At 48.5% G+C, this 456925-nt stretch overlaps 1 protein-coding gene and 1 long non-coding RNA gene across 3 annotated transcripts; one reads left to right on the top strand and one right to left on the bottom strand.

Annotated features, from left to right (window-relative positions):
* Positions 1-22574: 22574 nt before the first annotated feature.
* crim1 (cysteine rich transmembrane BMP regulator 1 (chordin-like)) lies at positions 22575-252381 on the bottom strand. 2 transcript variants are annotated; one of them, XM_038815001.1, is made up of 18 exons: positions 251313-252381; positions 246126-246299; positions 140049-140291; positions 131279-131399; positions 129047-129168; positions 108220-108402; positions 97611-97808; positions 75123-75251; positions 68929-69085; positions 65047-65168; positions 58966-59175; positions 56923-57138; positions 55366-55587; positions 49122-49316; positions 43786-43914; positions 37809-37990; positions 27250-27432; positions 22575-26504 (listed from the first exon to the last, which is right to left on the bottom strand). In XM_038815001.1, exons 1-18 carry the CDS (start codon positions 251620-251622, stop codon positions 26490-26492), a joined length of 3111 nt encoding a protein of 1036 aa, XP_038670929.1. In that variant the 5' UTR covers positions 251623-252381; the 3' UTR covers positions 22575-26489. The 2 variants fall into 2 exon arrangements, with proteins under 2 accessions (XP_038670929.1, XP_038670930.1); XM_038815002.1 differs by lacking the exon at positions 108220-108402.
* Positions 172575-175997, top strand: LOC119975345. The gene is made up of 3 exons (XR_005462754.1): positions 172575-172648; positions 173522-173853; positions 175654-175997. It is a non-coding gene; the product is annotated as an uncharacterized LOC119975345 (long non-coding RNA).
* Positions 252382-456925: the final 204544 nt, after the last annotated feature.

Genomic DNA, 456925 nt, shown 5'->3' with positions numbered 1-456925 from the left:
GGTTGGGGAGGTTGGGGATGGCGGCCATTGAAGGTGGACACGAGCCAGGGCCCCCCTCAGCCACCGTACATCGTCCTGATACCTGGGCCACCCCTCCCTCTCCCCTCTCCCTCCGGAGTGTGGGGGTGGGATGGGGCATGTAGGGCCTGTGATGGCACGGGTGCACCTGCGTACCAAGGTTTGCGAGATCCCAGACAGGTCCCCACTCGGAGCCTGGAAGGACCTTGTGGCATAAAAGTTCAGGGTGGTCTTCACCTTGATGGCCACCATGAGTGGGTGTCTTCCCCCATACTCTCGCGGTTCCAGGTGCACCACGATCCGGCAGATGTGCCGTGCCGTCTCCCTGCTCGGTCCTTCTGGTTCTTGAATGACAGGCGCTGCAGGTGTGAACGGGGCCTATTGCAGCGGCTCCTTCCCAACTCCTCCTCGGCCTGTTTGCCGACCTTCTCGCCATCCTCACCGGCTGGCCCCTGTTCCTCTGGGGTAAGCTCCGTTGCTGCAGGGCGCTCCCCACGCAGCTCCTACTCGCACAGCCTCAGTGAATCCCACAGGGCTTCTGCGGCTAGGATGATACCATCCATTCCTGGTCGGGTACTAAAATCCATTGTCTGCAGGGGCTGAAAGGCATGTTAGCATGGTGCGTATGCCCATGCCAACCAGGTCTAACGGGCTACTGGATGCCCTGGCCTGCATTGCAACCCCCTGCCCCCACATGACCTCCTCTCCCTCCCTCTCCATCCCCACACCCAGCCCCGGACATTCCCCTGGCCACTCTGCCCTCTGCATTGCACCTGTCGGTGCTCATGCCAGTTCTACGCTCTGTGGTCCGTGTCGGGGCACCATCTGTAGAATCTGCAGCGGGCGTCCCCCCCCCTTGATGCCCCAGCGGCATAGTGCCGTTGTGGGTGGGGGGATGGGATCTGTGCTTGGACACCCCCGGTCCCCAGGGGGGCACCCCCAACTCCACAGCCCATCCACTGGTCACCCCCGCTACTCCCTCCAGCCCTGGCAAATCCCCCCCCCAGCACAACCATGCCAGCAGCTGGACCGACAGTGCACAGTTGAGCCTCTGGGAACATGTCCGACCTCCTCTCTCACCCTCAGCAGCCATTGCGCCAAGTTTCCCAACTTTTAATGCCGCAAATGAGACCTCGCCATCGGCCCCGTTGCCGTGCGGCACTGGAGCATGGCGTTCCGCTGGGCACCCGGCAAGCACGATTCCCTGCCAATCGCTTTTCGTGATTCTGACCGTCGCTTGGGTGGAAAATCCCACCCCTGAAATTCTAATTCAACAACATAAATGGATGGTGATGAGTTTACTCTGGGCGAGTAGTCCAGAGGCCTGAGATGTTGATATCCCACCACAGCTGGTGGAGAAATTCGATTCATTAATAAATCTAGAATAAAATGCTCGTCTCATTCATAACAATCATGGAGCTACTGGAAGGTTGCGAAATCATCTAGTTTGCTCTTATCCTTTTGGGAAAGAAATCTGCCATCCTTACCCGGTCTGGCCTACATGTGACCCCAGACCCGCACCAATGTTGCTGACTCCGAACAGCCCTCTGAAAGGGCCCAGTGAGCCTGGCACCATAGGTGCCTCATCACAACATGCCCTGCCAACAATTGTTCACATACCAAGAATGAATTTAAAAAACAAGACTGGATTCAGATAGAGGATAAAATAAGGTAAAAAAATTTTTTAATATGTGGAATTTAGTATCATTAAGGAGAAAACTTTCCCATTCCGCAAAATTAAATCACCTCCTCCGGCCCAATGAAATACATTTATGAAGTTAGAATGCTGTTATAAACACAGTTAGTGACATCCTTATTCCACAAGGTGCAACTTTGTCATTGTTTTTACAATGAGGGTACACGTGTAAAACTGAAGAGTTTCCATCAATCACTGATTGTCAGGATTGCAATATTGGGGTGAGCTGCAAAGCCGCCTTCGAGAGAAAGCAGAGAATCACTGACAGCAACGTTGTGGATTCCTGTGCTATTCTGCGTGTGTGTGTGTGGATTCGGAAGGTTGCTGTCAGTTTCAGCGGGGTATGACAGCAAATGTTGATAGGTCTGTCTCTCACCACAACTGCACTAGACGCAGGGCAATGTGCTCAACGCTTGAAATATCCACAGAAAGTACTGGAAAGGACTCAGCAGGTCTGGCAGCATCGTGGAGACTGAGAAACCGAGCTGCCGTTTGAGTCCAACATGAGGCTTATTCAGAGAAGAATCATAACGGACGTGAAGCGATGACTCTTCTTTCTGTATCCATGGATGCGCTGGACACTGCTGAGGTTTTTCTTGGATCTCAACTTCCACAGTGTTTCTGCTTTTGTTTGTATCTCTACTGGGTAAGACACCAAATCCAAGCACTTCTTGCTGAAGTCGACACCTGATATACAATCGTTTCTATCTAAGTCAAGTTAGGTCCAGTCATAATGATCAGGATTCTCCCCAATCCCCGCGATGGCCCGACGCCAGCGTAAAAAAGCGGCACGAACCACTCCGGCGTCGGGCCGACGGAAGTTGCTGAATCCTCCGCACTTCCAGGGGCTAGGCTGGCGATGGAGGGGTTGGAAGCCGCGCCAACCAGTGCCGAAGGACCTGTGCGAGTTCGCGCATGCGCAGACCGGCCGGTGTATTCGAGCATATGTGCAGGGGGAGTGTCTTCTCCGCGCCGGCCATGGCGGAGCCCTACAGTGGCCGACGCAGAAGGAGGAGTGCACCCACGGCACAGGGCCGCCCGCAGATCAGTGGGCCCCGATCGCGGGCCAGTCCAGCTGTGGGGGCCCCCCCGGGGCCGAATCCCTCCGCACCACCCCCGAGGACCACACTAACTGGCTTACCAGCCAAATCCCGCCGTGTGGGACCATGTCTAACCCACCGCGGGGGGGGGGGGGGGGGAGCTGCCAACGGCCCCCAACGGCGTGGGGTGACCCCGCCCCGCCCAGAAATCAGCACCGGAGAATACGGCAGGGCGGGATTCTCGTTCCCCCCCCCCCCCCCCGGGTTCTACGGCCTGGTGGGGGGGGGTCGGAGAATCCCGCCCATTGTATACGTGGAATACATTTGATAGTTGGAGGCTTTTTCCCAGGGTAGAGGGGTCAATTACTAGGGGCATAGGTTTAAGGTGTGAGGGGAAAGATTTAGAGGCGATGTACGAGGCAAGTTTTTTTACACAGAGGGCAGTGGGTGCCTGAAACTCGCTGCCGGAGGAGGTGGTGGAAGCAGGGACGATAGTGACGTTTAAGGGGCATCTTGACAAATACATGAATAGGATGGGAATCGAGGGATATGAACCCAGGAAATGTAGAAGATTTTAGTTTAGACGGGCAGCATGGTCGGCACGGGCTTGGAGAGCCAAAGGGCCTGTTCCTGTACTTTTCTTTGTTCTTTGTACATTTCTGCTGGTTCTGTCTCACACGAAGTGTAGTGATGCCAGCAGAGAGTGTGAGCGGGCTTTGGGCAGATCACTGCTTTGACTGTATTGAGCAACACCCTTACTAAACCTCTCTTCGGTGTTTTACAACATTCCTGAGCCCATACCTTTCCTCTTGCACAACAAAGAAATATAACAGAATTTTCGGAAATGGAAGAATGATGAGAAGAAGGGGATTAAGAACACTGAAAGATTTGTTTTCTTAGGGGTCGGTGTACAGGATTGAAGGAGCTGGGAGAGAAGTATGGGCAGGGGGAAAGGGGGAAATGTTTATAGACATGCAGGTTCGAGACTTGCCAGGAAGGAGATACAAGATTCCCGGTGGAAACGGCCTCCACATTGCTGGAGGAGGTGCTGACGACAGGGGGAGACTGGAGAAGGGGGTAGTGTCAGCGGTTATGGAGCTATTTTGGATGAGGAGAATGCGCCGCTAAGAAGGGATCAAAGCAAAGTGGGAGGAAGAGTTGGGAGAGGGTATGGAGGGGTTCTGAGTGAGTGCTCCGGGAGTGAATGCCTCCACCTCGTGTGCGAGGGTTGGGGTGATACAGTTGAAGGTGGTGTACAGAGCGCAGCTCAAGAGTGCGAGATGAGCGGCTCTTGAGGGGAAATAAATGCGTGTGAACGATGCGGGGGGGGGGGGATCACGTTCATATGTTTTGGGTCCTGTCCAAAGCTGGAGGATTACTGGAAGGAGGTGTTTAGGGTAATTTCCAAGGTAGTGCACGTGAAACTGGACCCGGGCCCCCGGGAGGCCATATTTGGGGTGTCGACCAGCCAGGTTGGAAAACAGGTGTGGAGACAGATGTTGTAGACTTCGCCTTGTTGATTACCCACACAGGCGGATCCTGATGGAATGGAGAGCAACCCTCTCCACCCTTTATCCCGGTGTGGTGGGGGGACCTGCTGGAATTCCTGACTCTTGAGAAGGTTTAAGTTTGAACTGAGGGGAAGGACGGGGAGGTTCTACAATTCATGGGCATTATTCATTATGCACTTTCAAGAACTGAATAACATTGAACATTAGTTGGGGGGTGACTGTTTATGTTAATGGTGGTCTATGGGTGATTCCTGATTCCTTTTTGTCATTTGTTTATGTAAACATGTGGGCTAATGTTTGGGGTATAGTGGGAGGATGGGATTGCTATTGTTGATATGGGGATTGACGTTATATTCACTACTGCTTTTTGTTTATTGGTTGGTGTGGTGCAAATGTGGAAGAAAATATGAAAAAGGAGAATGCATTACACACCATACACTCACGCACACGCGTGCGTCGGGCCAAAGCACTGCCGTCAGTATGAAAGTTTAACAAAACTTTTCGACATCAACTGTAAGAAGTCAGCCAGTCGGAGACGAGTTGCTTGCAATGACGTGAGTGGGGTCTGGCCTGCAGGGACTGCGCCCATGGTAAATCTACGCCGGGTGCAGGGAACGGAAATTTCAAAGTCTGCGGACTTTGCCACAAGCCACTACTCAGGTGAAAAGTCGAAATACTCAGGCATAAAGTAGAAAGAATTCCTGGTTGCTTGTTCAGGGGATTGTTTGTGCCATACTTTCCAACACAGTCAGAAGGGAGTGTAGATCCTGGGAGCCGGGATCCAAAAATGGCGGGAAAAACGGACACCGTAAATGATGATTGATGAGGATTATGAAACATGGAATTTCATATGAGGAAAGATTCCAATTGTTTTTAATGGCAAATCAGCCACCGGAGGACCTAAATATTGCAACATTTCTCTGCTCCGTTGGCCGTAAAAACATTTACGTTGCTCCAGAAATCTTGTTCACCCAGGAAAAACCAGGAGGACAAATCCTTAGTGAATTAATGACAATCTTACAGGGATTTCTCTCCTAAACCAGGATTGCAGAAAGGTTCCGATTCCACTGCCGGAGTCAGGAAGAAGGTGAAAACCATTTTACAGTTTATGGGCATCTTAAAGAAGGTTATCTAGATACTGTAAATTTGGTACAACACTTGATGATCCTCTTCGAGACAGGCTGGTTTGTGGATTATGCTGTGAAATTATTTAGAGGAAGCTACTTACTATAGGTGATTTAACTCTAAAAGCGGCTGAGGAAGTTGCCACATCTATGGAGCTTGTGGAGTTGCTATGGCAGCATGTAGGTTGAAATGGCACGCTGGGCGGCTCCTGCTCGAGGCAACGGTTATTTGGGATTTATGCTCGGTCCCGGGGACGATTTTGGATGAACAGGAGAAGGAAGACATAAGGAATGAGGGAGTTGGCGAAGAACTAGAAAAAAGCCATCAGGGAAGAAGGGGGCAAATGAAGGTTTGCCAGCGAGCGAGAACGGGTCAGCCTTGGCCAGCAGGAAGGATGGCGGAGACTGGGTCATTGGTGGGGCCCCGACCTTCACAGTAGAGACTGACCGAGGTGATGGCCGGGGAGTTTGAAAGCAGCTGGCCAAGCATATGGAGGTGATGGAAAAAGAAACGATGGCAGCGATGAAGGTTATTGTTTGGAGAAGGCGATAGCCCCGGTGTGAAGGCATCGGCCGAGGTACGGGAGCAAGGAGAGAAGTTTGAAGGGGTGGAGTTGGCTTTGTCGCAGCATGGCGACCAGTTCACCTCGATGGGTGAAGAGCTGTGGAGGGTGGTGGAAGCCAACAAAGGTCTGAGAGCTAAGGTGCAGGACCTGGAGAACAGATCGAGATGGCAAAACTTAAAATTGTGGGCCTGCCTGAGGGGATGGAGGGCCCGAGAGCCGATTGAGAACTTCGCTAAGGTGTTGGCATATTTGCTGGGGAGGGGGAAAGACTCCTCTCGGTTTGAACTGGATGAGCTCATCGGTCGCTGAGGCCCATACCGAAGCCAAATGAAACCGCCGAGGGGACGGATAATAATCTGCTTCCACACGTAAGAGAAGGTCCTGTGTTGTGTGAAAAACGGCGGTGAGGTGCAGTGGACAGGGGTTGTATACGTAATACCAGGACTTAACGGTGGGGCTGGCGAGAAGGCGGGCGGCCTTTGGTTGGGTTAAAGGCGTCACTTACAGCAATGGTGTGAGGTTCGGCGAGGTTTATCCAGCAAAGTTGAGAGTGACCCCAACTCCGAGGACTTTTACTTGGAGACTGTGGAGGCTGAAGGACTGGGGCTAAAATGAGAAATGGGCCTGGGGTTGGATTGGACTGCGGGAAAGGGGGCGATATGTTGATATAGTTTTCATTCTTGTTAGCGGTTTAAGGACGTTAATTGCTGGTATGGGAATGGTTGGGAGTTGGAGGTTATTTTTTGGGGCGTTGTCGGTGGGGAAGGGTAGTGCACCCTGTGGTATGGGGCACACGGGGTAAGTGACTAGCAATACTTTGGGGGACGGTGGGTTTTCAGGGACGCGGTTTTTGCACTGGTTTGTTTTTTAGGGATTGGGCATGGGGGAGGGGATTGGGAGGAGGGGGGCCTGGGTAGGGGCTTCCCACGCTAGCAAGTTAGGGTGGCTAGTGAATGAGAGCGTGGTGCGTAAGTGCCCGCGGTCATTGGACCTGGTCGAACAGGCTTCCATGGGCCTGGGAGGTGTGAATGGTGGGGGGTGGGATCGATACTGGGAGAGGTGTTTTCAGGAGGAAGTGGATGGATGGACTCTTGTTGTGGGGGGGGGGTGGGGGTGATGTGACGGCAACAAAGGGACGGGACAGGCCCAGTGGGCAGGCCCGTAGGTATGATGATGGCGGATAGGAGGGCGGGGGGGCAGTGAGAGACCCCGGTCAGAAAAGTAATGTGGAACGTGAGGTGTTTGGGAGGACCGGTGAAGAGGGTCGAAGGTGTTTGCCCACCTAAAGAGCCTAAAGGCCGATGTGATGATGCTGCAGGAGACCCATCTGAGGGCAAAGGACCAGGTGAGGCCCAGTTTCTATCACTAAGCTAGTCCCACTTGCCCGCATTTGGCCCATATCCCTCTATATCCACCCTGCCCATGTAACTGCCCAACTGCTTTTTTAAAGGACAAAATTGTCCCCACCTCTACCACTGCCTCTGGCAGCCCGTTCCAGATGCTCACCACCCTCTGTGTGAAAAAAATTCCCCTCTGGTCTCTATTTTATCTCTCTCCTCTCACCTTAAACCTATGCCCTCTAGTTCTAGGCTCCTCTATCTTTGGGAAAAGTTGTCGACTATTTACCTTATCTATGCCCCTAACCCTAACCCTCATTATTTTATAGACCTCTATAGATCACCCCTCAGCCTCCTACACTCCAGGGAAAAAAGTCCCAGCCTATCCAGCCTCTCCTTATAACTCAGACCATCAGTCCTGGTAGCATCCTCATAAATCTCTTCTGCACTTTTTCTAGTCCAACAATATCCTTCCTATAATAGGGTGACCAGAACTGAACACAGTATTCATGTGTGGTCTTACCAATGTCTTGTACGACTTCAACAAGACATCCAATATTCTGACCAATACAACCTAGCATGCTGAATGCCTTCTTCACCACCCTGTCCACCTGCGACTCTACCTTCAAGGAGCTATGAACCTGAACTCCTCAATCTCTTTGTTCTGTAACTCTCCCCAACTCCCTACCATTAACTGATTTGATCAACCAAAATGCATCACCTCACATTTATCTAAATTAAACTCCATCTGCCATTCATTGGCCCAATTGGTCAAGATCCTGTTGCAATCTTATAAAACCTTCTTCGCTATCCACTATGCCACCAATCTTGGTGTCATCTGCAAACTTACTAACCAAGTGTCCTTGTTACCTCTTCATTCACCTGAGGAAGGAGCAGTGCTCCGAAAGCTGGTGTTTGAAACAAACATGTTGGACTTTAACCTGGTGTTGTAAGGCTTCTTATTGTTGAGTGAGTGTCAGGCATTCTGACTGGGGTGTAAGAGAGTAGTAGTACCTCTGACAGGCAGACTTGCAGCAATCTTTGGAATGGCTCACCCTGGATTGGCCCGGACCTTAACCCAGCTCTCACCTGTGGCTTCAAGTAGCTGTTAGCATGTGACAGTGGCCAAACCCCAATTATTGTGCGGCATTCAAGGAAAAGCCCTGTACTGCACAGCTCTGTTGAGATGTGAATCCCATCATTAATCTACTGCCATTGAGCAGGTAGACGCTATTGATTCAATGGCAGATCAGGGAACACATCATTTTGTAGAATTTATTTGCAGCGGAAAAAAGCAAGCCATTTGGGCCAACCTGCCTGTGCTTACGCTCCACATGAGCTTCCATTTGAATGCCAGTAAAGTGGCATCTAATTGCAACCAATTAACAGGTCCCACCTTGACATGTCTCTTCTTTTGATCAACATGGTTGGCGAAGCCACAGGAGAACCGTAGATTGTCACACATCATTACCTGAACAGCAAGAAAGCAAACATCTGGTAACAACTCAATCTTACAGCGCCTCCTGATCCAGCAAGATCCAGCCTAATGGCCCGTTATGGAGGAACTGGTCCCCCAAGCACTTATTTCTTGGCTCCCTGCTTCACTGCTGTCAGAATCGGCTCCGCTGGGGAGTTCGAACAGCAGCAGGTTCTCAGTCTGCTTGCTTTTTAATTTAATTTTTAATTCAGTGGATAGGCTAAGGTGAGAAAACTCCTACGTATGTTGTGCACAGAATTTGTGTGGTCCCCTCAGGTCTGTAATCAGGATGTTTGTGTGGTGTGTGTATACTTCCTTACCCTCAGACTGATTTATCTTAATTTAAAATGAATTCCAGCAGCAGGCATTTTGGTGATTTTAAAAATACGGAAGGTGGTTTATTATCACACACTTGCCCGGGATGTTTAAAATGCCAGGTCTCAATCACGCTTCTCACTCAGACTATCACACATGCAAAGGTTAGATACAGGTGAAGTTGAAGCCGTCATTATAAAAATGGAATTTCTAACTCAGTGTCTATGTGGATGCAGGCCTGGTGTCTTCTTGGTTGCATTGATACTTGAGGGCAGAATTTGCCAGCTGTTCACGCCGGCGGGATATTCTGGTCCCCCGACGGCACACGGGTCTCCCGGTGCAGTCACCGGGGAATTAGGCTAAATCTGGCACAAGACGAGGCTGAATTAACTCTCTTAGAACATAGAACATAGAACGATACAGCGCAGTACAGGCCCTTCGGCCCACGATGTTGCACCGACATGGGAAGTCAAAAACTAAAGGCCATCTAACCTACACTATGCCATTATCATCCATATGCTTATCCAATAAACTTTTAAATGCCCTCAATGTTGGCGAGTTCACTACTGTTGCAGGTAGGGCATTCCACGGCCTCACCACTCTTTGCGTAAAAAACCTACCTCTGACGTCTGTCCTATATCTATTACCCCTCAATTTAAGGCTATGTCCCCTCGTGCTAGCCACCTCCATCCGCGGGAGAAGGCTCTCACTGTCCACCCTATCTAACCCTCTGATCATTTTGTATGCCTCTATTAAGTCACCACTTAACCTTCTTCTCTCTAACGAAAACAACCTCAAGTCCATCAGCCTTTCCTCATAAGATTTTCCCTCCATACCAGGCAACATCCTGGTAAATCTCCTTTGCACCCGTTCCAAAGCTTCCACATCCTTCCTATAATGAAGCGACCAGAACTGTACGCAATACTCCAAATGCGGCCGTACCAGAGTTTTGTACAGCTGCAACATGACCTCATGGTTCCGGAACTCAATCCCTCTACCAATAAAGGCCAACACACCATAGGCCTTCTTCACAACCCTATCAACCTCGGTGGCAACTTTCAGGATCTATGTACATGGACACCGAGATCCCTCTGCTCATCCACACTGCTAAGAATTTTACCATTAGCCAAATACGGTAGTCCCCCGTTATACCGCGCTCCGCAATACCGCGGTTCGCGATATACCGCGGGGGGGCTTATGGACCCCAACTGTCAGTTGTGTCAATTTCAGCGGCCGGCTCACTTTGATCCGGAGAGGGAAGCTGCTCTCTCACTGAAACAATCAGCCGGCCGCTGAAATTGGACACTGCCCGCTGCTCTCTCCCTCCAATCCAACTTTTAAGTTTTAATGTTTCTGATTGGAGGGAGAGAGCAGCCGGCAGTGTCAATTTCAGCGGCCGGCTCACTTTGATCCGGAGAGGGAAGCTGCTCTCTCACTGAAGCAATCAGCCGGCCTTTGAAATTGACACTGCCCGCTGCTCTCTCCCTCCAATCAGTACCTCAGCAGCCACGGCCTGCACCCCAGCAGCCACAGTACCCCAGCAGCCACAGCCTGAACCCCAGCAGCCACGGCCTGTACCCCAGGAGCCACAGCCTGTACCCCAGCAGCCACAGCCTGTACCCCAGCAGCCACAGCCTGAACCCAGCTACAGAGGGGAGGGGCGATGTGAGACCATGCTGGTCTTGCAGAGGCCCGTATGACCTCCTCCTGTGTTCTCTGCTCTCTCCCTCCCAATCAGCCGGCAGTGTCAATTTCAGCGGCCGGCTCACTTTGATCCGGAGAGGGAAGCTGCTCTCTCACTGAAACAATCAGCCGGCCGCTGAAATTGACACTGCCGGCTGCTCTCTCCCTCCAATCAGAAACATTAAAACTTAAAAGTTGGATTGGAGGGAGAGAGCAGCGGGCAGTGTCAATTTCAGCGGCCGGCTGATTGTTTCAGTGAGAGAGCAGCTTCCCTCTCCGGATCAAAGTGAGCCGGCCGCTGAAATTGACACTGCTGGCTGATTGGAGGGAGAGAGCAGAGAACACAGGAGGAGGTCATACGGGCCTCTGCAAGACCAGCATGGTCTCACATCGCCCCTCCCCTCTGTAGCTGGGGTTCAGGCTGTGGCTGCTGGGGTATAGGCTGTGGCTCCTGGGGTACAGGCCGTGGCTGCTGGGGTACTGTGGCTGCTGGGGTTCAGGCTGTGGCTGCTGAGGTACAGGCTGTGGCTGCTGGGGTACTGATTGGAGGGAGAGAGCAGCGGGCAGTGTCAATTTCAGCGGCCGGCTGATTGCTTCAGTGAGAGAGCAGCTTCCCTCTCCGGATCAAAGTGAGCCGGCCGCTGAAATTGACACTGTTTTTAATTAGATCCACGATGGGGGTTTTAAATTTATTTAAAAATCTATGCTAGCGCTTCCCATTGTGAGTCTACGGGGGTCTGACCTCTCCCCCCGCCCCCCGTAGACTCTCAATGGGAAGCGCTAGCATAGATTTTTAAATAAATTTAAAACCCCCATCGTGGATATCCGCGGCTCGGATGCAACGCGGGTGGCTGTCTTGGACCCCAACACCCGCGTTATAAAGGGGGACTACTGTATTCCGCATTCCTGTTATTCTTTCCAAAGTGAATCACCTCACACTTCTCTACATTAAACTCCATTTGCCACCTCTCAGCCCAGCTCTGCAGCTTATCTATGTCCCTCTGTAACCTGCAACATCCTTCCACACTTTCTACAACTCCACCGACTTTAGTGTCGTCTGCAAATTTACTCACCCAACCTTCTGTGCCCTCCTCTAAGTCATTTATAAAAATGACAAACAGCAACGGCCCCAGAACAGAACCTTGTGGTACGCCACTCGTAACTGAACTCCATTCTGAACATTTGCCATCAACCACCGCCCTCTGTCTTCTTTCAGCTAGCCAATTTCTGATCCACATCTCTAAATCACCCTCAATCCCCAGCCTCCGTATTTTCTGCAATAGACGGCCGTGGGGAACCTTATCAAACGCTTTACTGAAATCCATATACACCACATCAACTGCTCTACCCTCGTCTACCTGTTCAGTCACCTTCTCAAAGAACTCGATAAGGTTTGTGAGGCATGACCTACCCTTCACAAAACCATGCTGACTATCCCTAATCATATTATTCCTATCTAGATGATTATAAATCGTATCTCTTATAATCCTCTCCAAGACTTTACCCACAACAGACGTGAGGCTCACCGGCCTATAGTTACCGGGGTTATCTCTACTCCCCTTCTTGAACACAGGGACCACATTTGCTATCCTCCAGTCCTCTGGCACTATTCCTGTAGCCAATGATGACATAAAAATCAAAGCCAAAGACTCAGCAATCTCTTCCCTGGCTTCCCAGAGAATCCTAGGATAAATCCCATCAGGCCCCGGGGACTTATCTATTTTCACCTTGTCCAGAATTGCCAACACTTCTTCCCTACGCACCTCAATGCCATCTATTCTAATAGCCTGGGTCTCAGCATTCTCCTCTACAACATTATCTTTTTCTTGAGTGAATACTGATGAAAAGTATTCATTTAGTATCTTGCTTATCTCCTCAGCCTCCACACACAACTTCCCACCACTGTCCTTGACTGGCCCTACTCTTACCCTAGTCATTCTTTTATTCCTGACATACCTATAGAAAGCTTTTGGGTTTTCCTTGATCCTACCTGCCAAAGACTTATCATGTCCCCATCTTGCTCGTCTTAGCTCTCTCTTTATTTCCTTCCTCGCTTCCTTGTAACTATCAAGCGCCCCAACTGAAACTTCACGCCTCATCTTCACATAGGCCTCCTTCTTCCTCTTAACAAGAGATTCCACTTCTTTGGTAAACCACGGTTCCCTCGCTTGACCCCTTCCTCCCTGCCTGACTGGTACGTACTTATCAAGAACATGCAATAGCTGTTCCTTGAACAAGCTCCACATATCCAGTGTGCCCAACCCTTGCAGCCTATTTCTCCAACCTACACATCCTAAGTCATGCCTAATGGCATCATAATTGCCCTTCCCCCAGCTATAACTCTTGCCCTGCGGGGTATACTTATCCCTTTCCATCACTAACGTAAAGGTCACCGAATTGTGGTCACTGTTTCCAAAGTGCTCACCTACCTCCAGATCTAACGCCTGGCCTGGTTCATTACCCAAAACCAAATCCAATGTGGCCTCGCCTCTTGTTGGCCTGTCAACATATTGTGTCAGGAAACCCTCCTGCACACATTGTACAAAGAACCCATCTAATGTACTCGAACTATATCTTTTCCAGTCAATATTTGGAAAGTTAAAGTCTCCCATAACAACTACCCTGTTACTTTCGCTCTTTTCCAGAATCATCTTCGCCATCCTTTCCTCTGCATCCCTGGAACTATTAGGTGGCCTATAGAAACTCCCAACAGGGTGACCTCTCCTTTCCTGTTTCTAACCTCAGCCCATACTACCTCGAAGAGTCCCCATCTAGCATCCTTTCCGCCACCGTAATACTGTCCTTGACTAGCAGCGCCACACCTCCCCCTCTTTTGCCCCCTTCTCTGAGCTTACTAAAACACCTAAACCACGGAACCTGCAACAACCATTCCTGTCCCTGCTCCATCCATGTCTCTGAAATGGCCACAACATCAAAGTCCCAGGTACCAACCCATGCTGCCAGTTCCCCTACCTTATTTCGTATACTCCTGGCATTGAAGTAGACACACTTCAAACCACCTACCTGAACACTGGCACCCTCCTGCAAAGTCAAATCTGTGCTCCTGACCTCTATACTCTCAATCTCCCGTACCCCAAAACTACAATCCAGGTTCCCATGCCCCTGCTGAATTAGTTTAAACCCCCCCCAAAGAGCACTAACAAATCTCCCCCCCAGGATATTGGTGCCCCTCAGGTTCAGATGTCGACCATCCTGTCTATAGAGGTCCCACCTTCCCCAGAAAGAGCCCCAGTTATCCAGAAATCTGAATCCCTCCCGCCTGCACCATCCCTGTAGCCACGTGTTTAATTGCTCTCTCTCCCTATTCCTCATCTCACTATCACGTGGCACGGGCAACAACCCAGAGATAACAACTCTGTTTGTTCTCGTTCTGAGCTTCCATCCTAGCTCCCTAAAGGCCTGCCTGACATCCTTGTCCCCTTTCCTACCTATGTCGTTAGTGCCAATGTGGACTACGACTTGGGGCAGCTCCCCCTCCCCCTTAAGGACCCGGAAAACACGATCTGAGACATCACGTACCCTTGCACCTGGGAGGCAACATACCAAACGTGAGTCTCTCTCGCTCCCACAAAATCTCCTATCTGTGCCCCTGACTATTGAGTCCCCAATTACGAATGTTCTACTCCTTTCCCCCCTTCCCTTCTGAGCAACAGGGACAGACTCCGTGCCAGAGGCCCGTACCCCATGGCTTACCCCTGGTAAGTCCCCCCCCCCACAAGTATCCAAAACGATATACTTGTTACTCAGGGGAACGACCGCAGAGGGTCCCTGCACTGACTGCTTCTTCCCAGTCCCTCTTACAGTTACCCATCTATCTCCAGTCTTTGGTGTAACTACTTCCCTGAAGCTCCTATCTATGACCCCTTCTGCCTCCCGAATGATCCGAAGTTCATCCAGCTCTTCAAAGTCTTTTCCCATCTTTCAATTTCCAGCTCCCCTCCCAACTCCTCCTCCCACTTTCTCTTCACCTCCCCGATAGGGACTCCTTCCCACTCCAGCAACTCCTCACATGTCTCCAAGACCTTCCCCTCCCCAACACCCGTTTTTGACATCATCTTATCCTCAGGGTGGCAGCCGTTCATCGACTTCTTCAAGGAAAATTGAACATCAGCAGTGAGGGGGGGGGGGGGGGGGGGGGAGGAAAAAGGAGGGGGGGGGGAGAGGAATATTGGAGGAATGGTAGTGTAAGACGGCTAGCACAGTAGCACAAGTGGATAGCACTGTGGCTTCACAGGATTGGCCATGATAAAATGTCCTTAGTGACCAAAAAGGGTTAGGTGGGGTTTTTCATTGTGGATGCTCCGCCCCTTCCAAAACGGCATCATCAGGGAGTATGCCGCACGCTGTAGGGACCGCCTCAGGGCATCATCTGAACGACCTCCCCCGATGCTCCACCCCTGATGGGCCGACTTCCCGATGGGTTTTCATCAACCCTGCATGGTGGCTGTGGACTGTGTCCAGCGACGTCACAGCTGAGGGGGCGGAGAGCCGTTCTGCTTGCCGGGGGGGGGGGGGGGGGGGGGGGGGGGGGGGGGGGGGTTTGGGTGGAGGTACAGGGGGTACTATCTGGCAGGTCGGGTCCATGCACGGCTTGCGCCGTGTTGTATGGCGCGACCGCTGCAGGTCATTACCATGCGCATGCTTGGCCACGGACTCGGTCGTTTTGCCGAGGGAGCCAGGTGGTTTACCTGGTGCCGTTGCTAACCCCTCACCAGTCCCGGAATCGGTGAGGGTTCGGCGATGATTTTGGCGTCGTAAAACGCCACTGTTCCCACACTGGCGTCGGCAATTAGCCGCAAAATCGGAGAATCCAGCCCTTTGTTCTCCTGCCAGAGATGAATTGCCTCTGATCTACGCTCATGCTGGGAGTGCTACTCAGGCGATTCACTATCCTTTGCTATGACAATTTATGCATGGCGAGGATCGTAAAGAGTTCCCTCGCGAATCCTGCTGTCGGGCCACCATTTTTAGTGGATGGTCCAATAACGAGGTCTGAAAGCTGGCCTCCCTCCCCTATGCAACGGAATTCCTGCTGAGAAAAAGAGGAAGTGAAAGCACTTAACTCCTTTTTATGTGGTCATGAGCTGTCAATCATAGCTAGATGTTTATAAATATTGTGGTTAGTTTCACAGCGTGAAGAGAAATTAATCAATCCAGATATCTGGCCGTCTGGAAGCTGTTAATCACACCCTAGTAAAAGCTATTTATTAAAGCCTTGCAGATCAAAGGATATGAGGGGGTTTAAACCCTGGTGGTGGTTTTTGCTTTCTAAGAAGTTACAGCTGCTGCTTTCTCTGTCAGGGGCAAACAGCTGTAAGGGACATGTGAATTTAAAAGCAGAGATTTTTCCACTGTTTCTGTCTGGACTGCTCGTTCGCTTCCAGGCAGGGGTCTTTGCTATGGGTAAGTCTCTTTTATGGAGGTGTGGATGGGTATCTGTTATGGGGATCTCTGATTGGGGGTGGGGGGGAGCAGGATTTTCATTGTGGGGGGGGGGGGGGGAAACGACCTGCTGATGGATTTTGGGGGCACATACTTTAAAGACCTACCTCCTTGGCCCACCGCTCCAGGGCCATACTGACAAATACCTGCACCAATCCACGCCTGCCTGAATCCTGGCCCCGAGACCCTATAATAATGGAGGCACGGAGAATCCGGTGCCCAGCTGTCAATAGGATGAATGTGGGTAATTTTGACTCATTTGTACCTACCCGCTGGTGTGAGGCGCTAATTTTAATACCGCTGCCAGTGGGGAACCGGATCAACATAATTAAAAACAGAAGATCTGGTCATGGTTACATTGCTGTTTGTGGGAGCTTTCTCTGCACAAATCAGACCCCATAATTTCCAACGTAATAGTGACTACACTTCTAAAGTAGCTCATTGGCTGTTAGGTGTCTTGGATTATCCTGAGGTGGTGAAAGGTACTTATATATAAATACTAGTCTTCCTCTCTATTGCCTCTGTTTGATGTGTTAAAGGATGTCACGTATTAAAGTAATTGACTATCATCAGCTCCTGTCTTTGGCTGATTCCTCACTCTGCACAATCATAAAGAGAATTGCAAGACAACGTAGAAATGGATTGCAGGTGGACACCACCTTATGCTGTTTACGAGCAATATTCAAGTTTATTTCCAATGGTGATTCCCCTTACTGCTTGTGTATGGTTTGAGATATCTAACCTCTGATATACATCTTCTAAATACCAGTTTCAGCAGAATTCCCCGATTTGTGTGCTTTCACAAAACTCTGAAAGCACCGTCTACTCTCGCCACAGTTTGCTCCCAAATACCGCGTGCTTTGGGGAGAGCATCTCATTGACCCTCAAAAAGATCTGCAGACATTCCAGTGCAGCCCTGACAGAGCACTATGGGTTGGAGATGCCACCTCTCTGATTAAACTGAGGTCCCATCGACCCTCTCAGATGGACGTGAGAGATCTCGTGGCACGATTTTGAAGACCAGGGAAGTTCCCTCAATGTTCCGACGAATATTAATCTGCCACACCGACATCACCAAAACAGATTCTGTCCATTATCACACTGGTATGTGGGACCTTCCTGTAGACATATAACCAGCCTGCTTCTTAATTTACGATAGCGGCTACACTTCAAAAGTACTTCACTGGCTATGCAAAGAAAACGCTACACAAATGCAAGTCTTTCTTTTTGGCTACAGGACAGTCCTCCTTTGCTCTCACTTCATGAGCAAGCACTTGGCTGTCCAAATGGGTTGCACACACCTGCCCCATCATTTTCTAGGCACTTCTCAGAATAAACATTAATTTCTTCTCCTTTGCCAAGATTTATGAGCTCAAGTGTATTATTAAACCAGTTAACTGCTCCGCCACTCTATAAATCAGCTTTGATCCTTCAGTATTTAGCCTGATATGTCAACCCTGCAGATAAAAAACAGCAATATTGGGGGCTGAAGGTCAGGGGAAAGCTTTAGTGGCACACTGGTAATGTCACCAGTATAGCGATCCAGAGACTTAGGCTATTGCTCCAAGTGCGAGGGTTCAAATCCCATGATGGTGATTGGTGAAATTTGAGTTCAATTCATAATTAGCTGGAATTGAAAGCTATTTTCTGCAATGATGCCCATCAACGATCATCAATTGTTGTAAAACCCCATCGGGTTCACAAATCCCCTTTAGGGAAGGAAATCCGCAGACCTTACCTGGTCTGGTCCATTACAATAGTAATGTTGAAAGATCCGGGATTTTCCGTCGGCGGGATCTCTGCCCCTCCGGCAGCACGCCCACCCATTTCCCGACGACGTGGGGTGGGCCACAATGGGAAACCCCATTGAATGGTTGCGGGAACGGAAAATCCCGCTGCCGGCATGGTAGTGCCGTGCCGGAAAATGGGGCCGGCGGGATGGAGAATCCCATCAAATTGTCAAACAGCAATCAACAAATACAATCCTAGAGTAAATAGAAATTTTCACCCTTCGGCCACTATAGCCAACTCTACAGCAACATAAGGAGAGACTTGAAAATTTAGGATTGCATCTCTCCATGGGACGTGGGCATCGCTGGCATAGTCAGCATTTGTTGCCCATCCCGAATTGTACTTGAATTGAATTGCTTCCTGGCCATTTCAGAGGGCAGTTAATAGTCAACCACATTGCTGTGGGTCTGGAGTCACATGTAGGGCTTCTCGGCAGCCAGTACGCCTCTATCCAGATCTTGTGAGGCGTCCCGATCAGGATCCCGCCCCACAATGGGCATGACCAAGCCTCCCATGCCTAAGTAGGATTAAACTCACTCAGGCGTGCTCACCTGGGATCGACAGGTCTCCTGGCATCCAATGGCCTCCCCAGGGAGTCCGTATCCGGGTGCTATTTACTACTGGTCCACACAAGGTCTCCTGGGCCATCGGGGGGCCCTGGGTGGTCAGGGAAAACACCTTGGCACTGCCACCCTGCCATGGTGCCTGGGTGGCACTGAAAAGCCAGGAGCACTGCCAGGGTGCTAGTGTCAGGGCGGCACTGCCAAGGGTCAGGGCATGAGGGGGGGGGGGGGATTCCCATGAAAGGAGGGTGGGCTAAGAAGGGTGGTGGAGGGTGCAGTGCAGGAATGAACGGGTCTCTGGAAGGTTAGGGGGCCCTTGAAGGGCCTGAAAGTTGGCATGGGAAGGCCTGAAAAGGGGTCCTCAAGCGACCCCATAGCGTGGTGTCATCACTTGGGGGGGGGGGGTGTGGGGTAACGCCCATGTGTATGGGGGTTGACATTGCCCATGGGTGGGGGGTGCAGCCATCTTAGAGATCGGGGCACCATTTCAAAACGGTGGCCCGATCTCGGAGGAGCTGGTCTGGCCAGCAGGTTCAGCTTCCCAGTGATGAAAATCATTCTAAGTGTGGGCTAGTCCAGTGAGAAACTCCCCAGGGATCGAGAAAGTGACTAAGCATAGTTAGATCGTGGTGGGGAACTCGCTGACAGAGCTGGCGGGATATTCCCAGCAAAACCCGCTCAAATGACACTTTAGAAACCTTTCCATTAGATCGCACCCAATGTTTCATTCTGTCAAAATATTTGAAAGTGTAAATCCATTGTTTTGTTGAAGTGCAATAACTATTAAATGAGATGAATGATCGGTTAATGGACTAGATACTTGATCGACCAGGAAACCAGGTGAACAGGGTGGAGTGGGAGCCCACTCAAGTGGTTATTGGGCCCATGTTGTGGGCAGCACGGTAGCATAGTGGTTAGCACAGTTGCTTCACAGCTCCGGGGTCCCAGGTTCGATTCCCAGCTGGGTCACTGTCTGTGCGGAGTCTGCACGTTCTCCCCGTGTCTGCGTGGGTTTCCTCCGGGTGCTCCGGTTTCCTCCCACAGTCCAAAGATGTGCGGGTTAGGTGGATTGGCCATGATAAATTGCCCTTAGTGTCCAAAAAGGTTAAGTGGGGGTTACTGGGATAGGGTAGATACGTGGGCTTGAGTAGGGTGCTCTTAGTAAGGGCCGGTGCAGAGTGGATGGGCCAAATGGCCTCCTTCTGCACTGTAAGTTCTATGATCTATGTTAAAATTGATGCTTCTAGCTCATTGTCATGCTTCTGGCCTGCATTGACTTGGGCGGTTGGTGGGATGCAAAATTGAGCTTAACAGACAGCACCTAAAGGCATCACTTATCGGGGAGTGCCCTCTGGTTGCAGACAGAAGAAGCATTTGCAATTATGGGTGCAACAACTGTCGAGCAAGCTCTCAGATTCCTCCACACCATATTGATGGACCTTTTCCAGGTGGTGGTAGATTTTGTTCCTGCCGGGAACATGTTGCAAAAGAGATTAAATGCCAGGAACACGGTTATTGGATAGGCAAATGGAGTGCACTAGAATGATTGGGAGTATCGTGCTGTACAGTTCTATGTTCTATAACTCCAACATCACGAGTACGATGTAGGAAAAAGTTCAACGACCTCATCGCAGTTGTCAGGATAAGAATTCTGCTCTCATTGATGCTCTGTGCATCGCTCCAGTTACTCAAAATATCCCTTCCACTTCACTTTCCTACATTCAATACGACACTTCTTCTCCTTATCATCTTAGTTGCATGCTCTGCAGTTCCTATTCTTTCTGCTATTGCAACCCTCCCTTCCCGACATCTGGCATTTAAAACTCTATATAGAAGTTTGTCTACTATGACAGGGAACATAATTTAAACACCACAGGAGGATGTCACTCACACATTCCCTTCTGTCTTACAAGAGCTGGTGCCCACCATGTGACTGGAGGATGAACCTAGTTGCTCACCCACTCCGCTGTGGAGTAAAACAGCCTGACCACCATGGTTAGGAGAAGCATGACTGGAGTGAATGGTAGTACTGCAGATGACACCACGGTGAGCACTCTTTCCATTTTTTACTTCCATCCCACTCCATGTACCCTGCATGGCAAACTGCATCTATCATCCCCAGTCCCTTCTCTCTCGGTTCTCCCTCCATGCTGAAGCCAACTCTTGCCATTCCCATTAATCTCATTTCAGATGCTGGAATCCTCGGGCGGGACGTGAACCCAGAGCTTCTGGCTCAGGTTCTGTTTAGCACAGGACTAAATCGCTGGCTTTGAAAGGAGACCAAGCGGGCCAGCAGCACGGTTCGATTCCCGTAACAGCCTCCCCGAACAGGCGCCGGAATGTGGCGACTAGGGGCTTTTCACAGTAACTTCATTTGAAGCCTACTTGTGACAATAAGCGATTTTCATTTCATTTCAACATGGGCGAAGCCTATTGCTTGCTTTCAGTCAAAGATGTTGCTCCTGGTACACAGAGCCTTCCTGACCTCCCAGAATCGATGGCGAACTGGGATGTCCCTGATGCCATCTGAAACAACATCATGCCATAATATGGGTCATGGTGGCCTTGACACAGCTGCAGGCATTGCTGTCCACTGCTCAAGGCTCACGGGATGACAGCAAAAGGTATCAGTGCTCAAATTAGCTTCCTTTCTGCTGGGGCCTCATGTACCCCTCCTCAGCACAGCCTCCTGGCCGGCTTTGGTCATGCACCCCCGCACAAGTCCCACTCCTCCTTCCCCTTCTTGGCTGCTCCTCTTCATCCTCCAGCTCCAAGGGTGGGTATACCAGACCATCCCTTACTGCAGCAAAGCTCTTTCGAAGGGGGACAAAATCAGTCCAGCACCAGCTTATCCCTTTTGAGCGCAAGTTAGAAATTCGATTGAGGAGCCAGAAAATTGTTTTAACAAATAGACGTCAGCGGTTCACTAGTAACCTAAAAGATCAAACCGACAATCAACCTGCATGTCTGGGTTAACCCTTCATGTTGTGCTGCTGAAGGGCCCGTACTGAGCACCAAAAGTTGCTGTGGAAGTTTATGATGTGATGAGTCACGCGCTGGAACAGCTTTCTAATTCTTCTGGCCACCCTGGCCACTTATGGCAGAGCCCTTGTTAGGGGTTCTTAGGCACCTGTCCTTTTAACAAATATATCCAAAACAAGTGTGATGCCATCGGATTTCTGGGACATTTAGTGTGTTTGTGGTTGATATGGGAACATTGTGCAGGGATGTGAGAAATCTCTTTTGATCTTCACTGCTTACCTGAACAGGGCGAACGAGGAAAGTAAAATACCGCAGATGTTGGAAATCTGAAATAAAAGCAGAAAATGTTGGGAAAACTCAGCAGGTCTGGCAGAATCTGTAGAGAGAGAAGCAGGGTTGACATTTTGAGGCCTGTAACCTTAATTCGCCGCCATTTTCCTTCTGGGAACGTCCACCTTGAAGGGGTTTTGCTCTGACACGATTCCCATTTGTCTCTTCTTACCCGTTTGCTTGCATCACTTTCTGTTTCCCTTCTCGAGTTTGATTGGGTATCGACCAAACCTCGCTCTCGGTGCCACGTCTCCTTCCAGCGCAAATGTATCCGGCTCCAACTTATCCCACGTGGATCCCAAATGGTCGACCATGATTATTTACTGAGAGTTCTGATGAACAGTCGTGCACCCGAACCGCTAACTCTGCTTCCCTCTCCACAGGTACGGCCAGAGTTGCTGAGTGTTTCCAGCATTTTTTGATTTCAGTTTAGGCGGAAGAGACGTTGGTTCATCTGGGGACAGAAGGAAGAAGACACTTCGGCTCCGTCCCTGGACCTCTCACTTTGGAAGGGCCTTCTCTGTCTGGTTCAAAGTCGGACGAGCCCAAGACGATTTGATAATTGACCAAATGCAAACCAATGCTCAGAGACCTCAGCGTGCCTTGGGGGAAGTAGGCATGGAACTGCCGCTTCAAATCCGGGCTGGCTGGGGATCACTACCATAGAGACAGGAGGAGTGGGTTTAAAGTTGTTTATTGTGCTGCCAAGAGCAAATTTACAAGAAAATGCCTTACATTTAAAAAAAAAAGTAAACAAGCAAACTGCGGAATTGCAGTGCACTCCAAGTGCCACATACGCATCTATTTTAGAAATAATCTGCATTATTTTACATTAGCACAACAGTAACCAAAGTACAAGAGTGTAATGGACACAGTACGTAGTGGACAGCAATCTTTTTCCCCCTCTAATATTTAAAAAAAAACATCTTACCCCATATGTCCTGCATCCTGTTAAGTTTTTTTTTTGTCTTCTCCAGAATTCAACCACAGTCACAAAAAAAAAACAAGCAGTGAATAATACCTGTTAAAAACATTTCTCAACGTAACTCTTTTTTTGGTTGGGAATGACTAAATTGGTCTTGACCAGACAGGAAGAATTCCATTCCGGTATGTAAGTGGGGAGGGTTGGGAATGGGGATGGGAGGGAAGGGGAGGGGGGGGAGACATCAGTGAAGATGAGGTTGAAGAGATAATCGTCGTTTGGTGGGAAAAATGACAAACGCAGACAGGAAAAAAAAAAATCTCGACCCTTAATTAAACCAGATCACCTTTCTTTTCCTCCCGTACAAATACCGCAAAAAAAAAAACCGCACATCTTGCAATGTTCTAACTTTTGATTAATCTTCAGATTAATAAATTAGGTCAAACAATAAATTAGATTCTTTTTTTTTTCAGCTTCAAGTTCAGCAAGCTCTGATCCCAAGTATCTACAACAATACTTGAGAACTTCACTACGAAACAAAAGTACAAATGTTTTCACATTAAAGCAAACTGGGTAATGGATTCTCTCGTGAAAGCACTTTAAAAAGGTATTACACACAAAAAAGGGGTAATTAGTACAAAAAGTGCCAAGACCTGTCTTTTTTTTTAATACATTTAGTAAGTTATAACCACTAATAGGCATACTACAAAAAAAAAGTCCAGCTTATCAATGCCAACATTCCAGTAGTCCTTTTGTTAGTAACTCTTCAGTAACAGGAAGCATGTCATTTAGTCTCTCTCCCTCAGTGCGTGTTTGCGGTGCCTTCAATGTCACCTGCAGCTCTTCACAATTACCCATAATACATCGTGCACTGGAGAGAAAAAAAAACCCATTTGTTCCCCCCAGGCGACAACAACCTGCATTTATATAGTGCCTTTAACTTGCTTACAGGCCTCCGCCTAAGGCGCTGCACATGGATGTGATCATAGAAAAGCTGACACCGAATCAAAGGAGAATCAACATGTTAGGATGGCTGACTAAAAGCTTGGTCAAAGAGGTAGGTTTTCAGGAGCATGTTAAAGGAGGAGAGAGAGTTTGGGATGGTTTGGGGAGCGAATGCCAGAGTTTTAGGCCCACATGACTGAAGGCACGGCTGCCAATTGAAGGGCTAAAGGTCAGGGGAGGGACGGGGGCGCAATGTGTAAAAGGTCAGCGTTGGAAGAACGCAAAATCTGATTGGAGAAGTTGCAACATGGAGCTGGAGGAAGCTGACTTCAGAAAGGAGGAAAGGGACGTCGGAGGTGGGGTGGTGGTTTGCAAGGACGGAGGGGTGACGGATGAGCTCTTGACGAAAGGAGTGCTGGTGCAACAAATGTGGATGGGAATTCCTGAGGCGAGGGAACGGTTTACAATCTTAGCTAGCCTGAGAGTCAGGAGGGGAGGTTGGGCAACCAGCTGCTTAGTGGCAATTGTATTGAGAGAGCAGGAGGTAGATCTTGTGGTCCAGATGAGCTCAGAGATGCCATGAAGAGTGTCAGGAGAAAAACTAGACTATAGGAGTTGAGGGTAAGGGCGGGGATGTGGGTGGTATCCTCAGATTGGTGGGCAGGGGAAAGAGCATGCACAACTAAATGAATGGACTCAATTTTAGTGACAAGTCCATGAGCTCCATGTACTTCTTAGAATGGAGGATGGAGTGGTTTAAGGAAACAAAAGCTGGTGGAGAAAATAATCTGAAGTTCCCTTTGGATTTGAGGGCAATCCTGGAATTATGATCAGTTTTGACAGCAAAAAAAAAACCAAGGGCCTGACTGTATTTTGTGTGGTTCAGTTAGATTTAGTGATTAATGGTTTACCCAATTTGAGTGTCAAGCATATCTGCGTCTGCACCCCTTGGACTTGAGGGAAGTGATGATAGAGTCCATATCAGGGGAAGGAGCAGGTTAGGAGAGAGGGAGGTTTTACTGGGGAGATTAGATCAAAAGTGGAGGTGAGGGAGTGATTTGCAGCAAGAAACAGAGGCCCAAAGGCTCAACAATTGGGTGCAGGGGTTTGAGATTTTACCAGGGGCAAATTAAAACGGGATTGGGAAGGGGAATGTGAGTGGTGAGAGTTACAACGATGGTGATTAAGGACGGCATTGTCTGTGACTCAGATGATGGAAGTAGAGCGTCCATGCGAGATGGCAGCTAACAGCGATGAGTATGAGTAAGAGAGTTAATAGGGAGCGAGAGATTTGGGGAGGGCAGTGAACTCAGACGAGAGAGCAAAAGGAGTAAAGATGGAGGTTGAAATCACGGAGGATGTGGAGTCATTCGGTGCAGATCTCATAACCGTGGGAAATCTGATCAATTCAATTATTGCAATTCTCTTTCATCCCGCCTTTCCTGAAGCTCTTCTTACAAGGCCATTGTACTATGGGTGGTGTTTGCATTGCTGAAGAGGGCATTCTTCACGTGTGCATAGTTAATGAGGGCCAGCCAACTAAGTGACTAAGCAACAACGCAGCAGAGCCTGATCCCGTCCTCGCCTCAACATCCACTTTCCAGTGATCAGAGGCGGGAAATACTGGCTGAATCATTCGCTCCCGAGTCTGGGCGGACCTTGCAGACAAGTGCGGTTTCCTTGCCACTGCCATCTCTGAGAGGGGCTACTTCAAGCGTGGCCTGGGCACTGAGTCTGGGGCCTCCCCAGTCCAGTGAGTCGAGCCCCACACCAGTCTGGGCATTTATTCACTCAGCCTTGGGGAAGGCCTTTTTTTTTGTGTGTGTGGTATGGAGAGCTTGGTGCATTCCAATGGGACCTGGAAGAGGAAAACTGCCTGTCAAACCTTCCGCAGGAAGGAAGAAAAAGACAAACAAATACAAAGCACGCAGTTTTATAACAGGGAACAAAAAAAAAAAGAAATGCTGCCCAGTGCATAATATCCTCATGGTTAAATTGCGACAGGAATCAAGCAACAGACTCACACAATAAGCTGTACAAGTTAATCAACGACATACTAGCTGGACAAAAGAAAGGCTGACTTTTATGGAAAAAAAAGTTCAAGATTGACGAACGTTGGTACTGTATTATGGATAACTGTGAGACCCATTTTGCGATCTTTAAAGCCCTTTGGAGGCTGAAATCAGAAATAGCGAGAGCAATGCTGAAGCCGTCAGCAAAAAGGCACAAAATCTTAGGTAAAATGAGATGCTCTTTCCGTTTGCAAGTCCTACGAGCCATCAAGCACTAAAATGGAATGCCTGTTAAGCTAATTTTTTTTTTAAACTGGATAAAATCTCTCTAGGATATAAATACATTAAACAGGAAAACATAGAAAATTATATATATGTACAAATACTTTTGTTTCAGCATAATATATATTAACATAAATATTCCTATAATGCTAATGTTTCACAAAGCATAATCTCCTTTTTCTGAGCTTCAAAAAAGGTGCTTGAGTAATATATAATTACGAAGCTTCCTACCACGGAAGCAGTCTCTAGTCTGCATACCAGTTAAGTACAAAACCCAGTCTTTTGTGTTTCTCTTTTCAGTATCGAGCAGGAACTTTGTCCAACAAAGTTTCTTCTATTTTCCACTTTCCGAAACTCTTAGGAACCCACCAGAGAGGCTGGTGGCTTTCGGGGGAAAGCCGGCTGTGGTTGTCCTCATCTCTGGTAGTATCTTTACATGATCCAGTGCTAATATCATACAAAACAAAAAAAAAGGAAGTTTAGGCCGCAGCCTTGTGCTGTCCTTGCCAAGCAACTGGCCATTAAAAGCAGCACAGAGTACACTTTTAAGATGGCCTCAAGTCAACCCACCCTTAACATCTGCCATGCTTTTATAAACAACAACAGCAACAAAAAAAAATCTGTATTATCTTAAGTTTCCATGTGTACAGAAAATGTTGTCTTTATGGTAGGCCTGGGAACAATGTTGACTCTCTTATAGTTTGTACTTGTGGCACGCTCTAGGACGTTCATGCCAAGGGCTCTTTCTCTCTAGTTTTCAGCGGGTTAGGCTTTGTCATTAATGGGTACAGAGAGTGAGAAAACCTAAAAAATAGTCTGCAAACTTGGAAAAGTTGCCGTTTGGTAGTCAACCTGAAAGGACTCTCCTTCCGCACAACGTCCTTCTCCTCTCTACAGCTTATTTATCACATGCAGAAAAACCATAGTAACTTTGGTGCGAAAGTGTTCTGGAAAACACTTGGGTCAAATATCACAAGGAAAAGTGGGAATGATATTTGTTTTCTCTCTGGCACAGGGTAGGAGTGAAACGGAGCCCATCCCGTTAGTCTCAGAGCTGTACATGAATTCACAAACCCAATACAGTCCATTAAGCAAGTGCACAATTGTAGCTGTTTTTTTTTTGTGATTTTTTTTGTGTTTTTTTTGTAGCGGGTAAAGAAAAGGTCTTTTTGCATAGAGAGGTGTTTCACACCGTCTGATAGAAGCTGTCCACTTGTAAGTTGTTTTGCTTCGTGTTTGGCATGCTGTAGAAACCGCTGTGTCTGGAGTCTGGATCTGGGTCCGCCATTCTCAGCATCCTCTGGGAACTGTCCACCTGAACCATGGTTCCTTTCTTACAGTCCACATACACCAGCTGGTTGTTCAGGCACGAGGGCTGTTAAAGCAAAGTAGGATAAATAAGGGTGAGTTGGAGTCTTTACTAGTCCCTCATAAATGTTATTGAGCACACCCATTTTCTTCAGTTTAGAATTTTCTCTTGGTCACCTTTTGCCCACAAATACTTCTTCCTTCCTGCTCCGATCTTCTCCTGAAGGTGCCGGGGTATGGTTCCGCAAACACCCAAAGGCCAGTCACTCACTTCCTTTCCCTGTGTGTGAGGATCATCGACACTCGCGGGGTATCGAGTGGGGGTGGTTAAAATCTTTAAAATCAGAATCCCGTCTCTACCTTGCCCACACCTCCACCTTTAATTGAGATGACAAAGGGGACTTGTGACCAATCTGTACCAAGGAGGTAGGTGGGCAACTTCAATATTATGTTGAGGCAACGGTCCCCATTGTTATTCAATTTTCTTTTAAATAGCGGAGGGCTGAGTACTCAGAGGCAAGGGGTGCAAGACCCAGGAGCCAAGAATGCCTGCTTGGGTGGCCCCACAATCAGCCGCCACACTTTGACCTTCCCTGTGAGTCTCTCCCCATCCGGGCCTCTGATATGTCCCTCCCCCACCAGGATCACTAGCCCTGGAATCGCCCACGCCCCCTGCCAGTGAAGTACCAACTATGCCCTGCTGCCTTCACCAACCTGTTCACCACCTGATGGGAAGGTGTAATGAACTCCAATTGGCTTTATTGGTTGGCCAATTGGAGTATGAGCTCCCTCAATGAGAGCTCATTGAGGGGGCCCATATAATCACCTGTGTAGGCTTTGTGAGCCAGTCTTAAGTTGACTGGACTACTAGCAGCACTGTTGGTAGCTGCTCCTGTAATATCGTTATTGTAAATAAATATTGGTGTGGTGACGGAACTCCTGCCTCCTGTGGATTACTACAGTGGCGACGAGGATGGGATCTGAACCCACGCGTGCATAGCACAGCATCGACAATTGAATAGCTCAGTGCCTTGTTTGCAACACATGGACTTCCGGAGGTATTGGTGCGGACAACGGAACGGCATTCACAAGTGGGGAATTTGGAAAATTCCTGAAGGAAAACGGAGTCCGTCACATCAAAACGGCCCCTTACCATCCAGCGACCAACGGCCTGGCAGAGAGAGCGGTCCAGAACTTAAAGCGGGACTCATGAAGCAGCTGGCAGCGTCAATGGACACAAAGCTCTCCCGCTGGCTGTTTGATTACAGGACCACACCGCATTCCACAACGGGCATACCGCCAGCTGAACTCTTAATGGGAAGGCGGCTGCGAACGAGGGTGAGTCTCCTTTTCCCAAATTTAACGGGGAAAGTGGAGAAATAACAGGAGGCCCAACGCAGGGGGCATGATAATAGTCGGCAGCAGAGACATTTCCAGGTGGGGGCACCGGTTTGGGTCAAGAATTATGGGAATGGACCAACGTGGGTCAAAGACACGGTAGAGTCCCAAACAGGGCCCATATCCTATGAGGTTTCAATAGGAGGTACGGTGCTGAAGAAACATCTAGACCAAATAAGGGCAGCGGAACCACACCTGGAGGCAGGCGAAGCAGGACCGCATCAAGCTGGGATAGCCCAGACGGAAAGGATGCCCACACCCCAGCCTCGAGCAATTTCTCCCGACCCCGTCATCCAGTCGTCAGAGTCGGAGATGGACACGCTCGACGAGGCCGCCGTGGCACCTCTCCCCGAGGAGGAGGAAGAACAACTTCTAAGGAGGTCATCAAGGAAAAGACGGGCACCTATAAGGTACACCCCGCCCACTTCAGTGAACGCCCCGGCGGACGACACAGAGGTGACAGACCCAGACATGAGGAGCAGGAAGAAGCTCAGAGGAATGCCAGCTGGCAGGTATTCCTCGGACCTTGGGGGGGAGGGGTGTAATGAACTCCAATTGGCTTTATTGGTTGGCCAATTGGAGTATGAGCTCCCTCAATGAGAGCTTATTGAGGGGGCCCATATAATCACCTGTGTAGGCTTTGTGAGCCAGTCTTAAGTTGACTGGACTGCTAGCAGCACTGTTGGTAGCTGCTCCTGTAATATCGTTATTGTAAATAAATATTGGTGTGGTGACGGAACTCCTGCCTCCTGTGGATTACTACAGAAGGCAAACCTTCAGGCTTGCATCTGGGCATTGGACCTGGTTGGCAATGTCACACGAACCTTGTGGAGTAGGGCATCTTGACCTCTGGGGACCGAATATGTTAAAATACTGGTCTCTGCGTCCACATGGCTATCCCACTATTGGGCATCACCGTCATTTTAAATCTGACCCCCGCCTGACCTCCACACACAGATGCAGATACTGTCCAGTAGGGCTGTGGGATTGTGACAGGAGCATGAACCCTGATTGGTGTTTTGGCCTCCCTACTCCAGGAACACAGCCACTGGCCCATTTTGAGATCCAATAACTGAGCTCATGCTACACATTGAATTTTAGATCTTCTTGACTCATTGGCGTACCTGGTACAGGGAGAGGCAGGAAGGAAACTTGATTTACAGGGTTTCGACTGGCAGGTTTCTTTAAAAAGGAATCGAGCCATCAGGGATGAACATAGAACATACAGTGCAGGAGGAGGCTATTCGGCCCATCAAGCCTGCACCAATCCACTTAAGCCCCATCCCCATAACCCAATAACCCCATCTAACCTTTTTTGGTCACTAAGGGCAATTTATCGTGGCCAATCCACCTAACCTGCACGTCTTTGGACTGTGGGAGGAAACCGGAGCACCCGGAGGAAACCAACGCAGACATGGGGAGAATGTACAGACAGTGACCCAGCGGGGAATCGAACCAGGGACCCTGGCGCTGTGAAGCCACAGTGCTAATCCCTTGTGCTACCGTGCTGCCCCTAAGCAGTAGATAATAATATAATAATATTCTTTATTGTCACATGTAGGCTTACATTAACACGGCAATGAAGTTACTGTGAAAATCTCCTAGTCGCCACACTCCGGCACCTGTTTGCGTACACAGAGGGAGAATTCAGAATGTCCAATTCACCGAACAGCACGTCTTTCAGGACTTATAGAACATAGAACAGTACAGCACAGAACAGGCCCTTCGGCCCTCAATGTTGTGCCGAGCCATGATCACCCTACTCAAACCCACGTATCCACCCTATACCCGTAACCCAACAACCCCCCCTTAGCCTTACTTTTATTAGGACACTACGGGCAATTTAGCCTGGCCAATCCACCTAACCCGCACATCTTTGGACTGTGGGAGGAAACCGGAGCACCCGGAGGAAACCCACGCACACACGGGGAGGACGTGCAGACTCCACACAGACAGTGACCCAGCCGGGAATCGAACCTGGGACCCTGGAGCTGTGAAGCATTTATGCTAACCACCATGCTACTGTGATTTGTATTCCAATACCACAATCACATTGTTTGACTCTGTGTATGAATGTATTTGCAAGTTTGAAGCTTAGTGTGGCTGCAGGCCTGGAGCCCTGAGCCAAGAGGCAAAACCAAAGTAAAACTGGAGCCAGAAATCTGTCTTGTGCAGAAAAGAGAGGGGATATTGTATCTGATCAGCTGTCTGCTATACCATAGTGGCTGATATTCAGTTTCCTTGCAGACAATTTCTACAGGCAGTTAATGACTGGCTGTGTTTGTCTTTTCTTATTGAGATTGCTCTGTAGCTGCAAAAAGCATGTCTGATATGATTGAAATAAGATGGCCCACATAATGAAACCAGACGCAGAACTTTTCACATATATTCCCATCACTTTTATTGTCCATGATGTGGAGATGCCGGCGTTGGACTGGGGTGAGCACAGTAAGAAGTCTTACAACACCAGGTTAAAGTCCAACAGGTTTGTTTCGAATCACTAGCTTTCGGAGCACAGCTCCTTCCTTCTTCATTCACCTGAGGAAGGAGCTGTGCTCCGAAAGCTAGTGATTCGAAACAAACCTGTTGGACTTTAACCTGCTGTTGTAAGACTTCATACTGTACTTTTATTATCCTTTAAGCAACAACTCAGTCACGGCAAAACCTGACACGACCACTCCCTTTAATACATAACCTTTTTTTCGGCATTTGATCGACATTTAAACTCACACATGGTACTACTACTACTAATAATAATAATCACCTATTGTCACAAGTAGGTTTCAATGAAGTTACTGTGAAAAGCCCCTAGTCGCCATATTCAGGCACCTGTTCGTGGAGGCCATACGGGAATTGAACCCACTCTGCTGGCCTTGTTCTGCATTACAAGCCAGCTGTTTAGTCCACTGTGTTAAACCAGCCCCCAGTCCAAGAAGGAAGCTGGGAACCACCACCTTAAGGCAATAAACGCAGGCCTTGAAAGTAACACCCACTTCCCATGAACGAATAAACAAAAAGCAAGCAAATGGAATTCATTTGCTTTTAATGCTGCAAATCTCCTATATTTGTCAAGCTTTCTGTTTGCTCAGCTTTCCTTCTTTTAAGCTGTGTTCCGTACTGTAAGTGTTTGTCAAATAACTCAAACCAATTGCGTGCAAGGTCTCGCAACCAACCTTTATCATCAACAATGTACATTTGTATGGGGCCCTTAATGTAGTAAAGAGAGAGGAACGCCGCCCATCATCTGCAGTGTAATAATGGAGGAGTTTAGAAAGTGAGTTCATGGGTACAGCAATAAAGCACTCAAAAGGTTCCCCATCCATTGTGTGTCGGGGGGGTGGGGAGAGAAGTCGAAGAGCGTTGGCTGGAACCTGAAGTCGAAGAATGTTGCTTTGGGCTTGGCTGTAGATGGGCCTGAAGGTAAGGCTGGTGGAGATGTGGAGGTTCTTCTTTGTGCACCGCCTTATTGTGAGGTAGAAGCAGATTCAATAGTGACTATCAAAAGAGAATTGGATATATAATTGGAAATAGAAAAAGGCAGGGCTACAGGAAAAAGCAGGTGGGGGAGCGGGTCTAATTTGTGTAACACAATGGACCCAAGGGCCTCCTTATGTGCTGCAAGATACTACAGCGTGCCAATGGGAAACAACCAGATAGAGGCGATGTGGACGAGAGATTTAGGGCAGGATTTTGTTGCCAATATCAGGAACAAAGATGGGGAGGCGCTTAATTGCCCGGCCGGTGTGTCAGTTCATCACTGTAGGCCAGGTTCCCAGCCATTTTTCTCAAACTGGATTAGTCTGGAACGGCTACCCACCGCAAGGGGCAGGCAGCTTGTTAACTCAATCGAAAGGCCAATGACTAGAGGCTGACAGAGCCTCCTACTGCCAGTCCAACAACAAGGGCCTGCCCGCCATCCAGCCACGGATTGGCTAACCCTGCAGAAGTCACTGTCGAGTGATTGTTCCTGTCGGTGTGGGGTCAGGACCTACATTTCACCCTGATATCTTGGCCACAAATGGCGAATCCTTCCCTTAGTGCGGAGAATTTGGTGTTCCTGTCAGGTAGGCCTCATGAAGTTTGCGAGGTGGGTGTCGGGGATGTTGTGTCCTGATGTAATGCAAGTGTGGATAAGGAATTTAGATGTGATGGAGGGTAGGTTAGCACCACAGACAGCCAACATTGCGGTAATGGGAATAAGCAATTTGGGTGCTAGGTGCAACACAGGGTTTAACGCTGAGCTCAGTAGTGAGCAGGATTCCGTGATTGTGCAGCAGTGCGTAGAACCTTATTGGGCAGTTGGGAAGGAAGAGGGATGCTTTGAGTACAGAATGCTGGTGGGAAAGAAAGAAGGGCCGGGATTCTCCGAAATCCCGGCCAAGTGTTGACGCCGGCGTAAACACCGGAATGGTGTACGCCGGCGTCAATGGGCCTCCTGGCGCAGCAATGCAGCGGTCTTCAGGGGGCCAGCACGGCACTGGAGTGCTCTGCGCTGTTCTGGCGCCGAAAGGCGGCCCTGCATGGCTGGCGTGGGATCACGCATGCGCGTGACGGCTGTCTCTGCGCCGGTGCATGTGCGTGGTTGCCTTCTCCGCACCGGCGCCGCGCAACATAGCGGAGACCTACAGCAGGCCCGTGCAGAAGGAGGTAGGCCCTCTCCAGATCGCGGGCGTCCGCCGATCAGAAGCCCCTGATCATTGGCCTGGATCCTGTGGAGGACCCCCCCTCCCGAGTCAGATCCCCCTCCCACCCAGCCCCCGGCCAGGATGTCGACCGCGGCCACGGGTCCGAGCTCCCACTGGGTGGTACCAGATTGGAACCATGCCGGCGGGTGTTCGCCAGGTCTACCACGGAGAGTCGCCGCAGGGGCGTCTTTCTGCGGAGAATCGCATTCCGGCGTTGGAGCGACGTGGCAAGAACTTCCAGCAACCCCGCCGATTCTCTGACCTGGCGCGCGCGGGCTTGGAGAATCCCGCCCAAGATGCTACCCACCCCCCCCCCCCCCCCCCCCCCCACCCGCGGGCTTGGAGAATCCCGCCCAAGATGCTACCACCCCCCCCCCCGCGGGCTTGGAGATCCCGCCCAAGATGCTACCACCCCCCCCCCCACCACCGCGGGCTGGAGAATCCCGCCCAAGATGCTACCCACACCCCCCCCCCCCCACCCGCGGGCTTGGAGAATCCCGCCCAAGATGCTACCCACCCCCCCCCCACCCGCGGGCTTGGAGAATCCCGCCCAAGATGCTACCCACATCCCCCCACCCGCGGGCTTGGAGAATCCCGCCCCAAGATGCTACCCACACCCCCCCCCCACCCGCGGGCTTGGAGAATCCCGCCCAAGATGCTACCCCGCAACCCCCGACTCAGTGAACTGTACAATTGCCCATCTGTTTACATTTCATTTCTAAAATTCTCAGAGGTACCATTCATTTTAGTTTTTGTTTGTTATTAGCTGCTAGCTCTTCCTTCACAAGTCTCAGATTCCTGTTGGGTACAATCCAACTTTCCAAAAGCCGGAGTGGCTTTCTGACTCACAGGTAACAGCGCTACTAAATCAAGCAAACTTGTGTGAAGCTAATGCATGGCCAAGCTGTCTGACATCAGGTAATACAACCTCAGATTTGAACCTGGGACCTTCTTGCTGGTCGGGTTCAGTGATGGACAGTACATTTACCAATGGCCAAGTCAGCAATTAGGACCATTAAAAGCTGGAAGTAGCATGGGGGGCGCGATTCTCCGCAAAAGGCGGAGAGTCGTGAAGGCTGCCACTAAACCGGCCGTGTTTCACGGCAGCCTCCGCGCCCCCTCCCGGGACCCGATTCTGCTCCCCGGTCGGGGCTAGCATCGCGGCCCCGTGAACTCCGGCATCGCGGGCTTAATGAATTTCACTAAGCCCGCGCGCCAAAGTTAGCGACGGCTGACGCATATGATGACGTCAGCCGCGCATGCGCGGATTGGACGTCATCCGCGCATATGCGTCAGACCCGCGCATGCGCTGTCCGTAATGCCCCTCAGCCGCCCCGCGGACTTATCCTGCGGGGCGGCGGAGGGAGAAAGAGTGCGCGGGAATCGGACCCGCTGCCTGCGATCGGTGCCCACCGATCGCGGGCCCATGCTACCCTTGGCACGGCCGTGGTGCGGACGTGCCAATCGGTGGCATGGTTGTGCAGAACGGCACTTTGCGGCCGTTTTCATGAACTGGTATAGCAGGTGTATTCAAAATCGTGAAAACGGCCGTAAAGGCCTTGGAAATCGCCCCTTCGGCCAGGGGAGAATCGCTGCTCGCCGTAAAAAAACGGCGAGCAGCGATTCGTGTCGGGGGCAGGCGTGGGGGGGGGGGGGGGGGGGGGGGGGGAGAGAATAGCGTGAGGGCGTCGGTCCAGCGTCGCCGTAAAAATTTGCGCCGCCCGCTATTCTCCGCCCCGTCGTGAGTGCGGAGAATCGCGCCCGGGGAGTCCGAGTCCGTCCTTGGCGGCTATGCTTACACAGGGCTGTTTTTAACTTTCGGCTGTGTCAGAGTGACAGCTTGTCATATGCCATTGGATTGAAGAAATAAAGGACTTGCATTGATTTAAAATTTTTTTTAGAGTACCCAATTATTTTTTCCAATTATAGGGCAATTTAGCGTGGCCAACCACCTACCCTGCACATCTTTGGGTTGTGGGGGTGAAACCCACGCAGACACGGGGAGAATGTGCAAACTCCTCATGGACAGTGACCCAGAGCCGGGATTCGAACCCGGGTCCTCGGCGCCGGAGGCAGCAATGCTAACCACTGTGCCACCGTGCTGCCCTCGGACCTGCATTGATATGGAGCCTTTCACAACCATTGGTCAACTCAAATCGCTTTGCAGCAAGTGAAGTATTTTGAAGTGTAGTCACCACCATAATGTAGGGAACACGGCAGCCAGTTTGCACACAGTAAGATCCATAAATAGCAATATGATAATGTCCCGATAATTTGTTTATAGTGCTGATGGTAGAGGGATAAGTATTGGCCAGGTCACTAGGGGTGACTCCCCTGTTTCTCTTTGAAATAGGGCCTGGGGATCTTTTACATCCAACCGAGCAGAGGATGGGGCCTCAGTTTAGTGTCTAATCTGAAAGGCAGATCCGACGGTGCGGCACTCTCTCAGTACTGCACTGAAGTGTCAGCCAGAATTTGCCTGCTAAACTATCTAAACTATAATTTCCGTACACTCCTCCTTTCCCCCCAGATAATTATTAGCTTTCCTTAAACAGCAAGTTCAGACTCGATGGGCCGAGTGGCCTAACTCTGCTCCTATATCTAAGTTGCCAAGCACATTCAGGTAATTTGCATGGAGGAGCTATGGAGCTGAATTAACAACAGGAAAGTCGCAGTAATTAACCTGGAGTGATTCAGCAACCACCTAATGTGTTAATTCGGCTCCCTCTCTCAGTAACACTTCCCAGTCAATTATTCTAAAATCCAATGTGTTTTCTGTTTAAGGTGTAAATATTTCATAAACGAAAATCAACAAGTGAGATGTTAAAGCGGAAATAAACAAATTGGGATGCAAGTTATTTTCAAATTAAATGTTGAGAAAAACATACAATTGCTTGAGATCGGACAGAGATCTTTTTAGTTTATTACAATTTTGAATGGTGACATTTACAATCCTCCTCAAGGTGTATGTTTTTGGAGGATGTTGGCGCCCGTGCATTTCTATTGGATTTGATTGGTCAGTCATTACGCTGGGCAGTGGTCTGCCATTGTCTTCTGCAGCACAGCTGACCAGGAAACTCTCCCGATCCTGACCACCTGCCATCAGATGTATTGGAAAGACCTGGCCATGCTACGAATGTACCTTCTGTGGCCATCGGGTCTTGATGTGGGACATGACCCTGGAGCCTCAGGCCCAGAGGTAGGGATGCTACCACTGCGCCAAAAGACCGGTTCCATTTCCGACAAGTTTTCAAATCACACCATAGCATATTACTGATTCGGATTTGGTCTGTTGCACCAATCTACACTGAATCAATGAAATGTTACGGCACAGGAGGCCATCTGGCCCATTGTGCTTGCAACGGCTTTCCAAATGAGCATTGGCTGAGCGCCACCGTTCCCGTGCCCATTCCCCTTACCCCTGCACGTTGTTTTGATTCAAATACTCATCTGATGCCCACTCGAATGCTTCGATTGAACCTGCCTCCACCACGCTTCCAGGCCGTGCCTTCCAGAACTGAACCACTCGCTGGGTGGAAACGTTTTTTTCCTCACATCACGTTTGCTACTTTCGCAAATCACTTTACTCAGGAATTGGCATTTTCAGATTTAATCTGCTGATGACCAACCCAGCTGGCTGAAGGCTCAACCTGGAACGTGGCAACACAGGCTGGTGTATTGGGATATTCTCACTGGCCAGAGATCTCCAGTGGCCTCTCCCTCATCTAAAGGTGCAGGCTTCCCTGGCTGGCTTACAGTTTCAAGGTGACAAGTCACCCTCCAAAATACCTGCCTGTTTTTTCAGCTTTGAGCTTTCACACCAAGTGTCAGCTTACCATTGACACCATAGCTGAGCCCAGATCCATGCTCACCTGATGTCAATGCATGCACTCATTCTTTTTCTTCCGTTCTTGGGGTGGAAGCCGGATTGGCAGGGCCAGCCTTTATTGCCCATCCTAAATTGCATGTAGCCATGTAATACGAACGGAGTGATTGGTTATCGGAGGGTAGTTCAGAATCAACCACATTGTTGTGGGTCTAGAATCGCCTACAGGCCAGACTGGGAAAGGATGGCAGATTCTATCCCCTAAAGGGCATGAGTGAACCAGATGGGTTTAATGACAATCTGGCAGCTTGATGATCAGCATTTCTGAGACGAGGATTTAACTCTATACTTGTTAATGAAGTGACTTGAACATTCTGAAACTTGACAACAAACTGTACAATGTGCTGGAAGAGTAGATGTTTACGAGATTCATTGCACAGATGTCACACTGTGGAAAAAATCACCCCTACCCACTTTAATCACTGCAGCTTTAAGAGCATGCTTGTATTGGTGAATTTGTCGAGGATACTGTACCTTTGTAGGAGTTCTGTAACAGGGCACCGGGATCCACTGCTTCTTCTGGTTGACCAGCAGCAGAGCTATGACTAGAATGAGAGCGATGACAATGGGCAATGCCACCCACGCCACAGAGTGCATAGCGGAGTCTTCATTGTACCGGGGATAATCTCCTCCTATCGCGTTAACACGGAGGTTCTCTGTAGGGGGGAGGGAAAGAATATATTGTCAGTAGGGGGGGGGGGGGAACACAAAGGACAGAACATTTAACAGCCCAGCCCAGGGCAGAAGTGATATATGCTCCATACTGACCATCTCCATCTTCAGGTTTCATGCCCTCTTTTTGGCAACCATGGATCTCCAGTGGATTGATCCATGATAATGCCTTTGCCTTCTGCGGTGTGTGTGACCAGAAAACTCCCACTCTTATTGGAAGGACTTACAGACTGATATTCAACCCGTTTGACCACACTATGAGCTCACCTTCCACGCCCATGAAGTCCCTGCAGCAGGATTAGAACCCAGACCTTCTGGTGCCCCTACCTCTGGGCCACAAGACCGCTGCTCAATACTGACAGAACCACGTTATACTTAAATGCTCGCTAATTTATTTTAAATTTACCGTTCTGCATCTCAACTGTTTTCCTGAGGACTATAGCATTCAAAAGCAGAGAGGTTATATTAAATTTGTACAGATCCCACCTATTCTGTTCCAATTTCTACATTACAATAAAAGGATATGGAGACACTGAGGTGCATGAAAAGATTTACGAGGCCAATGCTACAACAAGGAAGATTTAAAAGCCTTGGGCTCTTTATTCTGAAAAAGACAAGGCTTGTTAGAGGTCATTAGGATTCTGAAGCGGTTAGATAGGATAGATATGGAGAAAATGTTACCATTTGTGTGGGAGAGCACGGGATTCAGGGTACACCTGCCTGGAGAGAACGGGAGTGGGGCCGTTGCCAAGGCCTTTAAACATGACCCCACACAGGAGGCCTCCTCCACCCGAGCCCGCTCTGATTCCTCTTCCTCCCACCAACGCATCACCGTCACTATATTTGCTGCCCAGTGCTACTGTGATAGGGATTGGAAGTGACAACCCTCTTTGCAAAAAGATCATCCGGATCCTGGGAGTTTTATCTGCCCACAGAAACTCTGAAATTGACCTGACCAGCCAGCGAAAGAATGCTTTCGGGAGGAATATTGGAAGGGTTTTAAAGACGAATAAGAATCTCAGTAGTACAGCCCTCTTAACCCTCTGTATCCTTCCAGCCTGTGACAATGGCAGGACATTCCACCTCTTCAGATCCCCCTCCATTACCTCAGCCAAAATGGACAAGTTCCATTTGTGCATTGTGTCCCATTCATATGTTATTTGTATACCCAAGTATCTAAATCTGGCCAGTTTGAACGGCAAACCTCCCAGATTTGCACTCCTTCCCTGGGCATTAACCGGAAATACCTCACCTTCGACAAATTTAGTTTATATCCCAATAATCTCCCAAATTTCCTTAATAGATCCATTATCTTGTCCATGGACTCCAGCAAGTCTGATATGTAAAACAGTGGGTCGCAGCTCCCTGCCTCCCCTAACAATCCCCTTCCACACTCTGGACTCCGTCAATGCAATGGCAAGGGTTCAGTCGCCAGCACGGTTAACAATGGTAACAACGGACATCCCTGCCATGTTCCCCCATGCAACCTAAAATACCCAAGTCCATCCGATTTATTCTCACACTTGCTGTGGGTGCGGCATTTAACAACCATATCCATGCTATAAACAAAGGCCCAAACCTCCTGAGGGTCTCAAACAGGTACCTCCAATCTACCCGGTCGAGAGGCCTTCCCTGCAACCATCGATATAAGAACCTTGGGGTATCCCCCTTGATGGAGTCATTACAATATTTACCAACCGCCTATTATTACTGGCCAGCTGCCGCCCCTTAACAAACCCAGTCTTCTCCTCTGAAACCACCCCCGGCACACACCTCGCTAAAGGTCTTGCTAGTAGCTTGGCCACATCCGTATTTAGCAGGGAGATGGGTCTACAAGATCCACACTCTTGTCGGGTCTTTATCCTTTTTTTGGTATCAAAGAAATAGAGGCCTGTGCGAGCGTGACCAGCAATTCCGCCCAAGCCATTGATTCATTGTACATAGCCAGGAGTTGGGGCACTCGTTCCGGCAAAATCTGTTTACAGAAGTCTACCGTGAATTTATCTGGCCCCGGTGCTTTCCCCGATTGCATCAACCTTACCCCTTCATTATCTCCTGCAGCCGGAGTGGTTCCTCTAATCCTGGCCTCCTCCCCATTTCAACCTCTGGAAACACAAACCCATCCAAGAACCGTCCCATCTCTCCTTCCTTCCCCTCCCCCGGGCTCTAATCTGTAAAATACCCGGCAGAAATCTTTAAATGCCCCATTTTATTTGTTTCACTACTGTGATCGAGCCTCCCCCTGCCTCTTTCTCTGTACAATTTTGATTGTGGCAGTCTGCCGACTGAACTGTTGGGCGAGGAATCGACGAGCTTTCCCCCCATATTCATATTGGACCGCCCTCGCATGGCAAAGCTGTCCTACCACCTTCCCAATCGTCAAAAGATCAAAACCCTCCTGAAAGTCGAGACAGAAACCTCCCCATTTTGGTTAAGGTCCACATAGTCCTCAATCACCCAGGTCATTTTCGCACAGAACTCCTTCTCCGCCAGGATTCCCGAGTCCGACCTCCACTCTGGCCTTTGTGGCCGATCCTTACATTGACACAGTATGGTGCATGGTCCGAGATTACAATTCCTGCATACTCTACATCTCCAATAATCCCAACAACACGGACTTCCCCACTACAAAAAACTTAATGCGGGAGTATGCCTTACGTATATGACAAGAAGGAAAACTTCCTCTCTCCCAGGTGCCTGAACGTCCAGAGATCTACCCCCCTCCCCCCGGCTCCATAAATACCCAAAGTCTCTTGCCATCCTCGATCGAGCTATTGATTTGGGGTTGGGCCTATTCACCCTTGGGTCTACAGTTACAATCTCCTCCGATTATCAAGTTATGAGCGTGTAAATCCGGGATGGATGCGGCATCTTCTTCACAAAGTCCGCATTGTCCCAATTGGGCGCGTATACGTTAACTAAAACCACTGGTGCCCCGCCAACACTTCGCTTACCATCACAAACCTCCCCTCCCGGGTCTCGTACCTCCCTGGCCATTGCAAATGCTATTGTTTTACTAAGCAGGATCGCCACTCCTCTTGCCTTAGAATCAAAGCTCGAATTGAATGATTGTCCCACCATCCATTACTCAATCGCACCTGATGGATGCAATGTATGGTCGGTGGTACAGGGAAGGGGTAGAACGGTTGGGGGACCTGTATATTGAAGAAAGATTTGAGAAACTAGAGGAATTACATGGGAGATTTGAGTTCCCTAGGGGAAGTGAATTTAGATACATTCAAGTCTGGAACTTTGCACGCAAAGATCTACCCTCGATTCCTCGTCTGCCGGAATGGACGCTACTGGATAAGTTGTTGACTCGGGACGACCTGGGGGAGGGGAAGATGGGAGACATTCATGGGTGGCTGCTGAGAACTGATAAAGCGCCAATAGAAGACAAAAGGAAGAAGTGGCAGGAGGAGTTGGGATTTGAGTTTGGAGGTGGGGTCTGGAGTAAGATCATGCATTCAACTTCATCCTGTGCTGGGATGAGCTTCATCCACTTCAAAGTAGTGCACGGGACTGACGTGATGATGGCCCTGATGAGCCGGCTTTTCTCGGAGCTAGAAGACGAGGTGAAAGATGCAGGAGGGGATGGACAAACCATTTGCATACGTTCTGATAGTACTCAAAGCTGAGGGCTGCAGTGTTTGACACACTATCGGGGATAGTGGGGGGGGGGGGGCAAGCTGGCACCGTGCCCTTTTGTGGCTCTTTGTGGGGTTTCAGAGTTGACGGAGCTGTTGTTAATAATCTTTATTTGTGTCACATTAACACTGCAATGAAGTTACTGTGAAAATCCCCTAATCGTCACACTCTGGCGCCTGTTTGGGTACACTGAGGGAGAATTCAGAATGTCCAAGCACGTCTTTGGACTGTGGGAGGAAACCGGAGCACCCGGAGGAAACCCACGCATCCACGGGGAGAACGTGCAGATTACGCACAGACAGTGACCCAAGCTGGGAATCGAACCCGGGTCACTGGCGCTGTGAAGCAACAGTGCTAACCATTATGCTACTTTGCCGCCCTTGGAGGGAAGCTGATATGGTGGCCTGCACCTTGCCGATTGCAAGGCGACAAATCCTATAGAATTGGAGATCGGCTACGCCACCAGGGGTTTCGGCATGATTGGGATTTTTGTCGCCAAAGGGTAGGAGGGGAGGGGAGGGGAGAGGGGGGGGGGGGGGCATTTTTTTCAAACTGTTTGTAACCTGTTGCATGTTGATTAATGTTTGTCAATTTAACTGCGTGTTTGAAATAAAATATATTTAAAAATAAATTGTGTGGGAGACCAGAGTCAGGAGCCATCAGCAGAAGACAGTCACCAATAAACCCAATAGGGGGTTCAGGAGAAACTCCTTTCCCCAGAGATTGTAGAACTTGTTACCTCATGGAGTAGTTGAGGCATCAGGGGAAGCCAATTAAGTACATGAGGGAGAAATGAATATAACAATCTATCGATGGGATGAGATACGGTCAATTTGTACACCTTAACGTTAAGGGAAATCAGACAGAGTGTACAATCTGCTATCGCCAATTATACAGTCTCGCCCAAGTTGAACACTCTGGCAGATGTCTAGGGAATGACAGATTTATGAAATTAATAAGTCTTTTATCTGTTGAGCAACAGAAGCTGTAAAAGGTAGAGATGCCGAGTATCAAGAGGACGCCTGCTTTAATCTCAGAAATAGCTGCTGACTCACGATTTACAAAGTTCATCGTCGTACAATGGACTGTGTATTCCACAGCCCCATCTCCTGGGAACTGCTGACAAAGAGTCACTGAATGATAAAGGGCATTGCATTACTGGTTTATTGAGCAGGCCAGGATTCTGGAATCGTCTCAGATGTTACTGAATTCCACACGCTTTCTCGCAAGAAAAATAAACCCAACGGTGCTGCACGAATTATTACCCACATTAACATTACCACAGGGTGAACTCAGGCAGACGCTTTAGGAGGAACAATTTTCAAGACGTCATTGATCACAATGCCTCTTTAAACATTGTTAAAACGTCATCCTCATTTATTAACCCTCTCCTGCATCTGCTGGTTCCTTGCCTGAGTGTAGATTTCCCTCCTGCTTTCCCCTCCCCTTCCAGCGCCTGGTTTATTCAGGAAGAACATGCTTCGAGCAAGAGTCACTACTCCCCATGTGTGGCTACGTGAGCAGCCTTTAGGTTAGGTGAGCGAAAGCGGACTGGTGTTGCTGCTCCTGGTGGCTTATGAAGCCACCCTCTTGGGCAGTGGTGGTGTGCTGTCAGGATGGAAGCGTGGCTACGATGGCCTGTGTGGTCAAACGTCCCATGGACTTACATGGATGGATGGTTGGGGGGGGGGGGGTTTGGGGCTAGAATGTGACGGAGAAAGAGTTTGTGGCAGTTCCCTGGTACGTTACTGTCGGCTCCCGCTTTCCCCAACAGCAGCCTCACCGTGGTGACGACAAACCACCGTCGATGGCTCATCCGCGACCTTGCAGTGTAGGTGAGACCATGGAGCTGTGAAGCAATTGTGCTAACCACTATGCTACTGTGCTGCGTCACAGTGTGGCGTGTGCGATGGGATTGATTTGTCATACTATACACACCGTGGTTGGTGTGAAGCAATCCGAACTTGTGTATCCAAAATATTAGCAGTGACTTTATTGGCCGCCCAGTCCGCCTGATCCACCTCAGCTAAAGCTGCCAAATTTCTGGGCACCAAAAGGCAACCGAACAAAGAAAAGAATCATAGCAAACGGATGAGGTAATACATCGCAAACAACTGTGTGTTTCACTTACCATCGTCCCGAAGGTGAGCAGGAATTTCGTTTCCACTGGGTGTTGGCCAGAATGGTGCCTCCACTTCAATCTCTCCCCTCTGGTCAAACTTTTCGATGGGGATGTTGGTGGGCTCTGACATATACAGGTCTAGAAGGAGAGTGAGCAAAGCAGAATGAAAAGGTTCTGTAAATTACTTTTGATTGTCCTATAAGTGAACAGGCTTGGACATTCACTGTTGTATTAGCCGGGAGAGTACCCAGGCACAGCGTATGGAAGTAACCCACAGGCTGGATTTTACAGTCATCCGCTGGCTTGTTTGAAAGCAGGGATGTGCTCTTAAATTTGGCACATGGCCTGCCTGCCGTCTTCCCATCTGCCCCTGGCCTGTCACCCGTTGGCAGCGGAGGTTTCAGGTGGCTCGCCCACCTACTGGGCCTTGTGAGCCTCTTAAGTGCCCCATCCCGTCCCGGCCGCCATTTTCCTTGCGGCAGGAGGGAGACCCAGGCCAAGTGGATAACCTCGCGGCTTTTACTAGGCTAGCTGGTATTGGGTAAGAAGTGTGGGGCGATGGGGGGGGTTCCCTTGTGCTAATCGAAAGCATTACCCTTGTTCCCCCACTGCCTCGCAAACCTCTCTCCTGGCCTCTCAGGACACAGTCTCCCACCTCCCCGTCGCTGGGGCCTGCTGTCCAGGCCCTGCCCGATATCCTGGACTTGCCCACAGTCCAACTTCCCAGGTTCGATTCCCAGCTTGGGTCACTGTCTGTGCAGAGTTCTCCCTGTGTCTGTGTGGGTTTCCTCTGGGTGCTCCGGTTTCCTCCCACAAGTCCTGAAAGACGTGCTTGTTTGGTGAATTGGACATTCTGAATTCTCCCTCCATGTACCCAAACAGGCGGCGGAATGTGGCGACTAGGGGCTTTTCACAGTAACTTCATTGCAGTGTAAATGTAAGCCTACTCGTGACAACAAAGATTATTATTATTCTGTAGCCCTCTCTTGTTCGGGGACTAGCTGTAGTCCTAGCAGCGGCCACCGTTTGAACCTGGCGCTGCTGCGACTGCTAACCAATCAGATTGGACCAACAGCTCTCTTAAGCTGAGACCTACTCCCCAGGCGGGAATGGAGTCTTGCCCTTCGCCTATTAACTCGAGGTAAAATGGTTGTGAGGCAGCCAGCTTTTTGGTGAGTGGGTTCCCGATTGACCTTCTGGTTTGGGCTTTGGGGGGGGCAGGGAACAGGATAGGGAATACAATGTGCTGTAGAATCCAGCACTATGTTTATATTTCAACGCTTCGACACTCTAAGCCAGGGGTGGGCAAACTACGGCCCGCGGGCCACATGCGGCCCGCCAAAGGTCTTTATGCGGCCCACCAAGATCAAGTCATAAAAAATATATATTTCCTTTTTTTTTATAAGGTTAATGGGGGGGGGGGCTGTTGGGTTACTGGTATAGGGTGGATACGTTGACTTGAGTAGGGTGATCATTGCTCGGCACAACATCGAGGGCCGAAGGGCCTGTTCTTTGCTGTACTGTTCTATGTTCTATGTTCTATATGAGGCGCCCAGGATCATAACCGGGTGAAGCGCCATTTTTGAAAAGTAGAGAAAAAGAGGGCTAAAGGCAGGATGCCGCCGGGGGAAGCGCTGAGGTATATGCCGCACGCTAATTGGTTACAACCGGGACTATTAATTAATATACTATGCGGCCCTTTAAAATTGTGAATTTCTGAATGTGGCCCTTGCACGGAAAAGTTTGCCCACCCCTGCTCTAAGCAAACACTGGATGAATCTGGGACACATGTAGGTCAGACCAGGTAAGGATTGCAGATTTCCTTCCCTAAAGGATATTAGTGAACCGGATGGGTTTTTCCAACAATCCATGATAGTTTCACGGTCACCGACTAGCTTTCAATTCCAGATGTGTTATTAATTGAAATTCCACCAACCACCGTGGTGGGATTTGAACTCAAGCCCCAGAGCATCAGCTCGGGCCTTTGGATTACTCATCCAGTGACGTTACTATTGGCACTTAGATTGTCTCCTCACACTAACTCATCGTGGCCATACAGAAGAGGTGTCAAGTCCAGGGGACAACAAACAGTTCTTCAAAATTTGTCTGACACTGTCCCTAATTTTGTAGGTTCTTTCAGTAAAAGGCAGGCAGTTCAACACAGCGCCCCAGTCAGAGAGGCAGGTTTCGGAATCACACCTTTCCCAGGTCTTCCCCATCTTTAATTTTGAAGGGGCAGATGCACCCCAAGGCACCTCTGTGCCTGCCTGAAGGAGGCCAAATCATGAGTGATATCGCCAGGGTCCTGAGTAGGGCAGATGGACAAAGAAGGGAAGAAAGATTGATCAGGACTGCACGTCACAAGCAAATTGACCAGTGAGAATATTTTAGTTTTGCTTTCAAATTTTTAGCCTCCGACCTGGTTACTGAGGTCAACAAGGTTAAATCATGGGCAGCACGGTGGCGCAGTGGGTTAGCCCTGCTGCCTCATGGCGCCGAGGTCCCAGGTTCGATCCTGGCTCTGGGTCACTGTCCGTGTGGAGTTTGCACATTCTCCCCGTGTTTGCGTGGGTTTCGCCCCCACAACCCAGAGATGTGCAGGGTAGGTGGATTGGCCTCAATAAATTGCCCCTTAATTGGAAAAAATATGAATTGGGTACTCTAAATTTAAAATAAAAACAAGGTTAAATCATGCTGAACAGTATTAGTAACAAACAAGTGTCACATTCCTCAGCGAAAGAAGGAACCAGCCAGTTTAAAATAAACACCAGCACATCGGGTGAGGAAGCAGACAGAAATTTCACAAGAGTGTCTCACACATTTGCTACCTTTTATCAGGTAGCCAAAGCCAGTTTATCTGTAATTGTAGTTATTTGGACAGTGTGTGGGGTGGTGGGGCATTATTACGTAGGTGCACAGGAGTGAGGGGGCAGCTCTTGTTGAGAGGCCCTGATGGGCTGGGTGGGAACAGTTGCTTGAAAGAAGCAGGATGTATGTTGCTGAGATGGGGTAAAGCTGAGGTTTGGTATGGGTGTCACCAGGGGAGTGTTGCTAGGTGATGGGGTGCTGCTGCGAAGATGTGTTCCTAGCGAAAGGCAAGAGGTGGTTCCTGTGGCTGAAAATGTTACGGGGTGAGGGTTGGATGGTTCTTTGGGGGAGGTGGAGCCTGGAGCGTGTGTTATTGGGGGTGAGGGCTGATTGAGGGGTTGGGGTGTTTGTTATTGGGGGTGAGGGCTGATTGAGGGGTTGGGGTGTTTGTTATTGGGGGTGAGGTGTGATTGAGGGGTTGGGGTGTGTGTTATTGGGGGTGAGGGCTGATTGAGGGGATGGGGTGTGTGTTATTGAGGGTGAGGGCTGATTGAGGGGTTGGGGTGTGTGTTATTGGGGGTGAGGGCTGATTGAGGGGTCGAGTGATTGTTTTTGGGGGTGAGGGTTGATAGGAGGTAGAGTGTGTGTTATTGGAGTGAAGGTTGATGAGGGTAGGGGGCTTGTTGTCAAGGGTAACTTCATTGAAACCTACTTGTGACAATAAGCGATTATTATTATTAATGTGTCTTGTAGGGTGTGAGAGTTTATTGGGGGTAGGGTGTGTTGTAGGGTGTGAGGGTTATTGAGGGTGCAGTGTGTGCTGCTGGGGGTAAAGGTTGACTGGGGGTAGAGTTTGTGTTACTAGGGGGTAAGGGTTGATTGGGGGGGTAGAGTGTGTGTTGTAGGGTGTGAGGGTTTATTAGGAGGTAGTGTGCGCTGTTGTGGGGGATAGGTTGACTGGGGGTAGTGTGTGTGTTACTAGGAGCTAAGGGTTGATTGGTGGGGTAGCGTGTGTGATATTAGGAAAGAGGGTTGATGGCGGGTAGAGTGGGTGTTGTTGGGGGTGAGGGTTAATTGGGGGTAGGGTGTGTTATGGAGGGCAAGGGTTGATTGGGGGGTAGAGTGTCTGTTGTTGGGGTGAGCGTTGATTGGGGGGTAGAATGCGTGTTATTGAGGGTGAGGGTTGATTGGGGGGCAGAGTTGGTGTTATTGGGATTGAGGGTGGATTGTGGATAGAGTGTGTGTTATTGAGGGTGAGGGTTGATTGGGGGTTGGCTGTGTTATTGAGGGTGAGGGTTGATTGGGGGTTGGCTGTGTTATTGAGGGTGAGGGTTGATTGGGGGTTGGCTGTGTTATTGAGGGTGAGGGTTGATGCAGGGGGTAGAGTTTGTGTTATTGGGTTGAGGGTTGATTGTAGGTAGAGTGTGTGTTGTTGGGTGTGAAGATTGGGGTAAATTGTGTGTTATGGGGGGTGAGAGTTGATTGGGGGATAGTGTGTGTTATTGGTGGGGGGTAGTTTGTGTTGTTGGTGGTGAGGGTTTATTAGGAGTAGAGTGTGTGTTATTTGGCGTGAGCATTGACTACGGGTTGAGTATCTATCATTGGGGTGAGCGTTGATTTGGGGGGTAGAGTGTATGTTATTGGACTTGAGCATTGATTGGGGGGTAGTGTGTATTATTGGGGGTGAGGGTTAACGGGGTAGAGTGTGTGTTATGGGGTGAGGGTTGATTTGAGGTGTTAGTGTGAGTCATTGGGGTGAAGGTTGATTGGGGGGGTACAGTGTGTATTATTGGGGGTGAGGGTTAACGGGGTGGGGAGAGTGTGTGTTATTGGGGGGGAGGGTTAACGGGGGGGGGGGTAGAGTGTGTGTTATTTGAGTTGGGGGTTGATTGGGGGTTAGAGTGTGTGTTTTGGGGAGATGAGGGTTGATTTGAGGTGGTAGAGTGTGTGTTATTGGGGTGAGGGTTGATTTGGGGGGTACAGTGTGTGTTATTGGGGTGAGGGTTGATTTGAGGTGGTAGAGTGTGTGTTATTGGGGTGAGGGTTGATTTGGGGGGGTAGAGTGTGTGTTATTGGAGTTGGGGGTTGATTGCGGGTAGAATGTGTGTTCTTGGGGGTTGATTGGGGGTTAGAGTGTGTGTTTTGGGGAAGTGAGCGTTGGAGGGGTGAGGATTGATTGGAGGTAGAGTGTGTTTTGGGGAGGTGAGGATTGATTAGCGGGAGAGTGTGTTGGGGGGTGGGGGGGGAGGTTAGAGATGCTGAGGTGGGGAGACGGAATAATTTGCACAGTTATCTCTCATGGGAGGAGACGACGTGAGCTGCTTGCCGGAGTCAGAGATTCAAGGGCAATGCTTCTGACCATTTCATTCTGAAAGCCAAACAGGCTCCGTACAAAACAGATGCTCTTCATTAACTGTAGATTAGAATAAACAAGGCGACAAAACGCTTGAACTGTGTGCACTGGGAGGCGGTGAGGGGGGAGCTGCCAGCTCTCTCTTTCCCGGAATTTTACAACGTGCTAGCGGCGTTCCAATTACCTGGGCACACAGGGCAGCAGCTTCCGTCCACGTAGACAAGCTCCAGGCAGGAGAGAGGAGGACAGCTGACTGTCGAGCAGAGCGTCTGACCCTGCAGGCAGTAACAGTGGGTGCAGCTGTCGATGTCCCATCTCTCCTCGTCTGCGTAGGTCTTTTCATTGAAGTGACAAACCACTTTAGTCGGGATGCTATCCTCTGTTTGGATGGGGGTGGGGGAGAGAGAGAGAGAGAAAAAGAGGGAAACAGAGAGGAAAAATAAGAATGTAGTTTGACTGTAAGTCGGCAGTGGTTCAACCCCTAACTAAAGCAGCCTGATCCTCACCAGGCTCACAATCTGGGCATTATAACACCATATCTAGCTCTCAGTCAACAAAATACCACTTCAAACTGTTTTGTTCTTTCCCCCGATAACTGCTGTCCATTCCCTGTCTGCCTGTCCATCCTTTTAAAAAAAAATTTAGAGTACACAATTATTCTTTTCCAATTAAGGGGCAATTTTAGTGTGGCCAATCCACCTATCCTGCACATCTTTTGGGTTGTGGGGGCGAAACCCACGCAGACACGGGGAGAATGTGCAAACTCCACACAGACAGTGACCCAGGGCCGGGATTCGAACCCGGGTCCTCAGCGCCGTAGGCAGCAATGCTAACCACTGTGCCACCGTGCTGCCCTGCCTGCCCATCCTGAGCAAACAAACGGTAAGTGACCCGGGGAATTTTAATAGCCTAAAACTGCAGAACCCTCCACCTTCCGGGCCGCACTCAGAACTGGCAGGGCGGTCTCCCTGCAGATTTTCCTTCCCAATCCACAGCTCACCGACACTGATGGCTAGATGGAGCATCCTCACGAGCAGCCTTGAGGAATGAATTTGGGATGCACCAGGCCAGATTGGCTAAAAAAAAAAGCAACTGTCAAAAATGTCCTTCCCAGAGAGCATCGATGGCAGGTCTGGTGTTTACCGCCCATCCGCGGATGCTCTGAGATGGTGGGAATGGTGTTTGACCAACTGACGGCGGTTCCCTTACAACTGAGTGGCTTTCTTAGCCGTTTCCGAGGGCAGTCGAGAGTTAACCAGACTGCTGTGGGACTGCAGTCACTTCCTGGTCAGATGGCCAAGGATGACAGAACCATTGGGATTTTTACAATGACACGGCGGTTTTTACGGTCACTCGAATTGACACGGGGCGATTTGAGAGGCCATGACTCTCGTTTCTACACATAAAATATTGCGTGAAAGGAAGTCAAGACAATTCAGCTTGTTCCAAGGACCATGCGGGTTGATTACCTGGCACCTACATAGATAGACATAGAACATACAGTGCAGAGGAGGCCATTTGGCCCATTGAGTCTGCACCGACCCACTTAAGCCCTCACTTCCACCCTATCCCCGTTAACCCAGTAGCCCCTCCTAAACTTTTTTGGTCACTAGGGGACAATTTATCGTGGCCAATCCACCTAACCCGCACATCTTTGGACTGTGGGAGGAAACCGGAGCACCCGAAGGAAACCCACGCACACACGGGGAGAACGTGCAGACTCCGCACAGACAGTGAGCCAGCAGGGAATAGTCCTCCCACAGAATAACAGATCAGCAAAGCTCACAATCTCATTAGGAGTACTTCTGGCAGGCGACACCCAGGGACAAAGTGAAAAGGGTAAAATGAAAAGATTGTTGCTGAAAAGATTCAGGCCGCTGAAGATTTTCACCACGTGACCACAATTATTGAAATTTGGTATTCTTGCATTTGTCCTGTGCGTGTGTAAGGTGAAATGTTTCAGCAACCAGCCTGTCTTCCCAGCAATATTATTCACGTTCTGTACAACCAAACAACTGTTGTAGTTTTGCTCTTCATGCCAGTGGGCTGCAGCTTGTCACTAGAGGGAGCAAGAACTCCACAGTGTGATGGGAAATGGTACTGAGTGGAATGTGGGGCAAAAGGAGTGTGTGTGAAGGGGCAAAACGTGTGTGTGAGGGGGCAAAAGGAGTGTGTGAGGGGGCAAAAGGTGTGTGTGAAGGGGCAAAAGGTGTGTGTGAAGGGGCAAAAGGAGTGTGTGAGGGGGCAAAGGGAGAGTGTGAGGGGGCAAAGGGAGTGAGTGAGGGGGAAAAAGATGTGTGTGAGGGGGCAAAAAGTGTGTGTGAGGGGAAAAAGGGAGTGTGTGAGGGGGAAGAGGGGTGTGAGGGATAGAGGAAGGAGAGATAAAGTAGTGAGTGAAGGTTAGAGGAGTGAGGGTTAGAGAAGTGTGTGAGGGTTAGAGGAGTGAGTGAGGGATAGAGGAGTGTGTGAGGGATAGAGAAGTGTGTGAGGGTTAGAGGAGTGAGTGAGGGTTAGAGGAGTGAGTGTAGGTTAGAGTAGTGAGGGTTAGAGCAGTGAGTGAGGGATAGAGGAGTGTGTGAGGGATAGAGGAGTGAGTGAGGGTTAGAGGAGTGAGTGAGGGATAGAGGAGTGAGTGAGGGATAGAGGAGTGTGTGAGGGATAGAGGAGTGAGTGAGGGTTAGAGGAGTGAGTGAGGGTTAGAGTAGTGAGTGAGGGATAGAGGAGTGAGTGAGGGATAGAGGAGTGTGTGAGGGTTAGAGGAGTGCGTTTGGTTAGAGTAGTGAGTGAGATTTAGAGGAGTGTGTGAGGGATAGAGGAGTGAGTGAGGGTTAGAGGAGTGAGTGAGGGTTAGAGTAGTGAGTGAGGGATAGAGGAGTGAGTGAGGGATAGAGGAGTGTGTGAGGGATAGAGGAGTGAGTGAGGGTTAGAGGAGTGAGTGAGGGTTAGAGTAGTGAGTGAGGGAGAGAGGAGTGAGTGAGGGATAGAGGAGTGTGTGAGGGATAGAGGAGTGAGTGAGGGTTAGAGGAGTGAGTGAGGGTTAGAGTAGTGAGTGAGGGATAGAGGAGTGAGTGAGGGATAGAGGAGTGTGTGAGGGTTAGAGGAGTGCGTTTGGTTAGAGTAGTGAGTGAGATTTAGAGGAGTGTGTGAGGGATAGAGGAGTGAGTGAGGGTTAGAGGAGTGAGTGAGGGTTAGAGTAGTGAGTGAGGGATAGAGGAGTGAGTGAGGGATAGAGGAGTGTGTGAGGGATAGAGGAGTGAGTGAGGGTTAGAGGAGTGAGTGAGGGTTAGAGTAGTGAGTGAGGGAGAGAGGAGTGAGTGAGGGATAGAGGAGTGAATTTGGTTAGAGTAGTGAGTGAGATTTAGAGGAGTGTGTGAGGGTTAGAGGAGTGTGTGAGGGTTAGAGGAGTGAGTGAGGGTTAGAGGAGTGAGTGAGGGTAACAGTAGTGAGGGTTACAGCAATGAGTGAGGGATAGAGGAGTGTGTGAGGGATAGAGGAGTGAGTGAGGGTTAGAGGAGTGAGTGAGGGTTAGAGTAGTGAGTGAGGGATAGAGGAGTGAGTGAGGGATAGAGGAGTGCGTTTGGTTAGAGTAGTGAGTGAGGGTTAGAAGTGAGTGAGGGTTAGAGGAGTGTGTGAGGGTTAGAGTAGTGAGTGAGGGTTAGAGGAGTGAGTGAGGGATAGAGGAGCGAGTGTAGGTTAGAGTAGTGAGGGTTAGAGAAGAGTGAGTGAGGGTTAGAGGAGTGAGTGAGGATTAGAGGAGTGAGTGAGGGTTAGAAGTGAGTGAGGGTTAGAGGAGTGTGTGAGGGTTAGAGTAGTGAGTGAGGGTTAGAGGAGTGAGTGAGGGATAGAGGAGTGAGTGTAGGTTAGAGTAGTGAATTAGGGTTAGAGGAGTGAGTGAGGGATAGAGGAGTGTGAGGGATAGAGGAGTGTGAGGGTTAGAGGAGTGAGTGAGGGATAGAGGAGTGAGTGAGGGATAGAGGAATGAGTGAGGGATAGAGGAGTGAGCGTAGGTTAGAGTAGTGAGTGAGAGTTTGAGGAGTGTGTGAGGGTTAGAGGAGTGAGTGAGGGTTAGAGGAGTGAGTGAGGGTTAGAGGAGTGAGGGATAGAGGAGTGAGTGAGGGTTAGAGGAGTGAGTGAGTGATAGGGGAGTGGGTGAGGGTTAGAGGAGTGAGTGAGGGATAGAGGAGTTAGTGAGGGTTAGAGGAGTGTGAGGGTTAGAGGAGTGTGAGGGTTAGAGGAGTGTGTGAGGGATAGAGGAGTGAGTGAGGGTTACAGGAGTGAGTGAGGGATAGAGGAGTCAGTGAGGGTTAGAGGAGTGTGAGGGTTAGAGGAGTGTGTGAGGGATAGAGGAGTGAGTGAGGGATAGAGGAGTGAGTGAGGGTTAGAGGAGTCAGTGAGGGTTAGAGGAGTGTGAGGGTTAGAGGAGCGAGGGTTAGAGGAGTGTGAGGGTTAGAGGAGTGAGTGAGGATTAGAGGAGTTTGTGAGGGATAGAGGAGTAAATGAGGGTTAGAGGAGTGAGTGATGGAGGAGTGTGAGGGTTAGAGGAGTGTGAGGGTTAGAGGAGTGAGTGAGGGATAGAGGAGTCAGTGAGGGATAGAGGAGTCAGTGAGGGATAGAGGAATGAGTGAGGATTAGAGGAGTGAGTGATGGTTAGAGTAGTGAGTGAGGGTTAGAGGAGTGAGTGAGGGTTAGAGTTGAGTGAGGATTAGAGTAGTGAGTGAGAGTTAGAAGAGTGTGAGGGTTAGAGGAGCGTGAGGGTTAGAGGAGTGAGTGAGTGTTAGAGGAGTGAGCGAGGTTTAGAGGAGCGTGTGAGGGATAGAGGAGTGAGTGAGGGATAGAGGAGTGAGTGAAAGTTAGAGGAGTGAGTGAGGGTTAGAGGAGTGAGTGAGGGTTAGAGTTGTGAGTGAGGGATAGAGGAGTGAGTGAGGTTTAGAGGAGCGTGTGAGGGATAGAGGAGTGAGTGAGGGATAGAGGAATGTGTGAGGGATAGAGAAGTGAGTGAGAGTTAGAGGAGTGTGTGAGGGATAGAGGAGTGTGTGAGGGATAGAGGAGTGAGTAAGGGATAGAGGAGTGAGTGAGGGATAGAGGAGTGAGTGAGAGTTAGAGGAGTGTGTGAGGGATGGAGGAGTGAGTGAGGGATAGAGGAGTGAGTGAGGGATAGAGGAGTGAGTGAGGGATAGAGGAGTGAGTGAGGTTTAGAGTTGTGAGTGAGGGTTAGAGGAGTGAGTGAGAGTTAGAGGAGTGTGTGAGGGATGGAGGAGTGTGAGGGTTAGTGGAGTCAGTGAGGGTTAGAGGAGTGAGCGAGGGATAGAGGAGTGAATGAGTGTTAGAAGAGTGAGTGAGAGTTAGAGGAGTATGTGAGGGATAGAGGAGTGAGTGAGGGTTAGAAGAGTGAGTGAGGGTTAGAGGCGTGAGCGAGGGATAGCGGAGTGAGTGAGTGTTAGAAGAGTGAGTGAGGGTTAGAGGAGTCAGTGAGGGTTAGAGTAGTGAGTGAGGGTTAGAGGAGTGTATGAGGGATAGAGGAGTGAGTGAGGGTTTGGGGGAAGGCTGAATTACTCCTTGCAGCTTCGTGATAAGATGCTAATTTTCTGCTGCATTTTAGGTTATATTGCCGATAATTATCCTAATATCTATGAAACATGAGTGACTCTGTTGCTGCTGAAATGTTGATCACAGTTCATATTGACAGAAGCTGGTTTCAGTGACGAAGGCTCTGGTGGATCAGAGAGGTGAGGGTAATGCAATGTGAAAGGGTTGTGGTGATAATGAACCGAATGCAGATGTTCTCCTCAGCACCAAGCCGGCAATGCAGAGCCGCTTCAGGCTCCCGGCTTCCCGTGTCCAACTTGAGCTGGTCACAGCTGGAACATCTGTGCCTCGGGAGACAGAGACTGGGTCCTGAGCTCCGATGACCTAAGCCATGGGTTAAAACTGGGCTATAAGAGAGGTTAGAGCTGAGCAGTGTGGATTTCCTTCCACTCTTTGGATGCATTAAATAATAACGGATGAAAATATCCTTTTGAGTCCCAGGAACTCTCTAATGATGTTCACCTGCTCTCATTAGCTGTGTTAGCAGGGAGGTCTTGGGCGGTTCAGGAGAACAGAGCAGCAGTGTTGAAACTTTCCTTCATTTGTTTCGAGGTGGGTTTATCCCGTGCATTTCCTGGCTGCTCAGGAATCAGCCATGAGGGCAAGGGAGGGAGACCGCAAGAGAGAAGCCCCTGGGCTCAGGATGTCGGAGTTCCAATGATGAATATGACAAGAGTCATTGCGTCCTCGAGCTGAATCAATATGCCCGAGATAGCAGGCGGCTGAAACATGCACACAACTAAAACAGATGGTCTGCCTCCTGATGGAGAGTGGCATGCCTCATTCCTTTGCTCTGCCCCCCCCCCCCCCCACGCCCCCATTCCTTCAGCGCTGTTACTCACCAATGCAGTAAGGGCAGCACTGCCCCTTCCGCAGGACCGGCCGGGCACAGGTCACAGCTGGACACGACTCAGAGTAGCAGCTGATGACGCCCTCCATGCAAATGCAGCTGGTGCACACGTTTGGCTTCCAGGATTCAGCTGCCAGGAAGATATCGCCCTCCTCGTTCTTGCAGTAACCAGGCATGGTTCGGTTGCTTGGTGACAAAGGCTGAAGGGGTTCATCTGAAAAAGGGAGCAGAATAGATTGCAATTCAGCGAGAGGTTAAAGTGAAGTCGGCTTCCCCACCCCTCCAAACTGGATATTATAGACAAGTGGGTTTTTGTTGCATTAAATAAAATGCTGGCTGCGTTTAAACCAGTCTCATGTGTACACCGAGTTTTTTTAAAATTCTGTGACTGATGGAACCCGGGGTAGAGATGAGACAAATAACACAACACACAATGCAGTCCTGATGGACCGAACATTACATTTATAAAGCGCCTTCTGCAAAGTCAGCATGGCATAATATGCTTGAAACAAAACTCGGAAAACCAGCAATTTGCGCTGAGCAAGAACACACAAACCACAATGATGGCCAGATAATCTGCCTCTTTTTGAAAAAAAAATTGTGCTTTAAATGGTTTTAAATGGTAAAAAGATGCAGTTACGAGAGAGGCCCTTCAGCCCAGTAAATACTGTCCTTCTAAGTGTACAACCTGTTTGGGCTATATTCATTGGCCTTCTGCCCCAGCACTGAACCAGGAATTTCAGCTCACAGCTAGATCAATTCATGGTTCAGTGAAATCGGTATTTGATGTGCTAATTGTCAAAAAAAAAAATTCCGTAGTTAATAATTTGTAAATGTGAAATGAAGATTCATTAAGTTCTCTGGCGGGGTCACTTTAGTCCAATTCAGATGGATGAAAAAAAATAAACAGTTCACCCTTCTGTTCAGTACTGAGCTCCCAGCGGACATGCATCAAGTCACAAATTTCGGTGGCGCTTGCCCAGGTTCCCGAGTACGACTGAAACTCCTTTGGATAACCTTTCTGGGGAAGGTCCGCTTGCGCTGAGGAGCATGGGTAGGAAGAGCAGCTATTTTAACCACTGTCCCGCAGGTCGAAGGAAGGCGGGAGTCTATCAGAGAAACTGCAATGGTAAAGTGAAAGCCGGGGGGGGGGCTAAGGAGATGGCTGGAAACAGCAGGGTCAGGGATGAGGCTTCTGGGGTAACTGCTCAAAAAGGCCATAGTGCTTACCCATAACATCTTGGGGCATATTAAATCACAATCTAAAATTACATCGAATATACAGAGAAGGAGCAGGCCATTGTAATCTATATGAGCGTCCTCCCCACCTCTCTTCACCTCATCATATTTTTCTAGTCTGTGACACCCCCCCCCCCCCCCCCCCCCCACACACACACACCACTGCCCCCCCTCTCTTGTGCTCCTCTGTGATTGCTTCTATTTTATTTTATTTTGAAACAGGCCGTGCATCTCCATTTGATTACACTCCTGCGAAGTGTCTTGGAGGGCGCCGTGTAAATGATGTTGTTAAGCTTGTTGCGACACGTACCTGGGCACTGCGGACAGCACGAGTCCGGAGTCCTGATGGGGTTCTGGCAGAGGATGGGCGGGCAGACCTCGGTGTCACATAGCACACGGCCGCTGTGGCACGTGCACTGGGTGCAGGAATCGATGTTCCACGTCTCTCCTTCCACAAAGTACTCGCCGCCGGGAGCGTGGCAGATCGACGTATCGCTCAGCTCAGGCTTCCAAAGGCCGGAGTCCTCTGAGAACACAGTTAACAATTTGGTCACACACAAGCTTATCGGGACGTGGAATGCTTTACCACTCGTGGCTGTTGAGACGCCGACTACTGACATCAATTGAAAGGGAACTGTTCAAAAGGGAGGAATATTAAAAGGTACGAAGAAAGAGTGGAGGAATGCAATTTGAGTAGAAAGGTCAGACTGAAAATCCAGCACTTACACAGGCACGGGATGAATGGCTCCTCTTTGTGCTGCAATTTCTTTCAGTTTATGAATTAAAAAGTTGTAATATATCAGGGGGAAGAAATGAATTCCTTTACAACATGAAGTAGTTAGGCTGTCCTTTCACACCAAATGGTAACTCCTTTGATATACTTATCAATACTAGAACTAATTAGCTGTCATATCAGTGTAATGTAATGTAAAGGGACACAGTACCATTAACTAACTCGGAGTGTATTTTGGCTCAATGCTCGTGATTCTGAGACTATCCAAAGCTGGTCCGAAGGTGGCAGAAGCTGATGAATAATGGATGACCCACCGCAACGGTGCAATGCTCAATGCAATCCACAAAATAGTAGGTGGCCATTTGGCCCATTCATGCCTGTGCTGGTTCTTTGCTAGATCAATCCTAAGCATAAAACACATGCATCTGGAAAGTTCCAGGATCAAACCCTGTGCTTACTTTGCTGATTGCAGCCTATCCTATACAGGGCAACAGGTCTTCACACTCCTGGGCTAGGGGGAGGAATACAAAACAATCTTAACCCCTTACCCCATGTAAGCTGCTTTCACACTGTGGGAAATAGTCACCTGGCAATAATTTCCCTTCAAAAGCTAATTGGTGGTTAGAGGACCGCTCACTGCCCAATTAATGATGGCAGCTGGGCTCTCGAAGCTGGAGGAGCTTCAGGAAGTCCTCCAGGACGGAAGGAGCGACTGTCTTTTCAGATCAGAGAGAGAGCGAGAAAGGACTCCTCCATCTCCATCCTCCACCATCTGCTGTTCAGAGCTGTGGGGCTATCAACTGACCGGAATTGGCTACTCAGAAATGCAGATGAGTCGCCATTCTGCCCCTGATCGTGCTTCCGGGGCAGGAAGGTGCGGACAAACCGGCACCACGGTCGACGATGCAACATTACATGCCCGTCTGACTCTATTCACACCACACTGGGTGGGTAGGTGAAAATTCTGTTCATCATGGGGCTGTGTGCCTGCTGCTGGGATAAGGAAGTCAGTTTAACCGTGTAATTGATGAAGCTATATCGGCGAAGCTGGACGCCTGGAACACAATCTGAAACCGTGTTCGTATAAAAGCAGCTTTCGTTTCACATGGCAGGCTGCATTTTCCCACTCATTAATTAGCGCAGTGTTTTGCTATCAATTAATGGGAAAATACAGCTACTGTTTATCTGAACAAGCTTCGAAGCTGGACTTAATAAGTTAACTGGAGATACTTCAGTGATACCAACACAGCAAAGGATCCTCTAAAATTAATCTATGAGTTTGCCATGTTGGATTAACATTTATGCGCAGCTGGTGTTCAGTGACCCTGACGCTTTATATTTAGCACACACCTATAATGCTGAGGGGCTTATTAATAATAGTTATTACTCTGAATAAATTTCAACAAACATAGAAAATGTACCCATTAAATGTACCGCAGTTAAGTGCACTGCTCTTTCTGCGAGCCTCCTAATTGCGATAGACCAAATTACCTCCTTCTGTGCAGTCAAGTGAACTGGTCAGAGGCAGGCCCTTTAGAGCGCAAGGCCCATGTTAATAATAACGCCCCCCCCCCCACCCCTCTCTGTATACAAGGGGAGGGTTAGTTCGGTGCTCCTTACCTGGGCATGATGGGCAGCATTGTCCAGGGCGGATGGTCGGATTTCCGCAGTTGGGCACGGAACAGGTGATGAGCGCACACATCTCACGGCCACTGTAACAGTAACATTCGCGGCACCCGTCGTGCCAACTCTCGCCAGTCTCATGTCGCCGTCCGTCCATGGACAAGCACGAGCCAGTTTTGACTGGAGGCATGATGGTTGTGGGCACATCTAGATATTAAGAATTTCACAAACCAGAGTTAGCCATTGTGTAGGCTCGGCTCTCTCTATCTCTCTCTCTCCCCCCCCCCCCTGAACCTTGTGGCTTTTCCACACACCTGAGCAGGCCCTTTGTGATTCTGTTCGCAGGAACTGCAGCAGACCATTCAGCCCCCTCAAGCCAGCCCATCCATTCAATTAGACCATGGCTGTTCTCCCTGTGAAATCTTAGCAGCGCATAAAGCAGCAACTTAAATGATGAGTTTTATGACCTCACGACATTCTAAAGCCACTGAAACACCTTTGAAGTGCCATCGCTATAATGTGGGACGCATGGCCGCTAATCTGTGCACAGAAAGCTCCCACCAACACCCCAATGAGATACATGGCCAGATCATTTGTTTTTAGTGATGTTGATTGAGGGCAAATATTGACCAGGACACCAGCGGTAACTTCGAAATAGAGCGGTGGGATCTTTGTTCATCATCTTGTTTGAAAAAATGCACCTCTGACACTGTCAGCGCTCCCTCCTGTCACACGGGGGTGCCAGCCTTGATTAGATGCTCAAGTGGAGTGGCTTAAACTCATCTTTCAGTTGACAATGCTGACAACTGAGCCCAAAGGTTTCTTTTCTTCCTCCCGAGCCTCAGCTCTGAATGACATTTCTGAAGACAATATGACATGGCTTCCATTCCCCGCATCAGGGGTGTTTGTGTGAGATTGTCAATTAGGATCAAATGGAGGGAAGATGCAGGACCATGTCCACTTGGAGCTGGATTGAGACCACACAACCTCCTTTCACATGATTTAAGTAACAAGATGGCTGAACGGTCGACAGGTCAAAGGGCACAGATATAAGGTGGCTGGCAAAAAAACCTGAGGTGATGTGAGGGTAAAACCTTTGATACAATGAATGGTTAGGATTTGGAATGAGCTGCCTGACACGGGTTCAGATTGAATGAGAGCCTTCAAGAGGAGACTGGATGAATACCTGAAGATGGGGGAAAGAGCGGGGAAACCGGGATTACTCTTTGAAAGAGCTGGTACAGACTTAATGGGTTGAACTATTCGATGATTCTAGAAAATCCCTACAGCCAGAGAAGAATTTCAACCTGTCAATCTGGGATCAACTTGGCTCACAGATTAAAAGGCAGTGTTTAACCTACTGTGCCACCAAGATTTCCTTTCTGGGACACAGTTTCTGGAGTAAGGATTCATCAGCACCAGTTTCCCTCTGATACCTCATCAAATTGCAGTTAGTTGTGTTGCTCGCTGCATTACTAACCGACCATGGACAGTAGGGCCTGATCCTCTCCACTGACGTACACACGCTACGAGAAATGGTTGGTGGACAGCGAACAGGAGTGGATTCCCACATTTAAACCAGGAAACCGACACAAACTTGGGAGTTTCATCTATTGCTACGTTGGTTGGAATGAGCTAACTCAGGGCTGACCAGAGACTGAACCTTGGACCCATTACAGCTGCTCACTGGAGTTTGAGCATGCTTTTATTGCTGACTGTGAAGAAAGGCTTTTGTTTGACTTCTCCCCCATGGAGGCACAAGCTACAATATAAGGTTTGATCTACCGGCGGTCGGTAGATGCCGAGTGAAGCCTCCCGCAGGCTTCCCGGCAACCAGAACGACTCGTGAGATCTACCCAGATCTCGCGAGGTGTTGGGAACAGGAACCTGCCCAGAATGGGCAAGACAAAGCTGCACTCGCTAAAGTCGGGTTTAAACCGACTTCGGCGAGCTTGCCCAGGATCTACCGGCCTCCCCAGGGAGGCCCCAGCAGGGTGCCGTTCAGTACTGGTCCACACAAACGTGGTTAAGGTGGATCGGCACCGGGGAGGTGCATTGGAGGCCACCCGGGTGGTCACGTACAGAGCACGGTGGCTCCCCAGGCCCGTGGACAACGTGGCACTGCCACCCTGGGACTGCCAAGCTGCCAGGTGGCACTGTCAAGGGTCAGGGCCTGAGGCAGGTCATGCCCCTGAAAGGAGGGTGGAGGGGGATATGAAGGGTTGGGTGGGGGAGGGGGGGAGATGCGGGGCAGGTAAGAAGGAGCTTCTTGGAGGTTGGGAGTGAAGGGTGGGGATCCTAGAAGGGGGTGACCTGTAAGGGGGCATGAGGGGCCTGAAGAGAGCGGGGGGAGGGGTGTCCTCACTTGGGAAGGTGTTGGTAATGGCCCTGTGTGTGGGAAGTGACATTGCCCATGGGTGGGCGTGTGTGGGGACCCTCAAGCTCACTTTGAGATCAGGGCACCCTTTCAAAATGGCCGCCCGATCTCCGAGGAGCCGGTCTGGCCAGCGGGTTCAACTCCCCAGTGATAAAAATAACGGTACAGTAAACCGGTGAGAAACTCCCCAGGACCCCAAAAAATGACCAAGTGTCGTTAGATAGCAGTGGGGAACTCACCGACAGAGCTGGGGGGGGGAGGGGGGGAACACCCAGCAAAACCCGCCACAAATGATCATGCCCATCCATGAGCAGAAGCCCATCGACCCAGTACTAGACTGCAGTATTGACGTGTCTAATGGTACCGCGGAGTTAATCTAACTCAGTGACATCCAGGCCTATGAGGAAAAATGAACAATATGGGACTGATACTGAGGTGTGGTTTTGGAGTGGGGAACTTGGTGGGGGAGGATTTGCAACCTGGGAAGTGCAGGTTTGCCCCTTCGCCGTGGAGATTAGTGTTTGGATTATTTTATCCAGGTTTGCCACCTGACAACCTAACTCGACCTACGAGCTTGTGGATCTAAGGAGCAGATAGGTTTAGTGGATGGGGTGTGGAGGGAAGGGTGGGGTGAGGTGGGGGGGGGGGGGGGGGTAGGTCATGTGGGGGCCTGGGGGGAGGGTCAGGTGAAGGTGACAGATCACAGGGAGCAGATGGGGCAATTCTGGCGGGAAGGGATGAGGAGGTTGTGCAGATGATGGTGGGGGTGAGTTTTAAAGGTTTAACCTGTTGGGGGCAGGAGTGAACAGTTTTTTCTTCTCCTGGCTCACAATAGCACAATAAAGTTGTTTCACCACACACCCTTCCTGTCTCCCTTTTTTGACCTGACGGGGTTTCCTGCAGCCTCCTTTAAAAGGTTTCAGTGAACGACCTGTCTGCGGAGAGTGTGTGCATTGGTTGTCCGCCCCATCTATAAAAATTGTGTTCGAGGCATGTTGGAATCCTGTTTGAAACATTTAACATGTTCGCTTCTCACCTGGCACAGCCTCGCCCATTTATTGGGGATTAAACTTACTTGAGGCTTTTACGTGTAACTGTGCCGGATAATACCATAAAACGTTGGGACGCCCTTTCACGTGGTGACTTTTATTGGGGGGGGAACGAAACTCACCAACATAGGAACAGGCTGAATATTCAGCTAATTGGGCCAGGAGACTCCCAACTCCCAAGTCAGTCCCTCAATGATAATGGTGACAAATAACTTGCTCAAATCAATTGCTCGATTAAACAGCTCTCAAGTAGCCCAATGTTTATCCTGCAGAGAAGACACAGCTGGGCATCTGTCTGCTAAATATATTTCTGCACCGTCTCTTTCCCTTGATGATATTTGGAGGACATAAAACCACTATTTAGGCATTTAGGACATGCCTTCCCGTGAGGGCAAAGATGACAAGAAACTCTGTGACTTATTTACTCGTTAATATACCCCCCCCCCCCCACAAAATTCCACAAACACGTTTCCGCCCGAGGCCAATGTCTTGGAGACTCTGGAAATATAATTCATCGGATAAGGGGTCGGCAACTTAGAACAGAGAAATGCCTTCACTCCGGGGGTTGTGAATCTTTGCAATTCTCTAGCCCAGAGGGTTGTGGAAGCTCAGTGGTCAAATATACATCTTAAAACTGAGATTGCCAAAATCTCGTGAACTAAGGGAATCAAGGGATGGTGGGACAGGACGGGAAAATGGATGTGGATGATCAGCCATGATCTTACTAAATAGCCAGCAGGTGCAAAGGGGGTCTGAGGCCGACTCCTGCTTCTATTTCTTAGGTTCTCATGTTTCACAAGTGCTGGCTTCCCTCTGCTATCTGATCCACGTAGCGATTCTTCGCGTTAAGGTCAATAATTGGCAATATTCTTGAATCACCAGGGCATCACAACGGAGTTCAATCCTGCCTCCACCTGGAATTCATCTACAGGACTCACCTGGATAATAAGCAGCCCACTTGATTGGCACTCCATCCACAAACATTCACTCCCTCCAACACTGACGCACAGTGGCAGCCCTGTGTACCATCTACAAGATGCACTGCAGGAACTCACCAAGGCTGCTTAGACAGCACCTTTCAAATTCACTACTGCTCCAGCTAGAAGGACAAGGGCAGCCGACACATGGGAACAGCAGCACCTGGAAGATCCCCTTCAAGACACACATGACCCTGACTTGGAAAAAATATCGCTGCCCCTTCACTGTCGCTGGGTCAAAATCTGGGAACTCACTCTCTAACAGCACTGTGGGTGTACCTACACCACATGGACCAGCGGTTCAAGAAGTTGGCTCCCCACCACCTTCTCAAGGGAAATTAGGGATGGGCAATAAATGCTGGCCTAACCAGAAACATCCACATCCTGTAAAAAAAATGATTTCAAAATTGGGAACAGGGAGCCTTCTGGAGGTCAATAGGCCAACTCAACATAAGACAGTTTGAAATACATACCATTTAGGAAACTGAGGGGCACGTGCCCCAAACTGAATTTTTAAAGGAAAATATGGGTTGAATATTTGACTGTTTGTACAGTCACTGATCACACAAATGACCTCAATAAATTCCTGCCCATGCCAGCTCCAATGGTTTCAAATGGTTTGAGTTGAAGTGGCTAACGTAACTGTGCTACCAGGCTCCTTGGAGAGAATCAAATTAGGTCAGGAATACACGTTGGGCTGTGATGAGTTCCTATGTTTTATTTATCCTGCTTCATCTTCTCTTCCTCTCGCATTTCCTACCAGTGCCGGCTCTCACACGATGACTGTTTTTCTACAGGCATCAAAATGCCCTCCAGTACACCGTCCCTTTCAAACTGCGACAGAGGGCGAGACAGGTGAGTTCGATCCTGTCCTTGCCGGGGTCCTACATCCCTTGCACCTTTGCCAAAGGTCAGAGGCAACCTGGGGATCTTTGTTTTTCCACCATCAGCTTTTTACTTTTTTAATCTAAAAAATTGTCGCCTGATTACCAATCTTATCAGCGGAAACACCTCCCGATTTGCATAATAAAATCCTCATCCTTGGTCCCTATCTCTGTAACCTTCTGGTAACTGTTCTCCTTCAGGTCTCACCTCTTGAACACCCCCCCCATTTTAACGGCTTCACCATTGACAGCCGTGCCCGCAGCTGCTTGGGCCCTGAGCCCTCGGATTTCTCCCCTGCACCCCTCTTTGGGATGATTGGTAACAGGCACATGAAGGATGCCGCAGTCTGTGGACGGGCCTCTGACACTTCAGCGGGTGAATCAGGAGTCGACGGAAGAGGCCTGCTATTTACTCAGCAGATCTACAGACAGAAAATAAAACCTTGGAACCAGGATATAACCACTCATTGGAATTATCATTCCTTCCACTTACCCGCACACCAAAGCCAGCTTGAGAGGCAGTCTGCAATATATAAAGGATACCTTTCCTGTACAAGTGATTAGTTTATGCTCTCCTGCTTGCTCAAGGGACTTGAGTAGGATCAAAGCCCTTTCGGAAAGGTGCCTTTGCTGAAGATGACTATCTTAATTAACAGGAGAACCGGCACTACACTGTTCCTTGGCCCTCAGAGAAATAGGATTCACATTAGCGCCTGATAATTATTATCGCTGTCCTTAAGCCCAGTGTGACAACAGCTCAATGTGCCAGTAAAAGCAATTAGCTCCCCTACCCTTGCATTTGCAGATAAGACAGCCATAAACGTCTTGTTCGAATCCCATTGGACAATACTTGTCACACGGACGCTCTGGGCACTTCTTACAGCGACAGATATCACAGCTATGTTTGTTCTTCCTGTTTTAAAAAAAAAGAAAACAAAGTAATTTCCAAAACAAGCAAGGCTGCCCCACCGCAATTTAAGTGACACATATATTATACCTCTCAAACTAGTCTGGGCAACTTGCATTTAGAACTTAATTTCAAACTTCTACCCGTGGAAGCTCGCTGTTGTTGCCTGGATTCTGCCAAGCGAAAGGTGGGAGGTGGAAGAGGTGCTGGAGGGGAATGTGGTGGCTCCATCTGTTTGGAGTCCCGGGACACAAAGACGCAACACAGGGTTTCGTGGTCATGTGCAGGGCGTGTTCATTTTCAGCTGTAAAACTCAATGGCAAGGTGGCGAGTGAAGGCCAGCAACACGAAGAACACAGGGAAGGAGCAAACACAGAATATTAAAGCACAGAGGGAGGCCGTTCGGCCCCTCGTGTCTGTGGAGACTCTTTGAAAGAGCTCTCCGCTTAGTTCCACTCCCCTGCTCTTTCCTACAGACGTTTTCCTTTTCAAACAGCAGAGGGAATTAAGGGGCTTGGGGATAGGGCAGGAAAGTGGAGTTAAAGATTATCAGATCAGATAATGATCTCACAGAATGGCGGAGCAGGCTCGATGGGCCAAATGGCCTTCTTCTGCTACTACGTCTTATGGTCTTTTTGAGTATTACCCCCTTCAGAAGTCACTGCTGAATCTGCTTCCACCTTTCATGAAGTGGATTCCAGTGCAACAATCCTTTCCCAGTGAAAATGTCTTCAATTCTCTTCTGGCTCTTTGGAAAGGTATTTCGAACCCTTGTCCTCTGGTCACCAGCCTGTCTGCTGGTGAAAACGTTTAGAAACAGTGGAAGCCCTCCCTACGGTAGGAATGGTTGGAAATTCTCCCTCTCCGCCTCTCTTATCCTCCTTCACCATACTCCTTAAAGCTTACCACTTTAATCAAGCTCCTGGCCATCTGATCAACTATCCCTTCGCATGACTCAGTTTCATTACGCTCCCGTGAAGCGAGAACTTTTATTAAACAACGTAAGTTGTTGTTTTCTTCCAATCCACTCTTACATCAAAGCCCCAACCAAGTTTGTACACCCCTCTTAAATATCCCCTTAACAAACAATTAGGAAAGCAATATTAGTTAGCTCTGTGAGTTGCTGGTAATGCCATACCAGTGGCCAAGACCTGAAAAAGGTAAGTAGTGGAGGGAATTTAAATTTGTTTTGAACACGGAAATGAACAAAATATTAATTCACTTGGTGAAACAAAAGGATTCCTGACATCCCTTTTTAAATCTGGAAAACAGGATTCATTTCAGCAAGTTTTTCCGGATTAAATGGTGCATGTTCAATGAATGGGAGAAGAGCTAGGCTGGCGGAACTGCTGAATGCATTAGTACGAAGGAGCTGCATTAATAGAATTCCTACAGTGCAGAAGGAGGCCCTTTGGCCCATCAAGACTGCACCGACCCTCTGAAACAGCACCTTACCTAGGCCCGCTGCCCCACCCTATCCTCATAACCCCAACAAATTTGCACATCTTTGCACGCTAAGGGGCAATTTAGCATGGTCAATCTACCTAACACGCACATCTTTGGACTGTGGGAGGAAACCGGAGCACCCGGAGGAAACTCACGCTGACACAGGGAGAACGGGCAAACTCCACACAGTCACCCAAGGCCGGAATTGAACCCGGGTCCCCGGCGCTGCGAGGCAGCAGTGCTAACCACTGTGCTGCCGCCCCAATGTCAGTAGAAATGTACTCATTGCCTTGGTAACATAATTCAGTAATTGGGCCATTCCAATTGTGTGTGTTACCCCAGCTCTCTCACCTTAAGGCTCAGTAACTTTCTACAGCAGATCCCTTCACTTTGATCTAGACGAGGGATGGAAAGATTACCAAGGATTCCCACTCTTTGTTAATTATTATTCACCTTGCGATGCGAGGGCTGTATTTGTTGCCCATCCCTAATTTCCCTCAGGAAGCTGGCGGTGAGCCACCTTCTTGAAGCGCTGCTGCCCACGTGGTGCAGGTGCACCCACGGTGCTATTTCCATCGCGGATTGTTACAAGTAGGTGGTTTGCTCGGCCATTTCAGAGGGTGGTTAAGTGGGTCTGGAGTCCTGTGTTCACCAGACTAGTTAAGGATGGTAGATTAGTGAACCAGATGGTTTTTATTGACAACCTAGTGGCTTCAAGATCACTACTAATGAGGCTAGCAGTTTATTCCAGAACGGTAAGTTCCAGCCCCCACCAGCTACCTTTTGGTGGGATTTGAACGCATGCCTCAGGAGCATTGGTCCAGGCCTCTGGATTACTAATCCAGTGAGAGTTTCAGTCTGCTACGGTCCTCCCAATCATACTCCAGTGAACCTAGGCAAAAAGAAGTGTGCATGCTAACATTGGAGAAGGGCAGGATTGGGCTTGATTGCAATGGCATCTACAGATGAGCAGCTTGCCAACATACCATTCTTGAAAGCGGCAGGCTTGCTGTAAACAGCGTGTTTTTTTGTTTTGTTGGGAGAGGCTGTACAGCACCACTGTGCCCTGCCTCGGGCTTCTACCCGCCTATCTGCGAATCTTAACTTCTCCCCAAATCGTCGACATTCATTTCAATTGAGAATTATCAAAACATCGCTTAGGTATAGCTTGAGATCGGAGCACTGATAACAGTGGTGTCTGCGAAAATGTTTTGCTTTCTTTCGCAGATCTGATGGAATCCGCAATTTAAAAGAAAATCTTTCCGTCTCGTTGAAAATAGAGAACGCTCCTGTGATGGTTCAGTGAGTAAATGTACCACATGGTGTGGCGCTGATCATTCCAGACCAGGCAGGTCCGAGGTTTCATCCCCACTGTGTGCTCAGTTAACTGATTACATCTGGAGCACCAGTAACACACAGATATGAGACTATTACAGGGCAGTAATGAAAAACCAGGAGCTCACAGGTCGGTGCAGGGAGGGGGGGGGGGGGGGGGGGGGGGGGGGGGGGGGGGGGGGGGGGGCAGAATCAAGGGAGCTTGTGGACTTGGAACTGATTGCAGAAAGATGGGGAGGGGTGAGGACATGGAGGGGCTGTCAAGATGTTGCTTGACTGGGAATCAATGTGGGTCAATGGGCACATGGGTGATAGTGGAACAGGTCTTGGTGTGCGCTAAGACGCAGCAGCAGAATTCTGGATGACCTCAGGTTTACGGAGGGTGAAACGCGGGAGACCAGCCAGGGGTTTGTTGGAATAGTCCAGTTCAGAAGTAAGGAAGGGATGAATGAGGCTCTCAGCAGCAAGTGAGCTGAGAGAGGTGTGAAGGTGGGCGATGTTGTCAAAGTGGAAAACTGGACAGGTTCTAAGGTAGGCAACCCGAGTCAAGCCCGTCTACGATTCAGCATACGGTTCGAAACGAGCGAGTGTCACCCCTGATTTGTGACCCATTACAAATTGGGAACAAGTGTACTAAAACCTGACAGCTGCCGTGTATAATATGTGACCGATCTGATGCCACTGCCAGAGTTGAGAATTACCCCCCTCCCATTGAGGCACATGCCTTATCGGCAACTAAAGGTTTACATCAGTACGGTGGCACAGTGGTTAGCATTGCTGCCTACGGCGCTGAGGACCCGGGTTCGAATCCCGGCCCTGGGTCACCGTCCGTGGGGAGTTTGCACATTCTCCCAGTGTCTGCGTGGGTTTCGCCCCCACAACCCAAAAGATGTGCCGGATAGCCACGCTAAAATTGCCCCTTCATTGGAAAAAATAATTGGGTACTCTAAATTTATTTTAAAAAAGAAACCACTGACACACGTACATGTATCCGAAGGGGCAGTACTTGTCGCAAATCACTGGTTTGCACTTCTTTGGTCGTGCGCGGCACTGGCAGATCTCACAGCCGTGGACATCAGTCTGCAAGCCAAAGGGACAATCCAAACCACAGCCGGATATCAGGCCCGTACATAGCTCCTCTCCTGGAAAAGAAATTACATCAAACTTAGCATTATCAAGAAGAGAAAAAAACCCAGACAGATTTATATAGTGGCATTCATATACTTAACCTGGAGGTGGGCGAATGTGAAAATTCATGGAGCCGACTGGCGTATTCCCACTATCGCCCCTTTCACCCAGAGGCAGGATGAGGGGGCGGGGCATGAGGGCAGCGGGTATACTTGCCAGCAGACCGAGTGTAGCCAATTAAGGGCCCTGAACTGCCTATTGCCAGCCGCCCACTCCATCTTGCTGCTTGTTCAGTGCAGGAGAGTCTCCTATTGGGCCCCCAGCCTTGCGAGCCCACCCAGCACTCTTCACTGGATGGCCAGCCCACCTTCTGACCAATTCTGGGAAAAAAATATCACTGTGAATGATTGTTCCCCACGCAGTGCAGGGTTTGTGGCATCCGTTTGACTCCGACGCCGAGTGCACAATTCCGCCCCCTCCCACCACACCGCGTGGGCCAATTAAGTACCTTGTGAGGTGCGGTCACTGCTATAATGTTGGAATGTGCTCTGTCTTTTGCTATAATAACTGGATCTTGAGGGCAACTTAAATCGAAGACTGGTGTCCATCCTTATTGAGAAAAGATGTTGTCCTACCCATTGGTTTGGATGTCCCTCCGGTCATGCACCATTACCTGAGTGGGCAAGCAGCCGGCCTCTGTGGCACTGCTGTGCTTGAGCTCCCAAACTTAAAAAGGAAAGAATTCGCAATTCCAGGACACCCAAAAGCACCTGACAGCCCACTCATTACTTCCAAAAGAAGTTACTCCTGTTTCGTCAGCAATGCCAGCAGACTGCTTTGAATCACAAAGCCCCAAAACCAGTAATCAGGTAAAGTGCCCAGATTCCCTGCATCGGTGGTCTTGGGTGAGGGAAAATTGTCGGCTCAACACAGGGAGAACGGATTGCGCTTTATCAATTAGTAGCATGGGATCTTCTGAGCCCATTTGAGAAGGCTGGGGGAACTTCAGTTTAATTTATTGGTTGGACTGCAAAAGAGCAGCTGAGATGGCAGCTGAGCAGCCTCGACACAGTCTATTAACACCCTCCCCAAACAAACTACGGCAAAAACCCACCATCAGGGTCGCCACTCCTGTGTTACAACTCGTTGGGCCAGTGATGTTACTGTTCCATTCTGGAATATAAAACTGCGACTTCTACCGCCTGGAAGGGGAGGGGCGGCAGGTGCGTGGGAACACCACCGTCTCCAATTCACGTACTAGCCTAACTTGGAACTATAATGTCATTCCTTCATCAGCGATGGGTCAAAATACCGGGAGTGAGATTCTCCCAACGGGTGTTTAAGTGCCGACACCGGAGTAAAAACCGGAGTGTTTTACTCCGGCGTTGGCGCCCGTTCCCAGACCCCTATTCTCCCCCCCCCCCCCCCCCCCCCCCCCCCCCCCCCCCCCCCCCCCCCCCATCCGCTAGCAGGGGCTTCGCCCGATTTACGGAGACGGGGCCTCGGCACGGCCTCAGAGACCGTGGGAAGAATCCCGCCCTGGGACTCCCTCCCTAATGGTACTGAGGGTGCATTTACACCACACAGACCACAGTGATTCAAGAAGGCAGCTGAAGGGCAATTAAGAGTGGGCAATAAATGCTGGCCTAGCCAGCAACCCTCACAGCTCATGAATGAATAAAACAAAGATAAAAGAACACAGTGATTTATGCAACTGATTATAAAATGCTTCCTGTTCTGGCTGATTTTGTTTTTTGCTTTTGTAGAATAATGCCACTGGTGTCCTGTGGCTGCTTGATATACAGGATGCACTTCACCAGCAACTATACATCTTCTACCATGGGGAACATGATAAGGTCCCCCCCCCCCACCCCCCTACCATGGGGAACATGATAAGGTCCCCCCCCCCACCCCCCCACGATACACAAACTGGAAGTCCCTTACTAATATGGTCATGGGAAAAGTGGCCCGAGTTCTGCGGTTGCGAGGGGGGGTGGGGGGGGGGGGGGGTGACGACACCAGGGTAGAATAAAGTTTTAGAAATATAGAGCGCGATTCTCCGCTGCCCACGACGGGTCGGAGAATAGCGGGAGGGCCTTCCCAACATTTTTCCCGACCTCCCGCTATTCTCCCCCCCCCCCCCCCCCCCCCCCCCCCCCCCCCCCCACGGCCACCCCACGACACGAATCGCTCCTCGCCGTTTTTTATGGCGAACAGCGATTCTCCCCAGGCCGATGGGCCGAGTTCCCAGGCCTTTACGGCCATTTTCACGAACGCAAACACACCTGCTCTCACCGTTCGTGAAAACGGCCGGCAAGTGCCGTCCTGGACAACCATGGCACCGATTGGCACGGCCGCATCACGGCCGTGCCAAGGGTGGCATGGGCCTGCGATCGGTGGGCACCGATCGCGGGCAGCGGGTCCGATACCCGCACACTCTTTGTTCATCCGCCGCCCCGCAGGATCAGTCCGCAGGGCGGCTGAGGGGCATGACGGCCCGCGCATGCGCGGGTTTGACGCATATGCATGATGATGTCATCCGCGCATGCGCGGGTTGGAGCCGTCCAACCCGCGCATGCGCGGCTGACGTCATCGTGTGCGTCAGCCGCCGTGACGCTTGGCGCGCGGGCTTAGCGACGGTCGCTAAGCCCCGCGATGCCGTGCTTCACCGGGCCGCGCTGCTAGCCCCGACCGGGGGGGGGAGAATTGGGTCCCGGGAGGGGGCGCGGAGGCTGCCGTGAAACACGGCCAGTTTCACGGCAGCCTTTACGACTCTCCGCATTTGCGGAGAATCGCGCCCATTGAATTCCTACAGCACCGAAGGAGGCCATTCAGCCCACTGAGTCTGCACTGACCCTCTGAAAGAGCACTCTACCTCGGCCCACTCCCCCACCCTAACCCCGTAACCCCACCTAACCTACACGTCCATGGTCACGAATGGGGCAATTTAGCATGGCCAATCCATCGAATCTGCACATCTTTGGACTGTGGTTGGAATACGGAGCACCCGGAGGAAACCCAGGCAGACACACTGAAGGCGTGCAAACTCCACCCCGACAGTCACCCAAGGCTGCAATTGGACCCAGGTCCCTGGCGCTGTGAGGCAGCAGTGCTAACCTCTGTGCCACCGTCCCACCTCTGGGAGGTGCAGAGGTCTCAGGTCCTTGAAGGGAGGGCACCCCCACCCCATGCCAAAACTGCTTCCAGGTCCGGGATTGGGGTGGCGGGAAACCGGAGGGAAACCCGTCCATACAAATTCATGCCCCCCTCCCCAAAACCCGCTTTGCCGGGGGGGGGGGGTAAAATTCAGGCTGGTGCATCACAAGTCCTGCAGCGGGTCAAGGGGCAGTGTCACCTTCACAGGCCTTGGGGTGGTGTTATAACCTGCCTGCTTACCATTGGCTGGGGACTAATGACAATCCCACAATCCTGTGGGAGTATGAGCTTCCCCAATGAAGGGGGGGGGGGGGGGCGGAGAAATCATTAGCAGACTCCCTGCATAAATAAAGTTTGCCAGTTTGGAACCAGCAGAGAGAGGAGTGAGCTGCAAGGGAAGTTGCTGCTGTTGATTATATAAATGTATATATATATATATAATATATTATTGCAAATAAATGTTATTTCTTTGTATCCTGAAGACTCGTGCTTGATTCTTCGTGGCCCTCACAAAAGATGGGCAACACAGTCTGAGGACAGATTTACACAAAGCTCGTCCTTGCTTCGCCCAGTCCCTTTCACCGGAAGGTGACACTTTGATCTACTTTCCTTCTCCCTATGAACCTCTGTGATATCCTGAGACTGTGGGATGGGGGCCCCTTACCTTCAACAGTTTATAATCACTTAGAAAAAAAAACCTTTAACTAACTGTACATTACAGTCTCAACAGACAGACAATTATGTTAAACATGCAAAAGGGGGTTTTAAAAAAAAAGAAAACACAACACACCTTTGATCATTTAATTGTAGTCCCTGACCCAAACGTGTATAATGATGCAGTTTTTAATGACCTACCAGCAGGCGAATTAACAAAATGCTTGGTGAGAATGCGCTTTTTCCATAACAATGTGGCAAGTGGAATTTTTATTGGACCTTTGAAGCCTGCTTCTCGAACAAAAATATTCCAGCTTTGGGTTATATACAGCCTGAAAAATTGTTAGTGTGCCTCGGTTCGAGGAAGGAGAGGCAGGACTAAGCACGGCCAGTGAAAGAAAGCCTAAGGTGGGGGTTGGAGTTTTAGCAGAAGGACTCTTTCCTCTAAAATTAACAGAGGGAAAGATGGTTGCAGCTTCTCTTGTTCTGTTAGTGGTTGTAAGTCCATGAAATCCTTCCACGTGCTCCTGGAGCTACTCCAGGATTTGTTGCTGGGGTAGTTCTTGTGCATGTTTAAATTGTTTGGGGTGGGACAAAGGGATGAGGGGGTGGGGGGGGGGGGGGGGTAGAGTGTTTCCCACCATGCGTTTTTCCACCTCCCCCCACCCCCATTGTGGGATCTCTGTGGGGTTGTGGAGGTCCTGACTGTATCTGTCCCTATGGTCATCCTTCCCATGCCAACAAGCTATTCGACTGTGGGGTGCAGCACCCTAGTTGAACTCAATTGCCTCCTTGCTTTTCCCTGGCCCAATTTGTTCCACTCTATAGCACAGAGATGCTGAGACCAGCTGCAGAGATGCTACTGAGGTCAAGCAGGTTAATGTCAACCGGGGAACAGAGCTGGGAGCCTCATGGTTTCAAAGGACTCAGTTATTCACTGGAGAAATTAGGGAGTTATTTCAGATTCCTGAGTGGTTCTTTCTACTGAAACTGCTCCTTTTAAGGCTTTGCTTCCCTATTAATCATTAAAGGGACAAGTTGAACCCTGATATTAGAAGCATTACTTTATAAATTCAGTTTTCCTGCTGGCAGAGTAACCCTTAAATAAAGTCCTCCTCTTTGAATAGTATTCGGAGCTAGGCCTACCAGCAGAGTTCCTCAGAGAGGCTTCATGGCACAGTGGAAAGCCATGACACCCAATGACTCCTCCTCCTTAAGGTACAAGACCATAAGACGATGTTGGCAACCATGGACTCCAATTGGATTGGTCCAAGATTATACTTGGCAAAGTACAACAAGGCTGACCACGCAACTCTTACCGCCTGCCACCAGGCGTGCTGAAAATATTTATACAAAATTGTTGATAAGCAACGATGTTTGGTCACGCTTTGAACGCACCCTCCATGGCCATCAAATCCTGGAGTGGGGCTGGAACCCGGAGCTTCCGTCCCAGAACCCTATCACTGCATCACGAGATCTCACCAACAGCGACTACGTTTAAAAAAAATTAACCTAATTGGCTGCAAAGTACTTTGCAATGTTCTGAGATTGTGAAAGGAGTTTCATGAGCTCATTCTGACTTCAAAATCAGACTGAGAGTCTTGTCAAAGCCCTGGTATCAGAGGGCACACCAGAGGCCAGGAATGCAAACACAGCCATTCAGGGCTGCCCAGGAATGTCTCCCATGAGTGGCGTCATCGGTGAAGCAAGGCCAAGAGATTTGTTTCTTACTTTTCACCTTTAAAGCATAAATACAGGGAAAAAGCACCAAGTAGGTACAATATCGCTGTACTTTGCAGTTCCTCTCAATGCGATTACATGAAGGAACGCCAGCAGAAAATGGGAAGAAAAGAAGCATTTTCCTGGCACAGGATCACAGCAATAAAGTGCCACAATGGAGGAGCTTTGATGGTGTTACTTTTTCTAAAAAAGCATCTTTTCCCTCAGCCTGGAACCACGCTTTGAGAATGTAATAAATTGAATATGTCACTGACATGCTGCAATAAATATTTCCACTTGTGTGGCTGCCATAACCCACTTGTGGATCATGTGCATCAGCCTCACTTCTGGAGTATTTGTCCCATCACACAGCGGGGGAAGTGCTATTTATAAACCCTTTTAGTAGATTCAGGTGGCAATGAAGACTGATCCAATCCTTGTTGCTATCTGTGACACAGTTCCGATGTGGAGCCTCTCAAACAGCTGACAGATGTTGAGCAGAATGACGAAGACAGTACTCACTAGTTTTACATTGACATGTGCGGCATCCACTGTGGTCCAGCTTGAAGCCATAGATGCAGTCTCTCTCTGTCAGGGTGCAGTTGATTAGCAGCTCACATATCGGGGGCCCAATGGTGATGTATGTTGGCTCTGTAGCAGTGCAGAAAAGGGAGACATATATATGTGGAGAAAGAGAGATGTTAGAAAGATTTGTGTAGATTACCCTTCTTTTCTTTGATAGCCAGCTTGGCTTATTTGGCAGAGCTCACACTCAGAGATCAGGGAGTTAGAGGTTCAAGCGGATAATTTAGGATCTACAGCAGTAAAGTAATGCTAATTTGCCTGAGGTGATGACATGCTAAATGGTTGTTCCAGTGGATTTTAAAGATCCCCTGTGGTTGTTTTTGAAGAGTAGGGACAACTCTCAATATCCTGATGAACAATGCTGCCTAAACCAACACCATCCACGAAATAGGATGGATGGCTCACTCATCTCACTGCCTGTTTATGGGCTATATCCGGAGCAGAATACTCATGCATTTGCTGACAACAATCACTGCACTTCAAAACTAATTAATTGTACAAAGCACTCCAAGACATTTCAAAGTGATAAAGCTGCGTATCAGTGCAAGTTTAAAAAAGATTTTAATTGCACCTACTTGCACCTCAGCTGACAGGGCAACATTTCACAAAGGATGCATCATTTATTAGGAAGAACCTCCTTCCATAGTCTGTCCTAGTTATTGTATTACCATACAACCCCAATTTTTCAAATATTTCAATTCACAGGGGCCCTGCATATTGCTCATTTCTGCAGCTGATAACTGAGCGTACGTGGAGGGAAGCAGGGAATCACAGGGCGAGGGATCTTGTTGGATTGTGCCCGTCTTCCTATTTTGACTATCATTATGATCTCTTTCTTTTCTTTCTGCTGAACGAGGTACGTACTCACTTTGAGGCCTTGGAGAACGCACTCCAAGGGGCTCCATTATAAACGGAGGACCGGGCTGTGTGCGCTGAACCATATAGACCAAGGGAAGCCCCATGCCAATCCCTCATCTGTGATGGGATAATCGATCTCAACCAAGCAAAGTCGGTGTGCTACAGTTGGACTCAGGCTGAGGAGGAGCCATAATTATCGTCCCTCTGCCTGACTGTTATCGTGTCAGATCCAATGCAATTGTACCTGCATGCTTCACGCGTGTGCAGATTGCTTGGGTTAATCTGTAAAGTGGTTCTGGTTCAATAGCTTACAAGTACTCACTTTGTAAGCTCACAAATGAAGAAAGTTAATATAATCAATATAATCAAGAAAATACATTAATTCATCACTCATTCCATTGCTGTTTTGGGAATGTTGTCACACAGAACGGCTACAATATTTGCCTACATAACAACAGTTGTTGGACGCCATAAGGAATTCATTGTGTGAAGGGCTTTGAGCCATTTTCACATGTTACGGAACTTTCTAAATAAAGGTGGCACTTATAATAATCATATAACCAAGGGCGCAGATGTGTTGTCACATCTTCAAACAACTGGCTGAATTAAACTTAAGTGGATTGAAAGGAGCTACCAATACAAATGTAGTAAAGGAAACATGGGGCGCGATTCTCCCAACGGGAGACTGAGTGCCGACGCCGGAGTGAAACCCGGAGTGTTTCACTCCGGCGTCGGAGGCCGCACCTCGCCCCTCATTCTACCCCCTGGGGGGCTAGGAGCGGCGGCGCGTGAATCCCGAGCGCCCGGCCTTGATGCTTGCGTCAAAGTGGCGCTCCGGGAATGACGCAGCCTGTAGCGCCGAAGTGATGTCAGCCGCGCATGCGCAGGTTGGCCGGCTCCAACCCCTGCATGCGCGGTTGCCGTCTTCCCCTCCGCTGCCCCGCAAGACATGGCGGCTTGATCTTGTGGGGCGGCGGAGGGAAAAGAGTGCGTCGTTTACAGACGCCGGCCCGACGATCGGTGGGCACCGATCGCGGGCCAGACATCTGCTGAGCACGCCCGTGGTGCTTGATCCTCCCTCCGCCCCCCACAGGCCCCACACTCACCTGTCGCGCGCTGTTCACGCCGGCAGCTACCAGGTGTGGTTGGCGCCGGCGTGAACCGGTCGGGTTCGGCAGGCCGCTCGGTCCATCTGGGCCGGAGAATCGCCGGTCGCCGTGAGAAACGGTGAGCGGCGATTCTCCGAGCGGCCTGTCGAAAAACGCGACACGCCATTTTTAGGGGGGGGGGTGGGAGAATCGCGGGGGGTGCCAGGGCAGCGTGGCGTGATTCGCCCGACCCTCCCGCGATTCTCCCACCCGACGTGGGGTGCGGAGAATCGCGCCCATGGTTTGCTATATATCCAGTTGTGACATAAATACAAAAGAAATAGAGCAACAGAAGATATTTTTACACCTCAATGGTTAATTAGATAAGAGTTCAGATTGGCAGCACGGTGGCGCAGTGGTTAGCACTGCTGCCTCATGGCGCAGAGGATCCGGGTTCGATCCCGGCCCCGGGTCACTGTCCGTGTGGAGTTTGCACATCCTCCTCGTGTCTGCGTGGGTTTCACCCCCACAACCCAAAGATGTGCAGGATAGGTGGATTGGCTGCACTAAATTGGCCCTTAATTGGAAAAAAAAATGATTGGGTACTCTAAATAAAAAAAAGACAAGAGTTAAGATACAGATCAGCCTAATTGAATGGTGGAAAGGCTCAATCGGCTGCATGGCCTCCATTCATTCGCGTAAATGTACAGTGCCAGTGTTGCTTTTGCCTTATGAACCTTATTAAGGTGCTAGCCAAAGCTCAATTGGTAGCATCCTAGCTTCTAGTCCAGGACCTGATCAAAATATTTTCTAGCCTGACACTCCAGTGCAGTACTGAGGAAAAGTGGCACCGTTGGCGGTTATCTTTCAGTTGAGATGTTAAACCGAGACGTTGTCTGATTCATGCAAAAGACCACTTGGCAAAAACAACCAAACCATAAAGCCAGATTATCGGGTCATTATAACATGGCTGTTATGTGGCAGCTTGCTGTGCACAAACTAGCTGCAGCACTTCCTACACTACAGCAGCGTCTGCACTTCAGAGTACCTCATTGGCTGTAAAGTGCTTTGGGATGTACTGTGGTGGTGAAAGATAGGGCCCGATTTCAACGACCCCGCTGGAGAAATGCAATTTTTTTTCTGAACAGTGTCTTCACCTTCAGAAATGTCTGTATCTGTCTCGCTAAATTCCCAGCCTGAACCGGGCAGAGGATTAAAGTGTTCCCGCACTACCCCATGAGGAGGCCCTGTGGGTAGTCTCCCTGCCTCTGAAGCAGAAGCTCTCGGTTTGAGTGTCCATCCAGGAAAGTGCGTTCATGATGCGGCCAAATCCTTCCGACGCAGGCCAACGACAGGCAGTGAGAGCGGGAGAGATTCCAGGTCAGCTATGAGATGGAAAGAATGTTGGAGCCTCTGCCGTCACTATTCACAGCTCAGGCTGCAACGTGCTTGTAAAAAGTGCATGTTGGAAAATGCCTCTGGGACACCACATTGCCCCGTGTTAAAGGAGACACTACAGCAGTGTAAACGTTCACAACAATATACTTCAGAACATTTATACAGTACCGGGGCTGTTTCTGCATGAAAACATTTTTAAAAAGGTGGGGGTGAATACCACAAATAGCTGAGGCATTGTGAGCCTTTTGGAATCGTGTCAAGCCCTTTGAGAGTGATACGAATGCAAGTCAAATCTGATTTAAAAATTAACAGGACTTTATTCCACTTAGCCAAACAAATTGATTGAATTGTCCTGATCCTTTCTTTTTTATTACTGTACTGTAAGTAAACCTGCCAAAACCTCAGTGCAGGGAGCATATTTCACATTTCAAGCTGAACTCAATGGCTATTTACTGTGGAAGGAATGTCTCCTGGATTGAAGCTCATGGAGGCCAGAGTGTCAAAGATCACAGGCACAACCCATTTATCACTAGCCGGCTATGACTAGGCAGGAGCACGACAGTTTCAGCATTAAATTAACAAAGGATCTTGCAAAACAAAGTAACCGATGGCGCACCTGGTTGCAACTGAAAAATGCCATTTAATTCATCTCTGGTAGGCCAATAATGGAATTTTAAATGACATTTAAAAAATTCAGCGCTAAGGCTTTCATCGCGGCTTAAATTTACAGCGATTGGTTTCAGCCAACATCCGGCAGACTGACCGTTGGAAGGGAACAAAATTGGGTCAGATTAGGAATCCCAAATCTGAACTGACTTTAACCAGACCCGCCCAAGGGGTAAATTCCACAGCCATACAGAATCGGCCATTTGTCACTTTTATGTAGGTAAGGTCTAAGGTCGCACAAACCTCCGTCTGGGAATTTAGAACCTTCGGGATGGCAAGACATCCAGAGGTGCTTCCTTATCGATGGACTAGCATGGCGGGTGCGACCGAGGGAAAAGTAACAGCCAACTGTGCACAGCCAGGTCCCACAAACATCAATGGAATAACTGACCAGGTCATCTGCTTTAGCGACAACTGTTTCGAGAGATGAGATGTGGCCAGGGGTTTGGGAGAGCCCCTTCTTTGCTCATCATCAAAAAGCGCCATGGAATCTTTTCTGTCCACCCAAGAGGACAAATGAAGCCTCAGTTTAATATCCCATCCCGAAGGCTGGATCTGGCTCCACGGGGGAAAGAAATGGCCCCGACGCAAGTTCATCCACTTGAAACGTTGGCTCTTGTTTCTCTCTCCACGGATCCTGCCCGATCCACGGAGCATTTTCTGCTTTTATTTCAGATTTCCGACACCGGCGGTATTTTCCTTTTGTATTTGGGCTGGACAGGATTGTTGATGCAGCCAGTGGTGTTCGACATGTGGACGGAACAAATCTGAGTAGCGGGTCAATAATCAGGGGCATAGATTTACGGTAAGGAGCAGGAAGGAGATTAGAGGAAAAGCATTTTCACCCAGAGGGTGGTGGGAATCTGTAACACACTGCCTGAAAGGGTAGTAGAGGTGGGAACCCTCACAACATTTAAGAAGTATTTAGATTGGCACTTGAAACACCATGGGCTGGATTCTCCCCTAACTGGCGGGGTGGGGGGTCCCAGCGGGATGGAGTGGCGTGAACCACTCCGGCGTCGATCTGCCCCAAAGGCCCCCAAGGTGAGGAATTCTCACCTTTCTAGGAGGCTAGGTGGATGATGGAGGGGTTGGCAATGCTACAGCCAGTGCCGAAGGGCTGGCGCGAGTTTGCGCATAAACGGAACAGCCTGCGTGATCTCGTGCATGCGCGGAATGGCCGGTGTGCTTCTACGCATGCGCGGAAGGACTGGTGTGATTCCGTGCACGCGCAGACTGGTCAGGGTATTTTGGCGCATGTGCGGGGGGGGATTCTATTCTCCACGCTGGCCCCCCCGGGGCAATATGGCGGAGACCTACAGGGACCTGGCGCAGAAGGAACAAGCCCGCCCGCAGATCGGTGGGCCCCAATCGCGGGCCAGGCCACCGTGGGGGGCCCCCCCGGTGTCGGATCCCCCCGCGACCCTGCATATTCACCTGCGAGGTCTTGCCGTGCGTGAGGTGAATAATTCACGCCGGCGGGACTGGCCACAAATGGACGGCCGTTCGGCCCATCGTGGGCCCAGGTAATCGCCGGGGGGGGGGGGTTTGGCTGCTGTCAATGGCCCCCGACTGGCGTGGCGGGAATCCCGCCGCCGCCCAAAAAACGGCGCTGGAGAATACAGCAGCCGACGACGGGGCGGGATTCGCGCCTTCCCCCGGGGATTCTCTGACCCGGCGGGGGTCGGAGAATCCCGGCCAAAGTATCCCATTGCTACTGCGAGGCTGCAGATTGTGGTTCGCCAAGGGTCCTGGGGGATTGGGTGGATGAGGGCTGTAAGGGGTTGACCGCTGGACCATCCCCCGGGATGGGGGTCCTGTATCTGGTCCTCCCCTTCCACCATTGGACAACCTGAAGATCACCCTTGACATGTGATCTCATGCAGCCCTCTGCTCAACAGTGTCCTTGTGGTACGGAGGGAAGCCCTCCTCACCCTGAACTGTTCTGCCTGACAGCAAATGAGCAGTCCTGGCAGTCCAGTGAAGAATCAATGAAGTAACACTTTTCCTTTCCTAACATCTGCTCCCTCAGACATATGCCTCGACAATTGCAGCTTTTAGAAGTGTCAGAGGCTTCCTCAAAAGCCCATAACACTTGAAATGGCTTCACATCACCTGAGATCCTTTAAAATGCTAAGCATCCATTCAATTTCACAGAGCAACACCTTTTACTAGCCTGTGATTGACAGCTTAATGGTTCAGACAGCTGTTAGAGGGTTAATTCATATTTCCTTTCACGCGTGAATGTATCCTACTTTGATGCTAACCACAAAGTTTATAAACCCTCTTGCTATGGTTGTCAGCTCCTGACCACACCAAGGCCATCAAAGTGTCAAAGCACTTAGCTGCCATGATGTGGTCAGGAGCAGTATGATGTGGTCAGGAGCAGTATGATGTGGTCAGGAGCAGTATGATGTGGTCAGGAGCAGTATGATGTGGTCAGGAGCAGTCCAGACATGGGACCCCCATCCCAGGGGAGGTTCCAGGTGTCAACTCCTCACCGAAACCCTGACCCCACCCAACCCCCAGGACGCTTGGGGGACCAACCTCTTCTCTGCCAGTCTGGCAGAGGGGCACATTAGCTATGGAATGACCCCCCATCATGCCAGGGGTCTGCTTGGCTATACCTACACCAAAGCCCGGCAGGTGGATTTCCCGCTATGGGAGTCAGAGCAACATGTTAATTGCATGCAGATTAGCAATTTGCACTTTCCTGCTGGCGCGGAAGTGGAGTCAGAGAACTGGTCTGCCACCTGGCAGCGATCCTGTTTTTTCAGCGGACACTCCATTCTCCGCCTGATCGGGATTACCGATCGCAGCAGCCAGGAACGGAAAATCCCGGGCTGTGGGACTATTCTATGGACTTGGAAGAAGTTTCCAAATAGGTGCTGCCGTTTTATGCTTAACTTTAAGATCTCCAAACTCTGGCCCTGATTTTAACTCACTCAAAACCCATTCACTTACCCAGAGTTAAAATGAGGCCCATGTCTGGGTTGGCTAAATTGCCCCTTAATTGGAAATTTAAAAAAAAAGTATTCTAGACGCAGAAGGCACAAGATGCATCAATTAGGAATGGCCTTGAGAAGTCTATATTATCTAAAATAGACAATGCTGATAATGCATTAGCTTCGTTACAGGCTCTGCTCCATAAAAACAAAAACCATCAGCTGGACATATGGCCTATTTACGAGTTGACAATTAGTTTCCTCCAGGGATGATGGCTAAACTTTGGGTTCTGGCCAATAACCACGGTACTAACAATTGTATTTTCTGTGGGAGGAATTCTAGTGTGCCTGCAGCACACATCAATTAGGTGGCAAGTTAAGAAAAGACGACGCAAATTTACATGACAGCTTAGGAACAGCAGTGAAAGGGAAGCTGAGCATCTCGGCTGTAGTGTAGTGAGGAGCTTGTGGAGAGAAAGGGAGGGTTGTAAAATAGGAATAAAACGGCACGCAGGAGAGTGGGGGGGAAAAAAAACGTCATTTGAATCTCTCTTGCACAACTTTCCATTTCATCCCGAGAAAACATTCCATCAGTTTTTCTGCCTCTCATGTGCAACATTCTTTCCATTTCTTCAGATATCCGAGCATTTGACGCAGCACACTTCAAATCAGGCCGCAGTATCCCAGGTATCTGAAATTCCTTGGCACAGGAAATGAGAGAGCCTCTCACTGTGCAAAACCTCTCTTGGCCTCCATTGTTTTCAGTCAGCGGATGATATTCCAGTTCAAGGTCAAAGGCAGTCTGGGCTGTTCACAGTTGCCATGGAAACTAGAAGCAGGTGTTGAGTTTGAAGCTTAACTGAGGCGGGGGACGGGGGGACGGGGGGGGGGGGGGGGGGGGGGGGGGGGGGGTCGGCGTTGAAGAATGGAGACCACCCCCCCACCCCCCCTCCCCATACACAATCACACACCCAGCCTATCTGCAAAATGCATTGTTCCGAAATGTCAAAATAACCTTAGGCAGGTGCCTCAACTTCGCAGCGTTGGATAATCCTCTGCAGCTCTACAGTAGCGTTTCTGCACCAGCTGCTAGATGTGACGGGGACGCAGCAGAGTTCAGCTTATTCCAGCTATTAATCATCTGGCGCAGCCAATCTCTCGTAGCCGGAGGTGAAGTTAGGCATGTTTTTTATCACTTAGCTTTGAAAATGAGAAGCAACATGAGATACAGACCCTTGGGGGGGGGACCCGTGTGTTAAAGTGAGATTGAGTATCAACATGATGTGGTTAAAAAGAGCAAAAGTCAATATGTGTTGACGTCTAAATCTCCATTTGAGTTCGCCACTCTTGAAGGGTTACTTCCTCATGTGTTAATTTGGCTCCCACTCTTATTCGTAATATTAGTACTTTAAAAATGACCTACTTATCTATCTATCTAACATATGTGTCCAGATTATATACATCATAACAACACCCACTGCCTGCTGCTTTGTCTGCTGAACTGTGGAGAGGAAAACTGTGAGGGAGGATACGGAGAGGGGAGAAGGGAGATTGATGAAGGGCCTTTGAGCCATTCTGTCATATTTCACCCGAAGGTTAACAATGGACTCAGGTATGAGAGAAAGCCTGCCCTTTTTTTTCCCTGCTAAAGACACTGGGGGAATATGTTTAAATAAGCTGCAACCTCTGCGAATGGCTGGAACTTTTTTGATCGCAGCAACTCGCCCCAGTTTCTGTGTGTGATTTATATTGGGGGGTGGGGTGGTTTGCAAAAGAGAGTGAGCGAGCTTTCTATCTTCTGTGCTACCTGCACTCCTGTACCTATGATTTCAGCACCCGGAATGAGGAGGGCGCTGGGTGGATTTTGGGGAGGTGGTTGGGGGGATCTCTCTGAGAACGGGATCATTCTCTGCCAGGTTCTTTCAGTTAAGGACTGATAGAGTAATCAGGGTTACATCACCAGCCAACCAGGCACCAACCAGTCACTTAATAGGTTTGGTGAGATGAAACACTTGCCATTCATCATCTGCTTGTGTGTGTGTATTTCTTAGCTCCTTGTCTTATAGGATCCTTCACAGTTCCTTCTTGCAGCTGAATATTTTTTTCTCCTCCTCTCCTAAAGCTGCGGACCCTTTGCTGGGGTCCATTTGCACAGGTCAATCAGCACTTCCACATGCTGCTAGTCAATGCCCAAAGGCTATTAAATGGGAGGTGCGCCATAACTGGCCTGCTTTAAGGCTGACCTCGACACACGAGCAACACGTGTTGGACCCCGATCAGGCATACATCTCCAGGCCAGGCTTTTTTGATTCTCTACCTCGGGAATAGTGAAGTAACTTTAATGCCTCGGCTGACATCCCAACATAGGTTGCATTTGGTTTGTGTCACGCGCGTCCTCATTGGACAACCATCGTAGCACTGCCAGGGCACTACATGCTTCTGGATGCCCTGAACCAGTCAATTGGAACGAGACTGAAACCACAACCACAGCAGACATTAGGCCTTGAGTGATTCATGATTGCTCGCAGATGTAACCATCTCAAGACTAATGTTCTCGAGAGTCCTGGGGGTAGCCGGTTTGAGGTGGGACGGGATGCTAAAGAATGGTGGCTGTTGTCTCGAGTGTGGGTTTTGTCTTTGACTGGTGGAGGAAATGAGGGGGTGGGGGAGGAATTTTCAATATTCTTCTCTTTTTCATTCTTCTGAAGCGCAAGATGCTCCTGTTGGGAAAGTGGTTGGGTGGTCCATTGCCGATGCTTTGACTGTCCCCTTGAGGGCAGCAAATTGGGGGGTAGAAGGGGGCCTGTAAACGATGGCCGAGTTGGAACTCAAAAGGGCTGGAACAGGTGTTCCTGTGGGAAGGATGACTAGCGCTGTGCGAGAGGGTTTAAAAATAAAATAGTCGGGGGAGGTGCATCCGCATAAGGCATTGGACTGGCAATACAAGATGCACACAAGACTGTGGGAGACAAGATGCATTAGAGGGAAGTGGAGGAATTAAACACTTGGAAATGTGAGGCAGACTGAGATGGTTTTTTAGTGCAAATGCATAAATGTAAGAACCGTAATAAATAAGGTTGGTGAGCTGCAAGTATAAGTAACTACATGGGATTATAGTAGAGTCATAGAGCATAGAAACAGGCCCCATGGCCCACCATGTCAATGCTGACCATTAAACACCAATCTATACTAATCCCATTTATCAGACTTGGTCCATAGCTTATTCTGCTTTGCCGATTTACGTGCTTGTCCAGATGCTTCTTAAATGTTGCGGGAGTACCTTGCTGCCTCCACCACCTTCTCAGGCAGCGAGTTCCATATTTCCATCACCCTCAGGGTGAAAAAACATTGCCTCAGGTCTCCTCTTCACCACTTTCTCCTCACCTTAAACCTATGCCCTCCGGCCTTAGATACCTCTATCAAGGGGAAGAGACTCTTACGATCTACCCTCTCTTTGAATCCCATAATTTTGTATACCCCCCCCATAACCTCATCTGCTCCAGGGAAAACAAGCCCAGCCGATCTAGTCTCTCCTCATAGCGGAAACCCTCCATCCCAGGCAATATCCATGTGCATCTCCTCAGGAAGGACGTCCAGGCCTTAGAGAGGGTGCACGGTAGATTTACTGGAATCGTCCCAGAGATGAAAGACTTCAGTCACGTGGAGACTGGAGAAACTGGAGCAGTTCTCCTTGGAGCAGAGAAGTTTAAGGGGGGGATTTGAGAAAGGTGCTTGGGATCCATATGAGGGTTCTGATAGAGTAAATAAGAAGCTTTCCATGACAGAAGGGTTGGTAAGTAGAGCACACAGATTGAAGCTGATTGCTAAAAGAACCAGGGGCGAGGGTGAAAAGGAAAAACAAATGCATGCAATGAGTTGTTATGCACTGCCGGAAAGGCTGGTGGTAGGGTTTTAAAGAGTGACTTTCTAAAAAGAATAGGACAAACATTTAGAAGTGGGGAAAATTGCGCGGCTGTGAGGGAAGAGCTGAGGAGCGGGACTAACTGGATGGTCCTTTCAAAAACTCAGCACTTGATGACCCCGTTCTGTGCTGCATCATTCTATGAATGGCCCTTTTGACTTTCCTGCACTACAAAAAAGAGCAGGACCTCGAACAGCGGTCAAACTCCCGACACAAGTACTGGTGAGTGTAACTATTCCAGCGTCGTCCACCTCCACCAACAACTTTCATTTCCTTTTGAAGTGACGTGCTCCTACAAAGTGGGAGGGCATTATGTCTTTTTATAGCTGGTTCCTTACTACGGTAAGCATTTCTGAATTTTAAATAGACACGGCTTAAATATCAATTACGAGTGGGAGCCTGATGTTAAAAAGGCAAAACAAAAAGCTGCCAGCAGCACAAGAAGACTTGAATTTATATAGCACCTTGATTATTCGCTGACATCCCAAAGCACTTTGCAGCTCATGAAACACTTTTGGAGTGTGGTCACTGTCGCAAAATGCAGCAATAATTTGCATTGCGCAAACTCCCGCAAAGAGCAGTACGTCGATAAACAATTACTGCTTGAGTTATGATTGATCAAGGGCCCAGCTTGTGTATTGGGATAACTTCACCGCTCTTCTTCAAATGCCGCTGTACAATCTGTTACCTGTGAGGACAGATGGGGCCCGGACTTAAAGACTGCACCTCTGATAGTGCAGCACTCCCTCAGCACCAAGCTTTAGGCTTCAGCCTCAACCTCGACCCATTATCTCAAGTCAGGCTTGAATCCACGATCTTCTTACTCAGAAGCAAGAGTGCTACCAGCCACGCCATGGCGGACACAACCACAGCCAGGGACTGAAGGGCTGTGGGGAGTTAAAGCTCAGAGCTCCTTTTCCCAGAGGGCGTAAGGCCTGCCTGCAAGCTGATCGTCTGTGGACAGGCTTGAGTGGCTTTTTTGTTTGTGTGTCAAGGTGCAGATCAAAACACTGTTTTTTTTTTAATATATGCATGCCTGTGATTAAATGAGCTGCAAGCAGAGGACAATGGAAATAATTTTGCAAAAAAATACAGACTGGAAAAAAAAAAAGGGGGTATCTGTCCTTTTCACTTCACCAGACAAGACTCAACAAATAAAGCCGGAATCATTGCCAGGCTTCCGTGCAGTTGAATAGACAAACAGTAGCTAAGCTTGGAAAAAAAAAAGCCCCACACAGGCCATACAATCTAATCTCCTCCGACTGTGCGCTGTACTCTGGTAATGGGTGAAACCAATGCACCAGGGAATAATGAGTGGGAAAACAACACGGATCTCTGTGGGTGTCGGAGGGGAGAAACAGAACCCATTGGTCCTAGGGGAGGATGTGTCAATTTAATCCCATTTGTTTCTACCCAGCCACCCCCCCCCCCCCCCACACACCTCCCCAACCTGACTTCCCCTCCATCCCTCCCTCCCTCTCTCTCTCTCTCTCCACGAACCTCCTGCATCCAGGGGTGTAGTTATTTATTGAGACCAAGCCCTCTGGAATGTGAGCTATGCAAGGTTTCTCAATAGCTGATTGTTGTAGTCCTCATGCCAGTCGCAAGGTTGAGTGCTTTGCCCTGCATTGCAAAAGCAGGGGGGTGGGGGGGGTGGGGAAAGAAGATTGTGTGAATGTGTGTGCGCGTGCATGCTTATGAGGGTGTGTGCATGTCTGTGTGCACTTATGTTGAAAGGGTTTCACGGGGATTAAGCAGAATGAATTGTTTTGGAGATTTAATTCTTCAGTGATATGTAGGAATTCTTCAGCAATGTATATGTGTGCGTAATTTATACAGTCTAGCGCAATGAGCAACATGTTCTTATCTCACATTCAAGGAGCATGGAATTTATTTTGCATATAGAAAGGAGATAATATCTGGTATAAAACCACACTACCTGTGAGCTAAAAGCAATTTTAAAGTTTTTTTTTCCCTCTGGTCCCCATTTGTCTGCTTGCTGTATCCATGGCAACTACCTCACCTTGACTGTCCCTGAGCATTAGTAACTCACTGTTTTGCGTTGGCCTTACGGAAGCAAATGCAAAAAAGTGTACACAACTTACAAAGGCTAATTTAGGTATCAATTTTCTGTGCTTTATTTGTGAGTTGATAATAAATAAATAAATAAAATTGCTTATTGTCACAAGAAGGCTTCAAATGAAGTTACTGTGAAAAGCCCCTAGTTGCCAGATTCCGGCGCCTGTTCGGGGAGGCTGGTACGGGAATTGTTGGCCTGCCTTGGTCTGCTTTCAAAACCAGCAATTTAGCCCAGTGTGCTAAACCAGCCCCAAATACCGATACCGAATCTGTAATACAAATTCAGTTTTTTCCAGCAATACATTTATTTGTCAAATGTTATATTCATCTCTTTGTCACCTCCAGACTTGACAATTACAATCCTGCCCCGGTTGGCCTTTAAACCGTGGCCCATCTAAAAACTTTTCTATCCGTGTATTACCCTGCACAAAAAAAAGACTAATATCCACATGGTTTGTCTTCGACCATCATGGCAACCCCATGATATACCAGGATATACTCATGCTCAAATCAAATCGCTCCAAGGCTTCACTCTCCCTTGCTCTGTAAACTCCAGCTCTACATCTCAGTCCCTCCCTGATCTTAGGTTCCACTGACTCCAGCCCCCTGTGCACCCACCTCCTACACTCCACCATTAGTTGTGAAGATGTGGAGGTGCCGGCGTTGGACTGGGGTGAGCACAGTAAGAAGTCTTACAGTAAGAATTGCATTAGTTGTGAATCATGATGTGGAGATGCCGGCGTTGGACTGGGGTGAGCACAGTAAGAAGTCTTACAACACCAGGTTAAAGTCCAACAGGTTTGTTTCAAACACGAGCTTTCGGAGCACGGCTCCTTCTTCAGGTGAATTGCATTAGTTGTGAAAACAGCCTTCTGCAGCTTAGGTTCCATGCTCTGGAATCCCTGGCCTAAGCTATTTTGCTGCCGCACCTCCCTCTCCTTCTTTAAGATCCTTCTTAAAACTCACCTCGGAAGACACCTGCTTCTGCAAAGTGGTCTTCTCTCAGGTTTCTGGCAGTGATATTCTTAACAGTTGCGGTAGAAGTGCACAGGTGAGCTTGCAGTGACCGATTACCTGGACTGTGCTCCATGTCAGCTCACCAACAGCGAGAGAAATGGTAATTCACTGGCCGGAATTTCATGGGGGGGGGGGGGGGGGGGGGGGGGGGGGCTGCCCACTGGTTGAAAAGACAAGGGTGAGCCTGCCTCTCTGCCTCCCCTGGAAGCCATGACCGTGTTTTACATGACTCAAGCAAATTAGCTGCCCGAGCTCGGGGTTTCTGAGGCAAGGATATCCTACCTCCAAGAGGCGCTGGTCAATCAGCAGTCCCTAGAGCAGCGATGATGCAGCAAGCCCAGATGTAGGTGAGTGGGTCAGGCTCATCATGGCCAGTCAGGCAGATCCTGGCGAAGGGAAGTGTTGGGGCTGGGAATGAAGAATCGAGAGGGCTAGGGCAGGGAATGGGTTTCAGATCCTTCCCCCATCTCCCCATCTTTCAAGCATGTAGTCAGGCCACCGGAGTTTATCAGCCGCAGCGCGAAGGGCCCTTCGGAGATCAATTAATTTACCTCTTCAGGGCCTCAAACTGAGCCAATGGAGGGCAGGCACTCACCACCGGCCCCTCCTGCTGGCAAAATACCAGGGGAGGTAGGAAGGTGATGAGAATAGGCATAAACCCACCCCTGACCATCCCACCCAATTTTACACTCTCCGCCTGCCAGCTCACTCCTGGGTGGGGTTTGGGCTGCAACTTGTAAGATTCCAGGCATGGTTTCTGAGGAACTGTAGTTATAGATCATACTTCATAGCTCAGTGGCAAACCCCCCCCCCCCCCCCCCCCCCAATCCAATGTAAGAAAGCATGGGTGGCGGAATAGTCATTTTGTCCATTCAGTCAATTCCTTCCACAACCTGTACCCTCTCATGATCTCGACTCCAACCCCCTGAAGAAAGGGCTCTGCATACGCATTGCCTGATTCCAAGGGAATTAAGCAACACGCTGGAGTATTCATCTATCCTGACGTTCCTCCTTCAGCTCGGTCCTGCTGACAACCCACATCCTGAAACTTCCCTGGATCTTTGTCCATTCCTTCAAAGAGAAACTCTTAAATTGTCACAATTTCAGTTTGAACGATAGAAGTCTGAAGTCCTGAGCTTTCTGTCATGATCAGTAATTTCTTCCAGCCAGCAACTCCTGGATTAAGTGCTTAATAGTCAGTATTTCAGCTAAGATATCAAAAATGAATGGGCAGAAATTAAGAGGATACTTAATAGCACTGTGGAAATTTTCCAGAATGCAAACTACAAGACCCAGCATTGAATCTCTCTGTCCCACTTGCTCTGGACTGCAGAGCTTTCACCTAAATATTTTATTAGTATTTGTCACTAAAACATGAATATGAAAATATAAGAAGAATCCTTTTACTAATGCAAATAGCAAATAAAAATTCAGAAGCGATTTTTAATCTCCATCAGATGATTGCTGCCTGAATAATATTCTCAATTTTGTAGATATTAATAGACGGTAATAATGGGCGGGATTCTCTGAGCCTCCGTGCCGCAATCGGCGCGGAGAATGGGACGTCAGACCCGCGATCGGGTCCGACGTCTTCCCGCGATTCTCCAGGGACCGAAGAATCACCGCCAATCACGCGCGCAAGGCCAACGTGGCGCAGGTCGGGGGCCATTCAAAGAGGCTCCCGTGGCGATTCTCCTCCGGCAACTGGCCGAGTTCCCTCCGGTGTGGTTCACTCATGGTTCCACCCGGCGAGCACTTGGAGTGGCGGCTGCGGACACAATCCACGGCCGCCCTGGTGGAGAGCGGGAGGATCCGTCACCGGGGGAGGGCCTCCAGGATGGCCAAGCTCGCGATCGGGGGCCACCAATTGGTGGGCGCGCGCAATCTGGGGGGGGGGGGGGGGGGGGGGGGGCGCTATATTGTTGGGGCCGGTCCGCTGTGTGGGTGTGCCATGTTGCACGGTGCCGCCGCACGCATGCGCGGACCCGCGGCCGGAAGTGCAGGGCCCCGTATCGCAGCTGGAACTGCGTGAACTACTCCGTGGCCCTGCTAACCCCCTTCAAAATGGAGAATCACTGTGGACTCTCTCCAGGAAAATCCAGAGTGATTTGCACCCGTTTTCTCACGGGCATGGGGACGTAGCCCCATTATCAGAGAATTCCGCCCATTGACTTTGGTCAATGGTGTAAAAGTGATAATAACGAATAAGCCACTTAGACTTGGTCCACGTTCCCCTTCCATTTGGAGATGTGTATTGGTCAGCTATTCGATTATGGCCATTTAACAACACCGGAAGTTTGTTTTTGGTCATTTCAAATGCCCAGTCCATTAAACATAGTATAAAAAAATCATTCTGAATCTTTGTTTTCCAATCCCTCCATGGCCTCATCCCTCCCTATCTCTGTAATCTCTGCCAGTCCTTTGAAATATTCACACTCCTCTAATTCTGGCCTCATGTGCATTCTCAATTATAATCACTCCATCATTGGTGGCTGGCCTTCACTGGCTAGGCCTCAAGCTCTGGGATCTCCTCCCAATATCTCGCAACCTCGCTTTCATCCTTTGAGGCATTCCTTAACAGCTACCTCTTTGACCGAGATTTGGACGATCTGACCTATTATCTCATTATGCGGCTCAGTGTCTGGGCAGTTCTATTATGTTAAAGGCGATATATAAATATAGGTTGTTGTTGTCGAATCTGACCCAAATTGCAATCATCCTCAGAGAGTGGCTGCTGTGGGCAGTTCAAGATTTCGTTAGAATGAACAGGGGCTGGTTTAGCACAGTGGGCTAAACAGCTGGCTTGTAATGCAGAACAATGCCAGCAGCGTAGGTTCAATTCCCGTAACAGCCTCCCCGGACAGGCGCCGGAATGTGGCGACGAGGGGCTTTTCACAGTAACTCCATTGAAGCCTACTTGTGACAATAAGCTATTATATTATTATTATTTTCATGCTTTGTGTTGCCAATCCCAACTTCCCAACAGTATTTTTGGAATGTGTTAGTTTCCTGCAAATTTATTACAATAACACCTGTATTGTACAGCGTCTTATCATGTAAAACATCGTGGAAGTGCCTCAAACAATGAATTACTTATGAAATGCCATGACTGATATGCAGACAAACACCGCATGGTGACTCCCTACACACAGCAGCCGGGTGGGGCGAAGGGGTGTTAAACTAGCCCCCCCCCCCCGGTGGCAATCCTCTGAATGGCTTTTTAAGAGATCATCCCAAAAGGTACAGATCCCTCAAGATAAAGGCTTGTCTCAGGCCCAGGCCAGCTCCAGGTTGAAGACCAAAAAGCAGTCGGTCGGTAAAACGTACCATGAAGAAAATCTCAGGAACTGCAAATACACAACGTTTACTTGATGCAATGTAAACTGGACAGGAGTGAGGACTGGCAACCAGGGAAACGGAGTAGCAGGTGACAGGCTAGGTGCACATGACGGATGCTTACTGGAACTTGGAAGCACTTTGAAAGGTGTTTTTTAAAAAAAACGTTTTCCAATTAAGGGGCAATTTAGCGTGGCCAATACACCTTCCCTGCACATTTTTGGTTTTTGAGCGCGAAACCCACACAGGCAGAGGGAAAATGTGCAAACTCCACATGGACAGTGACCCAGGGCTGGGATTGAACCCGGGTCCTTGGCGCCGTGAGACAGCAGTGCTAACCACTGCGCCACCGTTGAAAGGTGTTTCAAATGGTTCGGGGTTCATTACTTTGGGAATGAAGATGCTAATGAGTGATAATTTGTCTCAACCAATTTTGTTCTGAGGGAGTGTACCGGGTAAGACAATAGGGATAAAAGATTTTCGCTTGAAGACAATTGTTGCAAAAGATTTCTGTGATGAGTGATTTGGTATAGTTTTGCTGAATTGAATTAGAAGAAAGGATATAAACGTCTGGCTCTCGTCTCATTCAGAATAGATGTATTTGCCTCAACTCCTGAAAATGTTTCTAAGATTGCACTGATTCCGAGAACTGACAGCTCAGAATTGCTCGTTTTTGTACGTGTGTGTCTGCGTCGGCATTTGATCTCACTCAGAGCTCTGTTGTGTATTCCTCAGCATGTATCAGATGACATCAGGCACTCTGCACTCAGAGACTACAAATAGAAATCTTAAAGCTCGAGATATTAACTCGCCGTGGGCAGATTGCAAAGCTGGGATGAGAATGGCATGGCCCATTCCAAATTCCTTCAAAGAATTTGGGCTGTGTTAACTTTGGATTTTTCCGGAGCTGGGTGTGCTTCTGCTGGGGAGGGGGCTTGGCTCAGGGAGGGGGCATCCTTAAGACGCCTAGCTTTCTCTGCTACACATGACAGTCAAGTGGAGAAAACTTGCCCAAGCTCAGCTAAGGGAAGCAAGTTCATATTCAGGGCGTCAAAGACCCTCAACCATCATCGCTACAAACCAGATTGTCTGGTCGTTATCATATTGCAGTTTGTGGGAGTTTGCTGTGTGCAGTTTGGTTGCCATGTTTCCCACATTACAACAGGCTACACTTCACGAAAAGAACTTCATTGACCGCACATCACTTTGTGTGATCCTGAGAATGTCATCGTAGGATGTTGGGAAAAGCGCTATGCAAATGCAAGTCTTTCTTTCCGCAGCTGGGTTCACAGGAGAGTGTTATCCTTCCAGTGCTAAAGCTGGATTCCTCCTGAACAGTGAATCAGAGACTGACCTTCACTGGTTTACAAGCCCATGACTTGTGGCTGTCTATCTGTGATGGGACACTTAACTACTGAAGATACCGAGATACTTGGCATTTTTATTCTGTGTGTAACACAACAGGAAGGAGCCTGACAAGTAACAAGTGTATCACTACCAGTGATGCTATTTACACTCCATTATCATCATTGCCCTTCTTCTCATTCGGGAACCCAAGTCCGGTTTCTTCCACATTCTCATTCCCATTTACACACTATCTCGAGATCAAACGGCATGGGTTCCACAGTCAGTGATATTACGTCTACGCCTCAATGTTTACCCTTTTAGGCCCCTTTTGCAATCTTAAAATCCTCCATCAGGCATGATTCTAGTAAATCCCTTTTGCACTTCCACAGGGCCTCCATATCATTTTCTTTAGGGGAACTAGGAGCCAAGGGTGCAGGAGGTGTGTTTCGGGGCACAAAGCGCAACGTTTAAGATTTTCTTTGAGGGAATCCCAGTTTCCTCCACATTCCCGACCCGGTGCCGTTTTCCTCTGGACATTTTGCAGTTCGGGAATGTTGAATGAAAAGGCAATGAACATAGAACATAGAACAGTACAGCACAGAAGAGGCCCTTCGGCCCTCAATGTTGTGCCGAGCCATGATCACCCTACTCAAACCCACGTATCCACCCTACACCTGTAACCCAACAACCCCCCCTTAACCTTACTTTTATTAGGACACTACGGGCAATTTAGCATGGCCAATCCACCTAACCCGCACATCTTTGGACTGTGGGAGGAAACCGGAGCACCCGGAGGAAACCCACGCACACAGGTGGAGGACGTGCAGACTCCACACAGACAGTGACCCAGCCGGGAATCGAACCTGGGACCCTGGAGCTGTGAAGCATTTATGCTAACTACCATGCTACCCTGCTGCCCCTAATGAGGTTGCGTTCTACATTTTAAATGGGGAATTGGGGGGGGGGGGGGGGTCAAATGTCACTATTAGGTGCTGTATTGTAATGTGGATGTGGTTTTAATGCACTGATTCATCACAGGGATCTGCCCTTTACAGGTAAGAGGCTTACACTGACCAGCCTTGTATATGTGTTCACATGCATTACAGTACTTTTGCAATGGAGAAAGCACCATAGTACAGTGAAAAATATTACAACATGTCCTGTCAGCCTGTGCTGTCACCTTTTCTTCTGTGATTTAAATGGCGCTGGTGATTTTAAAAAAAAGCTGGTTTTGAACCTGGAAAAAATCTACACTCGAAGAACATCTAACCACCTGGTTCCTTACATTGATCAACAGCGTGGATGACGAGGCAGGCCAGTCAGGAGGTTTAACATCTATCTGAGAGGGAGGGTGTGGCCTTGGTTCCATGCCTCATCCAAAAAGGCAGCACCTTTGACAGTGCAATGTTCCCTCAGTGCTGCACTAGAATGTCAGCCTAGACTATATGCCCAAGACTCCTGAGCAGGGATGTGTTGCTGCAATTGTACAGGACCTTGATGAGGCCACACCTGGGGTATTGTGTACAGTTTTGGTCTCCTTCTCTGAGGAAGGGTGTTCTTCCTCAGGGGCTGGTTTAGCTCACCAGGCTAAATCGCTGGCTTTTAAAGCAGACCAAGCAGGCCAGCAGCACGGTTCGATTCCCGTACCAGCCTCCCCAGACAGGCGCCGGAATGTGGCGACTAGGGGCTTTTCACAGTAACTTAATTGAAGCCTACTCGTGACAATAAGCGATTTTCATTTCATTTTTCATTTCTTGCTCTCGAGGGAGTGCAGTGAAGGTTTACCACACTGATTCCAGTGATAGCGGGACTGTCATATGAGGAGAGATTGACTAGGTTGGGATTGTTCTCGCTGGAGTTCAGAAGAATGAGGGGGGGGGGGGGATCTCATAGAGACTTATAAAATTTTAACGGGACTAGACAGGGTAGATGCAGGGAAAAATGTCACCAATGATGGGTGTGTCTAGAACCAGGGATCACAGTCGGAGGATTCAGGGTAAACCATTTTGGACAGAGATAAGAAGACACTTCTTCACACAAAGAGTGGTGAGCCTGTGGAATTCATTACCACAGGAAGTAGTTGATGCTAAAACTTTGAATATATTCAAGAGGTGGCTGGATATAGCACTTAGGGAGAATGGGATCAAAGGCTATGGGGAGAAAGCAGGATTAGGTTATTGAGTTGGATGATCAGCCAGGATCCTGATGAATGGTGGAGCAGGCTCGAAGGGCCAAAAGGCCTCCTCCTGCTCCTATCTTCTATGTATCCATGTAGGACCTGACTCCGGATGGGGACAGTGGAATGAAATCTGGTCCAATTATTCAATGCTTGATAGATGCCGCAGGGCAGGAGGGCACAGCGTCAGGGCTGTGGACGGACAGTTTAGGACATATGCCAGGGAAGCGTTTATTTGCAAAGGAGAGCAGCGGATGGAGTAGGTTGCCATGAGGTTGTGGCTGAAGCCAGAACACTGTAGCCATTTAAGGCAGATGCCGTAATGGGGAAGATATTTGGGTTGGTATGTTGGCAGGATGAAAGCAAAAGGGCTGCATGGAGGTCAAATGGGCTGTTCGACCTCTTCATCTAAACCTTTCTCATGACATTCACAACACAAAGGTAGAATAGGGGATAGAATTATTGTCCTATCTTTAATTTACACTCCCATGTCTCAAGGCTCCTGTATGGATTAAACTGTACTGGAATTGGCATATTATACAGCAACATACCATGGACTACACATCAGAGAGATATATAAATCATGTGGTGCATATTAAGGGGAACAAATCAAGCTCTATATGTTAGTTTCCTTCACGACCCGCTGCCTCAAAGCACCCACCTGCCAGGCGCAAATTTGAAAATTTACTGAAAATGTTGTTGTAAGGTCCCTGTGAAAACATACACATCATTCCAAAAATAACCTTCCATTTACCACATACATTCCTCAGATTCCCGATTTCTCGCCTGAAACGAGGGGATTACATAAATTACTTAAAGCAGCTCTGTGTCAGGCTCCAGCAGTTTGGGGAGGGTGGTGTGTGCACGTGTTTGCTGTGTGCGCATCTGTGTGTGTTTACATGTGCCTGTGTTTATGTGTGCATTTGTGTGTGAGATTGTATACATTGGTGTGTGTATGTTTGTTAATGCATGTGTGTGTAGTATTTCACAAGACAAAGCATCCCTCCTCCTAATCACTAGAGGGCTGCCAATCCCCCCCCCCCCCCAAACCTGAGACAATTCCCTGGCAGCCTCCTGAAGGGTTTCACACTCACGCCTAGCAGATTGGGTTACAGTACGCTAATCCCTGATGTCCCACCTTTTCTTTGCTGTCACACCTCTTACCTCTGATGGAAGGGCTGGTCCAAAAGGAAACTGGGGATTCCCTGCATGGTCTCTCTCTCTCTCAGCCAGACTGCAGGGGCACGGTGGTGCCTCTTGTATTGAATGTGCGATTGAAGCGCATCTGGGCACAGGAGGCTCATCATCATCATAAAAGGCCATGAAGCCTAACGCAAAGCTTATGTATTTGATGAAAAGTATTCTGGTTTCCAGGAATAATCATTAACTCGACTGGAGAAGTAGAATATTAATTCCACACAATGCTATCAATTAGCATATAATGCATTGTGTCCTTTTATTGCCCCGCACTAAAGTGCTGTCCCCTGAACATGCACGACCACAATTTTATTTTGACTTGAGCATGTTTCAATCAGGACTTTTACTTGCTGTGAATTAATGTGTTTGAATGCTCAATTTGACAAGTTTCCCTACCTTCGCACACAGGGCAGCACTCCCCAGGAATCTTCACCGGGTTCAAGCAGCTTTGGCCACAGGCTGTCGCCATACAGTGGGGCTCGCCATTGATACACTGGCAGAAGGTGCAATCGTCCTCGCGCCACCTGTCACCGTGCGCGCGGATCTGCCCGTTGGCATAACACCCAGCAGGATTGTGGATGGGATATATGGGATCTGTTGATGGAAAAGACAACACAGTTAACTGGCTGCGATTGTGGCGATCGTATTCAGAGTAAAGGAAGACACAGACATGCATAGAAGATAGGAGCAGGAGGAGGCCTTCTGGCCCTTCGAGCCTGCTCCGCCATTCATCACGATCATGGCTGATCATCCAACTCAATAGCCTAATCCTGTTTCTCCCCATAGCCTTTGATCCCATTCTCCCCAAGTGCTATATCCAGCCACCTCTTGAATATATTCAAAGTTTCAGCATCAACTACTTCCTGTGGTAATGAATTCCACAGGCTCACCACTCTTTGTGTGAAGAAATGTCTCCTTATCTCTGTCTGAAATGGTTTACACTAAATCCTCAGACTGTGACCCCTGGTTCTGGACACACCCATCATTGGTAACATCTTCCCTGCATCTACCCTGTCTAGCCCTGGTAGAATTTTATAAGTCTCTATGAGATCCCCCCCTCATTCTTCTGAACTCCACAACCTAGTCAATCTCTCCTCATATGACAGACCCTCCATCCCCGAAATTAGTCTGGTAAACCTTTGCTGCACTCCCTCCCTCGAGAGCAAGAACATCCTTCCTCAGAGAAGGAGACCAAAACTGCACACAATACTCCAAGTGTGGCATCACCAAGGCCCTATACAATTGCAGCAACACATCCCTGCTTCTATACTCAAAAACTCTTGCAATGAAGACCAACATACCATTAGCCTTCTTAACTGTGTGCTGCACCTGCATACTTACCTTCAGCAAATGGTGCAAAGGACACCCAGGTCCTGCTGCACACTCCCCTCTCCTAATTTACAACCATTCAGGTAGTAGTCTGCCTTCCTGTTTTTGCTTCCAAAATGAATAAACTCACACTTATACAAATTATACTGCACCTGCCATTGATTTGCCCACTCGCCCAACCTGTCCAGATCTTGCTGTAGGATCCCTGCATCCTCGTCACAATTCACCCTCCCACCTAATTTGGTATCATCTGCAAACTTTGAGATGTTACACTTTGTTCCCTCATCCAAACCATTCATATATATTGTGAATAGCTGGGGTCTCAGTACCGATCCCTGTGGTACCCCACTTGTTACTGCCTGCCAATTTGAAAAGGACCCATTAATCCCTCCTCTTTGTTTCCTCTCTGCCAACCAGTTTTCTATCCACCTCAATACATTTCCCCCTATCCCATGCGCTTTAATTTTGCAAAATAATCTCTTCTGCAGGACTTTGTCAAACGCCTTTTGAAAGTCCAAATATACATCGAATGGCTCCCCCCTTGTTAACAGCACTGGTTACCTCTTCAAAGAATTTCAACAGATTTGTCAAGCATGATTTTCCCTTCATAAATCCATGCTGACTCTGACTGATCCTGCCACTGCTTTCTAAATGTTCCGCTATAAAGTCCTTGATAATGATCGAAGGGATAGGCTGGCACACAGGACGGGGAAAGGTACACAGGAGAAACGGGCACACGCGCGAGGGAGATTTGCACACGCCAGCAACAGACAAGCACACACAGACGTGACTCATGAAGGAGACATATACGGGTGGGCTATTACAAGAGAGAAACACATGCAAAACACATAAACATATATGTGAGTCACAGATGTATGTAAACATGGCGCTAGATGTAGAAGAGAGCCACACGCTACTGATGGATACAGTGTTCAATATGACAAGAATAAGACATTGTATTTATATAATAATTTGTGAATTGAACTTGCTGATTGTCCTTCCCACTGCTCAGGTTCAGACCAATCCATGTAAAGAACCGCACAATATTTCCAGCAGCATTATTGCTCTCGAGTAATATACCAGTGTTATCTATAAAGACAGGTCCATCAACTAACTTATACAGCACTCTCTATATCTCCTGTGCAATACAGCACTGTCTACATCACCTTTATAATACAGCACTGTCTACATCACCTTTATATACAGCACTGTCTACATCACCTTTATAATACAGCACTGTCTATATCTCCTGTGCAATACAGCACTGTCTATATCTCCTGTGCAATACAGCACTGTCTACATCACCTTTATAATACAGCACTGTCTACATCACCTTTATAATACAGCACTGTCTACATCACCTTTATAATACAGCACTGTCTACATCACCTTTATAATACAGCACTGTCTATATCACCTTTATAATACAGCACTGTCTACATCTCCTTTATAATACAGCACTGTCTACATCACCTTTATAATACAGCACTGTCTACATCTCCTTTATAATACAGCACTGTCTACATCACCTTTATAATACAGCACTGTCTACATCACCTTTATAATACAGCACTGTCTATATCTCCTGTGCAATACAGCACTGTCTATATCTCCTTTATAATACAGCACTGTCTATATCACCTTTATAATACAGCACTGTCTATATCTCCTTTATAATACAGCACTGTCTATATCACCTTTATAATACAGCACTGTCTATGTCACCTTTATAATACAGCACTGTCTACATCACCTTTATAATACAGCACTGTCTATATCACCTTTATAATACAGCACTGTCTACAGAGGCATATACATCGCTTCCTTCATATTACAGCACTGCATATTGAAAGTGGTATATCAACGTGGTATATCAGCACTATCGTATAGAGACTGATACGCTTGGCACCTCCTTCATTTAACAGCACAATATTCAAGGAGACTGGACCACAAAGTTGTTCATAGTACAGCACTGTCTACAGTGACAGGTACATCACCTTTTTTAGTGCAGTGCTGTTTCTGGAGAATAGGCTGTAATGTAAGATAATCCAATTGGTGGTTATAGAGGTATTGCACAATGGAATCACCTGTCTGTTTTGTTTGTACTTCAAGAAGCAGATGACGATCTCCAACATCTGGTGTGTTTGGTAGGCTCTCGGTGCACATGTTGGTGACCTCATCGAAACTTCCAAAATTCTTACACGGCTTGACAGGGTAGATGTGGATTAGTTATTTCCCCTGGATGTTGAGTCTATAACCAGGGACACAGTCTCAGGATAAGAGGCTGGCCATTTAACACTGAAATGAGGAGGAATTTCTTCACTCAGCGGGTAGTGATTCTTTAGAATTCTCTACCGCAGAGGGTTGTGGAAACTCAATCATTGAGCATGTTCAAGACAGAAATGATAAGGGGCGGAATTCTGATAATGGGACTATGTCCCCACATCCTCGAGAAAACGGGCGCGAATCACTCTGGACATTCCTGGAGAAAGTCCAGAGTGATTCTCCGTTTTGAAGAGGGCCAGCAGGGCCCCGGAGTAGTCCTCGCAGCTCCGGCTGCTGATACGAGGCCCTACACTTCCGGCCACGACCCCGCAACATGGCGGACCCACACAGCGGCAGCGGGCTGGCCCCGACAATATAGGCCGCCCCCAGATCGCGCATGCCCACTGATCGGTGGCCCCCGATCTTGAGCCTGGCCATCCCCGTGTGATGGATGCCCCCCCCCCCCCCCCCCCACCCACCACCACCAGGGTGGCCACGGACTGAGTCCACAGCCGCCACTCCGAGCTCCTGCTGGGTGGAACCATGAGTGAACCACACTGGCGGGAACTCGGCCAGTTGTCGGCGGAGAATCGCCGCGGGTGCCTCTTTCAATTGCCCCAGACCGGCGCGGCATCGACCGCGCGCTCGCGATAAGCGGCGATTCTCCGGTCCCTGGAGAATCGCGGAAAGACGTCGGACTCGATTGCGAGTCTGACGCCCCATTCTCCGCCCCTGCACTGATCACGATTGCGGCATAGAGGTTCAGTGAATCCCGGCCAAGATTTCTGGAGGGGAATAACATCAAGCGATTTGGGGATATTGTGGGAATGTGGCGATGAGGTAGATGGTTAGCCATGATCAAATTGAATGGCGGAGCAGGCTTGATGGTCTGAAAGGCGTGCTCCTATGTCCCTCTGCTGAGGCAGATCTGGGTCTGGAAGATACTGCTGCAAATATACGACAGGGTATTGCCGAAAATTAAGTTTTTGAGCGGCTGCTGACTTGGGATTTCCTCACCGTGCGTTTTCTCTCTGCCTCTAATAGACGGTCGCTTTTTAAGGAGGCTGCACCATTTTCTAACTGGTTGCACAAGGTGCAGCAGTCCTGGGCAAGCTTCTCCCAGGACCCGCAGCCGATATCAAAATCCCTGAGTGAAGTCTTCGGAGTATCCTTCTCCTACTTCCTTTGACCTCCATGAGAATGCACCCCAGACTCGAGCTCTCCGTAGTTTGGTAATCAAGTGTCAGGTCTTGGATGTGACTGTCACAATATGGTGTAAATACTTGGCACGCCAGCTTGGGTGAGCACCTCAGTGCCTTGTATTCTGTTCTGCCATTTGAGGCAGTGCGGAGGCTGCAAAAGTGACTTTGCATGTGACAATAAACCTAAATCTATATCAAACAAGGTCCTCATGAGTCAAAGAAAGAGCAAATTTATGAAGCGAAAAGTAATAAAAATGTGACGTCAAACATTTGGCTCTCATGCAGTCATTCAGGCACACACCTACACTCACACCCCCCCCCCCCCCCCCCCCCCCCCCCCCCACCCACACACACACACACACTCTCTCACACACACCCACACCACACACAAAGGGGAGTTACAGTCCAATTAAAAAACGGTAAAACAATAGACGGTTAAGTGTCTTTTCGTTGTCCCTGAGGCGTAGGCTTAAACGTTGCGGGTGATAGATGTTGGCTGATTTCTTTGATGTGATCAAATGTACAAGTTCTTGCAATTATTGTGAGATCTCAGTGCGCGGATAGGTTTCTGGTAGAGTAGCTTTTCCAATCGGGTGACAAACTCATTCCAAGAGAGAGAGGCAGGGAGAGCAGGCTGCAAGACTACGTCCTCTGCTGAAGATTTTCTCCACACCAGCTGTGTCACTTGCAATCTCTCTGCAGTGGCTGGGCAACCGTGCTTTGGAATACTTCACCAATTGTGCATCTCCCAGAGGTTTTGGGGGTAGGCCTGTCTGTGGCAGCCATTGTCTTAATATCCAGCGCTTTTCATTTTTCATGCCTCCTTGCCTTGGACAGTTACGAGTTTCGATGGATGTCTGGATTATAGGAACTGTTTCTCTCTTCACACTCCCCTGAGGGGGGCTTGTTTGTTTCTCACCTTCACCGTGACCTTGTATTTAAAGCAGTTTGATCCGCCTTAGTTCAAATTGCAAAACCTCCCGTTAGTTGAAAGTTTAGAAATCATGGGCTGGACTCTCCGCCGCCGGGATGCTCCGTTTTGCCGGCAGCCCGGGCGGAGGTTTCCTGCCGGCGTGCGCTCCCCCCCCATTGACCAGCCGGCGAAACGGAGCATCCCGCCGGCGGGGTGAAACAGAAATCAGGCGCGGCGGGATGGAGAATCCAGCCCCATATTTTCAAAAACAAAGGGGAGTGGCCTCGGGACAATAAGAATTGTGCCAGTGGTCGGGAACACGCAACTTCAAACGTAAGCAATAACAGGTCCACAGCCAAGCTTTCAGGTCGGACTTGTATGCTGCTACCACCTATTGTGTAAATGTTAAATTTTGGTAGCACTGAAAAATTGGGGGGCGGGGGCACTACACAGCGGGGGCTGGTCTCTGGTTACCTGAGCCTCTCTCAGGAAACATTATTTGTATATAGAAGCCCCAGGCGGCCCTGTGAAATGGAACATCCGACTGTCAGCCTCTTCCTTTTTTAATGCGTGCAATGCTTCTCCAAAATCCAGCTGTTTATATTAATTATATTCATTACTCTTTATCATTACGTCTCTGCAGTTAAGCCAGAGATTTGAAGGTGGCCACCTTGTTACTTAAGAGCCACTGCCCTGCACTGCTGCAGCAGGACAAACTGCGGGTGACCCTCTGACTTCAGCTGAAAATGCCACTTCTCACACTGCTGGGTTCATGGGAAATCAGGGAGTACTTTAAACTCTTAGTGGGACTCACATGGCAGCAGAGTCCAACCTGAGTCAGTGCCTCAGGCGAGGGAGGGGGGAGGGATAAGCCAGGCAATGCGGCGCACTTGAGAGTACCAAGGAACAATTTCACACCTTCACCAGGTACGGGTGGTTCCACACAGGTAAAACAGACCAGGTCTGCGCACTAGACATGGGCCTCCCATCAGCCAGGTCACAGTGCGAGATCTATGATGGGAGGAAGCTGACCACATTTATTTTTAAAAAACACTCTTTCATGGGATTTGCGTTGTTGACCAGGCCGGCCTATATTGCCCATCTGCAATTTCCCTTGAGAAGGTGCTGGCGAGCTGCCTTCTTGAACCGCGGCAGTCCATGTGGTGTAGGTATAGCCGCCGCGCAGTTAGGGAGGGAGTTCCAGGGTTTTGACCCAGCGACAATGAAGGAACGGTGATATATTTCCATGTCAGGAGGGCGAGTGGTTTGGGAGGGAAGTTGCAGGTTCTGCGGTTCCCATGCTCCTGCTCCCCTTGTCTTTCTCGGCAGCAGAGGTTGTGGATTTGGAACACAATTCACATGCAATGTACATAGAAGCCATGGGTGGGATTCTCCGTCTTGCCAGCCGGCCAATGGGGTTTCCCATTGTGGGCAGCCCCTCGCCATCGGGAAATCCCCAGGCCTGCTTTCCGTAAACAGAAATTGCTTACTCTTCCCTGTGAATGCGAAATTAGCTGGGAACCAGGAGCTGGTTCAGTGCGTTGAAACAGAAGCAGCCTGGCCACTCCAGCATCCCTTCAAATAAATGAAGTGCACCGGAGCAGGGAGCAAATTCCAGTTACTGCCATCTAACAGATCTGGTCCAATGCAGCCTAATGGGCCGGTTTAACAATCTCTTGTGCCTGAATAAAAAACACTGCCAATGGGTGAGATGAGTTAATGTCATTGGTGACTATTGTGCGTTTGGAGGGCCTGCCTGTGCTAATCGGAATCAATACGTGCCTTTTTATCCTCTTTACCTTTCCGGAGGTTAGGGTCTGATAGTGGCTTTCCTGCTGATCTTTGTGTTTTTTCATTCAGGCGACCGTTGCTCCACTGGCGAGCAGCGGCCGGTTATTTGAGCAGGATGTGTGATTCATTGTAAAATTCACGTGCATGGGATTGGGGATAGTGTATTGAGATGGATAGAAAACTGGCTGGCAGACAGGAAACCAAAAGTAGGAATTAATGGGTCTTTTTCAAATTAGCAGGGGGTCCAGTGGGGCCCCGCAGAGATTGGTGCTCAGACCCCACCAGCTATTCACAATGCATATTAATGATTTAGATGAGGGAACAAAATGTAATATCTCCAAATTTGCAGACGGCACCACGTTGGGTGGGAGGGTGAGCTGTGAGGAGGATGCAGAGATCCTTCAGTGAGGTTTGGACAAGTTGAGCGAGTGGGCATATGCATGGCAGATGAAGTATAATTTGGAGAAATGGGAGGTTATCCACTTTGGTAGCAAAAATGGGAAGGCAGACTGTCTCAATGGCCAGGAGAGGGGAATGAGCAATGAGACCTGGGTGTCTTCATACACCAGTCACTGAAGGTAAGCATGCAGGTACAGCAGGCAGGAAAGAAGGCAAATGGTATGTGGGCCCTTTATAGCAAAAGGATTTGAGTACAGGAGCAGGGATGGCTTGCTGCAATTATACAGGCCCTTGGTGAGGCCCCACTTGGTGCACAGTTTCGGTCGCCTTATCCGAGGAAGGATGTTGCTGCTTTAGAGGGAGTGCAACAAAAGTTTACCAGACTGATTCCTGGGTTGACAGGACCGATATATGAGAAGAGATTGAATCGGTTAGTATTATATTCGCTAGAGTTTAGAAGAATGAGGGGGGGATCTCATAGAAAGTTGTAAAATTCTTAAAGAACTAGACACGGTAGTAATAATAATAATAAAGGGGCAGCACGGTGGCGCAGTGGTTAGCACTGCAGTCTCACGGCGCCGAGGTCCCAGGTTCGATCCCGGCCCTGGGTCACTGTCCGTGCGGAGTTTGCACATTCTCGCCGTGTTTGCGTGGGTTTCGCCCCCACAACCCAAAGATGTGGAAGGTAGGTGGATTGAACACGCTAAATTGCCCGTTAATTGGAAAAAATGAATTGGGTACTCTAAATTTGTATAATAAAAAAATAATAATAATAATAATCGCTTATTGTCACAAGTAGGCTTCAATGAAGTTACTGTGAAAAGCCCCTAGTCGCCACATTCCGGCGCCTGTTTGGGGAGGCCGGTACGGGAATTGAATCTGCGCTGCTGGCATTGTTCTGCATTACAATCCAGCTATTTAGCCCACTGTGCTAAACCAGCCCCTGAAGGTAGATGCAGGGAGGATGTTCCCGATAGTGGGTGTGTCCAGAACCAGGGGTCACAGTCTGAGGATACGGGACAGACCATTTAGGGCGAAGATGAGGAGAAATTTCTTCACCCAGAGAATGGTCAGCCTGTGGAATTCATAACCACAGGAAGTAGTTGAGGCCAAAACTTGGTATGCTTTCAAGAAGCAGTTACATATAGAATTTAGGGCGAATGGGATATGGGGGGAAAGGGGATTAAGCTATTCAGCTGGATGATCAGTCGTGATCGCAATGAATGGCGGAGCAGGCTTGAAGGGCCGAATGGCCTCCTCCTCTTTTCTATGCTTCTATGATAAAGCTGAGGTCTGTTGCCTTTATTACCTGATGCAGATTTCATTGTAACCAGAGAGAGGGAATAGTGGCTGATTGTTTTTTGAACATAGAATTACATGTAGATTATAGATTACAGAAATAGGCCCTGCCAGTGTTTATCCTCCACACAAACCACCTCCCATTCTACATTCTTCATCTCTGGGGCAATGAAGCCCACAGTAACACACCGACTGTTTCGAAGCCGGATTGGCTCTCAGTCGGTAGCCTTCTGGTCTCTGGATCGGAAGGACGCAGGTTCGAAAACCATTGCAGGGTTTGTGTGCCACTGGCTACCCACCTCTCATCTGGATTGACTTCGAAACCCCAGTGAAATGAAAATCGCTTATTGTCACAAATAGGCTTCAAATGAAGTTACTGTGAAAAGCCCCTAGTCGCCACATTCGGGTGCCTGTTCGGGGAGGCTGGTACGGGAATTGAACCGTGCTGCTGGCCTGCTTTCAAAGCCAGCAATTTAGCCCTGTGCTAAACCAGCCCCTGTATGTGGCTGACCTGGTGGAGCACTGTCCTCTGGTTCAGGAGGGTCGAGGTTCAAGGTGCACTGCAGGGCTTGGGCGGCATGGGGGTGGTATTCATCTGGATTGATTTTGAGTGTTAGGAGCTTCAGGTTAAAAGTGGTTGTCTTGTAAACAGGACATTCTATTTGAATCTCAGCAGTGCCTTCACATGGGCTCAATCATCTGTTTTGTGGGTACACAAAGCAAATATAAAGAGACACTTAGTGACACTTAGTGTTGGGCAGTAGAGTTAGGAGCAGTACATTTGTAATGTTTCTCTTTGTGAATAAAACTAAAACTAGGTTATGATTGACTTCTGGTCTCCTCAGTCTCCAACTGGCGATAAGACGTTTAACATTAGCCGTGTGAAGCACTCTCAATTACGTCGCAAGAGTGAGGTCGGTAATCAAAGGCTTTAATATACAGAGAACAGGACAGCATTCGAGAGAAGTGTGCTCGCCACATGGAGCCCTATCCTATATACTGTTTCCTAGGGGCGTAGCCAGGGTTCCAAGCCTCTTAAAGGGGCAAGGTATTAAAGGTAAATACCGTTCATCACACCGTGGCTCACTGGTGTTGCTGTCGCCTGGCTCAGAATGTCGGGGGCGGCACGGCGGTGCAGTGGTTAGCACTGCTGCCTCATGGCATCGAGGACCCGGGTTCGATCCCGACCCTGGGCCACTGTCTGTGTCAAGTTTGCACATTATCCCCGTGTCTGCATGTGTCTCACCCCCACAACCTAACCTGGATTGGCCACGCTAAATCGCCCCTTATAAAAAAGTCGGGTGTCCACGTCCCACCTCAGAGACTCTGAGTATACCTAGACTGACACAGCAGTGCTGTGGAGGGCGTGCCGCACTGTTGGAGATGCAGTCTTTCGGGTGAGATGTTAGACCCTCTCAGGTGGACAATAAAAGTTCTCACGACTTTAGGAAGAGCAGGGGAATTCCGCCCAAAATCCTGCTCTCGAGTTACCCCTCAAGCAACCTCGTCAAAAAAAGTTACACAGTGACTATCAGAGTGCTGCCTGTACATACATAAGAACTTACAAATTAGGAGGAGCAGGCCATTCAGCCCCTCAAGCCTGCTCGCCCAGTCAATAAGATGATAGTTGAACTTACTGTTGCCCTAACTCCACATTCCCGCCTAGCCCAATAACCTTTGATTCCCTTGCCAGTTATCGACCACTGTATAAAACATTAATGACCCTGCTTCCACCTATGGTGAGGACAAAAATACCCCCCTCATTTTCCCTTCATGCAGAGAAGGATGATAAAGCAGAAAGGTTTACCTTCACAGACTGGGCAGCACTCTCCTTCAGGCACATAGTACCTGTCACAGTGCAGCTCGCCACACTGGGCGGAGAAGCAAATGGAGACGCCCCCTTGACACCTGCAGAAGCGGCACGCATCCATCCGGAACATATTCCCGTCATGATATTCCACACCGTTAAATATGCAGGTGGGCTTCGTCTCTGCAAGGACAGGGCATCAAAAAAGTTCCCATTAGAATTAGATCCGGTCACGTCATGGAGGTATTTCAGGGGAAGCTGGATAAACAGATAAGGGAGAAAATAGTGGGCGGAAATGTTGATGGGGTCAGATGCAGAATGGTGGTAGGAGGCCCGTGTGGAGCACAAACATGGTACGAACATGATGGGACAAATGGCCTGTTTCCCTGCTGTAAATACTTTGTAATGGTATCAGCGGCTGTGCCCAAAATACATCCAGCTGACAACACTGATAACTGCCAATTCCTGTTATTGTTTGTAGTCTTGTTACAATTTTTCCTTCCATTCCTTCTCTTGTTAAGTTTCCACTGTGACATTATCTGCTCTCTCTCTCTATTTCACCCACAACTGCCCATTTTAAAAGAGCCGGCCCGGATTTGCTACAATTGATTATAGGTGCTCATAAAAGTTTACGGCCTGAATGTCGGCCGGGGGAGGGGGTGTTATTTACCTGGCGCAGTTGAGCCAACTAATTGTCCTCTCCTTGGTTAACCACCATGTTTCGTTGGGAATCAGGTGAAAACTCTCCACTGGTTGGAGTTATACCTCCGATAAGGGAAGATGGTTGTGCTTTTTGAAAGTCACTCATCGCCGTCCTGGGAAATTGCGGCAGGTGTTCATCAGGGTGGCACGGTAGCACAGTGGTTAGCACTGTGGCTTAACAGCGCCAGGATCCAGGGTTCGATTCCCGCTTGGGTCACTGTCTGTGCGGAGTCTGCATGTTCTCCCCCTGGCTGTGTGGGTTTCCTCCGGGTGCCTCGGTTTCCTCCCACAAGTCCCGAAAGACGTGCTTGTTTGGTGAATTGGACATTCTGAATCCTCCCTCAGTGTACCCGAACAGGCGCCGGAATGTGGCGACTAGCGGATTTTCACAGTAACTTCATTGCAGTGTTAATGCAAGCCTACTTGTGACAATAATAAAGATTATTATTGTTATAGTGTCCGAGGCCAACCATCTTCAGCTGCTTCATCTGACCTTTCTTCCAACATAAAAGCCAGAATTGGGGACATTCAGTGCCATTCGCGATTCCTTAGATGCTAACGCAGCACATGTCCGCATGCTGCAAGACATCACCAACATTAAAACCTGGGCAGATAAGTGGTTTGCGATGTTCACGACACACAGGTGGCGAGCAACAAACATCCCCCATGAGAGCGAATCCAATCTTCTCCCCTCAACATTCAATGGCCTTACCATCACTGAATCTCCCAGTGTCAAAATCCTGGGTATTAACATTGACTAGATGTATCATATAAATGGCTACATGAGCTGGCCAGGGGCTTGGAATTCTGCAGGGAGTAACTCACCTCCTGACTCCACAAAGTCTGTCCGCCATCTCCAAGGCACAAGTCAGGAGTGTGATGGAATACTCTATATTTTCCTGGATGAGGCCAGCTCCAGCAATGCTCAAGAAGCTCAATACCATCCATGACAAAGCAGCCAGCTTGATCAGCACCCCATCCACTACCTTAAACACTCCCTCCACCACTGGCGCCCGTTGGCAGGAGTGTACACCATTGATAAGATGCACTGTAGCAACTCACAAATATTCCTTCAACAGCACTTTGCAAACTCATGACCTCTGCCACCTAGAAGGGCAAGGGCAGCGGATGCCACCTCCAAGCTCCCCTTACGGCCACTCACCAACCTGACTTTGAACTATATCGCCATTCCTTCATTGTCACTGGATCAAAACCATTTCGGACAGAGATAAGGAGACATTTCTTCACACATAGAGTGGTGAGCCTGTGGAATTCATTACCACAGGAATTAGTTGATGCTAAAACTTTGAATATATTCAAGAGGCGGCTGGATATAGCACTTGGGGAGAATGGGATCAAAGACTATGGGGAGAAAGCAGGATTAGGCTATTAAATTGGATGATCAGCCATGATCGTGATGAATGGCGGAGCAGGCTCGAAGGGCCAAAAGGCCTCCTCCTGCTCCTATCTTCTATGTAAAATCCTGGAATTTGCTAACAGCATTGTAGGCATAGCTACATGACACCACATGGACCACAGCAGGTCAAGGAGGCAGCTCACCGCCACCTTCTCCGGGGCAATTAATGATGGGCAATATATGCTCACATCATAAGAACAAATAATTGGTGGACAGCAATGACAAGCTTTAGTTGAATATTTAGCCACTTTGCTTCTCTCGCGCGGGGAGAGTTCTTAGGCCGATTGTAATTCCTACTGTTTGAAATGAAATCAGCTAGCTTAGAACAGACACCGGATTGAACTTGGAAAATCTGTGCTATGTATCATACATTGTCACTGCCAGACAATACACGTACCCGCTGACTCATGAATGGGCACTGACAACTATTTACAGAGTGGTGGTCTGGGTGGGGAGGAGGGCAGCCGAGAAGCACGATCTTCATTGTATTATTTGAGTTGGTTGCTATTCTGTCAACAAAATTGGGGAATGCGATTGGCGTCTCTGGAATTTACCCACCATCCGTGGAATAGCTGAAGCCAGATAAAGCCAACAACTAACGCTGGCCACAAAAGAGAAACCCGACGGTAAGTTTTTCGACTAGTTTAGGGCAGAGCGTAAACGTGAGCGGGTGTTTTGCATCGACAAATACGAGCAGCCAGCTTTCAGGAGTAGCTCACAACATTCCTCTCTGATCTGGTTGACAGGAATAGCTTTTTGCCCTTCAATCGCTGTATCCCATGAAGCCAGTGAAGACGCGTTGATTGATCAGATGAGGGTAAATCGGTAGCTGTGATCTAACTTCACACCACCTCAGTCCCATTTCTAGTAGGCCGCACTTTGTGCATCACTCTCCCCACTTTTACATTCGGGCCAGGAGGCTGGGCCTCAAACCCCCCCCCCTCTCCCGGGCTCAGCTTTCTCCAGAGGCAGCAAATGTGCAGGATGGCCTCCTTCCGCCTGCCCACACAACGAAGACTGCAGCCTCACCTTTTTACAGGACCTCAAATGCCGTTGGGGATAAAGCAGCAGGGTTTATCGCTGCAATGGGAACGTGGACTGGGGTCTGTGTCGCTGTAAATGCCGCTCACACTCAACAAGTGTCCTTTGTGGGGACACCATTCATCCAAAAAAAGAGAAATTGAAATACAGGAGAGAGAGAGACACGCAGGTAAACATGGGCACCCAGTAAGAGACGGAGAGTGAGGTCAAATAAACTGGGAGGAATGGACATTGAAATAGTTAACATCGAGGGGGAGTTTCTAAGTGCAGACACGGGATTAAAATAATTGGGATGTGGGGAAAGAGACAGAAATAGGGATAGACACGCACATACAAAAGAAGCAGATGAAAAGAGGCCCGCGCGCACGTAAACACACACACGGAAAACTGGACAGAGAAGAAATGCAAATACGGAACAGTCAGAAACGTGGAAAGTGAGACATACATTGGAATTGAGAGAGAGCGATATATAGAGGTAGAGGTATAGAAAAATGGATGGACATGTACATATGTCGACAGAACATGGGAGAAACACAGAAAGAAATTAAGTCAGTGGCAGGCGGAAAGTTGGAGGAACAGAGAGAGCGTGTTTACTCCGGTAATTTATGCTTGGTTTATCTGAATTCAAGTGAAATTTCTTCTCCCCAGGCAGTTAGCTACCGCAGAACTGAGTCAACAATCATTACTCCTGTTGAAAATGCTGTAATGGACTCTGCGTTACAAAAAAGACAAAACAAACCAGAAGGGAGTCCTCCAGCCCGAAAAAAAACACATTATTCAGTCTGTCTCATACTCGTATTTCAATGATTGCTGCAACTAAAGTCCTTTCAACTTTCTGCGGCTACTGCTGCTTTACCTGAGGCTATACCAGTGACATCTCATTGATGCTAACAGGAGGGATGGTGATTGTGTTGCCAATGTTCCCTGCCAGATGTGGGTGCATGGATCCCAAGTACCTATGATATTGAGCAATTATTCTGAATGGTAGCGCTGAAAAGCAGTTCGCTTCAAAGCACTTTTGTATAAGAGAGAGTTGAGATCTTTAGCTCTGGATAAAACATTAAAACTGTCCTGTCTGGTCGTAAAATATCCCAGGGCACTATTCTGAAAAGACGCAGGGGACTTCTATCCACGGGTGGGATTCTCCCCTACCTGGCGGGGCGGGGGTCCCGGCGTAGCGGAGTGGCGCCAACCACTCCGGCGTCGGGCCTCCCCAAAGGTACGGAATTCTCCGCACCTTTAGGGGCCAAGCCCTCACATTGAGGGGCTAGGCCTGTGCCAGAGCGGTTGGCACCACACCGACTGACGCCCAAACCTGCTCCAGCGGCCTTTGGCGCCCGCCGCCCCGCACCGGCGCATGCGCGCTGGGGGATTCTCTTCCGCCTCCGCCATGGTGGAGGCCGTGGCGGCGGTGGAAGAAAAAGAGTGCCCCCACGGCACTGGCCCGCCCGCCGATCAGTGGGCCACAATCGTGGACCTGGCCACCGTGGGGGCACCCCCCAGGGTCCGATCGCCCCGCGCACCCCCAGGACCCTGCTCACGCCGCCGATCCCGCTGCCACCAGAGGTGGTTCAAACCACGGCGGCGGGAGAGGCCTCCCAGCGGCGGGACTTCGGCCCATCGCGGGCCGGAGAATCGCCGCAGGGGGCTCGCCGATCGGCGGGGCGTGGTTCCCGCCCCCGCCAATTCCCGGGTGGTGGAGAATTCCGGCCACGGCAGGGGCGGGATTTACTCCGGCCCCGGGCGAGGGTCGGAGAATTTCGCCCCAGGTTCTTGGTCGATATTTATTCTTCAACCAACCTCACTATAAGCCGATTACCTGGTCGTTATCACATTGCTGTTTGTGGGAGCTTGCTGTGTTCAAATTGGTTGCCGTGCTTCCTACATTAATATGGTGACTGCAGTTTAAAAGTGCTTTGTCGGCTGTAAAGACTGTGGGACAGGCCTGGGGGTCATGCGAGCAGCGACACAAATGGAAGTCTGCCTTTTGTTTGAATACATTTGCAAGAAGCAGGAAACTGAGTGACAGAGTCATACTCCCAAGGCAGGGGCAGCACGGTGGCACAGTGGGTCAGCACTGCTGCCTTACGGCGCCGAGGTCCCAGGTTCGATCCCGGCCCTGGGTCACTGTGTGGAGTTTGCACATTCTCCCCGTGTTTGTGTGGGTTTCGCCCCCACAACCCAAAGATGTGCAGGGTAGGTGGATTAGCCATGCCAAATTGCCCCTTAATTGGAAAGTATGAATTGGTTACTTTAAATTTATAAAAATAAAAAAATTAATAAACAAATAATCCCAAGGTGGGCAAAGAGCAATCTTAGGTGATTTAACAAATGCCCTGTCACAGGTTTACCCCCTTGGTGTGATGGACAGCAAATAAAATAGAACACAACATGAAGTGATATTAAAAAACAAATTACGTGGCAGGAAGGGAATGCACATCTGCTTAGCTCTACTGGCAATACATGGCCCTTCTGAAGCATGTTTTTATAGTATTAACCATGATTAGGAGTCTGCTTTCAGTAGGCATCAAGGAAAACCATGCCGTGATCTCACATGGCAGCACTTCTGACATGGCGACATGGGCTGCTGTCTACTAAATTGAGAACTTAAAATGTTCTGGGACAGAGCCAGCGCTCTGCTATCTATTCTTGTTTCATGGGGTACCATTAGCGGAGACTTTCACTCACATGCAGCCACACACTTTGGGATGGCTCCAAGGATCACATGTTGAAAGACAAGTATGAGCAGGAGAAATTGTGTTGGAAACGTGGCTCTTAGTCCTGCTTAGTGAAGCATTTAGGAAAGCTTTGAAGCTGAACAACATTCCCAGCTGCCCAGAGAGGGCCCTTGCTTTTTTCCGGGGGGGGGGGGGTTGAGCATGTTGACGTAAACACAGTCTGACTGATGATGGCTGTCTTAACAGTCCGCTGGTAGAGCAGGAACTCCCTTCTAGGAAACCCGAGCTTGAACTCTCGTCTCACTGCACCTTGGGGACTCGGAGAGGATGAACTTCCTCAGACTTGACCCGATTGTCTGGGTCAGGAAGGAAAACGAATGCTGTTGTCCATCAATTCCCTTGGCGGGTCTAACAATGGCATGCTTCGGTACGCCAGAATAGGGAGGTCAGCAGGGACACATGAATGTAAGATGGGAAGGAGGAGCAGACTACAAGGCAGAAAGATTGTTATGCCCCCCCCCCTCCCTTCCCATCTTGCTTATTTCCCACAAACCTCAAAGCCCCTGCAGCAGAGCAGTTAATCAACTTGCACCTAAGCCTGTCAGGGCCACTCTTAGCCAGCCACACAGGGACACTTAATGGTGTGATCCTATCCTTTGGGGAGGCACCTGACCTCAATCCCACTCCAGGTGAGATGAGCTACACAGCAGAATGGGAGGGTAGGGTGTGGGACAGGACAGACCATTCTGTGGCCTCGCACCAAGGTACTGCATAGAATCTTGGCAGATATTCTGCAATATGTACATTAGCTGGGGGAAAAAAAAGCACTGGCAATGATTATCATATATCATGAAACCATAAAGCATAAAATGAGGCCATTCAGCCCACCTGCCTGTGCTGGCTCTCTGAAAGAACTATGCAATTATTTCCACTCCCCTGTGGCCTTGCAAGTGTATTTTCCTCTTTTCAACGATCCATCCAATTTCTGTTCGAAAGTTACCATTCAATCTGCTTCCACAATCCTTCCCAGCAGGGCATTCCAGATCGTATTCCAGGTGGATTGGCCATGCTAAATTGCCCGTAGTGTCCTTAAAAGTAAGGTTAAGGGGGGTGGGGTTGTTGGGTTACGGGTATAGTGTGGATACGTGGGTTTTAGGGTGATCATTGCTCGGCACAACATCGAGGGCCGAAGGGCCTGTTCTGTGCTGTACTGTTCTATGTTCTATGTAACTCGCTGTGTGTAAAATATTTCTGCTCAACTCCCCCCTGTTTCTACTGCCAACTATCTTCAATCTGTGACCTCTGGTTCCTCAGCCTCCTGCCAGTGGAAACATTTTCTCCCCATCTGTTCCATCACAACCCGCCATAATTTTGAACACCTCTTTTAAATCTCCCCTTCTCTGCTCCTGGGACCACAATCCCAGCATCGTCAATGTACTGCAATGCAAGCTCCTAAGTGCTCTTTGCAAGGTGGGGTGGACGGAAGTGGGTGGGTGGGTAACTGGAGCAAGGATGCATAGCGGCACCAAGGATGCGTTCAGACATGAGGCTGGACATGTAAACCGGCCCTTTTAAGGTGATTCTCGAAGATGGGGAGCGATGAGGTACCATGGTAGGGTTTGGTGAGTCAAGAGAGCAACGTCATGTTGCTAAAGGCCCTGACGCTGATAACAGAGCACAGCAATGTGCGGCAGTGGTGGAGAGCTACATAGTTAATCGCTCAGTAGAGCTAGAGTGCAGAGCCGGAGGTGGCTTCAGAGGTTGGCTCGATGCAGGAATATTCGCAAAAGGAATGCTTCACTGACAATAGGATCATGAGAATAGAGTATGGGCCACTAAGCCCCCCCAAGCAGTAATAAGTGGCCCGAGGGATACGTGCGTTCCATCTGCGTTCTGAGTGTGGCCATGAGGCATTTTGCTGACCGCTGCCCATGCGCGGGGTTGCCACATTCCGCTAATTACTGTCTGTGTTGATGGGCAGCACAGTGGCGCAGTGGTTAGCACTGCTGCTTCACGATGCCAAGGATCCAGGTTCGATCCTGGCCCCGGGTCACTGTCCGTGTGGAGTTTGCACATTCTCCCCGTGTCTGCGTGGGACTCACCCCCACAACCCAAAAAGGTGCGCAGAGTAGGTGAATTGGCCACGCTAAATTGCCCCTAATTGGAGAAAAAAAGAATTGGGTACTCGAAATTTATATTAAGAAAAAGATTACTGTCTGTGTAGTTTTTTTCCTATTAGTAAGTGATTCGTACACAAAGCGAGGGGAAATGAAGTGAGGTGGGTGCTGATTGCCCACATTGACTGCAAGAGCCGTGCACTCCCTCTGTGTCCAAAGTGTAAATATTTGTTTTTACCATTTGAAGTTGACGACCGTTTTATTAATATATAAATTATTAAGCATTTAAAAAAAATTTAGAGTACCCAATTCAGTTTTTTCTAATTAAGAGGCAATTTAGCATGTTCAATCCACCTACCCTGCACATCTTTGGGTTGTGGGGGCGAAACCCACGCAAACACGGGGAGAATGTGCAAACTCCACACGGACAATGACCCAGAGCTGGGATCGAACCTGGGACCTCGGCGCCGTGAGACTGCAGTGTGAACACACTGCGCCACCGCGCTGCCCTAATATATAAATTATTAAGCATTTTTTTAAAGCTCATTCTGAAATACCTGGCGTGTATCTATTGTTTTTAATCTTACACATAGGGTCATGGATAGTGAACAAGCCCAATTTTAATCTTGCAGCCCACTGAGATGAAGGGGAGCTGCTCGTGCCACCCACACTCTAGCCCGGGTTGCCATTCAATGAGATCATTGGTGGTTTATGTCTTAATTTTCTTTACCTGCCTTTGTTACATATCCTTTGCTATCCTTATCCATCAAAAATCTATTGACCTCAGATTTAATAGCATTAATTAAATCAGCATCTACTGTTTTCAACCCTTTGTGTGGGGGAAGCATTTTCTAACTTCCGCCCTAATGAGACAGACTCTTGATTTTAAGTTCCCCATCAGTGGAATGAAGTCTTTCTACCTCTCATCTATTGATCTGTGAAGAAAACCCTCAAACTGTCAATCAAATCACTCCAAAACCCCTCTCTTGCAGAGGATACAAGACTTATTTCCACACTCTCTTACAATCTAATCCTTGGAGCCATGGCAACATTCTGGTGAATCTGGCCAGCTACCAAGGTCAACATATATCCTTTCCAAGGTGCAGTGCGCAGAACTATACGCACTTCACTAATCTGTGCTCATCTTCAAATAATTCCCATTATTGCTTCTAATTTGTGCTCAGATCATTGCTCCAGAGATCAAGCTTCCTGACACTCCTATTGATGCTGGACCTTTACAAAGGAACTATATCCTTTTACATTAACATAAAGCACTGCTAATCATTGCTCCATGTCACGATTCGATCGGACACATTTTAGCCTTTGGATCCAATTACTGATGGGTATATGCATTTTTGCACAGAGAGTTATTAATCACCCTCCTCTTTTATGCCTCATAATATTCCGGTTACGTGGAAATGTTCTTTTTTTTCATGAATTATGGCCAATCCTTGCCTATTGATCACCCCATTCAATTAGCCTTTGCGCTGCTACATGGCAGATTTATCAATTTACACTTAGTGTTTTACTACTTGCCTGCACCCTCAACACCACTTGATGATTTTCCGCATGCCAGTTTTGGGCTGCCTATCCATTCATTTTTCTTTTGTTGATTTGCAACATTTAGTTTCACATATTCCCCGCGTTATTCAGCCAGCCTTCGCTGCGAGGCTCTGCAACCCTTCTGGATAGAGGAGCTCGCCCGTGCGAGCTCTTGATGGAAGAAGCTCTGGTTTTGTTTTGTGTGCTACTTCCTGGAAATTCCACACCCGTGAGTATTTCTTCCTGACTGCTGACACCAGGAGTTCAGGAAGCCTGCGCGCACCCACTCCAAAACAAAATGCTGACCCTTTGTGACCCCCTCCGAGTAGTGCGCTGTTGGGTTAGGAATGTGTTGCCTTCTAGACTAAACACACTCACACGTCTCCCCCACCCCGATAGGGTATTTGCACAGAGTCTGTACCTCGGCTTCCTTTGAGAATTGAACTGGAAGCCACTGTATCAGTAATGTGGAAGGCACTCGTTTTCTTTTACAGTCAACAATGCGTCACAGAAGCAGAGCACGGTCTGGATGAATATTGAATTGAAAAGGGAAACCCCACTGCACGTGAACAAAAGCAAGACTAAAGAAAAGTGAGAAGCACAAAAGTGCAAATCGCAAAATGTTCCAAATGGGGCACAGACGGGAAATGTCAACAACCAGAATCTTGTCCTCTACCGTTGCCTTTCCATAAATTATATTCTTTTTCTATATGAGAAACAGGATTTTCCTTAATATGAACATCAGAATTTCAATCATAGTGCTCAGTGGCAATTGATGCCTTATGCAATAAAGAACGGTTCAATGAAGAGTTTTCTTTCAAAAGCAGGCTTCTCACATCAATTATTAGATAAGCTGTATTGTTTGAACGGAGATTGGGTAGGTTGCAATCTGAAATTTAAAAGCCATCTGTGTTTCTTTTCTTGTTTTCTTTGAGCACTTTTGCTTATTTGTTCAGGGGTTAAAAAAAAGGTTGTCTGGCTGCGATCAGCACCATCAGCATAGAGTCTGTTTATTTCCTGATTGGCGTGAGACGGTGGGATGCCATGAAGATGGAGATGTTGAGTGATCAATGATGGGAGCGTGGGGAAGGGCCTGTTAGAGGCAGGAGGCCTTGTGAAGAAAGCTCTAGGGATATATCCAATCCGAGTTGGCAACCTTCGGCTACGCACTAAACATGAAACAGCGCTCGGACATCAACTGACTGACAAGGCTCGTAGAGATGTCAGGAAGGGGATAGGGGCCTCCGGCACCTAATTCAGCGTCTCGTCCTTGGGAGTCATCCTCAAGCAGGCTATGGAAGGAGGAGGCCAAGCAGGGAGACCAACCCTGCATGGGAGCAGGTTGTCGTCGCTGCCAGTGCTCAGGCAATCCAGTGGAGGTCAGCCCTCCAGTGCTGGAAGAAAATGAACATCCTCATCCACTCCGCCAGGGTAAATGAAGCCTCACATGCTCACACTGACCACAATGAATGGGTCAGGGGACATAGCTTCAGTGGCAATGTTGTGAAGTCGTTCCCACTGCAGGTAGGAGTGACCTCTGTGCCTCCTTCATCATTCCAGAGAACTCACTTGCTGTCTGGTAGGGGTAGATGGGGTGAAGGGGGCTGTGTGGAAGGAGGCTCAGATTCAGAGTGCACCAGCAAACTCTGCAAATTACATGCCTCTCTGTCTCATCCTTGTATGTGGATGGCGCTGGCACAGAACCCTTCTGGACAACATGCAGTACATTGGTCAGATGTCTCAGAATCTAGTGGGTTACCTCAAACACTGGGGGCATGAGAAATAAATGTGAAATTCTATGTACTAATGGATGCTAAATACAATCCCTCTCAAACCCCATCTACCCTGTCCAATTTCAGCACAAGCTCAAACCCAGAGGAGGCATGGGGTTGGGGGGGGGGGGGGGGGGGGGGGGGGTTGAGGTATGAAGGGCCATGGGAGGGTGTGTTGAGGTGTAAAGAGGCATGGGGGGGATGTTTGTTGAGGTGTGAAGGGGCATGGAGAGAGTGGGGGGGGGGGGGGATTCAGGTGTGAAGGAGCATGGAGGTGGGTTGAGGTGTGATGGTGTTCACGTGGAAGGGTTGGTGGAGTCAATGGTGGACTCATGGGGTGAAAACTAAGAGTAGGCATGGTAGGAGAGAATAGTGAGGATAATAGAGGGCAGAGGTGGGTGGGAAAGTGGGGGGGGGGGGGGGGTGATGATATTGTGTGATGGGACACTGCGGGTTGTTCGTGGAGATGTGGAAATGAGCCTGGATTCGGAAGGCAGGACAGTCAATGCAACAGGGGTGAGGTTCTCGGGGAGGAAACGGGCTGAAGGTGATGGGAGAGGGTTGAAGGGTAACAGTGGGGAGGTCAATGGCTATGGAGTATAGGATGTGGGTGACTGGGGAGGGAAAAACGGTGTTGGAACTTGGGAAATACCACCATTGCTGGGCTGGCCTCAATGGTGGAGATCTCAAACTGCTGCACGTGAGCTGGATCATTGGGGGTGAGCGGAGATCCAGGTCATCCCAATTGGACAACTGAAAGGGAACCCCAGCATGTAGTATAGAGAATGCTCGGCCCCTGGGACCATAACAGTTTGAAGGATAAAGGCTCAGTGTGCGAGGGAGAGTGCTTACACATGGCTCCAAGGGCCCTGCTACATATTGTTGCCACATTGCAGATGTTCCAGGGATGGGGTGTCTGCAGGATGGTGCGGGTTGGGGGTGGGGTGGAATACGAAGCTTCAAAGACTACAATTGAAACATGACAGTAGACATTATTAAAATGCACCTGATTGTATTTACAAAAATTGTCTAATTGTGACATTCAATGTTTCACCCATGCAACCCCCCCCACCCCCCCCCCCCCCACCCCCCGTGGCCGTTTACACTTCAACACCCTTTCCCAAATTGCCCTTCAGTCCTGCACATCACCCTCCACCCACCTACAATCTAGTACGGCCCTCCTGCTCCGTTCCATTTGATACCTTGACAGGCCCCTCCGATACCCTCTCCCCAGCACCCCAACCACCCGTGTCCCCCACTGCACCACCTCTTATTTCCTCTCCTTACTTTCTTTGAACCACAACCACCCCCCCCCAAGAATTCAGCCTACAAGGTCTCCATAAATGGATGGTAGGCAGGCAAAGACCCGCTGGTCCATCAAGCCTGTGCCACACTTGATGGCTGCAGCATCACGACTGGGTATGTCCCCACTCCTGCGGGCTGTTCTTAGTTAGTCTGTGTGAGGAAAGGTTGTGGGGGTGGTTTAATCGGGGGTGAGTGAAGACGGAACGGTAATGAAAATAATAAACTGGCACGACACAATGTGGCAAATATGTAGAGCAATGTCCACCCACGTCTAAATAATGGGAGGCAAAACTGCAAAGATCGGATCTGGTTCAAGACTGCTGCCGTCAAGGAACAAAGAGTTAAATCCGTACAGAAGCAGGAGTAAGCTTTTGACAATGAAAGTGAGCCCTTGAGACTGAGGTAAGATATCTCGACACGCAAGAGCACCAAGAACCGACTTCCCTTTTCCAGGGACAATCATGGAGCTCGTTCAAAGTAGTCATCCCACAAACATTTGGGAGGCATTACAAGTATAGGCAACTGCAAGCCAAATTTTTTTTTTTTGGGAAAAAAAAAAAGAATAGGAAAAGTTCCACAAAAAATGTTTAATTTGTTGGCATGGAGCCACGTTGCTTCAATGTGTGGCCTCCAGATGTCTGCGAGTACTTCCTAACAGAAGCTGGGACTACGATGTTGACTAGAAGGGCAATACGGATCCTGCCAACAACACTCGCACTCTTTCAGTTGTGGAGCCCAGCCCTGATATGGAAATGAGTTCAGGTTGGTAGACCACAAGAATCTGGGAATGTCTGTCATCTTGAGGTTTGTCTGCAGACTCCTGCATGCTGCTCCTGTTTGTCTGTGTTGTGAATTCTTCAGCAGTGACACAAGAGGCTGGAGCATAAATAAGTTTACAACCTCAGACATGACTTTTTAACCTCCCCTCCCACTGCAGGAGTTGCCGAGCCCTGCAACGTCTCTCCCTCCGAGCATCTCCCCCTACCCCTACTCCGATAAACCACAATGAGCGAATGGCACGCAAGGTGCTGTGGGCATTTCTGAGAGAGTTGATCGGGTGCCACGTGAAGGTAATTTAAAAAAAAAACTCTTTTTAAGTGCTGACATGGAAGGTGTCATATTTTTCAGTTTCACGCTCTGTGCGGGATGCCTTGTCGGTCGTGGAGCATGCAATTTGTGTGGCCAGTCCACATGATCTTCTGACCATTACTGAGCAGTGTGCACTCCTGGTGGGTCAGGCACGCCAGTAAGAATGCAGAGTTGGAGAAATGACTGGTTAGGGTATGTGGCCAACGGAGCAATTTAATTCCGGCCAATGAGCGTGTCCATACCCAGACTGCTGAATGTGCGTACATATGTCAGTATACGGGCGTGCGTTCGACCATGTGCTTTTAAAAAAAAAATCAATATCGTCCATCACTAATAGCCCCTGAGGACGTGACGGTGAGTTGCCTTCTTGACAACTGTGTGACCCTTTCAGAGGGCAGTTCGGGGTCAGCCACATTTGCTGTGGGTCCCGAGTCACATCTAGGCCAGACGGAGTTAAGGACAAGAGATTTTCTTCCTGCAAGCAAAGTTTAGTGAGGCAGATGGGTTTTTATGATAACCCGGTAGTTGCATGGTCATTCTTACAGACACTAGCATTTTATTCCAGATTTATTTAATCGACTGAATTTAAAATCCCCAGCTCCTGTGGTGGGCTTTGAACTCTTACCTTCACATCATCAATCCAGGCCGACCAGATTACCAGCCCAGTAAGATAATCACTATGCTCCTGCTCCCAATCTATTAGGCTTGCGCAATGGAATGCAAACCTGTGCAAATCTAAACTGATTTTAAAAAGGTCTTGTGGGTGGAATGTGCTTCATTACAAACTGCAGACAAATATAGACATAACTTCTACTTGGACTGCACAAATACAAACCAATATATAAACTGACAGTTGTTAATGGTAACCGTTCACGTCAGCTTTTTTCAACTGGCTTTCACTTATTTTAAGACGGATTACTTTTTTCTCTTTGAGCTGTGCCTTAAAATGACCAGATTTGTACAAAATACTAACAGGTACTTCTCTCTTTATCTGGGTGTTCCGGGGTTACCTAGGAGTTTCAGCTGGTGGGGGGGGTGCCTTTTCCCTTTTTCTTCCACAGACCCAACCACCAAATGACCAGCTGCGGTAAATACTGTGAGTTGAGATCATCGACCGCAGTGGGCCGTGAATTCACAAATCCCCGCTCCTGCCTCGGATGACACTGATCGACATTGATCCTGGAATGACTGTAATTGCTGCTCTCTATTGCAAGCTATAATGCTCTGACTTCCTCTCTCATTTCCTCCTGCTTTCTGCATCTCTGACCTACCACTTTATGCCCGATAACTAGGCAAGGCATCTTGCTCCAAGCATGTTGCCCCCCCCCCCGCTTGGAGAGTCAAAAGCGGTGTTGCCCAAGAATATAAATAGAATGTTTGAACAAAGGAGAAACTGAGAGTATCAAGCCAGCCAAGTGCATTAAAATGCCATTGCACCCTGCCTGCTGCTTTTCTTTAGCACACACACTCACACACATTTTTCCCTTTCGGAGAAGTAGTGGAAGGATTCCTGAGCTGATTAGCAGCCAGTTGAACCAAGTTATGAACGCTCCTTCCGCGGCCAACGAATCCTGGAGCTGGACTTGAACTTGGGAGGTTCTGGTCCAGAGGTAGGGACGCTACACACTGCGCTGTAAGACCTCCCTCCTGTCTGGTGCTCGGACCATCGTTGCAGCAAATCACAGCAGCTGGGATACATCAAGAATCTGATTAAAGGTCATTGACCTGTAATGTTAACTCTGCTCCTCACTTCACAGATACCGCCAGATCTGCCGAGTATTTCCTGCATTTTCTGTTTTCGTTAAAAACCTGGGGTTTTTCTCTCAGTGGATAGGCTTCGCTTTACAGATCAGGACGCCCCCGGATTGACTCCTAGGCTGTGATCTTCTGGCCCCGCCTTGGCGGGACTTGTCGCACGAGTTTCGGTGACCCAGTCAAAAGTCCATTGACTTTCACCGGGAGCGGACAATCCCAACAACAGGTGGGGGCGGAAAATCCCGCCCCTAGTCTGAGCCACGTGACCTCAGCTGCGGCAGTATTTCGGACAATGAAACAGGCCTTAACAAAGAAAGAAAACCACAACCTCAAGACATCCCAAAATGCTTTACAGCCAATGTAGTAGTTACTGATATAATGGAGAAAACATGGCAGCTGACACGTAAACAACAAAAGAACACAAGAATTAAGGCAGAGTAGGCAATTTATCCCCTCAAGCCTGCTCCACCATTCGATAAGATCATGGCTGACTGGATTGTGGCTTCCGTTTAATTCCTCCCCACTAGATGGGCAGCACGGTAGCACAGTGGTTAGCACTGTTGCTTCACAGCGCCAGGGCCCTGGGTTCAATTCCCGCTTGGATCACTGTCTGTGTGGAGTCTGCACGTTCTCCCCGTGTCTGCGTGGGTTTCCTCCGGGTGCTCCGGTTTCCTCCCACAAGTCCCGAAAGACATGCTGTTCGGTAATTTGGACATTCTGAATTCTCCCTCCGTGTACCCGAACAGGCGCCGGAATGTGGCGACTGGAGGCTTTCCACAATAACTTCATTACAGTGTTAACGTGAGCCTACTTGTGACAATAATAAAAATTATTATTAATTCCTGACTGCTACCAGAACAAGTTCCCGTGACAGTAATGGGACAATCTGCTCTTGATTTGGAGGGATAAATATTGACCAAGAGTTTGAGGGAGAACTCCCCTGCTATTTTGCGAAATAGTGCGGTGGGATCTTTGACATTCAGCCGAGAGGACACATAGTGCCTCAGTTTTGCATCTCATCCAATCGACGGCACCTCTGACAGTGCATCACTCCCTCTCTCTGTACTGCACTGGAGTGTCAACCCAGATTTTGTGCTCAAGTCTCCAGAATGTAACTTGAACCCACAACCTTCTGACACAGAGGCAGGAGAGTCAGCCATGGCCGACACGGAGAATAAAAACAGCCGCGGTGTCTGTCCATGACCACCGTCCAGTGTCTTCTGCTGGGAAGGATCTGTGTGTGGGTGTAAGGATGACTGGGCTTTTTGATAAGGTTAACATTCAACGTTGCGCTAACACAACCCGATAGGTTTCTGCAGGCTGTTTGTGACTGTGGAACCATACCCCTTCAAGAGACCACGGAGGTGGAAAGGGTTGAGAGACAAATTAAAACATGAAGTGCAACAAGAGTACACATTTGCGAGCAACTGATACTGGGGGCAGCACGGTAGCATTGTGGGTAGCACAATTGCTTCACAGCTCCAGGGTCCCAGGTTCAATTCCGGCCTGGGTAACTGTCTGTGCGGAGTCTGCACATCCTCCCCGTGTGTGCGTGGCTCTTTCTAAAAACAGGCTCTTTCCAAAAGCCGGTGCGGACCTGATGGGCCGAATGGCCTCCTCCTGCACTGTAAATTCTATGAAATGAGTGAGGGAGAGCAAGAGATAAATTTCTTGAGACAAGCAATGAGTGGAATGGATGTGAAATCGAGGACGATGCAGGAGTAATTTTCTGATATGCCACCATCAATTTAGGGGCAGCACGGTAGCACAAGTGGATAGTACTGTGGCTTCACAGCGCCAGGGTCCCAGGTTCAATTCCCCGCTGGGTCACTGTCTGTGCGGACTCTGCACGTTCCCCCTGTGTCTGCGTGGGTTTCCACTGGGCGCTCCGGTTTTCTCCCACAAGTCCCGAAAGACGTGCACGTTTGGTGGATTGGCCATAATGAATTGCCCTTTGTGACCATGGTTAGGAGGGATTATTGGGTTATGAGGATAGAGTGGAGCCAGTGGGCCAGTGCAGACTCGATGGGCCGAATGGCCTCCTTCTGCACTGTATGTTCCAAAACAAAATATTGTCTTGGGGTATCAGAAACTTTGCCCCCAAACTTCTTAGAATTAAAAGTGGGAATGGTTGATTGTCACATTTAGGTGCCAGTGAAGTTGGCCTCCATAGACCATATCATTTACAGTACAGAAGGAGGCCATCCAGCACATTGAGTCTACACCGTCACTTACAAAGTGCCATGATACTGGGGGCAGTAATCTGCCACTTAATCCCATGCCGCCACCCTATCCCGGTAACCCAGTAACCCCAACTAACCTTTTGGACACTAAGGAGCAATTTATCATGGTAAATCCACCTAATCTGCAAATATTTGGACTGCGGGAGGAAACTCAGAGCACCGGGAGGGAACCCACGCAGACACGGGGCGAAAGTGCAGACTCCACACAGATAGTCACCCGAGGCCGGAATTGAACCCGGGTACCTGGAGCTGTGAGGCAGCATTGCTAACCACTGCGCCATCGTGCCGCCCCACACACCGGTCTGCACCTCCCCCAACACACCAAAGTGAGTCTCCTTTCACATCATGTCAAGCAAGGGGACTTGACACTCAACATATTGGATGGAGCACAACTGAAGAGCTCCTAACAACTATCCACCATTTGCATTTGGAGGAAATCTTTTCAGGCCACATACAATAAACGGGTTTCTGGGTGTGATGGAATAGGGAACATTTGTCCTGTGATGCACAGGGCATGTGATGGTTGTGTGAGATTGGCTGGATAGACAATAAACAGGTCATTTGCTCTGTGATATTTTTCACTTCTAACTCACTCCCAGCAATCAAAAAGTATCGCCAGAGGATTCTACAGGAATTGGACTGGAGCTGCTCCGAACACAACCAAAAAGGGGTCCTTACCGCCAGCGAGAGAGAGAGAGAGCGGGAGGAAGAGAATGAGAGAGTGCAAAACAAAGAAAATGAAGAAGAAGGCTTTCTCATCCCATCTTTTCTGGCCGGTTTCTAACTTTTCTGGTTTGGTCTGCATCTTGGAAACCAGATTGGGTGAGAAAACCTCCGGACTTCTCCGGACGCCAAAAGTGAGAGGTCGGGGTGGAAACCTGCTGCAGGATACAGGTTCTCAGTGCCTAATGAACTGCCCTTGTGTACAATTCCCTGTGCCACCCTCAGCCCTCCTATCAAATTGTTTTGAACAAAACAATTCGATTAGCAGAAGGAAAAGAAACACGTTAGCACCAAAGTCAGAGAAAATGGGAAATCATCTTCACAACTCTGCAAAAAGGTGCCGAGGCAAAGGAATAAAGACAGGCAGCTGATAGCTTGCAATCTGAATAAAAGCATGAGACGGAGGGGGGGGGGGGGGGTGGGCGAACGCTTGGCGAGGCTTCAACACTGCCATCATTCAGCAATACCTTCTTCCAATGTTGTCTAAATAAATTAATTGTGGTGTTGTCAAGCGGATTCCTTTACCCTTTGAGGCATTGCTGTCACCGTGCCAAGTGTCTCAGTAAGATGGAGCACAGCATTCTCTATATTTAGTTTCCATCAAAGTCGAAACATTTGCTATATTTAAGTAGCTGTATCCTGCTGATGCAGAGTGTTGCTATGTTGTCTGTTTGTGAATACCACAGCAGTAATAAATGTTATGGTCGGAGGCGTCCTTCATACTTTGCAAAACACATTCTTTCCATTCGGATTAGCATTTTCCTGCGCCCTCCAGAAATAACTCAATATCAAACTTATCATTCGGCCGCAACAGGCTCTGGAGTTTTGGATGCTCTTTGATTTACACAGCACACTGGTTGGGCAAGTGGTGAGGGATTCAATCAGGGTCTGCCTGGGTGCAGAGGACACGGATGTTGCCAAAGTGCTGGGTGACAGAGGGTGGCCAGCTGACTCCTTGAATTTTCTCACACGGGCTCTTCAGCAGGGTGATCAACAGTGAGGCTCAGAGTCAATTCCAGGGAGCCTGAACGAGGCATGTCAGTCCAACATAATACCGATAGAGGCTCGAGTGAATGAAGCCTCCAATCCTAACAGCACTGCAGGAGTACCTACACCAGCGGTACAGTAGCGGTTCAAGGTGGCGGCTCTCCACCACCTTTCTCGAGGGTGATTAGGGATGGATGACAAATGTTGGCCTTGCCAATAGGACTCATATCCAATGAAAGAATGTTTTTAAAAAATCAATTCAGAAGGGCTACTGGGTTTATGGGACATTGTAGGTGGGGGAGTTCCAACAGCAACACCAACAACACAAACACAACAACAGCAAAGGTTTTTAATTCTTCAAAGCTTTGCAGAGCCTGCAGCAGCCCAGCAACTGGTCATGTCGAAGCCACAAAACACACTGCATCAAGTTGGGCCCTACCTACCATTCTGGCTAATCTTGCACCCAGCTGCATCGCTTGTGGGCAAGCAGAGCGGTGAGAGGCCCCTCACACGAAATGGAGTGTCAGGAAAGTCTGCCCTGACCGCCTCTGTGGCAGTGAGTGGTTGAGGTCTGCGAACTTTACTTCGACAGCACCTCCCAGCCCGGCGACCCTCCATCACAGGGAAGGGCGAGAGCAGCAGCGACGATGCAATGCCATCACCACCCCGAGTCACATGTCTAGGGATAGGCAATAAATGAAACCGTGCCTCGGGTACCCCACATCTCAGCCTTTTGGCTGAGGTGAGCGTGAGGTCGGGTGTATTGCCTGGATCTGGTATGTCTCTCTTGTGGGGACCATGAATTGGATTCAATTTGAATTGGTTTCTGGAGCAGGCAAGGAGCTGGATTAGGGGTTTGCCCATCTCCACACTCTGAGCTCTGGCTTTGTAACTCTGATAAAGTGATAAAAAAAAAGACAGTTTTCTTGGCTGGGGATAGAACATGGCCTGAGGAAACATGGGAGTAAGCAGAGAGAAAAGCAGGTTTCACAACTTCAGCGAATATACACAATTCCATTTTTATATATATATATATCCTATTAATGGGCTTTTTTATATCACTGCGCTTTTCAAACATTCATAAAAACTGCAATCAAGTTACGCAGAAGAGCGCGAAAGAAGTAATAAAACAAAGCTTTAAAACTTTGCGGGCTTTTAACCAAAGATTGTAAAAAAGAACTGCAGGCATTTTCAAACGTTTAAATATGGACACTGTTTAGACTTCTTTTTTAATTAGTCTAAAGTACTATCAATACAGGCTGACAACAACCCATCTCTGAAACCTCCCCCGAACCCTGTGCAGAGCGAGTTCCTGATTCTGGTTTATTAATATCCCTCCACCAACACCTTCCACACCCCCAACCCCCTACCCCACGCCCTCAACCTTGAAAAATCTTTTTTTTTGTTGTAAATATTTACAGCTCAAGTCGATAAGTATTATTAAATCTGTACGTACCGTTGAAGCACTCGAACAGATCGCAGCATTTTCCAGGCATGCCATCCCCAGGGGAAATTATTCGTGGCACAGTGCCCGCCTCGCACTTAGGGACTCGACAGATTCCCAGCAAACACTCGCACCTGGAGCCCAAACAAGGCACAACAAATAAGCGTTTTGACGCCGGGCATGCGGCGAGACACGCGGGCGCCCAACAGGTGGGCAAAGTCACAGGCGCTGCGTCCATTCAGAGATCGCGAGACCATGCCCCTCCTAAGCAGGCGACTCTGGCCTGAAGTTGCATTATCATCCATCACATCTGATTATTCTTTGTGTGTGTGTGTGTCGATTTTGTTAATGGCTTGAGGGATAGAATTCAGTTCAAAAGCTGCACCAGCTCCCTTGGCACCTTCTCCATTATTCACGTGGCACAAGATAAATTGAGATGCTGGGAGTTGGAGCCACGGAAACAGATTTGGGGACAGTCTTGTAGCAGGGACCAGTGTGCTTCTTCATACCTGGCAACACCCACCATTGATATACTTTTCCCTACAGGCTAATGGCATGGGACAAGCGAGATAGACATTGGCTTTATACCTATGCCATCCGGGTTTGATCCAACACAGGATGAATGGAGTAGAAAAACCCTCCTCGCCTTCTCTCTCTCTCCTGGCTGTAAAATGTGAAAGCGGTACAGGCCGGCTCTGCCCAGCTGCTGGAGCTCATGGAACCAAAACTCGGAACTGTTCCTAATCTCATACTAACTGGTGATCAGAGGAGAGGCGGTTCGGATAATGGGGAATTCTCCCACCTGTGGAGTAGGAGGGGAGGTCTAGCGAGATTGGTACTGTGTCTTTGGGTTGTGCAATCATGAGCTCTACTGCTTATGGGCAGCACAGTAGCACAGGGCGGCATGGTGGCACAAGTGGATAGCACTTTGGATTCACAGCGCCAGGGTCCCAGGTTTCCTACTGGATCACTGTCTGTGCGGAGTCTGCAAGTTCTCCCCGTGTGTGCGTGGGTTTCCCCCGGGTTCCTCCCACAGTCCAAAGACGTGCAGGTTAGGTGGATTGGCCATGATAAATTGCCCTTAGTGACCAAAAAAAAAGGTTAGGAGGGGTTATTGGGTTACGGGTGGAAGTGGGTGCTTAAGTGGGTCGGTGCAGACCCGATGGGCCAAATGGCCTCCTTCTGCACTATATGTTCTATTCTCTGATTATGCTGTATCTGACCCAGGAGCATTCACTGCCGAGAATGACTACCTGAAATACAGAAATGCCCCAGTAAACCTTATTAATATCACCTGTCTTGGTGAACTAAAAAGGCACTGGTCAGAAAAAATAAGAAGCAGCAATATAAAATGATGTTACTGAGATTTCACTTGTTTTTTTCCCCATTTCTTCCATTCCTGAAATCAATACCTTACATTCCTTGGAGAGCTCCGACACTCAATACCATTGGCCCTCGTCTCACCGGCAGTAAAACCCAGTTGGCTATCGCAACATAGAGGGCATCACAGAGCTGTTCCCAATCCTGTTCTGACCTCATGCCCACATTCCCTGCCAGAATCAGAATTGATCAGGATCAGGAAGAGGGATACCGAATGCCCTGGCCAGGGCTACTGAGGCTAATTGTGATCCCACTGTTACCACCCTGCCGCAGATCAGCGTACTCACGAGTTCGACTGAATCCACGGAACAGAAACTAGTCGGCCCAAATAGTTCATGTGGGTTATTTGGGTTCCTCATGGGGCTCCTCCCACGCTTCCTCGGCTAACCCCATCAGCAAACCCTTCTCTTCCTTTCTGGCTCAGGTTGTTTTACCTAGCTTCCCCCATAAGCTGATCCACGTTAGCTGGCTGATTTACTCCATTCTCCATGCTAACCACTTTGTGAAAGTTCTTGTAGGATTAATCTGTCACTGCCACAGTTACCGCCCGTGGTTCTCTTCTCCCCCACAAGTGGAAATGTTTTCTCCTTGTCTAACCCATCAAAGAATTGCATTAGTAAGGAGACCCCAATCCAAGTCAACCCATCTCTTCTGGCTATGACGTGAGTATATTAGTGATTCGACACGAGACCAGCCTCTCCATTCTGGTGTCATAAAAAAAAATCATCATTTCATTCAAGAGCAACTGCATGAATACAACCTCCAACAGAGCGAGCCACTGGACAGCCCGGGTTTGATGTTGTACATCCCGGAGGTGAGGTGACGAAATCCCCTCTCACCAGCAGCAGCAGCGGGAAGACTCACCGTGTCGGGAGAGTGCAGCAGCCGTCGGCTGTCAACCGGGTCGGAGTCTCGTAGCTGTCGGGTGGGCAGACCACTTGCTGAATGGCGGGGCAATCCACAGTGCTGCAGTCCACATTATAGACTACGAGAGGCAAAAACAAAGTGTCAGCATCGAGCACTCGGTGCATATTGTTCGTTTGTGAGAGGAGCAGGGAATAATTAACCAGTTTTGACCACGGACGCGTCAAGCAGCTGCGTGCTGTCACTGCAAACTATAACTCCTGGACATTACTTCCTCCTGCCATGGAGCTTTGTCGAGAACAGTAGGAATTCTTGGTGCCTTACCATGTGCCCGCCAAACGCTCCAGCGTTTATTTTCCGAGTTCTCACTGTACCTGTGGCCCATGGTGTTCAAAATCATGAGGGGTCTGGCGAGAGTACATGTGGACAAACTGTCCTCACTGGCGGAAAGGCCCGCAACCAAAGGACCCCAAAGGTCAGGACAATGGCTCGCACTACTGCCTCACAGCGCCAGGGACCCGGGTTCAATTCCGACCTCGGGTGACTGTCGGTGTGCAGTTTGCACCTTCTCCCCATGCGTGCTCTGGTTTCCTCCCACAGTCCAAAGATGTGCAGGTTAGATGGATCGGCAACGTTAAATTGCTCAAAGGCTAGATGGGGCTGCAGGGAAGGGGCGGGAGATTGGGCCTGGGTGGGATGCTCTTTCTAAGGGTCGGTGATGACTCGATGGGCCGAATGGCCTCCTTCTGCTCTTTAGGGATTTTATGACACCAATTTCAGGTGACCAATAAAAAGCAATGGCGACAGGCAGAAAGAGTGAATGGTTAGGATCTGGGATGCATTGCCTGAGAGTGTGGTGGAGGCAGATTTAATCGGCGTTTTCAAAAGACAACTGGATGTTTATCAGAGGGGGAAAGAAACAGGGATTGGAACTAGGCGAATTGCTCTTATAGAGAGCTAGCACAGGTATGATGGGCTGAATGGCCTCCTTGTTGCTGTGCCCATTCTAGAATTCTCGAAAGCAGGTGGTGTGGGGAAAAGAATGAGGGGAAAGGTTCCTCAATGGCACAAACCCAGTAAATTAGTACCACAGGTTTTTCCTGGAGTCCTCGCCCCTTCTTCCCTCCCAACCCAGCCCTGGATGGAAACCTTATTGCTTTTACATTTAGTTAAATGATTAGTTATTTGACAAAATATCATGATCAGCTAAAGATGCCACACGTCATCTTCTGTCTATTGGATTGGGTTGAGAATTGTTCATGTGCGCTTCTGTGAATGTGTGCGCATGTGTACGTGTCTTTGTGTACGTGCTTTTGCGATTGTGTGCCTGCGCGTGAGCGAGTCTGTGTGTTTGAGTGTGTGTGAGCGTATGTGAGTATGCATGAGTGTTCTGTGAATGTGTGCTTTGCGGTTATTGTGTGCTTATGTGCATGTGTGTTCTGTATGTGTTTCTGAAAGTGTGTACGTGTGTGATTGTGTCTGACTGCGAGTGGCTGAATGCGTGTATGAGTGGATGTACGCGAGTGTGTGAGTGTGAGTGAGTGTATGAGAATGTGGGTGTGCGAGTGCCTCTGAGTGAATCTGTCTGAGTCTGAGTATGAGGTGAGTGAGTGTATATAAGTGTGTGATTGGTGAGTGTGAATGATTGCATTTGTGAATGAGCGCATGAGTGTGAGTTCATGAGTATGAGTACGTGTGAGTGAGTTCATGTGAATGAGCGCATGAGACTTTGTAAGTGAGTCTGTGTGCGTGCGAGTGAGTCCATGAGTGAGTGGATGCGTGTGAGTGGATGAGTGTGAGTGGGTAAGTTAGTGTGAGTCCGTGAGTGTGAGTGACTGAGTGCGTTTGAGTAAGAGTGAGTGAGTGAGTGCGTGTGAGTGAGTAGGTACGTTAGTGTGAGTGAGTGTGTGAGTGAGCACGTGTGAGTGAGTGTGAGAGTGAGGGCAAGCGTACGTGAGTGAGTGCGTGTGAGTGAGTGAGAGTGCGTGTGAATGAATGTGTGCGTGTGAGTGAATGTGTGCGTGTGTAGAAGGGAAGCTGTCTGTCAGTTACTTTAGGTTTAACAGGCTAATGCTCTGTGAATACAAAAAGGGTTGAAATCGTGTGATGGGATATTACTAACAAATGTGTTCATGGTTTCACTTAAAATTCCTGTCTGTTTTTTAAAGGCCTCCAACCTGTGGATTTCACATGAGCACGCTAATGGTTTTATGACTAACATTGCAAGATACGATTTTTAACCCAAGCATTTAAGAGGGCATGGAGGGAAAGATGAGGAAGAGAATACTGTGTAGCAGGATCCAGGGCCGGGATTCTCCGACCCCCCCCCCCCCCGCCGGGTCGGAGAATCCCCCGGGGGGAGGCGCGAATCCCGCCCCACCGGTCAGGGGCCGTTGACAGCGGCCCCCTCCAGCGATTCTCCAGGCCCCGATGGGCCGAGCGGCCGTCCAGTTTTGGCCAGTCCTGCCGCCGTGAATTACTCATCTCACGCACGGCGGGACCTGACAGCTGAGTATGCGGGGGCGGTCTTCCGGGGGGGGGGGGGGGGGGGGGGGGGGGGGGGGGGGGGAGAGATCCGATCCCGGGGGGGGGGGGGGTCCCCACGGTGGCCTGGCCAGCGATCGGGGCCCACTGATCTGCGGGCGGGCTTGTTCCGTGGCGGTACTTCTTTCTTCCGCGCCGGGCCCCTGTAGGGCTCCACAATATTGCCCGGGAGCGGCGCGGAGAAGAGAATGCCCCATGCAGGCGTGGAAATACGCCGGCTGGTCTGCGCATGCGTGACATCACGCTGGCCGTTCTGCACATGCGCGAACTCGCACCATCCCTTCGGCGCCGGCCGAAGCAGCGCCAACCCCTCCGGCATCCACCTAGCCCCTGAAAGTTCAGAGAATTCCTTATTTTCAGGGGCTGTTGACACCAGAGTGATTGCCGCCAGTTTTCCTGCCGGCGAGGGGACTTAGTCCCCAGAAGGGAGAATCCCGGCCCAGGTGTCCGGAGATATGGCTGCTGAAAGAATCAATAATGCACAGGGAGCTAGAGTTGTAGAGGACTGGAGAAGATATTTCAGATAAAGTCACAGGGTGAGGCCATGAATGGTTTTAAACACAAGGGTGAAAGTTTTAAATTTGAGGCATGGGGGGGGGGGGGGGGGGGGGGAGCGGCTAGGTGGCAAAGTGGCACAGGGCCATTGCCCGAGGAAGAGCTGGTATAGGTAAAACAGAGCAGAGTTTAGGATGAATTGAACTTTGTGAAATGAAATGAAAATCGCTTATTGTCACAAGTAGGCTTCAGTGAAGTTACTGTGAAAAGCCCCTAGTCGCCACATTCCGGCGCCTGTTCGGGGAGGCTGGTACGGGAATTGAACTGTGCTGCTGGCCTGCCTTGGTCTGCTTTAAAAGCCAGCGATTTAGCCCAGTGTGCTAAACCAGCCCCAAGGTTGGAAGTCTGCCCAGGAAAGAATTGGAATCGCCTAGAGTTAACAAAGGCATGGGTGAGGGTTGCAGCAGCAGATTGGCCGAGGCAGGGTGGAGAATGGGCACTGGTGTCAAAGGAGGCGGTTTTTGTGATGGACATTGGAAGCTCAGTTTGGGGTGAAAAAAGGGCACAGGGTTTGCAAACAGTCAGGTTCAGCCCAAGGCAGTAACCAGGGAGCAGAATGAAATCAGATGCTGAGGAAGGGCTCGGCCTAACCACTGCTTCACCAGGAAATTAGGGCTCGTCCAGGACTGGATGGCACGCAAGCAGTCTGACAACACGGAGGCCGTGGAGCTGATGGAGGGGCAGAGCTGTGAGTCGTCAGTGTACATGTGAAAGCTGAGTCAATGACTTTGGGTGATATCTCCTCGAGGCAGCACCTCGGTGAAGAAGAGTAGCGAGGCCCACGCAATGAAACCCAGAAAACCCTCTGGGTAAAATCCTATTCACGTTCTCATGGTCGTCAGTTCAAATGATACAATGATTGCCGGGGGACCAGTCTAAAGAATATGTGACGGCACGACTAATGCTTGGGAGCTTGTGAAGGGCAAAAATTGCAGATGATTCATGAAGGCAGGACAAAGCAAGTGGCATCCAGTTAAGCTCAAAGGATATTAAGGAAAGATCAGCCCTCGGGTCAGTCTGACATCCAATATCCTGTTATGTGGGATAACATTCCCCATGAGAATCAGATTTACTGTCATATCACAACCCAGAGCCTGTGTTAAATTGGAGATGAAGCATAAGCTTTTATCCTCGACAGTGATGGATAAACCATCAGCAACACTGCCATGCACTCGTTTAGCACAGTGGGCTAAACAGCTGGCTTGTTATGCAAAACAAGGCCAGCAGCGCGGGTTCAATTCCCGTACCAGCCTCCCCGAACAGGCGCCGGAATGTGGCGACTAGGGGCTTTTCACAGTAACTTCATTTGAAGCCCACTTGTGACAATAAGCGATTATTATTATTGTGGCAGAGAATGGCAAGTTCACTGGGTAATGTGATGCGATAGCAGAGAACGACTACTTCAATGCCTTTGGGGCGATGGATTAGTTGTTAGTAAGGGCTTAGGTTTAGTCCGCAAATCACAAATACGTAAAGCGAGGCGCTGGTATAGTGGTACTGTCATTGGACCAGGGTTAATGCTCTTGAGATCCAGTTCAAATCCCACCACAGCATAGTGAAGATTGAATTCAATAAAAGAAATCTGGAATTAAAAGTCTAAGAATGACCATTAAACTATCGATAAAACCCAGCTGGTTCACTAACCCCTGCCTTAGGTAGGGAAGGAAATCTGCCATCCTTACCTGGTCTGCCCTACATGTGACTCCAGATCCACAGCAATGTGGTTGACTATTAAATGTCCCCTGAAACGGCCTCTGCCATGAGCTTCCTGCAGCGTTTCAATAGCGCTCAAGGAGGAAGAGTGCCCCGTCTCTCAGTTAGGCACCGTACAACATTCTGGACCCAACACAGAGCTCAACAACTTTAGATGTAAATTCTGCCCCCATATTGTTTCTCTGCGCCTCTTCGGTTTTGACTCCTTGTTCTCTTGTTTCTCTTTGCAACCAACTACATGTCCCCAGTTCTGGTAAAAGGTCACTGGCCTGGACCGCTAACCCTCTTTCTCTCTCCACGGGTGCTTCCTGACCTGCTGAGCATTTCCTGATTTTATTTCAGATTTGCAGCATCTGCGAAATTTTGGGAGAGGCCAGCCGCCCACATTTGCACAGGATTGACGAATGAGGGAAACCTATCTCCATGCAGATTACTTATTTCACGTTTTATCAGGTGGAGAATTCCAGAATTGGCTGGCATTTGAAGAATTGTTAACAAAAAATTGCTACCTGCAGGTACTGAGGATTGAGCTTCCCTGTTCTCCCATTATCGCTGACGACAGCTGAAACAAGTTGATGAAGGAAACAGTACTCCTGACTTTCACAGCGTCAGGTTGTTATCTCGCTGGACAGGAGGCTGGATTCAATCAGAACTTAAAAGGGTTGTCAGGCTTTTTCGGACCAACTGATCCTAAAAATACTCATGTTCTCATGGTAAATTAGTGCTATTTTTAATCAGGGCCTAATCACGGTGACAAAATGCAAAGAGAGAATGCCTGAGGGTGGTGGGAAGGGGTATGAAGGAGGGGGAGAGAGAGGGGAGGGAAGAAAGGGAGCGAGAGGGGGAAGAAAGAGAAAGAGAGAGGGAGAAAGAGGAAGAACGAGAGAGGGGAGGCGGAGGAGAGAGCGAGAGAGAGGGGGGATGGGTGAGGCAGAGAGAATGAGCAAGAGAGGGAGAGCGTGAAAGAGGGAGAGTGTGAGAGAGGGGGAGGGCGAGAGAGATAAAGGGGCAGGGAGAGAAAATGGGAGCTTAAGTACCGAAAATGAGACCAAATGAAATGAGAGTTTGACAGAAAGAAAGAATGGAGGAACCTGGGAGTGATTACATAATTACGATGCACACAGGAATGGCCAGTTACAATTTCAAATGTCACAGAAATCTTCGTTATTCAATAATCTGAAGATCAAAAGATAATAGTGATGAGATACTCCCAGGCTACCATTAATGCAGCTCTTGAGTCTGCCTGGTTGGGACAAGTCCCTTAAACATTCCTTCGCTTGAGGGGACTGAAGCTAGGACCCTGCTGGGTACCTGCCCGTAGCCCCGTGGCTGACACCGGGATCCCAGAGGACAGAAAGGAATCAAAAAGGCATTCCTCGCTTTCAAACATTTTCTCTCCCATTTTCTCTGCCTGCCTCTGTCTCCCCTGGCTCATTTCCCCCCTCCTTCACCCTCCTCCGCAATCTTTGCTTGCTGTTCGCCACCACGGCTGGAATTCTGATAAGGAACTAATTTGCCAAGAGAGTATAATTATTTGTTAGGGTAGACAGAGAGAAAAAGAGGTCATTCAGGGACGATGCCATGCGATACTGCTTCACAAAATGGGTTATGAAAGCCTGGAACTCTCTCCCCAAAAGCTTTTGTGGCTGGGTGTCAATGGAACTGAGACTAATGTTTCTTTTTTGTTCGACAACGGCACAGCAAAGACAGGTAAATGCAGTTGGGATACAGCTCAGCTACGATCTGATTAAGCTTAAGGGACTGAATGGTTAATTCCCATGTTTTTCCCAAAACTCTTTCATGGGATGTGGGCGTCGCTGGCTGGACCAGCATTTGTGACCCATCCCTAATTGCCCTTGAACTGAGGGCTTAGCTTGCTAGGCCATGCCAGAGGGCAGTTAAGAGTCAACCGCACAAGCAGCACGGTGGCGCAGTGGTTAGCACTGCTGCCTCATGGCGCCGAGGTCCCAGGTGCGATCCCGGCTCTGGGTCACTGTCCGTGCGGAGCTTGCTCATTCTCCCCGTGTTTGCGTGCAACCGAAAGATGTGCAGGGTAGGTGGATTGGCCACGCTAAATTGCCCCTTAATTGGAAAAACAAAATGAATTGGGTACTCTAAATTTATTTTTAAAAAGAATCACCGCACTGCTGCGGGACCTGGAGTCACACGTAGGCCAGACCAGGCAAGGATGGCAGATTTCCTTCCCTCAGGGACATCAGTAAAGTAGTTGTTTTTTGTCATCTCTAATCTATAACCGTTACTGAGACTAGCTTTAATATTCCAGATTTATTAATTGAATCGGCCACGGCAGGATTTGAACTCAATATCCACAGAGCATTAGGCTAAGCCGCTGCAGTATTCGCCCAGTGACATTAACACTATCGCTTAAGGGTAGGAAGCCTAACTTCTGAAAGGAAAGGCACCTGCAATCATTCAGAAGTTAATTGCCACTGAGAGGGGATTTTGTAGATTGGCGCGTGCTTGCACATTGTTGGCTCCATGGGAGAGAAAAAAAAAATCAAAGCATTAAAATACTTTCTCCCCTTTTTTATACTTCATAGAATCATAGAAGTCACAGTGCAGAAGGAGGCCATTCGGCCCATCGAGTCTGCACCAGCTCTTGGAAGGAGTACCCTACCCAAGCCCACATCTCCACCCTATCCCCATAACCCAGTAACCCCACCCAACACGAAAGGCAATTTTGGACACTAAGGGCAATTTAGCATGGCCAATCCACCTAAGCTGCACATCTTTGGACTGTGGGAGGAAACCAGAGCACCCGGAGGAAACCCATGCACACACGGGGAGAACGTGCAGACTCCGCACAGACAGTGACCCAAGCCGGGAATCGAGCCTGGGACCCTGGAGCTGTGAAGCAGTTGTGCTAACCATTGTGCTACCATGCTGCCACTTCAAGCAATCTGAAATGTTATAGATGTAGGAGGCAAGATGCTTGCACACACAGTAGGTGGGCCTAATCGTAGGCCCAGCGGAAAGAGGGCAATAGTGGATTGGCTGCCAGTTACACCTCTCTCGATTTTCATTTCAACTGAAGTCATTCTGATACTGTCCTGCTGACAACATTACTCGAAGCTGGCTGGCAAGGAATGAAAACAGGGCAATAGGCATTTGTTTGAAGAGGGAGGCACAGTGGTTAGCACTGCTGTCTCACAGGGCCAGGGACCCGTGTTCAATTCCACCCTTGAGTTACTGTGTAGAGTTTGTACATTCTCCCCGTATCTGCGTGGGTTTCCTCCGGGTGCTCTGGTTTCCTCCCAGTCAAAAGATGTGCCGGTTAGTTGCATTGGCCATGCTAAATTGCCCCTTAAGTGTCCAAAACGTTAGGTGGGGTTACTGGATTATGGGGATAGATATGGTGCTCTTTCAGAGTGTCGGTGCAGACTTGATGGGCCAAATGGCCTACTTCTGCACTGTAGTGATTCTATGTAACCAAGTCTGCATCTTAAAGTTGTACATCAAATCCATGTTGTCATATAACTCCTTGATGGAAGTATGGCAATTTGGGAAGCCAAGAAACTGAAATGAAATGAAATGAAAATCGCTTATTGTCACGAGTAGGCTTCAAATGAAGTTACTGTGAAAAGCCCCTAGTCGCCACATTCCGGCGCCTGTCCGGGGAGGCTGGTACGGTTCCAACAAAGTTGAGCTGCTTTACTTCTAGGGTATATTTACAGGTTAACAAGATTACACAGGTAGTCTTCACTGTAAATGTGGACAGAATATGAATTTACAATAGACAAATTGACATAGCAAGTAGGTGCATCTGTAAGATTTTTTATACATTCTCTGGTTAAACATTATTAATATCCAGAGAAAGACTGTTTCCTTCCCACAAAACTATGCAATAAGGAAAGTATCAATTGTGTAACACAGCCAGCTTTTTACTTGTATCCTTCCCAAGTTAGTTGAATTGAAATAAGTAATTCTTTTCCCAAACCTTTCTTGCATTCGTACAGGTCACAGCATTCCCCCGGCTTTCCCGATGCTTTGGAAACTAGAATACTCTGGTATCCGGGCTGGCAGACTTTCCGCAAACAACCAGCTGGATTGCACACGCAGCGACTCGGGAGGGGGCAACATTCGCCGGGAGGGGCGTAGCCTTCGATCAGGATGGAGTCTTCCGGGCAACGGGGAGAGAACTGGACCTCACACCTGGCCTTGGAGCAGTCTGGCTTCTCTTCTGAAAAATAAAAAGTGAGGATATATTTAATAAGGACACGGGGAGTCCACACCGAATAAAATAAGAACAAAGTTTTATTTACGCGAATAATGTAATAATAATAATTGTTTATTGTCACAAGTGGGCTTCAATTAGGGTACTATTAAAAGCCCGTAATCGCCACATTCCGGCGCCTATTTGGGGAGGCCGGTACGGGGATTGAACCCGCGCTGCTGGCATTGTTCTGCATTACAAGCCAGCTGTTTAGCCCACTGTGCTAAACCAGCCCCTTACACTATACTGTATACACTACATGGTAGATCCCTACTGGGTTCCTCTCCCGAGTGGGTACCCTACTGGTCGACCTTATATAGAGAGGTTATTTGAGATACCTCTCAAGGAGCACAGGGAATACTAGCATTCCCACCCTGTAGGTCCCGTGTGGGATATAACAATATACAGTGAATTTTGTGTTATCTGACATTCTCCCAAACGGAATTCTTTACTCACCGAAATTTGTGGAAGCTTGATCTTTTTAAAAAGCTGACCACACTCAAGTGTTCAGATAATGCAATGTTTACCAAAAAACTCAATGATAATAGACAACATCTGCAGGAGTTCTTATATTAATATATACATGAGGATAAATGTGAGGTTCTCCACTTTGGTAGCAAAAACAGGAAGGCAGATTATTATCTGAATAGTTCTAGATTGAGGGGGGAATGTGCAACAAGACCTAGGTGTCCTTGTGCACCACTCACTGGAGGTAAGCATGCAAGTGCAGCAGGCGGCAAAGAAGGCAAATGGTATGTTGGCTTTCGTAGCGAGAGGATTCGAGTACAGGAGCAGGGATGTCTTGCTGCAATTGTACAGGGCCTTGGTGAGGCCACATCTGGAGTATTGTGTACAGTTTTCGCCTACTTATCTGAGGGAGGATGTTCTTGTTCTAGAGGGAGTGCAGCGAAGGTTTATCAGACTGATGGTAGGACTGACGGATGACGACTGATTGAGTCAGTTAGCATTGTATTCACTGGAGTTCAGAAGAATGAGGGAGGATCTCATAGAAATATATAAAATTCTAACAGGACCAGAAAGGGTAGATGCAGGAAGGATGTTCCTGATGGTCGGGGTGTCCAGAGCAAAGGATCACAGTCTGAGGATGCGGGATAGACCACTTAGGACTGAGGTGAGGTGAAGTTTCTTCACCGAGAGAGTGGTGCGCCTGTGGAGTTCGTTACCACAGTAAGTAGTTGAGGTCTAAACATTGTATGTTTTCAAGAAGAATTTAGATATAACTCTTGGGGTGAAGGAGATCAAAGGATATGGGGGGAGGCGGGATTAGGCTATTGAATTGATGATCAGCCGTGATCACAATGAATAGCAGAGCAGACCTGTGGCCTAGCCAAGGTCCTATACAACTGTAACGTGACCTGCCAACCCTTGTACTCAATGCCCCGTCCAATGAGGGCAGGCATGCTGTATGCCTTCTTGACCACTCTATCAACCTGCGTTGCCACCTTCAGAGTACAATGGACCTGAACTCCCAGATCTCTCTGTACATCAGAGAGAGAGCGAGAGAAAGAGAGAGTAGTTCCTGCCCCTGATGAAGCATGCACGTGGGGCCACTCGGTGAAGGCAGGACCGGGTTTGCCTGTAATTCCTACTCCCATAGCTGAATACAGCAGCAGCTGCATGAGGCATTTGAAGCCCACAAGTACCCAGGGGCTGTATTCCAGCAGAAGACAGCATCCTTGACAGCAAAGAGAACTGCAAGCAAAAGGGAAGGGGACTGGAAGAGAAAGAATATAAATAACAGCTGCATCTCTCCAAATGTGGGGCTTAGTAACTCAACAGCCACTTCCTGCAATGATTATTAACCGTGGCATAAACAAAACACTTCTCAAGCGAGTTAAGACTTAATTCTGAGCAACTGTTTTACTTTACTGATTCTGACACATGCTAATCAAGCCTGAGGTGTGTTTAGGTTTTCACTGAACCTCCTGTATGAACACAGACCTTTACGTTTCAACAGTGATAAAACCGCAGCAACTCGCATTGATCCAATATCCTAGAACAAGGCAAAACATCCCCAAAAACCTATACTGAGAGAAAAAAAAAAACCTGGTTGGGATTTCTGAGCCACATTGGGAGAAAAGTGGCCAAATCTGTGTCAAAAACTGTTACGAGGTTTTTCAGAAAGGTGCAGTGGGAAAGAGAGGCTTGGACGTTTAATTGTACCAAGGGGGGGTTGATTGGGACTCGCTTGTGCTCATATACAAGAGCAGGCTGAAATCTGGATTCGAGGGGCATGATTTATAATGTGCGTTTCTGTGTATAAAACTCTGTAAGTGTACTGTGATAACCCTGACGAGGATCATGAGGAATCGCTCATTGATCTCCCTGTGGGGCTTGTTGAGTATATGTTCCCATGGTAACGGGCTGAGGCCCATCCAGTTGGGACTCGCTATCGAGCCTCTTCACATGCCGTCCCACACCCGGACTGGGAGGCTTTGTTAGTCCCTGGCTGGCACACTTGTGTTGTAGGTCTCGGGTGTGGCATTACCTTGGAGTTAAAATAAATTTGGTTTAACCTTCAGTCGCCTGGATTACTACATGCACAAAGTCTTTACCGTAGTTCTATCCCTCACTGCCTGGCCCTCTGAATTGGAACATCGAGAGTCTTGTTGAGAACGTTGGTACAGAGGTAGAAGATAACGGACATCAATGCCTAAGCTCAGTGACGGTAACGGCCAACACTGCAAACCTGACGACAAAGAGAAACACGGGGGTGCTGGATTCGCTGCTGCCGCGTGCAGCGGAGTTCCTGATGCGGTGGAGAATCCAATCTCAGGGAAATAAACGAGTTTCTGATGTGCCCCCTCCCCACCCCGGCCGGGATCTTGATTCGTGCCCTGCGCCGGTGGGAGGATGTAAATGGATCATTAAGACACATTTGCATCCTATTAATGGCTGGGCTCCATATTCTCCAGTCCTCTGGGCCGGGAATCACAAGGGCGAGAATTGGTGCAGGTCTTGACAAGCGTGTGACTGACGTGGTGGAGTTTGTGATTGTCCAAGGGGATAATTCTTCAAGGGAGTTGCCCCCAAGTCCATCGGAGGGCTACCCTCACCCCCCACAATGCAAGACATGCTGCCCCCCCCCCCCTCCGCCCCAACCCCCGCTTTACTGGGGGTTACTGTTAAGGGCATTCCATCCCAGCTCTGTCTACAAAATCTGAGCCATTATTCTCATCATTCACAGTCCATTAAGACCTGTTGTATGGATCACAATCTTTCCTATGCACAAAAATCCAAGGGACCAATCTGCAACTCAAAACTTCAATGTGGCTCCACTGAGCCACTCAGGACTCTGGACACCGACACAAATTGGCCGGCACTGTCTATAATCATGTCCTTAACCCTGTTACCGTCACGTCCACACTGAAAACCACTGCTGAGATGGTGCTGCTGCTTTTCCTCTGTTCACCCAACAATGTGGCCAGTGGGACACGTTTCTGATACGTTCGCAAAACCAATTGTACCACCCGACAGCTCCTACAACTGAATTAGATTGGATTCTGACACACATTTCATAAATGCTCCTTTTGTAGATGAAGTGTCAAGCTCTGGTGATTAAGTTGCCACAATGATAAATCCTCCACGGGATATGAATGGAATTTGACTTTCAAATTCTAGTCTTGTTTTATTCCTATTTCCCCAATGCCTTGTTGGTAACTGAGCACTGCCTCTTCTGTCACCCTTGGGGAAAATCAGACAGTGTTGAAATTTTTATTTTGAACTCTCCTTCTTGCTATTATCTTCTCCTTCACTCTTGCAGACACCTTCTCTGGGATATGGTTTCACTGGGGATATTTGTCCTTCAGGTGGCTATTTGGCTTTTGCAGCTGAATCTGATCCAGGACACAGCATTCGCATGTATGTGCAGTGTCCAGGAACGGGAATCCCGACCCGTTCTCTTTACTCCAGGGGAACTGAGGCACACTGCAGTATCTTGACATTCAGCTGATTCAGCAGTGGCAGGGAATCAATCGTGGCATTTTCCTGATCACTGGGGTGCAGGACCACAGCACAAAGGGTCTCGTCCCACAATGCCATGGTGAGGACTTCGGCAGGAACATCTTATGATATAATAATAATAATCTTTATTGCCACAAGTAGGCTTACATTGCAATTAAGTTACTGTGAAAAGCCCCTAGTCGCCACACACTGGTAACTGTTTGGGTACACAGAGGGAGAATTCAGAATGTCCAAATTACCCAACAGCATGTCTTTCGGGACTAATAGGAGGAAACCCATGGACAAACGGGTAGAAAGTGCAGACTTCGCACAGACAGTGACCCAGCCGGGAATCAACCCTGGGACCCTGGAACTGTGAAGCCACAGTGCTAACCACTGTGCTACCCACCTTGACTGCTTGCTAGGGTTTCTCAGTATATATTCATTCATAGAACTGTGGCGTCTCTGGCAAGGCCGGTATTTATCGTCCCTATCTGTTTAAAAATTTTTTTTTTTAGAGTACCCAATTATCTTTTTTTCCAACGAAGTGGCAATTTAGCATGGCCAATCCACCTACTCTGCACATCTTTGGGTTGTGGGGGTGAAACCACTGTGCCACCCTGTCCCACTCTATCTGTTAAGTGTCAATCGCATTGTTGTGGGTCAAGAATCTGTAGAGCTGTCGGGGCATGTTGATGGAGAAGTCCTGCCCTGGGGCAGTGCCTTTTGTCATATTGCGTGTGGCCTATTTAAATGGTTAGGCAAAAAACACACAGCACCACCCGAGTTTCCGGTGCACAATCCAAGGCATGCGAAGCTCTCCTTCAGGAGCGCCGGGTCGTACAGTAGTTTGAGGGCAGCTGGCTGCTCCCAGGCCTTGGTCAATGGCAGCTCTTCTTGGAGGTGTCAGGCACAGCCTTTCCTCACAAGAGGGAAAGTTAAAGTGGGGTGTGTGAACGGAAAACACTACTACATCCCCCTGCACCCCTCTCATCCCAAATGCACTCCCCCCCCCCCCCCCAAACAAATCCTCCCTCCGTCTATCTTGTTAGTAGCCAATCAAAATTAATCTTTTCTGCTTTTTGGGAGACGAAAGATAAGCGCATCCCTCTTCGAGCAACCGTGAGGGAAAAAACGGTGACTGGTTCACTCAGCCCCACAGATTCCGTGGACTCTTCGTTTCAATTAGCGTTTAATAGGACCACTGACAAAGATCTAATTTTCCATTTCATTTTTCTCATTTTCGTATTGATCAAAGCGCTCGCATTTGAAATGATCACGGGTTATGTGTGTAAATTTGGGGCAATTAACCTTTGGCATATTGTCAATCACTCTCTACTTTAAAAACCAGGCAATCGGAAAATGAACCCAGCTAGCAGAGCGCAATAATTGGTTTCAGTCGAAGGTTTCTGTCAGAAAGAAAAAGGAATTGATTAGTCTGTTTTGAGTTTTTTTTTTAATTATACCTCGTAGCTTGAAGTTATCTCAACATTTTAAACAAGGATGTCTAATTAAATGCAGCAATTTAAGGGATGAAAGGCTCAGTGACATGCCAACCTAAACTGGTGAGCGACATTCTCTTGCGAGAGAAAAAGACGGTTCAACCCAGCATGCCTTCAAACACTTCACTGATGTTCTGCTTGCTCCCTTCACTAAACTATTTGTTGTCAGTGAATTCCCCTCGAGACCATCCTGGTCAGCTCAATTCCTTTGTCCCCTGGCTGGAAACTTAACAATTCCTTTTTTCCCCTGGCTGGAAACTTAAAAGGATGGTGTCCGTATTTTGAACTGGGCAATAGTCAAGAGCCGAGGATGCCCAGGTCTCCGTTGCATTGCTCCTATAAAGCAGTCAATTGTGAATATTAATTAATACAGGGTTTGCGGGATGGGTCTGCCAAATGCGTCAATCCAACAGCAGCTCTGACACCTGGAACAGCAAAGCAAGGTGAGTGGCCTGTCTCAGTTGTCTTGAATGTCCAAGCCCCGATTGCTGCACTGGGACCTCAAGAGGTGGATCTTGACTTTGTGCGAAAGCGTGGAATGGGTGATAGCGAGGTGGAAATTCGCCGTGCGGGGGAATTCAATCAAAAAATTTCCAAGTTTAATTTTGGTCGCGTTTGGCGGCGGGGTGTTTGCCGCCGGATGTTTGGGTGAGAGCCACACCGGCATTCACCCACACTTAGGGTGCAGTCGGACGGCGTCTTCGTGCCTGACTCGTTGACGCGACAAGGCTGTTAAATTCCGTGAGTGGTTTCTCACGAGAATTACGATGCTCAGAACGCCTCACGAGGTCTTACGAGATCTCACAGAACGTCGCGATCTGGATCTTCCCTGGCTGGCTGAGATCCAGATAAACATATTTAATGGCTCAGGTGTCCAGGTGGCACTGTCAGGCTGGCAGGGGCACTGCCCGGGTGGCACGGCCAAGGGCTAGAGCCTGAGGGGGGGTCATGGCCATGAAAAGGGAGATGAGGGGGATTTTGAGGGTGGGGGAGGGGTGAAGGATGGGTATGAAGGGGCCTCCTAAAGGTTGTGAGATGAAGACTGGGGGTCCAGATAGGGGGGTGCGGTGGCCTGAAAAGGGGGGGGGGGGGGTCACTCAGCGAACCCATAGCGGTGTGTCGTCACCTTGGGGGGGGGGGGGGGGTGTTAATGCCAACGTGTGACATTGCACATGGGTGGGGGAATGGGGGGCAGTGCCACCTGGGTGCCAGCCTGGCAGTGCTAAGCGGGCATTTTGCCTGCACCAGGAAAATCAGGCCTGGGGTGCCCCTGCCTTATAGGTTGGGTGATGGAGGGCTTGAGGACTAACAGCTTGGGGGGGGGGGGGAGGGTCTGGAGGTCAATTTGTGGGTTCTGGGGGCTCACATTGAGTAGTGAGTTTCAAAAAATAAGAGTCGAATTTGAAAGCGTGGAAGCTGTTGGAACGACCCTGCTGGACCCATCCACGACGAGGATGTTGGTTTTGTTAAATCGCACCCTAAGCGTAGGTCTCACCCAAAAGGCTGGCGGGAAACCCACCAAACCCGCCCAAAATTACACTTAAGAATGTTTTGCTTGAATTGCGCCCGTAGTTATTTTCTGGGGCCTTGGGGAGCTTTCCCCCAGTCGAGCCAACATTTGGACAATTTTTCAGCAGTGGGGTGCCGAACCCACCTGTGGGACCGGCACCTCAGAGGCTGGGGTGCTATTTTGAAAGGGTGCCCTGAGTTCCAAGTGAGGTCCAGGGTCCCCCACCTCCCCCACCCATGGACAGTGTCACCCACGGATGCCTGGGCATTAAGCTCCCCCCCCCCCCACCCTTCCCCCCGCGCGTGAGGACACCCTGCTATGTGATTGCTGAGGGGCCCCCTCTCCACTTTTTCAGACCTTACCACACCCCTTTCGGTTACCCCCTTTCAGAACCACTGAATACCCTCCCCAACCTTTATGAGGCCCCTTCATACCCGCCAATCACCCAACCCCCCCCCCACCCTTCATGCCCCCCGTTCAACTCCCCTTTCATGGACATGCCTCCCCCCCTCAGATCCCGACCTGTGGCAGTGTCACCCTGGTACTGCCACCTTGACAGTACCCCCGCCAGCCTAGCAGTGCCACACAGGCACCTTGGCAGTACCAAGGGGGCAGTGCGAAGGTGCCAGCCTGCCACTGCCAAGGTGCTCAGGTGTCAGAGGGTGGGCGAGGGTGCCATCCTTCCGTGACCACCCAGGGGTCTCCAATGTCTGGGAGCCCCCCTGGTGTCGTTACGCCTGGTCCACGTTTGTGTGGACCAGTGTTAAACAGCACCATGGCGAGGTCTCCCAGGCGCCTACTGGCTCATTTAAATATGCTGATCCTGCCCAGCGAGGGTGAGATCCAGATCGCAAAGTCTTGCGAGGTTCGGCTGAATCCCGGGAGACGTTGCGAGTGTTGTGAATCCCGCAAGAGGCCTGACACCAAGTCGGGGGAAGACGTGTCCGTTAAATTGCGTCCTACATCTGTCCCCATTTTTACCTCCATTGCACTCAACAGAACTAATCTTTGGGTCAATTATATCAGACCTAAGGTCAGCACGGTAGCGCAGTAGTTAGCACTGCTGCCTCATGGTGCCGATGTCCTAGGTTCGAACCTGCTCTGGGTCACTGTCCGTGTGGAGTTTGCACATTCTCCCCATGTGTGAGTGGGTTTGGCCCCCACAACCCAAAGATATGGAGGGGAGGTGGATTGGCCATGCTAAATTGTCCCTTAATTGGAAATAATTAATTGGGCACTCTTAATTTATTTTTTAAAAAATGATATCAGACTTGTCAATTTACCATTTGTTAACATCACCTTCACAGGTGCGTATCTGACATCAACATCAAAATCTAGGATGACTAGATTAAGGATCTCAGTCCCATCCTGGTTAATGCCGGACTTTCCCAGTGTGTGAGCATTATTGAGGAGAATACTGGTAAAAATCGGGAGGCATGTAAGGCGTGCTGCCACCTCGCGATCACCTGTTTTATGCTTTCGTGCAAAGTCGAGATCCACACTCCTTGAAGTAGTCCCAATGCAGCAATCTCCCAGTCTGACATGTTGCACACTGAACTATGTCTTTATAATTAATGGCAGCCATTATCTAACAACAAACAAATTAAATCCTTAATCAGTCAACTGGACTCTTTGCGATTGGTTCTCCTTTTTTTAAAGGACTGAAAGGGTAGACTTGTTTGCGTTGGTAAAATAACGAACGTTTGCTACTACCCATGATATCATATTACATGGTTAACGTTGCTACTGACTTGCTCTGGTAGGTTACGCAGCATTATATGAGTAAGTTTTATGCCCTTTGGGCACTGGGTTAAAAGGAAAAGCTTTCCTTCAACTGATATAATTAACAGCATAATGAATTGTGAAAGCATTGTATTTTCCCCCAAAAATCTATTTTACTCTAATGCTCACCATGAATAATTAATCCAGGCGCAGAGAAGGGAATTGTAAAAATAGGAATTTCTGTCACTGTTCATCATTTTGGGACAAACAGAAAGGCTTTATTTATTGTTACAATTATCAAGAGCTGAAATGCTGACCTGAATGACGAAGTCTCTACAGGTATATGAAATGCATAGACAGTTCAAGACTGTGTTTGACAGCACCTCCAGTAAAAAAAACAAAAGAAATCAAAAATATTTACAAAGCCAGTCAGAATGTTATCCCTGGATCTTGTTTGGGAACTGGTGGCATATTCAACAACGGGCAATTCAAAGGGTGGACATCAGCGAGGTGACAGCTCACCAAGGTGATGGCTCCTGCCACCCATCAAAGTGGGTGAATTGGATGACGGAACCATCCTGTTTCTTGGTCCACAGATTCCTAGGAGTCAATATTGTGTGACTCTAATGAGGGGCCGCACTTGAGCAGTCAGATCTACGTGCCGCCTCGCTCTGGCTTCTGTCTGGGCCCTCATGCTTGAAGAAAACCACGCTAAAACAAACAACGCAGTTTCTCCAGAGAGCGCCTCTGACTGGAACACGCTCACTGATAGCTCCCGGGGGGTGGGGAGCAGGGGGGGGGGGGGGGGGGGGGGGGGGGGGGGGGGCGGGGTGGGATGGTAACCTCTGACTTCACTGCCAATAACTGAGATGGCGTGCGTCTGGAACACGCGGAGATCTTAATCCAACAACTTTTCAAAAGAGCCCTGTGTATGCTGTTTATTTTTTTGTATGTCAATCTACCCACCTTGTTCTGGACGGGAGTGAATACTGAACCTTCTCGTGCCTCTTTGCAGCTCACTATGAAATGTAACCACTGGAGGCAATGAACAGGCTCTCAGAACGACCACAGGGAAAGAAAGAGCAGTGCTCACAAAGAAAACTATGTCGGGAGCTATGTGACGGATTGTCACACTTCACTGCAATGCAGCCTCACCTCCCTCGCCTCGTCGTGAGCTGGCTGGGAAAAGCACAGTGCACCAGATGCCTGAGGCCTTCAGTGAAAGTGCAGCAGAAATGGGGTGGGGGGGAAAGGAAGACACATCCTTTTTTACCATACATGGTGCCATTAGTCAGGCAGGTTTAAAGGTCCCAGCCACGTTGAGAAGGCAGGGAGGAGGTAAACGTCTAACAGAAGTGAATGAGATGGGTGGTTGAAGGGTGCGGGTGGATACGATGGGTTGTGGGCTAGGAAGGATCAAGGGGTGGAACGGATCAGAGGGGGGGGGGGGGGTAGAATGGGTCGGGTAGTTGCAGGGATGGGTGGTCAAAGGGAGATGGGATAGTTGGGGTGGTCTGGGGTCGGGATGGTAGTCGAGGGGGTTGAGGGGTAGTTGGCGGGCTGGAGGTAGTCAGTTGGGGATGGGTGGGTAGTGGGGGGTAGTCACAGGGTATTGGAGGGGTCAGGTAGGTATTCGGGGGGGGATGAGAATGGGGGTGAGGGGGTAACTAGTACAATTACCAAGGAGTTAGAAGTGGATTTAATTCTCCTGCCCGTTCCGAGGTAACTACACAAAAACAAATTAGGAGGAGTAGGCCACTTGGCCCCTCGAGCCTGCTCCACCATTGAATTAGATCATGTCTGATCTCAACCCCACAACCCTGCCTACCCCCGGGTAACCTTTTCATCCCCTTGTTACCAATTCTGCTTTCACCCCCTCGTTAACTACTCTGCTAAGAGAATAGGAACCATCCAGCGTCTCCGATTTAAATCAGAGTTTGGGATGCTTCCCAGCCACTCTCAAGCCTACAATCTCGCCGATCGGAAGTTTGAACTTCCCGGGCATTTCCTTCCGCAGCCCTTGCGTGGGGATTTTCACCACGGGTTCCCTCTCACCTCCCCTGGAGATTGAAAGTTATGGGCTGCAGATGTGAAAGTTGTGCTCCAGCTTCTTCAAGGGACACAGGTGGACTTCAAAGACTCCATGGCACCATTCAATGAAGAGTTCTTCACCTGTCCCTGTCCAATAATCTCTCTCTCTCCCCCCTCCCCCCCACCGCCCCTACCCATAGCCTTCAAAATATAGATCACGTGCCTTTGGCAGCACGGTCCCAGCTCCAGGGTCCCAGGTTCGATTCCCGGCTTGGGTCACTGTCTGTGTGGAGTCTGCACGTTCTTGCCGTGTGTGCGTGGGTTTCCTCCGGGTGCTCCGGTTTCCTCCCACAGTCCAAAGATGTGCAGATTAGGTGAATAGGCCATGCTAAATTGCCCTTATTGTCCAAATTGCCCTTAGTGTTGGGTGGGGTTACTGGGTTATGGGGATAGGGTGGAGGTGTTGATCTTGGGTCGGGTGCTCTTTCCAAGAGCCGGTGCAGGCTCGATGGGCCGAATGGCCTCCTTCTGCACTGTAAATTCTATGTAAATGCTGTTGGTGTCTACACAGAAATAATCGCTGTGCTCTAGTTCACTGCATTGAATGCAATTGATTATACTTTTGATGTAACATAGTGCATAATGGACGTGCTATTATTATTGTTATTATTCCATCTCTGGGGCACTGGCCAGACTGGTGCAGCGGGCACGCAGCAGAGAGCCACTCTAAAGCCTGTAATCTTGGCTACAGGGAAGAAGAGCTGGAAACGCTGCCAACCTTCCTTTGCTACCTTTCAGCATTATCCGCAGCAGCAGGAAACACTGAGTACATAAACAGCCGCGGCCTGGCTTCACATCTCCTACTAGAGTAAGAGCATTCAGCAGCCAGGTTTTTTTGGAGGGGTAGGGGGGAAAGTTGTGCAACACAGTGAGGCGAAGTATGATAGGTACATTAATTGTGCCCGACAATATCGGAAGGCTCACATTTGTCAAGTTTACCCCACCTCCAATAGGAAGTCCCAGTCATGGGTTTGAATTAAAGTAGTGATATATTTCTAATATACAATTTCTTATCTGTGTAGGCTGAACTGTTCCAGTGGAAGGGAAATCCAATTGAAATTCTGCTGATGTTTTTGTTTTTGTTGCCTGAAACACTTATTTATGTTGTCGCTGTGATTAGCTCACCACTTTGTTCCGGGAATGTGTTTGCTGTTTTCACGAGGTCAGTCAACCATTTCCCACCTCTGGTGTTCTTTATTTTACTTGAGGTTTGTTGGCTAGGAAATAAGCGGATGTTTTGAGGTAACCTTTCTCCTCTCCGAAACTTCTTTCTGAGTTTTTGATCTCCCCTTTTCATCATTCTTCCATCTTCTAAGGTCATCCCCAAAAGTTCTACCCAAGCTGCTAACTGTTCACTAATTGAGTGTTTAATTGTGGTGCAGGTATAGGTATCAACTCGGGTTTCACTTATGCTGCTACACACGGGAACATTCCATTCCCGGTGGGCACCATAGGGGTCTGGGGAGTTTTATTTACACCTTTAATCATTTTGATTTGATATTGCAAGTTTGCTTTGAGTTTTTTATTAAAAATGCAGTACCCCTTTAAGAAGCTGCCCTTTCAATTTGTCCTTCAATTTGTTTTGCTTTAATGGGTTGCTCAGAAGAGTACACATAAGAACAGACTGAAGCTTTTGGCTAAAAGCAAATTACTGCGGATGCTGGAATGTGAAACAAAAACGGGGGCGGGATTCTCCGATCCCCCGCTGGGTCGGATAATCGCCCGGGGCCGGCGTCAATCCCGCCCCGCCGTGTCCCGAATTCTCCGCCCGCCGAGATTCGGCGGGGGCGGGAATCGCGCTGCTCTGGTCTCCGGCCCGCGATGGGACGAAGTCCCGCCGCTGACAGGCCTCTCCCGCCGGCGTGGATTAAACCACCTACCTGATCGGCGGGGCGGGCGGGCGCCGGGGTCCTGGGGGGCAATCTGACCCTGGGGGGTGCTCCCACGGTGGCCTGGCCCGCGATCGGGGCCCACCGATCGGCGGGCAGGCCTGTGCCGTGGGGGCACTCTTTTTCTTCCGCCTTTGCCATGGTCTTCACCATGGCGGAGGCGGAAGAGACCCCCCTCCCCTGCGCATGCGCCGGTATGATGTCAGCAGCTGCTGATGCTCCGGCGCATGCGCGGATTTATGCCGGCCGGCGAAGTCCTTTCGGCCTCGGCTGGCGTGGCGCCAAAGGCCGTTCACGCCAGCCGGCGGAGTGGGAACCTTCCGCATCTTTGGGGCGGCCCGACGCTGGAGTGGTTCACTCCGCTCCAACATGCCGGGACCCCCCGCTCCGCCGGGTAGGGGAGAATCCCGGCCCAGAAAATACTGGACAATCTTAGCAGGTCTGACAGCATCTGTGGAGAGAGAAGGGAGCTAACGTTTTGAGTCTGGATGACTCTTTGTCAAAGCCTTTGAAGGTCTGGCTGTTGGGTTTGGAGGTACATGTTTGTACTGTGCGGCTCTGTAAATAAAATCTAATCTAATGTGTGAAAATTGGGTTCCAGTTCTATCCTTCACTGTCTATCTGTAGTAGAATGCAGGGTGCTCTTAAAATAATAAGATCTTTATTATTGTCACAAGTAGGCTTACATTATCACTGCAATGAAGTTACTCTGAAAATCCCCTAGTAGCCATATTTTGGCATCTGTTCAGGTACACTTAGGGAGGATTCAGAATGCCCAATTCACCTAACAAGCACAACTTTTGGGACTTGTGGGAGGAAATCGGAGCACCCGGAGGAAACCCACGCAGACACGGGGAGAACGTGCAGACTCCGCACAGACAGTGACCCCCAAGCCGGGAATCGAACTCGGGTCCCACACAAGCCTCAACTGCCCATTCGATCATGAGTCAGGCTGAAATTGAAGTTTATTCAATCCTCGCCTGATGACAAAACTGGTATTTCCTGGAGGGAGTCACTGCTCTATGTCCTGCCAGAGAGAGAATTCTGGCAGAGCGTCTTTTCTCGTTGAGCCACACCTCCAACTGAGATCAACTAAGTCAGTAAAGAACTAGATCTGGACCTGTGAGCTATAAGTCAAGTTTGTTTAGCTATGCCCTAACCCAAACAGACAAGCTTGGTGAGATCAATTTCATGACTTGTTCAAAAAGACTAACGGTAACAAAATGCATTCCTTCATGCCGCATCTCAGTACGTTGATGGTCTGGATGTCTGTTCCCGAATCCTCTGCCTGTCCTGCTCTCTACCACGGCGAGTTTGTTATGGAGAGTAAGAGTCACATAGAATAAAGGAGCAATTTGTTTTTTTGGGGCGACAGGTGCGCTGGGTCAACACATTGCCTTGCATCCCTGTGGAAGAACCCCTTTGTCATTCTTTTGCTACAGAAATACCACATTGACCCTCTCTCCTGGAGCACCTTGTCCTGTCCTGTGGGAGGAGCGCCCCGTCATCCTTTACTATGGGAATAGCACCTTGTGTGGCAATAAAGGCATGATGGCCTCAATGCCCTCCCTCCGTGCTGTGATGATTCCACATCCTCCTGCCCCTCGCCAAAACAACCGAGTTAGAAAAGGGCACAGAGTCCGGCAGTCCCCCCGGGCATCTTGGCCCATGAGGCGAATGACCTTGCTTTCACCGAGTCTGTCAATTGAGCTGGCTCGTGAAGTGACAAGCGCTGACAATTCTGACTGGGACCCGGAAGTGGGTCGTGGTCGGGGGTGGTGAACGACATTGAGGAGGTTTGGAAAATGCTGGCTGGTATCAGCTTCCAGCAGCTCATTGTAATGAAGTGATACAGGATGCAATGGTTGATATTTTAGAAATTCAAATTTAATGCAACCCAACTTCTGATTTTAAACAAAAGCAATTTATATTAGTGGCTCAATGACGACGTGATATTCTACACATCATTTGCTCACTCCCCTTCTGTTATTTTCCTGAAAGCTGAAGCTCTGATACCATGGGGGGGGGGCTGCACCAGCCCTTGGAAAGAGCATCCTGCTGAAGCCCACACCTCCACCCTATCGCCATAACCCAGTAACCTCATCTAACCTTTTTTTGGACACCAAGGGCAATTTAGCATGACCAATCCACCTGTTGGCAGGTGAGGAGGTTGGGGTGGCCAATCCAAATGCAAAACTGTCCGGATGCATATTTAGAAGGTGGAGGTAGTCTGCTCCCTCTCCCACTTCACGTAGATACATAACCCTGCAGACATGGAAAGAGATTTAATATTTAACCACATTTACCCCAAACCCCTTTATTTTCCTTTTTCCTTCATCAGTCTATCTAATCCAATTTGCATGCTGATAGAATTCCCCCCCCTCCCCTCCAAACAATTAAACCGTTGAATTAAACTCCAAAGATGTTGAGATCTCTGTGTGAAACAGTTTCTTGTACTCTCTGTTCTAAATTGCTCACATTAAACCTTGGATGTATGGCCCCTCATCTACAGGAAGCAATCAGATTCTACGGGCTCTGTCCCATCCTTCCAACACTCCAAATAGACCAAGATTAACAATAATCTGCTTTGTTCTAATAAAAAAAAGACACAATTTCCCAAGTCTTTCTTTTTGTATTTCCTCAAAACTGGCAGCAGTCGAGTCAACCTGTTTTGCACCCTTTCAAATAAATGCCTGTTCTCTGGAGCCAATACTTTCACCCAGTATTTTAACGGAGGTCTTCAGGTTTTATCCAGGCTCATCGTTAACTCTTGGCTTTTATACTCCATTTCTCTTGTGATCAAATGTGCAATTCCATTTGCTTTTTTATAGCCGCGGTACTGCCTTTATTGTGCCATGAATCTGTACCTTGAAACCCCTCCTCCCTTCCACATCATCAAATCTATTTCCATTCAGAGCATTGTTATTACTGTTACGTTTTGAACCAAATATATCACATCACGCTTGCCGACACAAAAGTCTTAAACTGTCGTGTTTTAGCCCCCCTACTTCATTTCAACTCCACCCCGAGCAAACCGATCACCAAATTGTGGATGTACACCCTTGACCGACAGCTGCGTAAGTTGGCTTTCCTGCAGTGTAAATTTTAATGGGCTGGAAACCTGCGCAATGCTTTATTCTCCATCGCCTTGTGCCATGGTTGTAAAATGGCGCATCTCTAGTGTCACCCCAGCTGAGATCAAGCCATTCAGCAATGGCCCGTGATCGCTCCTGGGATCTTCAAATCGATCACTGTCACTGCTGTGTGATCCAATAGGTTGGGAGTCAGGGCTCTCTTTACAGTTCACAACAGAGGAGTCTATTTTACGGCCAGAACAGCATTTATATATAGAGCCTTCAATGTAGGAGGACATCACAAGGCACTTTGCAAGACTTTTATCAAGCAGAATTTGACACCCTGCTGCACAGGGTGATCAAAGGGCAGATAACATGAAAAATGAAAACCGCTTATTGTCACGAGTAGGCTTCAATGAAGTTACTGTGAAAAGCCCCTAGTCGCCACATTCCGGCGCCTGTCCGGGGAGGCTGGTACGGGAATCAAACCGTGCTGCTGGCCTGCTTTAAAAGCCAGCGATTTAGCCCAGTGAGCTAAACCAGCCCAGTAACATTTAACAGTAAATGTTAAGGAGAGTCGTGAAGGAGAACAAGGTAGAGAGGCAGAGCGGTTTAAGAAGGGAATTTCAGAGCTTAAGGCCGAGGCAGCACTAGGCACAGTCATCTATGGTTGAGCGATCACAGCAAACCAAGTGTACGACGCACACTGCAGATTCGGTTTAAAAAATGAATTACAGCCAACAGTCTACAGAGTTTATTTAAAAAGAGTCCCCACGAACTATAGCACACAGATCTTGTGCGTGACTGAAATTATAGAAGCAAGTCCTGTTAAAAACAGGGGGGATTCTCCAGTGAGATGCAGCGGGCCGAGGATAGTAACAGCCTCCCCGAACAGGCGCCGGAATGTGGCGACTAGGGGCTTATCACAGTAACTTCATTTGAAGCCTACTTGTGACAATAAGCGATTTTCATTTTCTTTTTCATAATAACATTTGTATGTAACCAGTCACTTACAGCAGTGTGAGATGGAGGGAACAATGTGATAAAGAGATTTCTTAGTGGTAATGACCTGGAACCTATTGCCAATGAGAGTGGTAGAAGCAAAGATGATCAATTATTTCAAAAGGAAATTGGATGGGCACATGGAATATAAACCTGTAAAGCTACGGGGATAGAGCGGGAGAATGGGGCTGAATGGATTGCTCTACAGAGAGATGGCATGGAATCGTTGGGCTGAATGGCCTTGTTATGTGCTGTGTCACTCGATGGCTCTAGCTAATCATTCTTCTGTACCTTTACCGAGGGCTTCTGAAGTGAGGATCTAGTCAGAGTGCATGCAAGTGGACTCCCAACTGGACTCTTTATGTGTGATCTATAAGATGCCTGAATGCCCCTCCTCGTTGTGCCTGTGAGAGAGGTGGGCTATGAAACTCTTCGGCTATGCCTCAGAGGAAACAGTTCACCTGTGATTTTGCGTAGTCATGACAATGTCCTGCAATAATAGTGTTCTGCACGACTGATATGGTCTCAACCAAAAATATAAAATAATTTGGTTCGCCAAGTGCTTTGTAAAATTTGAAGCTCCAGATGTAAGCTGATGAGTCCTACCTCGCTTCACCATGACCTCCTGGAGCACAGTTACCATCTCTAACACAAGACCAGTGGGTCAATGGGCGGCTAAGACAACAGAGGTCAAACCATTGAATGATTTGCGTTTCCAGGATGGGAGATGAACGAAGAAAATCGGCCGAGAGGAATCGGTTCTTTTTAATGCTGCGCAAAGCCGGTGCAAAAAAAATGAACGTGAAATATAACTATTTGAAATTTAATCACTTTTCCTGAGTCGCTGAAAGATTTCTCTTTGCTTTTTTTTTGCGTGCCACATCACGCCATTAGTTATCAGGGAATTCTTATTTAAAAAATCCCAAAATAAACCATTAACCTTGGAGTAATCGCCTGACCAGCTGCGTGGCCCAGGCATTCAAACTGGCTGCGGATATGACTGAGCAGATTGCAAGGAGCTCTTTTTTGAGGGGGAGGGGGTGAGATCCTTTAGCCTGAAGGGGAATTTGAACCATTTTTTTTGAAAGAAGAAAACAATTCTATTGTAGAGGTCATTTTGCTCATTACTTTGAAGGGACAACTGTCTGCGTGAACATGTCAAGGCAGATGTCGTAATGGGTGAAAAATGTCTGCTCCATTCAAAGATGAGCCTAGGTCAATGCAAGTATCTTCTTATTAGTACAAAGTCAGAGAGTGGTACAGAGATGAGGGAGTCAGAGTTATAATTTTATCGCCGTATCCCTGGCCAGCCCTTCCACTGGCTAGGTTTCGACACAAGAGCATAAGTCTCGCTCACCGTGCCTTCATTAATGTCTTAATTCCATTTTTATCTTGTACTGACGAGTTAAAATAAATGAAATTCCTTAAGAGAATAAAATTAAAATAATCAGAATGTCAAATAGCAGATTCAATTTGCTAGTTAGGCTTTCCATTTCAATTCTCTTCCCGCACCGTGCGGCCTGCCAAGGCGCACTTCCCATCTGTTTCCAGAACTAATTATTCATGGAACAAGTCACTCGTCTGTTGCCAAGAGGCTCATAGCTTGAGGGGGCACCACTCCACATCAAGCGCAGTTGGCCGGGAGTCTCTCCCGCTCTTACCGCCAGACACCAGCATGTTGGAAGGATTTGCAGGTTGATACTCAACCTGTTTGGCTATGGACTCAAACCTGGAGCTTGTGGATCAGAGACAGGAACGCTACCCATTGTGCAACAAGACCTCCACAGTTCGGCTTTAGGACCATACATATTGCAGTTTTGGCAGGTGTGTTATTTTGCTTCCCTATGTTTTTCTCCCCCCACCCCCCTGATATTATTTTTGTCCTATTTTCTCCCCGATGGCCAGGATAGGAAACTCTTTAAAAAAAAAAAATTTAGAATACCCAATAGTGTTTTTCCAATTGAGGGGCAATTTAGTGTGGCCAATCCACCTACCCTGCACATCTCTGGGTTGTGGTGGTGAGACCCACGCAGACACGGGGAGAATGTGCAAACTCCACACAGTGACTCCAGGGCCGGGATTCGATCCCGGGTCCTCGGCGCCCTGAGGCAGCAGTGCTAACCACTGCGCCACCGTGCCACCCTGAGGATAAGAAACTCAATGGCCACTTCCTGTCCCAGTTTTCGATTGGCAACGAGGTTGAAATGGAGGGAAAATGCCAGTGCGCTGACTTACCATCCTGTTCATGTTGCCAATCCTCCTTCATCTCCGACCGCAAGGAAATATTCAGATTCCAACAGGCAGCAGATGCGCCCTGAAAGTTCCACCCATTGGTGTTCGGCGCAGAATGAAACACGGAATCACACAGCATTGGAGAAGGCCATTCAGTCACATTTCACCAACTCTACCCTTGCAGTCTCCGCCTTGAACCTCGCTTTGCAGGTGGGTCCGGTTAGAAATGAATCTGGCTGACTGCTGGTGTTGGTGATTTAGCTGAGCACTGACTTTGGCTTATTGAGGTCCAAGTGTTGGGACCAGAGGTCGTGGGCTACCATCAAACATGATATGTGCAATCTAACGGGAGAGGTTTCTAAGTGTCATTTGTAAGGGGATTTGCCGGGAGTTTCCGTCAGCTCTGTCGCCGAGTTCCCCACCTCTATCTAACCACACTTAAGTCACTTTGTTGGGCTCTGGGGAGTTTTTCCCCAGTCAAGCCCACACTTACCGAATTATTTTCATCATTGGGGAGCTGAACCCGCTGGCCAGACTGGTTCCTCAGAGATCGGGCCACCATTTCAAAAGGGTGCCTTGATCTCTAAGTGGGCGTTTGGGCCCACCACATCCCCAACCTATGGGGAATGTCACTCTCCCCCACACAAGGGCATTTGCCCCCCCCCCCACCCCCCCAAAGTAATGGCACCCCATTATGGGGTCGCTGAGGGCCTCCATTTTCAGGCTTCCCGCTGCCTCTTTTGGCACCCCCCTCTGCCAGGACCCCCACCCTTCAACCCCCCAACCTTTTAGAGGCCCCTTCACACCCACCCTGTACCCAACCCCCACCCCTCATAACCCCCGCCACCATCCTTTCAGGGGCACAGCCACCCTCAGGCCCTGACCCTTGGCAGTGTCATTCTGGTGCCCGAGCACCCTGGCACTGCCACCCTGGGAGTGTTCCTACTGGCTTTGCGGTGCCACCTGGGCAGTGCCAAGGTGTCAGCCTGGCAGTGCCATGGTGCTCATGTTCCAGGGCCAGGAGGCCACCCTTCCTTACCCCTGACCACCCAGGGGTCTCCGATGGCCTGGGAGAAACCCCCAGGTGCCATGACGCCTGGGCCACGTTTGTGTGGACCAGTGCTAATTGGTGTCCACTCACTGTGGATCCAGTTAGATGATGGGAGGCTGTTAGATAGGGGGCTCTTCCCGTTAATGGGATGGAGATTGGCTTTAACTGGTGATTATTGTTCCTCATCGCGCTGCAGCGCGATCCGGATCTCACCAACAGGAGCGGGCTGGTTAGATCAGAAACCGATGGGTTCCCGATTTGGGATTCTCCTACGATCCGACTGGCTCGTTCGGATTCGTGCCAGGCGTAACCGTTAAATTGTGCCCGATATAAAAGGAACTTTTGGATCAATGTGTGGACTTTTGAAAATAATATCCAGCACACTGCTAATGGTATTGCTCTTGACAAAAATCCATGTGTCCCTGCGACTTTTGTGTGACCCTTACATTTATAAAGTACCTTTAATGCAGTATAACATCCCACAATCCCACAGCAGCACTTGCCGGTAACATTTTGACACTGGGCCAACAGGTGACTGAGGCCAATGAGGTAGGTTTTAAGGAGTGACTTAAAGAAGGGATTGAGATAGAGAGACAAAGAATTTTAGGAAGGAATCCTAAATCTTAGGATTTAGAAAGCTGAAGGCATGTCCGCCAATGGTGGAATGATTAAAATCAGGAATATGTATGCAAAAGGCCAGAATTGGAGGAGCGCAGAGATCTTGGAGGATTTCAGAGCTGGAAGAGATTACAGAGATGGAGAGGGGCCGGGCTCAACACGAAGTCCAGGGAACAGGCAGAAGTCACAGATTGCTCTCAAATTCTGTGCAACACAGTGGAATAGCTAAAACTCACCTCATCCCCAACCTCCTTAAGATGCAAACTCATGGCGGGATATAGTTTCCGTGGGATAGTCTTCTGGCAAACCTCAAGTGACAAATCTTCAGATGTAAACATAGATACTGGGTGGGATATAGAACATACAGGGCAGAAGGAGGCCATTCGGCCCACCAAGTCTGCACCGAGCCACTTAAGCCCTTACTTCTGCCCTATCCCTGTAACCCAATAACCCCTCCTAACCTTTTGTGGTCACGAAGGGCAATTTATCATGGCCAATCCACCTAACCCTGCACGTCTTTGGACTGTGAGAGGAAACCGGAGCACCCGGAGGAAACCCACGCACACACGGGGAGAATGTGCAGACTCCGCACAGTGACCAAGCAGGGAATCGAACCTGGGACCCTGGCGCTGTGAATCCACAGTGCTAATCACCTGTGCTACCGCACTGCCCACTTTCATACTGCCATGAAAAGTATCCCTGCCTTTGTTCTCAACTGGAATGTACACGTCACGCGATGAGGGAAGCGGTGGCAAGTGAGCAGGACTTGATGCAGAATAGGATATGGGCACCAATGTATTGGATGAGCGGAGGTTTGTGGAGGATGGGTTGTTGGTCAGGAGCGTATTGGAGTCTGGAGACGACAAAGATGTTGCTGAGGCTTTCAGCAACAAATGGGCTGAAGCGGGGAGTGAAGATGACGATGTTATGGCGGTAAAGGTCGGCAGTCTTTACAAATGAGAAGATAGGGGGTGAGATCAAATGGGATGTTGAAGCCTGAGACAAAGATAATCACAAAGCCCAGCAGAGTGTTGAACTTTATCACTGGGCGGCTGGAATAAAAAGGGAGGGGGGGGGGGGGTGTTGATTCAGACGCAGAGATCTTTGGTCGGATGGCTGACACACTGCATCAGCCCTGAGCTTACACCTGAGGAAGGACGTATCGGCCTTGGAAAGGGAACAGAGCAGTTTCGCTAGATATCCCACCTCGAATGAACTAAATGTAAGGCCCACCACCCGGCGTGATCTAATTGGGATGTTAAGATTAGAAAGGGATTAGATAAAGTAGATACAGAGAAGCTATTTCCCCTGATGGGGTGTTTCCAGATTACGGGGTCTTAATTTAACTTTAAAATTAAAACAAAACCATTCAAGAGTAAAATCAGGAAGCAAATTTTCATATAAAGGGGAGTGGATGTCTGCAATTATCTCCCCTAAAAGCTGTGGAGGCTGAATATATTTCAGACAGAGCGTGACAGACTTTTTATTCGATCAAGGATATCAAGAAATCTGGATTAAATGTGGGATAAATGGAGTTGCATTAGAGATTATGGTGGGACAGGTTCGACAGGCTGAGTGGCCTACTTTAGTAGCTTCGCTACAGCGAGTATTTGACTGAAAATCAGCCATAGAGACAGTGCTGCCAGCAGACATAATAACATTTTCATTTGGTGTCACCTGCATTGATAAATGTAACCAGGGTCCTGCCGTGGGGACATGAGAATACAATATTCACATCCGTGAAGGGGTCTGCTGTCGCTGAGTGTGTCCTGCAAATCTAAACGAGAGCGATTCGGCAGCAAACAGTCTTGGGTGTAATGCAGAATTGCTCTCACTGGAAGTAGCAATTAACATAAATAGGGTTTTATAGCCTGAAGTACAGGTAGCTTCGGATCTGCCACTGGCAATGGCGGCAATTTGAGGTGATGAATTAAAAGCATCACAAATAACTGCACTGCACAACGCTGAGGGACATTGGCTGAACTGTGAGCTCTCCAGCAATATAGTGGAACAAATGCACCTGATTTACAATACTGGATAAGTGGGCAGCTCTCACTTGCCCTCGCGGCCATATATACTAATATCAGAAAATCATAATCGGGTAGGATATTTGGAGTGGATTATCCACCCCAACACAATGAAAATAAACACCCGCAGTAACTCTCGGCGATTATTCAACTTCTAGCTCCAAAGCAGAAAACGATGATCCGAAACATAGGAGCTACAGATCATAGATTTTACATTGCAGAAGGAGGCCATTCGGCCCATCGGGTCCGCACCGGCTCTTGGAAAGAGCACCCTACCCAAGCCCACACCTCCACCCTATCCCCATAACCCAGTAACCCCACCCAACACTAAGGGCAATTTTGGACGCTTAGGGCAATTTATCATGGCCAATCCACCTAACCTGCACATCTTTGGACTGTGGGTGGAAACCGGAGCACCCGGAGGAAACCCACGCACACACGGGGAGAACGTGCAGACTCTGCACAGACAGTGATCCAAGCCGGGTATCGAACCTGGGACCCTGGAACTGTGAAGCAATTGTGCTAACCACTATGCTACCGTGCTACCTCCCTCTTAATGCACATGAAGCATTGACAGGGGACGTAGACCAGAATTTTAAGTTATTCGGGCGGGTACACACATGAAATCAGGTGAGACGATGTCAGGCGTGTGTAATAGATAGATAGATAGATAGAACAGTACAGCACAGAACAGGCCCTTCGGCCCTCGATGTTGTGCCGAGCAATGATCACTTAATGACGTCATCCCTCCCTCGCGCGGTATTTTGGTTGGCGGGCAGGAGTCAAAACACGCCCGCCGTCAATCAAGCGGTCAATTTAAATTAATTCAACAGCAATTGTCCAGGATTTTACGTTGTCCCCCTTCCTTGGCGGGTGGGCATCCCTCCAGGGTGAGATGAAAGGTCAGGGCTCAAACACAATTGAGAAATGTGCTTGCTGACTGAGGTCTGTGTATGACTCCGCTGCCCAGTCAAAACTGGCAGAGCTTTTCCGCTGATTTTCACCAGCCTGCAGCTCCCTCAAACAGTTCCACAGCGTCTGTCCCCCTAAGGGAGTACAGTGGAAGTGCCAGCCCGTACCCTCCCATTTATTGGCGCCTGCCGTCCTCCCGCCCTCTCCTACAACGCTCGACCTTTCACAGAGCGTGTTTCACGCTGGATGGCCGTTAATTGGTCAACCAGCGCAATGTCATGTTAACAACTCAATCTCGGCGGCAGCGGGTTTAACATCCGCGCCAAGTTCTGGCACGTCCAGTTAGTAAAATCTAGGCCTTAGTTAACAAATCAAGACTCCATTCTTTCTGACTCCTACTTGCACGTTGGCCTCTCTCCGTTTTTGGACAAGAGCAGGATGACATATGACCTACTCCCTTGTTTAAGGAGGAAAGATCCGATCCTTCAAAGGGGAGATGGCTTGAGTACAGTTGAGGGAAGGAGGGGTAAGGTAGAACAACCAAAGCCAGCGCTCCCTGGATGATGAGCGGGATAGAGAGTAAGCTGAAGCAGAAAAAGAGGGATAATGACAGATGTCAGGTTGACATAATAGGTGAAAACCAGACTGAATATTTAAAAAAAAATCAGAGTGAGAGAAGAGACTGGCAGCTAACACAAAAGGGCAGGGGGGTGGATACGTGGGTTTGAGTAGGGTGATCATGGCTCGGCACAACATCGAGGGCCGAATAGCCTGTTCTGTGCTGTACTGTTCTATGTTCTATGAAACCAATAATCTTCTCCAAGCATGCAAACAGGAAAAAAGTAGTAAGAGGAAGGTTGGAGAGCCAATTAGGTGCCAAAAAGGGGGATCTACTCATTGAGGTAGGCAATATGGCTGAGGTTTTCAATGACTACTTTGCAGGCAGCACGGTGGCACAATGGTTAGTCACGACGCCGAGGTCCCAGGCTCGATCCAGGCTCTGGGTCACTATCCGTGTGAAGTTTGCACATTCTCCCCGTGTTTGCGTGGGTTTCACTCCCACAACCCAAAGATGTGCAGGTTAGGTGGATTGACCACGCTAAATTGTCCCTTAATTGGAAGAAATTAATTGGGTACTCTAAATTTATATTTTAAAAATGACTACTTTGCATCTGTCTTTACCAAGGAAGAAGATGCTGCCACGGTCCTTGTGAAAGAAGAGGCAGTTGAGCCGATAGATCATAGAATCACTCGGAGACTATTCGGCCCATCCAAGTCTGCATCCACCGACTGAAGGAGCATCCTACCCAGGCCCACTTTGCCGTCCTATCCCCAGAATTCCACCTAACCTTTTGGACACGAAAGAGCAATGTAGCATGGTCAATCCACCTAACCTGCACTGGGACTGTGGGAGGATGCTCAAGGCCAGAATCAACCTCGGTTCTTGGCTGTGTGAGGCAGCAGTGCTAACCACTGTGCACCGTGCCACCATGCTAAAAATTGATCAGAAAGACTGACTACATTTAAGTTTGAAAATTATGAGACGGAACCAGGATGCCGAGGGAATTAAGGGGAGAGGTTGCCCAGGCATTGGCCGTAATCTTCCAATCCTCCTGAGATACAGGGGTGGCGCCAGAGGGCTAGAGTATTGGAATGTTACCCGTGTTCAAAAAAAGGTGCAAGGATCAGGTCAACAATTACAGGCCGGACAGTTTAATCTTGGTTGAAGAAAACCTTTACAAATGATCATCCGGGAAAAATGTAACAATCACTTGGACAACTGTGAATGAATTAGAGAAATGTAGCATAGATTTGTTGAGGCAAATCATGTTTAGCGAACTTGATTTGAGATTTTTACTGAAAGGGTTGATGAGGGTAGTGCAGTTGATGTGGTGTACATGAACTTCCAAAAGTAATTTGAGGAAGTGCCATGTCAAAGACTTGCCGCCAAAGTTGAAGCCCATGGAATAGAAGGAAAATGGCAGTATAATGTTGGCTGAGTGGCAGCAAACAGTATGTTCACGGTTGTTTTTCAGACTGGAGGAATGTACGCAGTTGGGGTTGCCCAGGAGTTGGTACCACGACCAATACTTTTCTTGAAATATATCGATGATTAGGCTTGGGTGTGCTGTTCATAACTTCAAAACCTCCAGGTGACACAAACCTTGGAAGTATTGTGATCTGTAAGGAGGACAAGTAAATTCTTCAGGGTCATCGGCTGGTGGAATGGCAGACACGTGGCAGGCAAAATCTGATGCAGAGAGGTACATTTGGGTAGAAAGAACAAGGCAAGACAGAAGGAAGTAATGGAATTTAAAAGAAGGTGCGGAACAGAGAGACCGGTGGACATGTTTACACAAAATATTGACGATGACAAGGCAGGTTGAGTCAGTGGTTAAAAAAAAACATATGGGATCCCGGGCTTAATATATAGAGGCGCAGAGTATAAAAGCAAGGAAGTTACGGTGAACCTTTAAAAAACATTGTTTCCGCTTGAAAGACCTAAAGGCTTCAGAGATGGTGCAGAAAAGATTTGCGAGCATGTTTCCAAGTATGAGGTGCTTCAGTTCATCAGTTAGATCAGAAGCTGGGGTTGTTCTCCTTAGTAAAGGGAAGGTCGAGAGGAGATTTGATAGATGCGGTCAAAAGCATGAGGAGTCTAGACAGAGAAGGGAGAGGTCTGTTCTCATCGGTGAAGATCGAGAATCAGAGGACACCAAATTAGGGCGATTGGTAAAAGAACCATTGGAGACGTGAGGAAAGACCTGTTTACACTCCTGGAATGGGTAGGCTGTCAGATGAGGAAAGGGTAGACAGGCTGGACTTACATCCGCTGGAGTTTAGAAGAGTAAGGTGTGACTTGATTGAAGCATATAAAATCCTCAGGGATCTTGACAGGGTGGATGTGGAGAGTGCGCTTCCTCTTGTGGGAGAATCTAGAGCTGTGGGTCACTGTTTAAAAATAAGCGGTCACCCATTTAAAACGGAGATGATGCGATTTTCTTTTCTGTCAGAGGGCCGTGAGACTTTGGAACTCTCCTCCTGAAGAGGTGACAGAAGCAGAGTCTTTGAATATTTTTAAGGCAGAGGCGGACAAAGTCTTGGCAAATAAGGGAAGTGAAGATTTATCGGGAGGTAGCCATGATGCAGATATGTGGTTACGATTTGATCAGCCATGATCTTGTTAAATGGCAGAGCATGCTCGAGGGGCGAATGGCCCCTTGTTCGTGCGTCCGTGCACAGTAAGTGGTTAGGATCCGAAATGAATCTGCGAGAGTGTGGCGGAGGCAGATACAATTGGGGCTTTTAGAACATAGAACATACAGTGCAGAAGGAGGCCATCTGCACCGACCCGGCACCGACCCACCTGAGCCCTCACCTCTACCCCATCCCCGTAATCCAACAACTGCTCCCAACCTTTTTTTGATGTGGAGATGTCGGCGTAGGATTGGGGTGAGCACAGTAAGAAGTCTTACAACACCAGGTTAAAGTGCAACAGGTTTGTTTCAAATCACTAGCTTTCAAAGCACTGCTCCTTCCGTGTTGGACTTTAACCTGGTGTTGTAAGACTTCTTACTAACCATTGTTTTGGTCACTAAGGGCAATTTATCATGGCTATTCCACCTGACCTGCACGTCTTTGGACAGTGGGAGGAAACCAAAGCACCCGGAGGAAACCCACGCAGACACGGGGAGAACGTGCAGACTCCGCACAGACAGTGACCCAGCGGGGAATCAAACCTGGGACCCTGGTGTTGTGAAGCCACAGCGCTATCCACTTGTGCTACCGTGCTGCCCACATGGTGAAAGGGAATTAGATAAGTCCCGGGGGGGGGGGGGGGGGGGGGGGGGGACAGCAGGGTCACGGGAAGAAAGGGGGGAGCGGGACAGGTGAGTTGCTCTTGCAGAGGGCATACCCTCTTTCTGACCTCTAACCGTTTTATGGGCTGGATTATACCCTTAGGTTGGGGGCAAGCGTGGGGAGAGGAGGGGGGAACGTGCAAATGCGAGAGCGGCCTGCCTGCGGAGGAGAGCCCATCGACTAGTGGACCTGTTGAAGCCCTAGGGTGGGACAGAGCACCCGGCATACAAGACAGAGACAGACTGACAGGGGGAAGGGGAGAGCAAGTGAATGAGTTGCCATTGAGGTGCTGAACCTAAGAGTATGAGAGACTTACAGACAGAGGGGAAAGGAGCCAAGAAAGGTTTACACGGGGGAGGCGGGGGGGGATTGGGCGAGATGGCGAGAAAAAAAAGTGTGCCCCCAAAAGAGGAAGAAAGAAAAACATAATGGAATTGGAGATGTAAAAGAATCAGAAAACGGGAGGCCAGCAGAGAGACAATTACAGCATGAAATGAGCTACAAACCCATTTGTATTTTGTACATGAGCAACGCCAACGCAGATCAGCTAATAAACCGAGACAGGAAATGTCAGAAATGAGGAGCAGTGATTTATTTTCCCTCAGATACCACTGTACATGGCATGTCAAACCACAATATTTCTGAGGTCAGTCATGTTAGTGGAAAACTCTCTATGTGATGACATTTCTTGTAATTAAATTTAGTGGGGTTTGCGGTTTTCTGTTTATTGTGTGTGATCTGCTTTGGTCGGGTGCTGTGAAATCCTGTCAGATGGATTGCTGCTCCGTACAGACACCAGGGCCCGGAATTTCGAGGTGCGGGGCAGGAGGCCCTAATTGGGTGCAGAACCTGGTGTTGTGGGGGAACTTTACTTAAATAACAAACTGCAGTCTTTGGGTGTGGGTGAGTTGTCTGTCAGAAATTAGGGCCTGGAGGTGGGGGAAACCAATTATGTGAACAATCGGGGGAGGGGGTTTTGCTGAGGTTGTGGTGGGAGGGGGCAGTGTCAGGTCAGTGTTTTTTGGGGGGGGGGAGAGGATGGTTTGAGGGAGGGCCTTAGGGGCAGTTAAATCCAGGTCTCTATACTCTCCAGGGTGTATCCATGAGGGGCTCAGTCTGTAGTTCTTCAAATTGTAGTGTTTATTCATTTTAATTTAAAAAGGAATAAAAGAGGCCCCCATCTGCCAAGATCTCTTTCCTTTATTCATAGAACATACATAGAAAATACAGCACAGAACAGGCCCTTTGGCCCACGATGTTGTGCCGAACTTTTGTCCTACATTCAGAACAAATCAATCTACACCCCAGCTCATGTAAGGAGCTGGAGCCACGTTTCTTAAAAATGGAAGTTACAAAGATACTGTGAAGTTTACCGTATTTATTTGGTTAGGGTTGCCTTTATGCTCACGACCTCGCTGAAATAAAACTGGGGGAGGCCATTCAGCTCCTTGAGTCTGTTTCGCCATTCGATTAGATCACAGGTGATCATTATCCTTGCCATCTTTCCCAAAGGTGTCGCTCAATTCGGACATTTCCCCAGGAACAAATTTAATCCAGAATGAAGATTAAATGGTGGAGTTCTGGATAATATTCAACCCTGGAAGGCAACACAATGCTCCCAATCCTTTCGGCACCTGCGGGTAGCGATGAGGATTTCCGTCAGACAGTCCAGGGGGCCGGGAGGCGAACAGGTGCCAGTCCTGCGAGGGTTAATTCAGCCCCTGACTGGCTATCAATCCAGAGGCGGACTCACAATGAAACACACAGCGCTGGCACCACCACCCCCCCCCCCCCCCCCCCCCCCCAAATGGTCTCCTTCCACACTGTAGGGATTCTCTGATTCTGTGTTCGGGGGCATGGGAGGGAAGGGTTTCGCAGATTCAATGGGCGAAAAGAGGGGGCCACAATCGACCGGGCTGGGGGCGTGCAGTCTCCAGGACCCTCAATGATGCCCCGGAGTAATTTACCCTCCGATCTTCAGCCCCATGATTTCTTTCTAACAAATCTATTTTAAATGTATCTCTCCAAGCTTCCGGGGTGTTCGCTGCCACAATCTCCCCTGATAGCTCTGCTGCAGCTTCAGAGCTGCTAGGCCTCTGACTAGGCCAGCAGCAACGGGAACAGACCTAATAAAGATTATTATTATTACATACCTGCCATTCTTAACTTGATGGTGGGTCCCGCAGGCAGCCAATTAGTAGGCCGCCTTGTGCTAAAACTGTCGAACCGATCCTGCTGGCGGAGGGGGCAGCCCTGAGACCTGTTTTTTCACCTCAACACCATGGTCCCCCAACCCGTGGTAAAATTCTGGCCAATTTTTCTCTCTGCAGTCTTAATTAAATCTACTATTTTAAGGTCCTTGACAGGATGCAGAGGAGTTGGTGTAGCGGTATTTTCATTGGGCAAGCAATCCAGAAACCCAGCGTAATGATCAGGCTTGAACCCCACCACAGCAGATGGCAAAATCTGAAATCAATCAAAATCTGGATTCAAAAGTCTAACAAAGACCATGAAACCACCGTCGTAAAAAAGCCCATCTGATTCACTAATCTGCTGTCCTTACACGGTCTGGCCTACATGTGACTCCAGGCCCACAGCAATGTGTTTGACTCTTAGCTGCCCTCTGAAATGGGCAAGCAAGGAACACAACTAATGGGCAACTGGAGCCAAGCAATAAATGCTGGCACTTGAATGAATAAAAGTAAAATAGCAGAATGGCTCCGGGCAAGGGAGGTGGTTTAGTTACAAGGCTGCGTCTGTTCTCCTTGGGAGTATTGGAGATTGAAGCGAGTTTAGATAAGAGGAAGAAGAAAAATCTCTTTCCATTAGCTGATCGTACAAGCACTAGGGGGGGAGTGAGAACATTTGCACGAAGCAAGTGGTAATGTCCTGGAATCCATTGCCCACAAGGGTGATGGAAACAGAAATGGTCAATGGTTTCAAAGGGAAATTGGATGGGCAATTGAACAAAATAAACTTCAGGGTTAGAGGAACCAAGCGGGGAGGGAAGTGGAATTGACTAGATTGCTAGGTGGGATCCAGGCATGGAATCGGTGGGCCAAATGGCCTCCTTCTCTGTTGTAAATTACTCCATCGGTTTTTTTTTCCACATATCACAAGTCCCCAATGTGACATTTGCTGCTTTGATGCGATCTGGAATGGTATTTAGCTGTGCCGCTTAAATGCTTTTCCACTAAATTATGGTCCTCTGTTTCTTTTCATTGACGAAGGAAAAGTCCATTCGCAAACACTGGCCCATCCTGTCGCGCTTTCTAGCCAGTGAAGTACTTTCGAAGTCAGGCCACTGTGAAGTTGGCAGCCAGGCTGCTGGACCGCAGGCAGAGCACGCTCCCGCGCAGGGCAATGAAAAACCGGCTAGCTTTGAGCCTCGCTGTGTTCGATGCGCCCAGCCGCTATGTCACAGGTGGGCAGGTGCCAAGCAGAGACTGCAGTGTATTCCGGCTAATGTCAAGGGGGGGGGGGGGGGGGGGGGGGGGGGGGGGAAGAGAGAGAAGAGAGAGTGGGAGAAGAGCTTTGCATTTGAATAGGCCTTGACATCTTTTGTCTGTGGGCACTTTGGGTGTGTGCCCAGCCGAACTGCAGGAGGTGCGCATCAGCCAGGCAAGGGCAAACAGGTAAAATCACAACAGTAAGTAAAACGAGATACTTGCCACAAAATGCCGTCTCCCCCTCCTCCCCTTAAATAAATCTTAACGAGATCTTAATGAAAATATGGAGGCACAATTAGACTTTAATATTCATCCACTGAGGCACGCACGTGGATCAAACTGATCATTTGAGCGCACCTGTTTAACACTGCACACTCTGGCACTAATGTTAGGCTAGTTACGCCGCTAATCCCTGGTGACAGACATACGGAAATAAGAAACCCCCGTCGATAGTCATCAGCGATGAGCGGTCGTGGTGGGAAGGTGCTGCAGTCTGGTGCCAGTGACAAGCTCCGCCTCTCCTTGGCAGATGGGGTTTAACAGACAGGAAGGTTTAAATTCACTCTTTCGCAGGTTTCAAACAACTCGTCCAGTTTTCATTACTGTTGCCGCAATAATCTGTCACCATCAGGAGGGAGGGAGAGGGAGGGAGGGAGGGGGAGGGGAGGGGAGGGGGGGGGGGGGAGGGGGGGGGGGGGGGGAGGGGGGAGGGGGGGGGGGGGGGAGGGGGAGGGGGGGGGGGGGGAGGGGGAGGGGAGGGGGGGGGGGGGGGGAGGGGGAGGGGAGGGGGGGGGAGGGGGAGGGGAGGGGGGGGGGAGGGGGAGGGAGGGGGAGGGGGGGGGGGGGGGGGGGCGCGGTGGAGTACAACAGCAGCCGCGGAGAATGTAGTGGAGTGCAGGAGGACCGTCTCTGTACAATCCCTGTGACTGAAAATTTCAATCTAAATTAATCAAAATTAATCAAAGGAAATACTGAAAACCTCACCAGAGTTTACGCGACAGAAATCTGACAATGTGGAAATGATAACCCTTATTGAATTCCATTACCACATGAAGGGTTGCTTGGCAGATTAACAAATCACTTTTACGGGCAATGTGAGTACATATAACTATTATTCGGACATTTTTATTGTTAAGTATTCCCTATTCAGCAAAAAATAGAATTACCAGGAATATCTAAGATCCATAAAAGTCCCAGTATGGAAAGAGCAGCTGCTGAATAGTTTAAGCATCTCCAAGGAAACATTAGGACCCTAGTTTCCATGCTTTACATTTGACCTTTCATCTCTATGGTAACATTTTGTTCACGTTGCCATGGAAGCAAGCTAACCGAGCATCTGTTGCCACTAGAGCGTCTGGCAAGGTGACAAGGCCCAAGTTCAGACCAAACATCAGGAACGTCTCATGTCTCACACAAACCAGGTACAAGGCCAAAGGAGGGAGGGAGGGCGAAAGAAAAAAAGTTTTCAGGACACAAAGAATAACTCGGGCAAAGCACCAGCCCTGGGTTTTACACCATCCCGGGAATTCGTGATGTGCCCAAAAGAGAGCAGCGAGGTTAAGCGGAGTGCGTGCCCCTGGAGATCATTTATTTCAGGGGAGCTGAAGGTTTTTCAGATTAAATTCAGGGGTGGGGAGAATGGGAAGAGAAAGTTCAAGTCGGAAGACAAGAGAAAAGGCAACGAATGTGTCAGACCAGAAAGCACAGGAATGTCCTTCACTCAGTCTGAATCAAAGAACATGGCCTTTATGACGATGCTGACTTTGCACTGGAGCTATTCATCGTAATGCTACTTCCCTGCATCTTTAGCATTTGTTTCCTTCTAGTGTTTATCCGACTCCCTCTTGAAATTGACTTGGGCTTCATCATCCATTTAATGTAATACATTCCATATTCTGAAACCTAATCAGCACGGACACGTCTTTGCATTTGATGTACGAAAGTCTGACTTTTTTTGCCCACTACTTTCCAGTTCACTAATCAGTGGAAATGACCTTTCGCCATCCCCCCCCCCCCCCCCCCCCCCCGTCAAACCCCCGACAAAAGCTCAAACTTCTATTAGATTCCAGCCTCATTAATCATCTTTCTTCATGTGACCGTACCGGAAGTAACTAAAGGATTAGGCAAGAGCTGGCGTGGTGACCGTGGAGAGCTGGGACTGGGAGGAAATGAGTTTGGAACATATAAGCACAGCAGGTCCATGGGGCTATTTTTGATTTAAAAAAGCTTTATCTGTTTTCAATATTAACATGTGTTCAAGATGCTTAACTCCTGAGTTTAATGTGTTTCCACAGGACTGCCAATACCCTGATGGATTGCACTGACCAGCTTCACAGGTTTTGAGGGCTGCAGGTGCAACAATGAGCAAGTCTGAACAATGCTGGGACTTCTTTTGACCCTGGACTTCTCTTCTTGTTTCCTCTGACATGCCCGCCCCCACAATCCCCCGCCGCTGAATCCGCGTTTTCTTCCCGTCATTCCGGCAGGGGGACATCTCCGTGGGCTCCATCGCTGGCCACCCTGCCAAACAGCATGCTGATGTGCTGCAGGAAGGAACTCTCTGGTTTGTTCTAACCTTCATCAACCCCGCCCGTCCCACATGAACAAATGACTTGATCCAACAGTGGTGAGTCTTGCCTGCTCCAAGCACCTTTGCAAATTTAGGTTAATAAAAACAACCTTAAAGAGCAGGGACAGAGAGCTGGGCCACATGTTATAGGACAACGGATATATCACAGCGGCAGTAAACTGACTAAGGTCTTTGGAATATATCAAGGACGGGGAAATTTAGTTCTGGGCATAGACTTTCACACTGTCGGCCAGTTTGTCATTTACCCAGCTCCATTCCACCTCAGGCCACGTTCCCAAAGGCAGATTGGGGGTGGGGAGTGGGGAGGGTGGTGGTGGCATGGTTAGCTGCTGAAGAATCTATTAAGGCCTGTTATTGGAGGTTGACTGTAATGGTCTACCTGGCTCCCAGATCCAGCAGGTGGCAGGCATCTGTGTAGCTGCCTGGAGGCAGCCTCCTAGTCGGACCTATCCTTCTCTATACCTGCCCATAGCAGGGACTAAATGTCCCACCCCATGATGTATCCCAAAGACCTTTGTCAGTTTACTGCCTTGTGTTATATCCATTGTTCGCTAACATGTGGCTCTGCACTCACCCAGTGCAGCCCCCCCCCCCCCATCCCAACCCTATCCCTTTCTCTTCACCCCCATCACTGTGCTCGTTTGCCTGCAATTTTAAAGTGAGGGTTGTCTTCATTTTGAGGGCACCCTCTCCTTCACCTACCTGCCAGGGCATCCTGCTGCTGCTGCTGTTTTCAAGCCAGAAGCCTCTTATTGGTCCTTCAACCCTCCATCCTTGACTGGATGGCAAGCACTCCTCTGGCCATTAATTGGCCGATTTGGGGATAATTACAGATGTGAGACTGTTCCCCACACAGTGCAGACCTCTAACCCCCATTTGTGCCTGGCGGCAGGGTCCCGAAGTCTGCAGGAAAATCCTGCCCTTGAGATCTACGAGACCTCGGAGTATAATCAGCATGAGCATTTTGGGCAGAATTCTATAGCTCCTCCTGGTGGCGGTATTCTCTGGTCCTCCCACCAGTCAGTGAACATTTGAATGGTTCGCCACATTTTACGGCTGTGCCCCCACTGCATAAGTTCCTCCCTTTACCCTATTATCTTGCAGGCAGTGAAACACAGAAATGTTCGCTGGCCTACATTGGCTCCTCGTCTAGCAATGTCACAATTTAAGAATTCTCAACCTTCTTGCCTCACCCTCCCCATCTCCCGAGCCTCCTGCAGCAGCACTCCTAAGATGTCCGCACTGCCCCAATTTTAACCACTTCACCACTGATGGTCTTGCCTTTCTTCAGCTGTCCGGGCCCCGAGTCTCTTGAATTTCTGACCTGCGCCTCTCCTCCTCCTCATTTATCATGTTCCTCAAGCCCTATCTCTTTGACCGAGCAATTGGTCACGTGTCCAAAAACCTTTGGTGGAATTCTCCGTTCCGGAGACTTGTGTGGCACGGTCTCAAACACTTTGGGGGGGGGGGGGGGGGGGGGGGGTATCGCTCCCGTGGAAGGCCGCGGGATATTATACTATGTTAAGGGCATTATATGAATGAAAGTTGTTGTAGTATTGTGTATTGGAATTCACTGCCATTCTGACATACGAACGCACAAATCAGGGGTAGGCCATTCAGCCCCTCGCCACCCCCCCCCCAAAGGTAGTAGAGGCTGGGTGGCTCAATCAAAAATTTAGAAACTGTGATTTATTAATTTTTCGCTAGATAGGGTATTAAAGATTATGGGCACAAGGCAGGTAAATGGAGTTGAGATACACATCAGCCATGATCTAATTGAACAGCGGACAGGCTCGAGGGGCATAATGTTTTCCTTCTGTTCCTGTGTCCCTGCAGATAACTAAAACAAAATCATCGCTCCCTCCACAGGGTTACTATAAACTGCAGATGAGTGAAGCTGCCACAGTTACTGGTATAAGCACCGTGGCACACGACAAGCAGATGCTGAAAAATCAACAGTGTCCCTGCGAAAAGTGGCTCCAAATACTAATGCAGTGTCAATCCTTTACAACAAGAGCCACCGCAGCCAGGCACATTATTACTTCATCAACAATGTTCACTTAAAGCAATGACTTAAGGTCACCAGCTGTTGTGTTATAAGATGAACTAAGCTCACTACAGTGCTGAATGTGCATTAAACAGGTAACCCCAGCACCTCCAAGTAATAAAGAACAACCAGAATGCTTATTATTGTCCCTGTAAATGCCCTCAGGTCATCTCAGTTGGTTTAACTGACAATAGTTCACCTTAGTTGATTTAGTTCTGAGGGTTTTCCTAAATAAAGCATGAAAGGTTGAGGAGACGGAGAATAACTGCATTCAGAGGTTTCCACTTGCAGGCAATTTAATTCCAAGAAGTTTGTACTGTTGCATTTTTTTGTTGGATTCCACCAAAGAGCCTTCCAACGTGGGATTTAGAATGGCTCTCGGGCAGAAGGAGGCCTTTCAGCCCCCTGAGCCTGTGGACGGCTCTTCGCAATTCAGCTTGTCCCACCTCCCCGCCCTTTCCCCATAGCCCCGATACACTTTTCTTTCCGATGCTCAACCAATTCCCTTTTGGAAGACACAAATGAACCTGCCTCCACCACATTATCGAGCAGTTATAGAGTCACGGAATCATACAGTTCGGAAGAGAACCTATGGCCCATCGAGTCTGTGCCAACAAAACCATACTAAATGTGCATTAGGCCCATTTTCCAGCACTTGGTCCATAGCCTTGAATGTTATGACATTTCAAGTGCTCAACTGCATATTTTTTTTAGAAAGTTGAGATTTCCTGCCTCTACTCCCCTCCCAGGCAGTGCATTCCACACTCCCACCGCTCTGTGGGTGAATATCTTTTCCTCAAATCCCCTCTAAATCTCCAGCCCCTCATCTTAAAATTATGCCCCCCTCGTTATTGACCCTTCAACTAAGGAGAACAGCTATTTCCCATCACGCCCCTCAGAATCTTACACACCTCAATCAGGTCTCTCCACCCTCCCCCAGCCTTCTCTGCTCGAAAGAAAACATCCAGAGACTAACCAGCTTCTCTTCCCAGCTGAAATGCTCCATCCCAGGAAACATCCTGGAGAATCCCCTCTGCACCCTCTCCAGCGCAATCACACCATTTCGAAAGTTAATTCCAGCCCTGCCCACTGGTCGCAACAAATAAGGTTTTTCCCCATGCTGCCTTTGGTTATTTGGCCAATCACCTTAAACTGTTGTCCTCTGGTTCTCCCCCGTCCAGCCTCCTCTGGATCTCCTTTGGATCTTCCCTGTCCAGCCTCCTCTGGATCCCCCCTGTCCAGCCTCCTCTGGATCTCCCCTGTTCAGCCTCCTCTGTATGTCCCCTGTCCAGCCTCCTCTGGATCTCCCCTGTCCAGCCTCCTCTGCATCTCCCCTGTCCAGCCTCCTCTGGATCTCCCGTCCAGCCTCCTCTGGAACGCCCCTGTCCAGCCACCTCTGGATCTCTCCTGTCCAGCCTCCTCTGGATCTCCGCTGTCCATCCTCCTCTGGATCTCTGCTGTCCATCCTCCTCTGGATCTCTGCTGTCCAGCCTCCTCTGGAATGCCCCTGTCCAGCCTCCTCTGGATAGCCTCCTCTGGATCTCCCCTGTCCAGCCTCCTCTGGATCTCCCCTGTCCAGCCTCCTCTGCATCTCCCGTCCAGCCTCCTCTGCATCTCCCCTGTCCAGCCTCCTCTGGAACGCCCCTGTCCAGCCACCTCTGGATCTCCCCTGTCCAGCCTCCTCTGGATCTCCGCTGTCCATCCTCCTCTGGATCTCCGCTGTCCAGCCTCCCCTGGATCTCCGCTGTCCAGCCTCCCCTGGATCTCCACTGTCCAGCCTCCTCTGGATCTCTGCTGTCCAGCCTCTGGATTTCCCCTGTCCAGCCTCCTCTGGATCTCTGCTGTCCAGCCTCCTCTGGATCTCCCCTGTCCAGCCTCCTCTGGATCTCCCCTGTCCAGCCTCCTCTGGATCTCCACTGTCCAGCCTCCTCTGGATCTCCACTGTCCAGCCTCCTCTGGATCTCCACTGTCCAGCCTCTGGATCTCTGCTGTCCAGCCTCCTCTGGATCTCCCCTGTCCAGCCTCCTCTGGATTCAAACACGGCCATCACAATTTCCTCTCAACATTCTCTCCTTAAACAGAAACAACCCCAGTTTCACCAATCTATCCATGAGTTTATTTGTATTTATCCAATTTATACAAATAAATGTGAAATGTTTCTACATGTGTGTGCATCCAGCATGCGAGCATGTTTTGTGCGCACATGTTGGGCAATCAGATGCCCAACCGCTCACACCAGTAGTGGTGGCCATAGATAGGAATACACATGAGAATGACTAGAGCGAGGGTAGGTCCAATCAAGGACAGTAGCGGGAGATTGTGTATCGAGTCTGAAGAGATATGAGAGGTCTTGAATGAGTAATTTTCTTCAGTATTTACAAACGAGAGGGGCCAAATTGTTGGAGAGGACAGTGTTAAACAGACTGGTAAGCTCGAGGAGATACTGGTTAGGAAGGAAGATGTGTTGGGCGTTTTGAAAACTTGAGGATAGACAAGTCCCCCGGGCCTGACGGGATATATCCAAGGATTCTATGGGAAGCAAGAAATGAAATTGCAGAGCCGTTGGCAATGATCTTTTCATCCTCACTGTTAACAGGGGTGGTACCAGGGGATTGGAGAGTAGCGAATGTCGTGCCCCTGTTCAAAAAAGGGAATAGGGATAACCCTGGGAATTACAGGCCAGTTAGTCTTACTTCAGTGGTAGGCAAAGTACTGGAAAGGGTACTGAGGGATAGGATTTCTGAGCATCTGGAATGACACTGCTTGATTAGGGATAGTCAGCACGGATTTGTGAGGGGTAGGTCTTGCCTTACAAGTCTTATTGACTTCTTTGAGGAGGTGACCAAGCATGTGGATGAAGGTAAAGCAGTGGATGTAGTGTACATGGATTTTATACGGCATTTGATCAGGTTCCCCATGGTAGGCTTATGCAGAAAGTAAGGAGGCATGGGATAGTGGGAAATTTGGCCAGTTGGATAAAGAACTGGCTAGAAGTCAGAGAGTGGTGGTGGATGGCAAATATTCAGCCTGGAGCCCAGTTACCAGTGGCATACCGCAGGGATCAGTTCTGGGTCATCTGCTGTTTGTGATTTTCATTAATGACTTGGATGAGGGAGTTGAAGGGTGGGTCAGTAAATTTGCAGATGATACAAAGATTGGTGGAGATGTGGATAGTGAGGAGGGCTGTTGTCGGCTGCAAAGAGACATAGATAGGATGCAGAGCTGGGCTGAGAAGTGGCAGATGGAGTTTAACCCTGACAAGTGTGAGGTTATCCATCTTGGAAGGACAAATATGAATGCGGAATACAGGGTTAACGGTAGGGTTCTTGGCAATGTAGAGGAGCAGAGAGATCTTGGGGTCTATGTTCATAGATCTTTGAAAGTTGCCACTCAAGTGGATAGAGCTGTGAAGAAGGCCTATGGTGTGCTAGCGTTCATTAGTAGAGGGATTGAATTTAAGAGCCGTGAGGTGATGATGCAGCTGTACAAAACCTTGGTAAGGCCACATTTGGAGTACTGTGTGCAGTTCTGGTCACCTCATTTTAGGAAGGATGTGGAAGCTTTGGAAAATGTGCAAAGGAGATTTACCAGGATGTTGCCTGGAATGGAGAGTAGGTCTTACGAGGAAAGGTTGAGGGTGCTAAGCCTTTTCTCATTAGAACGGAGAAGGATGAGGGGCGACTTGATAGAGGTTTATAAGATGATCAGGGGAATAGATAGAGTAGACAGTCAGAGACTTTTTCCCCGGGTGGAACAAACCATTACAAGGGGACATAAATTTAAGGTGAATGGTGGAAGATATAGGGGGGATGTCAGAGGTAGGTTATTTACCCAGAGAGTATTGGGGGCATGGATTGCACTGCCTGTGGAAGTAGTTGAGTCGGAAACATTAGGGATCTTCAAGCGGCTATTGGATAGGTACATGGATTATGGTAGAATAATGGAGTGTAGATTAATTTGTTCTTAAGGGCAGCACAGTAGCATTGTGGATAGCACAATTGCTTCACAGCTCCAGGGTCCCAGGTTCGATTCCGGCTTGGGTCACTGTCTGTGTGGAGTCTGCACATCCTCCCCGTGTGTGCGTGGGTTTCCTCTGGGTGCTCCGGTTTCCTCCCACAGTCCAAAGATGTGCAGGTTGGGTGGCTTAGCCATGATAAATTGCCCTTAGTGTCCAAAATTCTATGATAATCTATGATTAACCTAGGACAAAAGTTCAGCACAACATTGTGGGCCAAAGGGCCTGTTCCGTGCTGTATTTCTCTATGTTCTATGCAGTCCCACCACATTGAGGGGCCCAGGTATGTCTGAGGGTATCGTGGGTTTCAGTGTGTGGCTGTGGGCAGGGTGGGTGGGGGTTAGGAGGGTCTCAAAAGATTGAGGGTGGTGTGGGGGCAGGTGAGGGTTAACAGTGAGGGTGCGATGGGCCCAGGGGACAGCATAAGAAACTGTTCCCCATTTTGCCCGACAGCCCACACAGCTAAAGCTGCCAGGATTCCAGCATATTGTGGATTTTCTCCCCAAGGCAGGAGAAGTATGGTGGCGGTGGGGTGAGGACCTTAATCCGCCATTAATTTGCTACCGCGAGCCTGAAGAGGTGAATGGGCGAACATGTGCCTCCCACGCCCCAGCTGAAATTTCAGACAGGCGGGGTGTGTGGGTAGGCAGTGGGAAGGCCACCGACTGGATTTTATGTGTCCTTCCCCCATCAAGACGCGCCAGTGGGGGAGCTTAAAATCCATCCCACTGCATATTTGTGAGTGCACATTTTGAACAAATATGTGGGTGCACTGTGCGCTTCTGCATGTTGGTTGTATGTTTGGGTAAAGTGCGTGTGTGCGCTCCATGTGTACGTGTTTTGTCTGTATGCCTGTGCGCTATGCATGCATGCTGTGTGTTGCGCATTGTGTGTATACATGTAGTGTCGACGTGAACCAGTCATTTATTGGTGTTGCTGTCTCGTGATTCAGATGCTCTCCATACCTACATCTGCTAGAGCACAACATAAATTAAATATAATCATACCATTCTTAGAAAATAAAACACAAAGTTGCTTCTCTCTGAAGCGCCTCATTATAACATAGTGCGGCGAGTTAGTAAAGGGTCTATTGTCTGTAAAAGTCCAATAATGTATCATTCATGGTGCATGTTCTGAGTTTGGTTAAACAAGAAGCAGTCCCAGTCTAAACTCTCTCTTGTATATGTCTGCAATTTTTTCCATTGGACCATACAAGGTATTCATTGGCACCTCAGCCAGTGTTTCCTTCAAACAAGTAATCCATTAAAAGTGAATGGTGTAGTTGAGTAGAAAACGGTCTTTCTCTTCTAGAACCGAGGTTTGAAGTAAAGACAGACTAATGGCAGTGAGGTCTCCTCTCCGCTGGCTCTAAGGATTCTGTATGAAGTGGTCTCAAAGCAGTAGGCATGGCCCCACAAGGCACAAGTGCTTCCAACGTCTTAACGCTATACGGCAGTGGCTTTCAAAGCCTTTCTGCTAGGGAATCCCCTGCAAGTAGTGACAGACTGCCAGGAACCTCTTGTAGTTCTGAAAGCCTCAGCCAGCTACCCAAAGGAATGCATCAACTGCACTTTGGAAATATCTTTCATTGGTAAACGGCAACAGAAATACACGTTAGTGTATTTCTCAACAAATACAGCCCAATTCAGAAATACGATGATGGATGTATGACCTCATATATCTCCTGCAATCTCTCCACAGATGCCCAGAATCCGGGTTCCCTAGTTTGAGACCTGTGCTGTAAACAGTGAGAGGATGTACGCGGCTGGCTAGTGTGGGAAATGAATTACTACTAATGTATGTTCCAGAAGGCATTCCTCTTGAGATTGAGGTTGCAGAGCACTGTTGACAGGAATAGAGAGTGCTTTACTCTGCACCTGGTTTGGGGTGATTTATGCTGACACCAGATGACATAAGAGTTCCCTTCTGTAACACTAGGATCTCAGTGAAACAATTGGGTGTAAAGTGTACTTTCCTTCAGTCACAGCTCCTAACACTGATTGACAGGAACAGGGTAACCAGTTGCTTTCGTCACTGACATTGTGGGGGCTGGGGCGAAGGTCGCAATGTTCTTTGTTGGTGGCTCCAGTTAACCTGCTCCACAGCACAGCCTGTCAGCTCATTTACACACTGATACACACCGATCTTCTTCACAACCCTACGTAAACAGTCATAGTTTCAAGCTGCTGGTTTATACAAAGGTAGGCCTCACCTTCAGCCGGCCTGTTTTCCTGCCTGCAAACTGGTCATACCTTCGGCCTACTGATTTGCCTACTTCTCCACGAAATCTTGGTTCTCCCCCCCCCCCCCCCCCCCCCCCCACCTCACCAACCGACCATTGACCACCTGCACACCCCCCCCCCCCCCCCCCCCCAAGCCAGCTCTCACACAGTAGCCTTTCCAACAGTATATCCTTGGCTGGGGACCAGCCCCCAGGTCTTTGTGGGCATCCTAGATGAACCGGCCATTAGCAGGTGTGTTGGAGCATGCTCGAGAGAATTCCCCTTCCAACTAGGCTGAAGTAGTGCCTGGTACCTGGCAGCCCAATCAAAATCCAGAAAGCCTTCCTCAACAAAACCTGCCAGCTGGTGTGGTCCAGCTCCTTTTCCCTGCACTTAGATGTCATTCAGGTAAAAATGATGCGCGCGTGGAAAGTACATAAACGAAGCAGATTAAACTCGTTACCCACCAGTCCTCAAGTAACCTTAGGAACACTACTCAACAGCAGGAAGTGTGACACAAGAACAGTTCACTGAACAACTGAACAGAAAGGTGGGAGATAAAACCTCATTGGCAGCGGGCTTTTCACATCCACCACCTAGTGAAGAGAGAGAACATGCTCAGCTGAGTGACCACAGCACTAAGTTTATTTGGATGGCAGATGTTTCTGTGTGGACCCAATAAAGGAGACTATTCTTACAGAAAAAAACTTCTTGGCAGGCATACAACAAACGGGTCATATGCCTATAAAGTCTTTTCATACACTTCCTCTATTAACCAGGGAGTCATAAACAACCTGGCGTTGCAGCATACCCGATAATGCAATACAGGCTGCCTATTCTGCAGCCCCCATGTCAATTCAACGCACCAATGATTTGAGCAGTACTTCGAAATTGCTAAACCGAAGGGCTGTTTGGAATTTGGCCACGTGATATGTCACGATCCCCCAGGGGCATTGGCACCTCATCGGGTTTCACACCCACTCCTCGTATAATTCTAATCGGTGCCATGATGCCCGTTTAAACTTTATTTACAAATGTCCAGATAGTTCATCATCGATAACGAAAACGTCCCTGGGACTCTGACCTCACTACGTCTACGCAGTGGAAAACTGTGCTTTTAAAAATACAGTTTCCATAAGAGTCATAAACAATGTCAGGTATTTTCGGGTTATGAAATAGCTGACTGATATGGGCTCCCATTCCAATTATGTGATGAGACATCTCAAACATGAGACACTGTAATATGGAGAACTTTCAAAAGGGTCTCCTATGCAGGATGCCATGTATCTCCCATTTCCTGTACCCTGTATGGTGCTTTTCCAATGCACTGTGCCCAGCCTAAAGGGGCTCCATTATACAATAATGTGTACAGAGGATGCTGTGCACCGTATTTTAAAAATTAATTCATGGGATGTGGGCGTCGCTGGTTCGGCCAGCATTTATTGCCCATCCCTAGTTGCCCTTCAGAAGGTGGTGGTGATTTGTTTTCTTGAGTCGCTTGTGTAGGTGTAGGTACACCCACTGCGCTGAGGTGTAGGTACAGCCACTGCGCTGTTGGGGAGGGAGTTCCAGGAGTTTGCTCCAGCGACAGTGAAGGAACGAGATATATTTCCCAGTGGGTGGTGAGTGACTTGGTGGGGAACCTCCAGGTGGTGGGCTTCCCAGGTATTTGCAGCTCCTGTCCTTCTAGATGGTAGTGGTCGTAGGTTTGGAAGGTGCTGTCTACGGAACCTTGGTGAGTTACTGCAGTGCATCTAATAGATGGTACACACGGCTGCCACTGTTCTTCGGTGGTGGAAGGTTTGAATGTTTGTGGAAGGGGCGAGCAATCAAGCGGGCTGCTTTGTCCTGGATGTTGTCCAACGTTTTGAATGTTGTTGGAACTGCACTCATCCAGGCAAGTGGAAAGTATTGTCTTACACTCCTGACTTGTGCCTTGGAGATGGTGGACAGGCTTTGGTAGATGGTGGACAGGCTTTGGTCGTCAGGGGGTGAGTTACTCACAGTGCAATTCCTAGCCTTTAACCTGCCCTGGTAGCCACAGTAGTAATATGGCTAGTCCAGTTCAGTTTCTGATCAAGGTAACCCCCAGGATGTTGATTAGGTTCATACTCACACCGTACGTAATGAGCAGGGCATCAGAGTCTAATTTTACTGGTTTCATCTCTGACTTCCTTAAATCTCGACGCCAACCCAGTTATTTGGGTTTTGCGAGCAACAAGACAGAACACTGGCAACGGAGAGAGAAGCAAGTCAGATGTAGTGTAGCTGCTGCTGCCAACTTCCGGCAATATGCAATCGCAGCCAGCAGCATTGGAGAGTTTAGCTCCAGGCTCCCGTCTTGAGGAAAAGGGTGAAGGCTCAGAAAGGTTCCAAAACGTGCACGGGACAGAAAGTTGCCTGGAGATTCCAAAGCTGCTTTGGAGACCTCGACCCCTTTCGACCCGCCACTTATTTTCTCCCTTAAGAACAGAGACTAGAATGCTGTTTTCAGGAGCTAAGTCTGCATAGATTCTTCCCAAATAAAAAAAATACAGGCCGTGGGAATGGCCTGCTTTTGGGCTGTATATTTAACGGATTTTCAATGCGGCTGGTCAGGAGCAAGGGTGCCGAATGTCAGAGCAATGGCAAGTTGGAAGTCTCGGAACTGAGAAAGAACAGTGAGAGTTGGGAAAATCTGTGGGAATGGAATAGATAGCCTGGTACTATACCTATGACACAACAGGTAACTATGAGTAGTTTTTGTGAGATAACTTCTGGAACAATGCTCTCTTTTGAAACAACTTCAATTAATACTTAAGCACCAATATTTAGCCTGACACAGTACGAAGGAATAAATTCCAGTCCGAGAATATATGCAACATTCAGACGCCACCAGGGGAAGGGAAATGAGATCAGTAACACTCTCTCTTCATCACCAACTCTCAAGTTAAAAAAAAGTCAGCCGAAAACTAATACTGAATTGGTGTGTAACTCCATTTTCTTCAAAAGAGCGAAGGAGCTAATTAATTTTACATTAAAGTTCTTGCAGGTCAAAACAAGCAAGCTGTTTTCATGTCATGTTTGAGAACAAAACTGAACGGACGGCAGGCTCATGGTTGTTTGGTGAGTCCTGCCCAAGGTTATCCATGCAGCGACAGATCTGCCAACTAGCAGTTGATGCCTAGCAACAGCGGAGACTTGGTGCAAAGTTAGGAGGGCGTCGGCCTTGTGGGCAACGTACCAAGAGCAGGCTGTGTAAACAACAACAGTGTAGCTAGGAATAAGACCAAGTCTGGCCTGAACTCACAGTCACACCAATTATCACAACAACTTGAGGGCCGTGCAGCTATTATTATTGCACCCCCGACTACCCACACTGCTCCCGCAAGCATAGATTATTCCTGTGAATTTTCATGGAAATTGCTTTTGCATAAACCAGCTAAAATTCAATTCAGTTTTTTTTTTTTAATTGATTTTTCACAGACTCTGGTTCTTGATCTAACAGGATAAATGATTGTTACCCACTCGTTTACTGCCTAATAAGACACCGCTGTTTGGGTGCAGGCTTATGAGGATTTGGGTTGCCATCTCTTCTGGCTTGGTATCAACCTTGCGTCGGAGTTCGAAGTTTGCAGGTCGAGCGGTGATCCAGCCACAGCCCTGAGCTGTGACAGTGCTGTCTGAGGGAGCACTGCATTATAGAGACTTAGAGAATAGCTAGAGCACGAGTAGGCCTTTCCAGCCTGCTCTGCCATTCACCGTGATCATGGCTGATCATCCAACTCAGTAACTTGTTGCCGCTTCCCCCCCAATATCCTTTGAATTATAGTATTTCTCAGCTGGGACCTTAATTCAAGCCTTTTTCAGTGATTCAAGTGTATGTAAAGAGGCCAGACACTATCCTGGAGTTGGATCAACAATCCTCCCCCCCCCCAATTAATAGTATCCCGAAACGAGACTAACTAATCATTTATAATATTGCTGTTTGTAGGATCTGGCTGTGTTTAGCTACATAACAGGTCACTGCACACCAGAAGTAAGTTATTGAATGCAAAGTTCTTGGAGGCATTTCTGAACTTCTCTGATGAGTCTTACTTACATTCAGTGCCCCACCCGTTTGGAAGGTAATAAAGCTGTCTCAGAATGAAGAGACAGCAGGCAGTGACGTTGGGCAGCGCACATATGGAATCGAATGGAGCTGAATGTTATGTTTCGGGTACCAATTCTGAGTTCACGCTTTACATTTCATATTTTTAAAAAGGGGGCGGCATGGTAGCACAGTGGTCAACACTGCTGCCTCACAGCGCCAGAGACCCAGGTGCAATTTTGACCTTGGGTGACTGCGTGGAGTCTGCACTTTCTTCCTGTGTCTGCTTGGGTTTCCTCTTGATCTAACAGGAGGTTAGGTGGACTGGCTTTGCTGAATTGCCTCTAAGTGTCCAAGGATGTCCAGCTTAGGTTACAGGGATAGGGGGAGTGGGCCTGGTTAGGGCGCCCTTTCAGAGGGTCAGTGCAGACTCAATGGGCCGAATGGCCTCCTTCTGCACCGTGGGAATTCTATGGTGCTTCTATGGCTCTAATTAATCAGGCAGGAGGGGAGGGTGGTGGGTGGGGACCCCGTCACCTTCCCTCCTCCACCACAATCACATTTGGGATGGCAAGGTCCATACACAGCCATCTGCCCCGCTCCAACTAAGTGGTTGTCAACTGTCATCATGCGAGGGGCACGCCTAGAAAACCCCGGCGTGTTTGTCTGCGTGCTTCCAGGGGTGGATGCCTCTTTTAAAAGGCACTCAGTGCTTGCTCAAGTGACTCAGCAGCAGGAAGGGGGGTAGGGACGTCACTGAGAACCAACCTCCTGCTCCTGCTGCCAGCTCCCAGCTCCACCTCTCAGTGTATGGCCCCCACTGTGACACTTCGCCCTGTGGCCTGGGATCACTGGTGATGCTAAGCCTCTTCCTTGATGGGTGGTCACCACCTCCCCCCTCCCCAGTGATATCCTCTTCCTCCTCCTCCTGCACCCCCCACCCACCCCAGGGGGAATGATAGAATTTACAGTGCAGAAGGTGGCCATTCAGTCCACCGAGTCTGCAGTGGCCCTTGGAAAGAGCACCCAACTTAAGCCCACACTTCCAACCTATCCCAGTAATCCCACCCAACCTTTTTGGACACTAAGGGCAATTTAGCATGGCTAATCCACCTAACTTGCACATTTTTGGACTGTGGGAGGAAACCGGAGCACCCAGAGGAAACCCACGCAGACACGGGGAGAACGTGCAGACTGCACACCATCAGTGACGCAAGCCGGGAATCGAACCCGAGACCCTGGAGCTGTGAAGTAACTGTGCTAACCACTGTGCTACCGTGCTGCCCACAGGAAGGCCTGCAGCTGACCTGTTAATAGCCCAACTGGCACAATATGCGGTGGGCCTTCCTGAAAAGAGGAGACGTGAGGCTTCCCGGCAGCTCTCCAGCTGTTTCCTCGACAAAACTCTGACCTTGATAGCTAAATTGAAAAATACCACTTGTAAAAACTGTGTATCAAAGCATCAGTGCAGAAGCTCTGATTCCCTGCTTCTTTCCTTTATCTCTCACTGTGATGCATCAGCGAGAGTAAAATCTACTTGTTCATAAATATTCATGTTTGCCGTTTTCACTTAGTTTTGTAGTCTGGATAGTCATAAGTCTTTCTATCTGTGACGCAGCCTGGGAAGCTGTGACTATAGTGCCCCAACATTATCAGCAGCTTCATCAATGAGCTTCCCTCCATCGTAAGTTCAGAAATGGGGATGTTCGCTGATGACTGCAAAGTGTTCTGAATCATTCACAGCTCAGATAGGGGAACACCCGTGCCTTCATTCAGCAAGATCTGGGCAACATTCAGACCCGAGCTTATAAGTGGCAAGTAACATCCGAGTCACACAAGTATCAAGCAATGACCATCTCCAATAAGAGAGAATCTAACCATCTCCCATTCAACGGCATAAACATCGCTGAATCCCCCGTTATCAACATCCTGAGGGGTTACCATTGACCAGAAGCTGAACTGGACTAGCCATGTGCTTTGACAAAGGGTCATCTGGACTCGAAACGTTAGCTCTTTTCTCTCCCTATAGATGCTGCCAGACCTGCTGAGATTTTGCAGCATTTTCTTTTTGGTTTCAGATTCCAGCATCCACAGTAATTTGTTTTTAGCCATATGATTACTGGGGCTATAAGAACAGGACAGAGGTTTGGAATTCTGCGGTGAGCAGCTCACCTGCTGACTACCAAAGCCTGTCCACCAGATGGAATGCTCTCCATTTGCCTCCATGTGTGCAGCTTCAACAACACTCGAGAACCTCGTCACCATCCAGGAAAAAGGTGCCTGCTTGACTAGCACCCCATCTACCACCTTCAACATTCACTCCCTCCACCACTGACGCACAGTGGCTGCCGTGTGCACTATCTGCAAAATGCACTGCAGCAACTTGCCAATTTGAAAGCATCTTTCAAACCTCGATCACCTAAAAATCCTGAAACCACCTTCCTAACAGCACTCTTGGCGTACCTAATGTTAAGATACTGGACCAGACACCAAACAATTTTTTTTAAGTTTGCAAAACTCGGAGGAAAGGAACTTCACCCCAGGAGTGATGACTCTGACAAATAGGTAACTTTTAAGTTAAAACAAACTTTGATTTAAACACAGAATTACCACATTATCATCAAAGATGCAAGTTAAACAGCTCTTAAACACAAGGAAAAACCTAAACGTACTCGGCAGGATTCTCCGACCCCGCGCCGGGTTGGAGAATCTCCAGGAGGCCGCGCGAATCCTGCCACGCCGCTCTGGCACCGGGACGCGATTCTCCGGAGAGCGGAGAAATGACCGCATTGGCGCCGGCGTGGTGCCGGTCGGGGGAAGCTCTATGCGCCCCCCCCCCCCCCCCCCGATTCTCAGCATGGAATGGGCTGAGCGTCCGTACAAAAAAAAACACGAGTCCCGCCGGCGCCATTCTAACCTGGTCTTATACGGCGGGACCTCGCCAGGAATGGATCCAGGGACGGCCTGGTGGGGGGGGGCCTCCTCTGTGGCCTGACCCGCGATCGGAGCCTACCGATCGGCGGGCCGGCCTCTCGGGCTCGGGACCTCCTTTGTTCCCCCGCCGGCCCCTGTAGCCCTATGCCATGTTGCGTCTGGGCTGGCGCGGTGAAGGGAGCCACCGCGCAAGTCCGGCAATCGTGCCAGTCCCACTGCGCATGTGAACGTTGGCGCTGGTCCCACTATGCGTTGGCGCCGGTCCCACTGTGCATGCGCAGGCCCGCAGCGCCCATCTGATGCCGGGACCGGCAGCAAGGGTCGCTCCAGGGGCTGGTTTAGCTCACTGGGCTAAATCACTGGCTTTTAAAGCAGACCAGGAAGGACAGCAGCGCGGGTTCAATTCCCGTACAGGCACCGGAATGTGGCGACTAGGGGATTTTCACAGTAACTTCATTGAAGCCTACTCGTGATTAAAGCAATTTTCATTTTCATTTCAGTGCCGTGCTGGCCCCCTGTAGGGGTCAGAATCGCTGCTCCTGAGGCCATATTGATGCCGTTGGGAAACGCGACGGCGTCAACACTTAGCCTCAGGATCAGAAAATCCTGCCCCATCTATACCTGCTGCAACTCTAATTAAGGAACTGTCATGGGCCAGGGCTTAGAAACTTCAAAGTATATTATGACGTTCACCTGACCTACAACCTTTATATTGAATTTGGCTGGGATGAGCACGAGCCTTCCCTTCAGGTGTGATTCATCAGTCTTCCTAGACACTTTAATCAAAATAAGCTTTATTCTCAGAACTTAGTTAACATTTATTTATAAAAACACACAGTAAGAATTCTTACCAATTACTAACATAAAGACACCACACAGCTACAGTAATCTATGTATAACACTTAATGAATTCCCCCCTTAACTGTTCCAATTCAAAAACAGAATCCAATAAACCCAAACCCCCTTTTCAAGGACGTGGCCCAGCACACCGCATTCTCACTTGCCTAAGACTGGTCTTGTTACTGAAATTCTGATCCAATTTTTAACCAGCAGATTCAACTCCTCCTGGAAAGCAATTATATATCCAAAGCCACCACCAAGGTGATTTTTACTGGAACAGATATTTAAAATGAAAATAGAGAGAGACAGACCAAAACACTTCTTTTCTCTGTCTGTAGTCCACAGCAGTCAAACTGAGAATGAGGCGGAAAAAAAATCTCACCGCCACAGCTTAGCTCAACCCACAAAATGACACTCCCATGACATAACCCAATACAGTTCCAATGCCACTTATAAAGTTAACAAAACAGATTTACTTGCTTAGTTGTGTAGAGACATGGGAGAGGAAGATCCCTTCAGGAGCAGAACCAGAAGCAGAACTTCTGCTCAACCTTTTAGTCAGAGGGTTAGATAGGGTGGACAGTGAGAGTCTTTTTCCTCGGATGGTGATGACCAACACGAGGGGACATAGCTTTAAATTGAGGGGTGATAGATATAGGACAGATGTCAGAGGCAGTTTCTTTACTCAGAGAGTAGTAGGGGTGTGGAACGCCCTGCCTGCAACAGTAGTAGACTCGCCAACTTTAAGGGCATTTAAGTGGTCACTGGATAGACATATGGATGAAAATGGAATAGTGTAGGTCAGATAGGCTTCAGATGGTTTCACAGGTCGGCGCAACATCGAGGGCCGAAGTAGTGTTCTAGTGTTCTAGTAATCTAACAGCATTTGGAAAAGCCGTTGTTCTAATTAAAAGCTTCTGTCTTGACAGATTCAAATCCTACGGCAAACCTCAAAACTACAGACAGATCTGGCTCCTCCCATTAATTACATCATCTGTATCCACTAAAATATCACATAACCTGCTTATCTGGGACTAAATACAACCCTTCAAAATTATCTACTCTCCAGGGAATCTCTAGCAATCATAACAGTGTTCCATTAGGCCTCCAAATGTAAACAGGTAAATGGTTAGAATCAGTCTTGACTTCACCTTTTGGGCAGCATGGTAGCACAGTGGTTAGCACCGATGCTTCACAGCGCCAGGATCCCAGGTTTGATTCCTGGTCACTGTCTGTGCAGAGTCTGCACGTTCTCTTCATGTCTGCGTGGGTTTGCTCCGGCTGCTCCGGTTCCCTTCCACAAGTCCCGAAAGACGTGCTTGTTAGGTGAATTGGACATTCTGAATTCTCCCTCAGTGTACCCGAGCAGGTGCCTTTATGTGGAGACTAGGGGATCTGCACAGTAACTACATTGCAGTGTTAATGTAAGCCTACTGGTGACACTAATAAAGATTATTATTACAACTTCTTAATTACAGGTTTAACAGACACAGAGTCTGGATGCCTTAACCTAGGTTCCTTAATAATTCTACTGCAACAAATACATACCGTAACCCAGGCTTTTATAAATCTTACTGCAACAGATATAAACTACAATATATATCAATTTCTATATTCATCACACTAAGGATGATTAGGGATAGGCAACAAATGCGCTGATTCTGACATCCCATTAATGAACAATAAAATGCCAAGACTAGAAGATACAATGATTCTAAGGTTCAAGGAAATTACACCTCTTGCCACTCATGAACATGCATGTGCGTTAACTCCGAGCATCGGCAGAACATGTGACATATGTTCTTGCATAAAACACCGAGAATGCCGGGATTTTCGTGTCAGATCATGTGGCTGTCCAACCAACATGGGGCAGCAGGATGTGGCGAGCAGGATTTGTAAGTGGGCGTTTCTCTGGCCGCGTTGCGCCCAGTACAAATCACGTTATGCTGGGAGAAAAATGGAGAGAGCCCTTAAAAGGGATTTGCGGCAGGTGCTGAACGGCTCATGATGCTCCCTGCCCACTGCATCTGGCGTAATCTGATTCACGCCCTCGCCATTTAAATATGATGGGACGGTATGAAGCCGGATTCTCCTGGCTCCCGGTATTCACCTACCTGCCAGCGAAACGTGAAGCCGGCCGGAGTCACTAATGGTCTCCACCACCGGAGACCAAAAGTGATGACCAGGCCACTGTGGCTTATTTGGTACTATTGAGCCGGGCGGGTGGGGTGGGGGTGGGGGGGTTGCATGATCCATTGGGAGGGATCCAATGCCAGCAACCTTGGTGGGGGTGGGGGCCATTGAAGCCCCGATACCGGTGATAATGGCCCCGGGGGGGGGCAATTTAGCATGACCAATCCACCTAACCTGCACATCTTTGGACTGTGGGACGAAACCAGAGCACCCGGAGGAAACCCACGCAGACACGGGGAGAACGTGCAGACTCTGCACAGACAGTGACCCAAGCCAGGAATCAAACCTGGGACCCTGGAGCTGTCAAGCAACAGCGCTAACCATAGTGCTATCATGTCGCCCATTAAAAATGACGCCCTGATCTGTGTAAAGCTGGGCTTGCCAGCATGTTTAACCCCCCCCCCGCCAACCACCCCATGCCAGTGCAAAACCTGCCCCCTTCAAAAAGATTTCTAAGTGTGGGTGCATTGCGATCTGGATCACTCTGGATCACAGAGACCACACTTGGAAATTCTTTGGGAGAATTATGCTTTCTGTATGAGGTGCACAGCAGAACATGTTTGAGGAGGGATTTCCAGAGGTTCGGGCCTAGGCAGCTGAATGCATGGCTATTAGTGGTAGAGAGATGCAAACTGAAGGTGCACAAAAGGCCAAAATTAGAGCAGTGGAGAGAACTTGGCAGGTTGGAGGAAATTACATAAACGGAGAAGGCGTTGAAGATGTAGGTCAATGTCTCTCTCTCTCTCTGCCAACACCTGGGACAATTGAGCCCATAACCCCTCCCGAGGAGCAAGAGTCTGACTTCCATTCAGCACCTTATGGTGGCATAGTCAAGACCCGGGATTCAGCAACAGGGGGTGGCACCAGGCATACACACCAATGCCCCATTATCCAGTGGCGCAGAACCTAAGGCCAGTAGTTAGGAAATATCACAGACTGGTTGAGCCCCACTGGAGGGAATAGTTAAAGCTTCAATACAACAAATGTCCTCAGCCCTGTTACTGATGCTCAGCAGCAGAACGTGGCAATCGCCAGTGCCTCAGCTGCCTGCTCACTGAACGTTTGCGATTATCATTACCCCAGGCCACTGTGGAACTACGCCTAATTCTCTTATTGAAGTGTGATTCAATAAGAGGCAGATTACAACACAACAAAACCGGTGATTAGAAAGATAATAGCAGGAAAGAACATTGCAGGATTAAATGAAACCCACGAGCGCACATAATACACAAAAACAAAACAGCACATGGGAGAAATGGGGACTGACCAAACAGGAAACAAGAGGGCGAGAAACACACACAGATATACACACACAGACATACACACACACACACAGACATACACACACAGACATACACACACAGACATACACACACACATACAGACATATATATACACACAGACACAGACTTATATATACACACACACCCACCCATACACACACAGACATACACACACACAGACAGATACACACATATACTCACACACACACAGACACACACATATACACACACATATACAGAATTATACACACACAAACATACAGACACACACACATATACACAGACACACACATAGACCTAAACGCACACGGTGCACAGGCAGGCAAACATCCACAGACACACACACACAACTCACAGATGCCCAGACAGACATAGACACACAGGTGCAGGCGCAAACACACATAAGCCGACACACGGAGCACACCATCACATACACACTTTCAGCTGCCTTTATACTATATCGCCACTGACTATTCCATCTGGCCAATACTAATCCCTCAACCAGCTTCGCATTATGGTTTGTGGGACCTTGCTGTGTGCAACTTTGCTGCTGCATTTCTTGCATTACAAAAGGCGACTTCATTGGGTGTAAAGTTGTGGAAGTCACTACCACACAAGGAGTAGTTGAAGCAGAAGGCACAGCTGGATTCAAGGGCCTCTGCTTATTCAAAAGGTGGGTGACAGGATTGTCAATAGAAAGCTGTAAAGTTAGGATGTGACGAAGGGCAGCCCAGGGGAATGGGGAGGGGTGGGGGGGGGGGGGGGGGGCAGTACTCCTCAGCTTGTGAAAGTCACTCCCACAGTCCCTCACCCCCACCCTGCCACTCCCGCCAGCCACAGCCCCGGCTGCATTCTGTGCGTATCGACCGGCCAGTCAAGCAGGACGAGCAGCCGAGTTCCGCAATGCACCTCGAGTAGGAGTGCCCTCAGAAATTACTGATGTTAACTGGCGTCTGGCAGCAGCTACAAACACCTCCTTGCGGACTTTGCCTGGCCCGGATTGCAATTAGATTTTAAGGAGCCTGAACATGCTTCAATAAGCAGATGTCAGATGGTGTAAGTTTTACTCGTAGAGCTCTGAAAAAGAAATCAAGCATCCAGTCTTGGAAGATTTTCAGAACAAGAGGAGCCACAGGCTATAAAGCACACAAGGAGCCTGGTACAATCCTGCCGTTAAATGTTATCAGGTTCTACCCCAGGCGGGGTCAGATGATGCAGGGCAACTCATGTGGAAAACAATCATTTTGAAACCACCTCTTCCCATCGCTGTTTACTGACAAGAAGACAGTCGAGATGGTGCCAAGCCTTTCACTCATATTATGGTGTGTGCAGGAGGGGAAATGGTGGGTTGTTGGAGGTGGGGGGGGGGGGGGGGGGGGGGGGAATCCAAGCACGGAGAGGCAGCATGAAAGACGTATTTGCAATGCATCACTTCACTCAAGAGATGCCAACAAGAATGTGCATTTTTTGAGAAGTTAATCAGAACAATACGGAGATCCGTGCTCACCAACACCCTCTTCGGCACCTGTTATGGGCCAGGGTTTAGAGAACCCCAAAGTGTATCATGGAGTTCACCTGACCCACAACTTGTAATAGATGGTGGTATGGGGAGCACACGGCCCACTCTACAGGTGTGGTACAGCAGAAATGGAATAGTATTTTTAAAAGCAAAACAATGTTTATTCTATGAACTCAAGTTAACCTTTTTAAAACATACGGTGAACATCTTAGCAACCATCAATTCAAATACAACCCCCAAAGAATACAACACTAAGTAATCCTTACTTTTCTTTTAACATCCATAAGACTTTAAAAAAACCTTTTAATAGAAGCACATCAGGTTTAAATTCACTACTGAGAGCAGTTATCACTCTGAATTCACTAAATGATCAAGAGATGGTCTTTACATGGCAGAGAGATCAACATTACACCTTCTCCGGCTGACTGCAGCTTCAACACTGAAACAAAACCAAAAAAACACAGACACACCCAAGCTTTTCTCAAAGTGAAACTAAAAAACAGAGCCAGAGCTCAGCTCCACCCACACTCTGACATCACTGCAGTAACTTTAGCAGACTACCATTTCTTAAAGTGACATTCTCATGACACACCTGGAGAGAGAGAGAGTTCCACAGAGTGCATACAGCACACATACAGGCCATTCAGCCCATCTGATCTATCCCAATGTTCACGTACCACAGGAACCTCATCCCGCTCTTCTTTATCTACTGTATCCCTTCCATTCTTTTCTCTCTCCTGTGTTTATCCGACTTCCCCTTAAATGCATCTATGTTAGTCACATCAAGTACCATGAGTGGCAGCAGGCACCACATTCTAACCACCATCTAGGTTTATAAGTTTAACCCTGCGCCGTTTACTTGGGTGTATTGCTTTTATTCCTTCTAATCCACTCAAGGTTTTGGAGATTACAACTTAATCAGAAACAGTTCCTCTCCCTTCTTCATTTTCCCATGGGTGGGGATTGGGTGATGTAATTCTCATCAGAAAATTTCTTTCCGAAAATAAGACGGGCCCATTGCACGGAAGAGACCCTGTCTGAGCCATGTGACACTGCCTGAGCCATGTGACCCTGCCTGAGCCATGTGACCCTGCCTGAGCCATGTGACCCTGCCTGAGCCATGTGACACTGCCTACAATCATTTCTGACTGAAGAGGAAGAACAAACAAAAGGAATTCTCTGTCACAACAACATTAGTCCAAATGACATGCCCATGCGCTTCATCGTAATGCCTGTAATGCAGTACGGTGTGTTTTTACTAAGTGAAAAATGCTTTTGAGTTATGTTTTTTCAATAAAGACAAGCGTCATTTCTAGGTATTAAGGAGCTAAAATTGCTTTCAGTGGCATGGGAAAGGAAACCGAGCACAATACAATGTGCACAACTCAAAGCAAACATCACAGCGCAAGAGACATGAACACAATACAAAATACCAAGAACAACCTGAGAGATACGTAGCGCAACTCAAAGGACAGAACATGTGACACAGAATACAACCCAAAGCAAATTTCACAATGTAAAGGGCACGGAACAACACAAAGAAACAACACAATGGAAGAGATACGGAGCACAATACAAAAAGTACTGAGCTTTGAGCACAGGACACTCAACTCAAGGAAAAAAGCAGCACAATCAGAAATATTTAAATCAGGCAGCATGTTGTAAAGGACATACAGCAAGATGCAAAGAATAGACAGCACAATCGCACACATCATATTAAAAAGGACACAGCTTAACGCAAAGCACGCCGTCCAGCAGTCATTTTTCAAACTCCAATCTGCTGGAGTGAGCTGCTTAGGAGAGTCCACAGCAAGACAAAGCAGCGCTGGTGTGAGCTCCAGGGTCACTGGTGAACAACCCATTAAGAAGAAGTTGAAATCTGGAACAAAGCAGTATAAAGATGATTTCTTGAGGTATGGCTTTATTAATTGTGCCAGTGCAAATCAGGACGCAAAGCCTGTGTGTGTTATATGCAGGGAAGATTTTTTTGTGGGAACTTAAATCACCAGCTGAAGCCCTCAACAGAAATGTAACACTGAATGACAAAAGCAAGTGAGATCATCAGGACCAAGCAGGCTCACCCGCCGCATTAAAGGTAAGCAATAATGGTGTGCTGAGAAGGTAGGCCAGTGCGGAATGCGAAGGTCAGCCAGCGTGGCTCGCAAAGGTCGACCGATGTGGGTTTTGAAGGTTGGCCGGTTGGTAAAAATGGGTTCCGGGGGGAAGAAAAGTTTGAAAAACACTGCCGTACATCAAAGAGAACATAAAATATCAAGTTGGGAAGGGTACAGTTAAACAGTGGGACAGATACCGTGGCACTGCGAGACGGATACAGTGACACTGTGGGACGGATACCGTGACACTGCGGGACATAGTGACACTGCGAGACGGATACAGTGACACTGTGGGACGGATACCGTGGCACTGCGAGACGGATACAGTGACACTGTGGGACGGATACCGTGGCACTGTGGGACGGATACAGTGACACTGCGAGACGGATACCGTGACACTGTGGGACGGATACAGTGACACTGTGGGATGGATACAATGGCACTGCGGGACGGATACAGTGACACTGCGGGACGAACACAGTGACACTGTGGGACGGATACAGTGACACTGTGGGACGGATACAGTGACACTGTGGGACGGATACAGTGACACTGCGGGACGGACACCGTGACACTGTGGGACGGATCCAGTGACACTGTGGGATGGATACAATGGCACTGCGGGACGGATACAGTGACACTGCGGGACGGACACAGTGACACTGTGGGACGGATACAGTGACACTGTGGGACGGATACAGTGACACTGTGGGACGGATACAGTGACACTGCGGGACGGACACCGTGACACTGTGGGACGGATACAGTGACACTGTGGGACGGATACAGTGACACTGTGGGACGGATACAGTGACACTGCGGGACGGATACAGTGACACTGTGGGACGGATACAGTGACACTGTGGGATGGATACAGTGACACTGTGGGACAGATAGTGACACTGTGGGACGGATACAGTGACACTGTGGGACGGATACAGTGACACTGTGGGACGGATACAGTGACACTGTGGGACGGATACAGTGACACTGTGGGACGGATACAGTGACACTGTGGGACGGATACAGTGACACTGTGGGACGGATACAGTGACACTGTGGGACGGATACAGTGACACTGTGGGACGGATACAATGACACTGTGGGACGGATACAGTGACATTGTGGGACGGACACAGTGACACTGCGGGACGGACACAGTGACACTGCGGGACGGACACAGTGACACTGTGGGACGGACACAGTAACACTGTGGGACGGATACAGTGACACTGTGGGACGGACACAGTAACACTGTGGGACGGATACAATGGCACTGTGGGACGGATACAGTGACACTGTGGGACGGACACAGTAACACTGTGGGACGGATACAGTGACACTGTGGGACGGATACAGTGACACTGTGGGACGGATACAATGACACTGTGGGACGGATACAGTGACACTGTGGGACGGATACAGTGACACTGTGGGACGGATACAGTGACACTGCGGGACGGATACAGTGACACTGCGGGACGGATACAGTGACACTGTGGGACGGATACAGTGACACTGTGGGACGGATACAGTGACACTGTGGGACGGATACAGTGACATTGTGGGACGGATACAGTGACGCTGTGGGACGGATACAGTGACACTGTGGGGCGGATACAGTAACACTGTGGGACGGATACAGTGACACTGTGGGACGGATACAGTGACACTGTGGGACGGATACAGTGACACTGTGGGACGGATACAGTGACACTATGGGACGGATACAGTGACACTGTGGGACGGATACAGTGACACTGTGGGATGGATACAGTGACACTGTGGGACGGATACAGTGACACTATAGGACGATACAATGACACTGTGGGACGGATACATTGACACTGTGGGACGGATACAGTGACACTGTGGGACGGATACAGTGACACTGTGGGACGGATACAGTGACACTGTGGGACGGATACAGTGACACTATGGGACGGATACAGTGACACTGTGGGACGGATACAGTGACACTGTGGAACGGATACAGTGACACTGTGGGACGGATACAGTGACACTATAGGGCGATACAATGACACTGTGGGACGGATACAGTGTCACTGTGGGACGGATACAGTGACACTGTGGGACGGATACAGTGTCACTGTGGGACGGATACAGTGACACTGTGGGACGGACACAGTAACACTGTGGGACGGATACAGTGTCACTGTGGGACGGATACAGTGACACTGTGGGACGGATACAATGACACTGGGACGGATACAGTGACACTGTGGGACGGATACAGTGACACTGTGGGACGGATACAGTGACACTGTGGGACGGATACAGTGACACTGTGGGACGGATACAGTGACACTGTGGGACGGATACAGTGACACTGTGGGACGGATACAGTGACGCTGTGGGACGGATACAGTGACACTGTGGGACGGATACAGTGACACTGCGGGACGGATACAGTGACACTGTGGGACGGATACAGTGACACTGTGGGACGGATACAGTGACACTGTGGGACGGATACAGTGACACTGTGGGGCGGATACAGTGACACTGTGGGACGGATACAGTGACACTGCGGGACGGATACAGTGACACTGCGGGACGGATACAGTGACACTGTGGGACGGATACAGTGACACTGAGGGACGGATACAGTGACACTGCGGGACGGATACCGTGACACTGCGGGACGGATACAGTGACACTGTGGGACGGATACAGTGACACTGTGGGACGGATACAGTGACACTGTGGGACGGATACAGTGACACTGTGGGACGGATACAGTGACATTGTGGGACGGATACAGTGACACTGGGACGGAAACAGTGACACTGTGGGACGGATACAGTGACACTGCGGGACGGATACAGTGACACTGTGGGACGGATACCGTGACACTGTGGGACGGATACAGTGACGCTGTGGGACGGATACAGTGACACTGAGGGACGGATACAGTGACACTGTGGGACACATAGTAACACTGTGGGACAGATACAATGGCACTGTGGGACGGATACCGTGACACTGTGGGACGGATACAGTGACACTGTGGGATGGATACAGTGACACTGTGGGACGGATACAGTGACACTGTGGGACGGATACAGTGACACTGCGGGACATAGTGACACTGTGGGACGGATACATTGACACTGTGGGACGGATACAGTGACACTGTGGGACATAGTGACACTGCAAGACGGATACAGTGACACTGTGGGACGGATACAGTGACACTGCTGGACGGATACAGTAACACTGTGGGACGGATACAGTAACACTGTGGGACGGATACAGTGACACTGTGGGACGGATACAGTGACACTGCTGGACGGATACAGTAACACTGTGGGACGGATACAGTAACACTGTGGGACGGATACAGTGACACTGTGGGACGGATACAGTGACACTGTGGGACGGATACAGTGACACTGTGGGACGGATACAGTGACACTGAGGGACGGATACAGTGACACTATGGGACGGATACAGTGACACTGTGGGACAGATAGTGACACTGTGGGACACAGTGACACTGCGGGACGGATACAGTGACACTGTGGGATGGATACAGTAACACTGTGGGACGGATACAGTGACGCTGTGGGACGGATACAATGGCACTGTGGGACGGATACAGTGACACTGTGGGACATAGTGACACTGTGGGACGGACACAGTGACACTGTGGGACGGATACAGTAACACTGTGGGATGGATACAGTAACACTGTGGGACGGATACAGTGACGCTGTGTGACGGATACAATGGCACTGTGGGACGGACACAGTGACACTGTGGGACATAGTGACACTGTGGGACGGATACAGTGACACTGTGGGATGGATACAGTAACACTGTGGGACGGATACAGTGACACTGTGGGACGGATACAGTGACACTGTGGGACGGACACAGTGACACTGTGGGACGGATACAGTGACACTGTGGGACGGACACAGCGACATTGTGGGACGGACACAGCGACACTGTGGGACGGATACAGTGACACTGTGGGACGGATACAGTGACACTGTGGGACGGATACAGTGACATTGTGGGACGGACACAGCGACACTGTGGGACGGATACAGTGACACTGTGGGACGGACACAGTGACACTGTGGGACGGACACAGCGACACTGTGGGACGGATACAGTGACACTGTGGGACGGACACAGTGACACTGTGGGACGGATACAGTAACACTGTGGGACGGATACAGTGACACTGTGGGACGGATACAGTGGCACTGTGGGACATAGTGACACTGTGGGACGGATACAGTGACACTGTGGGATGGATACAGTAACACTCCGGACGGATACAGTGACGCTGTGGGACGGACACAGTGACACTGTGGGACGGACACAGTGACACTGTGGGACGGACACAGTGGGACGGATACCGTGACACTGTGGGACGGATACCGTGATGATGTGGGACGGATACAGTGATGATGTGCGACGGACACAGCGACACTGCGGGATGGATACAATGGCACTGTGGGACAGATAGTGACACTGTGGGACTGGATTGGGTTGGATTGGATGTGTTTATTGTCATGTATACCGAGGTACAGTGAAAAGCATTGTTTTGCATCCAGTTCAGACAGATCATTCCGTACATGAAAAGAAAATACATAAGGCAAACATAAAATACACAGGGCGCGATTCTCCACTCCCCACGCCGGGTGGGAGAATTGCGGGAGGGCCGGGCGAATCACGACACGCTGCCCTGGCACCCCCCCCCCGTGATTCTCCCAACCCCCCAAAATGGCGTATCGTGGAATCGCCGGTCGCCGTGATTCTCTGGCCTGGATGGGCCGAGCGGCCTGACGAACTCGACCGGTTCACGCCGGCGCCAACCACACCTGGTCGCTACCGGCGTGAACATCGCGCGACAGGTAAGTGTGGGGCCTGTGGGGGGCGGAGAGAAGAACGAGCACCACGGGCGTGCTCGGGAGGTGACTGGCCCGCGATCGGTGCCCACCGATCGTCGGGCCGGCGTCTCTAAGAGACGCACTCTTTCCCCTCCGCCGCCCCGCAAGACCAAGCCGCCATGTCTTGCGGGGCAGAGGAGGGGAAGACGGCAACCTGCGCATGCGCGGTTGGCATCACTTAGACACCGCCGTCGCGTCATTCTCGGCACGCCGCTTTGACGCAAGCATCAAGGCCAGGCGGCCGAGTTTCTCGCAACGCCGCTCCTGGCCCCCTGAGGGGGGGAGGGGGGGGGGTGTGAATAGGGTGCGAGGAGCGGCCTCCGACGCCGTCCTGAAACTCGGCCGAGTTCACGACGGCTTTCCCGATGCCGCACGGCATTGGAGAATCGCGCCCACAATGTAAATACATAGACACAGGCATCGGGTGAAGCATACAGGAGTGTAGTGCTACTCAGTAGAGAATGTGTGAAGAGGTCAGATCAGACTATAAGAGGGTAATTTAGGAGTCTGGTAACAGCGGGGAAGAAGCTGTTTTTGAACCTGTTAGTGCGCTTTCTCAAGACTTTTGTATCTCCTGCCGATGGAAGAAGTTGGAAGAATGAAGAAGCCAGGTGGGAAGGGTCATTGATTATTCTGCCCGCTTTCCCACGGTAGCGGGAGGTATAGACAGAGTTCAATGGATGGGAGGCATAGTTTGTGTGATGGACTGGGCTGTGTTCACAGCCGTGTGGAGTTTCGTACGGTCTGGGGCCGAGCAGTTGCCATACCAGGCTGTGATGCAGCCAGATAAGATTCTTTCTGTGCTGCATCTGTAAAAGTTGATAAGAGTCAATGTGGACATGCCGAATTCCCTTAGTTTCCTGAGGAAGTACAGGCACTGGTGTGCTTTCTTGGTTGCAACGTCAATGTTCGTGGACCAGAACAGATTTTTGGTGATGTGCACACCTAGGAATTTAAAGTTGTCAACCATCTCCACTTCGGCCTCGATCCGATGGGACGGGTACAGTGACACTGTGATGGACCATTAAACATAGAGCAGAGTTCTAACTGGAAAATTACACTAAGTCAATCCAGAAGTGTCTCTCTCAGCTGTAGTGAGGATAGAGTGATTTTTGTCACTAAGCCAGTGTGCTCCACAACATGAAAATAAAGAAATGGAGCGAGGCTCCTCACGATACTTTACATGCAAGCTGCCCAGAATTATAGAACAAGCAGGAAGTTATTGCTAATACTGTCATCCTAGCAGATCAAATAGATCAGGAATGCTCTATTCTTTCCTCTGCCATGGTGCAGATACGCACAGCATGTCTTCACTCATTAACCACAACAATTACCTACATGACAGCCACATGTTTCTCTATCTCCACAAGGGCAACTCAATCACAGTTCTTTTTCTCACCACTAAATAAACTATTCACACAATACATAATATAACCAAAACACACACAACTTATACTTGCAATCTTCCCCAACTCTGCCGATGACTTTAACCTGTCACCTCTTGTTTCCTGAAGTCAGTGACTTAAACGAGGTCATCGGTTTCATAAAAGTAGAAGTAGGGGACATAGCCTCAGAATCGGAGAATCCAGCCCGTGATCTACAGTTTCTAGATGACTGCAGTGTCATTGTCCACTCTGCACCAAATTAGCACATCACTCTCGGTCTTTGCAATCCTGCCTACAAGATACCCAGCCTGTCCTTGACCGTTGCCAAAATAAAACTCGTATATCAACCCGCACCTGGTCAAATATTCCACCTCCCACAAAAACTGAAGGAGACACACGGCCATATGTTGAGCACATATACTTGCAAATGCTCAGGAGATTGGTCCCTGGGATGGGAGGGTTGAATCATAACAGCAGCCACGATCGCACTGAATGGCGGAGCAAGCCCAAGGGACCACTTGGTTTGCTCCCCTTCCTATTTCTTGTGTTCTTTTGTTCTAAAGGGAGGGTCCCCTGCTTCACCCTGTCCAACATTCGGGCCCCCGGGTGTCAAGATTCACCCATTCAATTTAAATTAAGAAGCCCTGGTGATGTCAGACAGCTAGAGTCTTGGCACTGAAAGGTTCAGAACAGAAACTTTCACACTACCATGTGCATTCAGTGTTGTGAATGCAAATTACCCACACGGATAGCAACTTTGTGCCTCATATCACTATCACGGGCAGGCATTCCTGTCAGCATTCTGAGCCACATCCCGGTCAAAAATTCTCAAAATGTGTTCCAGCGGCTTCTGCCGTTTTATAAAGCAACAGTGCTGCCTCTTATTTGGAGAAAACTAAATATTTGCAAAGCACCCGAACTATAAGCCTTGCACAAAGCCTCTTATACTTCTGAGAACGTACAGGCATTTACACCAATTAATTAATTTCATTGCTGCATGAAAAGGTTTGCGACCCAAACATTGTTACAAGAACTTAATCATTGGCTGTGTCTAAATAATTCACGGGAGGGAGGTCCTGTTGGACAGAGGGGTCTCCTTGTGTAACATTGCTTTTTGGAAGTGGAGGCGAGGGGAAGCAGGGGTGTATGGATAACAAGAAAAGGATTTTGTAGCTTTCAACTGTAAGGAATTATTAAACGCTCTAAGATCAGTCTGTGGCTGCCAGTGTGGTGTCAACTAACCCGTGACATAAAATAGGTTTACTTCAGCTACTGTAACACAGAATGGCAACACTCCATTTTTCCATCATAACAGCGAAGGATTTGCATGGCATGAGATAGATTATATATCTTTTGGAGTTTGCACCTCACTCTTTGTGTGTGGAGTTTGCACTTTCTCCCCGTGTCGACGTGGGTTTCCTCCGGGTGCTCCGGTTTCCTCCCACAGTCTAAAGATGTGCAGGTCAGGTGGAGTTACGGGGATAGGGTGGAGGAGTGGGCCCTTTCAGAGGGTCGGTGCAGACTTAATGGGCCGAAAGGCCTCCCTCCTTCTGCACTGGAGGGATTGTATGGCTCCAAGAAGTACTTGCAGCGCAGGAACATTCAACCCAACTGCTCCATGACAAGATAGACATGAAGGTCTACAGTTTGTGGATGACTGAAGTGTCATTGCACACTCTGCACCAGGTTTGCAAATCACTCTTGGTTTCTTCAATTTTGCAGCCAAAAAACCCGACCCGTCCTTGAATTTTATTCGTCCCATCCCTCTTCATCTAACCCCATCAACATATCCTTCTATTCCTTTCTCCCTCAAGTGTCTTATCAAACTTCCACCCAAACGGCATCTGTGCTACTGTGAGTGTGAGTGAGTTCCACATTCTAACCACTCTCTGGGTAAAAATAAAGAAGCTCCTCCTGAATTCCCTTCTGGATTTATTAGTGCTTACCTTATATTTGTGGCCCTCTAGTCTTGGTCTCCCTCACAAATGGAAAAGCCTTCGCTACATCTATGCTATCAAATCCTTTAATAAACAGGGCCTCCATCAGTTTACTGCCTGGGTCTTTTATTTTCTAGAGAATAGGGGTGAAATTCCATGGCTTCCCCTGCGGTGTGATTCCCGACGGCGAGAGGTGTCCCGATGTTGGCTGGCGGTGGGATCTTTTGATGCCGCTGCCTTCAATGGGATCTCCCATTGAATCCACTCCATGCTGCCGGAAAACCGGAAAATCTTGCCGGCGTGAACAGCCGGAAAATCTCGCCCGCGAGCTCCAACCTACTCGGTCCATGCTGATGGACATGACGGTGGAAGTCATTTTTGGGTCAACGGGTTTTACAGTCTTTACCTCTTTCTGGCCGTGGGTGTTTTGTTTTTGCATTTATTCACCGTGTACTTATACTCATCCTACCGGGGAGGCTGTAAATATCATTTAGAGTCGGCTCGGCAGCTTTGATCTCCTTACGGTTGGACAGCCTGGTAACACTCACACTTCCAGGCTTACACAAAGGGTTATACCTGAGCAATGACAGGCCTTGGGGGGGGGGGTTTGACCTCTTGTGCCAAGTGAACCCAGCATGGCTAACAAGGCATTCATTGCTGTAGGTTACCAGAGCATTGTCAGGATTGACTGACTCTATTCCAGGATGATGCCTACTCAGTGCTGTGAGTCTCTGCCATGAGTATTCAGGCCAATTCCTGACTAACATGTCTTTGGACACATGAAGCCGGGCATCCCCCGAGGTAGTGGGCTCTGGAGTGCAGGATGTGCTTCCTTTTTCTTTCTTTCTCTGCCACGCTCTGCCTCACCATTAAGATTTTTAAACTCATTGCTTGATGCAGCTGGATGGACAAGTTCCCATTTTGAATGACCAGCTCCTCCCAGTCAGTAATGTCACTGCTGCCGTACTTCATGGAGGGCTTCAGAGTGTCTTTGCAGCTTTTACTTTGCCCTCCCACAGGTTCCCAAACCCCAGGCCTTCCCCCACTCCCCTCAACCTGGCCTGCCAGCTTGGCACCGGGCTAAACCCTATGCAAAAGGGGATTGTAATGAGATGAGTAAAGAAACAAAGGGTGGGTCTGGAGGAGGCGTCAATGGGGACTGAAGAATCCAACGGCAGCTATCTGAAATAATAAGGCCGTGGTTCCGGTCTGAAATTGCTGAACTGTTAAGTCTGGAAGGCAGTGAAGTGCCTAATCAAAATATGAGGGGCGCGATTCTCCCAGAGGGGGAGAAATCGTAAGGCTGGCGTCAAATCCGGGCGGGTTTGACGCCAGCCCCCCCCTCCCCGACCGGGAACCGATTCTGGTCCCCGGTTGGGGCTAGCATGCCGCCGCCGTAAACTCCGGCATCGCGGGCTTAACGAATTTCGTTAAGCCCGCTTGCCAGAGTTTGCGCCGGCTGACGCGTCACATGACGTCAGCCGCGCATGCGCGGATTGGAAGACTCCAACCCGGGCATGCGCGGATGACGTCATCGCGCATTTGCGCAAAACCCGCGCATGCGCGGGCCGGGATGCCCCTCAGCCGCCCCGCGAAGTGATACAGTGGGGCGGCGGAGGGACAAAGAGTGCGCGGGCATCGGACCCGCTGCCCGCGATCGGTGGGCACCGCTCGCGGGCCCATGGCACCCTTGGCACGGCCGTGGTACTGCCGTGCCAATCGGTGCCATGGTTTTAAAAATCGGGACTTTACAGCCGTTTTTACGAACGGCCAGACCAGGTGTGTTTGCCGTTCGTAAAAACAGCCGTAAAGGGCTGGGAACTCGGCCCATCGGACAGCTGAGAATCGCTGCTGGCCGTAAAAAAACCAGAAGTACGGGGTCATAGTTGCGGTCTCGACCAGGGTCTCTTGAATGACCTTTGAGGTTTTAGGCACCAAAACCGTATCCATATGTTCATCGTTATTCCCAAAAACCATCCTAAATTTGCTTTGCTAGGTTTTTTTAACACAAATTTAAAGTGCGCAATTCTTTTTTTTTCTAATGGGCAATTTAGCGTGGCCAATGCACCTACTCTGCACATCTTTGGGTTGTGGGGATGAGACCCACGTAGACACGGAGAGAATGTGCAAACTCCTCACGGACAGTGACCCGGGCCCGAGATTGAACCTGGGCCCTCGCCGCCGTGAGGCAGCAGTGCTAACCACTGCGCCAACGAGCCGTCCAAGCTTTACCGGTTTAACCCCCTTTTGTTTGGTCCTATTGTCATAGTTTACATAGGGAATGTGGCACAGAAATGAGGCAGTCGGCCCAGAATCTCCAGCAGTGGAGTGGATTTGGCATTCCTGACCACCTTCTGTAACTCCAAGGGGGTCAATCCATGATATCAAAGCCAAAGCATCGGCCACTCTGTTAAACCAATCATGTAATGCTGGTGGTGGGGCGGTGGAGGGGGCGGAGAGAGCAAGTAGATCTGACAAACTGGGAAGCCATTTGCACCTGAAAGAGGAAAACATTTTAAACTTTTGACTGTCTGACAAAGCAGCAGCAGGGAGGACTGAACCAGCGACCACGAGGCTCAGTTAACACACTCCCACTGCACCAACTCCACCCTCACACATCCCTGATCCTTTTACAATAGAGGCTAATATCTTTGCAGTCAAAGGCCCACTTCAAGGGCATAATTACAGCTGTATTAATGTCAAAAATTCTCATAATGATCAATTAATGTGGTGCTAAACAGCTTTCTCCATTTAAAAAAAAACATTATTTATGTAAATTAAGCACCTTCAAATGTCCTCTCATCATAATCAATATGACTTTCTCTGAATTTCTGGAATACACGAATGGTTTCACTAAGGCCTTATCATCTTTTCTCACGGGTCACTCCTTAAGGCAACCTTCTTACATTCAGACGAAAGGAGGTCATAGTCCATCTAACCATTTACAATGAGACTCCTTCAGCAGGCTGCATTTTTTATTACCGATAATTCTGCCATCTCCGACAGCCCACGAACGAGGCGTTCTTTCTAAATTGACTGGAAGAAACTGAACTGGAATAACGTGGCACTTTGACATGAGTGTCCGTATGACAACAATGGTCTGCTTGCAACAAAAAAATCTGAAACACTGCCTTGTGACAGAGGTGTTAGGAGATAATCCATTCAATTGCCTCCAGACAGCAAGTGAGGGGAAAGGAGTGGGCAGACAGAGCAAGGTCGAGTGAGAATGGAAGAGGGGGGGCGGAGAGGGTCAGAGAGAATCAGACTGACAGGGAGACAGAGAGAGACAGGGAGAGAGATAGGTAGAGACAGAGAGAGATAGAGAGACCGAGACGACGAGAGAGAGAAAACAGATACGTGCATTCATGTGCAACAGGCACATGAGTGAGGCAGAGACAGGCAGACATGGAGTGACACAGAGAGGCAGTCAGGAGGGCATGCAGAGATATGAGATTTAGGGCGGCACAGTAGCACATTGGTTAGCACAGTTGCTTCACAGCTCCAGGGTCCCAGGTGCGATTCCCAGCTTGGGTCACTGTCTGAGCGGAGTTTGCACATTCTCGTGTGTGGGTGGGTTTCCTCCGGGTGCTCCGGTTTCCTCCCATAGTCCAAAGATGTGAAGGTTAGATGGATTGGCCATGCTAGCGTCCAAAGGTGGGGTGGGGTTACTGGGATACGGGAATTGACTGGAGTTGTGGGCTTGGGTAGGGTGCTCTTTCCAAGGGCCGGTGCAGACTCGATGGGCCGAATGGCCTTCTTCTGCACTCTAGATTCTCTGCACTATATTCAAAGGAGAGACAGGAATATATACGCAAAAGGCGCAGAGAAGGAGATGGATACACAAAAAAGATATAGAGAGGTATAAATAGACACACCGCAGGGAGAATGGGAGCAAACACAAACGCAAGGGAGCGAGGGACTCAGTTAATCTCAACATTTTCTGATTTGTTCATTTAATTTTTTTTAATAAAGAATTTCATGTCAGCTGCTGCTCACGGCCGAGATGTCGACAGCATGTAATTAATTGCCGAAGTTGAAAAGATGCCATACACTATACAGTACAAAATGAATCTGTCTGTAATCACCTAACCCAAGGAATGCACCATTGAGAAATTGAATTGCAAAATTACGTTAATTTACATTCGAGTGAAACACCAGGAAGAATTACTCATTGATATATTAATGTTACAACATTTTCAGGCTGAGCTTAGGTTCAGCTTTTAAGTGTTGCCACCATGACGGCAAACAAACCTTCCGTTCTCTCTTTTCGCACCTTCTGCTGGGATCATGGTTAATGACAGACGCCTGGAATGCTGAAAATAACAACCACCCCAAACTGGAGACATAGGGCTGGATTCTCCGATTTTGAGGCTATGTCCGGAGCATGTGTCTAGACTTACAACCGAAAAGTCGGCGCTGCCTCTGCACCGATGCTCCGCCCGGTGGGGGGGGGGGGGGGGGGGCAGCGACCTGCAGTGACCGCGCCCTACAACATGGCGCCGGCTGTGCGCAGACCCGGCCTGCCAGATAGTGGCACCCTGTAACACCCCCCCCCCCCCCGACCAACCCCCCACCGACGCGCCCCCCCCTCCCCCAACAAATGTGGCAGTGCTGCACACAGTTCGCAGCCGCCACGCGAGGTCCTCGAAAACTGAGCACACGCGATCCATGCCATCGGGAAGTCGGCCCATCGAGGACAGATCACCCGGGGGGGATGGCCTCAGGCGTGCGGCGTACTCAGCGATTATGTCCTTTTTGAAGGGGCGGAGCATCTGAAAACAGCGGCGCCCCGATTGTGTAAAAGCGGATTCTTCGCCGATCCCTCTGGGTCTCATCCTGGCTGCGTTACGTATATTCTGAGCCCGTAAGGTGACGCAGGCGGGGTGAGACCAGCAGCTCCGCAGACATGAATGAACTTTCCCTGGATTCTCCAGAGTTGAGGCAAACCCCCCCTCCCCCCCCCCCCCCCCCCCCCCCCCCCCCCCATGGTGTCTGCCGCTATTTCTTTTCAGTGCTTCTTGCTGCACCGCTCTGACTTTCACGCTGCTGGTCCGCATTGGCAAGAAGGTCCAAACACAACAACATGGGGTGGAAAATCCAAATTCCGGCAGCTGCCACCCCACAGGGCGGTACAGTGGTTAGCACTGCTGCCTCAGTGCGCCAGGGACCCAGGTTCGCTTCCGGTCTTGAGTCATTGTCCGTGTGGACATCTCTCCCCGTGTCTGTGTGGGTTTCCTCCCACAGTCTAAAGATATGCGGGTTAGGTGGAACGGGCCATGCTAAAATTTCCCCTTAATTGTCTAAAGATATACAGGTTAGATGGGGTTGTGGGGATAGGGCATTAGGTGGAGTGCTCTTTTGGAGGGTCATGCAGACTCGATGGGCCAAATGGCCTACTTGTGCACTGTAGGGACACTATGGAGTTGTTTCCGTGTAGCTGCTGTGTGCAGTGTAAACAGGTGAATTGAAAACACCAGGCTTTCACACAGTAGAAATGCACCATCAGGACATGATAGTTTGCTCTTGCTTCCCGATGCAATCGATTCCAAAAATGTGAATAGAAAAGCTTTTCTCTAATGTAAAAGAAAAATGAGTTAACGTGAGTTTGTGATGTCTGATTAGCCTGGGAAAATGCCATGATTCTGGCCATGAGAGGGAATTATTTTTATCCGTTTTGTGTTTATTTTCATCCTTTTATTCCCTCCCAATGTTTCACCTTCTCATCTCCTGGGATACAACTCCACAGGTACCAGATGCTGTCCAGCCGAGGTGACCACTCTTCATGTGCGAGTCTGCGCTGTGCGTCGACAGGTTACCGAGTCACAGAAGAGAGTGCACGCAAAACATTGCAGCAGAGCCCTATGATACGCGAGCATCAGCAGACAATTTGCTGGGCGTGGAGGCACAGATGAATCTGACCCTGTGCTCACAGGGCAGCCACACAGGCAGCTCAGAGTCACTGACTAGCAACAAGGAAAGAAAGAACTTGAATTTGTATAGTGCCTTTTGCAACATCAGGGCTTCCTAAAGCGCTTTAACAGACAATGAGTTACTTTTGAAGTGCAGTCACTGTTGCAATGTAAGAAACACGACAAGCTCCCACAAACAGCAACGATATAGGAACATAGGACTTAGGAACAGGAGAAGGCCATTCAGCCCTTCGAGCCTGCTCCACCATTTGATAAGATCCTGGCTGATTTGGTTGCAGTCTCACCTCCACCTTCTTGCCTACCTCACACAACACATGACTCTCTGTATCTGTCAAAAATCTAACTCAGCCTTGAATAAAGTCAATGAGCCAGCCTCCAGGGATGAGAATTCCACACACTAATGACCCTCCCAGAAAATAATTTGCATCCCCACCTCTTACTCTTAAACTGCGTCCCCTACTTCTAGTCTCTCCCACAAGAGAAAACATCTCCTCAAGTGTCCATTCCATCAAGTTCCCTCAGGATCACCTCTCATTCTTCTAAACTCCAAAGGGTATGGGTCCAACCTTTCTTAATAGGATGAGCCCTTCATCCTAGGAATGACTCGCATGAATCTCCTCCAAACTGCTTCCAACGCAATTATATATTTTTTTCAAATAAGGAAAGCAAAACTGTACACAGTACTCCAAATGTGGTCTTAAAACGTGCCCACTTTTATATTCCATTCCCCTTGCAATAAAGGCCAACGTTTCATTTTCCTTCCTAATCACTTGCTGTACCTGCATACTAATGGTTTGTGATTCACATCCCAGGATACCCAGCTCCCTCTGTACCACCGAGGTCTGCAAACCCTCTTCATTTAAATAGTATACTGCTTTTCTATTCTTCCCAAGCGGGCAAGTTCACATTTCCCCATGTTATGCTTCACCTGCCATTGTTTTGCCCACTCACTTAACTGTACCTATATCCCTTTGCAGCCTCTTTGCCTCTTTATGATAACTTACTTTCCTCTCTATCTTGGGGTCTTTGGCTAATTTAGGTACCATCCATTTGGTCCCTTCTTCCAAATCATTGATATGATTGCCCAGCTCTAATTCCCATGGCCCTCCTAGATAATCACTTTTATTAGTGATGTTGGCTGAAGGATAAATATTGATCAGGGCACCTTGGGAGAATCTCTGACATCTTCCTAAGAGGGCAGGCGGGGCTGTAGAGCACTTTGGGACACCCTGAAGGTGTGCAAGACGTTGACTGATATATACTGGCCATTCCTGCCATCGGGACCTTCTGGCCCTGACGACAGCGACCTCTCCCCCCTTGGGAACCGAAGATCCCGACGCTGGCCAATGACGGGCTATCTCCACCACCGCAAAACACACCCCGGGGAGAGAAAATCTCACCCTTCGTATAAACGCAAACTTCCTTTTCCTGATGTGTGTGAAATCAACAGCAGGGAGGTGCAGTTACTTTAACTGAAGCAGCATGGGCCTTTTTGTGCGTGCCCTATTTCTTTAAGCAATTGCAAATGTTCACAAACAGAACCCCTGCAATTCATAATCATAACTCACACACTCTTACTCACACTCACATCTGCCTCCGCTTGTTACGAAGGCGACCGTGTCAAGCTCAGGCAGTCTCAGAGCACAAACGTTTCTTTTAGGTTAAAAAAAAAATGTTTCTGTGCTCGGATGCATTTCTGTGCACGCACATGACATAATTATCTCAAAGCCCCGTCACATAACGCTTATCCCTCAATTACTCAGGTTACCCTGCACTCTTTCAATGCCATTCATCTCTCCCACTTTTAACGCTGACAGTACCACAGGCTCTTCCCATTTCAGGAGCCCTCTGTCAACACTGCATACACAAAAGAGAAACTTAATCTGTGGATTAAAAAGGTACTTTAATATACGTTACAGTATCCGAAACCCTTTCTCCAACATCTGACAGTCATGTAAAATAATACACTTCTGAAGGAGGCAGGATAGCCCATATAAAACGATAGAAGTGACAAGAGCCACTTTCAACAGCATTCATTACCTCCCATGCCATCAGTTTGACTCCAGTTTTTAAACTGTAGATTTATCTCGTGGTGTTCTTCATTTTAGCTTTTCTTTTAGGGGCGGGGGGGTGGAGGAGGAGTGAAGCCGGTGTGGGGTCCAGGTGGGCTCCTTGTCCACCAAAGGAGAACACGGGTGTTGCCCTATATGTTTTCGCCTTGTGCGGGTATCGAACTCTCAGAGGCAAAAAGGGAAACAACAAATGTAGCAAAACTGAAACAAGAATTGAAAATGCTTGGCGGGTCCCGCTGGCAGCTGAGAAGAGCGAAGACAGGTTGACATCGTCACCAAGTGTTTTGTTCGGCTGTAAGTTGCTTTTATGTTGTTAAGAGCTTGCATTCCATAAAAGCCAGCACCTACGATGCTAAATCCATCCCTCTCGTCCTGATGATGGACCGACTGATGCTGACAGCATCATGATGTAACCAGTTATCATAGAATCCTTACAATGTGCTGACCCTGCGAAAGAGCAGCCCACCCAGGCCCATTCCCTAGCCCAACCCTATAATCCTGCAACCCCACCTAACCTTTGGATACTTAAGGGCAATTTATCATGGACAATCCACCTAACCTGCGCATTTTGGACTGTGGGAGGAAACCGGGGCACCCGGAAGAAACACACGCAGACACGGGGAGAACGTGCAAACTCCACATAGACAGTCGCCAAGGTGGGAATTGGATCCGGGTCCCTGGCGCTGTGAGGCAGCAGTGTTAACCACTATGCCACCCACTGGACTTTGCCAGTAAACCTCACGGCCATTTGGTGACACCACCTCACATTTATCAGATTCAACAGCACAACTTTGGAACATTTTGGTTAAGAGTAAAAACAACAGGGTTGTTGTGATGGCATTTTGGAAAAGAGTAAAAACAACAGGGTTGTTGTGATGGGAGACTTCAACTTCCCCAATATTGACTGGGACTCACTTAGTGTTAGGGGCTTAGACGGGGCAGAGTTTGCAAGGAGCATTCTGGAGGGCCCAGTGGAGAAGGTAGTCATGAAGGCATACAGCATGCTTGCCTTCATTGGCCGGGGCACTGAGTATAAAAATTGGCAAGTCATGTTGCAGCTGTATTGAACCTTAGTTAGGCCACACTTGGAGTACAGTGTTCAATTCTGGTCGCCACACTACCAGAAGGATGTGGAGGCTTTAGAGAGGGTGCAGAAGAGATTTACCAGGATGTTGGCTGGTATGGAGGGCATTAGCTATGAGGAGCGGTTGAATAAACTCGGTTTATTCTCACTGGAACGATGGAGGTTGAGGGGCGACCTGATAGAGGTCTACAAAATTATGAGTGGATAGTCAGAGGCTTTTCCTCAGGGTAGAGGGGTCAATTACTATGGGGCATAGGTTTAAGGTCCGAGGGGCAAGGTTTAGAAGAGATGTTGAGTCCCAGAGCTGAAGGGTTGGATTACGGGGAGAGGTTGAGTAGACTGGGACTGTACTCGTTGGAATTCAGAAGGATGAGGGGGGATCTTATAGAAACATATAAAATTATGAAGGGAATAGATAGGATAGATGTGGGCAGGTTGTTTCCACTGGCGGGTGACAGCAGTGCTAGGGGGCGTAGCCTCAAAATAAGGGGAAGTAGATTTAGGATTGAGTTTAGGAGGAACTTCTTCACCCAAAGGGTTATGAATCTATGGAATTCCTTGCCCAGTGAAGCAGTTGAGGCTCCTTCATTACATGTTTTTAAGGTAAAGATAGATAGTTTTTTGAAGGATAAAGGGATTAAGGGTTATAGTGTTCGGACTGGAAAGTGGAGCTGAGTCCACAAAAGATCAGCCATGATCTCATTGAATGGCGGAGCAGGCTCGAGGGGCCAGATGGCCTACTCCTGCTCCGAGTTCTTATGTTCTTATGTTATGTACGAGGCAAGTTTTTTACACAGAGGGTAGTGGGTGCCTGGAACTCGCTGCCGGAGGAGGTGGTGGAAGCAGGGACGATAGTGACGTTTAAGGGGCATCTTGACAAATACATGAATAGGATGGGAATCGAGGGATACGGACCCAGGAAGTGTGGAAGATTTTAGTTTAGTCGGGCAGCATGGTCAGCACGGGCTTGGAGGGCTGAAGGGCCCGTTCCTGTGCTGTACTTTTCTTTGTTCTTTTTGTTCTTTGTTCTTTCTCTGATATGGCTTGAATACACAACAGACAGCGAGGGTTCCTAGTCCAGCACTATAACCACACAGCAACCATCCCCCTCCATTGCACAGCTGCCTCTAAAGAAAAAGGGCACAGTGAAATCCTTAATAAAAACATACTGGGAGGGATTTTGACTTTGAGTAATAATGGCTAATGATCAAGGCAGATTTGTCGCCTGCCAACCATCTCTCCTGATTTGAATTTCCCACTGAAAACAGGAAATCCATGCACAGGATTCCAATGTACATTTTCCCTAGTCCCTCTTTCCATAAATTGGATTTTACGCAAGCTGACCTTTTCTTGGCAAATCTATCAACCGCTGTAGTGATTTAGCACACACTTACTCATTTTCACATCTTTAGAGGGCTTAACACTTGTGGGGAAGCTTTCCGCTGTGTGTTAAGTGGAACGGGAAAATTTGGTTTTTAAACAGGAAAATTGTATTCAGCCAAATAGGCTGTGGTTGAAACGCAGGAGTTTACATTTGCTGTCACGGACAATGGGGGCAGTGAGAATTATGTGAGGTGATAAACAGATAGCATCAAGTCATGGTAAATAAGTCATTTTTAGATTTTTTAAATGTATATATTCATTAGAACAGCAGGTTATTCAGCCACTCCAGCATGTTCTGTCATTCAATTAGATCATGGCTGATCTGTATGTTAACTCTATACACCCACCTTGGTTCCTTAATCCTGGATACCCTTACCGAGCAAAACAAATCTGAATGGATAGCTGGGTCAGCTTTAGTGGCACCGGAATTTTTTTATAGCTCCAGATTTTAAAAACTGAATTTAAACTCTCAAAAGTGCCTCGCTCTCTCTATCTCTCCCACTCTGTCTGTCTGTCTGTCTGTCTACCTCTCTGTCTGTCTGCCTCTCTGTCTGTCTGCCTCTCTGCCTCTCTGTCTGTCTGTCTGCGTCTCTGTCTTTTTGCCTCTCTGTCTGTCTGCCTGCCTGTCTGTCTGCCTGCCTGTCTGTCTGCCTGCCTCTCTGTCTGTCTGTCTGCTTGCCTCTCTGTCTGTCTGTCTGCCTGCCTCTCTGTCTGTCTGCCTCTCTGTCTGTTTGCCTCTCTGTCTGTTTGCCTCTCTGTCTGTTTGCCTCTCTGTCTGTTTGCCTCTCTGTCTGCTCTCTGTCTGTCTGTCTGTCTGCCTGCCTGCCTCTCACTCTCTGTCTCCCTCTCTTACTCTCGGCCTCCCTCTCTGTCTCTGCCCCTCTCTCTCTCTGGCCCTCTCTGTTCCCCTCTCTCTCTCTGTTCCCCTCTCTCTCTGCCCCTCTCTCTCTCTGCCCCTCTCTCTCTCTCTTCCCCTCTCTCTCTCTCTCTCTCTGCCCCTCTCTCTCTCTCTTCCCCCTCTCTCTCTCTGCCCCCTCTCTCTCTTCCCCTCTCTCTCTCTGCCCCTCTCTCTCTTCCCCTCTCTCTCTCTGCCCCTCTCTGCCTCTCTCTCTCTCTCTGCCTCTCCCTCTCTCTGCCTCTCCCTCTCTCTGCCTCTCCCTCTCTCTGCCTCTCCCTCTCTCTGCCTCTCCCTCTCTCTCTCTCTGCCTCTCTGTCTCGCTCTCTCTCTGTCTCGCTCTCTCTCTGTCTCGCTCTCTCTCTGTCTCGCTCTCTCTCTCTCTGCCTCGCTCTCTCTCTCTGTCTCGGTCTCTCTCTCTCTCTCTCTCTCTCTGCCTCGCTCTCTCTCTCTGTCTCGGTCTCTCTCTCTCTCTCTGTCTCTTTCTCTCACTGCCGATCCCTCTCTCTCTCTCTATCTGCCTCTGTCTCTCTCTCTCTCTGTCTCGCTCTCTCTCTGCCTCGCTCTCTCTCTCTCTGTCGATGATGATGATGAAGTCCAAGATGTCACAGGCTAATATCTTTGGAAAGTAAAGACACTTTCAGAAGGCTGCTAATGGCAATTGGAAAGTAATACATTTATACTGTACGCTTCTATTTTTCTTTCTAAAAACACTTGAGATAGCAGAGGACTGCAGCCAAGCCATGAAGAATGTGTTTTTTGGTACAGTTTCCATAGCTTCATCTTGTAAGTTTTCCTAAGGTTTATGGCTTCAGCTCCTTCCAAAAATAAAAAAGGAAAGGAAAGCTAAAACAAAACACCACTCACACAAGTCTCTCCCCCCACCCCCAAAGATAAATTACACCCGGTTAGTCTACATGGGTCAAGAGAAGGCCCTCCTTCACAGAGCAAACCTCATTCCAACAAAGCGGCCATAGTCAGTTACTCACTGCGCAGACACATTAACAAATTATTATATTTTTCAATCCTCGAAGACCTGACCACAAAAGGCTAAACCACCAAAGTTAACTCTGCCTGTGATATTCTGGATGGGTTCACCACAGACGCTCTGCCCGTGAGACCACAAACAGGTAATTCACTGGCAACTTCGATCAACTACTGTTCAACCAAAAAACAGGCAGGCAAGACTTGCCATAGTAATTCCTAGATGGTCAAACAAATCAATATTGCACCAGACGATGACTTGCGTTTATCAAAGGTGTGACAAAGCCTAACCCGTCACTGTGCTGGGGGGGGGGGGAGAGAGAGAGAGAGAGAGAGAGAGAAAGAGAGAAGAGAGAGAGAGAGAGAGAGAGAGAGAGAGAGAGAGAGAGAGAGAGAGAGAGAGACCAAAAAGAGTGGCCAAAGTGGTGGATTTGAGGAAGGGCTTGATGGAAGAGAAGGAGGCGGAGGGAGTACAATCAAGGTTTACGGAGACTCCTGAAGGCAACAACGCCAACAGCGGATGACGAGAGATGGAGATACGCAAAAGATCAGAGTCAAAGAAATGGTGGGCGGGATTTTGCGGCCCGCCGTGGGAGTTGAAGGAGAAGTTGTCGGGATGGAGGAGGGTAAAGAGATGGAGACAAATGAAGGCATGAAGGGATTTAAACTGGAGGTTGAGGATCCAATGGAGGTCATCAAGGACAAAGGGGTGACAGAAACAAACTGGGCGGGATTCTTCAGCCACGCCCACCTGGCGACCGGAAATTTTCCGGCCTGAAGTCAATGGACCTCGACATGGCCCGCGTCCCGCCCGTGGCGATCTTGCGGCGGGCGTGGCCGAAGAATCTAGCCCAAAGTCTGAATAGTTGACAGGTGTTAGAACCACAAAATTAACCTGAGGAAGGAGCAGTGCTCCGAAAGCTAGTGATTTGAAACAAACCTGTTGGACTTTAACCTGGTGTTGTAAGACGGTGCCCACCCGAGTCCAACGTGGGCATCTCCACCTCACAAAACTAAAGCTACTGCATCCAATCCACTACCAGACACGTGTCATATTATTGTGTTTTAAAACATCTTTTTTTATGTACTTTGGGCGGGAGAGAAATCTGGAACATAAAACTAGTCTCAGTAATGGTGACCATGAAAGTATTGTTGATTATTGTAAAATGTCACCTGGTTCGCTACCTGGTCTAGCTCTCATGTGACTCCAGGCCCACAACAATGGGATTGACTCTGAAATGGCCTAGCATGCCATTTAGTTTGAGGGGCAATTAGGGATGGCCATCAAATACTGATTTTACCAGTGACGCCACATCCCGTGAACGAATGAAGGAAAAAGTGCTCAGAAACATTAGGCACCCAAGCGTCTGACTCTCTACAGACCAGGACTGAGTCTAGTCTGATTCCTCACCTGCTCAATCTTAGGGGATTGTCATATTCCAATGACAGCGGGGAGAAGCTATAACTGATAGCAGCTCTTGGTGGTGAGGGAGAGAAAAAAGCCTCCCAACCCTCACCCAGTCCTCCAAGTGGAGATTCTGGATGGGATGGGATAGGATTGGGCTCCTTGTGATGCTTCCCCTCCATTCCGCGGTCTGTGAACCTACCAAGACTCGGTATTTCACATCACAAAGGGGCTTTTCACAGTAACTTCACTGCAGTGTTAAATGTAAGCCTACTTGTGACACTAATGAAGACTATTATAAATGAGGACTGGAGATTTGCATGAGGTGCCAGAGGGTGACTGGCACTGTGGTGAGCACGCCGCAGCATTTCACGCTGGGCTCAGTCGGCTGCGCTCCCACCTCTCGGCCGGAAGGATGGGGGTTCAATCCCCACTCTGGAGATTTGTACGCAGAATCTCATCCAACTCTCCAGTGCAGCACTAATGGAGTGTTTCACTGTTGGAGGTGCTACCTTCAAGATGAGATAGGTGGTCCAGAATGATCACATGGAACCACTTGAAGAGCAAGGGGGTTTTCCCCAGTGTTCTGGCCTATGTACATCCCGTAGCCAATACCATCAAAGGTGATTATCATCATGTTGTTGCTCGCTGTGTTTCTGGTGTTACAACGGCTGACGCACTTCGAAGGTACCTCGTTGATAGTCGGGGGATGTTCTGGGGTTGTGAAAAACACTTAAGGAGTGAAATTGGTCAGCGCGACACAGGTTCACTGTGAATTAGCAGCAGATTTTCCACCACACCAGTTTTTATTTTCCACTGACTTTGGAAAATATTGCCTAGACTTTTCATTTCAAACCAACAGAGGCAGTGAAATTAGGAAACAGATTTCCTAAAAGAATTGGATTTATTTTGTGAACTTCAATAGAAAGAAGATTGGGCGTGGTGAAAAATCAGCTGGCGTTTTTGCAACAAGCCCATCCCCGCACCGCTAGTGTCGACCAATTTGACCCCATGTCAAGTGTGAGCTCTTCGCCCTCGGATTTCTCAAAGGCAGTCTCTATCTTCAGGAAAGAGAATGGCAACGGAAGAGGTTGAGGACACAGCAATCCATGGCTATGAACTTGTCCTGAATGCCAGAGGAGGAAGTAAAGCCACGGAGATGGTGAGCTCTCGCCGGCTACCTTCTATTTTCGAGCTGTAACCTATACACACTAAATAATTACAGCATGCAAGTTGTAACTTGCTTTGCAGTGGTTTCAACAGCCTGGGGCATCCCTGGCGCACCGGTAATCCAGCATAAAGACTCCACAGTTTATACAGCAACAGCTAGCTCAGACAGGTTTGCATTCACATGCAAGTGCCAGATAGATACGGAAAATGCATAGAGGCTTTAACATCCAGATGACAAATGTTTCATTTCCTGCCTATGTGGTTGGAAAAGTGAAACTCCATCAGTCTGATGTGCCTGTGGCATAATAACACACTGCCATACAACGTTTGCTGCTGCCAAAGTTGGGGTGAGCTCAATACTGTTATGTATGCTAGCTGGCTTGTTTGTGGAATATTGCCTGTGGGGCAATAAAAGAAGGCGTTGACATATATACATTGCTGTACTTTGTCAGGCGGAACATAAGACTGTCTGTGATCTGGTGGAAAATGCGGGTTGATAGCAGGAGAAAGATCAGTTCGCCGTCACTGGCACTTTCTTTGTCTAACGAGTTGCGGATCTGATTACACCAGGAACAGGATGGCTCTTCCTGGCAAGCTGGAGGCGACATGGGCGGCTTGAAAACCATTTTTCTTTTCAAAGGCACAGCTCAATTTGCAGTAGACGTACAATCACAAAGCCACCTGACTGCATGGCGGGTGCAGGCGTCCGCTGTAGTTGTGTCATTGATCTCTCTGATCCTTGGGCCATACAGTCTGGAGCGGAGTTGAATGCAACCTAGGGTCCACTCCACTGGAGGAACTCACCAAGGCCCCTTCGACAGCACCTGCTGAAACTGTGACCTCCACCACAGAAAAACGAGGACAGCGGGCTCACGTGGACACCATCACCTCCAATTTCCCCCTTCAAGTCACGCGCCACCCTGACTTGAAGCTTCATTGCCTTCCTTCATCGTTGCTGTGACAAAACCCTACTTAACCACACCTTTACCAGACAGACTGCAGTGATTCAAGCAGATGGCCCGTCACCCGCATCTCCAGGGCAACAAGGGATGGGCAATCAGTGCAGGCCTTGTCGGTAATACCCATATCCAGAGAATGAATTGGGTACCAATACCTCATGATTGAGTTAGTGACAAAATTATGTATTTGCCTTCTTTTGGAGTTGAACTGGCTACCTACCACTGTAGCCGGAGCACCACAGCACTGCTGCTGAAAGATCAGAGTGAACTTCATCTCCTCCCCCCACAATGTACAAGTTGTCTATTTCGCAAGATATCCAAGGCCATCGGAGCTCTGGTGGTGTCAGTCTGGGAACAGCCAGTAGAAGCCGCACAGGAGCATCCAGAGAATTGGCTGCAACTTTTCTTCCTCAGCCTCTCTCTGTCCTTGCCTCACAGCAGTGCGGTAAAGCATATATTCATTCCCACAAGACCCTGCCCATGAGGGGAAGATTATGAAGGCTAAAAGGGGAGCAAGCTGGTGGTGTAGTGGTAATATCACTGGATTAATAATCCAGAGGCCCCGGCTAATGTTCTGGGGCCATGGCAGCGAGTGGAACTTAAATTCAGTTAATAAATCCGGAACCATAAATCTAGTCTCGGTAATAGTGACTATAAAACCATTGTCGGAAAAACCCATCTGGTTCACTACTGTCCTTTGGGGAAGGAAATCTGCCGGCCTTACCTAGTCTGGCCTACATGAGAGAGAAGAGAGAGGAGAGAGAAGAGAAGAAAAACTCACAGGGATAAAGAACGATTTAGAGAAGATAAATTCAGAGGAAGAGAAAGAATTCAGAGGAAGGAAGGGATGGAAGGAGAACTTGGGGAGAGAGAGAGAAAAGTCCAAGGGCGGGAAGGATAATTCAGACGGAACGAAAGAGAATTTAGATTGGGGGGGGGGATTGAGATAGTTAAGGGAGAATTCAGAGAGTGGGAGAATTAGAAATAGTCTTGGGAGGGGTGGGAAGGGCAGGCATTCCCTTTCAGAAGGTTACAGGCCAACACAAACCACGAATGGGAGCAGATCACATGCCCACACCATCAGGCAGGAAATGATCTGTGAGCTGGCAAATAGGAATGGGCACAAATAAGAATATCACTAGAGCCTTAAGCGATATTAGAAAAAAATTCACAGTAACTTGTTCATTGCAGCGTTAATGTAAGCCTACTTGTGAGACTAATAAAGATTATTATTATTCGGGAAAAACAGAACTTAAATGTATTCAGCAACTCATCAGATCTTCAGGGTTGCTCAACAAATGAACCACCCCTGCAGTGAAGTCGCTGTCGCAAGGCAGATCCCATAATTACTGGTGGCATTGGTTAAAGGAATGAATGCTGGCAGGACACAGGAGCAACGCTCTTATTCAAAGAAATGCCAAAGGGTCTTTTATGCGCACCTGGGCTGGTCAGACATGGCCTTAGTTTTGGCACCTTGTCTGACAGATGCAACCTCAGGCAATGTAGCACTCTCTCAGTAGGCAGCCGACGTGCCAGCCGAGGTTAAATGCTCAAGTCCCCAGTGACTGTAGGGCAAAGATGTTACCGGCTGAGGCATGCCGTTATTTAAGGAAACATATAGGTGATGGTGCAAGGTGAATTCCTTAATCCCTGGAGTTTAACTCGATTTAAAAGAAATCACAGAGTCACAGAGGTTTACAGCATGGAAACAGTACTGTAAATTCTAATCTATATGCGGCAGCACTGGCCAGCTTGGGCATTAAGTTGCTGCACCATCCACAGGCAGACATTATGTAAGAATAATAGGATCCACTTAAAAAAAGGTAGCAAAAGCCAAAGCATTGGGGTTTGTTCAGTATATAGTTAGATGCCACAAGTGGAGAGTCATGTTTAATGTGGCAAACTTCCAGGACTCGAATGGCCTTTCCTTATCATTCTAAATTCACACTTCCACAAAAACACCGCTGCAGATTATTTCTCAGTGTTCATGAACAATGGCATGGTGCTGTGATCTTCTGGATAGAGTATGTTACCAGGTGCACAAAACCTATGGACTATACCCACCGTGCACAAGAGCAAATCCAAAACAAAAGCCCATCCCCACATAAAATCTGCGCTGCCTTCAACGGTAAAAGATGCAGAACAGTAGGGATTAATTTCAAGGCAGAATTCAAGTCGGAAAGGGTGGAGGGAGGGAAGGCGGAAGTAGGGATCAGATGACAGTGACAAACCACTAAATGCATTGAATGCACTCCCGAATCCCTTGATTAGATTAGTGCTGTGTAATCCCTCCTTGCAATGCTAACCATTATGCTCTACTAAAATTGATATGATTAGGATTCTAATTCATCTCCAAAGGGTTTTCCGCACGTGGCCTGGGATTTCTGATGATAATAGAGGAGCTGTAGCCTTGCTTGGACAGAAAGGCTGGCAGATGTCTTAGGCCAGCCCTCTGGGGGTTCCTCCTTCAAGCTCTTCACCTTCCTGCTTTGCTGATTTAAGAAACTTCTCAGAAGCTGTATTTTCACACTGCCCTTTCCCTCCTCTTTTATCTTTTTCTTGCTATTTGGTCCGCTCTTGTCTCCTTAAACCATTCCGCAGAAAATACATTATTGATGCAGGTTATTGCATTTACCGAACTGACTGCCATAATATCTGTCCAAGTCGTATTAACATTATCTTACACCTCGACAAAAATTTCCCAATTCCGGATGTAAACGTGTTTGCCGTGGCTCAGTCAGTAGCACTCCTGCCTCTGGTGGGGGTTCAACTTCCACGGCAGAGCATGCAATTAGGCTGACAGGTCAATGCAGTGCTGAGGGTGAGTGCTGCATTTTCAGGGGTGCTGTCTTCTGGATCAGCTGCTGAACTGAGGCGCTGCCTGCCTTCTCAGGTGGATCCGGTAGCTCCCGTGGCCCTGGGGAAACTGAAGCAGTCTTATTCAGTCACACCATAAACTGCAATCTCTTGCGCATGTCCTGCCGTCTCTGCTGCACCAACACCTCCCACATCGCCCGCACCCTCGCCCGCCACCCTGCTGCTTGCTCAGGTCGAATGAGGCAGGGTTTCATATCCCTGCCATTGGGATTTCAGTGATTGAAGGTGATGTGTTGGGTAAGCTGGGTCTGCGAGGACTGCGTTTACTGCAGTGGTGAGAGAGACAGGTTTCCAACACTTGAAGAAAGGCAACTCGATTTTATTGAACTCTTAACTCTAATACATGCTTTAACTGTGGGTTGACACTATGCTGAGTTGACTGGAGACCTGAGGCTAGCCTGACCAGACTATCTTGCTACCACATGGTGTTTGTTCTAGTTGCTGCTCACGAACTCTGACTGTCTCAGAGGCTGGATCCCGAGAGAGCGGGAAAACTAGTGCCCTCTGGCTTTATAGTGGTCGTGTCCTGTCTGGTGATTGGCTGCTGTGTTCAGTGTGTTCACTGGTCATCCTGTGTTTCAATCACTGCCTGTCTGCACTCCATTATATACATAGATGTATATTATGACAGAAGGAGCAAGATAGAGGTGAAGGTGAGCAATGTTGCAGAAGTGGGAGTGTACCATCTGAGTGGTGGCAAAGTTCATTCCTCGTCTCCCTATCCCCAACCAAATAAGAGTTAAAACGCAGTATTACGGATTTCACAGAGCCAGCAAAACAGACCGTGCTGGAACTACAGCACAAAGTGGGGCTCTCCCTTTTCAGGGATTTTATAATGCTGAAAAAACTTGGGCCATGAAGGAAACTATATTATCTGCACTCCAGTTACGCTCCTTCCTGACGCACAAATCCTGGCATAATTCATCATTGCACAGCCCGCTAACACAATCAACCTAACTAAAATCAACCACAGGACTAAGGGGTAAGGAGAACCCCCCCCTCCATTGTGCTGTCCCCACTGCTGTCCTGACTACATACAGGAGTTGGGCCCAACGTGTGGCCTAGGAGTTGCAGATGGATCCTGAACCCTGCCTTCTGAAAGCCAGGCAACTGACTCAATTTCTGCTAATGTCTCTTACCTGCCGGTTTGAACTGAGTGAAGAATGGGGAGTTGGTGTCGCAGTGGCATCGTCACTGGACTCGTAATCCAGAAACCCAGGTTAATGCTCGGGGGAGGGGGGGGGGGTTTATATTCCACCGCGGCAGCTTGTGAAATATGAATTCAATACAAATCTGGAATAAAGAGTCTAATGATGAACGTGAAACCATTGCCGATTGTCGTAAAAACCCATCTGATTCAGTAATGTCCTTTAGGGGAGGGCCTTACCCAGTCTGGCCTACATGTGACTCCAGGCCCAGCCCCATAGCAACGTGGGTGACTCTTAAATGCCCTCTGAAAAGGCTGAGCAAGTCACTCAGTCCAAGGGCAATTAGGCACGGGCAACAAATGCTGGCCCAGCCAGTGCTGCCCACATCCCATTAAGGATTCTTTAAAAAGTGGAGGTTTCGGAGAGGGGCTGTCTTTGGCAATGTTATCTCATCAGTCAGAATAACTACTGAGCAACAACACCCCACGGTACCACACAGCACCGTGGTGGGGTGGGGGTGGGGGGGGGGGGGGGGGGGGGGGGGTGAAGGAGAGAGAGAGAGAGAGAGAGAGAGAGAGAGAAGTAACCTCCTTCTGCCCAAGTCTCAGTGTAACTGTTGTCCTGTCCTGCGGATGGCCGAAAGCTGACATCATGGGGAGGAAGCACCTGCTGTAATATAAATCTGCACTCTCACAGGGACAGCGGCAGCGCAGATTAAGACAGCACGCTGCAGAGAATGGGGGGGGGGGGTCAGTCCCATTTTAGCATATCGTTTTGAGTGGGAAAAGGGCCGGCTATGAGCACTCGAACCACATTGGCAGTGCTTTGCCAAAGGAACAGGGAAGTGGGACTAACTTTAATGGCCTCCTTCTGTGCTGTAACTTTCAATCAAATACTGCTTACACGATAAATCCCACCTTTGTCAATCTTCAGTATTGTTCACTCCAGTGACATCAGTATTCGCACACACCCACACACACACACACACACAAGGTCAGATCTATTAGTAGTCACGCTGCATTTTGAAACTGACCAGTGAGACAACTTTAACTCAATCTCAGCAGTGTACTGCACAGGAAAACATCGGAACAGCAGTAGGCCTAACAGCCCCTCAAGCCTGTTCCAACAGCCAACGTCAACACGTTGTGCATTTTAACTTTCTTCACCTGATTTGGTTCCATATCCATTAATATCCATACTTAACACACACAACCTTGAATACCCCTTATAACAGAGACTACAGTTCTAAAGTACTTATGTCTAGAAGGTATTTTGGGGAGTCCTGAGGTCATGTAAGGAGCTTTATAAATGCAAGTCTTTCTTTTATTTTTAACAATGGTATGTTTTTCCAAGAGGCAAAGTTGCAATCAGCAGCGAATGGCACTGAATATTGTGCAATCATCAGTCAACATCCCCACCTCCGACCTTGTGACGGAGGGAAGATGAAGCAGCCAAAGGTGTTTGGGCTTAGCACATTACACTAAGGAACTCCTGCATTGATGTCCTGGGAGTGTGATGATTGACCTCTAGCCACCACCACCACCTTCCTTTGTGCCAGATATGACTCCACCAATGGGGATTCTGACCCCCCCCCCCCCCCCCCCTCCCCCAATTGCCGTTAATCTAGTTTTGCTATGGCTCATTGATGCCACATTCCGTCAAATTCTTGGTTCATGTCCAGGGCTGTCACAATCACCACGTCTAGTTTTTAAGTTTGAGACGAATTAACTGAATTTAAATTTCATCAGTTGCCTGTGTCTCCGGCGCAGTAATCTAGGCCTCTGGGTCATTAATCCAGTGATATTATCACAATAAGAAGTCTTACAACACCAGGTTAAAGTCCAACATGTTTGTTTCAAAGACTAGCTTTCGGAGCACAGCTCCTTCCTCAGGTGAAGATTCACCTGAGGAAGGAGCAGTGCTCCGAAAGCTAGTCTTTGAAACAAACCTGTTGGGACTTTAACCTGGTGCTGTAAGACTTCTTACTGTGCTCACCCCAGTCCAACGTCGGCATCTCCACATCATGGCTATTATCACAATGCCACTGCCTCCTCCTGTCGAAACAGACATGAAGGATAACATGGCACTGATTTTACCCAGCATTTGCACACAAGGGAAGGGAGCAGAATTCTGCAGCCTCCTGTCGCTCAGCCCAGAGCCACGGCAAAAAAGAGCCTTCATAAGACCTTTCTCCCAACCCTGTACTCTAGTGCTGCATTCCACCCCACCGCACAAGCACAACATGTACCTGCTATAGTAATGATAAAAGTAGTTACTGGTGGTTTGTGGAAAATGGTCCAGTTACCTGCAGACTAAACACGGGGCCTGAACGCATTATTATAAACTTGACAGAAGTGAAGCAATAGCTTATTACAGTTCGTCTTCTCTAATGAGCTGTAATGAAGCTCCAACCAGGGAAACACTTGTCATAATGACAGATGTGTAGTAACAGTTTGTTTCTTTACTTCGGAGGTCGGGGATGTGGTTAGGAGGGAAGGTGGGAGCAGGTCCCAATTTCTGAGCTTCATGGATATGGGACATCAATGCAAACTTCTCTGACTGAATTTGCGTGTCAAAGGGCGGGCGTGTTAAATAGCCCACATAGCCGCTAGATTAGCAGCACGGTAGCATTGTGGATAGCACAACTGCTTCACAGCTCCAGGGTCCCAGGTCGATTCCGGCTTGGGTCACTGTCTGTGCGGAGTCTGCACATCCTCCCTGTGTGTGCGTGGGTTTCCTCCGGGTGCTCCCACAGTCCAAAGATGTGCAAGTTAGGTGGATTGGCCATGATAAATTGCCCTTAGTGTCCAAAATTGCCCTTAGTGTTGGGTGGGGTTACTGGGTTATGGGGATAGGGTGGTGGAGTTGACCTCGGGTAGGGTGCTCTTTCCAAGAGCCGGTGCAGACTCGATGGGCCGAGTGGCCTCCTTCTGCACTGTAAATTCTATGAAAACATAATTGGCAAATGACGTTCAACGTGGATTTAGGAAGTACTGAGATATACCTCTACTTTTTAGGGCCCTGGTTTCCACTTTCCATCTGTAAAACTGTCTTGTTTTAACTGAACTCTGCAGACTCACAGATCCTCACAGATCCAATAATCGTTTCCCAGATAGGCGGCTCCCATATGACATTGGGAGTTAAATTAAAATTATGCTCACACGTGCCAAAAACAACCAGAAGAAATAGTTGGAAACGAAAGTGTTAATGTTCCATATTACGCTCTGGCAAAGGCGATTCCTTCAAACTAAGATTCCCAATGGCAACACTCACTCCTTGAGTGTGGCTTGTGTCTAAGGTAGCACTCCCAAGGGCAAGCAGAAATAGACAATCCCAGTCACCGAGATTAACTCTGAAAGCTCCCTGCACTATAGTGTGCGTGGACATTGCTGCAACGTGCCTCTCTTAACTTATCATATCAAAACTTACTGCAAAGGAGTTTTTTTACCAATGACTACTTCAGAGGCTCAGAGGTTTGGTCACAAGGAGGTCATGGTGAAAATCCGGACTCCCGGCAGCACTTCAAACTACAGCGGGAAATTGTGCAGGTGACGAAGCTATGCTTCCCATGCCACTGAACTCTTTCAGAAATGGGCACAGTTGGAAATAAAGTCCAGCATCGACGTCCTGTCATCGCCACTCCCATTAGGACTACGTATGTTGCATGCTCCGATCATCTTGGCAGAGAAATTTGTTTTCAATATGAGAAACACCACTCAGCAAGGTGCCGTGTCACAGTAGCACTGGGCAAGGGTGGTTTTATGGCTTGAGGTTGTATTCAAGGGGTCTTTGTACTTAGAGCAGTAGGTCCATGGGGGTGCTGCCTTGGGATAAGTACAGGATTCTAGATACTCTGCACAGCTAGCTTTGCTAATCCATTTTTATGCACTATTGAGCTGCTGTTATCAACACCACCACCACCCCCACCCCCCGAAGAAAAAAACAGCAACTGTTTAGATTATCAAGATTGCAATACTACCGAAATCAATGACATGGATGGCTTTGGCCTGTTGAATATTCTATCATCAGACGCCCTGCAAATGTTTCCTGCACTATGAAACCTGCTGACTACAACTCCTATTTGCTGCCTCGCTGTCGCGCAGGTTGTCACTCACACGGATGCAGTCCCCTTGCACGCCTGCTCCTGGCCACCAAGCCCCTCTGCTGACCCGACTAACTCTTTGGCAGCCAAGAGCTCCACAACATCTGTACAACGAGATGAGGCGCTAACTACAGGATGAGGGATAACTGCAGAATTATGGGGAAGCAGCCAGGAATAGGACCTTTGCCGCACTGGGCTTAATGTATACGTCAAGGGAACTAGTTTGACATTCTACTACCAGGGCTCATCCAGTAACGGCACCTTTTTTTGCGACTCATTTACATCTGATAAACTGTCTTGCTGTAAAGAAAGAGGGAGCACTGCTGTCGGCAATTTTTTAAAAAAAGTAAATGGAATAACCTGCAACTTTAACATCCTTCTGCTTCCCTATTTTCTCTTCTATCTATTCCTGTCATTCGGGTGAATAATTGGATGGGTCCAGATGAAAGTACAGAGGAGAACTGGCTGGGAGGAGTTGCAGAGGCTGGCAGTGTGATGGAGTTGAATTAGCATCAGCAGTGATACAGCCATTAATCCAGGCCGCTTCCACATTTGTGCTCCTGTGACTGCGCATGTTAATTCATTCGCCCTGCACTTCCGAGCCCAAAAGCTGCTTTGATGTCGTTAGCACTCACCCTCCGAGCAAAAAAAAAAAAAAAAAAAAATTTTTTTAAATGGTTACATTCAATCATTAACACCGTTCGCCATCGAATTTTCAAAGGGGTCCTGATGGTGCGAGGCTTTCTACTTTCAGCAGCTCAAATCCTCACAAACAGCTTTCATATGATACCTGTTGCATGAGGGAGACTGTACATAGACCAAAGTATTCAGGAGGAAGGCACATTGTTAACCTACTGTTGATGGCTGCTGTGTGTCGGAGCCCCAATCCGGCAGGTGCCAAGGACTGTTTCTATGTGACAGGCCCGGTCAGGAAAAAGTTTCTGGAGAGTGGACACATTTCCTTGATGGGGAGTAGGGAAAAAACACTCAACAACAACTTTCCTTTACGCAGCGCCTTTTCAACATAGCAAAAACATCCCAAGGCACTTTGCCGACAGAATTTGTCACCGTGCGCATGGAGATTTTAGGGCAGGCGATGGAATGTTTGGTCCAAGGGGTAGATTTTACGGAGTTTCTTAAAGGAGGAGAGTGACGTGGGGAGATGGAGATGATTACGGAAGGAATTCCACACCTCAGGGCCTTGACAGCTGAAGGCACGGTAGAGTTATTAAAATCAGGGATGCACAAAATCTACTCTCAAAACACCTCTTTGCAGCTTGATGCAAAAAAATCACTGGCCGTGCAATAAATAAATATTTAAATAGTCGTTTGGCACTACATATCTTGAGTGCTGCTGAAAAAAGACACATTTCATTGAAGTTTTTCATCTTGCACTCATCAGGACAATTTGCAAAAATATCAATGTGAAGAGAACAATTTGTACTGCATGAGAAGACAGTGTAGATTGATTGGCAAGTGGACTCTGGTTGGTAGAGGCATTGTCATGGAGAATGCATCAGTCAACCAATGACTAACAGTTAACCGCCAAGCTTTGTTTAAATTCAAACCAAGCAGGTTGACTGATTGGCCAAGACATTGATGTGGGGAATGAACAGAGAATTACCTGTTTAGCTGCAAAAAGTGCAATGTGTTTACATGCTGCAAAGGACAAGACCCTGTGTATTAATATATGTAGCTTTGAGCAAGCTTTATGTGAGACACACTGCGATTCTGACTGATAAATTTAAATTTGTTGTTAGTGTAATTCTTTATTTTTAAAAATCTTTTTATTGGCATTTTCCAAATTTATAAAGTTATATACATTGTTAGCCGCTTTAATTTATTGTATTGCACAGAAAGGTTCGTCTTGTCCTTCCCCTAATTTACCCTATGTACATTTTGCCGCCCTCTGGCTCGGCTTGTAGTCCCTCCCGCCCCACCCCCCTCAACCCGCCCCTCCCCTTTCTCTCCCCCCCTCTCTTTTTCTTCCCCATTCAACTTCAGCTGTGTTTCCCCTGTGATGGGGGAGGGGGGCCCTCCCTCCCACATTGTTCCCTTTTGTGTCTTTCCAGCCTTTTCACATCTTCCCCCACTCCCTCCCCCAGGTTGCGGATTCCTATGGTTCCCCCCTCTCCTTATTTTCCCCTTGTCCTTCCTCTTTTTCTTCCCATCTCTCCTGTTTCCCCACCTTACTCGTTGTTTTGTCAGTGTAATTCTTATCACACCGAGGATTGTTCAGTAAGTTTTGAATCGCAGAAACATATCTAATATTTGGGTTTTGAAAGCACTGGCTGGGTGAGTGTGGTCAGCCGAAGTGAGTTGTTGTTTGATACAATCTGCCAGTCTTCGGGACATACAGGGGGGGGGGGGGGGGGGGGATGGGATGGGAGAAGGGAGGCGTGTAAGACAATCATGTAAAATGTGGAGCGTCTTAGCATGAACAGACAAGTAAACTACCGTGTTGTGCAGACAAAGGTAGTCGTGTGGAATCAGTAGTCGTGTGGAAACACTGCTTTGTTCTTGGCCACAGTACTGCTAGGAAGGCCACCGAGAACAAGGAGTGGCTGATAACGACAGCTGGAATCCACAAGGTGTTGTTTCTCTCTCACGACTTCCTTATAAAACAACAAATGATTTAACAGCGCCAGGCTCAGTGCAGAGAGCAGCAATATGTTGGTCTTGGCACCCATTACTGTTCTTTGTCCACACAAAGAAGTCTACAAATAGCGTGGCTAGCTGCATGGTACAAATATTCGTTGCTGTTATCCTGCCAAAGATTATAAAGACACAAAAGCGAAGGAATGGAATGTGAAACATTTCCTCTGTAATGTCCTCTCAATGAGAAGGTCGAAAACCAGAGGAAAATGATTCCAAATTACCAACTCCTCCTCGAATATTTTTCTGGGCTTGCTGAGGCCCACACAGAGGCCATTAAAATAACATTTGTCTTTTGGAGCACATACATTTAGCACTAGCTCAGCATGTTCCATCTCATTCATTACGAATACTGAAAACTTTGTGCAACATTTGAGGGTTTCCGAAACTAAAACGTCTATGCTATGCATTTAGACGTGCATATCGCACTCCTATCCTGAAATAACAGGGTCACATAATGGACTGTAATGTGAATAAGCTAATCAGTGGGAGTGCATGAGGATTACTGTATAATCTCCTCACTCTAATCACTACATAAACTGCTGCACAATTATTCCCACAATCTATGGCATCACATAAACCCATCTTTTGCACTACAAATTTATGAAACCCTCTCATCTATTTTAACACTGAATCCCGGCATCTCCCCCCCGTACCCAAACCCAGCATCTCCCCCCGTACCCAATCCCAGCATCTCCCCCCAGTACCCAATCCCAGCATCTCCCCCCGTACCCAATCCCAGCCACTCCTCCTGTACCCAATCCCGGCACCTCCCACAGTACCAAAACCCAGCATCTCCCCCCAGTACCCAAACCCAGATTTTCCCCCCGTACCCAATCCCAGCATCTCCCCCCCGTACCCAATCCCAGCATCTCCCCCCGTACCCAATCCCAGCCCCTACCCCCCTGTACCCAATCCCAGCCCCTCACCCCCTCTACCCAATCCCAGCCCCTCCCCCAGTACTCAATCCCAGCCCCTCACCTCCCTGTACCCAAACGCAGCATCTCCCCCCAGTACCCAAACCCAGCATCTCCCCCCCAGTACCCAATCCCGGCACCTCCCCCTGTTCCCAATCCCAGCCCCTCACCCCCCTGTACCCAATCCCAGCCCCTCCCCCAGTACCCAATCCCAGCCCCTCCCCTGTACCCAATCCCAGCCCCTCCCCAGTACCCAATCCCAGCATCTCCCCCCAGTACCCAAACCCAGCATCTCCCCCCGTACCCAATCCCAGCACCTCCCCCCGTACCCAATCCCAGCCCCTCACCCCCTCTACCCAATCCCAGCCCCTCCCCCTGTGCCCAATCCCAGCCCCTACCCCCCTGTACCCAATCCCAGCACCTCGCCCCTGTACCCAATCCCAGCCCCTCCCATGTACCCAATACCAGCCCCTCCCCTCCTGTACCCAATCCCAGCCCCTCCCCCAGTACCCAACCCCAGCCCCTCCCCTGTACCCAATCCCAGGCCCTCCCCAGTACCCAATCCCAGCATCTCCCCCCCAGTACCCAAACCCAGCATCTCCCCCCGTACCCAATCCCAGCACCTCCCCCCTGTACCCAATCCCAGCCCCTCACCCCCTCTACCCAATCCCAGCCCCTCCCCTGTACCCAATCCCAGCCCCTCACCCCCTGTACCCAATCCAAGCCCCTCCCCTGTACCCAATCCCAGCCCCTCCCCCTGTACCCAATCCCAGCACCTCCCCCCGTACCCAATCCCAGCCCCGCCCCTCTACCCAATCACAGCCCCTCCCCCTGTACCCAATACCAGGCCCTCCCCTCCTGTACCCAATGCCAGCCGCTCCCCTAGTACCCAATCCCAGCACCTCCCCTAGTACCCAATCCCAGCACCTCCCCTGTACACAATCCCAGCCCCTCCCACAGTACCCAAACCCGGCACGTCCCCCAGTACCCAAACCCGGCACCTCCCCCAGTACCCAATCCCGGCATCTCTCCCCGTACCCAAATAAACCCCTCCCCCTGTACCCAATCCCAGCCCCTCCCCCATACCCAAACCCAGCTCCTCCTCCTGTACCCAATCCCAGTCCCTCCTCCTGTACCCAATCCCAGCCCCTCCCCCTGTACCCAATCCCAGCCCCTCCCCCTGTACCCAATCCCAGCCCCTCCCCCGTACCCAATCCCAGCCCCTCCCCCGTACCCAATCCCAGCCCCTCCACCTGTACCCAATCCCAGCCCCTCCTCCTGTACCGACTCTCAGCCCCTCACCCTGTACCCAATCCCAGCATCTCCCCCCAGTACCCAAACCCAGCATCTCCCCCCGTACCCAATCCCAGCACCTCCCCCCTGTACCCAATCCCAGCCCCTCACCCCCTCTACCCAATCCCAGCCCCTCCCCCTGTACCCAATCTCAGCCCCTCACCCTCTGTACCCAATCCAAGCCCCTCCCCTGTACCCAATCCCAGCCCCTCCCCCTGTACCCAATCCCAGCACCTCCCCCCGTACCCAATCCCAGCCCCTCGCCCCCTCTACCCAATCCCAGCCCCTCCCCCTGTACCCAATACCAGGCCCTCCCCTCCTGTACCCAATCCCAGCCCCTCCCCTAGTACCCAATCCCAGCACCTCCCCTGTATCCAATCCCAGCCCCTCCCCCTGTACCCAACCCCAGTCCCTCCCCCCTGGACCCAATCCTGGCCCCTCCCCCCTGTACCCAATCCCAGCCCCTCCCCCTGCACCCAATCCCAGCCCCTACCACTGTACCCAATCCCAGCCCCTCCCCCTGGAACCACTCCCAGCCCATCCCCCTGTACCCAATCCCAGCCCCTCCCCCTGTACCCAATCCCAGCCCCTCCCCCCTGTACCCAATCCCAGCCCCTCCCCCTGTACCCAATCCCAGCCCCTCCCCCTGTACCCACTCCCAGCCACTCTCCCAGTACCCAATCCCGGCACCTCCCCCTGTACCCAAACGCGGCACCTCCCCCAGTACCCAATCCGGGCACCTCCCCCAGTACCCAATCCCGGCACCTCCCACAGTACCCAAACCCAGCATCTCCCCCCAGTACCCAAACCCAGCACCTCCCCTAGTACCCAATCCCAGCACCTCCCCTAGTACCCAATCCCAGCACCTCCCCTGTACACAACCCCAGCCCCTCCCACAGTACCCAAACCCGGCACGTCCCCCAGTACCCAAACCCGGCACCTCCCCCAGTACCCAATCCCGGCATCTCTCCCCGTACCCAAATAAACCCCTCCCCCTGTACCCAATCCCAGCCCCTCCCCGTACCCAATACCAGCCCCTCCGCCGTACCCAATCCCAGCCCCTCCCCGTACCCAATCCCAGCTCCTCCTCCTGTACCCAGCCCAGCCCCTCCTCCTGTGCCCAATCCCAGCCCCTCCCCCTGTACCCAATCCCAGCCCCTCCCCCCTGTACCCAATCCCAGCCCCTCCCCCGTACCCAATCCCAGCCCCTCCCCGTACCCAATCCCAGCCCCTCCTCCTGTACCCAACCCCAGCCCCTCCTCCTGTACCGAATCTCAGCCCCTCACCCCCTGTACCCAATCCCAGCCCCTCCCCCTGTACCCAATCCCAGCCCCTCCCTCTGTACCCAATCCCAGCCCCTCCTCCTGTACCGAATCCCAGCCCCTCCCCCCTGTACCCAATCCCAGCCCCTCCCCCGTACCCAATCCCAGCCCCTCCCCCTGTACCCAATCCCAGCCCCTCCCCCATACTCAATCCCAGCCCCTCCCCCCTGTACCCAATCCCTCCTCCTGTACCGAATCCCAGCTCCTCCCCTGTACCCAATCCCAGCCCTTCCCCCCGTACCCAATCCCAGCCCCTCCCCCCTGTACCCAATCCCTCCTCCTGTACCCAATCCCAGCCCCTCCCCTGTACCCAATCCCAGCCCCTCCCCCTGTACCCAATCCCAGCCCCTCCCCCGTACCCAATCCCAGCCCCTCCCCCCTGTACCCAATCCCAGCCCCTCCCCTGTAGCCAATCCCAGCACCTCCCCTGTACCCAATCCCAGCCCTTCCCCCCCTGTACCCAATTCCAGCAGCTCTCCCTGTACTCAACCCCGCCAACCCGCCTCAGTCATTAATCCCACCACCTCCCCGTAGTAATCTATCCTCGTGCTTCGCCTGTGCATTCGCATCTGAATATCGAGGTTATTCTTGATTTCTCATTAGTAGCCAGTGATGTGGAAAGCATTATTAAATTAACATCCAAAATTAATCACCAGTAAAAACTAGGTTTAGGGACGCCTTTTTCATTTAACTGGCACATGCGGTGATTGATTGGATTTTCATTCTTTTGTACAATTCGCCTCTCATGTCGCAGTTTGCCGAGAGAGAGAGAGAGAGAGGGAGGGGTGGTGGGGGGGGGGCTTATTCACTTCTGTCTCTGGACTTAAAATAACAATGGTGAAAAGATTTTCTAGTCACTTTGCTGCCCAGAACATCAGTGCTACAAACTTTGCTTTCTAAATCCAGTAGCTTAACATCCCAAGCCTGCTCGTGGTTTTAATATTCTCTCAGCCCTGTCCGCCTGCCAGAATTAAAAAGAAAACAGTGAGGAGAGGCAAGAGTGAGGTCTGAACAACCACCAACTGCTTTTCCATCTTAAATCTATCCCAGATGGCTTCCCGCTGACGGCCTCTGTTCCATTTATGGAATGACATGTAGAACCACTTCCGGGTCACGACACCAAGGTATCAGCCAGTTAAAAATAGATGCTGCGGAGGGGTGGGGGTGCATTCTTAATCTTTTCTACCTTCTTATGTAAACACTTCTTGGTGAACATATGCGTCCGTTACGTGTGCGAGTGACTTTTTAAACTTCGGAAAGGATTTTAAACCATTAGAGAGAGATTACGGCTGCTAGATCATGCAAATAAAATAACCTGGGCAGAAAACTGACTCAATGCCCTCCCGAGTCCTGCCTACATAAAACAATCCTCGCCACGCCGGTTCTAATCTGAGGAATAGGTGCCCTCGCACATTCTCTCCCCGCTAATCCATTTAGAAGCCACTGGAATAGTGTCGTCCGTAATGGCTCAGGAGAAGAGTTTAATAACCCAATTAAATAAAACAAACACTAACCTTATTTCTGTTATAATGCCTGCTGTACTCAATAGATAAGTGACTAAATCCAAGAGAAAATGTTTACACTTGGGTTTATATAATAAAGCCAGCGATTTAGCTTCTGGTGTGCCAATATCGAGAACCCTAACCAAAAGGTGGCAGGATTGAGAAGGCTCAGCAGCCACGGTGGGTCCTGGGCTCAAAGCGAGCCTGACCCCAACACTCGATACTGAAGATAGGATGAATCAAAAGATTGTGATCGAATTAAAAGTTGGTGCAGGAAGTTTACTCAATCACCCAGCAGGATGTTGATCCACCTCCCAAGCCACTACTCCCCACCCAACTTTTCCTTCTCACCCAAGCCCTGGCCTTTGGCGTAATTTTCCTCCAATACCCAGCCCGATACTTCTCCGAGTGGGTGACAGCAAGCTCACCTCTTCTGAAGGACATTGCAGCTGAGCCCAACACTGTTCACACCTGACATCCTGCACAGCCGGGCCGCCTGGGCAGAGGGTAGCTGCAGCACTGACTGGATGGACATCTCGCACCCTTTCTACTGCGCACAATGGGGGAAATGTGAACTGACGTCAATGACGGACATGTGAAGACCCTCTAATCCATCTAGCCTGGCTCACACTATTGCAATACCTTATTTATCTCAACATGGACACCCCCCACCTCTCCCCAAGCCATGTGATCTCCTGGGAGAGAGAAAGTAATCGAGGCCACTTTAGGGGTAAAAGCCTGTGATCATTGGACACGTGGGCACATGGGTGAATCGAACACTAACAGCCAATATCATTGCTTATTCATTCAGAGTCGGAGAAGAGCATCGCTCAGCTCTATACCTAGTAAGAGGACTGCATTTTCATTCTACATTTACAGTCGGTAAAGCTGCAATTACCCAGCATTTTCCAGTCGTATCTCCTTCAGTTGTTTCACACGGATGCTGAGCTAATTTCAAACCAACCCTACAGCGAATCTGATTACTTGCCTCTTTGCATCCAATGACTCTGCCATAGTTATTACCTCGTCATCCGAAAATGTTTAATTCTTCCCTACACCAATCAGTTCTAATCCTACCTGATTCTGCCATCAGCAATATTAAAGAGGCAAAGGCCCCTGCCAAGTATCCTCAGCAGACAAACACGCATTCACGGAACAATCCGAATACAATGAGGCATCGCTGGTATTTAAGAATCATGAAAAAAGGAAAAGTGGAAAGTCCCAGGCAAGCGACCATTGGGAAGCGATGACTATAAGAAAGCTCCAGTTTATCATGCCTATTGTGTTACGCCTCTGATTGCCCAGAGGGCTCCCGCACCCAGCCCACACTTGGACCGGGGTATTTATGTCCCAGAGGCCCCTGGCTTAAGGGGGTGACTCCGCCTCCGCGCCCCCATCCCCCCCCCCCCATCTGGATAAATCGTACTCAGGTGAGGTCACAGGGACTCTGAGGTTGCAGATCCCTGGACCTCCTGTAGGGTTATAACAAAAGACCTCATCACTAGAGGTGCCTGAGTTGCCCCTCATAGCAGGAAAATGTGTTCTTTACTGCATTTACAACACATACATCTCTTGGATCAATTAACGCCACACCGTGCCAAGTTTGTCTTGCAAAATACTGTTCTGCCAAGTAACAAAGATGCGATCCAGCACAAGCTTTCAAAGTATTTAGCAGAGAACATTATTTCCAGTACTTGGTTTGATCAACTGTTAGGGATTTGGAACCGACACAAGAGTGTGAAAGAGGAGACTGGGTTAGTTAGTGCACTATCCTTTCATCTTGGGACCCAGGTTTACATCCATGAGCTGTGGCAAAGCTTCCTTTCTCTCCCAGCTGAGACTGAAATGAGACTTTGAACAGTCCTGCCTGTACTGTCCGAAAGCATAATGCAAACTTGACTTAAGCTCTAGGGATGAAGACTGCCATTGCAGAATGAAGCTGAACTAATTTAAAATCCTGCACAGAGGAACTTACATGCCCCACCCAATCTTCACAAGGATGACTGCTGTTGAAACTTGGAAACAGTATATCAGGGTTAATCAAGGCACTTGTAGGGACACAGTAGAGGAAGATTTTTCTTTTAAAATCCTGACATTGGATGCATAATGCAGAAACATATTCTATTTCCCACCACAATCATTCTTCGCCTTGCTCAGCAAGGAATTTGATCAAGAGAAGATAATGTAGCTTAAATGTGGGAAGTCGGGGTGGGGTGTGGGGGGGGGGGGGGGGGGGGAGATGGTGAAGGGATAGTCAATAATAAAACATGCCAAATAACTTCCAGCAAATTCCACAGACTGCCCCCTTCCTATTTTGTTTTTCCACATACAGTAGAAGCCTTTTCAAACAAGGCTTTATCACCAGTGAAATAATGAGATTGCTATGCAGCTATCTGCCAGCACCTGCACACACTCAGGACGACTAACCCAAACAAAGTTGCCAAATATTTGTTTTCAGCAGATCAAGACCAAAACAACAGGTCCCTCTGTGCAATGACTGTGGAAGGATGTTGGGCAAAGTACATGGGCTTTCATAACTTCCTCAGACACTGTCGTGGCTAATTTTCACCCAGGGATGAAAACAGGGATTTTCAACAGGGATTTCCGACTGGTTTCACAAAGAAAAACAGAACTAAATCTGTACACACACCACACACACACTTACACCCACTTACCCACACACCACACACATACATACACACACCACACACACACTTACCCACACACACTTACACACACACACATACACACACACACCACACTTACCCACACACCACTTACACAAACACCACACTTACACAAATACCACACACTTACCCACACACCACACACTTACCCACACACCACACTTACACAAACACCACACTTACACAAACACCACACACTTACCCACACACCACACTTACCCACACACCACTTACCCACACACCACTTACACAAACACCACACTTACACAAACACTACACACTTACCCACACACCACACACACACTTTACACTTACCCACACTTACCCACACCACACACTTACCCACACCACACATACACACACACTACACACTTACCCACACACTTGCCCACACACCACACACACACATTTACCCACACCACATACCACACTTGCCCACACACCAACCCACACACATTTACCCACACGCTTGCCCACAAACCACACACACTTTCCCACACACCACACACACTTACACACTACTTACTCACAGACACTTACCCATACACACTTTTACATAGACACACACACACCACACACTTACTCAAACACACACTTACTTACTCAAAAACTTTTTTGTTTAAAATCTATACACTACGCTTACCGACACACACATACCCACACACACTTACCCACACACACTTTTACATAGACACACACACCACACACTTAAACACACTCACTTACTCAGAAACGTTTTTGTTTAAATCTGTACACACCACACTTACCGACACACACATACCCACACACAGACACACACATACCCACACACATCACACACACTTACCACACACCATACACTTAACCACACACACGCTCAATGACACCTACCCACACACACATTTGCATAGACACACACACCACACACTTACTCAAACACACACTCTCTTACTCACAGACATTTTTTGTTTAAATTTAGAGTAACCAATTCATTTTTTTTAAATTAAGGGGCAATTTAGCATGGCCAATCCACCTACCCTGCACATCTTTGGGTTCTGGGGAACGAAACCACGCAGACACGGGGAGAATGTGCAAACTCCACACGGACAGTGAGCCAGAGACGGGACTAAACCTGGGACCTTGGCGCTGTGAGGCAGCAGTGCTAACCACTGCGCCACCGTGCTGTCCGATACTCTCAGACACTTACCCACATACACCATACACACCATGCACTCTTACCCACACACCACGCACACTTCCCCACACACCACCCACACACCATACACGCTTACCCACTCACCATGCACACTTACCCACACACCACCCACACCATGCACACTTACCCACACACCACACACTTCCCCACACACCACCCACACACCATGCACACTTACCCACACACACTTCCCCACACATGCTTCCCCACACACGCTCCCCCACTCACCACACACACTTACACATAGACACACACATAGCACGCGATCTTTCCAAAAGGGAATAAATACTTAAGCATAAGCACACACACACAGACACATGCATCACACATACTTACCCACACACATGCAACATATACCTATCCAGTCACACCACACATGCGCACGTACCCCCACACACTTGCACATAGACACACACATCAGACACACTTACCACACACACACTACACACATACTTAAGCATAGGCAGATGCAACACACACTTACCCACACACAGACGTACCCCCACACATTTGCACCATACACACTTAGGTACCCACACCCACTTTAAACTTACAGAGACACACACCACACACATACTTCCAACACCCACACCCACTTACCCCCACACACTGGTTTAGCACATTGGCCTAAATCGCTGGCTTTTAAAGCAGACCAAGGCAGGCCAGCAGCACAGTTCAATTCCCGTACCAGCCTCCCCGAACAGGCGCCGGAATGTGGCGACTAGATGTGGCGACTTCATTGAAGCCTACTCGTGACAATAAGTGATTTGCATTTCATTTCATTTACAGACACACACACCACACATACTTACCCATAGGCACACACACCACCCACAAACTTACCCACACACACCCCATCCACTTACCCACACGCACACATACTCACAGACACATACACACCACGCACTTACATAGACACTTACACTTACTTACCCACATACACAGACACACACACACACCAATACACACCATGCACAACAGACACTCATGCAGGCACTCACTCAATGCACAGACACACATCCATACATAAACACACGCACACAATCAGATATGCACACACATAACAATGCACACAAGACAGACACATATGCACACAATAAGCAGACGCACACACAATTGACATCTACCTACCTATGAGTCAACACTTCAGTCTACAAAGCATTACAAATTAACCATCATCAGCAAAGTGGGATTTGAATCAAGTTTGCAGCAGTTTAAGAATACAAGTGCCTTTGTAAATGCTGAAATTCACCATCAATATTATCCAGTCATGACCCTCATTTGTCCCATCTGAAGGACTGTTTTCATGTGTTACCACAGAGACTATACTTACAAAGTACCACGTTAGCTATAAAATGCTTTGCCGTCCTGATCGTGTGAAAGGGGCCACATAAATACGAGTGCTCTCCTTTGAACAAAAATTAATCCATTCTTCCCAAAGGTGGAAATAAATGTTGCTTCATTTTCCCTTTACCAAGGCACCTTTGCTCTGAAAAAACAGAGGTTCCAATAACAAAGAATACAATGAGTTTGTCACCGTTGGACTGCAGGCTTAACCACTGAGGTCTCCGCACCCTAACTCATCCCGGAGCTCATTCGATTTCTATTCTCTATCAATGGATTTCTCACCCTTTCCATGAAGGGTGGGGGGAGCGGAACGGGGCTGCGATGCTTCATCCCTCCCCCAGGGACATCTGGACTCACCATGGCTGTAGGGCCACAGCCACACATGCTCACGATCAGTTGATTGTGGTATGCCAGCTATGACCATTTTTAAGCCACTCTACTTTTAACTTGGTCTTCATGGGACACCTCAATTTTGAGGCAAGCTCCTCGCACTCCCTGTAAGCATCGGCAGCTTCCACCTGGGGCCGTGAGGCTGATGATGTGTCATTGCAGGAGGGCATCCTTTAGGTCCTCCAGCCTCGAAAGCCAGCCCACTGGCCTTAAATGGATGGTAAGTGTGCTCACTGTAAAATGTGTAGGGTGACCACTTCTGATGGTGCGGGGTCAGCCCGGGATCCACATTTGATTCTGATGCTGGGATCCTGACTCCAAGCAGGAACTCCAATCCATCCTCTCCTCCATGGGACAATTTCACCCATCATACCCCTCTCTAGCACTCGTCAAGCACAGGCCAGTGGGAGGGAGGTAAAGCAGGGGGTGTAAAGCTGAGCCAGTGTCCCGTTCTCATCTGCTTGCCATCACACTCATGCCAACTTCTACCTTAAGTCGCAGATTCTGTGGTTTGAAATGTTGAGGCGCTCACTGTGTATATTCTGTCTGATTAACGTTCACAGCTCCTTCAAAAGCACACTGAAGGTTGTTGCTGGTGTTGCTGCGCACAGGACATCCACTTGAAATTTTCTTAATGCCTCCTCCCATCGGACAGGACGCAGTAGCAAATGCCACTTGGCTTAGGGCTGAGTGTGTATATTTTGGACACTTGGAACTGCCGGTGAATATTATGACTGCATTTATTAAAAGCAGCCATCTGTTTTCCCACTGTAGCACAATGCAGTATTCTGTGTACTTTTTTTGCGGACAGAGGAATGTCCTGCAAACATTAACACACTCCCGGGAATCCCAGGGCTGATTTCCAGCTTCAGGATTCACCAGCAGGAGCAATTCTAGCACTGTCGTTCTGCTGCTCACAGACAGGTAAATTGCAACACTTTGCATATAACGATGGAAACGTTTTGAAGCCCACAACTTTGAATTCAGCTGCCAATAAGTGTGCGGTGCCACTTTTAATTGCTGGAACGGGCAGCACGGTAGCACAGTGGTTAGAGCAGTTGCTTCACAGCTCCAGGGTCCCAGGTTTGATTCCCAGCTTGGGTCACTGTGTGGAGTCTACACGTTCTCCCCGTGTCTGTGTGGGTTTCCTCCGGGTGCTCCGGTTTCCTCCCACAGTCCAAAGATGTGCAGGTTAGGTGGATTGGCCATGCTAAATTGCCCTTGGTGTCCAAAAAGGTTAAGTTGGGTTACTGGGTTACAGGGATTGGGTGGAGGCGTGAGATTAAGTGGGGTGCTCTTTCCAAGGGCCGGTGCAGACTCGATGGGGCGAAAGGTCTCCTTCTGCACTGTAAATTCTATGATTTTGTGATTCATCGATGGTGGGTTGGAATGTTTAAAAAGAACCACTTCAAATTAAGAAAGGGATTGAGGTTAATTAATGAAAGATTATTTGCACAGGTTGTAGCAAGGGGAATAATTTCAATACTAAGGCTAGATAAAAAATAGGTCTAAAAATCCCCCAATAGCCTTAGCTACCTCCTCCTCCAACCCTCCTTCTTCAGGCACCAAGCCCTAAGAAGGTGCTGGTGACCATGGACTTTCATTGGATCGGTCCATGATTATGCTTGACAAAGTACTGCAGTGATTTGCCATTGCCTCCTGTGCAATGGCTTACCTGGAAACTCTGCCACTCTTACAACCTGCCATCAGGTGTATTGGAAGGATTTATAGGCTGCTAGTCAAGCTGCTTGGTCACGTTATGAATGCACCTTCCATGGTCATCAGGACCGAGAGTGTGACTTGAACCCGGAACTTCTGGCCCAGATGCAGGGACGCTACCCACTGCGCCTAAGGGGTTAAAATACAGGAAGAAAAAACATGGAAGAGGAAACTGGGCATGGTGTAGAAACGAACAGCCTATTTGCCATCTTCCGTTTTCTGCCCTGGAGACACATTGCTCTAACCCTCCAATCTTCCAGCTCTGATCTGCTGCCTCTACTCCTGTCGTTCCGCTTCACCGCCACTTACAGAGCCTTCAGCTCTCCCGTCCTGGCACTGCAATTCCCTCTGTAAATCTCTCTGCCTTTGCTACATAGTTTCCCACCTTCAAAAGCTCCTTAATGCCTTGCCTGTCAACCATGTGTTCAGCCACCTTCCCCCCGATGCCTTTGCGAGATCTGATTGGGTCTGTCATTTGTAAACCTTTGAGAGGTTGCTTTTAAAATTCTACAGCTGGAATTGTGTGTACAGTTCTGGCCACCACGTTGCGAGAGGGACTTAATTGCTCTGAAGAGGGTACAGAGGAGATTTACAAGAGTGGTGCCAGGGCTTGGAAACTGAAGCTATGAGGAGACATTGGATAGGCTGGGGTTGCTTTCCTCAGAACAGAGGAGGCCGAATTGAAATGTACAAGATTATGAAGGGCCCAGATAGGGTAGTGTTGTAACCCTACGGGTCATGTACCATTCATTTCTCCGTGACCGCCAATGAATATGAACTTCCCTGGTAACGGGGAGGGGGTTTCCCCTTTACCAAGGAGAGCCCTCACAGTATAAAAACCTCGACCTGGGTACAAGTCGGGGAGGGAAACCCTACGGGGAGAGGAGATTTGTGTATTATAATAAAAGAATATCGTTTTGCACCCTACTTGCCGTTCATGCATATTCTCTTCGCGTGGATACTACAGGTCGAGAGGAAAGACCTGTTCCCGGAGAGGTCAATTACTAGGGACCACAGATTTATGGTGATTGGTAAAAGGATTAGAGGGGACATGGAGAAAAACCTATCAGCCTGGAGGGTGCCGAGTGCCTGGAATTCGCTGCCTAGTTAGTTGATGGAGGCAGAAACCTTCAAGTCATTTAAAAAGGTACCTGGTTTTGCACCCGACGTGCTGCAACTTGGAAGACCAGGTGCTGGAAGGTGGGGTTGGAATGGGCGGCTACATTTGTTTTCAGCCAGCAGGGTCACGATGGGTTGAAAACCCTCTTTCTGTGCCATAACTTTTCTATGGTCCGAGAAGCGTTTTTTTCAGAACAAAAGTAAGTGGCAGTTTGGGAAATGAGGAACATATATTATAGGGTACAGGGAAAAGCAGAGGAACGGAATTTCAGCGGATAACTCCAGTCGTGTTGAACGGCTTCCTTCTGTGTTGAGATTTTGGTAAAAATAATTTCATTGAAGTAATAACAAATGGAAATGCAAGCAAAATAACTTCTGCTTTGGAGCATGTAATATTCTGTGGCAGAACAGAGGCTTTCGAATAGATTATAGGTGCAAACAATGTGAGAGAGAGAGTCACAATTTGGCCATCCGTGGGTGTGGATTGAAGACAGATATCAGTCTAATGGGCTCTACAGGACGACCTCATCAGTTCTCCATCTGCCCACGCCGGCTACACCGTTAGTTTATATATGTGACCAACATGTAGCATGATCTGGGCCAGAAACAGTGCCAAACATACAACTGCTAATCTTGGGTGTTTTACTGATGGTCACTGCTCACTTACCTTCAATTCGCTTTAACGCCGAAAGACAGCTTTCCCGACTGGGAAAAACAAATGGATTGTTACAGGTCCGAATGGTGTCGCACTCACACTTCCCATTGACTATGTTGCAGCCTGTTGCTAGGTTCTCATTGCAGGGCTCAAGTCCAAGAAGTTGGTCGTCTTCCCAGCTCTCATCTGAAAGAAAAGTATTTTCAGAACATGGCCGGGATCAAAATAAGCCTCCAATTTACACGTTGCTGTAAATTGCGCTTAAGTATCAAACAAGTCACAGTCTTGGCACTAGTCTAGTCACTGATTGATGGATTTGCTCCCAAATACTTGTTTATATGTGGCAGATGCAGGGCTCTCTCTAACTCTCAGTAACTAATCACTTCCCACATGATTTGGCTCCAAAGTTTTATTTTAATTTTCTTTCTTCAAAGCATTCAAATACAGTGAGTCAATGCTTTAAAGAGGACGATCAGAGTGGGACAGAGACAACAAATAAAAGTACATAAACAATCCCTGTATGTCCAGCAATACTTAAGTTTTGAATAGCACAGTGTCTTTAAAGGTAATTAGTATTTAAATGCTCCCAGCATCCCCCCACCCCCCGCAATAATAATGCCAGAGGTTATTGTTTTACATGTGCGCCACAGATGTGATATGGACACTGGACACAAGGGGACCGCACAGAGTGACGTCGCTGGTTAGTTTCAAGTCCCTCATAGTTCTTGTGCACACACACCTGCAATTTTATTTTCAGTTTACACATTCTGAACATTCTTCAATTAACAAAACAGCATATCAAACAATGGCAGGTGCAGATTTAAAAAGAAAAGCAGAATTGATCTTTTCTCTGTCTGCACTATGGTCAAATGTAGACATCTGACCTGGAACCTTTGTACACACAAATAAATTATATGGTAAAATATTTGGTAAAATAAGATTACAAATTATACTATATTTTACATTTGTTTACCCGTTCATGTGGGGTTCTGTGTATATCCATCTTTATACCATGTTCTCCTCTCTACTATCTGCGGACTCATGTTCTGCTACAGTTCCACAAGTGGTAGGAGTTCTGCTGTACCGCCCTCAAGTGTCCTTTCTACACTGCTAGCTTAGACCATGAGGTGTTGACGGACTACTGATGAACTGTGACTGTGTAAGATTGTGTCCTTGTCTGACTTGCACCTTTCAGCTCACTGGATATTGACTTATGGTAAAAGCTGCATCCTCCCCCCCCCCCCCCCCCCCCAATGCATATCAAGAATGGTTTACTCCCCCCCACCCCGATCTCCCCACTCCATCCTATCTGAAGGAACCCTCATTGCTCCTCTGCCTGAGATCAGCTATTTCAGTGCTCACCAGAGAAGGACTTGGGAGTTTCCATGATGTCTATGGTTCAGCAACACACCACCTCATGCATTTACCCACCAATGTCACTAGGGGAGCTCCCTTACAACTATCCCCACATAGCCACTTAAACCTGAGAGCTTTCCCACATAAATTATAAAGTTGATTTTTGCATTTCATGGAGATAGCACGATAGACAACTATGACATTGCAAGAAATAAAATAATTTATTTTTTGTAGGGATAACAATGCGACAACTAAATTTGGGTTTAAAACAACAGAGAAATGGAAATTGCACACACACACAAAAAAAAATCACAGCAACTATATAGATGGAGGATATTTAATCAGTTGTTTAGGTGGAGCTACCCTGCTTTAATCCCATTTCCCAGTTTTTTTCTCCTCGTCCTTTTCTATTCTTCCTTTTAAAATATTTAGCCAATTATTTTTAAATGATGCTTTAGCCTCTGCCTCGATAAGTGTTAGTGTCCTTCTGTACAAAATGACTTCTTCCAGACTCTCCTCCATTCGAGTGACACCAGCGCACTGTGGTTCCCTAGTCCAGGGAGGCACCAAATACAACGTCAGCTCTGGAAATCAACACGTTTACTCCCCTTGCTGGTGTTTCGATTCAAACCTGGAACCCGTATCGGCTCTTCGCAGCCCTTCTCAGCACTCTGACCATGGAGGAGGTCACCAGCTGGGACAACAGACTGCTGGCCTTGCAGTTGGCATGCTGTTAACTCTATTTAATATTCTATCACAGTCAATGCAACACTTATTAATTTTTCAATAAAAAAAATCTTGAGGTACTCAGGTCATGAATGAGTATTGTGGTAAAAGGTAATTGTGAAACTTACTTGTTTCACAGTACTTTGAAGTTTTTTGAAAAAGAGTGGAGTATAAATGTAGTGCATGGTAATAAATCCACCAGTGATCGCATTATCCAACTTGCACTGTGGCCCACATCTCAATTATCAGATAATTCTCCGAGGCTATCAGGATTGTAAGATTTATAACACAATTTCACTCTTTCCAAGGCAAAGTACTGTTCTTCTCTTACACAGGCAACCAACTACTTATTCGGATAATTTTTCACTGACCCAGGTTGTCCTCTGACAACGTATGCTTTCTCCCCTTGTCAGTGTTCCCCTCTCGCACAAGCACTGACCCCTTCCAGACCACGATTCCCACTGATGGTCCACCAGCCCCAGTGGTCAGTATCCTATGTTAGTCTTGCTTGACTGGAGGTGGCATCTCCGCCGAGCCCAATTCTGGCCTCATCCTATCAGGCCTCCAGCCTAGGTCACTGGATACTCAATGGGTCCGATACCGCTGAAGAGCCCTTTGCTAACTCTTGTTCATTGCCAGAGCGGGCGTTGTACAGTGTTTGGCAGCTCCTGAGACCAGGGAACCACAGTGTGCTGACGTCACTAGAATGGAGGGGAATCTGGAAGAAATCATTTCACAGAGGAACGACGTAACACTGAGCACAAAGGGCTATCGAGGCAGAGGCTGTGGCACTATTTAAAAATAATTGACTGAATATTTGAAAAGGAAGAATATAAAAGGATGGAGAGAAACAAGCTGGGAAATGGGATTAAAAGCCTGGTTCTGAAGAACTGAGATTCAAACATCCTCAGCCAGTCTAATTACATGTTCTTTGGTGCGAGTTCCATTTTTCCAGCATTTTAAACCCAAATTAAGTTGTTACATCTATCACAGCATTCTTACTTCCTCGCCAGCTGAAACCCTCCAAATCATATTAACTAATGCCTGGGTTTGGCTGCTTACGAGTTAAACCTGCTGAGGCACTGGGAAGTCTGGAATAACACCGTTAACCAACCCCTGCCAACTTCTGCTCCAGAATTTCATGCCCAAGTTAGACATATAAAGCACACACATCAACCTTGTTTTGTTTAAAAGTTAGGAAGTACAGGTCATGGGTTTGGGGTGGGCGAGAGCTGCTCCCCTTTGTGCCATCTTAAGCACTCCACTCTCGTGTTGCTGGATCATGGGCTGCAGGGTTGGATATGAGCCGGCAGAAGGTCCCAGTGGTACAGTAAAGGAAATCCTTGGGCTATGAAGGAAAAGACGGTGGAGGGCTCTAAACTTGCAGGATAAGAAGTGTGTGTGTGTGTGTGGGGGGGAGACACTGACATTCTGCTGCCTAGGAATTTGGAAGAAAACTCTACCTCCCGAAGCCAAATCAGGTGAGGAGCAGTGCTCCGAAAGCTAGTGTTTGAAACAAACCTGTTGGACTTTAACCTGGTGTTGGGAGACTTCTTACTGTGCTCACCCCAGTCCAACGCCGGCATCTCCACAGCATGGCTACCATTTTCTGGTGCCCCCCCCCCCCCCCCCTCCCTCAAAAAGACTTGCCCATCAAAGGATCTCAGAAACAACACTGGACGGTTGGTGATGGTGACAGTAGCTGGACAAACACATAAAGGATGGGTGGAAGTTCCTGGAGAATCGGAGTTGAATTCAGCTATTGTTTTGTCTGCTCCTTGGTGAGAATTTACTTTCCGAAACTCATTGCTGCCGCCTGCCTTTCCCGAAGGAAAGTTCAAGACAGCTTCCTGCTCGCAAGTTTCTGCACTTGGAAATTAATAAGGGAGGGGGGGGGGGGGGGGGGGGGGGAGTTGGAGGTTTGGGAAAATATTCGCTCGAAGTGTTTTTTTTTCATAAAAGGGGGAGGGGAAAAAACACTTTTGAGAGGTACATTTGTTCTACTTCAAAGGAAACAGCTGACTGGGCGAAATGGGTTCTGCCCGGCTTTCGCATGAAGGCAAATGTGCAGAAGGCGAGTGTTTTCAATGTATTTGGGAAAACTGGATGACATTTTTGTTTTCACTCCCCTCGCCAATGTGAGTCTACATTATGCAGCTACCAGCGAGAGCCGGCACCTCAAGGTCTTATGAACAAAACCCAGAGTTCCGGTGCAAACTAAACCGAATAGGTGATGAGATTGAGCACCGGGGCTGCGATGCCTTGTTGAGGATGAGCGAGCAAGAGAAGAAGGTGCTTCGCCCCAAACCACTGCACCTCATTAAAACTAATGAAGTAACCATCGAGTGGCTGGCCTGTGCTCCTCCAACACCTGTGCCGAGGCAGCCTTGCCTTGAAGTGACAGGAGTGAGCTACGCTGAGGGAATAGGTGAAAGTTATAATGAAAAGTTCATTTGGTGTGTGTGTGTGACACAGGGGCAGAAAGAAAAGCAGCATTGCCTCCGGCAGGAAAGCTCACACACATACTGTCTTGTAGCTCAGCTTCCTGGAGGCGACAGTGTAGCTCCTCTGAACCTCAGCCGCTCCGTAATCAGACATAGCAAACATTCCTCAGCAACCCAGTCAAAAGACTGGCAGCACCCAATCCCAAAACAGCCAAGGCATCTGCGAAAAAGCAACAAAATCCCCCCCCCCCAAAAAAACATGAATCTCCTGCACATTCTACCAGAACACAGTCTCTATCAGCTGAGGGATGCATGGACTGTTATATGTGACACTGACGCCAATGCAAAAATGCAATCCCACGAGCATTGACGGTCCAAAGCAAAGTCTGAAGGGAAAACAAACACCACCAAAAGGTGCCTGACTTTCGGGGTAAACGCAGAGACGGGTTCAGATTTTGCTTTGGCTGGCTGGGGCGAGATTGTACAAATGTAATGTTACATTTTTATATATATTTGTTTGCTCCTCTCCCCCCCCCCCCCCCCCACTCAAATGGGATCATAGCAACTGGAGTTAACTTCACTGGGGTTCCAAGTTATTAGACAGCATCGCGCCATGTTAGGGAGAGACTGAGGGGGGGGGGGGGGCTCCGCGCCCAGTTAGTTGAAGCTCTACCTTCGCACAGCCCGACTTGGTAGCCGGTGATGGAGTCGCCATTGAAGGGAGGTCTGATCACACACCGGAGGCCGCGGTCGCAAGTGCCGTACAGCCCGTACACGCCGCCGCAGCTCTCGTTCTTCTGCCGGGCGCAGGTGGAGCAGCAGCCGCAGAAGTCCATCACGATGCTGCCGGGGCAGTGCCGGGGCTCCTCGCACTTGGATTCCTCGCACGGTAAACACACCAGAGCGTGGCCGCTGAGGGGCAGCAGGAGGTGCAGAAGGGCAGCTAGCAGCTTGGCAGCCAGGTACATCCCACAAGGAAACATTTTCACAGCGGCTGTCTTCAACTTCCAAACAAACCGAACGACAACAACAACAAAAAAAAAACAGCCCACCCCCCCACAGCAAAAAAGACAAAGCGAGAAAAAAAACTCCCCCCCCACCCCCTCAAAATCTCTTCAATCAGGTCGATAAAAGTTTTCAACAACGAGAAAAGAACCTCTTCTGGAAACGGATCACCGATGCCACTCCGACACAAGACATGCACGCACAGAAAAAAAAAAGATAAAAAGATTTTTTTTTTGTTTCGCCTCGTCCCCTCACAACAATACAAAAAAAATCCAAAAATAAAAGTTTCTTTCTGGGCGAAAGACTTCAAGAAAGTTGAGCCAGCTTCTTATTTTCTTTCTTCCACACTCCCACCCCTCTCTCTCTCTCTCCTCTCGATCTCTTCAAACTGAATCGGAATTGTCCGCTTACAACTTTCCACAATTTTTGTTCCGCAAGGGAAAGGGGAGGGGAAAGGGGAGGAGAGGAGGCAGGGAATGTTCGGATTGTTGCTTTCTTTCTCAAAGTGTGGAGGGAGGGAGGAGGAATAGAGGGAGGGAAGTGGGGGGGGGGGGGGGGGGGATTTCCTCGAAGCTGTAGAGAGAGAGGCAGCGGGCGATCTCAGCAAGCGCCTTGTGGCGGACTGTCAGAAAGGAAGGTGGGTGGGTGGAGAGGGGGTTAATGGCACACGGCTCAGGCTGGAGCAAGTGAGCAAGAGCGGCAGCACTCCTCCGATCCGCACTCACACATGGGTACACTGACACACCAGCCAGCCGCAGTCCCCCCCATACGCGGGCGTGTCAATCAGATCCAGCCGCTATTGTGACGTCCACGCCGCCACGCCCCTCTCCCCGCCCATTGGACGGGCGCTCGCAGAATATTCAAATCACGCCCCGCCCCCTCCCCGCAACAATTGGGCCGCGAGCGCATGCGCGCATTCCAGAAATTGTTACAAGGGCTGGCCGGAGGGGGGGGGACACGCTGCAAATTACCTTGCCCCTTTTACCATTTGCCCCCTTTCTCTTTTGCCCACCCTGCGGCTGCGTGGCGAGCCTGATGTCTATGAAAATGTGCGTGTGTGCATACATTGATAATAATGTATGAAATTGTGGAAGGTAGGTGGTAGTAAATGCCACATTTTAAAAATCCAATCATTTCGCAGGTAAACCAACGAGGGATGCAAATTCTGCAGATCCCCATTGTGCACGCGTGTTGCAAAGAATAAACCTCACCGCCCCCTCCCGATAAAAAGGAAGGAGGCCGACATTCAGATAATTACGTTTCCATTTCTGAGTGTCCGTTCACTTTTAAACATTTTAAGCCATTTCCATAGCCTGTCAGGGGCAGTTCCTTTGACACTTACAATCAGGTTTCGAATTGACAGAAGACATTCAATATGGGGGGGGGGGGGGGGGGGGGGGGGGGGGGTCCGATTGGTTTACACAAAGCTTGAGCTGAAATCACAGCAAATAACTGACCTGGGTGAAACAGACTCCAAAAAAACAATGAAACGTTAGTTTCTGTTTCCCCCCAAACTCTGGTCAAAAGTTTTAAATGTTTGAATCTCCAGAACCCACCCACCCTCCCGCGTCCAAATAAATTAAAAATACCCACAAAATAGCCGCAGCGATGCCGTGAGGAAATGAGGCAAAGAGGAATGTTGTCGACAGCATTCCAACAGTGTTACTCAAATAGTTTTCCCACGTGAGGTTGCAGTTAACCCTGCTTCCAGTTCGTACAGGACAGGAAAAGAGGGAGAGGGAGAAAAAAATACCCCAACAACGTTCCCTTGCGTTGAAGAGAAGCTAGCAGTGTAACTTGTGGACAGAAAGAAAGGGCACACTGTTTGTCAGCGTTCTGTTTGGAAACATGGAAGGAGAATTAGGCTGGCACTGCGGTGAGGTTGTTGTTCAGCTGTCAGTGCAGAGAGAGGCTGTCAGTGCAGACGCCAATTTGCGCGTGTTCCAAATGCCCAGCGCCTTGCCAGCCTCCAGAGCAAATGAAAAGGGTTCCAAACATTTGCCACATCATTTTGGCTGGAACAGAGTAGAGCTGAATGGGCCTGGACAGGGAACCTGGGAACGCATAGAAAAGTCTACTTGAGTAAACATTAGATCCCGTCCGTGGCCCTGAGTTCACCTATGCAGACCTACCAAGTCACATTCATCAGAGGCGATATTCATTCATTTGAACGCTAATTTAAAAAAAATTACTTTGATATTTATTCTTTAAAATAAACACAGTGCCATATGTTTGAACTGACTCGCCATCTGGCCCACTCTCTGTGACTATAAGTCTAATTCCCACATTTCCTAGATGTCCACAAACCCTGGACAACTGAAAATTGCAAACGCACTACAGATGAGCAGGAAGTCAATACTGCAGCCCAATCGTGACCTGAGCTTGAACAGAGGAGGGTTACCGGGATGATACCAGGAAGAAAGACTTGCATTCATATAGCGCCTATTTGAACACCCGGGCGCCTCAAAGTGCACGACAGCCAATGAAGTACTTTTGAAGTATAGTCAATCACTGTTGGCATGTAGGTAATGAGGGTCTTCAATGCTGCATACAAAACATTTGGCCTGTTCTTAAATATTGCCAAAACAAAACTCATACCGTCAATTCACATCGCCCCTATTTACATTACTGTCCTGACATCTTTGTCAATCTCCACCTATCGCTGGCCGCCTATCCAGCCCCACCCCTCCAAGCACCACCCCCCCCCCCCCCCCCCCCCCCCATAAAGCTGACTCTATTTCCAGTTCTGTACAGCTTTGGCAAAGAGTCATCCAGACTGGAAACGTTAGCTCCCTTCTCTCTCCACAGATGCTCAGACCTACTGAGATTGTCCAGTATTTTCTGTTTTTTTTCAGATTCCAGCATCCACCTTAATTTGCTGTTATATCAACCCATGCCTGGTCGGTCAAATATTTCACCCAAGTATGTTGAAGTATGTTGAAGGAGAGACTCTGAAATATGTTGATCTTTTCCCACACCTTGGCAGCCACCTCTCTCAAAAGGCCACCATTGATAAGACGCTACTGAGTCCCCTCAGCCTTCTGCAAACTATAGCAGCAAGTATTCAGCTGCAAAAACTTCTACCCGATGGTGACGATAGTGACGTTTAAGGGGCATCTTGACAAATACATGAATAGGATGGGAATAGAGGGATACGGACCCCGGAAGTGCAGAAGATTTTAGTTTAGATGGGCAGCATGGTCGGCACACGCTTGGAGGGCCGAAGGGCCTCTTCCTGTGCTGTACTTTCTTTGTTCTAAGAAGGCCGATCTGGAAACACCCTCCCACACATGACTTCAACGCTAATTCCACCTGGACAAATTAATGAGAATCATTGGACATGACAAACAAGTAGTTGGTCTCAAACCAAACCCAACAGCTGTCTCAACCTTCCCAGGAAAGAGTGGTCCACCCTTAACAGGACCGGCCATGGCCCCTGTTTGGCCAAGTCAACAGATGGTCCATTAATGCCAGCCCTATGTGCCTGTGGGAGAGAGCAAACTATGCACCACAGCATAGAAGAATGTCCAATCCACAGACACAGCGGGGCCTATCGACACTCCACTCTCAACACAGCAGGACTGGAAGAAACTGCTTGGCTTAGGGACTTTGCATTCACAAAATAAATAAACACTGGGAGGAGCTTGCCACTTGTCCATTTAGCTGCGTCATGCTTTGGGTCATAATGATGAAACAGAGCAGCAGAGAGGGAAAGAAAAGGAAGCATATCCTGCACTCCAGATCCCACATCTCGTGGATGTCCTGCCCCATGTGTCCAAAAATCTATTGGTCAAGAATTAGCCTGTGCTCAGTCACATGAAGACCCATGAAAGAAACTCACGTCCCTGAATAGATCTCAGCCTTGTATCAGTAATAATAATAATCTTTATTAGGGCGGCACGGTGGCACAGTGGGTTAGCCCTGCTGCCTCACGGCACCGAGGTCCCAGGTTCGATCCCGGCTCTGGGTCACTGTCTGTGTGGAGTTTGCACATTCTCCCCCTGTCTGCGTGGGTTTCGCCCCCACCGCCCAAAGATGTGCAGAGTAGGTGGATCGGCCACGCTAAATTGCCCCTTAATTGGAAAAAATGAATTGGGTACTCTAAATTAAAAAGTAAATAAACTTTATTGTCACAAGTAGGCTGACATTGACACTGCAATGAAGTTACTGTGAAAATCCCCTGGCCGCCACTTTCCGCCGTCTGTTCGGGTACACAGAGGGAGAATTCAGAATGTCCAATTCACCTAACCTGCACATCTTTGGACTGTGGGAGGAACCCAGAGGAAACCCATGCACACACAGGGAGAACATGCAAACTCTGCACAGACAGTGACCCAAGCCCGGAATCAAACCTGGGATCCTGGAACTAAAGCAACAGTGCTAACCACTGTGCTGCCCACTAAAGGACAGTCAATACATACATCATACATAGGAAAAGAGGGCATCAATTGTGTGGAGAGATTGGAAAAGGCTAGAAACAGAGATGGTTAAGTGGACATCTAATCAAAGTATTCATCATTCTGAGAGCTTTCATAAAGCTTGGAGAAAATGTTTCTTCTGGTAAGTGAGTTTTTCTTTAGCAAATCTTCAGTCTCACACTGTTTGGAGAATAATAGGGGTGGGGGGGGGGAGTGGTGGAAGGATTCCATGAGTTGGTTATCAGCCATTTGAACACTCCTTCAATGGGTAACAAGTCCTGGACTCAAACCCAGACTTTCTGGTCCTTGGTTGCCACAGAAGGCTGTGGAGGCAAAATCACTGAGTGTCTTTAAGACAGAGATAGATGGGTTCTTGATTAATAAGGGGATCAGGGGTTATGGGGAGAAGGCAGGAGAATGTGGATGAGAAAAATATCAGCCATGATTGAATGGCGGAGCGGACCTGATGGGCCAAATGTCCTAATTCTGGTCCTATGTCTTATGGTCCTATGGTAGGGCCATTGCCACCACCACAAAACTGTTGAGTTGGTAGCTAGAAGCTATAGATTTAAAATACTTTGCAAAAGAATAAGATCGTAATGAAGAGTTTTTGTCACAGATCTGGGCACACTACTTACAGAGGTGATGGAATCAGATCCTATATAAACTCTCAAAAGATAACTGGGCAAGTATGATGAGATAACTAATTTACAGGTTTCTATTTTCATGGGACTAATTACAACAGTTCTTTCAAAGAGCCAGCATAGATTCAATGGGTTGTATGGCTCCCTTTCATGCTTTAGGATACCATGGGTGCAATATTTACTTGCCTACTCACTTCGAGCGGGGATGTGTTCCAGTGGCATACAGGAAATCGAACTATAAGTCCTTGAGTTTACATGGATCTTCACTGGAGCACTTCAGGCAGGCAAGGACAGAGCAGGCAGTGCAAGAATAAGGTGAAGAATTATAATGATAGGTGACCCAAAGCCTGGAGTCCTGTTTGGTGGTCTGAGCAGACGTTTCCTGCAAAGCTGTCACTGAATCCGTGTTTGGTGTCCCCAGTGTGGAGGAGACTATTGTGAGCAGCGAATACAATGCACCAAACTGAAAGAGTGCACACATATATTGCTGCTCATACTTGGAAGGAGCATTTGGGCGTTGGATGGTGATGGGAGAGGAGGTAGTAGGGCAGGTGTTGCATCTCCTGCTTTTGCGTGGAATGGTGCCACAGGAAGGGGAGAGGGATTGTGAATGATTGAGGAGTAGACCAGGGAATCCTGTAGGGCAGTCATTTTCAAAGTCGGGGTCGCGACCCGCGGGTGGGTTGCGGGCGGGCGTCGGGAAGGTCGCGGAGTCATCCATCGTGGCATTTCCAATCACGGTAATTAATGCGCAATGGCCGCAGCAACCGGCTTTTTAAAAGACCGGCTGCGAGCAGCTTTAAATATGATGGCCGCAACCAGTTTTTAAAATGCAGGCGTGCTGCGATTACGTGCCCGCTCATCAGTGCGCATGCCCGGAGCCCGGCGAGAAGAACCGCCCCCTCCTGCCGCCAGCGCCATGACTCAAAAGAAGATTTTTCTTTTTAATTTAATGCAGTCTTCCTGCCTGAAGCAGCGGCAGAGAGCAGACCACATGCCATGAACACTGGCATCACGTGCTCTTGGCACGATTGCGATTCCTCCATTTTGTCAGCAAACAAGTAACAGGACTGAAAAATTTAAAATGAATCATTTTGTAATAAGAAAGAGTGGGCTGTGGTGATCTTTGTGAGGGGTTTCCAGGATGGAAGGCATAGTGATCAAAAAATACACAAAGCTCTTTTGAAGAACTAAACTAATTTTATTAACACTACTAAATTTGAATTTGACACTTATTCTGAATAGCAAACATACATGTAAGAATTAAACTACACTCATTAACACTATCTCTATCTACTAATTATAACTAGTATATCTTAACTAACTCTGCAGTATGAATCTTATCATTGTCAGCTCCATATCTAGCCTTCTCCTGGAGCCCAAGAGCCAGTGCTATTTATAGTACTGTCTCTTAGCTCCCTCTAGTGGCTAGGCTTAACATAATATTAACTCTTCACATGCTGTACATTTGTATAATCTCGGACTCAGCCCAAATATCTCCAATACTGTAAAGAGGTATCCCTACTCCAACCTGGTCAAACGTCTGCTCTGTGTCCAGCGATGCAATAATCTCCGGTACCGAATTGGTTGCAGTGGTGCATTAAGCAACGGCACACATTCCCCGACAGCCTCCGCCCTTTCACGAACCCAGTCTGATCTTCCTCTATCAAGTTCAGGAGGGCCGACTCCACCAATTTGGCGTCTATGTTCAACAGGGAGATTGGGCGGTATGACCCACATTCTTCGGGGCCTTTGTCCTTCTTCAAAAGCAGCGAAATGAATGCCTGCCTCAATACCTGGGAGAGCGCCCCACTCCAAAGGGTCCTTAAACATGCCCAGCAACAATGGACCCAAATGATCCACAACATTTTTATAAAACTCCACTGGGAACCCATCCAGCCCCAGTGCCTTTCCCTACTGCATCTGCTCCCAATCTCCCTGGATCTCTTATAAACAAAGCGGGGCTTCCAACTCCTCCCACAGCTAGTCACCCACACTGGGAAACTCCAAACTCTGCCATCCCCTTTCCATCTTTAGGGGGTTCCGACTGATATTACTTCTCATAAATTGCCTCGAACAACCCATTAACCTCCTCCGGACTGGGGAACAACTTACCCTCTCGGTCCTCAACCTGAATGATCTCTCTATCTGTCTCCCGCCGCAATAATTGATAAGCCAAAAGCTGACTCACCTTCTCCCCATATTTGTATACTGCTCGTCTTTTGCTCGCCTCAACTGCTGCACCGCTTTGTCCGTTGACATCAGGTCGAACTGCATTTGCAGTTCCCTCCTACACATCAACAATTCAGGGGTCGATCCCTCGCATACCTACGATCCACGCTTAAAATCTTATCCACCGGGCAGCACGGTGGTGCAGTGGGTTAGCCTTGCTGCCTCACGGCGCCAAGGTCCCAGGTTCGATCCCGGCCCTGGTTCACTGTCTGTGTGGAGTTTGCACATTCTCCCCGTGACTGCGTGGGTTTCGCCCCCACAACCCAAAGATGTGCAGGCTAGGTGGATTGGCCATGCTAAATTGCCCCTTAATTGGAAAAAATTAATTGGGTACTCTAAATTTATATTAAAAAATCTTATCCACCAATTTCTGTCACTCCTCCCGAGCCCCTGCATCCGCATGTGCTTTAATGCTATAATCTCTCCCCTGTTCACCACTTTCATAGAATCACCTCCCATAGAATCAAGGATGAGACCTCCCCATTAGGGTTCAGTTTTACTCTTGTTTTTAAATTTAGAGTACCCAATTATTTGTTTCCAATTAAGGGGCAAGTTAGCGTGGCCAATCCACCTACCCTGCACATCTTTGGGTTGTGGGGGTGAGACCCATGCAGACACGGGTAGAATGTGCAAACTCCACACAGACAGTGACCCAGGGCCAGAATTCGAACCCAGGTTCTCAGTAGCATGAGGCAACAGTGCTAACCACTGTATCTCTGTGCCACCCAACACCACCAGTTCCTTTGTCATTTAGTCTCTCCTTCCACCCTCCACCCTCCCTACTTTCACATCACTGCAACATAGAAAATAAGTGCAGGAGGGGCCATTCGGCCCCTTGAGCCTGCTCTGCTATTCATTATGATCATGGCATCCAACCCAGTAACCTATTGCCGCCCTCCCCCATACCCTTTGATCCCAATCGCCCCAAGTGCTAACTCCTTCTTAAAAACATACAGGGTGGGATTCTCCGTCCCACAGCATTCGTTTTCGGGTGGGGCGCACCACCACCGGCAGCGGGACCCCCCGTCTCGGCAGTCGGACAATGGGGTTTCCCATTGTGGGCACCCCAGCACCGGAGGGAAATCCACGGGCGTGAGAGTGCTGCCAGTGAAATGGAGGATCCCGCCGGCGGAGAACCCAGCCCACAATATTTTCATCTCAACTACGTCCTGTGGTAACAAACCCCACAGCCGACCACTGTCTGGAAGAAAAGAATTCTCCCCATCTCAGTCCTAAATGGTTTATCTCGTATCCTCAGACTGTGACCCCTGGTTCTGGATGCACCCACCATTGGGAACATCCTCCCTTCATTTACCCTGTCTAGTCCTGTTAGAATTTTATGAGTTTCTATCAGATTCCCCCCCTCCCCCATTCTTCTGAACTTCAGCGAATACAATCCTAACAGACTCAATCACTCCTCCTAAATCAGTCCTGCCATCCAGGAATGAGTCTGGTGAACCATCTCTGCATTTCCTCTATTGCAAGAACATCCTTCCTCAGATAAGGAGACCAGAACTGCACACAATATTTCAGGTGTGGCCTCACCAAGGCCCTGCATAATTGCAGCAAGACATCCCTGTTTCTGTACTCGAATCCTCTCGCTATGAAGGTCAGCATACCATTTGCCTTCTTTACCGCCTGCTGTACCTGCATGCACACCTTCAGTGACTGGTGTACAAGGACACCCACGTCTCATTATCACATTTCCCTTTCTCAATTTATAGCCATTCAAATAATAGTCTGCCTTCCTGTTTTGCTACAAAAGTGGATAACCTAACATTTATCCACATTATACTGCATCTGGCATTCATTTTCCCTCTCACTCAGCTTGTCCAAATCACACTGAAGCATCTCTACATCACAGCTCACCATCCCACCCAGCTTTGTGTCATCTGTACACCTGGAGATATTACATTTTGTTCCGTCATCTAAATCATTTATATAAAGTCAATATCTGGGGTGCCAGCACTGATCCCTGCCACTAGTCATTGCCTGCCATTCGGAAAAGGACCAGTTTATTCCTACTATTTATCATAGAATCACAGAATTTACAGTGCAGAGGGAGGCCATTCAGCCCATTGAGTCTGCACCAGCCCTTTGAAAGAGCACCTTACTTAAGCCCACGCCTCCACCCTATCCCCCAAACCCCTCCAAACGTTTTGGACACTAAGGGGCAATTTAGCACGGCCAATCCACCTAACATGCATTTCTTTGGACTGTGGGAGGAAACCGGAGCATCCGGAGGAAACCCATGCACACACGGGGAGAAAGTGCAAACTCCACACAGACAGTCACCCAAGGCTGGAATTGAACCTGGGTCCCTGGAGCTGTGAGGCAGCAGTGTTAACCGCTGTGCCACCATACCGCCCCTTTGTTTCCTGTCTGCCAACCAGTTTTCTATCCATTTCTGTACACTACCCCCAATCGCATGCACTTTAATTTTACGTGACAACTTCTTATGGGACTTTGTCGAAAGCCTTCTGAAAGTCCAAATAAACTGGCTCCCCCTCATCAATTCTATTAGTTATATCCTCGAAGAATTCCAATTCTGCCACTGTTTTCCAAGTGCTCTGCTATTAAATCTTTTATGATGAACTCTATAATTTTCCCCACTCCTGACCTCAGGCTGATTGGTCTATAATTTCCTGTTTTCTCTCGACCTCACTTTTTAAATAGTAGGGTTACATTAGATACCCTCCAATCTGTAGGAACTGATCCAGAGTCTATAGAATCTTGGAAGATGACCACCAATGCATCCACTATTTCCAGGGCCACTTCCCTCGGCGGTAGCACAGTGATTAGCACTGTTGCTTCACAGCACTAGGGACCCGTGCTCAATTCCCAGCTTGAATCACTGTCTGCACGTTCTCCCTCTGTCTGCGTGGGTTTCCTCCGGGTGCTCCAGTTTCCTCCCACAAGTCCTGAAAGACGTACTTGTTAGGTGAATTGGACATTCTGAATTCTCCCTCTGTCTACCCAAACAGGCGCCAGAATGTGGCGACTAGGAGATTTTCACAGTAATTTCATTGCAGTGTTAATGTAAGGCTACTTGTGGCACTAGAAAAGATTATCATCAGCCTTCAATCCCATCAATTTCTCCAGCATCATTTCTCTACTAATACTGATTTCTTTCAGTTCTTCCTGCTCACTAAACCCTGTGTTCCCTAACATTTCTGGTACATTATTTGTGTCCTCCTTTGTGAAGACAGAAGAAAAGTATGCATTTAGTTGGGTCAGCCATTTCATTCCCCTGTTTCTGTCTGTCTTCACCAATTTGTTTCTCTTCACATACCTATAAAAACTTTTACAGTCAGTTTTCATGTTCCCTGCAAGCTTACTCTTGTACCCTATTTTCCCCTTTTTAATCCCTTAGTCCTCCTTTGCTGAATTCTAAACTGCTCCCAATCCTCAGGTCTGCTGCTTTTTCTGGCCAGTTATTATGACTTCTCATAATAATAACTTCTCAAATTTCTCAAGCCATGATTTGGCCACCTTTCCTGTTTTAGTTTTATGCCAGACAGGAATAAACAATTGTTGCAGTTCCCCCGTGCGCTCCTTGAATCTTTGAGTGACGGATGGGAGTAGTTGTTTCCACTGGTTTCTCTCGGTAGCTTACAAATGTTCAATATTTTGAAACAATCGACCTGTGTAACATCACAATGATAAGTGGATAAGATGTGAGTTGCATCTAAGATGTTGTTACAGGCATGGTTAGCTCAGCCATGCTTTGCATTGGACGTCTAGACATCCTGAGATTATGAAAGGTGCTATGTGAATGTGAATCCTTTCTACTTTGGTTGAGGTTTCCATACTAATGAAGGATAAAGGTGATAAAATTGGAATCTCAGTATAAAATATGGAGGTAAGAAGTTAAGCTGGGTGTTTGGAGATATCTATTTTCACTCTGGCGCAGATTGCTGTTGGATACAATGAGTATCCAACGCAGTCCTTCCAAAGGGAGCTGGTTAATTCCTCACAGAGGAAGAGGAAGGTGATAAAATTATGGAATGGCTGGGAAGGCTGAGATTCATGACTTACTGTAGTGTAGTGGAGCCAGCCATGTGGCATCGGAAGAGAAGAATCCCTGAGTTTTCCCGAAATCAGCCTTAGGTTTCCCCCTGTTATACTGCCTCTCACACAAGACGTGAGTCAAAGGAGGGATGCCAGTGGTCAGCAGCATCTCTGCACCATGCGTGGGAGGGGAGAGCCTGATGGTCGAGTTAACTTTCCTGTGCTTTCCTTCTGATTGTTTGTGAAACGTTAAACCTCAAGCTCCACCTCTGTCTGTTCAAGTGGAAGTAGCAGATCCCATAGCACAACGTGAAGAAGAGCAGTGAGCTCTCTCATACCTCGGTTAACATTTTAGTTCTTAACCAACACATCCAAAACTGCTCACTCATCTCATTTACCATTTCTGTGACCTTGTTGTATGTAATTTGTCTGCTGCATCTGCTCACATAATAGCTGCAACTGCAGTTCAGAAGTAACTTGTTAGCTCTGACACATTTTGGATTAAAATAAAATTGTTCCCGGGTTGTGGGCATCGCTGTCTAGGCCAACGTTTATTCCCCACCCCTAACTGCCCTTGATAAGGGGGTGGTGAACAGCTTTCTTCTTCTGGTGTAGGGACACTCACAATGCTGTTAGGGAGGGAGTCACAGAAAGGAACAGCGATTTATTTTTCCAAGTCAGAAAGGTGTGTGGCTAGGGAGAAAACGTGCAGGCGGCAGTATTCCCATGTGTTTGCTGCTCTTGTCGTTCTAGGTTGTAGCACCACAAATTTGGAAGGTGCTGTTGAAGGATGCCTGCATTGCCGCAGTGAATCCTGCACAGGGTGCATACTGCCGCCACCATGTGTCGGTGATAGAGGGATTGAATGTTTCATGTGGTGGATGAGGTGCCAATCAAATGGGCTGCTTTGACCAAGATGGTGTGGTGTCAAGCTTCCTGAGTGTTGTTGGAGCTACACTCATCCAGGTAAGTGGAGGATATCCCATCACATTCCTGACTTGTGCTCTGTGGATGGTGGACAGACTTTGGGGAGACAGGAGGTGGGTTATCTGCTTAGAACACCTTTTACCTATGAAATATGGAATAATGCTCGTTCTTTTTCTTGAAATTATATGGTAGGTATGCAGAGGCATCATCCTCTTTGCCCTACCTCTAATTTTCTTTCATGTTAGCATGTCTGTATGATTGAGCTATAGTTTATAAATCTGTTAAGTGAACTTTTATGCCTCTTGATCTATAAGCTAATTTGACAAATGTATGTAACTGGCAGGTCACCATTGGTGGAGAGATGGTGGTGTTGTGGCAATGTCACTGGATTAGTAATCCAAAGGCCCAAGCTAATGATCCAGAGACATGGGTTCAAATCCTACCACTGTTGCATGTGGAATTTAAATTCAATTAATCAAATATGGAATTGAAAGCTACTCTCAGTGTAAGGATCCTCCTGTTAATCCCTGTCTGTCCCTTGTTTTTCCTTTTAATTTCTGTTATTCTGCTATTTCAATTTTTGTACCTGGAGAATTAATGGGACCTATGGCTTTAGAATGAACTGCACCTTTAATTTTAAAACAGGAAACTCCAGCAGGATGTGCTGTTTGGTCAGAATGACACCTCTTGATGGACTTTGCTGGTGGCAATGAGCTGTTTTGAAAATTGCCGGGCCTCAGCTGATACTTAATACTGATTGGAGCTGACCATTCTGGAATGTTCTGCAGGGCAAAGATAGGTTCATCTTGGTTTCTTTTTCACTTAGATCAGAAGCTGGATGGTCACAGCCCTGATCTTTCGCTCTCTCACCTGATGGACTCTGTCTATAGATCCAAAGTAAAGACCTTTCTCTCTGCATAGCCAGATTGAACTGTAGGAAAATTCTGCCCATCAGCAGCTGAAGGCAGAGTCAGTTGTTCAAAAACCTTTCTAAAAACCTTGTGTGGGGAACTCTGTTCTTATCCCAGAAAGGCTGTTGGTCATTCTGGTGGTGTTGGAAACAAGAAATAATTCAACAGGCCTGAGGCAGCTCTTCCAAGTGAAGACACAATTTAAAGTGACTCCCCAGTGGAAATCCTACAGCTGGACAGTACTGACTGAATGCAACTGCCAGGAGATCATCTCTAACTATACTCTAGCTTCGATTTTTAAGCGTTCTGCAAGGACAGCCTCCTGCAAATGTGACTTCAACATCCAAAGCAAGTACACTCATTTTCCATTTTACATTCATCCTCTTATTATTTTACCCATTTCCCTCCCTCTGTGTGTGTCTGTTTGGGTAGAGGGTGGACGGAAAAAGGGGGAGTTAGTTGACTGTTATTCCATTATAATTATTGCACGTTTCAACTTTGTTCCTGTTACAAATAAGTCAGTTATTGTGTTCAACTTTCAGACCTGGTGGCTATAACTTATTGAGGAATTAAGGGGCTAAAGATTCTGCAAACATTATACGGATAATTGGCTAATTCACTTGTGTTGAGACTCTGGGGCCCTTGGGGCTGAAATTGACTGTGCACTCGGTCAGGGTGCCGTAACATCAGTAACAGTGACCATGGAACCACTGTCGATTGTCATATAACCCATCTGGTTCAAGGGAAGGCAACCTGCTGTTCTTACCTGGTCTGGCCGACATGTGAATGAATGTGGTTGATTCTTAAGTTTCCTCTGAAATAGCCGAGCAAGCAAATCAATTCAAGGGCATTAGGGGCGGGCAACAAATGATGGCCTCGTCAGCAACCTCCTCATCACAGAAAAGAATTTTGAAAAACCCGCCAGCCAGGTAGGTTGGGAATTTTCAGCCAAGCTGCCTGTGACATCCGTTAAAATTAATTTCTGCTTTGGACACTGTTTGGTACAATCAGATACAAAGTGCCACTCTGTCCCCCGCACCTCAGAAGGGCATTCTGGACCATAACCAATGTAATTTCTTCCTCAATTCTTTCAGCAACAGATTTATTTTTTTGCAGGCATTTTGTGTGAGATGAACAGTTAATGTATTTTCTCTCCTGCTGTGTGTCTGCAGCTGCTCGGAACTGGGTTGAGACTGTCAAAAGTCACTTTGATTAGGACCTTTGACAGCCAGCAGAGAGAGGAAGGAAATCCAACCCAGGTTACATTCAAATCCACATCACAGAGCTGAAAAGGCAATGTGCCAATCCACTGCACTAACTCACTGTGTAATTCAGCCCCCTGAGGAGCTACAATTTATATTGTTTAAAAGTGCATTAAACGTCTAGTCCTTAGCAGTTGTGGGGAGCATTGAGTTCTTTGTGAAACACGGTTGAATATGGTATCTTGTCTCATGACTTAAAGTAGCATCATTTGGATCCCAGGCAGTTTGTTGGAGCGACTATTTTAGGAGCCCTGTGACAGTTCAAATTTGTCTTGCAAAGGCACTGGTTTTGGGATTTCTTAACTCAGAAATATACAAAGTGTAGAGTTTTGTTTTAAGCAAACAATGTTTTGTTCTCGTTAAAGTGTTGAGCATTTAATGGGCTTAATTGCAAATAGCATCTAAATGGAAAATAACGATGCCAAATCATGTGGAGCAAATTTACACTTCTAATACACCCAAAGTAAATGAACATTTTCAGTAGTTTTCTAGTATTCGGTACTATATCAGTTTTACTAACGATTTGAATGGTGACATTTCCATACTGGCTTCATCAACGTGTACATAACACAGCTACCCAAGGGCAGGGGTAATTACCCATTCAGAAAAAGAACAAACCATAACCGTGGTAGTCTTTCTAAAATGTGGAGCTTTCTTCCAAAACAGGCACAGCGCACCAGCGCTTGTACCTCAAGTTTTTCCCTCCTTGATGACAAATGGCGGCTACAGTTTCTTGGAATTTTGCATTTGGCATGACAATTAGTATCTTAACAAGCATTCAAAAACGAATGAGCGAAGCTCAACTTTAATTTATCATTGCATTGCCAATTGAACAGCAGATCAGGTGGATTCAAACTTCCTGGAACTGAATGTTTTCATGCTGGTAATTTTACAATAATTGCCTCCAGAATTGCTTTTTTTTTCATTTAAATTTTTACTCTTATTGTTGATGAGCACCTTATTGCCTGCTGTGAATAATTCAGCTCCTTTATATTGTCAGGCTCAGTAGCTTCTCCGTGCCAATTTTCTCCAGTGACATGGTTACTCGCTGTTGAAAACATAAAAAATAAGCCAGAGAATAGATAGGGCAAAAAAGCTGTTACAGATAGCCATAGTTCTATATATCTGTTTGATTGTTAAAAGGTTTACTGATGGCGAGGCTGCCTCCATAGTAATGTCAGACTACATAAGAGAGCCCTGGAGAGAACAACAAACCACATAACTTGTCAATGGCTAAAGGATTGATACTGATATGCAGAGCAGCTGCTACCAAGAGAAGGCACCAGAAAAAGAGAGCATATCCTTTCCTCTTTATCAAAATTAATACTAGTTTCTGGACATTAACGAGCAAGAAAGAAAGAAATACTTTACATTGATATAGTGCTTTTCACAACCCCAGGACTCCCCAAAGCCCTTTATAGCCAATCTAGTACTTTTGACATGAAGTCACTCACTGTCAGAATGTAGAAAACACAGCAACCAATTGGCACACAGTAAACCCCCCATAAACAGCAATGTGGCAATGATTGGACAATCTGATTTAGAGGTTAAGGGGTAAATGTTGACCAGAACACATGAGAAAACTCTTGTCCTTCTTTACAATATGCTATTGGATATTTTACGTCTACATAACAGAGCAAATGGGGCCTCGGTTTACTAACTCATCTATAAGATGAGCACTCCAGTAGCGCAGTGCGCCCTCAGTACTGCATTTGAGTGTAAGCCTAGATTATAGGGTCAAATCTCTGGAACTGGAATTGAACCCGCAACCTTTTGACTCAGAGGCCCGTGTGTAGCCAACAGGCCATGGCTGATTAGATACTTGAGTGATTGAAACAGCACATGATTGCCATTCTGTCAACAGCAGCTCCGAAGCAGCAAAATATCTTTTGCCAATGGGGTCAGAAAGCACCACCAAGAATTGATTTCAGACAGTGCCTCCCATTACTACATGAACACTTCCTGCTGGATACCGAGGTGCCACGTTGACTGCATTTCATGGCCACAGGCAAAGCCTTTGCCCACAACACAGGTAGGCTACCTGTGCTAACCTGTGCAGGACCTACCCCAGCCACTGGGGGAAATAACCATCACTCAAGGAAGTAGTTATTGTTTGAAATGTTATTAGGTAATTTTTAAGTGGATTCAGCTGCTGTAGAACACTCCCCACAAAACAGGCATCTCATGCACAACAGTGGGAGTAGCAGGCAAAATGAAGAATCAAGCCAGGCATCAGCCCTACAATAACAACTTGTATTTATATAGCAGCTTCAATGTAGCAGAATGTCCCAAAGCATTTCACTGGAGCGGTTATCGAATGAAAGCTGCCACTGAGTCACATAGGAAAATGACAAAAAGGCAGTTGGCATAAAGCATGATGAAAGAGGTAGGTATTTGAGGAGGAAATGTGAATGGGCAAGAAACCAGAGTCGGAGGAGTGCAGGTGTCTCGGAGGTTTGCTGGTTGTGCAATGTGATAGACAATGTGATAGGCAGCCTTTGTTCCGTATTACAAGACAATGAATGTTGCATATGCAGCTGAAGCAAATGTGTTCAGGCCCAGAGCTCTTCATAGAATCATTGAACCTGATAAATAAAGGCACGGGAGCAAAGTGGTTAGCACTGTTGCTTCACAGCTCCAGGGACCCGGTTTCGATTCCCAGCTTGGGTCACTGACTGTGCAGAGTCTGCACATTCCCCCCGTATTGGTCAAATGTTCTTTTTCTTCGGCAGTCCTTTGGAATTGAGGATGGGTTGCTTCCACTTGGGTTTGATGGGTCCTGAGATGGCTGGTAAGTCCACCGCGTAATCTGCAGGTGCTGTTTGGAGGGTCAGGTAGATGGGTTGTTGGGTGATTTGTGTGCTCTCTCTGGTGTCTCTACTTTGCCTTTGCATGTTTACAGTGAAGCCTCTCAATGTGTTTGGCGCCTTCCCAAATAAACCTTTTCCATTTTGGTCAGTCACAAGTCGAGGTCTCCCATGAGTTGTCAGGAATGTTGGACCTCCTCAGGGATGCTCTGAGGACATCTCTACAGCATTTCTGTTGTTCTCCTGCCGTGACAAACTTTTACGTTGTTTCAGATGTCTAGTGTCAAGCATATGAACAATATGTCCTGCCAATGGAGCAGGTTTTGAGTGATTTGCACCTTGATTAGGGGAGACATTGGCGTATTGGTAATGTTACTGGGCTAGTAATCCAGAAGCCCGGGCTAAAGCTCTGGCGACATGGGTTCATATCCCACCATGGCAGCTGGTGAAATTTGAAATCAGTTAATAAATCTGGAACTAGTTTCCGTAAAGTTAACCATGACACTATCATTGATTGTTGTAAAAATCCATCACCAATGCCCTTTAGGGAAGGAAATCTGTCATCCTCACCTGGTCTGGCCTACATGTGACTCCAGACCCACAGCAATGTGGTTGACTATTTCTTTCAATATTAATTTAGTGTACCCCAATTCATTTTTTCCAATTAAGGGGCAATTTAGCGTGGCCAATTCACCCACCCTGCTTTGGGTTGTGGGGGCGAAACCCACGCAAACACGGGAAGAATGTGCAAACTCCGCAAGGACAGTGACCCAGGGCCTGGATCGAACCTCGGACCATGGCGTGTGCAGCGCAATGTGGTTGACTCTTAACTGCCCTCTGCAATGGCCTGAGCTCAAGAGCAATTGGAAATGGGCAACAAATGTTGGCCTTGCCAGTGACATCCACATCCCATGAACGAATAAAGAAACATTAGTTTTGGGAAAAGACGCTGCTGTTAGATTGCCTTTCTTGCACTTGATTTGGAGGGCTTCATGACGGCACTTCTCCAGTTCTTTGATGCCCCTCCTGCAGGTTGTGCAAGTTTCCAAAGCATGTAGGAGAATGGTGAACTGTGGCCTTAGCCTCAGGTTTGAGATCCCGGTCCTCAAATACTCTTCTCCTCAATCGGCCGAAGGCGGACTGAGACGGTGACGTGTTTTGTCATCTATGTCTGCCTTCGCTGAGAGGAGGCTCCGAAGCTGTGGAAAATGGAGCACATTTTCCAAAATCTCGCTGTTGATTTGGATTGTTAGCGGTTGGTGTTGGGAAGAGGACCTTAGTTTTACGGTTCTTTAATGAAAGGCCCCGTTTCTCATTTACTTTGGAGAAGGAGTCAACAATGGCCTGGAGTTCATTTTCTGAATGAACGCGCAAGCATGTGCAATCTGCCTACTGGAGCTCAATAACTGAAGTTGGCTTGATGTGTTTTGGGTTGAGGGTTGAACGGTTTCCCATTTGCTCTGTAAATGATCTCTTGTAGGTAATTTGCTGGAGTTGGGGTGCAATACTTTAGCAAGGAGAATGGAGAACTGGCTTGGTGTGATGACAGTTTTGTTGGATCTCAATCTTCAATGATATAGGGGGAGAGATCTTCTGGCTCTTCACGTCAGTGGGACCTCCTGGTCCCGTGATGCCACACCCATACTAGGGGTTTCCCAATGGCTTGAGGTGTAATCAATGGGAAACCCCATTCATAGCAGTGGGACCAGAAGATCCCCCCACCGGCCAATGGCAGGCCACTTCCCACCTCCAAGAAACACGCCGCGGGAAGGCCAGAGATCCCCCCCCCCAAGGGTCTGTGGTTCATGTTGCTTGCAAGACATGGAGTAGGCAGAGGATGGTGACAAATTTGAGGAGGATACTCCATAACCGTTATGGTTGATGGAGTCAAAGGCTTTCGTCAGATTGAAAAAGGCCACGTACAATGGTTGGTGTTAAATAGATTAAATTGGAATTTGGCAAACATAATTAAAGCCTGTACAATGCATTCACTATGAGAGCCAATGTGTGCGAGAGCGGGTTTTGCTGCAACTAGGGTGAAGGGAACTCTGGTTTAGGGACAACTCACTAAATTTAATTTGCATTCAGGCCTTCTAGCTCATTGAGCCACCAAATTAAAATGGCATACGTTTATACAGTGAGGCTCTCAGTAATTCTTCTGGAATGAGAATTCCTTAACTGTTTAATATATCAAATCTTGAAATCCATAAAAAAAAAAGATTGATCCATGGGGACATTTAACCAGATTTAATGTTACTGTGCAGAATCGTGAATAACTTGAACAAGAAGACGAAGAGTTAAGTTAAATTGAGGAATGCATTGTCGTAATGGGTACAGTAATGTACTTTAACATTAAGTTCTTTGAGTCTACGTCCAATGCAGATTGATGGGTTAAAAGGTTTTTCTTTTCTAGGTGAAACAGGTAATTAGGCTGTGTCATCTCACTTCTGGTGGGCACAAGTGCTGAGCAAAATATTAATCACCTTGGCAGTGCATTGGCAATGTTATTATTCAGCAATAGGTCACAATGATGGCTCATGCGTGAAATGCACAACCGACAAGGCTACTTGCTCCAGCCTGTACATCACTGTGCAACCGCCTCTGGTACGCCTGTCCTGCCAGTGGCCAAGGTCAACCCCAAGGGATGGTTATTGAAGAGTTTAGCACGTTGGGTGAGATTGTTATTCTCTGAGTATGATTATGTCAGGCTATTGCTTGATTCACCAGTGGGGTGGATCTCCCAATTTCGGCAGCTGTTTATAAAGATGTTTTTGCAGTGCTGACTGTGCAAGGTGGGCTTTTGGCACGTCTGGAGCATCAGTCAATGCTGGTCAGTCCATTTTCCCAGTGGTTATTCCGATTTCCTAGTGCTTTGATACAACTGAGTGGCCTACTGGGGGTGGGGTTGGAGTGGGCTGCGGTGGGAGAGGGTGTTTCTTTCACTTTGAGATTGGGGAACCCAATAAAAATGGTGTCCCAATCTCTGTGGAGCCTTGTTTGCCAAAATGACGGCACAAAACGGCTTTTCTTTGACAAAGTGTCAGAAGATCCGGAGGTAAAACCTGACTGTTTCTCTGGAGAGAAACCAAAAGACATAGACCGTAAGACATGGGAGCAGAATTAGGCCATTCGGCCTATCAAACCTGTTCCAAAACAGGCCAGTTTTCAGTCAGAACCTGACACTAAGGGTGAAATTCTCTGCTTCCCCGTGGTGTGTTTCTCGGAGGCAGGAGACATGATCATCTGGTCCCATGGCGGTCAATGGGATTTCCCTTTGAACCCACCCCATGCCCCCGGGATAACCGTGGTGGGTATGCGCCTCGGCGGGACTGGGATATCCCGCCCCCGTGAACAGCAGGAAGGGCCATTTTTTGGGAAGGTTCCGCCCACTATTCTGGTCCAAATCTATTTTTTATGAATGCGCTGGATCAATTAATTATTTGCAAGATTTTTAAATAGAGTATGACGAATAAGTGTGATTAAAAAACGATTACAACCCAGCTCAGGTCCTGAGCTGCAAGCTGATTTTTCTTCTCTCTTTGTCACGTTTAGTTTGTTATATCAATTTTGATTTTTTTTTTCATTTTTTGTGACAGCCAAAATTGCCTTAATATTTGAAGATGAAACTTAATTAAATTCTAAATGGCGAGACCTCGATTTAAATGAATACACTGGAAAGAGAAATGACTCTAATTGAGAATTGTAATAACACTTCACCTGCGAGGCGACGGCCTTACGCAAAATGAGAAAAGGTCTTGGGTTATAATAATTATAGTCTTGCTCTTTCTAACTTCCTTTTGCAGAAGATTTTTATAATCAGTCTGTATTAGCAGAGGTTTAAATTGATGTTCATACATGGATATTTTTCCACTTTTTCTTAGCAAATTATCCGGAACCTCCCACAAGCATTAATCACCAAGTGAGAGCTATGAGTTCAGTTGTTCACACAAGGCATTGGGCTCGAAATCTCTCCCTTCGCCTTGTGCTAATGGGGCGGTAACGGCCTCAAAATGAGATAGGCTATCTTACCATCCCATCAATATTACACATGCAGTTGGCGCCATTTTAAAAGGCGGCCTACCTTTGCATGTACGAGGTGAGGTGCCTGTCTGTATCAGGTAATAGGCTTCTTTTCATGTGGAAATCAGGGTCCACGACGTAAATCAGATCTGATTGGCATTGTATTTTATGTTGGCCTCGGTGGAATGGAAATGTATCCCAGGGGCCCAGAAAAACAATCAGGGCCTTGAGCTGTCATCATCCCGGAGCTTCCACCTTCCATGATTGTGCCACCCCCCCCCCCCCCCCCCCCCCCCCCATGACGTACCTTCCGGATGAGAATCTCCAGCCTGTTACCCTCTGCTGATTCTGGGAAGCAACATTGTCGGACCGCATGTTTGAGGTCCCCCACCCCGTCTGATGAACATAATTGAGGGCAGAGCCTCATACTCACAGGGATAGCTTCACGATCAGAACAGGAGGCTGATCAGCGCGGCCAGTCAAGCCAAAGTTAAAAATTGATGCCAGAGACTGATTGTCAAAATAGGGAACCTTCTTGTTTCTTTAATTCTAACCTAACATGGTAATATCAACAGACCTCAGCTGGGTGGGGAGCCCGGAAAACCTTGCTTCTATTAATTTTGGAAAGAAACTGTGTTTTTCATATGACTCATCACGCTACCCTTTCCTCCTATCTCTGATTGCTGTATCCTTCATCCTTCTTCATACATTGGATTTCCTGGTTTCAGTATCTGTCCTGGAGCCCCAGCGTCCAAACCAGCTGCCAAGAACTTTGGCTTCCTTCTTTGTGCCAGACAGTTTCTCTCTGTTTGTAAAGCCCTGGGACTCCCCCCCCCCCTCTGTTTGTAAAGCCCTGGGACTCTCCCCCCCCCCCCCCCCCCCACCTTGACCTGATACAGGTCAAGCACGGTAGCATTGTGGATAGCACAATCGCTTCACAGCTCCAGGGTCCCAGGTTCGATTCTGGCTTGGGTCACTGTCTGTGCAGATTCTGCACATCCTCCCCATGTGTGCGTGGGTTTCCTCCGGGTGCTCCGGTTTCCTCCCACAGTCCAAAGATGTGCAGGTTAGGTGGATTGGACATGATAAATTGCCCTTAGTGTCCAAAATTGCCCTTAGTGTTGGGTGGGATTACTGGGTTATGGGGATAGGGTGGAGTTGTTGACCTTGGGTAGGGTGCTCTTTCCAAGAGACGGTGCAGACTCGATGGGCTGAATGGCCTCCTTCTGCACTGTAAATTCTATGATAAGTATGCTTTATCCGAAAAACCTTGAGGCCGAATACATTTCGGTATTTAGATATTTTCGGTATTCAGATTTTAATGATATGTAATGGTTTGTAGAATACCATTTGTGTATATAACATAATGACCAAACTGTATCTAAACATTAGTGCCTGGATGCATAGATTACAATTCTAGCATCCGACCACAGGTGGCGTGACGACAGGAGGTCGTCACTGGAAGGCGGCCACATGGTGAGACTGGACATATTCTAATATTCGACCACAGGTGGCATGGCAACAGGAGAAGGTCACTGGAAGACAACCACATGTGGCACATAGAACCGGGCCAGCACAGAGACACAAGCTGGACAGCAGGCACAGACTGCAGTCACAGATCGAGCAGCTCCTGAGTCAACAGTAATTAATAATAGTTAATCATAATTGTTTGTATTTAGCCATTGTATCCAACTGTAATCTTAGTAGACATCATAGAAACCCTTTAGTGTTTTCGTTAGATAAAAAACAGTTTTGTTCATTTACAAAGCCGGATTTTCTCTGATCACTTCAACTACAAAGCCATCGCCATCCGTGCATATAGAGAAATTAAGACCATAAGACATAGGAGCAGAATTAGACCACTGGGCCCATCGAGTCTGCTCTGCCATTAAATCATGGCTGATATTTTCTCATCCCCATTCTCCTGCCTTCTCCCATAACCCCTGATCCACTTATTAATCAAGAACCTATCTATCTCTGTCTTAAAGTCACTCAGTGGTTTGGCCTCCACAACCTTCTGCGCAAAGAGTTCCACAGATTCACCATCCTCTGGCTGAAGAAATTCCTCCTCATCTCTGTTTTAAAGGATCGTCCCTTTAGTCTGAGATGGTGTCCTCTGGTTCTAGTTTTTGCTAAAGTGGAAACACCTTCTCCACCTCCACTCTATCCAGGCCTCGCAGTATCCTGTAAGTTTCAATAAGGTCCCCCCTCATCCTTCTGAACTCCAACGAGTACAGACCCAGAGTCAACCATTCTTCATACGATAAGCTCTTCATTCCAGGGATCATTCTTGTGAACCTCCTCTGGACCCTTCCTTAGATACGGGCCCAAAACCGCTCACAATACTCCAAATGGGGTCTGACAAGAGCCTTATACAACCTCAGAAATACTTGTAATCTAGCCCTCTTGACATTAAGGAACATTACACAGATCTTCCCCACATGTGGTGGTCTAGGCCTCCGGACATTATACCAACACAAGCGTAGGTTGTCTACAGTTTACAAACACTAGGTGATTTCTCCATATGCGAACTCTCACACACCCTACCTCTTACCTGTTTACACTTATTCCACCCATGGTACAATAATATGTTGCTTTATTCAAATACAAATTAACTACACAGCCATTAAAACAAAAGTTCAGGTTTTGGATGTATGGAAGAAAGGATATTCCACCTGTATAATTGCACCACCTTCCTGTGCCTGTTGTTCTTCTACAGGAGTTAACCTGGACTCAATGGCTACATAAAAGTAATACGTACAGGAATATAGTGCAATTCCCATTATAACTCACATATGAACTTCTCTAAATAGAAGGTTTACTCTCGAGAGCCCCTGAACCATTTCTTCTCTTACTGGTGGAAAACTCTAGGGTCTCAAATCTAAGAAATCTGATATTAAATCCAAACCTTGGCATTATCTAATCACTGCTTCCTCATCATCCAGTGTCAATCCTCAGCAGCTCAAACTGACAATCATTGTTTCAATCCATGATTTCAGTTGTCAGCAAAAGAAATCAACTTTCCTCATTATGGTTGGGGGAGGGATTGTTAGTATTATGCATGTGTGCGGCACAGAAGACTTGTTAATAAATTTAACGTTTGTGGTTTGAAATGGAATGTGGCAACAGGGATAGGAAGTTGGCTGCAATGCAAAAAAACAGAGAGTAATAGCTTTGTTTTTGGATTGGATGGGTGTAAACAATGGTGCTTTATCAGGGCTCAGTTTTAGGATCATTACCCTTCTCAATAGATATGAATATACAAACAAATGTACAGGGAACACATTATTAACATTTTCGTGTGAAATCAAAATTCAGCGGTGGGGGCACACTTTTAAATGTAAGTTTAATGACTCATAGAAGGCTGGCGGTAAACAAACGTAGATTTATTTACATTATTTACAAAGGTCTGCATAACACAGCAGATCGCTACCAGCACAATCCTAGCTGGGAGGACGAACCACCCCAGGCCCTATTTTGGGCCTGCTTTTATTTTACCTCATAAGCCCCAGGTGGTTGCCCCTACCTGGGAATCTTGTACTCCATGAGTCCCACAGGGAAATCAGTAATGGTCTCCCTGTGGTGCTCCTGGGGGTTATGGCAGTAGGAATCCACTGACAGGAATAGCTGACACCGATGTACTGGATGGAATATCTAAGGCAAATTTCCAGAACTTGAAACAAGGACAAGTTCTAACAGGGAGTGGATGGATTGAATATCCTTCCTTCAGTGCAATAAAGGAATTGGGGGATTAAGACGGAGCATGACAGGCCAGTCCAACCAGTTAAGAGTAAAGACTTCTAGATCATCACTGTTACGACCCCCCCCCCCCCCCCCCCCCCCCCCAGGGGTCTGACCCTGCATTGTATTAGATTCCCCTCCTACACCTTGGAATACGGACACCCCGGGTGATTAGGATGCGGAGCTACGTCCAAATTGGAGGAATCCCCACAGAATATAAACCCCGGCCTGGGAGCAGGTAGCGGAAGAGGACCCTGAGGGGAGTTGGGAGATAGTTATTGTATTGTGGAGTCGTAGAATAAACCTTGTTGTATCCTGTCTGTCTGGCTCCGTGTGGAATCCTTGCCTTCGGTCACAACACTGACAACAAGGATGGGATTCACCAGCCAGGTGTTTGCACTGTTCATGGCTGCGAATGGCATCCGGCGTGTACGTGCTGCCACGTACCGCCAGCCTTTGAATTGGCCATGAAAAAAAATGCTCGCAAGATCCTGGTGACACGATTGGTGCGTCTCCTTATCAGTTACCGCACTGCTCTATGTGCCACGGGCCGGATCGCGCCAGCAGAATTACTCACAGGGCTGTGACTCAGGACTTGCCTCAGTCTCATCCTCCCTGACGCCGGGGAATGGATCCGTCAATGTCAAGACCGCTCGACGAGAGACTCAGGTCAGGGCCCAAAGTTACACATCTTCGGGACAGGCGACGCGGTCTACGTCCGAAATTACGCGGTTGGTGCCTCGTGGATCCTGGCGAGGTTTTTCGCACTACAGGACTAGTATCCGACACAGTCCGGACCAAGGAAACTGAAGCACGCCGCCACCCGGATCACATGCATCTTCGGGATGCTGCAGCGAAATCCAGAGACCCCACTCAGGATCCGGGGACCGTCTCCCATGCCGCCTAGGAGGATCCCCAAGGCCCTGCTGAGGTCAGACCCCCACTCACTATACCCGCCAGCCACCAGAGGTCAGCAAGCCAGGTGCTCTGCCGTGCCCACAGGTCCATCCAACGACGACAGTGACGCCGAATCAGACATGGACATCGAGCCGCCAGATGACCATGTTCCAGCGCCGATAGCAGTGACAACCTCCCCGGCTTCATCGGTCTTTGTGGAAACGACGGTGGCTGCTGTGCTACACATCACCTGGACCAGCTATGCCGCCTTTGGACCCCCGACCACTACCCAAATGATCGAGGGATCCACCGCTGGAAGACATTGGCATTTTTCCAGACTCTGTGTGTGTGTGTGGGGGGGGGGGGGGGGGGGGTGGGGGGTGGGGGGGGGGGTGGGGGGGGGGGAAGGGGAAGGGGGTGGGGGGAAGGGGGGATCTAACCCTACAGTGTATCAGATTCCCCTCCTACACCATGGAATAAGAACATCCCAGGTGATTAGGAGGTGGAGCTACCTCCCAATTGGACGAATCCCCACAGGATATAAACCCCAACCTGGGAGCAGGTTGGGGAAGAGGATTTGATTGGATTTGATTTATTGTCACATGTACCGAAGCATAGTGAAAAGTATTTTTCTGTGGCCGAGGGAACGTACACAGTACATACATAGTAGACAAAAGAATAATCAACAGAGAACATTGACAAATGGTACATCGACAAACAGTGATTGGTTACAGTGCGGAACAAGGGGCCAAACAAAGCAAATACTATTTGGGGCAAAAACTATGCAAGAGCAGCATAGGGCATCGTGAATAGTGTTCTTACAGAGAACAGATCAGTCCGAGGGGGGAGTCGTGGAGGAGTCTTGTAGCTGTGGGGAAGAAGCTGTTCCTATGTCTGGATGTGCGGGTCTTCAGACTTCTGTACCTTCTGCCTGATGGAAGGGTCTGGATAAGGCAAAGTCTGGGTGTGAGGGGTCTCTGACAATGCTGTCTGCCTGAGGCAGCGGGAGGTGTAGACAGAATCAATGTGCAGGTGGCAAGCTTGTGTGATGCGTTGGGCTGAATTCACCACACTCTGCAGTTTCTAGCGATCTTTTTGTTTTCTTCTTTTAAAATAAATTTAGAGTACTCTATTATTTTTTTGCAATTAAGAGGCCAATGCACCTAGCCTGCACATCTTTGGGTTGTGGGGGCGAAACCCACGCAAACATGGGGAGAATGCGCAAACTCCACACGGACAGTGACCCAGGGCCGTGATTCAAACCCTGGTCCTCAGCGCCGTAGGCAGCAGTGCTAACCACTGCGCCACCGTGCTGCCGTTCTTGCGATCTTGAGGGGAGTGGAGAGAGAGTTATGTGTTGTGGAGTAGTGAAATAAATCTAGTTGTATCCTGTCTGTCTGGCTACTTGTGGAGTCCATGCCTTCGGTCCCAACAATCATATCAGTTGGGGTGGAGACTGTTAAACAAATTTGACCATAGATCCCAGAATGATCCAGCACAGATTTCATAGAATTCATAGAATTTACAGTGCAGACGGAGGCCATTCGGCCCATCGAGTCTGCACCGGCTCTTGGAAAGAGCACCCTACCCAAGGTCCACCCTATCCCAATAAGCCAGTAACCCCATCCAACACTAAGGGCAATTTTGGACACTATGGGCAATTTATCATGGCCAATCCACCTAACCTGCACATCTTTGGACTGTGGGAGGAAACGGGAGCACCCAGAGGAAACCCACGCACACACAGCATGGTTCAATTCCCGTACCAGCCTCCCCGAACAGGTGCCAGAATCTGGGGGCAGACAGTGGTGGCAGCATCTGATGCTGGAGAGGGCCTCGGTTTTGGCGGGAATCATAGGATCTGCGGGAATCATAGGTTTGCTCCGGGTGGCTTGACGCGGGGTTACGGTGTGGCGGCAGGTGGAGATTGAGCGGTTTGGGGACCCATTCGTTTGGGGCAGCTTTTTGAGCTTGGAGGGGCTGGTAGAGGAATATCGGTTGCCCAGTGGGAATGGGTTCCAGTATTTGCAGGTGAAGGACTATGTGAGGAAGCTGGTGCCGTCCTTTCCTGACCTGCCACCCCCGGGGTTGCAAGAAAAGGTGGTGTTGAAAACAGGGGTGGGTGAGGGCAGAGTGTCGGAGATTTACAAAGAATTAATGGACTGTGTGGGCTCCCCAATAGGAGAAGTTAAGTGCAAATGGGAGGAAGAGCTGGGGAGGGGGTTGGAGGCTGAGTTATGAGAGGAGGCTCTGAGGAGAGTGAACGCATCCTCTTCGTGTGCGAGGCATAGCCGTATTTAATTCAAGGTCAGGATGAGTAGGTATTTGAGGGGTTGGAGGATACGTGAGTGTGGTGCGTGGGTGGGCCCACAAATCATGCCCATGTGTTTTGGGCGTATCCAAAGTTGAAGGGATTCTGGCGGGGGTTTGCTGACGTTATGTCTGAGATGTTGAGGATGAAGGTGGTCCCGACTCCAGAAGTGGCAATCTTTGGGGTGTCAGAAAACCCGGGAACCCAGGGGGCAAGAGAGGCCGATGTCCTGGTCTTTGCCTTCCTGGTATCCCAGAGACGTACTTTGCTGGAATGGAGAGACTCGAGGCTGCTGAAAGCGGGGTTATGGGTGAGCGGAATTCCTGACGTTGGAAAAGATCAAATCAAGTTCACCGTGAGAGGGACTGTGGAAGGGTTTACCCGGAGATGGAAACCATTCATCAAAGTTAGCAGGGGGGGGGGGGGGGGGGGGGGTGGGGGGGGGGGGGGGGGGGAGTGGAGGGTAGCGGCAGGGAGGGTGGACGGTGGAGTGTTATATATTTATTTGTTATTGGAAATTCCTGTTTGCTCTCTTCTTGGCTGTGGTTGTGTTTCATGTATATTTATAAATGCCTTAATAAAAACATTTAAAAAAAACTTTACACTTTTAACTTAGAAAGAGTAAGTAACTACCCTATGAAGATATTATTTTTCAGAGAAATTCTGTTTGAAAACATGCCAGACTCAGAAGATTGTGTATGAGTCAATTTCACGCTGCTGGCGTAGCAATGTCACTGTGTGAACACATTAAAGTAGAGGGGAATTGTATTCATGGTTAGCAGGTGACCTAGCAGCAGAGATCATGACTTACGTCATTTCTTAACTCCGCAGTCAAATTGATATTACTGTTGATTTAGTCCCTTTGATGGATGACCACTGCTCAGTCAGGTCTTCAGTCATTTACAACTAGGCTTATGGCCAAGCTCTACTCAGACTGTTCTGACATCTGAGGATAATTGTGGGCACAATTCTCCACCCCCCACGCCGGGTGGGAGAATAGCGGGAGGGACTCCCGACATTTTTCACGCCCTCCCGCTATTCTCCCCCCCATGCCCGACCCACGCCACGAATCGTCGATCGCCGTTTTTTACGGTGAGCGGCGATTCTCTGAGGCCGATGGGCCGAGCGGCCGGCCCTTCACGCCCGTTTCAACACGGCAGCAAACACACCTGCTCGCTGCCGTCGTGAAACGGGCACCAGATGCCCGTTTGGGGCATCTGGGGGCCCGATTGGCACGGCAGTACCATGGCCGTGCCAAGGGCACCGATCGCGGGCCGTGCGTCCATAACGGACGCACTCTTTTCCCTCCGCCGCCCCGCAAGATCAAGCCGCCATGTCTTGCGGGGCGGCTGAGGGAAAAGACGGCAACTGCGCATGCGCGGGTTGGCGTTGTCCAACCTGCGCATGCGCGGCTGACATCATCGGCCGCGTCAGCCGGCGTGATGCTTGACGTGCGGCCTTGACGGCCGTCGTCAAGGCCGTGCCCCCGTGACGCACGGGGCTGTGCTCCTAGCCCCGCCCAGGGGGGGAGAATCGGCCCCGGAAGGCTGCCGTGGGTCACGACCTGTCCCACGGCAGCCTTTACGATTCTCCGCATTTGCGGAGAATCTCGCCCATGGTGTTTGGCCCCTTTAAGGGGCAATTGGCAGATATGGTCACATGATCCGGGAAAGCCAATCAGGGTGGGATTGGATTGGATTGATTTGGATTTGATTTATTGGCACGTGTACCGAGGTACAGTGAAAAGTATTGTCCTGCGTACAGTCCAGACAGATCATTCCATACATGAAAAAGAAACATAAGACATACATAAACACACAATGTAAATACATAGACACAGGCATCGGGTGAAGCTTACGGAGTGCAATACTACTCAGTACAGAAGATGTGTGAAGAGATCAGTTCAGTTCATAAGAGGGTCATGCAGGAGTCTGGTAACAGTGAGGAAGAAGCTGTTTTTGAACCTGTTAGTGCGTGTTCTCAGACTTTTGTATCTCCTGCTCAATGGGAGAAGTTGGAAGAGTGAATAACCTGGGTGGGACCGGTCTTTGATTATGCTGCCCGCTTTCCAAAGGTGTAGACAGAGTCAATGGATGGGAGGTGGGTTCGCATGATGGATTGGGCTGTGTTCACGATTCCCTGTAGTTTCTTACGGTCTTGTGCCGAACAGTTGCCATACCAGGCTGTGATGCAGCCAGATAGGATGCTTTCGATGGTACATCTATTAAAATTGGTCAGGGTCAATGTGGACATGCCGAATTTCCTTAGTTTCCGAAGGAAGTATAGGCGCTGTTGTGCTTTCTTGGTCATATGTGGGTGGACGGGGACAGATTGTTGGTGAGGTGCACAACTAGAAATTTGAAGCAATCAACCATCTCACCTCGGCCCCGTTGATGCTGACAGGGGTGTATACAATACTTTGCTTCTTGAAGTCAATTCCCAGCTCTTTAGTTTTGTTGACATTGAGGGGGAGATTGGTGTTATTACACCACTCCACTAGGTTCTCTATCTCCCTCCTGTACTCTAACTGATCATTGTTCAAAATCCGACCCACTACGTTTGTGTCATCAGCAAACTTGTAGATGGAGTTGGAGTCAAATTCTGCCACACAGTCGTGTGTGTATAGGGAGTATAGTCGGGGGCTAAGTACGCAGCGTTGCGGGGCCCCGGTATTGAGGACTAACATGGAAAAGGTGTTGTTGTTTATCATTATTGATTGTGGTCTATGAGTCAGGAAGTTGAGGATCCAGTTGCAGAGGGAAGAGCCAAGTCCTAGGTTTTGGAGCTTTGATAAGAGCTTGGCTGTGAGTTCCAGCCTGGGATATGAGCTTCCCCTAGAAAGCATGGGCTTTTTCCTCAGATTGATTCTGGACACTGACCGGCAGCTACGAAGCTACAAGAGTCTGTAAGATAGTGGCCATTGGGATTCTCTTTTCTCACTGGCAGCACAAACCCACCCACGGGTTCCCCGGCAGCGTAGGGTGGCTTCAATGGCAAATCCCACAGACAAGCAGTGGGAAGAGAGAATCCTGCCATCCGTGAACAGCACACCACTGAGAAATATGCAGCTGGGGACTGGAAAATCTCGCCCAGCGTGTTGTAAATAAGTTTCAGTTGTTTCATACCTAGCTGGTGAGCCAAAGTTATTACATTGGCGACGAGGATAAAGCAGAGGATGTGAGCTCCCAAGACTGTGAGTACAGAACCCGTTGAGGTTGAAGTCAGGTTGCAAAACAGAAATGTGCTGCAGGAAATGCAGCAGTAGTAGACTCGCCAACTTTAAGGGCATTTAAGTGGTCACTGGATAGACATATGGATGAAAATGGAATAGTGTAGGTCAGATAGGCTTCAGATGGTTTCACAGGTCGGCGCAACATCGAGGGCCGAAGGGCCCGTACTGCGCTGTAGTGTTCTATGTTCTATGAAAAATGTCTCTTTTTGGTCGATTAGGTCTCTTTGTTGCCTCCATTGAGGATTGGACACGGTATATAGAGCTTCTACATTATTATTTTATGGCCAGTGGAATAGAGGACGAAGGGAAGAAGAAGGCAATCCTTTTAAGCGCATGTGGGACCCAGACCTACAGTCTAATCAACTGCTTTAAGTCCCCAAACTCGCCCGATCCTAGTTCATTCATGGGGATAGTGGATTTGGTGAAGGCCCTACTATCCTCCAAATCCCTCGGTCATCCTGCATCGTTTTAAGCTAAATTTCATGGGCAGAGCCTCAAGAGAGACCATTGCAACCCACGTTAAGAAACTAAGGCAAATTGCAGTTCATTGCGATTTCGGGACCATCCTGATTGATATGCTGAGAGATCGCTTAGTTTGTGGAGTCAATAACTCAGAGGAATTGGATTAGATTTGTTTATTGCCACGTGTACCGACGTACAGTGAAAAGTATTTTTCTGCAAGCAGCTCAACAGATCATTAGTACATGGGAAGAAAAGGGAATACCGGTAAAAGAAAATACATAATAGGGCAACACAAGGTATACAATGTAACTACATAAGCACCAGCATCGGATGAAGCATACAGGGGTGTAGTGTTAGTGTTAATGAGGTCAGTCCATAAGAGGGTCATTCAGGAGTCTGGTAACAGCGGGGAAGAAGCTGTTTTTGAGTCTGTTCGTGCGTGTTCTCAGACTTATGTATCTCTTGCCCGATGGAAGAAGTAATAGTGGATGGAAGCTAATAGTGGAGACACATATCAATTTTGAAAAGGTGCAGGAGTTAGCATTAGCAATGGAGAGAGCTGAGAAGGGCGCATAGGAGTTTTAGAGCATGCAAAGTGGTGGCACAGTTCATCAGTTAGGATGCGAAACTGCAGTCAGCAATGGTGCCAAAAGAGAAGATGCTAGTTTTCAATGGGAAGCAAATGTAGCAGCAGGTAGCATCACAAGATATAGGAGTGAATGCAACACTAAAGATCAAAGGAGAGTTAACGCTATGGGGGTAATCACTCCCCAGAAGCTTGCAGCTTTAAGGAAACAGAATGGTATTCATGCCACATGAAAGGGCTCTCGCGACACTGGTGTAAGAGCAAGCCAATGCTGCTCAGTGCTGAAGGCAGGAGCACATCGCAAATAGACAAGTGCAGGAGATTTCCCTACAAATGATTTGAGTATTCATTCACTGAGCGACGTGAAAGCGGGCAAGGTAGCCTCCAATCACACTGGTGCTTTAGATCAATGAAAGTATACACCGGAGCGTCCACTACCATAATAGAATCCCTACAGTGCAGAAGGTGGCCATTCGGCCCATTGAGACTGCACCAACCCTACGAAAGAACACCCTACCCATGTCCACCCCACCCTATCCTGCACATCCTGGACATTAAGGGCAATCACTTTTTAAAATTTCCAATTAAGGGGCAATTTAGCATGGCCAATTCACCTACCCTGCAAATCTTTGGGTTGTGGGGGTGAGCCTCATGCAGATGCGGAGAGAATGTGCAAACTCCACACGGACAGTGAACCAGGGCCAGGATAGAACCCGGGTCCTCGGTGCTGTGAGGCAGCAGTGCTAACCATTGTGCCACTGCGCCACCCTTCGACGGGGCAATTTATCATGGCCAATCTACTTAACCTGCACATCTTCGGATTATGGGAGGAAACCGGCGCATCCGGAGGAAACCCATGCAGACACAGGGAGAAGGTGTAAACTCCACAGAGACAGTCAGGAATTGAACCCGGGTCTCTGCCGCTGTGAGGCAGCTGTGCTAACCACAAAAGAAGGAACTTGCATTGATCGTATATTTCACATTGTCATATATTCCAAAGTGCATCACTTCTTAATGTGTAAATATGCAAACACAGCAGTAAATAAGCCCATTAGAGAAGACAGATTAAGGTTTGCGGCACTGAATCCTGAAAGTTCCCCACAGACCATGTACACGTCAGTAATGTTAGGTAGTATGTTGTTTGATCACAAAATGATTTAAGGGGACAATGGCACTTTAACAAATCATCTGAGCACAGAAAAAAAAATTGTGGATATATCGTTTGTGGCTCAAGAAAGTGTTCTCTGCGCAAACACATGGAAGAATAAGGAACAGTAGAATGGACTGCAGGCACAAATTCAACTTCAAGGGCAAGGCAGCAAGGTCAGAACTGAGAACTGAATGCACTGGGTTGTAAGATCGACAGGGAGAATAGGGAACCTGGTAGAAGGGAAGGAGCAGCCTTTGTGATTAAGGGTAAAATTACTTCTATGAGAAGAGGTGATGGAATGAGAGGTCAGCAGGAAATGGAGACTGTGAGCGGACTAAAACATATAAGAATGTAAAAAAAAGTACAGTTCCAGGCAAATGGGAGATACACAAGGAATAGAAAAAACTCTTGCAATATTAGGAAATGGAGGGCAGTTAAGAGCTATGTGGGCTCCTTAAAACTGACAATGATGAATTTACAAATTAAAATAAAGAAATGACAGAGGGTAAACTACTTTGCATCAATATTTAACCTGGAAGGAGAGGAATTAAAAAAATAAATAAATTTAGAGTACCCAATTCATTTTTCCCAATTAAGGGGCAATTTAGCCTGGCACCTCTTTGGGTTGTGGGGGTGAGAGCCACGCAGACATGGGGGGGGGGAATGTGCAAACTCCACACAGACAGTGACCCGGGGCCGGGATTGAATCATATGTCCTTAGTGCCGTGAGGCAGCAGTGCTAACCACTGCACCACCGTGCTGCCCTTGGAAGGAGAAGAATAAAACCATTGCACAAATGTTATTGATTAGAAATAGTCACTAAAAGGCAGCACGGTGGCGCAGTGGGTTAGCCCTGCTGCCTCACGGCGCTGAGGTCCCAGGTTCGATGCCGGCTCTGGGTCACTGATCGTGTGGAATATGCACATTCTCCCCGTGTCTGTGTGGGTTTCGCCCCCACAACCCACCAAAAGATGTGCAGGCTAGGTGGATTGGCCATGCTAAATTGCCCCTTAATTGGAAAAAATGAACTGGGTATTCTAAATTTATAAAAACAAAAAAAGAGAAATAGCCACTAAAACGAAAGTTTCTACCAAAAACAAAATGCCCCCTCATAACCTACTGGCATTGTGGCTAGAGGGTTCTGCATGTACTTTAGAAAAACAAAGGCTGTTCCACATGGCAGGAAATCTACCTTCACTGCAGGTTTCCCATAAAATGGAGGAGCACTCCATCTTGGCAAAGTATTAAAATTGGGAGCATCGTGCAAGAGCTGAAGCAGAAGCATAAGATCATTTGTCAATATTGACTGACATCTAAGTCTCGACATGTTTAATAAATATTGTTATGGGCCAGGGTTTAGAGAACCTCAAAGTGTATCATGGAGTTCGCCTGACCCACAACTTTTAATAGATTGTGGTATGGGGAGCACAGGGCCCACTCTACAGGTCTGGTACAGCAGAAATGGAAAAGTAATTTTTAAAGCAAAACAATGTTAATTCTATGAACTCAAGTTAACCTTTTTAAAACATACAGTGAACGTCTGAGCAACAATTAATTCACATACAACCCTCAAAGACTGCAACACTAAGTAATCCTTTAAGCTTTCCTTTTAACATCCATAAGACTTTAGAAAAGAACTTTTACCAGAAGCACATCAGGTTAAAGTCACTACTGAGAGCAGTTATTAGTTTTAAATCACCAAAGGATCACCTTCTGGCTGTGACTGCAGCTATCCAGCTCTCAGAAGACAATATGTAAATCTTGCTCCATGTGGCAACCCCTGATTATTAAGTAGAGGCTGATCAAAAAATACCTACAAAGGAATGGCATGATGACCACAAATCTCGCCCATGTATTTTCCTTTGAGGCGGCCGCAGCACAAGACATACTCATTTGGCTATGGATTGCTTAGTCACCAGTTTGCTTTGGGTTTTGAAAATCTCCTAAACTGCATTTGGGTTTAAGGAGTACATCAGCAAAACTGGTGACCTATACGGGAGCGGCCATCAAGATCATGGGGTTTTACCACCGTACCAGCGACATATCAGCAGCAATCTGCCCAACTCACACCAATAGTTGTATCAGGCCAAGGACCAAGTCTACTGGGTCGTGATTGGCTCAAATAAATTAAATTAATTTGGACATAATTTTTTCGAATAAAAGAGGGAGGCCTGCTAGAATTTACCAAGATGTATTTTGCGATGAGCTAGGGAAAACTCGGGAACTGCCGGCAAAGATCCACGTAGACCCTGAGGCAGACCCACGGTTTTTCAGGAATAGACCCATGCTCTATGCCTGGTTAGAAAAGGTACAGACAGGATTGAAAAGGTTAGAATGAGCCGGCCAGTGCAGTGTGCAGAACGAGCAGCCCCCAATATCCCCGTGATAAAAGAACGTGTGCATTTGTGGGCATTACAAATTGACAGTAAATCAGGCTACCAAGCTAGACAAGTACCCTATTCCAAAGATGAAGAATTGTATGCAAAGCTGGCCGGAGGTCAATCTTATACAAACTTAGACCTGGGCCATGATTATCAGCAGCTTGAGTTGGCCAATTCTTCCTGAGGTTATGCTACAATTAACACACGCAAGGGTTTTGTTTCAGTATGCGTGCTTACCTTTTGGCAAGCCATCAGCTTGTGCCATATTCTAGAGAATGATTGAAAGTTTGTTGCAAGGATTGCCACATGCAGCAGTATACCTGGATGATGTACTGGTAACAGGATCGTCGAAAGCAGAACATCGAGCTAACTTGGAAGAGGTGCCAAGTAGATTTCCAGAGGCTGGGGTTCGCCTGAGGAAGGAGAACTGTACTTTTCAGGCCAAGGAAGTGGCTTACTCGGATTACCGGGTAGATCCCATGGGTTGCATCCCATGGAAGGCAAGTGTAGCCACCTGGGTTGGCCACTTCCCGACTTAAAATGGAGATTCGCAAAGAACGCAGGGAAAATTGGACAGCATGAGAAAACAAGCAGTTTGCAGAGTTCTTCTGTATATTCGAGTTGCAGAAAGCAGACAGCATTGAAACCAGCAATCTGAATGTTAATAAGCGATTCCCAGGCACAATAGCAACAGTTAGGATAATCGAGGTAAAACCAGACTTCTCGGCGCCAGCAGGAGTCCAAGACAAAAGAGGCTAACGAGCACCCAAGGACCGCCCAGCGATCAGGAAACAGCCCCAGTATTGGGGAATTCAAACCGATCGATTGGTACGTGATCCAATCGATTGGAGTCAGGTACGGGGTCTGCCCAAAAGGGCGCGAAGCCCCTGGGGCCTATAAAAAACAGGTCCCAAGTTCAATTCGCTCTCTTGGCAGTTTCTCTCGATAGACTTCTCGGCAGGATCACGCAGCAGACCGAAACAACATTTGACCCTGGATTGCCTTGCAGCTGCACCAACAAGTAAGTGTCCAGTCAACGCACGCTACGAGATAGGCGCTCCTGATCCTTAGTCCGTACCAGTTGGAAGCCTGCAGTCTCAGGATTAAACAAGAGGCCATTGTTCCCTGACCCAGTGGGTTCCTTTTCCAGAAGATAAGTATTGGCCTGTAGTGGTAGAGGTAGCTTAGTTTTGTAGTATTTATGCATGAGTAGCGATTGACTGTGCATATAATAAATGTGTTTTGATTTGAACTTTACTAACTGGTGTATTGAGTTATTGATCAGCACTTGAACTTGAACCTTGTGGTGGTATCATAAAGATACCTGGCGACTCTAGAGCAAGGGAATAAAACAGAGCCAATTGAGTGTAAAGCACACTCACCAAAATGAGCAACACAATAAAGAAGGTGCCGGCCCCAGAAACACATCTGAGCTTAAAACCTTCTTAGGAATGGTGAATTATTTTGGTGCTTTCTACCAAACATGCCAACATTGTTGGCCCCCTTACATGGTTACTAAAGAAGCACCACTGTTGGTTTCGGAGAACGCCCCAGAGAGAAGCTATTAACAAGGTAAAGCAGTTCACCTTGTTCATTGGTGTCCAGAAAACTGGTGACACCTCTCTTTATGGCTTTGGTGCAGTTTTGTCTAATTTAATGGATGATGGGCCTGAAAGATCTTTGGATATGTCTCCATAGACTATGTCGGTCTAGCTTAGGCGAGAACTGTGGGAGACGGAGGGGTGTGTTACGTGTTGAACTATGTTTATATCTGTACTTGTGTCTTTTGTTAGTATAAAACCATAAATGCCTGAATAAAATGTTTTTTTAAAAAAGGATATGTCTCCATAGGGGCAGAATGGTGGCGCAGTGGTTAGCACTGCTGCCTCACGGCCCTGAGGAGCCGGGTTCGATCCCGGCCACGGGTCACTGTCCATGTGGAGATTGCACATTCTCTCCCTGTCTGCGTGGGTCTCACCCCCACAACCCAAAAAGATGTGCAGGGTAGGTAAATTGGCCATGCTATAATCGCCCCTGAATTGGAAAACAAATTAATTGGGTACTCTAAATTTATTTTTAAAAAAGGATAAATCTCCAGAACCCTCTCAGAGGCTGGAAACGGTTATCCTCAAATTGAAAAGGAAGTGTTGGCTGTCGTGTGTGGAGTAAAGAAGTTCCACCAGTATGTGTATGGAAGGCATTTTGGACCAGAACCACTTTTCGGTCTTTTTACGCAAGGCAAGGCTATTCCGCCAATCGCACCAGCAACGATTCAGCGCCATTGGGCATTAATCTTACCACTATATGAGTATGCGGAAGTATTTCAATAGGGTTGCTTTTTTACTTAGGCTGGGAGGGCAAGATCGAAAGTTCAGGTACGTTTCAGACTTATCACGGTCAATGAACTGAATACTCTCCCCATCATTGTAAATGATTAAACAAGTGGAATCATTGAAGAGAACACCAATGCTGTTGTTGCATAACTGATAACCCAAACCATATTTGTCGGAATAATCAACCCATTTGCTGAACCAGTAGATCGGTGTACAGGCCGGGTCTTCAGCCTCCACTGGCCTGGATTGCAGATAGAAAATGTGCATGCACTGAGTCACCTACCATTGCCTGGGAATGTAGCAACCTCCCCACTGCCCCCCCAAACCTCCCCCCCGCCCAGTACTGTAGGAAATAGTGATGGCGTTAAACCTCTGAGATACTATAGTAGCCAGCCCCTTTAAGGCATGATTTTCTGTAGGACCACGTAGGCCACTTGTCCAATCAGTAAATAGCACACAGGATCACCCGAGAAGCAGGCTTTTTCTCAGTTGGATCCTAGAGGCAGGACGAGAAGAATTGAGCCTGCATCACCCTGTAAATAGTTGTTATGTTAATAGTTTGTTCATAACTGGTGGAGCCAAGTTACTACATTTGGCAACGAGGTTAAAATAAAGCAGCAAGTGCACTTGGAGGATTATCAGCTCAGAATCTGGTCCAGTTAGAGTCAGGCTTGCAGCCACAAAGATGCCTATATTTGGTAGAGTCGATCCCTTTGGCGCCTCTGCTGAAGATTGGGTACGGTATGTTGATCGATTAGACTTTTTCTGCAAAGCAAACGGAGTTGAGGAGGAGGAAAAATAGAAAGCAATATTATTAAAATGTGTGGGACCCAAACATACAATCCATAACTTTACGCCCCCAAACGCGCCTGATGCAAGCTCATTTATAGAGATTGTGGATTTGGTAAAAGGGCACTATCACTCAAAGCCCTCTGTGATTTTGCCATGATTTAAATTCAATCCCACAGGGAGAACCCCAGGGGAGACCATTTCAACCTACATAGGAAAATTGTGGAACACTGTGACTTCGGGGCAACACTAAATAATATGCTGAGGGATCAGTTGGTTTGCGGAATCAACGATGAGGCCATACAGAGAAAGTTGTTGGCAGAAACTGAGATTAATTTTTAAAACGATCCAGGAAGTAGCATTAGCGATGAAGAGCGCTGAGAAAGGCTGAGAATGGCACGGTGCAGCAGTTAGGGCTGGAAGCTGCAGGCAGCATTTAGTCAGAAGCAAAGACACCAGTCTAAACCGAGAAACAAATACAGAAGCTGGTAGAGTTAGGAGATTGAGGAGAATGAATCAACAACCTAGGATCAGTACAAAGTGTTCCAGGATAGGGGGGAAATCACTCCCTAGGGATTTGCAGGTTGAAGAAAGTGGAACTCTTCATGTGCCAACAGAAGGGCCATTTAGGCTCGGATACAAGAGCAAGCAGAGTCTTCCGAGTAGCAATAGAGTGAACAGTTCAGCACAATTACATAGTGTTGAAGATTTTTCTGTGAGTGGTTGTAACTTTCTTCATTTTTTGAAATATAAATTTAGACTACCCAATTCTTCTTTCCAATCAAGGGGCAATTTAGCGTGGTCAATCTACCTGCCCTGCACTTATTTGGGTTGTGGGGGTGAGACACACGGGGAAAATGTGTAAACTCCACACAGACAGCGATCCGGGGCCGGGATCGAACCCGGGTCCTCGGTGCTGTATAGGCAGCAGTGCTAACCACTGTGCCACTGTGCTGCCTAGGAACTTTCTTCAGATGAATAATGTTAAAACGGACAAGGTAGCCCCCATTAGCGTGGTGTAATTGGTCATTGGCAGAGCATTAAGGATGGAAGTAGACACGGGAATGCCTGCTACCGTAGTAGGGGAGCAGATCTGCAGATGTCTTCCAGAAAGGTTTCAGCCTCTGAGCTTGCAGAACACATCAGCTAGATTGGCTACCTAAACACGAGAAGCCATTAAGATAGTGGGGATGACCAAAACACCTGTGAGCTATGAGCACCAATCTGCCCAACTTCCATTACGTAGAATATAGAACATACAGTGCAGAAAGAGGCCATTCGGCCCATCGAGTCTGCACTGACCTACTTAAGCCCTCACTTCCACCCTATCCCCATAATGCAATAACCCCTCTTAACCTTTTTGGTCACTCAGGGCAATTTAGCATGGCCAATCCACCTAACCTGCACGTCTTTGGACTGTGGGAGGAAACCAGAGCACCCGGAGGAAACCCACGCAGACACGGGGAGAACGTGCAGACTCCGCACAGACAGTGACCCAGCGGGGAATCGAACCTGGGACCCTGGCGCTGTGAAGCCACTGTGCTAACCACTTGTGCTACCGTGCTGACCGCACATAATGTCTTGCCAAGGACCAAGTCTAATAGTTCCAAGACTGGCTCCATGAAATTAAACTCAATTGGTTGGAAATTTTCAGAATGAAGAAAGTGGCTGCACGAAGTACTCTGGAAGTATCAGAACGCTTTTGAAGATGAACTTAGAAAAATTAAAAGCTAAAAGGCAAAACTTTATGTTGACCCAGAAACCATTCCAACATTTTTCAGGGCTAGACCTGTGCCCTATGCTTCGCTGGAGAAAGTCGAGTCCAAGCAAAAAAGACTGGAAGAACTGGGCATTATCCAGCCTGTCCAGTTTGCAGAATGGGCAGCCCCCATTGTGCCTGTTATAAAAGCAGATGAAACAATCTGCTTAAACTATAAATTAAAAGTAAATTAAATAGCAAGGCTTGACAGATATTCTATCCCAAAGATATACTGTGGGATTCTCCGTCGGCGGGATCCTTCGTCTCGCCGGCAGCACACCCACACGATTTCTGACAGTGTGGGGTGGTCCACAATGGGATACCCCATTGGCTGGCTGCAGGAGCGGAGAATCCGGATCCGGCGAGGGCATGCTGTGCAGAAAAACGGGGCTGGCAGGGTGGAAAATCCCGCCATAGAACTTATATGCAAGACTGGCTGGAGGACATTCAGAAATGAAATTGGATGAGTCATGCATATCAACAGTTGGGGTTGGATGATGCTTTCAAAGGCTACATGAGTATTAACACCCATAAAGAATTATGTCACTCTCACGCTTGCATTTCGGCGTTCCATCAGCTGGTGCCATATATTCATCTTCTTGGTGAATGCTCAGTCCATGCTGAAGGGCAAAGTTGTGCAATGCACAATACATTACAACTGTTGTGAGTTTCATCCTCAATGTTAATGCCGTGCGGCAGTTCGAGTTCGGCTTCAGGTCTTCCTTCAATATTTCACAAAGGCATCCCATTGTTTCCTTGCTGAAGCACAGTCTTCCAGCACACATCTCCTGTGACATCATTTCATATTATGTCCTTTGCCCGTACACTTTCAGGGGGTGGGTAATTGATTTGCTTCCTCACCTAGTGGACATGTAGCCTGACTCCTGGGCCGGGATTCTCCGCTACCTGGCGGGGCGGGCCGTACCGGCGGCGAGGAGTGGCATGAACCACTCCGGTGTCGGGCCGCCCGGAAGGTGCGGAATCCTCCGCACCTTCAGGGGCTAGGCCAGCGGCGGCGGGGTTGGTGCTGTGCCAAACGGAGCCGAAGGGCCTCCACGGCCGGTGCGCGTTGGCGCATGCGCGGGAGCGCCAGCGTGTGCTGGCATCATCCCAGCGCATGCACAGGGGTGTTCTTCTCCGCGCCAGCCATGGTGGGTTGTTACAGCGGCCGGCCCGGAGGGAAAGAGTGCCCCTACGGCACAGGCCTGCCCGCAGATCGATGGGCCCCGATCGCGGGCCAGGCCTCCGTGGGGGCCCCCCCCCCAGGGGCCAGATCCCCCCACGCCCCCCCCAAGGACTCCGCAGGCCGCCCTCGGAGCCAGGTCCCGCCAGTAAGGACCTGGTGTAATATATGCCGGTGGGACTGGCCTAAAACGGGCAGTCACTCAGCCCATCGCGGGCCGGAGAATCGCCGGGGGGGGGGGGCACTGCCAACGGTCCCCGACTGGCGCGACGCGATACCCATCCCTGCCAAAAAAACCGGCGCTGGAGAATCCGGCATCCATCGTCGGGACGGGATTCACGCAGCCCCCTGGCGATTCTCCAGCCCGGCGGGGAGTCGGCGAATCCCGCCACAGATTTTGAATGTGCACTGGATTCTGTAATACGTGTCAGAGAGTTTGGTCACATTAGTTTAGAGAAGGCTTGCCTACGTCAACCAAAGCATTAAACTTTGCTAAAGCATGGTTAGCACTGCTGCCTCACGGCGCAAGGTCCCAGGTTCGATCCCAGTTCTGGTTCACTGTCCGTGTGGAGTTTGCACGTTCTCTCCGTGTTTGCGTGAGTTTCGCCCCCACAACCCAAAGATGTGCTGGGTAGGTGGATTGGCCACGCTAAATTGCCCCTTAATTGGAAAAAAATAATAGGGTACTCTAAATTTATAAAAAAAACTTTGCTAAAGCATTTGAAGTAATCACTGAGGCTTGTACGCATTGATATTACATTAAGGATGCTCTTAAAATTAAAATACCTTGCAAAATTCAAATGTACTTTCGCTCTGCATCAGGGGCACAAACATCAGCATCCTTGAAGGAGTCAAGAGCACCAGCATTGAGGCCATGATCGTCCGAAACCAACTCTGCTGGGCCAACCATGTGCTTAGATTGTCAGAGTTCTTTTTTTTTAAAACGCATTTTATTCAAACTTGCATCAAAGTAGGTTACAGCAAATAAACACCCCGAGAAACATTCGTCCCAATAATCAACTATACAGTTTGTACAGATTTTTCTCCTTTTTCACCCCCACCCCCGTCCCCATCAGCCACCCCCCCACTCCTTTGTAATGAACAGCTCCTCAAACATTGTCACAAACATCCCCCACCTTTTCTCAAACTCCCCTGCTGAGCCCCTTAACTCATACTTTATCGAACCACAGGAAGGCGTACTGGTTACCCAACCATGCTGCTACCCCCCGGTGGCGATGCCGACCGCCACTCCAGCAAAATTCGTTACCGTGCAATCAGAGAGGCGAAGGCCATGACATCGGCCTTCCTCCTCTCCATGAGCTCCGGCTTCTCTGAAACCCCAAATATCGCCACCAAAGGGTCCACTCCCTCCTCCACTATCCTGGCTAAGACCTCGAACACTCCTGCCCAGAATCTTCCCAATTTTTCACAACCCCAAAACATGTGCGCATGATTCGCTGGCCCCGCCCACACCTCTCACACTCGTCTGCTACCCCCTGAAAGAAGCCACTCATTCTCGCCCGAGTCATATGCACCCTGTGCACCACCTTAAACTGTATCAACCTCATCCTTGCACAAGAGGAGGTCCCGTTTACCCTTTGCAATGCCTCACTCCATACTCCCCAATTGATCTCCATTCCCAACTCCACTTCCCATTTCTCCTTGATCTTCACCACCCGCTAACTTCCCTGCTCCCCCAACCACTTATATATATCCCCAATTCTTCCCTCCCCTTCTGCATCCGGATGCAGCAGTTGCTCCAGCAGGGTGTATCCCAGCAATCTAGGGAACCCCTTACACACCTTTCGTGCAAAGTCCCTAACCTGTAGACACCTGAACTCACTACCCCTCAGCAGCTCTACCCTCTCCCTTAGCTCCTCCAGACTGGCGAACCCTTCCTTCAAATACAAATCCCTCACCTTGACCAGCCCCACTTCCCTCCACCTCCTGTATACACTATCCATCCCCCCCAGCTGAAACCCATGATTCTCACACAGCGGCGTTAGCACCGACATCCCTTCCACCCTAAAATGCCTCCTCAGCTGATTCCATATCTTCACCGTGGACTGCACCACTGGGCTCCCTGAATACCTACTCGGAGCCATTGGCAATGCTGCTGTCACCATAGCCCTCAAACTAGACTCCTTCATCCATCCTAACCCACTCTAGTCCTTCTTCCCACCACCGCCGCACCTTGTCCACATTCACTGCCCAATAATAATGAAGCAAGTTTGGCAACACCAACACCCCCTGCTGCCTCTGCCTCTGTAGCAGGGTCCTCCCCACTTTCCGAAAAAAGGCCTTTGGTATAAAGATCGGGAGAGCCTGAAAGAAAAACAAGAACCTTGGCAGAATATTCATTTTCACCACCTGGACCCTCCCCGCCAACGTTAAGTGCAGTATATCCCACCTCTTAAGATCCTCCCTGGCCTCCTCCACCAGCTTTGTTAAGTTCCACTTATGGAGCCCCTTCCATTCCCTCACTACCTGAATCCCCAAGTACCTAAACCTACCCCTCGCTACCGTAAATGGCATCCCCCCAATATTAGCCCGCTGTGCCAGCTCATTCACCGGGAATACCTCGCTTTTCCCTGCATTCAGCTTGTATCCCATACTCTCTAACTGATCCGAAACATACAGCAAGAGGTCATCAGCATAGAACGTCACCTGATGCCCCCTCTATCCCCTCATTATCCCCTACCACTCTGCCGACCCCCTGCGAGCCATCGCCAATGGCTCTATGGCCAGCGCAAACAGCAGCAGCGACAGCGGGCACCCCTGCCTTGTACCCCGGTGTAAGTCAAAGCTTCGTGAGCTCATATCATTCGTCCTCACCCTCGCTCTTGGCGCCACATACAGCAACCGCACCCATGTCACAAATCTCGGACCAAACCCAAACCTTCCCAAAAGTTCGAACAAGTACCGCCACTCCACCCGATCAAATGCTTTCTCCGTGTCCATGGACACCACGACTTCCGGTACCAGAGCACTGGACGGATTCATCACCACATTCAACAGCCGTCTTATATTACTCGCGAGCTGCCTGCCCTTCACGAAGCCTGTTTGATCTTCTGCAACCACCCCCGGGACAAAATCCTCCATCCTCCCCGTCAACAACTTAGCCAATACTTTCACATCCGTGTTCAATAGTGATATGGGTCTATACGACCCACATTCGACCGGATCCTTCCCTTTTTTTGGGATTAGTGTGATTACTGCCTGCTTCATTGTCTCCGGCAACTCCCCCTTCTCCAGTGCTTCATTAAACGCCTCCAACAGATGTGGTGCCAGGTCCGCAGCAAATGCCTTATAAAATTCCGCTGGGTACCCATCCAGCCCAGGGCCTTCCCCAACATCACACCCCTGATACTATCCAGCACCTCCCACAGCCCCAGGGGCTCCGCCAACGCCTGCCTCTTTGCTTCCTCCACCTGGGGAAATTCCAGCTCGTCCAGAAACCGCCCCATGTCCCCCTCCTCTCCTTCTGGGTCTGCCTCATAAAGTCTCTGGTAATACTCTCTGAATGCCTCATTTATCTTCCCTGGCTCTGACACCACATCCCCAGCCCCAGTCCGGATCTTCAATATTTCCCTGGATGCAGCCTGCCTCCGCAGCTGGTGCGCCAGCATGCGGCTCGCCTTCTCCCCATTCTCGTATTCCACCCCTCTTTCCCTATGCAGTTGCCCTACCGCCCTCCCCGTTGTCAGCCTGTCAAATTGCCCCTGCAACATTTTCCTCCTCGCCAACCCCTCCACGGCGGACACCCTCGAATATTCCCTGTCCACCTCCACTATCTCGCTCACTACACAGTCATGTTCTGCCCTCCTTTCCTTATTCGCACGAACCGTAAGTGAGATCATTTCTCCCCGACCACTGCCTTTAGTGCTTCCCAAAAAATGCCCGCCGACACCTTCCCATTCTGATTGAACTCAGATTGTCAGAGTTCTGACTGCCAAAGAAAATCTTCTTTACCCAACTCAGGGAAGGCTCCCACAAAAGAGGAAGGCAAAGGAAGGGATTCAAAGACACCCTGAAGGTTTACTTCAGGAAGTGCATCAATATCAACGCTTGGGAGATGCTTTCAGAAGAGACCTAGCTGGAGGAACCTCCTGATTGAAGAGACACAATTCTTTGAGGACACCCGATGGCAAGAGGAGGCCCGGAAAAGGAACATGAGAAAGGAATACCAGCAATCTAGAATCCAAGGACCAATCCCACCTTCCGGAAACACCTGAGGTTGAAGATGCAGCTCTAGGATCAGGCTCATCAGCCACGCAAGAATCCACAGAACCCATGACCAGTAACATGGAACTTTAGGTGGACAATCATACTCGTTAGCAAGTGACCGGTGAAGATTACACACACTCCAAATCCATTCTATCAGTTACAGTTCCTTTAATGGAATTGACATCCACATGACAAACCAAAGTTTAAAAAAAAATCTTTCTTTCACTTTAATGTGCATTTTAAACATATTTATAAACACTAATATTATAAAAATTTAACCCACCAAAACAATGATCTCTGATGTCTCCTGCCTCGGCTCGGTGATTATGGATGAGAAAAAAAGTGCGAATAAAAGAGCATAAAACTAACCGAACATTGGGGCAAACTGACCACGTTAGCGTTGTCCCATTAATTTTCATCCAGCCGGCACAGCGGAGCGCTTCCAGCAAAACATTTTTAAAAAACGTCGGGGGTTTAAACGTGCCGCGCTTTCAGCATGCATGTCCGTGTGTCGGGACTTCCGCATATTCCCGACGCATCTGTGCGGCGCACACCTCCATATGCCAGAAGAATGTATGGAGGTTACGGGCATTATGTCATAAGTAAAGGTTACTTGTTTCATTCCTTGCTGGTGAGCCAAAATTATTACAATGAAAGATGTATTCCTGAGGCCCATAATAAACTCATTTAATATCCTATATAGGCTCATAACTTTCAGTTTTTCCAACTTTTAACAATGATCACTTTCTGAATGAAAACCAATGAACTACTAACAGTTTTCTTGTGCCACAATGTCCTCTCAGTTTCGATACTTTATTTGTATCTGTATGGAGCTCAGCCACTTCTCTCTCCCCCTGTCTTGATGACAACCCAGAATCTTTCGACTTCCATTGAATCCCTACAGTGCAGAAGGAGGCCATTCGGCCCATTGAGTCTGCACCCTCCGAAAGATCATTCTACCTAGGCCGACTCCCTTGCCCTATCCCCATAACCCCGCGCATTGATCGTGGCCAATCCACCTCACTTGCACATCTTTGGACTGTGGGAGGAAACCGGAGCACCCGGAGGAAACCCAAGCAGACATGAGGGGAAAGTGCAAACTCCATACAGACAGTCACCCAAGGTAGGAATTGAACCCAGGTCCATGGTGCTGTGAGGCAGCAGTGTTAACCACCGTGCCACCCAGTCTTTTTTATTTTTAAATGATTCAACTGTATGTAGTGTTCAGAATTCACATCAAATGGTTACAAATCTTTGGTTTAGCAGAATTCCTCTGTACATACTATTTAGGGAGTGGCTTCCTTAACCTTACAATCACGTTTTACTGTTTATCCTAGTCTTATTGTATAATGTCTGTGATTTATCAGAAAGACCTTGTGAGAGTTTCACTGAGTTGGCATTCCTCTAAGTGGAATTATGCAGAAAGCTACAACTCTCTCAAGACACACAGATGTGCACACATATTAACCAAGATAGCCATATTGCTAAGAAACCCATTTTGCTTTATGTTTTATCGTAGAATCCCTACAGTGCAGAAGAAGGCCATTTGGCTCATTGAGTCTACACCATCAAGCTGAAAGAGCACCCTACATAGGCCCACTCCCCTGCCCTATCCCCGTAACCCCATCGAATCATTTGATACTAATTTAGAATGACCAATCCACCGAACCTGCACATCTTTGGACTGTGGGAGGAAGCCAGAGCACCCGGAGGAAATGCACAGAGACATGGGGAGAACCTGCAGACTCCGCACAGTGACCCAAGCCGGGAATCAAATCCGGGTCCCTGGGGCTGTGAAGGAACAGTGCTAACCACCGTGCTACTGTGCCTCCCATAATCCCGTCAGTGAATGGGTGGGGTGCTCAAAGCCAAATATGGCAAGACACTTCCCTTAATTTCTACGATTAACTACCCCAGGAAATCACTTTCTTGCAATGCGCCTGATGGCAGGTGGGAGAGTTTATTGGTCAGCCATACAGCAGAAGGCAACGGCAAACCACCGCAGCACTTTGCCAAGCATAGTCATGGCCCGATCCTATGGACGTCCATGGTCGCCAACATAAGCCAGAGGAGGGGCAAATTACTGCAACTATAAAGATGAGACTGTCTCGGACCCTGCAGGTTAGAGGTCGTTGGGAAGGTGAAAGGTCATACCGGAGTGCAGCTCTGTAACACAATATTGGCTGAGAGTCATATCCCTCACTTAGAAGATACAACCAATGGGTATTTATTCCAATGCAGTACTGAGGGAACGCCGCATTTTTAGAGGTCCTGTCTTTAGGAAGTGATGTCAAACTGAGGCTCTGCTTATCCTCTCACCTGGATGTGAAATACCTCCCTGCAATATTTTTTAAAATATCAGGATTATTCTTCAGGTGTCCTGGACAATATTTATCCCTCAAAATAAATTACTAAAACAGATTATCTGGTCATAATCACATTGCCTTTTGTGGGATCTTGCTGAATCTTCAGTTCTCAATTGGCTATAAAGCGCTTTAGGACATCTTGAGTTTGTGTATAGTACGACATAAACACAATTTCTGCTGAGGTGTTGAATGAAATGTGCTGACGGATTATAGGGGGGGGGGGGAGCTGTGGGCAGCGCGGTGACGCAGTGGGTTAGCCCTGCAGCCTCACGGTGCCGAGGTCCCAGGTTCGATCCTGGCTCTGGGTCACTGTCCGTGTGGAGTTTGCACATTCTCCCCGTGTCTGCGTGGGTTTCGCCCCCACGACCCAATGGTGTGCAGAGTAGGTGGATTGGCCACGCTAAATTGCCCCTTAATTGGAAAATATTAATTGGGTACCCTAAATTTATTTTTTTAAAAGAAAAAAAAGGGGGTGGCTGTGCACGGTGAAATATTGGAGTTCCCTCTGGAGATTCTGTGGACCTAGTGCTTGGAGGAGAAAGATGATGTGGACATAAGGGAGGATGGAAACCAGGAGAGGACAGCAGCATTGCACCCGGGCAGCATGTGAGCCGCAACTCTTCATTCCAGAGAGAGGTTCTCAGAGAACTCAGTGTTTCCCTCCCTGGCAGAGATATGGCAATGTTTGGAAACTGACCCACAGGCATGTTCCCAACATGCACTGCTTTGTGAAGCTTGTTATGTTCTTGTACAGAAACAATTACTGAGTTGGCACACTAAAGAATATCTAGTTCTAGACTAGTTAGTTTCATTATAGTATAATAAACTGTGGGTAAGAAACTAATGCTATAAAACTGGCACTAACGCAAACACAACTGACCATGATGGTTTCTCCTCAAGACTCCCCCCAGGCTACAGTGTTATGTGCTACGACTTAGCTGACACCTCGTCGGAGGCTATACATATTTACACAGACACTTGTTAATGCATATCACTACATCTGCTTTCCTTGAAATTTCAAAGAAAACATATAATGTATTATTTCAGTAAATATTACACATGATATGCATAACAATGTATTTTACATCGTGTGCAGTTAAATTGTCCATTCGCAGATCCAAAAATTCCGGCTTCTTTCTGTTTCTTGTTGATCGTCTCAACTTTGGTAAATCGGGTGAATCTGCGTGATAGTTCTGAACTTCTGAAGGTACATCTACAATGATTATATCATAATTCTGAACATGATTCTGTACATTTACATTTAACTCATTCAATGTGAGTGGTTTGGTTGGAGCAGCAGTTGGAAGCACTCAGGAGCATGCAGGTGGCAGAAAGCAGCATAGACAGGTGTTATAGAGACGTGATTACACCCAAGGTGCAGGCAGACAGATGGGTGACCGCTAGAAAGTGAAGACAGTCAGTGCAGGAAACCCCTGTGGCTGTCCCCCTCTCTAACATGTATACCATTTTGGATACTGTTGAGGGAGACAGTCTATCAGGGGAAAACAACAGCAGCCAGAACAGTGGCAACATAACTGTTTCTGTTGCTCAGCAGGGGAGGGCAAAGTGCAGGAGAGCGATAGTCATAGGGAACTCTATAGTAAGGGACGCAGATAGGCGCTTCTGTGGATGTGAAAGAGACTCAAGGATGGTATGTTGCCTCCCTGGTGCCAGGGTCAAGGATGTCTCTGAACGAACACAGGACATCCTGAAGGGGGAGGGTGAACAGCCAGAGGTCGTAGTACGCATAAGTACTAACGACATAGGCAGGAAGAGTGATGAGGTCCTGCAGAAGGAGTTCAGGGAATTAGGCAATAAGCTAAAAAGCAGGACCTCTGGAGTTGTAATCTCCAGATTACTCCCTGTGCCACGTGCCAGTGAGGCTAGAAATAGGAGGATAGTACAGCTAAACACGAGGCTAAACTGGTGGTGTAGGCGGGAGGGTTTCAGATTTCTGGACCATTGGCATCTCTTCCCGGGCAGGTGGGACCTGTACAAGAAGGACGGGTTTGCATCTAAACTGGAGGGGCACTGATATCCTGACTGGGAGGTTTGCTAGAGTCACTCGGGAAGATTTAAACTAGTACGGCAGGGGGATGGGAACCAGAGTGCGAGCATAAACGGTGTAATAACTTAAGGGGACATAGAGAATCAAAATAAGAGAACAACATCACCCTCAGGCAGAGCAAAAAAGGTGACAAATGTGAGAAGGGAGGTGGTAGTATACGGAACAAGGTAGATGAGCTTGTTGTGCACATTGGAGTTGACTGGTACGGTGTTGTGGGCATCACAGAGATGTGGCTGCAAGGGGATCAGGGCTGGGATCTAAATATCCAAGGATATGTTTCCTATTAAAAGGACAGTCAAATGGGCAAAGGGCCGGGGTTGCATTGTTAGTAAGGAATGAAGTTAAATCGATAACAAGGAGCGATATCGAATCAGAAGGCATCAAATCTCTGTGGGTAGAGTTGAGGAATCACAAAGGTAAAAACATTCTGATGGGAGTTATGTACAGGCCCCCGAGGAGTAGTCAGGATGTGGGGCAGAAAATAAATCAAGAGATAGAAAAGGCATGTAAAAAAAGCAATATTACAATAATCATGGGGGACTTCAATATGCAGGTGGACTGGGAAAATCAGGTTGGTAGTGGATCGCAAGAAAAGGAATTTGTGGAATGTCGAAGAGATGATTTTTTTGGAGCAGCTTGTGACCGAGCCTACTAGGGAACAGGCAATTCTGGATTTGGTGATGTGTAATGAGGCAGACTTGATCAGGGAACTTAAAGTGAAGGAACCCTTAGGGAGAAGTGACCACAATATGATAGAATTTACCCTGCAGTTTGAGAGGGAGAAGCTACAATCAGATGTAACCATATTACAATTAAATAAGAGTAACTACAAAGACATGAGGGAGGAGCTGGCCAGAGTTGATTGGAAAAGGAGCCTAGCAGGGAAGACAATGGAACAGCAATGATAGGTGTTTTTGGGGGTTATTAGGGAGGTATGTGGTGAATGTAACATGGTAATTCACACTATATCTTTGTAAGCGCAGTAGCGTTATCCGACCACTAGGGGGAATAGCTCTGGAAATGCTCAGGAGCTTGTACAGGGCTCCACCCTTGGCTCTGCCCACGACTCCTCCCCCTAGTGCTGCTGTATAAATACCCTTGTCCAGAGTCAGCCTGCAGTTCACTGACAGTATATCAACGGGTAACAGGCTGGCTCTGTAGTAAGTAGATTAAAGCCTATATTCATATCGGAAACACGTGTCTGGTGAATTGATGGTTCCATCAATTTAATCTACTTAAGAACAGTCAAGATCGATCATGGAATCAGCCCTCAAGCCTGGATGCCTGGAACTCGACCCGCAGGATGCAGAGGCTAAAGAAATCTTCTCCCAGTGGCTGCGGTGCTTCAAGGCCTACCTGGCAGAAGCGAGCACAGCCGAAACGACAGAGGAACAGAAGTTAAGTCTACTGCACGCGAGGGTGAGCCACAAAATCTCTACGCAACTAAACTCGGCCGGTTCATATACTACAGCGCTAGCAGTACTCGATAAGATATATGTAAGGCCCATTAACGAAGTTTACGCACGCCATGTGTTCATGACTCGCCGCCAGCGGCCTGCAGAATCACTCGCCGAATTTCTAAGGGAACTCAATAATTTGTCAAATGACTGTAATTATCAAGCGGTTAACGCGGCTGAACACAGGGAATTGGCGGTACGCGATGTTTTTGTAGCTGGCCTCAGGTCTAATTATGTGCGCCAACGACTACTGGAAAAGGGGGACCAAGACTTAGAAACCACTGTGGAAGCTACTACCACGATGGAGGTCTCCTTCTGCAGCCTTAACTCGTTCCCCCGGACCCCGCGACCCAATCATGGGCTCCCGACCAGCGACTCCCCCAGGCCTGTGCTACGGGGCAGCCCAGCCATCATGCTGCCCCAGCCAGCCACTATGCTGCCTCAGCCAGCCACTATGCTGCTCCAGCCTGCAGGATAGGGTATTTATCAGATCAGAGGTCCGAAGGCTTCTCAGTGAGGGGATTATAGAGGCCAGCAATAGTCCCTGGAGAGCTCAGGTGGTGGTCGTTAAGGCCGGGGAAAAATTCCGCATGGTTGTCGACTATAGTCAGACCATAAATAGATTTACGCTCCTCGACGCGTATCCCCCCCCCAGGATTGCAGAGATGGTAAACCAGATCGCCCAGTACCGGCTCTTTTCCACGGTGGATCTGAAGTCTGCATTCCACCAGCTCCCAATCCGCCCGGAGGACCGCCACTACACGGCATACGAGGCCGATGGCCGCCTCTTCCATTTCCTCCGGGTCCCTTTCGGCATCACTAATGGGGTCTCGGTGTTCCAACGAGCAATGGACCGAATGGTGGACCAGTACGGGCTGCGTGCAACGTTTCCGTACTTGGACAATGTCACCATCTGCGGCTATGACCAGCAGGACCACGACGCCAACCTCCACCGTTTTCTCCAGACGGCACAGAAACTGAATCTCACGTATAACAAGGAGAAATGTGTTTTCCGCACAACCAGACTAGCCTTCCTCGGCTATGTCGTGGAAAACGGAGTCCTGGGTCCAGACCCAGACCGTATGCTCTTAGAACTCCCCCTCCCCCATTGCCCCAAGGCCCTCAAAAGGTGCTTGGGTTTCTTTTCCTACTACGCCCAGTGGGTCCCTCAATATGCGGACAAAGCCCGCCCACTCTTTAGGGCCACACGATTTCCCCTGTCAGCTGAGGCGCGCCAGCATCGATGGCATCAAGGAGGACATCGCCAAAGCGGTCATGCGGGCGGTGGATGAACCCACTCCCTTTCAGGTTGAGAGCGATGCCTCAGAGGTAGCTCTTGCAGCCACTTTAAATCAGGCAGGGAGACCAGTCGCATTTTTCTCCCGTACCCTCTCCGCTTCAGAACTCTGACACTCCTCAGTCGAGAAGGAAGCACAAGCCATTGTGGAGGCTATCCGTTTCTGGAGGCACTACCTCGCAGATAGGAGGTTCACCCTCACCACCGACCAAAGTTTGGTTGTCTTCATGTTCGACAACTCGCAAAGGGGCAAAATTAAAAACGACAAAATTCTGAGGTGGAGGATCGAACTCTCCACCTACAATTATGACATTAAGTATCGACCCGGGAAGCTCAACGAGCCTCCAGATGCTCTATCCCGCGGGACATGCGCCAGCGCACAGATTGACCGATTGAAAGTCATCCACAATGACCTCTGCCACCCGGGGATCACCCGGCTCGCCCACTACATCAGGGCCCGAAACCTGCCTTTCTCCAACGAAGAGGTAAAAGCGGTCACCAGGGACTGCCCGATCTGTGCAGAGTGCAAACCGCACTTCTATAGACCAGACAGGGCCCACCTGGTCAAGACTTCTACGCCCTTTGAACGCCTCGCGATTGATTTCAAAGGGCCACTCCCCTCAACTAACAAGAACGTTTACTTTCTAAACGTCGTAGACGAGTTCTCCCGTTTCCCATTCGCTATCCCGTGCCCCGACATGACCTCCCACACAGTCATTAGGGCCCTGCATAGCATCTTCACCCTGTTTGGTTTCCCCAGCTACGTACGCAGCGACCGGGGTTCGTCCTTCATGAGCGACGAGCTGTGTCAGTACCTGCTCAACAAGGGCATTGCCTTGAGCAGGACTACCAGCTACAACCCCAGGGGGAACGGGCAGGTGGAGAGGGAGAACGTGACGGTCTGGAAGACCGTCCTACTGACCCTCCGGTCTAGAAAGCTACAAGTCTCCCAGTGGCAGGAAGTCCTCCCAGACGCGCTTTACGCTATTAGGTCCCTTTTGTGCACAGCGACCAATCAGACCCCTCACGAGAGGCTCTTCATTTTTTCCAGGGGCACTACCACGGGGGTCTCACTTCCGGCATGGCTGAGGACACCGGGCCCTGTACTTCTGAGGAAACACGTCAGGGCACACAAAACCGGCCCCCTGGTTGAAAAGGTGTGCCTGCTCCACTCCAACCCCCAGTACGCATTCGTCGAGTTCCCTGATGGCCGTCAGAACACTGTATCCCTTCGGGATCTGGCACCCGCCGGATCCAGCACCCCCTCTACCCCCACAGAAGGACGTCTCACCCTACACCCCATGCTGCCGCCCCTTCGCGCTCCCGAGCCCACGAGCTCGCTCCACCAGTTCCGCGCACCAGCGCCGGCCAGCCCCCAGCACCCCCCAGTCCCTGGTCAAACCAGGAAAGTATGAAGCTCGGATACAACCCTCCCTGGAGTCCGCCATCGTACCCCAGCACACAACACCTATCCAGCCACCGCAAGAGGCTGCAACCCCGGTGCTCCGCAGATCACAGTGGACAATTCGACCCCCGCCGGACTTGATTTTTTTGCAGGGGGTGAATGTGGTGAATGTTACATGGTAATTCACACTATATCTTTGTAAGCGCAGTAGCGTTATCCGACCACTAGGGGAGTAGCTCTGGGAATGCTCAGGAGCTTGTACAGGGCTCCGCCCATGACTCCTCCCCCTAGTGCTGCTGTATAAATACCCTTGTCCAGAGTCAGCCTGCAGTTCACTGAGAGTTCATCAACGGGTAACAGGCTGGCTCTGTAGTAAGTAGATTAAAGCCTATATTCATATCGGAAACACATGTCTGGTGAATTGATGGTTCCATCAAGCTCCGCCCATGACTCCTCCTCCTAGTGCTGCTGTATAAATACCCTTGTCCAGAGTCAGCCTGCAGTTCACTGAGAGTTCATCAACGGGTAACAGGCTGGCTCTGTAGTAAGTAGATTAAAGCCTATATTCATATCGGAAACACATGTCTGGTGAATTGATGGTTCCATCAAGGTACAACAGAAATTCATCCCAAGGAGGAGGAAACATGCTAAGGGGAGGGAGGACAAGGCATCCCTGGCTGACGAGGGAAGCCAAGGACAGCATAAAAGCTAAAGAAAAAGCATACAAAGTGGCGAGGATTAGTGGGAACCAGAGGATTGGGAAGCCTTTAAAAGCAAAAAGAGAACAACTAAAAAAGCAATAAGGGGGAAGAAGATCAAATATGAGTACAAGTTAGCTAGTAATATAAACGAAGATAGGAAGAGTTTTTTTGAATATATAAAAGGAAAGAGAGAAGCAAAAATAGACATTGGGATGCCAGAGCTCCATGAGAATCAGGGGGCAGAAGTGAATACCGTGACCATCACTAAGGAGAAGGTTCTGGAGAAACTGAAAGGTCTGAAGATGGATAAGTTTAGCACACTGGGCTAAATCGCTGGCTTTTAAAGCAGACCAAGGCCGGCCAGCAGCACGGCTGAATTCCCGTACCAGCCTCCCCGAACAGGTGCCGGAATGTGGCGACTAGGGGATTTTCACAGTAACTTCATTGAAGCCTACTCGTGACAATAAGCGATTTTCATTCATTCATTTCAAATCACCTGGACTGAATGGACTACATTCCAGGGTTCTAAAAGAGATTGCTGAGGAGATTGTGGAGGCATTGGTGGGGATCTTTCAGGAATCACTGGAGGCAGGAAGGGTCCCAGAGGACTGGAAAGTGGCTAATGTAACACTGCTGTTTAAAAAGGGAGGAGGCAGAAGATGGGAAATTACAGGCCGGTTAGCCTGACTTCGGTCAATGGTAAGATTTTAGAGTCCATTATTAAAGATGAGATCAGGGAGTTCTTGGAAGTGCATGATAAAATAGGACTGAGTCAGCACGGCTTCGTCAAGGGGATGTCACGTCTGACAAATCTGTTAGAGTTCTTTGAGGAAGTAACAAGGAAGTTAGTCAAAGGAGAACCAGTGGACATGATTTATTTAGATTTCCAGAAGGCCTTTGATAAGGTGCCGCATATGAGACTGTTAAATAAGTTAAGAGCCCATGGTGCTAAGGGTAAGATCCTGGCATGGATAGAGGATTGGCTGACTGGAAGAAGGCAGAGAGTGGAGATAAAGGGGTCTTTTTCAGGATGGCAACCGGTGACTAGTGGTGTGCCTCAGGGGTCAGTGCTGGGACCACAACTTTTCACAATATACATTGATGATCTGGAAGAAGGAACTGAAGACAAGTTGCCAAGTTTGCGGATGCTACAAAGATCTGTAGATGGGCAGGTAGTATTGAGGAAGCAGGTGGGCTGCAGAAGGACTTGGACAGGCTAGGAGAGTGGGCAATGAAGTAGCAGATGGATTACAATGTGGAAAAGTGTGAGGTTATGCACTTTATGCAGAGATGTAATGGGAGCCATCAACGTCACCAAGTCGGTTCCCACAAGTCATAGGGGCCATTTCTGACTCCCATGTTGGCATAATCATGGAGGGCCCATCTGACAGCATCATCAGAAGATAGTAATTTAATATCTAGAATGTCTTGTGAATGTCTCCATGTCTGCGTGGGTTTCCTCCGGGTGCTCCGGTTTTCTCCCACAAGTCCCGAAAGACGTGCTGTTAGGTGAATTGGACATTCTGAATTCTCCCTCTGTGTACCCGAACAGGCGCCGGAGTGTGACGATTAGCGGATTTTCTCTGTAACTTTATTGCACTGTTAATGTCAGCCTACTTGTGACACTGATAAAGAATATTAGATTATTATTAGCCAGATGTGGGCTGCAGCAGGTACCATTGCTTTCGTTGAGCACTGCGGGTATGGTGGATTGCCTGAGAATAAACAAAATCATGGCTATTCCCCAGAAAACATGTATTAACATAGCCTTTCCTGTTGCAATAATGGCATTTGAAGGCAGTAGTTGAAAACGGGCTAAAACAAACCCAGATATCTTATCTGAACTCTTGCAGTTTCCAGTGCCAGGGTAGGTCTGTAAGTAATGCCCAGCAGTAAAGGGTTTCCAGAATTATTGTGCCCATAATTTGGCAAAGGTTTCGACTTTGCAAGCAACGAAGATGAGAATATGCTGAACACTAAATCCATGCTCACAATGTAACTTGAGTAGAAAATACAGTTCTAGTCACCATATTACAGGAAGAATGTGATCACATAGAGAGCGTAGAGATTTGTGAGGATGTTGCCAGGAACTGAGAGATTTAGCTATGAGGAAAGATTGGATAGGCTTGGAAGAGAGGAGGTTGAGGTGAACAATACGGATCTATTTCCCTTAACAGAGAGATTAATAATCAGATAGCATAGATTTAAAGTAATTGTCAGAATGATTAGAGTGGAATTAAGGAATAATTGAGAGCGGTAGGAGTCTGGAACTCACTGTTTCAAAGGTGGTAAACCCTTGCAACATTTGAAACATATTTGGATATACTCTTGAAACAATATCACCCTATAACCTACAGGACTAGCCATCAAGAGCTGGGAAGGGAGATTAGGCTGTACAGCTCTTTCTTGACTGGCACAGACTTGAGCGCCGAATGGTCTTCTCCTGTGCTGTAAATTTCTGATGTGGGGAATGATTCCTGCTGCCAACAGCACTTGTCATCAGGGTCATCATTGACTTCTTCTAATAAAGAAAGTGCCTTCCACCTGTAAAACACAACAAACTTCCAAGATCCCTCGTTTTGTCTCTCAGACAACCATTTAACTAATCTGTGGCACCTCTAGTATACGCGCTGGTCAAGGACAAAGACAAAATTCAATAACAATAATAAAGGGACAACTGCTTCCCTGGAGAAAGAAAATACAGGAACAAATGACCAGAAATGTACATTTTTGCTTCCTCTTTATGTCTGAGCACCCTTGCTATTTCTTGACATCATGATGCTACTTTCTGCATTAAACCCAGGACTGGGATTTTGCTGATTAATCACAGTGAAGCTGGCAGCGAGTGATGCAGAAATCCACAAGTTTCTGCCACTGTGCCATTGTTTCTCCATTGGATTCTTTTAAGAGATTTCCACTGATTGCAACTTCTGCAAATGTTGCAAACATGACTGGACAAAAACTTTTGTTTTAGCACTTGGCCTCACTATTAAAACTCTCGAAGAAGTTACACCTTGTTGAACGAGGTGCATCAAGGTTTTTGATTATGTACTGACTTCATAATTACTTCTGGAACAGCCTCACTGGCCCTGAAAAAACAATTATAAATGTTTCTGGATTGCCAAGATTAAAAAAAAACAAAAAACTTTCAATTCATTTCTTTTAAACGAGTGTTTATCATTATTTTAGCTTCTATCTTAATGTGAGTGAAATGAAATGAAATGAAAATCGCTTATTGTCACGCGTAGACTTCAATGAAGTTACTGTGAAAAGCCACTAGTCACCACATTCCGACGCCTGTTCGGGGAGGCTGTTACGGGACTCGAACCGTGCTGCTGGCCTGCTTTCAAAGCCAGTGATTTAGCCCAGTGTGCTAAACAGCATGGTAGAACAGTAGTTAGCACTGTGGCTTCACAGCGGCAGGGTCCCAGGTTCGATTCCTGGCTTGGGCCACTGTCTGTGCAGAGTCTGCATGTTCTCCCTGTGACTGCGTGGATTTCCTCCACTAAATGCTCCCGAAAGATGTGTTGTTCGGTGAATTGGACATTCTGAATTCTCCCTCTGTGTACCCGAACAGGCGTGAGGACTAGGCGATTTTCACAGTAACTTCATTGCAGTGTTTGTAAGTCTACTTGTGACACTAATAAAGATTATGATTATTAATGCGATCATTATCAGTTATTTCACTACCTGAAAATTAAAAATGATGGATATCATATGTCTTTAACTTCCTGGTCTGCTGAGTGTGAGCACTTTAACGTGATTAATTGTTCATCTGCTTGCTGGCATCACTGCTGCTATATGCCAGACACCTCCTTGACTTATCACCTCCTGATTTAACCTGCCATTGGGAGCGGAGAAGTCCATGCCACTTAGATTGCTCGATCTTTGTGGGCGGTTTTCTTTGAGCTAAGTGGTGAACACTGTTACTCCATCACTGACTGCACAATCAGACCCCTTATTTTCACTCCTGATTCTTTTCCTGCTCCCCATGTGTCGCTAACATTGTGGCACAACTTAGTTACAGTGATGTCCTTATAACATCAGCTTCTCGTGTTCTGATAATTTCCGGTACTTAGGGCCTGGGCAGCTGAAACCATGGCTGTGAATGGTGGGACAATGGAAATGCGGAATGTGCGAGAGGCTAGAATTGGAGAGGTGGGAAGATAATGCATGAACATTGCAACATAGGAATCAGAAGTAGGCAATTCAACCCTTCGAGCCTGCTCCGCCATTCAATCAGATCATGGCTGATCTCTTCCTGGTCTCAAATCTCCTCCCCGCTTGCTGCCCATATACCTTTTTTAAAATCAGAAATATATCTACCTCCTCTTGAAACCATTTAATGACTCAGATTCCACCGCAGCAAGTTCCACAAATTCACCCCCCTCTGCGGGAAGTAGTTCCTCCTCATCTCAGTTCTATGGATGCTCCTCCTTCCGTTCTCCATACTTAAAAAACTTTATGCACATTGTAACCTGCTCTCACAGGTCATTGACCTGGGAATTGGTACCATCCTTGTTATCTTGATATTGTGGCAATTTGGTGATAATCCGACCAGGGACAAACTGCTTAGATTCAGAGGTAAATGAGTCAGGGAACGATGGTAATGTATATGCCAAGGAGATGAGTGAAATTAAATTAACCATTTAGTTTCATAAGGCAATAAAAATAGAATCATTACAAATATGTTGTGCAATCTTTAGGGGTTATAATACGCAATTGATAGATATTGCTTCTTAAAAATTCAACTCAGTGCAAACCCTCAGCAGGTGAAAAGTTTGAAATGCTTTTGGAACCCCATAGATTCCGAATGCAACATTTCCCGATCGTTTCCGTGAAGGTTACATACGGGTGCTTTGTGATTTACCTTATCTAACGCTGTAAAACATGGGCACACAAAGTATTTCACTGTCAGTCTTTGCATGCTTTTAATTTTCTTTTCCACCAGCAGTCTAATATGATTTGCGCAGTGTATGCCGTTACCCCAGGACCTCAATAAATTAATTGGGATGGAATAAGCTGAGAAATGAAACTCACGCAGCTTTCTCCACCACTGAAATGTGATTTAATTAACTTGCAACTGGGAAAACCTGAAAATACAAATCGCACCCACAGCGAGGTTTATATTCAGTCAAACGCTGCCACTTTACATGCACCAATGTTGGCGTCATCAGGAGAAAAAGGCAAAGACATGGTCAGAAACAATTAAAATTTTTAATTTTTTTAATAGAATTTGCCCAGTGGGAAAACGAGGTTGTGGGATTTAAGGGGCGAATTTGATTTGAGGTGTACGATTTGATCTTATTCTCACCGGCTTTAGACTTGCACAGAAATACCGATAGAATTGACCACTGTGCTACCTTTGTGAGTATGAAGTCCTGCCTCTGCAGTGAGGATACCTGTTGTCAGGTAATGTGGCAATACGGTGTGGGACCACACAGCTGCTTTTGGTTTTTAGTAAGGAGGCAGTGTTGTGTGGGTTCTCTGGTTTCAGACCTCATTCAGAGGAATGCTTAGCGGTGTGCCAGCAGGTCATAGAAGGCACTGCCAGGTTGCCCAGGTGCCAGGGGGGTGTCAGGGCACTGCCCTGCCCTGTGTCCAACCACCTCGGGTGCTCCAATGGCCTCCGAGACCTCCTGAGTGGCCACTTTTAATTGGTGTCTGGGGGAGGCCTTGCAGGTGCAGCCTGTGACCCCTAGGCACCGGGCGAATGCGGCCTCAAGTGGGCCGTACATATTTAAATTAAATCACTTAAGTATGATTATCTGGATCATGGCCAGTGGGGGCCTAATCCAGATTGTGCCATGTTCCGCGAGTCGGGTGAATCCCGTAAAGATTTGCACCTGGCCTGACCCCCGATTCGCGCCCAGAGCTTTCTGTTCAGTTTTCGTCAGTTGCTTCATTGAGATCCTTTCCTCCAACAGAAGGCAAGGAGAATGGCCGATCTCTGATGATTCTGTTCAATTTTATTCATAATTTCTGTGATAGGAAAATCTCCCATGGCAACCCACAGCAGGATATGAATACGATCCCACCGTGAGCCAACAAGTGGTAGGGAACATGAATGCTCGTTAATGGCTATCGCCAATTCAATATAGCCCTGACCATCATTGTCGAGTCACATCTTATGCTCACCACTGATCAGAAGTGTAATTGTAACAGTCATATCACATCTATAGCTTCAGGTGCAGGGCAGAGGCTGGGTACTTCAAAATGAATAGCTCACCTCCTGATCCTTCACAATTCCTCTGCAATTTACATGTTTCAAGTCAGGATTTCTACAGCAGAAGGATATGGCACATAAAGGGTCAATATAGGACTGAGTACAGTACCGCCCGCACAGTGATGTAGGAAAACACTCAACCCGCACCAAGTGTCCGGCCAATGTTGCACAGAGCCAGTGAACTAACAAGCTCCTAGCTTGTATCCTTTACTGCATACTTGCAAATAGTTCCAAAAGTTAACTATGACTTACAGTTAACCAACATATGACGACAAAGACTTCTTCAGACCTACTGAACTGCAACCAACACCTTACAACAATTCCGACGGAATTCACCTCAACGAGCCTGGCAGCAACAATGCTTAAGAAGCTCGAAGATGGAAGTAATCTGCTTGATCAAGAATCAATATCCACTCTCTTGACCACTGGTGCTAATGCTGCAATAATCCATTTACAGGAATCGCTACAGCAACTTATCAACGTTACTTTGACAGAACCTCCTAGCCCCCTTGAATGACATGAGCAGCAATGTCATGGCAACACCAACACTTCTAATGTTTCTTCCAAGTTACACGGCATCACTTCCTCATATATATCGCTATCCCTTCATCATGTCTTGGCCAAAACCTTAGAATTCCACAGTTTACACCATTATGACAGCAGCCTTACCACAATCGGAGTGACAACAGTTCAGCAAGAAGGCTCACTGTGACTTCCGGTGGCCGCCAAGAAGTAAATAGTCACACATTTGGCAGCTCCTGCTCGAGTCGTTTTTTTCGGTCTTTTTCCCCGTTTGCTGGAGGATGTTTTGGTGGAAAAAGGTGTAGAGGTGGTGGAGGAAAGTAAAACTCCACTGGTGGTGTCGGTGGATGGATCCATGGACCAGAAGTGGGTCGAGAAGGAAGGATCAGTTGGAGTAAGAAATTTTTTGTGCGCCACAGGTGAAGATGGCGGAGGGTAAAGGGCCAGCTCTACTTCTTGAATGAGAAGTTTAGCCAGCAGAGGAGGGAAGCTCAGGAGAACCTGGCTAAGGTGGTAGAAGCACTAAAAGCGGGGATCGAGCGGCTGGAGCAGAGCTTGGAGACCCAAAGCCAGGAGATCCAGTAAGTTAAGAAGGCGGTGGGGGAACACGAGGAGCAGCTTACCTCATTGGCGGCTGAGATTGGGATGATGCGGGAGACCCAGAAGCGGCTAAAGGTGAAGGATCGGGAGAACTGCTCCCAGAGACAAAGTTTAAGAATTGTTGGGATGCCAGATGGAATTGAGGGAGCGGATGCTGGCTCATATGTAGCCAAAATGCTGGATCAGCTGATGAGGCAGGGGGCCTTTGACCGGCGCTGAAGAGGAAGCTGCAGGCGAATAACATAGAATATAGAACATACAGTGCAGAAGGAGGCCATTCGGCCCATCGAGTCTGCAGAAACCCATTTAAGCCCCCACTTCCACCCTATCCCCGTAACCCAATAACCCCTCCTAATCTTTTTTTTTGGGTCACTGTGGGCAATTTAGCATGGCCAATCCACCTAACCTGCACGTCTTTGGACCGTGGGAGGAAACCAGAGCAACCGGAGGAAACCCACGGAGACACGGGGAGAACGTGCAAACTCCGCACAGCCAGTGACCCAGCGAGGAATTGAACCTGGGACCCTGGGGCTGTGAAGCCACAGTGCTATCCACTTGTGCTACCGTGCTGCCCTAAACCTGCCGAGGGCGATGGTGGTGAGGCTTCATTGGTTCCTTAACAAGGAGAAGATTTTGTGATGGCCAGACAGATGAGGAACTGCACCTGGGAAGGTAAGGAGGTCTGGGTGTACCAAGTCCTGGGAGCAGGACTGGCTAAGAGGAGAGTCGGGTTCAACCAAGTCAAGGCTCCCTCTTCAAGAAGGGGATGAAGTTTGAGATGCTGTACCCCGCCCACCTCTGGGTGACTTACAACGACCGTGAGCATTATTTTGGGACACCAGAGTGATGTACCATCAATTGGACACGAGTCGAGAGGAAGATCCAAACATTAGGCTTTAATCGACTAGTTGTGTGCCCCACAGTCGACTTACAGAGAAAGGCCGACTGCCGGGTCCTACGGGTTCTTATACCCCGCCTCGTAGGCGGGACTACTTGCCTCCCGACCAATCGGGGAGCAGTCACATGACTAGTCTCAACCAACCAGCCGAGAGGCACATGACCGGCCTGAGCCAATGGGCATTGAGTGTTCTGCACCAATGGCAGATAGGTACCGTAAACCTCCTAGTCATATCACCACATTCACCCCTTGTGGAGAAAGAAGCCGGGGAGGGGGGGGGGTGGGAGTAGGAAGGTAGGGGGGGTCTGTTGGACTGGTGATATGACTAGAGCTTGTGAGGTGTACCAAGGTAATTGGAGGCTGCCCACTAGCTCACGACGATTGTGCAAAACAATGAACAGTATACAAGTAAAACGAGAGAAACAAAATGTGCAACATGTACATTGGAACTCTGGATGACACGAGGAGTCGGATAAAAGTCCAGTGGAAACATCAGAACGACACGATCAGTCTGTCGGGCGCCCTCGATGTTCTGCTGGACCGTCGCAGCGGTGCCGGTGACGTCGGGCCGGTGGCCGTCCTTGACTCCGGGAGCGGCGGTTGTGATCCTGTGTCCGTATCCCTGGTCGGTGCCAGTGAAACTCTGGCTGGGGGAGTTGGAGGAAGGCTTTAATGTGGGGGGTTGAGGCTGCACGCCAGTGGGTGCCAGGTCTCGAAGGGAGACCGTGTCCTGCCGACCATCGGGATACTCCACGTACACGTACTGCGGGTTAGTGTGGAGTAACTGGAATCGTTCAACCAACGGGTCAGACTTGTGCACCCGCACATGCTTCCGGTGCAGGATGGGCCCGGGGGCGGCCAGCCAGGTCGGGAGTGGGGATCCTGCGGACGACTTCCTAGGGAAAACAAGAAGACGCTTGTGGGGTGTTTGGTTTGTGGTAGTGCAGAGGAGAGACTGAATTGAATGGAGGGCGTCAGGGATGACTTCTTGCCAGTGGGAGATAAGGAGATCTCTGGACCGTAGGGCCAGTAGGACGGTCTTCCAGACTGTGCCATTCTCCCACTCGACCTGCCCGTTACCCCGGGGGTTATAACTGGTCGTCCTGCTAGAGGCGATGCCCCCGCTGAGCAGGAATTGACGCAGTTCATCGCTCATAAAGGAGGACCCCCGGTCGCTGTGGATGTACGCGGGGTAACCGAATAGGGAGAAAATGGAGAGGAGGGCCTTTATAACGGTTGTTGTGGTCATGTCAGGGCAGGGGATGGCAAAAGGGAAGTGGGAGTACTAGTCAATCACGCTTAAGAAGCAGGTGTTGCGATTGTTGGAGGGGAGGGGACCCTTGAAGTCCATACTAAGACGTTCAAAAGGTCGAGACGCCTTTACTAAATGCGCTTGCTCGGGGCGGTAAAAGTGCGGTTTGCACTCTGCGCAAATGTGGCAGTCTCTGGTCACGGTCCTGACCTCCTCGATGGAGTAGGGCAGGTTGCGGGTCTTGATTAAGTGGTAGAAGCGGGTTACCCCTGGATGGCAGAGGTCCGCATGGAGGGCGCGGAGGCGGTCAATCTGCGCGCTGGCACAGGTACCGCTGGACAAGGCATCAGGAGGCTCGTTGAGCTTCACAGGACGATACAAGATATCGTAGTTGTACGTGGACAACTCGATCCGCCACCGCAAGATCTTGTCATTCTTGATCTTGCCCCTCTGTGAATTATCAAACATAAAGGCCACTGACCGCTGGTCTGCAAGGAGGGTGAACCTCCTGCCGGCCAGATAGTGCCTCCAGTATCGCACAGCTTCAACTATGGCCTCCTTTTCCACCGAGGAATGGCGGAGTTCGGAAGCGTGGAGGGTCCAGGAGAAGAAGGCCACGGGTCGGCCCGCTTGGTTCAGGGTGGCCGCCAGAGCTACATCAGACGCGTCGCTCTCGACCTGGAATGGGAGGGACTCATCGATAGCACGCATCATGGCCTTTGCGATATCCACTTTGATGCGGCTAAAGGCCTGGCGGGCCTCCATCGACAGTGGAAAAGTATTCGATTGGATGAGGGGGCGGGCTTTGTCAGCGTAATTCGGGACCCACTGGGCGTACTAGGAAAGGAAGCCCAGACAGCGTTTGAGGGATTTGAGGGTATTGAAAATCGCTTATTGTCACGAGTAGGCTTCAATGAAGTTACTGTGAAAAGCCCCTAGTCGCCACATTCCGGCGCCTGTCCGGGGAGGCTGGTACGGGAATCGAACCGTGCTGCTGGCCTGCTTGGTCTGCTTTATAAGCCAGCGATTTAGCCTTGTGAGCTAAACCAGCCCAAATATTGGGGAGAGGGAATTCCATCAGGGGGCGCATGCGTTCGGGATCGGGGCCTATCACTCCGTTACGCACTACGTAGCCGAGGATGGCTAGACGGTCGGTGCTAAACACGCACTTATCCTTATTGTAAGTGAGGTTAAGGAGTTTTGCGGTACGGAGGAATTTTTGGAGGTTGGTGTCGTGATCCTGTTGGTCGTGGCCGCAGATGGTGACATTATCAAGATACGGAAATGTCGCCCGTAAGCCGTATTGGTCAACCATTCGGTCCATCTCCTGTTGGAAGACCGAGACTCCATTTGTGACACTGAATGGAACCCTAAGAAAATGATAGAGGCGCCCGTCAGCCTCGAACGCGGTGTACTTGCGGTCACTCGCGCGGATGGGAAGCTGGTGATAGGCGGACTTAAGATCCACCATGGAGAAGACTTTGTACTTCGTGATCCTGTTAACCAGGTCAGAGATACGGGGTAGTGGATACGCGTCCAGCTGCGTAAACCTGTTGATGGTCTGACTGTAGTCAATGACCATTCGGTTTTTCTCCCCAGTCTGAACTACCAGCACTTGGGCTCGCCAGGGACTGTTGCTGGCCTCGATGACTCCTTCCTTCAATAGCCTCTGGACCTCGGACCTGATGAAGGTCCGGTCCTGGGCACTATATTGTCTGCTTCTAGTGGTGACTGGTTTGCAATCCGGGGTGAGGTTCGCAAATAAGGAAGGGGGGGTCCACTTTGAGGGACGCGAGGCTGCAGACAGTAAGGGGGGGAATAGGGCCGCCGAATTTGAAAGTCAAGCTCTGCAGGTTGCACTGGAAATTCAGTCCTAAGAGTGCTGGTGCGCAGAGGTGGGGGAGGACGAGGAGTTTGTAGTTTTTAAAAACTCTCCCTTGGACCGTGATGTTCGCTACGCAGCACCCGGTGATGTGGATGGAGTGCGAACCTGAGGCTAGAGCTATCTTATGCTTGACTGGGTGAACGGGGAGCGCGCAGCATCTTACCGTATCAGGGTGGACAAAACTTTCTGTGCTCCTGGAGACTTGTAGGCAGCTCGTTTCGTGTCCATTGAGAAGTATCTGTGTTGTTGCCGTAGAGAGCGTGCGTGGTCGCGACGGGTCGAGAGTCACTGCAGCGAATCGTGGCAGTAGGTCCGGTTCGTCTTCATTTGCAGAGTAGTCACTGGTAGGGTCTTCTGTGTTGGTCCAAAATGGCGGCGCCCATCGGCCGCACGCGAAGTCGGGGCCCCAAGGCTCAGGACCCGCACGTGGCATCCGGGGCCCAAAATGGCAGCGCCCGTGGGTCACTTGTGGGGGCTAGAGTCAGGGGCAGAGAGGTCCGTGGATCACTCGTGGCGGTAGGGGAGCCTGTGTGCCGCGCGGGGCCCTGGGGGAGCACAGGGGGGGCGATCCGCGGTCGCTGCGCGGAACAGCAGCGACTGACTTTGACTGACAGGCCATCGAGTAATGACCTTTCTTCCCGCAGCTTTTACACACTGCGGAGCGGGCCGGACAGCGCAGGCGGGGGTGATTTGCTAGGCCACAGATATAACAGCGGGGCCCCGTGAGCTTATCGGGGCGCCCCACAACGCAGGCCTGGGGGGGGTCGGAGTCGGCGGCGGACAAGGGGGTTGCATGCAACGTTGCCCAATGGGCTGTCGCGCGGCCGGGGGCATATGCGCGGGCGTTTCGGTCGGCAACCTCCAGGGAGGATGCGAGGGTCCGTGCCTCAGCGAGGCTCAAGGTGTCCTTCTCTAGCAACCTCTGGCGAATTGCATGCCTGCAACGAAGGCATCATGGATTAACAGTTCTGTGTGCTCTGCTGCAGTAACTTGTGGGCAGGCGCAATTTCTCCCCAGGACAACGAGGGCCCGATAAAATTCGTCAAGGGACTCACCGGGAAACTGTTGCCTTGTAGCTAGGAGATACCGTGCGTAAACTTGGTTAACAGGCTTGAGGAAATGTCCTTTCAGAAGGTCCATGGCCGCGTCATAATCTCATTCGTCCTCAACCATCGAGTAGACGGCGGTGCCCACGCATGAGTGGAGGATGTGAAGTTTCTGCTCCTTGGTGGGCTGGCTGTCTGTGGTGGAGAGGTAGCTGTTGAAACACGCCAGCCAGTGTTTAAAAGTTGCTGACGCTTTTGTAGCGTGCGGGCTGATGCGGAGGCAGTCTGGTTTGATCCGTAGCTCCATTTTAAACTTCTAGTTGATTAAATTGATGTACCATCAATTGGGCATGAGTCGAGATGAAGATCCAAACATTAGGCTTTAATCGACTAGTTGTATGCCCGGCAGTCGACTTACAGAGAAAGGCCGACTGCTGGGTCCTACGGGTTCTTATACCCCGCCTCGTAGGCGGGACTACTTGCCTCCCGACCAATCGGTGAGCAGTCACATGACTAGTCTCAACCAACCAGCCGAGAGGCACATGACCGGCCTGAGCCAATGGCCATTGAGTGTTCTGCACCAATGGCAGATAGGTACCGTAAACCTCCTAGTCATATCACCACACAGAGGACACCAAGGAATCATTGAGGGGTAGGAGGATGCCTGACACCCAAAGCCTGTCCACCATCTACACGGCACAAGTCAGGAGTGTAATGGAATACTTTCCACTTGCCTGAAGGAATGCAGTTCCAACAACACTCAAGGAGGTCGACACCATCCATGAAAAAGCAGCCCGCTTGATTATTCCCCCATCCACAAACATTCAAATCCTCCACCACTGACGAACAGCGGCAGCCATGTGTACCACCTGCAAGATGCACTGCAGGAACTCACCAAGGTTCCTTAGACAGCACCTTCCCAAACTTATGACCACGACCATCTAGAAGGACAAGAGCAGCAGATACCTGGTAACCCCACCTCCTGGAGGTTCCCCTCCAAGTCACTCACCACCCTGACTTGGAAATATATCACCGCTGCTTCACGATCGCTGCGTCAAAATCCTGGAACTCCCTCCATAACAGCACAGTGGATGTACCTACACCTCATGGGCTGCAGCAGTTCAAGAAGACAACTCACCATCACCTTCTGAAGGGCAACTATGATGGGCAATAAACGCTGAGGAAAGGGTGGGTAGGGCAAGTCTTCCATTCAGGATTAGATATGAAGATGCGGGGGGTGGGGGTGCTGATAAACAAGTGGGTAGCGTTTGAGGTGGGGAATATAGTGACAGATATGGGAGGAAGGTCCGTGGTGGTGAGTGGGAAACTGGAGGGGATGCCAGTTAGATAGGAGGAAATCGGAGGCCCCAGAGGCAGGGTTGTTGAAGGAGCGGAGATGGAGTTGAATGTTGGTGAATGTTTATGCCCCAAATCAGGACAATGTTGATTTCGTGAGGTGGGTGTTGGGGAAGATCCTTGACCTGGACTCACACCGGTTGATTATGGGGGGAACTTTAATACGGTCATTGAGTCAAGTTCGGGCTGGTCATGTCCACGATCGGGGAGGGTGTCGGTGGTGCTAAAGGAGCTGAAGGGGATTGTGGAGCACATGGTTGGGGTGGACCTGTGGAGGTTTGGGAGGCTGAGGGCGAAGTAATTTTCGTACTTCTCCCATGTGCACAGGGTGTACTCCCAGATCGATTACTTTGTGGTGGATAAGATGTTCCTGGCGGGAGTGGTTGACTCGGGGTACTCAGCGATTGTGGTCTCTGACCACACGCCACATTGAGTGGATTTGCAAGTGGACCGGGGTGATGGTGGCGGTGGGCCTAGTGCCAGCAGTGGAGAAGTGGAGTCTGGATGCGGTCTTGCTAGCGGATGAGGAGGTGTGTGAGCGGGTGAGGGCCGCCATCCGGGGGTATGTGGAGGTCTCGGCCACCACACTATGGGAGACGCTTAAGGCAGTGGTCAGGGGGGAGTTTATATCAATCCGGGCGCACAGGGATAAGGTGGAACCAGCACAGATGGCAAAGCTGGTAGATGAGATTTTGCGGGTGGATAGGAGGAGAACGGAGGCCCCAGAGGCAGGGTTGTTGAAGGAGCGGAGATGGAGTTTGGTTTGGTGTCCACGGGGAAGGCAGTGGGGCATTTCCGGAGGGCCAGAGGGGCAGTGTACGAGTATGGGGAGAAGGCGAGTAGAATGCTGGCCTATCAACTTAGCAAGCAGGAGGCGGCAAGGGAGATTGGAAGGGTGAAGGACGGGAGGGGTAGAGTGGCACCCGGTGGGGGTGAAGGAGGTTTTAAAGAGTTTCTTAAGAGGCTCTACAAATTGGAGCCCACGACCGGGATGGGGGAGTGAATGTGACAGTTCCTGGATGGGTTGGAGTTCCCCAAGTTGAAAGAGGACCTGGTGGAGGGCCTGGGGGCCCCCATTGGATTGGTAGAGGTGATGGAAGGTATGGCGGTGATGAAGGCAGGGAAGGCCCCGGGCCCGGATGGGTTTCTTGTAGAATTTTATAAGAAGTTTTCTGGGAAGCTGGGGCACTGCTGGTAAGGAGATTTAATGAGGATGAGGGGGGAAGAGGAACATCCCCCAACATTATCGCAGACTTAGCTATCCTTAATACCGAAGAAGGAGAAGGACCCGGAGATGTGTGGGTCGTACCGCCCGATATCACTGCTAAATGTGGATGTCAAACTGTTGGCAAAGGTCTTGGCCTTGCGGATTGAGGACTGTGTGCCGGGAGTGATAGAGGAAGACCAGACGGGGTTTGTAAAGGGAAGGCATCTGTCAGTGAAAGTTAAACGTGATAATGATGCCCCCGGAGGGACGGGATATGGAGGTGGTGGTCACTATGGGCGCAGAGAAGATGTTTGATCGGGTGGAATGGGAGTATTTGAGGGAAGTGCTTGGACACTTCGGGCAGGGGCTTGTGGACTGGGTCCGTTTAGTGTACAGGGCGTCGGTAACGTGCGTATTGATGAATCGGGTGAGTTTGGGGTAGCCCGGAGATGGATTTGTTGGAGTGGAGGGACTCGGAGCCCCCAAAATGGGGGGGGGGGGGGGGGGGGGGGGGGATGCGGGTGAGTGACGTGGCGAAGTTTCAAAAGCTGAAGAAAGTTAAGTTTGCTTTAAAAGGGTCAGTGATGGATTTCCGATGCAATATTAAAAACAATTCAAGGGTAAGCTGGCACCGCTGATGGTGGGGGTGTTTGAGGAGGCGATAGGGAAGGGGATGTTACCACAAACTTTGGGGCAAGCAACGATTTCCCTTTTGCTTCAAAAAGATAAGGGGTGGAATTCTCCGACCCCTCGCAGGGTCGGGGAATCGCCCGGGGCCGGCGTAAATCCCGCCCCTGCCGTGGCCGGAATTCTCCGCCACCCGGGAATCGGCGGGGGCAGGAATCGCGCCCCGCCGGTCGGCGGGCCCTCGCGGCGATTCACCGGCCCGCGATGGGCCGAAGTCCGCCACTGTCAGGCCTCTCCCATCGACGTGGTTTAAACCCCCTCTCTGCCAGTGGGAGCAGGCAGCGCGAGCGGGCCCCGGGGTCCTGGCGGGGCGCGGGGCGATCGGACCCGGGGGGGTGCCCCCACGGTGGCCTGGCCCGCGATCGGGGCCCACCGATCGGCGAGCGGGCCAGTGCCGTGGGGACACTCTTTTCCTTCTGCCGCCGCCACGGCCTCCACCATGGTGGAGGCAGAAGAGACCCCCTCCACCGCGCATGCGCTGGTGATGATGTCAGCGGCCGCTCTAGCTCCGGCGCATGCGTGGATTCATGCTGACCGGCGAAGGCCTTTTGGCCAGCCCCAATGCCGGGCAGCGTGGCGCCAAAGGCCGTTGCCGTCAGTCGGCGGAGCGGGAGCCATTCCGGCACGGGCCTAGCCCCTAAAGGTGAGGAGAATTCCGCACCTTTGGTGAGGCCCAACGCCGGAGTGGTTGGCGCCACTCCGCTAAGCTAGGACCCCCCACCCTGCTGGGTAGGGGAGAATTTCACCCAAGGATCCGACGGAGCATGGGTCATATAGGCCCAAATCACTTTTCAATGCGTATGCAAAGATATTGGTGAAGGTACTGGCGGGTAGGCTGGAGGAGTGTCTCCCGAAGGTGATAGGTGAAGATCAGACGGGGTTTGTGAGAGAGAGGGAGCTCTTTTCGAACATTAGGAGGGTATTGAACGTGGTTATGGCACCGGAAGAGGGGAAGGTAACAGAGATGGTTGTGGCATTGGACGCTGAGAAGGCGTTTGACCGGGTAGAATGGGGGTACGTGATGGCTGTTCTAGAGCGGTTTGGGATTGGTCCACGATTTGTGAACTGGGTAAGGAGCCGAGGGCGAGTGACTGCACATGTAGCACCAGCTCGGGATACTTTTCTCTCTACCACTTTTCTAGGAGCCCGGCTGTTTGCACTCGCAATTGAGCCATTGGCCATTGAGTTAAGAAGTACGGGGTATGGAGAGGGATTGTGCGGTGGGAGGGGGGGGGGGGGGGGGGGAGGGAGGTAGAGCATGGAGTGCCCTTATATGCCAATGACCTGTGACGGCAGAGGTGGGGGGCAGGGACTCACTTTAGGTACCTGAGGGTGCTGGTTTCTTGGGATGGGGGGGGCTCCGTTGGTACACCATTTCTAGTTTGGTGGGAAGAATGAAAGCTGATCTGGCAAGGTGGGATGGTCTCCCTCTGTCACTGGCGTGTCGCGTACAGGCGGTTAAAATGAATGTGTTGCCGCGATTTCTGTTTATTTTCAAATTCCTGCAGATTTTCCTGCCTAAGGCATCTTTTAGAGAGATTGATGGAATGATTACTTCATTCATATGGGGAGGTAAGGTGGCCAGAGTTAGAAAGGTGCTGCTAAAGAGAGGAAGGCAGGCAGGGGGTTTGGGTCTTCCGAACCTGATTTATTACTACTGGGTGGTGAATGTGGAGAAGGTGTGGAGCTGGCTCAGAGGGGTTGACTCCCTATGGGTCAGAATGGAGGAGAGCTTGTGCAGGGGATCTGGATTGAAGACGCTAACAACACGTCGCTCCCGACGGCCCCGGGGAAATACTCAGCGAGTCCGGTCTTCGTTGAGAGTTTGGAGGCAGTTTCGCCAACACTTCGGGTTGGGGGCAGGGTCAAGGGAAATGCCGATTCGAGGGAACCATAGGTTTGAGCCAGGGAAATTGGATGGAAATTTTCGGATATGGGAGGAGAAAGGAATTAGGACACTAAAAGATTTGTTTCTTGGGGGTCGGTTTGTGGGATTGAAGGAGCTGGGAGCGAAATATGGGTTGGAGCAGGGGGAAATATTTAGATACATGCAGGTTTGAGACTTTGCCAGGAAGGAGATACAGAGCTTACCGGTAGAGCCTCCACATTGCTGGTGGAGGTGCTGACGACAGGGGGACTGGAGAAGGGGGTAGTGTCAGCGGTTTATGGAGCTATTTTGGAAGAGGAGACGGCACCACTGGAAGGGAACAAACCAAAGTGGGAGGAAGAGTTGGGAGAGGATATGGAGGAGGAGTTATAGAATCACAGAATGATAGAATGATAGAATGATATAATTTACAGTGCAGAAGGAGGTCATTCGGCTCATCGAGTCTGCACTGGCTCTTGGAAAGAGTACCCACTTAAATCTACACCTCCACGACATCCCCATAACCCAGTAACCCAACCTAACCTAAGGGCAATTTAGCATGGCCAATCCACCTAACCTGCACATCCTTGGACTGTGGGAGGAAACCGGAGCACCCGGAGGAAACCCACGCAGACACGGGGAGAACTTGCAGACTCCGCCGAGACCGTGACCCAAGCCGGGAATCGAACATGGGACCCTGGAACCATGAAGCAACTGTGCTAACCACTATGTTACTATGCTGCCCCTGGTGTGAGGTGCTCCGGAGAGTGAACGCCTACACCTCGTGCGCGAGGTTGGGGCTGATACAGCTGAAGGTGGTGTATAGAGTGTACCTCACAAGGGCGAGGATGAGCCGGCTCTTTGAGGGGGTAGAAGATGTGTGTGAACGTTCCGGGGAGGCGGGGGGGGCGTGGGGGGGGGGGGGGGGGGGGGGGGGCGCAAACCACGTTCATATGTTTTGGTCCTGTCCAAAGCTGGAGGATTACTGGAGGGAGGTTTTTAGGGTCATCTCAAAAGTGGTGCATGTGAAACTGGGACTGTGTGTGTTAATGGTGACTATGGGTGATTCCTGATTCCTTTTTGCCATTTGTTTATGTTAACATGCAGGCCAATGTCTGGGGTTTGGGGGGAGGATGGGATTGTTGTTATTGACATGGGGATTGACAATGTATTCATTACTGCTTATTTTTTTATTGTTGGTGGGTGTAAATCTGGGAGAAAATCTGAAAAAGGAGAATATATTTTTTAAAAAGAGGGTCAGTGGATGGGTGTACCTGGAGATTGAAGCTGTTTATCAACTTCTTCAAGGGAAATTAAGGTGTCAGCAGGTGGGGGGGGGGGGGGGGGGGGGGGGGGGGCGGTCGGGGTGGTCGGGTAGTTATTTAATTGTTACATGGTTTTCTGTTTGCTCTGACTCTGGTTTTGGTTATGTTTAATGTACATAAAAATGCCTTAATAAAAATATGTTTTAACAGAAGAAGCCTCATCGTCACCTGCCCTGGGCAATCAGGACTGAGTAATAGAGCAATTAGATAAACAGAACAAACTGTTTGTATGTACAAACTTTACACTTTGCACAAAGCAAGATAAAGGACACATAATCACCTCTTTTGTTTTCCTGGCAGATGGATACATTTTGAAGAACTCCGCTACCTGTCTTGAATTGTACTCTGGTGCCTTTTGCCTCTACCCAAGAAAATGACGTGGGGGGGGGGGGGGGATTTTTCGCACCTCCCGTGGTGGGTTTCTCGATTGCGGGAGGTAGCTTGGCATTGGCCGGCAGCAGGATCTTCTGGTCCCACTGCTGTCAATGGGATTTCTCATTGAATCCATCCCCGGCCGCTGGGAAACCTGCGGCGGCGGGGGGGGGGGTTCGACGCCGGCAGCACCGGAGGGTCTCGCAGGCAGTAACGGATGGAAAATGGCCCCAGGCGTTTCAGTTTAATATCTCATTGGAAAGACACAGTGGGTGGAAAACAGTGGAGATGACAGGGTCTTGGCTGCTAGCTGAAGAGTATAGATTAAATGTGGGATTTTCCGTCCCTGCCCCCCTATGGCGTGTTTTCTGATGCCGTTTTCTGGTGATTGGAATTGGCTGCCGGTGAGATCTTCCAGTCTCGCCGTTGTCCACAGCGGTTTGTGTGGCTCACCCACCTCATCACCAGAGAAGCTACTGCGGGGTGGGGATACCTTTGGCAGGACCGGACGATCCCGCTTGATGGAAAGGGTCGGAAAACCCTATCCACTGTACACAAAATCCATTTATATATACATAGACGGGAGCGGAGTGCCCGCATGTTTCCGACGACGGATACTCTTTTCAGCGTTTTTGGGGAGATGTCCAAAAATCAGAGGAAGACAGCAGCGAGGAAGGGAGAGAATGAGAGCTCACCGTCGAGCGGGAGGACCAGCCCGGGAGCTGACAAGAGGGCAGAGGTCGGGCCGCTGGGCGGAGCCGCACTGCTCACAGCAGAGAAGATGGCTGAGGTGGTGCCTCTTGAAAAGCAGTTTGCAAAACATACGGAGGTGATGAGAAAGGAGATGGCAGTGGCACTGAAGGCATTGGTAGAGGAGGCAATTGTCCCAGTGAAGGTAGCTGTTACAACGGTGTCGGCTGAGGTGAGGGAACAGAGTGAGAAGGTGAAGACAATGCAGGAGGCCATGTCGTTGGACAGCGATCAGCTCACCTCGAAGGGAGATGAGCTGCAGAGGGTGGTTGAGGCCAATATGGGACTGCGAGCAAAGCTGGAGGATATGGAGAACCACCCACTCGAGACAATTGTGGGCCTGCCCGAGGGGGCGAAGTGCCCGAGGCCGACAGAGTACTTTGCCAAGATGTTGGCAGAACTGATGGGGGAGGGAGAAGAACCCTCTCGGTAAGAATTGCACCAAGCTCATCGCTCGCTGAGGCCTAAACCTAAGTTCAAGGAGCCGCCAAAGGCAGTGGTTATCTGTTTTCACAGATATCACATGAAAGAGAAGGTATTGAACTGGGCAAAGAAGGAGCTGGAGGTGCAATGGGCGGGTTCGTATCTATCAGGACTTGATGGGGGAATTGGCAAAGCGGCGAGCGGCTTTTGGCCAAGTGAAGACAGCCTTGTACAACAGTGGAGTGCAGTTTGGAGTGGTGTATCCAGCAAAGCTAAGGGTGACCTACAACTCCAGAGACCTTTATGTTGTGACGGTGGAGACGGCGGAGGCATTTGTGAAGGCAGAAGGCTTGGGACGGAAGTAAAGAGTGGAAGAATGCATAGAACATAGAACATAGAACAGTACAGCACAGAACAGGCCCTTCGGCCCTCAATGTTGTGCCGAGCCATGATCACCCTACTCAAACCCACGTATCCACCCTATACCCGTAACCCAACAACTCGGGCCCACCCGTAACCTTAACTTTATTAGGACACTACGGGCAATTTAGCATGGCCAATCCACCTAACCCGCACATCTTTGGACTGCATGCATGTAACATTAAATAATGTTCCTACTTCATACTGTTATAGAGGTTTAAAGGTTTTTGTTGTTCTTTGTAGCTTTAAATAATGTTCTTACTTCATACTGTTATAGAGGTTAAAGATTTTTGTTGGGCTGTTCTTTGTAGCAATGTTTTTTTATGAAAAGTATATATTTGATAGTTTTTTCCCCCTGGGATTTGGCAGGAAAGGAGGAAAGGCCTGAGCAGTGACCCCCACACTAGCCAATTAAGTTGGCTAATGAGTGGAGGTGTTGTGGGGGAGTGGCTGCGGACATTGGAGCTTGCTGAGCAGGTTTCAGTGGGCCTAGGAGGTGAGAAAAGGGAGGGGAGGGGATCGACAGGGGGTGGGGTTTCTAAGAGAGGGAGTGTAGTGGGGGATTCTGGGAGGGGGAATGGGGTTCGATGTCAACAATGGATAGGGACAGGTCAGGCTCAATGGGTAGGGCCCGCAATTATGATGATGGTGGATAAGCTGGGGGAGGGGTGGTGGGGGGTTTGGGGGGGGGGGGGGGACTCCCCCGTTAGGATAGTTGTATGGAATATGAGGGGATTGGGAGGCCCAGTGAAGAGGTCGAGGGTGTCTGCGCATTTGAAATGTTTGAAAGCAGATGTGGTGGTTCTGCAGGAAATTCACTTGAGGGTGAAGGATCAGGGGAGGCTTAGAAAGGGCTGGGTTAGCCAGGTGTTTCACTCGGGCTTTGATAGTAGGACGGGGGGGGGGGGTTCTGGCGAATCAAAGAGTGAGGTTCAAATGATGGTGGAAGTTGTGGCAGATCAGGGAGGTCGATACATAATAGTGACAGGGGCATTGGAAGGGAGATTGGTGGCATTGGTCAGTGTGTATGGTCCCAACTGGGATGATGCTGGGTTTGTAAAGAAGATGTGTGGGACCATCCCCAACTTGGATTCACATGAATTGATAGTGGGTGGAGACTTGAATATGGTGCAGGAGCCAAAAATTGGACAGGTCACGACCGCGTTCGCTTACCCATTCAGGGGGAGCGAAGGCGTTGGCTGGGCTAATGGTGGAAATGGGATGAGTGGACGCTTGGAGGTTCTTGCACTCGGGGGAGCGGGTGTATTCTTTCTTCCCTTCAGTTCATAAGGCCTATTCACGGATAGATTTTTTCGTGGTGGGGAAATTGCTGTTGGTCGGGGTCAAGGGTCATAATATTCGGCAATTGCGATATTGGACCATGCACCACACTGGGTTGATATGGTGTTGGAGAAGGGAATAGTGCAGAGACGGGGTGGAGATTGGATGTGGAGCTGTTGGAGGACTGAGGGTTTTGTGACACGATTGGGAAAGTGATCGAGGAATATGTGCGGTTTAATTGTACGGGTGAGGTCTCGCAGGTGGTGGTATGGGAAGCTTTGAAGGTAGTGGTGAGGGGGGAGGTGATATTGTTTAAGGCAAACATAGATAAGGAGGAGAGGGTGGAACGGTAAAGGTTAATAGATGAGATGTTGGAAGTGGGTTAGGAAGTATGCAGAGGATGTGGATCCAACACTTGGAAAAGAGGAAGGAGTTGCAGGCGAGTTTTGACCGGCTGTCCACAAGGAAGGTGGTGCGCCAATTGAGGCAGGTGAGGGGAGCAGTCTACGAGTATGGAGAGAAGGCAGGATGCATGCTGGCTAGTCAACCTCAGCGGGAGATGGCGGCGAGGGAAATTGTTCAGGTGCGGGATAGCACAGAGAAGTTGGTGGTGGTTCCAGATCAGATTAATAGGGTGTTTGAGGTGTTTTATGAGAGATTGTATAGGTCAGAGCCACCTGGGGAGGATCGGGAGATGCAGGAATTCCTGGATGGTTTGGAATACTGGAGGTTCGGAGAGGGGGACAGGACCATATTGGAGGGGCCAATAGTGGAACAGGAGATGCGATTGTGAGGATACAGTCGGTAAAGGTAGCAGGACAAGAGGGTTTCCGGTGGATTATTGCAAGAAATTTAAAGATACGTTGGCGCCACTGATGGTGTGGGTGTTTGAGAAGGCGATAGGGAAGGAAGTGTTGCCACAGATGTTGGGGCAGCCATCGATCTCCCTGCTGCTCAAGAAGGATAAGGATCCGACAGAATGTGGGCCGTATAGGCCCATATCACTTTTGAATGTGGATGCAAAGACGTTGGCGAAGGTATTGGCGGGTAGTTTGGAGGAGTACCTCCCGAAAGTGATGGGGAAGATCAGACAGGGTTTGTGAAGGGGAGGCAGCTCTTTTTGAAGGGTATTGAACGTGGTTATGGCGCCAGCGGTGGGGAAGGGGGACACAGGTGGTTGTGGCATTGGACGGCGAGAAAGCGTTTGACCTAGTAGAGTGGGGGTATCTGATGGCGGTCCTGGAGCGGTTTGGGATTGGGCCACGATTTGTAGATTGGGTAAGGCTGCTGTACAGGGAACAGTGGGTGAGTGTCTGCACGAATAACATGAATTTGGGATATTTTGCTCTGCACCGTGAGACCAGGCAGGGCTGTCCGATGTACCCACTGTTGTTCGCATTTGCGATTGAGCCATTGGCCATCGGGTCGAGGAGTTTGGAGGTGTAGGAAGGGATAGTGCTGGATGGGGGTGGGGCAGGGGGGTGGAGGCGGTAGAGCATAGGGTATCTTTGTTTGCGGACAACTTGCTTGTACGTATCGGAACCGAGTGTGTCGATGGGGTGCATATGGGGGGGGGGGGGGGGGGGGGGAGAGAGAGAGGGGCAAAAGTGGCTAGGATTAGGAAGGTGCTGTTGCAGAGAAGACAGCAGTCAGGGGGGTTGGGTCTTCCGAATTTACTACATTATTACTAGGAGGCAAACGACGAAAAAGGTGAGGAGCTAGGTTAGAGGTTTAGAATGGAGGAGAGTCTGTGTCGGGGGTTGAGGCTGAGGGCGTTGGCAGCAGCGCCACTCCCGATGGCTCCGGGGAAATACTCAGGGAGTCCGGTAGTAGTAGCGACGTTGAAAGTCCGGAGGCAGTTACGCCAGCACTTTAGGCTTGGGGCGGGGTCAAGGGAAATGCCGATTCAGGGGATCACAAATTTGAGCCAGGGACGTGGGATGGGAGTTTTTGGAGATGGGAGGAGAGGGGAGTCAGGGCATTAAAGCATTTGTTTCTCGGGGGGGCGGTTTGTGGGATTGAAGGGACTGGGGGCGAAACATGGGTGGGGCAGGGGGAAATGTTTAGGTGTATGCAGGTCTGAGATTTCGTTAAGAAGGAGATACAGAGCTTTCCGCTGGCGCCAGCCTCCACACTGTTGGAGGAGGTGAGAATGGAGAAGGGGGCAGTGTCAGCGATTTATGCGTCGATTCTGGGAGAAGATAAGGAATCACTGGAGGGAATTAAGGCAAAGTGGGCGGAATAGCTGGGAGAGGGCATGAAGGAGGGGTTCTGGTGTGAGGTGCTCTGGAGGGTAAATGCCTCACCTTTGTGTGCGAGGTTGGGACTGAGGTGGTGTATAGGGTACACCTCACAAAAGCGAGGGTGAGCCGACTCTTTGAGGGGGTAGAGGATGTTTGTGAACGTTGCGGGGGGGGGGGGGGGGGGGGGGCGCAAACCATGTTCATATGTTTTGGTCCTGTCCAAAGCTGGAGGGGTATTGGAGGGAGGTGTTCAGGGTAATTTCGAAGGTGGCAGCATGTGAGGTTTCAGGCGGATCCTCTGGAGGCCATATTTGGGGTATCGGATCGGCCGGGGTTGGAGGCAGATGTTCTAACCTTCGCCTTGCTGATCGCCCAAAGGTGGATCCTCTTGGGGTGGAGGTCAGTTTGCCCACCCTGTGCCCTGGTGTGGCAGGGGTATCTGTTCGAGTTTTTAAACACCCGGGAAGGTGAAGTTTGAGTTGAGGGGAAGGATGGAAGGGTTCTACAATTCATGGGCTTTGTTTATTACGCACTTTCAAGAGTTGGATGACATCAAACATTAGGGGAGGGGGGATTGGGAGGGGGGGGCGCGGGTTGGACTGCGTATGTTGTTGGTGACTATGGGTGGATGGCGAATTCCTGATTCCTTTTCTTTGATGTTTGTATTTTAAATGTTGAGGGTTGTTTGGGGGTTGGTGGGAGGAAGGGATTGCTGGCCAGGGGATTGACATTGTATTTGTTACCGTTAGGGCAGCACGGTGGTCTAGTGGTTAGCACAACCGCCTCACGGCGCTGAGGTCCCAGGTTCGATCCCGGCTCTGGGTCACTGTCCGTGTGGAGTTTGCACATTCTCCCCATGTCTGCGTGGGTTTCGCCCCCACAACCCAAAAATGTGCAGTGTAGGTGGATTGGCCACACTAAATTGCCCCTTAATTGGAAAAAATAATTGGGTAATCTAAATTTATTTAAAAAAAGTATTTGTTACCGTTGATTGTTTGTTGCTGGGTGTAAATTTGGATGAAAATGTGAAAAAGGAGAATAAAATATTAAAAAATATGTATATACATAGACAGAAACAATACATGTCCAGCAACTTCAAAATGATTTCCTTTGTCTTCAGCAAATTGCAAATTGTAATTTAACATTTGATGTAAAGCATGTGGACCAATTTCAAGTTAACACATGTATGATAAAATTATTAACAGTAGCGTTTTGAAAAACAAAGCTAATGCAGTAAAAATATGTAATTAATGAACTTAATTACCATAAAGATAAAACATTGAATCTTTAGAGATGACAGGATTCCCCAATCACGCAGAGAGGCAGAAAATATTGATCATGGACTGTGACAGCAAATATATTTCCAAAATGAAGCCACCAAATGCTTGTGAGAAATCAGGCAGGGATATTAAATCATTCTGAGATATGGGGATTAAAGGGAAATTTTACAAATGGAGAAACATGAATTAAGTTTAACAAATTGAGGAGAGGGGGTATCAGTTCTCGGCCAGTTGGTGGAATGCACATTACAAGAGAAAGGATATGTTTAATTGCTTTAAAATCCAACACTTAAATCAATGTGCACACAAATTGCTTTTTTATTTTTATGGATAACGCTTTGGTAGTAATTCAAACTCCGTGTGAAAATACAAATCTTTTCTGCGAAAGCAAATGCCAGCTTTAGACTGACAATGATCAGTTAGTGAAAAAGACCATCAGGAGCTCCTGAATCATCAGTTTACAATTATAGATGCCTTCAATTGAGCAACTTATTAATCGACTTAATTATGAATTATCATTAAACGGCAAGTTCATGTATATACACTATTATGCATATAAATATGAATATATATATATATATATAAATATATTTTTTAATAATCATGGAGCCTGTCTCGAGACACTAATACATCTTGGGTGTGAGATGACATTGATAAATTACTAAAGTTTCACACTTGTCATCTAAGAAATCATCATAGCCCCTCGATATTTTACTGTCATGTAACACAGTCTTGTTTATCTGTCATCCGAAATTACTCATTACTGCAGGCAGCATGTCTTATCACATCATTAACATTTATTTATTTCCCTACATACTACTTTGATTAGCTGGCTGAATAAAACACTGTCGCAGTTTTCTGAAATCGATTTCATGTTGATTGCTGGTGGAGTGGAGATCTCACCAAGGCTTAAATAGACTAACCGGAGGCTGACCTGCCCTCGCCCAACACCTCACTACCGGTTTACACTTCCACCTCAAATAGCTGTCTGGTGATCATCATTGCTGCCATTAGTTGTACTCCTTCTAGAAAATATAACAAGGTATCTCATAGCTGGAAGAGACATTCACCAGCCTGGGCTCAATGGGTAGCTCTGAGTCAAAAGGTTGTGGGTCCAGAGATGCACTTCTGAGACTTGAACATGATACCAAGGCTTCAACGTTAGTCCAGTACTGAGGGAGTGCTGCATTATTGGAAATGCTGGGTGCGATTCTCCGACCCCCACGCCGGGTGGGAGAATCGCGGGAGTGCCGGGCGATTCCCACCACGCCGCCCTGGCACCCGCCCACCGGTGGTGATTCTCCCACCCCCCCCAAAACGGCGTGCCGTGTTCCACGACAGGCCGCTTGGAGAATCGCCGCTCGCCGTTTCTAACAGGCGAGCGGCGATTCTCCGGCCCGGATGGGCCGAGCGGCCTGGCCAATCCAACGGGTTCACGCCCGCGCCAACCACACCTGGTCGCTGCCGGCGTGAACAGCGTGCAAAAGCTGCGTGAGCAGCCTGTGGCGGGGGGGGGGGGGGGGGGGGGGAGGAAGGATCGAGCACCAGGGGGGTGCTCAGCAGGGGTCGGGCCCGTGATCGGTGCCCACCGATCGGCGGGCCGGCGTCTCTAAAGGATGCACTCTTTTTCCTCCGCCGCCCCGCAAGATCACTCCGACATGTCTTGCGGGGCAGCCGTGGGGAGGACGGCAACCGCGCATGCACGGGTTGGCACCAGCCGATCTGCGCATGCGCGGGTAATGTCATTTAAGCGCCGCCGGCCGCGTCATTTACGCGGCGCCGCTTTGATGCGGCACCAAGGCCCGGTGCGCGAAATTGACGCACCGCCGCTGCTAGCTCCCTGGGGGTGGGAGAATAGGGGGCGAGGAGCGGCCTCCGACGCCGGAGTGAAACACTCCGGTTTTCACTCCGGCCTCAGCACTTTGTCTCCCGTTGGGAGAATTTTGCCCGCTGTCTTTTGGATGAGATACTAAATTACGGCGCAGTCTTCCCTTTCCGATGGATGTAAAAGATCCCATGGCACTATTCAAAGGAGAACTAGGGAATTCTCCCTCATCTCCTGGCCAATGTTTAGCCCCAAAACACATTGCTCTGTGTGACAACTTGATGTTTGCAAATTGTCTGCTGAGTGGCCTATATGACAACTGTACCAATGGCGGCCCAGTGGAACAGCGGTTAGCACTGCTGCCTCACAATGCTAGGGACCGGGGTTTGATTCTGCTCTGGGGTGATTGTCTGAGTGGAGTTTATGCTTTCTCCCCCTGTCTGCGTGGGTTTCCTCGGGTGCACCGGTTTCCTCCCAAAGTCCAAAGATGTGCTGGTTGGATGGGCCATGCTAAATTGCCCCTTTGTGTCCAAAGTGTGCAGGTTGTGTGGGGTTACGGGATAGGATGGGGGAGTGGGTGGAGCACCGTAGGGTGCTCTTTTGATAGGTTTGTCCAGTTTTAGAACATAGAACATACAGTGCAGAAAGAGGCCATTCGGCCCAACGAGTCTGCACTGACCCACTTAAGACTTGACTTCCACTCTATCCCTGTAACCCAGCAACCACTCCTAACCTTTTTGGTCACTAAGGGCAATTTAGCTTGGCCAATCCACCTAACCTGCACGTCTTTGGACTGTGGGACTGTGGAGGAAACCGGAGCACCCGAAGGAAACCCACACACACATACGGGGAGAATAAAGGGCAGCACGGTAGCATGGTGGTTAGCATAAATGCTTCACAGCTCCAGGATCCCAGGTTCGGTTCCCGGCTGGGTCACTATCTGTGCGGAGTCTGCACGTCCTCCCCGTGTGTGCGTGGGTTTCCTCCGGGTGCTCCGGTTTCCTCCCACAGTCCAAAGATGTGCGGGTTAGGTGGATTGGCCATGCTAAATTGCCCGTAGTGTCCTTAAAAGTAAGGTTAGGGGGGGGGTTGTTGGTTACGGGTATAGGGTGGATACGTGGGTTTGAGTAGGGTGATCATTGCTCGGCACAACATCGAGGGCCGAAGGGCCTGTTCTGTGCTGTACTGTTCTATGTTCTAATGTGCAGTTTCCTGCACAGACAGTGACCCAGCGGGGAATCGAACCTGGAACCCTGGCGCTGTGAAGCCACAGTGCTATCCACTTGTGCTACCGTGCTGCCATTGCTGTGCTGCCGTGATGGCCAAATGGCTTCTTTCTGCACTTTAGGCTTTGTATGGATTCTTATTTGCCTGTCAACTGTGTTTTGGGACATTCTGAGAGGCACTATTTTAATGCAAGTTATTTGCATTCCTTAGATCTTCTGCACAACAGCAATGTTTGAAACATAGAAAGGATGGATCCCTGATCTTGGTTATGTTTCCAGCTGGGGTCAGGATCATTTGATTGTGGAAAGCGCCTGGAAACTCAGTACTAGGACAGATTGCTGCAGAGTCTTTGGACAACCAAAGAAGGCCTGAATTTCTTTTTGAATTGTTGGCACTCCTGGGTCTAGGGAATTAAATTAATTGCATAGTGTTAGGAAAACAAAGGTAGTTTTAAGGGATTTATATTTGTATTGGTAAATATTAGAAATAAGGTGTAGTTTTAGATGGGTCCAGTTTAATGTTTCTGTGCCTGGAAGGGACGTATAGTCATGCTGGACAAGGGTGTTTATATGTGTGGGGGTTGGTTATGTTCCAACTATGGTAAAGGGAGTTCTGGTGTGAAGGGTAAATATAAATTCTAGAGGCCTTTGTAAGGGAAACAAACTTCCCATTGTTCCTTAGTTTGATCTAGAAGCTACAGCAGTTGGTGACAGGCAGATAGAGAGGGAACGTGTCTCTCAACTTTGCTAGAAGAAAAGCCACACTTATGGAAACTTGATGAATGAAGAGCAGTTTCCAGGGAGCCTGAAGTTAAGAGAACAAAGAGTAACTGGGAGCAGAACAGGGTACTTTTCATTTCAAGTCACAGAATTATAAATGAACAGGCTAATGACAAGCCAGAAATATATCTGAAGTAGTTCTAATGTTTGTGATCTTATACTACAGTTTTATGAGACATTAATTTAAATAATTGTGGAGCTGGATATCAGAATTTGTGTGTATGAAAGAAGTCAAGACAAATAAACCATAAAAGGGGTTGGTGTAAGATCTGGAGTGGATTGGCTGGTAGAAGTGGAGTAGAAGCTCTGTTCAAAAGAGTCGTTTGGAAAAGATGGAGTGGAATTTAGAATGCAAATCACGGATGGAAGTCATGATTAGGCAAGAAGTTGTTAAAGCTTGTTTTGGGAGTGGAGTTTGGAAACTCTCACATGACAATCATTTGGAGAGATTCTGATAGCGAAATCCATAGACACAGAGTTTCAGAGCGGAGTATGCGACCGCAGCCAATTTGTATGCCTTAAAAATGGGACTTTGAGTGCGAATGAAACCATTATAGCTTCAAATGTATCATATCAGCATTTTTTTTGTTAAAACTATTTAGCGGGCCTGTGACTCTATTCCTCCTTGTTTGATTAAAAAAAATAAAAGTTATGAGATGGGACTTTCCGTTTCTGAGACTAAGTGTTGATGCTGAAGCAGAATTCATGGAGTTTCACAACAGCAAAACTGGCACTACATCTGGACAGATTCCACTACTTTGATTTGATTTATTATTGTCACATGTATTAGTATACAGTGAAAAGTAATGTTTCTTGCATGCTGTACAAACAATGCATACCGTACATAGGGAAGGAAGGGGAGACTGCAGAATATAATGTTACAGTTATAGCAAGGTGTAGAGGAAAGATCAACTTAATACGAGGTAGGTCCATTCAAATGTCTGATGGTAGTAGGGAAGAAGCTGTTCTTGAGTCGGTTGGTACGTGACCTCAAACTTTGGTATCTTTTTTCCTGACGGAAGAAGGTGGAAGAGAGTACCACAGGTTAGTTCTAGGGAGTGGGCTGGCCGGGTTGGGAGTGGGTGGGGGGGTGAATGGGCAGACGATGTGGGTGGCCTGGGTCCCCCCCCCTCCCCCCCCCCCCCCCTCCCCCCCGAGTGGTCCCCTGAACATGGAGCTACTTTAATTTTTTGATTTGATCAACAAAATAGAAATCAAATCAAAAGATTGAAGGAGCTCCATGTTAAGGGGATCCTCATTTCAAAAATGTTATTTTTTTATTCATTTAAGGGGGTGGGCTTCGCTGGTTATGCCAGCATTTATTGCCCATCCTTAGATGCCCATCAGAAGGTGGTGGTGTGTTTCCTTCTTGATCCGATGCTGCCCTTGAGGCGTAGGTACACCCACTGTGCTGTTATGGAGGGAGGTCCAGGATTTTGACCCAGTGACAGTGAAGGAACGGCCGATATATTTCCAAGTCAGGGTGGTGAGTGACTTGGAGGGGAACCTCCAGGTGGTGGCTTTCCTAGATATCTGCTGCTCTTGTCCTTCCAGATGTTGAGGTAATTGGCTTACCGAAGAAACTTGGTGAGTTACTGCAATGCATCTTGTAGTTGGTGCATACGGCTGCCATTGTTCGCCGGTGGTGCAGGGATTGAATGTTTGTGGAAGGGGAAACAATCAAGCGGGCTGCTTTGTCCTGGAGAGTTTCCTGAGGATTGCTGGAGCTGCACTCATCCAGGCAAATGGAGAGTATTCCATTACACTCCTGACTTGTGCTTTGTAGGTAGTGGACAGGTTTTGGGGGGGGGGGGGTCAGGAGGTGACTAACTCGCCGTAAGTTTCCTATCTTTTGACCTGCCCTGGCAGCCACAGTATTAATGTGGCTAGTCCAGTTCAGCTTCTGATGAATGGTAACCCCTGGGATGTTGATTGTGGGGATCCAGGGATGGTACTGCCATTGAATGTCGAGGAACAATGGTTAGATCCTCTCTTGTAGGAGATGGCCATTGCCTGATACTTGTGTGGCGCAAATGTAACTTGTCATCCCAAGCCTGGATATTGTCCAGGTCTTGCTGCATTTAGACATGGACTGCTTCATTATCTGAGGAGTCATGAATGGTGCTGAACATTGTGCAGTCATCCGCAGAAATCCCACTTCTGATCTTGTGATGGAAGGGAGGTCATTGATGAAGCAGCTGAAGATGGTTGGGCCTCGGACACTACCATGAGAGACCACTGCAATGATGTCCTGGGAGCTAAGGTGATTGATCTCCAACCACTACAACCATCTTCCTTTGTGCTAGGTATGACTCCATCCAGCGGAGAGACTTCCCCCCGATTCTCATTGACTCCAGTTTAGCTAGGGCTCCTTGATGCCATACTCGGTCAAATGCTGCCTTGATGTCAAGGGCAGTCACTCTCACCTCACCTCTGGCAATCAGCTCTTTGTCCATGTTTCACCCAAGGTTGTAATGAGGTCAGGAGCTGAGTGACCCTGGTGGAACTCAAACTGAGCGTCCGTGAGCAGGTTATTGCTGAGTAAGTGCCGCATGATAGCACTGTTGATGAATCCTTCCATCACATTGCTGATGATGGAGATTAAACTGATAGGGCGGTAATTGGCTGGGTTGAATTTGTTCTGTTTTTTTGTTCCAGAACACACCTGGGCAATTTTCCTCATTGCTGGGTAGATGCCAGTGTTGTAGCTGTACTGGAACAGCTTGGCTAGGGGAGCGTCAAGTTCTGGAGCACAAGTTTTCAGTACTATTGCCGGAATATTATCAGGGCCTTTGCAGTATCCAGTGCCTTCAGCTGTTTCTTGATATCATGTGGAGTGAATCATATTGGTGGAAGACTGACATCTGCGATGCTGGGGACCTCCGGAGGAGACCGAGATGGATCATCCACTCGGCACTTCCAGCTGAAGATTGTTGCGAATGCCTCAGGTTTGCCTTTTGCACAGATATTCTGGGCTCCTCCATCATTGAGGATGGGAATTTTTGTGAAGCCTCCTCCTCCAGTGAGTTGTTTAATTGTCTACCAACATTCACGGCTGGATGTGGCAGGTATGCAAAGCTTAGATCTGATGCATTTGTTATGAAATTGCTTAGCTCTGTCTATTATTTGCTGCTTCTGTTATTTGGCACACACATAGTCCTGTGTTGTAGCTTCACCAGGTCAACACCTCATTTTTTGGTATGCCCGATGTTGCTCCTGGCATGTCCTCCTGCACTCTTCATTGAACCTGGCTTAGTGGTCATGATCGAGTGGGGGATATGCTGGGCCATGAGGTTGCAGATTGTGGTTGAATACAATTCTGCTGCTGCTGATGGCCCACAGTGTCTCACGGATGCCCAGTCTTGAGTTGCTAGATCTGTTCGAAGTCTATCCCATTTAGCATGGTGGCAGTGCCACACAACACAATGGCGGGTATCCTCAACGTGAAGATGGGGCTTTGTCTCCACAAGGACTGTGCGGTGGTCACTTCTACTGATACTGTCATGGACAGATGCATCTGCAGCAGGCAGATTGGGGATGATGAGGTCAAGTATGTTTTTCCCTCTTGTTGGTTTCTTCACTATCTGCTGCAGTCCCAGTCTAGCAGCTATGTCCTTCAGGACTCAGCCAGCTCGGTCTGTGGTGGTACTACTGAGCCACTCTTGGTGATGGACATTGAAGTCCCCCACCCAGAGCATATTCTGTGCCCTTGCCACCATCCATGCTTCCTCCAAGTGGTGTTCAACATAGAAGAGTACTGGTGAATCAGCAAATGGTGACCGGTACGTGGTAATCGGCAGGAGGTTTCCTTGCCCATGTTTAACCAGAAACCATGAGACTTTATGGGGTCCAGAGTCAATGTTGAGAACTCCCAGGGCAACTTCCTTCAGACTGTCTACCACTGTACTGCCACCTCTGCTGGGTCTGTCCTGCTGATGAGACAAGTCATACCCAGGAATAATGATATAATAATAATCTTTATTAGTGTCACAAGTAGGCTTATATGAACACTGCAATGAAGTTACTGTGAAAAGCCCCTAGTCGCCACACTCCGGTTCCTGTTCGGGTGCACTTAGGGAGAATTCCGAATGTCCTATTCACCTAACAAGCACGTCTTTCGAGACTTGTGGGAGGAAATCTGAGCATCCGCAGGAAACTGACGCAGACACAGGGAGAACGTACAATTTCCGCACAGGCAGTGACTCAAGCGAGAATTGAACCCTGGACCTTGGCGCTGTGAAGCAGCTCATAGTGGTGTCTGGGACATTGTCCGTAAGGTATGATTCTGAGAGTGTGACTATGTCAGGTTGTTGCTTAACTAGTCTGTGAGGCAGCTCTCCCAACTTTGGCACAAGTCCCCAGATGTTTAATAAGGAGAAGTTTGAAGGTCGACAGGGCTGGTGTTGTTTCTGGTGCCTTGTTCGATGCCAGGTGGTCCATCCGATTCTATTCCTTTTTTGTGTTTTGTGTTTAAATGCTAGGCCATTTAACAGTCAACCACATTACTATGGGTCTGGAGTCACATGTAGTCACATGTAGGCCAGACAATGTAAGGATGGCAGATTCCTTTTCTAAAGGACAGAAGTGAACCAGATGGGGTTTTTTTTAACGACAATGGTTTCATGGTCAACATTGGACTTCTAATTCCAGATATTTTATTGCGTTGGTGGGATTCGAACCCAGGTCCTCAGATCATTTTCCTGGGTCTCTGGATTACTAGCCCAGCGACAATACCACTACACCATCGCCTATGTACCCAGGATAACCTTCTGGTCACACTGAGCATCTGCCCAAGGCCAGTCAACTAATGCCTGTGTTTCCGGCCCCTTCAACAGGGAGAACTCCATAAAAGATGCCAAAGCCTTGTTACTGAGCTGATTCTGCAAACGTAGCTTTGCGCAAGTCAAGGAGACACAGCCGGTGTGACACACATCTAGAGTGGGAATTTGGAACTTGGTAATTTGGTGCAGACCCTGGGTAGGTAAGTAAGTGATTTTTATTCATTTTTAATTTTTATTACCTTTTCAAATTGTGTGTGTGGGGCGGGGGGGGGGGGGGGGGGGGGGGGGGTACTGAAGTGACATCACAGTAAAGCTGTGACCAGATTGACTGGTTGGGAATCTACACTAAATTAAAAAATTAGGCATTGTTAAACTAATTAAACATAATTACTTATTACTTAATTATAATTAAGAGGGGTATCTAAGCCAGAGATCGGAGAGTACTGTATTTAGCTTTCACATTTATAGTAGAAAGCTAGTGCTAGGAAACATATAGTTTACAGTAACTTTTTAAAAAACTTTTAAATTTAATTAACTAATTAACTGATGCAATGTCAATTCCCGTACCAGACTCCCCAAACAGGTGCCAGAATGTGGCGACCAGGGGCTTTTCACAGTAACTTCATTGAAGCCTACGCATGACAATAAGCGATTTTCATTTCATTCATTTCATTTCAATTAGAGGGGTGCAGTGCTCTGACTGTGAGATGTGGCAGGTCCGGGAGGCTTCCAGTGTCCCGGATGGCTTCATCTGCAGAAAGTGCACCCAACTGGAGCTCCTCACAGACTGCATGGTTCGGTTGGAGCAGCAAATGGATGCACTTCGGAGCATGCAGGTGGTGGAAAGCGTCATAGATGGCAGTTATATAAATTATAAATGTGGTCACACCCAAGGTGCAGGCAGAGAAATGGGTGACCACCAGAAAGGGCAGGCAGTCAGTGCAGGAATCCCCTGTGGTTGTTCCCCTCTCGAACAGGTGTACCCCTTTGGATACTGTCAGGGGGAATAGCCTATCAGGGGAAAACAGCAGCAGCCAGAGCAGTGGCACCACGGCTGGCTCTGATGATCAGAAGGGAGGATTAAAGCGCAGAAGAGCAATAGTCATAGGGGACTCTATAGTCAGGGGCACAGATAAGCGCTCCTGTGGACGTGAAAGAGACTCCAGGATGGTATGTTGCCTCCCTGGTGCCAGGGTCCAGGATGTCTCCGAACGGGTAGCGGGCATCCTGAAGGGGGAGGGCAAACAGGCAGAGGTCGTTGTACATATTGGTACTAACGACATAGGCAGGAAGGGGCATGAGGTCCTGCAGCAGGAGTTCAGGGAGCTAGGTAGAAAGTTAAAAGACAGGACCTCGAGACTGGTAATCTCGGCATTACTCCCTGTGCCACGTGCCAGTGAGGCTAGAAATAGGAAGATAGAGCAGCTAAACACGTGGTTAAACAGCTGGTGTAGGAGGGAGAGTTTCCGTTATCTGGACCACTGGGAGCTCTTCCGGGGCAGGTGTGACCTGTATAAGAAAGACGAGTTGCATCTAAACTGGAGAGGCATAAATATCCTGACCGCGAGGTTTGCTGGTGTCACATGGAACGGTTTAAACTAGTATGGCAGGAGGGTGGGTACCTGAGCAATAGGTCAGAAGGTGAAAGTATTGAGGGAGAACTAGGGAATAGGGCTAGTATGGCTCTGAGGCAGAGCAGACAGGGAGATGTTGCTGAACACAGGGGGTCTGGTGGCCTGAAGTGCATATGTTTTAATGCAAGAAGTATTTCGGGTAAGGCAGATGAATTTAGAGCTTGGATTATTACTTGGAACTATGATGTTGTTGCCATTACAGAGACCTGGTTTAGGGAAGGACAGGATTGGTAGCAAAACGTTCCAGGATTTAGATGTTTCAGGTGGGATAGAGGGGGATGTAAAAGGGGTGGCGGAGTTGCGCTACTGGTTAGGGAGAATATCATAGCTGTACTACGGGAGGACACCTCAGAGGGCAGTGAGGCTATATGGGTAGAGATCAGGAATAAGAAGGGTGCAGACACAACATTGGGGGTTTACTACAGGCCTTCCAACAGCCAGCGGGAGGTAGAGGAGCAGATAGGTAGACAGATTTTGGAAAAGAGTAAAAACAACAGGGTTGTTGTTATGGGAGACTTCAACTTTCGCAATATTGACTGGGACTCACTTAGTGCTAGGGGCTTAGACGGGGCAGAGTTTGTAAAGAGCATCCAGGAGGGCTTCTATAAACAATATGTAGACAGTCCAACCAGGGAAGGGGCTCTACTGGACCTGGTATTGGGGAATGAGCCTGGCCAGGTGGTAGAAGTTTCAGTAGGGGAGCATTTCGGGAACAGTGACCACAATTCAGTAAGTTTTAAAGTACTGGTGGACAAGGATTGGAGTGGTTCTAGGGTGAATGTGCTAAATTGGGGGAAGGCTAATTATAACAATATGAGGAATATTATAACAATATTAGGGAATTGAAGAACCTAGATTGGGGGCGGATGTTTGAGGGTAAATCAACATCTGACATGTGGGAGACTTTTAAGTGTCAATTGAAAGGAATTCAAGACCGGCATGTTCCTGTGAGGAAGAAGGATAAATACGGCAAATTTTGGGAACCTTGGATAATGAGAGATATTGTAGGCCTCGTCAAAAAGTAAAAGGAGGCATTTTTCAGGGCTAGAAGGCTGGGAACAGACAAAGCCTGTGTGGAATATAAGGAAAGTAGGAAGGAACTTAAGCAAGGAGTCAGGAAGGCTAGAGGAGTATCGAAAAGTCATTGGAAAATAGGGTTAAGGAAAATCCCAAGGCTTTTTACACGTACATAAAAAGCAAGAGGGTAGCCAGGGAAAGGGTTGGCCCACTGAAGGATAGGGAAGGGAATCTATGTGTGGAGCCAGAGGAAATGGGCGAGGTCGAAATGAATACTTTGCATCAGTATTCACCAAAGAGAAGGAATTGGTGGATGTTGAGTCTGGAGAAGGGTGTGTAGATAGCCTGGGTCACATTGAGATCCAAAAAGACGAGGTGTTGGGCGTCTTGAAAAATATTACGGTAGATATGACCCCAGGGCCTAATGGGATCTACCCCAGAATACTGAAGGAGGCTAGAGAGAAATTGCTGAGGCCTTGACAGAAATCTTTGGATCCTCACTGTCTTCAGGTGATGTCCCGGAGGACTGGAGAATAGCCAATGTTGTCCCTTTGTTTAAGAAGGGTAGCAAGGATAATCCAGGGAACTACATGCTGGTGAGCCTTATGTCAGTGGTAAGGAAATTACTGGTCAGAATTCTTCGAGACAGAATCTACTCCCATTTGGAAGCAAGTGGACATATTAGCGAGAGGCAGTACGGTTTTGTGAAGGGGAGGTCGTGTCTCACTAACTTGATAGAGTTTTTCGAAGAGGTCACAAAGATGATTGATACAGATAGAGCAGTGGATGTTGTCTATATGGACTTCAGTAAGGCCTTTGACAAGGTCCCTCATGGTAGACTGGTACAAAAGGTGAAGTCACACGGGATCAGGGGTGAGCTGGCAAGGTGGATACAGAACTGGCTAGGTCATAGCAGGCAGAGAGTAGCAATGGAAGGGTGCTTTTCTAATTGTAGGGCTGTGACTAGTGGTGTTCCACAGGGCTCAGTGCTGGGACCTTTGCTGTTCATAGTATATATAAATGATTTGGAGGAAAATGTAACCAATCTGATTAGTAAGTTTGCAGACGACACAAAGGTTGGTGGAATTGCGGATAGCGATGAGGACTGTCAGAGGATGCAGCAGGATTTAGATCGTTTGGAGACTTGGGCGGAGAGATGGCAGATGGAGTTTAATCCGGACAAATGTGAGGTATTGCATTTTGGAAGGCCTAATGCAGGTAGAGAATATACAGTGAATGGTAGTACCCTCAAGAGTATTGAAAGTGAGAGAGATCTAGGTGTACAGGTCCACAGGTCACTGAAAGGGGCAACACAGGTGGAGAAGGTAGTCAAGAAGGCATACGGCATGCTTCCCTTCATTGGCCGGGGCATTGAGTATAAGAATTGGCAAGTCATGTTGCAGCTGTATGGAACTTTAGTTAGGCCACACTTGGAGTATAGTGTTCAATTCTGGTGGCCACACTACCAGAACGATGTGGAGGTGTTAGAGAGGGTGCAGAAGAGATTTAACAGGATGTTGCCTCGTATGAACATAGAACATAGAACAGTACAGCACAGAACAGGCCCTTCGGCCCTCAATGTTGTGCCGAACAATGATCACCCTACTTTAAACCCATGTAACCCGTATACCCGTAACCCAACAATCCCCCCATTAACCTTACACTACGGGCAATTTAGCATGGCCAATCCACCTAACCTGCACATCTTTGGACTGTGGGAGGAAACCGGAGCACCCGGAGGAAACCCACTTTTTTTTTTTTTTAAATAATTATACCCTGCTATACCATTGAGGGCATTAGCTTTGTGGAGCGGTTGAATAAACTCGGTTTGTTCTAACTGGAATGACAGAGGTTGAGGGGCGACCTGATAGAGGTCTACAAAATTATGAGGGGCATAGACAGAGTGGATAGAGGCTTTTCCCTAGGGTAGAGGGGTCAATTACTAGGGAGCATAGGTTTAAGGTGCGAGGGGCAAGGTTTAGAGTAGATGTACGAGGCAAGTTTTTTACACAGAGGGTAGTGGATACCTGGAACTCGCTGCCGGAGGAGGTGGTGGAAGCAGGGAAGACAGTGACATTTAAGGGGCATCTTGACAAATACATGAATAGGATGGGGAAAGAGGGATACGGACCCAGGAAGTGTAGAAGATTGTAGTTTAGTCGGGCAGCATGGCCGGCACGGGCTTGGAGGGCCGAAGGGCCTGTTCCTGTGCTGCACTTTTCTTTCTTCTTTGTTGTTTGTAACTTCACAAGTCGCCCCCACTAATTTTCTGAGTCTCTTTTCGGGAGGAATGTGAGAAGTGTTGGACTTTCCTGTCCCCTTCCTACTGTAGTTACACGAGTGAGCCAGCAGAAAGATTTAGGCCCTCAGCTCCAATTAATCCACCTAGTTGCTTTCTTAGCAGTTCCACCTGATAGCTTGTCTCTTGTTTTGAAGCATATGCGTAACATTGTCTGGTGGGTACCTAAAATGTTTGCCTCTGTGACGTGCCTTGGTAAGCTATTCCACCAACCAACCAAACTCTGAAGCTAAATGAATAGAGAGGTGACCAAACCTTTGACCTTCCGGGACTGTGTCGCTTGGTGAACGATTGAGGAGTTCTACTTCCGGATTGAACCTAACCACAGATTCATCATTCCCTCTCATACCCTGCCCATATTTTAAAGCTATTTCAAATCCTACAAGGCTCTTCTATAATACGCATCAATCTGAGGCTGCAAATGTCAACCTTACAACCTGAGATCACGTCTTGACAGATGGCAAAATGTAACTGATTGCTGACAGATCTGTATAAACATCCTGGGGGACTTGCTGATTAATTCATCCCCTCTTTTGCTGAGGCGTCAGCCCCGACCAGGACTGTGGGTAATCAAAGCCTTTTGTCATTCCTTAACTGCATCCGCATACAGCCCTGAGGCAACATCTATCTCACACAACCCACAAAGTTTTGTTAATATAACTGTGTTAAAGAATTTACACTTTTTGGCATTTGAAGTATTGCGGATTGAAAAAAAAATTGATGGCTGGTTGATAAATTTGTTAGTGGGGCGAAATCGACACCGTGTGAAATCAGGAAACCCGACGGTGGAGCTGCGTTAGTTTGGTCCGAGCCTGGGTCGCGGTGCTATAATGGGCCTCAGCATTCGCAAACCTGGAAAATAAATCAACCGAGACTCCCCACTTCTGATTACTATTCAGCTGGAGAGTGCACATGGGTGGAGGTTGACAGGGGTAGGCTTGGATTCAAGCTCAGGCTCAAACCCAAAGTCAAATTATCTGCTCACATTTACTGTCTAGCCTCAGGCACTAAGAAGGGGCACTTAAACAAACTCTTGGAGAGCAGCCAAATCCTGCATAGCTCAGGCATGTGTTACTGCTTTCAGTGGGAGTGGAGAAAACTTAATTCTGAATTAAAAAAGGAATTGCATTGACATAACCCATTTTCACATCTCCCAGTATTGCGCCTTTGATTCATTATTCTTTTCAAATGCAATCACTATTGTTGGTGTGTGAACAGCTGATTTGCACACAAATAGAGTAAATCACAGGTTCATAGGAGTAGAATTAGGCCATTTGGCCCATTGGGTCGGCTCTGCCATTCGATCATGGCTGATCTCATCCCAGCCTTGACTCCACCGTCCCGCCCCGTTCTCCACAATCCTTCATCCTTCTTGACAACTGAGTGGCCCTTTCAGAGGGCAGTTCGGGGTCAGCCACATTTGCTGTGGGTCTAGAGTCACATCTAGGCCAGACGGAGGCAAGGTCAAGAGATTTTCTTCCTGCAAGCAAAGTTTAGTGAGGCAGATGGGTTTTTATGGTAACCTGGTAGTTGCATGGTCATTCTTACAGACACTAGCATTTTATTCCAGATTTATTTAATCGACTGAATTTAAAATCCCCAGCTCCTGCGGTGGGCTTTGAACTCTTACCTTCACATCATCAATCCAGGCCGACCAGATTATCAGCCCAGCAACACAATCACTATGCTACTGTTCCCAACCAGATGAATTACCAATTATTCTATGATGCACGATCAATCACTACTGAAGCGAGATTGTAGTCCAATTGAAGGCTTTCATGAACAAGTAGTTACCCCAGCAGCTCTGGTACAGAATGACTGCTGTGGGTGAAACACAGACTGTTATGCTCCGCCTGCTGGGTGGAACCAGCAGGCAGGTTCTATCACTCATACTACAGTATAAGGTACATCCCACCTAGGTACCGCGATATCCCTAATATAGCCTACCACATTCACCCCCTGTTTAAAAAAGAGTCTGGCGGGGTGGTGGCCTTGCTTTTACAGTGGTAGAGGTTATAGCGGTACCCTTCGGTGCCTTTACATCCAATACACCTATTTACAGACAATTATTTACAAGTTCATTTTACAATGAGACTATCAGCTGGTCGGGGGCCCTGGTCGTCCTCTGCGATCGTCGCAGTCCCGGTGATGATGCTGGCGTCGGCTCGGGCATCCGTGGCTCTGGGAGTGTGTCGTCTTCAGCTTCATCGCATCCGGATGGGGCCAGTGGGAGGACAGATCCTCCTGGGAAGGGGGCTGTGGTGGTGTGCGCCGGTGAAAAAATGGTTGGGGTTGGTGGGGGGGGGGGGGGGGGGGGGAGGAATGAGGGTGGGAATCCAACGGAGGCCAGATCCCGGAGGGAGATCGTGTCTTGTCGGCCGTCGGAGGTGCGCCACATAGGCGTACTGGGGGTTAGCATGGCGGAGATGTACCCTCTCGACCAGTGGGTCCGACTTGTGGACCCGTACGTGTTTGCGGAGTAGAATGGGTCCGGGGACTGCCAGCCATGTTGGGAGCGAGGTCCCCGAGGAGGACTTCCTAGCGAAGGCAAGGAGACGTTCATGAGGTGTTTCGTTGGTAGTAGTGCACAGTAGTGAAGTGCATCGGGGAGGACCTCCTACCATCGGGACACTGGCCGATTCTTGGACCGTAGGGCCAGTAGGACGGCCTTCCAGACCGTCCCGTTCTCCCTCTCTACCTGCTCATTTCCCCGGGGGTTGTAACTGGTCGTCCTGCTGGAGGCAATGCCCTTGCTGAGCAGGTATTGACGCAGCTCGTCACTCATGAAGGAGGACCCCCTATGGCTATGGATGTAGGCGGGGAAACCGAACAGGGTAAAGATGCTGTGGAGGGCTTTAATGACGGTGTCAGCCGTCATGTCGGGACAGGGGATGGCAAAGGGAACCAGGAGTACTCGTCAATCACGTTCAGGAAATACTTGTTGCGTCGGTGAAGGGAAGGGGCCCTTTGAAATCTACGCTGAGGCGTTCAAAGGGGCGGGAAGCCTTCACTAGGTGCGCTTTCTCTGGCCTGTAGTGTGGCTTGCACTCCGTGCAGATTTGGCAGTTTCTGGTTACGGCCCTGACCCCCTCGGTGGAGTAGGGCAGATTGCGGGTTTTAACAAAGTGGAAGAACCGGGTGACCCCCTGGGTGGCAGAGGTTGTCGTGGAGGGTCCGGAGTCGGTCTACTTGTACACTGGCACAAGTGCTGTGGGACAGGGCATCAGGAGGCTCGTTGAGCTTCCCGGGACGATACAAGATCTCGTAATTATAGGTGGAGAGCTCGATTCTCCACCGTAAGATCTTATCATTGTTAATATTGCCCCGCTGTGCATTGTCAAACATGTAGGCTACTGACCGTTGGTCATGAGGAGAGTGAATCTCCTGCCAGGCAGGTAATGCCTCCAATGCCGCACAGCTTCGACGATGGCTTGGGCCTCCTTCTCGATGGAGGAATGGCGGATTTCTGAGGCCTGGAAGGTGCGTGAAAATAAGGCCACGGGTCTGCCCACCTGATTGAGGGTGGCAGCCAGGGCTACGTCTGATGTGTCGCTCTCGACCTGGAAGGGGTGGACTCATCGATTGCGTGCATCGTTGCCCTGGCGATGTCTGCTTTGATGCGACTGAAAGCCTGGCGGGCCTCTGCCGATAGGAGAAAAACCATGGACTGGATTAGTGGGTGGGCCTTGTCTGCATAATTGCGGACCCACTGGGCGTAATAAGAAAAGAAGCCCAGGCAACGTCTCAGGGCCTTGGGGCAGTGGGGGAGGGGAAACTTCATGAGGGGGCGCATGCGTTCGGGATCTGGACCTATGACTCCATCATGCACTACGTAGCCACCAATGACTAGGCGATCGGTGCTGAACACGCATTTGTCCTTGTTATAGGTTAAGTTAAGGGGTTTTGCGGTATGGAGGAATTTGCGGAGGTTGGTGCCGTGGTCCCGCTGGTCGTGGCCGCAAATGGTGACATTGTCGAGGTACGGGAACGTGGCCCGCAGACCCTACCGGCCAACCATTCGGCCCATCTCCCGTTGGAAGACCGAGACCCCATTTGTGACACCAAAGGGAACCCTTAGAAAGTGGTAGAGCCGCCCATCTGCTTCTAATGCAGTGTACCTGCGGTCGTCCGGGCCAATGGGGAGCTGATGGAAGGCTGATTTAAAGTCTACTGTGGAGAAAACCTTGTATTGCGCTATCTGGTTGACCATTTCAGATATGCGGGGGAGAGGGTACGCGTCGAGCTGCGTATACCTGTTGATGGTTTGAGTGTAGTCTATGACCATCCTACGTTTCTCCCCGGTCTTTACAACCACCACTTGAGCTCTGCCAGGGGCTGTTGCTGGCCTCGATAATGCCTTCCTTTAGTAACTGTTGGACTTCCGACCTAATGAAGGTCCGGTCCTGGGCACTAAACCGTCTGCTCCTGGTGGCGACGGGTTCGCAATCGGGGGTAAGCTTTGCAAACAGGGAAGGCGGGTCGACCTTGAGGGTCGCGAGGCCGCAGACAGTGACGGGGGGGGTGTGGGGGGCGCCGAATTTGAACATTAAACTTTGCAGGTTACACTGGAAGTCCAGTCCCAGGAGTGTGGCAACGCAGAGATGGGGGAGGACATAGAGTCGGAAGTTATTGAACTCCACGCCCTGGACCGTGAGGTTGGCTATGCAGTACCCCGGATCTCCACATTGTGGGACCCAGAGGCCAGGGAGATCTTTTGTTTAATTGGGTGTACAGCGAGGGAGCAGTGTCCTACCGTATTGGGATGGATGAAGCTCTCCGTGCTCCCAGAGTCGATCAAGCAGGATGTCTTGTGCCCGTTGATGAGTACCGACGTCATGGCGGTTTAAAGCTTTCGGGGCCGAGACTGGTCCAGTGTCACTGAGGCAAGTTGTGGCAGAAGCTGAGAGATCTCGTCGGGCGATACACGGCCACCTGAGTCGGGGTCCTGAGACGTCATCCAAGATGGCTGCCCCCATAAATCGCACATGCCCGGCTGGGAGATCTCATCAAGTGATACATAGCCAGCCGAGTCGAGGTCCTGAGACGTCATCCAAGATGGCTGCCCCCATGAATCGCACATGGCCTGTATGGAGAGGAATGGCAGCAGGCCCGGTTCGCCTGTGGAGACAGCGGCGGCCGACCGGGCTACCTAACACTAACAATGCGCGGTACAAATTGTCCAGTGATTCCCCTGGGATCTGCCGTCTGGTAGCTAAAAGATGCCGAGTGTATACGTAATTCACAGTGCGGACATCGTGCTCTTTTAACAAAGTCACTGCGTCCTCGAAACCATCCGCGTCTTCGATAAGCGTGTAGATTTCTGGGCTCACCCTTGAGCGGAGGACTTGCATTTTCTGTTCTTCCGTGGGGGTAGTCGGGGCCGTCCTGATGTACCAGTTGAAATATGCCAGCCAATGTTTAAAAGTTGCTGCTGCATTTGCCACGTGGGGGTTGATTTGTAGATACTCTGGCTTGATGCGGAGAGCAGCCATTCTTCAATCTTGTTCATTAAATTGATGCACGATCAATCACTACTGAAGCGAGATTGTAGTCCAATTGAAGGCTTTAATGAACAAGTAGTAACCCCAGCAGCTCCGGTACAGAATGACTGCTGTGGGTGGAACACAGACTCTTATGCTCCGCCTGCTGGGTGGAACCAGCAGGCAGGTTCTACCACTCATACTACAGTATAAGGTAAATCCCATGTAGGTACCGCGATACCCCGAATATAGCCTACCACACTCTATTTTCTGCCCTATCAGAAACTTTTGACAACCTTTGTGTTCAACAATGTTCATTTGCACTCATTTGGTAGCAATTGCACTCAAAGGCAATCGTTTAGCAACCATTTGACATTGCAAGTAGCTTAACTGACATCATTAAAAAAAATATATATTTTTATTCTCCTCCTTTTTCACATTTTCTCCCAAATTTACACCCACCAACAATAAACAATAATCAGTAACAAATATGTCAATCCCCATATCAATAACAACAATCTCATCCTCCCACCATACCCCAAACATTAGCGCGCATGTTCACATAACCAAATGAAAAAAAAGGAATCAGGAATCACCCATAGTCACCATTAACACACACAACCACCACCCCCCCCCCCCCCCCCCCAAACTAATGTTCGGTGTTATCCAGTTCTTGAAAGTGCATAGTGAATAATGCCCATGAAGATGATTCTGGAAAAGAGCGAAAGTAACAGGGTAGTTGTTATGGGAGACTTTAACTTTCCAAATATTTACTGGAAAAGATATAGTTCGAGTACATTAGATGGGTCATTCTTTGTACAATGTGTCCAGGAGGGTTTCCTGACACAATATGTTGACAGGCCAACAAGAGGCGAGGCCACATTGGATTTGGTTTTGGGTAATGAACCAGGCCAGGTGTTAGATCTGGAGGTAGGTGAGCACTTTGGAAACAGTGACCACAATTCGGTGACCTTTACGTTAGTGATGGAAAGGGATAAGTATACCCCACAGGGCAAGAGTTATAGCTGGGGGAAGGGCAATTATGATGCCATTAGACATGACTTAGGATGTGTTGGTTGGAGAAGTACGCTGCAAGGGTTGGGCACACTGGATATGTGGAGCTTGTTCAAGGAACAGCTATTGCATGTTCTTGATAAGTACGTACCAGTCAGGCAGGGAGGAAGGGGTCGAGCGAGGGAACCGTGGTTTACCAAAGAAGTGGAATCTCTTGTTAAGAGGAAGAAGGAGGCCTATGTGAAGATGAGGCATGAAGTTTCAGTTGGGGCGAGGAAGGATCTAAAGAGAGAGCTGAGACGAGCAAGGAGGGGACATGAGAAGTCTTTGGCAGGTAGGATCAAGGAAAACCCAAAAGCTTTCTATAGGTATGTCAGGAATAAAAGAATGACTAGGGTAAGAGTAGGGCCAGTCAAGGACAGTGGTGGGAAGTTGTGTGTGGAGGCTGAGGAGATAAGCGAGATACTAAATGAATACTTTTCGTCAGTATTCACTCAAGAAAAAGATAATATTGTGGAGGAGAATGCTGAGACCCAGGCTATTAGAATAGATGGCATTGAGGTGCGTAGGGAAGAAGTGTTGGCAATTCTGGACAAGGTGAAAATAGATAAGTCCCCGGGGCCGGATGGGATTTATCCTAGGATTCTCTGGGAAGCCAGGGAAGAGATTGCTGAGCCTTTGGCTTTGATTTTTAGGTCATCATTGGCTACAGGAATAGTGCCAGAGGACTGGAGGATAGCAAATGTGGTCCCTTTGTTCAAGAAGGGGAGTAGAGATAACCCCGGTAACTATAGGCCGGTGAGCCTAACGTCTGTGGTGGGTAAGGTCTTGGAGAGGATTATAAAAGATACGATTTATAATCATCTAGATAGGAATAATATGATTAGGGATAGTCAGCATGGTTTTGTGAAGGGTAGGTCATGCCTCACAAACCTTATTGAGTTCTTTGAGAAGGTGACAGAACAGGTAGACGAGGGTAGAGCAGTTGATGTGGTGTATATGGATTTCAGTAAAGCGTTTGATAAGGTTCCCCACGGTCGGCTATTGCAGAAAATACGGAGGCTGGGGATTGAGGGTGATTTAGAGATGTGGATCAGAAATTGGCTAGTTGAAAGAAGACAGAGAGTGGTAGTTGATGGGAAATTGTTATCAAACTACAGCGCTCAAACCTTGTGATTGACAAAATTACTTGACTGAAGCATTCTGATGCTAAACATTATCAGAGTTTATCCTCCATATTTCTGAATTTCTATTGCTTCCAAAATAGCTTTACAATATACATCAATGATTTGGTTGAGGAAGCCAAAAAGTAATATTTCCAAGTTTGCTGATGATGTGAAACTTAATAGGAACGTGAGTGGTGAGGGGGATTTTAAGAGGCTTCAAGGCGATTCATGCAAGTTGAATGAGTGGGCGAATACATGGCAGATGCAGTATAACTCCATTTACAAGATGCACTGCAGTAACTCACCAAGGTTCTTCGGCAGTACCTTCCAAACCCATGACCACTGCCATCTGGAAGGATAGGAGCAGCAGATACCAGGGAATTTGAGTTGAGGGGGTCGACAGAGGGCTTTGAGACATTGTGGGGGTTGTTTGTGACAATGTTTGAGGAACTGTTCGTTGCGGGGGATGGGGAGTGGGGGAGGGCCGGGGGTAAAAAGGGAAAAGATTGTACAAACTGTGGATTGTGAGGTAGCGGAGTGTGTTGTTGTATATGTTACTGTTTTTTCCATATGTTTGTGAGATATTACAATAAAAAAAAATAGCACTTGGGGGGGGCAGCGTAGTGGTGCAGTGGTTAGCACTGCTGCATCGCGAGGCCGAGGACCCGCGCTCGATCCCGGCCCTGGGTCACTGGCATGTGGAGTTTGCACATTCTCCCCATGTCTATGTGGGTCTCACCCCCACAACCCAAATATGCGCAAGGTAGGTGGACTGGCCACGCTAAATTGCCCCTTAATAATAATAAAAGTTATAGCACTTGGGACGAAGGGGATTAAAGGATATGGGGGAAAAAGCAGGATTAGGTTATTGAATTGGTTGACCAGCCATGATTATAATGAATGGTGGAGCAGGCTTGAAGGGCCAAATGGCCTCCTCCTATTTTCCAATTTGCAATGTAGGTACTGCACGCACTTTGGAAGGCAAATGGTATGTTGGCCTTCATCGCATGTGGATCTGAGTAGAGTTACAAGCATATCTTTCTGCAGCAGGACAGGGGCTTGTTGAGACCGCACCTGGAGTATTGTGTGCAGTATGGACTCCTTAACTAAAAAAGGATATACTTGTCATCGAGGTAATGCATCGAAGGTTCACCCGACTGATTTCTGCGATGGCAGGATTGTCATATGAGGAAAGATTGGGTCAACTAGGCCTGTATTTACATTTTATTGAAAGGCATATAATTCTGACAGGACTGGACAGATTGGATGCAGGGATATTATTTCCTTTGACTGGGGCAGGGCTGTAACAAAGTGTCACCACCTCAGGGTACAATGTAGGCCAATTAGGACTGAGTTGAGGCGAAATTGTATAATTCAGATGGTGGTGGACATGTGAAATTCTCTACCACAGAATATATTTAAGAAGGAAATAATAAATAGATAACCTTTTATTGTCACAAGTAGGCTTGCATTAACACTGCAATGAAGTTATTGAGAAAAGCCCCGAGTCGCCACATTCCGCCGCTTGTTCGGGTACTCTGAGGGAGAATTTAGAATGTGCAAATTACCTAACAGCACATCTTTCGGGACTTGTGGGAGGAAACCGGAGCACCCGGTGGAAGCCCACGCAGACACGGAGAGAACGTGCAGACTTCGCACAGACAGTGGCCCAAGCCGGGAATTGAACCTGGGACCCTGGCGCTGTGAAGCAACAGTGCTAACCACTGTGCTACCGTGTCGCCCATATTGGGGTATGGTCCAGGATCATAATACCAGCAGTGGCAGCAGAAGAGAGGCACGTGTTCAGGTTGGGGAAATGTGGCTGGGGGAGAATTGTCGGAGGGTGGGGAGGTGGGGGGGGGGGGGGGGGGGGGGGGGGAAGTGACCTCAGGTGAGAGGTCTGGTGGTGTTCTCAAGCATTATTTAAGTAATTAGTTTCCTTGTGTTTTCCAATGCAATTTGCTGAATGTATTTGATGCCTCTGAGCGTATAAGATGCCCTTGGGTGTGCTTGATGCTTTTGAGGATCCTTTGTGCCTGATCACATTAGATGTCAAAGATGGCAAAATGCTGCTGACTGCATGAAAACTAATTAGAACATTTGATGTCAACTGATCGCTGATCATTTTGAGTGCATCTGAATGCAAAAATGATGTCAAAATGTTCTGGTAGGGTGGTTGAGAGATGAATGTTGGCAAGGGATTCGGAAGAACTATTACATGAAATATTGCTGAGCAGAGGGACCGGTTACCAAAGCTTTACTTTTTGCGACAAATGCAAGAATAGAAAACTCCAAGTGATCACAATTTTCACTGCAGGAGTAAAGGGTGTTGATTGATTGGCAAGTCATTCTGATTGGCCGTGGCGTTGCCGTGGTTAAAGTAAAAGGGAACTATAGGTTCCTCAAACTCCCAGTAATTCAGAAAATGGCTCAAGCTTGAACATATTCCTTTTGTTTGCAGAGAATGGACCCCTGCGTATGCAGGCATTTCATTCCCAACAAGTGTAGATGAGCCAAATTCGAGCTTAACTGATTATTTTAAATTGGCTGTCGGTGTCGCTATTTTCTCCGGACTGTTCAATAAGTCCTGCCCAATTGCTGAATCACATTTAACTGCAGACATTTTGGTTTGGTCTTTGCTAGCATGGACTTGTTGAGTAAAGTCTGTACTCTGCCTATTATGAACAACCAAAGGAACGCACTGTTTGATTCAATAGAATTTTACCTTGCAGGTAGGCCATTTTACCCATTGCTTACTTTCTGCAAATTTAGCTTTAATGATTCCATGTGGTACCAAGCTCCACATTCTCATCACTCTCCAGATAAAGACGGTTCTCCTGGATTCCTTATAGCATTCATTAGTGACATCATAAATTTATGGTCTGCAAGCAACAGTTACATTAGACCAAACCTTTTAGTTTTCAATATTATCATTGCCACTCCCTTTGCCTTCCATGATAATTTTGACACTTATTCTCTCCCACCCTCTAACCTATCCCTGACCTTCTATTTTGCTTCTCCCTCCCTCCTTTTACAACAGCATAAAACCCATCACCTTTCTACCTCTCTCCAGCACCAAAAAAAAGATTCATGTTGGACCTCAAATGTTAACTCTCTTCACAGATGCTGCCAGAACTGCTGAGTTTTCGCTGCGTTTCCTGTTTTCCTTTCAAATTTCCAACATCCAGAATATTTTGCTTTAAAATTCATGGTCCCTAATTTTGGACCCTCTTCTCTAGTGGAAGGATTTCCTCCCTGAATCGCTTCGTGGTTTTAAACACATGTATCAGATCACCAATGGGTCCCAGTCTGTTTGAATACTTGGACTGTTCAGCGCGGATATCATCCCTGTAAATCAATTCTATACTTTCTCCAGTGCTTCTGTGTCTGTTTTGTAATATGGAGGCCAGAGCTGTGCAACGCACTTTAAATGTTGATTTATGTACTCAGAATCCCAAATCAAAAGCCCTGCCGAGGAAATCTGTGGTACAGTAATCATGAAATAATATAATTTTTTCTTCCCCCGCCAACATTACATCCTTCTCTCCTGAAGGCATTGACACCACACTGGAATGTACTTATTCCTGATAATTTCTGGTAATACAGCAAAGTGGCCATTCTCTGTGTTATAGCAAATGTAATCCCTACCTCTGTAATCTCTTCAAATCCCACAACCCTACCAAGACCTGCACTCCTCTATGTCTGGTCTCTTGTCCATTCCCAGGTATGATTGCTCCACCATTGGGGCTGTGTCTTAAATGCGTTGGCATCAACCTCTGGAATCTCCTCCCTGCACCTCTTTGCCCCACTAACTCACTTTACTCCTTGACAACGCTTATTAAGACCTTCCTCTTTGACTAAGTTTTTGGACATCTGACCTAATATCTCCTCATCATGTGACTTGTCGCCCTAGTTTGTCCGATAATGCTCCTGTGAAGGGCCCTGAGGCATTGCATTACATTAGAGGCATTATATAAATATAAATTCAATGTTCAATTTCGTTATCACAGCCGAGACCAATTTCGTCTTCCCCCAACATTCTCCCGCTTGTTCTTTCAAGGCCTCCAGTTAGATGGTGATCAGCCCTGGGAAGTGTGTGATTATCTTTCTCAACCCCAAACCACTAGTGTCCAAAAGGCTAAGTGAGGTTACTGGGCTAGGGTGGAGGTGTGGGGCTTAATTCGGGTGCTCTTTCCAAGGGCCGGTGCAGACTCGATGGGCCGAATGAATGGCCTCCTTCTGCACTGTAAATTCTATGACTCCCAAGACACTTGATTGGCCCTGTTGTAACAGCTGAGATTAGTCAACTCAGCACAAAGCTGGAACTGAGCATGGGAAATTCTGGTCTGTATACTTGAGGTTCATGATGCTTAAACCAGCTGAATCATCGGGTCAGCTCCATAGAATGAGGTTTAAAGTAACGTTCTACAAGGACAAGGCCTTGTTCTGAATGTAATTGGTGACGCATTCATAAAAAAACCACTGGGGCAACACAAAGTAACAACTGAGTTGTTTTAATATAACATGAACATGGCACTCAGCAATTATTACCCCATTAGAAAATCAAGGTCAGCCTTTTGTATCTAAGACACTGTCTGCGTCTGATGCTAAATATGACATTCCCCCCGATCTGGCTCCCCAGGGTACAATTCAGCTCATACTGCATATCATTAATGAATATATTCATTACAATCTGCAGGTGAAAATACATTATCACAAATATTAGAAACATCTGCCAACAATACTTTCCTAATCCTGATGGTAGGATCACAGGAAAAAGTGGTAGGAGCAGAAAGCACCACAGGGAACTTACACTGGAAACTGATTTATAATCGGGTCCACGGGGTGGGCGTTAACTGGATATAAAATATTTGTGAGAATGAGATATATGTGGCTTCTGAGAGGCCTGCCACTATTGGACCATTATTGAAGGTTGCATCCATTGTGACAAATATTAGTTGGTTTTGCTCTGATATATGAAAATAGTTCAAAGTGCTTCTTTCAACAAAGAGCAGTGCAGAGAAGATGATGCCGAGCTTTGGGAAGTTTGAAGTTTTATTTGATTGGTTTGAGCAAGCAAATGATTACACTGTGATATCTCCGACACTCTCATTTTTCTCACAGGTTTGTTTCAAACACCGGCATCTCCACATCTCATTTTTCTGGTTCCAGGTTTCCTCTTGATTTTCCAGCTTTCCTTTCTTTCTTCTTCAGCTTCTCTTGACGTATCTTTTTACTCCTCTTAAAAAAAAATCCCTTTTGTGCGGCTTCCCTTATCTTTTTGTCTTTCATGTTTCTTTCTTATGTTTACTTCCGCTACTCTGTTCTTTCCACTTTCCTTGTCTGTATCAACTACGTCTCAAGTTCATCAGTGCATTCTGTCACTGGGCTGTTGCGAGGTTTGCTGGTCACAACAGTATTGATTTCATAGAATCATAGAATTTACAGTGCAGAAGGATGCCATTTGGCCCATCGAGTCTGTGCCGGCCCTTGGAAAGAGCACCCGACCTAAGCCCAAACCTCCACCCTAACCCCACACCTCCACCCTTTCCCTGTAACCCATCTAACCTTTTTTGGACACTAAGGGCAATTTAGTACAGCCAATCCACCTAACCTTCACATCTTGGATTGGATTTTGGATTTGATTGGATTGGATTTTGTTTATTGTCACATGTACAGAGGTACAGCGAAAAGTACAGATCATTAAGTTCATGAAAAGAAAACGAAATAAAAGAAAATACATAATAGGGCAACACAAGGTACACAATTCATTTCATAGAATTTACAGTGCAGAAGGAGGCCATTCGGCCCATCGAGTCTGCACCGGCTCTTGGAAAAGCACCCTACCCAAGCCTACACCTCCACCCTATCCCCATAACCCAACCCAACACTAAGGGCAATTTTGGACACTAAAGACAATGTAACTAGATGACACCGGCATCGTGTGAAGCATACAGGGGTGTTGTGTTAATGAGGTCAGTCCATAAGAGGGTCATTTCAGAGTCTGGTAAAAACGGGGAAGAAGCTGTTTTTGAGTCTGTTTGTGCGTGTTCTCAGACTTCTATATCTCCTGCCTGATGGAAGAAGTTGGAAGAGTGAGTAAACCGGGTGGGAGGGATCTTTGATTATGCTGCCTGTTTTCCCCAGGCAGCGGGAGGTATAGATGGAGTCAATGGATGGGAGGCAGGTTTGTGTGATGGACAGGGCTGTGTTCACGACTTTCTGAAGTTTCTTGCGGTCTTGGGCCGAGCAGTTGCCATACCAGGCTGTGATGCAGCCAGATAGGATGCTTTCTATGGTGCATCTGTAAAAGTTGGTGATAATCAGTGTGGACATGCCGCATTTCCATAGATTCCTGAGGAAGTATAGGCACTGCTGTGCTTTCATAGAACATAGAACATAGAACGATACAGCGCAGTACAGGCCCTTCGGCCCTCGATGTTGCACCGACATGGAAAAAAAAACTAAAGGCCATCTAACCTACACTATGCCCTTATCATCCATATGCTTATCCAATAAATTTTTAAATGCCCTCAATGTTGGCGAGTTCACTACTGTTGCAGGTAGGGCATTCCACGGCCTCACCACTCTTTGCGTAAAAAACCCACCTCTGACCTCTGTCCTATATCTATTACCCCTCAATTTAAGGCTATGTCCCCTCGTGCTAGCCACCTCCATCCGCGGGAGAAGGCTCTCGCTGTCCACCCTATCTAACCCTCTGATCATTTTGTATGCCTCTATTAAGTCACCTCTTAACCTTCTTCTCTCTAACGAAAACAACCTCAAGTCCATCAGCCTTTCCTCATAAGATTTTCCCTCCATACCAGGCAACATCTTGGTAAATCTCCTCTGCACCCGTTCCAAAGCTTCCACGTCCTTCCTATAATGAGGCAACCAGAACTGTACGCAATACTCCAAATGCGGCCGTACCAGAGTTTGGTACAGCTGCATCATGACCTCATGGCTCCGGAACTCAATCCCTCTACCAATAAAGGCCAACACACCATAGGCCTTCTTCACAACCCTATTAACCTGGGTGGCAACTTTCAGGGATCTATGTACATGGACACCGAGATCCCTCTGCTCATCCACACTACCAAGAATTTTACCATTAGCCAAATATTCCGCATTCCTGTTATTCTTTCCAAAGTGAATCACCTCACACTTCTCCACATTAAACTCCATTTGCCACCTCTCAGCCCAGCTCTGCAGCTTATCTATGTCCCTCTGTAACCTGCAACATCCTTCTGCACTGTCTACAACTCCACCGACTTTAGTGTCGTCTGCAAATTTACTCACCCATCCTTCTGCGCCCTCCTCTAGGTCATTTATAAAAATGACAAACAGCAACGGCCCCAGAACAGATCCTTGTGGTACGCCACTCGTAACTGAACTCCATTCTGAACATTTCCCATCAACTACCACTCTCTGCCTTCTTTCAACTAGCCAATTTCTGATCCACATCTCTAAATCACCCTCAATCCCCAGCCTCCGTATTTTCTGCAATAGCCGACCGTGGGGAACCTTATCAAACGCTTTACTGAAATCCATATACACCACATCAACTGCTCTACCCTCGTCTACCTGTTCAGTCACCTTCTCAAAGAACTCGATAAGGTTTGTGAGGCATGACCTACCCTTCACAAAACCATGCTGACTATCCCTAATCATATTATTCCTATCTAGATGATTATAAATCGTATCTTTTATAATCCTCTCCAAGACTTTACCCACCACAGACGTAAGGCTCACCGGCCTATAGTTACCGGGGTTATCTCTACTCCCCTTCTTGAACAAAGGGACCACATTTGCTATCCTCCAGTCCTCTGGCACTATTCCTGTAGCCAATGATGACCTAAAAATCAAAGCCAAAGGCTCAGCAATCTCTTCCCTGGCTTCCCAGAGAATCCTAGGATAAATCCCATCCGGCCCCGGGGACTTATCTATTTTCACCTTGTCCAGAATTGCCAACACTTCTTCCCTACGCACCTCAATGCCATCTATTCTAATAGCCTGGGTCTCAGCATTCTCCTCCACAATATTATCTTTTTCTTGAGTGAATACTGACGAAAAGTATTCATTTAGTATCTCGCTTATCTCCTCAGCCTCCACACACAACTTCCCACCACTGTCCTTGACTGGCCCTACTCTTACCCTAGTCATTCTTTTATTCCTGACATACCTATAGAAAGCTTTTGGGTTTTCCTTGATCCTACCTGCCAAAGACTTCTCATGTCCCCTCCTTGCTCGTCTCAGCTCTCTCTTTAGATCCTTCCTCGCTTCCTTGTAACTATCAAGCGCCCCAACTGAAACTTCACGCCTCATCTTCACATAGGCCTCCTTCTTCCTCTTAACAAGAGATTCCACTTCTTTGGTAAACCACGGTTCCCTCGCTCGACCCCTTCCTCCCTGCCTGACTGGTACGTACTTATCAAGAACATGCAATAGCTGTTCCTTGAACAAGCTCCACATATCCAGTGTGCCCAACCCTTGCAGCCTACTTCTCCAACCAACACATCCTAAGTCATGTCTAATGGCATCATAATTGCCCTTCCCCCAGCTATAACTCTTGCTCTGCGGGGTATACTTATCCCTTTCCATCACTAACGTAAAGGTCACCGATTTGTGGTCACTGTCTCCAAAGTGTTCACCTACCTCCAGATCTAACACCTGGCCTGGTTCATTACCCAAAACCAAATCCAAAGTGGCCTCACCTCTTGTTGGCCTGTCAACATATTGTGTCAGAAAACCCTCCTGCACACATTGTACAAAGAACGACCCATCCAATGTACTCGAACTATATCTTTTCCAGTCAATATTAGGAAAGTTAAAGTCTCCCATTCTTGGTGGTAGTGTCGATGTGGGTGGACCAGGACAGATTTTTGGTGAGTAAATGTGGACATGCTGAACTTCCTTAGTTTCCTGAGGAAGTATAGGCGCTGTTGTGTTTTCTTAGTGGTAGCGTCGATAAGGACAGATTTTTGGAGATGTGTACCCCTAGGAATTTGAAACTGCTATCCATCTCCACCTCGGCCCCGTTGATGCTGACAGGGGTGTGTACAGTACTTTGCTTCTTGAAGTCAATGACCAGTTCTTTAGTTTTGCTGGCATTGAGGGAAAGATTGTTATCGCTGCACCACTCCACTAGGTTCTCTATCTCCCTCCTGTATTAACTCATCTTTATTTGAGATCCGGCCCACTATGGTCATACAATCAGCAAACTTGTAGATGGAATTAGAACCAGGTTTTGCCACGCAGTCAAGTGTGTACAGGGAGTATAGTAGGGGGCTAAGTACGCAGCCTTGCGGGGCCCTGGTATTGAGGACTATTGTGGAGGAGGTGTTGTTGTTTATTCTTACTGATTGTGGGTCAGAAAGCCGTGCGTCCAGTTGCAGAGTGAGGAGCCAGGTCCTAGATTTTGGAGCTTTGATATGAGCTTGGCTGGGATTATGGTGTTGTTGAAGGCACAGCTGTAGTCAATAAATAGGAGTCTGATGTAAGAGTCCTTGTTTTTGAGATGCTCTAGGGATGAGTACAGGGCCTGGGAGATGGTGTTTGCTGTGGACCGGTTGCGGCGGTATGCGAATTGCAGTGGACCAAGGCGTTCTGGGAGTATGGAGGTTGCGCTTCATGTCCAACTTCTCGAAGCACTTCATTACGACTGAAGTCAGGGCCATCGGACGGTAGTCATTGAGGTACGTTGCCTGGTTCTTCTTTGGCACCAGTATAATGGTGGTCTTCTTGGAGCAGGTGGGGACCTTGGAGCGGAGTAAGGACAGGTTAAAGATGTCCGCGAACACATCTGCCAGCTGGTCCGCGCAGGCTCTGAGTTCACGACCAGGAATCCCGTCCGGACCCATCGCCCTCCGAGGGTTCACTTTCAGGAAAACAGATCTGACTTTGGAAGCTGTGATGGTGGGTATGGCTGATGTTATGGGCTGCTGGGGCGCACAACAGCGGATTCCTGGTTTCATGCAGGAACCGAGCATAGAATGCATTGAGTTCATCGGGGAGGGGTGCGCTGCTGCTGGAGATATTGCTCGGCTTCACTTTGTAGCCCGTTATGTTGTTTAGGCCTTGCCACAACCACCAAGAGTCTGCAACGCTAGTCTGTGACTCTAGCTTGGTCTGATATTATCTCTCTCGGATGGCTTTGCGGAAGTCGTACATGGATTTCTTGTATAGGTCAAGGTCGCCTGACTTGAACGCCTCAGACCTGTTCTTCAGTAGGGAGTCAATCTCGCGATTGAGCCATGGTTTCCGGTTGGACAGTCTTTGGACTGTGGGAAGAAACCGGAGCACCCAGAGGAAACACACGCAGACACGGGGAGAACGTGCAGGCGCTGCACAGACAGTGACCCAAGCCGGGAATCGAACTTGGAACCCTGGAGCTGGGAACCAACTGTGCTAACCACTGTGCTACCGTGCTGCCCCTAAATTCTGACTCCAGGATATTATTACACATTTAACTGATGGTTGAAATGTTTCACACCAGTAAATGTTTACATATTCTGGAACATAACGTCTGACAGCTAATGTTAATTTTGAGCAACAACAGTTAAAAGAGCCCTCATATACTTCAGCAGGTCCAAGAAGGCAATCTGGAGCATAAAGCATCCCATTATTGTGTAATTGCTAGGCCCACAACAATGTAACATAATGCGGGCTGAATTTTCATGAGCAAATTGTAAATTTGAATTGTCGGACACTTAAAAAAAAGCCAGTTGCAGTAGTTTGAATGTCTTAAGTGTCTTCAGAAAAGACCATATCAGCGCATGAAATGAATAATAAAACCAAAGCAGTCGTATAGTTGCAAAGTGTTCTCTCAGAAGACACAGAGGGGATGGAGCTGATTGCTCAGGATAGCCAGGGAGAGTCTTCCTTTTGCACGGATCAAGTGAATCAGGTGAATACATTTTTGGTTCCAAAGGATAAGTATTCCCTTACTCCTCCAATGAAATAAATGAACAGATTGATATGTTGGATGATCCTGCATCAGTTCAGTCATTGTTGGTGGCTGGTGATACCATTTGTCTTCCAGTTAGCCAGTTCAAAGAAAAGATATTGATAGGAGGGATTCATGGGAGGTATGAATCTATTCCTTATTATGGAGTTAAGTTGTGATGTGACTTAGAACACAGAATTGTTGCTGCAGGAGTTGTTCCGAGTTTGCCTATTGAAGAGGTCGATTTTCTTACTGGGAAATGAAAAGGCTTATGATATGGTATTAGCATCTCCAAGAGAATTTCAAGAGAATCAGTCAAATTGAGAGAAGCTGAGAATTTGCAGGAGGAACACCCTGGATTGTTCACAGGTTGTGTAGTAATGCGATCTCATGCTGAGAAGATAGGATAGAACAAAATCAACCGAAAGAAAGGATGATTCAGGATTAGATTAGCCAGGACTTTTTTTTTCCGGGAAGGTGGTCGAGGATTAAAAATATTGAAAAGAACAAGTCTGACTTATTTGATCAATCTTCTTTAATTGAGGTTCAGCAGAATCGAGGATCCTGGTTTGCATGAATCATCTCAGATAGTGCACTTTGATAAGAAGAATTGGTTTCTGAATATTTGGTAGGGTTGTAATGGATTGTGTGGGACCCTGCCCTAAAACTAAAATGGAAGCTCAAAACTGCTTAACTTCCCAGAGGCCATTCTCTTAAGAAAGATTACTGCAAAGATGACAGTTAAAAATGATTACTGCAAGGATGACACGGGACTGTTTAGCACAGGGCTAAATCGCTGGCTTTGAAAGCAGACCAAGGCAGGCCAGCAGCACGGTTCGATTCCCGTAACAGCCTCCCCGAACAGGTGCCGGAATGTGGCGACTAGGGGCTTTTCACAGTAACTTCATTCGAAGCCTACTTGTGACAATAAGCGATTTGCATTTGCATTGCACAAAGGGTTCATTCAATTTTTCACCAGGTATGGATTGCCCTAAAGGTGCAATCTGACTAAGGATCATTTTTTTTTTATCACAGGCATCAAGAAACCATGTGCAGTTTAGGAATAAATAACTTAAATCAACTGCATATCACACACAGCCGCGAGGGGCATTGGAAAAATGCCATCACACATTAAAACTATAATTAAAGCTTATTGTCTTTAATATCCAGAGGATTGGGATAGAGGAATTTCATTTATTTTTGTTTTCAATTAAGGATGCACCTAATGAATGAATATGTTTCATTCCCTTTGAGTTAGTATACGGACATATAGCAAGAGGATCATTTATTGAAGAGAAATTTGTGAATCGGAAAAAATAAATTACTCTCTTAGCATCTAATGGGTATATGGGCTTTCAGCCAATAATACATAATGAGGATTGGAAGAGCCCAGAGATCCAGTAGATTGTTGAAACAACTGTGCTTGAAAATGTTGTTCGATTGACAGCTCTGGCTCTCTGATCTATTCTGTCAATTGCACAATGTTTATTTACACAAGGTAATGAGGTTTCAATTGCTTACAGTTTCAGCTATGCATCCTTTAAATTGTCTGGGTGACTGATACTTTTATTGAGCTGTAGCAAAAGCAAAATTTGTGAATTAATTACTGTTTTGTAAAAGCTTTTTAAACATTTCCTGGTGGCATGGAGGGTGCATGGGGAGTGCGCGGGAGTGAGGGGCTAGAGGGTCTTACTGTTTTTATTCTAGCTAAGATGAAGTCCTAAAGCACTGAGGTGGGTCTTTTAAACAGCCCATGTTTTGCACTGATGGCTGCCTCCAAAATATTGCTGGTGGTAGCGGGCACGACGCCTGTTAGCACCCGCCCCCCCCCCCCCAAAACTAAAATGCCGCATTTGGGCAAAGTTTCTCCAGAGGTGAGCGCACCAAGCTGGGAATGTTCACAAATCCCCTCCCTGCCTCGAAGATGAAAATCCAGCCCAAATTTGAAGATAGACTGTCGAAAGTATGTACAGATGCTTGAAAATACCTTAACGTTTCTCAACCGGTAATGAAGAACCAAGCAGATAAGACAGCTGAAGTACACACTTTTCAACAGGGGATAAGGTTTTGGTTCTATTTCCTATGCAGGACAAACCATAGAAGGCTAGATTTAGTGGAACATCTTCAGTTAAAAAGAAACCTAATGAGGTAAACTATTATTATAGGACAGATAGAAAGAGAGCTTAGCTAATGAGTCACAAAATATCCAGAAACAGTATTGTGGCAGGGAGGATAACCAAATAAGGAGTACACTTCAGATAGTAAAGAAAGAAGAGAGTGGTACTTAAGTATTCAGATGATGAGACAGAAATTGAAAGTTTTCACATTAAAACCCAAATAATTGGTGCGCGGGAGTGAGGGGCTAGAGGGTCTTACTGTTTTTATTCTAACATGGGGCTGGTTTAGCTCACCAGGCTAAATTGCTGGCTTTTAAAGCAGACCAAGCAGGCCAGCAGCACGGTTCAATTCCCGTACCAGCCTCCCCGGACAGGCGCCGGAATGTGGCGACTAGGGGCTTTTCACAGTAACTTCATCGAAGCCTACTCGTGACAATAAGCGATTTTCATTTTTCATTTCATTCATAATATGATTGGTCAATACAGAGTTGGATAAAATATTTCATCATCTCGGGGTGACATAGTCAAATCACTAAAAGAAAAAATGCCACCATATAGAGTTAGACCAGGATGAACCATTTTTACTGTATACAATGCTGATTTGGGAAGTAATTCACTCATTAAACAAAACCTTTTTGGACTGATTCCTGAGGAATTGGCTCAGGTCAGAGAAGGAATCACCTTCATGTTGGACAATGGTGAAATTGTACTGAATCAAAGCAGTTAGAGTTCACCTGTCATGTTAGTACCAAAACCCTGATGGAACGCTAAGGTTTTGCATTGATTATTGTAAAGTAAATGCTGTAATAAAAACCGATTATTATCTTATATCACAAACTGAAGAATGTACTGATAAGAGTTGTAAACTCAGAGATGATTAGCAAAGACTGATTTATTAAAAGGATATTGGCTAGTGCCACGAACAGAGCAAGCCAAGGAAATTTATATTTTTGTAAGTCCAGGTGACCTACATTAATGAAAAGTGATGCCAATGAGGATTGTACCATTCACTGATTTGCAAGTCAAATCAGTAGCGAGTAACTCACCTCCTGATTGCTCCAAGCTTATCCATCTACAAAGCACAAGTTAAGAGTGTAATAGCCTGGATGAGTGCAGCTTCTACAACACTCAAGAACACTCTTTCCAAGTGTCGCAAAAGACGAAAAAGTCATTGGTATAGAGAGCACAGATCAATGGTCGATGAATAATTTTTTATTCTTTCACGGGATGTGGGCATCACTGGATAGTTCAATGCTTCACTAATCACACTTGAGAATGTGGTGGTGAGCTGCCTTCATGAACTGCTGCAGTCCATGTGGTGTAACTACAACCACAGTGCTGTTAGGGAGGGAGTTTCAGGAATTTGACCCAGCAACAGTGAAGGAACGGCAATATATTTCCAAGTCAGGAGGCTGAGCAGCTTGGAGGGGACCTTCTCGGTGTGGTGTCCCCATGTATCTCCTGCCCTTGTCCTTCTAGATGATAGTGGTCATGGGTTTGGAAGGTGCTATGTAAGGAGCCTTGGTGAGTTCCTGCACTGCATCTTGTAGATGGTGCACACTACTGCTAGTATGCGTCAGTGCAGGGAATAAATGTTGGTGGAAGGGGTGCCAAACAAGTGGGCTGCTTTGTCCTGGATGATGTCAAGTTTTTTGAGTGTTCTTGGAGCTGCACTCATCCAGGAAAGTAGAGAATATTCTATCACACTCCTGACTTGTGCCTTGTAGATGGTGGACAGGCATTGGAGAGTCAAGAGGTGAGTTACTTACTGCAGGATTCCTAGCCTCTGATCTGCTCTTTTGACACAGTATTTATATGGCTGTTCCAGTTCAGCTTCTGGGCAATGGGTAACTTCCAGGAAGTTGATAGTGGGGAATTCAGAAATGATATTGCCATATTGCCATCAGAGGGCCTCACGGTAGCATGGTGGTTAGCATCAATGCTTCACAGCTCCAGGGTCCCAGGTTCGAATCCCGGCTGGGTCACTGTCTGTGTGGAGTCTGCACGTCCTCCCCGTGTGTGCGTGGGTTTCCTCCGGGTGCTCCGGTTTCCTCCCACAGTCCAAAGATGTGCGGGTTAGGTGGATTGGCCATGCTAAATTGCCCGTAGTGTAAGGTTAATGTGGGGATTGTTGGGTTACGGGTATACGGGTTACGTGGGTTTAAGTAGGGTGATCATTGCTCGGCACAACATCGAGGGCCGAAGGGCCTGTTCTGTGCTGTACTGTTCTATGTTCTATTGGCTGTGAAAGAATGATGGTTAGATTCTCTCTTATTTATAGAATCCCTACAATGCAGAATGAGGCCATTCGGCCCAGTGTGTCTGCACTGACTCTCCGAAAGAGCACCGCACCTAGGCCCACTCCCCCACCCTATCCATGTAATCCCATAACCCGACCTTACGTGCCCATCTTTGGACACCAGGGGATAATTTAACGTGGCCAATCCATCTAATCTGCACGTCTTTCGTCTGAGGGAGGGAACCGGAGCATCTGGAGGAAATCCAGGCAGACACGGTGAGAACAAAAACCTCCACAGACACAGTCACCCGTGGCTGGAATGGAACCCTCATCCCTGGCACTGTGAAGCAGCAGTGCTAACCACTGTGTCGCTTGTTGGAGATGGTCATTGCTTGGCACTTGTGTGGTGGGAAAATTACTTATTACTTGTCAACTCAAGCCTGGAAATTGTTTAGGTCTTGTTGCATTTGAATATGGATTGCTGCAGTATTTGAGAAGTTGTGAATGGTGTGGAACATTGTGCAAATCATCAGCGAACATCCCCACTTCGGACCTTAGGATGGAAGGAAGGTCACCGATGAAGCAGCTGAAGATGGTCGGGCCGAGGACATTGTTATGATATGCAAACATGCAGCTAATGAACACATAGAATAGGACACGACCAATGAGCAGTCAGGACACTCAGGGGTGGTATTTACCCTGAGGAATTCATGCAGTGATGTCCTGGAGCAGTGCGAACAAGAGAGAAAGAGAGAGAGCAGTGCTCAGCCAAATGGTTAAACTTCCAATTTTTGATAAGTGTCTGATCTGAGTTAAATGGGGCTGTGAGGCTAATGGGTGTAAAACAAATGTGATTAACGTGTTTGGTTTAGATTCTAAGTTACTGAGTTAATTATATTTTTATTATCTTTAACGTAATTGACTATTTAGGATACTATTTGTTAGTATTCATGTTCTTTGATTTTTTTTGTACAGTAAAATTCTTTTGATTTGAACTATGAACCTTGTGGCTTCATTCTTTGAGTAGTGGCCTGGGTTTTCAGATTCCAACATAATGTTACTGGTCTGTACTACCGGTAGGTAATAACACAGCTTACAAGCTATATATCAGATTTATTAAGCAAAACTAAATAGAAATAAAAGTCAAATAGATAAATTACAGTGTTCACTTAACATTACAAAGGAATGAGGCTGTTAGTGATATCAGAAGTGACACACTTACTTTTGGCCATGTACCAGGAGGTGATTTTTGTATTTGAAATCTCATATTAACCAAGTATTATAAGTATTGCAAAGCATTTATAGCCTGGAACCAGTCCATTCAGTTGAACAGGTACATGCTGGTGAGTGTATGATTCATCCAACTTACAGGGGCTTGGTGAAACAGATATGTAGTAAGGAAACGTTGGTGTGGGCCACAGTTTTTACCTCTCTTTGTTTTGAAGTCTGAACTGTGGCAGATTGAACTGACTGGGACTCTTCTCCCAGACAAGACTGAGGTGGGGAGTGGGGTGGAGAGGGTGTGGGTTGTTGGTTACCTGGCAGTGGTCTTTAAAATTGTGGAAGGTTTAGATAGGGGAGATATGTCTCCATTTGTTGGTAAGACCAGCGGCTGTATTCCCTGTTCTGAGGCTAAGTGCCGGCTCCAATGGAGAATCTGTGGTGTTCCAAGGCGGGAAAATGGGCACGAAACCCTCACCGATCCTAGTACCGCAGGAACCCAGCACATCAGAGGCGGAGCATCGCGGGTGGGCCGGCTGATGACACGCCAACAGCATTGCGAGTGTGCGAGCCGTGCGTCCCGATGATGCCGATTTGGAGGGGGCGGAGAATCGGCAACCAACGTCAAACTGGCGTCAAACCAGTGCCTGCCCCGATTTCGGCATCGGGAACCATTCTCCGCCCGATAGCTGTTCTCGATTTCGGCATCGGGAACCATTCTCCGCCTGATCGCTGTTCTTGATTTCGGCATCGGGAACCATTCTCCACCTGATCGCTGTTCTTGATTTCGGCATCGGGAACCATTCTCCGCCCGATCGCTGTTCTCGATTTTGGCATCGGGAACCATTCTCCGCCTGATCGCTGTTCTTAATTTCGGCATCGGGAACCATTCTCCACCTGATCGCTGTTCTTGATTTCGGCATCGGGAACCATTCTCCGCCCGATCGCTGTTCTCGATTTCGGCATCAGGAACCATTCTCCGCCCGATAGATGTTCTCGATTTCGGCATCGGGCTACGGAGAATCCCGCCCCAGAACTATAGTGCTATAACTATAAGGTCGTCTCTCAGGAGGAACCAGAGAGCGGGGAGAATGTGGAACTCAGGACCACATGGAGTTATTATGGTCGATTGTGCTCAAGATACACGCCAAGAGAAAGCGAGAAAATGGCATGGAGGAGAAAGGAATAGAAGGATACATTGATGGGATTAGATGAAAAGGTGTGGAACAATTACCCCTGCATAAGCCTTTTGGGATGAATGGCCTGTATACGTACTCTATATAATTTGTCAGAAGATCAAACTAGTACCTTGCACAAGTAAATAGTCACCAATCACAAATAGATTTCTAAAAGCACAAAGCTTGCCTGACATGTTTTCACGATATAATGATTATACCTGTCACTCTCAGCATCTCTCATACAGCAAATGATAGCCATCCTCCCTTTGGGTGGTTCAGCACCATCTTTTCAGGAAGCTCAGGTGGAACAATTGGAAAAACCACAGACAGACATAACTAGACACCAGTGGATTGGCGATCAATATTAATTACCTCCATACAACTGAGAGAAATGTATGTCTCATCTACACACATTAAGCAGCCCAATTAAGAAAAACCGGTAATTCGCCAGCCTTTGGAGTTGCTCCGACACATGAGACAGAAAGGCATGGGTGCACGCCAAAAGTTTCTGAGGAATGGGAAACCTGGATCATGTGACCCGGAATGGAGCGCAACTGAAAATAAGTGTCCCAGGCAGGGGAGAGGGAGACGGGACAGGGAGCTATCTCACAGTGAGAAGGAACAAGGAGAGGGCCCAAAAGGAAGGCACCCAGACAGGGGGGCACGGACCGGAGAGCCAAAAAGCAGGAAAAGTGCTGCAGTTGATAAACTTTAATTGAAGAGTGCTCAGGACAGTTGAAGAGGGCTCAAGAGAAGCCCTGAAGGTCCAAAGAGGCAGCAGAAAGTTGGTGAGTCTGTGCTATGGGCTGTCGGGCAAAGCTATCCCTTTGGAGCAATGGTTGGCATGGCCAAAGAGCTGAAGTTGTCCTCCTGAATTGGTGTTTGAGTGCACACTCAGGAACCCAGAGGAACAGAATCTCAGGAGATGAGATTTAAGCCGTGTCATGTGGGCTGTTGTTGAGGAGGTCCACGTTGGAACAGCTTGTGGTTCCAAGACGAGATCTTTGAAGGTAAAAACTGGAATCCCTCATGAGGGAGACAAGGTTTTGTTGAGATTGATTCACAGTGATTACTGATGCCTGGGTGTTGAGAAATCCATGGAGTCTGGTTGCATTTGACATTTAGTGTGCAATGTGGTGTATTCGACCACAGTTTGCCTGTCAATTCACATCCACCTCATATTGCCCTTGAACAAAAATAAAATAGATATTGTGAATTGTTTAATCTTTCTGACCTTCTATTGTAACATTTATTTTTGTTTGTTCAAAGCCCATGGCATCGGGTGGCTTTATTCTCTTAATAAGTGTCTTGAATCTCAAACTTGTCCACTTTAAATAAAATATTATCGGTCCACAATCAGATTGTACCAACAACATGCAGTCTGGTCTTGGAACGTAACATGTACATAGCACCCTGCTTTTAGGATGGTACTGGAGCAGGAAAGTGTGCTTCGGTCCACCCGCATGCAGAAGATGCCGATAGGAGGGTTTGTGTTTGTCTTCATCATGTCTCACAGAGTTGGAGTTTTGTTCTGGGCTCAGCAAAACCAGCTTGGGTCACGGCCTCTTGAGATCAACATATTCCAATGGTTCTCCAGAGATCATGGGCGGAATTCTTCGACCCCCCGCAGGGTCGGGGAATCGCCCGGGGCCGGCGTAAATCCCGCCCCTGCCGTGGCCGGAATGCTCCGCAACCCGGGAATCGGCGGGAGCAGGAATCACGTCCCGCCGATCGGCGTGTCCCCCGCGGCGATTCTCCGGCCCGTGATGGGCCGAAGTCCCGCCGCTGACAGGCCAACCCCGCCGACGTGGTTTAAACCACCTCTGTGCCAGCGGGATTGGCGGCGCAAGCAGGCCCCCGGGGTCCTGGGGAGGGGGCGCGGGGCGATAGGACCCCGAGGGGTGCCCCCACGGTGGCCTGGCCCGCGTTCGGGGCCCACCAATCGGCGGGCGAGCCAGTGCCGTGGGGGACTCTTTTTCTTCCGCTGCCGCCACGGCCTCCACCATGGCGGAGGTGGAAGAGACCCCCCCTACCGCGCATGCGCCGGTGATGATGTCAGCGGCCGCTGACACTCCGGCGCATGCGCGGACTCACGCCGACCGCCGAAGGCCTTTTGGTCAGCCCCGCGCCGGTTTTGGCACCAGTCGGAGTAGCGGGAGCCACTCCGGCGCGGTCCTAGCCCCTAAAGGTGTGGAGAATTCCGAACCTTTGGGAGGCCCAACGCTGGAGTGGTTGGCGAAACTCCGCTACGCCGGGACCCCCAGCCCCACCGGATAGGGGAGAATTTCGCCCCATACGTCACCTGAGGGAGTTGGAGTGGCTGCCCCAGGGAACCTGGTTTCCATTTGCTTTCTATCGGTTAAATCATAGGATCACTACAGTGCAGTCCAGGAGGCCATTAAACCAGTCGAGGCTGCGTCCACCCTCTGAAAGAGTATTCTACCCACGCCCACTCCGCTGCCCCATCCCTGTGACCCCATAACCCCTTCTAACCTTTTGGACACAATGGCCAATCTATCTAACCTGCACATCTTTGGACAATGGGAGGAAACTGGAGCACCCAGAGGAAACCCACGGGGAGCAAGAGCAAACTCCACAGTCACCCGACGCCGGAATTGAACCTGGGTCCCTGGAGCTGTGAGGCAGTCATGCTAAGCACTGTGCTGCCCTAATGCTAATGAAGCGGGCTTCCCACTATGGCTCTCAGGTGGCTGGCTGACTGAGTGTGCCTGGGAATTGAGGGGCAGAATCTATTTAATAGACAAATATCCATTTACCAAATTACTCTGATTATTAAAACAGTTCACAACACATTTCTACAAAAAACAAATGGGACAAGCACTAAACTTTGCGCTGGAGAGACCAGATACCCTCGCCTCTGTACCAACAGAAGGGAAAGGAAGGAGGATGGGGGAAGGAGGGTGGTGGGGAGGGAGGGAGTCGGAGTGTTGGTGAAGGGGGGGCCCAATAGGGCACTGCCTGAACTATCTACAGAAGCAGAAAAACAAAAGAACCTTCAATTATGATGTGCCAGATTCTGGGAGTTCCGCAGAGGGGGTGAGGGGCGACACAGTGTCAGGCACGAGTGAGACCCGCACCCCGCTACAGAGCGTCTCGTGCACCCTGCGCTCCCGACACTGGGCGGCTGACAGCCTCCGGGCCCGAATCCTCCACCACACTGAGTGTGGCGGGCAACACGGGCCCACCAACCAACCCAGGGGCTGCCTTGATCCCACCACCGGGATCATCGACAGGCGGGATCTCCTCAGGTTCCTCCCGGGGTCCCGGGCCAGTCGGAGGCGGTGGTGCAGGTACCTGCTCTAGCCCCGCCTCCTGGTCACTGGAAGGTCCCGAAAATAACTCCGGAAACAGGAAACATTTTGATGATTCATGTGGTGAATGTATAATGCGTATAATTCACACTGTGTATCACTGTGTCCCTGTGGGCTCCATCTGTGAGCCGTTGCGCGGCTCTGCCCACAGGGGGAGAAGAGGAGCTTGTACAGGGCTCCACCATGGCTCCTCCCACTACCGGAAGTATAAAGTGCTGCGGTCTTTTGAGCCTGCCCTCAGTTCTTCTGGTCACAGGCAGGCTCAGTTGTAAGTCGATTAAAGCCACAGTTTACTTCCACTTGTGTCTTGAGTGAATTGATGGTCGCATCAATTCACAATTGTTTTATTCTGATACTTGAGTTCAATACAAGTGCCAATTTTTGCTCTTCCCTTCTGGAGCCTCCCCCTGACCAGAAGAAACCCCTCTTCTGGGAAAAACCCAGCTCCTAAGTACTAGCTTCAATGAGCATCACCTGCTCCCAATTCACTCTGATGCAAGACCTGGTTTATTCTTAAAGGGACCTGTATTTCTAATATTACCAGAATCTATGCTATAGTGTGTATTTCATACAGAGGTGCTGCCCTTTGGTTGGGCCATTAAGATGAGGCTAACTGCTCAGGTGAACGTAAAGATCTCATGGCCCTGTTTCAAAGGAGAGGAGCAGGGTCCTCTAGGATGCCCCTGCCAATAATTATCCCTCGACCAGCAATAATAAAACCATTACCTGCTCACCCTTGCATTGTTGTCAGTGACACCTTACTCTGTCCACCTTCCATATAGAATCTCTGCAGTGCAGAAAGAGGCCATTCGGCCCATTAAGTCTGCACCCACCCTCTGAAAGAACGCCCTGCATAGGTCCACTCCCCTGCCCTATCCCTGTAACCCCTCCTAGCCTGCACATCTTTGGACACTAAGGGGCAATTTAGCACGGCCAATCCACCTAACCTGCACATCTTTGGAGCACCTGGAGGAAACCTATGCAGACACTGGGAGAAAGTGCAAACTCCACACAGGCAGTCACCCGAGGTTGGAATTGAACCCGGGTCTCTGGCGCTGTGAGTCATCAGTACTTGACTGCTGTGTTTCCTGCACTATATCAGTGACCCTGCTTCAAGTCTACTTCATTGGCTATAAAGTGCCTTGAGATGAATGAGACTCATGAAAGGCCAGATTTCGATGTCTTTCTTTCTTTAATATGCAAACAGGCTGTTTCTTGCAGGCAGTGGTCATTTTAAAATTGACCAACCAACAAATCGCAGGAAGAGATATTGGAAATCGACTGGCTATCCTGGGGTGGCACAATTTCTGGGGGAGGGGAAGAGGCTGGAAGTTAGGGAAAAATCTTACAGTTGTCCAAAAGGAATGGCCCATGTTCAGCTTGACTTGAGTGTAGGAAGTGTTGGCTTAAAACAGGTTTGGGCCTCATATCCATATGAAAATTCATTCAGCATACTGAAAGACCTCAGAATTTCATGCACTCACCCCAATGACACCTCAAATAAAATAAGTGCCCGTGGTTATGAGCTTCCATCCTGATGCAGGGATCCGAGAAGCAGGATGCATTTTTAAAATTTGGAAGCTGCTGATTAAAATGACAGTGAGTGGACAAGTTGACTGGAATTGACATACGCAAATGACATTTGTCCATGGCTTTGGAAATTTATGCTGTGCAAATAACTTGCCCAGTTCATATACCAGTAAACAGATAATAATAATCGTTATTAGTATCATAAGTAGGCTTACATTAACACTGCATTGAAGTTACTGTGAAAATCCCCTAGTTGCCACACTCCGGCGCCTGTTCGGGTACACAGAGGGAGAATTCAGAATGTCCAAATCACCTAACAAGCACGTCTTTCGGGACTTGTGGGAGGAAACCGGAGCACCCGGGGGAAATGCACACAGACACGGGGGGAACGAGCAGACTCCGCACAGACAATGATCCAAGTCGGGAATTGAACCTGGGACCCTGGCGCTGTGAAGCAACTGTGCTAACCACTGTGCTACTGTGCCGATGAGAACCATGGATCTGTTTCTGGGACCCTTTATTTTATCTTTTTTTAAAATTTAGATTACCCAATTATTTTTTCCAATTAAGGGGCAATTTAGCGTGGCCAATCCACCTACTCTGCACATTTTTGGGTTGTGGGGGCGAAACCCACGCAGACACGGGAAGAATGTGCAAACTCCACACGGACAATGACCCAGAGCCGGGATCGAACCTAGGACCTCAGCGCCGTGAGGCAGCTGTGCTAACCACTAGGCCACCGTGCTGCCCGCCCTTTATTTTATCTTGAATCCCACCAGGGCAGATGGTGAAATTTGAATTCAATAAAAATCTGTAATTAAAAGTCTAATGATGACCATGATACCATTGTCGATTGTTGTAAAAATCCATTCACTAATGTCCTTTAGGGACAGAAATCTGTCATCCTTACCTAGTCTGGCCGACATGTGACTCCAGATCCGCAGCAATGTGGTTAACTTTTAAATGCCCTCAGAGATGGGCAATAAATGCTGGCCCAGCCAGTCATGCCCACATCCCATGAACGAATAAATAAAAACAGGCCCTTCGGCCCAACTTGCCTGTGCCATCCAACTTTCACCACTAAGCTAGTCCCAATTGCACGCATTTGGCCCATATCCGTCTATACACATCTTACCCATAAAACTGACTAAATGCTTTTTAAAAGACAAAATTGTACCCGCCTCTTCTACTGCCTCTGGTAGCTCATTCCAGGCACTCCCATCCCCTGTGTGAAAGAATTGCAACTCTGGACTATTGTATCTCCCCCACTCACCTTAAACCTATGCCCTCTAGTTTTAGACTCCACTACCTTTGGGAAAAAGATCAAAGCCCCCCCACCCCCCCTACCCAGAAACCGCCATACCCTGGACTGACCTGGGCTCTTTGGCTTGTCGGTGATGTGTTATCTGTGTTGGTCCAACATCGACTGCAACTGGATGCAGTAAAACGAGAAACAGGCTTCCGACACATGAGATGATCCAACACTGTTTTATTGAACCTGTTGATTGCTGTACATAATCTGCTGTGAGTTGACACTCTATTAACCTAACTGATAACCTCCTACTGGCTTGACCAGACTAGCTCTCAATCACATGGTGATGATGTTCATTGGCCTGTGTGTCAATCACTGCCTGTCTGCATCTCATGATATACATGAATGGATATTATGACAGGCGGGACTGTCTGTAATCCCAGCAGTGGCCACCTAGAGCTGCTGGACCTACAGAGTTGACAGCCATCTATAAGCCTCCCAAGGAAGGGGCGGTAGTCTTGCCTTAAAGGAAATAATGCTGCTCCCAATGTTAATTTGCTGCAGGGTGGCCATCGAGAATGGAGGGGGACTCCCTGCCTTGACCTTTTAGCGTGGGAGGGGTGTGGGTGGGGACCACGGTGCTCTGTAAAATCCAGACCATCAGTTCAGTTCTATTTTTTCAGTAGGCAAACAGTAGGATCAATGTTGGAACAGTTAGCAAGATTTTATCAAAATTAAATGTGTCAAAAGATTGGATGAAAAGTTTGATGCGCCCCATTAATAAGCTGTTATGCAAAATGAGCGATAATGAAATTGCTGTTTGTTGTTGTTATCAAATCATGAATTATAGATGAATGAAGATTTATGAATGTTTTGGTTGAAGTACATAACGAGAGTCACATCCCAAATATGCTGCTGGAAACACCTCTGGATTTTGCTCATTATTTTGAGGCGCAGAGCTCATTTTGTCACAGAAATGAATGTGACCGCAAAAACCTCAAAAGATTAAAGTCACTTTTCTTCCTGAACCAATTTTTCTTTATTTGATCCTGCAGGAAATAAGCTGTTTATTTCAAGAATGTATACCTACTTATTGTTGACGCATTCCACATTCCAGAGCAATGCGTTTTACTTGTCTAAATTGGCTGCATTGTATCTTAATCTTCCTGTTCTGGGAGATTTCCAGTAAATTGGAAAATTAACATTTTGGGGGCAGGTTGTCCTGCAGTAGTAGCTAAAATCGTATGAGGCCATCTCTTCGCCTTCAACACAGAGGACAGGCCATTTCTACTATTTAGCTCTGATCCTGGATGCTATACACTCCCGATATGCTGCATCTCATCCCAGAGTGATGCCATAAAATACATTGATGGATTTCAAGTCCGTAAGTACGAGGGTACGATTTTTTTTCCCACTCTTTCTAAAGGATCACTTGAATGCTTGGGAGGCTTCAATTACACAGCTGTCAGATGCACATGCCCTCTAGTGATAAAAATGGAACAAAGAGAGGATGTGTTGTTGATTAGTGGCAAGAAACTGGTAAATAACCAAGAAAATCACCAGGGCTAATAAAAGACTTAAGACTCTCTGGAATTTAACAGGTTGACGCCACAAGTGAAGTTTTTAATCCTGGCAGTGTCTGAAACTGGCAGGAAAGCAATGCATTAGCAGTGTGAATAAATTGACACTCTGAGCTTTGCCGTCTATAAAGCAGACAAGGCTGCATACTTCAATAGATTCAGCTGGATGTGAATTGTGTCTGGGCAGCCACAAGTTATGAGTTGAGTGCTGCATTGGAATGGAAGTCTAATAGCTTCTTGTATTACTGAGGGCAGAGGTGACTGCAATACACTTGTGAAGGTGCACTGGAATTAAGCCTGGCAGGTAAACACCTTCATTATTTTTTTTCTCCACTGCTCCACATATTATGCTGTCACTGAATTCCCTAGCCACGACATTCTGCAAGTTGAGTGTCAGGTGGCGGAACAATAGTTGATTTTTAAAAAATAAATCTCTTTTATTGCTTTGGCTTTTAGCAAAAGGAGAAAAGTAATTATACCTTGTCTCGCTTCCCCCCCCCCCCCCCCCCCCCCTTCTGTACCTGGGCTACTTTTGATACATTTGTCCCTGGCAAGACCTTTACCTTCCCCATCATTGCTCTTGGCATGGCGGACACTGTCGCACTTCCTTAAGTATGGCTGGACCATGGCAAATCCTATTGGGTCTTGCTTGCTAAAATCACCCACGACTCCAGTGCCAGTCAGGAGAGTAAAGTTAACTCCCATATTCCTTCTGCATCAAGCCAAACCTCCCTCCTGTCCTAGCCTGAATCCACGGCATTAGTTTCTCTCCCACCTCTCTCTCCTTCTCCCTTCACCACGATCGCACCAGAGTATTGAACACCCAACTTCCTTTCCTATCCCCCATGCTAGTTTGATATTTTAAATACTTCTCTCGCCTCTGATACCGTCCACCTCCCTTTAAAATCCCCCTCACCATACCCTCCTCGAAAAAAAAATCCTCGGCACCTCTATCCTCAAAAACCATCTCGCCATCTACAACCTGCCTATTCTCGCTATGTTTTGGTCTTCTAAATGATAATAATAATAATAATCGCTTATTGTCACAAGTAGGCTTCAACGAAGTTACTGTGAAAAGCCCCTAGTCGCAACATTCCGGCGCCCGTTCGGGGAGGCTGGTACGGGAATTGAACCCGCGCTGCTGGCCTTGTTCTGCATTACAAGCCAGCTGTTTACCCACCATGCTAAATCCATGCCCCATCTTTCCTGCAGCTCCCCGTTAAACCTCTCTGATCGGCAGGTTTCAGTCCTGAAGTGGCCTTACCCAAAGTCACAAATGGCATCCTCTGTGACAATCACCATGGTGCATTACTCCCTCCACATCCTCTACTTCCTTGGTGCAATATCTTCCATGCCATTCCCCCTTTGACTGGACCAATGGGGTTGCCTTTGCTTGGCTTCACTTTTCCTGCCCACTTTTTACCTCAGCCTCTCCAGAAATTGTTTCTCTTTCTACTCCCACACTCCAGAGTTTTCATGCATCTACCCTTGGCTCCCTCCTCTTCCTTAATTGCATATGGATCCTTGGTGACATTTCTACATCTTGCAGATCATTATGCTTGCCCTTTTCAGCTATTTCTTCAGTTTTGCGCGCCGCACTGAACCATATTCAAGAAAGCGGAGAGCGGACTTGCCTGCATACCTATGGCTGACAACTCGAATTATTTTCCCGTTGTGGCAATGAGTTATCAATGAATACTCCCTCATGTTTCCTTTGCTTTTGTGCTCTTGTGACATCTGTCAAGATGGGCCAAACAACTAGATCTCTTTCTTCACAGGCTCTCTTGATCCTTCTAATGTATCAATTTCGTTGGACTGAATGACTAATATCCAGCCTTGGATGAGCTGCAATTTTTAAAGGGTTTTTTTCATCATTCCCTGCACTTCCCAAACTAGTTTTATTTCACGATAATTCCAGATAACTATTCATTCTTTGATGCCATTGGGTCTGACTGCATAACCTCAAATCTGCTCACCCAATGTGGATGAGGAAGTTTGAATAGGCTTTTGGGGGGTGGGGGGAAGTAAACTTTTGGGAATCTTGGGCAGCGTTACGTTCCTTTCTTTTCACCTCCTCTTTTATGAAGAATATTCCCGGAGGTCACTGTGCTAAGCAGTGCTAAGGGGACCAGACTAACAGCTGTTTCCCCCGTTCAAAGCTCGGGCCCTGCATCAGTTATTGTTATGATCCCTATGGAGACCAACAACTTCTAAAAAAAAAAGAATTTGGAGTTCCGAGTGACTGGCTCAAAGTATTGCATGACAATATTTCACGCTTTAAACTTTCACTGTAACAAACAAACTAAAACCGACATTGACTGAAAATTATATAGTAGGTAACTAATACAAAACTACAGAAACAATTTCCCCCTTTAACTTCCTAACATGACTGAAACCCACCTCAAGGTGAATCTTCCAGTTTCCCTACATTTCCACCAGTCCCATCTCTTGGACCAGAGGACCTACTCCCACCTGCATTCTGCCTGGTGGCTTACTGAGAACCGCCGTTTCCCCTGCTGTTGTTCCTGTCTCACTCTCTTGCTCTATCTCCGTTCCATATCCAGTCAGTAAATCTGCAATAGCAAAAAAAAGCTTCCCCTCCCTTGTGTTAAAGTGATAAATCTGGCAGGTGAGTTTCCACGGGATTTGACATGGGCTCCTATTCCCCGTGGCAAATATTACCTTATCATCGAGCAGAAGTAGGAGGGTGTCACATGCTCCATTTTACACTGAATTAAGAGAGACAGTTTAAAACTTAATCGCTTGGCTCAAACATTGCACGCGTGGTACCATTCAGATTGGCAATTTATTCACAGGTGTGTCATGGAAACCCTAATCTGTGCACAGTGGATCTCTTGGACTTGAGTGTGTGGAATCATAGAATTTAGGATTTACAATGCAGAAGGAGGCCATTCGGCCCATCAAGTCTGCACCGGAATTTATGAAATCAGTCACATTGATTGATTGCTTGAGTTATTTTCCAGGATAGTTAGGACAGTGTGATACAGCCAGAACATGAGTAGAAGGCTGTCATTTTGGCCACAGTCCCTCCAAGCTTTCTCCGAACAAAGAGAACAAATAACAAAGAACAATACAGCACAGGAACAGGCCCTTCGGCCCGCCAGGCCTGTACCGGTCATGATACCAACCTTTACCAAAACCCTCAGCACTTCCTTGTGCCATATCCCTCTATACCAGGGGTGGGCAAACTACGGCCTGCGGGCCGCATGCGGCCTGCCAAAGGTCTTTATGCGGCCCACCAAGTCATTAAAAATAAAAATAAACATTTTTTTTAAATAAAAAATTTTTTTTAAAGGTTAATGGGGGGGGGGGGGGGGGGGCTGTTGGGTTACTTACTGGTATAGGGTGGATACATTGACTTGAGTATGGTGATCATTGCTCGGCACAACATAGAGGGCCAAAGGGCCCGTTCTGTGCTGTACTGTTCTATGTTCTATGAGGCACCCAGAATCATAACCGGGTGAAGTAATTATTTTACTTAATATACTATGCGGCCCTTTAGAATTGTGAATTTCTGAATGTGGCCCTTGCATGGAAAAGTTTGCCCACCCCTGTTCTATACCCATCAAATTCATGTGTTTGCCAAGTTGCCTTTTGAACCTTTTGAACGCCGTTAATATAAACGTTTCCACAACCTCCCCAGGCAACACGTTCCAGGCACTCACCACCCTCTGCGTAAAAAACCTACCTCGCATATCCCCTCTAGATTTTGCCCTATGGATCTGAAACCTATGCCCCTTGCTGACTGACCCCTCCACCCTGGGAAAGAGTGCCTGCCCATCCACTCTATTTATGCCCCGCATAATCTTGCAGACCTCTATCAGGCCACACCTCAACCTCCATCTTTCTAATGAAACAGTCCGAATCTAGTCAGCCTCACCACATAGCTAACATGCTCCAGACCGGGAAACATCCTGGTAAACCTTCTTTGCACCCTCTCCAAAGCCTCCACAACCTCCTGGTAGTGTGGTGACCAGAATTGTGCGCAATATTCCAAGTGCGGCCTTAACAAGGTTCTATACAACTGTAGCATGATTTGCCAGTTTTTATACTTGATGCCTCGTCCAATGAAGGCAAGCATTCCGTATGCTTTCTTGACTAACTTGTTCACTTGTGTTGCCACCTTAAAAGATCTGTGGACCTGCACGCCGAGATCTCTCCGAAGAGTTTTGCCATTTACGGTGTATTTCCCCTCTATGTTAGACCTACCAAAATGCATTACCTCACATTTGTCCGGATTAAACTCCATTTGCCATTTCTCTGCCCAAGTCTCCAACTTATCTATGTCCTGCTGTATCGTCTGACAATCGTCAACACTATCTGCCACTCCACCAACCTTGGAGTCATCCGCAAACTTACTAATCAGACCAGGTACATTTTCCTCCAAATCGTTTATGTACACTACAAACAACAGAGACCCCAGCACAGATCCCTCTGGAACACCACTAGTCACAATCTTCCATTCAGAAAACACCTTTCTACTGCTACCTTTTGCCCTCTGTGACTGAGCCAGTTCTGTATCCATCTTACCACCTTACCTCTGATCCCTGTGACTTCACCTTTTATACTAGTCTGCCATGAGGTAACTTGTAAAGACTTTACTCAAGTCCATGCAAATAACATGCACTGCACTCCCCTCATCTTTGTCACCTCCTCAAAAAACTCGATCAGTTAATGAGGCACGACCTCCCCTTCACAAAACCATGCTGTCTATCGCTAATGAGTCCATGTGGTTCCAAGCGGGTATAAATCCTGTCCCTGAGAATTCTCTCCAATAATTTACCGACTACCAAAGTAAGGCTCACCGGCCTTCTCTGCCTGAGAAGTCTGGTTATTTATGGGGGTGGTTTATTGTCTGTATAATTTTGGGTTGTCTTTCTGATATTCATCTGCATGCACAGGACATGGATGTGTGTCTCCATTCTTTTCTGCAACTCTTCCTCTGTAGCCTGCTTTTTTCCCCTATTCCCAGCCGTTTTTAGGCATTCTAAGTCAATGGGTACAAACAACAACAAAGAACAAGCTGCGCCGACCATGCTACCCATCTAACCTAAAACATTCTACACGTCCGGGGTCCGTATCCCTCTATTCCCATTCTATTCATGTATTTATTAAGACACCCCTTAAACGTCACTATCGTACCTGCTTCCACCACCTCTTCCGGCAGCGAGTTCCAGGCACCCACTACCCTCTGTGTAAAAAAAGACCTTCCCTCGCACATCTCCTCTAAACTTTGTCTCTCGTAACCTAAACCTATGTTCCCTAGTAATTAACTCTTCCATCCTGGGAAAAAGCACTCTGCCCACACCCTTCATTATTTCATAGACTTCTATCAGGTCGCTCCTCAACCTCCGTGGTTCCAGTGAAAACAATCTCAGTTTATCCAACCTCTCCTCATAGCTAATGCCCTCCATACCAGGCAACATCCTGGTAAACCTCTTCTGTACCCTCTCCAAAGCCTCCACATCCTTCTGGTAGTGTGGCCACCAGAATGGAACACTATGGGCAGGATTTACCGGCACTTTGCGCCGGCGGGAATTTTCCGGTCCCACGCCAGCGCACGGGTTTCCCGGTAGTGAGGGGCGCTGTCAATGGGAAATCCCATTGACAGCGACGAGACCGGTAGATCCCGCTGTCGGGCCGCCTCCCCTGCCGAAAAACATGTGGTGGGGTGGTTGGTAAATCCTGCCTTATAATCCAAGTGTGGCCTAACTAAGGTCCGAGACCACTGCAACATGACTTGCCGATTTTATACTCAATGCCTCGGCTGATGAAGGCAAGCATGCCGTATGCCTTCTTGACTACTTTTTCCACCTGCATTGCCACTTTCAGTGAGCTGTGGACCCCCGCGGCGATTCTCCGCGGTCAACCGGCCGGGTTCCCGCCGGCGTGGTTCTAACATGGTTCCACCCGCGCGAACTCAGACCCGCGGCCACGGTGGCTGTCCTGGTGGGGGGGCGGGGAGGGATCAGACTCCGGGGGGTTGGCCCGCGATCAGGGACAACCAATCGGCAGGTGCGCGTGATCCGGGGGGAGGGGGGCTACCTTCTTCCGCGCTGGCCCGCTATGTGGCTCCGCCATGTTGCACGGCGTCGGCGTGCAAGTGGCCGCTGGCGCATGCACGAGCCCGCGGCGGGCAGGACAGGGCCGAGTACGGCAGCTAGGTGAGTGCACAGCATTCCAGCGGTGGGCCCCCTGTGGGCAACAGAATCGCTGGGCCAAGAGGCCCGTTGATGCCGGTGTGAAACACTCCGGTGTTTACGCCGGCGTCAACACTTAGTCACGTTTTTAGAGAATCCCGGCCCAGATCTCTCTGCCTGTCAATACTCTTAAGGGTTCTGCCATTTCTGTATATTTCCCACCTATACTAGACCTTACAAAATGTATTATCTCACATTTGTCCGGATTAAACTCCATCTGCCATCTCTCCACCCAAGTCTCCTATCGATCTATATCCTACAGTATCCTCTGACAATTCTCATCGCTATGCGAATTCCATCAACCTTGGTATCATCCGCAAACTTAATGATCAGACTAGTTACATTTTCCTACAAATAATTTAAAGGTCCCAGCAGTGATCCCTGTGGAACACCACTAGTCACGGCCCTCCATCCAGAAAAGCAACCTTCCACTGCTGCTCCTCTATCTTCTATGACAGAGCCAGTTCTGTATCCATCTTACCAGCTCACCTCTGATCCCATGTGACTGCACCTTCTGTATCAGTCTGCCATGAGTGAGCTTGTCAAAGGCCTTACTGAAGTCCAAGTGGACGACATCCAATGCCCTACCTTCATCAATCATCTTCATCACTTCCTCGAAAAACTCGATCAAGTTAGTGAAACATGACCTCCCCCTTCAGAAAACCATGTAGCCTCTCGCTAATCCTTTCTCTTGCATCCAAATGGGAGTAAATCCTGTCTTGAAGAATCATCTTCAATAATTTCCCTACCATTGACGTAAGGTTCACCAGCCTGTAATTTCCTGGATTATCCTTGCTACCCTTCTGAAACAAAGGAACATCATTTGCTATTCTCCAGTCCTCTGGGACCACACCTGTAGCCAGTGAGGATACAAAGATTACTGTCAAGGCCTCAGCAATTTCCTTCCTTGCCTCCCTCAGTATTTTGGGGTAGACCCCATCAGGCCCTGAGACTTATCTACCTTCATGTTTTTCAAGACATGCAATATCTCCTCCTTTTTGATCTCAATATGACCCAGACTATCTACACACCCTTCCCCAGATTGCAAGTCTTTCTCTTTGGTGAATACTGATGCAAAGTACTCATTTAGTACTTTGCCCATTTCCTCTGGCTCCACGCATAGATTCCCTCCCCTGTCCTTGAGTGGGACAACTCTTTTGCTGCCTATCCTCTTGCTCTTTATATACGTATAAAAAGCCTTGGGATTTTCCTTAATCCTGTTTGCTAATGACTTTTTGTGACCCCTTTTAGCTATCCTGACACCTTGCTTAATTCCTTCATACTTTCCTTATATTTCTCATGGGCTTTGTCTGTTCCCAGCCTTCTAGCCCGTACAAATGCTTCCTTTTCCTTTTGGACTAGGCTCACAATATCCCTCGTTATCCATGGTTACCGAAACTTGCCATACTTACCCTTCTTCCTCACAGGAACATGATTTTCTATCAACTGACATTTGAAAGCCGCCCACATGCGAGATGTTGATTTACCATCAAACATCCGCCCCAAATCTAGTTTCTACCTAATATTGTTTTAATGAACCTTCCCCCAATTTAGCACCCTCACCCGAGGACTACTCTTATCGTTATCCAACGGTACCTTAAATTTACTGAATTATGGTCACTGTACCTGAAATGCTCCCCGACTGAAACTTCGACCACCTGGTTGGGCTCATGCCCCAACACCAGGTGCAGTACAGCCAGTACTAGGTTCCTTCCCTAGTTGAACTATCCACATATTGTTTCAAGAAGCCCTCCTGGATGCTCCTCACAAACTCTGCCCCATCCAAACCCCTAGCACTACCATGGAGAAGAGCTTGCTGTGCAACAACTGGCATTTATGTCATGCTTTTAGTGCAATAAAGCGTGTTACAGGAGCACTATCAAACAAAATCTGACACCGAGGCACATAGTAGAAGCTTGGTAAAAGAGGTAAGTTTTAGGAAGGGTCTTAAATGAGTCGAGGAAGAACGGAAAAGGGTTTTAGGAAGACAATTCCAGAATTGAATCCATGGTACTTTGCTAGTTTGACTAACTGGACTAAGATTATTGGTGCACCCTGGGGTTTCTGGAGTATCTTTGGTTCATGAGTGCAGCATCTGGTGTGGACGTAAGAGAATGTTTGAAATGAGCCAGGTAGCATTTATCAGATAAACCTTTGAGAGGTCATAATCTGACCTTCATGACCTCAATCTCATGGCAAGTCTTGATTCCATTCTCACTGGGTAGAAAAGGTTTCAAAATAAACTTGGCAAAGAGTCTTGCCTGGCATTTCGCTTGCCGGATATCATGCTTCTTAAAAGTTGGGTCTGGTTCTGTTTCAGTGGAACAGACTTAGAACGTGAAGGGGTAGGGCAACATGCTCAACACATAGCGCAATGCCATGCTGTGGTCCTGAGCTAGTCGGAGAGTGATTGGAAGCATCGTAGCAACATTTTAAAATGCAGATTTTTATTTATGCCTTGTTTTCACAAAAATAAATTGCTACTGCACTTTAATTGCATCAGGTATGTTCAACAGCTATCATGATATAGAGCTGAATAATACGCCCTGAAAAGGGGTGTGTCCCACGACTGTACCGACATATTAGCAGGCGCGATGATTTTGGGTCATGTTCCCAATGTCATCACCCTAAATCTGGACAATACGGCAAGTGGGTGGAGCTAAAAATGAGCAGCCCTCCCGCGCTATTCAAATCTCATTTAATGGGATAGTTAAGATCATTAAACAGTCAATTGACTGGAATAAAATGTGTGAGCAATAAAGCGCTCGCAGAGTGTGTTTCACACCAGGTGGGTTTCCTGTGTTTTTATTAGGCAGCTTGTTACAGTGGGATTAAAGGGTCCAGCTGAGCCTTGAGTCTCAGCTCAGCAGTTCAGAGTTCTGTGCCTGCTGGAAGTGCGTCAAACAAAAAGCAGAGTTTGCGTTTCAAAATGATCTTATCCGGAGGCCTCATTCCTCCTGCAGAGAGGTCCATTTAGACCGTGACCAACATCTTAGCCTTCTGAATAGGCAAAGCGAGGGGGATAATTGTTTCTGTGAGAGACACATCCTCCAGTAACAAGGGGAGGAGGATGAGGAGGAGGGACAGCAGGACTGCAAGAGGGCGAAGGACACACCGAGGAGTCCAGGATGCACTGGCAGAGCTGCACTAGACCCAGAGGGAGATGAAGCCATCATGAATCCCCAGCAGAGGTGCACAAGGAATTATGCAACCCCTTGAGTATATGGGAAGAGACTGAACTATCTGCAAATGTCCGAGACACAATGCAAGTTGAGAGTCATGCACTCTAGAACAACAGGAACATCCCTTTGTGACATGTTGGCAGTGGAGATCTTGTCTATCTGTGTTGGGGGTCGCCCAATACTTGTGGCTGTCAAGGCCTCTGTTGCGTTCAATCTCTTTGCAACAGGACTTACCAGATTGAATGTGGCTACCTCAGTGGCAATACACCTTCTGCACATCACTGTATCAAAGTCTTTATTTGATATTATGTTCAGAAGGGCAGGAAATTACATCTCTTCCACAATGAGTGGCCAGATGGTTTGCAGCGATTGTAGGTCCCCCTGAAGTACGTTGGCTATACGCATGTTACCTTAAAGGCCTCTGCTAGACAGCCTTGCATCTTTATCAAGAGGAAGGGCTTCCACTCATTGAACATTCAGTTGATTTGTGATCACTATTGGCAGATAATGTAGGTGTGTTCCAGGAACCTGGCAGCAGCGACAACTCCTTCATTCTGTGTAATTCTCAGGCAGCAGACCTATTCAGCAGCCCCAATGCCCTGGATGGATGGCTCCTGGGTGACAAGGGTCACTCAATGAAGAGATGGTTCCAGGGAGAACACCCAGAACACAAGCTGAGAGGAGCTAGAAAGACAACCATAGAAGCACCAGGGCCATTGTCGAACAGAGTATTGGCCTATTGAAAATTAGGTTTGGATGCCTGGACATATCAGGAGGGACATTACAGAACCCTCCATCGCATGTGTCCCTCATGGTTGTGCTGTGCTGCACCTTCAATAACCTTGCTTTTCACAGAGGGGTTGTCCTTGAGGAAGAGTGGGTAGGGGCTATTCATCTGAGGATGAGGGCGAAGATGAGATGAGGGAACCTGTCGACATTCAGGTCGAAGGCCCTGAACATGATCACACCGATGGCCACGACACAAGGGATGCCTTGATAAGGCAGATATTACAATTGGTTTTGAAGTTCTGACCCCAGAGATGGACGCACAGCATGTATCCAAACGTTATTCCATGTTGAATATGAGTTTCATCTCACCATTTTGTCAATACAGTCACTGAGTCCAGTTATTGACATTTGATGCATTCAGCCTTCAAAAACTAATCAAGTTAATGCATATTTCCCAAAAGAACAGCCCCTCTGTTATTCCAGGGGCTCAGCCCTTCTCCCACTACAGAGGCTCTGCACAATATGTTCTGAGCTGTGATTTGATATTTTAGAATATCAGACCTGTGGCAGAAAACTTCCTCATACTTTTGTTAAAGTAAGTCTCCCAAATGAACGTGATGGGAGCAAACCCCTCTCTCATGTGGATTAGGTTTCCAGAAAATTGCTACCAAATAACTCAACGTCAATGGTCAGACACAAGAGTTAAAACTAATTGCATGGGCATATCTTAGGATGTCCATAAATATTGCCTGCAGGAACATGATGGCAGCAATACATCATGCCTGAGAGTTTTCTGTGCCTTGAAGAGTAGCCAACATTATTAGCATCTGTTGGCATCCATTGACTCACATATCTTCTTCTATCATTGGTTGTATCGACAGCTGTGGAGAGGAATAATATGAAGGTATGGTCTTATTATCACCATTTAGAGATGGCTTGATGATACCCAGCTAGGTGGACTATTGAGGAATTGTTGCCAATATCCCGAAATGGGTCCCATATATGGAGGAGGCAGTGAACGGAAACATTACTGCTGCTGTGAGCTGGGCAGGAAAGACTGATGGCTACATTATTGTCACTCACAGCACTTTTCCCACTGGAGAGGCCCTGTGGAAATTCCAGGTGCCGCTAGAATGCTTGGAGAGCCTTTAGATAAATTTTGTGTCTTAATGCCACTTCTTTAGGGCCGCAATTTGAGGGATTAGTTCCCGGGAGAGGAAGGGTGAGAAGGTGTTTGCTGCTGTTGTTACCACTTCCCATGACTGCCTCTCGTCCGTTGAGCTCTGAAAGTGGTGCAGTCTCTAATACTGTTCAGAGTGTTTGCAGCTGGACAATATTAGGCACTTGTATATTTACGTGTAATTATGTCAGGTTTCAGGGCACCAATTTTCACCACTGGGACCAGAGAGCTGGAGTTACATAGGCACACTTAGGCTATTGCTATTATAATTCCTCAAAGTGAACAAACGTGTGGGCACAGTCTCCTCGTGTTTGCATTACTGTAGTAGTCTACCTTATTCCCCAGGAAGAATTGCCGGTCTCTGTTTTCATGAGCTTATGATGCCTGAAGGGCTCAATGTATTATGGAGTGCAGCTGATAAAAAGAGAGAGCCAGTTTCCTTCCCTCAGATACACACACATGATGTAATTGTGCCGAAGAATTGCTGCAGATGTGTCTACATCTGGGAGTGTAGGAGTGTAGACATTGCTCTCAAGCAGTTTGGTGCATTTTGCTGTTCCTTGAGAAATGAAAACCCAGCATACACAGAGCATGTAACTAGTAGCTCAGCACCATTTAAATGCATAACAAGTTTGCCAACCTTTTGTTCATGTAGGGAAAATGCACAAACCAGTGATTGTCATCGGAACTTCTATTTTGGTAGTTCTGATGCTATGAAATATGAGATGTCTCTTGATTTCCCAGTGATATTTTGTGTTATTAAAATGACCTACTGGAGGTCATGTAGACATACAGACCCAGATATTTGCCACGAAATAGCAGAAATGCCCGAAAATCATAAATCCTGCCCTTGAACATGGAACGTCGCCCTTTTCTCAGTGGCAGCTCCACAGAGCCTGCTGCCAGGCTTCACTGTGTGGCCTTCATGCCAATGGCAAAAAGCCTACAGAGGCAGGGAGTTGCCATTAAATGGCTCAATTAGCCTCCAGGTAGGCACCTGCTCTGCTAACCTACCTACGTTCTTGGCGATGGGAAGACATTGGGCTCCCCTCCCAGTGCCTCCCTCTGCCATTTTACAAGCTCTCCCGTGCCCTTACCAAAGCCCCTGGAAGATTTTGGTCACCGTTGCTGCAAGAGGGATGGGCACCGTTCAACGAGATTTGCAGGTTTACTCAAATGGCATGCTTGCTCATTTTGAAAAAAATGATTGCATGTGTGGAAAGTGAAATAATATTGTTAAACTCCAAAAACAGCCGATTATCCAAGCTTACCTGTAATGTTCTTTAAAATAAATTGCTTTCCTAAGAGTATGTTTTTAAATTGACGTTCTTAAATGCAAAGGATCTATGCAGACTCAAAATGGGTCAACAAGCTAATTAGATTCTCCTCTTCTAGCATCTGAATATTACATCATCTTCTATTTGTGCACTTACTACCACTTTATTTCTATTGCTGTGTACCAATATAAATGCTTTCTGCAAGGATAATGGCATTTCTGTTTTGATGGTCGGCACTATCTGTTTTGAAAGAAGCCAGGAAAGGGAATAACACAGAAATTAAATCTCTGGTAATGTTAACCCTCTCGGAATCGATGGCAAAGCCGACAGTCACAGTATACTCATTGCTGCCCTGTTGGTGGTTTATTTCAGCAGAGCAGCTCTTTGGGTTGTGTTACAGCACACTGCTTTCCATGCATGTGTGGGACTGGAGTCACATATAAGCCGGACTATGTTACATATCTGACCCTAAACTATATCATTTGAGCTTTCTGACAGTCCGAAATCTTCACATTCGCTTTCATTAATACCAGTCTTTTAAAAGCTGAATTCAAATCGGGGACCGTGGATATGGGGGGTGGGTGTGGTGGGTAGGGGTCGGGGGGCACCCTAAACGTAGAATCTGGAGAGACCGTCCTGATGTTTCATCTTTATAATTTAGATGTGTGCATTCTAAACACTGGCCGAATTAAGCTGCCGGTGTCCTTCTGTCTACGTGAGGTGACGGTCAGGCAGCGAATCAAATCCATTTGGGGTGGGGGAGCTTCCTACCGTGCACCTTTGCTGATGGCTGAAGTGAGCAATCCTTGGGAGGCAGGTTCCGTCACAAACGCTACGTGTGAAGTGGTTATCAGGTGTCGTGGGTCATTGTATTCGGTGTTTTTAAAAAATAAATTTAGAGTACCCAATTAATTTTTTTCCAATTAAGGGGCAATTTAGCGTGGTCAATCCATCTACCCGGCACATCTTTGGGTTGTGGGGGCAAAACCCACACAAACACGGGGAGAATGTGCAAACTCCACGCAGACAGTGACCCAGAGCCGGGATCGAACCTGGGACCTCAGCGTCGTGAGGCAGCAGTGCTAACCACTGAGCCACCGTACTGCCCTGATTGTATTCGGTGTTGGCGCCTGCTGCCATGCCGTCAGTCATTATGATTGGGCAGGTCGGTCCTTGGGCGATTTTGTTTTTCTTCTCTCTCTCTGTTGTCGACTGCTGTCTCCCAGGCGCAAAAAGCCATGTTTCGGGCCTTCAGGTCATGGATGCAATCACCCTTGAAGTGTACTTTTGGGCGTCCAACTAATCTTCTGGCTTCAGCTATCTGGTTATATAGAAGGTCCTTTTTAAGTAGCCAAATTAAGTCGAATCATGGAATTACATCACACAGAAGGAGACCATTTGGCCGATCATGGTTGCGCTTGCTCGCTGGAAGTGCAACGCATTAGCCCCGCTCACTTTCTATTTCCTCTTCGGGCAGTGCTTTGGACATCACAACAGCTCAATTACGATTTCACAATTGATAAAGACTGAAAGCAGCGCAGTGGTTAAAATGAGGGGTTTTGCATGCCGCCCACCCTCCGCCGCCTTGGAACACGCTGTGGGGGATCATCATCGGCAGGACTGGAAGGCCCAGAAAATTTCAGCCATTGAGTTCCTCTTGAACAACTTTCTGCCTTGTTGACTGCAGATTTGTTGCTAAAAGGAGACAGTCCAAGGTCCATTGCCCTGCTCGGATTCTAACCTGGATCTTGCCATGATTGGAGGAGTGTAACTTTAAGCAACAGTACCTTGGGCTATCTTTGGTGCCCCCTAACTTTAGCCTTATGAGAATCTTATCAGCAGAAAACCCATTCCAGGAGGTGGATGCTGCATGAATTATAGAGACCACCCCCCAAAATATAGGAAATACCATAAAATGAAACTGTACTCAATGAAGCAATAGCCATGCGAAGTGGTCAAGGCAGGTGTAAAGTGATGGTCTGTTCCAGTCCGGTACATTTCCATTTGGAGCAGAGGGGGCAGAAAAAAATAAACCAAGATGTTAATTCCTGAGTTTTTACAAGGGCGACTAATTGTGTGGTTTGAAATTATGCAGTGAGTTATTAATGGTGAACACGTCAGCATGTTCTCCAGAATTTCTTCCTTTTCTTTCAGCAAAAGGTGTTAGCCAGAGCACACAAAAGAACTTAATGAAGATGAATTTGCGACTAAAATTGCAGACTTCACTCTTGTACAAAAATAAAGCAGAAATGATAGGTCATGCGGAGATGAGATTCGACTACTTATCTTCAAAAGTCATATCTCTTCTCAACACTTAATTACATGGCCCCAATTTTAACCTTGCCTGCCCACGAGGAACGGCACAGACGAGTGGTTAAAATAATGGTAACGTGCTTCCCACTGCATTCCCAACAGACTCTGTCGTGTTATTCACCCTGGGGTAACACGAACTGCAACAGGATGCAGATGAACTGTAAAGCATACACCAAACGTAGGCGTTGGTTCAATATGATTTATTGAACTTCTGTAACAATGCACACAGCTGGCTGTGGGTTGACACTCTACTACTCTAAGTGTGCTAACTAACTTAGTAGACCAGACTATCTCTGATCCACGTGTAGAAGGTGCTGACTGATATATACACTCTGACTGTCACTACAGTTGTCACCAGTGGAAAGAGGCGGCGTGCTGATGCCTCGTGTGTTTTATAGTTGGAAGACCCCCCTCCGGTGTTCTGTCTGGTGATTGGTTGTGTTCTGTCCTGTATGTTGATTGGCTCACCTGGGTGTCTGTCACTGCCTGTTTTTACCTCAGGGTGTGCATGGGTGCATATTATGACAGACTCCTGCCCACCTGCTGCAATTTTAAATGCCGGGCTTTTGATTTCCACAGGCAGGTGGGAGGAGGGGGGACTGTTGGGGTGGGGGAGAGGCTGGAGTGAATGGGGGAGGGGGGGGGAGGGGGGGGGAGGGGAGACATTGAATATATTGAAATTGTTTTTATGACACAGTTATGTCTCCAGCACCGTGTTCATTCAAACTATTGAATTTTGAGTCCGTGTGCCTGACTGGTCAGTGAGGCCTGGTAGAATGGGAGGGAGGGAGGGAGTGGTGGTATTGTCACTGGACGAGTAATACAGAGACCCAGGGTAATGTTCTGGGGGACCCGGGTTCGAATCCCACTACATGAGATGGTGAAATTTGAATTCAATAAAAATCTGGGATGAGAAATCTAATGATGACCATGAAACCATTGTCGATTTTCATAGATACCCATCTGGTTCACTAATGTCTTTTAGGGAAGGAAATCTGCCATCCTTACCTGGTCTGGCCTACATGTGATTCCAGGCCCACAGCAATGTGGTTGATTCTTAAATGCGACCAGAGCTGTACACAGTACTCCCTGAAAGTTGCCACCCAGATTGAGAGGGTTGTTAAGAAGGCGTGTGTTAGCTTTTATTGGTAGAGGGATTGAGTTTCGGAGCCATGAGGTCATGTTGCAGTTGTACAAAACTCTGGTGCGGCCGCATTTGGAGTATTGCGTGCAGATCTGGTCGCATTATAGGAAGGATGTGGAAGCATTGGAAAGGGTACAGAGGAGATTTACAAGAATGTTGCCTGGTATGGAGGGAAGATCTTACGAGGAAAGGCTGAAGGACTTGAGCTATTTTCGTTAGAGAGAAGAAGGTTAAGAGGGGACTTAATTGAGGCATACAAGATGATCAGAGGATTAGATAGGGTGGACATCGAGAGCCTTTTTCCTCGGATGGTGATGTCCAGCACGAGGGGACATAGCTTTAAATTGAGGGGAGATAGATATAGGACAGATGTGGGAGGTGGGTTCTTTGCTCAGAGAGGAGTAAGGGCGTGGAATGCCCTGCCTGCAACAGTAGTGGACTCGCCAACACTAAACGCATTCAAATGGTCATTGGATAGGCATATGGACGATAAGGGAATAGTGTAGAGGGACTTTAGAAGGGTTTCACAGGACGGTGCAACATCATGGGCCGAAGGGCCTATACTGCGCTGTAATGTTCTATGTTCTATGTGGCCTAAGGAGCGTTTTATACACCTCCATCATAACCTTCCTGCTCTTATATTCTATGCCTTGGCTAATAAAGGCAGGTGTCCCATATGCCTTCTTAACTACCTTGTCTACCTGCCCCACTGCCTTCAGGGATCCATGGTCATGCACCCTGAGGTCCCTCCGGTCCTTTGTGCTTCCTAGCGTCCTACTGTTCATTGTATATTCCCTTGCGTTATTAGCCCTCACAAAATACATCAATTCACACTTTTCAGCGTTAAATTCCATTTGCCACTGTTTTGCCCATCTGACCAGCCTGTTTATATCACCATGTAATGGTAAGGCTTTCCTCCCCGCTATTTATCACACCACCAATTTCCGCGTCATCCGCGAACTTACTGGTCATACTCCCCACATTCAGATTTATGTACATTACAAACAGCAGGGGACCCTGCACCAATCCCTGTGGTACACCACTGGACACAGGCTCCCAGTCACAAATCCAACTGCTGACGATCACCTTCTGCCTCCTGCAAACAAACCAATCTGCCAAATTGGCCTGGATTCCATGGGCTTGTACCTTCTTGATTAGTCTCCCATGCAGGACCTTGTCAAAGGCCTTACTGAACTCCATTTAGACTACATCCATTGCACTCCTGATTTAGCTGATTTAGCTCACTGGGATAAATAGCTGGCTTTTAAAGCAGACCAAGGCAGGCCAGCAGCACGGTTCGATTCCCGTATCAGCCTCCCCGGACAGGCGCCGGAATGTGGCGACTAGGGGCTTTTCACAGTAACTTCATTGAAGCCTACTCGTGACAATAAGCGATTTTCATATATACCCTTAGTCACCGCCTTGAAAAATTCAATCAAATTTGTTAGACAGGATCTCCCCCTGACAAAGCCAGTGCTGAATATCCCGTGAGTAGTCCTTACCTCTCCAAATGGAGATTAATTCTGTCCCTGAGATGTTTGCAATAATTTACCTGCCACTGATTCAGACTCACTGCCTGCAATTACCTGTTTCTTCCCTACTTCGCTTCTTGAATAATGGGATCATATTAGCTGGCCTACAGTCCGCTGGACTGGCTGCAGAGAGGATTTGAAAATTAGTACCAGAGTCCCTGCATTCTTCTCCCTTGCCTCACACATCAACCTGGGATACATCTCAATTGGGCCTGAGGATTTATTCACTATCAAGCCTATTAAAACCACTAACTCCTCCTCCCTCAATATTAATCTGTTTAATTATATCACAACCCCCCTGCCTGCTTTCTATACAGACACCGTCCTTCTCCATAGTGAGCACAGATGCAAAATACTCATTTAATACCTCACCTAAGTCTTTCAGCTCCACACACACATTGCCACTTTGATCACAAGTGAGCCCTACTCTTTCCCTGGCGGTCCTCTTGCCCTTAATAGACTTAGAAAACGCATTGGCATTTTCTTTTATTTTGCCTGCCAGTGTTTTTTCATGCCCCCTCTTCGCTTTCCTAATTCATTTATTAAGAACCCCCCTGCAGGGCGGCATGGTAGCACAGTGGTTAGCACTGATGCTTCACAGCGCGAGGGATCCGGGTTCGATTCCTGGCTTGATCACTGTCTGTGCGGAGTCTGCACGTTCTCCCCGTGTCTGCGTGGGTTTCCTCCGGGTGCTCCGGTTTCCTCCCACAAGTCCCGAAAGACGTGCTGTTAGGTGAATTGGACATTCTGAATTCTCCCTCAGTGTACCCGAGCAGGCGCCGAATGTGGTGACTAGGGCAGGCATTGTCAAACTCGGGGACGCGACCCGCGGGTGGGTCGCGGGCGGGTGTCGGGAGGGTCACGGAGCCGTCCGTCGCGGCGATTCCGATCACGCAAATCTGCGCGCAACAGCCGTAGCAGCTGGCTGTTAATAATGTCGACTGCAAGCGGCCTTCAAAATGGCCGCTTGCCATTGGCATGTAAAAATAATGCGGCCGCATTGCGCATGCATGCCAGACCATTGGCGTGTATGTGCGCCGGTGATCGGGGACGCATGCGCAGTGCGGCCGCTTTTTTTTTAAACGGTCGCAACTTTTTGTTTTACAAGTTGGGGGGGGGGGGTTTCTTCATTTTTTCATTTATTTTATTCATCTAAATTTTATTTTTTCATTTATTTTATTCATTTGATTTTTTTTACAAGTTTGGGAGGGTTTTATTTGATAATATTTTACAGGAAACAAATGCAGAACTTTGGACAGATGGCGTCTCCATAGGAGCATGTACGAGGGCCCAAGGGACTCCAAACCATTTCCCCCATTTTTGTCAGCAGCAAACAAGGTAAGAGAAAATGGTGGGTTGCGCAGGTTGGCAGGCGTGGGTCGCGAAGGTCGACAGGCGTGGGTCACACAGGTCGGCCAGGTTGGGCCCCGAAGGTTGGCTGGTTGGTAAAAATGGGTCCTCGGGGGGAAAAAAGTTTGAAGAACACTGGACTAGGGATTTTCTCAGTAACTTCATTGTGGTGTTAATGTAAGCCTACCTGTGACACTAATAAAGATTATCATTATTATTATTATTTTCTGTACTCCTCCAGCATCCACTGTTTTGAGACCCTTGTATCTGCCACAAGCCTCCCTTTTTTCCCTTATCCAATCCTGTATATTCCTTGACATCCACGGTTCTCAGGACTTCTTATTCCCACCCTTTACCTTTACAAGAACATGATGAGCTTGTACTCTCTCTACTTCCTTTCTGAATGACTCCCATTGCCCTGATGTGGATTTTCCGACAAGTAGCTGCTCCCAGTCCATTTATGCCCAGATCCTGTCTTATCCTAGTAATATCAGCCTTGCTCCAATTCACAACCTTTATTTTCAGTCCATCTTTGTTCTTTTCCATAACTACTGTAAACTTACTAAGTTATAGTCACTATCCAAAAATGCTCCTCCACTGACACTTCTACCATCTGCCTGGCTTCATTTCCCCCCCAGATTATATCAAGCACCTCTCTTGTAGGGCTTTCTACGTGCTGGCTCACAAAGCTCTCCCGGGTGCACTTCAAGAATACCACCTCCCACCTTTTACACTTTGCCTATCCCAACTAATATTGGGGATGTCAAAATCCCCCAATATCATTACTCTATTGTTGTTACACTTTTCTGAGATTTGCGTCCAGATCTGCTCTTCTATCTCTCCCTGACTGTTTGGGGGCCACTCTTAGCAACGTGATTGCCCCTTTTTGTTTTTTTAGTTCCATCCATATGGCCTCAATTGAGAAACCTGCTAAGCTACCATCCTTCCTCACTGTAGTAACTGGTGCCTTGATTAATATTTCAACATCACCTTCTCCTTTACATCGTCTCCCTCTGTCTTACATGAAGATTCTATGCTCTGGAATATAAGCTGCCAGTTCTGCCCTACCCTCAGCCATGTCTCTGTGATAGCAATAATATCATACTCCCCTGTGTTAATGGATGCCCTCAGTTCATCTGCCTTATCTGTAAGAGTCATTGCATTAAGATAAATGCCATCATGCCTTGCCATATTACCTTGTGCCTTAACATGTCTATCTTTGCTCTAACACTGACTTGTTTTTTCTTCTATATTATATTTGGTTGTGCATCACCCCTACTATACCTCCACTTCGAAACCCAGCCCCCTACCAAATTAGTTTAACTTCCCCAATAACAGCATTAGAAAATCTTCCCGCAAGGATATTGGTCCCATTCCGGTTCAGGTGCAACCTGTCCGACTTGTTCAGGCAGAAACAGACCTGGTGATCCAGGAAACCAAAGCCCTCCCTCCTGCACCAGCCACACAGTATAATCTGCTCTATCCTCCTATTCCTATACTCACTAGCACGTGGCACCGGGATTAATCTAGAGATTTCAACTTCTGAGGTCCTGCTTTTCACTCTTGTTAGCTAGCTCCCTAAATCCTTGTTGCAGGACCTCATCCCTCTTTCAACCTATGCCATTGGTCCCAATATGAACTACACCCTCTGACTGTTCACCCTCCACCTTCAGAATGCCCTGCAGCCATTCAGTGACGTCCTTGACCTTGGCACCAAAGAGTCAACATACCATCCTGGAGTCACGTCTGTGGCCGCAGAAACATTTGTCTGCACCCCGTACTATTGACTCTACAACCACTATTGCCCTTCCACTCTTAATCCTTCCCCCTTCTGCAGCTGAGCCACCCCCACTGCCATGACCTTGGCTCTGGCTGCACTCTCCAGAGGAACTGTCACTCTCATCGTTTTCCAACACAGCAAAACAATTCCTGAGACAGATGCACTCTGGAACTTTCTTGAAAACCTAATAATAATAATAATCTTTATCAGTGTCACAAGTAGGCTTATATTAACACTGCAATGAAGTTACTGTGAACTGCCTGCCTCCCTTCTTTCCTGTGGTCACTCGTACCCTCTCTGAGTGGATGTCCTTAAGCTTTGGATTTATTTATTGTCACGTGTACTGAGGTACAGTGAAAAGTATTGTTCTGCGTACAGTCCATACAGATTATTCCGTACATGAAGAAAAAATTGGGCAAACATAAATACACAATGTAAATTCATGGACACAGGCATCGGGTGAAGCATATGAAGTGTAGTACTACTCAGTAGAGGAGAGGTGTGAAGGGATCAGTTCCGTCCATAAGAGGGTCATTTAGGAGTCTGGTAACAACGGGGAGCAAGCTGTTTTTGAACCTGTTAGTGCGTGTTCTCAGATTTTTGTATCTCCTGCCCGATGGAAGAAGTTGGAAGAGTGAGTAAGCCGGGTGGGAAGGGTCTTTGATTATGCTGCCCACTTTCCCCAGGCAGTGGGAGATGTAGATGGAGTCAATGGATGAGAGATGGTTTCACGTGATGGACTGGGCTGTGTTCACGACTCTCTGTCGTTTCTTATGGTCTTGGGCCGAGCAGTTGCCATACCAGGCTGTGATTCAGCCAGATAGGATGCTTTTGATGGTGCATCTGTAAAATTGGTAAGAGTTGATGTGTTATCTGTGCTGGTCTAACATTGACTGCAACTGAATGCAGTAAAACGAGAAACAGGCTTCCGACACAGGAGATGGTCCAACACTGTTTTATTGAATCTGTTGATTGCTGTACATAATCTGCTGTGGGTTGACACTCTATTAACCTAACTGATAACCTCCTACTGGCTTAACCAGACTAGCTCTCTATCACATGGTGATGATGCTCATTGGCCTGTGCGACTATCTCCCTAGCCGTGTCCTGTGAGAGAGGGAGAGCCTTAATGCCCTGTGGGCTTTATAGTGGTGGTGTCCTGTCTGGTGATTGGTTGTTCTGTGTTGTGTGTGTTCATTGGTTATCCTGTGTGTCAATCACTGCCTGTCTGCATCTCATGATATACATGGGTGGATATTATGACAAGAGTCAATGTGGAATTTCCTTAGTTTCCTGAGAAAGTATAGGAGCTGTTGTGCTTTCTTGGTCTTGGCATCGATGTGGGTGGACCAGGGCAGATTGTTGATGATGTGCACCCCTAGGAATTTGAAGCTGTCAACCATCTCCACCTCGGCACCATTGATGCAGACAGGAGTGTGTACGATACTTTGCTTCCTGACCAGCTCTTTAGTTTTGCTGACATTGAGGGATAAATTGTTGTCGTTACACCACTCCACTAGGTTCTCTCTGTCCCTCCTGTATTCTGACTCATTGTTGGTCATGATCCGATCCACTACAGTTGTGTCAGCAGCAAACTTGTAGATGGAGTTGGGGTCAAATTTTGCCACACAGCCTTGTGTACATAGAGAGTACAGTAGGGGGCTAAGTATGCAGCCTTGTGTGGTCCTGGTATTGAGGACTATTGTGGAGGAGGTGTTGTTTATTTTTACTGATTGTGGTTTATGAGTCAGGAAGTCGAGGATTCAGTTGCAGAGGGAGGAGCCAAGTCCGACGTTTTGGAGCATTGATATGAGTTTGGCTAGGATTATGGTGTTGACGGCGGAGCTGCAATCAACGAATAGGAGTCTGATGTAGGAGTCCTTGTTGTCGAGCTGTGGGGTGACCAAGTCTAATAGCATGCCCATGAACCTCTCAGCCTCACAAATGCACTGCAGTGTCTCCAGCTGACGCTCAAGCTCTGGAACCCGGCTCTCAAGCTGGTCAGACCAGGGGCACTTCCAGCAAATGTGGTCATCCCGACTGCAAGGAGCGTCTCGGAATTCCCACATGCTGCAGGCCATGTAAAACATGGGACTGAGCTCTCCAGTCATATTTTAGTTCAAAGACTCTATATTTAATTTATTCCAAATAGAAAAACTTTCACTTTGTTCCCAAATCCCAAGGATACTCACTCTGGCTCTGTTGCAATCAGGTGATGTCTTTCCCAACTGCATGTGCATGAATCTTACTGACTGTGCTCTTCCAACATTCCCATTCTTATATAGAGTTTTTGAACACATTCGGAGGAATTAGTGGGCAGCATGGTAGCACAGTGGCCAGCACAGTTGCTTCAAAGCTCCAAGGTCCCAGGTTCAATTCCCGGCTTGGTTCACTGTCTGTGCGGAGTCTACACGTTCTCCCCGTGTCTGCGTGCGTTTCTTCCGGGTGCTCGGGTTTCCTCCTACAGTCCAAAGATGCGCAAATTAGGTGGATTGGCCATGATAAATTGCCCTTAGTGTCCAAAAAGGTTAGGTGAGGTTACTGGGATAGGGTGGAGGGGTGGGCTTCAGTAGGGTGCTCTTTCCGAGAGCCGGTGCAGACTCGATGGGCTGAATGGCCTCCTTCTGCACTGTAAATTCTATGATTCTATGAAGGATTGAGGGTGGCCAGTGTATAAAATGTATTCTCGGTAGGGGACTTCAATGTTGAAATTGAATTGAAAATCGCTTATTGTCACGAGTAGGCTTCAATGAAGTTACTGTGAAAAGACCCTAGTCGCCACATTCCGGCGCCTGTCCGGGGAGGCTGGTACAGGAATCGAACCGTGCTGCTGGCCTGCCTTGGTCTGCTTTAAAAGCCAGTGATTTAGCTTACTGAGCTAAACCAGCCCCTAATGTCAATTAGAAACAGTGGTTTGGTAGCACCACTACTGTCAGAGCTGGCTGGGTCCTAAAGGACACAGCTGCCTGACTGGGTCTGCAGCAGGTGGTGAGGGAACCAACAAGAGGGAAAAACATATTTGACCTCACTCGTCCTCACCAATCTGCCTGCTGCAGATGCATCTGTCCATGACAGCATGGGTAGGAGTGACCACCGCACAGTCCTTGTGGAGACAAAGTCCCGTCTTCACATTGAGGACACCCTCCATCACGTTGTGTGGCACTACCAAAGTGCTAAATGGGACAGACTTCGAACAGATCTAGCAACTGAAGACTGGGCATCCATGGGGCTCTGTGGGCCATCAGCAGCAGTCTTGTATTCAGCCACAACCTGCAACCACATGGCCCGGCATATCCCCTACCCAACTATTATCATCAAGCCAGGGGATCAACCCTGATTCAATGAAGAGTGCAGGAGGGCATGCCAGGACCGGCACCAGGCGCACCCAAAATGAGCTGTCAACCTGGTGAAGCTACAACACAGGACTACTTGTTGCCAAACAGCATAAGCAGCAAGTAATAGACAAAGCTAAGCGACTCCACAACCAAAGAATCAGATCTAAGATTTGTAGTCCTGCCGCATCCAGCCGTGAATGATGGTGGATAATTAAACAACTCACTGGAGGAGGAGGTTCCACAAATATCCCCATCCTCAATGAGGGAACCCAGCACATCAGTGCAAAAGATAAGGCTGAAGCATTTGCAACAATCTTCAGCTAAAAGTGCCAAGTGGATGACCCATCTCAGCCTGCTCTGGAGGCCCCCGGAATCACAGATGCCAGTTTTCAGCCAATTTGATTCACTCCATGTGATATCGAGAAACGGCTGAAGGCACTGGATACTGCAAAGGCTATGGGGTCTTGACAATATCCCGGCAATAGTACTGGAGCATTGAGCTCCAGAACTTGTTGTGCTGCTAACCAAACAGTTCCAGTACAGCTAAAGTACTGCCAACTACACACACCATCCTGACTTGGAAATATATCTCCGTTCCTTCACTGCCGCTGGGTACAAAATCTTGGAGCTCCCTCCCTAACAGCACTGTTGGTGTACCTACACCACATGAACAACAGTGGTTTAAGAAGGCAACTCACCACCTTATTCTCGAAGGTAATGAGAGATGGGCAAATAATGCTCATCTGGCCAGCAACATCTAAAATCCTGTGAATGATTAAGATAAAAAAATTGGTGTCTTGGAACCACTGGTGTTGTATATAAAGGGACGCTTTATACATCTCCCACACCATCATAATGTGCTACACAATGGAACCATGCAGATAGGTCTGCATGTGGATGAGGCACAGCAACAGCCAACGCTATCATGAGATGAGGAAGACCAGGGGTGGCAAGGAGAAGGAAGTCCACCTCAACGGCTCCCAGCAAAAGATGTGAAGGATCAGCTAAATTCCAAGGATTCTGCTGATACCTTCCCTAAAAACTGACAGAGCTCCTCTGCTCCACAGTCCATGTCACATCCTCCACCACTCCATTTACCCTGCATTAAAAAAACATTCAAACCACTCAGACAAATTGTATGCCAATCATATATTGACAATGCGCACTGTGGCCATACTACAGATCAAAAGTACCAGATAAGATAAAATGCGATTTACTTAATAGCAAAAGGCCGTTATTGCATTCCATTTATTATTTAAGCCAATGATTTATGTTGAAGGTGGTTTGCTAACCCTACTCCTCCAAATAGCTGTTCCTCAGTGACCTCAGCAGATATACTGCTCCCATCTGGGGACCTTTGAGATGCTTGTGAACGATGTGTTCCGGGTATCTGTGCGGGAGCCATTGAAACATCCACCATGAAGTCTGAACCCCCCCCCCCTCTGTCTTCCAGGCTCATGTACCCCCCCCCCCCCCCCCCTCCCCTCCCTCTGTCTTCCAGGCTCATGTTAAAACCGAGGCTTTTGTGTATTTCCTGATTGTATGGAATGCTTTCCAGGTCATGGGTACGTCCTGCTTGTTTGAAGTAAACTTGCTATCTTGATCTGTGAAGAGAAAAATGCACCCTTTAGCACAAGGTTTGCTGCGGAGTATCTTTCAGCGGCAGTTCTTCTCTCCCTGTCAGTGTTCTTCCTTTCCAGCTTTGCAATGGCTGTCATGATGGTGGGATTGTCATAAAAAAGATCACAATTGTGATACTGAATGCTTCAAAAACAAATGCACTTGTTCATAAAAAGATACTGTTCAACAAAATATTGGGCGGGATTCCCCGGTGTTTCTCGGCAGCCTGCCATTCGCCGGCAGCGGGATTCTACCTTCTCACTGCTTATCAATGCGATTTCCCGTTGTAAGCACCCCACATTGCGCGAAACCACCGGTGGGGGTGTGTGGATGGCGGGAAAATTGAATTATATATTTAAAAAATACTCTAGCATGCTTCCGTTGGAAAATGTTCACTCTAGCATGTTGTTTTACAAAGTAATTTAATAGATGGCTTGGTGATCAGTTCCCCGGCACCAACGGCTAAGGAATTGGACTTCCTGGTTTCTGGACGCAGAGGTCAGGATTCATAACTCGTTTATACTGGTTCAGATAAAACTGGGCAGCATGAAGATTTGGTGCACCCACCCCACCTGCACGATTGTAGCATGCAACAGGGCAGGCACTGCGCTGTTTCCTTCTTCTTTGTGCTGCTGGCTGCCTCTACGTTCAGCATGGGGGTCAAGCAGCCTTGTGCAGGAACCATGCGGAACAGCTGGCCTGTTCTTCTTAAAGGCAGGCTGCCTTACTTGAAGTGAAGCAGCATTGAATAATATTACTGCAAATTAAATGGTGGAACATTGACTATCAGGGCAGGGATAGGGCTCCAGGGTGACAGTTGCGGTGTTGGATGCATTAGTGGTGGAGCTGGGCAGGAGGAGAGGTGCTACAGTTCTGTGGAGGTGCCAGAGGGCCCTCAAGGATCATTGTCAGAAGAGAATGTGCATGCAAGTGGTCAGGGAGGCCAGTCTATGGGTTCTGAAGCAACAGATCTGACAGCAGCGTTCCCAAAAATGTAATGACCTCACCTGGGAGGGCATGCTCAGTGAATTTATCTTTGTAGGACATCTACCCACTGCCTCGCCGGCCTTTCACACTGTCCCATTAACCACACTCCCATCATAAGAACATAAGAACTAGGAACAGGAGTAGGCCCCTCGAGCCTGCTCCACCATTCAATGAGATCATGGCTGATCTTTTGTGGACTCAGCTCCACTTTCTGGCCCGAACACCATAACCCTTAATCCCTTTATTCTTCAAAAAACTATCTATCTTTACCTTAAAAACATTTAATGAAGGAGCCTCAACTGCTTCACTGGGCAAGGAATTCCATAGATTCACAACCCTTTGGGTGAAGAGGTTCCTCCTAAACTCAGTCCTAAATCTACTTCCCCTTATTTTGAGGCTATGCCCCCTAGTTCTGCTTTCACCCGCCAGTGGAAACAACCTGCCCGCATCTATCCTATCTATTCCCTTCATAATTTTATATGTTTCTATAAGATCCCCCCTCATCCTTCTAAATTCCAACGAGTACAGTCCCAGTCTACTCAACCTCTCCTCGTAATCCAACCCCTTCAGCTCTGGGATTAACCTAGTGAATCTCCTCTGCACACCCTCCAGTGCCAGTACATCCTATGCATCTATCAGCACTGCCTAGCACTCAGGGCTCATACCTAATAGTTAGACACTCGGCCTTACCCTTGCACTCCTACCAATGCTGCCTCCCTACACCTTCAGCTATGGCAGCAACATTGCTATACAATCACTAACATTCTTCTCTTTTTCCTGCAAGACAAAATGGCATCTGATGGAAGGGAGCATAGTGGAACCTGCAGTGGACAAGTGTGCCTGTATCTACCCCATGGAGGATCTGGCCCCCAGAATCAACAGAGCCTGTGTCATTTGGAATGATGTTACTTTCCTCTCAAGTCCTAGCTCACCCTCATCTTGCTACCTGGTAACATGAAGAGCAAGCTGCAGATAGTGGGATCATGGATCTTCTGCTTCCCACCGCACCCTACGTCCCTCATACCAACTCTCTCCTTGTGATTTCCAGCTTTCAACCATCCAAGATCTGCATCCTATCCAGTTCCACTACTGATGAAGAGGTCCTGTAACTAGACCCGTCACTCAAAACCACCAACCCAGATACTGACATTGCAAGTACCTCGGGCTTTAGTCTAGGCTTGGGGTTGGCACAGAACTGATCTAACAGTCCCCGAAGGAAAGGGACCACCAGAGATTATTACCATCCTCTTGATAGTCTTTTAAACAAGTTTTAGCTGGATTATAACAACCCAGATATTATAAGGACCTGGGCATCTCTCCTTGATAATCTCCACTCAACAGTGTACAGAGATGGGTTTTTGAGTTTGGATACAAGGGATGAGTTGCGTGGGTAAGTGTGGGTCAGTAGCCAGGCCTAGGGTAAAGGATGGTTAATTTCTCAGCTCCCCAGAGGGCAAGGCCGCAGAGGGGTTCTGCTGCAGAGGACTCAGGTGGGGGCCTGGGTGAGACAGAATACAGAGGAGTGCTGATGGGCATTCATAAGCTATGTTTCTGGGTGCCTGGAGAACGTGGCCGGAGAATCCCGCCGGAGGTCAATGGAGTTTTCCATTGTCGCCGTGCTGCCCGTGGCGTTCTTGCAGTGGGCGGGGCGGGAAAATCCAGCCCATCGTCTCATATAGCCTTCTGTATCCAAACTCAGAAACCCATGTCTACACTCTTCAGTGGAGATTATCAAGGAGAGATGCCCAGATCCTTATAATATCTGGGTTGTTATAATCCAGTTAAAACCTGATTAAATGACTATCTGGAGGATGGTAATAATATCTGGTGGTCTCTTTCCTTCGGTGAGTGCTGGATCAGTTCTGTGATGCTTATCTTTCTTAACCTTAAGTGAGCTTGATCACTTGAAGAGTACGCCTGATTCGGAATAGTCCCAAAATGGGGGTAGGATGATTATCCACTTCAGACTTAAGGCTGGTGTTAACCTCCTTCCTGCTGAGGTGAATAGAGTTCCAGTTTGCATGCAGAAGAAAATATTAAAAGTATTTTTATTCAACAAATTTTCAACATTTTCACAATACAACACCCAAACAGCCCCAAGTAACCCCCAAACAAACACCCAACCAAGACATCACCCACCCCCCCACCCCACCCAACAGTCAACGGCAACCAATTCCTGAAAATGCATAAAAAACAAACCCCAACAATTATAGAACCACCTCCTTCACCCCCCCTCAGTTCGAACTTCGACCCTTCGACCTTCTCTAGGGTCAAAAACTCCAATAGATCCCGCTGCCACACCGAGGTGCAGGGTTGAGAGGCTGACCTCCACCCCAACAAAACCCGTCTTCCAGCGATCAACAAGGCGAAGGCTGAGACATCTGCCCCCAAGCCCGCCTGCACCTCGAGCTGGTCCAATACCCCGAATATGGCTTCTAGGGGCCCCTGAAATTGCCCTGAATCCCAACCTCCAAAAATGTTCTAGTTTTGAACAGGACCAAAACATGTGAACATGATTCACCGGACACCGCCTACATTACTCACAGGTACCCTCCACCCCCTCGAACAGCCGGCTCATCCTTGATCTAGTGAGGTGTGCCCTATCACTATCATCAGCTGTATCAACCCGAACCTCGCACAAGAAGTCGAGGCATTCACCCTCCTTAGCACCTCACACTACTGTCCCTCTTCTAGCACCACCCCCAGCTCCTCTTCTCATTTCATCTTATAATAATAATAATAATCTGTATTGTCACAAGTAGGCTGACGTTAACACTGCAATGAGGTTACTGTGAAAGGCCCCTAGTCGCCACATTCCGGCGCCTGTTTGGGTACAATGAGGGAGAATGCAGAATGTCCAAATTAATCAACAGCACGTCTTTCGGGACTTGTGGGAGGAAACCGGAGCATCCGGAGGAAACCCACACAGACATGGGGAGAACGTGCAGACTCCGCACAGACAGTGACCCAGCGGGGAATCGAATCTGGGACCCTGGCGCTGTGGAGCAACAATGCTAACCATTGTGCTACTGTGCCGCCCATGGACCCCATCCTCCTCCAGGGTCTTCCCGTAAATCACCGAGAAGACTCCCGTCTCTAGTTCCCCCCCACTGACGACACTTGCCCCAACAACAAAGGGGCCGGCGCCACCGGGAATGTCGGGAATACGTTCCTTGCACAGTCCCGCATCTGCATGTACCTAAACCCCTCTCTGTCTCAATCCATTTTTCTCTCCCAACTCTTCTAGGCTTGCGAATCATCCCCCAAGGAACAAATCCTTAATTTCACTGATACCCTTCTTCTATCAACCCTCAAACTTAGCGGGCGCGATTCTCCCGAGTTACGAAAACTCGGGAAGCTGGCGTCAAAAACGGGCGCGTTTGACGCCAGCCTCCGCCCCCCCGACCGGGAACCGATTCATCTCCCCGGTCGGGGCTAGCATCACGTGGCCGTGAACTCCGGCATCGCGGGCTTAACGAATTTCGTTAAGCCCGCTAGCCAGAGTTAGCGACGGCTGACGCGTCAGATGACGTCAGCCGCACATGCGCGGATTGGACGACTCCAACCCGCGTATGCGCGGATGACGTCATCGCGCTTGTGCGTGAAACCCGCGCATGCGCGGGCCGTTATGCCCCGCAGAAGCCCCGCGGATGGATCCATCGGGGCGGCGGAGGGAGAAAGAGTGCGCGGGGTAAGTACCCGCTGCCCGCGATCGGTGCCCACCGATCACGGGCTCATGGCACCCTTGGCACGGCCGTACCACGGCCGTGCCAATCGGTGCCATGGTTCCCGAGAACGGGACTTTACGGCCGTTTTTACGAACGGTCAGAGCAGGTGTGTTTTACGCTTGTAAAAACGGCCGTAAAGGCCTTGGAAATCGGCCCATCGGCCAGGAGAGAATCGCTGCTCGCCGTAAAAAAACGGCGGGCAGCGATTCGTGTCGGGAGGCGGGTGTGGGGGGGGGAGGAGAAGCGGGAGGGCGTCGGACCAGCGTGTCCGTAAAAATTTACGCCCCCCGCTATTCTCCGAATTTTCGTGAGAGCGGAGAATTGCGCCCAGCATCTATCCTTCGTGGCCTGAACACGTGATTCCCCCAAATCGGCATCCCCTCTGACCCAGCCCTCAATTATTCCTCCACCACCTGACTCCCCGAATTCATTCCTGGGGCTATCCGGAGCAGTGCCTGATGTGTTGGGTAAGCTGGGTCTACGAGGACTGCGTTTACTGTAGCGGTGAGAGAGACAGGTTTCCAACACTTGTAGAAATGCAACTCGATTTTATTGAACACTTAACTCTAATACATGCTTTAACTGTGGGTTGACACTATGCTGACTTGACTGGAGACCTGGGGCTAACCTGACCAGACTATCTTACTACCACATAGTGTTTTTCTAGTTGCTGCTCACGAGCTCTGACTGTCTCAGAGGCTGAATCCCGAAAGAGTGGGAAAACTAGTGCCCTCTGGCTTTATAGTGGTCGTGTCCTGTCTGGTGATTGGCTGCTATGTTCTGTGTGTTCACTGGTCATCCTGTGTGTCAATCACTGCCTGTCTGTACCCCATTATATACCTGGATGTATATTATGACAGTGCCATTGCCAACGCCCGCAACCCCGACCATCTGCAAGAGCCCACCTCCATCCTTACCCACAGAGCCCTCCCCTCCTTACACCATCCTCCCACCTTCTCAGCATTTGCCCCCCCAATAATAGTAAAGGAAGTTCATGAGGCCTAGTCCCCCATATAAAATAAATGAGGAAATCAAGTTATCCATCTCCTTGAAGAACGATTTAGGTAGAAAGACCGACAGACACTGGAACAGAAACAGGAACTGTGGCAACACATTCATTTTGACAGCCTGTACCTGGCCTGCCAATGACAAAGGGAGATTGTCCCACCTTGCCATATCAGCCTTCAACCCTCCTCACCAAACTGGTAAAATTAAACTTCCGGAGCTCCGCCCAGTCCCGAGCCATCTGCACCCCCAGATACTTAAAGCGAGATATCGGCAAGCGGAATGGCAACCCTTTCACCCCCGCTCCTTCTCCCAGTGGGGAGACCATGTAAACCTCACTTTTCCCGAGGTTTAACTTGTGACTTCCCAAACCTCTGAAGCAGCTCCATTATACCTCCATCGATACCATCAGCTCTGAGACGTATAGGAGCAGAGTGTCTGCATAGAGGGACACCCTATGCTCTATCCACCCCTCACTATCCCCTTCCACAACCACAAGCTCCTTAGAGCAGTGACCAAGGGTTCTATAGCCAATGCAAATAGAAGGGGGTGGGGGGGGGGGGGGGGTGAGGAAGAGAGACACAGGACATCCCTGCCTCGTATCCCGATGCAATGAAAAATACCCCGCGTTCAAATTATTCATACTCACACTTGCCGTTGGTTCCTTATATAGCAGCACACCCATACCCCAAACTTTGGCCCAATCCCAAACCTCTCCCATACAACTGTCAGATAATCCCATTCTACACTATCGATGCCTTCTCCGCATCCAGAGCCACCACCACATCTGTCTCCCTTCTCTCTGCTGGAGAGAGGACTACATTCAGCAACCTCTTCACGTTCGAAAACAACTGTCTTCCCTTAATGAACCCCATCTGGTCCTCCCTGATCATCTTTGGAAGACACCTCTCCAGCCACACTAACACCTTTGCCAAAACTTTGGCATCTGCATTCAGCAGAGAAATGGGTCTATATGACCCACACTCCGCCGGGTCGTTACCTTTCTTTAGCAGTAACAAGGTGGAAGCCTGTCCCATTGTTTGTAGCAAGACACCCTGTTCATCGCTTCTTCAAACATGCCTCACTAATGGCACCATCCTACCCTCCAGCATACCCGTCACTACTATACCTGCCCCTCTGGTCTGCCACCATCTTCTCCATCTGAAACCGTACCCTCTTGCCTGCCAGTACCGCCACACCTCGAGCCCTACTGTCAAACCCAGAGTGGAATACCTGACTCACCCAGCCCTTCCTAAGCTTTGCCTGATCTTTCACCCTCAGACGTGTCACCTGCAGCATCATTACATCAGCTCTTCAAACGAGTGAAAACTTTCCATCTCTTCACCAGTCCCCCTAGCCCCCTCACGTTCCACGTTAAAATTCTGACTCGGGGTCTCTCATATTTCACCCCCCCCCCTGCCCTTCCTATCCACCATCATCATTGCCCCGGGGTCCTGTCTCTCAGGCCTAACCCACCCCTTTTGCTACTGTCGAACACCCCCGCCGACCCCCACAAAAAACCCCAACTACTTCCCCATATCAACCACTCACCCAGTATTACTTCCCCACCCCCCCCCCCCCCTTTCACTCCTCCAAGGCCCATCAAAACCTGCTCGACCAGACTTCGACAGCCACGTCCCCTCCACCAATCTCCCAACCAAACTCTGCTACCTAGTGTGGGGGCCCCTACCTGCCCTCCGCCTTCCCCCAATCCCCTCTTCCGTAGCCCAACCTCAGGAACAAAAAAAAAAGAAAGAAAACCCTATAACCCGGGGTGTGGTGACTAGGGGTGTTTCACAGTAACTTCATTGCAGTGTTAATGTAAAGCCTACTTGTGGCACTAATAATGATTATTATTATTGCTGCTTCACAGAACAATTGAGGCAAATATCATAGATGGACTGAATGGCCTGTTACTGTGCAGTAAATGCAACGTAGAGATAGAGTGAATTATTCCTCAGTTTTCAGAAAACACCTGCAGCCGATATGGAAGGAATATTTGAAATAAAAAGAAACAGGAAATATAAAACAAGTAAAAGCAGAATAAAAGAAACATGCAGAGGACACACAATTAGGAACAGTGGCTGTCTAAGCCTGCTTTCATTCGATGTCGATCATGTTCATCCTGTTCTATAATGTACATAATATAAACAACAGTTTTCCAAGAACTCGCAATTAAATTACATACAATATTCAGCACAGTCCAACCAGTCCATGCGGGTGTTTACGCTCAGCCTGATCCTCCTACCAACCTTCCTTGACAAATGTAATTGAATAACCCTCTATTCCCCTCTCCCTCATAAGCTCAGCTAGCTTCTCCTTAAATGCATCTATGCTATTTGCCTCAACTGCTCCCTGTGGTGGTGTGCTCGACATTCTCGCCCCTCTTTTGGTGAAAGAAGTTTCCTTCTGAATTTCCTATTTGATTGCGAGGCGATTATCTTACAATCAAAGGCGGTACTACTTACAGTTTCAGAGGGAGACTTTACTGCTTCCAGTCGCAATTCTTGCCTTGGTTTCGCACAAATTGAAATGCCCAAATGGGAGTTGAGCACATTTTGGCTGCAACGCTATTATTGGGTGAAAATATGGATGCTGCAGCTGGCAATGTGAAATTCAATTCCCAGCAGAAAGCAAATTTGTGGCTTTTTGACCTCTTGAACTGATGTTCCATTGGTGGAGCCAAATATTGTGCATCATAAATAAATCAGTGGGGGGGGGGGGGTCAAGTGATGTTGCTTGGGGTTTCAGTTGCCTCAGTGGTCGCATTCTTGCTCTGAGAAAGGAACACTTACAAACCACACTACACAGACTGCAGCACATCATTTAGGCTGATTCTTCATTGTGGTAATTGGGGAGTGCTGCAACTGTTGGCAGTGCTATCATTAAGATGAGGCATGTGCGGGTTAGGTGGATTGGCCGTGCTAAATTGCCCCTTAATTGTGAAAAAAAGAATTTGGTACTTAAAAAAAAATTAAGATGAGACATTACAGCAAGTCTTCAACAGTCCCCTTAGGTGTCCATAAAAGATCCATGAAACTATTTATAGAAGGGCATGGGAGTTCTTCCATTGTGCTGAACAAAATGTTTCCTCATTCACCATCACTTTAAAAAAAACGATTAAGGATGAAATTCTTTGTCTTGCTGGTGGGCAGGAAAGTCAGCGTAATTCCCGCTGGGTGACGGGGTGGGTTCTGTTGCCAGGTATTCTGCTCTTCAGTTAATTATTTATGTAATGAGGTGGAGATGCTGGCGTTGGGCTGGGGTGAGCGCAGTAAGAGGTCTTACAACACCAGTTAAAGTCCAACAGGTTTGTTTGGAGTCACTAGCTTTCGGAGCACAGCTCCTTCATTCACCTGAGGACCAGTGCTCCAAAAGCTAGTGTTTCGAAACAAACCCGTTGGACTTTAACCTGGTGTTGTAAGACCTCTAACTAGGGGCTGGTTTAGCACACTGGGCTAAATCGCTGGCTTTTAAAGCAGACCAAGGCAGGCCAGCAGCACGGTTCAATTCCCGTACCTGCCTCCCCGAACAGCCGCCGGAATGTAGCGACTAGGGGCTTTTCACAGTAACTTCGTTGAAGCCTACTCGTGACAATAAGCGATTTTCATTTTCATTTCAACTGTTATTTATGTAATAGTGAGGAGCTTATTGAAACATGTGGTGGGGTAGGCAGTGATTCATCCACTCCCACCATTACCTCGTGGAGTTGAAGGTCCTGACACAATATTTAAATGGCACCCATACACACATTCCCTTGCGGCCCAGTCAGTTGGGTGCTCCACGGCAACTAAAAGATTGAAATCATCAGCTCCACGGTTCAGTGGGGCCTCCCCGGAGAGACTCCACCAGGCAGTCCCGGGTAGAATGGGAGTTCCTCTTTCCTCAACACGAGAGCGGGAGGTCCAACAAACTGACCACCCGGGCCTGGGAGGAGACCACCAGGGATGTCAATGCCTGTGGACCCCAGTAAAGGACCACCCTACAGTGCCAAAAGAGGAGAATGATCTGATCTGCTCAGCCAGGGTAAGTGAACCTGCTCCTCGTGCCAAACTCACACTCCCATAATGGCATTGGGCAGTCTAAGCATTAGAGTCCACTGTGATTGACACACTACCAGCAGATGGGACATCAGCATTGCATATCTGCCAGTCACCTTCCCCTGCGAGACCCTGCACAAACAACATCTTCATCCCTTATGGGGGAAGGCTGGGCACACACAACAGGTGTGCAGGCTTCTGAACTGCACTTTCATCCATAGTACTCACAATCAATCCATCTATCTTTATGCAGGACAAGATCTCCCTCATAAAGAAGGGAGATCCCAGACCAGAGCGGGGAATGGCACAGTTGAAGGCACTCTCCCATTACAAGGAACTGGTAGCAGAACCCTCTGGAGAGGATACGGATTGTTGCTCTCCGGAAGGTGAGATTGGCACGCCGCCACATGCCACTGAGGGTCCATCCAGTATACATTGGATTCACGTGGACCATACCTGTGAACAACCTTTAATGTAGGTGCTTGTCCAGTCAATCACTCTTTATCTCTTTTCTCAGCCACCGGAAAGAAAAAGTGGAGAGAAAGTATCAGGAAGAGCCACTGCCCCCAGACAACCTCAGTGAGGATCCTGAGGAAACATCTGACCAAGACCAGGCATTGTGTTCCCCTGTACACTCCACCAAAGATACCAGCAAAGATGCACATACCTTGGTGGGTCCCATTCGTAATCTGGTGACCTGCTGCTCCACAGCAGGTGGAGAAGGTATCAGCTGAGGTCTCTGACACTAGGAGAATTTCTGGAGGTCAGGCTTTCAGAGGCAGTCAATAGATTGGAATGCAGGATGGAGCAGTCTGTCCATGCTCTGTCCAATGTAGTGTCTCTCAGTTCCATGTTGCCTCACTCAATCTCATCCCAGTCAATCACCTTTAGTTGCACATAAGCAACATGAACACAGGCCCAATATGAACATGATCCTTGGACAATGCACATGTAGGCCTTGTGTCAGAGGAACATAGAATGTGGCCTCGTGTATAGATCTTGGGATATTATTGATTATTCTGATGCGCCTGGACGGAAGTCTGTTCTTCGTGTATGTGACAGAATCCATAGAAGCCCTACAGTGCAGGAGGCGGGCATTCAGCCCATCGAGTCTGCACTGACCCTCTGAAAGAGCACCCAGTTTAGGCCCACTCCACTGTCCTATCTCCGTAACCCCATCTGACCTGCGCATCTTTGGACACTAAGGGGAAATTTAGCATGGCCTATCCAACTAACCTGCACATCTTTGGACTGTGGGAGGAAACCCGAGAACCCGGAGGAAACCCACGCAGACACGGGGAGAACGTGCAAACTCCACACAGTCACCCAAGACTAGAATTGAACCTGGATTAACTACTGCGCCACCTCTTATCACAAACTGCATTGGAGTCTTTCCAACTAAGTGCACTTTGCAATGGCCTCCATTTAATGACTATAATTATTGAGGGCCGTAGAGTTGTCATGTCTGCCTGCAGAGTTATTTTGTTACCATGTTACCGGCTGAACATTACTCTTTTATTAGTTTCAATTCTCCACATGAATGATGCTGAACAATGGAAGTTGGTTCCACTTGGAAATGTCTGCTAGATGGTAATGAGCCTGTGATGTCATTGGTGTGTGCCCAGCCTGATCATGCCAGCCTAATACATGTGAGGATGTTAGTTTGCACCTGAAGGCCTGCCTAGCGTGGATTGACAGAATCCCTGTGTTAGCCCTCAGAAGGGCACATGGTTCTCGAAACTTGACAGTGCAGTCAGTGATTTAGGCTTCCTTGTACATATTGCACTCTGGTAGATTAAAAAGGCGGAGGACTGTAATGGGATGAGAGCAATGCTCCTGAACGTCTCCAGCTGGCTGTTCAGTATTTATGAGGGTTCTAAGTTACCATTAAATGCTGTGCCAATACTGACCAGGCCACGTCTCTCCCAGATGCCAAGGCAATACTGGAGGTTAACCTGGGAGGCTTTGCACGAAGGCAAGGTCATGCATGCTGATCAATGATCACATGATGGGCCTGCTGAAGCACTCTCTTGTGCTCACCCAATTCACAAGGTCACTTGCATGCTGTAGAGTGACAGGTCACAGCGTCCTGAAGAGCTATGTTATCCTGGGGTTCAGTATCAACATTAGTTATGCATGAGAGATGGCATTTGGAGAGATGCTGCTGTCCGGATTTAGATCTATCTTCAGATGGTCAAGTGATACCCTCAGCTGCCTTGATAATCTCCTGACATACTGCCATGAGTGCATTGATGCTTTGCAGTAGCTTCTTGAAAGCTGCCATGGCCAGTGAAATGTTAGTGGCCATGGTTGAAAGAACTGCACAATCTGTACTTGCTTTATCCGGAGTGCTGGTGGAGTGCTTATCCCATTACATGCTCCCTAGGATGCTTAGCCTATTGAGGATGAGGCCATCATTACGCAGTCTCATTCTGAGATTGATGTCCTTCATTGAGATATGGAAGGTGACAAAGAAGGTCTTAACGTCCACCCTGCCTAGGGCTGGCTTAGCTCACTGGGCTAAATCGCTGGCTTTTAAAGCAGACCAAAGCAGGCCAGCAGCACGGTTCAATTCCCGTAACAGCCTCCCCGAACAGGCGCCAGAATGTGGAGACTAGGGGCTTTTCACAGTAACTTCATTTGAAGCCTACTTGTGACAATAAGCAATTTTCATTCATTCATTTGAAGGGACAGAAAAGCAGCATTCGTATCAGCTCATCTTCCCCTTCTACGCCCCAGAACCTTATCGATATGAGGGTCTCAGGGACTTGTCTTCTGCATTGTGTCTGTGCAATGGCTTCTTAATGTGACATGCCAGAATCCTCACCCACTTCAAAATCGTCTTGTCACATCTCCTGCTTGTCCAGGGAGACATGTAGGGCGCGATTCTCCAATCCCACAGCAGAGTGTCCACGCCGTCGTAAACGCTGTCGCGTTTTATGATGGTGTGAATGGGCCACTCCCACATCTAATTCTGGCCCCTATAGGGGGCCAGCACGGTGCTGGAGCGGTTCATGCCACTCCAGCTGCAGATTCCGGCGCGAACTGTGCGCCGCGGGATCCGCGTATGCGCAGTTCCGCTGGTGCCGAGGACATGCGCAGTGGCGCCGGCGCCAACACGCGCATGCACAGTGGCCTCCTTCAACTTGCCGGCCCCGACGCAACATGGCGCAGGACTACAGGGGCCGGCACGTAGGAAAGGAGGGCCCCAGCCACAGATGCCGGCCAGCTGATTGGTGGCTCCCGATCGTGGGCCAGGCCACATCGGAGGACCACCCGGGGTCTGACCCCCCCCCCCCCCCCCCCCACAGGCCGCCACCCGACCCTTACACTCCGAGGTCCTGCTGGCCCAGAGCAGGTTAGAACGGCGCTGGCGGGACTTGGCCCATCCGGGCCGGAGAATCGCGGGCCGGCAGCGTAGAGCGGCCCATGAGCGGCGCCGCACCAACCACCTGACACCAATTGCGGAGAATCGCGTGCCGGTGTCGGGGTGTCCTGGCCCGTTCACAGGGATTCCGCCCGTCGCAGAGCTGGGAGAATCCCGCCCGTACTTCCTCCACGTCTCAATGTGGCAACTCACCACCCCCCAATGTGGCAACTCGCCACCCCCCAATGTGGCAACTCGCCACCCCCCAATGTGGCAACTCGCCACCCCCCAATGTGGCAACTCACCACCCCCCAATGTGGCAACTCGCCACCCCCGAATGTGGCAACTCGCCACCTCCCAATGTGGCAACTCGCCACCCCCCAATGTGGCAACTCGCCACCCCCCAATGTGGCAACTCACCACCCCCCAATGTGGCAACTCGCCACCCCCCAATGTGGCAACTCACCACCCCCCAATGTGGCAACTCCAGGACCTCCAGGACCAAGGAGTGATTTCTAGGGTCATGGAACCCACAGACTGGGTAAGCTCCATGGTCTGCGTCAAGAAGCCGTCTGGCGAGCTGCGATCTGTATTGATCCTAAAGACCTGAATCAGAAAATCATGCGGGAGCTTCCGATTCCGAAACGTGAGGAGCTCACGTCCGAGATCATCCAGCATAGGGCAGTTGAGCGGAGCTACTGATTGGCTGTTCCGGGGAAATTCGCATGCATGCAGTGCGGTCAGCGTAATTTGAAGGTGGTTTGTGGAGGGGCTGTTGTCAAGTGACAGTTATCTGGATTTTCGGCGGGAGCAGGGGCCTGTCAGGAAGGTGAGTACCTGTATACAAGTCGGGCGGTTGCTAAACCCGAGACACTACGCTTGCAGTGTCCCCCACCCTTCCACCTCCTCTAACCTAAGGGGTTGAGGGAATATCAGGTAAGCTCCTTTCTTTTTCTTGTTTTTTATCTAGAGGGGATGGCAGGGAAGGCAGTACAATGCTCCTCCTGCAGAATGTTTGAGGTGAGGGATGCCATCAGTGTCCCTGCCGATTTCACCTGTGGGAAGTGCACCCAACTCCAGCTCCTCAGAAACCGGGTTAGGGAACTGGAGCTGGAGCTGGATGAACTTCGGATCATTCGTGAGGCAGAGGTGGTCATAGAAAGAAGCTTCAGGGAGGTAGTTACGCCAAAGAATAAAGATAGATGGGTGACGGTGAGAGGGGCTGGGGGAGGGGGGGGGAAGCAGTCAGTACAGGGATCCCCTGTGGTCATTCCCCTTAGTAACAGGTATACCGCTTTGGATACTGTTGGGGGGGGGACTTACCAGGGGTCAGCCATGGAGTACAGGTCTCTGGCACGGAGTCTGTCCCTGTTGCTCAGAAGGGAAGGGGGGGAAGAGGAGAAGAACATTAGTCATTGGAGACTCCATAGTTAGGGGGCTAGATAGGAGATTCTGTGGGAATGGGAGAGATTCGCGGTTGGTGTGTTGCCTCCCAGGTGCCAGGGTCCGCTATGTCTCGGATCGTGTTTTTGGGATCCTTAAGGGGGAGGGGGAGCAGCCCCAAGTCATGGTCCACATAGGTACCAACGACATAGGTAGGAAAAGGGATAGGGATGTAAGGCAGGAATTCAGGGAGCTAGGGTGGAAACTTAGATCCAGGAGAAACAGAGTTAGCCCGTGTCACGTGCTAGCGAGTCGAGGAATAGGGAGAGAGAGCAGTTGAACATGTGGCTGCAGGGATGGTGCAGGAGGGAGGGTTTCAGATTCCTGGACAATTGGGGCTCATTCTGGGGTAGGTGGGACCTCTACAAACAGGATGGTCTACATCTGGACCAGAGGGGTACTAATATCCTTGGGGGGGGGGGGGGGGTGTAGGTTTGCTAATGCTCTTCAGGAGGATTTAAACTAGTTCAGCAGGGGATTGGGAACCTGAATTGTAGCTCCAGTACACAAGAAGCTGAGAGTAGTGAGGTCATGAGTAAGGTTTCAAAGTTGCAGGAGTGTACTGGCAGGAAGGAAGGTGGTTTAAAGTGCATCTACTTCAATGCCAGGAGCATCCGGAATAAGGTGGGTGAGTTTGCGGCATGGGTTGGTACCTGGGACTTCGATGTTGTGGCCATTTCGGAGACATGGATAGAGCAGGGCGAGGAATGGTTGTTGCAGGTGCCGGGGTTTAGATATTTCAGTAAGCTCAGGGAAGGTGGTAAGAGAGGGTGAGGGGTGGCATTGTTCGTCAAAGACAGTATTACGGTGGCTGAGAGGATATTTGATGAGGACTCGAATACTGAGGTAGTATGGGCTAAGTTAAGAAACAGGAAAGGAGAGGTCACCCTGTTAGGGCTTTTCTATAGGCCTCCGAAAAGTTCCAGAGATGTAGAGGAAAGGATTGCAAAGATGATTCTGGATAGGAGCGAAAGTAACAGGGTAGTTGTTATGGGGGACTTTAACTTTCCAAATATTGACTGGAAACACTATAGTTCGAGTACTTTAGATGGGTCCGTTTTTGTCCAATGTGTGCAGGAGGGATTCCTGATGCAGTATGTAGATGGGCCAACAAGAGGCGAGGCCGTGTTGGATTTGGTACTGGGTAATGAACCAGGACAGGTGTTAGATTTGGAGGTAGGTGAGCACTTTGGTGATAGTGACTACAATTCGATTACGTTTACTTTAGCGATGGAAAGGGATAGGTATACACCGCAAGGCAAGAGTTATATCTGGGGGAAAGGCAATTTTGATGTGATGAGGCAAGACGTAGGATGCATCGGCTGGAGAGGAAAACTGCAGGGGATGGGCACAATGGAAATGTGGCGCATGTTCAAGGAACAGCTACTGTGTGTCCTTGATAAGTATGTACCTGTTAGGCAGGGAGGAAGTGGTCGAGTGAGGGAACCATGGGTTACTAAAGCAGTTGAAACACTTGTCAAGAGGAAGAAGGAGGCTTGTGTAAAGATGAGACGTGATGGTTCAGTTAGGACGCTTGAGAGTTACAAGTTAGCTAGGAAGGCTCTAAAGAGAGAGCTAAGAAGAGCCAGGTGAGGACATGAGAAGTCTTTGGCAGGTAGGATCAAGGATAACCCTAAAGCTTTCTATAGATATGTCAGGAATAAAAGAATGACTAAGGTAAGAGTAGGGCCAGTGAAGGACAGTAGTGGGAAGTTGTGCGTGGAGTCCGAGGAGATAGGAGAGTTGCTAAATGAGTATTTTTCGTCTGTATTCACACAGGAAAAAGACAAAGTTGTCGAGGAGAATATTGAGATACAGGCTACTAGACTAGAAGGGCTTGAGGTTCATAAGGAGGAGGTGTTAGCGATTCTGGAAAGTGTGAAAATAGATAAGTCCCCTGGGCCGGATGGGATTTATCCTAGGATTCTCTGGGAAGCTAGGGAGGAGATTGCTGAGCCTTTGTCTTTGATCTTTAAGTCATCTTTGTCTACAGGAATAGTGCCAGAAGACTGGAGGATAGCAAATGTTGTCCTCTTGTTCAAGAAAGGGAGTAGAGATAACCCCAGTAACTATAGATCAGTGAGCCTTACTTCTGTTGTGGGAAAAGTCTTGGAAAGGTTTATAAGAGATAGGATGTATAATCATCTGGAAAGGAATAATTTGATTAGAGATAGTCAACATGGTTTTGTGAAGGGTAGGTCGTGCCTCACAAACCTCATTGAGTTCTTCGAGAAGGTGACCAAACAGGTGGATGAGGGTAAAGCAGTTGATGTGGTGTATATGGATTTCAGTAAAGCGTGATAAGGTTCCCAATGGTAGGCTATTGCAGAAAATACAGAGGCATGGGATTCAGGGTGATTTAGCAGTTTGGATCAGAAATTAGCTAGCTGATAGAAGACAAAGGGTGGTGTTTGATGAGAAATGTTTTGAATGGTGTCCAGTTACTAGTGGTGTACCACAAGGATCTGTTTTGGGGCCGCTGCTGTTTGTCATTTTTATAAATGACCTGGAGGAGGGCGTAGAAGGATGGGTGAGTAAATTTGCAGATGACACTAAAGTCGGTGGAGTTGTGGACAGTGTAGAAGGATGTTACAAGTTACAGAGGGACATAGATAAGCTGCAGAGCTGGGCTGACAGGTGGCAAATGGAGTTTAATGCAGAAAAGTGTGAGGTGATTCATTTTGGAAGGAATAACTGGAAGACAGAGTACTGGGCTAATGGTAAGATTCTTGATAGTGTGGACGAGCAGAGAGATCTCGGTGTCCATGTCCATAGATCCCTGAAAGTTGCCGCCCAGGTTGAGAGGGTTGTTAAGAAGGCGTACTGTGTGTTAGCTTTTATTGGTAGAGAAATTGAGTTTCGGAGTCATGAGGTCATGTTGCAGTTGTACAAAACTCTGGTGCGGCCGAATTTGAAGTATTGCATGCAGTTCTGGTCGCCATATTATAGGAAGGATGTGGAAGCATTGGAAAGGGTACATTGGAGATTCAAATGGTCATTGGATAGGCATATGGACGATAAGGGAATAGTGTAGAAGGGCTTTAGAGGGGTTTCACAGGACGGTGCAACATTGAGGGCCGAAGGGCCTGTACTGCGCTGTAATGTTCTATGTTCTATGAGATGGCCCACGCCAAACTATTCTCAAAACTGGATGCCTCGGAGGGTTTCTGGCAGATCCAACTAGTTGAGCCAAGCAGGACGCTGTGTACGTTCAACATACCCTTTGGCAGGTTCTGCTACAACCGGATTTTCCACCGGATCATGGAGCAGATGATGGAGGGGATCGATGGCGTCCGGGTATATGTCGATGACATTATTATCTGGTCAACCACGCCGCAGGAACACATTGCCCGCCTTAAGCGTGTTTTCAGGCGCATCCACGAACACGGCCTCCGCCTCAATAGGGCCAAATGCTCCTTAGGCCAGTCGAGTATCAAGTTTCTGGGGGATCACATCTCCCACCAGGGGGTGCATCCGGACGAGGACAAGATTGAAGCAATCAAGTCTATGAAGACGCCCGAGGACAAGAAAGCGGTCCTCCGGTTCCTGGGAATCGTGAATTTCCTCGGGAAGTTCATTCCGAATCTTGCTTCACACACCACGGCCCTCAGAGACCTGATTCGCAAACCCACAGATTTCCAATGGCTCCCTGCTCACGAGCGTGAATGGCAGGAGTTGAAGGCCAAGCTTTCCACGGCCCCAGTGTTGGCCTTTTTCGACCCGACCAAAGAGACCAAAATCTTTACTGATGCCAGTCAGTTGGAGATTGGTGCCGTGCTCCTGCAACGAGATGAGGCCTCGTCATGGGCCCCCGTTGCGTATGCATCGCGGGCGATGACTCCCATAGAGCAGCGCTATGCGCAAATTGAGAAAGAGTGTCTCGGCTTTCTCACTGGAGTCGTGAAGTTCCACGACTACGTCTATGGACTAATGCAGTTCACGGTTGAAACTGACCATCGCCCCTTGTAAATATTATCAAAAAGGACCTGAATGACATGACGCCTCACCTCCAGCGTATCCTACTCAAGCTGCGCAGGTACGACTTTCAACTGATCTCTACCCCTGGCAAGGACTTTGCCTCAAGGTCGATCACAACTCCGTGTGATCATGACGACTTTATTTGGCAAATAGATGCCCAAGTTCAGCTTGCAGCCTCCTATTTGCCAGCTTCGGATGCACGACTGATGCAAATTCGCCGCGAGACAGCGGCTGATCCACTTCTGCAGCGGGTGATGCGCCTAATGTCAGACGGGTGGCTCAAGGGCCAATACCCGCAATTTTACAACGTCCGCGATGACCCGGCGGCTGTCGACGGGGTGCTCTTGAAATTGGATCGCATAGTCATTCCACAAAGCATGACCGAGATGGTGTTGGAGCAAATCCATGTAGGCCATTTAGGCATTGAGAAATGCCGCCGCAGGGCCAGAGAAGCTGTCTACTAGCCGGGCATCAATGATGACATCGCCAATGTGGTGCTCAACTGCTCCACCTGCCAGCGTTTTCAGCCCGCCCAACCACGGGAGACCCTGATGCCCCATGAGCTCGTCACATCGCCTTGGATCAAAGTGGGCGTCGACTTGTTCCATGCATTGGGCAGGGACTACGTCATCATCATCGACTACTTCTCCAGTTACCCGGAGGTCATCAGGCTGCACGATCTCTCATCCTCGGCTGTGATCAGGGCGTGTAAGGAGACATTTGCCCGACATGGCATTCCGCTGATGGTCATGTCAGACACTGGCCCCTGTTTTGCGAGTCAGGAATGGGCCGGCTTCGCCCGACACTACAATTTCAAGCATGTTACATCCAGTCCCCTATACCCCCAATCCAATGGGAAGGTGGAAAAGGGGGTCCACATCGTTAAGCGGTTCCTCAGCGAGGCCGCCGACGCCGGCTCAGATTTCCATCTTGCTCTGCTGGCCTCTCGTTCCACCCCGCTCTCCACCGGCATGTCGCCTGCTCAGCTACTAATGAACCACACCCTCAGAACGACGGTGCCATCAATTCTCACTCCCAACCCTTGATCATGTCCCTGTGCTCCACCGCATGCACATGTCTCAACTGCAGCAGAAAACTTCCTCCGACTCACGGGCTGCTGACCTTCCCGACATCCATCCACGCGACAAGGTTCACATCCACCTTCCGGACGATGGCTGGTCTGCGCCTGCGGTCGTTCTAAGGCAGGTGGCCCCCCCGCTCCTTCCTGGTTCGCTTACCGGATGGATCCATTCGGCACTGCAACAGGCGTGCTCTTCGCTTGGTTCCAGGGTCGTCACGGGTTCCTCCGACCAGCTCTCCTACTGATCCCGCCGTGGACTGTGTGGCTCTTCCGGTTGCTCTGCCTGCCCCTGAGTGCTGCAGCCCTCCCGGCTCCTGAGCCGCCAGCCATTGCCCCACCTTTGAGGCGGTTAACCAGAGTTCGTCGCTCACCTCAGAGACTGAACTTATGAACTCTGTACACATGTGGACTCTCTGAAATGTTTTTTTTTTCCTATATCCTTTATTGTTGCATTCGTTATCCAGTGATTTGTAAATAGATTTGTTGGCTGTTCCAGTTCATGGTAGTCATCTGCACCAGGCACCTTCCTCTGTAAATAGTCTTGTTCCCTGTATATAGCTTTGTACATATGTCTTCACACCTCACACGTAGCTAGGTAAATTCTCCACACACCCACACTATTTATTATCACATGGCTATATCAACATTTTTTTATAAAAGGGGGGATGTTATAATATACACCAGTATATCATGGTGCAGATACACACAGGGACCAATCAACATGCACAAACACCGCAGCCAATCACCAGTTAGAATACACACACTATAAAGGCAGAGGGCACCACGGTTCCCGCTCATTCTGGGTGCTGCCTCTGAGTGTAACAAGAATTCATCCAGCCCAGCACAGACTCGCAACACGTGCTGAGAGAATCAACTGGTTCGGACAAGGCTTAGGTCTCTAGTTTAAGTTAGCATATATAAAGGCTATATAAAGGCTTTTATTTCTTCTTTCATTTGGGTTGCAGCATGTAATGGGAGCAACCATGATGTTTGTGGACGTTACCATTCACAAGGGGCTATATTCATAGTACAAGAGTAATGCTGGGCGAAATATAAGCAGGCGTTCCGCCCGTTTCCATAGGTTCTCTGACTGGTAAATTAACAGGTGAGAACTCCCTCCTTTAAATTTTACGGTTCATTGAACCATTCCCAGGGTAGGTAGCTAGCCTAAGAATCTCAAGCACTGGAATTAGAAAGTGTGCACGTGGGACTCAGGATGATTTGCATGTTGTGTTGGCTTTTGCTTCTCTCTCTGGGATGCATTTGTTATGCGTCACCCATCCCCAACTGAGAATTTAAATTGCGGCTAATTATAGATGTGAATCAGTAATCTTCCATTTTGCCCAACCCACTCTATCCCCAGGTACTTTTTAAAAAATAATTGATTTATTGGTGCAAGTATCAGAGATTGATTTGAAAAAAATACTCTTTTTTCAACCACTGATCTAGCTCAACACTGTTTGCTGAAATAAAGGGTCTAAAGTGATCGAAATTGAAGCACGGCCTCAAGTTCTTTCTTTCGTAACGAAGGAGAGAAACAAGGGAGAAGTAACATCTTTGCCGTATCTGATGTCACCTCCTGTTAACGTTTCATAGGCACAACTTCACATTCTTGTTACTTACTGGAACAATTTTTCTTTGTGAATCATTTCTTTCCGTACGCTATTTTGAAAAAAATTGTTCAAAGCACTTACATTCTTAAGTGAGCACAGCAGAACAATGGGCCAATAAAGCTACCCAAGCCAATCCACAATGGCAGTGAATGCACCATTAAACGCATTCAAATAAATAATTACAGTCAAAATTCTTTGCCTTTCTACAAAATATAAATCAAATGCATTATTAAGGAGCATAGAATAAGTGAATTGTATCCAACTGGTGACAGTAACAACAATGTGTGACTTTGCAGTTAGATTATACTCTGCTCACACATTGTACTTGATTTAAATTTCACTGGCGCTATTAAAGTATGTCTATTTTGTGGGAAGTCCAAGTTATTTGCCGTTTCTATTTACGTACGAAGATAGTGTTAATGCATTTTCTATCTCCTTGGTTATTTTCTAAGAAGGCCTTTTTTGCCAATATTTTGATGTGAGCATAAAGAAAAGCTTTCATTTGTGTAGAGCCTCTCACCATCCAAGACAAAGCATCCCGCTTGATTGCTCCCCTTCGACAAACATTCACTCCCTCCACTACTGACAACAGTGGCAGCCGTGTCTGCCATCTGCAAAATGCACTGCACCAACTCGCCAAGGTTCCTTAGGTAGCACCTCAAACCTACGACCACTACCATCTAGAAGGATAAGAAGCAATAGATACCAGTGAATCCCACCACCTGGAGGTCTCCCTCCAAGTCACTCACCACCCGGACTTGGAAACATATTGCCATTCCTTCATTGTTACTGGTTCAAAGTCCTGGAACATCCTCCCTAACAGCACAGTGGTTGTAACTGCAGCTCAGGGACTGCAGCGGCTCAAGAAGGCAGCTCACCACCACCTTCGGAAGGGTAACTAGGGATGGGCATTAAATGCTGGCCTAGCCAGTGACACCCTGGATGTGTGCTCAGCCCTTATACTATACTCCCTATACGCACATGATTGTGTGGCAAGATTCAACTCCAATTCAATCTATAAGTTTGCAGATGATATGGCTGTGGTGGGTCGCATCTCAAACAACGACGAATCAGACTACAGAAGGGAGATAGATCACTTGGTTGCATGGTGTACCGAAAACAACCTCTCACTAGATATTGGAAAGATCAAGGAACTGACCATCGACTTCAGGAAGGGTAGAAGGCCACTCCCCCCCCCCCCCCCCCCCCACCCCCCCACCCCTGTCTGCATCAATGGCTTTGAAGTGGAGATGGTTGATAGCTTTAAGTTCCTGGGGGTCACCATCACCAACAGTCTGTCCTGGTCCACTCACGTTGATGCAACAGTCAAGAAAGCCCAACAATGTCTCTACTTCCTCCGGAAGCTAAAGAAATTCGGCATGTCTGCATCGACTCTCTCAAACTTCTATAGATGTGCCATAGAGAGCATCCTATCCAGCTGCATTACAGCCTGGTCTGGCAACTGCTCAGTCCAAGATCGCAAGAAACTGCAGAGTGCGGTGACCTCAGCCCAACGCGTCACACAAGTTTGCCACCCCCACATTGATTCTGTCTACACCTCCCACTACCTCAGGAAGGCAGACAGCATTGTCAGGGACCTCTCACACCCAGACTTTGCCCTCTTCCAGACCCTTCCATCAGGCAGAAGATACAGAAGTCTGAAGACCCACACATCCAGACATAGAAACAGCTTCTTCCCCACAGCTACTAGACTCTTCAACGGCTCTCCCTTGGACTGACCTGTTCCCTGAAAGAACACTATTCATGATGCCCTATGCTGCTCTTGTTTGGATCTTGTTCTGCACTGTAACCAATCGCTTTTTGTTGATGTACCATTTGTCAATGTACTCTGTCGATTATTCTTTTGTCTACTATGTACGTATTGTGTACGTTCCCTTGGCCGCAGAAAAATACTTTTCACTGTACTTCGGTACATGTGATAATAAATATCAATCAATCAATCACCCGCAGCCCATAAATGAACCTATAAAAAAAAGGTCTTGGCTCAATAAGGTTGCTGCTGTATGACTTGTTCTGTTTCTTTTTTTTCTGTTCTTCCTATCACTTTCTCCCATCTTAGATGTGATGCTTCGGTTTCCTGTTTTTCTCTGTCTGTGGTTTTTCTTCTTGTCCCACAATGCACACAGTTAACAACAATAGTTTGCACTCTGCAGATCTTGGCTGTTGTGGGTTACTGATGGATGTTTCTCGATACAACCAGGTGTTGACACCCTCTCCTGTTCAGATCAATCGTACTCTCCTCCTTGCAATTCTGCTCTTCCCTTTTGTTTCAGCTTCTGAATCCCACGGGGGAGTTCAGCAACCCTTTTCTGCGTCAGGTGCTGGGACCTGATCTCTGCAATTTCCACCTCTTCCATTCCGATTTAAAAAACCCATCCCTTGGCTACATGCTCTTGCTCGCCCACAAACACTCGGCGCCCATTCCCTTTATCCCTCCATGAAGCACTTTGCGGCATATCTTTCTGGTGAAGATGTTATAAAAGTGCAAGTTGTTCGCTATGTGTGGTATGCAAACCATGTGATCTCTAATCCTCGCCTACTGCAGCTTCCAACAGCGCCGATAAGATCAGTTACATATTGTTGCTGAAAGAGGCATGCTGTTAGAGCTTTTTTGTCTTGCACCCATCAAGTGTGACACAAGAATGCTGAATTTCAAAGGCAGCAACAATTTACACTACGTGAGAAAAGAGAGGGCCGATTAGCTGGCAAGTCAACTCTGACTGGTCAAGGCATTCCTATGTAAAAATGCCATTCTCCACTTCATTGGTAAAGTGCTTTGAGATGTCCCATGGTTTGGAAAGGTATATAAATACGAGTTTTTTTTCTTTTCACATTGCAGCAGTTCCTGCATTTAGCGTTTTGGACACTTATCTGGCTTAAAGACGAGCAATTCTTGTTGCACGTCTTCAATCGTCATCTCATATTGTATTGACAATATAGCCATGTCCCTGGTAGTGCAATGGCATGCTTTGTTCCCCTGTCCCACCTGTTTGTTTAGACTCTGGCTGCAATGACCCTGGAAAGGAGGATGGCTTCCAGCCTTGTCATTTTCCAGCCATCTGCAAAGCTCATTTTTCACCTCATTTATATTTTAAAGAATTTAATTGGGTTGTTGACCAAAATTTCCTTGGAGCTACTTGATAGGCCTTAGTACCCGACTGGAAAATGTCAGAATTACTCAAAGAGAATGCTTCTAAAGGTCATTGATTATTTTTGTAAATGATTTTTTTTAATTGAGTGAACAAGTAGTCTGATTTGGGATTCATTCTGGTTGACCTGTCGATTGTTATTGTCTTTGCTGTGAAACTATGATAGCCCTAATGAGGTAAAAGAGCACAATATAAAAACAAACCTACCAATTCAAATTTACTGGGATTAATTTTATGTGAGACATGATTGTGTGTGCCAGCTGACAGATTGTCCAGAGAAAGGGAACTCATTTGAGTGTCATGTAAGTCTCTGGTTAATTATGGGAGGGGGTTGACAATCCAATTTATCCTTTCAGTAAACTGTGGGCTTAAGGAATTTTGTAGCGTGGGGTTCATAATAGTTATTCCCATTATTGGTGGCGATTCTCCAATATGGAGCCCAAGTGTTCGCGCCGTCGTGAACGCTGTCGCGTTTCACGATGGCTCGAACCGGGCCCAGGTACGACCGATTCTGGCCCCCTGGGAGAATCACGCGTCGGTGTGTCGTGGCATGGTTGCGGCGATTCTCCGGCCCGGCGCGGGGTTCGGAGAATCTCCCCCATATTCTTTCAGACCATAGAATCTGTACAGTGAAGAAGGCGGCCATTTGGCCCATTGAATCTGCACACATTCTCTGAAAGAGCAATCTTACTAGGCTCACTGCACTGCCTAGCCACGTAACCCCATAACCCCTCCTAACCTTTTGGACATGAAGGGACAATTCAGAACAGCCAGTCCACCTAGTCTGCACACCTTTGGACTGCGGAGGAAACCGGAGCACCCGGAGGAAACCCACGCAGACACGGGGAGAATGTGCAAACTTCACACAGTCACCCAAGGCTAGAATTGAATCTGGGTCCCTAGCGTGGTGAGGCAGCAGTGCTTACCACTGTGCCGTCATGCCACCCCATGGAAAAATCATGGGACCAAGCGGGAAGACTTCATGGATGAGGATTAGGAGACACGCGGATGGAAAAGTAGTTGTCTGGAATTATCCGGTCATCGGGATTCACGTTTCCCGCTGGCAGTGCATCCCCACCAGCGAGTTTTGAGGCAGCATGGGGTCATTTCAATGGGAAATCCTTGATCTCATTTCCATGGCTGCAACTTGGGAAGTGGCTGGTAGCTGTGTGCCAGTGAGGGGCTGCAGGGGGTTTACTGACTCCGAATCATTGTAAGCACAGTCCTCAGATGGTCCTGTGCAGAATGTAGCCTTTTACAAGCCGATTAATGTTACCTGCCTTCTGACATTTGAGTACATCCAAAACCTTGACATCAGCATCCCAACTTACATGAAGTATTGTTCACCATCAAGGGGGTGTTCCTAATGGGGCTAAAGGCCTGATGGGTTGCATCCTAGGTTATTAAAGGAAGTAGGCAGAATGTTAGTGGGTGCACTGATAGTAATCATCCAAGAATCCGTAAATTCTGGAAAAATCCTAGAGAATTGGAAAATTACCAAATAACAGCCCTTTTCAAAAGGGAGGGAGACAAAAACAGGTAACGAAAGGGCAGTTGGCTTAACATCAGTCATTGGCAAAATGTCAGAGTCTTTATAAAGGATGTAATAGCAGAGCATTTCTAAATACATACCATAATCAAGCAAATCAGCATGGCTTCATGAAGGGGAAATCATGCTTGACAAATGTATTAGAATTTTTGAGGTCGTAACGAGCAGGATAGATAAAGGGGAATTAGTAGATGTAATATACTTGGATTTCCAAACAGCGTTTGATAAGGTACCGCACAAAAGGTGTCTTAATACAATAAGAGCCCATGGTGTTGGGGGTCGTATATTAGCATGGATGGAGGATTGGCTAACTGATAAAAGACAGAGTTGGGATAAGAGGGGCATTTTCAGAATGGTAACCTGCAACTAGTGGGAGTGCCACAGGGATCAGTGCTGGGGCCGAAATTATTTACAATATATTTTAATGACTTGGACGAGGGAAGCGAATGTAGGTTTGCAGGTGACACAAAAATAGGTGGGAAGGCAAGTGGTGAGGGTGACACCAGAATCTACAGAGGGATACAGACAGGTTGAGTGAATGAGCAAAAACTTGGCAGATGGAATGTAAGGTAGGAAAATGTGAAGTTGCACACAAGAATAAAGGAGCTGAATATTATTTAAGTGGAGTAAGACTGCAGGAATCTGCAGCACGGAGGGTTAAATCACAAAAAGCTAGCCTGCAAGTTCGGCAGGTAATTGGGACGGCAAATGGAATGTTGGTCTTTATTTCAAAGGAAATGGAAAAGAAAAATAGGAAAGTCTTGCTAAAACTATACAAGGTGCTGGAATATGGTGAACAGTTTTGGTCTCCTTAGCCAAGGGAAGATATACTGGCATTGGAGGCAGTCCAGGGAAGGCTCACTAGGTTAATCCAGGGTATTGAGGGATTTTCTAATGAGTTGAGTATGTTGGACCTGTACACACTGGAATTTAGAAGCATTGCCAACATTATTGAGACATATCGGGTTTGCAGGGGGCTTGACAAGGTAGATGCTGCGTGGTTGTTTCACCTTGCGGGAGGACCTAGGACTATTGGGCATAATCTTAAGTGAGGGGTCATCCATTTAAGACTGAGATGAGGAGGATATTATTCTCTCAAAGGATAGTGAATCTGTAGAATTCTTTACCACAGAGGGCTGAAGAGGCCAGGCTGTTAAATATGTTCAAGACTGAGATAGACAGGTTTTTAATCAGTAAACGAATCAAGGGTTATGTGGATAAGATGGGAACGTGGAGTTGAGGATTCCCACATCAGATCAGTCATGATCGCATTGAATAGCAGTGCACACTCGATGGGCCGAATGACCCACTTATAGCTCCACTGGTCGACTGATCTGCACCCGCTGAACTACATCGCCTTCTAGGCTGAGTGCCTCAATTTCAAAATTCTCATATACCTTTTTTAATTTTAATAATGATAATCTTTATTATTGTCACAAGTAGGCTTGCATTCGCACTGCAATGAAGTTACTGTGAAAATCCCCTATCGCCACACTCCAGCGCCTGTTCAGGTACACGGTGACGGAAAATCCAGAATGTCCAATTTACCTAACAGCGCGTCTTTCGGGACTTGTGGGAGGAAACTCGGAGCACCCGGAGGAAACCCACGCAGACACGGGGAGAATGTGCAGACTCCGCACAGACAGCGACCCAATCCAGCAATCGAAACTGGGACCCTGGTGCTGTGAAGCAACAGTGCTAACCACTGAGCTACCGTGCCATCCATAGCCTTGCCCCTCTTTATAACCTGTAATGACTTCCAGACCTACAGCCCTCTGAGATCTCTCAGCTTCTTCAATTCTGGCTCCAGTAAATCTCCGACTTCCACCATTGATGGTTGTGCCTTCAGCTGCCTGGGCCTTCAACTTCTGGAATCTCTAAACCTCCCCGGGTTTCTCTCCTCCTTTAAAATGTTTCGGAAAACCTACCTCTTTGCCCAAGCTTTTGGTCATCTGTCCTCATTATGTGGCTCGTTGTCAGATTTTCTTTTAAAACCTTCCTGTGTAATGCCTGCTTTTCACAGTAACTTCATTGCAGTGTTAACGTAAGCCTACTTGTGACAATAAAGGGTTATTTATTTATTGGGATGTTTTACTATGTTAAAGGCACTGTATAAAAGCAAATTGTTGTGTCATTGAGTGATGTGAACAAGTGATCATGATATGCTGTTACCAGGTGTTATGGGCCAGGGTTTAGAGAACCCCAAAGTGTATCATGGAGTTCACCTGACCCACAACTTTAAAAAAAAATAATTTTTATTGGAATGTTTTACAGAAAATATAACAAACAATGAAAAGCAACAATAGAACACCATAATAACTGTAACACCCCCAAGACCGTATCAACGCATGTATCACACCCCCTCCCCCCCCCCCCCCCCCCAAGCCTAAAGAACCCTTGTACCGATCCTCTCATGGCGAATTTGACCTTCTCTAGCTTGATAAAACCCGCCATGTCATTGATCCAGGTCTCCACGCTTGGGGGTCTCGCATCCTTCCACTGTAGCAAGATCCTCCGCCGGGCTACTAGGGATGCAAAGGCCAGCACACCGGCCTCTTTCGTCTCCTGCACTACCGGCTCCACCCGAACCCCAAAAGTCGCGAGTCCCCAGCCTGACTTGACCCTGGATTCTACCACCCTCGACACCGTCTTCGCCACCCCCTTTCAGAACTCCTCCAGTGCCGGGCATGCCCAGAACATATGGGCATGGTTCGCTGGACTCCCCGAACACCTGACACACCTGTGTTCGCCCCCAAAGAACTTACTCATCCTAGACCCATGTGGGCCCGGTGCAGCACATTGAATTGGATGAGGCTAAGCCGCGCACATGAGGAGGAAGAGTTAACCCTCTCCAGGGCATCAGCCCATGTCCCATCTTTGATCTGTTCCCCCAGTTCCCCCTCCCACTTAGCTTTCAGCTCCTCTACTGACGCCTCCTCCACCTCCTGCATTCACAACTTTTAATAGATTGTGGTATGGAGAGACACGGCCCACTCTATAGGTGTGGTGCAGCAGAAATGGAAAAGTATTTTTAAAGCAAAACAATGTTTATTCTATGAACTCAAGTTAAACTTTTTAAAACAGACAATGAACATCTTAGCAACCATCAATTCAAATACATCCCCCAAAGAATACAACATAATGTAATCCTTAATAACTTCACAAACAAATCTATAAGACAAAAGAAACACCTTTTAACAGAAGTACATCAGGTTTACATTCACCACTGAAAATATTTATAATTCTGAATTCACCAAATGATCAAGAGATAGTCTTTTCATGGCAGAGAGTTCAACAGTACACCTGCTCTGTTTGGCTTGAGCTCCAACACTGAAAACGAAACTAAAACACACCCTGCAGCAAACAACCTAAAACAAAAGTAAAAAGCTGACAGACAGCCCAGCTCCACCCACACTCTGACATCACTGATAAACACCCATTTCTTAAAGGTACATTTCTTAAACACCCATTTCTTAACGGTACTCTCATGACACAGGCGAGGCAGCATATCCATTAACATTTTACATTTGCTCGTGTTCCACATCACTGGGATGGCTGATCTGCCGAGTATCAGACTCTATGGTACATCGGAGCTTTACCCACTTTCTGCCAATCTGCCCAAGGAGACGCTGACCATATTGTGGCCTTCATGGCAACATTCAAAGCATATGCGAGATGTGTTAAGATTGGTCCTCTGCCATGAGGGACTCTGCGACTCATGTGCATGGCATTGGCAAGCATGCCAGACTGAACTGCGGAAATTCTATCCTGTGCATCGGAACATTACATATATGAGCAGTAAAGTCCTTCACACTGGCCGCCTTTTGATGAATGCCGGTAGACGCATCCAACGTCGACTCCAACAGCCTTCCCTGTCCAGAAAGAATCTTCCTTTTAAAATTCTGAAGCTCAGGAAACTCTCCTTAACAACTGCATGCATGAAATTCTACCCTCCAGCCACAGGTGCTTCCTATGTCACTCTCACTTGTCCATTTCTGCTTGCATTTCACCCAGTGCAGACTCCTCAAAGTCACTTTTCAAAACCCCAAGATGGATCTATCAACATTGTTGCTATTTTCATCAAATGTAACAGCCTGTCAGATGCATGATTGCTCCTGGTCATTATTTCCCACCTCAGTATCTTCTACCAATCTGACAGAAACAGGAGAAAGTGTGTTACAATCATGCCCTCATTATGAATTGTTGACATAGTGTGAATTCCAACACTGTAATGGACCTTCTCTTCAGTCAATGGTCTGGTGTCTGATAGGAAAACAAAGGTAGTTTTAAAGGAATTGGATTTGTATTGGTAAACATTAGAAATAACTAATAGTTTTAAGTGGGTTCAATTTGATGTTTCTGTGTCTGGAAGGGTAAAACCTACAGTTCAACTCATTTTGGACAAAGGTCTTTGTATGTATGGAGGTTGATTAAGTTCCAACTGTGTTTATATTGTGCTTAGAGGGGGCTATAGCATGACGAGTAAATAAATAGGCCAGCAGAGCTATGCGGTGTTGCTTAGCAACTGGGGTGTTGTAAGGTAGAGAAACTTTTATGTTTTAGTTTTAGCTGAATTTGTGGGAAGTTGGAGACAGGGAGTGGGATTCTCAGCCCGGGGTCGGTCCGGAGAATCGGCCCGACCGCCGCGGATTACACCACACCGCCCTGATGCCGGGGCAAGATTCTCTGCTCTGCGGAGAATCGGCGCCATTGGCGCCGGTGGGGTGCCGGTCGGTGGCTGCTCCAGTGGGCCCTCTGGCGATTCTCGGCCCGGGACAAAAAACCATTATAACCTGATCTTACCCGGTGGGACCTCGGCGCGGAAGTGTCTGAGGGCGGCCTGTGGGGGGGGGGGGGGGGGGGGGGGGCCTCCGCTGTCGCCTGGCCCACGATCGGGGCCCACCAATTGGCAGGCCGGCCTCTTGGGCGGGGAGCCTCCTTTCCTCCACGCCGGCCCTTGTAGCCATGTTGCGTCGGGGCCGGCGCGGAGAAGGGAGCCACTGCGCATGCGCGCAATGGTGCCGGTGCCACTGCATATGCGCAGACCCCCCGCCGCCCAGTTGACACCAGGATCGGCAGCTGGAGCGGCATTGGTCACTCCAGTGCTGTGCTGGCCCCGTATCGGGGCCAGAATTGCTGATCTGAGGCCATGTTGACGCCGTCGGAAAACGCGACGGTGTTTACCAGCATCAGAGAATCCCGCCCAGGATCTCAAGGAGTGAATATCTCCCATCTCTGCCAGAAGAAAGACTGGACAGGACAGGAGCTGCAAAGAGACTTGTACTAAGGACAAGGTATAATCCAGATAACACAGAAAGAGTGTTTAAGATGACTGCGGTTAAGAGAACAGAGACAAAGGTGTTGTTTAGAAGAATTCAAGGAAGAATAGCATTCAGTTCATAGAGCTTCTGTTTTAGGTGAAGCATTGTCATCATTTCCAGTCGAAGACATAATGATGTATCCACCTGAAGAGGTAATGCATTGTCAGTACTAAAACCAAATAGCATGTTAATATAGTATAGTCGAATCAACCACGAAGCTTAGAACATTTAACTTCTGGACTTCCGGTGGCGGCGATGACATAGGAAGCCACACATTTGGGAGCTCCCGTTTTAAACTGACTTTTCGGCTCTTTTTAGAGCCCAATACGGAAATTTTTCGACGTCTCCCGGTGGGAGAAGGTGTGCTGATTGACTTTCCCCGCAGTCCATGACTCTAACTCGGAGTGGAAAGGGAGAAAAACCGGCAGCAGCTCCCCAGAAAAAACGGGGGAAGGAATCCAAGATGGCGGCCGGCGGAGTTCCAGAGGAGTGGAGGCTGTGGGCCCAGGAGCAACAAGCTGCTCTCCTGCGCTGTTTTACAGACTTCAAGGCTGAGGTACTGAGCTCTCTGCAGGAAACGAACAAAAGGCTGTCGGAGATTCAGACGACCCAGGGTGCTGCCATCAAGGAGTTGCAGACGCAGGCCACCGAACGAGAGGAGGAGGCCGGGATCCTCGTGAGTAAGGTGGAGGGACATGAGGCACTCCACAAGAAGTGGCAGGAACGCTTCGAGGAGCTTGATCACCGCATGAGGCGGAAAAACCTGCGGATCTTGGGCCTTGCGGAGGGGCTGGAGGGGTCGGATCTGACAACCTACATGGCTATAATGCTGAACTCGCTAGTGGGGGCCAGGTCTTTCCATCTGCCCTTTGAGCTGGAGGAAACACACAGAGTACTGGCCAGGAGGCCTAAGGAGAATGAACCCCTGCGTGCGGTGCTGGTGAGGTTCCACCGGTTCAGTAATCGGGAATGTGTGCTGCGCTGGGCCAAGAAGGTGAAGAGCAGCAATTGGGAGAATGGGGTAGTACGGATCTACCAGGATTGGAGTGCGGAGGTGGCTAAGCGGCGGTCCGGATTTAATCGGACGAAAGAGGTGCTTTACAGGAAAAAGATAAAGTTCGGAATGTTGCAGCCCGCGCGCCTGTGGGTAACTTATTCGGACTGGCATTATTATTTCGATTCCCCGGAGGAGGCGTGGGCCTTCACGCGGACGGAGAAACTGGACTTGAACTAGGGGTTGGGGGTTGCGGGGTCGGTTGTATTGCTTTATTGCTGGTTTCTGCTGTTGCTGTGTTACTTTTGCAATCCTGATATGGTTATTTATGGGGGTGTTGTTCTGCTATGTTTTTTTTGCTGTGGGGCATTGTTTGAGTTTTGTATCTTGCGGGGAGGGTTGGGGGGGTTTGTTGTATTCTATGTCGGGTTGGGGGTATGGAGTGGGGCTGGTATTTGGGAGCTGCGTCAGAAGGGTGTGGTGGGGCAGTGCGAAAGCGCGGGCTTTCCTCTGGTTTCCCGCGCTGCGGGGCTGGGGGGGCGGAGACGATGATGGGGGGAGGCGGGGCCTTAACTGGTTCTTCCCCGCACTGGAGCGGTGCCTGGAGGAGGGATAGATTGGGGGATGATCCCACTTTGGGAGGGGTCGGGTTATTGGCGGGAGTTTCCGGGGTCAGCAGAAGTTAGCTGACCCACGGAAGTACAACCGAGGACGGTTCGCGGCTAGGAGGGTTACTAGCCTGGGGGGGGGGGGGATGGGGGGGGGGGGGGGGGGGGGGGGGGGGGGAGGGGAATACCGGGTTTCATAGTTTCATAGAATTTACAGTGCAGAAGGAAGCCATTTGGCCCATCGAGTCTGCACCGGCTCTTGGAAAGAGCACCCTACCCAAGGTCAACACCTCCACCCTAGCCCCATAACCCAGTAACCCCACCCAACACTAAGGGAAATTTATCATGGCCAATCCACCTAACCTGCACATCTTTGGACTGTGGGAGGAAACCGGAGCACCCGGAGGAAACCCACGCACACACGGGGAGGATGTGCAGACTCCGCACAGACAGTGACCCAAGCCGGAATTGAACCTGGAGCTGTGAAGCTGGGTTGCTGCTGGTAGGGTCAGGAAGGAGCTGGTGGGGGCTGGGGGGACAGAGGTGAGGTGTTGTCGCTGTAGGGACTGGGTCGGGCAGGGGGTGCTGGCCTGGGGCGGGACGCCCTCTGATTCGGTTGGTCACCTGGAATGTGAGAGGGTTGAATGGGCCGGTGAAGCGGTCGAGGGTACTTGCTCATTTGAAGGGGCTAAAGGCAGATGTGGCAATGCGTCAGGAGACCCACCTGAAGGTGGCGGACCAGGTCTGCCTGAGGAAGGGATGGGTGGGGCAGGTTTTCCACTCTGGGTTGGATGTGAAGTACTGGGGAGTGGCGATTCTGGTGGGGAAAAATGTGTTGTTTGAGGCATCGGAGGTGGTGGCGGATAAGGGGGGGTAGGTATGTTATGGTTAGGGGCAGGCTACAAGGAGAGAAGGTGGTACTTGCTAGTGTGTATGCCCCAAATTGGGACGATGCGGGCTTTATGAGGCGTATGTTGGGACAGGTCCCGGATCTGGAGGCGGGAGGTCTGATCATGGGGGGGGGGGGGGGGGGGGGGGGACTTCAATACAGTGTTGGATCCTTCACTGGATCGGTCCAGCTCTAGGACGGGTAGGAGGCCGGTGGCGGCCAAAGTACTGAGAGGGTTTATGGACCAGATGGGTGGGGTGGATCCATGGAGGTTTGTGAGGCCGAGGGCACGCGAGTACTCTCTCTTCTCCCACGTACATAGGGTCTACTCTCGGAAAGACTTCTTCGTAGTGAGTAGGGGACTGATTCAGAGAGTGGAGGAGGCCGAATATTCGGCCATTGCAATCTCCGACCAGGCTCCTCATTGGATAGAGTTGGAGATGGGGGAGGTGCGGGACCAGCGCCCGTTGTGGCGGTTGGATGTAGGGCTGTTGGCGGAGGAGGAGGTGTGTAGGAGGGTCCGGGCTGGTATTGAGGGGTACCTCGAGGTGAATGATACGGGGGTAGAGTGGGAATGTGGTGCGGAAGGGGGTAGAGGTGAATGAGGTCTTCAAGGACTTTTACGGGGAACTGTACTGGTCGGAGCCAACGGGGGAGAGGAGGGGAATGGAGAGGTTCCTCGACGGGCTTTCTTTCCCGAAGGTGCAGGAGGAGCAGGTGGAGGGGTTGAGTGCGCCGATTGAGCTGGAGGAGCTAGTTAAGGGGATCGGGCAGATGCAGTCAGGGAAGGCACCGGGGCCGGATGAGTTCCCGGTGGAATTTTATAAAAAGTTTGTGGACCTAGTGGGCCCCTTGCTGGTGCGGACACTCAATGAAGCGTGGGAAGGGGGGACTTTGCCCCCGACCATGTCGCGGGCGCTGATCTCGTTAATTTTGAAGAGGGACAAGGACCCCCAGCAGTGTGGTTCATACAGGCCCATATCTCTCCTTAATGTGGATGCCAAGGTGCTGGCAAAGATCCTGGCCACCAGGATAGAGGACAGTGTGCCAGGGGTTGTACACGAGGACCAGACAGGTTTTGTGAAGGGAAGGCAGCTGAACACGAATGTGCAGAGGCTGTTGAATGTCATTATGATGCCGGCGATTGAGGGGGAGGCAGAGATAGTGGTGGCGCTGGATGCGGAGAAGGCCTTCGATAGAGTGGAGTGGGGGTACTTATGGGAGGTGTTGGGGAGGTTTGGATTTGTTGAAGGGTTTATTAGATAGGTGAAGCTGCTATACGAGGCCCCGATGGCGTGTGTGGCCACAAATGGGAGGAGGTCGGAGTACTTCCGGCTTTACCGAGGGACCAGGCAGGGTTGCCCCCTGTCCCCCTTGTTGTTTGCATTGGCAATTGAACCATTGGCAATGGCGTTGAGGGATTCAGGGAGGTGGAGGGGCTTGGAGGGGTTTGGTGCGGGGTGGGGAGGAACATAGGGTGTCGTTGTATGCCGATGACCTGCTACTGTATGTGGCGGACCCGGTGGGAGGGATGCCGGGGGTGATGGAGCTGCTAGCTGAGTTTGGGACCTTTTCAGGTTATAAACTAAATTTAGGCAAGAGTGAGGTGTTTGTGGTGCACCCTGGGGACCAGGAGGAGGGAATTGGTAGGCTCCCGCTTAGGAGGGCAGGGGAGAGTTTTAGGTACCTGGGGGGTGCGGGTGGCCAGGGACTGGGGGACTCTTCACAAGCATAATTTCACCAGATTTGTAGATCAAATGGAGGAGGAGTTCAAGAGGTGGGACATGCTGCCATTGTCGTTGGCGGGGAGGGTGCAGTCCGTCAAAATGACGGTACTTCTGAGGTTCTTGTTCCTCTTTCAGTGCCTGCCCATCTTCATCCCCAGGGCCTTCTTTAGGAGGGTGACTAGCAGTATCTTGAGCTTTGTGTGGGCACATGGGACTCCGAGAGTGAAGAGGGTTTTCCTGGAGCGAGGGAGGGATAGAGGTGGGCTGGCGCTGCCCAACCTTTTGGGGTACTATTGGGCAGCCAATGTGTCAAATGTGCGTAAATGGGTGATGGGGGGGGGGGGGGGGGGGGGGGGGGGGGAGGGGGGGGCGGCGTGGAAAAGAATGGAGATGGCATCTTGTAGAGGTACAAGCCTGGGTGCCCTGGTAACGGCACCGTTGCCGCTCTCTCCTAAGAGGTATACCACGAGGCCGGTGGTGGCGGCGACCCTAAGAATCTGGGGACAGTGGAGACGGCATAGGGGGGAAACAGGTGGCTCGATAGGTGGCAATCATCGGTTCATCCCGTGGAACACTGATGGGGGATTTAGGGGGTGGCAAAGGGTGGGCATCAGTAAATTGAGGGACCTGTTTATTGGTAGGAGGTTTGCAGGCCTGGGGGAACTGGAAGATAAATTTGGGCTCCTCCAAGGGAACATGTTCAGATACTTGCAGGTAAAGGCGTTTGCTAGGCGACAGGTGGAGGAATTTCCTTTGCTGCCCTCGCGGGGGACGATGGACAGAGTGCTTTCGGGGCTGTGGGTTGGAGAGGGGAAGGTGTCTGACATTTATAAGGTAATGCAGGAGGTGGAGGAGTCGTCAGTGGAGGAGTGGAAGGCTAAATGGGAGGGGGAACTAGGGGAGCAGATAGAGGATGGGACTTGGGCGGATGCCTTGGAGAGGATCAACTCTTCCTCTTCATGTGCGAGGCTTAGTCTCATCCAATTTAAGGTGCTGCACCGGGCCCACATGTCCGGGACTAGGATGAGTAGGTTCTTTGGGGGTGAGGACAGGTGCACCAGGTGTTCGGGAGTCCAGCGAATCATGCCCATATGTTCTGGGCATGCCCAGCACTGGAAGAATTCTGGAAGGGGGCGGCGGGGACGGTGTCGAGGGTGGTTGAATCCAGGGTCAAACCAGGTTGGGGACTCGCCAATTTTGGAGTTGCGGCGGAGCCAGGAGTGCAGGAGGCGAAAGAGGCCGGTGTTCTGGCCTTTGCGTCCCTAGTAGCCCGGCGGAGGATCTTGATGCAGTGGAAAGATGCGAGGCCCCCCAGTGTGGAGACCTGGATCAGTGACATGGCGGGATTTATAAAATTGGAGAGGGTCAAATTTGCCCTGAGAGGATCAGTACAAGGGTTCTATAAACGGTGGCAGCCTTTTCTGGACTTTCTGGCTCAAAGATAGGTATCTGGGTCAATAGTAGCAGCAACCCGGGGGGGGGGTTCTTTATTGTTCCTATTTTTCTTTTTTTTTCTATGGTTATTTAACTTAATATTGTGTTAATTTAAGTTGTTGTTAATATGTTTTGTTGTTCATTAAGGATGGGCGAATTTTTATGACTGTTATTGTTATTGTTGGTATTTTATTGCGGTTCGTTGTTATATAAATACAAAAATTTTCAATAAAAATTATTTTTAAAAAAAATATTTAACTTCTTGAAACGTTGACATGATTACGGAGAATTTCCCCCTTATTCTTTAGCTGAGATTGTGCAAGGGTTATTTTGCATTTTAACAATGGAAACGGCAGCACGGTGGCGCAGTGGGTTAGGCTTACTGTCTCACGGCACCGAGGTCCCAGGTTCGATCTCAGCTCTGGGTCACCATCCGTATGGAGTTTGCACATTCTCCATGTGTCTGCGTGGGTTTCGCCCCACAACCCAAAGATGTGCAGGGTAGGTGGATTGGCCACGCTAAATTGCCCCTTAATTGAAAAAAATGAATTGTGTACTCTAAATTTAAAAAAAAATTGGAATGCTAGTCTTACGGTTTTAAATTAATTCTTGTGATGTTAGCATCACTGATAAAGACGGCCTTTCCACAGTTGTCTCAAGATGGAGGTGAAGGTAGGGCGGCATAGCAGTTAGCACTGTTGCTTCACAGAGCCAGGGTCTCAGGTTCGACTCCCAGCTTGGATCACTGAGTGTGCGGCATCTGCACTTTCTCCCTGTGTCTCATGGGTTTCCTCGGTGAGCACTGTCGCCAACATTTAGACGATATTGAGGTCCATATCGAGTGGCTGATGTTGCTCCTGGCATTTGTCTTGAAGTTGCAAAGCAGTGAGAATCATGTCCACTCTTCTACGGTTTGGTCAGAAGCTACACTGGCTTTCAGGAAGGATTTCTTCAGAGACTGGGCGAAGGCAGCTAGCGTGAATTTGGGCGGTGATCTCCCTGGTGATGGAGAGTAGGGAGATTCCTTGGTAGTTCCCGCAGTCCACTTTTGTCTCCTTTCTGATGGTGGCAATGGCAGCATCCCTGATGTCAGCAGGAATTTATTATATCTCCCAAATGCTCAGCAACCGTTGAGGGAGATGACGAGTGGGCTCTACTCCTCCCAAGTTTGAAAATCTCCACTGGGATCCTGTCCACTCCTGTTGATTTTCCATTCATGTGTTTAATTGTAGTGATTTAAAGGGGTTGCACAGTAGTTAGCACTGCTGCCTCACAGCGCCAGGGGCCCAGGTTCAATTCTGGCCTTGCGCACCTGTCTGGGTAGGGTTTGTACGTCCTCCCTGCGTCTGCGTGGGTTTCCTCCATCGAAGGCTGATGTTTTCTCTGTGCTTTCGCACCAGTTTGAGGCCTAGGATATTGGTCCCACACCCTGGTGGCACTGAAGAAACCCCGAGTGTCATGCCCAAGAGTTGCAGCTCCTTAGCTTTCTCAGTCCAACATTGACTCTTGATTTCCCTAGTGTTTCTTTGTACCTCCACCGTGGCTAATTTATGAGCTCTCCTCTTGCCTTGCTGGTTATGCCGTTTTGCTAGGCACGGAGAGCTTTCCTCTTCTTGTCGATTAGGTCTTGGATGGTGTGTTCTTTCTTGTTGAATCAGTCTTTCTGTTTTCTCCTGGTCTTGTAGTTGATGGTCTATTCATAGCTTGAGATGATGGCGGTCTTCAGCTTTTCCAGTTTTCCTGTACTCCCGTTAGAATCGACACTTTGGAGATTTTGGAGAAGAGATTGTTGGAAGTTCACCTGCATGCTTGGCTCTTGAAGCAGCTCAGTGTTGATCATTTCTCTCAGCTGTTTCTTCATCTTTTTCTGCTTCTGATGAGTTTGATGAACATAGAGGAGCGGATGACTCGGTGGTCTGTCCAGCAGTGATCTGTACTGGTCGTTGCTTTGGTGATGAGGCCATCCTTTTGGTCTCGGGAGCGGATGATGACTAAGTCAATCATGTGCCAGTGCTTTGCTTGTGGATACCTCCAGGAAGTCTTGGACTTGTCTTTTTGGCAGAACAATGTGTTAGTGATGACAAGCTGGTGTTCTGAGCATTTGGCGAGCCGGAGAACCCCTTTAGAGTTGCAATTCCCAACTCCTCCTTTTCTGATGGCTAATTTCCAGATTTGCGAATCCTTTCCAACCCTGGCGTTGAAATCCCCAAGGAGATTGATTTTATCTTCCTTAGGAATTTTGGAGAGTAGAAGCCTTCTTTAGACTGATCATTGGCATCGAGGGTTGGGGCATCGGCACTCATGACCATTGCCTACTGGTTCTTGGCAAGTTGTAGATGAAGGGTCAGGAGGCGCTCGTTGACGCCGACAGGGAACTCTTAGTCATTTGACGCGTTTGTTCTTGATGGTGAAACCAATTCCATGCATCCTAAGCCGACCCTTGGGTTTCCCCTCCAGCTGCCCTTCGCCTGCTCTTAGGGTAGACTGCAGGGCAGCGACGTCAATATTGAAGTGCCCGAGTTCACGGGCAACAAGGACAATTCTCCTTTCCAGTCGATTGTTTTGCTCATTATCCATGAGGGTTCATACATTCCAGGTTCCGAAATTGAGTTTAACTTTGATTTTCTGACCGCAGGCAGATGAGCTGCTGAATGTAGTTTGCCAGTCAGGTTGGGGATGGAGCAGATTAATTTTTAGGGCACCTTTACTAGCCTTTTCCCAATGCCGGGTGAGCAGAGTGGATCCTGAAGAGGGCTGCTCAGTCATAAAGAAAGCTGACAAAATGTTCTCCTGTTACTGTTCCAAGTGCAAGATGACCGAATCAAACTCCACCGCCTACATGCCAGTCCGAAGCTAGAGAATGCCAGATCACACGGTCCTGTCCCCATCACCTCTCGCTGACCGCTGTAGGGCTTGTCTGCGTGGGGTTGGCGGGTTCCTCTAAGTAGACACCTGGTGCGGCATATCTTCCAGCTGTTGCACATCAGCAGACACACGGTCCTTGACAGACAGTAGGTAAAATTCCAGTGGCAAAGGAGCCTCGGCAACAGGGGATCTCCCTATAGCTGCAGCCTTCATCCATCATCGCAGCCGATGACACCATACGAGGATCTTCCGCCTGAATCGCTGTTGAAGACTTGTTATGGATTAGAATGCCCAGTGCAGGAGGCGGCCATTTGGCCAACTGACTCTGCACCAACCCTTCGAAAGAGCACCCTACCTAGGCCTAATCCCGTAACCCCGTAAGCCCACCCAACCTTTGGACGCTTAGGGGCAATTTAGCAAGGCCAATCCACCTAACCAGCACATATTTGGAATGTGGTCGGAAACCGGAGCATCCGGAGGAAACACGTGCAGTTACGGGGAGAATGTGCAAACTCCACACAGTCAACCAAGGTCGGAATAGACCCTGGCACAGTGAGGCAGTGGTGCTAACCACTGTGCCACCGTGCCAGACCATTGGGCTTTGTTTGATTCTTCCCCTTTGACCTTACGGTCACGGATGACCCTGCCAGGTACTTAATACATCCGACAGCGAGGCTTTCGGGATTAATGAAATGTTCATGCCTCTCCACCATGACAAGGTGGCAATCCAAGGAAAGGTGTGCAAGGACTAAGTATCGGATTGAGAAAATATACAGAGTATGGTAGCCGGGTTTGTGTGATACAAAAGGTGTGTACAGAATATAATGTCCTTTGTTCTATAGCTATTATCATCAGGCACTGCAAGAACAAAAATACAATGATTGTAATTTTTGGTATTTGAAACAATGCCCATGCACCTTACAAAATTACTTGAAGCAATCATGAAGGTGAATTTTCTTGACATTTCATTTTTGGTACTTCCTTTGCCAATACAGTATAAAGAGGTTAAATTTTATTTTCATTCTTTTCAATCCCAATTGCATTTCACTCTTTTTTTAGAAAAGAGTTCAAGTTCAAAATAATCTATTGTGACATTACCCGATTTCTCTGTTGTATCTGTTCTGATGGGCGCAGCCTTCCACAACAGTGCTCCTGATGCATCTTCCTTTTTCTTTAAGGCCCCTAGTTGACAGGGCCCTCAACGAGGTCCAACTGGTTCCCCATACTTCTGCTCTCACCCCTTTCCCCTCCTCCCAGAATTGCAAGAGGCTCTCCCCTTGTCCTCACTATCCATTGCACCAGCCTTCACATTGAAAGGGTCATCTTCCCCCATTTCTGCCATCTCCAACGTGGTGCCGCCGCCAAAACACGTCTTCCGTTCCTCTCCCATGTCAGCATTCTGAAGGAACCACTCCGACCACAACACCCTGATCCACTCCTTTATCTCCCTCAACACTTAATCCCCTTCCCATGCAATCCCAGAAGGTGAAATAGCACCTGCCCTTTTACCTCCTCTCTGTCCTCACTATCCAAGACCCCACTCACTCCTGCCAGGTGAAGCAGTAATTTATCTGCACTTCTTTCAATTTGGTCCACTGTTTTCATTGCTCATAATGTGGCTTGCTCTACACTGGGCAGAATGAAATTCAGATCGGTTGACCACTTGGCTGAATACCTCCACTCAGTCCACAAACATGACCCCGAGCTTCCGGTTGCTTGTCGTTTTAATTCGCTACCTTGCTCTGACCCTCACGTTTCTGTCCTTGTCCTGCTGCTGTAATCCTGTGAAGCTCAATGTGAGCTCGAGGAACAGAATCTCAACTTCCGATTAGGCACTTTACAGCCTTCTGGACTCAACACAATTTCAGACTCTGAACTCTGTCCCTCATTTTAATCCTTTTCTTTAATGTTATTTACTGCTCTTTATTTAGTTTATCATGTGTTTGCTTTCGGGCAGAGATGTCCATTATTCTGCCAATCTCATTCACTCAGTCAAATGCTTTGCTTCTTTATTACATTACCATTCCTTTTGCCTTTTGTTCCATGACATCTCTCTCGTTTAATCGCTCCCACCTTATGCTCCATCCCAGGACTTCCCATTTGTGCTTCCTCCTCTTCCTCCAGCATAAAATCCATCATCTTTCTATCTTTCTTCAGTTCTTAGTCATAGTAGACTAAGAGCATTGGAATTTTCCGGCTGCCCAAGCCGACGGGATCTTCTGGTCCTGGCGATGGTGCACTCCCGAGTACATTCAACGGGAAATCCCAGAAGAGCATGTCGGCGGCCAAAGGCAAGCCCACCTATGCCGCCATAAAGCACGCTGCGGGGCATGTGGAAAATCCTGCCTGTAAACTCTGTTTCCCCCTCCACAGAAGCTGCCAGACCTTCTGAGCAATTCCAGCACCTTCTGTTTCTGTTTCCATCTCACTAACGCATACTTTGCACCAATTATTCCCTAGTTAACGGACCACTCTGGTCTGTCACATGGACTACCACCTTGCTATAAAATTAAGACAGAGATAGATAGGTTCATGATTACTAAGGGGATCAGGGGTTATGGGTAGAAGGCAGGAGAATGGGGATGAGAAAATATCAGCCATGATTGAATGGCAGAGCAGACTCGATGGGCCGAATGGCCTAATTCTGCTCCTACTGCTTATGGTCTTATGGCTGCAAAATCTTTCATTTTCCTTATACTCGCATGGCCTTGTTTGGAAGAATGCATCCAATCAACAGCTTGATCATCACACTCATAACATCATCGATTTAACATCATGAGAATGGTATCGGATGGTGGTTACAGTGACACAAAGTACTTTGCATTTCTGTCAAATTCCCTGCAGAATTGAAGACCTTGGCCACAATTTTACGTAGAAGGCTCGGGTGCACACCCAACCGGGAAGCACCTAAAACTGCACCCGAATCCTGACATAAGTTTGCCCTCATGTGATATTTTGGTCGATGGAGGCGCGCACGAGAGTCAGAATCCTGCCCGTCGACAATCAAGAAGACAATTTAAGTGGGTTAAACAGCGATTGACCGGGATTTTACGTTGCCCATCTGCCTTTATGATTGGCCGCTAGGCCAATTGGCAAGGCGGCCTTTACGTTTAAGCTGCTGCCTCGATCCAGTGTGGGATGAAAAGGTCAGGGGAGAAATCAAATTTACAATTGTGCCTGTGGACCGAGGTCTGTGTGCAATGGCGCCGCCCAGGCACTCGTGTCAGAATAATAACATTGATACTTATTTTTCATGGGTCAGCAGCTCTCCGAGAGAGCTCCGCAGCGCCGGTCTCCCTGACGGAGCACATTTGAAGTGCCAGACCGCACGCTCTCTTTTCTGCATCCCCGGTCTCTTCCCACCCTCCTGGTCAGTGCTCAGCCTTTCACAGAGAGTGTTTCGAGCTGGATGCCTGTTAACTGACCAGCCAGTGTGGAATTTCGCCCTGGGCCAGCACAACCAGGAACACTTTTCATGGCTGCTTCGGGCTGCCGGGTGCACGGGCCTGGGAAGCTAGAAATTCAGATCCCTGTCTAAGCACTAATCCGCGACTTTAACCGCTCTGCGAAAACTCAAAAACAAGATCAAACTTTCTCCCGAAACAGGAAATCATCCACGCTTTCACAGCACAAAACAAGTCAAGCACAAAAATACACTTAGCCTGGAATTTTGTGCCAGCAAAAAGGAGCTAGGCATGTGGAGGGGACCAGAAACATCACAGTGCTCCCGGCCCACCTCTCAGTCAGTGTTATTTTCTAATTTTGCTGCCCATGTGCAGTGTGCTCTTTCACACAGAATTTCAATTCCAGTGCACTGGAGGATTTAGAGAGTCCACATCTTCAGCGCAACACTGAGAAGAGCTCCAACCCGATCAACGTGCAACTGATCAGTGTGTGGCAATACTGCATTGCACAGGTCAGTGCATGCTTTGCTTCATCTGAAGGTAACCAGAGGTGCCACTCTTAACTGCAACAAAGGATGGCACCAGTACGACTAAGACCACTCTGCAGCTTAGAAATCATGAGCCTTGGCAGCTTAATCAACAACAGCAGCAAAGCATTATACCGATAGTTGCGCAAGTTTGTTTGAATCAAACAGGTCATTAGCATTTTAAGCATCAATTGACACTCTGGACTAATTAGGCAGCCAGCAATGCTTTGCCCTATTGCTCAACATCTCCAGAACAATTGTAATTTCTTGCATTTGCCCAATTTACCAAGGTGTGTAACTCAAAGCAATGGCAGTGTAAGAGAGTAAAGGGACCAGTGAATTGGTCGCCGCGCTAATTACAGTGAGGAAAACTAGCAAGTTTGGTGCTAATTTCAGATGCTTTTTAAGGAGTGCCACAGCTATGTTTTAATGGTGTAAATTATATCTGTCAAGTAACTGAGCACTAACTGAGCCTTGTCCGACACTTTTGTACATAGTTCTTCCAATATTATTTTATTATCACTTAATACTTGGCTCCTGTGGAACTGTAAACAGCAACAAATGCTCAGTACAATGAGTTGCTGACACATGCTGGACATTCATTTCCCTTTATTGTGAATGCTGGAAGTGGAGTGCTGCTCCTTTGTGCTTTGTTTCAGCCATCATATGCACAATCTTCCAATCCATCGAAATGATATTCTGTACACTCTGCTGGCAGTTTGTTGTGCGTCTAGTAAGGGTCGCCTTCCGCCTATATACTGGTGGAGCCCTGCTATGTGCCAGCCACATCTTATTCTGTAGTGGCTAATGAGCAAGCTTTAAGCTTTGTTCACCTGTGTAACACAGCAATTCCTTAGTGTTCCTTGTGTGCAGCGTTCTTTGCAGCTCCCAGCTAAACAAATTGATTTTTTTTCCCTCAGTAACATCAAATCTAGAACAATTCAGCAGGTGGTCAATTGATGTTGCTTTTTCTTGCAGTTGCCCAATTTACCAAGGTGTGTAACTCAAAGCAATGGCAGAGTAAGAAAGTAAAGGGACCAGTGAAGCATTGGTTGCTGCGCTTATTACAGTGAGGAAAACTAGCAAGTTTGGTGCTAATTTCAGATACTTTTCAAGGTGTGCCGTGATTCTGTTTTAATGGTGTAAATTATATGTCAAGTAACTGAGTAAATTATATGTCAAGTAACTGAGGGTTATTTAGAACAATTGCATGGCTCCAAACTGCAGCTTGGAGCTGCTTTGGACCATTTAAGAGTTTGGAGGGTCAGAATTTGACACCGTTGATCAGTTGAGCCAGGTGGCGGCAGGGTCCCACGGGGCCAGGGAAAATCCCGTGGGTTGGTGAGTTACCGTTGCAAGGTGGGATCCTGTGGAGTGAGGCAGTCCCTAGGGGTTGATGGGGTTGATGGCGGGAGACAGGGCATGAGGGAGTCCCCTGCGGGAATGCGGGGCGAGGATGGGGTGGAGAGTTCCATAGACAGTCAATGCAGGACTGTAAACAAGTTACCTTGGAATTGGTTCAAATTATTTTAACTGTTCCTGGGTAATCATTCACGTAAAACAGTTGAAACTATCCAAAATTTGTGATTTAATAACGCTTGTTCAGATGATTCCTAGTGCAGGCCAATTGCTCGTCAGAAGCTTGCTCTTCCCGGACAAATTTTTTTTTTTTTAAATTATTTTTTGAGCATTGTGCTTCACTGGAACACTGCAGCAGGCCAAGGACAGACATGTGGGCATGGGAGCAGGGTCTTTTGTTAAAATGATAATTTTGTTAAAATGATTGCTTTGCTGAGCATCTTCGGTCTGTGCGCATTCAGGTCCCTGACCTTCCCGTTGCTTGCCGTTTTAACAACCTTTATCAACTTTTCCTTACCCTTTCTCTTCTTTTCTTCCGCGTTCCCCTCCCCCCACATCTACATCTATCACAATTCACCCTCTGATGTTAGTTTTTCTGCTGCTTGGCCTTTCACATCTTTTGTCCTCTCTGGGGACTGCCATTAGCATTCTTTCCCCTTGGTTTCTGTGGCTATTAGCATCCCCTTTCCCTGGGTTTCTGAAAATGAAATGAAAATTGCTTATTGTCACGAGTAGGCTTCAATTAAGTCACTGAGAAAAGCCCCTAGTCGCCACATTCCGGCGCCTGTTCGGGGAGGCTGGTACGGGAATTGAACCATGCTGCTGGCCTGCCTTAAAAGCCAGCGATTTAGCCCAGTGTGGTATGACTCATCTTTCATTCTCACTCCACAGTATAAATATTTCCCACTTTCTCTGTCAGTTAGTTTTGACAAAGAGTCATCGGACTCGAAACGTTAGCTCTTTTCTCTCCCTACCAATGCTGCCAGACCTGCTGAGATTTTCCAGCATTTTCTCTTTCATTTCAACTAAAAATAAAACTGACCATCATGGATATACATGATTTACAGTTTGCAGATGGCTGCTGTATTGTTACCCACTCTGCACCAGATTTATAAGCCACTCTTCTGCTTACACGAAACTTGGTCCACACCAGCTCAGCTCAATAATTCACCTCCATATATAATAAAGGAGAGACTCTGGAACACGTTGAGCACATCCTATACCTTGGCATCCACCTCTCTCAAATGGTCACCATTGACGAGGAGACCCAACACTGCACCAGCTCAGCCTTCTACAAAATACAGCAGCGACAACAAAAACTTCCCCAAGTCAACAGAAGTCAAAGGTTACAGAATAGTAGTCATCTTTCCAGTAGGTTCTGTTTTTATTGCAGTTATCCACTAGTTGCGTTATCACTCGAGTTGGTTCAGGATCTGTTGATGGCTGATCATGGTACTCCTACTTGGCACTGAGTTTCATTCAGATATTTTCTATCTACATGCGCAGCACGTCAGCACAGTGGTTAGCACAGTTGCTTCACAGTTCCAGGGTCCCAGGTCCGATTCCCGCTTGGGTCATTGTCTGTGCGGAGTTTGCTCGTTTTCCCCGTGTGTGCGTGGGTTTCCTCCGGGTGCTCCGGTTTCCTCCCACAGTCCAAAGATGTGCAGGTTAGGTGGATTGGCCATGATAAATTGCCCTTAGTGTTGGGTGGGGTTACTGGTTTATGGGGATAGGGTGGAGCTGTGGGCTTGGGTAGGGTGCTCTTTCCAAGGACTGGTGCAGACTTAATGGGCCGAATGGCCTCTTTCTGCACTGGAAATTCTATGATACATGACTATGGTGGTAGAGCCTGTAAGAGCCAATTTTCAAAAAAACTAATGCTTCTCTAATTACACTGGTAGGTTTTGGATCTTGCTAGTAAGAGGGGAGGGAAAAGTGCTGGAAGACACTTGTGCATATGTATAGACTGGTTAGCGGCACTGTAAGAAAGGCAACAAAAACAAGTTTAAAAACCAATGACACAATTTTGTTTGCAGCAAGGATGACCGTATATACGGTTTCAAAGAGCAAACAGCAGCCATAAAGCAGTGTTGCAACACATAAAACAGGCTATGTAACACCTGTTTCTCAAACGGCTTGAGGACAAAGGTTACAGCTTCAGACCAGTTTCTAATCTCAGATTGTAACCTAAAGCATGAAGTTACTGGCACAGTAAAGAGAAAAAAAAAACACTGTTGAGTTAGACTTTGGTACCCTATATTGGTTGGTCAAGAAACCCCACTGACAGAGATTGGTGAAGTCATCAACATATCTTGGGAATGTCTCCCTGTAATTATGCAGGGCCTTGGTGAGGCCACACGTGGAATAGCAGTTTTGGTCTCCATATCAGAGGAAGGATGTTCTAGCTATAGATGGAGTGCAGCAAAGGTTTACCACACTGATTCCTGGGATGGCAGGCCTAATGTGCAAGGAGAGATTGAGTCGGTTAGGATTGTATTCGCTGGAGTTCCAAAATAGAAACCTATAAAATCCTAACAGGACTAGACATGGTAGATGCAGGACGGATGTTCCCGATGGTTGGGGTGTCCAGACCAGGGGTACCAGTCTGAGGATATGGGGTAGACCATTCAGGACTGGGATGAGGAGAAGTTTCTTCACCCAGAGTGGTCGGCTTGTGATATTCTCTACCACAGAATGCAGTTGAGGCCAAAACACTGTGGGCGCGATTCAACCAAAACATTTCTAACATTTTGTGTGGGTTTGGCAGGGTGTTTCACGCCAGCATTTTGGGCGAGATCCAGAACTGAACTCACCCACATTTAGTCATTTCTTTGGGCCTTGGGGAATTTCTCCCCTGTCCGGCCCACACTTAAGAAATTTTTTCAGCAGCAGGAAGCTGATCTCAGAGTGAGACTGGCTCCTCAGAGATCGGGGCGCAATATTGAAAGGGTGCTCCGATCTCTAAGTGAGCTTGAGGGTCCCCACCCCCAAGCTCGAGGGCCCACCCGACCCCCCCCACCCCCACCCACGGACAAGCGAAAGTAATATTAAAAACAAATGCAAAAAGCTTCATGGCCATGACATGAAATGAACATCTTCACTTGTCTGGGGATTGAGAAGTATCACATTGATGTGTGCAAAATTACTTTCAAGACCAGTGGAAGTCATCTTGCCAAACAGTCCAGATTGGTTTAATTAAGGCCAATGTTGCTTTGAAGAGTCAGAAAAGTAATAAGTTGAAGCCCGTCCCTCTCTTCCATTGGTGAACACAAACAATCTTCGTGAAGATGACCAAAATATATACATATACAAACACACTTATAAAATCCTATACTGGACTTGTATTCCACGTAATTCAACCTGAAGAACAAGGTGATTAACCCTTCAAAGTATCTATCTCTTCTGTGTCAGGTAGGGTACCAACTCTGGACTTAAAACTACAGTCTATATGCTGTTTTGAATTGAAGAAATGACCAACAAAATAGACAAATTAAAGAAGGGTGACAGTGTCAAAGGAAATGTAACTAACCAAAATATCAATCCCGTGGGGTGATGGCACTCCAGCCCCCGTGACACCCACCGGTCGTGGGCGGTCTGCAGTGTGCCAGCGGGCACCACCTGGTCCTTCTATAGGGTCACCTAGCCATGAATGTAGCCACGGTAGAGGGGCAACTACAACTTTATCTTCACGCTGAAGTACTTTTAAAAAAATGTTTTTATTCTCTATTTTCACATTTTCCTCCAAACTTCCCACCCCACCCCCAAACAGTAAACGGTAACAAATACAAAGTCAATCCCCTTAACAATAACAACGATCCCATCCTCCCACCACCCCAAACAACGGCCCACCTGTCAATATATGCATCCAATAAAACAAACCCTCCCACGGTGGAAACAAAAAAAACAAAGGAGAAAAAAGAAAGGAGCCCGGGACCGCCCATGGTCACCCTAGATACCCCCCCCCCCCCCCCCCCCCCCACACTCAATGCCGTCCAACCTCTGAAAGTGTACCATATGTGATACCCAAGAGTTGTAAACCCACCCCCCCCCCCCTTCTCTCCCACCCACTGCCTCTTGGAAAACTCCTTCCCCCAACCTCGGTTCCTTCCCCCCAACTTTCCACTCCGGCCAGACCACTCGGACCCTGTTCTGCCAGGCTCCGATGGCCGCAGCCCCTCCCCCCACCTTACTCCCATTCACTGGCCGGTTTAAACCGGCCAGCGCGGAGGCCCCCGCCCGGGTCCCTTTCCCCCTTGCCCAGCCCTAGGAAAGCCCAAAAATCCCCTTTTAGCACACACACCCCGCATATCCACCTACACCCCAAAGAGCCCTCACTTTGAGTGCAAGTCCCATCACTTCCCTTGTCCAAATATATACACCATTGGCTCCTTTAGCCCATACGCCCGGACGCAGTGAAACAAAAAAGAAGAGACAAAAAGGAAGAAAATACAGTCCTGAGGTTACATCGGCACGTGGCCATTTCTCAATTTCTCAGTTCTGCCACAGTCCTTCTGCCTTCGCAAACTCCTCCGCTGCTTCCGCCGTTCCAAAATAAAAGTCCTTGAGCTTATAAGTCACCCTCAGCTTCGCTGGATATACAATGCCGCACTGCACCTTGCTAATATACAGTGCCCTCTTCACCCGGTTGAAAGCAGCCCGCCTCCTCGCCAGCTCCACAGTAAAGTCCTGGTATACACGTATACCAGCTCCAGCCCAATACACCACCTGCTTCTGTTTGGCCCAGCACAGGACCTTCTCTTTCACACAGTACCTACGGAAGCACAAAGTCACTACTCTTGGTGGCTCACCCGCCTTTGGTACAGGCCTCCCCGACCGATGAGTCCAATCCAGTTCATATTGGGAGGGATCCTCCCCCTACCCCAATAGTTTAGCCAGCATAGCGGCAAAATACTCCGTCGGCCTCAGCCCTTCAACTCCTTCGGGCAGCCCCACAATCCTCAAATTCTGTTGCCTGGACCTGTTTTCCCGGTCTTCCAATTTTCTTCGCAGATCCTTGTTCACCTCCATCGCCTTCCGCATCTCCTTCCCCATCGAGGTAAGTTGATCACTGTGCTGCGCCACCGTCTCCTCCGCTACCTTCAGTGCCTCCCCTTGCGCCCGCACCTCCGCCACTGCGCTCGCCACCGCCGTCGTCACCGGGGAAATCGCCTCCTCCACCAGCAAACTCAAAACCTCCCTCATCTCCTTCCTCATCGCCTCCAGGTGTTTTGTAAACTGCCTTTCGAATTCTGCAGCCATTACCTTAGTTATTTCTTCAGCCTTCAACAATGCGGCCTTCCCTGGTGACCCCGTGGTGACCTCTCCACTCCCCGACGGGCCCTCAGCTGTTCTTTTACCGGCCGTTTTCTTGCTAATCCTGGACATCTTCTTCGACTGTGCCTCCTCCCTGCCTTCTCTCTGCTTTTGACGCCTCAGTGGACCCTTAAAGCCCCGAAAATGCCATTCCCGATCGGGAGCCCTCCATTGTGCGGCCGCCTCCCGCCCGCCGTCACCGGAAGTCCACGCTGAAGTACTTTTAATGTACCTTCAATGGGTGGTGAATTGTGCACGTCCAATCTGAAATGCTAATCACTTTATGTTTACCCAACCTTACTAATTGACTTGATCTCTGTTGTCAATTAAAAACAGACACCCAATGTTCACTTTTATGAACAAATATCCCAGAAAATATTAATTGGTACCTAAGGCAATGTCTGTTCAGAACCAGCCAATAAAAATGAAATAAAAACCAAGGCAGCATTAACGAAATATCTCATGAAAATGTGCCTTCATGAGCTAGCATGTAATGAGCTATATTGTTACCAGAGAGCATAACTGGGCAATCACTGGAGCAAAGTAGGTTGCATCATGGGTGGGTAGTCTGCTCTGTCAGATTACCAGGCAATCAGCCAAATTGAAAATTACCCCAATCTTTGAGCCTTAACTGCACAGTGAGCAGCCTTCAAATACATTGTATTCATCTTTAAAAGGCTCATGTACTGACTATTCCTTCCCAGTAGAAGAGAACATGACACACTTGTCCAAGTTTATGTATCAACTTTGCACATGGTGACACTGAATATTTGTATGTCACATATATTTTCCTAGGATTCTGTACTGCTTTGACTTAATGAGACTGTGTGTGTGTGCAATTTGAATAAGCTGTAAGCAAGGCTGGCATTTAGAAGAGCCTTACCTTCAAAAAAAGATAACACCCAGCTACAATAAAGAACTTACAAACATAATTTTTCTCCAGTAAAGCACTGAAAATAATGCAGTGACTAAACAGAGAGGGGAAAATAAATGGATTGAATACAACTTTTGTCAGAGTAAGTGAAGAAGTACTGATTTTTTAAAAATGCTTTTCGGAACATTATATTGTTACTGAACTCCTAATTGTACAAAGTGTGCTTCTGCACTGCCTACTGCCACTTGGAATCATAGAATGGTTACATAGAAATATAGAAAATAGGAGGAGCAGATCATTTGGCCCTTCAAGCCTGATCCGCCATTCAATATGATCATGGCTGATCTTCTATTGCAAAGCCATAATCGTGCGCCTTCTCCATACCCCTTGATGACTTTAGTGTCTAGGATTCTATTTATTTCTTAAATCTATTCAGTGACTGGGCTTCCACAGCCTTTTGTGGTAGAGAATTCCACAGCTTCACCACCTTCTGAATGACTTCTCATCTC

Source organism: Scyliorhinus canicula, chromosome 1, assembly GCF_902713615.1.
Source record: "Scyliorhinus canicula chromosome 1, sScyCan1.1, whole genome shotgun sequence".
Taxonomy (NCBI): Eukaryota; Metazoa; Chordata; class Chondrichthyes; order Carcharhiniformes; family Scyliorhinidae; genus Scyliorhinus; species Scyliorhinus canicula.
The sequence above is the reverse complement of the archived record's forward strand: the minus strand, read 5'-3'. Positions and strand labels throughout refer to the sequence as shown.

Bases quoted from the DNA above. Each gene is read 5' to 3' on its own strand.
- crim1 (XM_038815001.1), bottom strand. From the start codon at position 251,622: ATGTTTCCTTGTGGGATGTACCTGGCTGCCAAGCTGCTAGCTGCCCTT. The intron at 49,317-55,365 runs GTGAGTAACAGC...CCATCCAAACAG, and splicing joins GTGCTGCCCTTACTGCATTG to AGGATAGCATCCCGACTAAA. The intron at 43,915-49,121 runs GTAATTGGAACG...CTCTCCTTCTAG, and splicing joins CTGCTGCCCTGTGTGCCCAG to ACCTGTATATGTCAGAGCCC.